Source organism: Pan troglodytes, chromosome 7, assembly GCF_028858775.2.
Source record: "Pan troglodytes isolate AG18354 chromosome 7, NHGRI_mPanTro3-v2.0_pri, whole genome shotgun sequence".
Lineage (NCBI taxonomy): Eukaryota > Metazoa > Chordata > Mammalia > Primates > Hominidae > Pan > Pan troglodytes.
Window position 1 is genome coordinate 13,243,367 of NC_072405.2, and position 574,157 is coordinate 13,817,523.

Sequence of the window (574,157 nt, forward strand, 5' to 3'; positions counted from 1 at the left end):
TGACTCATCCAAGGTCTCCCAGGAATTAAGCCCATAGAGCAGGGCTCTAGAGGCAGTAAACTTCCACTACATTGCCTCTCTCATTGACACATACAGCTGATGGTGTGAAAGTTGATGAGGTTTGGATGCACTGGGGAATGAGGGTACCTAAGTCAACTTGACAAGCTGTGGTGCACAGCAGACTCAGAGTGACACCACCGGAGGATGTTGCCAGCACCACTGCCATTAGTGACAGGTCCATGGCCTGGGCAGACAGGGATTGTAAAACTCTCCCAGCACGGCCACCGAGTGAGAACCAGGGCCAGGGCCAACCCTACCTAACCTGGAAATTGGCCACATACAAGAGAATTGAGCAAATAATATATCCATGACAATGAAAGCCAAGTTCCTCAATACTGGCGAAGGGTGTTCAAATGCAGAAAGCTGGCTGGGCATGGTGGCTCACGCCTATAATCCCAACACTTTGGGAGGCCAAGATGAGTGGATCACTTGAGGTCAGGAGTTCGAGACCAGCCTGCCCAACATGGCAAAAGCCCATCTCTACTAAAATTACAAAAATTACCCAGGCATGGTGGCATGTGCCTGTAATCCCAGCTACTTGGGAGGCTGAGGCAGGAGAATCCCTTGAACCTGGGAGGCAGAGGTTACAGTGAGCCAAGATCATGTCACTGCACTCCAGCCTGGGCAACAGAGGGAGACTCTGTCTCAAAAAAATAAAAAATAAAAAAGTGGAAAGCTCATTACACAACTATGTGAATATCCTTAAACAATGCAGAACTGTGTTACACATTTAAGAATGGTTTAGGTGGGCTGGGCATGTTGGCTTGCGCCTGTAATCCCAGCACTTTGGGAGGCCAAGGCAGGCGGATCACCTGAGGTTAGGAGTTCAAGACCAGCCTGGCCAACATGGTGGAACCCCATCTCTACTAAAAATACAAAAATTAGCCAGGCATGATGGCAAGTGCCTGTAATTCCAGCTACTCAAGAGTCCGAAGTGGAAGAATTGCTTGAACCCAGGAGGTAGTGGTTGCAGTGAGCCGAGATCACACCATTGCACTCCAGCCTGGGCAACAGAGTGAGACTCCATCTCAGAAACAAACAAACAAAAAAAATTATTAAGGTGGTTTTAAGAAATTATCAAATTGAATAGTTTAAGTAGGTACAGTTTACTGTGTGCCAATGATACATAAATAAAACTTTTAAGAAAAAATATAGAAAGCTAAAATAAAAGCAGTAGATTTGGATTGAAATTGGAGGCACTGATGTAAAAGGATCCAGGGCTTTTTGGAAATACAGCTGATTCCAAGACCAGGGCAGGTGAAGTATAGCATAAGCCTTAAACAACTTGTACCAAAAAAATAAAAAGTACTCAAAGAATTATGAGGATATCTTAACACCGATGATGCTCATGCAGACACACACACATGCACACTTACACAAGCACATACTCTTACAAGCACACACATATCAGCCAAAATGGCTCCCATTAGCCATATGATAGAAATGGATTATAACACATTGAGTAAAATAGGAATCAATAAGTTTATATTGTTATGTGTGCATAAATGTATGTATTTATATAAAGGCAGGCAAAGGAAAATTTTTTACAGCAAAATACTAACTGACGAACGTGCAAAGAATGATAGCATTAGGAAATTATCCTTCGACAATCATAATAGGAATCATAAGAATAATTGATTTACGCAAGAATCACCAGTGGATAAAAAACATCAGTAGATGAAAGTGTTCTGAAGAAAGACATCTTTACATAGCCTCAAATGTACATTTAAATGACTTATTAATATGTAAAATGCATATTAATTAACTAGAGTAGAGAACTATCACTGACATCATCTTAGCTAAGTGGTAAAAGGGAACATCACCAATAACAGGAGAAATGAATACAGTGTGCCTTCAGGTATGATTCACTGGAAAAGACCAGTTCCACGGCAATCTTGCCAAAAATACATAACTTGGATCTTAAATGAGACATCATCAGACAAACTTAAATTGAAGAATGTTATACAAAGTAACTGGCCCATAGCCGTCAACAATATCAAGGTCAAGGCCTGGCGCAGTGGCTCATGCCTGTAGTCCCAGCACTTTGGGAGCCCAAGGCAGGCAGATCACCTGAGGTCAAAAGTTCGAGACCAGCCTGGCTAACATGGGAAAACCCTGTCTCTACTGAAAATACAGAAACTAGTAAGGCATTGTGGCAGGTACCTATAATCCCAGCTACTCTAGAGGCTGAGGCAAGAGAAACGCTCAAACCCAGGAGGCAGAGGCTGTAGCAAGCCAAGACTGCACCACTGCACTCCAGCCTGCTGAAAAAGGCTCCATCCATCTCTCTCTATAGATAGATAGATAGATAGATAGATAGATAGATAGATAGATAGACAGATAGATATAGAGATATATAGATATAGATAGATATAGATATAGATATAGATATAGATATAGATATAGATATAGATATAGATCAAGGTCAAGAGAGTCAAAGAAAGACTGAAGAAGAGCTCCAGACTGAAGACGAACAGAGAAACAGTATAGGTAAATGCACCACGTGACTCTGGATTGTATTTTGGACAGAAAAAAAAAAAAAAAGAGGGGTGGGGCCGGGCGCAGTGGCTCATGCCTGTAATTGCAGCACTTTGGGAGGCTGAGGCGGGCAGATCACGAGGTCAAGAGATCAAGACCATCCTGGCCAACATGGTGAAATCCCGTCTCTACTAAAAATACAAAAATTAGCCAGGCATGGTGGCGGGCACCTGTAGTCCCAGGTACTCGGGAGGCTGAGGCAGAAGAATTGCTTGAACCCAGGAGGCGGAGGTTGCAGTGAGCCGAGACTGTGCCACTGCACTCCAGTGGCACCTACTGGCCCATGCTCCCTCCTCTACACTGCGCATGGCAGCTGCCGGCCCACACCCCCTCCTCTGCACTGCACATGGCACCTGTGGGCCGGCACCCCCTCCTCTGCACTGCACTTGGCACCTGCCAGCCCACACCCCGTCCTGTCCCCAACTCTGGCATCTCTGGTTTCCCTACACTTGAAAGCAGTTTTCTTCTGCCAAAAGTTTTAGCTCCTGAACAGGGAACAGAAGCTTTAATTTTACAATGGGGGTGACTAACACTAGGTGTCTTCATTCTGGTTCTTCTACACCAGAAAGCTACAGCCAATTTTGTTTTCTAAAATACCTAAATATACACACTTGGCAAGATGGCACCCTCCTGTAATCCCAGCTACTCTGGAGTCTGGGGCAGGAGGATTACATAAGCCCAGGAATTTGAGACCAGCCTGGGCAACATAGCAAGATCCCCATCTCAGGAAAAAAAAAAAAACACTTCACCATTAGTATTATTTTTCCATCAAAAATCCCACAATCAAGTCTCACCTAAAGGCTCAGTCCTCCCTTCCCCAGGTATGAAGGTTAATTTTGTGCACCAATTTGACTGGGCCATGAGATGCCCAGATATCCGCTTAAACATTATTTCTGGGCCTGTCTGTGAGGGTGTTTGCAAAAGAGATAAACACTTGAGTCAGTAGACTGAGTAAAGAAGATGCCCCTCTTCAACGGGGGTGGCGTCACCCAATCCATTCAGGGCGCTACTAACAATAAATTGGCCCCATTTCAAGTGAAATAATAAACCTCATTGTTTGTCTCTTCGCTAAATCCATTATACATATTAGATATGACACCAGCCACATGGATGGTGTCTTTCTCAAAGAGATTCTCTCCCATAACGTGGCATATTAAGGTTCTCTAGAGAAACAGAACCAATAGGACAGATAGACGATAGATAGATACATGATAGATAGATGAGAGATAAAGAGATAGATGATAGATAATAGATGACAGATAACAGATGATAGAAAGATGGAGGGATGATAGGATTTATTATAAGGAATTTGCCATGTGATTAAGGAGGCTGAGAAGTCCCATAACCTGCTATCTTCAACCTGGAGATGCAGGGAAGCCCGTGGTGTAAATTCCAGTCTGAATTCAAAGGCCTCAGAACCAGGAGCACAGGCAATGTAAGCTCCAGCCCAAGAGCAGGAAAGGTCAAGGTCCCAGCTCAAATGTTTGGCAGAGGGAGGGCCCATTCAGCCTTCCTTTTTGTTCTGGACAGGCCATGAATGGATTGGGTGACGCCACCCCCATTGAAGAGGGGCATCTTCTTTACTCAGTCTACTGACTCAAGTGTTCATCTCTTTTGCAAACACCCTCACAGACATGACCAGAAATAATGTTTAAGCGGGTATCTGGGCATCTCATGGCCCAGTCAAATTGGTGCACAAAACTAACCTTCATACCTGGGGAAGGGAGGACTTAGCCTTTCTACATGACTATAATACAGCTGCAATGACTGACTACAACTGTTAAGAGTAGGATGGGTCTCCAGGATATTTATGTAAAAGTTACATAAGCTAAATAAAATACAGTGTGAAATACTTTTCGAAAGATGGCAGAAAAAGAGGAGTTCAAATCTCTCCCATGGAAAACAAGCCAACAGAAAAGACAGAACACAGTGAAAATTGTCCTTAGACACTTAGGAATGGCACTAGAAACTAGGATTTTTGCCACTTAAAACAAAACAAAACAAAACAAAAAACTGGCCAGGCAAGGTAGCTCATGCCTGTAATCCAAGCACTTTGGGAGGTCAAGGTGGGCAGATCACTTGAGGTCAGGAGTTCAAGAGCAGCCTGGACAACATGGTGAAAGCCCATCTCTAATAAAGATACAAAAATTAACTGGGTGTGGTGGTGCATGCCTGTAATCCCAGCTACTCTGGAGACTGAGGCAGGAGAATCACTTGAACCCAGGAGACAGAGGTTGCAGTGAGCCAAGATCATACCACTGCACTCCAGTCTGGGTGACAGAGTGAGACTCCGTCTCAAAAAAAAAAAAAAAAACAGAAAGAAAACCTGAAGGAATATTCTGGCACCACACATAAAAAAAAAGTCACAGAAGACCTGTTCATATTTCCCCTTTCTGACAGCTTATGCGGCTGGATAATGAGTGATAAAGGGAGCTGGGGAGGCCAGCCCTCTACCACACCTCGGCTGCAGCAGGACACTCAGAATTTGTCTGCCTACTTGATGGGAAGAGAACACTGGCCAGGTGCAGGGCACCATGCCTGTAATCCCAGCACTTGGGAAGGCTGAGGCAGGTGGATCACTTCATCCCAGGAGTTGGAAACCAGCCTGAGAAACATGGCTAACCCCCATCAAAAAAAAAAAAAAAACAAAAACTAGCCAGCATGGTGGTACATGCTTGTAGTCCCAGCTACTTGGGAGGCTGAAGTGGAAAGACTGCTTCAGCCCAATAGTCTGAGGTTTCCGTGAGCCGAGACAATGCCTCTGCACTCCAGCCTGGGTGACAGAGTGAGACCCTGTCAAGAAAGTGAGAGAGAGAAAAAAAAACACTAAATTTGGGAGTCAAAAAGTTGAAGAGCTAAATTGCTACAGTGAGAGCAATTACTGTGATTGACCAATATTTACTTTGCGTTTGCAGAACTCAATCTTCTTACAATAGGATTTCTAAAGAAGAGCAGACAGCACCCTGCAGCTGCACTTTGATGAGAAAGAAAATCAATGCTTCTGCATTTGCACACTCAGGAGAAGGGGTGAGGGATAATCATGTCCACCAGAAATCATTAGTTTGGGTGAAAGTATCACAGAGCTTGGTGCATCCAAATAATTTCCTCAAACCACTTAAGCACAGAGAATTCACAAAGCTTCTCAGTTCTCCTGTTGCTGCAAAAACATGTTTCCATGCTGTGTGTGACACAGTGAGGGCTACAGGCGTCCAGCCACCTGAGCACACAAAGCTAGCTAATAGCACAGCAAAAATAGTATTTCGTACTGATGCAAAGAGCCTGCTCATTGCTAAATCACTATCTAACAAGTGTTCAAACCAGCATGACACAAATTATTATTATGGGATGATATAATAACATAATATTTGTGGATACTAGCCCTACGCAGGAGTTTCCATAAAACTCTTTTTAGACCATGTAGGAAAGTTAATATTCTGCTGGGAAGGAGACGGAAGGAGCTCTAAACCTAAGACAGTCACCACCAACTCCATCACCAAGCCGCAGTGCTGTCCTGCTCTCTTCTATCTGGCGTTCTTTGTTTCCAAGAAACCTCATTTTGCAGATCTGTGGACTTTGAATAGATCCTGAGACACAGAGTCACCTCTTACACGGGGTTGAAATATCCAGCTGCCTGGAGCTGGTGGCATGGGGGAGAAAGGCCAACCAGATACTGGTCAACAGTGAGAGGGGTCAAAGCCTGAGAGTGAGGAGCCATCATCAGACCTGGTACAACAGGCTCTGGGTGCTGACTTGGTGGCACCAGAGGTGCAGAGCATGCCTCTCCTCTCTGCTGGGTACCTGCCACCCTCCACAAGCCCAGCGCTCCACCTCCTAGGACATCCTGGGGGCACCTGTTCCTGACTCCCCACTGTCGAGTGCTTGGCTTGAGAAGCTGCTGTCACCTCGCTCCCAACAACGCAAACCCCAAGACAGCCAGAATGTTTCCATCATTCCACCCCACTGCTGTGCTCAAATCTTGTCCCATCCAGAATAAAATCCCGAGTCCCAGCCACGCCTGCGAGGATTCCAATGGTCCGGCCTCCCTCCCTCTCCTTCCCCACGCAGTCCTCCAGGCTGCTCCTCCCACACACCAAAGAGGCTAACCAATGGGGCTGCTGTCCTTGGTTCTAACTTGCTCCCCATACGCATGTGGCTCCTTCTCCACCTCCTTGATGATCTCTGCTTCAAAGACACCTTGTCCAGAAGCCTCCCGTGACCATCCACATAAAGCAACTCAAACCTCCCCATCTGATGGGTTTTTGTTGTTGTTGTTGTTGTTGTTGTTTTGAGATGGAGTCTCGCTCTGTCACCCAGGGTGGAGTGCAGTGGTGCGATCTCGGCTCACTGCAAGCTACACCTCCCGGGTTCACATCGTTCTCCTGCCTCAGCCTCCCGAGTAGCTGGGACTACAGGCGCCCGCCACCACGCCCGGCTAATATTTTGATTTTTAGTAGAGATGGGATTTCACCGTGTTAGCCAGGATGGTCTTGATCTCCTGACCTCGTGATCTGCCCGCCTGGGCCTCCCAAAGTGTTAGGATTACAGGCATGAGCCACCACACCCAGCCTGCTTTTTTCTTTTTTTTTTTTTTTTTTTAACTTTGCTTTATTTGTTTTCAAAGCCCAAGCAGACATCGTATACGTTTTACATATTTGTTCATCTCTCTGTGCCTACAGGAATCAAGCTCGATAAGGACAGGGTTTTACTTCATTTGTCCATGAGTACATCCGCAGCATTCACAACGGTGCCTGCATATGGTTGCTCAGTAAATGTCCACTGTTACTGAATACGGCTGTTTCCTGTATGGTGTAACGTGTGTGACTTTTGGGAAGCAAATCAGAAGATACACTTTGCATCATCATGCAATTGAGTCTGCAGGATCTAACTGCATTAACTAATTATGGATCCCTTTGATGGATATCTGGCAATAATGGTGGGTTTTTTAATCATCTGAGATAAAGACTACTTGTGCTGTGATTGAACTGTAGCTGTGCATTAGTAATTGATTCCTCAGGGATAAATGGATGGCTGTAATTGGGAGTAACTAAGATAAGATTTAATAAGCGTCTTGATCTTTCCCAAGAATCTAATTGCTCAGATTAGTCTGTCATCTCTGAAAGCTGTAAGTAATGCAAACAATTTATATATCACTCTCAGAAACTTGCGACTTAGGGGATGTCATGCGAGTGTTGAAGAATCTGACTCTTTTCATAATCTGATTTGCCTACTGCCGATGTATGTGCATGGTGGATTTTTAAAAGGTCATTGTAATTTCTCTAGTTATTTTTATTAAATTACAGTGATTAATTTTTAGGATACATTTTGTTTTCACTATTCCAGGGAAGTTTTTAACAAAATTGGTGTACCCTTTAAAAAGGAAACAAAGAAGAAAATAAACCCCCCAGACCACCCACTCATTCTGCAGCAGCTGGAGAATGAATGTACCTGCCCCTCTTTGTTCCTTATTCACCACCCACTGGAGGAGTCTAAATGGGGGGTCCCAAGTCTCCCCAACAGGACTGCCTCTCACAACTGGTCACTGGGTCCTAAGTGATGCATGAGCTGGCTACATAGGACCGAACAGTGGGACAGGTCCCACCTATGAGCTGTGCTTGGTACAGAACAGGCATTCAACACAAGTCGGAAACTTTATTCACTTAATCACCTACTCACCCATTTGTTAACACTAACTGGTCAGAAAATTTGGAGACATTCAGAGTCAAGGAGAAATTAAAAGCTACCCATTTTCTTACTAACAAAGAGACATTTCCCACGTCCCAAAGCCCTGTCTCACCTCCCACTCCTGCGCTGGATTCATGCACCTGTTTCTGTATCAAGAAACTACCATGGATGGTCCCAGTGCCGTGCTGCCCCCCTCACCCCACCCAACAAGGGTAAAGATGCTCAAGGTTCAGTCTCTCTCTCACCATAGAGCCATGATTCTTAAATTTCAAAAGAAGGATTTTTTTTCCTTTATACCCCACCCCAGAGAGAGATGCCCCTCTTCCCAGTCCCAAGTGAGAGTTTAAGTTTGCTCTCATGCAGAGAATACTCAAGTACTCTAGAGCAGGGATCCTCCTGCCAAGGAGAGGAAGGAAGACAGGAAAGGAAGAGGAGGAGGAGGAGATCTCGCAATGCTGGTGCTTTTTCCTGGAGATTCACAGCAATGGTGACTCCACAATCTTTCTCACAAGCTCTGCTCTCTTTCCTGAGTTGCATATTTCTCCCTCCCAGACAGACATGTTCACCTCACCTGAGATGCCAAATATCCAAAACCTCAGCTTCCCTGCAAAAAAGAAAGAAAACCAAGCCTCTTGCTTTCCTCTGTTTGGTAACAGTTGCCCCGTCTCCCCAAGACCCTCAGCTTGGGAGCCGGGACACATTCTCTTCCTGCACAGTCTTGACATTTTGCCCTGTAATGACTCATTCCCAGCTCCACTGCCGTTATCAGCATACAAAATCACATCACTGTTCACATGTATCTTCCCAGCCAGTCTCCAGTCAGTCCCCTCTCCTCTATTCCAACCCACTGCAGTGCTATCCACCCACCCCGATCACATCTGTCTCAAACACCACTTCAATCCTAGTAATCCCAGCATTTTGGGAGGCCGAAGCAGTCAGATCATGAGGTCAGGAGATCAAGACCATCCTGGCTAACACAGTGAAACCCCATCTCTACTAAAAATACAAAAAAAAATTATCTGGGTATGGTGGTGGGCGCTACTTGGTTCCAGCTACTCGGAAGGCTGAGGCAGGAGAATGGCATGAACCTGGGAAGCAGAGGTTGCAGTGAGCCAAGATCCCACCACTGCACTCCAGCCTGGGTGACAAGGTGAGACTCCATCTCAAAATAAAGAAAAAAAGAATTTCAATTATTGCTAGCTGCCTATCAAATTAAATACATCTCTTCACTCTTTAATATGATCCAAATTTTATATAATATATAATCGCTGTATCATATATAGCATATATCAAACACACACACACACACACACACACACACACATCCAAAGTCCTGGCCAAATGCAATACCCTGAGCATCTTCCTGCCTTTCCACCTCCATGTCTTCGGATTCTACCCAATGCCTGGAATTGAAGTCTTTATTACTGCAAGGCTGATCTCAAATAGCCCCTGAGTAACATCTAGATGCCACCTACTCACCCAGCACCTCTTCCCTCTGAATCATATATTGCTTTTTTAAAGTTCCATGGACTTTGCCTTAATTTTTCTAACATAAAAATTTAAATAATCAATATTAAGTTCCATAAGGGCAAAGACTGTCTTAGGCATCTTTATGTTTCCAGCTATTCATATGATATTTGATAGATTGTAGTTGCTCAATGTATGTATTTGGCAAATTAACTTGAAAATATCTCAATGGGAGGACTATTCATGTTAAAATTAAAAGTGATTTAATTTTAATTAAATTAAATTATAGTCAGCTCCCAAATGACACCAACCAAATGTGGGAGGACTGGGCTGCAAAATATATTACTCAACTATGACCATAACGTTAGTCCTCAGGCTGTTTTCAGAAAAATTTTGAAATTAACTGAACTACTTCTCGAATCGATTTCTTTCCTGGCCTGAAACCACCTGGGAGCTCATGGTAGGAGAGAACATTAATGTGATTGTTTAGCCTGTGCTAAAATATAACTGCATTTGGTGTGACCGCCCATCTACTTATAAAAACACTCCCTCCAATCTCTGTATACTCATATGTTTTCATAAAGGCTGCAAACATAAGATCAAGAATCATTCTCACTTTTCTCTCCGTCTTCTCTTCTGTCACAAATTTCAGCAGTTCCTGAAGTGCTAGATTTCCTGGGGACATGTTGGCATCCAGCTAAGGGAAGCTGGGTGGGATTTACATTTAGTTTGAATTTAGTGTAAATATTGAGGTACTTAGAAGTCCTTTGAAGTCACTAGGTTATCGCTAATTGCCTTAGTGTAAGAATATGGCTTCCAGGAATGCTCCTATCACCCACTGTGCCGATTCTCCTGGCAAAGTGACCCAAAAGCCAGGGTCAGAGGTCACATAAGACATACTTATGTGAGACATACTTGTATGAGATGCACTTCCAATATATCTGGCATTGGAGTATGTGAGTAATAAAAAGTAAACAAGGTTTGAAAGGTACAGAGCCAAAGCTAATCTGTGGAAAATCCTCTGAATCATCAAATATGTAAAACTGTAAATAGAAAATTCAACGCTCATAGCTTCCAGTCACAATGGAAGCTCTCTTTTGTCAGGAATAGAGTGGAAATCATAGCATATATGATTATAAATACTCCATAATTTTTATTTGTTTTTGATGGAACTAACTGGAAAATAAAACGTATTCAAAAGTGTGTTTATAAGGCAGAAATCTGTAGCAATGCCATATACAAGCATGTCTGTGTATCTGTATATGAAGTTCCATATTTCAAATACTGCAATTCATTAGACCTCACATTTGAGTGTCACCTAGGCATCCTGTCTAGGGCAAGTCTGGGGGACCCAGAAGAAAACAGTTCAGCACTTGCCACTAAGAGCCGGCAGGAACCCATATCGACAAGTGTTCCAGAGAGAAGCACCTAGATAGGCCTGGAATGCTCCCGATTATGCCTTATCAATTTTACAAAACTTTTATATTTTATATTTTAATTAATTTTATATGTTTCAGAATTATTGGTTGTACTGAAAATCAAATATACCAAAAAATATACCAAATATACCAAAAATATGCCCCAAAATGCCTTCAATTCAATAAAGTGAATTGCCAGGAGAATTGGCCCAGTGGGTGACTAAAGATTAGTCATTGCTTACAAAACCTTGAAATGTCCTGGCATGTTAAACTCGTGCAAAAAAGAAACTTGATAAATGTTTCCTCAAACTTAGTAAAATTCCTAGAACTTTTCATGACATACTCAATGACAAACTGTGAAGCTGGAAGAAACTTATCTAAACTATCAATAATAATACACAAACTTCGAACTGGCACAATAGAGAAAAAATCCCTCCATTCCTCCTACACAAGAAACAATATTATAAAATTATCCTATAAAAGGCTCATATCAGAATATGAGCCATAAATTGTAGGAGAAAAATACTACAAAGCTACATTAGGCAATTAATAAAAATATTGTGTTATTTTTATGGATTGTGTGATGGAAAAATTAAGGCCAAGAGAAGTTAAGCCAAGGTCACCAATCACAGCAGGCTCATGACTGTGCTGAGATTCAGAACCAGGAAAAAGCAATGAATCTGTCTCTGTTTTATTTCCAACCATTTTAGTATTTCCATTTAAACATTCGGAAAATTGTCCATTTTCCTATTTTAACTTTGGGATGCAGAATCACCTGGAATACATACGATTTTCTATGCATTAGATTATAATCATCCTATTTTAAAATATAAATATGGTCATTAAGATTTATAGTTTAGCCATTTATGACTGTGTAGGATAAATTATATCACATGGTTATAATACTGTAGGAGTATGAATTTTTGTTGTTAATTACATCGTATTGGAAAGCAGCTTTCTATACATATTTAATGTGTTACCTAGCTTCTTTTTGCAGCACTAAAGAACCCTGGTAAATTCATTCTAATTATTCATATTCCAGGGCTATAACTAAATACATATTCAAAATTAAATATAAGCTGGCTCCTCCTGAGTGGAAAAAAAAAACTCATAAAATAGCACAGGTGCATTTATAACAAATTTCTGAGGTAACTTAAAAGTAATTTAAAAGCACTCCCTGAACAGTTCATTGTCATTTAATAAAATTCAGCTTCAGTTATCTAGAACATTTCATCAAATTTTATTTTTTCATGAAGTCTTATCATATAAAATTGAGGACTAATGAAAGCTCATTTTTAGGTAGATAAAATATTGCAGCAAAAAAGCATGAAAGCATAAAATACCCTTGTTAGTGAAATGCTAATATAAGAGTGTAAACTTCTATAATCAATTAAAAGCATCTCCATATTAACTAAGTTTAATGACTTTAAAGCACATAACAAAATATATTGCATTATAAGAAAAATATTTGAAACTACTCTGGTATTTCATCCAAAAACAGCTTCATGACCCAGCACCAAATAAACTTCCATACGAGTTCATAAACAAGAAGTCCATGAGCATCCTTGGCGGGCAGATTCACTCAATATATTTATGGCCGATAGGTTCAATAAATGGCTAAATAAAAAATATTTATATAATTCAGTGAGGCACAGTTTCTTAGGATCCATTATATTCAATTAACATAAGACTAATTCTTATGGTAACCAAATATGTAGATGTACCATATTATAGGGTAAATGATTATATTTTGGGCCAATATTTCTCAAATCAACTATGAATTACCCCCATTTTTTCAGGCCACTATTATAATAGTATTTTAGAAGATTTTATATGGCCACTTATGAGTTCCCAGGTGTTGCACATAATCTAAAATACATAGTTGACCCACTCCATGGCAAAATACTCAAGGAAAAGCTCCCTTTATCCCCATTAGAGTAGTAATGTACTTAAATTTTATAATATAACATTAAACTTCAACCCACTTCTTCCATTAATTAGTTTAGTTCTAAAGAAGCAGGAATGGCTAGGCACAGTGGCTCATGCCTGTAATCCCAGCACTTTGGGAGGCCAAGGCAGGCAGATCACCTGAGGTCAGGAGTGCGAGACCAGCCTGGCCAACATGGTGAAACGCCATCTCTACTAAAAATACAAAAATTAGCTGGGCGTGCTGGCGGGCATCTATAATACCAGCTACTCGAGAGTCTGAGCCAGGAGAATCACTTGAATCCGGGAGGCAGAGGTTGCAATGAGCCGAGATCACACCGCTACACTCCAGCCTGGGCAACAAAGAGCGAAACTCTGACTCAAACACACACACACACACACCAGGAACAAAATGCTATAAAATATAGAAGTTTGTTTTATAAATTAGAAGTAAAAACATATATGTTTATTTTATAAATTAGAAGTAAAAATATAATGTATGTGTACTGACAATGACTACAAAATAAAAAGTGAAGCCAAACAGTCACACATTAACCTATTTTTTCCATTTTTAAGAGTATGCAATAGGTACCATTTCTAATAACCAACTTAATTTAAGTGTTTATAATGTATAAACACTTTAATATCCTCAAAATTATACCAGCTTATTTTACTGGGGTAAAAACACGTACAATTCCATATTGTTAACTTTGAGGTACAATGCCATACAGCAGATCACTAGAACTTAATTATCCTGCATACCTGAAACTTCATACCCATTGAATATCAGCTCTCCATTTCCACCTCCACTCTCAAGCAGCTGTCATATTCTCATTTAGCAAGTAAGAAAAATATGCCAAGCAGCTTATGTGTTTTTTTAAGAAGGCTCATAAAAAGTGCACATCAGCACTGGGACACATACTCTGGTCTTCTATTTCAAATTTTTTTCTTTCTGACTCTACCATCCCTTACAGATAGGTGATGTTCCTGTTTTCAAGGACTATATGTAATGGCAATGTTCTTAGAATAATATTCTGGAAAATCAATCACAAATTTTAAACCCATTGAGATCGTCAAGTCTGGAAGTTCTCAATTCCTTTCCCTTATTGCAAAACACACACCACATCACTCTGACATGAGCAATGGATAACCATCTACTGTATTTATATTAAAATCAGCTAAAAGTTATTTGCAACGTCTGATGTATTTGCGGTAACCACACTTCTTTCTGCCTGGCAAGAAATCATCAGAACTCAAGTGATGGCGATATTATTGCAGGAACAGTCTTGAAATCAGTAGTTTAATCGCCATTAATAAGGGTTGCTTGGAAATCACCTCAAAAATTACCTCAAAATATTAGAATATAGAAATAGTCCAGCTGTGGGTGGCAGATTTGAGCCCTTCATTGCATCTGTAAGGCCTAGAAGTTGAGCAATTGGTCCAATGAAGGAGTTCTGGTATATGGCAGAAGCAGTACTAATATTCAGAGATCCTAATTCTGTTCTTCCCACCGTTCTATTGTCTCTTCACCTGCTTGTAGAGGTGAGAGATGTGAAATACCAGGTTTGGATTCAGGAATTCAGGAGTTAGATTAAAACATATTTCAGTATCTGTCTTCTCTGTTTCTTGCACCATTCAACAATAAGGATACATAGTAGCTAATATTAGAAAAGGGAGTTGTAGATCTGAGAAGAATATCCGGAAGAAAGAATAACACACAAGGTTTCTGGGGAAAGTAGTTGAAGAAAGGAATTAAAATACAAGAGTGAGGCCTTTCATCCTGGACCCTGTCTGCCATCAGCTGCTTCTCTCTCAATAAACTCGTGAATCACTGAATCAAGTAATTATTGAATATCTAGTATGAACCATGTACTACACTTGTTACTACAGGATATGTAACTTCTTTTGTAACACTTCAGTTACTTGAAGAAAATGAAGTTCTACATATAAGGAATTTACTAAAGACCCTAAAAATTAAGAATCAATACCCAATAGTGAGCACTGTACAAGTATTTGTTGATGGAACTATATTGATACTACCACTGTTTAACATCAGATTTACTACAAATATGTTTCATTCCCACTTGAAAACAGATGTTGGCTTCTCACAAGAAAACTCAACATCTGTATTCCTATATAGTTATATATTTAAACTTATTTTAAATCACAAAGTCTCATTTTGGAGTGACCTAGATAATACCATCACCATATTGATAAAATATAGAGAATAACTGCAGCTCTTTGGCACAATGGTTTCTAGCTGTGAAAGAGAAAGACCTTGTATGTTATTAAAATAAATTTTGAGGATATAAGTCTTTGAGAAGATTAAATAGTTATCTTTTGTGAGTTATCTCTTGTGAGGCTATCAGAAAGATGTATACCTAATTGGTTCAAAGCTTGGTACTGATAAACTATAGCTTGATAAATACTGAACAAAAGCATTTTTTTTTTCATTTTAACAGTTATACTTATCAGGTCGGGGCGCTGTGGCTCAAGCCTGTAATCCTAGCACTTTGGGAGACCGAGGCGTGTGGATCACGAGGTCAGGAGTTCAAGACCAGCCTGGCCAACACGGTAAAACCCCATCTCCACTAAAATTAGATAGGTGTGGTGGTGGGCACCTGCAATCCCAGCTACTCAGGAGGCTGAGGCAGGAGAATCGTTTGACCCTGGGAGGTGGAAGTTGCAGTGAGCCAAGATCGAGCCACTGCACTCTAGCCTGGGCAATAGAGCAAGACTCCATCTCAAAAAAGGCAAAAACAAAAACAATTATACTCATCAGAAGAATTAATGGTAAAAGTAAAGAACACAGACTAAATGTTTAGTCCTGTGCCCATATAAAGAGACAATTAATAAATGGAAGAGATTTTGATGTTGATTGCTCTAATAGATGACGGGTTTTGTCAGTAGGATGTAACTTCCCTCTAACTTCCTGAAATACCTGTGAATACTTCCATTGAATGGTAGAATGTCAAAGTACAACATTCTCAAAAGGTCAACTGAAAGTTCATCATTTTTACGCCCCGAATTTTTTTTTTTTTTTTTTTTTTTTGAGACAGAGTCTTGCTCTGTCGCCCAAGGTGGAGTGTAGTGTCAGCCTCTACCTCCTGGGTTACAGCGATTCTCCTGCCTCATCCTCCTAAGTAGCTGAGACTACGAGTGTGCATCACCATGCCCAGCAAGTTTTTGCATTTTTAGTAGAGACAGGGTTTTGCCATATTGGCCAGGCTGGTCTCGAACTCCTGGACTCAAATGATCCACCCACCTCGGCCTCCAAAAGTGCTGGGATTACAAACATGAGCCACTGCACCCAGCCAGGCCCTGAAATTTTTAGTAACTGATGGTTCATTGGTTTAGCAAGCAACCATTGATGTTTTTTCAACATTTTACAATATATGGTAGTGTTAGTCAAGAAGAATGGAACATTGTACTCATGACTCAGAGTGCATCCTCCATTTTAACTCTCAAATATTAAGTAAATAGAAATTATTATCTACATTTTATAAATGGGGAACACAAGAACTAGACAGAATCATAGCCCAAGTTCCAAATACTAATAGCAGGCAGATTATGACAGAAACATCTTGATATCCCCAAAGCCATAATATAACTTTTTTTTTTCTGGCATCCACCTTGAAAATGACGCTTCTGTTATTTTAAGGTTTACCAGGTTTCTGGTTTACAAAATATACCCATACCTGTTTTCTTTTATGATTATATCACTGGACTTAATTCAATACAATAAACATTTATACAATGTATGCTTTCTCCAAATGTTATCTTTTTATCACACAATCTCAATCATCCAGCAATACCTGTGGTTAGGGCCCAGCGGAGCAAGGTAGTAGGTTGTGTTTTTCATCTAAAAAATAAATAAGAACTTTATTATAAATAGGGTTTAAGGTGGGCCTCTTCCATAAGGAAGCCCCCAATTTTTTTAACATAAAAAAATTAATGTAAAGGTTTTATTTTTTTTAATTTTTGTTGGTACATAGTAGGTGTGTATATTTATGGCATACATGAGATGTTTTGATTCAGGCATGTAATGTAAAATAATCACATCAAGTAAAATGAGAACACTTTTTTTTTTTTTTGAGACAGAATCTCACTCTATCACCCAGGCTGGAGTGCAGTGTCACAATCTCAGCACACTGCAACCTCCACCTTCCAGGTTCAAGCAATTCTTGTGTCTCAGCCTCCCAAGTAGCTGAGATTACAGGCATGCACCACCATACCCGGCTACTTTTTGTATTTTTAGTACAGATGTGATTTAGTTATGTTGGCCAGGCTGGTCTCGAACTCCTGACTTCAACTGATCCACCCGCCTCAGCCTCCGAAGCGCTGGGTTTATAGGCATGAGCCACTGTGCCCAGCCCCACCACCCCCATTTTTAATTGGACATATATTATTCCTAGCCTTCTGGCTTTGATCTGGCCCACGTGACATAAATGTAGTGTGGTACATCAGCATCCGGAAACCTAAAACACAGTTGGCATTGGAAGACTTCTACTTCTGATAATGATGGATTAGGTTATTCAAACCACCATTCCTGTTGAGAAAAATGGGGAACGCCAGACAAATTTAAAAGTCTGTCTGAGGACATTGTGGAGCTAAGAAATCAGTGAATATTTACAAGACTGTGGCATAGAAGAAAATGTACCACCAGAGAGGCAAGCCCAGCATTTGGTTCTGCCTTTTCTGTAGGATCTGTGTACCAATTCAGAACATGCAGCTGAAAGACTGAGAATGCTGAGCAGAGTGTTTTAACAGCCCCATGTAAATAATGGCACAAATATTAGATTCCAAGACTTACCAAGCGGAAGAAACGCTGGGAAACAAACACTTTGAATTGAGACCCCAAAACTGCAGCCTTTAATTAAAGGTGAAATAGAAACACACTGGACGTATCAGAAATGAAGCCCAATTTTGTAAAATCTGAATCACTGAAATTAGTTTGTGATGATCCAGATTTGCCAATGTCCCTAGCAACCAGCCACAAGCAAAATATATTCTAAAAAATCATGAGACACATAGGGGACAGAACTATGTGATTTAAAAAGAGAAAAAACAGGCAAAACAAACAGAACCACAGGAAATCTAACAAATAGTTACAAGATAAAGAATTTTAAATAGCTAAGCTGAATATTTTCAAGAAGATAAATTTAAAGCTCAAGAAAGTTGGCAGATAAATGGAAACAAAGAAATGAAAATTTCTAGAACTGGAAGAGAAATTAAATGAAATTAAGAATTTAAAGGATGTGCTTAAAAGTAGATCAGATGCAGCTAAAGAGAAAATCTGTGAACTTGAAGATTGATCAGAAGAAAACACCCAGGATGAAGCATAAATAAACAATAGAACATAAAAAGGCAACAAAATGAGCTTAAAGTAATAGAAGATACAGTAAGAATACACACAAATACACACAATTGAAGCTCAGAAAAACAAAGGAGAAAGAATGGGAAAGAAGCAATATTTAAAGACATGAACCATTTCCTAAAAATTTCCCAATGCCAAGGAAAGGCATCAAGGTATAGAGTCAAGAATTCTAGCATATCACAAGCATGATAAAAAAAAAACAACTACACAGTAGTGGGTTGAAGAGTGTTCTCCAAAAATCCATGTCCACTCAGAACCTCAGCTTCTTGACCTTATTTCAAAATATGGTTTTTGCAAATGTAATTAATTAAGGATACCAAAATTAAATTATCCTAGATTTGGGGTTCACCCTAAATCTAGTCGCCAGGTTCCTTATAAGAAGAGGAGAGGATACATCAAGAAGAGAAGAAGGCCGTGTGAAGATGGAGACAGACACTGGAGTGATTCTGCCATAAGCCAAGAAATGCCTGGGGCCACAAGAAGCTGGAAGATGCAGGAAAAATTTTTTTCCTTCAGCCTCCAGAGAAAGTTTGGCTGTTCTGCTATCTTGATTTTGGCTTAACAACAAAATTTTCAGAGTTCTAGCCTCCAAAACTGTGGAAAAATAAATGTCTTTTGTTTTTAAACCGCCCTGTTACAACAGCCCTAGGAAACTAATTCATACCCCAAGAACTTTAAAGTTCTGAAAATTGCTTCAGAGCTTCAGAGAAGCCATTAAAAAGACTGACAGGAATCACTTCTCAACAGAAATAAAAGAATCAAGAAGATGAAGGAATGTTTTCAAAGCACTGAATCTTATTGTATACATAATCCATTGCTGCATAAAAAGTTACCCCCAAAACTTGGTGGCTGGAGACAATGCATATTTATTATCATTTAGGTTTTGTGGGTAAAGAATCCTTATGTAGATTAACAGGGTGCCTCTAGCTCAAAGTCATTCCTGCGTCTGCAGTCAAGCCATTGGCCAGGATTAAGGTCCCACCTGAAATCTCAGCCTAGACAGGAAGGAGGAAACTCCTTCCAACCTCACCTCTATGGTTGTTTGCAAGCCTCCATCCCTTGCCATGTGGGTTTATTGACAAAGATTCCTCCCAACATGGCAAGTAGCTTCAACCAAAGCAAGTCATTCAAGCTCAGGTGTAGATGAACCTCCAAAGGTATAAATCTTTACAGCAACTCAAGTATAGTTCCTCATGATCTGTAGAGCAGTGAATGTAAAATTACTAGTAATCTTTTCCCAACACACAAAACATACATTGGTGGAACAGGAACAGGATAACCACTATAGACACTTCTGTTCAAAGAAAGGAAGATGTGAACCACAAACTAGCCACTGATACATAGCAATTTTAAAATTGAGATGTGCAAATGTTGCAAGTTCCTTGATTACATCCGAGGTCTGATAATAATTCTTCATGATTCCCTGCTTCGCTCTCTGTGCTCTTATTTCCACCCTCTAAGGCATCTTTTCTCATGGAAGTTAGTATATGTTTGAAAACCTCAGTCTGTTTTCTGCCAGAAGCTTCCCTCATCTGGTACTGTGTTCTCCTTATTCCAAGATGCCAATGTTTCTACATATATAACTCTTTTAAAAATATTGTGGGTCTCTTCTCAATCTTCTTGATATTTACTTTATTAGATAAAAAACTACATCTCCAAATTTCCTCGAGATAAATATGTTTCTATCTTGGGTATCTATAGAAGCACAATGCTCTTCAGCTTCTTAGAATCCATATTGTTTAGGAGGATCTACGAGTCCCATGATTAAGTAATTTAAAGAGCTTTACACTTGACTAAATAATACTCTGAGTAAACCACCTTTGATTTTCCAATTATACCTTCAGCTTCATCCTTAGACAAAGCTTTCTTGAGAATGCCTTGTATGTGGTCTTTGTTCAAAAGCCACTTCTTAACTTTAGCATTATTTTTTATCTGTATAGGCTGAGAATTTTCAAAGCCATCAAGTTAAGTTCTGACTCCTTTTTGTTTGACAGCCCATCTCTCAATTTATCTCTCTCTCTGCACATTTTGCTATAAGCATCAGAAGAAACCAAGTGACACCTTCAGAACTTTGCTTAGAAATTTTAGTTATGTCATTCAAAAGGAAATTTTCTACCTTTCATGAACTTTCTACCACTACATAACAAAAATCTCCTGTCTCCAGTTCCAATAAGATATTTATTACTATCCAGTAAAACTTCACTGGTAGCATTCTCAGAGATGATGAGATTTCTGTGAACACTTTCTTCAGTGCACTTTAGACTTCCACTAACTCTCTCTCCTCAAAGTCCACTGAGCAATTCCAAAGCCACTCACAAATTTTAAGTATTTTTTACTTGAAACATCTATTTTATACGGAATGAAAAATGACAACCCCAAAAGGCTGCATAGTGTATAATTTCAATTATGTAAACATTCCTCACATGACAAAATTATGGGAATGAAGAGCAAATCAGTGATCACCAGCTATTAAGGATATGGGAAGGAGGTGTGTGTCTATAAAGGGGTAGCATAAAGGACCATGTAATGAGATCAGAGTTATGTATTTGGTGATCAGCGATGGTTACAACAAATCTACACATATGATAAAATTGTATCAAACTGCATGCACACAAACACACAACTGCATGTAAAACTGGTGAAATGAATATGCTTTGTAGATTCCACCATTCTCAATTTCCTGGATTTTATATTGCAAACAGTTATGTGAGATGTTAGCATTGGGGGAAACTGAATAAAGGGTACACAGGACATCCTTGTACATGCTTTTTGGAACTTCTGACAAGTCTATTATTCAAAATAAAATGATTTTTTAAAAAAACTTATCAAAATGGACACAAGAAAAATAAGAAATCTGATTATTTCAAATGTAACAAATTTTATCAACAGTTAAAACTCCAAGCCCATATGGCTTCACCAGTGAATTGTGCCAAACATTTCAAAAAAATAAATAAATCCCAACTCATTATATCAAAACACCTTAATCTTGCTACCAAAACCTGTCCATTACATGGCATTGCAAGGACAAGACAGGGAAATTGCAGTTCTACCTCAATCGTGAATATAGTTAATCCTAAACAGAGTATTTGCAAACTGAATCCAGTATAAAAGGGATAATTCATCAAGGCAAAATAGGGTTTATTGTCAGGATTTACAGATTGAATCAACGTTTGAAAATCACTTAATTCACTAGCAGAATAAAAGAAAAACTAATACAGATATCAACATATGCCAAAAAATGATAAAATCAAATCCTCATTCATGATTTTCAAATAGTAATAATAACAGCTGTTAGAAAACTATGTGGCAGACAATATGCAAAGGACAATGGCCAGACCCACAGCCTGCAGCAATTTGCCCAGAAACCAACCCCTCATGGACAGTCTACGGCCCAGAAAGCTGTCTGCTGTAAGTCAGGCTTGTAGGAAGTCAGGCTGCTATCTCTAGTAACAATCCAGGAAGTCAAACAATAACCCTTGTAACAATGGATCCAGAATGGCTGGGACTCGATTAATAACTGACAGCTTTCCTAATTTTTGTCCTCACTTCTGCCTTAGAAACAGAGAAAATAGCCAACAGCCTGCAATCAGGGCACACCTGAAGTCTCCCTTTTTTTCCTAGATAAATCTTTCCGGCTGGGTGCGGTAGCTCACGCCTGTAATCCCAGCACTTTGGAAGGCCGAAGTGAGCAGATCACCTGAGGTCGGGAGTTCGAGAACAGCCTGACCAACATGGAGAAACCCCATCTCTACTAAAAATACAAAAAAAAAGAGAAAAAAATAGCCCGGCATGGTGGTACATGCCTGTAATCCCAGCTACTGGGGAGGCTGAGGCAGAAGAATCACTTGAACCCAGGAGGCAGAGGTTCCAGTGAGCCCAAATCCCACCATCATACTCCAGCCTGGGCAACAAGAGAGAAACTCCGTCTCAAAAAAAAAAAAAGAAAGAAAAAGAAAAGAAAAAGCGTTCTACTCTTCTGCCTGCCTGTGAGTCTCTGCCAAAATGCAGGTGATGGTGGTGGACTCCCTTGCTACAGCAGACTCTAAAAAATAGTCTTTGCTTTTCTTTTTGGCTGGTCTTCATTTGTTTCTACAAATAATAGAAGAATATTTCTTAATTTAAGAAAAGGACACCTGCAAAAACCTATGACAAACTTTATACTCAATGGTGAAATACTGAAAGCTTTCCCTCTGAGTTCCTGAGTGAGACAAAAACTACCTTTAGCTCCATTCAACACTATACTGAAGATTGTAGTCAGCCCCATAAAGCAAGAAAAAGAAATAAAAATACAATAAAATTAGGAAGAAATAAAGCTGTCATTTTTCCAGACAATATGATTCTATAAAAAATAAATCCCAATAAATCTACATAGAAATTATTAAAAATTAGTGAGCTTAACAAAGTAGTTCATAAGGCTAATAACCAAAAACATATTCCATCTTTATGCATTAGCAACAAAAATTTAGAAACTACAACTCTGAAAAGATACTATACACAGCCAGGCACAGTGGCTCACACCTGTAATCCCTGCTCTTTGGGAGGCCAAGGCAGGAGGATCGCTTGAGACCAGGAGTTCAGCACCAGCCTGGGAAACATAATGAGACCCCCTTCTCTACAAAAAATTCAGAAAATTAGCCAAACATGGTGCCACACATCTGTAGTCACAGCTGCTAGGGAGGATTAGGTAAGAGAATCACATGAGCCCAGGAATTTGAGGTGGCAGTGAGGTATAATCATATCACTGCACTCCAGTCTCAGCAACAGAGTGTGAACCTATCTTTTAAAAAAGTAAATATATATATATATATGTGTGTGTGTGTGTGTGTGTATATGTGTGTATATATATGTATATATGTGCGTGTGTTTGTGTATATATATATACACACATTTATATATATACATTTATATATATTTATTTATAATAACTCAAAACCACCAGATATCTAGGGAGAAATACATATATCAATTTGTATGACTACTAAACAGTAAACTTTAAAACATTAGTTAAAATAAATATTCTCAAAAAATAAAAATATGGTAAATTTTTCAGAGTGTTGCTGAACACTCTGTTCAGCAAGAGTGTGAACCTATCTTTTAAAAAAGTATATATATATGTGTGTGTATATATGTGTATATATGTATATATGTGTGTGTGTGTATATATATACACACACATTTATATATATACATTTATATATTTATTTATTTATTTATTTATAACTCAAAACCATCAGATATCTAGGGAGAAATACATATATCAATCTGCATGACTACTAAATAGTAAACTTTAAAACATTAGTTAAAATAAATATTCTCGAAAAATAAAAATATGGTAAAAAATGATAATGCTCCCCAAATTATCTATAGATTCAGTGCAATTTTAATCAAAATCCCAATATATTTTCCTGTGGAAATGGATACATAAGCTTATTCTACCTTTTATGTAAAAAAAGGCCATAATTAAGCAAGACATTCTTGAAAAAGAATGTTAAGGTGGGTCTGTCATATATAAAGATTAGACATAAAGCTATAGTAATTTAGATGTGGTATTGCCACATGTCTAGCCAAATGAACAAATAGAACAGAATACAGATTTCAGAAACAGACCCATTCACATATGGAGAAAGCTGGGGTTACAGAACAGAGGGAGAAAGTTATTTCAATAACTAGCTCTTGGTCAAATACATACCCACTTAGAAAAACAACGAAACTTCATCTCTCACACCATTCACAGAAATTACTTTAAGCAGGTTTTAAACCTAAATGTGAAATAAAAAAAAATAAAGCTTCGATAACCTAACAGATTAATACCTTCCTTATTCTAATACTTGCCATAAGGAAAGATTAAACAAAATACCAAAAAAAAGCAAAAACACAAAATATATTTAGAGTCCATTAGTAATAATTAATTTAAATCATCTGTTCATTAAAAAAAAACCCATATTATAAAAACGAAAAGGCAAGCCATGGACTGGGGGGGCATATATTTGCAACACATTCAACTGGCAAAAGAATAGTATCCAGAATATAGTAAGAACACCTATGGTAAGAAAAAGACAGACAACCCAACAGAAATACAATCAAGAGAATTATTGAACAGGTACTTCACAGTTGAAAATATCCACTCCAGGCAGAGTGGCTCATACCTGTAATCAGAGTGCTTTGGGAGGCTGAGGTGGGAGGATTTCTTGAGCCTAGAAGTTCAAGACCAGCCTGGGCAACACGGAAAAACCCTGTCTCCACAGAAAATTAGCTGGGTATGCAGTACACCCCTGTAGTCCCAGTTACTTGGGAGGCTATGGTGGGAGGATCACTTGAGCGGGGGAGGTCAAGGCTGTAGTGAACTTTGATTGTGCCCCTGCACTCCAGCTTGGGCAACAGAGTGAGACCCCGTATCAAAAAAAAAAAAAAAAAGAAAAAAAAAATCTCAGCCTGGTGCAGTGGCTCACACCTGTAGTAATCCCACCACTTTGGGAGGCCGACGCAGGTGGATCACAAGGTCAGGAGATCGAAACCATCCTGGCCAACAGGGTGAAACCCTGTCTCTACTAAAAATACAAAAATTAGCTGGGTGTGGTGGCGAATGCCTATAATCCCAGCTACTTGGGAGGCTGAGTCAGGAGAATCGCTTGAATCCAGGAGGCAGAGATTGCAGTGAGCTGAGATGGCACCACTGTACTCCAACCTGGCGACAGAGCGAGACACCGTCTCAAAAAAAAAATGAATAAATAAATAAAAATCTCAAAGGCCATAAATATATTAAAAGATGTTCAACTGGCCAGGCATGGTGGCTCATGCCTATAATCCCAGCACTTTGGGAGACCGAGCGGGGTGGATCACCTGAGGTTGGGAATTCCAGACCAGCCTGACCAACATGGAGAAACCCCATCTCTCCTAAAAATACAAAATTAGCTGGGTGTGGTGGTGCATGCCTGTAATCACAGCTACTCGGGAGGCTGAGACAGGAGAATCGCTTGAACCCAGGAGGCAGGAGTTACGGTGAGCCAAGATCCTGCCATTGCACTCTAGCCTGGGCAACAAGTGTGAAACTCTGTCTCAAAAAAAAAAAAAAAAAAGAAAGAAAGAAAGAAAAAAAAAATGCCAGGCGCAGTGGCTCACGCCTGTAATCCCAGCATTTTGGGAGGCCAAGGAGGGCAGATCACTAGGTCAGGAGATCAAGACCATCCTGGCTAACACGGTGAAACCCCCTCTCTACTAAAAATACAAAAAATTAGCCAGGCATGGTGGCTGGCACCTGTAGTCCCAGCTACTCGGGAGGGTGAAGCAGGAGAATGGTATAAACCCGGGAGGCAGAGCTTGCATTAAGCCGAGATCGCCACTGCACTCCAGCCTGGGCGACAGAGCAAGACTCCGTCCCCAAAAAAATAATAATTAAAAGAAAAGAATGTTCATAGCAGCACTATCCCTAAGAGTCCCAATTTAGAAACAAGCCAAATCATCAACAATAAAATAAATACACCACAGACAGCCATGAAATCTGATAAACTGCAGCTACATTGAGCAACATGATGAATCTCATAAATATAAAGAGAAAGAAGGTGTGTTCAAGAACACATACTGTACGGTTAAATTTATATAAAATTCAAAAACAGGCAAAGAAGTCAAGACCTACCCACCTTTGAGAAGGAAGAAAGGGTGCTGATGGAGAGGTGGTAAAAGACAGAGGTAGTGGGATCCTCAGGGGCTGGCTCTGTCTCTTGACTGCTGTGGTAAATTCGTAAGCATCTTCTCTATCATAATTTATTAAGCTGCACATTTCATACTATGCATTGTTTTGTGTGTCACTGAGTCCAAACTCATTCTGCTTGCTGCACAAAGGCCAGTAAGTTGAGAGACAAGGAGTTGGAGCAAAGAAAGCCACTTTTTTGATTGTTTTTTGTTTTTGTTTTTGTTTTTTTTTTGAGACGGAGTCTGTGTCACCAGGCTGAAGTGCAGTGGCGCAATCTTGGCTCACTGCAACCTCCGATTCCCTGGTTCAAGCGATTCTCCTGCCTCAGCCTCCCAAGTACCTGGGATTACAGGCATGCACCACCATACCCAGCTATTTTTTGTATTTTTAGTAGAGACGGGGCTTTCACCATGTTGGCCAGGATGGTCTCAATCTCCTGACCTTGTGATCCACCCACCTCAGCCTCCCAAAGTACTGGGATTACAGGCATGAGCCACTGCACCCGGCCAGAAAGCCACTTTATTAGGACAGCCAGCAAGCCAAGAAGATGGTGGACTAATGCCCTAAAGAACCAGCTCAAAATTAAGTGGGCTTTGCCTTGTCTTTTATCTTTAGGTAAGGGGGAAGGGGGGGTGACAACGACAGGTATCTGGGCACCAACAAGGGTCCTCGGTAATGATCTCTCATATGGTGATAGCCAAACCTCCTCGTTCCCATAAATCCTCAACAAAACAGTTAGTTGCTTACATACGTCCCCATTCATCCACATGATTGCTGTTTTTGAGTTTTATCTTAGTGCTCTAAAATTATCCTAGCCTATGGACAGGAATGGGCAGAGGTCCCTTAAACAAAACTGGCGTTAGTTATGCTGTTTCACTGTTACATGGGTATTCAATGTCAATTAAAGCAGCTTTGAATAAAAGGGCACCTGCTTCATGCCCTCTGTTCCTTCTTCATGTTTCTCTGCCCTGATGCCTGATGTGCTCATGGGCCAGCTGGTGCCTTAGTTACCATGCTGGACCATGAGCACAAGTCCTGGGCATAATATACATGAGCTAGAAAGAGCCAAGATCCCTGAGACCAACATGCTTTCCACAGACTTCCTGCCTCTGGATTTTTATGTGAGAGAAATAAAGCTTTACTTGGGGTAAAACACCATAGTTTGGGTCAATGGAACACAAATCCTATCTTCACTCATACAAAAAGCCAGATCGCAAGTCTAAAGCTCACAGCCATCTATGCCCATCTTTTTCCACAACCCTCTCAGAGTCTTACACTGTTATGGATGAACCATTCTGGAAATTTCATGTCAAAGAAAAAGCAATCAAATCCATTTATGTAAAAATGAACATTGGGGCACTGCCAAAAAAACTTTAACTGGAAACTTTCTGCTTTGTTACACCTTAAAAAAATCAAACAGTGTTTTATGGCATTGATTTTTCTCTTTTTCAGCTATGGCAGCTGTTGCTTTGTAAAACTGGAATGTGACCTTTTTCTTCTTCCCACGTGATTTACTCACTCTTGCATGTTAATACTTGGCAAATGATTTTTTCCTGAATATGCAGCTATTTCTAAGCACTTTACTTGGTTTTTCCCATGACAATTTCAGGGTACACTTAATGTCATTTGGAATATTTTACATGGAAATAAAGAGAGGAAACGGAAGGAAATATGCGAAGATGTGATTCACTAGCTTAAAAAGCCATTTCCTTGATAAAGGGTCACTCAAAATGTTTCACGATGGAAATATACGGCCACATAATCAAACAGAATAAAGCAGAAACTCAGTGCAACAGCTGTCCACTGGCATCAGCAGCTCAAAGACGAGACCTTAACTGGAACTTTGGAGCTCAGGCATGCTTCATCTGAGAAATTCACAAGTCATTTTATAACATCCAGTTTTCTAATTTTCAGCTAACTTATGAGTTTCTTGGTTGTTACTTTTAGTCAGAATCTAATCCAAATAGTATTTTTCATGACCTCCACTGAGTTTTCCAGGGCAGGGTACTCTATCCTTCACCCACTTTGGCCCTACCTAACTTCATTCCCATTACAAAGGGGACCACTTAGTGTAACCATGTGTCTCAGATATACAAGAAGAGAGAGCTATGCACTGAATGTTTGTGTCGCCACCTCCCCACCACCACCAAAATTCACATGTTAAACCCCAAATCTCCAATGTGATGGTATTTGGAAGTAGGGCCTTTGAAAAGTAATTAAATTTAATGAGGTCTTAAGGTCGAGCCCCCATAATGAGATTACTGTCCTTAGAAGAGCAGAAACCAGAGCTCATTCTCTCTCCATCATGTGAGAACACAGCAAAAAGGCAGCCGTCTACAAGCCAGGAAGAGAGAACTCACCAAGAACCAAATCTGCTGATGGCTTGATCTTGTACTTCAGCCTCCAGATCTGTGAGAAATGTTTGTTATTTAAGCCAGACAGGCCTTGCTATTTTGTTAAAGCAGCCCAACTTGACTAAGACACAGGGGATTAGTATAGCTTGAGAGGGGTTCAAGTTCTGAACATGGTACAGATTCAAAGAAAACAGGACCTGCCCACAAGAAACAAGATTAAGCCAGTACCCTCAATAGAACAGAAGAGCTAGAAAATAAGGGAAAAGGGACTGGAAAGTAAGAAGGAAGGGATGTGTGTGTGTGTGTCTGCCTGTCTGAAACAGGTACTACAGGGACGAGTGGATGACCCAATGTATTCTACACCATCTTCTGGCCTCTGTGCCCATGCTCCACTCCATGTAAGGCTGGGCTCTTTCCTGTGATGGGCTGCATCTTTCATGATGGCAGGTCACCATCAACGACTCACTCCTCCTACTTCTTATATTATTAAGTATCTATAAGAAAGGACTGCTCCCTGTATCAGCCTTGCCCTCAAAGTAGTAAAGGGTCAAGTGGGAGAGGTATTGGAGAGGAGAATAAACAGGGCTTCTGCAGCTCACCAGGGGAAGATAACTTCGAATTTGTTTAAAAATTGGATCTTTTATCTCACTGGGAGGTCAGACTAGAGATGATAAAAGGAGAGAAATGAACAGAAGCTCCCATACCTCCATCAAGAGACCACCACCCGCTCCACCTCTGCAGAATTGCCAATGATTGATCTCTCTGTCCTCTCTCATTTCTTCTACTGCACCCTTGCCTTGCTGTAGCTCAAAGCATCACATCTCACTAGCTTTTTTTGCATTAGGCAAATAGTACTGAGCCTCAGTTTCTCCATACTATCTCCAAAGATGGTTGTGAAAATTAAAATGAGGTCATATGGGCAGTGACCCTCACACTGCCTGGTATATAAAGGGCACTCAGGAAAATTTCTTTCTCCTGGCATATTAGAGAGTGTGGCATGAACAAAAACAGCAGAGCACTTGTTAAAACCCCCAGATTTTCTCTTTTGTTGAGTAGACCTAAAACAGGAAACCTCTTGCTGGGTAACTTACTGAAACTTTAGGCCTCAGTTCCACATCTGTAAAATTGTGATAAAATTACTTCCTCATAGGAGGATTTGCAAAATAAAAAGATGAGATAACGCCTCTAGAATCTTTAACATAGGATCTGAAACATGGCACTTTTCAACAAATGGTAGCACCTGATAATGATGAAGCAGGATTCTACAACAGCTTTTTCTGGCTAAGCTTGGATTCAAATCTTGGGAGTGCAGACAACACCTCCACCCACCACCCCTAATATAGTTTTATACCTGTTGATATGGATGGCAGCTTTTTAATATATCTGGGTGAAAAGAATGCTACATAGATTTCTCATAGTTTTCCCATTCAACAAATCCAATAGAGCTGAAGTGTAAATAAGAGAAAAATACATTTAATTTATTAGATTAGTCCTAATTGATCAATGATGAGAAAACAAAGCATGGAACATTTATGCTTTGAGCAATATTGTCCTAAACAATTTAAGGTGGAGAGCAAAAGTCAGAAAGGAATTTACAGGTGCCACAAGCCCCTATTTGATCATTTAGTTTGGCACGAGGGTTGCACAATCCACACATTCCTGCTGGTAAACAGTGCAAAGACAGATGTATCCATCTGCATGTATATTCTCCCCGGCCACATTGCTTGCAGGAATGTATGCTTTTATCATCTGAAAATCCTTAAAGGAGTCTGACAAACCATAGAATTACTTTAAACAAGTATCTGACTACCTCCTAATGTTTGGAAATAGAAGCATAGATAAATGACTAAATTGGCAAAGAACTTTCTAGGGGAACATTGATTGGCTCTTCACCATATTTCTACAACTCTTTAGGGAATGATCCTGCTGGAAAATGTTTGCAAAGAGAGTTTAAGAAATTTCTCCTTCTTCCCTGATTCCTCAAAAATCATTCGTCACACCAAGGGCTGAAATAAAGGATGTTTTGGACAACTAAGAAGTCTCTGCCAGGCGCAGTGGCTTATGCCTGTAATCCCAGCACTTTGGGAGGCCGAAGCAAACAGATCATGAGGTCAGGAGATCAAGATCATCCTGGCTAACACGGTGAAACCCCATCTCTACTAAAAATACAAAAAATTAGCCGGGCATGGTGGCAGGTGCCTGTAGTCCCAGCTACTTGGGAGGCTGAGGCAGGAGAATGGCATGAACCCGGGAGGCAGAGCTTGTGGTGAGCTGAGATCACGCCACTGCACTCCATCCTGGGCGACAGAGCAAGATTCCATCTCAAAAATAAATAAATAAATAAATAATATATGGGTAAATCTGTTCAGGGCTCTCAGCTCTGAAGGTTGTGACACCCCTGATTTCCCACTTCACACCTCTATATTTCAGTGAGTGTGTCTTTAATTCCTCTAGCGCCGCTGGGTTAGGGTCTCCCCGACCAAACTGGTCTCGGCAGTAGTTAGGCTCCCAGGGCTCAAAGCTCAGGTCTGTCACTCTGTTCCTTGGACAACTTATTTAACCATATCATGCCCCAGGTTCCTTCTTCTGAAAAAAAGGCCAAGTCCTGAAGTTAAGCCTGAATCCTAATCAGTATTTCCAAGAGTCCCTAGAACACAAGAGGTGCTGTGATTATGAGTCCTTACTCTGTTCTTCTGCCTAAACCACCTCCCTCCTACTGTGCAGAATCTCCTGGAGGGAGGTGATTTAGGAAGCAGAACAGAGTGAGAACTCTGTCTCTATCATTCTCTCTGTCTCTACCATTCTGTCTGTACCACTTGGAGCTCTGGACTCCTGGATGCATGAACGCAAGCTTCTGAGCCAGCTGCCACTGCCTTGACTCTCGTGCTGTAGTCAGGTTGAGGGCCAACCGGCCCTTCAATCTCTTCTGCCAAGTAAGATTGCAGCAAGGCAGCCCTCATTGGACACCCCATCTGCTGGCACCTTGATATTGGACTTCCCAGTCTCCAGAAATGTGAGAAATAAATCTGTTGTTTAGAATATACCCAGTCTGCGGTATTTTGTTACATCAGCCTGAGTGGACTATGATGGGCACATTTGCATCTTGGAGCAATTGAAATGTCAGTCTACTCCATCTGCTTGGGAGTCAGAAGATGACCCAGTGCAAAATAGAAAGGCAGGGGCTCTTGTTCATAAAGCAGGAACATTTGTCCTTTGCTCAACAGTCTCTACTAGTCCTGTGCTTATTTCCTATTTAATGTCACTCTCCTGGGGGCATGGGGATCTACATGTGGTGAGTGCAGACTCATACAGGTGCCTAGGTGCCCATGGAGTGCAGCTCACAACTCCTTGCAGAGGTGGACGCACCTGACCATGACCTCCCATGGCCTGGCGCAAAGGCACTAGACGGGGTGGTAGGGTGGGCAAGGGAGAATCTGCCCTGGGGGAGGGAGGACAGTGCACCCGCCCAGCACCAACCACAACACATACTCCATTGCTCCATCAGAGGTCACCAACAGAACGCAAAGTCAAGGAAGAAATGAAGAACTTCAATAGGGCGACCACAAAGAATTAAACCAAAGTCCACAGGTCACACACTCTCAAAGCTGGTCCTGACAGGAAACTTGCTTTAGTTCATCCCTTTACAAAAGAACACCTGGTCTCATCTGAAATGTAACTCATCACTTGAGGCTGTGATAAGATTGTCACCTCCCCCAGCTAGTCCCAGCTGCCAACTGCCTGAGAAAGTCTCAATGCTGAGACACGGGAAGGGTTTTTGCACCTTGAACAAGGAGCATCTTGACTTCTAGTGCATGAAAATGGACTTTCATCATTGACTGAACAAACAAAAGGGCAGATTCCATGATCAAAAAGCCTATATGCCACGCTCTTGCTAGAAAAACAAAGAGTTGTAACAACACAGCCATACAGATATCTAGAGAAATCAATTCACAAAACCTCATCAGCTAGTGTCCATACCGTCCTCAGGTTTTTATTTATAATGTGGGAATTGTAACAAAATCCACCTTCTAGGGTTGCTGTTAGGATTAATAAGATGAACACAGAGCTGAGCCCAGAATCTGGCATATAAAGCATTCAGTAAGCAATAGCCAATGTGGTGGTTATTATTGAGCGAGAAAAGCATATTCGGTTGCAAGGACATGGAAGGTAGAACCGCATTATCACACACAGACCAGATCAAAACACAGTGATACGAAAAGGGTCCAGACAGGATGCAGTGCGGAGGCCATTCAGTTCAGCACCTGGGTGGTCAGCATATGAGGGAATTCCTGTTAATGGGTAAGTGTCACAATAATTCTGTGGTCACTATTAGGTTGGTGCAAAAGTTATTATGATTTTTGTCATTAAAAGTAATAGCAGCCGGGCGAGGTGGCTCAAGCCTGTAATCCCAGCACTTTGTGAGGCCGACGTGGGTGGATCATGAGGTCAAGAGATCGAGACAATCCTGGCTAACACAGTGAAACCCCATCTCAACTAATAATACAAAAAATTAGCTGGGCATGGTGGAGGGCGCCTGTAGTCCCAGCTACTTGGGACGCTGAGGCAGTAGAATGGCGTGAACCCTGGAGGCGGAGCTTGCAATGAGCCAAGATCACACCACTGCACTCCAGCCTGGGGGACAGAGCGAGACTCCGTCTCAAAAAATAAATAAAAATAAAAAGTAAAGGCAAAAACTGAAATTACTTTTGCACCAACCTAATAATACCCCTACTTTTTGGGAACCACATGCTAAAAGTAAGTAGGGATGAAGCATGATATTTAGAATTTACTGTTTAGCAAAAATTACAGAGATGAAGCAAATGTGGCAAAATGTGAACCGAGGAGCCCCAGCGGCAGATGTATGAGTACTCACTGTCCTGTTCTTTACACATTTCTGTGGTTTTGAAAATGCTTAAAACTGGTGAGTGTTGCCAGCAAAAAACATGTGGCTTTTATAGTGTTCTGTATGTAATCAGGAACACAGGAAACAGTAGTGAATGTTCATCCATCTTAAGAACCAGGGTGAAAAATGCCCCAGGGCTTATTGAGATAGAGTCTCGCTCTGTTGCCAGGCAGGAGTGCAGTGGCATGATCTCGGCTCACTGCAACCTCCGCCTCCCGAGTTCAAGTGATTCTCCTGCCTCAGCCTCCCAAGGAGCTGGTACCTGTAGTACCTGGGACTACACATGTGCACCAGCATGCCCAGCTAATTTTTGTGTTTTTACTGGAGACCGGGTTTCACCATGTTGGCCAGGATGGTCTTGATCTCTTGATCTCATGAACTGCCTGCTTCCATTTCCCAAAGTGCCGGGGTTACAGGCGTGAGCCACTGCACCCGGCCAGGATTTTTATATAATATATTACTACCAGGACCACAGGGCCCTACTGATGCAGGGCTCACACTGGATAGCCTGGTAATCATTGGCCCTCTACCTGAGAGCCTCCAGCTGGCTGTGCTACACTCTGTACTGGGAGGAAGAGAGGCTCATGAGAAGACCCTGGAATGTGGAATCAAATAGCACTGGATTCCACTCCGGCCTCTCCACTTTCTAAATAAATCTGAGCAACGTTTCATCGTCCCAAGTCGCCGTGTTCTCAACCACACATTTGGAAATGGGTTTACGAATTCTGGTAGAGATTTTTTTAGGTAGTTCAATTCCGGCTTAGGTTATTTTCTATGCATGAATAACTCTGAATTCTACATATTTGCTCTGATTCTTCAACTAAATATGTACATTGTGTGATAGGAAAATAAATCTTGGGGCCCCAAAATCACTAAGCTACAGGGAAGTCAAGCTGAGAACTGCTTAGGGCCAACCTGTCTCCCACTCTATTCAAAGTCACCCCTCTGCTCACTGAGATAAACGCCTGTCTGATTGTCTCCTTTGGAGAGGCTCATCAGAAATGCAAAAGAATGTCTTTAATGTACCCATGACCTGGAAGCCCCCTCCCCACTTCAAGTTTTCCTGCCTTTCCCGACTGAACCAAGTTTATCTCACATATTTTGATTGATGTCTCATGTCTCCCTAAAATGTATAAAACCAAACTGTGTTCTGACCACCTGAGACACACGCTGTCAGGACCTCCTGAGGCCGTGTCACAGGCATGCATCCTCAACCTTGGTAAAATAAACTTTCTAAATTAAGTGAGACCTACCTCAGATATTTGGGGTTCATAATCCCAGTGTCTGCAGAGCACTTGGACGTCATTCTCACTTCTGAAACCACATATCTACATTCCTCCGATGAGGGCGTCTTCCATATTTCGCATTACTGAATGTGGCCAGGCACATTAACAGGCCTCACCCACCCCTTCCAAATTCTCTACATTTAAAACTTGGGGATTCCAGTTCCCTACTTCGTCTTTCACCAAGCAGGCCACAGAATCATTTGATTCTTTTCCCACAGGAGCTTGCAAAATCCCCGCTCAGGACCCTGGCTTCTCATGCTGCCCCCTGAAATGTGTGCAGCTCCTCCTTCCTTCCAACGTCAGGTGATCCCACAACAGCGAACACTGCAGTGCAGCAGACAGTGCAACATCGCAGGCAACAAGTCGTGGAAAAGACAATTTGGGGACAAGACAGCCAGGTGTGAAAATTCTGGCTCTTCCTTTAATTAGCTAAATTATATAACTTTTCTGACACTCAGTTATCTTTTAACTGGGTAGAATCAGATCTGCATGTCTGCAGAGGATTAACAGTTTTTACAAAGTGTTTGGTGCAAAATCAATGCTATATAAATTAGAAGCGAGAGAGAAGGGTAAGAGCAAAATGCAGACACAAGTGTACTGTGCTCCTGGCAGGAACAAGAGCAGCTGGGAGCACTGAAAATAAGCCTCATCTGCTCTTGTCCAAGCTGAGCCCTTGCAAGAGTGTGCCTTGTTAGAGACTACCGCTCACACAGCCTCACCTCTGGATAGAGACATCAGAGTAGCTCATAGACTTGAACTGCACTCTGGCCAAAAACACTATATAAAGATTAAGTATGTGACAAAAATTTGTAGCAACATCAGCTAATTGCAAAGCTGAGGAAGAGAAAGTAATTAAAGTTAGAGGTGAGTCAGCAAGTATTTCACTGAATTGTCAGCATAGAACATTCCCCAATCTGAAATCTTCTCTTCCCCTGGTGGGGTTGAGTGGGGGGAGGTCTACAGAACGCGTGCACACCTGTGTCAGTTTCCAGGCGTGACTTCCTGGGGCTGACACGGACTGCTCATTTCACCTGCCACAAAGCAGATCAAAGCAATATTGTTTAATGCATTTTCTCTGTGAGTTTCTAAAATTCTTTTTCCCCTAAAGAGTATTTCCTCCACTGAGCCTGGCTTAAAAATAAAACAGGTAATAGCTATTCTAAGGACAGGTAATCCACAAACAAGACTCATGACCCAAGGTGACAAATACATTGCAGAGACATCATAGCCAAAATCCACATTCCTTCCCAAAAACCACAGATACATACATCCAGAAATACATTGAAAAAGGAGAGAAAAGCAGCTAAAAGATATATACCGTTTAACCCAGCAATCCCATTACTGGGTACATACCCAAAGGATTATAAATCATGCTGCTATAAAGACACATGCACACGTATGTTTATTGTGGCACTATTCACAATATCAAAGACTTGGAACCAACCCAAATGTCCAACAATGATAGACTGGATTAAGAAAATGTGGCACATATACACCATGGAATACTATGCAACCATAAAAAAGGATGAGTTCATGTCCTTTGTAGGGACATGGATGAAGCTGGAAACCATTCTCAGCAAACTATCACAAGGACAAAGAAACCAAACACCGCATGTTCTCACTTATAGGTGGGAATTGAACAATGAGAACGCATGGACACAGGAAGGGGAACATCACACACCGGGGCCTGTTGTGGGGTGGGGGGAGGGGGTAGGGATAGCATTAGGAGATATACCTAATGTTAAATGACGAGTTACTGGGTGCAGCACACCAACACGGCACATGTATACATATGTAACAAACCTGCACGTTGTGCACATGTACCCTAAAACTTAAAGCATAATAATAAAAAAAAAGATACCCTAGAGGTTTGTAAGTGAAAGAGAATTCCTATTATGGATGGCTTCTATGTGTCTGTGGGTCTATTTTTTGTCGTTTTGGGGTTTTACTGTGCTTTTTAACCTGTATGTTTCTAGGAGTGTCAAATGAAAAAGTCAACATCATTTTGACAAAATGGCAGGTGCACACACCTCTCTCCTCTCCTCCTGACGGGGCTGGAGGGCTTGCCAGTGTCCTGCACGCTTCTCATTCCCTGTTTCGAAAGTCAGAGAAGCTCAGGTGAACACACAGTCTCTCAAACCATGCCCAAGGCTGCCCTGCAGCAGGGAAGACACTGGCCCAGGAACCCCCAGACCTCAGTCCAGGTGCTGGCTCTGTGTGACCTGGAGCTCAGTGTGCGCCTCTGCAAGACAGAGTTGGTGAGAGCTGCTGAGCTGGCCTCCCATAATTATCAAGGGAAACAAATAAAACAACAGACGAAGGTGCTTTGGAATCCAATGTGAACCAAAAGTATCTGAGACAGGTCTCAATCAATTTAGAAATTTAGAAAGTATACTTCGCCAAGGTGAAGGACATACTCACGACACAGCCTCAGGAGGTCCTGATGACATGTGCCCAAGGTGGTCAGAGCAAAGCTTGGTTTCACACATTTTAGGGAGACATGAGACATCAATTAATAGGTGCGAGATGTGCATTGGTTTAATCCAGAAAGGTGAGACAACTTGAAGTGGGGTTTCCAGGTCTTGGGTAGCTAGGAGACCAACAGGTGCATTCCTTTGAGTCCCTCATCAGTCTTTCAGTGAATACACAATTTACAGCTGAGGAAGAGTAGAGGCCTAGTCATTGACGCCTTAGTCTGAGGCAGTGAATCTACACTTTTACATAAGCAATAGGGCACAGGAAGCAATCAGATTTGCATTTGTCTCAGGTGAGTGAAGGGATGATTGCGTTCTGTCTCTACTTTATCCCACACCTGCGACAACAAGCTATCAATTCTGATGAAATTCAGCAGAACTATTTTAGGGTAAAATTCTTGAAGGCAACAGAGAATCTCCTTGTGGACAAATCTTGAGGGAGGTATATAGCTTTTTCATGTTGTAGCTATCTTATTTAGGAATAAAATGGGGGGCAGTTTTCCCGAACGCAGCTCCCAGCTTGACTTTTCCCCTTGGCTTAGTGATTTGGGGGTCCTGAGATTGATTTTCATTTCAAACCAACAAGGCCAGCAAACACAGTGTACAGGACTATTAGCTTCACATCCTGTGTCTCAGTGCTAACTGGCCCTGCGGTGATGTCACCATATTTCCAAAGAAAAACTGCTTTTTTATTTTATTCATTAATTGATTGATTGAAGAAATATTCTTTTAGGTCCTAGAATGAGCTGTTCAGATACTGGGGCTCCTGAGAAGCGCTATCCCTACCTGTTTTTATCAGCCTGTTCTCACATTACTATAGAGAACTACCTGAGACTGGGTAATTTATAAAGAAAAGAGGTTTAGTTGACTCACAGTTCTGCAGACCGTATGGGAAGCCTGGCTGTACAGGAAGCAGGCTGCACAGGAAACTCACAATCATAGTGAAAGGCAAAGGGGAAGCAGACACATCTTCACATCCCCAGAGTAAAAGAAAGAGAGCAAAGGAGGAGGTGCTACACACTTTTAAACACCCAGATCTCATGAGAACTCATGATCACGAGAGCAGCAAGAGGCAGATCCGTCCTCACGATCTAATCACCTCCCACCAGGCCCCCTCCCCCAACATTGGGGATTACAATTCCACATGAGATTTGGGTGGTGACACAAGTCCAACCCATATCACCGTAATAATCCTTATATTTGAGGTGGATAAACATCTTCAGTAATATCTCTGAAGATGAACCCCGACCACTAGGGTCAACAAAACAGCCGGGCCGGGCTGAAAGCAAAGGGAATGCAGGGAAATGTAGAAACCCTGGCAGTGAGGAGGGGGTCGGTGGAGGCGAGGAGCTCACAGGTGTCACTGATATTCGTTTGTTTTCTTTTTTTTTTTTTTTTTTTTTCTGGAGACCAAGACTTACTCTGTCACCCAGGCTGGAGTGCAGTGGCAAGATCTCAGCTCACCGCAACCTCCACCTCCCAGGTTCAAGTGATTCTCCTGCCTCAGCCTCCTGAATAGCTGGGACTGCAGACACCCACCACCACGCCTGGCTAAATTTTTTATTTTTTTTTATAGATGGGGTTTCACCATGTTGGTCAAGCTGGTCTTGAACTCCTGCCCTCAGGTGATCCACCTGCCTCAGCCTCCCAAAGTGCCAGGATTATAGGTGTGAGCCACTGTGGCTGGCCTGATATCTTGATTATGAAAAAAAAAATTGAGAATTTGAATGCCCATGAATGTAATGTCTTGGATTAAACCTCCCTGTTACCCAGGAAATCTGTCTCTTAGTAAGAGTTAATGCAGAGACAAAAATTCTAAGTGGCAGGTGACAGGAGGAGGTGGTTTATCTGGTGTTTGCGCCCTGGAAATGACCTTCATTGTGAAGCTGGGATAGAGCTGCCCTCTGCCCTCAACCTTTTGGCAAAGCACCCAAAGTTGGAGCAACAACAGTCAGACACACACAAATACATCCAACGAAAAGTCCAGTGCACTAATGATTCTGCCAAATTCCACACATGCACATCTAAATGTCAGCTAATATAAAATAGAAACTACATTGGGCACTTTCAAAGGACAGTTGCACGGGCTCTGATAAACTGTAATAGGGATATTTGACCAGGGGAGGTCAGCAAAGATTTATCTGAGGAAGGCGCTGTAGTGGAGATGGGTAGGGTAAGAGTTAAGTAGAAAATAGGACAGAGGCGGGCCAGGTGCGGTGTTTCATGCCTGCAATCTCAGCACTTTGGGCCAGGTTCGGTGGCTCACGCCTATAATCCCAGCACTTTGGGAGGCAGAGGCAGGAGGATCACGAGGTCAGCATTCGAGACCATCCTGGCCAACATGGTGAAACCCCGTCTCTACTAAAAATACAAAAAATTAGCCGGGCGTGGTGGCATGCGCCTGTAATCCCAACTACTAGGGAGCCTGAGTCGGGAGAATCACTTGAACCTGGGAGGTGGAGGTTGCAGTAAGCCGAGATCATGCCACTGCACCCCATCCTGGGTGACACAGTGAGACTCTGTCAAAAGAAAGAAAGAAGGAGGGAGGGAGGAAGGCAGGCAGGCAGGAAGAAAGGAAGGAGGCAGGAAGGAAGGAATGAAGGAAGGAAGGAAGGAAGGAAGGAAGGAAGGAAGGAAGGAAGGAAGGGAAGGCAGGCAGGCAGGCAGGCAGGCAGGCAGGCTCCAAATAAAAGGAACAAAGTGTGGAAAGGATCTGTGCAGGGAGCAGGGACTAGAAGCAGGTGTGGCTACAGCAAGGAGAGTTTCTGAGCTGAGGATGTCAGGGAGGGAAATGATAAGCAAAACACGGTTCCCTGGCACATTGCCCCCAGGATGCATTGTTGCTGGAAAGGTGTCCTAACTGATAAGATATCAGGGTCTGTGATCTCTTTTGTCTTCTCAGGGTAGCATCGGTGTCATAGTTAAAATTATAATACTCCTCCTAAGAAGCATACTTTCTTCAACATTTCTTTCCAACTAAAACTTACAAAATATAATGCCTAATAACAACAGTCTGGATGTCTACATTGCAACTTCAACAAATACGCTGGGATATGAATATCAGATTTCACAAAACTATTCCCCGGATACATACGTGGGAAGCTGTATACAAAGTGTATGTACAAACACACACTTGAATGTTCAACCATACTTGAAGATAAACTTTGGAATATCATTTCTCCAAGAAACAAATAATTATTTCCCAAATGATATTCAGACAAAGGTTTTCCATCTTTCAAAACCTTACCAAATAACGATTCCGAGGCTTATATTTTTCAACTTTACGAATACTTGAGATGTTTCTATTTGCCATTAACAATAGCAGTGGAGGAAAAACAAATAGAATGAGGATATTGCATCTTTTTTAATAACACATATTGCTTTCCAAATGGTCATTACATCTTAACATTAGTAAAGAAAGCTCTGCAGAGGCTCCTGATCCCAGTCCAGGGTTCTCACCGTTATACCGCGGGTGATTCTCCCTTTGGGTCCTTCTCATTATCTTTGAAAGCTAAAGGCAAAAATTTGTCAGCTCAACCCCAGTCAGAACCGACCTCTCTCCTGACTTCTCCTAAAGGTGACAAAACAAAGAGGATACTGAGGAACATGGGGTCACAGGGAGCAATGACTCTTTGGGCCGGTGGCCCCAGGCTAAAAGAAATTACCAAGACCGTTTTAGGATGGCTGAGTGTGGTGGCTCACGCCTGTAATCCAACACTTTGGGAGGCCAAGGTGGGCAGATCACCTGAGGTCAGGAGTTCGAGGCCAGCCTGGCCAACATGGTGAAACATCATGTCTACTAAAACTACAAAACTTAGTCGGGCGTGGTGGTGGGCACCTGTAATCCCAACTACTCTTGAGGCTGAGGCAGGAGAATCACTTGAACCTAGGAAGCAGAGGTTGCAGTGAGCTGAGATCACGCCACTATACTCTAGCCTGGGAGACAGTGAGATTCCGTCTCAAAAAAAAACAAGAAAAAGGCCGGGGGCGATGGCTCATGACTGTAATACCAGCACTTTGGGAGGCCGAGTCGGGCGGATCACGAGGTCAGGAGATCGAGACCATCCTGGCTAACACGGTGAAACCCTGTCTCTACTAAAAAGTACAAAAAATTAGCTGGGCGTAGTGGTGGGCGCCTGTAGTCCCACCTACTTGGGAAGCTGAGGCAGGAGAATGGCGTGAACCCGGGAGGTGGAGCTTGCAGTGAGCCGAGATCGCGCCACTGCACTCCAGCCTGGGTGACAGAGCGAGACTCCGTCTCAAAAAAAAAAAGACAGTTGTAGGTAGAGAAACGCAGATTTACTGAGAAAGTAGGAAAATACATTGCAAGGAGGCAACAGGCAGGGTCAGCAGAAGAGGAGCCGACTGCTAGGAGACAAAGGCTTGCCGACGTTTTCACAGAATGGAACTCAGCTGATTGAGAATGCCACGGCAGCAGGAAGCTTAACTTACATTCTTCTTTCAGCCGGGGTGTCTGATCAACTGAGGTGCATGATGGTGAGCAGGAAGTTTGTGAGTTACGTCCGCTATCTGCGCAGGAGGGCCATATGTCCTGCGCCGTAAAGAAAGGCAGACCTATAGTTTCTCTGCTGTCTCTCCTTGCTTCCCCCTGCTCCTGCCAGCCTGACGTTTTCCCCAATTAGAACCGCACACGTGGGATCCCTCTGAGGAAAAGAGAAGGTCAGGGCCAAGTGGCAAGACAAAAGGTACCCATCCCCAGCAAGCTAGATCTTCACCGGAGACCTGCTGAGTTTCCACTTCCAAGTAATTCTGTTACTCGATCCAGACCCTAAGACAGGATTGTTGGATCTCATGCAAGAAAGAATTCAGGGCCAAGTGCCACAGCTCACGCCTGTAATCCCAGCACTTTGGGAAGCCGGGACAGGCAGATCACCTGAGGTCAGGAGTTTGAGACCAGCCTGGCCAGCTGGCCAAGATAGTGAAACCCCATCTCTACCAAAATAGATAGATAGATAGATAGATAGATAGATAGATAGATATAGATATACATATAGATATTTAGCTAGGCAGAGTGGTGGACGCCTGGAATCCAAGCTACTTGGGAGGCTAAGGCAGGAGAATCGCTTGAACCCAGGAGGCAGACGTTGCAGTGAGCCGAGATCGCGCCACTGCACTCCAGCCTAGGCAACAAGAGTGAAACTCCGTCTCACAGAGAAAGAGAGAAAGAATTTGGGGGTCCACAGAGTAAAGTAAAAACAAGTTTCTTAAGAAAGTAAAGGAATAAAAACATGGCTACTCCATAGGCAGAACAGCCCCAGTGAACGCTGGTTGGCTATTTTTATGGTTGTTTTTGATCATATGCCAAAGGAGGGGTGGATTATTCATGAGTTTTCTGGGAAAGGGCTGGGAAATTCCCACAACGGAGGGTTCCTCCTCTTTTTAGAACATATAGAGTAGTTTCTGGATGTTGCGTGGCATTTGCAAACTGGCCTAGTGACGGTGGGAGTGTCTTTTAGCAGCTAATGCATTATAATTAGCAAATAATGAGCCGTGAGGCCGACCAAAGGGTGCTTTCGTTGCCTCTTGGTTTTGGTGGGTCTTGGCTGGCTTTACTGCATCCTGTTTTATCAGTGGGGTCTTCGTGAGCTGTATCTTGGGCCAGCCTCCTGTCTCATCCAGTGACTAAGTGCCTGACTTCTTGGGGATGCACCCCAGCAGGTCTCAGCTTCATTTTCCCCAGCCCCTGTTTGCGCTGGACTTGCTCTGGTTCCAACACTTCCGACAATTTCTGCGCCCACAGACCCACAACCTGTCTGGATGATTTTCAGGTCCCACCCCTGAAGAAATCACTCGTCCATTATCAGAATCATTCTTTGACTAATCTATAAAGCATGCAAATGAAATTCATCATTATGTGCATACGCAGAATGTTCCAGCTTGCCAGGCACATCTGTATTTTAATAATAGAAGAATTATAATTGTTTTATGATGACAGCCTCCACACGCCTCTTGGCCTGAATATCATGGGCATATTGGAAAAATAAGTGCAGTCTAGTACTATTCCCGCCCCACATGACCTTTGACATGAACACTTCTGTTTCTGTTGCAATCTTAGGTGAGGATGCTGCCTTTTTGCCTTTTTTTTTTTAACTGTGCAAACTAAAAACAGGATTCAGCTCGATAAAGTAATAATGACCTGGATTGGATAGCTCAGCATAACAATTAAGGCTCATAGATTAAGACTGAATACGCAGGAGATTCATATTTCAATGAAAACGTGAATGAACACGGGACGATTTAATTGTAGATGGAAAACATTAGAAGCTGTTAAAGAATATTGACTTCCAGAGGTAATGGCAATGTGAGAACCAGAAACAGAAATTGAGGAGAAGAGCACAAGCCTGGTGGTGTCGGATTCATTCCAGCTGGGGACTGTGATGAAAAAGTGCAATCCCCTTGCATAATTTAGTGCTTTTTGACAGTTAAAAATGATAACATTCTGTGTTCTTGGCTGCGACTTAGTTCTTAAACAGTGATGAATCGGTTACAGTCATGAACACTCTCCAATCAGCTCCTTCAGTTTCATTCTACCTACTTAAGACTGAAGACAATTGTTGATGGCAACCCATGATTAAAAATACAAAAGATAGTCTGACAGAATACCAGAGTTTGCATGGACCTTTAAGGCTGTCAAATCCAACCCTCTGAATCTCCAGATGAATTAATTGGGTCTCAGAGGCAAGAAGGGAAATTACTTTCTGTAAGGACAGAGCCAGGGATACAGACTCTAACCTACTCAACTCCAGTTTGTTGTGGTTCCAATTCACCCGTCCAGTTCTGCAGAGAGCATAGGCACTAAGCCTTGACAAGACAAAGGCAAAATAAGCAATATAATGAAAATCATCCACAATTGCTCGGTTTTCTCCTTTCACTCTGGCTTCCCCGTGATCTCCTACCCCTCTGTCATCCTCTTGACCAGCGGTTGGCACACATTTTCTGTAAAGTGTAAATATTTAGGTGATAAACACCTTAGACTTCGCAAGCCATTCCATCTCTGTCGTTGTAGTATTGTCAGCAGCGCTGGAACCAGAGCGACTCCATTTTGAGTGAGGGCTGGGGAATGAGGCTGGGGCCTGCTGGGCTATGTTCTCAGAAAGTCAGGCATTCCTGGCCTCTAGATGTTTATGGTTAAGGGAACAGATTGATAACGTTTACTAAACAGACCCAGACTTGCGAGTGTCCAGATACCCTGATAACTGGAGAACAAAAGCACTCCTCATTTTGCTTTAAAGATAACTATCAATTCTTGCAAAATATAGTGATTACAAAAATTGGCCGGGTGCGGTGGCTCACGCCTGTAATCCCACACTTTGTGAGGCCAAGGCGGGCAGATTGTTTGAGGTCAGGAGTTAGAGACCAGCCTGGCTGACATGGTGAAGCCCCGTCTCTACTAAAAATACAAAAAATAGCCCGGCGTGCTGGCGCCTGCCTGTAATTCCAGCTACTCGGGAGGCTGAGGCAGGAGAATTGCTTGAACCTGGGAGGCAGTGGTTGCAGTGAGCTGAGTTCACGCCACTGCACTCCAGCCTGGGTGACAGAGCAAGACTCTGTCTCAAAAAAAAAAAAGAAAAAGAAAAAAGAAAAAAAATTTAATCCTTTATCACAAACCTTGTAGCAGAACACATCTCCCCATATATACCAGCATTGTACCTAGGGTGGATGCGTTCTTCCTCTTACTTACAGCAATGTCCTACTCTGTTTATGGAGTAGCTGTCCTTTTACCATTGTACTTTCTTTTTTTTTTTTTTTTTTTTTTTTGAGACAGAGTCTCCAGAGTCTTGCTGCATCACCCAGGCTGGAGTGCAGTGGTGCGATCTCGGCTCACTGCAACCTCTGCCTCCCTGGTTCAAGTGATTCTCCTGCCTCAGCCTCCCAAGTAGCTGGGATTACAGGCACACGCCACCACACCCAGCTAATTTTTGTATTTTTAGTAGGGACGGGGTTTCGCCATGTTGGCCAGGATGGTCTCGATCTCCTGACCTTGTGTTCCACCTGCCTTGGCCTCCCAAAGTGCTGGGATTACAAGCGTGAGCCACCGTGCCTGGCCATCACTGTACTATCTTAATAAAATTGCTTTTACTTTGCGCTGTGGACTCACCATGAATTATTTCTTGAGTGAGATCCAAGAACCTTCTCTTGGGGTCTGGATCGAGACCCCTTTCCTGTAACAGTATGGAAGCCACCGCTGAGGATATGTGAATGAGTAAGCATGGCTGTGACCCAATAGACTTTGCTCAGGGAAACCAGATCAGGCCTGATTCACCCCCAGGCTGAAGTTCGCTGACCCCTGCTCAGTAGGACACCCTGCGTCTTTCAAACACATCTCACTATTTGGGATGATCTACTCTGTTTCCTTCTATATTAAGTGCCTCCCCAGCTGGAATTAATTCTTCACATGTAGGCAGAAGCTTCGACTCTAGAATTCCCACTTATTCAGCGATCAGCACCTATGACACTGCCAGCTGTTTGTTGAATGAATAAAATAAATTAAAGACAATTTGACCTCCCAAATTAGCAGGCTATGGTTAATTTTTTTTTTTTTTTGTCATTGAAAAAGCTTGAAAGTTTTTCTAGTTTACTACAGCAAACCTTTTTAACAGTCGAGCAGATGGTATAAGCAAGGATTCCTCCAGAGAGAGTTCCCCACAGAGTCTCATTGATAAGAATTAAAAACACTACTTTTCAATAATGCTTGGCCCCTAGGACTTCTAAAGCCATTGAATTGTTGACAGCAGGACAAGGCACAAGGATAGGGAGCACGACAGTTTTTCTTTATTCTGGCTCTTTTATTTAAAGTCTAAATATCAAACATGAAAACTTATCTGATTCAACTTGGCTAACCAGAGAGCAACATGACCCAGTGAGACACAAAGAAGAGGCGGCCCTCAGGTCAATGGTGACGAGGAGCGGGCAGGATTAGGAAAGTGAATCTCAGAAATCCCGGAAAATGCCTATAATTAAAATCTTATTTCAGGGCTGTCTGACCCACCTTTTACTCAGTATGGATTTTTGAAAAGATGTTTGGTTTGTTTATTAATTAAAACATCTATAAAATTGTGCCCATTTTCTCATTCAAGCAGGTATCTCTTCTACATAATCACACTCCTCTTAGTTATAAATTTGGTTAATAGAACTTAATGAAGTCAGTACTATCTTTAATCTGATACTTTAACATCTACATTATAAGTTAAAGTCAGATCTTTAGAAAAATCTGCTTCAATAGTCAAACAGAATTCTAGTGAAGGATAGCGTGACAAATAATTTTACGCATAGAAAATGTCTGCCAAGAATAATAACATCTTCCATTTTACATGCTCAATAATTCATCAGAAGTGTTTAATTAGCTTACTTGATCTTCATGAAAACCCTGTGGCATCATAAAGCAAAAATTATGATGTTCACTTCACAGATAAGAAAACAGAGGCGGGGCGCAGTGGCTCATGCCTGTAATCTCAGCACTTTGGGAGGCCAAAGCGGGCGGATCACGAGGTCAGGAGATCAAGACCAGCCTGGCTAACATGGCGAAATGCCATCTCTACTAAAAATACAAAAAATTAGCCAGGCGTGGTGGCGGGCGCCTATAGTCCCAGCTACTCGGGAGGCTGAGGCAGGAGAATGACATGAACCCGGGAGGCAGAAGTTTCACTGAGCAGAGATCTTGCCACTGCACTCCAGTCTGGGGGCAGAATGAGGTTCCGCCTAAAAAAAAAAAAAAAAAAATCAGAGACCCCACTAAGGTCTTTAGCCAAGGTTACATTATACTAAGCAAGGGCTGTCCAGAACCCAGATCTGCGATCTGCTGGACCCTAACAGAGTGTGCTTCTTTATCAACCATCTGCGTCAGTGAGCACTCGATGTAGGAAACCGATGGAAAGATTCAGCACCGTGTAACTTACACTGTTCAGAAAGTTCAGAATCCGCCTGGGTGGGGCTTCGCTTTCCTTATTTTCCACAGAAGCCATCAAACATCCATAATAAATAAAGCAGGGCAGAATGGATCAACAGGAAAAATATCAGAATACCTAGGTAAATAATAGAAAGATATCTGAAACATCCCCAAATATTTCTAATACTTCAAATATTTCAAAGTTGAACAACATCCTTCTGAATAACCCATGGGTCAAAGAGGGGATCACAAGGGAAATTAGAAAGTATTTTCAATTAATTGATAATAAAAACATATCAAAATTTGTGGAGCACAGCTGAATGAGTGGTTAGAGGGAAATTTATAGAATTCAGTGCTACTGTAACAAAAGAAGAAGGTCTCAAATCAATGATCTAAGCTTCCACCTCAAGAACCTAGTAACAAATAGCAAATTAAACCCAAAGAAAGCCGAAGGGAGAAAATAATTGAGAGCATAGAAATTAACGAAATAGAAAAGCATTAGAGAAAAGTCAATGAAACGAGGAGCTGATTCTTTGCAATTCAGTAAAATTAATAAACCTGTAGCCAGGCTGATGAGAGAGAGAAAGAGAAATAACAGGCTGAGGCAGAAGAATGGCGTGAACCCAAGAGACAGAGCTTGCAGTGAGCCGAGATCGCGCCACTGCAATCCAGCCTGAGCGACAGAGCAAGACACCGTCTCAAAAAAAAAAAAAAAGAAAAGAAAAGAAATAACAAATTGCCGATAGCAGGACTTAAAAGGGGACTGTTACTACAGATCCTATAAATATTAAAACGATAATAAGGGAATATCATGACAGTAAGTTTCATAACATATGAAATGGGAAAATTCCTTGAAAGACACAAACTACCAAGGCTCAAACATAGATAACCTGAAAAATCCTACCTCAATTAAGGAAATTGAATTCATAGCTTAATATCTTACAAAGAAAATTCCAGGCCCAGTTGACTTCACTGGTGAATTTCTCTAAAAAATTTGATAAGGAAATAATAACAATTCTCCATGTTTGTTCAGAAAATAGAAGAGAAAACACCACTTCCAAGTCCCTTATATGAGACCAAAATTATCCTGATACTAAAATGAAATAGATACAAGAAGAAAAAAAACTATAGACCATGAACAATAACCATAAAAATCCTTAACAAGGCCAGGCGCAGGGGCTCACGCCTGTAATCCCACCACTTTGGGAGGCCGAGGTAGGTGGATCACGAGGTCAGGAGATTGAGACCATCCTGGCTAACACGGTGAAACCTCTACTCTACTAAAAATACAAAAAATTTAGCCAGGCGTGGTGGTGGGCACCTGTAGTCCCAGCTACTCAGGAGGCTGAGGCAGGAGAATGGCGGGAACCCGGGAGGCGGAGCTTGCAGTGAGCCGAGATCACGCCACTCCACTTTAGCCTGCGCGACAGAGCGAGACTCCGTCTCAAAAAAAAAAAAAAAAAAAAATCCTTAACAAAATATTAACAAAATGAAGCTAGCAATATATGAAAAGAAAAATATACCATGACCACCATGACCAAGTGATATTTATCCTAAAAATGAAAATTAGTTTGCTATTTTAAAATCAAGCAATATAATTTACTATATTCATAGACTAAATTGCAAAAAAAAAAACTGATTATATTAATAAATGTGTGAAAAGCACTGATAAATGTTGATATCCACTGATGATTAAAAACTCTCAGAAAACTAGGAATATGAAAGAACTTTCTCAGGAAGTAATTTCTGTTATACTTTTTTTCTCCATTACACTATTTTGCTTGAGGCAGTCACAAGCTCACCTAGAATCAAGAGAAAGGAGCATGGACTCCAACCCTTAATGGCAAGAATGACAAATAATTTTCAGTTATTTAAAAAACCGCCACAGACCATCTTCTGGTGACAAATTATTGAAATTCCTTGCACATACAAAATTCACTCACCACCCTTCCAAGACCCCACTTTGAGGTACCAAAAATGATGCTGAGTAGCTTCTGAGGCTGGGCCCTCAAGGCCATAAAGCTTTCCTTTTGTTTACTGGATCTCTTATGCTTTTGAGCCCTGAGATGCCATGTAAGAACTCCAACTATCCCAAGGCCACCATGTTGTGAGGAAGCCCAAACCACAAGAAGAAGTCACATCACACACGTTAGCTGACAGGTCACCTGAGGTTCCAGATTCTGTGAAGCAAAAACAAATCACCTCACCAGTACCCTGTCTGAATCCTAACTCACAGAATCCTGTAAGCATATAAAATGGTTGTGTTTTGATGTCACTAAATTTGGAAATACTTTATTAGGCAGCAATAGATTATTGAAAAAATTTGCAACTGGAACATCATCATTGCTTTCTCTATTCCTCCCTTCTTTCCAGCCAAACGAAGTCAGCAATTCTTCCTGCTAATACAGAGTTTGCCAATTTATATTCAAGGTATTCACAATTCTCAACATTTTAAATCCATATACTCTAGATAAGCACAAAAATTTCATACCTTATTTTATGTTACCTGAAATTTCAAAATAAATTTTTACAATTTCATTTTAAAAATCCATAACAAAACAAAGAGCTACTGTTTCTTTGAGCCATACACTTCTCTAGACCCTAATCATTTCCCTAATGCTGAATGTCGTGTCAATAACTAATCTTTCCTTTTCTGTTCATCCTGGTCATTGATTGAAAGAAAGAATTGATTTCCATTTCTACTATAATATGTGCATTTCCAAAAACTCAGTCACTAAGGAATACCATTTAGTATTTCAAAATTGTATCTCAATGTTTTAATTTGCTAGTTCTCCCCAAATGTATAATCCAGAATTTTCACTGACTACTTACTGGTAATTCTCTATGTTCTACTACATCGAAAACTTAAATAAGGAAACATAAGTAAACTACAAGTGTAATTATAAAACTTTGTTTTAAAGAAAGAATTTTTCATTGACCATCTGGCAGATTATTTTTTCTTTCCTTTAAAAACTTCCAAATTCTCTCAAATCTTTTTTAAATCACATGAGAGTCCTCAAAGACAATAGAGAGCATGCAATAGACCATAACTATGGGGCTCTGCTGGCCAACTATTTTGCAAAGCTGTCATTTATCTTTTCCTTCTGTGATCGCATCGTCTTTTTGTGTCATTGTGGTTTGGTTTTCATTCATTTGAGGTTAAAAATGCTGAGGGACTTTCGTTTTCATTTTGAAGTATAAGAGACATTTATAGCTTTCTAAAAAAGACACCTGGTGACAATCAGGAGGTTTTCTTTAAAATTCTTTAATCAGGCCAGGCACAGTGGCTCAGGCCTGTAATCCCAGCATTTTGGAAGGCCAAAGCAGGCAGATCATGAGGTCAGGAGATGGAGACCATCCTGGCTAACTTGGTGAAACCCCGTCTCTACTAAAAATACAAAAACAAAATCAGCCAGGCGTGGTGGCGGGCGCCTGTAGTCCCAGCTACTGGGGAGGCTGAGGCAGGAGAATGGTGTGAACCCAGGAGGCAGAGCTTGCAGTGAGCCAAGATCGCGCCATCGCACTCCAGCCTGGGCGACAGACAGAGACTCCTTCTTAAAAAAAAAAAAAAAATCTTTAACCAGCTCAGAGAGTTAATTAGTCACTTGGTGACCCCACCCCTGTGGGTAAAGTAGGCCCACCAAGCATATATCATTAGCATATATTCTATTTCATTCAAAAACAATACTGATAGAGAAAAAAATTATTCACATATCTTAATTAACTCATCCCAATGCTCCGATTTAAACACCAGATTATCACCTGGTACTTAGACAGCAATTCAATTTTAATCTAGATAGGTATAAAAGTATACATAAAATAGAGGTAAACATACATATACACAATTAGGACATAGTTTTGAAATATTAATCAGACGATTTTTACTTTTCCACCATTTAAAGTAGACAATAATGGGAGGCCAAAGTGGGAGGATCACTTGAGGCCGGGCGTTCAAGACCAGCCTGGAAATCAGTGAGACTCCAGACCTCCATCTCTAAAAAATAAACAAATAAAAAGATAAAATGAAGTAGGCAATGAGGCTAGAGGCTTTGCCAAGAAGACCCCCCAAAAATAAAAAGGGTGCAAAGTCTTGCCTACAAGTATCATATATTGGTGTATTTTTTCTTCTGTCTATTCTCTCTCCATTTTTCTTCCAGGGCCTCAAAAAAATTTCCCTCTGGGCCCGGCACAGCGGCTAATATCTGTAATTCCAGCACTTTGGGAGGCCGAGGTTGGTGGATCACTTGAGGTCAGGAGTTCAAGACTAGCCTGGCCAACATGGCAAAACCCCATCTCTGCTAAAAATACAAAATTAGCTGGGCATGATGGAGCACACCTGTAATCCCAGTTACTCAGGAGGCTAAGGTGGGAGAATCGCTTGAACCTGGGAGGCAGAGATTGCAGTGAGCTGAGATCCCGCCACTGAACTCCACCCTTGGCAACAGGATGAGACTAAAAAAATCTTCCTCTGGAGCTGCACTAGGGCTCCTCCAAAATTCTAGTTACTTTATTAGGCATTCATTTAACAAACTCGATCAGGTACCTGCCATGGGCCAGGTACTGGGCTACAGAAGCAGACAAAACAAAGTCGTCTACCTTTTTGGAGTTTGCAGTCTAGATGAGCAATACATACAAGAGCCAGATAGGAAAGCATAAGGCTGCCGGGCGCGGCGGCTCACGCCTGTAATCCCAGCACTTTGGGAGGCCGAGGTGGGCGGATCACGAGGTCAGGAGATAGAGACCATCCTGGCCAACATGGTGAAACCCCGTCTCTACTAAAAATACAAAAGTTAGCTGGGCACCGTGGCGCATGCCTGTAGTCCCAGCTACCGGAGGCTGAGGCAGGAGAATCGCCTGAACCTGGGAAGTGGAGGTTGCGGTGAGCCGAGATCGCGCCACTGCACTCCAGCCTGACAACAGAGCGAGACTCTGTCTCAAAAAAAGAAAAAGAAAAAAAGGAAAGCCTAAGGCATGTCATATGGTGCAAAGTACTGCAGAGAAAAATAAAGGAGAAAAGAGCAATGGTAAGAGGTGGGTGCAACTTTAAAGAGAACGGTCATGGAAGGCCTCCCTGAAAGAGTCACGTTTGACCAACAACAGGAAGGAGATGAGAGATGGGGCCATGTGGATGACAAGGAAGAGAACAGACTAGGCAACAAGAACAGCCTGTGCAAAGGCCGTGAGGCAGAAAACCGTCTGAGTTCTCAAAGAAATAGCAAGCACATCAGTGTGGCGGGGGAACATGATCCATGGGGAGAAAAGCAGAGGAGAGGTTGGAGCCTTCAGAGGACACCAGACCGATGAGGCCCTGCAGCCCACATAAGGAGTGAGATGGGAGGGCACCAGCACATGGTGAGCGGAGGGCGAGATGACCAGGGAGGAGGGGCGGACAAGGATAGAAGCAAGGAGAGTAGTTAGAGGGCTTCATGAGCATCAAGAAAGAGACTGTGGCGGCTCTACACAGGTGGGTCATGCGGTGAACCATGGGTGTAGGGGGTGACAGGCAGTCAGATTCTGAGGATACTGTGAAGCAATGCTGACAGCATTGGCAGTTGTATTAGAAATGGGGTCTGTAAGCAAAAGTAAATTTGCAACTCTACCGTCTGTGGCCTACACACCTGGAAAGATGGGGTTTCCGTTTCTGAGATGGGGAAGAATGCCAGAGGAAGAAATTTAAGAGGAAGATCAGGAACGTAGCAAAGCAGCTTTCAGGAAATTCTGTCAACTATCACTTCCCTAAGGAAAAAAAAAGAAAAGAACTTCACCTAAACATTTATTTATGTGTTTTGTTAAGTGAAAGAACCATCTCCTTCATCTGTGATACAACACAGAAAAACAGCAAAACAAAGAACGCTTGAGATCAACTTTTTAAGGAATTAGTTCAAAAAAAAAATCTCTCCAATCCAGAATGAGCACTCAAGTTGTGGAATTTTATTTTCTCTTTATTGTAAAGTTCTATACCCAAGAAATCACTTTTATAGGTAGAGTCCTGATTTCCCCAAATTAGCAATGTCACGAAGTTCTATTTTTATGAGTAACTTCGAGAGGTGTGTGTGAATATGTACACGTGTGTGGACATAAAAGAATGGCTATTATTTTGAAGGCATATATATTTTATACCTGAGAACCACAGCATGCTAAAAAAGAGGCTTGGAGCATTGGCCATAATTTCTAATTTGCATATCACAGCAGAATTAAATAGCAATACATCAACGATGATGCAAGTTGCTTTCTTTATGAAAGAGTTGATTAATTATATTCCCTTTTGCTGCCTAGTAAAGTCAAATTGCAATTTAAAAGATAAAACTCACACCTACTGCACCTCATTCGTTTTTCCATCAGTCACCTAAAGCTTACTGAGTTTAATGGTCTGTGAAACATTCTCCAAGAGTATGGGAAAGTTATGGGAAGCAATCAATACTGCTTTCCTCATTTTCCCCCTGTCCCCTTCAAGATAACTTATAAATTTCTCTCATTGTACTGAAGACTCTTCTTCCTCCAAGGGCTCAAATGACAGAAAGAGAAAATGCTTACCACGGTCAGGTTTTATGCTGCCATAACTAACTGTTCAATCAATAAGCAACTTCAGAAGTGGCCTGCTTAGAGAAACGGCTCCTGGCAGTAAGGTGTTCCTATTATGCAGAACTTAGGCCGCAGCCTGGAATTCTATGAATTGGATATGAGGCCACAGGCTGCTTTATTTCTAAATGGAGAGCATGCAACAGCCACTATCACTGGAGGCAATCTATAAAGTCTTAGTCCTATCACAGAGAGTACTTTCAAAATGACCTATTCAGAAAGCTAATGTTCCCTGTAGTACAGAGAATGGAGAAAATAATGAACCACTGCCCCCATAAAACATTGTGATAAATACCTGGTTTAACAGGCCACTACACCAGGATTAATCTTATCTGGGCCCAGGACTCCTCCACAGTTAGCTGGTACTATCAATGGATGGTAACCAAATGAGGAGAAACTATTTTTATTCCCCTAAGCATGAAAAATATCTACCAGCAGCATCTACATACAGTAGAACACCATGCCATTCTCCAAAGTAGAACAGTCTGGTCTTTGTTCCATTGAGAAAATTCTAACCCTATAACTGGCAATATCTTTACCATAAACCTTCTCTTGTCGAAGTTGCCATGTTTTATTTTAACTGAGATTATTTCTAAGCAGACTCCAAGCTCACCAAGTACAGGGACTTTGTCATATTCATTTTTGCATGCTTTACAGAGGCTAGGAAAACTTCCTACTGCAGGCTAGACATGGAATATATTTGCTGACTTGCTTAAAACATCTACTCTATGTTATCAATGTGTTGCATTGGAAATACTGCAAGAAATGAATTTTTCAGCATTATTAATATTATGTCTAGTTACAACAGTCTTCTCTTACTAAGAGCACTGGTTCAATAGTGACAGTTTCATCCAAGGAACTATATAGCTTAGTGTTTTATTACTACTTGGCTTACATATCAGTGAGACTTATTTAGGGACACCAACCTCCGGCCTTTTAATAAAGAGGCACGGACTGCAGGGATGTTTACTCTGGGCACATAAGATTCTAACTATATTTAAAGTCCTTGCTTAAAGTATTAATAGATGTTTATTCAACAAATTGTGGGCCCACAGTGTCACATTCTCAGGGTGGCCTCTCTGAAGTTTCCAAAGACCTTAGTAAGAAAGTGGTCGTATAATTTTATTCAGAGCCAAGCTGGCCCTGGAATCCTTGCGTTCTCTCTAATTTCAAAGAAACTCAAACATCCTCTCTCACTTCTCTACCAGGTACTGGGGTGTGCTCTCATATGTAGAAATATTTAACTTAATCCAGTTTATCATTGTTGGACATTTGGGTTGGTTCCAAGTCTTTGCTATTGTGAGTAGTTCCGCAATAAACATACATGTGCATGTGTCTTCATAGCAGCATGATTTATAATCCTTTGGGTATATACCCAGTAATGCCTTTGTAGGGACATGGATGAAGCTGGAAAACAATCATTCTCAGCAAACTATCGCAAGGACAACAAACCAAACGCCGCATGTTCTCACTCATAGGTGGGAACTGAACAATGAGAACACATGGACACAGGAAGGGGAACATCACACACCAGGGCCTGCTGTGGGTTGGGGGGAGGGGGGAGGGATAGCATTAGGAGATATACCTAATGTAAATGACAAGTTAATGGGTGCAGCACACCAACATGGCACATGTATACATATGTGACAAACCTGCATGTTGTGCACATGTACCCTAGAACTTAAAGTATAATAAAAATATATATATATATATAAATTTAACTTAACTGTGATGCACTCAAATAACGATGAAAGTTTGACCAGAAAATACCCCAAAGCAAGGGCTCCTAAAACCCACACAGAGGCTGTGTAACTCGGTGTCCTCAAATAATAAGTTGACAAGGCCGGGCACGGTGGCTTACGCCTGTAATCCCAGCACTTTGGGAGGCCGAGGTGGGCAGGTCACCTGAGGTCAGGAGTTTGAGATCAGCCTGACCAACCTGGAGAAACCCTGCCTCCACTAAAAATACAAACATTAGCTGGGCGTGGTGGTGCATGCCTGTAGTCCCAGCTGCTCAGGAGGCTGAGGCAGGAGAATCACTTGAACCCAGGAGGCGGAGGTTGCAGTGAGCCGAGATCGCACCACTGCACTCCAGCCTGGTGACAAAGCAAGACTCCGTCTCAAAATAATAATAATAATAATAATAACAATAATAATAATAATAATAAGAAGAAGAAGAAGAAGAAGAAGAAGAAGAAGAAGAGGAGGAGGAGGGGGAGAAGGAAGTTGACAAAGGAGTGGTTTTTTTCCTTTGCAGATTTCTGCTAAGAAATCAGCACAGAATGTTACTTCAATCGCACCATACAAGAGCCCAATACTTTAAAAAAAAAAAAAAACCTCCTTCCTACACAAACCTTAATCATTCTGGTGCGTGCTGTGACTTCTTCAATTACCAGACACAAAAGCAGATCTCAGAGCAAGGTAATATCCTGGAGGTATATTTTTCCTCACAAACTAATAAGGCCACTTACCCCCTTGGGAAAGAATGAAGCAACTGGAACCATCATTGAAAGGAATTTCTCAAAGCCATTTGTGTTCTATTGTGAGCATAGAAGCTTCCTAAGTATTTGAAGGTATGAGGAGTCCCATGAAGGTACCTTTGGTATTTTTTAATAAACTCTCTTGCCACCAGAAAAATTCTTTCTGCTCTGATTACCCCCCATGCCGCCCCCTGTTCTCTTCCCAAGGTCAAAGGCTACTGACTCCACGGAGGATCTGACAGTGTGCAGTATACAGGCTAAGCTCCTACAAAAAAAAAGGTCCACAAATACTGTGGTCAAAAATACAGAGATTATTTCTCTGCTTACTGTTATACCGAGGTCAGTGGCTGGTCCAGGCTACCGAGGGCTCATTTGCTCTCATTTTGTTGTTTGGCCTCCTAGGGGCGTGGGCTTCATCCATGCAGGAAGCTGGAATGACAGCTGCTCACCTGTGAGCCCAGCCGGCTACTGGGCTGACGGCCAGTGAAGTCAAGGCTGTGAAGGACAGGAGGTTCATAAAAAAGAAAACATTATGCAATGGGAAGGCTTGCCTCTGAAAACAACCACCTCCCTAGCTCCTTATAAAATGTGGATTCGGGAATCCCAAGAAAGAGCCAGGTGGGCCTCGCATGACCCCCTTACCTAGAGAAGGCACGGGGCAGGTGCCACCTGCTCATGTGGCTAATGCCCCCAGCTGGCTGCAGAGTCCCCTGTCCCTGCACGTGGGTGAATGTGGACAGGAGGTGGACTGCACAATAGGTTGGCCGTCTGCTCATTCTAGCACCCCTGGTTTGCTGACACTGTTTATGGTCGTGGTTCAACCTGCCCAGTGCCCAGCGCTGTCCTCTGCCATCACTGCAATCATCCACTGGCACTCCTGGTGAGGCTGCCCCCACGCCCAGCACCATAGCCGCTTCCTAGAATCTGGAACAAAGAGAATAAAGGGCAGGTGTCCTCCCTTCTAAAGGAGGTGATCAGGAATTTGTACACATCACCTCTGCTCATATCCATCTTCCAGGATGTGGGCTAGCCAGCCTTGTCCTCAGGTGTCAGCACCTGAAGTTCCATGTCCCAGGAGGCCCCTCAGACCAGGACAAACCAGGCTGACTTGTCCCCTAAAGAGGGCTCCACTACTGTACTAAAAGAAAGAAAGGGGATGTGGGCCTTGGGGATCCACTGAAAGCCCCTGGCCCCACCTTCTCTAACTTACGGGTCTTCATCTCTCCTCTGCTTTCTGTTTCTTCTTTGTAAAGTTCACTTTACTTGGCCAGGCGTGGTGGCTCACGCCTGTAATCCCAGCACTTTGGGAGGCCTAGGCGTGTGGATCACCTGAGGTCAGGAGTCCGAGACCAGCCTGGCCAACATGGTGAAACCCTGTCTCTACTAAAAATAGAAAAATTATCCAGGTGTTGTGGTGGGTGCCTGTAATCCCAGCTACTTGGGAGGATGAGGCAAGAGAATCACTTGAACCTGGGAGGCAGAGGCTGCAGTGAGCCGAAATGGCACCACTGCACTCCAGCCTAGGCAACAGAGCAAGACTCCATCTAAAAAAGAAAAAAACAACTCACCTTACTTAACAAGTGGTAGACACCTTTCCCCTGTTCTTTTGCTACCTGATATTGCCAGCCCTTCTCTCCCAGGACAATGCCAGGCCTTGAGGGAGTGGATTGGCTGTTTATTTTATGTATATCTGGAGCTTCACATCTTTCTAGATGTGGATAGAGTGACAGATACATATACATACACATTTATATAACAAAAGATAGATGATACAATATTAGCAGCACATATCTCAGGGTTGGAATTAGCAAGTAATGTGTAACCTTTTTTTTTTTTTTGTCACAGGGTCTCACTCTGTCACCCAGACTGGAGTGTAGTGGCGCAATCTCAGCTCACCGCAACCTCCACCTCCCAGGCTCAAGTGATTCTCCTGCCTCAGCCTCCCAAGTAGCTGGGATTACAGGTGCGTGCCACCACTCCCGGCTAATTTTTGTATTTTTAGTAGAGACAGGGTTTCCCCATGTTGGGCAGGCTGGTCTCGAACTCCTGACCTCAAATGATCCACCTGCTTCTGCCTCCCAAAGTGCTGGGATTACAGGCGTGAGCCACCGTGCACAGCCCATTTAACCTTTTAATGTGTTTTCCAACTTTTCTACAATGTCTGTTCATTCCTTTCCTAAGTAGACACAGCTATCATTTTTAAAATGCTTGTTAAATAGTCTTCATAGTAGGAGAAAAGTTGCCTTATCTCCATTTCTAAGTCCATAATAGAAATACCTATAACACCAACCATGCCTCTTTCTGGTCACACCAAGTATTCTTCTGTTTGTTTGTTTGTTTGTTTGTTTGTTTGTTTGTTTTTGTGACAGTTTTGCTCTTGTTGCTCAGGCTGGATTGCAGTGGGGCAATCTCGGCTTACTGCAACCTCCACCTCCAGGGTTCAAGTGATTCTCCTGCCTGGGATTACAGTAGCTGGGATTACAGGCGTGTGCCACCATGCCCAGTTAATTTTTCGTATTTTTAGTAGAGACTGGGTTTCCTCACGTTGGCCAGGCTGGTCTCGAACTCCTGACCTCAGGTGATCCACCCACCTCGGCCTCCCAAAGTGCAAGGATTACAGGCATGAGCCACTGCGCCCGGCCCACACCAAGTATTCTATAAACAAGTATAATCCTATGTAATCTTGTGGGAGAATTACTGTTATTGGCCATTTACATGGGTGAAACCTGAGGCTTTGGAAGTTTAATGTTCTTACATTGTCACTGGCTAACAGGTGAAAGAGAACTTCTTTCTCAGAAGTCTGGAATGATCGTTTCTAACACTTATTAGTGCTTACCATGTGCCAAGTACCGCTCTAAAAATGTAACATATTTTAATTAACTCAACCCTCATGTCAAGCCTGTGATTTAGGTACTATTATGATCCCTTAAGGCCTGAGGCTGCAGACACAGGTTGAGTAACTTGCCCAGACTCACAGAGCTTGTTAATGGTTCCTTGCCATGGTACTAATGGACGTCTCTAACTCTATCTAAATGGCCTCAGGGCTTTCCTTCTGAAGGCCACAAGAATGAACGAGGTTATTGACTAAAAAAAATAAAAGAATCATGAAAACTTTTCATTTTTTTAGGTTGCAAGTAAGTTGAACATTTTAATGGAATGAAAAGCAGTATGTTCAATGCACAGAGAATCACCAGGTGGACCCTTCTATCATTGTCAATGTCATTCGCAAGACTAAATTTCCACCTGGCACTTTGAAGTCCCTTATTATATATTGGGCCTAAAACAGTATTCTGTAAAGCTTAAATTGGTATTAACTATGATCATCTTGATGTCTACGGTAGATAATAATAAACAAGCTCGTACATACTTTACTAAACAATTTTGGTTTTTCACCAACATTTTATTCTTTAAAAAATTTAGACTAACAGAATTATTTAGCATTTCGAGTCATCTGCTTTATTTAGCAAGTGAGTAAAAATATTGGAATATTGAAGTATTTGCATAAAAAATCAAATGGTGGTGCTTTGTAATCTCTATTATATTTCCTATTAAGGTTCCATATATTACTTTCCAATTGTTCCTGAATTTCTTATCCTATATATAAACAGAAACATGGATGAGTAAAAACAAACAAACAAAAAAGTAAGTCCCTTATTATGATCACTACCATCTGCAAAGGCAGGTGGCCGTCCCCTCCTGTCATCAACTAATTTTCACAACTACCTATGTTTTGATTTCATGTATCTTTACCTGTGCAAACCAATAGATGCTCCTCATTGTCCAAATGGTCTCAAATTTTTTGAGTACTCAACCTATTCAAAGTATGAGTCTAGAGATGTCCTGTCTTATGCATTACCTGGAGGATTGAAAGTTGGTACAGGGCAGGGTGCAGTGGCTCATGCCTGTAATCCAAAACTTTGGTAGGCTGAGGCGGGCAGATCACCCGAGGTCAGGAGTTCGAGACCAGCCTGGCCAACATGATGAAACCCCGTCTCTACTAAAAATACAAAAATTAGCCAGGCATGATGGCACATGCCTGTAAACCCAGCTACTCAGGAGGCTGAGGGAGGAGAATTTCTTGAACCTGGGAGGCAGAGGTTGCAGTGAGCCAAGATCATGCCACTGCACTCCAGCCTGGGCGACAGAGCCAGAATGTCCCCCCCAAAAAAAGTTAGTATAGGTTGACTATCCCTTATCCAAAATGCTTGAGACCAGAAGGATTTCAGATATCAGATATTTCTGGATTTTGGAATATTTGTATACTTAGACATAATGAAAGATATTGGGGATGGGACCCTAGTATAAACACAAAATTCATTTATGTCTCATGTATGCCTTATACACATGGCCTAAAGATAGCTTTATTCAATATTTTTAACAATTCCATGCAGGAGATGACATGTACAATGTATACAATGTATACAAACTTCACAAGCTTCGTGTAGCCTCACATCATTCCTGACTCTGAGTTTGTATGACCAATAAGCAATCATTTCCTTATACTTATTCACACATAAGTAGTTAACCATAAAAGGTGACATACCATTAATACAGTGAAGAAATGAAGTGTTGAGGGTCACTAAACAGCACGGTAGCCTCACCACAACACCCGCACTCACTGTTAAACAGCAGCAACAACATGGCAGGCCTTCAACTTCCATGCTGGAACTCACATTTTGGATTTTGGAGCATCTCGTTTTTAGGATTTTTGGATTAAGGATACTCAACCTATACTAGCTTCCTGAAGCATTTTGCATGTAACGCTTCCCTATGCAAATTTCATGCGTTGTCATCACAGTTGGCCATAATAAAAGTTTCCCATTTTTTAATAGGAATCCACTACGGATTCCACTAATAGAAAAGTTACTGTTGAAGATTTGCCTTTTAAGCAGCTCATAAGCTAAAATGTGCCTTGGAGGTCCTCCGAGCCAGGAGCTCCCAACCTCCAAGTCGCCATAGCCTGAGTGCCTCATGCTTGTCACAGTGTACACCCCCACACTTCCACCGAAGGTTGAAAGCCATTTTTGCTAACGCTAAGGACAAATAGTGCGCCGCGATGTCTGTCCAGTGACTACATCGTAATGAGAAATAGAATAGTGATAAACAAAATTCCACCAGAGCATAAAGAAACACCAGGAAGCATTCTGGGAGATCAGTGGTAAAAAAAAAAAAAAAAAAAAAAAAACCATCACAAAGGAGGTTTTGGGTTCCAAAGACTGAAGAAGAGCATTATGTAGGAGAGAGTGGAGGATGCATTGCAAACAGAAAGACCCACTTAGCAATGACTAGGAGGGGTAAAGAAGGCCACATGCACTAAATGTGGCCCGGTGCTTAACACAGCTCAGCCTGGGGGTGAGGTTTGGGAAGGTGAGCTGTGAGGCTAAGAGAAGGTGTCAGTAGACATTAGGAGGGGTCTGGAAGGCCACACAGGCACATGTGCCCTTAATCTCTGAGCAGATGATCCCTTAAAACTCTCAAAGCAAGGGATTGGTGCGATCAGATCTCTCTCCTCATCAAAGGAGCTTTCAGATTAAAAGAGACGCCCATGGGCTGGGTGCGGTGGCTCACACCAGTAATCCCAGCGCTTTGGGAGGCCGAGGCGGGCGGATCACGAGGTCAGGAGATCGAGACCATCCTGGCCAACAAGGTGAAACCTCATCTCTACTAAAAATACAAAAATTAGCTGGGCATGATGGCGGGCGCCTGTAGTCCCAGCTACTCGGGAGGCTGAGGCAGGAGAATTGCTTGAACCTGGGAGTGGAGGTTGCAGTGAGCCGAGATTGCACCACTGCACTCCAGCCTGGTGAGAGGGCAAAACTCCGTCTCAAAATAAATAAATAAATAAATGCAATGAAATGAAATAAAAGCGACACACATCAACGTGGTGCAGAAGAAAGCATGTACAACGTCAGCCAGCCATCAATGGCTGTAGTGACGGCAGTGCCTGCAGAACGGTCCCTGTGGCGACCACATCACACCTGCCATTTAGAAAGGCAATTCCTTGAACAGGTGCAATTATAATCAGGAGCAAAAAGTAATGACCTGATAGCGAAGAGGCATTTTTTTTTTTTTTTTTTTTTTTGAGATGGAGTTTCACTCTTGTCGCCCAGGCTGGAGTGCAGTGGCATGATCCCAGCTCATTGCAACCTCCACCTCCTAGGTTCAAGCGATTCCCCTGCCTCAGCCTCCTGAGTAGCTGGGACTACAGGTGCCCACCACCATGCCCAGCTAATTTTTGTATTTTTAGTAGAGACAGGGTTTTGCCATTTGGCGAGGTTGGTCTCGAACTCCTGACCTCAGGTGATCCACCTGCCTCGGCCTCCCAAAGTGCTGGGATTACAGGTGTAAACCACCGCAACCAGCCTGAAGAGTCATTTTCAATAGCTCAAGGCAAGGATGGTCAGGCCCTGATGAAGATCGTAGACACAGAAAAACAGAGCCCTGCATCTTCCTTCTTGTCCTCACGTCCCACTGCCCACTCCCCAGGTAGGAAACAGGACACCACGATGCTCCCGTGCTGCGGACCCCTCCTGTGTGCCTGGACTGAGAGTCTCCGAAGGCCTCCCTTGGCTTTACTGCTTGCTCTCCCTCCTTGACTTCTTTTGCAGATTTCAAACAACAAGTAATTTCTTTGGGAAATGGTACTAAGGATGCTTTACCTTCTGAAAACGAATAATGCTTTTCTATTATTGTTTTATTATTATTAATTATTATTATTTTGAGACAGCCTCATCTCTGTCACCAAGCTGGAGTGGGGTCGCATGATCTGGGCTCACCGCAACGTCCGCGTCCCAGGTTCAAGCGATTCTCGTACCATAGCCTCCCGAGTAGCTGGGATTACAGACCTACGCCACCATGCCTGGCTAATGTTCATATTTCTAGCAGAGATTGGGTTTTGCCATGTTGCCCAAGCTGTTCTTGAAATCCTGAACTCAAGCGATCCGCCTCCCTCCGCCTCCCAAAATGCTAGGATTATATGCGTGAGCCACCGCGCCTGGCCTATTACTGTTTTAGAATACTAATTCTCGGGTTGGTTGAAAATAGTCTGTGTTCCTCAAAAACCTACTCAAGGGCACAGTTAGTTACACAATTTTTTAATTTCATGTTTTATAAAAATCGATCAACTTTTCAAACCCTGACATAAAGACATAAATGTACCTCAAAAAAGCTGTAGACATTTCTATACATTCTACTGGAAAAAAAAATTAAAAACTTTGAAAAATATATGGCAATCCATACTACGGCATAAAGCCTTAATTTAATATTAGTAATTAATTACAGTATTACATCCTGAATCCAATGAGTAGATTTAGATCTCCGTATATTGGATATAAAATCATTTAACAGGAGTTGACAACCGCATGCCTCAGCAACTAATTAATTGTGTTACAACCCACCAATCAATAAGCACAGGCCTAACACTAACTGAGAATGACATGGCGCCTTCACGTGGCACCTCCACTGCTCTCCGTGCGCTAGTCCCTGAAATTTCCAGAAAGCCACTGTGTGCCAGCGTTACTGTGACACTGCAGGCGGTGGAGAGGCCAAGTGCTTCAGGACGACCCAGCCTCTGCAGTCTCAGTCTCTGCCGGCCCCACTTGCTTTGGTAATTCCATTCTCCCTAATTTCCCCACCACCACCCTCCTGTGTGTTTCCACTGGTCAAGATCTTCATTGACATCATCAGCTTTTGGAATTTTTCCACAGCACAAGTCAAAGCAGAATAAAATGAGAAGTATTTCAGACTCATGGGCATTTGCGCTAAGGGTTGTTCTTGCCTGCACACTCCTGAAATTAATTTGAGTGAAGGCTTTTCAGAGCAACGGGAGAATGTGGAAGATGCAACCGGAAGGCAAAGGAAATTATCAATTGCAGAGCGCAGACAGGAATGCATCTGCCCCAGGCAGAGAAGTGAAGCCCAGAGAGCAAGAGAACACTCCTCCCACGTGAAAAATTCACCATCCCCTTTGTAAAGCATCTAGGGGCCTTTTTGGTTTACAGAGTAGTGAGACATTGGGCTTACGCCATGGCTTCAAAGATGGAAATTATAGAAGCAACACTAAGAGTCATAGTTTCTTGTACAGACGCAAAGAAGTACAAACACATCAGGCTTTCAAAACCAGAAATGCAGCCTCTGAACTTAGACTGATGATTAGCAACACTTTTGCTATTAATGGTCACACAAGACACAGCGAGGAGCTTGGAGCACAGGGGCCTGAGATGCAGGTTTTATTCCAGCTCCACAGGCCTTTTCTGAGTGCGAATCTGAAACTTTCATTTCTCTACGGGATGATACATTCCCAAAGGGCAGGGACAATATCCTTTTCATTTTTATAATCTAACCCTCTCTCCACCCACACCTGACCTTCAACTCTACAGCCGCCAGTCCAGCACATAACACAGGGCTTTTATAAGAGTCTTAATAAATAATTTTTCTTGAGACAAAGTCTCACTCTGGTGCCCCGGCTGGGGTGCAGTGGCGCGATCTCGGCTCACTGCAACTTCTCCCTCCCGGGTTCAAGCGATTCTCGTGCCTCAGCTTCCCGAGTAGCTGGGACTACAGGCACCCGCCACCACGCCCAGCTAATTTTGTATTTTAGTAGAGATGGGATTTCACCATGTTGGCCAAGCATAAATAAATTTTTTCAATTGTCTCAGAAAATAAAAATTTTGCTTATAATTATTTTTTGAGGTATGGCAGGTTTAGCAGAAAGAGAGAAAATGCATCTTTGCAGAGACGAATTATTATAAACCATTGGTAGTTTTACAGTTCAGTCCATGAACTTTGAGACTATAATGTAGCTGCAACAATTTTGCAATACATTTGAAATACCCACAATTCAACAAAACTAAAGGGAAATTTACCATGAAAGAGTCTATAATGCAATAATCAGTTAAAAACTATCAAATTAGAAAATGTCTTGGATGAAGGAAGAATATTTGTGAAGATTCTGAAGAGGATTTGAAAACCTTAAAGAATGACTCTATTATGTCGAGTATTTTTAAAATATGACGTCACTTTCCCTTAATGTAAGTATGTGCTCTGAAACCTATCAGCCACGATTGTGGGTGCTTTTAAATCAAACATGAAATGAAGAAAGGAAAAGAGAGATTTCTCAGAAGTAAACGGACAAGAGCTAGGAGAGCATTTGAGGAAGGAAGCAGATGACAGATGTTGTGTGAGAATCTGTAAGGACGTGACTGCATTAGAATTAACTGCGCTATAAGCTCTCAGAGGGAGAGGAGTGGCTCATAGACTCCTAGGGAGCAGACAAACTGGGTGGGGAATGTCTCTCAAACCAACAACCAGTTACCGACAATGTCCAGGGGGACCAAGCCAAGGCAAAGTAGTCACGATTTGGAGGCGGAAATGGGTAAGGAGCACATATGAGCCTGAAGACTCAGGAAGGTTTGGGGAGGAAAACGTTGAACGTGCATTACAGAAGTGTAGTGTATGTTTAAAAAGTAGGAAGCAGTCTTTTCCTACCCTGAGCTTCCACGGTTCAGTGCGGCTAAACCTCTCCCTGATCCCAGGAGGGAGCACGTGACACTTCCTGGGGCATAACCACCAGTTTTGGAGCTGGCAAATGGCCCCCGCCCTGCCATCTGGAGACGACTCCGGAACTCTTCCGGAGTTCTTTGGAATAAATGTTCTTTTTCTCCTGTGGTTAATTTTGGTGTAATGTAAACTCACACTGCTGGTGGTTATTTTAGAAACCATGTGGGGAAACCTTGCCTAAAAATAAATATAATCCAGAGGAAAGAGGAACTGAGAGAGAAGGCCAGTCTCACTCACATGTTTGCGGTTCCAGATCCAGGAGTTCCTAAATACAGCTGTATCCCGCAGTTCCTAATGATGTGTGCTAGTAAATTCCCCTCTCCATGCTCATGTCATTTGAATTGAGATTCTTCTACTTAAAATAAGAATATCCTACTCACATAAGGAGAGTCTCAGTTTGGATGTCTATATTTAAAAGAATGTCGAGACAAATTAAGTTCATTTCTTTTATTTTTTTTGAGATAGAGTCTTGCTTTGTTGCCCAGGCTGGAGTGCAGTGGTGCAATCTCGGCTCACTGCAACCTCCACCTACCAGGGTCAAGCGATTCTCCGGCCTCAGCCTCCCAAGTAGCTGGGATTACAGGCGCACAGCACCATACCTGGCTAACTTTTGTCTTTTTAGTAGACTCAGGGTTTCACCATGTTGGCCAGGCTGATCTTGAACTTCCTACCTCAGGTGATCTGTCTGCCTCGGCCTTCCAAAGTGCTAGGATTACAGGCGTGACTCACCATGCTTAGCCATGGTCCCCTTTTAAATAGAATCTGAACTTACCATCTTCAGTGTCCTGAATAATTTTTTCTTTAATAATTACCACACATAAGAAAATCTTTAACATGAATGATAAAGACAAAAAAGTTTCAAAACAAAAGAAAATAAATATCCATGAAATCAAAACAAAATAATTTCTGCTTCTGTTACAGTACTGCTCATATGAGACCAACCCTTCCCAGTAGGAACACTGTAAAATCAGGGTAATTGTTTACATGCTGCCGGAAGACACTGGAGAGTAACCAATGGATTGAGCGGCCAAAGGCAAGAAAAAAAATATGATGGCAAAATAATCTTTCTTTGTGCCTTTCCTCTGAAATGTGGGTCAATTAGATGTCTCGAATTAGAGGCTGAAAACCAGGCAGAAAGTCACCGCGAAGGGTTTGCAGTAGTCTCACACAGCTGGGGAAACAAGACTGGAGGTCAGAGTTATCAAGACAGCCACGGTTTAGAGGGAGATGTTGAAGAACAGAAGACTTGTACAGGATTTAGTCTAATACTCTTCTAGACTGAAAAGCTAAGCAGAAAGCAACAACCAAAGACTCAAAAATAAAAAGTTTCAGCAGCCCTGTTGTGTTGAAAAAATACAAACTGGAGTTCAAGGCCAGCTAGGGAAGGCTAGCCCTGCTAAACATCCCAGACTGTGCCCCAGGAGTAAAGGCAAAATGGAAGTAGAGCAGATCTCACAAAGACAGAAACAGCCTCAAATCAACTCAATCCCTGGTTGGATCAAAGTGATCTACCATTCCCATAACTGCCTGCCAGAAGAAAATGAAATCCTTTCTAGAGAAAGCTATCATCCAATGGCTCTTAAATTTTTTATACTCAATATTTGCATTCCATAAAAATTATTAAAAATCAAGGAAAAATAAATAGAAATTGACACGTTAATAAACATGGATTTTTAAATAACTGTGATTAACGTGTTCAATTAAACAGATGACAATAGTTTCACTAGGAAACAGAAATTTACTTCAAATAAACAATCAGGCCAGGTGCGGCGGCCCATGCTTGTAATCCCAGCACTTGGGAGGCCGAGGCAGGCAGATCACCTGAGGTGAGGTCAGGAGATCGAGACCAGCCTGGCCAGCATGTTGAAATCGTGTCTCCACTAAAAAATACAAAAAAAAAAAAAAAAAAAGGCCAGGCACGGTGGCTCAGGCCTGTAATCCCAACACTTTTGGAGGCTGAGGCGGGAGGATCACGAGGTCAGGAGATCGAGGCCATCCTGGCTAACACGGTGAAACCCCGTCTCTACTAAAAATACAAAAATTTAGTCAGGCATGGTGGCGGGCACCTGTAGTCCCAGCTACTCGGGAGGCTGAAGCAGGAGAATGGCGTGAACCCAGGAGATAGAGCTTTCAGTGAGCTGAGATCGTGTCACTGCATTCCTGCCTGGGAGACAGAGCGAGACGCCATCTAAAAAAAAAAAAAATTAGCCAGACACAGTGGCGCATACCTGTAGTCCCAGCTACTCGGGAGGCGGAGGCAAAAGAATCTCTCAAATTCTTTTGGGAATTACAAATGGGAGGCGGAGGTTGCAGTGATCCAAGATCGTGCCACTGCACTCCAGCCTGGGCAACAGAGCAAGACTGTGTCTCAAAAAAGAAAAAATAACATAAAAATTTTAGTACTGAGAATATAATAACTAAAATAAGAAATGAAATAGAAAGGTTTAAGAGCAGAATAAATCCAATAGAAGAGAATACTAGTGAAAAATAAGGGAGATTTAAATAAAATATTCTCACCGGATACACAAAGATTAAAAGATAGAAAATACAGACAAGAGAATAATTTGTAGCAGTCTCTAAAATGCCAAGGATGCGTATTTTAATTTCTAAAATAACCACTAAAAGGTTAATAAAAGCATGTAATAGTAACTAGCTAACAGAGAGAGGAAATTGAATAAAAAAACTTATTTTGGCCAGGCACTGTGGCTCATGCCTGCAATCCCAGCACTTTGGGAGGCTGAGGCGGGCGGATCACAAGGTCAAGAGATCGAGACCATCCTGGCCAACATGGTGAAACCCTGTCTCTACTAAAAGTACAAAAATTAGTCGGGCATGGTGGTGCGTGCCTGTTGTCCCAACTACTCAGGAGGCTGAGGCAGGAGAACCGCTTGAACCCGGGAGGCAGAGGTTTCAGTAAGCCAAGATTGCACCACTACACTCCAACCTGGTGACAGAGGGAGACTCCGTCTCAAAAAAACAAAACAAAACAAAAAAAAACTTTTTATTATTGCTAGCTTATATCACTAAACCCCAGAAACTCTTAGGAATTGAAATCATGCATGAGGCGACTATAAAGCAGAAGTGAAAATGTGTCTAAAATCAGAAGGTTCCCAAATCCAAAACAACTAGAATAACAAAAATAACAAACAGAAAAGAGAAAGAATAAATAGAATACAGATAGTAATATGATATATTTATATCTATGACCCAAACATGGTAATAACTACATTTAGTATAAATGAGCTAAACTAGTAATTACAATAATTATAAATTACTAAATTCTCCAAATTAAAAGGCAAAGATTAATAGACTACATTTTTAAAAACAACTATATTATGCTTGCATATTTAAATATGGAAAATTTAAGTACACAGAGATGTTTGAAGTAAAATTATTGGAAAAGATGTATCATATAAGCATTAACCAAAATAGAGCAGGTATAGCTGTACTAATATCAAACAAACCAGATGAACAGGATTAATAGAAATAAAGACATTTAAAGATTGTAAAAGAGTTAATCCTCCAGGGAGAAAAAAATTTTAAATTCCTTGCACCTAGCAACATAGCCCCAAAAGTAAAATAAAATAAAATAAATCCACAGACTGGGAGATTTTAATGTTTCTCTCTTGGTAAATGATAAAAGAGTCAGACAAAAAGATGCAGAGATATGAAATATTTGACAACACAATTGGCAAATTTGACCCACTCTACATATACTTAACACTGCACTTAATAAGTATAGAATGAACTTTCTTTTAAAATGTATGTAGAACATTTATCAAAAATTGATTATATGATGAGTCATTTAAAAAACTCAATAAATATCAAAGGATTGAATGATCTAGAACCTGTTTCACTACACTGAAATTAACCTAGACATCACTAAAAAAAAAAGATAATTTCGAAGACTCCCATATGTTTCAGACTAAGAAATTATATTCTATATAACCCATGGATCAAAGAAAAACTTATAACAGAAGTTAGGAAATATTTTTAAGCTGATGACAATGAAAATATGAATTATTGTATAATGCAGCTGAAGTCATGCTTAAAGAGAAAGTTATCAATGTATATATATGTATTATAAAAGAAAGTGGAAAAATTAGTGATATAAGAATGTATCACAAGAAATTAAAATAACAGTAAATTAAACTGACAAATATTAGAAAGAAGAAAGCACTTAAAACCAAGTACTGTGGCTCATGCCTATAATCCCAGCACTTTGGAAGGCCAAGGTCAGTGGATTGCTTGAGCCCAGGAGTTCGAGACCACCCTGGGCAACATGGTGAAACCTTGTCTCTACAAAAAATACAAAAATTAGCTAGGTCTGGTGGTGTATGCCTGTTGTCCCAGCTAAACAGGAGGCTGAGGTGGGAGGATCGATTGAACCTAGGAGGTCAAGGCTGCAGTGAGCTGTGATCACGCCACTGCACTCCAGCCTGGGCAGCAGAGCAAGACTATGTCTCAGAAAAAAAAAAGAAAGAAAGAAGAAAGCAATTAAAATAAGAACATAAATTAATAAAGTAAGAATAATTTCATATTAAAGAAAAAAATTACAAAAGCCAAAAATTGACATTTTTGAAAAGACCAATAAGACTGATTCAACCCTGGCAATTTTGATTAAAATAAAAAGAAAAATAACTAATTACAAATATGCAGAGAAAAGACAGCCATCACTCAAGACATTAGAGATATTAAAAAGAGAGTAAGAAGATGTTATAAGCAACTTCATACCATTACTTAGAAATTTTAAATAAAATGGACAGTGATTGATTTTGGGTGTCACACTTGCCTGGATTAAGGGGTATCCTGGATTGAGGGGTACCGCACCCGGCCCGGACACCCTAGTTGTTGACTGACCAGGTTGCAACCTGTGCCCATGATAGCGGGGGGAGGGGCCTGATAATCCACAATCCCATCAGGATTAAGTGGAGTGCAGAAGGGGTTGTTCTCCAGAATGTCACTGGATGGACACACCACAGTGCCCACCACGGAGGGCCATTTGCCTAGGGTCTGGTAAATTTGTCAGCACTTGGAAGACTACCTAAAGGGAATTACATTTAGACATGGAATAATTAAGTGGAGATATATTCTTCTAACTTCCAGTCTAGCCAAGCACTTGTAAAAAAAAATCACTTAGTCATAAATGACCTAGCAAACCAAGAAAAAATATTGCTCAAATCAGATCCTGTGACAGCTTTGTTGGAAATGCATAAACTACATTTGGGACATCTTGATGATCATTGCCTCAAAAATTTTTCAGACTCCTCTGAGTCAGAGAAATCTCTCTTATCTAAACTAACTTATTTCATTGCATGTAAAAATTTGGATCTGTCATGAAATAATTATACTTAAGATGATGATGATCAATGGATACCCTTTTGCAAAATGACGGCTATTTGCCAGGCACCTGTGAAGCTTATCACATGTGTTTTCTTACATAATTTCTTTCTTTCTTTCTTTTTTTATTGTGAGACAGAATCTCGCCTTGTTGCCCAGCCTGGAGTGCAATGGTGCGATCTTGGATCACTGCAACCTCTGCCTCCCAGGCTCAAGCGATTCTCCTCCCTCAGCCTCCCAAGTAGCTGGGATTACAGGAGTGCACCACCACGCCCGACTAATTTTTGTATTTTCAGTAGAGATGGGGTTTCACCATGTCAGCCAGGCTGGTCTCAAACTCCTGACCTCAGGTGATCCACCTACCTTGGTCTCCCAAAGTGCTGGGATTACAGGCGTGAGCCATCGCACCCGGCCCATGTTTTCTTACATAATTTCTACAAAGATTGTATAAGTTTAAAAATCCTCATTTTTATAAATAGGTTTGAACAAAGCACATAGCTTACCTGAGTTCACATTATGTCATTAATCAGGGGTTCAAACCAGATTTGCCTGTTTCTGCAGCCTGTCCTCTCACCTGCTCTACTATATTGAGCTGATCTGAGCTGCAGTATGCCTGCATGAATGAAGGGAAGTGAGACGTTGCAGCAATTATTCACAGAGCTGAGCATGTGTATATGCATGCATACACACATCTCCTATCAGTTCTATCTATTTGGAGAACCCTAACTAAAACGTGACTTGAAAAACACAATTTAGCAAAACTGATGCAAGAAGAAATAGAAAAGTTGAGGGCTATTGTTAATATATGCACTTAAAAAATTTAATTCATAATTTACAGTCTTTTCCAGAAGAAAATTGCAGGCCCAGATGACTTCATCAGTGTATTCTTCCTACTATTTAAGGAAGAAATAACATCAATCTTACAGAACAATTTTAAAAAGGAAAAAGTTGAAATGCCAACTCTTTTGATAACAGTGACATAGCCTGGGCTGGGCATGGTGGCTCATGCCTGTAATCCCAGCACTTTGGGAGGCGGAGGCGGGTGGATCACGAGGTCAGGAGATCGACACCACCCTGGCTAACATGGTGAAACCTCATCTCTACTAAAAATACAAAAAATTAGCCGGGCATGGTGTCTGGCACCTGTAGTCCCAGCCACTCGGGAGGCTGAGGCAGGAGAAAGGCGTGAACCCAGGAGGTAGAGCTTGCAGTGAGCCGAGATCGCGCCACTGCACTCCAGCCTAGGCAACAGAGTGAGACTCCATCAAAAAAAAAAAAAAAAAAACCACAAGAAACATAACCTGGATACTAAAACCTAATAAGGACATTGCAATAAAAAGAAATATTACAGGTCAGTAATTCTCATGAACACAGGTGCAAAACAATACATAGAATAATAGTGAATCAAATCTAGTAATATGTAATAATACATAACCATGAAGTTGGTTTTATTCCAGGAATGCAAGATTGAGTTAAGATTAGAAAATTGATCAATGATATTATTCACATTAACAGAAGAAAAGAGAAAAAGAAATAATCATCAACACAAATGTGCTGCAGGCAGTGGTGCTCGTGACACCCATTCTACAGCTAAAAAATTAGTGTGGGCCAGACGCGGTGGCTCACGCCTGTAATCCCAGCACTTTGGGAGGCCGAGGCAGGTGGATCATGATGTCAGGAGTTCAAGACCAGCCTGGCCAAGATGGTGAAACCCCATGTCTACTAAAAATCCAAAAATAATTACCTGGGCATGGTGGCGGGTGCCTGTAATCCCAGGTACTAGGGAGACTGAGGCAGAGAATTGCTTGAACTCGGGAGATGGAGGTTGCAGTGAGCTGGGATCACACCACTGCACTCCAGCCTGGGCAACAGAGCAAGACTACGTCTCAAAAAACAAAACAAAATAAAACAAAAAACATAAACAACAACAACAACAACAAAAAACTAATGTGAAAATCACTGTCCTATAAAGTTATTAATAGCTTTGAATGACCTCATTATACTTCTTCCAACTGGCAGTTTACTTCCATTGTTAATGCTCATCTCTATTTGATTACAGTACAACTCTGCTCACCTTTCTACCACCACCATTCAATTGCTTTTTAAACAATTGTAAGGAATAGAGCACGAGATCTGGAGTCTGAAGATTTAGAAAAATTCACACAACTCTCTAAATTTGTTTCCTCATCAATGAAATAGAGGTACCAATACCTGCTTTGTTACATTGCAGGCAATGAATTGGAAAATGCTCAACTAATTACGAAGCACCATACAAATACTGTTATTGTTTTACCCTCCCAAAACTTAAATGGAGCAATTAATGGTAAAAGATATTGGGTTTCATTCAGGATACAACCCTCTTAATAAAAATATGTTTATCTATTTTACATATGGAAATTAAAAGTGCTTACCTTGCTAGATGGAAAATTGAATGAATACATATGATCGGAATGGTAACAGCTAAGTGAATGCTTTAGTTGAAAAATGATACCCCTAAGTCATCAAAGATGTCAAATCATCTCCATCTCCAAAAAAAGCCACTCTCCACCCCACCCCCCATGCTCAGCTCTGTGAATAATTGCTGCAACGTCTCACTTCCCTTCATTCATGCAGGCATACTGCAGCTCAGATCAGCTCAATATAGTAGAGCAGGTGAGAGGACAGGCTGCAGAAACAGGCAAATCTGGTTTGAACCCCTGATTAATGACATAATGTGAACTCAGGTAAGCTATGTGCTATGTTCAAACCTATTTATAAAAATGAGGATTTTTAAACTTATACAATCTTTGTAGAAATTATGTAAGAAAACATGGGCCGGGTGCGATGGCTCACGCCTGTAATCCCAGCACTTTGGGAGACCAAGGTAGGTGGATCACCTGAGGTCAGGAGTTTGAGACCAGCCTGGCCGACATGGTGAAACACCGTCTCTACTGAAAATACAAAAATTAGTCGGGCGTGGTGGTGGACTCCTGTAATCCCAGCTACTTGGGAGGCTGAGGGAGGAGAATCGCTTGAGCCTGGAAGGCAGAGGTTGCAGTGAGCCAAGATCGCACCATTGCACTCCAGGCTGGGCAACAAGGTGTGACTCCGTCTCAAAAAAAAAAAAAATTATGTAAGAAAACACATGTGATAAGCTTCACAGGTGCCTGGCAAATAGCCATCATTTTGTAAAAGGGTATCCACTGATCATCATCATCCTAAGTATAATTATTTCATGACAGATCCAAATTTTTACATGCAATGAAATGTTAGTTTAGATAAGAGAGATTTCTCTGACTGAGAGGAGTCTGAAAAATTTTTGAGGCAATGATCATCAAGATGTCCCAAATGTAGTTTATGCATTTCCAACAAAGCCGTCACAGGATCTGACTTGAGCATTTTTTTTCTTGGTTTGCTAGGTCATTTATGACTAAGTGATTTTTTTTTTACAAGTACTTGGCTAGACTGGAAGTTAGAAGAATATATATCCACATAATTATTCAATGTCTAAATGTAATTCCCTTTAGGTAGTCTTCCAAGTGCTGATAAATTTACCAGACCCTAGGCAAATGGCCCTCCGTGGTGGGCACTGTGGTTTGACCATCCAGTGACATTCTGGAGAACAAACCCTCGTCCTGATGGGATTGTGCATTATCAGGCCCCTCCCCCCACTATCATGGGCACAGGTTGCAACCTGGTCAGTCAATAACTAGGGAGTCCTGGCCGGGCTCAGTGGCTCACGCCTGTAATCCCAGCACTTTGGGAGGCTGAGGTGGGCGGATCACGAGGGCACGAGATCAAGACCATCCTGCCTAACACGGTGAAACCCTGTCTCTACTAAAAATACAAAAATTAGCCAGGCATGGTGGCAGGCACCTGTAGTCTCAGCTACTCGGGAGGCTGAGGCAGGAGAATGATGTGAACCCTGGAGGCAGAGTTTGCAGTGAGCCGAGATCACGCCATTGCACTCCAGCCTGGGTGACAGAGCAAGACCCTGTCTCAAAAACAAAAAAAAATCAAAAACAAACAAACAAACAAACATGACTAGGGAATCCATCTCCCCAGCAGGAATAAACACATGATTTCTGCAGGGTCGACTGGTTTCTCTCACCCCTAACCAACAGAGTCTAATTAATGTACACATTGAATGAAACATTTTCCAGGGCATTCACTGCCTCTTAATGACTTGCATTCCTCCATTCTACACCGTTGTCCTAAATAATTTTCACCAAAATATATGCAAGATGATTTGCACAAAGGTTGGGCTACAGTCTCTCATTAATTAGCTTGCTGGTTTATTTTTTTTGTTTTCTTCTTTCTTCAAGTTAAGGTCACACCAATGGTGGCATACCTTCATATGTCCTTGTGTATACATCTTTTATTGAGCATAATAGACAGCACTGCAGAAGTACATAAATATTCAGCAGCAATAGCAAATCTTAAAATTTCAAGTGGATTGCTATTTAACAATTACTCAAACACTAGCAAAAATATATTACGTTTTCAGTGTTTTTCGATTCATTTCTGAAAATGTATAACAAATACATTCAGATACAAGAATGGCTCTTTTCCACCTTCTGAAGTTTTGTACTCAAAAAAGTAATTCCCAGTCAATCTCACAGCCATTCTATATTAGAAGAATTAGGGCCCCGAGAAAGCAAGTAGAAACACTGAATTAGACTTTGATTCAATGAAATTATTGCTCAAAGACGATTGGTACTTGAGATGCATAACTGATCTGGGTTTACCAACTTAACCATCTTTGCAACTACTTGTCTGCCTTGTGAAAATATTTTCTTTATTTGTCATTAGAAATGTGACATTGGCTTGTAGTAAAAAGGAAATGAACAACACAGAAGTTTATGAAATAGAAAATAAAATTCTCCACTACATTTGATCCCCACTCCCCAAAGATAACCAATGGATTAATTTCAACCTCCTCATATGTTATTATTTTAATTCTGCCATTCAGATGCTGGTAATATGCAACTGAAAAACGCAATGCATAAGGTACCTCTGATGTAATAAACATGAAGGACGTACGGAAGCCAAAGAAAAAGTCAGTTACTCCATCAACAGGATCGGTGCAACAATAATTAAGAATTATTTGTCAAAAAATGAATATAGAGTGGCCTTAAAATTGGGCAGCTTTGCAGTGTCACTTAGGATCGTTTCCTGTCGTAACCAAACCCAAGTCCAGCTGCAAGTGCAGCTACTCAGAGGTCAAAAACTCAAGAATTGAGGTATGCTGAAAGGAAGTAATTTTATTCAAATGCTAGCAGCTGGGGAATGGCCAGGTTCATGCCCTTAAAAGATCATTCCAAACGTTAGGCTGAGGAGAAGGATTTACAGAGGGGAACTTGGAATGGAGGCATGTGAGATGGTGCTGGGTCCAAGGTCTGCGTGTCTTGTTCCGGCGGCCATCCTGAGTGACAGTTCACCTGGAGTATGGGCTGGCATCATCTCGACAATGCCTGGGTTGTAGACTAACTGCCTTAAGGTGATCTCTGGAATTTCACAGCTAGCTCTCCGTGCCTGGTTTGTCTCAAGACTGGCCCCTGAAACTTCTAAGAAAGCATGTACTTAGATAGGCTAGCAGTGCAAGGAAGTATCTGATGAGAAGGGAGGGAAGCAAAGAATTTTAAAGTATCACATATTTCAAGGCTAGTCTCAAACTCCTGACCATAGGTGATCTGCCCCTCTCGGCCTCCCAAAGTGCTGGGATTACAGGCTTGAGCCACTGCGCCCAGCCCAAAGGAAGACTCTTGGGAGAGGATGAGAAAAATTGGTACGTTTCTCACGTTTCCCGGGTTCATGCCACTCTCCTGCCTCAGCCTCCTGAGTAGCTGGGACTACAGACGTCCACTACCACGCCCAGATAATTTTTTGTATTTTTAGCAGAGACGCGGTTTCACTGTGTTAGCCAGGATGGTCTCGATCTCCTGACCTCGTGATCTCCCCACCTCAGCCTCCCAAAGTGCTAGGGATTACAGGCGTGAGCCACTGCACCCGGTCCAATCTCTTCTCTTATAGATGACCCAGCCTCAGGTATTCCTTTATAGCAACACAAATGGACTAAGAAAGTTTATGAATAAGAATTAGAGAGATAAAACAGCTGCTATGCTAGGACTCCTGACCATGTATCCAAATTATTCAGATGAACCACATGCATTCTATCAATGGGGTTCAGAAAATATGGTCACCGTGTCCAAGATATGCTAATTCATCACTATGAGCACTGATAAGTTTGTCTTCTTAGTACTTTTCAGAAAAAAGGCCATTGTCTTAGCCCTGACATCAAAGTGTCTTCCCTTCCCACAGCTGCCCACAGAGCTGCATAATGATTCTAATCATGTCCCCCAAAAGTGCATTTAGGATAATTCTGTTGCTAGGATTTGCCAACCAAATTGGCATGATCTGTAGGCTATCAAAACCCTCTACACCATCATTAAAAGAACCCCAGGAAAAAAAATTGGCAAACTGACTATATACAAAGCTAATAAAACCAGCTTGGCCCCATTTAGCCTTTGCATTTCTAAGGTATTGTTTTTCATTGTTTCGGCTTCCTACACCCAGCTTTATACGTTAATGCAGGTTCTGAGGATGATTTTACATTTAGGGACTATGAGATAACACCAGAAGCGTAAGACCAATGGGAAATTAGATCAAACATTTGCTATAAGGAAAAAATCTGGCCGCAGTTGCTCGGTATCACATTTATCAGCAGCAGTTCTACTTCTAGAAGAAAATTATTTGAGATATTCAACAGTTTCATGCCACACAAGAGAATCTTGCATCTTATTTGTCAGCATGGAGTGTGGTCAGGCTGTACCGGTTCAGCTGGAAGTGAACTGGCACCATCTGGCCACAGAACTATCAGACTTATAAAGTAAAGGTTTTGCTTGTTTAGACTTTTAAATAAGAACAGCCAAATCCGTAAAGCAGAAAATAGAGATACAGCTAACAAGTCAGTAACAAAAAATATAACCAAATAAACTTTAGTGCTGACAGACATATTGAAAAGCACTGATTCTAAAGCCATCCTTTTTATACTCAAATTTTACTGTCACATTCCTCCCCTCACCTTCAATTAAATTCTTGAGAATAATAGCAATAATCCACAGGACACTAAAAACAGTTCGCAGATGAGATTGCTCAGGGAAAATATTGACCCAGATTGATCTGATTCAAAAAGCTCTGCTTCTGGAAACAACACTGAACATTCTGCGTTGACTTGCTAAAGGTCTCAGTGTCACACGGATAACCAGTCGCTGACACCCTTGCTCTTATCGCCCCAGCCATCCCTGTCCATAGGGCAATATGCAAAGGGGACAAGGCATGTGACAGGTCCTACTAGACAGAGTGGAAATCACGGGGGAACTGTGACATGCTAAGGGTTTCCCTGTAGAGACTGAAAGTGATCAGAAAGCCTCCTGGTGCTCATTACTAAAGAAATAAAATATTCAATAATACTTGTTAGAATAAAGAAGGAAGGCTTTATTCTGGAGACCATGGCTATAGGCATAGAGACCACTGCAATAGGATTTTGCAGTAGGGGAGAGAGACGGGGCTCAACTCCGAATACAGCATGAGCAAGTGGGAATGCACAGCCAAGGAGCAAGATGGGGGCGAGGTCAGTGGGTGGAAAGTGACTAAGAGGAAACCGTAGGTCAGGGGGATGCTGTCTAAACCAACCTAACAGGATGCATGTTGAAAGCAGGCCAGGCTGATCAGACATCACCAGTGGGATGGAAGAGGATGGGCAACCCAATCCAGTATCATCAAGGGTGATCAGATACTGATGGTGGCAGGTTGTTAACTAAACTGACTTAGCAAGATTTTTGCAAAAGCTGATTTTACAAGGAAGTGCAAAGATGGGCCTAGGAAAAGGTTTGGGAGCCTGATAAATATATAGCTAATGAAATAAATATAGATCATTGAAGTTGGGTCATGCAAAGAATCTTCGTCAGCATGCTGTCCCACAGTCTCTATTGTTATCAGTTTTTTTTTATTGTGGTAAAATATACATAACTATGTAACATAAAATTTACAATGTTAACCAGGTTTAAGCGTGTACTTCAGTGGCAGTGGGGACATTCACATTGGTGTGCGACCATCTCCACCATCCATCTCCCCAACTCTTTCTTTCTTTCTTTCTTTTTGAAACAAAGTCTCGCTCTGTTGCCAGGCTGGAGTGCAATGGTACGATCTCGGCTCACGGCGACCTCCACCTCCCAGTTTCAAGCAATTCTCCTGCCTCAGGAGAATCTCCCTGCTTCCCAAGTAGCTGGGACTACAGGCATGCGCCACCATGCCCAGCTAATTTTTTTTTTTTGAGACAGAGTCTCACTCTGTGGCCCAGGCTGGAGTGCAGTGGCGCAATCTCAGCTCACCCCAACCTCCACCTCTCAGGTTCAAGTGATTCCCCTGCCTCAGCCTCCCAAGTAGCTGAGATTACAGGCACGCACCCACCACGCCCAGCCAATTTTTTGTATTTTAATAGAGACGGGGTTTCACCATGTTGGCCAAGACGGTCTCCATCTCCTGACCTCGTGATCCGCCCACCTCGGCCTCCCAAAGTGCTGGGATTACAGGCGTGAGCCATGGTGCCCAGCCTCCACAACTCTTTATTCTGCAAAACTGAAACTCTGCACCCATTGAACAGTGACACTGCATCTCCCATCCCCCAGCCCCTGACAACCCCCATTCTACTTTCTGTCTCTACGGCTTTGACTTCTCTAGAGACCTCATATAAGTGAATCATACAATATTTGTTCTTTTGTGGCTGGCTTCTTTCACTCAGCCTGATGTCCTCAAGTTTCATCCGTGTTCCAGCATGTGTCAGAATTCCATTCCTATTAAGGCCGATTAACATTCCATGGCATGTGTTTGCCACAGTTTGCTTATCCATTCATCCCCCCATGGACATTTGTGTTGTTTTTGCCTTTAGCTATTGGGAATAATGCTGCTATGCACATGGTTCATTTGGAGTTCTTTTTTTTTTTTTTAACTTTAAACTTTTAAAATATGATGGCATGGATACTGAAAGCTTGTTTGGGAGGCAGTAGATTGTAGTGGTTCAGAGGATGGGCTCTGAGGTCAGACTAGCTTGAATCTCAGTTATGTTGCTTGGGAGCTGTGTGACCTGATGTCAGTTACCTAACCTCTCTGTGCCTTTGTTGCCTAATCCATAGCATACAAATTATCATCATGTCTACTTCCTAGGGCTGTTGTAAAGTTGATAATGTAAGCAGAGTGCTTATCACAGAGCTTTGCACATGGTAAGCATTCAATAAATGTTAGCTGTTTTTTGTTTTGTTTTGTTTTGTTTTGAGACAAAGTCTCTCTGTCACCAAGGCCGGAGTGCAGTGGCACGATCTCGGCTCACTGCACCCTCCACCTCCCAGGTTCAAGTGATTCTCATGCCTCACCCTCCCAAGTAGCTAGGATTACAGCTGCCTGCTACCACGCCAGGTAATTTTTGTATTTTAATAGACACGGGGGCGTTTACCATGTTGGCCAGGCTAGTCTCAAACTCCTGACCTCAGGTGATCCACCCACCTCGGCCTCCCAAAGTGCTGGGATTGCAGGCATGAGCCACCACGCCCAGCCGGCTGTTATTTTTAATATAGAAAAATTTTTAAATGCAAGCAAACAAATAGAAAAAAATTAAAATTACCCTTTATCCTGAAGATATTTCTTATTATAGATTTTGAGATTTATCCATGCTCAGATTTTTTCTTACAAAAATTAAAAACCATAGACATTTTGGTTGACTCTGTCTTCTTGCTAACTATAAATTGTAAACTTCTTTGTGAAACCATTATTGTACTTTTAAATCATCACTTTTTTTATTTTATTTTTTTTTTTTTGAGACAGAATCCCGCTCTGTCGCCCAGGCTGGAGTGCAGTGGCGTGATTTCGGCTCACTGCAATCTCCGCCTTCTGGGTTCAAGCAGTTCACCTGTCTTAGCCTCCCAAGTTGCTGAGACTACAGGCGTAGGCCACCACGCCCAGCTAATTTTTATTCATTCATTTATTTATTTATTTATTTATTTATTTATTTATTGAGATGGAGTCTTGCTCTGTCGCCCAGGCTGGAGTGCAGTGGCACGATCTTTGCTCACTACAAGCTCCGCCTCCCGGGTTCACGGCATTCTCCTGCCTCAGCCTCTCGAGTAGCTGGGACTACAGGCGCCTGCTACCACGCCCGGCTAATTTTTTTTTTTTTTTTTTTTTTTTTTTTTGTATTTTTAGTAGAGACGGGGTTTCACCGTGTTAGCCAGCGTGGTCTCGATCTCCTGACCTCGTGATCCGCCCGACTCGGCCTCCCAAAGCATTGGGATTACAGGCGTGAGCCACCACGCCCAGCCTTTACATCATCACTTTTAATGGCTGCATAATCCCTTTTGGGGAAGATTCCACAATTTATTTACCTGTACTAGGTCTCCCTCAGGTTGAGGTCCCCAGAAGCAGAGTCTGAGATAGGGACACGCACCTGGAAGAAAGCAATTGGCAGGCAAGGGAGCAGGACACGGAGGCCGGCACCCAGCACAGGTGCGATCTCAGCAGAGCCCTCAAAAGGCAGCTTGAGCCTGAGTCCACGGGAGTAAGAATGCCTCGGAATAGCCCGAAGCCAAGGCAAGGATGCTGGGATTTGTACTCACTCCCCTGTGGGTTTCCTGCTCACTCCCCTGTGGGTTTTCCCGCTCACTGACCTGTCTGGTATTGGATAAGACTCAGCCAGGGTCCGTTCCACATGTCTGCACACACAGACAAAGCTGGCGCGCGTAGCCTGCAGCAACTGATGCTACTGCTCGAGCAAAACTCACACCCAAGGACACGCACACACAAGAAATTCACCCCTGTGGTCAGGGGAGACCACCAGCATCATCCCCTATAAGGACCCATACGTGAATCAAATCTACTCCAACAAATGAATGTGTGCAGAGAATACAGGCACGCCCAGCCATGGGTCCGTGTAACCCTTTTTCCATGAAACATCCAGAACACCTCCCATTTGCCAATTCCCATGTGGGGCTCTCTCTCCCACTCCCCTGGTTGCACAACCCCATAGCCTCACAGCTCAGCTGCTTCTTGTCTGCAAGTGAAAGACGTGAGAAAGCCTGCGAGCCACGGACCGCAGAGCAGCAGTCAGACCACATCAGTGAATTACTGTAGTATCGATCCTCACAGCAACAATGTGGCAGCCTTAGTGGTATCTGCCTAGGTCGGGGAGTTACAAGTGCCAGCTACGAGCTTAGATGCTGTAAGAGTCCTTCCGGCTGGGCAAGGTGGCTCATACCTGTAATCCCAGCACTTTGGGAGGCCTAGGCGGGCGGATCACGAGGTCAGGAGATCGAGACCATCCTGGCTAACGCGGTGAAACCCCGTCTCTACTAAAAATACAAAAACTTAGCCGGGCGTTGTGGCGGGAGCCTGTAGTCCCAGCTACTCTGGAGGCTGGAGCAGGAGAATGGCGTGAACCCGGGAGGTGGAGCTTGCAGTGAGCGGGGATTGCGCCATTGCACTCCAGCCTGTGCAAAAGAGCAAAACTCCGTCTCAAAAAAAAAAAAAAAAAAAAAAAAAAAAAGTCCTTCCAGCCTCTGTAAGTAATCTGAAAAATACCCAGGAGGGACACTGTGGGAATTCCAGTTGGCATTCTTTTTTCATGTCGTTATTAAGCTTCTTTTAATACTTTATTTTAATACATTTTATCACAATGGTGGAAAGGAGAAAAGTATCTTTATTTTCTAGACTACTGGGAGTTGGAAAATGGAAAATGCCTTATACCCTGGCATTGGCTCTACAGGAGCCTCCTTGCCGGAGGGAAGAGGTGGGTTCATCTTAAAGAGAGCGATGTGTGTTTTGATCCCCATGTTTCTGTCTAGCCGAGGCCTGAAGGCCGACTACAAGCTAAGCAGGTTACATCTTCTCCGTAAGCCTCCATTTCTTCAGCTGTAAAATGGGAGTAATTCACAATGTAATGTCTGCCTCATAAATTTGTCTTGAATACTAAGTGTGCAGATGTAAACGATTGAGCATAATTCCTGGTGCACCGGAAACTTCCTCATCTGTAGGAGAAGACTTGGATTTAATTGTATTCTAGTTAATTGTATTTTTGTTTTTGAGACAGAGTCTCTCTGTCGCCCAGGCTGGAGTGCAGTGGCACAATCTCGGCTCACTGCAAGCTCCGCCTCCCGGGTTCACGCCATTCTCCTGCCTCAGCCTCCCTAGTAGCTGGGACTACAGGTGCCCACCAACACGCCTGGCTACTTTTTTATATTTTTTAGTAGAAACGGGGTTTCACCGTGTTGGCCAGGATGGTCTTCATCTCCTGACCTCGTGATCCGCCTGCCTCGGCCTCCCAAACTGTTGGGATTACAAGCGTGAGCCACTGTACCCGGCTTCTAGCCTGTGATTCTGATTTCTCCTCTAATTCAGATAGATCATGTGTTCAGTAGGGTTTTGGCCCCACCTATAATAATGGGAAATAGCAAAATAAAAGCCAGAGGTGTGCAGATTGTTAAGCAAAAGCCCTGAGTGTCTGTTAGGCTCCCTCAGTGATCTGAGATGCAAAGTACAGGGCCTAATCGGCGTTGAAGCTGGAGATGGTTGGGAAGACAGTGAGCAGCCAGGAAGAGGAGCCCAGCCGGAGGGGAACTCAGAAGCCAAGTGCAGGGAGTCAGGGCTCCCCTGCAGTGGGGATTTGGGGAACAATTGACAAGACAGAACAATGCAGGCAGGAAGCACCCCTTTCCCCCAGAGCCATGGTTACTAAGGTGGGTGTCCCCCTTACAGGGCCCATCTGAAAGGTACATGCTGGCACCTGCTACCTTCACTGATTGGTCCACAAAATCCAGCCATGGCTCAGAAGCCAAACAACTGACTTACAGGCAACCTTTCCGATCATAACCCATTGTGAACTGAAGACCACACAAATATAAAACCCAGTCCTCTCAACTAAGTAGTCAAAAGTCATTGTTTTCCAGAGATCAAAAACAAATTAAAAGCCAACATATGTATAGCTATTTTCCATTTATAGAGGAGATAGAAGAAATTATATTAGACAACTTTGCTCTACACTCCACCAAAGAAAAAATACATTCTTTAGTGTAATATATTTCTCAAGGTTAAAGAAAATACATTTGAAAAATAATCTCTAAGTATTTCTAAAAATACAGCCTGTGTTTCTTTGTTTTCATCAGCATACCAGTTCTGATTTATGTATTTTATCTGTTTAAATAGATAATTGAATTTAATACTGCGCATTAATTTTTAATTCACAGATACTAAATCCTTGTTGAATGTAGTGAGTTTCACTTCCAAACAGTAACAAAATCAAAATTTTCTGTGGGACACTTAGCATATTAACTACAATAATCACACTTCTCATTTTCCTCACTTCTTCTAGACTTGCAGGACTGTCCCAGACTGTAAATGGAAAGAGGGGCCCACATGATCCTCTTCTTGTATTTCCTGTAAAATAAAATTAAAGTCAGCTGGGCGCGGTGGTCACGCCTGTAATCCCAGCACTTTGGGAGGCCAAGGCGGGCGGATCACCAGGTCAAGAGCTGGAGACCATCCTGGCCAAAATGGTGAAACCCCCATCTCTACTAAAAATACAAAAATTAGCTGGGGGTGGTGGCACACACCTGTAATCCTAGCTACTCAGCAGGCTGAGGCAGGAGAATCTCTTGAACCCGAGAGGCAGAGGTTGCAGTGAGGCGAGATCGTGTCACTGCACTCCAGCCTGGCGACAGGATTTATTGGGTTAAATAAAATGAAACCCAAATGTTATGTATGTTCTCAGGGCAGTATGTAGAGACTGTCTCTCGTTCCATCAGTTGATTCCCGGTAAACTGTCCAATTTTATCCAAAAGATTGACAGTGAGACCATTTTCCTATATTGTCAGACTTCCTCGTAGAGCATTTGTGTAACATTTCTTGTGCCTTCACTAGCTTCTGAGTGAGAAATGTTTATAAGTAGGATTACCAATGGCTGATATCACAAATCTTAGTTGTTGGGGAAACTAATAAGGAAACCATAATCAATTTGTTTTATGAAACAGACAAAAGATTTAGTCATTCACTAAACAAGAATAAATTGTACGAACCAGCCTGATACTTCACTTTGAAGATATTTAATTGTTCAAAATCAAAGCAGCATTATCACACCTAATACTGGGTAAGTATGCACACGTATGTGGCAGATATTATTTTTTCAAATTACAGCCAGAAAGGGACAATATGAGGAAAAGCAAAGAGAGCGTCATCCTGGTGTTGATTTATGTATGTGTCTCAGTCATTCGGGGCTACTATGACAGAATCCCACATACTGGGTGGATTAAACAACAAACATGTATTTCTCAGAGTTCTGGAGGCTAGAGGTCCCAGGTCAAGGTGCTGGCTGATTCAGTGTCTGGTGAGGGGCTGTGTCCTGGTTCACAGACAGTGCTTCTCACTGCGTCCTAAAGTGGCTGAGAATGAGTGATCTTGGGGCCTTTTCTTACAGGGCACTCATCTTATCATCAGGATTCCACCCTCACAACCAATCACCTTCCTAAGGCCTCTCTTCCCAGGACTTCGGCATATGCATTTGGCATTGTATTTTTGTAGAGACAGGGTTTTGACATATTGGCCAGGGGACACAAACATTCAATCCACTGCATTATGATTTTCAAAATACTATTGTTTAAACATATCTTCTCTATAGATGAACTTTTACTGCTTTTGCAAATAATATATGTTGCATGTCCGGGCCAAAAAAAAAAAAAATGCTACAGGATCAGAATATGGTAATATTTAAAAATCCAGGATTCTCCACGTGCAAAATGAATGTTTTTAAAAATATTTTGGGACAAACTAGCCTAACAAGATGTTGCATTGCAAAAAAATAAAATATTATAATCACAAATTATTCCCCATCCGTCATCTCCCTCCCTGATATTTCACCTTCTCTACACCCAGGAACAACAGAGTAGATTTTTCCGGCTTACCATTCTATTGTCCTATTATTCTAGGCTGTGGGAACGTAACTGTGGAAAGAGAGTGAAAGAAAACTCAGGAAGTAGGTTCTAAAGAACAAGCGTGTTCTAAATAGTACAATGCTAAATCAGAAGGATGCACAAGGGCATTAGTACCAACTATTGTGAGTCAGGACACTCATGATCTTCATGCTCTAACCAGCTTATAACACCAACCACAGACGTATCTGCCCTCTGTCAAACCCAACCCTGTTGGGAGGCCTGGAAACCAAAGAAATGGTGACAATAACACCTGTGACTTGGCCAGGCACGGTGACTCAAGCCCGTAATCCCAGCACTTTGGGAGGCCAAGGCGGACAGATCACGATGTCAGGAGTTCAAGACCAGCTTGGCCAATATGTCAAAACCCCATCTCTTCTAAAAATACAAAAAAACTAGCCAGGCATGATGGCACGGGCCTGTAATCCCAGCTACTCAGGAGGCTGAGGTAGGAGAATCTCTCGAACCCAGGAGGCAGAGGTTGCAGTGAGCTGAGACTGCACCAGTGTACTCCAACCTGGGAAATAGAGGGAGACTCCATTAAAAAAAAAAAAAATCTTGTGACAGACAGAATCACGTCTTCCCAAAGACAGCCTGTGACAAGGTCATCTCACATAGCAAAGGGTACTTTACAGGTGTGATTAAATGAAGGACCTCGAGAGGGGAGATGATCCTGGACGATCCAGGTGGGCCCAATGTCCTCAAAAGGGTCCTTACATGGAGGGTCACAGTCAGAGAAGGAGATATGACCACAGAAGCAGAGGTTTGGGCAAAGAAGAAGCCACGAGCCAAGGAATACAGGCAGCCTCTGGAAGCTGAAGAAAGCAAGGAAACATTTTCCCCAAGAGCCGCCAGAAGGAACGCTGCCCCGTTGACACTTTTACTTGCCCCACTAAAACCCATTTTGGACTTCTGACCTCCAGAACTTTAAGATAATAACTTTGTGTTGTTTTAAGCCACTAAATTTGTGGTACTTTTTCACAACAGCATTAGAAAGCTCATTGAACATCCAAAGTTCCAAGGAAGTTGAGCTGGACAGGCATCCTTTGGAAAGTTTGCTTGGGGTGATCTAATGTTGCATGACATCCCTGATACCTGAAATGGTGTTAGGTATGAAGTATTCCTGGACACGACCTGAAGTTACTCCACCACTGGCCTGTCCCCAAGCCTTACAGGGAAGGACTTGGACCCATTCAGAGTCAAAACAAAAGACTTTGTTTCCTTTATTCACTGGCCAGTGTCCGATGCGTGCCCATATAAAACAACAAGAATCACGGCCAGTTCCCCCTTCACTTACTTTCTTCAAGAAACATGTATGACGCACCAGTGGTCCACGTGGCCCCGTGCTTAGTGATGCAAGGGAGGCAAAAACAGGTAAGTCCTGGACACTGGCTGCAAAGAACTTTTTGTTTCACAGGAGAAAAGTGTCATGAACATAAGGAACCACAGTGCAAGGGAGACATTGCTCAGTGCCAGCTGGGAGGTGAAGAGTAAGAGTTTAAACGTTCAAGAAAAGCAATGTCAGTGCTCACCACGGAGCACATGCCCAGTAACTAGATGAGCTGGCATTCTAGTTGGAAAAGCCCAGGGTGAGTCACAAAAGGAAGTGGACTTTGACCTGGGTACTAAAGAATGAGAGGGTTTGGGAGGCTGAGGCAGGAGAATCACTTGAACTCAGGAGGCGGAGGTTGCAGTGAGCCAAGATCGCACCACTGCACTCCAGCCTGGATGACAGTGCTAGACTCAAGAATGGGAGGGTTACTTAAATGAGAGAAAAGAGCATTCTATGGAACACAGAATAAAGATGGAAACAGAAAAGATGCACGCATATAAGAAATGCGCACCAGATTTAAGATCCATGGGAGCAGGCATTTTTGTCTGATTTGTTCGCCCATCTACTCTTTATGCTTAGGATAGTGCCAGGCATTAGGAAGCTCTCCAGAAATCTTTTTTTTCTTCTTTTTTCTTCTCTTTTTGTTTTTTTGAGACAGAGTCTCGCTCTGTCGCCCAGGCTGGAGTGCAGTGGCATGATCTCAGCTCACTGCAACATCCGCCTCCTGGGTTCAAGCCATTTTCCTGCCTCAGCCTCCTGAGTGGCTGGGATTACAGGTGCCCACCACCACACCCAGCTAATTTTTATATTTTTAGTAGAGACGGGGTTTCATTACATTGGCCAGGCTGGTCTCGAACTCCTGAACTCAGGTAATCCACCCACCTCGGCCTCCCAAAGTGCTGGGATTATAGGCATGAGCCACCGCGCCTGGCCCACAAGTCACTCTTAAATGAGAAGCCGTATCCTGAGTCATACAAACATTCTCCAACTTTGAATTAAAAATATAGATGTGTACACAAACTTAAATTATGTATGTATACATATATATATACACACACACCCACACACACATATATATATGAAAAAGAGAGACAGAGGGAATATTCTGTGAAGATTCATGAGATTCACATGTATGGATCTATGCAGAATACATGGAATGCATGGATCTTAGCAGTAGTTATTTCAAGCACAGTGCCTGGCACATAATAAATACTTTACGTTTGTTGATTGTTTAATATTGGATATTTTCCCCTCTATTCTCTTCTGTTTCTTCTATTTTTCTCTTAAGAATAAGAACATAGGGCCAGGCGCGGTGGCTCATGACTGTAATCCCAACACTTTGGTAGGCTGAGGAGGGTGGATCACAACCTCAGGAATTCAAGGCCAGCCTGGCCAATACGGTGAAACCCCTGTGTCTAATAAAAATACAAAAAAATTAGCCGGGCACGGTGGCGCATGACTGTAATCCGAGCTACTTGGGAGGCTGAGGCAGGAGAACTGCTTGAATCCAGGAGGCAGAGGCTGCAGCGAGCCGAGATCGCACCACTGCACTCCAGCCTGGGCGACAGGGTGAGACTCCAACTCAAGAAAGAAAAAAAAAAAAAAAAAAGGAATAAGAAAGTGATTTCTTTTACAGTTAGAAAATTTAATGATTATAAAAACATATCAAGAGATGCCTTTCAATGTCATACGTTCATTTCCATTCACCTCTGTCCTGTGCAAATGGGACTGCTTCTAGAAGGGAGCTTCTGCCGCTGTTGAAATGAGTCCATCCCCAGGGGGGCTGTGGCATTGGTGATCATGCTAAAATAAAAGGAAAACGCTAAGTGCCAGAGTCTGATCTTCCTCCACATCCCTGTAAGCCAAGTTCGCTTTGATGTTAAGTGCCAGCTGTGTGTTTGGATCAGCCTGAGAGGCACAGAGCAAGTGATGCCTTGCACTCTTTGTTCTTTATCCTGTGGTGCTGGAGACGTCCCGTCCACAGGAGATAGCCCAGCCTGGGGGAGATGCAGATGCTGGGGGGAAGCACATGCACCGGCGATATGCAAATCACTTCAGAGTTACACAGGTCGAGGTCATGATCAAATTACGCTTCCCAGCATAAACATTTTTATTCTCAATATTGATCATTAAAGTTTTTCAATTTTCTTAGTACTTCTTTCCTAACAGTTCACCTTACCAAAGCGCAATATGCAGATATTAAGGATAAGAGAATCTTTCTCCCAGATTCTTCCCTTCAACAAAGAGGTCAACAGTATCCGTGTCCCCTACTCAAATTGGAGCCATGCTTAGATTTCAGCATTGCCAGTCCAAAAAGGGGTTTCACCTTCCCATTGTTACAGAAGAGTGGTTCTCTTTGTCTGTCTTCTCCAAACATTTATATTCCTAATGCAATATAAAGCATACAGTTCAGGTAAATATTCTTCTCAGAATGTAACTCACTTTGCTCTAACTTGAAAGCCAGATGAAATATGGCCATGGGTGAAGGGCTCCATCTTTCCATTTTTTTTTTTTTTTTTTTTTGAGTCAGAGTCTCGCTCTGTCGCCCAGGCTGGAGTGCAGTGGCATAATCTCGGCTCACTGCAACCTCCACCTCTTGGATTCAAGCGATTCTCCTGCCTCAGCCTCTCAAGTAGCTGAGACTACAAGTGCACACGACCACCCCAGCTAATTTTTGCATTTTTAGTAGAGACAGGGTTTCACAATGTTGGCCAGGATGGTCTCAATCTCTTGATCTCATGATCTGCCTGTCTCAGCCTCCCAAAGTACTGGGATTACAGGCATGAGCCACCGGGCTCAGCTGGGCTCCATCATTCAAAAGTGTATTATCTGAACCTGTGTGACAGTTAATTTTGTGTGTCAATTTGGCTGACCCACAGCGCCCAAATAGTTGGTCAAAAATTATTCTGGTTGCTTCCATGAGGTTGTTTTGAATGAGATTAACATTTAAATTAGTGGACTTTGAGTAAAGTAGATTGCCCTCCATAATGCAGGTAGGCCTCATCCAGTCAGCAGGAGGCCTAAATTGAACCAAATGACTGGCCCTTCCCAAGCAGAAAGGAATTCCCCGGCAGACTCTAACTGCACCATCAGCTCTCCTGGGTCTCCAGTTCCCAGCCCACCCTACAGAAACGGACTTGCCAGCTCATTTCAACAGCAGCAGAAGTTTGGTTCTAGGAACACTCCCAAAACTGTGTGAACCAATTCCTGGTAATAAATATCTTTTTAGATATAGATGATTAGATATAGATATAATAGATGAGAGATAGATATCGATGATATGGATATAGATATTGATAGATTTTAGATATATATAGATCATATATATACAGATACAGATGATATTAGATATAGATGATGTAAATATAAGTTATATAGATATAGATAGATATAGACACAGATGGATATAAAGATACAGATATATCTCCTGTAGGTTGTGAAGAACCCTGATTAATACAGTCTGCCACACACACTTTCTGGATTCCCTTGCTTTGTGTCCTTGGCAATGCCTGCAGACCCCAATCTTAGATTGTCATTCAACTCACATCTTTGCACAGACTCTGTCTGCTTTTTGACTACCTCGTCTTCTGACCTACCTTGGTCTCTACCTGTGTTTGCCTTGGTGGCTGCCCCATCTCATATATCTGACCTCAGCTGAGCCCAATTTTCTGCTCCAATACTTCATCTTGCATAAAATAGGATGAACCAATAAGGTACATCAAAAGAGAGATTACATTTCTAGGAGCCAACTCACATGCTGGTGCATATCATGTCCCTGTGGTGTTCAGACTTTCTATCTGCCATTAAATGAGAGTCTCATATCTGTTTCTTATTTGGATCCAAATACACTGTGGTAGTGGCTTCCTCAGCACAGAATCTGACTGTCCACTTGTAGCGTCGTGCATGATGCCATGCAGAAATGCAGCACGTCCCACAAAAGACTATCCGATAGTCCTGTCTGAAGATGAGGCCTCAGAGGGAAATGGCCTCTACAATAATGACTTTAGATGCTTTTACACAGAATTTCAGTGCTTCAAGGATTTTCCAGTGCTGACATTTTTGTCTTCATAACACAGAAGACTTTTCTGTTTTTGCTTTGTTTTGTTTGCACTTTGATAGCTATAGAAACAATTGTATAAATTTTCATTAGAATGAGCAGAGTGTCAGGGTTATGCACGTTAATTGTACTAAAAATTATACATTGATTAAAAGAGGGATAAATGCAAGCATAGGCCGGGGGTGGTGGCTCATGCCTGTAATCCCAGCACTTCAAGAGGTTGAGGGAGGTGGATCACTTGAGGTCAGGAGTTTGAGATCAGCCTGGGCAAAATGGCAAAACGTTGTGTCTACTAAAAATACAAAAATTAGCCAGGCATGGTGGCGGGCACCTGTAATCCTAGCTACTTGGGAGCCTGAGGCAGGAGAATCGCTTGAACCTAGGAGGCAGAGTTTGCAGTGAGCAGAGATCATGCCACTGCACTACACCCTGGGCCACAGAGCAAGACTGTCTCAATAATAATAATAATAATAATAAATAAATAAAGTTTTTGAGCCCAGGAGTTTGAAACCAGCCTGGGTAACATAGAGATCCCATCTCTATTATGCTTTATATATATGATATATACATATATACACACACACACACACACATATGATATATAGATATATATATATAGAGATATAGATATATATATATATATAAAATAAATGGTTAGTCATTCACAAAAGCAATGATTTTTCCACGGCTTACCACTTAGGGATAAATACAGAGTTTAAATAAAACATTTTATTTTAAAAGTACTATGTGTGAGGCCGGGCGCAGTGGCTTACACCTTTAATCCCAGCACTGTGGGAGGCCAAGGCGGGCAGATCATGAGGTCAAGAGATCGAGACCATCCTGGCCAGTATGGTGAAACCCCGTCTCTACTAAAAATACAAAAATTAGCCAGGCGTGGTAGCACACGCCTGTAGTCCCAGCTACTCAGGAGGCTGAGGCAGGAGAATAGCTTGAACCAGGAGGCGGAGGTTGCAGTGAGCCGAGATCATGCCACTACACTCCAGCCTGGTGACGGAGCGAGACTCTATCTCAAAAAAAAAAAAAAAAGTACCATGTGTGACTTTTTTGCTCAGTTAACAAATACTTATTGAGTATCTTCTATATGTAACCAAAAATAAATGTACCTTTCCTAAGTCTGGCTGAATGTGCGTCATACATAAAAACTAGTCTTAAATAATATAATTAGATAATCCTTATCATCATCTTCATCAACACCAAGTTACTCTTGCAAAAAAGGGAAGGGCAGGATTTATTGAAAGAATGCTTGACTAACATTCTAATCCTGTCATGTCCTTGCCTTTCAAGTAATCAAGCACATATATAAATTATAATATCATATTCGAGTGTACTTCCTAACTTGCTCTCTATGGCAAATTTCATCAGACCCATGTATATACTAATCTATGCTACTTGGCTGAATTAAAGCAAAAAGAAACACTTTCCAGAATCTCAATACCTGCTATGGATCTAAAATTGCAATGGTACATACTACACAAATACTATTCCTCAAGCCATACAGTCAATAGGCCCAGAAGAGCCCATAGGATTCCTTTAATAAACTACAGACTCAATGAGATAGCTCAGGTTTGAGATAAAGGGTAATAAAGGTTCATGACCTGATAGAATAGTTTTACCTGAGGTGTCTGAAGGTTCTGAAGGGCAGGTTTGCACATAATTAAATATCAAGGAGTGCAGGGCACTCTGCATGCCTCCTCCTATGTCTCTCTCTCCACCTGACCATTGTTGGAATAAGAATATGTCTCAGAAGCAACCATATATTCCATGCGAATTCTTTTCCCTCCAGCAGAGTGAACAAAAACTGATGTGGAAACCCAGATATAACAGAGTCGGGATTACCCAGGAAGGTTCAGCGTCTGAGTGTGCGGCTGGGTCCCAGTGGATAACGTTATCTATTACTTAGCTAAACTGGCTGATAGCTCCACTCATAGGCTGAGGCAAGAAGCTCCAGAAGTTCTCCCCATCCCTCTCCATGGGCCCAGGACACTTTTTCCAGATTCTCCTCCAGCACACCTTCCCCACTGCTCCCCATTTTTTCTGTGGTGTTGTTCTTATTCACTGCCCCCTCCCTTGACACTCCCGACTGACTGTGCTTGCAAGCCTGGCGTCTTGATGAGATCTCAACTTCACCACCCTTTTGTTTTGTGTCTGGTGATGGGCTGGCCTTTCCCATTTCAAGGCTCTTCCTAAGCTCCAGAAACTCCACATTGCCTGTGAGGAAGAATGGACAGCCAGGAACAGGTGACGAATGATATACCTGTTTAATACTTAAGTTCCATGTCCCAGACCCGTATTATTAAACTGGGTTCCCATGGAGTCCTGGGGTTATGTTCAGGTGTTTTAGGGCACTGAAAAAGGGATCTTGACCTCTATCTCACACCCTGTGTTAGTCAGGGGTCTCCAGAATAACACAGCCAATAGGATGTGCTTATAAATGCAAAGAGGTTATTATAAGGAATTGGCTCATGCCGTTATGGAGGCTGGCAAGTAAATATCTGCACTGTGGGCTGCAGGCTGGACACCCAGGAGAGTCAAGGGTGCAGAGGACGTCCGAAGGCAGACTGCTGGAGAATTCACTCTTGCTCAGGGAGGCCAGACTTTTGGTTCTGTTCAGGCCTTCAGCTGATTGCATGGGGCCCAGCCACATTTTAGAGGGCCATCTGGTCTACTCAAAGTCCACTGATTTAAATATTAAACTCATCCCAAAACATCCTCTAAGTTGACACATAAAACTAATCATCACACACCATAATATTGCAGATCTAAAATGAAAAGACAATAATGCATTTTTTAAAAATAGACTCTTTTCTTGCCTGTGTGTTAGAGAAATATATTAAACAAAACACACACCAGGCCAGACGCAGTGGCTCATGCCTGTAATCCTAGCACTTTGGAAGGCCAAGGCGGCTGGATCATGAGGTTAGGAGATCGAGACCATCCTGGCTAACATGGTGAAACCCCGTCTCTACTAAAAATACAAAAAATTAGCCAGGCGTGGTGGCGGGTGCCTGTAGTCCCAGCTACTCTGGAGTCTGAGGCTGGAGAATGGCTTGAACCTGGGAGGCGGAGCTTGCAGTGAGCCAAGATCGTGCCACTGCACTCCAGCGTGGGGGACAGAGCGAGACTCCGTCAAAAAAAAAAAAAAATCAAAAAGGATGTAATGCAAAAAGGAAAAACTGAAAAACTGTATTATACTACTGTACATGAAACTTGAGAATTCCTGTCCCCCAAAAGATACCATTAGAGAGTAAGAAGGCAAGGCACTAGATGGGATAATACATTTTCCAATAAATATATCCTATAAAGTATTCACATCTAGAAGATATTTTTTTAAGTATCTGTGAATCAGTGAGAAAAAAATAGACACCCCAATAGAAGAAGTGGGCAAATTACTTGAACAGGCACATCACAAAAGTGGTTACGTAATTGGCAAATAAATACCATAATGTGCTCTTACTGCCCACTACCAGAGGGGTTAAAATGAACGAGTCTGAAAATTTCAAGTCTGAAGAGCGAAGAAAGCTCTTTCACAGGGGTGAGAATGTAAATTGATACAACTGGTTTTGGAAAAAGGTTGTTATGTACAAGCAAAGTAGCATATTTGTATACCCTGTGACATAGGAATTCAACTTCTCTGTATAAATTCAACAGCTAGGCAGATACATCCGTATCAAAAGACTTGTATAAGAATGTTGATAGTAGCAGTTTCATACTTACTGAAAAACTAGAAATAACCCAAATGCCCAATAGCAGAATGGAGAAATAGATGGTGGTATATTTCAATGAGAATAAAATGATCTACAGCCACAAGCAGCACCTGAATGAATCTCACAACCACAAATATGAGTGAAAGAAGCCAACACAAAAAAGAGGAGCTACTGCATGCTTACCTTTATAAATAAGTTCAAAAGCAGGGAAAAATGTATCCATGTTGTTAAAAGTCAAGAGCAAGGCTACCCTTGACGGAGACGGATATTGACAACAGAGGCTCCGGGAGGCTTCTGGGGTTCTGGAAGTGTTCTTTTTCCTGATGTGGTCCCAGGTTTCACGGGTGTAATTTTTTAATTAAAAAATGCAATAAACAGCCAGGCACAATGTCTCACACCCGTAATCCCAGCACTTTGGGAGGCCGAGCCAGGTGGATTGCCTGAGGTCGGGAGTTTGAGACCAGCCTGGCCAGCATGGTGAAATCCTGTCTCTTCTAAAAATACAAAAATTAACCGGGAGTGGTGGTGCACACCTGTAATCCCAGGTACTCGGGAAGCTGAGGCAGGAGAATAGCTTGAACCCAGGAGGCGGAGGTTGCAGTGAGTGGAGACTGCACCATTGTACTACAGCCTGGGCAACAGAGCGAGACTCCATTTCAAAAAAAAAAAAAAAAGCAATAAACTATATTTATGATTTGTGCATTCTTCTCAAATTTTTTTGGTGAAATAATCCATTTAAGCATTATTATAGAATACAGGGCAATAAATGATATGTTACTAGAAGAAAAAAAGACAACAGAAAGTCTTCCTAAATTGAAGTTGGTTTACTACTATCACTTCCTTAAACCCACAGGGCCTGTCATTCTTTCATGGAACCATTACAATGCGAAGCAAAATTGAAATAATTTGCATGCAAACAGTAGGCAAGGTTGATAAGACATCCTGTGTTGATTCTGCTGATCAATGCTGACAGGTGAGTTAAAGTACTTCTTACTAACTCCATTTTACTGTTTTATTTATCTTAATAAGGCAACAATAAAAAAAATAAAGGACCATTAATAATTTAGGAATACATTTTTCTGGGGATAAGAAAGTCTTCGATGGACTTAATTTTTAAATGACATTTATAAATCACCTAATCCTTTTATTCTAACTGGTGCCAAGAGTGAAAATGCCTGTGCTTCAGTGAGCCTAATTCATCCTAGATAAAAGGGAGATCAGGTTAGATACTAAAATGTCAGACAACGGGTAAGAGAAACTCACAGCCCTTAAAGAAAACTCTGTGGAAACTTAGACCTTTGGGAAAATCAGACATTAATAGAGATGAAGAAAATCAAATTCAGAGACCTGCCACATTTTCAAAATTTTAATATAATGTATTTTACTGTATTTTATGATAAAATGTGCGTAACATAAAATTTACAATGGTGTCCATGTTTGAGTATACAGTTCAGTGACATTAGCTACCCTAACATTGTACAAGTATCTCCGCCATCCATCTCTAGAACTTTCTTTTTTTTTAGAAACAGGGTCTTGCTCTGTTGCTCTGGCTGGAGTGCAGCGGCACAATCATGGCACACTGCAGGCTCGACCTCCTAGGCTCCAGAAACCCTCCCACTTCAGCCACCTAGGTAGCTGGACTACAGATGCATGCCACCGTGCCTGGCTATTTTTTTATTTTATTATTATTATTATTACTATTTTTGAGACAGAGTCTCGCTCTGTCTCCCAGGCTGGAGTGCAGTGGCGCGATCTCGGCTCACTGCAAGCTCCGCCTCCTGGGTTCACACCATTCTCCTGCCTCAGCCTCCCGAGTAGCTGGGACTACAGGCGCCCGCCACCATGCCCAGCTAATTTTTTGTATTTTTAGTAGAGACGGGGTTTCACTGTGTTCGCCAGGATAGTCTCGATCTCCTGACCTCGTGATCTGCCCGTCTGGGCCTCCCAAAGTGCTGGGATTACAGGTGTGAGCCACTGCGCCTGGCCTATTTTTTTTATTTTTTTAGAGACAGGGTCTTGCTACATTGCCTGTTCTCGAACTTCTGGGCTCAAAACATCCTCCCACCTCGACCTCCAAAAGTGCTGGGATTACAGACATGAACCACTGTGCCCAGCCTCCACAACATTTTCATCTTGCAAAACTTAAATTCTATACCCATTGAACACTAACATTCTCCTCATCTTCCTTCAGCCCCTGACAACCATCATTTTACTTTGGTCTCTATGAATTTGACTACTCTAGGTACCATACAAGTGGAAACATACAGAATTTGCCTTTTTGACTGGCTTATTTCATAATGTTCTCAAGGCTTATCTATGTCATAGCACATGTCAGAATCCCATGTCTTTTTAAGGCAGAATAATGTTCCATTGTGTGCACAGAACACATTTTGTTTATGGTTTCATCAACACGGGGTTGTTTCCACCTTGTAGCCATTGTGACACATCTTCAATTTGAGGGTTTTTTGTGATCAAATAAAGATGGCCGCATATTCTTCATCACTCCTCTCATCAACAGGTGAGACTGGGCAGGAGCGGTGGCTCATGCCTGTAATCACAGCAGTTTGGGAAGCCAAGGTGATTGGATCACTTGAGGTCAGGAGTTCAAGACTAGCCTGGCCAACATGGCAAAATCATGTCTCTACTAAAAAAAGAAAAAAAGAAAAAGAAAAAACATATTAGTCAGGCGTGGTGACAGGTGCCTGTGATCCCAGCTACTCAGGAGGCTGAGGCAGGAAAATTGCTCAAATCCAGGAGACGGAGGTTGCAGTGAGCCAAGATCACGCCATTTCACTCCAGCCTGCGCAATAGAACAAGACTCTGCTTCAAAAAAAAAAAAAAAAAAAAAAAAAAAGGCGGGATTGATGTTCTCTGCCCTGAAATCTGGGTAAGCTTTATGCCTGTTTAACCAATGTGGTAGAGCAGAAATGAAACTGGGCTAGTGTCTGTGCCCAGGCTTAAAACGCTGACAGCCTCCTTCCTTCTCTCTGAAGACCACGATGCTGGAGAGACCACAGATGTGTGTTCCGTCCTCTGTGCCAGTTGAGCTCTGCATTCCAGCCATCCCAGACAAGATGCCAGACACGGGAAGAAAGCCACCTGGGACCCGCGAGACCAGCCCTTCCACTAGATGTAGAAGAAAACTCAGTCACGGTCACCAGCAGCTGAAGAGTCACCAAGCTGACCTGTGCTCAAATTTCTGGCCCGCAGAATCCTCAGATATGATAAAATGGTTCTTTGAAGCTGGTAAGTTTTGGGGTAGTTTGTAATACAAGAATAGATAACCAGCACTACCTTGTCTCTGAACCTTCGGAAAATCCCTGAAGCCTTGCAGTGAAATCTCCCACTAAATTAGGGATATCAGATCTTTAAATACCTGAAGGAGTTCATGGCAGGAGAAACCTCCCCAGGGCCAGACTATGAAATATCTGCTCATTCCCAGGCAGGTGTGAAGGAGCAGCCAGACCTCCAGAAACATTGTGAACTTTTGGCCCTATGATCCTGAATTCACTCACTCTATCAAACGCATGTTTTAGGCTAAGCATTGTGCTAGGCACCTGGGTGACCAAGGCGAGTAAGTCACCTACCTGCCGTCCCTATCACCGATCTTCCAATTCTCACCAATACCTTAACCTCAGCTATGTTCTCCGCCTCTTCACCATCCTCCATCCTCCAGCTCCTTATTCCAGGATCAACAGATACATTGGGCCAGGTGCCATGGCTCATGCCTGTAATCCCAGCACTTTGGGAGGCCGAGGTGGGCATATCATGAGGTCAGGAGTTTGAGACCAGCCTGGCCAGTACGGTGAAACTCCATCTCTACCAAAAAAAAAAAAAAAATTAGCCGGAGTGGTGGCACAAGCCTGTAATCCCAGCTGCTTGGAGGGTTGAGGCAGGAGAATCGCTTGAACCCAGGAGGCAGACGTTGCAGTGAGCCTAGATCGCGCCACTGCACTCCAGCCTGGACAATGGAGTGAGACTCTGTCTCAAAAAAAAAAAAAAAAAAAAACAGATACACTGACAGATACAGTGTTTTACTGAAGGCCGGGACATTTTGTGAGCTCTCTTAATATATGACTGTAGCTCTAAAATCACCTCTCCAAGGAAAGAGTCCCTTGGCAAGCAAGGAAGCAAATGAGAGAAGGAGAGGGAGAGGGAGAGAGAGAGAAAAAAGGCAGGCAGGCAGGAAGGAGAAAGAGAGAGAGGGACAGAGAAAGAAAGAAAAGAAAGAAAGAAAAGAAAGAAAGAAAGAAGAGAAGGAAGGAAAGAGAGAGAGAGAGAAACAAAGAAAGGGAGAAAGAGAGAAAGAAAGAGATAGAAGAAAGGGAGGGAAGGATGGGTGAAGAGAAAGGAAGGGAGGAAGGAAAGGAGGAAGGAAGGAAGGGAGGGAGGGAGGGAAGAAGGGAAGAGGGATGGAGGAAGGAAGGGAGGAGAAGGGAAAAGGAAGGAAGGAAAGGAGGAGGAAGAGAAGAGCAGAGAAGGAAGGAAGGAAGAGAAAGGAAGAAAGGAGATCCAGCCAGGTACTGCTTAATACTAGCATTTTCTAGCATTTTCTAATTAATTTTGTTTGTTCATTTTGCTTGTACAGTCTACTAGAAGTTGTCCAGTGTGCATTTTAGAATTCATGAGAGAGACAGAAACTCACCGTTAACTTAGTCTAAGATAACACAGTGAATTCAAAGGGAAACCTGAGCAGAATAGAGATAGCTCTTAGGGAAAACATCTCTCACTTTGTACAAGATATAGCAAATCAATGTTTTTCTAATAGGGCTTTAACTGCTTCCCAAGCATGGCATGATCCGTTTCCCATGTTTAGATTTGTTTTATTTCAGAAGCAAAGCCAGTGAAGTCTTGCTCTACAGGAGCTCCCTTACCTGACAATGCAGAATGAGTTCATTCTGAAGTCAGGGGACGATGTTTACATCTCCTGGTTTTCTCCTGGGGCTGTCATTTGCCATGGGCATGATGACCTCTGTGTATAGACTCAGCGTTTCTTGTTCCAGGGCCCCCAGGTGGAAGCTGGCATATGTGAGCAGACTCATCCTCATCGGAAGAGAGTATCTAGAAGTGGCCCTGGTGACATTAGCCACTGGGGAGCTGTAGGAGCAACCCCTGAGCACTGAGATGCCTCCACGGCAGCAGCCTTCTCCTCTTTCCATCAGATCTGCTGAGGTCTGATACAGGGCTTCTCTCTCATTTCTCTTATTTACAATGAATTGGTATAGAAGCCCTGTTATCAACTTAGTTCATTCTAGTCCATTACACCTATCATTAACAGTGGCTTGATGTACTTAGAACACCCAGAAAATACCTAGAGCCTCCTCGACCCAAGTATCACAAATTTTAAACCAACAAGATGTTGCTAGGGTACTTGTATTAGTCAGGATTCTCCAGGGACACAGAATCCATAGAGACATATGAAAAGAGATTTATTATTAGAGATTGACTCACATGATAATGGAAGGTGAGAAGTCCCACAGCCTTCCATCTGCAAGGGAGAGGACCAGAAAATCAGGTGGTGTAGTTCCAATCCAAGCTCAAAGGCCTGAGAACCAGGAGAGCCAAGGGTGTAAGTCCCAGTCTGAGTAAAAAGACTCAAGAGCCAGAAGCTCTCATGCCCAAGGGCAGCAGAAGACAGATGTCGCAGCTCAAGCAAAGAGAGCAAGCTCACCCTTCCCCCATATGTTTATTCCATCTCAGCCTTCAACAGACTGGGTGATGCCCACGCATATTGGTGAGGGGACATCCACCTTACTCAGTCTACAGATTCAAACGCTAATGTCGTCCAGAAACACCAGCACAGACACACCCAGAAATCATGATTTACCAACCCCCTGGGCATCTCTTAGCCCAGTCAAACTGACACATAAAATTAACTATGACAGCACTCCCACGCCTGGCAGGACGCACACAACCGTAGCAGTGAACTCTGGAGAACCAGCAAAGAATATAGCTGAGGGACAAGGGGTTGGCGAGAACTGGAACATCAATGACAGTGAACATTGATCAATGCCTTCAGAATTGTGCTATTGCACCAAACCCACCACATCAGAACCCCTTGGAAAGGGACACAGCCCATAATAAGTAAGCCCCTATGGCCTTTGAATGTGGGTTTAGCCTACTGATTCAGGAGTCACATCATAACCAAATTGCTCCCCCTAGCTCCATCTGTACCGGGTCCCATCTCCCTCTCATTTGACATCACCCCACCAGTGGATTCCAGCACCCTTCCCAACAGAATCTCCCCAAGTTGTGATTGGTGTATCTTTTTTTTTTTTTTTTTTTTTGAGACGGAGTCTCGCTCTGTCGCCCAGGCTGGAGTGCAGTGGCGCAATCTCCACTCACTGCAAGCTCCGCCTCCCGAGATCACGCCATTCTCTTGCCTCAGCCTCCGAGTAGCTGGGACTACAGGCGCCTGCCACCACGACCAGCTAATTTTTTGTATTTTTAGTGGAGACGGGGTTTCACCATATTGGCCAGGCTGGTCTGAAACTCCTGACCTTGGGATCCTCCCGCCTTGGCCTCCCAAAGTGCTGGGATTACAGGTGTGAGTCACCATGCCTGGCCTCCTTTTAGTGTGTGTGTGTGTGTTTTTGTTTTTTGTTTTTTTTTGAGACGGAGTCATGCTGTTGCTCAGGCTGGAGTGCACTGGCGTGAACTCAGCTCACTGAAACCTCTGCCTCCTGGGTTCAAGCGATTCTCATGCCTCAGCCTCCTGAGTAGCTGGGATTACTGGCGCCCACCACCTTGACGGGCTAATTTTTGGATTTTTTTTTTTTTTTTTTAAGATGGAGTCTCTCACTGTTGCCCAGGCTGGGGTGCAATCGCGCCATCTCAGCTCACTGCAACCTCTGCCTCTCGGGTTCAAGCGATTCTCCTGCCTCAGCCTCCCGAGTAGCGGGGATTACAGGCACTCGCCACCACACCCAGCTAATTTTTTGTGTTTTTTAGTAGAGACAGGGTTTCACTATGTTGGCCAGGCTGGTCTCAAACTCCTGACCTCGTGATCCTCCCACCTCGGCCTCCCAAAGTGCTAGGATTACAGGCGTGAGCCACAGCGCCTGACCAATTTTTGCATTTTTAATAGAAATGGGGTTTCACCATGTTGGCCAGGCTAGTCTCAAACACCTGGCCTCAATTGATCTGCCCAGCTTGGCCTCCCAAAGTGCTGGGATTACGGGCGTAAGCCACCGTGCCTGTCCAGTAATCAGTCATTTCTTATCCTTAGGCCTTCAAGCTTAGGAACCCGGCCAGAGACTCTTACTGAGAAGTTAAGAAAAAAATATATATATATTTATTACCAAGCCAATGACTGTCAATGATCATTTTCCTCTGCTGAATAGGTTAATTGTTCATGAGCTTATTTTTGGTTAGATATACCAAACATGGCCAGGCGCAGTGGCTCACTCCTATAATCCCAGCACTTTGGGAGGCTGAGGCAGGTAGATCACCTGAGGTGAGGAGTTCAAGACCAGCCTGGCCAGCATGGTGAAACTCCATCTCTACTAAAAATACAAAAATTAGCCAGGCCTAGTTGTGGGTGCCTGTAATCCCAGCTACTCAGGAGGCTGAGGCAGGAGAATTGCTTGAACCCGGGAGGTGGAGGTTGCGGTGAGCTGGGATCACACCATTGCACTCCAGGCTGGGCAACAAGAGCGAAACTCTGTCTCAAAAAAAAAAAAAAAAAACTGCATGGTTTTAATATCACAATGATGCCATTGGACTTTATAGAAGGCAAACGGGAAATGGAGCCTGGGTTTCCAAATAAATTATCATAAAATACTCCATAATTCGGTGTAACAAAAGGATTCACAAAAAAATCTTTAATAAGTATTTGTTCACTTAAGGGTGCTCCACCTTAAGAAATTACTGTCAGGTCTTGGCAGAGAATGGGGAGAAGTTTGTGGGAGGAAAGAAGCCTGAAATTCAAATATTTTCCTTTTCGCCTACATATTTCTCTTAACTTCTCTTTGAAAGGCATGTTTTATGATTACTAATAAACATCTATGGTTCAAGGTTCAGATACAGCTCCCTTGAGGTGCCAATTCTGTAAGTAGGATGCATCTTTTTTCCTTGCCCCGACTTGTAAATGTCTGGGTTTTTTTTTTCTTTTACATAAAATCTCTCTCCCATTCCACCCCACATTTTGAGTAATAACTTGCCTCTACAGAAATATAAAGACCTCGAAAGTGCTTCTGATAAAAATGTCATTACAATAAAATATGAAGAATATTGGTGGTCTGTTTTTCATGATTTGTGATAAGCACCTCTTATTTCCTCTTTGAAGCTAAAGGAATTTTAGACAGAAAAGAGGTAACCTATGACCTCCTTCCTTTCTTTTTTCTTTTTCGAGAGGGAGTCTTGCTCTGTTGACCAGGCTGGAGTGCAGTAGAGCGATCTTGGCTCACTGCAACCTCCGCCTCCCAGGTTCAAGCAATTCTCCTGCCTCAGCCTCCCGAGTAGCTGGGATTATAGGCGTGTGCCACCACGCCCGCTAATTTTTTTGTATTTTTAGTAGAGACAGGGTTTCACCATATTGGCCAGGCTGGTCTCAAACTTCTGACCTTGTGATCCGCCCACCCTGGCCTCCCAAAGCGCTGGGATTACAGGTGTGAGCCACTGCGCCAAGTCGACCCTCCTTCCTTTCTTACTCTATTGGCAGGAGAAACTATTGTAGGTCCCTCCAAACTCCTAGTGCAAGAGGAAAGAGGGAGAGTGGAAAGAATCATAGATTGCAAGTAGTGGGAAGAACAGAAAGTACAAAGAAAATGAGTCTAAGGCTAAGCCATCTACATCTACCAACAATCTCTGTACCCTTCTCTTTTCAGTGAGGACTTACTGGGCACCTTCAACGTTCAGATGTGTGTAAGGCCCTAGAAAAACCAAAATGAATAACACACAGTTTCTGCATGCAAGCTCTTGCCACACCGGGGAAGATGGTCTCTACATTTCAGTTCCCAGCAGTCCTATCATCATTCAGTTGCACATGCCTGAATTTCTTTTTGTGAGCAGGCTTTTTGTGAGTCTACTGAAAAAGGTCAGGAAGACAAACAGCCTCCTTTAAAATACTGAATACATTGGAAGGGTAAACAGTACGTTGAATTGGTCTTGCAATATCAGCATTTCCAATTTTTGCCATTAAATGTTTATAAGGATTTTAGATTTCTGGTGATGGATATTCTTTAACAAAATTAATTATAATGAAAACTTGGGAATGGTTCCTGTCTCTTTTCCCAAATAAATGTTTGCCTTGATTTATGCCCATTTTAATGCAAAAATTTTTCTCCATCACAGTCCTGAATACTACGACTTGTCTCAAACAAGAATTCTTGTTTTTATCATCTCAAGTCATTGAGAGGGAAATGTGGTTTTTTATTTAGCTTCTCAGTTGCTAATCAATCGCTAATTATCTTTAACCATATTGACCTTCTCCCACTGGTTTTGCCATAAAGATTAATGAGTGACATTACAGGGAGTACAATTTCATGCATTGAAAAGAATGGATTCATACATTATTCACTCCACATAAATACATGCACTTTTACTTGGAACTGTAAAAGATCAGAGAAAGAAGCACTGAGGAGAGATACAATCTGACCAAGGCAAGAACTGGGACAGGAAAATTATATACGATGGAAATGGAGAAAGACAGACCAATCTCTGCACAAATGAAGCTGCTTGGAAGGAAGCAAGAACATGAGGGAAGACAAATAAATAAGTGCCTCCAACTGTGTGTACATCCTCATGGTGTGTGGCAGAATCCTGAGCCCCAGAGTCTTGCCTGGTCAAGCATCACACCTGCAGCCCCCTCTGCTGGCTCCCAATGGGTACATCTGCAAAGAGCGAGTCCAGGCAAATGAACACTCTATTAAGATCCTCTGGTTGGCCCCCATGCTCTCTGGTTTCCTATCCTATGAATAGTCAAGAAAACAAAACAAAACAAAACAAAAGTTTCTTCTGAACTAGAGGAAAAATAAATAAAAATAAATGGCCTCCTGTGGGCTTCTTTTCCTTCAAATACCTTTTGTTTTCTAGTTAGCTACCTAAAGAAGGAAGAGACGGTGCATCTTCCAGATCGAAATAAACTCTGGCTTCTGTTGGGTCATGAAGAAGAGAGGGAATGGGAAGAAATCTAAAATGAGAATCCGAAGAATATCCTCCAAAAGAGCTACTATTTCCCCAGTTCTTGACACAGAGCTTCAATAACCTTTGGAATTTTCTGAGCAGTACAAGTGCCTTTGTTAAGCTAATGAGGTGACTCAGGTCAGGCCCCCTTCATGATGGGGCTGTCACCAGGAAGACCAAGCAGGTAGATACAGGGTTGGGACTTTCAGCTGCCGGACCTCCGGGAAGAGGCTGGAGATTAAGTTCAATCGGGCAGCCAGTGATTTACTGAGTCAATGAAACCCCAGTAAAGTCTTTGAACACCAACTCAGCGCAGCTTCCTCCTGGTCAGTGCGCACATGGATGTGCCAGGATGGTGAAGCGCTCCAACTCCCTGAGGAGGGTGTGACAGCTCTGCTTGCCATGACTGGATTCCTGACCCACAAAAACAGCTAACTAATAAATGTTTGTTGTTTTAAGCCACTAAATTTTGGGGTAATTTGTTACACAGCAACAGATAGCTAATATGCATCCCAAGAGGTAAAAATAATTATTCATTGAGTAACTTCACTGTGAAATTTTAGTACAGGAAATGCAAAGAGAATATGTTTAAAACAACTGGAAAGGAAAATGTAGAACATCTACAAAGAACAAAGATTAACAAACATCAGAAAATAACCAATCAATAAAAGCCTAAGAGACAATAAGCAACTGCCTAAAAGTTGACACCCAGTTACTATCATCAAAGAGTGAAGGGAAAATAAAGACACATCAGAGACTATCTGCAACTCACAGATCCCTGCTTAACAAATTTTTTTTTTTTTTTTTTTTTTTTTTTTTTTTTTTTTTTTTTTTTTTTGAGAGGGAGTTTTACTCTTGTCGCCCACGCAGTGAGCCGAGGTCGCACCGCGGCACTCCAGCCTGGCGACAGAGTGAGACTCCATCTCAAAAAGTAATAATAATAAATTGGGGGAAACTAAAAACACGTTGGAACTAAATATTGAAGAAAATACCACGTAAGGAAGGAAGTTATTAATCAGTTACATATTCTTTTTTTTTTTTTTTTTTTTTTTTTTTTTTTTTTGAGACTGAGTCTCACTCTGTTGCCCAGGCTGGAGTGCAGAGGCGCCATCTCGGCTCACTGCAAGGTCCGCCTCCCGGGTTCAAGCGATTCTCCTGCCTCAGACTCCCGACTAGCTGGGATTACAGATGCGCGCCACCACGCCCAGGTAATTTTTGTATTTTTAGTAGAGACGGGGTTTCATCATGTTGGCCAGGATGGTCTGGATTTCTTGACCTCGTGATCCGCCCACCTTGGCCTTCCAAAGTTCTGGGATTACAGGCACAAGCCACTGCGACCAGCCTAATCAGAGTTAAATATTCTTAAGTCGTGTGTGTGTGTGTGTGTGTGTGTGTGTGTGTGTGTGTGTGCGCCCGTAAAGAAAGGGGTCTCAATATGTTGCTCAGGCTGGTCTCAAACTCCTAGGCTCAAGGGATCCTTCCACCTTTGCCTCCCTAAGTGCTGGGATTACAGGATTACACGCATGAGCCACCAAGACCAGTTGACCGTTGAACAACATGGAGGGTTAGGGGTACCAATCCCTTGGGCAGTCAAAAATGCACTTATAACTTTTGACTCCCCCAAAACATAACTACTAATAGCCTACTGAGAGGTGAAGCCAGCTGGACTTCCTGGGTCCAGTGGGGACTTGGAGAACTTTTCTGTCTAGCTAAAGGTTTGTAAACGCACCAATCAGCACTCTGTAAAAACCCACCAATCAGTGCTCTGTGTCTAGCTAAAGGTTTGTAAAAGCACCAATCAGTACTCTGTAAAATTGCACGAATCAGCACTCTGTGTCTAGCTTAGGTTTGTAAACGCAGCAATATGCACTCTGTAAAAATGGACCAATCAGCACTGTGTAAAATGGACCAATCAGCAGGATGTGGGCGGGGCCAAATAAGGGAATAAAAGCTGGCCACAGGAGGCAGCAGCAGTAACCCCGTCAGTCCTCTTCGACTTTGTGGAGGCTTTGTTCTTTCACTGTTCGCGATAAATCTTGCTGCGGCTCACTCTTTGGGTCCGCACTACCTTTATGAGCTGTAACACTCACTGGGAAGGTCTGCAGCTCCATTCCTGACATCAGCGAGACCACGAACCCACTGGGAGGAACAAACAACTCCAGACGCACCACCTTTAAGAGCTGTAACATTCATTGCGAAGGTTTGTGGCTTCACTCCTGAAGTCACCGAGATCACGAACCTACCAGAAAGAAGAAACTCTGGACACATCTGAACATCTGAAGGTACAAACTCTGGACACACCATCTTTAAGAACTGTAACACTCACTGTGAGGGTCTGTGGCTTCATTCTTGAAGTCATTGAGACCAAGAACCCACCAGAAGGAACCAATTCCAAACACAGAAGGATTAAAGCGAGCTGTATAAGGAGAAAGGGATCAATTCACCACAAAGATGATCACAACTTATGTGAACTCATGTGGCCTTAACAATATAGCCTCAAAACATGGAATTGTTTTTGAAAACATTCCAAGGAAAAATGGTCAAATCTACAGTCATACTGAAGAGTTTAATATATGTCTCTTACCAAGTGATATAACCAGCAGGAAAAAAAAAGGATTCAAAAAGTATAAACAAAACAATAAATAAGCCTAATCTAATGAGCATATATAGAACCCTGCACCCAATAATTATAGATGAATTTTCCTTTCAAGTACATTATACAGGGAACAATTACAAAAATTGATCACATTCTTAAGTTGTTCATGAATTTTCGACCGATGTAATTGAGTCAATATCATCCTGACCATGTTCGTTGACCATTAAGCAATAAAATCAGAAGCAAATATCCAAAAGTTCAACAAAAAACAGTGATATAGTTACCACTTAAGAGCTTCTAAAATGTCATTGCAAACAAAGCTTTACGACTCAGCATACTCCCCTTCTCCTCCTGGAAATCATAAAGAAGCAGCAAGGAGAACCAAAGCCACTTTTATAAACCCCATTTTTTTAGCGAAACCAGGAGACAGATATAACCCACAGACTACAAATTATCTACAGAAGCTTCCAAAAGCCACTGAAATGGGGCAAAAGTCACTCAAGAGGAACTGAAGAGAAGAAAACACAGTGGAAGTTAATCTTGTAAAACACCAGCAAAAACATGCTCCCTGGGGGTGAGGGAAAAACAAAAGGCAACAACCATATCCCTTATTTGCAGCAACTTACCCTCGATTTGCAACAGTGGGCGTCGAAATGGTAGGGGCGGGGTGTCCTGTGTGGTTCAGTGAAACCAACAGCAGGGATAACACACATGAGTCATGTTTGTCTCTGTGACCGCCAGAATTCATCTTTCAAGTATAAAAATGACTAACAGTAAATAAACATACAAGAACTCAAGGAACATTGTTCCCATGAGTCTTCCTGAGGAGATTAATAAAGGATGAATCTCAGCCAACCAACTTAGGGATAACAGAAAAAAAAAATGGCTGACTATATAGAACTAAAACATAAACAACTATAAAGTTTAAACTAGTAGACTGTAACATGCATGTTATATTCCCTGACAGTGCAGAAAAGATTCGTTTAGTAGAAATGTGGCAGGAAAGTGAGAAGAAAGCATGGAAATTAGGATAAATTCATTGAATGCTTAATCCAAAATAGCCAGGAGTTCTAAAATACAGCTTAGAGCTAATAAAGTAAGTAAATTCTAAACATCCATTATAGTATTAAGACAATATGATGAATAATAATATTAATAAATGTAAAATAGGTGGTTGAGGAATGGAAATGGGGAAAAAACAAGCTAATTTTATGATTGTTCTTAGAAATTAATAGATATTCTTTAAAGAAATAGAGTTCTGAGATAATTATATGATTATATAAAAGTAACCCTAAAATAAAAATACCAACTTTACTAATTACCCAAAAATTAAGAAAAGAAACAAAGCAAAGAGTTCACAGTTAACACTATATATATATATTTTTTTCTTTTTCTTTTTCTTTTTCTTTTTTTTTTTAAACAGACTCTTGCTGTGTCGCCCAGGCTGGAGTGCAGTGGCGTGATCTCAGCTCACTGCAACCTTTGCCTCCCAGATTCAAGCAATTCTCCTGCCTCAACCTCCTGAGTAGCTGGGATCACAGGTGTGCGCCACCACACCCAGCTAAATTTTGTATTTTTAGTAGAGACAGGGTTTCACCATGTTGGTCAGGCTGGACTCAAACTCCTGACCTCGTGATCTGCCTGCCTCAGCCTCCCAAAGTACTGGAATTACAGGCGTGAGCCACTGCATCTGGCCAATACTATATTTTTAATATATTTTATTTTTTAGAGCAATTTTAGATCCACAGCAAAATTGAATGGAAAGTACAGAATTCCTATATACTTGCCCCCACATGCTCACAGCCTCCCCCATCAAAATCCCTACACAGAGTGCTATGTTTGTTACAGTCGATGAAACTACATTGAAACGTCATTATCACTCAGATCCCATAGTTTACATTTGGGTCACTCTTGGTATTGCACATTCCGTGGGTTTGGACAGATGTATGATGATGTGTATACACCATTATAGCATCATACAAAGCAGTTTCATTTCCCCCCAAAATCCTCTGTGTTCTGACTGTTCGTCCCTCCCTCCCCACTAAGCCCTGGCAACCCACTGGTCTTTTTCCTGTCTCTATAGCTTTGCCTTTTCCAGAATGTCTTGAGTTGAAACCATACAGGATGTAGCCTTTTCAAATTGGCTTCTTTCACTTAGTAACCTGCATTTAAGTTTCCTCCTCTAAGTCTTTTCATGGCTTGATAGTTCTTTTGTCTGTGTGTGTGTGTGTGTGTGTGTGTGTGTGTGACAGAGTCTCGCTCTGTCGCCTGGGCTGAATTTCAGTGGCGCGATCTCGGCTCACTGCAACATCCGCCTCCTGGGTTCAAGCAATTCCCCTGCCTCAGACTCCCGAGTAGCTGGGACTACAGGCGTGTGCCACTAGGCCCAGCTAATTTTTGTATTTTTAGTAGAGGCGGGATTTCACCATGTTGGTTGGCCAGGATGGTCTCTATCTCTTGACCTCATGATCCACCCACCTCGGCCTGCCAAAGTGCTGGGATTACAGGCATGAACCACCGCGCCCAGCGGGTAGTTCATTTCTTTTAGCGCTAATAGTCCATTGTCTGGATATGCCACAGTGTGTATATATATCCACTGACTTTTTGACGGACATCTTGAATGATTCCAAGCTTTGGCAACTATGAATAAAGCTGCTGTAAACATCCGTGTGAAGGTGTTTGTGTGGAAATCAGTTTTCATTTCCTTTGGGTAAATACCAAGGAGCACAATTGCTGGATCATATGCGAAGAATATGTTTAGTTTTGTATGAAACTGCCAAATCATCTTAATATTTGTAAACATAAAAACAATGCAAAGTGTTAAATAATATGATACAACCAAGATCAAACATCACTTTCATATTAATAAATGCAAGGGGACTATTATAAGAGACAGATTTTTAGATTGGATCACAAAACAAAATCTTATCATTTTAATCTTTAAAAAATGCTTACAATTTAGCATGCAGCCAACATACAGGCACTTTGTGTAGCCTTGCTCTTTGGAAACAGCTATCGTGACTAGAGTAGCCACTAAACACTGTGATTTATAATTTAATTTGATCTGTCTCCCACTTGTGTACAATGGAGTGGATTCAAAAGCCAGACTGAGGCACACCTGGGCAGTCCAGGAGGTCGGCTCTGATCACCCACTTCCTTCCGGTTCTACTTGCCTGACCCTCCTCTGACTCCCTATACCTCCTCCACCCTTCATCCTGCTCCTATTCCTGTCTCCTAATCCGTACAGGAGTTCACAGGTATCACGTCAGGAATTCATCCTTCTCACACTCACAAAGATACAAATAAGACACTCTTTAAGAGACTTCAACAATGAGATACCACTTCACACCCATTAGGATGGCTATCATCAAAAAGCAAGACCAAAAAATATCAAGTGTTGGTGAGATGTGGAGAAACTGAAACCCTCATGAACTGCTGGTGGAAATGTAAAATGGAGCAGCTGCTGTGGAAAACAATATGATGGTTTCTCAAAAAATCAAACACTGAATTACCATATGACCTGGCAATTCTATTTCTAAGTAGGTGCTCAAAAGAATCAACAGGAAAGACTCAAACAGATACTTGTTCACCCAGCTTAGTAGCAGCATTTTTCTCAATAGCCAAAAGGTAGAAGCAACCCAGCTGTCTTACATTTGGATGAATGGATAAACGAAATGTGATCTATTCATACAATGGAATATTATCCAGCCTTAAAAAAGGAAAGCAATTCTGACACGTTACCACCTCGATGAACCTTGAAGACATTACACTAAGTGAAAAAAGACAGTCACAAACAAGACCGAGGAGTGGCCAGGCACGGTGGCTCATGCCTGTAATCCCAGCACTTTGGGAGGCAGAGGCAGGTGAATCACGAGGTCAGGAGATCAAGACCATCCTGGCTAACACGGTGAAACCCCCTCTCTACTAAAAATACAAAAAATTAGCCGGGCATGATGTCAGGTGCCTGTAGTCCCAGCTACTCGGGAGGCTGAGGCAGGAGAATGGTGTGAACCCAAGAGGCAGAGCTTGCAGTGAGCCGAGATGGCGCCACTGCACTCTGGCCTGGGTGACAGAACAAGACTCGGTCTCCAAAAAAAAAAAAAAAAAAAGTGAGGAGTTAGTGTTCAAAGGGGAAGATGAAACTGTGCTTAATGCCACTGAACTATACACTTCAAAATGGTGAAAGGGATAAATGTTATGTCCCATTTATTTTACCATAATAAAAAAATAATTCAATCTTGAACGACTGGGTTTTGGGCTCAAGGCAAATAGAAGGGAACACACATTTTGAATAGTATGCAGAACAGAGTGGTCTCAGTCAGTCAATAACTGTTGTTTAAGTGCCTACTGTCCCTTACACTATAAAGGAAGTTCAACAGTCCATTTTGAGGACAAACCAGTAAAAAAGCAATTATAATGAAGAGTGGTAAGTGCTATCAGAGGATAAATACAAGCTAGCACATCGGAATGAGGTGACACAGAGGACCTGCCCAGACCTGTGGACAACTGTCCATGCAGTTTCTATGGAGCACAATAAACCTGGCCTGCAGTTCACACCTTTTGAAGAGTATATCAGTGCAGGGCAGGGGGACGGTCAGCCCAGTAACATTTTTAATATTCCATGTGACATTAGCTTAAAAATGGGGACTGTGATATGACATATGAGGTTGGTATTCCTTCAAAAGAAATATGCAAAATCTTTTCTCCCTTAAGCCACATGTAGGGCATCTCATTAATACTGGTAGTTGGCTTATTGCAAGGTGCATAATAGAGACCTGGAAAGGGCACATTTCTCACAGCAGCACCTCCCTTTGATAGATGCAGGAGGCAGATAAGGCAGGCTCCCTGGAGAATCTCTGACCCGCCCCACAAGTGTTTACATCAGATGCTTTTGTAAACATGAGGGAACCTTCCCAGGGCCTTGTCTGGACTTGCCCACAATGTACTGGAGGCCCGCCTGTGCACTGGGAGAAAGGGGTGGAGCCACTGGGATTTGCGCCGTATGCAGAGGGGAGGAGCCTGGGCTCTTCAGCTCATGTATGTGCGTCTGTGTGTGTCTGTGTGTGTTTTGGTGGCCTGGTATTCAATCTGTGAGGTGGGAGCCTGTTGGCAGGACCCCCTTTTTTTTTTTTTGCCGACAGCTTTCTTTTAATAAATCCCGCTCTCCTCACCTTTCAGTGTATTTGTATGCCTAATTTTTCCTGGTCGTGTGGCAAGAACCTGGATTTTACATGAACTAAGGAGCAAAAAAACTCCTGCATCGCTTTGATAGCTCCCCTGTTCGGTGGCATGTGGGTAGGGCATGGAGCCTATTTTCCTTCATAAAATCTTCTCATAGAGGAAGAAATGGGATTGAAAATGAGTATAGAGTTCTTATTTCTTTGGTTTGATAGTAGCATTACTGCTACCACACGTAGTCCACGAAGAGAAATATCATCTGTAGGGTGACATGCTCTTTTTTAATGCTTTGGTCACATGTTGCCAAGTTCCTTCCAGAAAAGTTGGCCCACTCCTAAGCGATGCATAGGAATTGGACACGCTATTTTCTGGGAAAGAATATGGGGCAATTGGGCCAGGCGCGGTGGCTCAGGCCTGTAATCCCAGCACTTTGGGAGGCCAAGGTGGGCGCATCACAAGGTCAGGAGATCGAGACCCTCCTGGCCAACATGGTGAAACCCTCTCTACTAAAAATACAAAAATTACCTGGGCATGGTGGCACACACCTGTAATCCCAGCTACTTGGAAAGCTGAGGCAGGAGAATTGCTTGAACCAGGGAGTTGGAGGTTGCAGTGAGCCGAGATCATGCCACTGCACTCTAGTCTGGCAACAGAGCAAGATTCCATTTCAAAAAAAAAAAAAAAAAAAGAATATAGGGCAATTGGCTGGAAGCTTTAAATGTTCCTAAAAGATAAACCCACTGAATTTTTTGAGGGCACATGTGCCCTTCTATTTTCTTACCAAAAAAGCCAGGAACTACAAATGGTCCATTTTCTTTTTCTTTTCTTTTTTTTTTTTTTTTTTTTTTTTTTTGAGACAGAGTCTTGCTCTGTCACTCCAGCTGGAGTGCAGTGGCGCTATCTTGGCTCACTACAAGCTCCACCTCCCAGGTTCATGTCATTCTAACCTGCCTCAGCCTCCCGAGTAGCTGGGACTACAGGTGCCTGTCACCACACCCTGCTAATTTTTTCTACTTTTAGTAGAGTCAGGGTTTCACCATGTTAGCCAGGATGGTCTCGATCTCCTGAACTCGTGATCTGCCTGCCTTGGCCTCCCGTAGTGCTGGGACAGTGCTGGGATTACAGGCATGAGCCACCGCGCCCAGCCAAATGGTCCTTTCTTTCTATCTTTCCATATGAGAGGCGAATGTTATTAATGTTGCTTTTCTTTCCTATAACGCAATAAGTTGTAACAAAAAGAATCCTGGGCTCTTATGACACGAGTCTAAGGCTAAGAAAACGAGTTCCTAACACACCCTCTAGGTACCACAGTAGCTCCTTATTTTCCCTGGACCTCCCACCCAGCTATGCCACTTTTAACCATTTCCACTGTGCTTTCTCTGCATCTATGTCTTATTTGATGCCTGCCTGGTATCTCTGATCTCTGCCTGCCCTGACTTGTGGATTGATGCCTCGTTGCTACTACTCAGTGTCAGGATTCTCGTCCACACAGCATTCCTCGTCCTCTGAGTCTTGTACAGCAGGTAGCTCTTTCCCTCATCCCAGGACCTGAACTCCATGGCAGATTCTGGCCGCAAAGGAGTCTGACCCAGGTCAATGAGCCTGGGCTGAGCCCAGCAAATATGCTCAAAACATACATGGTATATAATAGATTAAGAACTGAATGACATTGAATGATATATGATAGAAAGCCATCGGTTTTCTAAAACCTGGTCCTAATTTTCCCCTTATCCTACAGAAAATAGGAACAGAGAGAGAGAGAAATTCTGATTTTCTGATTATTGAACTAAATTACACATCTAATTAGACGGCAGGATTCTTGTTAGGTCGTCTTTCTGTAGGCTGGTGCTAGAGTTTGACTTATAATAGGTACAACAGATGCATAAGCTCCTCCTCCAGGGTCAGCTGCTCTACCCACAGCCCATTCTCCCTTCTACCACCCCTTTTCTTTTTTTTTTTTTTTTTCTTTTTTTTTGAGATCGAGTCTCGCTCTGTCATCCAGGCTGGAGTGCAGTAGCACAATCTCGGCTCACTGCAAGCTCTGCCTCCCAGGTTGAAGAGATTCTCATGCCTCAGCCTCCCAAGTAGCTCGGATTACAGGTGCCCGCCACCACACCTAGCTATTTTTTGTATTTTTAGTAGAGACAGGGTTTCACCATGTTGGTCAGGCTGGTCTCTAACTCCTGACCTGTTGATCCACCTGCCTGGGCCTCCCAAAGCACCGGGATTACAGGCATGAGCCACTGTGCCTGGCCGCACCCCTTAATTTTCAATTACCATCCTCCACTCAAGCTAATGATCCTATCTTCCAACTCTGAACCCAAACTTTTCATGTCTTGCCCAGCTCCCTTCATGAAGCCAAGTGCCAGCTCAGTAGGCAAAGTGTTGGCCCAAAACCAAACTGCCATCTGTGCTGGGGTCTCCGGTTCACTGTGGCTTGGCTCCGGTACTGGGGTCTCTGACCCTGGTTGTCCAGTTATTGTTCTATCTTTCCTACTGACTTCCCATTTGCTGACCCTCTGACTGAATTCCGATTCAGAACACGCATTTTCCTAACCAGGCCAGCCTGCTGTGATATCAATGTTTGTTAACGTTATAGCAATAAGTGACTAAGTCATGGTCAACTGATTAACCTGATAGAGTAGTTTTCCATTGCAAGAATAATAAGCCAAATAAATCTGGCCCATTTCTCTCATATCCTTACTATATTTAAAAAGGAGTTGGTGGCCGGGCGCAGTGGCTCACACCTGTAATCCCAGCACTTTGGGAGGCCCAGTCATGTGGATCATGAGGTCAGGAGATCAAGACCATCCTGGCTAACATGGTGAAGACCCATCGCTACTAAAAATAGAAAAAAATTAGCCAGGTGTGGTGGCGGGTGCCTAAAGTCCCAGCTACTCAGGAGGCTGAGGCAGGAGAATGGCGTGAACCTGGGAGGCGGACCTTGCAATGAGCCAAGGTTGTGCCACTGCACTTCAGCCTGAGTGACAGAGCAAGACTCCAACTCAGAAACAAAAAACAAAAAAAACAGCAACAACAAAAAAATGGTCATTTGTTTGTGTTTATCTATAATTAGATTTGGAGTATTTCATCTTTGAAATTTCATCATCTTGAAAATGTCTTTTCACATAAATAGGAATGACCAAGTACTGACATAAATCCACGAACATACGATTTTAATGGAGAATATTCATCACAAGGATATTTTAGGATTCTATTAGATTCTTCTCTTGATAGTTTTAGCATGTTGCTACATTGCTACAATGCAAATGCATCACTTCTAGTTGAAAGCTAGGTAGAAGCTCTCAATTCCACAGTTTAATACATTATGAAGTATGGAAATTTCAATCCATACTTGCATTGAGGATAAAACTGTAGTTTGAACTTAGAAATTATACCCACTACAAAATTGTGTAAGAATAAAGGTCTTACTTCTTGCTTTAAGTTTTCACATCACTTCAAGTCTATAAGTAGCTTGACATTATTTGTGATCCAAATAACATGTTATTGTCAAAATGACTTTCCAGCAATGTAAACTTCATAAACGAGTAATGTTTTGCCTTCAAATTTTAGGTTTATTTAAAAATATTGTCGAGTCTGGAACAAACATTAATTTCCAATGCCATGTAGTATTGAAGGGAGTTCTTCTCATTCAAATTAATTTAATCTTGACCATAGAGCTTTACCACTGTTAAGCCACTGAAAACAAGTCAGGACATTCACTTTTATATCTGACAATATTTTACAGAAGTGACAATGGTAAAGTCTACCAAGAGTGATGAGAGTTAACATTGAAACTACTGATTCAATAATACACGATATATTCAAATATTTTTTGCATAGTGCCTGCTGATGACAAAATAAATAACCATAGGCTTTAAACACTTTGCATTTTCACAAGCTTTGTAAATTTGTCCAAGACTTTTTCTGCTCCACACATATTTTACCATCATCAGCTGTAACACATTTTATCAGATCCCACTTGATGTTGTACTTCGTGTTTTCTGTGACCCTATTCTCATCAGAACTGTTCTCAGTAGACTATTCATCGAGGCTAATCTTTCATTTTTTTAAATTATTTATTTATTTATTTATTTTTGAGAGTCAATCTCACTCTGTCACCCAGGCTGGAGTGCAGTGGCGCAATCTGGGCTCACTGCAAGCTCCGCCTCTCGGGTTCACACCATTCTCCTGCCTCAGCCTGCCGAGTAGCTAGGACTACAGGCACCCAGCTAATTTTTTGTATTTTTACTAGAGATGGGGTTTCACCATATTAGCCAGGATGGTCTCAATCTTGTGACCTTGTGATCTGCCCACCTCGGCCTCCCAAAGTTCTGGGATTACAGGCATGAGCCACCATGCCCGGCCTAATCTTTCATCAGTTTAAACTCAGCATTGACTCCTTAAATAACAACTGAGAAGCATTAGTAACATCTGTCAACTCATTAAGAACCAAGAGAAATTACTTACTTTGTTTTTGATACTGCTATTTATCCCAAATTCCCCAACTCTTCGAGCAACTATTCTTGCTGAAAGGCTAATAGTCTTATTTCCTCTGGACACAGTCCAGGGTTTATTTTCTCTGGACACATTCCTTTGGCTGCTAATCAAACATGATGTAATTAACTTACCATCAATAAATAGCTCTCCTTGCTTGGTTAACAAATGAGCCTCATGGAAAATCACTTTGTTGCAGCATTTTTTTTTTTTTTTTGAGATGGAGTTTCACTCTTGTCACCCAGGCTGGAGTGCAACGGTGCAATCGTGGCTCACTGCAACCTCCGCCTCCCAGGTTCAAGCAATTCTCCTGTCTCAGCCTCCCGAGTAGCTGGGATTACAGGCACCTGTCATCACACCCAGCTAATTTTTATGTTTTTTAGTAGAGACAGGGTTTTGCCATGTTGGCCAGGCTGGTCCTGAACTCCTGACCTCAAGTAATCCGCCCACCTCCCAAAGTGCTGGATTGCAGGCGTGAGCCACCGCGCCCGGCCACAGCATCATTTTTATTGTTCATTTTTGTGAACAAATTCAGCTATATTAAAATATTCTTTTTTAAATTATCTAATTTTCTAGACCATTGCCTTTATGTAAGTTAGGAAGATTGTGATAAGTGCTTAGTCTGGTTATGATTATGCATATTGTATTTTTTAGCCTAACTACAGTGTCATTCTATCATAAATATGATTCTTTGTCATCTAATTCAATAACAAAATAATCAACACTGCTATGCCTTAGAAGTGTGACATTCCAGGAGGCTGAGGGAGGAAAATGGCGTGAACCTGGGAGGCAGAGCTTGCAGTGAGCCAAGACTGCGCCACTGCACTCCAACCTGGGCACCAGAGCGAGACTCTGTCTCAAAAACAATAAAAAAAAAAAAAAAGTATGACATTCAAAGTCCTCTTTTTGACAGAGGACAGTGGCTCACACCTGTAATCCCAGCACTTTGGTAGACCGAGGTGGGTGGATCACCTGAGGTCAAGAGTTCAAGACCAGCCTGGCCAGCACGGTGAAACCCCGTCTCTACTAATACAAAAATTAGTCGGTCATGACGGTGGATGCCTGTAATTCCAGCTACTCAGGAGGCTGAGGCAGGAGAATTGCTTGAACCTGGGAGGCAGAGGTTGCAGTGAGCCAAGATTGCACCACTGCACTCCAGCCTGGGCAACAGAGAAAGACTCCGTCTCAAAACAAAACAAAAAAACAAAGTCATCATTTTCTTTCCTTTTCTGTTTTGTTTTCACATAATGGGTATGCATTGGGTAATAAAATAAATATTACAGCATGCAGATATGTATGGCACTTGAAATAATGTCAAGTTTTGAGTTTACTGTGATTTGTAATGTGCTGAGAAGAGCATGACGCTACGAGGACCCCACTCAGGACTATTGTGCCTACACAATTCTGCCACTGTAACCCAAAAGTGACCACAGCCAGCTCAGAAATGAATGAGTGTGGATATGTTCTAACAAAACTTTAAGTATGGACACTGGAATTTGAAGTTCATATGATTTTCATGTGTCACAAAATATTAATTAAAAAGTAAATTCTTGGCAGCATGCAATGGCTCATGCCTGTAATCCCAGCACTTTGGGAGGCCGAGGCGGGCGGATCATGAGCTCAGGAGATCAAGACCATCCTGGCTAACACAGTGAAACCCCGTCTCTGCTAAAAATACAAAAAATTAGCTGGGCATGGTGGCGGGTGCCTGTAGTCCCAGCTACTTGGGAGGCTGAGGCAGGAGAATGGCGTGAACCTGGGAGGCGGAGCTTGCAGTGAGCCGAGGTCGCACCACTGCACTCCAGCCTGGTAGACAGAGCAAAAAAAAAGCAAATTCTTTTCAGCCATTTAAAAACGTAAAAGCCATTCTTAGCTCATGGGCCATACAAAAACAGAGGGTCAGCTGGGTTTAAACTTCAGGCTGTAATTTACTGACACCTGTATTAAACAGCAGGCAAGCCAAAGTTAAAAGTTATAAAAGTTAATACAAAAATTAGCTGGGCATGGTGGCAGGTGCCTGTAATCCCAACTACTTGGGAGGCTGAGGCAGGAGAATTGCTTGAGCCGGGGAGGTGGAGGTTGCAGTGAGCTGAGATTGCGCACCACTCCACTCCAGCCTGGGTGACAAGAAAAAAAAAGGAAAGAAAATGAGGGCGGTGGTGTCTAATCTGATTCCAACATTTGAGAAATTTTGCAGTGGCTGTACCCAATAGGCTCTCACATCCCACTAGTAACTCATTGTGGTTATTTAAAAATGAAATTTTTTAAATTATGCATTTCTTCAAATGGCTGCTAAATTGGTAGGCCAAACTACTTATTAGTGTATTATAACTTCTCTACTTAATAAACAGAACTCTTAGATATATTTTTGAGCCTAGGAATATTTTGAAAAAATTTTGAAGACAGTAAGGGATCTATGCGCCTAACAAATGTGGAAACCTATCATCCAGACTATGATTTAAGTCACAGCCAGCTCCTTCTGAAACAGGTGGGGCCTCTCTGGGGAAGAGAGCAATTCTCCCACCCAAGTCAAAATCCTCCACCAAGGAGATGGAAATTAGGATACACGTGCCTGGGACTCTTCTTTCCTAATGACTTGGAACCTATGGGGGGGAAAGTAGAAAATGGAAATAACCCAAAGAAGGTAAATAAGAACCGAAAGACAAGCAAATAGAAAAATGACGACGGGGAGTCTGTATTTCCACGCCGCTCTTTTTTCTTTTTCTTTTCTCCAGGCCCCCATGCCTCCTCGACAGTGTGTTTCCCCATCACTTCTAATCCCAGGCTTGTTTGTTGATTTGCTTGGGCTGTTACAGTGGAATTTGGTTTTATTGAATTCTCAGCATGAAAACGATCCTTGCTGAAAGCAAAATTGTGTGTAAAATTATCTCTTCCTTCTAGACAGTGATATAAGCAGCCTCTGTGAGTGAGCCTAATCCATTTTCAGTGGGGGGTCTGCTGGAAGTAAATCATGGAAGGGACACCCACCACCCCCACCCCGTGGAGTTGTTCACATCGCCTAAGCACGCCTTTGCAGCCACAGAGTTGCAAAGAGGGAGAGCTGTAAGAGAATTCGCCCATTCACTTACCTGTGTCGGGCCCACTTCTCCCTTCCTCCGTGAAGTCCCAACCCCCTGTGCCATCTGGGTTGTCAAAGAGTCCTGGGAGCTCCCATCCTTCCAGTACCTCGATACATGTCACACTTCGGCCATTCGGCTCACCGTGCGTCCCGGCATGCAGCCTGCAGAGCTATTCCCTCTACCTATACCTCCATCTCTCCTGTCGTCCTGTCCGTCTGATGAAAATCTACTCTTCCAAGAGCAAGCACCCTCTTTTTTTTTTTTTTTTTTTTTGAGACAGAGTCTCGCTCTGTCACCCAGGCTGGAGTGCAGTGGCGTGATCTCGGCTCACTGCAAGCTCCACCTCCTGGGTTCAGGCCATTCTCCTGCCTCAGCCTCCCGAGTAGCTGGGATTACAGGTGCCCGCCACCACGCCCGGCTAATTTTTTGTATTTTTAGTAGAGACGGGGTTTCACCATATTAGCCAGGATGGTCTCGATCTCCTGACTTCGTGATCCGCCCGCCTCGGCCTCCCAAAGACCTGGGATTACAGGCGTGAACCACCGCACCCGGCCGAGCAAGCACTCTCTTAAGCCAAATAAAGGATTCCTCTTTTCATGCCTCCAATGAAGCTGCCACTCACTGGCTGCCTTTGGCTTTGACCTAGTCACAGTGAATTGCAATAGTCTGCTGCGCTTCTGTCTCCTGTCTATCAGGCTTTGACCTTTGGGAAGACGAGGCTCTGTCTCTTTTATCTTTGTCTCACAATCGCCTAGAACGGTGACTGGCACTTAGGAGAAGTGGAGGAATATCTGTTGATTTATAAATGAATAACTGAGGGCTGTCATCGTCTTTCCTCTGTGCTATTGAGGAAAGCTAAAGAGACGGCCAGCCCTTCAGCTCTATGATGACAGGTAGCTTTGATTTTGCACTTTAGAGCTTTTTCACGCACATGAATCCATTAGTTTTTCTAACAACCCCAAAGGAAGTATTATCTTCGTCACTTGCATATAACTTCTAAAATGAAGTTTGGAACTATTACAAGACCTAACCCAAAACACACAGTTATTAATTGGCAGGTGTGGAACTTGAACTCAGCCTTAGTGAACACCAGTCCACCATCCTTCCTTCAATAACAGCATTTGCTCTGTGAAGCCATGCGTGCCATGCTAGTAGGCTCTTCCTCCTACCTTGCGTCTGAGTTGCATAAGGCAGTGTTTGAGCTAGGGCTCCTTGGTTAGAAACAACAGAAACTGATCCAGACTCACTTAAGCAAAGGGCGTTGATTATAATCATGTTGAGGGTCTATAAAATCTATGAGAGGCTAAAGAAACGGTCAGCCTACTAAGGGAAGTGAGATGCTACAGTCACAACAACTCCTTTGCTGCAAAAACAGACCTAGCAGGACACCCAGACTGGGAAGAGTCCATTGCAGTGGCTTCTTGCACCTCCGAGCCATTCTTTCCGGAGTCAAAGTTCTGGCAGATGGTTTCATTGGCCAAGCATCAGTCACTTGCACCTCTATAGCTGTACTTGGTAGGAGACAAAGGAGCCGGCTCCTTCAGTTTCAACAGTAGGAGAAAGGCACCCGTACTTACCACCCCCTCCATGACTGCACAAAATGTGGGATGAATAATTCCCCAAAAGGGAATTGAGTGTGGACGGGTAATGGAAAAAATATTGGATGTTAATAAACAGACAAATAAATACAACACTCAAGCATAATATATTGATTTTGGAGCATTTTACATAGAAAAGAAACAGAAAAGAGAATGTGTTTGTGTTGATTTTTTTCCTGAATGGAACTATAATAATCGTAACCAACATAGTCATCTATATTTACAAGTCAAGTAACAGTGCTTTCAACTCACACATAAAATCTCAAAATGTGAAAGATTTCAGGCTGCTGTACCATAGATATTCAATGAAATTTTTTCTCTTCCTTTCTTTCTTTCCTTATTTCTTTTTCCTGGCTTTATTAAACTATAATTGACAGATACATATTTCTTTCTTTTAAATGTGTCTACCTTCAATTATGTGGTATGATTACATACCTTTGAGGGCTTATGTATCTAAAAAATCTTTCCTAATTTGATAATATCTCTTTTTTTTTTTTTTTTTTTTTTTTTTTGACATGCAGTCTCGCTGTCGCCCAGGCTGGAGTGCAGTGGCACGATCTCGGCTCACTGAAAGCTCCGCCTCCTGGGTTCACGCCATTCTCCTGCCTCAGCCTCCCGAGTAGCTGGGACTACAGGCGCCCGCCACCACACCCGGCTAATTGTTTTGTATTTTTAGTAGAGACGGGGTTTCACCGTGTTAGCCAGGATGGTCTCGTTCTCCTGACCTCGTGATCCACCCGCGTCGGCCTCCCAAAGTGCTGGGATTACAGGCGTGAGCCACTGCGCCCAGCCGATAATATCTTTTTATCAGTAACATTGTCTGGTTATATTTGCTTGACTTCGGCAACTTCGCTTCTGGAATATCAGGACACTGTGGAGATTAACTTTCTTCCCATATTGTTGTTTTTTCCCCCAAATCATCAGGCAACCTGAGCTTTGCAATACCCAGAAGTGACCACAGTCCTAGGTCCTTTTGCAATCACGATTACGTCTCCATTTCTTATGTGTCTGTAACCTCATTGTGACCTTCAGTAATTTCTCATTTGAGGTTATTTTTTCCTGGTTTGAAGCATGACTGTGGCAGTCATCTTACTGAATGATGCTTGTTCAGACTGGCCACAGTGAAAGAGTGAACTCTGCCTGTCACTCAAGTTTCTATTGATCAGTGAAATTTCAGGGGGGAAATCAATAATTAGCAATTTCTTTTTCTTTCCAAAATATTGAAGGAAACAAAGACATGTGATCGGTTATCTGCTACTCCAGTTGGTGCAGAGAAGTTAGGAGCTTACCCACAGTCACTTAATCTTTCTCTGCTTTAATGAAGCTCCAGCACCGACTTCAGCATCAGGTCAATTTGACTGATTGCTGTGGGACTTGCCAAAATTACCTACTGCCCATAGTTGTTCAATTCCAGAAACTGGAAAATAACTTTGGAAGGCAACCTTAGGAGGAAGACTATTTGTCGTCTGTATAGTCTAACCACCACCCCAAGACCCCCATCATCCTCTTTAAGAAACAGGAGATAGGGCTGGAGGCAGGTGGGCTGAAATCTAAAATAGGTTGCAGCAAATATTCCTACAGTCATAAAATATGCAAAAAGCATCCTTTAAATGTTAAGTATTTGGTTGACTCATATGACATTGCCGCTTTTGTAGACTAAGGACAGTCAAATATCAGTGATTTCTTATATTTTAACCTAAATAAAGCTGGCCAGGCTCTGGGGATACAGCAGAAAGTGAGGCAGATATAGCCTTTGCCCTTAAGGCAGGGAAAATGACATGAAGCTTTGTCACATGACATGTTATTAATTATGTTGTGGGCTCTGCCACAGAGCAGGTAACAGAGGAACTTTCCACTGGGAGTTGTTCTGGGATGGCTTCTCTGCAGGGGTGACCTGGAGGTTTCATGCTGAATGACGAGCACAGGCTGATAAGCAGAGGCCGGAGGAGGTGGGGACATTTCCGGCTGAGGGGACCACCCTAGGGGGAGCTTGGGGAGCTGTGCAGTGACTACAGATAGAAAGATGGGGTTCATCAGAGGACCACACAGGTCCCTGGGAGGCAAAAGCCCTCAAGTGAAACTCCCAATGAGACACTACAGAATTCTGAATATTTTATAATGGCATTTATCTCTAGAAGCAAGAAAAACACTATGGTTGATGGAAAGACCAAATAGAATTAGATACGACGTCAATAACTTTGCATGGCACTAAAATGTCTTATGGAATTAATTTAGAGTTTACAAAATGGAGATTTCGGTTCCACCTGATTTAGGAATTTTACCATTTATAGATGAGATTGTAGTGATTATTCAGATGCAATGAACAGAAGGGAAGAAGCCAAAATCAATCTTTCTAACAAGATTCTCTACACTGCTTGCAAGCTTTTGTGTTTCATCAAATATATGTTTGGAGTTATTTTTCCCCAGATGAATTAATTCTCCATTTCCTGGTTTCAAGTATTTCCTTTCCTGCTCAGCTGTCTCATCTCTGAGAGTGTTTTTATATTTCATCTGCATCATCAAGGATGTTTACCTAAAATGGACCCTCTGACACAAATTCACACGTACCTGTTCCAAAATGCAGGTTCATTTTGGGGGTCAGAAGCATTTCCTCTTTAGGAAGGCCACACAGCAAAGTGGTTAAATATAAAAACGAACAAACAGAAAAGCTGGGCTTTGGAATCCACAGGCCTGGTTCTGAGTCCCACTGCTGTGTAACATGACTTTGTACAAGGCACTTGATCTCTCTGAGCCACAATTTTTGTTTATTTTAAAAAGGAAGATAATTTTAAAAATCTGCATAATAGAGTTTTTCTGAGCAGTAAATGTCATAGTGCATATATTCACTTAACAGAAAGCTTGGCACGTATTGTGCTTAATAAACAGCAATCATCATTTTGTTCAATATTATGTGCAATTCATGATTTTCCTGAAGTAATCAATAATAATAACTTTTATTGAACATATCCTTTTAGGCCAGGCCCTGCTTTGTAAACTTAACATATATCACCATATTATTTTAAACCCCCTCAAAGTTGATCTTATTTTTATCAGTTTGGGGAATGAAGTAGTGTAATGCAGTCTTCAGAGTATGGTTTTCAGAGCCGGAAGACCTGAGTTCCATTGCTGATTCTGTAATTAATTAATAGCAAGAACTTGGGACAGTCATTCAGTTTCTCTGGGTCTTTGTTTCCTCATCCGAAAAATGGGATACACTTATCAGCTTATATAGACTTTGTGGGAACTGAGTGTGACATAACATGAAAATTACAAAGTACAGGCTGGGCACGGTGGCTCACGCCTGTAATCCCAGCACTTTGGGAGGCCAAGGTGGGCGGATCACGAGGTCAGGAGATCGAGACCATCCTGGCCAACACGGTGAACCCCACCTCTACTAAAAATACAAAAAAAATTAGCCGGGCATGGTGGCGGGCGCCTGTAGTCCCAGCTACTCGGGAGGCTGAAGCAGGAAAATGGCATGAACCCAGGAGGCGGAGCTTGCACAAGCATCTGTTCTGCTTGCTGTAAAGACGCATCCAGGAATAAATACAGTCTTTGTCAGAAATTTACTTAAACTAGTGGAATTGGGGCAGGGCACGGTGGCTGACACCTGTTATCCCAGCACTTTGGGAGGCTGAGGCAGGCAGATCACGAGGTCAAGAGATTGAGACCATCCTGGCCAACATGGTGAAACCCCGTCTCTACTAAAAATACAAAAATTAGCTGGGTGTGGTGGTGTGCAGCTGTAGTGCCAGCTACTCGGGAGGCTGAGGCAGGAGAATCTCTTGAACCCAGGAGGCGGAGGTTGCAGGGAGCCAAGATCACGCTACTGCACTCCAGCCTGGTGACAGAGCAAGACTCCATTTCAGAAAAAGAAAAAAAAAAGATAATTACAAGGTACAGCTCCTTATGCATAGTAAACATAAAAAAATCTTAGCCCGTTTTATGATTTTCACAAGGAAATTGAGGCTGTAAGACAATAAGTAGTTTATTAAAGGCAGCAAGTGTCAACACCAAGATCTGAGGGCAGCTCTACGTCCAAAGTCTGTGTTCTTTCCAGGAGACAATTTGAGTAAGTAACCTTCACCCCTGTTATTCTAAACACCGAAAAGCTTGTCTACTTGCCCTTGTCGGACACAAGTTGGCTAAATAGATTGTGGTCTTTCAGCTACCGTATTCACTACAGTTATCAGTTGCCTTGTTTTCCCTAAGGGTGGCTACTTATACCTTACAAAATCATCCATCTGAACTCCAGGACTCTGCAATAGCAGCTGGATAAGGAATGAGCCATGGAGATAAATACACAAGGATAAGAACTGGCTGCCCTCACATGAAATCCAACATCTTTATAAAAGTAATATGAACATGCTGAAAAAATAAGGGCTTTTCTGCTCATAAGAAGATACATTACCTTCGAAATAAAGATTTTCTGCTTATTACTATTTTAATGCATTAATTAAAGGCAGGTCATTATTGAACACATTATCATTAATTATTTATTTCAAATATGCATATCGGTGGGCAGGTTTTGTGGTCCACAGTAAGGTTCTCTCAAATTTGAACTTGAGGTTAGATGCTATTTTCCCAATAACATTAAAACAAAGAGTTTGTAATAAATAAGCCCAGTCATCTGGAGAAGGAATTACCCACCCTAATTGATCATATGTAGTCACTGGAAAGTGTTGCTTATTATTTAAGAAAAATTAGGTCAGGCACAGTGGCTCTTGCCTGTAATCCCAGCACTTGGGGAGGCTGAGGCGGGAGGATCACTTGAGCTCAGGAGTTTGAAGCCAGACTGGGCAACATGGCAAGATCCCATCTCTACAAAAAAATGCAAAAATTAGCCAGGCTTGGTGGCACATACCTGTGGTCCCAGCTACTTGGGAGGCTGAGGTGGAAGGATAGCTTGAGCCTAGGAGATCAAGGCTGCGGTGAGCCATGCTTGCACCACTGCACTCCAGCCTTGGCAACAGAGTGAGATCTTGTCTCAAAAAAAAGGGAAATTATAGCTATCTTATCTAGTTTGCAGAATAATAATATTAGGAGATGAAGACTTAGAGTAATTTAGATATTAGCCACCATGCTAGATTCATTCACGTATCTTTGTTAATTAAATTTCCCCAACAATTTGAGAAGCGTCTTACTCTCACAGTAAAACGGTATACCATATTGTATACCATATACAGGTGAGACAACCAAAGTGCAAGGAGGCTATGTCATTTGCCCAGGAGCACAGTGATGAAATTTGAGTTGAAGTCTCATATTTCAATCCCATATCCTCTCAACAGAAAAGTAAGAATTTGAATGTTTCCAATGCTACCCAGAGAAAAGTATGCCTATGAGAACTTCTCTGCAGCAGCTCTCTCATCACCCTCAGCAGATTTCAGTTCTGGTGACAAAGAAATTCCAATTTCTCATTGTCTGTGTCGGTCTCTGTAAGGTATGTCTAGTTAATCACTGTAAAGTCAGATAAACAGAATGTTCCAGAAACACTTATGCTCTCAACAATTCCATCAAGAGTTCAACCCATATTTATCAAGTTCCCATACGCCCAGACACTACACTAAATGCTATGGGTAGTTTAGACTCAAATACTTCATCTTTGATGCATGCAAAGATAAATTAGAGTCCTTCTCTGTCCTTAAGTTTAGCACAGAAGCTCACAACTTCTCATCACAAGATCCAAAATCAACTGAAGAATCCAGGGAGGTGAGTTTTGTGTGGAACAGAACAGAGGGGCCTCTGGTTCAATAGCCCTAACATGATCTAAGGCTATCACAGGGAGCAAATGTAAAACCCTGTGTGAAGGGAAGTGGAACATCACCTTGTTGCTGTAAGTGAAGGGAGGAGTCTGGGTTCCACACTCAGTCTCTGTTGACACCCCACAGCAGGAGGCCCCCTCTTTACTCCTGCAGGAAGCAGCAGGAGATTCTGCCCTTCCCACTGGGCTTCTGCCGATGCCAGCCTGGGAGTGTGATGCTCCTCAGGCCCCGAGGTAATCGGCCAGCCCTTGGCTTTCTTCTGCCTTCCAGGGGATTCTTCTGTTTGCTTTATGTATAACGTCCAGGGTTTTTAGTTGACTTAGCAGAAGAATAGAGAAAAGTACTTCTACTGCATCTCCCAGAAACCACTTGTCAATCCAAAGCCAGCTTGCCTTGCGGGGGCTGCACATGGCAAGGGTTGAAGGTTGTGTTCAGCGTGTGTCACCTGCAGTAAAGACAGCCCCATGGGTGCTTCCTGCCCCTCCTGCATCTTGGCCTCACAGCAAAACCATGTCCCATCATAACTAGCCAGTTCCTGGAAAGGCAGACAGGCTGGGACTTAGATGAGAAAACAGTCATTCATCTCTGGATTTAATTCTGTTGTCTCCAGCTACAAGAATAACAAGCCATATGCTGTACTGTATTCCTGGCTAATACCCAGCAAGGAGGAAATGAGCATGCTTATGAATTATCCTGCTGATGTTCTCCAGTTTGCAAATCCAAGTGTTATTTTAAGTACTATCTCTGCCAAAATAATCGTTTCCCACCACGGATGCTTCAATTTGAAAATAACCTAAGAAATTGTCTTCTTTATATTACATGTTCATCTTTACATTTTAAATCTATTTTTAACCCACAAGGGTTAATTTTGCAACGGCCACTGACTTACAAGAATCAATGCAGTATTGGCTGGCTAAAAAATTGCCCTTGCCTGCTAGTATGCAGTGAAAAACAGAAACCCAGTTATTACCAAGGTCTACTTAGATAGTCAATTAAAAATATGTCCGGGCATGGTGGCTCATCCTGTAATCCTAGCACTTTCGGAGGCCGAGGCGGGTAGATCACGAGGTCAGGAGCTGGAGACATCCTGGCCAACATGGTGAAACCTCATCTCTACTAAAAATACAATAACTAGCCAGCCATGGTGGTGTGTGCCTGTAGTCCCAGCTACTCAGCAGTCTGAGGCAGGGGAATCGCTTGAACCCGGGAGGCAGAGATTGTAGGGAGCTGAGATCCTGCCACTGCACTCCAGCCTGGCAACAGAGCAAGACTCCATCTGGAAAAAAATATATACATATATATATGTGTGTATATATATATATATACACACATATATATATATCATATATATATATATATATGATATATATATATGTGCCAAATAATACTTATGGCCTAAAATTAAAGCAAATTCAGATGTATTACTGAAAAAGCTGTTTTTCAAGTAGAGGTCAATGCTGAATCCTCAAAAATACACAATACACCAAAACATTCACATTAATGAAAAAATTTAAAAATCAGAAGCTAAACAGAAAACCTGGATTTACTTTTTATTCTTCAGTGTCTTTAGGTTTGAGTTCTCTTGTGTAACCATGGATAATTGCACATTCTGGCTCATTTTCCATAAGCTCCTGAATTATAGCATCTTTGTTATTATGGTAGTTAATGTGCAAACTTTGAGAATCTACTTATTGCTTGAGAGGCACTCAAGTTCTTTTCCTGCCTTTCCATACAATCCAAAAACATCCACAAGTTCAAAGCGGGGAACAACAGTTAGGTGAGTATATGAATGAAAGACCAATAGGGATGGTGAACCACCCCCCACCAACACACACACACACACACACACACACACACACACACACACACACACACACACAGACACAATGTGAGCCACTGGGTGTAGCCAGAAAAAGGGGAGAGAGAAGCAGGCCATTTTCAAGATGCCCTTCACATCCCTTGAGATAGCTCCACAAGACCCATGGGTCTGAGAGCAGACTACCCAGCAGTGGAACGCCTCCACTCCCAGCCTCTAAATGTAGCCCATTAACAAAACATCTAGAACGGCTTCTGATCTGCTTGTGGATTAAATTCCAATGCCTTTTTTTTTGCAACGGAGTTTCGTCCTTGTTCTCCAGGCTGGAGTGCAGTGGCGCGATCTCGGCTCACTGCAAGCTCTGCCTCCCAGGTTCATGCCATTCTCCCGCCTCAGCCACTGGAGTAGCTGGGACTACAGGTGGCCACCACCACACCCGGCTAATTTTTTCTATACTTTTAGTAGAGACGGGGTTTCACCATGTTAGCCAGGATGGTCTCGATCTCCTGACCTTGTGATCTGCCTGCCTCAGCCTCCCAAAGTGCTGGGATTATAGGCCTGAGCCACCACGCCTGGCCAGAGTTTCCTCCTTTTTAAGGCTACATAATATTCCATTGTGTGTAGGCACTGTGTTTTCTTTATCCATTCATCCCTCCACGGACGCTTGGGTTGCTTTCGCCTCTTGATTATTGTGAATAGTGCTGCTGAGAACATGGGTGTATGGTTATCCCCATTTTTCTGTGTAAAACATACAGAAAACAGGATTTCTTACCACACCATTGGGGCTGGAATTCAAACCTAGGAGAGTCGGACTCTAAAAGACATATGCTGCTCTCACCCAAGCTGCCTCCCCTGCATTTATGCAAAGGAATTGATCAATACTGTCCTGACCAGGCCTATGCAGGACCGAGGAGATGCCAGCATCACCTGCAAGTTTGTAAGAAACGTTGCTGCTCACAAGACCTCCTCCTGTGTGTCTCCCAAACTCAAATCAAAGGAACATGTTGGGCATGTGGTGAGGGGAAAAGACCAGTGATTGGCCAGATATGGAGGGAAGTCCTGCAGTTGTCCTGAAGGCAAAGGCTCCCCAGGCCTTAGCTGCAGCATGTGCCTTGAGCGCTGGGCACCAAGACTGCCTGAGTTAGTGGAGAAAGCAGGGGTTTTGATTCTGTGCAGATCCAGGCTAAGGTGACATATAAACTCTGTGAGTTTGGCCCACACTTAGAAGAGCCCCAGTTGTCTCATCTATGAAATGAGATTATGATTCCCAATGCCGCTTGCTCACCCAGTTATCAGGGAGGAGTCATAAAAGATGGTATAGAGATAGTGGTTTTCAAACTCCAGATGTTCTAATCAAATTATCAGTCGCTGCTACCGCTGCTGTCATTTTCTGCACCTTCTCTCTCCTCTCCACTTAAACACTCCCTCCACGCTGCCACCTCTGCCTGTGTCTTTCTCTGCAGCCGAGCTTCAGGCCCAATTTCTACTCTTCTCCTATGGGGCAGTAGAACATGACCGTATGTGCCCAGGACCTGCAGCCAGACCACCTGGATTTGAGTTCCCAAGAGTACAACTCCAAACACATCACTAAGCCATGTAATGCCTGTCTGCTACATTACACCATGGAGGAACAATGGCACCCACTCGTGGGAATCTTGTGAGGATGAAGTGAACAAGTTCTTGGAAAAGCACCCAGCTCCTGCAGGACTTTCCTCTCAGTGCCTGTGGGCTTCTTCCAAGGCCACTCCTTCTTGCACGGCCATCTCTTGCCATCCTATCTGAGGTCAGCCCAGATAGCAACTCCTTCATTACACCCTTCTTTCCCTCCTTCTCTACCTCCATGTTAAATATTCTTTTCTTCCATTTGTCTGTGGGCTCCTTAAGAGCAGAGACTATGTCTTTGTCATCCACAGAGCCTAGTCTTGGGTCTAGCAGATAGCACAGTGCTCAATGAGTGCTCAGTCAATGAACCAATTAATAATTGGTGAACAGGTAAATAAACACAACACTCCTTCTGTTCTTCACACCTCAACCCAACTCCCCTAGTTTTTTGTTTGTTTGTTTTAGACAGAGTCTTGCTCTGTCACCAGGCTGGAGTGCAGAAACGCAATTGTGGTTCACTGCAAGCTCCGCCTCCTAGGTTCAAGAGATTCTCCTGCCTCAGCCTCCCGAGTAGCTGGTGCTACAGGTGTGCGCCACCACACCCAGCTAATTTTTGTATTTTTAGTAGAGACGGGGTTTCACCATGTTGGCCAGGACAATCTCAATCTCTTGACCTCGTGATCCGCCTGCCTCAGCCTCCCAAAGTGCTGGGATAACAGGTGTGAGCCACTGTGCCCAGCCCCAATTCCACTAGTTTAAGCAAATTTCTGACAAAGACTGTATTTATTCCTGGATATGTCCTTACAGCAAGCAGAACAGATGCTTGTATTGAGACCCTATGTGCTGTCACCCAAGTGATCTCCAATCAAAATCTTCATCTTTATAAAAAGACTGGTTGCTATAACTACTAATGTGATACCCTCAGAAACATATCCCTCCCACATCGTATTCAGAATTAATGGCTGCCTTAAGCCCCAGGAGTGGGGTGCCATGGAGTGGCTTCACACACAGCTGCAAGCCTGCATGGGGTCATGTCGGCTTGAACTGGGTTCTTCAGATGCAGTACAGCCTTCACCTATGGGGTTGGCCAATCATGTTATAGATCCCATTCTTTTGCCTAAAGCTTGCAGCTCAACTCAGAATCGATGAAGACAAAATAACTGCTTTGCTGGGAGCAGGAGAAAATCTTGTTGAACACAAATAGGACCGTCTCTGTGCGGCTGGTGCTGAGTACACTTGAGGAGTATGTGTCCATGTGTATTCGTGCACAAAGACATACACACACACTCATGCATACACAATGATCACACAAATCCATCATTTCCAGAGCAGAACATGGACCTAACTACTACTATTTCTACAAACAGACTCCCCCACTCCGTCTCAGTAGAGCTCAAGATGAAGTGTACCCTCACACCGCAGTAAAGGGTCTTGTGTGTTGAGGGAAGGGAATATGGTCCTGCCATCGTCTCTGTCAGCCATCCCATGTCAAAAAGTATAACACTAATATTATTTGAGAGGCCAGTTAAAACCTTCTCAATTTCATGTGGTAAGAATAAAAAAAGTCTGAAGAAATATTTGCTCTTTTTGCTGATCTGTACCAAGCAATCTGAGTAAAATCAGTGTTCTTATGCTACAAATGCAGCTTTCAGACACAGCTACTGTCCCCCCTCTTCATACTCTTCCAGCCAGATTGCCCTGTCAGCCCATCAAGCCCCAGTGAAGGCTGCCCAGGGCCAGGGATGGGCATAGAGGACATGGCAAGGACACAATCTAAAGCAGGAGTTAGCGCTTGGTAGAAGCAGCTGACAGTGGAAGCCAGGCTGGCTGGAGAGGCAAGGGAAGCCAGACTGATAGAGATGGAGAGAACCCCACAAAACCAGAGCTGCTGCAGTGGAAGAAGTGAAATGGGAAGAGGACTCCGATCATATGGGAAATGTCTGCAAGTGAGACCTGGAAGGAGAGCAATGTAGAACTCTATGTCTGGCAACAAGAAGGCTGAATACGCAGAGAGAATAAATAATGAGGCAGCTCTGTGTTGCATGTCGGATGGGGAGGAAACGAACATACTTGAAACTGAGAAAATCTGAGGACTGTAACTGCAGAACAGCAAAGGCTCATAGATAGGGAGGCTGCAAACCCCAGAGGACGGAGCCCAGAGTTAACTGGAAGATGGTTGTCTGGGGTGAAACTGAAAGTTGAAAACTTTATCGAAGATGAAAACTTTATTTATACACACTTTTCTAGGAAGAAACAATTCCTATTTGCATGTTTTATTCTTATCTCCAACCTAGTCATGCTGCTTTGTGCTCCAATGAGAAAGACCTTGATGATTATAATCTGAAGAAAGAACAGCTAAAAGTTGACTGCTGTATGGTGAAAAAGAAAGTCAAATGAGATGGGATGGATAGAAAGAAAAGAATTAATTATATGTAAACTAAGTAGCAATAAAATTATAGCATGAGTAAAGTACTCTGAGCACAATTTTTTTAAAAAGTAATTCAAGTGGTTCTTTTGTATCCTCCCAAATGATATTTTTTACGAAAAGAGAGTGCTTTCTTTTTGATTGATCTTAGTTAAAATATTGAAAAGAGTCCATAATAGAGAGAAAATTAGTTTTATCCCTTTACTCACAATAAGGATACAGATTGAGTAACAATAATACCTTCTTAAAAATAAATATGTCAGCCAGGCACGGTGGCTCATGCCTGTAATCCCAGCACTTTGGGAGGCCGAGGCGGGTGGATCACGAGGTCAGGAGGTTGAGACCATCCTGGCTAACATGGTGAAACCCCGTCTCCACTAAAAATACCAAAAAAATTAGCCGGGCATGGTGGCGGGCACCTGTAGTCCCAGCTACTCGGGAGGCTGAGGCAGGAGAGTGGTGGGAACCCAGGAGGCGGAGCTGGCAGTAAGCTGAGATCGCGCCACTGCACTCCAGCCTGGGCGACAAAACGAGAGTCCCTCTCAATCAATCAGTCAGTCAATCAATTAATCAGTCACCTTCGCTTGAACTCTAGAGTTCCAGTTACCTAGGACACTTAGGATTCCCAGCAGTGGAGGGGAAGCGCTCCTGTCCACCCTCCCTCTTCATCTGCCCTCATCCTTATTTAGAGAGACATTTCTGGAGGACCTTCCAACCTGCAGCACATGCGACCTCAAAACCACGTCTCTTCTTTCCCCACCTCTGCCCACTTGTCTTGACCTGCAAACTCAGCTTTCCCTCCAGTTCTGGGATGCGACTTGTCAATGGTTGGATTTAACAACTCCAGACTAACATTGGGAGATATAACCATGATGCAATTTTCCAGCCCCAGCTCTGGTAACCACGACCTCCACTCCTTTCCTGCTACTGTTACTGTGTTTCAGTCTGCCCGAGTACTGAGGACCACTCCCAAAACCACGCACTACCTTGTTGTCACTAGATCCTTATCAACATTCTAATGACAATTTCAGAAATCTCAGTCTGGGATACCTGTTGCGGGAAGTCAGGGACCCCGAACGGAGGGACCGGCTGAAGCCATGGCAGAAGAACATGGATTGTGAAGATTTCATAGACATTTATTAGTTCCCCAAATTAATACTTTTATAATTTCTTATGCCTGTCTTTACTGCAATCTCTGAACATAAATTGTGAGGATTTCATGGACACTTATCACTTCCCCAATCAATACTCTTGTGATTTCCTATGCCTGTCTTTACTTTAATCTCTTAATCCCGTCATCTCCATAAGATGAGGAGGATGTATGTCACCTCAGGACCCTGTGATGATTGTTAACTGCACAAATTGTTTGTGGAGCATGTGTGTTTGAACAATATGAAATCTGGGCACCTTGAAAAAAGAACAGGTTAACAGCGATGTTCAGGGAACAGGAGAGATAACCTTAAACTCTGACCACCGGTGAGCAGGGCGGAACAGAGCCATATTTCTCTTCTTTCAAAAGCAAATGGGAGAAATATCACTGAATTCTTTTTCTCAGCAAGAAACGTCCCTGAGAAAGAGAATGCATCCCTGAGGGTAGGCCTCCGAAACGGCCACTTTGGGGGCAGCCGTCTCTTATGGTCAAAGCTGTAGGGATGACATAAGCCCCAGTCTCCCGTAGTGCTCTGAGGCTTATTAGGATAAGGAAACTCCTGCCTAATAAATTTTGGTCAGACTGGTTGTCTGCTCTCAAATCCTGTCTCCTGATAAGATGTTATCAAGGACAATGCGTGCCTGAAACTTAATTAGCAATTTTAATTTCACCCCGGTCCTGTGGTCCTCTGATCTCGCCCTGCCTCCACTTGCCTTGTGATATCTTATTACCTTGTGAAGCATGTGATCTCTGTGACCCACACCCTATTTGTACACTCCCTGCCCTTTTGAAAATCACTAATAAAAACTTGCTGGTTTTACAGCTCAGGGGGCATCACGGAACCTGCTGACATGTGATGTCTCCCCCGGACACCCAGCTTTAAAATTTCTCTCTTTTGTACTCTATCCCTTTATTTCTCAGGCCAGCTGACACTTAGGGAAAATAGAAAAGAACCTATGTGAAATATCGGGGGTGAATTTCGCCCGATATCTGGCTGAATTTCCCCCAATAGATGCCCACCTCCAGCCCTCATGCTCATTTATTCTCACAGCAGCAGTTCTTCAAGGCCACTGAGACTCCACCCCACTGACGCCGCCATTTCCTCCATCCTCCTCCCTGTCAGCACTTAACCTCACTCATGGCTGAGCTCCCATGGAGTCTACACTCCAACCACTCTTTTGCCAACACTGAAAGTTCCATTGTCTCATGGTTTATTCTCCTCACTGAAAGTCCCTGTTGTGTTGACTGGAAACTCCTACTCATCCCGAAAATTTCCCAAAGAGCTTCTTGTCTTTATATACAGACCCTCTGCCCTATGGAGGGGATGCCACTCATGATTTCCCAACACAATCTTCTTGTTTTCCTCCCTTGCAATAAAAGTGAGCTTCCTACCACATTACTTGCAAAATATTGAAGAAATAGGAATCCTAGTTAGACAAACTCAATCACTCTACATAAGAGATAGCTTGATCTATATATATATTTATAATTTTTAAAAAATTACAAATAATTTCAGTTCCCTTTACAAAGGCTAAAAACTCAATCATTTAAGGTTAGGTGGGCTGGGCACAGTAGCTAACGTCTGTAATCCCAGCACATTGGGAGGCCGAGGCAGGCAGATCACCTGAGGTCAGAGGTTTGAGACTAGCCTGGCCAACATGGGAAAACCAAATCTCCAATAAAAACACACAAAAAAATTAGCCAGGGTGGTGGCACACATCTGTAGCCCCAACTACTCTGGAGGCTGAAGAAGGAGAATCACCTGGGCAACAGAGGGAAACTCCATCTCAAACAAACAAAAAGGTTAAATGATAAAGCCACCATGAACCTTTCTAGTTATACAAAGGTGAAAAATAGACAGGTATAAACTAAGTGGACCCACTCTGTTGAGTCCAAGAGGAAAAAATGGAATTCTCCTCTGTCCACGACTTTGAGTAAAGACAGAAAGATACTTTGCAATGTGTCTTCTTTACCTGCCAACTGCTGATATAGAGGCTGGAAAAAGGTTATTATTTAGTAGCCACTAGCATGGCCAAGGCTCAGTCAAGCTAAACTAGAGACTTCACAAATACATACAACAGCCATGTGTTGGCACACCCAAGACTCTTCTGCTTTGTGCGACTCTTTTTTTTTTTTTCTTTGAGACGGAATCTCATTCTATTGCCCAAGTGCAATGGCACAATCTCAGCTCACTGCAATCTCCCCCTCCCAGGTTCAAGTGATTCTCCTGCTTCAGCCTCCCAAGTAGCTGGGATTAGAGGCACGCAACACCATGTCCGGCTAATTTTCACATTTTTAGTAGAGACGGGGTTTCACCATGTTGGCCAGGCTGCTCTTGAACTCCTGACCTCATGATCTGCCTGCCTCGGCCTCCCAAAGTGCTGGGATTACGGGCGTGAGCCACTACACCCGGCACCAGCAACTCTTATATCAGAGTCTAGCTGTCTGGGGAAGACAAGTGATCCCCCGAAAGATGCAGGAGAAATGAAGACACCAACATTTGTTAAGTGTGTTGTGAGCCAAACTGTTTCTATGTTCTCTGATTCTCAAAAAAGAAAAAAAATAGTCCTTCAAGATGAATAACGTTACACCCATTTGAAAGATTTGGAGACATACAAAAGTTGAGTAACTTGGCCAAGACCAACACAATGCTGCCTCTAGTAAACAGCAGAGAAGAATGTGATGGAGTGGCTCTGGTCCTCCACCCGCTGCTCACCTGCGCTCAGTTTTCCACCATGAACGGAGGCGTCACGTGTTTGCCATTCTCCAAGTCATTAAGCTAAAAGAAACTTCCGGGAAGTAAATTAGTCCAGGAATATCATCAAGGCTACTGCAGAGACATTGACACTTTACACATCGCCTAATATATGTGTTTATGTAAATGGCAATAAACAAGCCTGATTTACATCAGTATCTTCAATATAGTTTCCCTTGACTTTGCATAATGAATTTTAACATTCGACTTTAGGTAGGTGAAATTTAGATACAAAAGTCAAAGCAGTGGGGCAACGTATGCATTCAGAAAAGGGAAATACTGGCCAGGTGTGGTGGCTCATGCCTGTAATCCCAGCACTTTGGGAAGCCAAGGTGGGCGGATCGCCTGAGGTCAGGCGTTCGAGACCAGCCTGGCCAACATGGTGAAACTCCGTCTCTACTAAAAATACAAAAATTAGCTGGGCGTGGTGGCACATGCCTGTAATCCCAGCTACTTGGAAGGTTGAGACAGGAGAATTGCTTGAACCCGGGAGGCAGAGGTTGCAGTGAGCCGAGACTGCACCATTACACTCCAGCCTGGGCAAGAAGAGCAAAACTCTGTCACTCACACACACACTCACACACACACAAACACAGAAAGAAAAGAAAGAAAAGAAAAGGGAAACATCAATAAATAAGCCCTTGCCAGACTCCTGGAAGATTTGAAAAAAAAAGGGAGCAAGAGTTCTTTAGATCTCAGAGATGGGCAAACGAGAAAACAAGTCAGAGATAATGTCCATGGTGAGGCAACTGCAGGTTGAACTACATAGTTTCCGAGGTTTTTTCCCGCATAAGAACCTATGATTCCATTCTATCAGAAGGGAAAATAGTGAGTGAGAAGGGGGATCTTTGTAGTGAGACTTCAGTGAGACCCCCAATATTAATATTGTATCTCTTTCCTGGGCTCAAAAAGCCAAGCTGACTCCCTGGAACCTTCACTGCGAATAATGAGCAATGTTGGCTCTTTGCCCAGTGAACGTTCATCTTCCAGAACCAAGGCCACCTCCTTACACCTCATCAAAGTGAAAGTCAATTAATGTGACTGCTCTCTCCAAAAGGAGAGAAAGCATTGGCTCAGTTAGCTTCAAATTCAGCCGCATTTATCACATATTTTAAAAAGCCAGACTCTTACAGATGTCCTCATGACAATTCTGGATGAATATTCCCTAATTTTTATTTGTAAATCATCTCTATTGAGGTATAATTATACACAAAAAAATCCATTTTAAGTGTCCAGTTTCTTGTGTTTTGACAAATGTATACACCTGTGTAACCATCAACACAATCATGACGCAGAATATTTGTATCAACCCGTGAATTTCCCTCCTTCCCCAGCCCCAGTCAGCCACTGATATGCTTTTTGTAGTTATAAATCTTTTACCTTTCATTTTCTATAAACAAAACCACACGTATGATCATATTTGTATCCACTTTGTTAAACTCAATACAGTGTTTTCAAGGTTCATCCATCTTGTTGCAAGTATCAGTAGCTCTTCTTTTTTTTTTTTTTTCTTTTTTGGTGAGATGGAGTCTTGCTGTCACCAGACTGGAGTGCAGTGGCACGACCTCGGCTCACTACAACCTCTGCCTCCTGGGCTCAAGCGATTCTCCTGCCTCAGCCTCCTGAGTAGCTGGGACTACAGGCACGTGCCACCACACCCAGCTAATTTTTGTATTTTTAGTAGAGACGGGATTTCGCCATGTTGGCCAGGGTGGTCTCGATCTCTTGACCTCATGATCCACCCGCCTCAGCCTCCCAAAGTGCTGGATTGCAGGCATGAGCCACCCCGACTGGCCATCAGTACTTCATTTCTTTATGTTCCTGAATAGTATTCCATTGTATGGATAACTATGGTTTATTTATACCACACTCACCTGTTGATGGGCATTTAGGTTGTTTGTAGTTTGGGACTCTTATGAATTAACATAAAATGAACATTCATGAACTAGTCTTAGTGTGAACACAGGTTTTGACATATCTGGGATAAATAGCCAGGAGTGAACTTTCTCATTTGATGGTATGTGAATGCTTAACTTTATAGTAAACTCTTTTCCAAAGTAGTTGTGCCACTTTACACTCCTACCAGAAGTGGGTAAGAGTTCTAATTGCAGCCGGGCGTGGTGTCTCACGCCTGTAATCCCAGCACTTTGGGAGGCCAAGGTGGGTGGATCACGAGGTCAGGAGATCGAGACCATCCTGGCTAACACAGTGAAACCCCATCTCTACTAAAAATACAAAAAATTAGCTGGGCATGGTGGCGGGCACCTGTAGTCCCAGCTACTCGGGAGGCTGAGGCAGGAGAATGGCGTGAACCCGGGAGGCGGAGCTTGCAGTGAGCCGAGATCGCGCCACTGCACTCCAGCCGGGGCAACAGAGCGAGACTCTGTCTCAAAAAAAAAAAAAAAAAAAAAAAGAGTTCTAATTGCTCTACATCCTCATCAGCATTCTGTATTTAGTTTCCCATTTCAGCCACTATGGCAAGCGTGAAGTAGTATACCTTTGTGGTCCTAGTTTGCATTTTTCCCTGATGACTGATGATGTGAAGGATTTTCACTGGCCATGTACTTATCTTCCATTCAAGTCTTTTGTCCAGTTTTCCCTATTGTGTTCTTTTTATTAAAGAATTTAAGTTATTTAAATATCTTTAGACTGGGCATGGTGGCTCACACCTGTAATCCTGGCACTTTGGGAGGCTGAGGCAGGAGGATTGCTTGAGCCCAGAAGTTTGAGACCAGCCTGAGCAGCACAGTAAGACCCTGTCTCCATAAAAAATATAAATAAAAATAGAAATTTAGCCAAGCATAATGGTGTGCACTTGTAGTCCCTGCTACTCCAGAGGCTGAGGCACGAGGATCACTTGAGCCCAGGAGTTTGAGGCTACAGTGAGCCATGATCACACTACTGCACTCGAGCTTGGATGACAGAATGAAAGAGACCCTGTCTCAAAAAAAAAAAAAAAAAAGTTATACAAGTCCTTTGTCTAATACAGGTATGGTGAATATCCTCTCTCAGTTTGTGGCTTGCCTTTTTCTTTTCTTTTCTTTTCTTTTAGATGGAGTCTCACACTGTCGCCTGGGCTGGAGTGCAGTGGTGCAATCTTGACTCACTGCAACCTCTGCCTCCCAGGTTCAAGCAATTCTCCTGCCTCAGCCTCCGGAGTAGCTGGGATTACAGAGACCTGCCACCACGTCCAGCTAATTTTTCGTATTTTTATTAGAGACAGGGTTTCATCATGTTTGCCAGGCTGGTCTCGAACTCCTGACCTCGTGATCCGCCTACCTCAGCCTCCCAAAGTGCTGGGATTACAGGCATGAGCCACAGTGCCCAGCAGCCTTTTCCTTTTTTCTTTTGTTTTCTTTCTTTCTTTTTTTTTTTTCTTTTGAGACGGAGTCTCGTTCTGTCACCCAGGCTAGAATGCAGTGGCGTGATCTCGGCTCACTGCAACCTCTGTCCCCTGGGTTCAAGCAATTCTCCAGCTCCAGCCTCCCAAGTAGCTGAGATTACAGGTACCTGCAGTGGGGGAGAGCATGTTTTCCAGACCCTGTTTGTAAGGAAAAATAATTTAAAAAATTAAAGAGGTAGACTGAGGAAAAGGAGAGCCCTATGCCCTTAAGGAGCATATATTCGGGTCAAAGACAGGAAATAAACACACAATGGATAGATGAACAGAGAGCTATAAAAAAAAAACAGATGGGAAAAATTTCAAGCACCAACAAATTCTCTGAAAAAGATAAAACAATGTAATATGGTAGAAAAGGACTTAAAAAAAAAGGGTTATCACCTCTTTATGAAAATGTGACCTAACTGAAAAGACCCAAATAATGAGTACGAACCAAAGGATAAGGAGAACAATAGAAAGTGTGAAGGTCCTCAGGCAGAACTGAGCATGGTACATTTACGATGCAGAAAGGAGGAGAGAAAATATGGTAAACAAGAGAAACACAGAGGCGATGTTGGAGAGGGTGCTGGCCCACCTCACAGCCCATGGAGAGGCCTTTAACTTTATTCTGAGAATAATGAGAAGCCACTGAAGGACGCAAGCCACGCAAACATGATCTGTTTTAGACTTTGGCCAGATCCCTTCTGGCTGCTCTGTGGGTATGAAACATGCTAAGGATGCCACCTAGGCACTGCTGGGGCCTGCAGGTAAGGGAGTGATGGTGGAGGCCCGTGTTGTGGCAGTGGAGACACTGAGGAGTGTTCAGAGCCAATATGTGTTTACAAGGTAGAGCTATCAAGATGTACTGCCATGGCCAGGCATGGTGGCTCATGCCTGTAATCCCGGCTGCTTGGGAGGCGAAGGTGCGGAAGAATCACTTTAACCCGAGAAGCGGAAGTTGCAGTAAGCCGAGATGGCACCACTGCACTCCAGCCTGGGTGACAGAGCAAGACCCCATCTTAAAAAAATAAAAAATAAAATAAAATAAAAAATAATGTAACAATATGTAAGAAAACAGAAACTACGAAGGGGCAAGGAAGCAATCATGATGAATGAGAGGTCCAGCATCTCATTGTCAAGATATTGTGATCTGGTGAGTTTCAGTTCTTTGATCCTTTCTTGACAGCCATGAAGGTCATTTCCTGAGGAAGGAACTCAGATAAAATGAATGTAAGGTTTAAGCTCTAAGATGAGAAAAGTGAATTTCTATATTCATTCAAAAAATTTTCAGGCCGGGCGCTGTGACTCACTCCTGTAATCCCAGCACTCTGGGAGACCGAGGTGGGCGGATCACGAGGTCAAGAGATCAAGACCATCCTGGCCAACATGGTGAAACTGCGTCTCTACTAAAAATACAAAAATATTAGCCAGGCATGGTGGCTGGCGCCTGTAGTCCTAGCTACTCAGGAGACTGAGGTAGGAGAATAACTTGAACCCAGGAGGGGAGCCGGAGGTTGCAGTAACCGAAATTGCCCCGCTACACTCCAACCTGGCCACACCCCAGCCTGGCGACAGAGCGAGACTCCGTTTAAAAAAAAAAAAAAAAAACGAAAAGAAAAGAAAAAAAAAGTATCTATGTGACTATTGGGTTGGTTTCATAAGCAGGTTGATATGTCAGTAAGAAGTCCTGCACAGAGATTTTCAGCTAGTGATGCTGACTGAGACTGTGGATGTGGAAGTGGAAGAGGTCACTGAGGATGAGAGTGTTTAGAGACGATGTGAGAATCTGGGGAAGAGAAACAAGATTTTTACATAAGAAAACTATGGATATGTTATGGAGTAAAGTTCACAACTTTTTAGCATAAATTCTGACTTTGCATGATGTCCACTTACTATAATGTCTAATTGTTCCTGGAGGGAAGGCCTTAAGTGTAAGTTGTCCAGGTCCTTGGCGTTTTGAACAAAGAATTGGACAAAACAGCACAAACAAAGCAACAAAGGAACGAAGCACAGAAACGAAGCAGCAAAAGCAGGGATTTATTTATTTTATTTTATATTTTTTGAGACAGAGTCTCACTCTGTCGCCAGGCTGGAGTGCAGTGGCATGATCTCGGCTCACTGCAATCTCCACCTCCCAGGCTCAAGCGATTCTCCTGCCTCAGCCTCCTGAGTAGCTGGGACTACAGGCACGCCACCACACCCAGCTAATTTTTGTACTTTTAGTAGAGATGGGGTTTCACCATATTGACCAGGATGGTCTCATCTCCTGACCTCGTGATCTGCCGGCCTCAGCTTTCGAAAGTGCTGGAATTACAGGGGTAAGACACCATGCCCGGCCAGCAGGGATTTATGAAAGCGAGAAAGCACTCTGCAGGGTGGGAGTGGGCCCAAGCAAGCGGCTCAAGGGCCCCATTACAAAGTTTTCTCGCTTCTAAGTACTCCTTTTGAGGTCCCTGTCAGTTACCCCTTATCTGGATGAAAATTTGGTCTGTGACTAATTAAACGCTAGGGTGAACTGGCACCCTATGCAGATGAAGGGATGGCTGGTGCTTGACCCACTTTTTGTCTCAGAAATATAACTACCTACTTTTTAAAAACAAATTAAAAGTCATTCTTTGCATTGTTTAAAGTGTTGGTGATGATGCATTTAAGAGAATCCATAATCCAACTAAAGGCTATTATTGCTGGGCTCTTAAATCTGTTTTGCAATGACCAAGCACTCCTTGTTTTTTCTTTTTTTAAGTATTTATTTATTTGAAGACAGGGTGTCATCCAGGATGACAGAGACCCTGTCTTCAAATAAATAAATATTTTAAAAATGAAAAAACAAGGAACGCTTAGTCTCAGATTTTTTTTCCAGCAAATGTTGCCAATACTCTCCCATGCTCAGAGAATGACAGCCACATCATGACTGCCACCTGGCCCTCAGAGGTGGTAAGACAGCAGCGATAGTAGAATCTATCCCAACTTCAGTGATTTACAACATGAAACACATGTGCATCACAGCACGATGCAATCCAGTACTGAAGGTAGAGGGAAGGGGAAAAAACTAGGAAGAGTAGTACTGCCAAAGAGGCCACCATACTGCTGCAATATGAAGTACTGCTGCAGAGGCCACAGTACTGCCACAATATGAAGTATTGCCACAGAGGCCACGACACTGCTGCAATATGAAGTACTGCCACAGATGTCACAGTATTGCTGCAATATAAAGTACCGCCACAATAAGAAGTATTGCCACAGAGGCCATGGTACTGCTGCAATAACAAGTACCACCACAATATGAAGTATTGCCACAGAGGCCACAGTACTGTCGCAATATAAAATACTGCCACAATATAAAGTATTGCCACAGAGGCCACGGTACTGCCGCAATATAAAATACCGCCACAATATGAAGTATTGCCACAGAGGCCACGGTACTGTCACAATATAAAATACCGCCACAATATGAAGTATTGCCACAGAGGCCACGGTACTGCTGCAATATAAAATACTGCCACAATATGAAGTATTGCCACAGAGGCCACGGTACTGCCGCAATATAAAATACTGCCACAATATGAAGTATTGCCACAGAGGCCACGACACTGCTGCAATATGAAGGACTGCCACAGATGTCACAGTATTGCTGCAATATAAAGTACCGCCACAATAAGAGGTATTGCCACAGAGGCCATGGTACTGCTGCAATAACAAGTACCACCACAATATGAAGTATTGCCACAGAGGCCACAGTACTGTCGCAATATAAAATACTGCCACAATATGAAGTATTGCCACAGAGGCCATAGTACTGCTGCAATAACAAGTACCACCACGATATGAAGTATTGCCACAGAGGCCACAGTACTGCAGCAATGTAAAACACTGCCACAATATGAAGTATTGCCACAGAGGCCACGGTACTGCCACAACATAAAACACTGCCACAATATGAAGTATTGCCACAGAGGCCACGGTACTGCCACAACATAACACACTGCCACAATATGAAGTATTGCCACAGAGGCCACGGTACTGCCGCAACATAAAACACTGCCACAACATGAAGTATTGCCACAGAGGCCACGGTACTGCCGCAATATAAAACACTGCCACAACATGAAGTATTGCCACAGAGGCCACGGTACTGCCGCAATATAAAACACTGCCACAACATGAAGTATTGCCACAGAGGCCACGGTACTGCCGCAATATAAAACACTGCCACAACATGAAGTATTGCCACAGAGGCCACGGTACTGCCGCAATATAAAACACTGCCACAACATGAAGTATTGCCACAGAGGCCACGGTACTGCCGCAATATAAAACACTGCCACAACATGAAGTATTGCCACAGAGGCCACGGTACTGCCGCAATATAAAACACCGCCACAATATGAAGTATTACCACAGAGGCCATGGTACTGCTGCAATAAAAAGTACTGCCGCAGAGTCCACAGTACTGCTACAATGTGAAGTGTTGCCACAGAGGCCATGGTACTGCCACAATGTGAAGTACTGCTGCAGAGGACACAGTACTGCCACAATATGAAGTACTGCCAAAGAGGCCATGGTACTTCCGCAATATGAAGTACTGCCACAAAATGAAGTACTGCCACAGAGGCCATGGTACTGCTGCAATGTGAAGTACTGCTGCAGAGGACACAGTACTGCCACAATATGAAGTACTGCCACAGAGGCCACAGTACTGCCGCAATATGAAGTACTGCCGCAATATGAAGTACTGCCACAGAGGCCACGGTAGTGCCGCAATATGAAGTACTGCCACAGAGGCCATGGTACTGCTGCAATATGAAGTACTGCCACAGAGGCCACAGTACTGCTGCAATATGAAGTACTGCCACAATATGAAGTATTGCCACAGAAGCCACAGTCCTGCCACAATATGAAGTACTGCCACAGAGGCCATGGTACTGCTGCAATATGAAGTACTGCCACAATATGAATTATTGCCACAGAAGCCACAGTTCTGCCACAATATGAAGTACTGCCACAGAGGCCACAGTACTGCTGCAATATGAAGTACTGCCACAGAGGCCACGGTAGTGCCACAATATGAAGTACTGCCACAGAGGCCATGGTACTGCCACAATATGAAGTACTGCCACAATATGAAGTACTGCCACAGAGGCCATGGTACTGCCACAATATGAAGTACTGCCACAATATGAAGTATTGCCACAGAAGCCACAGTTCTGCTGCAATATGAAGTACTGCCGCAGACGCCACAGTACTGCTGCAATATGAAGTACTGCCACAGAGGCCACGGTACTGCTGCAATATGAAGTACTGCCGCAGAGGCCACGGTACTGCTGCAATATGAAGTACTGCCACAATATGAAGTATTGCCACAGAAGCCACAGTTCTGCTGCAATATGAAGTACTGCCACAATATGAAGTATTGCCACAGAGGCCATGGTACTGCTGCAATATGAAGTACTGCCACAATATGAAGTATTGCCACAGAAGCCACAGTTCTGCTGCAATATGAAGTACTGCTGCAAAGGCCACAGTACTGCCACAATGTGAAGTCCTGCCACAGAGGCCACGGTACTGCCACAACGTGAAGTACTGCCACAGAGGCCACGGTACTGCCACAACGTGAAGTACTGCCACAGAGGCCACGGTACAGCCACACGTGAAGTCCTGCCACAGAGGCCATGGTACTGCCACAATGTGAAGTCCTGCCACAGAGGCCATGGTACTGCCACAATGTGAAGTCCTGCCACAGAGGCCACTGTACTGCCACTATGTTAAGTACTGCCGCAGAGGCCACAGTACTGCTGCAATGGGAAGGAGTAACAGGGTTAAAAACATACTGCATTGATGTCCCTTTCAGTATTCTAGATTTTCAGTATCACCAAGGCTAGCCAGTCTTGCTGCTTTCAAAGCTATGTTGAAAGGCTATAAGTAGTTTTACTGTCATTTTGATGATCTGCATTTTCTAACTCTCTTAAATTGAATCTAGATTATGTGTGTAATATTTTTAAAGCCATAACATGCGATTCGATGTTTTCTTCTTTCATCTAGGTTAATTTTTCTATTTCTTGTACATGTCCTAACATTGATATCCAGGGAGGAGCATCTACATACAGAATAACTACATTGGAGAAGTTGAAATAAGTGTTCGTGAGATGATTTTGCACAATGATCACCTACACTGTAACATGCACACTGCTGGGAAGCAACAGTTGGCCAGCAAGGGCTTCACAGGTAAAAGGTGCTAGTTAGTGGCTGTTTCCAGGAGAACTCTTGATGTTTTAAGGGCTTTGCAGTCCTTCCCATTTGAAGGCGGAGCAGCACCATCTAGTTGTGAAAACCAAGAGTGCAGACTCCCTTTTTCCTTCTAGTGTGGGTCTTGGCAACACTTCCCATGATTAAACAATTGGTTCTCAGTCCTGCTTCCATTTTTATTAATAAGACAATTACACAGTCAAGTTTCTGTGGCTGTTAGTGATACATGTCTTATAAACAAACGCAAAAATGTTAAAACCTCAAAATTCTCTGTAAGTAGTGGCTGTACATCTCTAGCATTGCCTGTAAACGGTCATAACTTTTCAAACAATTTGTATAAATTTTGGATTATGTTGGCAATATCAGACACATTTTGCCTAAAGATAGATGTGTTTTAATGATGAAAGTATTGTTTCTGTTCTAGAATGTCATCATCACAGAGTGTGAATCCTAGTCTATAATTCACTTGTCCTTATTAAATTATTTTACAAATTACATACTATGCAAACTCTATCACTAGATTTATTGTCTTCTTATTACCTGTCTCTCTTTTGTCTCTCTCTTTTTTTTTTTTTTTTTTTTTTTTTTTTTTTTTTTTTGTTGAGATGGAGTTTCACTCTTGTTGCACAGGCTGGAGTGCAATGGCAAAATCCCGGCTCACTGAGACCTCCGCCTCCCGTGTTCAAGCGATTCTCCTGCCTCAGCCTCTCGAGTAGCTGGGATTACAGGCGCCTGCCACCACGCCCAGCTAATTTTTTGTATTTTTAGTAGAGACAGGGTTTCACCATGTTGGCCAGGCTAGTCTTGAACTCCTGACCTCAGGTGACCCACCCGCCTCGGCCTTCCAAAGTTCTGGGATTACAGGCATGAGCTACTGCGTCTGGCCCTTATTACGTGTCTCTTAATTAATTTTTGGAAATTCTTAACTGGGTAGGCTTTATGAAGAAAATACATAAATTCTTTAAGATAGACATTTTCTGTCTATCTTATTTTCTGGTAGGTGAACAAGTGACATTTCTGAGTAATGTGTAAAATGTGACAGATAACCCATTCTATATGGCAGGGGTCCCCAACCACAGACTGGTACCAGTTTGTGGCCTGTTAGGAACCAGGCCGCACAGCAGGAGGTGAGCTACGAGTGATCTAGCATTACTGCCTGAGCTCTGCCTCTAATTAGATCAGCAGCGGCATTAGATTCTCACCCCTATTGTGAACTGCACGTGTGCGGGAGAGAATCTAGCTAATGCATGATGATCTGAAGTGGAACAGTTTCATCCTGAAACTATCCCCCCAGTCCCTGTCCATGGAAACGTTGTCTTCCCCAAAACCGGTCCCTTGGTGCCAAAAAGGCTGGGTACCACTGCTATATGGGATATTAAGCTACTATAATATGTGAAGTTATACCACTTGCCAAGAATACTGGCTTTATTTTGACATTCAGCTTCCCGATTCTTTTGGATTCTCAGCCACAATTTTGTAGTCTTTTATTCTTTTTCTATCTTGTTTCTGCAATATGTAGCAGCAACAGTATAATGAGTTTCATCTAGAATTCTATTTGTTCAGAGTATCTCTTCACTGTTATTTCCCTATTTCCAGAGTATATTGGCAGGCAAGTGATATTCATGGACAAATCTTATGCCAGCAGGGTGCCACACTGCTCTGTTCACTTGCCACATTGAATCATAATTACTTTTTCTATATATTTCCACCTGGATTATGATCTGAAAGTTGTCAGACTGAGGATAGTGCTAAGGAAAGGTATTCAAACCCGGGATACAAAGCAAAAAGGTGAGTGGCACATCCTTTCCTTGTCATGTGGGAAAGAAGGTTTAAGGCAGAATTGTACGCTGCCTGGCTGAGTGTTGAAAGCATGCCCCCAGCATGCAATCACAGTCCCTTGGCAAAGACTATGAGTATTTAATAAAAAATCTGCCCTGGCTGGGCGTGGTGGCTCATGCCTATAATCCCAGTACTGTGGGAGGCTGAGGTGGGTGGATCACCTGAGAGCAGAAGTTCAAGACCAGTATGACCAACATGGCAAAACCCCATCTCTACTAAAAATACAAAAATTAGCCAGGTGTGGTGGCCTGTGCCTGTAATCCCAGCTACTCAGTAGGCTGAGGCAGGAGAATTACTTGCACCTGGGATGTGGAGGCTGCGGTGAGCTGAGATCGCACCACTCCCTTCCAGCCTGAGCCAGAGAGCAAGACTCCATCTCAAAAAAGAAAAGAAAATAAAAGAAAATATCTGCTTAATCTTCAGCTGACCACTAAGCAATATAGTTGTGACTTCAGTGGCAAAAGAAAAAAAATACAAGCTTTAAGGATTTAGTTCAGAAAAGTCACTAAACAAACAACTGCAATAAGCAGTAACAACCGCAAACACTGGGGAGTGCCAGAAGGACAGAAAAGAAAAGACAGAGAGAATATTTGAAGAAATAACAGCTGGAAACTTACCAAATTTGGTAAGCTCATTAATATCCACATCCAATAAGCTCAACAAATTCCAAGGCATTAATATCTACATCCAATAAGCTCAACAAATTCCAAGGCATTAATATATACATCCAATAAGCACAACAAATTCCAAGTCACATAAACTCAAACACATCCATGCCTAAACACGTCATAACCAAACTGTCAAATGCCAAAATAAAGGCAGAATCTTGAAAACAGCAAGAAGTGACTTATCACATACAATGAACCTCAATGAGATCAACACCTGATTTCTCATGTGGAACCTTGGAGGCCAGAAGGCAGTGGGATGATGTATTCAAAACCCTGAAAGAAAAAAAAACTGTTAACCAAAAATTCTATACCTGGTAAAACTATTCTTCAAAAATGAAGAAGAAATTATCAATACATCTGCTGATAGTTCAATTCACATTTAACACTCTGTAAAAGTTTAGGGAAAACTTTTTTTTTTTTTTGAGACAGAGTTTTGCTCTTGTTGCCCAGGCTAGAGGGCATTGGCACAATTTCGGCTCATTGCAACCTTCACCTCCCAGGTACAAGTGATTTTCCTGTCTCAGACTCTCAAGCAACTCCAGTTACAGGCATGTGCCACCATACCCAGCTGATATTTTTATATTTAGTAGACATGAGGTTTCACCATGTTAGTCAGGCTGGTCACAAACTCCCAACCTCAGGTGATCCACCTGCCTCGGCCTCCCAAAGTGCTGGGATTACAGGCATGTGCCACCACGCCCAGCCAGGAAAACTTCTATAAAACATAAAAATGTTCCAAAATAAGCTAACTATACTTGCTGAATTTTGATATTAAACAAAATATTTTGCCATGTTGGTAACCTAACATAGATGTTTCCATCAAATATTATGTGATGCACATCAAAGTTACTTCAAGTCATAGAGGAAGAAATTTAAAAGTTTACCCACCAATGACTTCCATAAAAGCTCCAAGGGAGAAAAGAATTATGAAAATGTGCTAATCTGGTCCAAGCATTTTTGCCTAGAATCAGAACCAGAATTTTTGTTTTGTCCATTATGTTTCAGCACTATAATTTCAAAAGTGATTCATTTCTATATTTATCTACTGACACAATTCTAGAAATTCTTTGTGAAATACATATACATTCTGTTAAATTTTTTCTATTTCCTGTAAAACACACACAGGCACATGCACACACATTGTTGTTTTTTTATCAGTTTTACCTAACTGAAAAGCAAGTGAGTTGACAGTAACTTGATTTAATCATAATGTAGCTGATGCGCTTTTTAAAAAAATGCCTCAGCATCTATTGATTTAGTTAAGTCTATTTTCACAGAATAATAAAAATTTTTTTGTTTGTTTGTGTTGGAGACAGAGTCTTGCTGTTGCCAGGCTGGAGTGCAGTGGCATGATCTCAGCTCATTGCAACCTCCACCTCCTGGGTTCAAGTGATTCTCCTGCCTCAGCCTCCCAAGTAGCTGGAACGACAGTGCACCATGCCTGGCTAATTTTTGTATTTTATTTTATTTTTATTTATGTATTTATTTTTGAGACGGAATCTTGCTCTGTCGCCCAGGCTGGAGTGCAGTGGCATGATCTCAGCTCACTGCAAGCTCCACCTCCTGGGTTCACACCTCCAGAGTCCCAGCCTCCAGAGTAGCTGGGACTAAAGGCGCCCACCACCACAAAATACAAAAAATCTACTCATTTTCTGTATTTTTAGTACAGACAGGGTTTCACTGTGTTAGTCAGGATGGTCTCAATCTCCTGACCTCGTGATCTGCCCACCTCAGCCTCCCAGAGTGCTGGGATTACAGGCGTGAGCCACCATGCCTGGCCTAATTTTTCTATTTTTAGTAGAGATGGTGTTTCACCATGTTGGTCAGGCTGGTCTCGAACTCCTGACCTCGTGATCCACCTGTCTGAGCCTCCCAAAGTGCTGCGATTACAGGCATGAGCTACTGTGCCTGGCCCAGAATAGTAAATTTAAATGCAAAAGCTTAACTAAATTGTAACAACCATTATCATTTATTTAGAATCTTTGAGCTAAATCTGTGGGACTCATAATTTCTAATTCTCCCATCAACGCAGCAGATGGGTATCATTATTATTCTCAAGTTACAGATGAAGAATACAAAGATTAAGTATGTTGCTGAAGCTCATGCTTAGTAAATGGTAGGGCTAAGGTCTGAAGATTGATCCCCATGTGAAGAAGAGTCATTCTCACCACACTGCGAAAACTTAAGGTTCTCACCCTGAAATTTGCTGCCTACATTTTTCACTCCCTTGAAACTGCTTTCAACAAAGCCCCCTGGGGCCTCCTTGTCACTAAGTTTAAGATGAACACTTTTTTTTCTTTAACTTTTAAGTTCAGGGACACAAGTGCAGGTTTGCCACATAGGTAAGCTTGTATCATGGGGTTTTGTTGTATAGATGATTTCATCAATCAGGTATTAACTTTAGTACCCATTAGTTGTTTTTCCTCATCTTCCCCCTCCTTCCACCCTTCACTCTCTGAAACGCCCCAGTCTGTGTTGTTCCCCTCTATGTGAGAGCTAAATGATGAACACTTTTCATCCTTATCTTTGTTGACTCTTCCACATCTGAAATGGTGACCTCCTCCCTCTCTGTGAAACAGAACCTTCTCTTGCCTTCCTCACCACCACCCTTCTGGTTTGCTTCCTACCTTCCTGGCTACTCCCTCTTACAATCCCTTGCCTATTATACCTCCTCCACCTCGCTCATAAAGTTTGGAGCCCTTCAGAGCTCTGTTCTAAGCGGCTTTGCCTTTTCTTTTCTCATCATTCAATAATGCAACAAAATTTAGTGAACCTCTGTTATTCACAAGCACTTATGAGGCTTGGGTACCCTGAAGTGAGCAAGAGAGGTGAACATTGAGTAGATAATGACATGGGGAAGAGCCAAGACGGGAGGTTGGAGAATCCATGAGGAAAAAGTCATGCAGTGCCTCACGGGCTGCAGTGAGGATCTGCATATTCTCTGAGGATAGCATAGTCATTGAGGGACGTTAAACAGAGGAGTGATGTGATCTCATTTGTGTTTGTATAAGACCACTCTGGCTACAGCAGTACGAATAGATTGGGGTTGGGAGTGGGGACAATCACCATCATTCTTGGTCAGGCTTACTTTGAGACAGAGTCTTCCTTGTCACCCAGGCTGGAGTACAGTGGCACAATCTTGGCTCACTGCAACTTCCACCTCCCAGATTCAAGCGATTCTCCTGCCTCAGCCTCCCGAGTAGCTGGGATTACAGGTTTGCACCACCACACCCAGCTAATTTTTGTACTTTTAGTAGAGACAGGGTTTCGCCATGTTGGCCAGGCTGGCCTCGAACTCCTGACCTCAGATGATCTGCCCACCTCAGGCTCCCAAAGTGCTGGGATTACTGTCTCCCCAGATAGTTTTGGCGTTAAAGTATATTGAAGGATGGTAGCCACTGAATATTTCACATGCTAGTCTTGCGGTACAAAAAGATAAATGTATAATCCAAGGTCATAAACTAAATGAAAATACTAATGGGCAGGTGTTAGGGTCTGATTTGTGTCTCCTCCCACATCTTGTATGTTGAAGACCTAGCCCCAATGTGACTGCTTGGAAATGGGACCTTAAAGCAGGTAATTAAGGTTAAATGAGGTCATAAGGGTGGTCTGTAATCCAATGTGTCTAATATCAGGACCTGATTAGATTGAACTTTCATAGTCTCCATTCTGACAATTTCCTCATTAATTTTATAACCAGAGGTCACGTGCTGTGGCTCACACCTGTAATCTCAGCACTTTGGGAGGCCGAGGCAGGTGGATCACCTGAAGTCTTGGGAGTTCGAGACCAGCCTGACCAACATGGAGAAACTCCATCTCTACTAAAAATACAAAATTAGCTGAGCATGGTGGTGCATGCCTGTAATTCCAGCTACTCAGGAGGCTGAGGCAGGAGAATTGCTTGAACCTGGGACGTGGAGGTTGCAGTGAGCTGAGATTGTGCCATTGCACTCTAGCCTGGGCAACAAGAGTGAAACTCCATCTCAAAAAAACAAAAAATTTATAACCAGTAAACAATTTTTGATTACGGTTTATTAAAACCAATAAAATTTTGGCTGCCCTGATCCTTTGATTAAAATTTAAAGGGGGTTGGCTGGGCACGGTGGCTCACACCTGTATTCCCAGCACTTTGGGAGGCTGAGGTGGGTGGATCACAAGGTCAGGAGTTTGAGACCAGCCTGGCCAATGCAGTAAAACCCCATCTCTACTAACAAAAAATACAAAAATTAGCTGGGCATGGTGGCAGGCACCTGTAGTCCCAGCTACTCAGGAGGCTGGGGCAGGAGAATCACTTGAACCCAGGAGGCAGAGGTTGCAGTGAGCCGAAATTGTGCCACTGCACTCCAGCCTAGGCAACAGAGCGAGACTCCATCTCAAAAAAAAAAAAAAAAAAAAAAAAAAGAATTTAAAGGGAGTTTATATTAGCCTGTGAGTTATTTAGGCAATTTCTCTTCTAGAAAATATAGATGAAACCCACCACCAAATAAAATTGAAATTAAAAGAAAAAAACCCACAAATTTAAAAACACAGCTGAACTGTTCAGTGCTTCTGCCCCAAAAGAGAAAATGAAGATGGCCTGTCATCACTCAGTCACTCCCGCAATGGTTTCAGGGAAGAGCTCTATCTAGGGCGCTGTTCAAAAGCACTTTTATATTACTGTTTGATTCGGATTTTATATTTTAAAAATCACCTAAAATTTTTCAATGGGATCATAAATACCACCTTCCTCCACAATTTCAAGGCAGTGTTTTTATTCTCTCTCCACTGTTTTTCTTTTAAATCTTTCCATTTTCTACCCATTTTTTGTTTGGCCATTTTCAGTACTTCAGAGCTGTGAGATTCAATGCTGCTCTCTGAGATGTCATTATTTATGTTATTCTTACCTGGTTGACTTGTTGTATCTCCTTTTTACTAGTGAACTGTTAAGGATTAAAGAGACCAAGAGTAAAGAGGCCAAGAAGACTATCAAAATACAATAACGGTATTTGCTTTCACATGTAATAGTAACGTCCAGGGTTCTGTTTTATCCAGAGGATCCTTTCATTATCGGCTATTGAGACATGTGGAGAACATCTCCTCTTAAGAAATATTTTTAAACTATTAAATGACAAATTACCATATACCATTTCTGGGTATATATTCAAAATGATTGAAAGCAGGATTTTGGGCTGGGTGTGGTGGCTCACACCTGTAACCCCACCACTTTAGGAGGCAGAGGCAGGTGGATCACGAGGTCAAGAGATCGAGACCATCCTGGCCAACATGGTGAAACTACATCTCTATTAAAATACAAAAATTAGGTGGGTATGGTGGTATGTGCTTGTAGTCCCAGCTACTTGGGAGGCTGAGGCAGGAGAATCACTTGAACCTGGGAGGCAGAGGTTGCAGTGAGTGCACTGTACTCCAGCCTGGTGACAGAGTGAGATTCCATCTCAAAAAAAAAAAAAAAAGAAAAGAAAAGAACAGAAAAGAAAGCTGGATTTTGAAGAGATGTTCACACCCACGTTCAGACCCCAACAAATTCCAACAGACCTGCAGCTGAGGGTCCTGACTGTTAGAAGGAAAACCAACAAACAGAAAGGACATCCACACCAAAGCCCCATCTGCACGTCACCATCATCAAAGACCAAAGGTAGATAAAACCACAAAGATGGGGAGAAACCAGAGCATAAAAGCTGAAAATTCTAAAAATCAGAGCACCTCTTCTCCCCCAAAGGAACACAGCTCCTTGCCAGCAATGGAACAAAGCTGGACGGAGAATGACTTTAATGAGTTGAGAGAAGGCGGCTTCAGACGATCGGTAATAACAATCTTCTCTGAGCTAAAGGAGGATATTCGAACACATCGCAAAGAAGCTATAAACCTTGAAAAAAGATTAGACGAATGTCTAACTAGAATAAATACTGTACAGAAGACCTTAAATGACCTCATGAAGCTGAAAACCATGGCACAAGAACTACGCGATGCATGCACAAGCCTCAGTAGCCAATTCGATCAAGTGGAAGAAAGGGTATCAGTGATTGAAGATCAAATGAATGAAATGAAGCGAGAAGAGAAGTTAGAGAAAAAGGAGTAAAAAGAAACAAACAAAGCCTCCAAGAAATATGGGACTACGTGAAAAGACCAAATCTACGTCTGATTGGTGTACCCGAAAGTGACGGGGAGAATGGAACCAAGTTGGAAAACACTCTGAAGGATATTATCCAGGAAAACTTCCCCAATCTAGCAAGGCAGGCCAACATTCAAATTCAGGAAATACAGAGAATGCCACAAAGATACTCCACGAGAAGAGCAATTCCAAGACACATAATTGTCAAATTCACTGAAGTTGAAATAAAGGAAAAAATGTTAAGGGTAGCCAGAGAGAAAGGTCGGGTTACCCACAAAGGGAAGCCTATCAGACTAACAGCGGATCTCTTGGCAGAAACTCTACAAGCCAGAAGAGAGTGGGGGCCAATATTCAACATTCTTAAAGAAAAGAATTTTCAACCCAGAAATTCAAATCCAGCCAAACTAAGCTTCATAAGTGAAGGAGAAATAAAATCCTTTACAGACAAGCAAATGCTGAGAGATTTTGTCACCACCAGGCCTGCCCTAAATGAGCTCCTGAAGGAAGCACTAAACATGGAAAGGAATAACCGGTACCAGCCACACTGCAAAAACATGCCAAATTGTAAAGATCATTGATGCTAGGAAGAAACTGCATCAACTAATGAGCAAAATAACCAGCTAACATCATAATGACAGGATCAAATTCACATATGACAATATTAACCTTAAATGTAAATGGGCTCAATGCGCCAATTAAAAAACATAGACTGGCAAATTGGATAGACAGTCAAGACACTTCAGTGTGCTGTATTCAGGACACCCATTTCACATGCAGAGACACACATAGGCTCAAAATAAAGGGATGGAGGAAGATCTACCAAGCAAACGGAAAACAAAAAAAAGCAGGGGTTGCAATCCTAGTCTCTGATAAAACAGACTTTAAACCAACAAAGATCAAAAGAGACAAAGAAGGCCATTACATAATGGTAAAGGGATGAATTCAACAAGAAGAGCTAACTATCCTAAATATACATGCACCCAATACAGGAGCACCGAGATTCATAAAGCAAGTCCATAGAGACCTACAAAGAGACTTAGACTCCCACACATTAATAATGGGAGACTTTAACACCCCACTGTCAACATTACACAGATCAACAACACAGAAAGGTAACAAGGATATCCAGGAATTGAACTCAGCTCTGCACCAAGCGGACCTAATAGACATCTACAGAACTCTCCACCCCAAATCAACAGAATATACATTCTTCTCAGCACCACACCACACCTATTCCAAAATTGACCACATAGTTGGAAGTAAAGTACTCCTCAGCAAATGTAAAAGAACAGAAATTATAACAAACTGTCTCTCAGACCACAGAGCAATCAACTAGAACTCAGGATTAAGAAACTCACTCAAAACTGCTCAATTACATGGAAACTGAACAGCCTGCTCCTGAATGACTACCGGGTACATAACGAAATTAAGGCAGAAATAAAGATGTTCTTTGAAACCAATGAGAACAAAGACACAACATACCAGAATCTCTGGGACACATTTAAAGCAGTGTGTAGAGGAAAATTTATAACACTAAATGCCTACAAGAGAAAGCAGGAAAGATCTAAAATTGACACCCTAACATCACAATTAAAACAACTAAAGACGCAAGAGCAAACACATTCAAAAGCTAGCAGAAGGCAAGAAATAGCAGAACTGAAGGAGACAGAGACACAAAAAACCCTTCTAAAAAATCAATGAATCCAGGAGCTGGTTTTTTGAAAAGATCAACAAAATTGATAGATGGTTAGCAAGACTAATAAAGAAGAAAAGAGAGAAGAATCAAATAGACACAATAAAAAATCATAAAGGGGATATCACCACCAATCCCACAGAAATACAAACTACCATCAGAGTAGACTATAAACACTTCTATGCAAATAAACTAGAAAATCTAGAAGCAATGGATAAATTCCTGGACACATACACCCTCCCAAAACTAAACCAGGAATAAGTTGAATCCCTGAATAGACCAATAACAGGCTCTGAAATTCAGGCAATAATTAATAACCTACCAACCAAAAAAAGTCCAGGACCAGACAGATTCACAGCCGAATTCTACCAGAGGTAAAAGGAGGAGTTGGTACCATTCCTTCTGAAACTATTCCAATGAATAGAAGAAGAGGGAATCCTGCCAAACTCATTTTATGAGGCCAGCATCATCCTGATACCAAAGCTCAGCAAAGACAACAAAAAAAGAGAATTTTAGACCAATAGCCCTGATGAACATTGATGCAAAAATCTTCAATAAAATACTGGCAAACCGAATCCAGCAGCATATCAAAAAGCTTATCACCATGACCAAGTTGGCTTCATCCCTGGGATGCAAGGCTGGTTCAACATACGCAAATCAATAAACGTAGTCCAGCATATAAACAGAACCAATGACAAAAACCACATGATTATCTCAATAGATGCAGAAAAGGCCTTCAACAAAATTCAACAGCTCTTCATGCTAAAAACTCTCAATAAACTAGGTATTGATGGGATGTATCTCAAAATAATGAGAGCTATTTATGACAAACCCACAGCCAATATCACACTGAATGGGCAAAAACTGGAAGCATTCCCTTTGAAAACTGGCACAAGACAGGGATGCCCTCTCTCACCACTCCTATTCAACATAGTGTTGGAAGTTCTGGCCAGGGCAATCAGGCAGGACAAAGAAATAAAGGGTATTCGATTAGGAAAAGAGGAAGTCAAATTGTCCCTCTTTGCAGATGACATGATTGTATATTTAGAAAACCCCATCGACTCAGCCCAAAATCTCCTTAAGCTGATAAGCAAATTCAGCAAAGTCTCAGGATACAAAATCAATGTGCAAAAATCACAAGCTTTCCTATACACCAATAACAGACAAACAGAGAGCCAAATCATGAGTGAACTCCCATTCACAATTGCTTCAAAGAGAATAAAATACCTAGGAATCCAACTTACAAAGGATGTGAAGGACCTCTTCAAGGAGACCACAAACCACTGCTCAATGAAATAAAAGAGGACACAAACAAATGGAAGAACATTCCATGCTCACGGATAGGAAGAATCAATATCGTGAAAATGGCCATACTGCCCAAGGTAATTTATAGGTTCAATGCCATTCTTATCAAGCTACCAATGACTTTCTTCACAGAATTGGAAAAACTACTTTAAAGTTCATATGGAACCAAGAGCCCACATTGCCAAGACAATCCTAGCTAAAAGAACAAAGCTGGAGGCATCACACTACCTAACTTCAAACTATACTCCAAGGCTACAGTAACCAAAACAGCATGGTACTGGTACCAAAACAGAGATATAGACAAATGGAACAGAACAGAGCCCTCAGAAATAATACCACGCATCTACAACCATCTGATCTTCGACAAACCTGACAAAAACAAGAAATGGGGAAAGGATTTCCTATTTAATAAGTGGTGCTGGGAAAACTGGCTAGCCATATGTAGAAAGCTGAAACTGGATCCTTTCCTTACACCTTATACAAAAATTAATTCAAGATGGATCAAAGACTTAAATGTTAGACCTAAAACCATAAAAATGCTAGAAGAAAACCTAGGCAATACCATTCAGGACGTAGGCATGGACAAGGACTTCATGACTAAAACACCAAAAGCAATGGCAACAAAAGCCAAAATTGACAAATGGGATCTAATTAAACTAAAGAGATTCTGCACAGCAAAAGAAACTACCATCAGAGTGAACAGGCAACCTACAGAATGGGAGAAAATTTTTACAATCTACCCATCTGACAAAGGGCTAGTATCCAGAATCTACAAAGAACTTAAACAAATTTACAAGAAAAAATCAAACAACCTCATCAAAAAGTGGGCAAAAGATATAAACAGATACTTCTCAAAAGAAGACATTTATGCAGCCAACAGACACATGAAAAAATGCTCATCATCACTGGCCATCAGAGAAATGGAAATCAAAACCACAATGAGACACCATCTCACACCAGTTAGAATGGCAATCATTAAAACGTCAGGAAACAACAGGTGCTGGAGAGGATGTGGAAAAATAGGAACACTTTTTTTTTTTTTTGAGATGGAGATCGAGACCATCCTGGCTAACATGGTGAAACCCAGTCTCTACTAAAAATACAAAAAATTAGCCAGGCGTGGTGGCACGCGCCTGTAATCCCAGCTACTCAGGAGGCTGAGGGAGGAGAATCCCTTGAATCCGGGAGGCAGAGGTTGCAGTGAGCTGAGATGGCACCGCTGCACTCCAGCCTGGGTGACACAGCGAGACTCTATCTCAAAAAAAAGAAAAAAAAAAAAAGGATGAAATGCTGCCCTTCCCAAGTCTCCACCAAATGAATGGTCTCAGATGGTGGCGCCATATCCAGGCTGCTGACAAGTCATCATCACTCAGCAGCAGCACTCACTAGATCAGCCTAAGTGAGAGAGAGAATATGTCTTGGCAGGTAGCCACACATCTCTTCCACAACTACTCCATTAATGAGCCTGTTGCACAAGCACTTGAGTGGCAAGAAAAAAATTCTCGAATATCTCCTGGCTGGCCTGTCTTAACCACTTCTGTTTTTTGAAAGTCTTCTGCAACGAATGCACTCTAGTGGGCAATAATAACTTGAAATACAAAGCTTGTTGCACTTCAAGCCCACTCCCATAGGTCTATCCACACGATTCTTCCCTAGAACTTCTTATCTCTGATTTTCCAACCTTGCTCCTTTCAGAGCCCTAGCGAACCAGTCAAGCTATTTGCCACTGCCCATGAATTTATATATATGCTTACCTCAGGCCACTTTTATCCCTTCCCAAAGTGGATGGCCAGGTATACTGGACAAAACTCTGCCCTTGGAAGATTTTCCCTTACCACCATCTTTCAAACCACTCCTCCCCCAAATAGGCCTCGAATGCAGGTGAAGTACATTTGGGGCTCACATCAACATACTGAGTTGACCCATTTATGACCCAAGCCTGTAGTTTTTCCTCTTCCATCAACTGGGCACAGGGAAGTCCCCCAAGATGCCATAGGTAGAGCTTTGGAGGTGCCACAGAGGTGACAGCACCTGTTCATGCAGTTCACACTCTGTGCCTCCTCAAGCTGATTCTAGATACACCATTTCTGTCTTACAACAGATTGTTTGAGGTTTCGCTTGACACTTGGTACATGATGAACGCCTCTGGCCATCTAGACACTCAACGTCCACCAGATATTCAGTCTCTGCAGGGCCCAGTAGCTCACCAGAGTTGCTTCTCTTTTTTTTTTTTTTTTTTTTTTGGGGGGGGGGGGACGGAGTTTCACTCTTGTTGCTCATGCTGGAGTGCAGTAGCGCGACCTCAGCTCACTGCAACCTCTGCTTCCTGGGTTGAAGCTATTCTCCTGCCTTAGCCTCCTGAGTAGCTGGGATTACAGGTATCCACCACCACGCCCAGCTAACTTTTTTATTTTTAGTAGAGACAGGGTTTCACCATGTTGGCCGTGCTAGTTTCAAACTCCTGACCTCCTGATCCACCCGCCTCAGCCTCCCAAGGTGCTGGGATTACAGGCGTGAGCCACCGCACCTGGTTGCTTCTTTTTTTTTTTTTTTTTTTTTTTTTTTTTTGAGACAGTTTTGCTCTTGTTGCTCAGGCTGGAGTGCAGTGGTGTAATCTCGGCTCACTGCAAGCTCCGCCTCCTGGATTCAAGTGATTCTCCTGCCTCAGCCTCCCGAGTAGCTGGGACTACAGGCGTATGCCACCATGCCTGGCTAATTTTGTATTTTTAGTAGAGACAGGGTTTGCCATGTTGGCCAGGCTGGTCTGGAACTCCTGACTTCAGGTGATCTGCCTGTCTCAGCCTCCCAAAGTGCTGGGATTATAGGCATGAGCCACCGGGCCCAGCGAGATTTGCATTTTGAATGGTATATATTATCAGCTACAGATGGCATGGAATCCTATGCAAGTGGATCCAGAATCCCAGGAGTCTGTTATGGGTTGAATTGTGTCCCCCCAAAAATGTACATGTTGAAGTCCTAACCCCCAGTACCTCAGAACGTGGCTTTTTTTTTTTTTTTTGAACTAGAATCATTGCAGAAGTAATTAGTTAAGATAAGGTGATACTGGAGTGGACCTACCCAATATGACTTGTATCCTTCTATGAAGGGGAAATTTGGAAACACACACACGCACACAGAGAGGCAGACAGACAGAGAGAGAGAGAATGCCACGTGAAGATGAAGGCAGAGATCAAGGTGAGGCTTCTACATGCCAAGAAACACCAAAGACTGCTGGTAGACATGAGGAGCTGGAGGAGAGGCCTGGAGCAGATCCTCCCTGCACAGCCCTTAGAAGGAAGCAACCCACCAACATCTTGATTGTGGTCTTCTAGCCTCCAGAACTGAGAAACAGTAAGATCTTATTGCGCGAGTCCCCCACTTATGGTACCTCCTGGAAAACTAATACAAAGTCAATGTGTGATTCTACTGCTGGTGCTTGTCAGAGACTCCACAGGCAACTTTTTCAATCACAGATATCTCTAGTATCAAGGAATCTTAAAAAATGTAAGACAGATTGCCAGGGAATTGCTTCTAATTTAAATGCTAGTTTTTTATAATGTTGTTTTCAGTTACCTGAGTAATTACAATTTTAAAAATGTAAACGCACCCTTTCCCCTTACCTTTCTTACAGCACTTAATGTGTGTGCCTCTTCCTTCATTTATTCCACAGGTGCTTAATGACCACCTCCTATGACCCCAGTAAGAGGTGAAGCCGGCTGCGCTTCTGGGACGGGTGCAGACTAGGGGAACTTTTCTGTCTAGCTAAAGGATTGTAAATGCACCAATCAGTGCTCTGTGTCTAGCTAAAGGTGTGTAAACGCACCAATCAACACTCTGTAAAAACAGACCAATCAGCACTCTGTAAAATGGACCAATTAGCACTCTGTAAAATGGACCAATCAGCTCTCTGAAAAATGGACCAATCAGCAGGATGTGGGTGGGGCCAAATAAGGGGATAAAAGCTGGCCACCCCAGCAAGCAGTGGCAATGCAGTGGGGTTGCTTTCCCCACTGTGGAAGTTATGTTCTTTCGCTCTTTGGATCAGCACTATCTTTATGAGCTGTAACACACCACAAAGGTCTGCAGTTTTACTCCTGAAGTCAGCGAGCTCAAGAACCCCTTGGGAGGAATGAACAACTCTGGACGCGCCACCTTTAAGAGCTGTAATACTCGCTGCAAAGGTCTGCGTCTTCACTCCTAAAGTCAGCAAGACCACAAACCTACCAGAAAGAAGAAACTCCGGACACATCTGAACATCTGAAGAAACAAGCTCCGAACACACCATCTTTAAGAACTGTAACACTAATTGTGAGGTTCCGCGGCGTCATTCTTGAAGTCAGTAAGACCAAGAACCCACTGGAAGGAACCAATTCTGGACACACCAGCGTGGTGTATGAAAGGATATGCAAACACAGCAGTGAACCAAATAGACAGGGTCCCTTCCTCAGGAGCGGGAGAATACACCATCATCAACCAGGCTGCTCAGAAGAATTTTCTGTGGACGAAAGCAATTGTTCTTCAACACTCTTAGTCTCATTTAAAGCTAAATTGCCTCCAATTCTTTCTGGAAGCAAAGCAATAAACACAGAGAGTGACCATTGTGGGAAAATGCTCATAGTATACTGTTAAACTGGAAAAAAAAAAAAGTAGGGCACCAAATTATAGGTGGTATGATCTCAGATGTGTTAAAAATTCACTGTTCAGGGCCCATATTCAAGCTGGGACACACTGGCAGATCTATGCTCATTGCCAAAATACTGGAATATTCCTGGGTCACTTGAAGATGCTGCTGTCTTGAACCATCCTAGGATTTGCCGCCCCACCCATCTCTACCTTTCTTCTGGTTTCCACCTGGCTTCCCAGGCATCCAGCGACTGAAGGATTAACATGGGGCCCAGCGGGGGCCTGCAGGGCTCAGCTCCACACACAGCTGAGATCTGTTCTCATTGTTTTGCTGCCTGTGCCATATTTGAGTGCATTCCCTAAGAACTCTACTATCTTGGATTCTTCAGTCAGCCACAAAGTTGCATTTTTATAATTCAAAAACGTTGCCAAGGCATAAAACTAAGATAAATCATTTTTCTTGCAAATAATTTGGGCTCTTTGGTTTTTCATTCCCTCTGCTTTCCCATCCTCTTCCAGTCATTCACTTAGTTCAAATACTCATGATGTTTAGAAATATTTCATGTTTGTGAGTGCAAGCATACTAATTATTCTATCCTGTCAAATATTCTCATTGTAGAACGTAAGAAGCGTTTTAAAAATTTTTTTCCATTAAAGACAAGGGCATTTGGCAATTATTATTCAAGAAAAAAGTCACATTAGTTTGTAATATCAATAGAACTGTATTTTCAATCGAAAAAGTTTCCTGTTAGATTTAATGAATGATAGTCAATTTTCTCCACGAACTTTTAAATTTTTTTGGTTTCATAGAAATACCATAAAGGAAAATGTACCTGAATGATCTGTGCTTCACCTTTGAAATTCATGAAGTCCTAGGAAACCCAGATCCACAGCTGCCCTAAATGTTTACCCTGTGCTGGGAGAAGGGAAGATTCGCAGGTAACTTCAGACTCCAGGGCGCCAGGATTTTCTTTCTGAAGTGCGGCCCTTTCATCTGACTTGTTTGCTGGGATTTTTCAGAGAGGTTCGCGTCCTGATTCCTGTCCAAGTGTTGTCATGCTGTTAGGAAGAAATCTCTGAAAAGCCCTCCGCCTGCTGAGCCGAAGTGTGGGCTTCACAAAAGTCAATATTTTCAGCTTTTCCTTTGCCCTGGGTGTGTTTAAAGGGGCTTTCCAGTACAGATCCCTTTTATTGCAGGTGAGGGTTGGTAGAGAAATAATAGCTTTCATCTTTTATCCTTCTGCGAAGAATAAAAATGAAGAAACAGAGATGCCCTCTTTTAGGCTTTACGAGATCCTTTTTTTAGATGGAATTATCTGATTAAAAATCTTGAATAGAAATGCTATGACAAAAAAATACTAGACCATATTAGTGCAAACATCAGGTCTCCTTGAGCTCATTAATTTTAATTCACTTTGTTCTTAATAATGAGAGTTTTAGCCCCTAGGCTTTGGTGATGGGTAGTCCTGGTCCTATGAAGAGGGAGTGAGTCAAGTGATAAGAGGTTCATTACCACCTGGAGCCTAAGACGGCTCCTGGTACGTAGAAGATGCTCGATAAATATCTATGGAAGGAATAGCAAATGAGAAATGAACAGATCAGGCCTGATGGTAAGAGGCCCGAATTCTAGAACGGATACTAATTTAAGTGGCTCTCTTTCTGAGTTGCTAGCCTGATTTCTTGAATCTGTGAAACAAATAGATTGGATTGGATGATAGCACCCTTTAAATTTAGTATTTTCTTGTGTCAGGGACAGGTCTTTTTCAATATGCTATTGCTTACTCAAGTCTTAAAGATTTCATTTTTTTAACAAAGATTTTTGCAACCGCTCTAAAACTGCCCTTAAAACAGCACTAAATCAAAGAATCTTTACACTTGAGGCTATATTCTGGACAGAGTAAATAGCTTTCCAAAGTTTATATATGGAATACCTTTCTTTTAATATAGTATTTGATAACAGTATTTTCCTAGACATCAGAATTTCTATACTAAATTCTTCCTACCATTAACAGAGATGATTTTTAAATGGGATAGCAAACTGCCTTTCTATTGATAGGGTGAGATGTTGCTATGATTTCAATGTTTGTGCCTGCCCCCAAACTCATACATTGAAATCCTAACTCTCAAAGTGATGGCACTAGGAGGTGGGACTTTAGGAAGGTGATTGGGTTATGAACCCTCATGAGTGGGATTAGTGCCCTTATAAAAGAGGCCCCAGGGAGCTACAAAGCTCCTTCCACCACATGAAGACACATCAAGGAGGTGCATCTCTGAAGTCAAGAGCGACCTTTACCAGACACCAAATCAGCCAGCACATTGATCTTGGACGTCCAGCCTCCAGACTGTGAGCAATATATTTCTGTTGTCTATAATCCACTCTTTTTTTTTTTTTTTTTTTTTTTTGAGACCGAGTCTCGCTTTGTCACCAGACTGCAGTGCAGGTGGCGCGATCTCAGCTCACTGCAACCTCCACCTCCCAGGTTCAGGCGATTCTTCTGCGTCAGACTCTCAAGTAGCCGGGACTGCAGGCATGCGCCACCATGCCCAGCTCATTTTTCTATTTTTAGTAGAGATGGGGTTTCACCATTTTGGCCAGAATGGTCTCAATCTATTGACCTTGTGATCTGCCTGCCTTGGTCTCCCAAAGTGCTGGGATTACAAGTATGAGCCACCATGCCCGGCCAAGCCACCCATTTTACATTGTGTTATAGTAGCCCTGATCCTACTAAGCCAGCTATATTCAAAGGTTAAGTTTGATTTCTGGGTTGCATATTCTTGGGCTCCTTATTTTCTGTTGCCATGTGCATAAGCAAGCATAGTCTAGTTGGTTACAACGGTGCTGGACACGTGAGGCTGTGACTCAACAGTCACCAGTATTTGCCTTCCACTCTGAGAGGTGAGGACCATTAGGGCTAATAATGTGGCCCAGTCAGCTATTTTCCTGCCATAATTGTATTTCCTTCTTATTTTAAAAGAATTTCAGACTTATAGCAAAAGCACAAGAATAGTACAAAATGTACAGAACAGTACAAAAATGAATTCCCATAAGCCATTCACCCAGATCCAAATGTCGGCATTGCTTCTTCATTATCATATTGCATATATGAATGTATGTCCGTGTGCATATATTTTTCCTTAAAATATTTGGGAGGAAGTTATAAGCATGATGTCACCTACCCCTAAATACCTCAGTGTGTATTATCCTAAAATGAGGCATTCTGGTAAGTAACCACACTATAATGATCAAAATCAGAGAACTGACGTTTATAAAACACTACTATTGAACATACAGACCTTTTCCACATTTTGCTAATTGTCTCATTACTATTCCTCCTAGAAAATACTTTTGGCCGGGCGCGGTGGCTCATGCCTGTAATCCCAGCACTTGGGAGGCAGAGGCGGGTGGATCACGAGGTCAGGAGATTGAGACCATCCTGGCTAACAGGGTGAAACCCCATCTCTACTAAAAAATACAAAAAAATTAGCTGGGCGTGGTGGCGGGCGCCTGTAGTACCAGCTACTCAGGAGGCTGAGGCAGGAGAATGGCGAGAACCCGGGAGACAGAGCTTGCGGTGAGCCGAGATCACACCACTGCACTCCAGCCTGGGCGATACAGCAAGACTCCATTTAAAAACAAAAAGAAAATACTTTTAATTTTTTGTTCTGTTTCATGATTGAGTCCAGAATCACACATTGCACTTAGTTGCTACGTCTCTTTAGTTTCCTTTAAGCTGCCACAGTTTCTCATATTTCTTTGTCTTTTATGACCTTGACGTTTTTGAAGGATACAGGCCAGTTATTTTGTAGAAAGCCATTCTGTTTGGATTTGTGTGATGATTTCTCGGAATTCCATTTGGGTTCTGCATTCTTGGCAGGAACCCCCTGGAAGTAGAAGTGATGTGTGCTTCTCAGTGCTTCATATCATGAGGCACGTGGTGTCTCTTTGTCCCTTTACTGGTGACGTTTGGTTGCTTTTGAAAGGTGGTGTCTGCTATGTTTCTCCATTGTGAAGTGACTGAGGCTTTTCTTCATAATTGATATAAATAATTGATTATAAATTCTGTATTTAATCTGTTTCCCTCCTGGCAGTTTACTATAGGCAATCAGGAGAAGCCATGCTGCACTTTGCTTAAAGATTTCTTCTGTCAAATACCCTCTTTCATTGCTTGTTAAGTGCCTCCTTTCACAAAACATTAGGACCCAACACAATTCAGCTGAGTTCTTTGCCACTTTATAACAAGGATGGCCTTTCCTCCTGTTTCTAATAACATGCCCCTCATTTCTGATACCTCATCAGAATTGCCTTTATTGACCATATTTCTACCAACATTCTGAGTATAACCACTTAAGTAATGTCTTAGAAGATTGAGGCTTTTTCTACAGTTCTCTTCTTCTGAGCCCTTATGAGAATCGCCTTTTTATTTTTTGAGACGGAGTCTCCCTCTGTCACCTAGGCTGGAGTGCTGTGGCACGATCTCGGCTCACTGCAAGCTCCACCTCCTGGATTCATGTCATTCTCCTGTCTCAGTCTCCCGAGTAGCTGGGACTACAGGCACCTGCCACCACGCCTGGCTAATTTTTTTGTATTTTTAGTAGAGATGGGGTTTCACCGTGTTAGCCAGGATGGTCTCGATCTCCTGACCTTGTGATCTGCCCGCCTCGGCCTCCCAAAGTGCTGGGATAACAGGCGTGAGCCACTGCGCTTGGCCTTATGAGAATCGCCTTCTATGACCCATCAATAGCAATACAGGCTTTTTCTAATGTGCACCTCAGTGTTCTTCCTGCTTCTGCTAATTATACAATTCCAAAGCCACTTCTACATTTTTAGGTATTGTTTTACAGCAGCACCCCACTTCTTGCTATCAATTTCCATCTAAGTCCATACAAGCTGCTAAAACAAAATATGTTAGTATGAGAAATTTATAAACAACAGACATTATTTGTCACAACTGTAGAGGCTAGGGAGTCCAAGAGCAAAGCACCAGCAGATTCAGTGTCTGGTGAAGGCCTTTTCTTCATAGATGGTGCCTTCTATGTGTCCTTATATGGGAAAAGGGTCAACTCTGTGTCCTCACATGGCAGAAGGGACAAGGACTGCTCCTCTCAACTTCTTGCTAAGGGCAAAAATCACATTCATTAGGAAAGAGCCCTCATTACTTAATCACTTCCCACCTCTTATTACTACTGAGGCCCTACCTCTTAATACTATTGCACTGCGGGTTAGGTTTCAACATCTGAATTTGTGGGGGACACCAACATTCAGACTACAGCAGTTGGTCTAGTAAGAATCTGCCTACCCTTGATGTCTCTTTTTTGTAATTTTCCATCCAATGACCTCTCACTCTGTTCAATGGCCAGAAATCCCCAGTTGAATTTGCTGAATTCAGAGTTGAGCCCAATCTCTCTTCCCTACCTCAACAGTCTTTAATAAAGTCTTTCTTCACTGGGCCTCATGCTATCTTCATTGGGTCTGGTTGTTTGGAAAGTTAAGTCTCTTATCAGAGTAACGGTTTTTCTTTAAAATTTTAGAGTTATCATTTTTGCTATTGAATAACTTATGGTGACCTGGGACTCTATTTTGTGATATCCAGTGTTTTTAAACCTTTGCTATTTGACAAACCTCTCAAGATCAAATTCTAAGTTAAAAAAAAAAATTAAGTTGCCTAAAGTCCAAAAAGACATATTCAGCTTATTTAATGTATTAAAATCATGCAGGAAACATTGTCAAATATAAAATAGTGTTTAATTTTCTTTGGGTTATATTTATATAAATATGTTATTAGTATGTACTACAAAATTGTATAAGATTATAAGATTCCTATAGTTCTGATATGCCTCAGTATATGTTATCAGTAATAATTATGATTGTATTGTTAAATTATTGTGTGTCACAGAGGTAACAAATTTCCTTGTCAATTTTTTTTTTTTTTTTTTTTTTGAGATGGAATCTTGCTCTGTCACCCAGGCTGGAGTGCAGTGGCGTGATTTCGGCTCACTGCAAGCTCCACCTCCCAAGTTCACACCATTCTCCTGCCTCAGCCTCCCAAATAGCTGGGACTACAGGCAACTGCCACCATGCCCGACTAATTTTTTTGTATTTTTAGTACAGATGGGTTTTCACTGGGTTAGCCAGGATGGTCTCGATCTCCTGACCTCATGACCTGCCTGCCTCAGCCTCCCAAAATGCTGGGATTACAGGCGTTAGCCACTGCATGCAGCCCAATTGTGTTTTTAACTGTGGCTGCCCTAAAATATTTTTGTCGTCCACAGACAATTGTCTCATTTTGATCCACTTTGGAAGGTGGTTTTATAATCAGCTATAAAACTTTGACAGGTACTCTTGAATGCAAGTTTCTGATAACTTTGGAGATGATGATGACATAAGTATAAGGGGGAAAAACTTTCAGGGCTCTCATGCAGAGCTGAAATGTTCATGGATATGAAGCAGAAGAAAAGTTAACTGAATGGACGGAACTAATAGACTGAAGTAACCTTTTTTGTTTTTTTTTTTACTTTTTTGCTTAAAATGTTGCTGATCCTTTTTGTTATCCAGAGCTAAGAAAACTTATCTTTTGAGCTATTTACAGCCTTTAACAATTGGTAAAATATACTCCTGTGAACAAAATTTGGAGCATATTTGTTTCTACCTGACTTCTCCAGAATTTGGGAACTATTTGTGAGTATTCTCAATTTATGGTAGTATAGACATTTGCATAAGCATTATAAGAATCTGTTTTCTTTTGTAACAGGACACGATTGTAGAAACTGGTTATTTTACCAAGGCTTTGACTGGAATGGCATGCTTTCTTTAAGGAATCAAAGTTGATTTACAGAGCCAATAAAAGGCTCTTGGGAAATCTGGCCTCATATTTTGTTTACACAGTCCCTGTATAAGGTTTCTGACCTGTGATAAGTAAAGAATGTCACTTTCTAACAGGCTGAGGAGCCCCAACTTATCTTGGCACCTCAAGAGAAGAATAATTTACCTAACTCATAGGTATTTGATGGTATAAACCCATGGCAGGGCTCAGCTTTTAAAAAGTCTTATCTGAGATTCCTTATAGAACAGAGCTCCATCAAAGCCAATTTAAAAATCCTATGTGAAAAATAATTATTTTTGCTGTGCTTTATGCAAATAACCAGGCCAAGTACAATAAAAGTTTATTTTGCAAACCAATCAGTCCTATCATTATTTGTTTTTAATAAAAATGAGGATTGGGGGGCCGGGTGTGGTAGCTCACACCTGTAATCCCAGCACTTTGGGAGGCCGAGGCAGGCAGATCACGATGTCAGCAGATCGAGACCATCCTGGCTAAAACAGTGAAACCCCGTCTCTACTAAAAATACAAAAAATTAACCGGGCGTGGTGGCGGGCGCCTGTAGTCCTAGCTACTCGGGAGGCTGAGGCAGGAGAATGGCGTGAACCCGGGAGGCAGAGCTTGCAGTGAGCCGAGATTGTGCCACTGCACTCCAGCCTGGTCAACAGAGTGAGACTCTGTCTCAAAAAAAAAAAAAAGAAAAAAAAAGAAAAAAAAATGAGGATTGGAAAGAGAAAAATTATACTTAAAAAAGACTTATAGGCTGGGCGTGGTGGCTCATGCCCATAATCCCAGCACTTTGGGAGGCCAAGGCAGTTGGATCACGAGGTCAAGAGATTGATACCATCCTGGCCAACATGGAGAACTCCCATCTCTACTAAAAATACAAAAATTAGCTGGGCGTGGTGGTGCGCATGCACCTGTAGTCCCAGCTACTTGGGAGACTGAGGCAGGAGAGTTACTTGAACCCGCAAGGTGGAGGTTGCAGTGAGCCCACATCTTGCCACTACACTTCAGCCTGGCAACAGAGTGACACTCCGTCTAAAAAAAAACAAAACTTACAGTACACCTGTTGTTAGCTGTTCTTGAATTTTTTCTTCAGTTTGGACTAAATCCTAAATTCTTTGTGGGCTATAAGTCCCCAAACTAATGCTTTCAAATCTACTTTTGAAACTGGGAATTGCACTCCTCACCCTAGTATTCATTATCTACCTGATAGTCACTGTTCCCTCAAATGCAGTACCAAAACTATAGATGTTAATACTAATGCCTTTGCCATGCGAGCCTTGGAACCCCAGCCAGGCCTGCATGAGTACGCTCACACAGTTGCAAAGCGGTTCCACTTCCCTCACTTGCGGGTCAACGCCTACCCCTACTATGCCTCTGATCGGCAGGAAGAAGTTAGAGCAGCCTTCGCCCTTTTTCAATTTTCATTAGCCAACACCTTAAGATTAAGGTGTTATAAAATCCAAAAGGAGTCTGGGAGCGGTGGCTTATGGTTATCATCTCAACATTTTGGGAGGCCAAGGCAGGTGGATCACTTGAGGTCAAGAGTTCGAGACCTGCCTGACCAACATGGTGAAACCCCATCTCTACTAAAAATACAACAAATTAGCCAGGCGTGGTGGTGCATGCCTGTGGTCCCAGCTACTCGGGAGCCTGAGGCAGGAGAATTGCTTGAACCCGGGAGGTGGAGGTTGCGGTAAGCCAAAATCGCACCAAAAACAAACAAACAAAAAAACCAAAGGGAGGGATTGAAACAGCCACTGCAAAATTGTAACTGGGACAGTGAAGGAGATCTGACCTAACCAACTCCATCTTGCTTCTAACCTCCAAGCTGTCCTTGTTCTTTCCCAGGCATAGGCTGAACTAACTTTGGGAGGAACTTAGCTTAGTGTTTATAGTTTACAACCAAGAGAATAACAGTCCTTTCCAAAAACAAACCTCCTTCTTGCCTAGGGACTAGACTGCCTTTGTAGGACTCATAAATTAGCCACAAGATTAGAAATTATGGTTTAGGAGTCATGCAGTTGGAGGCTAGAAGATTCTGACCCTCCCAAAACTGTTCCTAAGATCAGTGCTTGAGATATTTTGCAGACCCTGCACTTGATGGATCAGCTGGCACTACCCAGATGGATAATCTGGCTCATCTGATCTTGTGGCCACCACCCAGGAACTGACTCAGCTCAAGAAGACTGCTTTGACTCCCTGTGATTTCATTTCCAACCTGACCAATCAGCACTCCTGACTCACTGGCTGCCCCCGGCCCACCAAGATATCCTTCAAAACTCTGATCCCTGGATGCTCCTTGGGGAGACTGATTTGAGTAATAATAAAACTCCTGTCTTAAATTAAAAAGAAAAAAGTATTTACTGTTTCAACAACTTTAAGAACATTTTTTTTCATTAATGCCACCTAGAAATCAGTGACTGTGTTTTATTAGAATAATTTCTGGTGCTTTATCATGTCTTTGATTATTTAAGACAACTAAATCTTCTCACCTTAAAAAAAAAGCTATTTTTTTCTTACAATCATAGAATCTCCTATGGCTATTTTTATTGTCACTTTAATTAAATGGATAATTAAGTGTTGTTTCACAGTGACCTGTGATCCTATTTAATCAAGTGTTCAAAGCTTTTGGCATTTTTGAAAACTTCCCCAAATGAAATTCTAAATGAAATTTTTTTAACTTTGAACTGACTTTGAGATTTTCCAAAGAGTCCCTAGAAAATCTCAAAATATTTGTTCTCTCATTTTGTAAAAAGAGAGATGTTAAACTAACTAGGTTTATTCAATATGTTAAATTGCATGGGAGGCACTCACTGTCAAGAAAAGATACTTAACCTTCCTTAGGTGGTATTTGCATGGATAAATGTTATTATTTCAGAAACTGAATGAAGTTCCTAGAAATTTGTCAATGCCCTTAATAACCATAATATGTCCTGGTATAATATTATCAGTCATGATTACAGTTATGATTTTAAATGTATGCCACAAAAAAACTGATTTTCCTTGTTAACAGAATTAAAATAAAACTTCATCCGATCTTTACCATGGCCATTTTTGGCTTTTTGTCATTCACAGTTATTATTTTACTCTGATACTTTCCTGAAAGCTCTAGCGATCAGTTATTAGCCAGAATACTTCATCTTCAACAAAAAGGACTGTTTCTCTAAGACCCATGGAAAGGCCTGTAACAGTACTGTGGGGTACAGGCTTCTGATGACATTGCTTAAATAACTTTAATCTCATACCACTGCACTGAGGAAGGATTTCCAGAACTCTAGTTGAAAAGCTGATGGGTTCATGACACTGCTAATCCAAGATCAAGCAAGACCAGAATTAATCATATGGAACTGAGGTGACTGATAAACAATGGTTATGATTTTTTAAAAGGCCTTTGTTTGAAACATTGCTGGTTCTTGAATGTTCTATGTCCTGAATATAAGGGAAAAACCATAGATTAGAACAAGGAAACAAAATAAAAACAATGATTAATGTTCAGAGCACAATATAAACCCAGTTTTTTTAAGTCCAGACGGCAAGCCAGTCATGAGGTTTTCTAGATGTGGGGTTCCGTCTTTAGTGAGGATGGTAGCGGTATGTTGGAGTCATGGTTATTTTCTGGAGCAGAGCCTGGAAGATGCAAGTGTTCTGGGGAAATAATTGAAAACCCCAAACTGTTGTGATACATCCTTTGATTTCTCTTTTCTCTTAAGCTATCCACAAATGATAACAATTTAATAAACTTTCATAAGTAGAAATGAAAAATTTATCTTCTTCTCCCTGCTTCCTCTAAAATTTGTCAATTCTTATTGAATATTCCTATTCTCATGGCAATATAGTTGTTTGCATAAATTCAAGAAGAATCTGTTCTCCTTAAAAAAGGACATTATTTGGAAAAATTGATTATGTTACCAAGACTTTGACTAGAAGGTCATATTTGAGACTGATGTGCACAGAATTAGACGTGACCAGACATTTTTAAGAAACTAAGGTTGACTTGATGGAGCCAATGCTTACAAAGCTCTCTTGAAATAATTGACCTGGTGCCTTACCTGACTTACAGGGTTCCAGGCTTACAGGTGAGTAAGATGGGTCATTTACTGGCAGGCCCAGGGCCTTAAGATGTTTTGGAAACCTCAAGAAGAGCAGAAGTTTTAGGGTCTGAATGGATCCCCACATTTCTCTATCTGAAACTACAGATAGTGTAGGTGTAGTCTTTTTTTTTTTTTTTTTTTTTTTTTGAGATGGAGTCTCACTCTGTCCCCCAGGCTGGAGTGCAGTGGCGCAATCTCGGTTCACTGCAAACTCTGCCGCCCAGGTTCAGGCCATTCTCCTGCCTCAGCCTCCCGAGTAGCTGGGACTACAGGCACCCGCCACTACGCCCGGCTAATTTTTTTGTATTTTTAGTAAAGATGGGGTTTCACTGGGTTAGGCAGGATGGTCTCGAACTCCTGACCTTGTAATCCACCCGCCTCGGCCTCCCAAAGTGCTGGGATTACAGGCGTGACCCACCACGCCTAGCTGTGTAGGTGTAGTCTTAAAACTCTAATCTGAGATTCCTTATAAAAATTCCAGCCAAGCAAACCTAAAAAGGCTCCTGTGGTCAATTATCATTCTTGCTGGACTTATGTAAATGATCAGGCCAAATTTAATGAGACAAGACTTATTTTGTAAACAAGAGTAATCTTACTTTGTTTATCTTTGATCTCAGTGGTAGTAATTATACAGAGAAATTTTATGTTTCAATGGCAAACTATAACCCAGTTGTGTGAGTTATCAGACTGTAGTCTTGTTCATTGTCTTTGAGCAATTTTTTTACCTCTTTAAAAGCTGGATCCTGCCGGTCAGGCACGGTGGCTCACACCCGTACTCCCAGCACTCTGGGAGGCCGAGGCCGGGGAATCACCTGAGGTTGGGAATTCGAGACCAGCCTGACCAACATGGAGAAACCCCATCTCTACTACAAATACAAAATTAGCCCACAATCCCAGCTACTTGGGAGGCTGAGGCAGGAGAATCGCTTGAATCCGGGAGGCGGAGGTTGCAGTGAGCCGAGATTGCACCACTGCATTCCAGCCTGGGCAACAAGAGTGATACTCTGTCTCAAAAACAAACAAACAAACAAAACAAAAAACAAAAGAAAACCTGGATCCTGACATCTTACACATTTTGTCAGTAATCAGTATTTCCAATTTTCCTCCCACTCTACTGACTTGACGTCACTGAGAACTAAAACTGCTTCCTTCTCAAAGCCTTGCAAGCTGAAGCTGGATGGCTAGATAGAAACTTCAAAAGACTTATCACAACACTTGGGTCTTTCAAATATTTCCCCAGAACACCTGCATCTTCCAGACTGTGCTCTAGGAAATAACCATGATGGCGACACTACCTACCACTACCATCCTCACTAAAGATGGCTGGAGCCCAACATCTAGAAAATTTCGTAACTGGCTTACCCTCTAGACTGGGTTTATCGTCTGCTCTGAACATTAATCATTGTTTTTGTTTCCTTGTTCTAATCTATGTTTTTCCCCCTTTTACAGATCTCTCATCTTACAATTTCTAACTCAAATCATCTCCCCACAGCAATCAACTTAGCTTCTTTTTTTTTTTTAATGAAATTTCTAGGGAAGTTTCAGATGGAGAAATGTGTGGACCATTCAGGCCCTAAAAGTTGGTATAAAGATAATTTTACTGTGAAAATATTTGACCTAAGAAAGACGCATCAAGAAATTTTATTTGAACTTCCCTTATTTCACTAAAGCAGAGCCCCCAGAAAATACAGGTGCCATTGGTCTCCCTCTGAGGAAGTTTCCTGTAAATTCCACTACTGCAGAGACAGATTGCCCATTCTCATAAGCATCCGAAAGCCCAAAGGAACCTTCCACAACTTCCTACCGAAACTCCAAAATCTCCCAACACATTCTGTTAAGTGGATCTATAAACCTTTATTTCTATTTAGTGAGTTACTCTAAACCTTGTCTTTTCTCCTGTTAACCTATTGTTATCAGTTAATTTGCAGGTCCTCAAACACAGGACCGACACTGAACGAGGAAAAGCTTTCCTTCCAACATAGACAATACGACTACCTGTAGAACATCATTTTGAATGTACAAAAAATTATTAAGCAGATTTAGCAAGTTTTCAGGACATGAGATCAATTGCAGATATCAACTATATTTCCATATATTAGCAACAATCAGAAACAAATGAAAAAATCACCATTTACGATATTATCAAAAAACACAAGACCTTGCACAGTGGCTCATGCCTGTCATCCCTACACTTTGGGAAGCTGAGGCAGGAGGATTGCTTGAGCCCAGGAGTTCGAGACCAGCCTGGGCAACATAGTGGGACTCCGCCTCTACAAAGAATTTAAAAAATTAATTGGGCATGTTCATGTGTACTCGTAGTCCCAGCTACTCAGGAGGTTGAGGTGGGAGGATAGCTTGAGCCCAGGAGGGTCGAGGCTTCAAGATGAGCCATGATCACACCATTGCACTCCAGCCTGGGAGACAGAGTGAGATCCTGTCTAAAAAAAAAAAAAGAAAGAAAAAAGAAAAAAAGAAAAACAAAATAAAAAAACAAATACTTAGGTTAAAATCTAACAACAGTTATAAGATATTTTTTTTTTTTGAGATAGAGTCTCGCTCTGTTGCCCCAGGTGGAGTGCAGTGGCAAGATCTCTGCTCACTGCAAGCTCTGTCTCCCGGGTTCATGCCATTCTCCTGCCTCAGCCTTCCAAGTAGCTGGGGCTACAGGCGCATGCCACCACGCCCGGCTAATTTTTTGTATTTTTAGTAGACACGGGGTTTCACTGTGTTAGCCAGGATGGTCTCGATCTCCTGACCTTGTGATCGGCCCGCCTTGGCCTCCCAAAGTGTTGGGATTACAGGCGTGAGCCACCGCGTCTGGCCAGAGAAATTTTAAAAGACCTAAATGTTAATGGGTCAGAAGATTCAATATGGTTAAAATGTCAATTCTCCCCAAATTCATCTGTAGAGTCAACACAATCTCAATCAAAATCCCAGCAGTATTTTTTTGTGCAAAATGAGAAGTCAACTCTAAGATTTAAAAGGAAATCTGAAGAATCTAGAAGATACAAAATAACCTTGAAAAATAAAAATAAAGTTGTAGGACATAAACTACCTGATTTCATCACTTATTTATATAGCTACAATAATCAAAACAGCATGGTGCTGGCAGCAAAAAGACAAATAGCTCGATGGAACACAATAGGAAGCCTAAAATGAAACACATACATATGCAACACAGATTTTGATGTAACCACAAAGGAAATGCAGTAGAGACAAAAACAACTTTTTAACAAATGATGCTGGAACATTTGGATATGTATACATGCAAAAAAATGAACTTTGGTCCCTATCCCATACCGTATACAAAAATTAATTAAAAGCAGATCTTATCCTTTGAGTCCAGGAGGTTGAGGCTGCAGTGAGCTGTGATTACACCACTGCATTCCAGCCTGGGCAACGGAGTGAGACCCTGCCTGGAGAAAAAAAAAAAAAAAAAGTAGAACCTAGACCTAATATACAACCTAAAACAGTAATATTTCTAGAAGAAATCCTAGGAGAAAATATCTGTGATCGTGGAGCTGAAGAATCTATCAAATACCAGACTTTTTTCACCACCTTGACCAAAAGTAATTGGTTTATATACTTCATCATATCATTTAATTCTAAATCTACAGAGATCAATGTCACTTTCTCAGTAAAAGTACGTGAGTCTTCAATGATGCCCTGAACTCACACTCCCAAGTAAACCATAACACCATATTTCCAGAGTAGAGTTTATTAGAACAATAACTGGTGATAATGATAAATATTGATCAAAGACTGAGCCTAGGAAGTGGGTTTTTTGAGGCTGCATATACTCAAGGCAATTCTTCAGAACCAGAGGGCTCATTGGATCCTATTAAAAGCTGAGAGTGAATGAATAAACAGATGAAACAGAGACCTGAGTAGACGGTAGTTGATATTCTTGTACATGTATTCTACCTCTAGATTCCATAGAAAGAACTAAAAGTACATGAATTTCACTACCAACATCTCCATCAGTTACCAGCTGTATCACCTTGGATCAGTCAGGTAACCTCCCGCGAATCTGGTTGCTTCTGGGGGCAGGGGATCCGCGGGCTGCAGGTTTGAGCCTGGGAGCCGGCAGGGTGGAGCAGCTGGAGGGCCAAGCCTTTGAGCTCCGGGGGGGTGGCCGGGACAGTGGGTAGTGCCAGCCGATCGGCGTCCTGGGGATTGCCTGAATGTGAGGTCTGGGTTCACCCCGCGGTGACCTGAGTCCTGGGATGCCCCTACAGGGATTTGCTGCCTCAGGGATCCGAAGTCTCTTTCACTCCCTTACTGGGGATTTGAGGTCTGGAGGTCCTCCTGCGGGGGTCTGAGATCTCGGGGTCACCCTGTGGGGGTCTGAAGCCTCGGGGTCCCCGCGTGGGGTCTGAGGTATCAGAGTCCCCTCCGTTGGGTCTGAGGTCTCGGGGTCCCCCATCCCCGGGATCGGAGGTCCGGCTCCCCGGAGCAGGCAGGGCGGTGCGTCTGGCCCTGAACAGTAACGTGGCGCACCAGCCCCAGGTGGTGTCGGGCTAGGGGCCATAACGGTGCCGAAAGTCCGCACAAAGCGTTCCGCTGGGGTCCCGCAGCGCCCGCGAAGCAATGACTGTGCCCCCTCCCCTTCCTGATCCTCAGCTCAGGTGAGCCCAGATGAGGCGCCGGGTAGCTTCTAAGTCACTAATGGAAATAGAAGGCTAATTCAGGGGTTAGGGGCCGTCGTCCTCGTTACTCCCAGGAGAAGAGAAAAACCCACGGCCCAGCAGCCAGAGGCGCGGCGAGGCGGAATCGGGCCCCCTCCCCGGGAGCTCAGCTCCCTCCAGCCTCCCGCCTCACCTACAGAGAAATCCCGGAAACGCGGATTCAGCGGAGCGCGGTGACGGCGGCGCGCACACCCCGCGCATGCCCAGTGCCCGCCCGCGCCGCCAGGCTCGCAAGCACCGCGTAGAGCAGCTGGCCGGATCCCGCCGTCTGTCATGGCGGCCCCCATCCTGAAAGGTGAGGTACTTCCTGCTGCCTGCTCCAGCAGCGGGAGTTTGAGGACCGGCACCCCTCGTCGCTGGCGCACTCGGGGGATCCCGTGGGAGGAGCCCCGCTCGCCCCTCCCTCGATGCCTATCTCCCCCAGACCCCCTGCCGCCTCCTTCCTCCCCTGCTGCCTGTCCCACCAAAACCCCCTGCTGCCTGCTCTCTCCCCCGCTGCCTGTCCCAAAACCCCCGGCTGCCTGCTTCCTCTCCCGTGCTCCCTGTCCCCCCAAACCCCCGACTGCCTGCTTCCTCCCCCGTACTGCTTGTCCCCCAACCCCCGTGCTGCTAGTTTCCCTCAATCCCCCGCTGCCTGCTCCCTCCCCCATGCTCCCTGTCCCCCAAATCCCGCCTTCCCCCTACCTGCTTTCACCCCTGCTGCCTTAGTCCCTGAATCTGGGGCTCACTCGCAGGCAGAGTCCTGCCCTCCGGAAGTTGGTGTGGGGCCCTCCTGGGTCTGGTCCTGTTCGACCCCCTCTGAGGCCCACCTGGAGGGGCGGCAGTTGAGTTTCTATGCTAATTGTTCCAATAATAGGAGCCGCCTTTTACTGCGGAGTCTTTGTGTGCCAGGCGCTCTGCTTAGGCTAGTGTGGTATTGTCTGATTTTTTTAACCACACTATCAACTCTCTTACATCATTTTACAGGGGGAAACTAAGGCATTGGACGTTTAGGTGACTCTCCCCGTGTGTGGCTAGTCAGTGCTGACAGGGCCTTAGACCGGAGCTGCTGTCCTAACCAGTATATCATACCGCACGCAGTCCCACCCTCTGTGCACCTGGAAGAGCCCAGGAGAGGGGAATAGCGGACACGTGTCTTGTAGAGTTTGACCGTGAGAAAAAAGGGGCCTGTATTGTGGGGCCTGGAATCATAAAACCTCATAGCCAAAAGTAAAGGCTGGAGGCTTTATACAAACTCTGTAATCAGATGTGGCTATTTTTCTAATGTTAGTATTTTGTTAAATTAACCTGGTTTTCTTTTAGCGTTACCCGCAATCATTGACCAATGGCACACCTGGAAAATTCTTTTAAACATCAGGTTTTGAGAAGAGCATATCCACTAGAACAGGGGTCCACTGACTGTGCCCCCCAGGCCATATCTAGCCTGCTGCCTGTTTTTGTAGGGTCTACGAGCTAAGAATGTCTTTTACATTTTTAAGTGATTTTAAAAAAAGGACAAATGAAAAATTATATCACATTCACATTTCCTTCTCCATAAATAAAGTTTTATTGGAACACAGGCTGGCCCGTTAATATATTACCTATGGTTATGTTTGTGCCACATCCATGAAGTTCAGTAGTTGTGACAAATACTATATTGGCCACAAAGCCTGAAATATTTACCATCTGTCCCTTTACAGAAAATAGACTTCTGCACTGGAAAAATTAAGCCTAAGAATTTGGGGAAAGCAACTTATTTTAGGAATGTAAACTGTCATGTATTGTATGGGTACAGTTGTTCTTTGCTTAAAATTTTAATAAATTCCACTGAAGCTATTTTGAAAAGGCTTGCAGTAGAAATTTATTTATGAGACAGAGTCTTACTCTCTTGCCCAGGCTGGAGCGCAGTGACGTGATCACATAATAGCTCAAGCAATTCTGCTTCAGCCTCCTAAGTAACTTGGGACTACAGGCACTACCATGCCCGGTTATTTTATTTTATTTTTTTTAATTTATTATTTTTTTGTAGAGCCAGGGTCTCACTGTGTTGCCTAGGCTGGTCTTGAATTCCTAGCCTCAAGCAATCCTCCCGCCTCCACCTTCCAAAGTGCTGGGATTACAGGCATGAGCTACTTTGCTCAGCCAGTAGAAGAAACTTCATTTACTTTTCTTATTTTTGAGGCAAGGTCTTTCTCTGCTGCCCAGGCTGGAGTGCAATGGTTCGATCATAACTCAGCTTCTACCTCCTGGGCTCTAGGGATTCTCCCACCTCAGCTTCTCCACCCTACCCACCCCCATTTCCCACCCAGTAGCTGGGACTACAGCCACTCGCCACCATTCGTGGCTAATTTAAAAAAAAAAATTTTTTTTAGAGGCAGGGTTTCACTATGTTGCCCAGGCTGGTCTCAAACTCCTGTGCCCAATTGATCCCACTGCCTTGGCCTTCCAGAGTGCTGCAGTTACAGCATGAGCCACCATACCTGGCCAGTAGAATAAATTTTTGGTTTACTTTTTTCTTTTTTTTTTTTCTGAAAGGGGTCTCGCCCTGTCACCCAGGCTGGAGTGGAATGGCGCAATCTCGGCTCACTGCAACCTCTGCCTTCCGGGTTCAAGCGATTCTCCTGCCTCAGCCTCCCAGTAGCTGGGATTACAGGTGCCCGCCACCATGCTTGGCTAATTTTTTGTATCTTTTAGTAGAGATGGGTTTTCACCATGTTGGCCCGGCTGGTCTCAAACCCCTGACTTCGTGGATCTACCCACTTTCACCTCCCAAAGTGCTGGGATTACAGGCGTGAGCCACTGTGCCGGCCTCGGTTTACTCTTAAATATAAATAGAACAAAATCTATTGGGCAGGGGATGCTGGAATTTCAAATGTGTATTTCATGTTCATATCTTGTTTTCAGATGTAGTGGCCTATGTTGAAGTGTGGTCATCCAATGGAACAGAAAATTATTCAAAGACATTTACAACACAGCTTGTGGAGATGGGGGCAAAGGTAAGACATTTATTTTGCTGTTGATTCATATGACAGTCTTCTGATAGGTAAAAAGTTACATTTGCATTTTCTTATTTTGGGAGTTTTTACTTAGAATATGGACGAAGCAATGGGTAAGTGGTGGGAGAAAAAAGAGCCAAAGTGTGAAGAATTTAGAACAGTAGGACTTACAGAACTCAATGCCTGTGGGCATTGAGTGAGGAGGAGGAACCTAGGATGAAATGCTAGATTCTTACACTGGTTACTTGGATGCATAGTGCTATTAAGCAAAGTGAGGAATACAGGAAAAAGAACAGGTTTCTAAGGGAAAAATTGTAAATTTGGGCATACTGAAAATATCTGTTAGATATTTGGATATACAAGTCTGGAGCTTGGAGTGTTCAAGGCTAGAGATGATGGTCTGGGGGGTCAGGACCATAGGGGTCATGTGAAGTCACAGGTGTGGACGTCGTCCCATGTCAGGCATGGTTAGGATGAAGAGTGGTGACAGAGGAGCGTTGTTCAGTATTCAAGGACAGGCGATGGGAGCAGGGACCCAGTGACAGAGGGAGAGAAGAATGCCAGGAGAAGGAAAAAGCAAGTGTGGAAGTCAAAGGAGGGAGTAATTTTTTTTTTTTTTTTGAGACGGAGTCTCGCTCTGTCGCTAGGCTGGAGTGCAGTGACGCAATCTCAGCTCACTGCAACCTCTGCCTCCTGGGTTCAAGCGATTCTCCTGCCTCAGCCTTCCAAGTATCTGGGACTACAGGCACATGCCACCATGCCTAGCTAATTTTTTTTTTTGTATTTTTAGTAAAGACGGGGTTTCACCATGTTGGCCAGGATGGTCTCAATCTCCTGATCTCGTGATCTGCCCACCTCGGCCTCCCAAAGTGCTGGGATTACAGGCGTGAGCCACCGAGCCCGGCCAGGAGTAATTTTTTAATTGCCTTTCAGAACTGGGAGGGAGTAATTTTAAAGATAGAATTTTTAAAAACTACAGAAAGTTCAAGAAAGATAGGATGGGCAAATGTACTTTGGATTTGAACACTGTAAGGTCATTGCTAAACTTAGTGCAGTTTTCAGTGAAATGGGCAGGAACCATTGAGCTGTGAGGAAATGGAGATAGCAAACAATTTGCCTTATTCAAGGTTTCTTAGTATAGCCATCTCTGTTACCAGATTTACTATCACGTACTGCTTATGTTCAGGTAGCCTCTATTTGACTTAATAATGTCCTTGATACCAAGTAGGTATCTTTTGCCTATGCACACTAAACCGATCACTGTGATGACTGGTTTTACAAAAGGGAAAAGATTCATTCACAGGGACGCCCAGCGAGGAGGCAGAAGAGTACTCAAATCTTCATTCCCAAAGATAAGGCTTAGGGATATTTATCAGTTAGGGAAGTAGGGTGATCTAAGCTGTGGGGAAAAATGAAGTACATGATCTGCACAAGCGTAGTTGGGGTTCATGGGATGCATGTTTAGAAAACAGGCATTATTAGGAGGCCGAGGCGGGCAGATCACCTGAGGTCAGGAGTTCGAGACCAGCCTGGGGAACATAGTGAAACCCCATCTCTACTAAAAATACAAAAAAAAGCCAGGTGTGGTGGCACACACCTGTAGTCTCAGTGATTCCGGAGGCTGAGGCAGGAGAATCGTTTGAACCTGGGAGGCGGAGGTTGCATTGAGCCGAGATTGCACCACTGCTCTCCAGCCTGGGCGACGGAGTAAGATTCTGTCTCCAAAAACCAAAAAAATAGGCACTAGTAGGATCTGATGGTGAAGATTTTGGCCTGATATCAAAAGGTCATTTCTTGGGCATTTACACAGGCCTGGTTGAAGAGTTGGTGGTTGCAGCCTGTTTGAACTGTACGGGTGCTGCCCCAAGTTCCTGAAAAGTAACTTAAGCAACTGTTACCGTGGTGACATATCCACCAGAAGTGTTATCTTATAAGGAAGCCAGTGAAGGTTATAGCATTTAGTAGCATGACTTGCAGCTATATAGAAATAAATAAATAAATAACAAAAAGCAAGTGACCAAAAGCAAGCAAGTCAGGTTAAATTTGGCAGACCTAATTTTCAGCCGTAAAGTGCAAGAGTGGTGATGCTGGCAATTCAGATATGCCAGAGAAGCCTTAAGGTGCTTTAAGTGAAAAGGTGAAAGTTCTCCACTTTAACAAAAGGAAAAAAATTGTATGTTGAAGTTGCTAAGATCTACAGTGAGAACAAATCTTCTAATCTTGAAATTGTGAAGAACTATGCTACTGTTGCAGTCACACCAAACTGCAACAGTTACAGCCACAGTGCATGATTTTTATTATAATACATTGCTACAATTACCTTATTTTGTTATCATTATTGTTAATCTGTGCCTAATTTGTAAATAAAACTTCATTGTATATGTATATATAGGAAAAAACAGTATATAACCTGTTCAGTACTAGCTCAGGATTCAGGCATCCACTGGGAGGGGTCGGGGGCGGGACGCGGGCGTGTCTTAGAACTTAACCCCCGTGGATAAGGGGGAACTAATGTGCTCTTATAGGGAGTTTAGCTATGAACAAATCCTGTTTATGTCCTTTTCTGGCATTTGGGAGGGGCTGACTGATAGGCTGAGTGAAAGAGAACCATTAAAAATGGGAGAAAAGATAATCGAAGGCAGGGCTAGGTTAGGGTGGAGCAAGAGAGCTGCTGTGGGTATAAAACTTAAGAGGCGCTCACCACCAGGCAAAGAGTGGGTGCTACTGAATTTTTTACCCTAAGAGCCTTGTTTGACCTCCCTAATGCCTGTCTTAAAAGGTCAGTGGGGAGGAATCCGAATATAGGAGCAGGGCCTGCACTGCAGGAGGGGAGACATGCCCACTGTGATACACTGGAATGTAGGAACCCGAGGGAGTCTGCATGTTCACATGCCTAACATTTACTTGGGATGAGGAGGAATTACTGTGAATAGGAAAAAAGCCATTAGACAAGTGAGTTGACAAGGTGGTTTGAGGGTAGCATTAAGATCTTAGATCTTTTAGATCTTTTTGGTTTTACCTGTTATTTCAAAAATTGGCAAACTGTTGAAAGAATAGTGAATACAAATCAACAGTCGTTAACATCGTAACAGATTTGGGTATTTGTAGTACTCATAATCCAGGATTATCTTAAGCCAATTTCAGGATTTGAGATGATTTAAAACCAGACTACAGGCCTGTGAGGGTCATTATCACTTCTGATTCACCCTTAATCTAGATGCAGCTCTTTGGGTCTCAGCGCAAGGTGTAGGGGTTTTATCAGACCCCCTTGTCTCTTTGAGACTTCTCAATTTTCGTCCTGTTTAGTGTGTACTAAATTTGATAAAAGCCTTGTGGGAAAATGGCCTCAAATGCTAGACTCATCTCTCTAGGTGTCAGTCTTAATCTAGAATCTCAGCCCGGTAATTCTTAATTGCCTGGATAGCTCCCATGGACTTGATGGGGGTGTGGAAATTGAGAGAGAGAGAGAGTTATAAAAGTAATACATATTTATTGTTTAAAAAGACTAATGGGCAGTGCCATGAAATTCACAATGAAAAGAAAGAGAAACCAGCAACTCTTTGCGGTACATTTCCTTTTCCATTTTTCAAAGACAGCTACTTTCAAATTATCTGTTTCTTTTGGTATTTGCCTTCATATTTCCAAGCAGTGTACATATATTACTTCAGTATAATTGAATGCTATAAAAATTATGCAGATGAGTTCTGCTTCTGGAAGGGGTACATAAAAGGTAAAATTTTTGACACCATGAGTGTCTGAGCATGCCTTTATTATACTGTTACCTTTGACTAATATTTTAGCTGACTGTAAAATGCTAGCACAAATATTATTTTTCCTTGAAGGTATTTCCCATTGTTTTCTCACTTCCAGACTGCTGTTGATAAGACTGATTCAGTTGTCACTTATCATTGTTTGCATGTGATGTGTCTCTATCCTCTTCACCTTGATTACCCACTCTTTTAATATTTTTCCCTTTCGCCAACCATGCTGGAATTCTGTGATAAGCTTGGTGTAGTGCTGTTTTCATTCTTGTGCTGGGCCTCTGTGGGGGATTCTTTTGATCTAGAATGCATATCCTTTAGTTTGAGAAACTTTTCTTTGATTATTTCTTTAATAATATTGTCTCCATTTTGTGTATTCCTGTATTTCTTTAACTTCTGTTGATTGGCTGTTGGATCTCCTGGTCTGAGCTCCTGACGTTCTTGCCTTTTGTCTCCTGTTGTCCGTCTTCTTCTGGTTCTTCTCTTCTACTACCAGTGAGCTTTTCTCAACTTCATTGTCTGATATTTCTGTAGAAAATTTTTTTACTTATGTCATCTTTTCTTAATTTCCAAGAGCTCTTTAGGATCCTATTAAAAAATAATCTTCTGATCATGATGCATGAATACAGTATCTCTTTTTTTTTTTTTTTGGAGATGGAGTCTTGCTCTGTTACCCAGGCTGGAGTGCAATGGCACAATCTTGGCTCACTGTAACCGCCACCTCCCGGGTTGAAGTGATTCTCCTGCCTCAGCCTCCCGAGTTGCTGAGACTACAGGCACGAACCTCCATGCTTGGCTAATTTTTGTATTTTTAGTAGAGACAGGGTTTTTCCATGTTGGCCAGGCTAGTCTTAAATTTCTGACCTCATTATCCACCTGCCTCGGCCTCCCAAAGTTCTGGGATTACAGGTGTGAACCACCACACCCAGTTTCCTTTGGTTTTAATTAGCTGAATTTTTCCAACTTTTTGAATGATTGCACTTATTTTCAACCTTCTTACTTTTTATTTATGCATTTAAGATTACAGGCGCCCGCCACCATGCACCCGGATAATTTTTGTATTTTTAGTAGAGACAGGGTTTCACCAGGCTGGCTAGGCTGGTCTCGAACTCCTGACCTCAGGTGATCCACCCGCCTCGGCCTCCCAAAGTGCTGGGATTACAGGCGTGAGCCACCATGCCCAGCCATGGATACAGTATCTTAAAATATTAAGTATTTTTAAATTTGGTTAAATATGTCTTCTGTTTACTCTGTTGCCTCTGAATTTCATTTGGTTTTATTTTTTTGATGTAGAAAGCTATTCTGAAATGTCTCTTTCCATCTTTAAAAATGTGATGCCTTCTCATGGCCACATTTTCTCTTCTGTCCTCTTTATCCTTGCAGGGCTCCAACTCTATTCTTTCAATAACAATTCAGAGGGTTTTTAGAGGGAGTAGATGTGAACTTGTGTGTATGATTCACCGTTGTAACTGGAACAGATATGTTTTAAGCAGCGTTATGCATTCCTTTGAGTGTTTCTCTGTCAGATTTTGAGAAACAGAATTGCTGGGGTAGAGGTTTTTTGATCAGTTGTAGTTAAGTTGTGAATGAACAGTAATGTACATTTTGTTTTCTGCATTTTGTCTACAGGTTTCAAAAACTTTTAACAAACAAGTAACTCACGTTATCTTCAAAGATGGCTACCAGAGCACTTGGGACAAAGCTCAGAAGAGAGGCGTAAAGCTTGTTTCGGTGCTCTGGGTTGAAAAGTAAGCAGTTTGTCTCTTTTTTTCCTTAAGTATCTAGTATTGAAAATGTGTGGAGATATTTTTCACAGATCGCAGAACCAGATAAAGTTTGATTTTCATCTTTTCTCGGTCTCTTACCTCACCAAGTAATTTGACATCCTCCAGCCTCAATTTCTGTGGTTCAAAAATGGTCATACTATAATACCTAACTCTGCCTAGGGGGAAAAGGAGCCTGCAGGTCCTGAAGCTGGGTATGCAAGGTGGACTTAGGAAGCAAGAGAGAATGTGATGAAGCAGATTGTGTTAGTCAGCAAGCGCTGCTGTAACAAAGGACCACAGAATGGGTCGCTTGAGCAACAGAAAAGGACTTTCTCACAACTCTGGAGGCAGGAAGTCCAGTATCAAGGTGTCCACAGGGTTGGTATCTTCTTTTTTTTTTTGAGACAAAGTCTTGCTCTGTCATCCAAGCTGGAGTGCAGTAGCTGGATCTTGGGTCCCTGCAGCCTCAGCCTCCTAGGCTCAAGTGATTCTTATGCCTCAGCCTCCCAAGTAGCTGGGATTCATCTCAACCTTTGCCTCCTGGGCTCAAGTGATTCTCCTGCTTCAGCCTCCCGAGTAGCTGGGATTACCGGCATGCACCACCATGCCTGGCTAATTGTTGCATTTTTGGTAGAGACGGGGTTTCATCATGTTGGCCAGGCTGGTGTCAAACTTCTGACCTCAGGTGATCCCCCTGCCTCAGCCTCCCAAAGTGCTAGGATTACAGGCGTGAGCCACCGTGCACGGCCCACGGTTTTGATTACAGTAAATTTGTAGTAAGTTTTGAAAATGGAAAGTACGAGTCCTGTAACTTGTTTTTCATTTTCAAGATTGTTTGGCTATTTTGATTTGAGTTCCTTGCTAAGATTGTTTGGCTGTTTTGATTGGGTTCCTTGCATTTCTATATGAATTTTATGATCAGTGTGTCAATTTATTCAAAAACAAAAAAGGCAGCTGGGATTTGGTAGGATTGTATTGAATCTCTAATTAGGGAAGTGTTAGAGTGTTTATAATATTTAATCTTCCAGTCCATGAAAATGGGATATGTTTCTTTTTCATGTCTCAAATTTCCTTCAGTGATACTTTCTAGTTTTCAGTGTACAAGTTTTTTACCCCCTAGGTTAAATTTATTCCTAACTTTTTTGTTCATTTTCATGTGAATGAAATTGTTTTCTTAATTTTTTTAAGTTGTTAGCTGTTAGTGTATAGAAATGCAGGTGATTGTTGTATATTGATCTTATACCCTGCAAATTTGCTGAAGTTGTTTATTAGTTCTAAATATATTTGTGGGTTCCTTAGCATTTTCTATATGCAATGTTGTGTAATTTTGTAAATAGAGATAGATTTACTTCTTCATTTCTAGTCTGGCCGCATGTTATGTTATGTCATGTCATGTCATGTCATGTTATTTGTTCTGACCAGAACCTCCAGCACAGTGTTGAATAGAAGTGGTGAGAATGGATGTCCTTGTCTTGTTGCTCATCTTTGGAGAAAAGCTTTCAGTATTTCATTATTTAGTATGATGGTAACTGTGGTTTGTGTAAATGTCCTTTATCAGGCTGAGGACGTTCCCATTCCCTTCTGTTGCAGCTTGGTTGTTTGTTTCTCATTATTAAAGGAAGTTAGATATTGTTGTCAGATGTTTTTCTGCATGATTGATCATCATGTGATTTTTGTCCTTCATTATATTAATGTGGTGTAATTGAGGGGTTTTGTGTGTTGAACCAACCTTGCAGTCCTAGGATAAATCCTACTTGGTTATATTTTATACGTTGTCATCTTGCCTTTTTAATTGTTGGAACAGGCCGGATGCGGTGGCTTACACCTGTAATTCCAGCACTTTGGGAGGCCGAGGGGGGTGGATCACCTGAGATTAGGAGTTTGAGACCAGCCTGATCAATATGGTAAAATCCTATCTCCATTAAAAATACAAAAATTAGCCAGTCATGTTGGCGTGTGCCTGTAATCCCAGCTACTCGGGAGATTGAGACAGGAGAATCACTTGAACCTGGGAGACGGAGGTTGCAGTGAACCAAGACCATGCCATTGCACTTCAGCCTGGGCGACAAGAGCGGGGGGAAAAAAAAAAGAGTAAGGGGTCCTTCTCTGGCTTTTGTCAAGATTTTCTCATTATCTTTCACTTTCAGAAATTTAAGTGTCTCGATATGGTTTTTTAAAATTGATTTTGTTTACATTTTACAGAACTTGTTGAATGTGTAGTTGTCTGTGTTTCTACATATGATTCGTTTTTGGCCATTATTTCTTCATCTATCTTTTCTGCCCCATTTCCTCCTCATTTTTTTCCGATTAGCTGTATATCTTTTTCTAATTAGCTGTATACCAGGGATTGGTAAAGTTTTCTGTAAAGGGACAGATAGTAAATATTTTAGGCTTTGCGGGCCATATGGTCTCTACTCAACAGCTCAGCTCTCTTGTGGTGTGAAAGGCGTAATAGAAAATAAGTAAACAAATGCTTGTGTCTGTGTGACAGCAAACTTTACTTGTAAGTCTGGCAGAAAGCCAGGTAGTTTGCCAATCCTTTCTCTGTAATACACCTTTTAAACGTTTGCATTTGTCCATAGTGCTCTCCTTCTTCTTCATTATTGTTCAGTCTTTTTTTTTCTCTTCAGATTGATCTTTTTTCAAGTTCATTGACTTTTTTCTCCATCAAATCCATTCTGCTACTTAGTACCTTTATTTGAGATATTTTTGATTTCTAACATTTCTAGTTGGTTTTTGTATACATTCTTTTTATTTCGTTTTCATGTGAGATTTCTCATCTTTGGTTTTCCTGTCTTCGGTTATGAGTGTATTTTCTATTACCTCAATGAGTGTAGTTATAAATAGTTGTCTTAATGACCTTGTCTGATAATTTTGAGGTTGGTATCTGTTTTGTTTTTGTTTTTCTTTGATAGTGTGTCACATTTTTCTGGCTCTTCATATGGCAAATAATTTGAGGTTGTATTTTGCACGTTGTAAATACTATGTAGACTCTGGATTCTTTTCTGTTGTCGCAAAGAGCATGAGGTTTTTGTTTTAGCAAGCAGTTAACTTGTCGTTAAAATGAAACGCACACTGTCATTATGTGGGCAAGTGCTTAGATGTGCCCTTTAAGCCTCAGGTGCAGGCTGATTTGTTTGCCTCAAACACATGTTGTTCAGGGGTCAGCCAGAGACTTGAACTTCTATACTCAGAATTTGGGGTTTCTCCTATGGTTCTCTTACTTCCTGAGTCCTTACCTCATTTCTCTAGTAGCCCTAGCTGCCCAGTCTCCTTCCCCTGGTCTCTTCAGCGAGAAAGGAGGCCGGAGCTTCTGCTTGAGTGCCTGCTGCGCCACACCAGCTCCCTCAGAGACTGTGGCTGCCTTTAGGGGACAGACAGAAAAAGTGGTGATGCCCAGATTCTTTTGCTTCCTTTTAAAATTTGCCTGTTCTTTCTTTTTCTTTTATTTCCCTCCAGCTTTCAAAGCTGTCACATAGTTGGTTTATTTTATTTTATTTTTCCTGTATTTCCAGGACGTATAGCTTATAGTTCACCTATATTTGTATATTGGTTTGTTAGGCATAAACAGAAATGGAACTTAGTAAGTTATTTTTGAAGCATCTGATGCCAGTCTAATTCTTCTTCCCTTCAAAATTATTTGATCTTTTTGCCTGGAGACTCCTTAGGGATATTTTTTATTTTATCATTTTTTTTTTCGAGACGGAGTCTCGCTCTGTCGCCAGGCTGGAGTGCAGTGGCGCGATCTGTGCTCACTGCAACCTCCTACTCCCTGGTTCAGCGATTCTCCTGCCTCACCCTCCTGAGTAGCTGGGATCACAGGCACGTGCCACCACGCCCAGCTAATTTTTGTATTTTTAGTGGACACGGGGTTTCACCATGTTGGCCAGGATGGTCTCGATCTTCTGACCTCGTGATCTGCCTGCCTCAGCCTCCCAAAGTACTGGGACTGTAGGCGTGAGCCACAGCGCCCGGCCAGGATTTTTTTTTAAGACTCATGGCTTTACTGTAATATGTTTTGAATTGATCATTCCAGTTCTGGCTTGGCCTTTTCAACAGATTCAGGTCTATATTTCTGCAAAAGTTTCTGGGATTATAGTTTTAAATATTCTGCTTCGTTGTTTTGCTTTTCTTCTGGGACTCCAATTATGTTTACGTTGGGCCTGCTTAGCTATCTTTTATTTCAGTCACTTTGACTTCAACCCTTTTATATTTATATACACATACACACACACACACACACACACACACACATTTTTACCCCAAATACTCATTTGACAGTATTTGTTTTTGTTTTTTGAAGACAGGGTCTTGCTCTGTTTTTTGGTTTTTGGAGACAGGGTCTTGCTCTTTTGCCGAGGCTGGAATGCAGTGACTCATTTGCAGCTTACTGCAGCCTTGACCTCTAAGGCTCAATCAGTCCTCTCACCCCAGCCCTCCCTAGTGGCTGGGACTGTAGGCATGTGCCACCATGCCCAGCCATTAAAAAAATTTTTTTTTCTTTTTTCTTTTTGAGATGGAGTCTTGCTCTGTGGCCTAGTGCAGTGGCGCAATCTCGGCTCACTGTAAGCTCTGCCTCCCAGGTTCATGCCATTCTCCTGCCTCAGCCTCCCGAGTAGCTGGGACTACAGGCGCCCACCACCACACCTGGCTAATTTTTTTTTTTCGTATTTTTAGTAGACATGGGATTTTACCATGTTAGCCAGGATGGTCTTGATCTCCTGACCTTGTGATCCACCTGCCTTGGTCTCCCAAAGTGCTGGGATTACAGGTGTGAGCCACCATACCCAGCATTAAAGAATTTTTTTTATAGAGATGGGATCTTACTATGTAGCCCAGGCTGGGCTCAAGTGATCCACTCACTCCATCCTCTCAAAGTGCTGGGATTACTGGTGTGAGCCACTGCACCCAGCTGACAATATTTGATTCAAGTTCAAGGGTTTTGTTATATTCTTCAGTTTTGTGTTTGCTTTTATTTTAGGGAGTGTGATGGGTTTTCCTCAGCTGAAATGATTTGCTTTTTCTTTGTTTTTTTTTTAAATAGATTTTTAAAATGGATGTAGTCTATTCTATTTCCATTCATTGCATAGGCCAGGCTTGTGGCCAGAGCGTCCTCTTCTGTCAGTTCTGCTGTCTTGCATAGTTTCTTTTATAGGTGATGCTGGTGAGGGAGGGAGAAGGGAGGGGCTCGTGTATCTCGTTTGCGTTTTGTTTCTATAGGATCCTTAAATGTTTTTCTCTTAGTTTCTTCTTTTTTTCACTGCCATTGGTTCAAGGGCCACTCCCCCCAGAACTGATGTTTTTCAGAGCCTGCCTGTCCTAGTCTTGCTCCCATTCAGACCCCTTCCCTGGAGCGGGTGCTGTGAGCTGCGTGGGTTCTGTGTTGTGGCAGTTGTGCTGGGTGTCCTCTTTCTGAGACTTCTTTTACCTGTGCTTCATGTAAGTTCTCCAGGCTGTACTACTTTTTATGGAGTCTTAAGCCTATTCTCCCCAACTTTCTGCATCCATAGACTTGCAGCTGTGTTGGAATTGGATTATTTTTCTACTTATAGGTCATCTGAACTTGCGCTGTTATCTCCGTGTCAGTGAGAATGTAGGTCATATGTGTCTTTTATTTAAGTTTCTTTTTTATTTTCTGCTTTTTTTTCGGGGAGGGAATGGGGTAAGACTCAGTATCAGCCAGCCATCATTGTTTTCTCTACCTCATCTTCTTATGGAGTCCATTGAAATGGCTTATTGATTTTTATCTCAAAATCGATCTCTCATAGATCTTTCTCTCTGCTGTTACAGTCGAGACAACTATCATGTCTTGCTTGAGTTACCGTAGCAGCCTCATGCCTGTCTGTTTCATTTTGTTTCTTATACATAAGCAAATGGAACCCCTTTTGTTACCAGTGGAAGGTATCCAAGTTCCTGGCAGCAAACACATATGGGTTTGCAGCAACTTCAGTTCTTGCTTCCTCAAAAGAAAGAATTCCACGGAGGAGCATAAGGCAAAAGAAGAGACTGACGCAAGGGTCAGAGCAGGAGCAGAAGTTTATTTAAAAGGCGTCAGAACGGAAAGAAAGGAAAGTACACTGGGAAGAGTCCCAGGCGGGCATGGAGGTCTAATTTGATGTTTAAACTTGATCCTGGGATTTGTAGGCTCGCCCTTTCCCGCAGTTCTTCCCTTAGGGTGGGCTGCCCGCATGCACAGTGCGGGAATTGAGCACAGGTAGCTTGTTGAGGAAGTTGTATGGGTGCCCATCTGAAGCTTTCTTCCCATTTCTCCGCCATTTTGTCTCTTAATGTGCATGCCCGGGAAATGGCCTCTCCCTGGCATCTGCATTCAGTTAACACTTTAGCACAACAGGTGTGGACTGTCAGGAAATGGCCTCTCCCTGGCTCTGGCTGCCAATTTATCACTTTTAGAGAGGCAATGTGATAATTGTTGAGCTATCACCCAACATTCCTAGTGGGTGGTAGAGCCCTCTCCTGCCGGGCTTACGCCTAACTACCTGTAATACTTCAACACATGGATCAGCTTTATCCTTCTGACAAAATGGCTTACAGTTCAGTGGTCTATAGCAGAGAATGGCCAACTATCATCCCCCAGCCAAATCCACCCTGCCATCCTGTTTATTTTTTTTTTAATGGCCCATGAGCTAAGAATGGTTTTTAAGTTAAGAGAAAAAAAAAATTCAAATGTTTACTATTTCATATTTACATTATATGAAATTCAATTTTAGTATCCATAAATACCGTTTTATTGGAACACAGGCATGTTCATCTGACGATGCAGTCAGTGGCTGCCTCTGTACTACAGCTGTAGATTTGGATCCTGTGGCAGAGACCTTACGGCCCACGAAGCCTAAGGCATTCCCTACTTTCCCCTTTACAGAAGTTTGCTGACCCAGGTCCAGTGTGCTGCATGATGGTCCCCTTCCCTTCCATTGTCAGCTGCTCCCCTCTCCCTTGTTTGCGTCTTCCAAATGCTCTGGGCTTCCAGGTCCCCAAAGCTACACTCTTTCTGCCTTTAGTTCTTGGCCTGTGCTGAGAACTCTGCCCCCTCTTCCTGATTCTAAACCCAGTTTTGTAGTCAGCTCCTTTATACATGTTGCATTGCAAGGTCGCTTTATCAGAAGAGCTTCCTCTGTCCCCAGTTCACAGTTCAAGCCCTATTTATTATTCTGTATCTCAGCTCCTTTTTTCCTGTGTGTACTATTAAAACTTATTTTGTTCATTTGACTGCTTTATCTGTCTGTGTACCTAATCATGCATTTTGTCTTTCTATTGTAATGTGGACTCCAAGAGCAGCTACCTGTCTGTCTTATTTATGGTTGTGTTTCCAGTAAGTCTAACATTCATCTGGCTCATAGTAGATGCTCAGTAAATATTTGTTCTAACAAATTATGAACAAAGGAAAATTTAGTTAAGTGGCGTAGAGATACTAGAGAAAATATCATGGGGGAAAATGATTTGAAAAAAAACTACATTTTAAAAATCGTATAGAAATGTGGAGGGGAGAGTGCAGAAACAGAGACCTTTACTAGAAGCTTGAAGTAAATGGAGATGCATGGACAAAATTAAAATAGTAGCCATTTCTGTACCTAATAGGGCATCTCAGCTAACCCTACTATGGGGATGGTCACTGGTAGTGTGTTCTGCTGAGAGTTAGGGATTCTTACTCTGCTTTGCTGGCCCAGCCCCTGACTACCCCCCGACTCATTCTCTATCCCATTTCTCTCTCTCTATTTCTGCCCACCACTAACCCCAGCCTTTCTCAAGGGGCTCATGCGGACTCCATAATACTTGTAACTTCGTTATCCAAAAACAAACTTTTTTTTTTCTTTTCTGGAGACTGAGTCTCACTCTCTTGCCCAAGCTGGAGTGCAGTGGCGCGATCTCGGCTTACTGCAACCTCCGCCTCCTGGGTTCAAGCAATTCTCCTGCCTCAGCCTCCCGAGTAGCTGGGGCTATAGGTACGTACTGCCATGCCTGGCTAATTACATATATGTATATAATTTTTTTTTTTTTTTTTTGGATACGGAGTCTTACTCTGTCGCCCAGGCTGGAGTGCAGTAACACAATCTCGGCTCACTGCAAGCTCTGCCTCCCAGGTTCATGCCATTCGCCTGCCTCAGCCTCCCGAGTAGCTGGGACTACCGGAGCCCGCCACCACACCCGGCTAATTTTTTGTGGTTTTAGTAGAGACGGGGTTTCACTGTGTTAGCCAGGATGGTCTCGATCTCCTGACCTTGTGATCCGCCCTCCTCGGTCTCCCAAAGTGCTAGGATTACAGGCGTGAGCCACTGTGCCCGTCCAATTTTTATATTTTTAGGAGAGACAGGGTTTCACCATGTTGGCCAGGCTGGTTTAACTCCTGACCTCAGGTGATCCGCCCACCTTGGCCTCCCAAAGTGCTAGGATTACAGGTAAGAGCCACCGTGCCTGGCAAAAGCAAACTTTTAAGGTCCTCAGAAGCTCAAAAGTGAACCTAATCTTTTGGCATTTTTCTTTTCTTTTTTTTTTTTTTTTTGAAACTGAGTCTCGCTCTGTCGCCCAGGCTGGAGTGCAGTGGTGCAATCTTGGCTCACTGCATTCTCCTGCCTCAGCCTCCTGAGTAGCTGGGACTACAGGCGCCCGCCACCATGCCTGGCTAATTTTTTTTGTATTTTTAGTAGAGATGGGGTTTCACCGTGTTAGCCAGGATGGTCTCCATCTGCTGATCTTGTGATCCGCCCACCTCGGCCTCCCAAAGTGCTGGGATTACTGGCATGACCCCCTGCGCCCGGCCCATATACTTTAGTCAACTTTTTATTACAGGTCATTTTTTTGCCTGTACATGCAGATACATCCCACTTTATAAGAATATTTTGTAGTAGCTGTCCAGTAATTTATGTAACCAGTGTCCTATTGGTGATTGAAGTTTTTCATTTCTTAGTTATTTTTTTCAATTAGAAATATTACAGCATTGAGCTTTTGTATGTATTACCTTTTTGCAGGTGATAAATCTTTCCATAGGTTTAAATCCCCAAAGTGGGCTGTTCATTTCAGAGAGTTTACATATTTAAATATGATAGATGCTGCCAAATTACCTTCTGGAAGGAGTGTACTGGTTTCCATTCTTACTGGAATTATCAAAAAAATGCATGTTTCCCAATACCTTTGCTAATGTTGTGAGTTATCAGTTCTTTTTTCTAATTTGTAGAAGAAAAATAATAGTTTTTATTTGCATTTCTCTGACTTTTAGTGAGCTTGAATTTTCTTCAGCAGAACATAGAGATAAGAGCCAAACTGACCTGCATTTTTTATGTCACGTCTGTCCTTTCTTGGTGAACTGCCTGCCTTTCCAATGCAGTAGCTCATGGTTTCCACTGAAAATGTGAACATTAACTTCATAAAGTCACTAGGTGTCACTAGAATCTCTTTGTGTTGGGTTCCTTCTGGGAGTGTTCATTTTAAGATCAGATGGCAATTGATAAAATTCTGACATTTCCTTTGGATGTAGAAATTTTTACCTTGAAGAAAGAATACATAAATTTGAAATAAAGGTCAGCTTGGCCCCCACTCTAAGTTCTGTTGAAGAAATTTATCATTTTTAAACAACTGCAAACTAACAGCTAGGTGGGGAATACAGTTCACAGGCTTTGTCCTTGCTAGGCTGAGAGTTGGTTGCTGACCGAAGGCCATCACCCCCTGCATTTAGTGTTTGCTAGAAACAGGGACATATTCCTGCATAACCACAACACAGGCCGACATTAGGGGCTTACCACGGCTCCCTTCCTCCCGGAATCCTCAGACTCCATTCCTATCCTACCAGCAGCCAGCTCCACTTCCCGCCTCCTCAGCCTTCTCACCCTGCAGCCATTCCTTAGTCTTTCACTGGCTTTTGTGACTTTGACACTGTTTAAGGTCACTGACCAGTGATAGGAACGTCCCTCAGTTTGGAACGGTCTGATGTGTCCTGCTGATATCACATCAGTGTGTAACAGTGGATATGTAGCCATTAAGGACTGGGCAAATTACTCAACTGCTGGGCTCTAGGTTCCTCCAGTAGCTCCTGAGTTAACTTGCTACGGTTATTTAGTGCTAGACCACAGAAGTTCGCTCTCTGCTGGCAGAGCACTATTGTGCAGACTTCTCTGAGTCTCCTGTGTTCTTCCTTGTGCGTCAGGGACACATGTGAAGGATAGCGTGCTTCGCGGCTGGAATCTTCAAGGAGATGCCATTCACTTTTTTACCTCGCTAACACAGTGCCGTTTACAAAAAAGATTAATGTACTTTTCCTGAATTGACTTACTGACTGGGCCTAGAGAATAAGATACTGGTGCTGGGCAGTTTGGCACAAGAGTAGTATAAAGAATGCAGGATTGGCCCAGGTGAAGGCATCGTCCTAAGGGTAGAATGGGAGTCGGTGGTTCCTGGCCGACCTAGCAGGTGTACTGTGGGAAGTGCTGGAGTGAATCGGCTCTCTGGGGAGAATAAGCTCATCACAGCAGGGCTTCCCGAGGAGAACGTTGCTGCTTTGATTTCTGTTGGCTCTGAGGCAGCAGCAGGTCAAATAGTTGGTTCTCTGTTTAGAGACGTCTCTTGAAACACTTTTCGTTTTGACCACTAGATGGTGGGATAATGTTATCATTTTACATTTCTGAAGAAAAATAGAAATCTAACTGGAAGCTTTTTTGTCTGTTCAGTAGATTTTGGTTGGACCCCTGGCAAACGTGGGTTTCAGTGTAGCAGTTTTAGTGTGTTACCACGTGTGCTGAAGCATAGCTGTTGGCATGCAGAACGGCATTACCAGCAGTAAGTGCCACTTACTTCTTCTTCACTTCATAGTGAGTGATGATAGTTACACCCAGGTAGATGAAATTCAGGGAGAGCATCTCTGTGCACCTTACATCTTATCACTCTGAAGGATATGTGGTTGGGAAGCTTCTCCCAAAGGAACAGAACACATCTTCCACAACTGTATAACCTATGTCAGGCACACGTTTTACTGGGTTGAATCAAGCCCTTCCTTAAACTGCTAACTTAAAGAATACTTACTGGTTTTGTAAAGTTTGGCAAATGATCTTCTGTGCTCCTCGGTTTTCTGTGTTGTGCAATAGGAGGCAATGGTAGTGGCTTTTCCAGCACGGTTGGTTTGAGGCTTCTCATGAGCTGGGTGACCTTTGTCCTGATGATGGTGGTGATTTTAATACTGTGTATTTGATAACATGATTATCTAGGGTCTCCTCTACGTCTTTCATCCAGATGCATCTCAGCCACCCCCCTTTTGCTGTTCCCTTAGGCATAATAGTGGTAAATCGGTGACATTTTGCTTGAGTAAGAAGAAGCTGCTAAAAACTTCTCATGCTTAAAATTGGTAATTAAGGGGACTTTTTAAAAAGAAGCACAGTTAAAAAACATTTCCTTCCTCGTTCTCTTCCACCCGCCTCCCTTTCCCATCACTTTTATTAGATACAGCATTCTGCTCACCCCATTATTGCAGGCTCAGATAGTTGGTTTGTTTTTTTAAAATCCGCTTTATAAAAACATTTACATAAAATAAAATGGACCCATTTTAAGTGTACATTCACGGATTTTTTGTGTATACCTATGTCACCACCACAACCAAAATATAGAGCATTTTCATCACCCCAAAATCTCCTTCATGTCCCATTTGCTGTCGGCCTCCCTGCCCCCTCCTCCCACCCCAGGGCAGCCACAGATCTGGTTTCTGTCATTAAAGATTAGTGTCACCAATTCTGCGGCTTCAGATCAGTGGAATCATCCAGCGTGTACTATTTTGTGCCTGACATCACTGAAGGTGATGTTTTTGCGATCTGTCCATGTTGTTTGTAGCAGTGGTTTCACTTCCTTTTATAGCTGAGTAGTATTCTATTGTAGGCATGTAGCTTGGTGCCACCAGTTGATGGAGATTGGGCTAGTTTGCCATTTTAGGTTATTATGAATAAAGTTACAATGGACATTTACATTTGTGTCTTTGTATGCTTTCATTTCTCTTGGGTCATTACCCAAACTATTCCAAGGTGGTTATGGCACTGTATATTCCCACCAGCAGTGTTCCGTTCACTCCACATCTTCACCAATAGTTGAAATTTATCCATCTTGAATTTTAGCCATTCAAGCAGATGTGTAGTGGTATTTCATGGTTTTTTTTCCCCAACATTGTTTTAAGATCTAATTCATATGCTACACAATTTGTCCAATTAAAGTATACAATTCAGTGGTTTTAAATATACAGTCAGGTATTGCTTGACGACAGGGATGCCTTCTGAGAAATGAATAGGTGATTTTGTTGTTGTGGAGACATCACAGTGTGTATTAACACACACCTGCATGACATAGCTACTGCACACCTAGGCTCTGTGGCACAACCTGTTGCTCCTAGGCATAAACCTCTACAGCATGTGCAGTTGTGAAACAGTGGTAAGTATTTGTGTCTCTGAAATACTTAAACATAGAAAAGGTAGAGTAAAAATATGGTATAAAAGATAAAATATGGTACACTTACATAGGGCGTTTACTATGAATTGAGCTCGCTAGACTGGAAGTTGCTGTGGTTGAGTCGTTGAGTGAGTGGTGAGCGAATGTGAAGGCCTAGGACATTACTACTATACACTACTATGGACTTTATACACGTCATACAGTTAGGTTACACTGGATGTATATTTTTTGGGGCAACTGTATTAACTGATACTATAACGTTTTTTTAAAGACAAGGTCTTGCTTTGTCTCCCAGGCTGGAGTGAAGTGGCACAATTATGGCTCACTGTAGCCTCAACCTCCTAGGCTCAAGCAATCCTCCTGCCTCAGCTTCCTGAGGAGCTGGGACTACAGGCGTGTGCCACTATGCCTGGCTAATTTATTTTTATTTTTATTTTTGTAGAGACAGCTTTCTTGCTACGTTGCCCCCACTAGTCTCCAACTCCTGACCTGAAACAGTCCTCCTACCTCTGCCTCCCAAAATGTTGGGATTACACATGGGAGTTATTGCACCCGGCTCCTCCCATAAGTAAATAATCTATCTCTCTGTTACTTGTGGTGGGAGGAAAAAAAAAACACCTAGGTTATGTATAATACCTAATACGAGTACTTCGTAAGTAGTTATTATACTGTTTTTTTTTTTTTGTAACGGAATCTCGCTCTGTCGCCCAGACTGGAGTGCAGTGGCGTGATCTCGGCTCACTGCAACCTCTGCCTCCCAGGTTCAAGCGATTCTCCTGACTCAGCCTCCTGAGTAGCTGGGATTACAGGCACGCGCCGCCACGCCCGGCTAATTTTTGCATTTTTAGTAGAGACGGCATTTCCCCATGTTAGCCTGGATGGCCTTGAACCGCTGTCCTCCCGCCTCAACCTCCCAAAGTGCTGAGATTACAGGTGTGAGCCACCATGCCTCGCCTATACTGTATTTTTTTTTTATTTGGCCTTACTATAGCTTTTTTACATGATAAACTTTGTAATTTTTTAAATTTTTTGACTCTTTTGTAATGCCTTAAAATACGTTGTACAACAGTATAAAAATACCTTATATCTTTATCAGCTTTTTCTATGTTTTAATTTTAATTTTTACTTTTAAACTTAAAAAAAAAAAAAACTAGGACACGAAGACACACATTAGCCTGGGCCTACACAGGGTTAGGAACATCAGTATGTCGCTAGGCGATAGGAATTTTTCAGCTCCATTATAATCTTATGTGATCACTGTTGTGTATGTGGTCTGTCATTGACCAAAAGGTTGTTATGCGGCATATAACTGTATTCACAGAGTTGTGCAACCGTCACCACAATTTAAAAACATTTTCGTCACCTCAAAATGAAACTTGCACCCCTTAGCCCTATCCCCTATTCTCCCGCCAGCCAAGGCAGCCTCTAGTCTACTTTCTTTCTCTGTGGATTTTCCTTTTCTGGACATTTCCAATAAGCGGAATCATATGATATACGGCCTTCATGTCTGGCTTCTTTCTCTTAGCATAATGTTTTCAAGGTTCAGCATGTTGTCATCTGTATTAGAATTTTTTATGGTGGAATCATGTTCCATTGTATGGACACGTGCGCACGCACACACACACACACACACACACACACAGAAGAACTAAATATTACAAGGCTTATCATGAAAAACAATGGTCCCTTTCTTGACCCTTTTCACCCTCAATTCCTGTTCCCCAGAGGCAGCTCCTTTCACACTTGTGGCTGCTTCTGCAGATAAGCTGTTCGGTGACCTCCATATTTCTAAATACTGTGGCCGTATTGCTGTTTCGGTTTTTCAGTTTCAGATATTATCTAGTGACTTTCTGATAGGGAAGTGAGAATTTCATTTTTAATCTGCCCCTCTGAGTGCACCTCACTCCCACATACACTCATCTGCTGTTTGCATGGACACATTCATGTGTAGGCTCTTTCCACTCTTGATTGCAGTGTACATGATACATTTTGGTTAAATCGGTAGTTTATGTTTACATCATTATGACTGTGGAAGTTGTGTGTTAGGCTGAATCTCAGAGTGAACCATGAATATATTTCCTTTCATGGAAAACTTTTTGTTTTCCCTGAGCTTAGCCTGGTGTCCTTTGAGTCCAGAGCTTCTCAGGCTCCAGTTATGTGAACATGGACCCAGTGCCCCCATTGGACACTGGGTGGCAGTGAGTGGGCACAGGCAAGGAGAGAAGGAGAGTCGCTCCCTCTTTTCAGCCTTCCACCCTCCGCTCTCTGCACTTTGCCCCCTGTCCTTTGCCCCCTGCCCCACCCCAGACTGCTGTGGCTTCACCTGCGCCTCCTGCCCTTGAGGGGTTCTGAGCTCCAGGTTCTGAGCTCCAGATGGACTCCTCCCCCGCCCCAGCTGCCAAGCTTGGGTTTCCCTTTTTTTTTTTATTTGTTTGATTTCATTTCCCCAGACAGCTCTTATCTACTCTTTATTTTTGTTCGTTTATGTCTTTTTGTTTTCCTTTACTATCATTTTATTGGGGTTTTGGGGGTCAAGAGAAAAGCATGTGCTCAGTCCACCAGATTTAACCAGAGGTCAAAAACCTTCCATTTTTATTGTCTAAATATTATTCAGTTAAGGATTCCCCCTCCCTATCTTAGTCCCCAACTGCCTTTGCTGAATCTTTAGCGTCTCCTGCCACAGTTATTGCAGTATTCCCTGACTGGCCTCCTCGTCCTGGACCAGTGATCTGCCCACGACCCCTCTCTCACACCTGTCCCCATGCCCCAGACCCACAGGACAGGGTCCAAGCTCATTAGCTTAGAAAGTACAACCCTTGGAATCACATGAATTCTTTTTTTGTTGATAGTCTCCTAAGTTGCATTCATTCACTCAGTCATACAAATGGTGTATGTTTTCCCCACAATGTCACCCTGTTTGCTGCACTGTGCTTGAGTCTATGCTCTGCTTCCAGATGGAAGATCTGTGTCCTCCCACATCTGCCTCCTTGTCAGAGTTGAGTCTGGTGATCATCTCTGACCTGAAGCTTTCTCTGAACCATACTCGTTACGCAACTTTTTGCTGCTTTTCTGCCTGGTTGTACTTCTCTTGTTACAATTACTGCACTGTATTCTTTTTTAAATTTGTACATTTTTGCAGATTTCTCTGATGCCTGGCTTAATAGAAGACAGTTGCCTTCTCATATCTGCCTCTGCGTTCAGTGTATTGGGGTAGCACATGTCGTTTTGCTTCTGAAAACTCCACTGCATTGTATACTGAGGGGATAATGCGAGATGAGAAAGGAAAATCACATGTTAGTGTTGTTATAAAGATAGTATTGACTTTGCACACCCTCAGAAGGGGGTCAGGGATGCCAGGATGACATTCACTACCCTAGTGTCACTTACCACATTGCATAGACCATACTGTGCCGTACAGAGGCACATATTTCTGAAACTTCCTTCATTCCTAATATATTTTGTAGAAATTTCTATATCAATATGGATATGTGTTTTTTATTGCAGTGTACTTTATTTTTTCAAATAACTGTTCGTGTGTTAGATGTTGAACGGTGATAGGCCTGTGAGGGATAGTTGGAGAGGTGCGTAGAGGACTTATTATAAAAACACTTGAACAGCAGATGAGTGAGAATATGCTCTAAACATGGGAGTGACAGAAGGTTTTTATCTAGGTTGGGAAGAAATTTAAGATTAATATTTCAGGAATGTATGAGTGAATTAGAAGAGGAGAAACAAATAGTAGGGCAGGAGATCATTTAGAAAATCATAATTATTTAGACTTGAGTGACAGAATGCTAAGAAGGAGATAAGGGTCACAGGAATCCAGAGATACGAAGGTGGACAGGAGAAATGGCAGGTGTGTCCACAGGGCAGGAGGAGGAGGCTTGGCAATGCGGAGCATTGGTTGCACACCCGGGCCTTGGGGCTGATGGTGGTGTCTGGACAGAAACACAAAAAGGACAGCCCAATTTTGGAGGAAAGAGATGTCCTCTGACTTCAATTTCTTTACGTCCCTTCTACCTCTAAATTATCTGTTTTATGGCCTGTTTACTATTAAATGATCCATTTAATAGCATTTACTCTTAGCTTTATGAGTACCATGCACTAATAATTTTGAAGTATACTACAAGTCAAAAATTGTTGTGTAAAAATTGTACTTCCTTTACCTGCCTCTTGCTTCTGTTATACTTAAATACCAGATAGAGATGATTTTGGGAAGTTTGATTTATACTGACTTTTGTATTTGCTGTTGTATTTATTTTTTAAAAGTCTGTTAAAATGACCTAGCTATGGATTTCTTAAATTGCTAATACATGTGCAGATTTAGTGCTGTGTCAATGTATAATAGAAGCAAATACTCATTAGACTACCTTAATTTAATTATACAGATGCAGGACAGCTGGAGCACACATTGATGAATCATTGTTTCCTGCAGCTAATACGAATGAACACTTACCAAGCCTAATTAAAAAAAAAGTAAGTACATGATTTCAATGTAGATAATGGCAATTAGGAATTTATTCGTTTTTATTTTTTATTTCTAGAAAATAAAACTTCTAGAAATATATTCAAGAGTTGTCTTAAATATGCTATTGATGATATTGTTCTTTTCACATAGCATTTTAAAGTGAATTACAGAGATTATTTTATCCTATGACTTCTTCGATAACATTTGTATGAAATGGAAAAGCCTGTGGTTGGCCATGGGAAGACTAAAAGGTGCCAAGAGACAAGCAAACATTTAGGTGCTTTGGTAATTACCTCAGAATGAAGTTTGTTATATCTGTAGCCAAAATACCTGCATTCTGTTTAGCCAGATAAATCTCAAAAGTCCGATGGACCTACATCCAAGTGTGCAAAGTCATTTATTAGGAAAATCTGCTGTACAAATACAGTTGTCCTTCATTATCCACAGAGGATCAGTTCCGGGACCCCCACAGATAACAAAATCCACTGATGCTCAAGTCCGTTATATAAAATGCGATAGTATTTGCATGTAACCTACACAAATCCTCCCGTATACCTAAGAAAGAATTGTTTGTAGAGACAGGGTCTTTCTATGTTGCCCAAGCTAGTCTCAAACTCCTGGCCCCAAGTGATTCTCCTGCCTCAACCTCCCAATTGGGATTACAGGCGTGAGCCACTGCACCTGGCTCCTCCCATGTACTTTAAGTAATCTCTGGATTATTTAAAATACCTAATACAATGTGAATGCTTTGTAAATTGTTGTTACACTGTATTTTTTTTTAATTTGTGTTAAATTTTTTTTCTTTTGAATATTTCCAATCGCGACTGGTTGAATCCACAGATCTGGAACTTGCAGATACAGAGGGCAAACTGTAGAGTTAAAGACATTGCTTTCATTTGAGATCGAATTCACATTTTAACCACAACCTTTTCGGCTTTCTATTTATGTAAAAGTTCTAATTGTGATTTCTTTATCTGAGGGTACTTTACTCTGAAACATCACAGCCAGTTTGTTTTCACATGAGATTCTCTGTTAGAGGGAGGATTTGATGACTTTCTCCAAACTGAACTACATTTCCTGTAGACTAGAGGAGAAATAACTGTGAACTTCACATTTCCTGAAAATAGTAAATGATATTTCTTCGTTACATTTCATCTCAGACAAGCCATAGTTTGCCCATGCAGTGATGGATGAACTTCTTCAGTCTTACCTGATTATAGGTGAACAAGTGTTCAGCAGTCTCTGGACTCCCTGTGACATGCTAAAATCAAGTGTTTATTGTAAAAACACATCAGTAGTACATACATATTTTCTTTGTAAAACATTTAGTAAACACAGACATCTCTTTGATTGCTCTCCCTCAATGTAAGCAGCTTTCAATTTGATGAGTATCCTAGGTGGCATTTCTTCAGTACATTACACACATGTACACACTCACACATGCATGCTTGACGTGAAGGGGCTCTGCTATCTTATGTGTATCATTTGGTGAGTTGCCTTCTCTTCCCCAATTAACAATATGGTTTTGACCATTTCATGTCCGTAACTTTGACTCTACTCAGTTTTCTGTATTGCATTATACATTGTGACTGTTTTTCCGGTATTCATATACTTTTAGTCACTGTCAGTTTTTGCTAAGTATATTACTTAAGCCACATATTTGAGTTTATTTCTCCAAGTCAGATACCTAGAGATAAAATTACTGGGTAAGAATACATACACATTTTGATTTTACCAGTTCCACCAATCATATGCAAGATGACCTATTTCTTGGCCAGATACAGTGGCTCACACCTGTAATCCCAGCACTTCAGGAGGCCAAGGCGGGCAAATCAGTTGAGGCCAGGAGTTTGAGAGCAGCCTGGCCAACATGGCGAAACCCCATCTCTACTAAAAATACAAAAATTAGCCCAACCTGGTGGTGCACACCTGTAATCCCAGCTACTCAGGAGGCTGAGGCAGGAGAATTGCTTGAACCCAGGAGGTGGAGGTTGCAGTGAGCCCAGATCATGCCACTGCACTCCAGCCTGGGCAACAGCAAGGCTCTGTCTCAAAAAAAAAAAAAAAAAAAAAAAAAAAAAACCTATTTCGTGCTACTCTGACCAATATTGGATGTTACTAATCTTTTTAATTTTTCCTAATCTGAAGCATTAATGACTGCTTGTACACTTTACCACTTTAATTTTCATGTCTAAAAACCTTCCCTTTCCTTCTCTTTTCCAAATGTAATTGCAAATTAATCCCGACTCAAGGCCTTATTCTTTTGGGTCCTTGAGATGGTTCTGTGCATCTGTCTCCCCCCTCACCCTGTCTGCTGCCTGCCTGCCCAGCTTGCTGTTCCTCAAGCATGCCAATCGTATTTCTGTTTCAGAGCCATTGCGTTATCTGTTCCCTCTGTCTGGAACATTCTTACCCCAAAATCCTTACACATGACCCGTTTTCCAGCCTCCCTATGGCTTTGTGCAGATGTTACTTTCTCTGTGAGACCTATCCTGCCACCCGTTTATACCAGCAGTTCCTTCCCACTTGTGCCAACTATGCAAGTCTCTTTTCATCTGCAGTGCTGACTGGCACCTCCTAACACATTGTAGTAATGTGGGCAGTTTGATGGAATACAGTTGCTAGAGAAGATTCACAGGACCCCAAAATAACAATGTGTCCAACCTGCACCATACCTGAGAACCAGGGAGTGCAAGATGGAGTGTCTTCTTGTATACTGCTGGCCCTGAGTCTATATAAACCAGCCCCACTGGCAGAGCCTCCAGGCAAATCCTTCATCTCACTACTCATAAACAATGTTGACAGGCCAGCACAATCTGTCCCCAAACTTCCCGGACCTGTGGCTATAAAGCACCACTGTCTAATTAGTACATTTTGTGTCATGCAGGTACTTTAGTGAAAGCAGTGCAGGCCGGTTCCAAGCCTGTTGAAATGAACCTCCCAAGACACATACAATTTACTTATTTATTATGTTTATTTGCTGTCATTCCTTACCAGCATACAAGCTCCATGATGACAAGGATCTTTCTAGGTTGCAAGACCAGCGCCTGACATAAAGTCATGTTTTTTGTCAATAAATGAGTGAATAACTAACAGAGCAAGATCCCCAGTATAGGCATTAGCCTTGAATAGCTAAAAGAAGTTCTTTCTATGAGACTGGAGCAAAAGAAGTTAGCGTTTACGTGGGTAGCTAGCTACCCATGTAAGCAAATTTGGGCTGGTAGCTTCGCGCTGAAAACCAAGGAACCTAGACAGATGACTTAAATTTCCCTGGGGTCCTATAAGAAAGAAGTCAGGCATAAAAGTGTTATAGGTAGAATCGATGTGAAGTTCAGTATGCGTATTTGTGCTGATGGCTGGGCTAAAGACGGGAAGTCAATGGGCAGTTCCAAGAACAGAAAGTGGGGTGGGTAAGGCTGGGAAAGTGAGGTGTGTTTCAAAGGAAACATTTCCCCTGTCTGAGGATGGTTAAGAGTAGAGTTAACCCAAGACCTTCCTGTGGATATCAGCCTGGGGTTTCATGTGTTTGTGAGTGTAGTTACAGTTTTTGGGTTTTACTGGCTGATTGGAGTTACTGTGATTTAATGACGGTAGGGCAAGAATAATAATGGTTCTTTTCTTTGGTAATTATAAAATAGAAATTGTTTTATTACTGTGTCATGGTCTTGCAGGGAGGATGATGTGAGAATAGTGCTACCAAGCAGGCAATGGGCTTGCTGCCAACCCACATAGAGTCCAAGATCATGCCACTTGTTTTGAGAAAAGAAAGGCTTTATTGCAAGTTGCCTGGCAAGGAGACAGGAGGAAACTCTCAAATCTGCCTCCCTGAGGTGGGGGCTCAGGCAGTTTCATAGGCAGAGAAAACAAAGTGTGATCTGATTGGATCTTGCAATGAGGTGATGCTGGGAGGTGTCATCTGACTGGGTTGTGTCACAAGGTGATGCCAGGGCTCAATCTGATTGGATCATGGATTATGCCATCAGGTGTTTACTCCTTAATTTGGCCCCCGTTCCTTGGTCTAAGTGCTTAGGTTCTGCCCGTGGTTACATGCTTGGTTCCCCTGGGCATGCTCAAGTGACATAACTTGCAACTTCAGGGGCCGTGGCAATTAAACAGTTCACCATTTTGATACACAAAGTTGAACTAGATTGGGCTGGTTTGGTGGTAAGAACAGCAAAAAATCGAAAGAGACTGGCTAAAAACTTTCATGGAAACTAAGAATGCTAGGATCATGAAAATGTCTCACAAAACATAATACAGAGCCTTTTATACAGTCTTTTAAATTCTGTCCATTTTCTTTATAACTGCACAAAAAAAAAATATTGCCAATTCACATACAGTGCAAGAAACACCTCTTTTAGAATTTTTTATTACTGATGTTATAAAAGGTATCAGAAATGTATGCGAAAGGGGTTTTTCTCCTGCCTTAAGCAGTTGCAGTACAGCATTAATTTTTGTGTTCTTTTTGCACAGCGTAAATGTATGCAGCCCAAAGATTTTAATTTTAAAACACCAGAAAATGATAAGAGATTTCAGAAGAAATTTGAGAAAATGGCTAAAGAGCTACAAAGGCAAAAAACAAATCTAGGTAAGCTAAGAAATATAATACAGTTCTTTGCATTTGTGTCCATACATCTTGTTTAATTTGCATGATGACTAGTGGGATTCAGCATGAGAGAGCTGATGAAGACTATGATAGCTTTACTCTATGAAGGAGAAAACAAAATGTCAGGAGCCTGCGGGAGACTTGACTGGGAGCCATAATAGAGCCACGCAGCTTGAGCTAATCGACCACAGTCTTAACCATTCATCAAGGTGGTCGAACTTTTTATTTTCGGGAATGATTTCAGAAGAAAAGCAAACTTTGGCTAATAAGCGTTATTGAAATAAATACCTATTTATTTCTTCTTTATATATAACTTTGTATTTTTACCTAATTGGCATTTTTGTTTTGTTACCCTGAATAGGCAAATCTTAGATGATACATTAGTTTAGTGATTTGGGAAAATACTTTAGAATATTATGTTCTATAACAAGATGTCTTAGAAAAAAATATGTATTCTTATATATATATATATATATATATATAGTTAAATAATATTTTTATATATAAGAATATTATGGGCTGGGCACAGTGGCTCACGCCTGTAATCCCGACACTTTGGGAGGCAGAGGCGGGCGGATCACGAGGTCAGGAGATCGAGACCATCCTGGCTAACATGCTGAAACCCTGTCTCTGCTAAAAATACAAAAAAATTAGCTGGGAGTGGTGGCAGGCGCCTGTAGTCCCAGCTACTTGGGAGGCTGAGGCAGGAGAATGGGGTGAACCTGGGAAGCAGAGCTTGCAGTGAGCCGAGACTGCACCACTGAACTCCAGCCTGGGCAACAGAGTGAGACTCCAACTCAAAAAAAAAAAAGAATATTATGAAACATTAAAATACTTTGTATGTTTTTGGTATTTCTCTTTTGCCTTTTTCACTGTCCTCTAAATTCAGTATTTCCTACTAATTCTGACACAGCATTGCTACAGATAAGCAATTATGGTCACTAGAAATTCCTAGGAAGCATTAATTCCTCTAGTTTTTGTTTTCTTTGTTTTAATCTATGTTACTATGTCACAGATTCTCTATTCTGTGTTTTGAAATTATTCAAATAGAATTGTCGAGATTTATTTTATTTATTTTTTTGAGATGGAGTCTTGCTCCGTCACCAGGCTGGAGTGCAGTGGTGCGATCTTGGCTCACTACAACCTCCACCTCCCGGGTTCAAGCAATTCTCCTGCCTCAGCCTCCCGAGAAGCTGGGATTATAGGGGCGTACCACCACGCCCAGCTGATTTTTGTATTTTTAGTAGAAACAGGGTTTCACCATGTTGGCCAGGATGATCTCAAACTCTTGACCTCGTGATCTGCCCGCTTCAGCCTCCCAAAGTGCTGGGATTACAGGCGTGAGCCACCGCGCCTGGCCAAGATTTATTTTAAATCTGTGATGATAATGCGACAGAACTGGGTAGAAGAGTTAGCCCACATAGTGCTGCCACATAATTTTCCAGAAACATGGCTTGCATCATTTGTTTCATGCTCAGCCCTCCCGCTGCCTCACCTGGTGCGTGTCCATCCTTCCTTCACACCAGCTGTCTGGTCTTCGTCAAAGCTCAAGCCAGAAACGTGCAATCGTCCTTGACATCTCCTTCTTCCTGACACTAACCCCCATCAAGACCATGGCTCTGCTTCTGAAGTCGTTGTTTGACTTCTTCTGTTTTCTCCTTCCCTCCTCTCTCCCCTGATGCCTGGATCATCCCTCCTGCACCACTGCAGCCACTCCTTACGCTGCCCTCCACTGTCTCCTTACAGTTCGTCTCTGTGCTGCAGTCACAATGGTGAAAACTTTAAATCAGAAGGACATCCCCTCCCTGGTTTAAAATTTCTTGGTGTCATCCCAAGGAAAAATATTCAGGATAAAATCCTGTATTTAACATAGCCTCCAATTTACTAGGTCCTTTATGATCTGGCCTCTCTTTCTAGCCTCATAGCAATATTGCACACTCTCCTATAATTCTTTATACTTTTGTCACTTTGGCCTTCTTTCCTATGTCAGTGACAGTGTATTTGAAAATACTTTGGCAACATGGTAATGATAGATACAAAATTTTCTTCTTAGACCAAATATGTATCGTAATTAAAAACTATATGTATAAAGTATTAATGATTCAACTAATGTACATTTGTATATTGTCAGAACTACAGTAAGGGTTATTCAGGCTTAAGAGTCCCAAAGGAGAATATATTAAATGATTCTTGGTATTTTTTTGTTGGGGGTGAGTATCAAAGTTCTGAAGGGCTCTTTGAGCATATGCAAGGTAGCATTCCAGAAAAAAACACAACTCCGCACCCACACAAAACGAGCTCATAACTTCATGGTTCCGGGACCGTGCTGATCCCACTTCATGCAGTCAAGTTCATGTCTGGGTCTGTGAGTGTGTTTGAGGGTAGGAGTGATGGTTAATGGGGGCAGTTTCTGAAACCTGAGACAAGAAACAGAAACTAAATTGCATTCCAGCTTTACAACTTTTAACTTCTGTGTCTCAGTCTTTGTCTTCAAGTGGGGATACTGATTTGGGTTTGGATTTGAGGTTGGATGCACTAAAGCATATATTGTTCTTAGCACAGTGCTTGGTGAGGGCAGTTGCTCAGCAGATGTGAGCCAGCAGCTGTAGCAGCAACATCACTGCCTGTGGAGGTGGTGGAGGTAGAATATTAGCAGGAGTAGGTAATGATGTTGAAAGGGAAGAAGGAAAACGGGGTGTGGGGGGTTGTTCTTTAAAAGGAATCACATTCCTGAAGTATGAAGGCGCTTTTTGGTCTTAAAGTGGATTTTTTGTTTATTTTCAGATGATGATGTACCTATTCTCTTATTTGAATCTAATGGTTCATTAATATATACTCCCACAATTGAAATTAATAGTAGTCACCACAGCGCAATGGAGAAGAGATTACAAGAGATGAAGGAGAAAAGGGAAAATCTTTCCCCCACCTGTAAGTAATTAGTTTGTAAAATGAAAATTATGCAAATAGCCGATTAAATTATGGTGGAAAGCTTCTTTTTTCTTTGCCTAGATATTTTAATGTTTCCTGGTAGTAACACATTTTGACTTATTTCATGGCTGGCTTTGTTTTCCAGAAAATCTTATGCATCATTAAGATTTTTGAAGCATATGTTGGGTGTATAGTATTCTTCAAGTTTAAAATCCTATTTGTTGTAGCTCCTTTGTAATTTCTATTATCTTTGGAATTTTTTCTTTCTTTTTTTTTTAAAAAAAAATGAATCATGTCTTTTTTTTTTTTTCTGAGATGGAGTTTTGCATTTGTCACCCAGGCTGGAGTGCAGTGGCGCGATCTGGGCTCACTGCAACCTCCCGAGTTCAAGTGATTCTACTGCCTCAGCCTCCCGAGTAGCTGGGATTACAGGCGCCTGTCACCACTCCTGGCTAATTTTTTTTTGTTTTTTTTGTATTTTTAGTAGAGACAGGGTTTCGCCATGTTGGCCAGGCTGGTCTTAAACTCTTAACCTCAGGTGATACACCCGCCTCGGCCTCCCAAACGGCTGGGATTACAGGCGTGAGCCACCGCTCCTGGCCGTGAATCATGTCTTTTGAAGGAATTTGCTTTAGATTAATGTATCTAAGGAATCAGTTTGTTTTTCATTATTTCTTTTATCTTTAAAATTTTTAATTACTGAAGTGTAATTCACATTTTAATAAAACATTTATCAAAGTAGCTAATAGTAAAAGTTCATCTTGATACCCATCTAATTGTACTCTTCTACCTGGGGGTAACCAGTATTTTAAGTTTAAGTGTTTTTCCAGATCTGTTTCAGTGTATCAGATATCTGTGTATACATGAAAAAGATACGGGTTTGGTTTCTGTGTGGAGGTGTAATTTCTGTTTTACCTAAATTAGATAATGACATATGTATTATTATCCGCTTTATTTACTTAAGAGTATCCTGGAGGGTTTGTTTGCAGCTTAGTTGTTGTAGACCTATTTTTGTTTTAAGATGCTCAAAGTAGTCTACAGTTTTGATATTGAAAATCTTTTGGTGGGTTTTTTTTCCCAGTTATTAGCAATTGTGTTGCAGTTTTTATTCTTTTTTTAACCATATGGTTTGGTTGTTCTTGTTTTTTTGTTAAGCCATTTTCCTTTCTCTAGACATAAGTCTTTCCAGCTTCCCACCCCGACTTTTTACTGTTATAACCCCTGCATGTGCCTACGTGAATCCTTGTATTTCTGAGTACTTCGTGTATTTCAATAATACTAATTCATACATGCAGAATTTGATTTTTTAAAGATATAGAGTCTCCCTGTGTTGCCCAGGCAGGACATGCACTCCTGGGCTCAAGTACTTCTGCCTCACCCTCTCAAGTAGCTAGGAATACAGGTGTGTGCCACGATCCCTGGCTTATTGATAGATATAGTCAAATTATCCTTCAAGAAATTTGAGTCATCTTATTGTCACCAGTTGTTTATAAGAATGCCCCTTTCTCCATACTTGGAAAACTGAATGGCATTAGCCTGTAGCCTTTTTCAGTCGGAAGCTTAAAAAACTGGATCTGTTCTTTAAGTTACTTTTGATTAGAAGCAGGTTTAAGTGCCTTTTCATATTACTGACTGACTTACCGAATGCAGCTTTTAATGTGATCAACTATTACCTCGCTTAATTTTATGTCCTTTGTCCATCTGTATCAGTTAAGGTTAGTTTCGGCTGCATATAACAAAGACAAAAACCAATGTCTTACAATCGATAGAATTGCCTTTCTCTGTCTTGCCTAGTTCAGAAGTAGGCAGCCAGGGCTGGGATGCCATTCCATGGTGTCTTTAAGAAACTAGGTTCCCATCTTTCTGTTGTACCTGCCTGGCTTTTCTTGCAAAATGTGTGTGCCTCCCAGCTGAGGCATCTCCTTTTGACAGCCTTACCAGACGTCTATCCAATATTCCTGTCTAATTCCATTGGCTGGAATGTGGTCATATGGCCACCCCTTTTGCAAGCAAGACTGAAATGTAGTCTTGACTGGGGTGCATCGCTGTCCTGATAAAATCAAAGTTCTGTTGTTAAGAAGAAGTGAGAATGGACATTGAGGTAGATAACTAGCTGTGTCCCAGGTGGACATCCAAATTGTTTCAGTGTGCAATTATGTGTATAAACTAATTTGCCTTAAACTTTACTTTTTCTATTACTTTGCAGTGTTAATTCTGCTACTTTACTGCGTCCAGTACAGTTTAAAACTTAACTGAAAATTTTATGTGTGCTTCCCTTCCTTATCTTGGTTTATTCTCTTTTTTTGCTGAAGTTTTCTCAGAAAAGTATCCTTTTGAGTCTCTAAAAAATATCTTTGGATATGAGATCCAAACATTTCTTTTGTTTCTTGACTATTGTATGAACCGCCTTTGAAGATAATACTTACGATCTTATTTGTTAAGTCATTGACATCCTAAGTGTTTTCTATGAAACCTCTAGGATTTCTCAACCCAGCACAGCTGACATTTGGGTCTGGGTAATTCTTTGTTGGGGGCACTGCCCCGTGTGTGGTAGGAAGCTCAGCAGCATCCCTGCCTGTCCCCACTAACACTAGCAGTGTATCCACTGCTCTCCCTCACTGGCGATATCCAAAAATGTGTCCAGACATTACCAAATATCTGCTGGGACCCCAACGTCACCTCTGGTTGGGAAGCAGTGCTCCAGTTTTAGAGGTAACTATGATGAGCATCCTTGAACAAAAATCCATGATTATCAAATAAGAAGACTAGAACAGACTGGAAATGTTCACTTAATTCTGTTGAGCTTCTGATGAGATTCAGGCAAGTTGACTTTAAGATCCCTTCTAACTTTGTGATGATAGGATTTAATAGAATCACCTATGATTAATAGGAGGACTTCCTGCTGGCTTCGTCTGCTAAGAAATACTGAAACTTTATCTAATGCAGTGTCTTGGTCCTGTTTTTAGCTTCCCAAATGATTCAGCAGTCTCATGATAATCCAAGTAACTCTCTGTGTGAAGCACCTTTGAACATTTCACGTGATACTTTGTGTTCAGGTAAAATTTTTATTTTCCTTTCTGTGATATATTTAAGTTTTGAGAATAATATGATTTTCTGATTTAGAATTTCATGTAGCAACTTCTGATGAGTAAAATAATTAGTTAAAACTAGAACTTCTAAATTTCCCCCTGAAATTAGGTATTATAATAAAATTAAGGCATGAGTTAAACTTCCTTTTTGGTTCCTATAGGTTTTTTTTCCTAGGCATTTGCTTTCTTGCTACAGAATCCATTGCTCTATTGAAAAAATTATTGTGAACGTATATGAACTAATCTGTATGCAGTTTAAACTACATAGAACTGAGGTCAGAGCTAAGGAAATGTTGTTTCACACAGTGTATAATTAACACAAGGAACCTGTTATTGAACGGGGTCAGTGAAGTATGTAAAGATCGTCAGTTGAGGAGATAAATAGCGGACTTCTAATTAGAAGCAGAAAGAACACTGGTAGGAATTAATGCAGTTAGTTCCATGTTACGCACATACATGTTTGTAATGTGGGAGCCCTAGTTCCACTTAGGATGGTAATTTTTCATGGTCCTATCTTCTTTGTACCAAATTTCTTACAGTTTCTTCACCTAGTCCCCAGTGGGGCTCAAGTAAGTAGCAGTGATCCCTGAAAGTACTATGTTCAAAAGTGCTTGAGATGTTATGGAACATTTATCATGAAAGCCACAGCAATGACAAAGCGCAAGATGGCATCAAGATATTAGAAGTTTCAACCAAAGCCTCCTTTCAGCACAGGGTTAATCCTTGTACTCTCACCTCTGTGTGCTGGAATTATTTACCCATTTCTCTTAAACAGTCTCCATCTTTTTATTTTACACTTGTTACATTTATTTCCTAGAAGTTGGAAACAAGTGATAATAATAGCTAACATTGATTTCATTATTGTTGTTGTAGGCACTCCTCTAAGTGTCTTATTCACTGTTATCTCATTTATTCTCCCATTAGCCTTAAGAGGTAGGTTCCATCACCATCCCATTTTGCCAGTGAAAAACCAGGACACGGAGGTCAAACAGCTTGTCCAAGGTCATGTGGTTTGTGAATGGCAAACCCAAGCTTCTCACTTAGGCAGTCTGACATCACAGATTACACTCTTAGTGACATGTCACATTGCTTATCGGGTTTTTGAAAAGTGTGATAAAACATAAAACAATTTTAGATGCTGAATAAGATATATTCAGCATCTAAAATTAAAAGTGACCTTATTTCCAACTACTGCCTTGAAGACACACATGGTGCCTCCTGCCCACTGGGCTTCCCTCACCTCCTGGGGCACAGTTGGAAGGGAAGCTTTGGTGGTTGCCTGTGTTCTTCCTTTTTAAAGTAGAACTTCAGTGATTTCAGATAGAGAGTTCTAACGGTCACTTACGTGACCTCCAGATTGAGCGATTTGTACAAAACACAGGCCCTCCACCAGCAAGTGCTGAGCCCCTATTGAGGGAGCCAGCACAGGACTAGAGACTTCTTCATATTCATTCCAGTAGCTTATAGCACAGTGACGGGCAGATGCCCACATGACCATGGGGCAGTATGATGCATGATGGTGTGTAGCAGAGGGGGCAAGGCCAGGGAGAGCTGGCAAGGGCAGTGGGAGGGTCCCAGGGATGTTGACAACCCAGGTGGGTTTGGAAGGATGAATTGTATTTACCCAGAATAAAGTGTGGAGGAAAGGGGAAGGCCCAGAGGGTACAGAGGAGTATAGAATATTTAGGAGGTAGCAGCAGCTTAGCATTACTCTCAGGAAATGAGTAATCCATATAAGAGTTGAAACATTAAAGCCTACCAAATGGCTCACTTTTGAATATCAGTGTAATATGAGGACTTTACTGAAAGACAGGGAAGGTAAGGGTGAGCTGTGTTCATTGAGGGAATGTTTCATGCAAGTCTAGAACTTTCCCTAGATTTTACAACAGTAGTTCTTAGGTTTTAGAATTATTGATCTCCTGGAAAATTTAGTGACAAACTATGGATGCTCTTTTGGAAAATGTGCACATGCATATGGAAATTTGCCTAAAATTTTTAGAAGTTTGTTATACCTCTTCTCTATCCCCACTGCTATCCCATACACCCATCAAAGCCCAGGTTCTCTAGTTAAAAATACTGGCCTAAAATGTACCCTTAAGTGGAAATGAGAAGAACTCAAATGTGGTTAATATAGTCTTCTTAACTAATAGCTGTACTTTAAAAGTTGTTTTATTGGTCAACTGAAAGTTGAATATAGAATAATTTAAACCACTTTTAAAAATTAGCTCTCCGTTAATGTTTTCCAGATGAATGCTTTGCCGGTGGCTTACACTCATCTTTTGATGATCTTTGTGGAAACTCAGGATGTGGAAATCAGGAAAGGAAGTTGGAAGGATCCATTAATGACATTAAAAGTGATGTGTGTATTTCTTCACTTGTATTGAAAGCAAATAATATTCATTCATCACCATCTTTCACTCACCTCGATAAATCAAGTCCTCAGAAATTTCTGAGTAATCTTTCAAAGGAAGAAATAAACTTGCAAAGAAATATTGCAGGTAAAATAGTCACCCCTGACCAAAAGCAGGCTGCAGGTGTGTCTCAGGAGACGTTTGAAGAGAAGTATCGTTTGTCTCCTACGTTATCTTCAACAAAAGGCCACCTTTTGATACATTCAAGACCCAGGAGTTCCTCAGTAAAGAGAAAAAGAGTATCACATGGCTCCCATTCACCTCCGAAGGAAAAATGCAAGAGAAAGAGGAGCATCAGGAGATCTATCATGCCGAGGCTGCAGCTGTGCAGGTCGGAAGGCAGGCTGCAGCACGTGGCGGGACCTGCCCTCGAGGCTCTTAGCTGTGGGGAGTCTTCATATGATGACTATTTTTCACCTGATAATCTTAAGGAAAGGAATTCAGAGAATCTTCCTCCTGAATCTCAGCTGCCATCAAGCCCTGCTCAGTTCAGCTGCAGAAGTCTTTCTAAGAAGGAGAGAACAAGCATATTTGAAATGTCTGATTTTTCCTGCGTTGGTAAAAAAACCAGAACAGTTGACATTACCAATTTCACAGCAAAAACCATCTCCAGTCCTCAGAAAACTGGAAATGGTGAAGGCCGTGCAACTTCGAGTTGCGTGACTTCTGCCCCTGAAGAAGCCCTAAGGTGTTGTGGACAGGCTGGGAAAGAAGACGCATGCCCAGAGGGAAATGGCTTTTCTTACACCATTGAGGACCCTGCTCTTCCAAAAGGACATGATGATGATTTAACTCCTTTGGAAGGAAGCCTTGAAGAAATGAAAGAAGCGGTTGATCTGAAAAGCACACAGAACAAAGGTACCACTTCCAAAATATCAAACTCCTCTGAAGGCGAAGCCCAGAGTGAACATGAGCCATGTTTTATAGTTGACTGTAACATGGAGACGTCTACAGAAGAGAAGGAAAACTTACCCGGAGGATACAGTGGAAGTATGTGAATCTCCTTTTCCAAGTCACCTTCGCTAAATAAACATGTAACAGTGCATCCATATTTTAAATTTATCACAACTTTTTCATAACTTATTTCCCCATTTACCCCTCTTTTTACTTAAAGAATGTGCATTTGATCATTCCAATGATAAACTGTTTAGGAACAGATGACTTGCTGTCTTGTGGAACTTCTAGACTTATTGGTTAAGTCTGTTAGGAATCTATTTCTCCAAGACTTTTCCTTCTTATAGGTCAAAAGGATAAGTAGTCCATAGTATGAATAACTGAGGGGAGTGAAGTCTTTTTCCTTATTCCATTGGAGTCTTGCGCTGCAGCGTGTGTAAAGATGCATACGATAGAGAGTTTTTTAAAACCTAGGTTCTTAATAGTGAGGCTATTTAAAGAAAGAAATTAAGGTAGCTTAAGCCATCGATTGTATCAAAGAGAAAGTGTGAAAAACTACTTTTAGAAATCTGTTGTCAATATTGATTTTTGAAGAAACTTTGGTCAGTGTTAACTATGAAGAAACATTTAAACATTTTTGCTCATTTGTAACAGGCCTTGTTTAACTTGTACTTATTTTGCTTGAAGCATCACTTGAAAAGGTTTACTCCTATTCATAATTTAATTGTAATTATAATAAACCATATCATTTTAGCAAAAGTCAAAACAATAAAAAATTTTGCACTTCACAGTTATAAGCACAAATAGGTTCCAGCAACCAAAATTGAAGAAATCTTGAACTTTGACCGTCTTCACCTAAAGATTAGGTTAAAATTTGAGTAAGAACGCATTCTCTCTGCATGATTTCTCTGCTCTACAAATGTTTTAACTGCCTCTTTGAAGGTGGAGAAGTCATGGTAGGGTTTGAAATCATCACAGACATGTTACATACCTTTTCCTTGAGTATACGCTCCCCAAAATTGTTTCACAAAAAGAATGAAAATAATTTTATATGTTTTTGGCCTGCTATTTATATCTTGGCTTTCTGAACATATATTAAATTTGACAAGAAACTGTATTTTATGTTCCATTAGCCTTAGTATGTGTTTTCAAAATATTTATTTTAAAATGTTGACTCAAAAGTTAATATAAAACAATAGATGTGTAAAATTCTTTGGTAGTTAAGAATATCCTGTTCTGAGGTTTACATTCTCCATCTTTCCAGTTTTCACCTTGTGTATTTTTTAAGCTTTTGAATAATAATGACATGGAAATGTAAATTAAGTAGGAAAAAGCTGGTAGCAAACAGTGTGGCATGGCCTAAAATCCCCGTGTTGTTGGGAGTGTGCTAGTCCTCGGAAGCAGGTGTGTTATGTTCTAGAACACTGCCCCCTGCGTCGACAGCCTCCGGGGTTGGGGGTAAGTAGAAGGGGGTGAGGGGCCAGCACTAGTTGACTCATGGCACCCTGGTGGAGACGGAGAGGTTTTTTCGCTCAGTGGTGCAGGCCATCAGGCAGGGGTGTCCAGGCAGGGCCCGGGTGCAACAAAACATTCTGTGTGCGCTAGTGCGAGAGGATCTTCTACAGTCATCTGCCTTACTTCATGCCATTACAGACAGATGGGAAGTCATTGGGTTCTAGGACATAAAAAGACCTACATGTTGGCTAGCCTAAATCTAACCCTTTTATAGTAATAAAGATTCATCAATGTTTTAAACTGTCCACTGTCAGCCACCTGGGACTCAGGTAAACCAACTCTCTTTGGGAATCTATCTTAGAAGATAAAACCATAAAGCCTTCAGTTTCAATGTCAGGGATGCACACTCTATATCTGGTGAAATTACGGAGGGGTGAAAACTTCTGTACAGCAAACTGTACCTCCAAATCTTTAATGTCGAAATAAAGGGCTTTTTTCCATTTCTGTTTTCAGTTCACTTTTACTTGTTGCTGTTGTCAGTATCTAAGATACAGTGTAAAAAAGTCTTCAAAAACAAGTTACAAAGAGCTTCAATACGCTGATAGAACGGGAACTGAGCGAGAAACAATTTTGGTTTTGTTTGGTTTTGTTTTTTGGTTTTTTTTTGAGACATAGTCTCGCTCTTGACGCCCAGGTTGGAGTGCAGTGGCACAATCTCAGCTCACTGCAACCTCCGCCTCCCGAGTTCAAGCAAGTCTCTGCCTCAGCCTCCCGAGTAACTGGGATTACAGGCACCCATCACCATGCCCAGCTAATTTTGTTGTATTTTTAGTAGAGCGGGGGTTTCACGTCTTGGCCAGGCTGGTCTTGAACTCGCGACCTCAGGATCTACCCTCCTCGGCCTCCCAAAGTGTTGGGATTACAGGCGTGAGCTACCGCGCCCGGCCAACAATTTTGTTTTCTAAAATCTTTAAAATCATTAATTTTTTTCTTTTTTACTTTTTTATTCTCTTAATTTTATAAACAGTACACAGATACATTCCCATTGTAACTAAGATTGCTAAGAAGACTAGAATTTCCATCTCCTCACTTGCCTCTTTTCACTAATTCACTTCCTAACTAATGAAAGACATGCACCCGTTGTGTCTCAGGTGCTCTTCAGGTTTGTGGGGACATAGAGAATGAAGCAGCGTGCACCCTCATAGAGGAAGACAAATAGTAAATAAGTGTATAACAATGTCAGCTAGCAAGCAGTTAATGATGAAAACAATAGTGCATTGGGTAGATAAGGTGACCAACGAAGGCTTCCCTGAGAAGGTGACATCCGATCACAGGCCTGGGGAGGGAGAGGGAGCCTGTGACTCTGTCAAAATCCATGTTTCAGCTGGAGGTAACAGCAGGAACAAATGTCCTGATGGAGGAACATGCTTGCAGGAACAACGGGGAGGCCAGTACAGCAAGGACTTCCTGAGCTGCAGGAAGGAGGTTGGAGAGGGGTAAGAGCCAGAGCTTTGGGACCTTGTCTCTGACAAGGCGGGCAGCTGTTTTGTTTTGAAGTGTGATGAGAAGCCATTGGGGCTTTTGAACAGGGGAGCAACCAAATCTGATTTAGGTTTTAAATGTAACCGTGGACACTGAAGAACAGACTGTGGGTTGGAGTGTTTGTCTGCATGAAGCAGTCACTGTCCACAGTTTAATAATTCCTTCCACACATTTCTTGTGTGTGTGTGTGTCTACAAGCATACAACTGCAAATAGATATTTTAAGAGAACTTTTTGCATGCATAGAATTATATTGCCTTAAAAATTGCTTTTTACAAAAGCAGTATGTCATATATTTACATATTGGTACCAGTAAATCTTCATTTTCTAATAGAGTCTATAGGTAGGGTCAGCACAATTTTTCTGTAACAGATCAGATAGTAAGTTTATTACGCTTCATGGGCAAAGAGACCAAATCGAGGTAGATGATTACATAATGAGAAAAAGACATTTTCCACAAAATTTTTATTGACACTGGAATACAGTTTTTTTTGTAATACAGGTCCATTAATGAGAAAAATAAAATAATTTGTGGGGGGCGAATAATAACATTTCATTTAATTGGAGTTAAGACTGAGTGTTCCCATCACCAACATTGATTGCAAATGTTTATTAAGGCTGATTTGTAATAAGATAGATTTTACGTATTTCACTTTTGAAAATATCTTTTCACACAGACAGATACTGCTGATTCGATGTCAGTCCACAGTTAGATAATTTGCATTGAGCATCTTCATTGCTTAGAAGACACTGATGGAATTCTCTTAGATTCTTCTCTCAATGCCTGCCTCTTAGCGTGTCCTTATACTGCAGATTCATCACTTGCAATTGAAAAATAGGTTGAAGCTCCTCAATTGTGCAGTTAAATGGGTTTTGAAATAGGAAATTCCGGCCAGCCATGATGGCTCATGCCTGTAATCTCAGCACTTTGGGAGGCCGAGGTAGGTGGATCACTTGAGGTCAGGAGTTCAAGACCAACCTGACCAACATAGTGAAACCCCATTTCTACTAAAATTACAAAATTAGCCAGGCGTGGTGGCACATGCCTATAATCTCAGCTACTTGGGAGGCTGAGGCAGGAGAATCACTTGAACCCAGGAGACAGAGGTTGCGGTGAGCCGAGGTCATGCCACTGCACTCCAGCCTGGGCAACGAGAGTGAAACTCCGTCTCAAAAAAAAAAAAAAAAAGGAAATTCCCTTTGCTCTTGCACTCATTCTGAAAAGTGCTGCTGTAGTTTGGGCTCAGGAAGTATGTCCACAGCCAGTTTGCATGGGAATGGAGATCTTCTTGTTTTAACCTCTGACAGCACAAGAGAGAATCGTTGCTTATTTGTGGAAATGTGTCCCGCCTGACCCTTGGCACTGCCAGTCACAGCTCTTCAACCACCGGAAGTCAGTTTGAATTGCCAAGTAGTTAAAGCCGACTGGTCATCCTGAACTAGTGCACAGCTTGGCTCCTAGTTGCTTTTCACGAAGGAGACACAGTGGTCCTATAGGTGCCGTGTGTTCACTAGCAAAAGCAGAAAAGTCCTTCCTATACCCCACTTGTCCATGGGTTTGATACAGATTTTCTTCTTTGCTGTGTGTGATGGATTTTTACGTGTCAGCACCTTGTACATACGTGTTGTGAGCTTATCTGAGCAATTTGGTCATGTCCAACTACCAGGGTCTTGTTCATCGATAATAGTCACCAGTTGTTGGAGGTCAATGATGGTTAACTACTCTTCTACCATCTATCTACCAGATCTTGTTGAAGGCAAGTATCAGAAAGACATTTATTAAACATTTATTGGCAAGCAATTAGGAAGTGGTCCACAAAAGTGACCAATATGCTGAAGGCCCAGTTCTCTGTCCTTTAGTGCAGTGTCCATACCTTATCTGAAAGGTTTGCTGGAGGCAGACAACATTCTATGGGCAAGTTTCTGCAAACTTGCACTCAGCACCAGACCATCGTGTATCCTTTGACCCTGTGGTTTATTATAGGGTCATTTAGGGATTAAGCCTTGGATACCACCTCCAGGGATACCAGCCACAACTCATACTTGATGGTTATGCTCTGTTATGTGTGGGTATTGGGTTCCCCTGCAATATTTAAGCCAATTCAGTGTTCTTGAATCCATGAATTTAACCAATAAGAAACTGTTTCTCACATCCATTATGCTGATTAACAAGCTGATGATGTCACCGATAAGCACTCATTTTTGTCATCCATTTTGGCTTTTAACAAAGCATCTAATATTGGGCTGGAGGATTTACAGGAGTTGGGGTTTTTTGTTGTTGTTGTTTTGAGATAGGGTCTCACTCTGTCACCCAAATTGGAGTGCAGTGACATGATCGCAGCTCAATGCAGCCTCAACTTACTGGGCTCAAGTGATCCTCCCACCTCAGCATCCTGAGTAGCTGGGACTACAGACGCAGGCCACCACGCCCGGCTACGTTCCCCAGGCTGGTCTCCAACTTCTGAGCTCATGCAATCTGCCCGCCTCTGCCTCCCAAAGTGCTGGGATTACAGTTGTGAGCCACTGTGCCCAGCCTATGGTATAGTACATTTTGCAAATTCTGAGCATTCAAGAGGAACTGTGAATTACTATTGTTGCAAATAAATAGATAGACATATATTCATTAAGTATGTTAAATTGTTGCACTTTTGACTCTTCAAATAATTCACAAGTGTATTAAGAACCCCCTTTCCCATAGCCTGCCAGCCTAACTCACTGGGGCTGCAAAACTAAGCAATCCTAGCAACTTGATGTGGGTTAGTCAGTCTTAACAGAAGGCTATTGACCACTTAACCGTTTGGTTGATTCATTCATTCATTTACATATTCATTTTTTATCAGTCAGATGTTTACTCCATATCTACTATGTCCAATGTATAAACAGTGAGAGAGGTAAGGTTAATAGAAAGCTCTGTCCCTTGCTTTAAAGAACTTAGCTAAGTAGGGAAGGTACAGTCAAGATACTTTACACACAAGTATCAGGAAATTCAAAAGTCAGAGCAATTACTTTCAGTGGGAATTAAAATTGATATTGGAATGACCTCTACAATGATTACAAAGGATAAAATTCCGCATTATCTATTGAAGAGTGTTGTTTTTGTTTTTTTCAGAATGAACAAAGTGAACTTGATATTTTAATAGATGAATATGAGTACAGTCTCGTTAGCAGAGTTTTACTTGTGTAGAACCCGTATAACTTGCATATATACCAAAGGTATCTCTGGAAAGGAATTTTTCCTAGGTGTCTTTTAAGATTCTTTCCAGTCTTAATATTTTGCATACTACATTGTAAAATAATTTCATATTCAAATTTTTGAAGCTTAGAAGACATTTCTCATTGGATAATGTTAAGTGTATATTTTTACATGTTAAAATTATGGATTATTCAGCCTTCAGAAGCCTTTTCAACCCTTGACTCTTGCATAGTGCATTGTATGAGTAAATACTAATTGTTTAAATGTGTTATTAATATTAGCATTGTTAGTCTTAATTCTGTATCTTGGAAGTAGGAAAGTAGGATGTGGAGGAAAATAAATGTTAAAAATAAGAGTTATTTCTTCGGCCTTAGCTCTAGACAAAATTTGACACAAGCCAAGTTTCTCCTACAGTCTTTTCATCGTCCACTTCTTCATCTCTCCCTTTCCTAGTATTTAAGTTACATGTGTCCTTATACTGTCTTGCCCTGGATCTGGCTCCAAAGTGATCATATTAGTCATTTGCTTCTCTTTTCCCTCAGTATCAATACTTTTCCTTAATCTTGCTTATCTCTGTTGAGTAGCTGAAGGTTGTGATTTAACTAATTCACACTGAGAGGTGAGTGAGTGATCATTTACTAGTTTTCATTGATGTGTTTGCATTTTGATGGGATTATTAATCCAAACTAATTTCCAAATGGTGAAATTTCAGATAACTGAAAGATAAAAATGTGGGGTCTGTCAGATTCATTTCCGTATTTGATCATTTCGTGAAAACGAAGTCAATGAATTGTGTGTGTGATGAGGTTGGGAGGAAAATGAGAGGAAGATATATGGCTTTCACAGGGAAATGCTGTGGACCAAATTGTGTCCTTTGACCCCCACATTTATTTACTGAAGCTCTAACCCTCAATGGGATAACATTCGGATAGGGTGAGCTTTGGAAGATAATTAGGTTTAGATGAGGTCTTGAAGATAGGGGCTTTGTGATGGGATTAGGACCATTATAAAAAGACCAGAGGACTGGCTTCCTCTCTCTCTGCCATGTGAAGACAGCAGGAAGGTAGCCTCCTTCAAGCCAGGAAGAAAGCCTTCACCGGAACCCGACCATGGGGGCACCGTGATCTCGGCCTTCAGGCCACCAAATCTGTATTTTGTTATGGTAGCCCCAGCCGAAGAAGACGGACATTCATCCAACTGGGGTGTGTTGGAGGAAGAGCAGCTAAAGGATGCATGTTCGTTGGAATTTCTTGGAGACATTCAAAATCGATGTCCATTAGGTAGTTGGATATAGCCAGCCATACCTCAGCTGGGAGGTCTAGACAAGGTACAGAGAATTAGGTCTCCTCAGTAATGGATGACTTTATGGGAAGTGATGAAATCACCTTGGGGAGTGAGAAGGGAGCTGATGACAACCCATGAAAAAACCACACATACAAGCAAACATGAATAAAGAGTCATCCAAGAAGTGGGAGAGTCAGGAAGAGGAGAGTAGGTGTTTGTTTACAGACCTCCAGCCAAAAATGGAGTCCAACTAATCTTTCCACATATGTTTTCAGAAGTACTTTGCACTCTCAACTGCTTTGGGTTTACCGATGTCATTGTTAAAACACATTGGCAAATCACTGTGGCAGAGTTTATGAAATGTTTTAAATAAACAATTAAATCATTTACTTAGATCATTTTTTGACTGCAGGATTTGTAAAATTGTGAAAACATGTTGTTAACAATATCAGTCTTTCTTTTTTTTTTAAATATCAGTCTTTCTTAAGTTTTAAAAGATTGTGTTGCATTTCTTAGAACTTTATGTTTATAAAATGCTTTACAGCCTATTTCGTTTTTCGGCAAGAACTGAGGCAAGTGGCTATTATAAAACTTTTATTGAATACACTAGGAAGCTACAAATTTATTCATGACTCAATAACAGAGCACTACGTCCCAAATTATATCTCTAGTCCACTGCTTTTCCGATTTTGACACACTCATGCTTCAAGTAAATATTTGTTATTTAAAAAGGAAAATAAGTGCATAGTAGATATAATTAATAATTCTAATTATTTTTAATCTTAAAGATGATAGGAGATGGCATTCATGTTCTACCCCAAGGGATAAAGTGGGCCTGGGAGAAAAGTCAGTGCAAGTCAACCATAAAAGATACCTGAGGAGGTATGGGATCAGTCAGGATGTGACTGGTTTGAGTCTCGAGTGGATTCAGTATTAGGGATTATGGCAAAGAGTGTAGGTTGGTAGGTTTGTGGTTTAGAATTGGACCTTAAAATCTTTCCAGGGCCCAGGCTGCAAATAACAACTAGCTTGAATTCAGGAAAGTATTAAGATTTTTATTCTACATCCTTTTTCACTGAGATAGGACCCTGTTTTTGAAAAGAGTGACAGTTTTTACCTTAGACTCTCCAAACTTAGTTATAGCTGGCTTTATAGCATTTTATCTGCAAAGAAGTCTTTCTCATGTTATATGATTTTTAATTTCTGAGGGCACTGATGTTAATTTCACTTTGCATTATATTTATTCATCTGCATCTACATTGTCTATTGGGTTGTGAGCTCCCTAAGTGTGGGACTATATCTTGTGCATTTTGCATCTCCAGTGGGTAGATGATTAGCTATTTGTTAATCATTAGGTAATCAACAGTGCAGTTTGGCTATCACCTGCCTGACAGGTTCTAGTACCCCCTAGGCTGCTACATAACTTTTGCGTCAAAGTTTGCATTATACCATTGAGACCATGTTATGGTCCATGTTAGCTCCTCCTTCAAAATCCCATGTAAGTCATAAAGTAGGCAAACTGTTTGAAGGAGGAGGAAGGGTGAGAGTAAGAGGCACCCTCTGAGGCAGTAGATGAGTCAAATCAAAGTACACATTTCACATTTCATCGTGGGTTACTTAGGTCTACACAGGTTAGCATCTAAGGAAACCACATTTCACTTGAATGAGTATCCTTTTGGTTTGTGTGTCTTCATGGCAAGACGCTGGTCTAAGGTGGAAACTTGGGGGGAGTAAAATCATCATCCATCATTTGTAGGTTGAAGCCTGAAGCTCTGTACTGAAGACTATTTTCTAGAAAATCTCAAACTGACCCCAAAACTTAGATTAATTATTGCCTCTAATATGGAACTGCCTACTCTGAAGAGCTGTTCTTGGTCATTATTTTTAAATCTAAGAATTTAAGTTTGACGAGTGCGTAAGGTATGGGTATACATTTTCTTACATTATCAAATGGACGGAGTTGATGCTGTAGAACACTGTAACCTGATTGTTACTGACCATTGAATTAAGTGAATTGCTTGGGATATTGGAATGTAATAAACTGAAAGTTCTAGATAGATCTCAAAGAGCCAGATATATACAATTTATTTAAAAGGCCTATAACTTCCTGTTTCCATTATGCATAAATGTGATTTTTGTTTTGCTTAAGTTGTATTTGGTCCATGTAAAGTTCTAACTAATTTTTAATCCCCTTGGGTTTTAGGTGTTAAAAATAGACCAACAAGGCATGATGTTTTAGATGACTCATGTGACGGCTTTAAGGACCTCATCAAACCTCATGAGGAATTGAAGAAAAGTGGGAGAGGCAAAAAGGTCAGTGTGTAAAAATATTATTTTAAACTTTCAAATGCTGATACATCATAATGTTCTTCTCTGGGTCAATGAAACATAAACCAGTCTATCTGACTTGTCTTTTATTTTAAAAAATTGATTATGGGTAAATGTTGGAAAACTCAGAATATGAAACTGAAAGCGTTGTTTGCATTCCAGACAAAGAGTTATTATTGATAGACCAAGCTTTCTCATATCACTTTGCTAATGCATTTCTTATAAAAATGCCTGTAGCTTCTCTCAAGCAGAGAATGTTGGTTGTGCCAGTGTTTCTTGCCATTTTATAATCGGAATAAATATTTACTAGGTAGGAGGTGAAGAATCCAAACATTCATTCACTTTTGAACTAACCAAGTCTTGACCTCAAGCCATCAGAGTGAAAGGTTTATATACTAACACTCAGGTACACCCTTCCCATTGTGGTTTTGGCTTTAAAACCTTGCTCTTCCTCTGAAAGACTCCGCTGATCCTCTTACATGAGTAATAGAATGAGGATTTTAAATGTTTTTATCATTCAACATCTACTTGCATTGCTTAAATTTAAAATTAGCCATATATATTATACCTTGTGCCTCATTTTTATGAGGCCAAAAAAGTATAATGTAGTGAAACCTGAATTCAGAACGGTAGGGAAAAACCATACCGCTTGAAAAGCAACAGATGAAAAGAACGACAGAGTAGACGGGTCTGCATGGGGCTTCCAGGTCCTGATACTCAGGCTTGAACAGATGGGCGGCTGCATTTGACCTGCGGAAGAGAAACCTGACTCCTTTGCTTCTTATCTTGGCAATGGTTAAAAGACGTTTAAAATTACACAGATTTCATGAAAGTTGGCAGTAACTTGTAGAAACTTAGATTTCTTTACTGATGCTTTCTGGTTTGTCTCGGAAAAAAAAGTGGAGCAAGAAAATGGAAAGGAACCCTATTTCAGGTAAAGCAACGGATGTGGAGAGAGAGAGACTGTCAGGGTCCCATAACATCTTTGTGGCGTGGCAACCCCAAGGCACCTGCTCTACAATGGCATTGCGCACTCTGACTCCACTGCAGCCTGCGGGACCTGCTCAGCGTGCTGCTTCCCAGGGGTGGGGCCCTTCTTAGAACGCTGGCGACACTGTGGCTGAGTTTGTGTTTTGCGTCCCAGTTTCTCAGTCTTCTTCCTACTACTACATGGCCACTTGACCTAGTTCCTTTGGAAAGAAATAACCAGTTTCCTTTGCATCTACTACCGTTCCCGTGCCTCTCCTGCTGATGCGTCGCATGGCACCACAGCTCTGTTCTGTGCCCTCCCGCTTTACTGACCCTTTACCCTCTGGCAGTGTCTGCCCAGGGAAGCAGTGGTACCTCTCATCTCCATTGGTACTCTACGTTGTACTATGTCTGGCTTTTTTTTTTTTTTTTAAGTGCTCAGTAAATATTGAGTGTTGAGTTACTTGTTACTCACCATAAAAATATTCCGTCCTGTCTGATCAAAAGGCATGAGGTTTGACTTTCTCATTCGCCCACAGTGGAAGTTACTGTTTCAGATGAGTGGTATTGCCTCCCTGTGCCTGGGATAGCCCTGGACCTGATGGGCTGGGTCTGTGGAAGCACTGGGTTAGGGACAGGCATCCTGGGCGGGAGTGTGGCCCCTTCTTCCTTATGAGGCATCTCACTGTAAATGGCATATGAATGGGAGATGGGTACCTGTGTGACCTTCTGGCATTCTTCTGTAGATCAAATAGTAAGTGCTCCATAAATATAAGGTGGTATTACTGTCTTGAGTAATGATGAAAGAATGAGTGGTCAGAGAGGGAGACAAAATACAAAATTATAAATACACACCTCCATATCTGCCTTCAACTGCTGTGCTCAGGAACAAAAATATTTTCATAGATTAAACTGCCTAACTTGCTCAAATTTAGGTCTTCTTTTAAAAATATTTTAAGAGTATTAGTAAACTTTGCCCTCATAATTTAGAATGTCATTTCTGAAACGAATCCACCACTTCTGGTTCTGTGTGAAGACTCACTCAAAGCAGGTTTTAAATGCAGATTTTCTGGGCCAGTCATGGTGGCTCATGCCTGTAATCCCGGCACTTTGGGGCGGGCGGATCACTTGAGGTCAGGAGTTCGAGACCAGCCTGGCCAACATGGCAAAACACTGGCCAACATGGCAAAATCCCGGCCAACATGGCAAAATCCCGTCTCTACAAAAAACACAAAAATTGGCCAGGCCTGGTGGTGGGCACCTGTAATCCCAGCTGCTCAGGAGACTGAGGTGGGAGAATCACCTGAACCCAGGAAGGGGAGGTTGCAGTGAGTCGAGATCATGCCACTGCACTCCAGCCTGGGCGACAGAGTGAGACTCTGTCTCAAAAATAAATAAATAAATGCTGATTTTCTGGCCCCACTTGAGACCCTCCTGGTCAGCAGCTCCCGACCCCAGTGCGGCACCCCGTCCTTAACATGGAGGGGATGAACACCTAGTGAGGGCGAAGAATCCACCTTCTGTATTGCGTCTCGCCAATAGCAGAAGGAGCAAGACCTAGGTTTCCCCTCTTTCACAGGATTTTCTTCCTAATCCATTCCTTATTACTGTTCACCGCACAGCCTTTGCTTGAATGAATCAAAAACTCCTAATGCCCTAGGGTAGTGCTTCCTGACTGGGCTGCGCATTGGACTCACCTGGGGATCTGTAAGGTATGTGGCTGCCTGGCCCCACGCTAGACATGCTGGTGTCATTAATATGGGGGGCACCCTGGCCACTAGGATTTTTTTAAACTCCTGAGGTGATTCCAATGCAAAGCAAAGTTTGGAAACTACTGCCTTAGGACTTTAGTAGAATTTAAACAAGTAATTTATCCTAGAAGAAGTTTCATTTGTTTCTAAACATTTCTCATGTAAAGTTGTTTCATTTTTACATTCTAAAATTAAAGTCCAAGGCTTAAAGTCCTGATTTGTGGGCTGGGTGCGGTGGCTCACACCTGTAATCCCAGCACTTTGGGAGGCCGAGGTGGGCAGATCATGAGGTCAGGAGATCAAGACCATCCTGGCTAAGACGGTGAAACCCCGTCTCTACTAAAAATACAAAAAATTAGCTGGGCGTGGTGGCGGGCGCCTGTAGTCCCAGCTCCTCGGAAGGCTGAGGCAGGAGAATGGCATGAACCCGGGAGGCGGAGATTGCAGTGAGCTGAGATCGTGCCGCTGCATTCCAGCCTGGGCAACAGAGTGAGACTCCTTCTCAAAAAAAAAAAAAGAAAAAAAAAAATTCCTGATTTGTTTGCTTAAAGGTTGAGTGAGTGTTTTAGGAGCGCAAATTTGATAGCAATATAGATGAAGGACGTGGTTTATTATTTTACAGGTTAGAAGGAAGAATGATATAAATTTCTTAAAAGGCAACATTAAATTTATTTTATTTTATTTTATTTTATTTTTCTGAGATGGAGTATCACTCTGATGCCCAGGCTAGAGTGTACTGGCGTTATCTCGGCTCACTGCAACCTCCGCCTCCTGAATTTAAGCGATTCTCCTGCCGCAGCCTCCTGAGTAGCTGGAACCACAGGCACCCGCCAGCACGCCTGGTTAATTTTTTAAGTTTTTTGTAGAGATAGGCTTTCACCATGTTGACCAGGCTGGTCTCGAACTCCTGACCTCAAGTGATCTGCCTTCCTTGGCCCTCCCAAAGTGCTGGAATTACAGGCGTGAGCCACAGCACCTAGCCAGCAACATTAAATTTTAAATATATAACTTCCCAGTAGTTTGAGATCTTTTGATATGAGCATGGGGAGAGAAGTTTATGTTGATATGTGGTAATGAGTCCACAGAAACACTAAAATTTAGTTTCCTGGTTTTAAAAGTATACAGTGGAATTGTGGAAGGATTGAATTGGTGAATTAAAATTAGAAGCTTCTGAGTAGCAGCCTACAAATATAATGTTAGTATCTCAACCATTCTTTTTTTCCCATTAAATAGGTTTTACCTGCTTATTTTGTTCCTTGTTAGATTTCAAGATAAACTGTGTTAAACTGAAATTTGGAACTTCACATGGCCTTTTTTGTTTGTTTGTTTGAGATGGAGTCTCGCTGTGTCACCCAGGCTGGAGTGCAATGGCACAGTCTTGGCTCACTGCAACCTCTGCCTCCCGGGTTCAAGCGATTCTCCTGCCTCAGCCTCCCAGGTAGTTGGGACTACAGGTGCACGCCACATATTTTTATGTATAAGGACATATTAAGGTATTAGATTCTATTAAGCACAAAATTGTTTCTATTTCCTAAAGAAAACAAAATCTTGTAATTGAATATTAATGTTGAAAAAGGGAGAGTTTACAGGAAATATCTTTCACCAGCTAATGACTGAAACAATGCCTCTACTAGAATGGAGAACAGTAAGGTCTGGGCCTGACATTTTTATGTTTTCACGTGAGAGCCAGCCTACATGCTATTTCTGTAGTGAGGAAAATGATTTGAAACTCAGATGTGTCTCGTGGCCCTAATGACTTTATTTTCTTTTTAGTTTTAAATCTGAAGTAGCACTTGCAGGTAATGTCCTATCTGGGCAGCCCTGCAGACAGGACTGTCAGTCGATGAGAGCTGTCAGTCGTGAGTTCTGAGTAATGTGAAGGTGCCAGGTAGAAGGTACAAAGGCAAGAAAGGTGGGAAAGCCTGGAGCCTGTGCGAAGAATAGCACGGCCTTGGTGTGGCCCGGGGATGGATGCAGAACCGCGAGAAGAGAGAGGCTGACTTCAGCCACGGTCACGGGCTCTGGGGTTAGACTGCTCTCATCTTTGGTTTTCTGTAGGTTCATTGTGATTGTTGTACCAGAGTATTGTTTTTGTTGTTCATTACTTGAGAGTCACAGGCCTTCCTGTCTTTGATCTGTTCTGGAAACTTCTCCACTGTGATTTCTTTTGCCTGTTTTCTCACGCCTCCATTGCTGGGAACGCAATCTCGTGTGCTATCCTTTGCTTCTATAGCCCATGTCTCATGATTTTCCTCTATTTCTTTCCTCTTGTATCTCCTTATTTCATTCTGGATGTCTTCTATTGGTTTCTTTTCCATTTCACCTTTGACTCTTTTTAAGTCTATTCTGATGCTAAATCCATATACTGAGTTTTAACATGTATTATTTTTCAGTCCCTGCTATTCCATTTATTTTTTTTAATTATTTTTTGTAGAGATGGGGGTCTCTCCACGTTGGCCAGGCTGGTCTCGAACCCCTGGTCTCAAACAATCCTCCTACCTCGTCCTCCCAGAGTACTGGGATTACAGGCGGGAGCCTTCATGCCCTCTATTTGATTTATAAAAACCATTTCCAGTTCTCTGTCAAAATTATTAATCCTATCTTTTATTTATTTGAACATATTACGCATATTTCTTTTGAAATAACTCCCTTTTCTGGCTCCCCTCAATTTCTGTTTTTCTTATCTGTTGTTTTCAATCATATGTTCCATATCTAATATGCCTGGTTAGTTTGTCTTTATCTTCCTAGCAGGGACTGAGATGATCTGGAGCTGGGGTTCTGTCTCTGTGAGGCTGGCTGTCCCCAGGGAGTGTGGGCTTCTGACGCTGGTTCACCTCCTCTTCCATGGGTTTCTTCTTCCATGACTCACTGACTTAGTAGCTGGGCAACGTCTGCAAATAGCTGGGGCTTGTTTGTTTGTTTGCATCTTGTCCAGCTTTTCTGAGGGCTCACAGTGAGGAGCCTATTTCAAACTACTTAGTCCATCATTCCTGGAGATGATGGGTGAATTTTAATGGCCACTTAACTTTTCTAAATAGAGTTTTGGTGTGAATGCTTCTCTGAGAAGACAGCAGTAAGAGGCCAAGTCAAGAGAAATGATTTTTGAGATGAACACGTAGGTCAGTTTGCAAAAGACACACTAAACACCTGTAATGACATTAATTCAGTTTCTCTTAAAGAGTGAAAAAAACCATGATTCCATGAAGAATTATAGAATCTCAGAGCTATAACTTCCATTAGCTTTTTTTTTGGTGTAATGCCCATTTTTAATGGCAAAAATCACTCTATAAATCAGTCAGAAAAAGAGTCTGTTTTTTTTTTAGACTTATTTTAAATATACTTGTTTCAAATTTGTTGAGACTTTTTTTTTTTTTTTTTGAGATGGAGTCTCGCTCTGTTGTCCAGGCTGGAGTGCAGTGGCCCAGTCTTGGCTCACTGCAACCTCCACCCCACCAGGTTCAAGTGATTCTTGTGTCTCAACCTCCTGAGTAGCTGGGATTATAGGTACCTGCCACCATGCCCAGCTAATTTTTCTAATTTTTTTTTTTTTTTTTAATTAGTAGAGACAGGGTTTTGCCATGTTGGCCAGGCTGGTTTTGAACTCCTGACCTCAAGTGATGTGCCCGCCTCAGCCTCCCAAAGTGCTGGGATTACAGGCGTGAGCCACCACACCCGGCCTGGTGAGACTTTATTTGGAGGATCCAGTTAAGCAGTTTTATTACCTCTGTAATCTTAGCTTGCAGCATGTAGGTCATTGACATTGATAGTTATACATCTTTTCAGAGGGAGAAATAGAAAATATTATGACGAATTTTGACCTGTTTTCTTTGTTACTTGTTGAATATTGTCAGACACAGAACCCAAAGAAGCTATGTATAGATACCAGCACTCTGGTAGAAATACACGAATGTAATTTTTTTTTCTCCAAGTATTTGGTTTATTCTACTACTTCTGGATTTGGTTTTTCAAAATATTGATTATTATCCTCAGGAACATTTTTAATGTGAGTTATCAGCAGGATAGCTTTTTATAAGTGGCTAAGTTGTAGAATCTCATTTTGGAGCCATCTCTGCCAATCCAGCTTGTTGCGTGTGAAGGCAAGCTGTGGGTCAGAGCACAGAAATGTTTACAGAGGCTTTCCTAAGCCTGGAGGCCTGGAGAGATTTGAAGGAACAAATAGAGCATACTTATTTTGATAGTGGTTTAAAAAAATTAAAGAATTACACACCACATAGAATGCTTAAATTCCTGAAAGTTTCTCAAATAGGGTGCAAAACAAATAAGTAATAGCTTGCATATGCTGATAGTTGCTTGTTCTTACATCTTTGCTAGAATATGAGCCCATAAGGACATAGTCTGTATCCTGTTAGTGTCTTAATACTCAGCAGGATATAGCATCACAAACAAAATAAGTGCTCAGTAAATATTTTCTGAGTAAATAAGAGATGCATTAATTTCCCTTTTTTCAGTGAACATGTTTAAAACATTTTTGGTGCTCTTAACCATCACTCAGTAATGATGGAATCATCATCATGTACTTCACTTATTTTTGAATATTCTTCCAAAACTTGAGAGACAGTCTTCTTTCAGTAAAAGATGGATTCTCTTCTCCAAGGCTGTGCATGGCAGCGCAGTGTTGCTAAAGCGTTGCCCCCAGAGCCAGATGCCTGGGTTCAGTCCCATCTCTGCTACTCACCTGCCCTGTGGGTTCCATGGTGTTGAACAAATTACTTAATATCTGTGCCTATACTTCTTTGTGTATAAAACAGGAATAATAATAATAGTACCAGTCTCCTCAAAGGGTTTGTGCTAATTAATTGAGTTGAAACATGCAAAGAGTTTAAGATAGTACCTGATATATAGAAGTGCTCAAAAAATGTTAGCTATTTTCTTCAGCACCAGCTTGGGTGAGGGTCATGTCTGCATATTGACTGTGCTTTGTTCTGCAGCTATAACTTGGAGTAGTTCTCTCCCACCTGCCTCCTCTTTGTCCACTCCCAGAGACCACCATGTGTCTTTAATGAAAATGACCCTCAAAACTCTGGGACAGTCCACACTGTGTTTCTTGTTGGACTTACTGACCACAGGCATGCCAGAGCCAAAACAGAGTCTTGGGCACGGGGTGAGGATAGGAGTATAGCCTTTTCTAAAAGCTCCTCCAGTGATTCTGAGCTGATGGTCATCCTCCCATTGAGAACGTTTGTTTTGGGGGTGAGATGTAGGCCATTAGCATGAAATTGTGCTCTGTCATCTCACCCAGGAGGCAGAAGACTGAGTTCTGCAGTCAGAAATGCCCGCTTGGGGGATCTGCTTCCTCAGTTTTCGAGAGATGCTTTCCTCATCTCCAGTATCATTAGAACCTTCCTGAAAGAACTGAGATCTTTGTGAGCTGCGATAGGGTACTCACAGCTGTCATTTATTGAGCATTGTGACCTCTTTTTAGATTGAGTTTTCTATTTCTCAGTCATATGGAAAGCTGAAAAGAAAGTATATTTCAGAGAGCTCCAATCATGTCTTTATTGCGGAGGCAGTAGATTGGGTATTACAGCTCATTTGGGTCTGGCATCCCCAGAGAAGGAGCCTTGCAGTGGAAAGAAGATAAAAGGGTCCCAGTGGTGGGAATAAAAAGAGTACTAGATGCCCAGAGGGTGGGAAAGGCCTAGCCCAGATGCAGTGTGGCCAGGCCAGCTAGGGGCAGGAGGAAGGAGAGCTGCAGGGACACAGATGCCTTCCTGAGCAGAGAAAATAGAATACTTGAGCCACTTTTCATGTAAAATGGATTATTTTCCTGCCGTTTCCTGTCCTTCAAGTAAAAGGTCCTGGAATGAGTACTTCACTGCTGTAATGGAGACACTAATATTTTATGAATGCAGTTTTACAGTTTGCAGTAATGCCAGGCCTTTGGCTGTTTTCCATTAGATGGTGCACTTGGCTGGAAGCATATACTCTTGTAGCTTTGATTTTAAATTTAACTTTCAAGTTGAAAGAGCAGTGACTCATCCAAAGGACAGGTGATATTTATTTATTTTTTCTTGAAAATGCAGCACGGGTATGTTTTTATCACACGTTTAGGGGAATTGCCACACTTCCTCGAGGATGACACCCTTTGTAAATATCCATGTAAATCATTTCCATTGTTCAGACCCGCTGTACGCGGAAAGATAGGCCATTTAGTTCCGACCAGCCGGCCAGTGAGCTCTGTAAGATCGAAGGTGCCCTTGGTTTCCAACACAGCTGTTTCAGTGATCTGTAATTGCTTTGATAAATCACTTTTGGCAGAGTGTACCCAGAGCTGGCAGTGGCGGGGATGTGCTCGTTGTAACAGGTGTGGGGTCCATCAGCAGATGTTGCTTGATGAAGCCATTTAAAAAACAGCTGCCTCTTGATAGCCTAACAGTTGCTTTCAGCCCCCATTAGCACGTTGTTTTTTTCTTGTTATGTATGAGAGAAAATATTTCCACAGAAAACATTAAATAGGATCTTCAAAGAACTCCATCTTTTTAAAAATGTGTTTTATTTGTTCACTAACTGATTTTGCATGCATTGTAAATGTGTGGTTCAGAAATTGTCAAATGTGTTTTGGACTGGACGTGGTAGAAATGAGGACCGGCCAGGCTGGATCTCCTGTGCCTCAGTGGTCGTCTTTGGCCACGTAAAGGTAGAGGCCACCGACGGAGGACATTTCCCACTGGGAGACCCACAGGCGCTAAGAGAGGAGCTAGCCGAGGAAATCTATTTAAGATCTGCTGCTTTGGCCAGGTGTGGTGGCTCACGCCTGTAATCCCAGCACTTTGGGAGGCCAAAGCAGGTGGATCACCTGAGGTCAGGAGTTTGAGACCAGCCTGGCCAACATGGGAAAACCCTGTTTCTACTAAAAATACAAAAAATTAGCTGGGTGTGGTGGTACACACCTGTAGTCCCAGCTACTCGGGAGACTGAGGCAGGACAATCACTTGAACCCAGGAGGTAGAGGTTGCAGTGAGCCAAGATCATGCCACGGCATTCTGGCCTGGGCAGCAGAGCAAGATTCCATCTCAGAAAAAAAAAAAAAAGAAAAATTCTGCTGGTAGGCATTCTATGCACTGAGCAAAGGAGAGATGTGGAGGCCCAATTTAAATAGTTACAGCTGCTAGCTCCTAAGGTCTAGCTTACTACATGCACCCTTTGCGGGGAGTCAGCTTAATGATAGTAAACTGTGCTAAATTGGTCTAGAAATATCCAATTAATCTGTTGGAGATATTCAGAAACTCAATAGCTTGCTGAAGTAGCAAACTTGAATCCTTATTTTTATTTTAAAAGGGAGTAAAGGGACTGTAGATAAGTAAAAGATGCTCTGCACTGCGCCTCTCTGGTACCAGTCCCTCTCGTTTAGGCAGCGGCCACTTCCCGCGGAGCTGTTCACGCCAAGTGACCCTGCCACCGCGCTGCTCCCACCACCCCATGTCCACCCTGTCCTCGGACGCCTGGTCTCAGCACATCACCGGTATTCTCTTCCTCTTACCAGTAATTAGTTTGAGACTGTGACTCACTTCTGTCCAACAAGATGTGAAGGGAAGTCTTCCTGGGAGGTTTCTGGAAAGTGTTCTCTCACTTGTGATAGCCCTGGGAAGAAATGCTCCCCGGGTCCTCAGAGCTTTGTTGTGGCTGGACGCATCTTCTGGAACTGCGACAGCGGAGGAGGAAGCCAAGAGAGTGAACCAAAGAAAGGAAGGGCGGAGGGCGGGGGAGGCCTGCAAACCTTACGGCTTATTTCCACTGACATCAGAGACTCATGTTAATAAGTAACAAGTGGCTTCATTTGTTATGCTCCTCAGACACGCGGTAAGGTAGACACACAGAAATGCACAGTGGTACGTATTTGTCTTGAAGGCTAGAATTTACTTTAAATGTGAGTGGTTTTCCCAGGAAAAATTTATGTCTGTTCTCTTGAGGAATAATTATTTCCTCCTCAATTTTATCTATCGATCCATCCATCCATCCATCCGATACAGAGCCTCGCTCTGTCGCCCAGGCTGGAGTGCAGTGGCGCTATCTTGGCTCACTGCAACCTCTGCCTCCCCAGTTGAAGTGATTCTTGTGCCTCAGCCTCCCGAGTAGCTGGGACTACAGGCCCGTGCCACTACACCTGGCTAATTTTTGTACTTTTTTTTTTTTTCCTGAGACAGAGTCTTGCTCTACCGCCAGGCTGGAGTGCAGTTGCGCGATCTTGGCTCATTGCAACCTCCGCCTCCCAGGTTCAAGTGATTCTCCTGCCTCAGCCTCCTGAGTAGTTGGTACTAGAGGCATGTTCCATCACGCCTGGCTAATTTTTTTTTTTTTTTTTTTTTTTTTTTTTTTTTTTTTTTGAGATGGAGTCTTGGAGTCTCGCGGTGTTGCTGAGGCTGGAGTGCAGTGGTGCCATCTCGGCTCACTGCAACCTCCACCTCCTGGGTTCAAGTGATTCTCCTGCCTCAACCTCCTGGGTAGCTGGGACTACAGGCGCGTGCCACCACACCTGGCTAAGTTTTTGTATTTTCAGTAGAAACGAGGTTTCGCCGTATTAGCCAGGATGGTCTCACTCTCCTGACCTCGTGATCCGCCCGCCTTGGTCTCCCAAAGTGCTGGGATTACAGGCATGAGCCACCACGAGCAGCCCTTTTTTTGTGTTTTAGTAGAGACAGGGTTTCACCGTGTTGGCCAGGATGGTCCGATCTCCTGACCTCGTGATTCTCTTACCTCGGCCTGTCAAAGTGTTGGGATTACAGGCGGAAGCCACCGCGCCTGGCCTAATTTTTGTACTTTTAAGTACAGACGGGGTTTCACCATGTTGTCCAGGTTGGTCTCAAACTCCTGACCTCAAGTGATCCGCCCACCTTGGCCTTCCAAAGTGCTGGGATTACAGGGTTGAGCCACCGCGCCCGGCCCTCAATTATATTTATTTGTTTGCCTTTCCTTACATCTTTAACTCTTCACACTTTTAAAAAAGTTATTGCCTTCCAAATAATATTTAGGAATATAAATTATTTTATATTAATCCAGGGTAATTTCGATTTGTTTTTAAAAAAGGGGAATAAAAACATTATTATTCAGAAGGGGTTAAATACAATGACAAAAACTGCAATTCAAAATTAATGAGGCATTATAATAGGGTTTGTTAAAAAAATTATGAGGTATTTAAAATAGATTTTTGGCATATCCTTTTGTGACTTTTGGATATGACTTAAGACTTAGTTTATATATCAATAGTGAGTCTGTATAGGAAAAGAATATAATATTCAGTGACTGTCAAACCAGTGACTGGAGCAGCTTGGTATGAAGCGCTTCTTATTCTGGTCTCCCTAATGAGTGATTTTCAATTTTGAAAACTTTTTTTTGAAGTTGTGTTATTTTATTTTTCTGCAGAAATATCTTCTGCTTTTCATTTTAAAGTATATTTGCTATTTATTTGCAATCTAGTTCTCATCATTAAAAGCAGTACTAAAATCTTATCCCAGAATTTATAGGTTGTGTCTTTTGTCCTTTTTTTGTTTTTAGTATTTTTCTGTCACTTTACTTCCTCAGGTGAAGTTTTAACAAAAACGAGGGACCATGGATAGGAAAGTAGGAATGAAACAGTTTACAGGGTTGAAGTTGTGGTATAATTCTTTTTGTTTTGTTTTGTTTAAAGACAGGGTCTTGCTCTGTTGCCCAGGCTGGAGTGCCGTGGCGAGATCATAGCTCACTGCAGCCTTGATTGCCTGGGCTCAAGTGATCCCTCCAGCCTTGGCCTCATGAGTAGCTGAGACTCCAGGCGGGTGCCACCATGCTCAGCTAATTTTTTTTGTTTGTTTTAGAGATGGGATTTGGCTGTGTTGACCAGGCTGGTCTTGAACTCTTGGCCTCAAACCATCCACTCACCTGGGTCTCCCAAAGTGCTGGGATTACAGGCATGAACCACCATGCCTGGCCCATGGAGTAATTCTTGTGGAGTTGGAAGGTAGAGGTGTTTATGTGTCTGTTTCTCAAAATAGTAGCACTAGCCAGGAAATCCATGAATTTGCATATTTTTCCCCAAGTTCAGCCCATTTGCTTTGGTGAGTTTGGGGTTATACTTAGAGTGGGTAGTATAAGGAGTTTCTGCCCTACACCTTAGCTTAAGCAATTTGAGCACATTGCTTTTTGAGTTCACCACCAAGGATCCAGAGCTCAGAGGCAGTCTTTCCTGTGCAGATAAGAGTGCACCCTGCCTGCACCTCACCGTCTTGGGCTCTGTGGCTTCTCTCCTCCTGCCACTGTCCCTTATTGTGGGTAGGCTGGAATTCCCTATGGTCCTTTGTTTGGGGAAGGGGGATGCTTGGATGTTCCCGGGTGTCACCTGTGCATGCCCCCTATGCTGTCCTCCCACCTGCCCTGTCCTGCAAGCATGACCTGCACCCTTCTCCCACACACCCAGACCGCAGGCTTATTCTTACTCTCCCTGGCCAGCCCCTCTTCTTGGAGAGGAGAAAGGATGATGTGAAAATAAGATCTAATGTTGGGGGTCCCCAGCGACTTCCACAAGGAGCAAGGAGCTAGGTGCATGTGTAGACCCCATGGGAGCTTTAGTGTTAGATACCGAGTTTGCTAGATGAAATATCTTTTTAATTGAGGTGGTGCAGATGTATTGTTTGAACACTTTAGACACTAATGATGAACTACTTGGATGTACATTTTTTTGGTTTTTTTTTTTTTTTGCTATGAAAATTAGAAAAAATATTTATCCAAGACAGTAAGTATTGAAAACTGATACTGGTGCTGTATGGATCACTATTATTGTATTATTTGAAACTGTTTGGAAAAGGTATTGTAGTTTTTAGAAAAACAAAGCAACCTGAATATTAAAAGTCTGTGACTTTGAGTAAAAAACAGTCCACATAAGGGAAAAAATATATAAGGAAGGACAATGAAGTTATGAAACTGTTACTATAAGAAAGCTAAAGGCTGAGCACAGTGGCTCATGCTTGTAATCCCAGCAATTTGGGAGGCTGAGGCAGGAGGATCGCTTGAGGCCAGGAGTTCAAGACCAGCCTGGGCAAAGGAGTGAGACCTCATCTCTACTAAAAATAATTTTTTAAAAATATTAGTTGGACATGATGGTGGCCACCTGTGGTCCCAGCTACTAGGGAGGCTTGAGACCAGGAATTCGAGGCTGCTCTGAGCCGTGATTGTACCGCTGCATTCCAGCCTGGGCAAGAGTGAGACCCTGTCCCAAAATAAACAAACAAAAAAGAAAGTTAAAGATTTTAGTCTCAATTTTCTACACTGAACCCATCTTTAGATCATAGCATGTATAAAATTAAAAATGGGGGAATATCAACATTATTATATTTAATGCTATAGCTTATTATTGTATTTAATAAGCTACTTCTTTAAAGATCTGGGGTCTCTTGGGTCCACAAACTGAGTCTTTCTGAAGGTGCTTTACACGATGTAGCTGCCAGGGATCTAAGTCATATAATATCCTCAGGATGGGATTTGAAGGCATTTTTCCAGAATTTATCTTTTGTCATATTGGATTTTATTTTTAAAAATTTCCTCTATAGTCAAAATTTATATAAATGTATGATTCTGATAGTACCGTATATATTTAGATGGGCTTATACTGGGCGTGAACAAGGTTAATAATCTTTGTGAATATGTGGTTTATCTCCTTATTTTACTTATTCTTAAGGAAAATTAATTTCACTGTTTACCAAAGAACTGATAGCTAAACCCAAAAGATTTCAAAGAATGTTTTATTTTTGAAATATTTCTATTTATCACTAATAAAACGGGTATATCTGTTTAACTTGACCTATCTTTGGTCTTACTAAAACAAAATCAGCTAGACCATTTCCCAAATAATCATGCATTCAATACTCTTTTTCTCTCTCTCTCCCTGCTCCCTCATCTCTACTCCTTTAGAACTTTCAGAACATTCTTTTGTGTAGATACAGTGTTTCATGTCTGTTATTGTTTCTCACTGGTCATTGGATTCTTTCATGTGACCACCTTTTTCACGTTTGCTCTGATTGCCTTTGGATGCGCCTAACTGTGTGCTTTTCCTATTAAGGAAAAGAATCCTGCATGTTTTTTTCTCATTGAATAACAATGTTAAAAACAGAAAAGGGTTGTTTTTCTTCTTTGCAGTAGGCATTCTGTAGTAGATACCCTGACATACTTAAATTTGTGAGATGTGTCTAGACGAATGGAAGAGTAATATCTCATATTAATATATTGCTAATAATAAGATAAAGGTTTTAGCTTCCTGGAGCTGTCCATATAATAGAATTTGTACTTGTTTTTTCATTTCTGAGATCCTCATACTTTGGGTTTTTTTAAATTTTTTTATTTTTTCGAGACAAAGTCTCGCTCTGTCACCCAGGCTGGAGTGCAGTGGCGCGATCTCCGCTCACTGCAACTTCTGCCTCCCGGGTTCAAGCGATTCTCCTACCTCAGCCTCCTGAGTAGCTGGGATTACAGGTTTCCTGCCACCACACCCAGCTAATTTTTGTATTTTTAGGAGAGATAGGGTTTCACCATGTTGGCCAGGCTAGTCTCGAACTCTTGAACTCAAGTGATTCGCCTGCCTTGGTCTCCCAAAGTGCTGGGATTACAGATGTGAGCCACCATGCCAGGCTCTGAGATCCTCATACTTTTAAATAAAATGTTAAGATACATGCTTTATGCTTTTGCTGCCTCTCATGTTTCATGAATACAAGTAAACCCATGAGTAACTCATGAATACACATAAACTTCTGGGCCTCCAAACGATGCCCTGCCAGTGGCCATGCCACAGGAATCAGAGGCTGTACTTCACTTTGTGGTTGCTTTATTATTCCACCATTATAAGCTTTAGTAGAAAATGTAAAGAGGGTTGTTAAACTGAAGGAGTGTTGTCTCAAACTGAAGGAGAAAAGTAGTGTTGCTGCTATAAGATGTATATAAACTAAGTGGTGTCTTTTCTACCATCCAATTAGCAATTAGGAAAGTCCTTCTTTGCTCATACCATTCCAAAGGGAATCATCTTATTCTTTCTCTAAATCTCCTTACAATGGAGGCTGCTACAGTTTAAGTATCGCAGGTCCTTTTTTTCAGATTTCACCTGCAGTGCCTATAAATTTGGGGGAATGCCTTTTTTGGGGGGTGCCCAACATACTCAGTGGATCTTGGACCTACCACTAAGTGACCTTCCTTGCTCACCTGTAAGGCTGAGAACACCTTAAGCAAAGTACCAGGCTTCTTTCCCCAAGAGGGCTTTGTAAGCGTTGGCGCCATAAAATCAACCTGAGGACTTAGGTGGCTGGTTATTTCTGAGTAAGTGAATATCACTCTCAAATATGACATTCCAGCAAAGGCCATGGTTGCATAGCCACTGTTTTCAGTTATGTCCTGGTAACTAGGAAGATGGATTGTTTTTTAATCTATGCGAATAATTATATTGCCCTGAAAAAAAGGATACTCAATTACAGTTTCACAATTCTGGAGGGATCAGGCAGGGATAATAAGATACCATTTCCAGATGTTTCCTTTCTGTTTATAAAAGCACAGTTGACTGAATTCTTAGGAGATACAGGCAGAGGGAGAAGAGAAAGGGTTCCTTATGTATCCAGAATATAGAGTGTTAAAATAGCAACAGTACTTTAAACAAAAGCCACAGTCCTCCTTCAGTAGTTCATCTGGGCCTAGTCATTAATTTTTGTTCCACTTGATCTTGGGTTAGCAGTCTCATGAATCCTTCTGCTTCTCAATGAGGGTTATAGAAATCCTCTTCCCCTAGTGGGGTCTCAGCATTATTTAGACAATGCCATAAGAAGCCTGTACCCAAAAGTACCCAGCATAGTTCTTCTCCACGGGGCTCTAACACAGCCCCCTCTTGGTCGAAGGTAAGTCACTCTGGCCTATAGCTAATTGCAGATGCTGATCAGGGAAGTGTCAGAGAAAAACAGAAATCTGTAGGTGACAAAAGATTTTAAATGGCTATGGTTCTCGTATTACTGATAATTTTCAAAACTAAATTTATTGAGAGTTCATTACAAGAGTATTGGCAACTGATAAGTAAAGTTAGTTGTGGTATGCAAAAGAGAGTCAACCCAAAAAAAGTTCTAGATACAGCATCTAGAAACACCATAATTAACCTTATTTTAAAAGAACAGTGGATGTTACATCTAATTTATAAAAATGGAAGAACATAACCTTTACAGAAAAAATCTTCAGATATAACAAAATAGTCCCAAGACATAATATACAATGAATATGCCAAGCATATAATTAGAATAGACCAAGAATATCACATAAAGAGGGTTATTTTAGAGGGGACATAAACACCTATATATTAATAACATATATTTAACCTAGGGCTGGCTAAGTATCTTTTTTGATTTGACAACTTGTCCCATATAACTTATCAATAGTAACACATCAAATGGATCTCCTAATTATTTCGAGCATCTGTTTTTTATTAAAGTAAAAGCACAAGTACTTTTTATTTTCCAGGTATGTCTGGGGAATCTTAGACAGTTTTTTGTTTTGTTTTGTTTTTTTGAGATGGAGACTCACTCTGTCGCCCAGGCTGGAGTGCATTGGCCCGATCTTAGCTCACTGCAACCTCCGCCTCCTGGGTTTCAAGCCATTCTCCTGCCCCAGCCTCCCAAGTAGCTGGGATTACAGGTGCCTGCCACCATGCCTGGCTAATTTTTGTATTTTTTAGTAGAGATGGGGTTTCGCCGTGGTGGCCAGGCTGGTCTCGAACTCCTGACCTCAGGTAATCCACCTGCCTCGGCTTCCCAAAGTGCTGGAATTACAGGGATAAGCCACCATGTCCAGCCTCAGACAGTTTTAAGTACAAAATATATCATTTAGGATTTGATTTGCGGAAGGCAAAATATCAAAAATTATCAAGAAATTTTGAATACCTGATTCCAATAGGATCATGTAACTTAGAAACAATTTTTGACTACCTATTTGATCAAAGTGACTGTAAAAGATTTTAAAAGTAAACAGAGAGGTAACATGATTGTAAAGAACCTTAGCTCTTTCCTAAGAGACAAGATTTCTTGAATACTCAAGGGTAAAATAAAGTCAATATAAACCATAGAAGGTTATTCTCATAAAACACAGAATCTTTGGAATCTAAGCCAATTATACAGAAAAAAGAATAAGCCTTTATTTTTTAGGTGAATGTGGTAAACAGTAAACCAAAGAAACAGGCTCATCAATATTGTATAAACTTTTCTTTGTTTTTAAATGTTTAGTCTTTAGTTTTAAGAGATCATCTGCATTTTTTCTGTAATAAACTTAAAAGATATCCACCTATATTTCTTCAGATTTATTAATTCTGTAGCAATTTAAGCATTGAAATGACAGTTTTTGTCTCAATCCTTTTTTTTTTTTTTTTTTTTTTTTTTTTGAGACGGAGTCTGGCTCTGTTGCCCAGGCTGGAATGCAGTGGCACGATCTTGGCTCACTGCAAGCTCGATCTCCCCAGGTTCACGCCATTCTCCTGCCTCGGCCTCCCAAGTAGCTGGGACTATAGGTGCCCACCACCATGCCCGGCTAATTTTTTGTATTTTTAGTAGAGATGAGGTTTCACAGTGTTAGCCAGGATGGTCTTGATCTATTGAACTCGTCATCTGCCCACCTCAGCCTCCCAAAGTGCTGGGATTACAGGCGTGAGCCACCACGCCCAGCCTGTCTCAATCCTTAACAATGCTATATTTGTTGTATTTTATATGTTTAGCTTTCTCATGGAGAAAAGGAAACATAGGCATAAACCTTTATACTATCCGCCTGCTGGTCCTGCAACATGAGTTTAATAAAGCGTTCCTGATGCTTAAACAATTTCTATGATGTCAGCAGAGAGATATCAGCGAGAGTGATTGTAAAGTAGCTAGCCTTATAAGTCAAGAGTTATAATCTTTGATCCACTGCTCAATCCATTTCAAGATCTGATCTACATTATTTTCTAGCTCTTCTGGTTTATTGCTGGGCAGCTGATGCACAACTTCTTCCTTGTAGGATGCCGTGGCTTCTTCATAAAGAACTTGGAAAATCTCACACTGAATATTGTCTTTTAGTTTCTTCTCATTATAACCCCTCATTTGAAGTATTTCGTACAATATGTTGGCATCTATTCTCAACACAAAAACTATAGGAAACCAGCGTTCAGGGAAGAAATCACAACCGTGGTAATCAACAATAACTCCACATTCTCTCATTTGGTTATCTAACTCATCAGCTACTCTGTCTTCATCTAAAATGGGACAATTATACTCTTCATCATAGTTGTCATACAATTGCTCTTCTCAAGCTAAATCACCCACATTAATGTATTTCAATCCTGATTTTGATTCAGATATGTGGTTTTTCCAACCCCTGGTGTACCTGGCTTTCTGTGACACGTTTCTATCACAAAGTCAGAACAAAGTGACACTTTAGGACTGAACTCAGGGAGTCTGTGGGGTCAAAACTAATTTCATAATACTACTAAGATTTTAACATGCAATGGGTTCACCTTGCTGTCTCCAAAAAAAAAAATTGCACCACTGCACTCCAGCTAGGGCAACAGAGCAAGACCCTGTCTCTCATAAGTAAATAAATAAATAATTTAAAAAACTATTGTTAAAAAAAGTTTGTCAGGTTAATGATTCAATTTGATTAAGCACAAATTTACATTTTTTCATAGTCTTAAACTTTAGGAGTAACGTTCACTTATTTGATCAGTAAATCTGTATAGCTTTTGTAAGAACATGTACAAGTAGAATAACAATGTATAGTGTGGCTGGGCACAGTGGCTCATGCCTATAATCCTAGAAATTTTTGGAGTCCAAGATGGGAGGATTGCCGAGGGCAGGTATTTGAGACCAGCCTTGGTGACACAGCAAGAGACCCCATCTTAACAAATAAGAATAATAATACTTAGTGCCGACAACTCATAGAAGACATGACTATTTTTATTAAACCCCAAATATTCAACTAGTCTGATTTGCCAAATATTTACCTAAATGTGTGAACTTGAATTCTTAAAACATTTACGTTTCTGTAGGAATACTTTTTTTAGTGCTGTTGAAAGTATTATTGGAAGTTCAATTTCCTTAATTTCTGGGAATTTTAGGAAGATTCAATTTATAGGTGTCTCTTTATTTCTAAGCCAGTCAGAACAGAACATCCTTAAGAGCTATCACATTCTCACTTGGTAAGACCATCTCATGATGGTTATCCCAGGATGAGAGAAAATAGCTGCTTTGAAAGCTCCCCTGCCACACTGGGCTTCCAGTACCAGAGCAGCTAATGACCCTGCCCTAACAGCAAATGCTGGGGAGCAGGGTGCAAGTGTTTACTTGGGTGCCCTTCACGGGCACTCCTTTTACCTGGTGGACAGCCTGATGCTTTGTTGTCTAAACCGGTATCAGGCGTTCCTCGCATGGGAGATGTGCTTATCCTGGCAGACGCCCTTGTGGCTCTTTTCTGACCCCTCTGCAGTTTATGACTGCCTGACCATCGCTCTGGTGCTCAGAGCCTGCCCTTGTGTTCCTCCCCAGCATCCCGGGGAAAACCCAGGTAGCCTGGGAGAGCCCCTGGTTCTTCAGATGAAATGTGCAAATTCAACACACCAACACGATAGGAAATAAGTTCCAAGATTTATTACTTCCAGATCCTAGAGAGGGATGGCGCCATGAGTCGTGAGGGCAATGCTCTATCCCCAGGTCACCAGAAGAATGAATGAAGTGTCAGGCACAGAGCAAGAGAGAGTGGGACCCATGGGCCAACACCTTTACTGGGGGCCAGGGCATTGTCCAAGCAGGTTTCCTGCAGGGAGTTTTAGTTGGTGAGTTTAAAACAGGCAGCCATGAGTTTCAGGATCACACAGCAACTGAGAGGTGGTCACTGTGGCATACTCCGCAGTCCATATGGGGTGTGGGGTTGGCAGGGCAGCCAGGTAGACTGTCCCTTAGAGAGGTCGTCACCAGAAAGAGGAGGTGTATAAGGCAGATCCCTGGATCAACCCCATTGAGGACTGGGGGTGGCAGGTGGAAGCTGTCGAGGGAAACTAAGCCCTGTTTCTCGTATGAGAAGGTTAAACTTATGATCAAAATAGATGCCAAGGCTATATGAAACTGTAAGTATTCACTACAGTGGCGTTTCCGCAGTACAATACAGACATACAAACAGACATAGATAATTTGTAAGCTTTAATTCTAAAATTTCAGATCAGGCGCGGTGGCTCACCTCTGTAATCCCAGCACTTTGGGAGGCCGAGGTGGGTGGATCACCTGAGGTCAGAAGTTGGAGACCAGCCTGGCCAACATGGTGGAACCCTGTCTCTACTAAAAATACAAAAATTAGCTCGGTATGGTAGTGGGCGCCTGTGATCCCAGCTACTTGGCAGGCTGAGGCATGAGAATTGCTTGAACCCGGGAGATGGAGGTTGCAGTGAGCCGACATTGCACCATTGCACTCCAGTCTGGGCAACAAGAGCAAAACTCCATCTCAAAAAAAAAAAAAAAAGAAGAAGAAGAAGAAAAAAAATTCAGTCATAGGCCAAACTTAAAAGCAGAAATATAAAATTATACTCAGATGTCTACTTCCTGATGGCATGAAATTCTTAATTGTTTTGAAACCAAAGTAGAAAAGTAGACAAACGAAAAATACTAGCAAATCAGATTCTGTTGTCTTTCACCCAAAAGAGACAAGATCTCTATAAACCAGCAGTCCTTCCCCAAATACGTAGTATACAAACTGCTTCATGTCTGTCATTTTCGTCAACCCTGGGGTCCTTCAAATGCCTTTTGTTCTTTCTCATTTACTTCACATTGACTTTTCAAGACATATTGGTTATACTACACAGTTGGTTACATTTGAAGTATTTCATGTGAGTTACAAAAGTATATGAATAATGTGAATTCATTTTTGTTTATATATGTATATGCATGCATACACATACACACACATTCCTATAGAGTGAACATTTGGCTGAATATACTGCCAAATTGTTAATCAATAGTCATTTCTAGCTGGTGGAATTACAGGAAAATTTGTATTTCTGATTATATATTTCTATAGCATTTAAATTTTTTGCAAGTCAGCGTGCATTTCTTAGATAAGCAAAAAAATAAATAAACATTTTATTTACATTTTTTTTCAATTCCAGTTAGTAGCAGATGTCAACAGAACAAATAAGTTCCCTTATCCATGCTTCTGTATGTGGGGGATTCGCTTGACAGGTGCAACAGAAGCACAAGCATTATGGTGCACCTGTGTCTGAAATGAGAATGAGGCTGCCTAGAAGTCTTGAGAAAAGTGGCTGACGAGTCTACAAAAACACCCTTCTTATCCTTTCTCACTTTGAAGTGCATAAAGACGTTGACACACTTGGAGGTCTGCTGGCTAACTGGTGGAACAGATTCCTGGGGGAAATTTTTTTTTTTTGCTCTTGTACCTCATGTCTGGATTATTTTGGATTGCTTTGGGGACAGTATCTGAGTTTCTATCTCTTGGCCTGTTTTTTCCAGGAATATAAAGGTTTTTTTTCTTTGACATATGCTTAAATGTTTATTTTTAAGTGATGTAATTTTTCAAAAAACTTATTACAGTTTATTTCTGTGGGAAAAATATTTTTTATGTTTTTGACTGTTTTTTGTTCCTTCTTGTTTGAAATCTCTAGCCAACAAGAACATTAGTCATGACAAGCATGCCATCTGAGTAAGTACTTGTTTTGATTTCTGTTCAATGTAAAATGTTAACCTTTTCTCTCTTATACTCTAATTCTGGGTGCCTTTAGGCAACTTGTCAATCTGTCCTGTATCACTTTTACTTTATAAAATTAATATCTGAGTTAGAAGATCACTGAAAATTAAACGTGTACCAAATGTGAGCGATTTAGCCTTGAAAACTCTGGGGTTGTTTAGGCAGCATTAAGAGGTGTCTGCTCGTTTTGGTGTTCTTTTGCTTGCTTGATACCAAATAGCTTCATGAATGTTCAAGAAGTGGAACATCATTGACCAAGACATTTCCCTTAAAGGTCTTAAAGCAATACTGCAGCAGAAAGCTTTCCACAGCAGTATTAAAGTTGCTATGTTTGCATTTTGTGGAAGGGTTAATAGCTTGTTGGCATGCTCTTATCATCTCCGTTAAACATTTAACACAACAAAGAACATCCAACAAAAATACAGTACTATATTCTTTGCAACAGATTTTTGAATTCCTGTTTAAAGGGGAAAACCATGTTTTTGATATCAATCATAGGTTTTAAGGTTTTAAGACATCCATCAAAACATTGGAACATTTCAGTGAAAAATATGCTGCAGAGAGGGCACCTTTAGAACATTTTCAGTAGTGGGATCCTTTTCCTGCCTGGGGCTTAGAAATAAAAGGACTGATCATCAAACACCATACATTATATAGTGAAAAAGGGGGTCACTCAAAATTTTTGTAAATATATTATGAAATATATTGAACATTCTAAATAGTCTAATACAGAAGTGAATATTGAATATATGTGTAATATTTTTTAAAGTCTTTGTATTTTTCCAAAATAAAAGAAAAATTACTAGTTAACTGCTTATTTTCTCATTCAAGATTTAAAAATAAAACTTTTCATTTAGGCCATCTTCTTGTCTTACTCTTTTTTTCTCCACATGGACTTCTTGTGATACTTAAGAATAAGACCTGGACATTCTGATTTTATGTGGATTAGCTGAGCCTTGCGGAGACACTTGTTACTTACTGGCACATCCAGCAAGCAGCTGCCAGCCTCAGGATGGAGTTCTAGGGAGTGTGTAGTTTATAGCTTTTTACTTTTTGTTTTTGTTTTTGTTTTCTTTTATCATTTTTGCCTTTATTTCTTTCCAAGTTTAATTATTTTTCTTGACTCAAGCACAGATTCTCGGGTTGAAGTAGTGATGAGGCCCAGATCTTGACTCACACATCTTTTCTACCCTAAGGATCTCTAAGAATTTAAAAGCATGATATAATTCAGCCCTTTCATTTTACAGATAAAGAAACAGGTTTTGAGATGGACATACCTAAGATCACTAGAGATAAAACTAAGAAGGCTGGGTGCGTTGGTTCACGGCTATAATCCCAGCACTTTGAGGGGCCCAGGTGGACATATTGTTTGAGCCTAGGAGTTCGAGACCAGCCTGGGCAACATAGCAAAACCTTGTGTCTACAATAAAATGCAAAAGTTAGCCAGACTTGGTGGTGAATTGCCTATAGTCCCAACTACTTGGGAGGATAAGGCAGGAGGATCACTTGAGCCCTGGAGATCAAGGATGCAGTGAGCCATGATTGTACCACTGCACTCCAGCCTGGGCAACAGAGCGAGACCCTGTCTGAAAACAATAAAATAAAACTAAGGAACACCATCATTTGGAAGGAAGAGTGTTAGAGGCAGTCTGTATAAGCATAGACAATAACCTCCTCCCCTTAGTAATATAATTTTTGGAGAGGAGAGATGTTTATTTCTTTTTCTATTTATTTATTTATTTATTTATTTATTTTGAGAAAGAGTCTCCGTCTGTCACCCAGGCTGGAGTGCAGTGGTGCAGTCTCCTCTGACTGCAAGCTCCACCTCCCGGGTTCACGCCATTCTCCTGCCTCAGCCTCCCGAGTATCTGGGACTACAGGCGCCTGCCACCACGACCGGCTAATTTTTTTGTGTTTTTAGTAGAGACAGGGTTTCACCAGGTTGTTGTATATATCACAGTGTGGCTTAGAAAGCCCTTCGTTGGGGATTTTTAAAATTTTCTGGGAGAGAGAGAAAACCAATGTCAGAACTAATGGCATAGAAAGGTTATTATAAAAGGGAAGAAAGAACTGAGGGTTGTTTGGTAAGGAAGTTGGATGGAAAGAATATATTTTTTTAAAGGATATTTTAAGTATTAAAGGAATGACAGAGCAGGAGAGAAGCCGTAATGGTCATGAGCTTTGTGACAAATAGGTCCCAGATTTGATTTGATGCTTTAATAAAAAGGGTCTTTTTTCCCCTCTTAGAAGAAAAACTATGTGTTGATACTCAATGAATATTACATTATCAAAATAAAATAAGTGAGGTTCTTGGTTCTGAGCATGCACAGATAGGTTCAAATAGGCCTGAAAAACAAATCATTGCCCCAGTGGGAAGAGTGTTGGTCTCATGTCAGGGGCCTGGTTTCTTTTTTCCTTTTTCCTTTTTTTTTTTTTTTTTTTTGAGACAGTGTCTCGCCCTGTCGCCCAGGCTGGAGTGCAGTGACACGATCGCGGCTCACTGCAACCTCCACCTCCCGGATTCAAGCTATTCTATCTGCCTCAGCCTCCTGAGTAGCTGGAACCACAGGCGCGCGCCACCACGCCTGGCTAATTTTTGTAGTTTTTAGTAGAGACGGGGTTTCACCATGTTGGCCAGGCTGATCCACCCTCGTGGATCCTCGTTGGCCTCGTGATCCACCCGCCTCGGCCTCCCAAAGTGCCCGGATTACAGGTGTGAGCCACCGCGCCCAGCCAGAGGCCTGGTTTCTGATGCTGGTTCTGTCCCTACCCAGCCCAGCCACTGTGGGAAGCCATTGACAGCCTGTAGGCTTGTCTTCTCAGCCATTAAAATAGAATTGAGATCTGAAGTTTATTTCCCCAGGTTTCAAACCATTTATTATAAGTCAGTTAAGATATAAGTACCATAACCAAAATCAGTTTCAAATTTTGACTTTGTAGTTTTATTAGTACTGATATTGAGTGTAACTGCTTTGCTGGGCATGTGCAACAAAGTCATTCATTTTGTTAATTTTTCCCCCGATTTGATAGAAAGCAGAATGTCGTCATCCAGGTTGTGGATAAATTGAAAGGCTTTTCAATTGCACCAGACGTCTGTGAGACCACGACTCACGTGCTTTCCGGGAAGCCACTTCGCACCCTGAATGTGCTGCTGGGAATCGCGCGTGGCTGCTGGGTTCTCTCTTATGATTGGGTAAGCCCTGTGTGTGAACTGCATGTTTTAAAACAAGGCGTTTTGATAGAGTGGGTCACCCTGAGGTGCTGACATCAGCACTCAGGCCGGCGTGCACCCTTATGGATCTGCACACTTTCCTGTGAGCTGGGAACACCCGTCTTTCCTCCTTTTGGTCTCCCGTGGGCTGCTACCCTTCAACCAGGTCCAAGTTCTGGGGCAACAGGAGGACGGGGAAGGTAGAGAGCAGGAAGTGAGTAGCCTCTAAGATAAAGCAGAAGCAAGATTAGAAAGATGCTGAAAGAAACGCAAAATGCACGTTCTCACAGTCAAAGAGCTTTCCTCTATGTGTGACCAAGAAACATTGTGACCTGTGCTGGTGGTGGTTTGCAGAGCCAAAATAATTCAGTGATTGTTTGTACAGATGGATTTACTTAGGATGAAGGATGTTCTTTTAATCCCATTTGGATAGGTTTTATCCTATGTATATCTATCTGTAACATTGTTTGCCCTTATTTCTGTAGATTAAAGATAGCTTTTAAAAATACATAATTATTTTCGTTATTCATAAGAACTGAAATGATCTGTTACTGGTTCTATTTTTACTTTCATCCTCAACGTAAGGTTGCGCCAAAGCATTGCTTTCTGATGACAGTGGCATCACTTGTTACGTATGTTACCATTTTGCATCTGTGGGATCCGTCTTTCCTCCTCCTCTCCCAAGAATGTATTCTATTCATACTCATACTGTGTTCATTTAAACCAGTAGAATTATAACATGCAAAAGCTACACATGTATTTTCAAGAATGGCTGTTGTCTTTTTTCCATGTTGTGACAGAGGTTAAAGAGATTAGTGCTTCTCGTTGTGAGGTGGAAAACGTTGAAATTCCAAAAGTAAGCACTGTTTATTTGTGTCGGTGGCAATGGGGGATCACCTTACCTGATTATATACTAGTACTGCTTTATGTTTATTTGGATGAAAGACAGTAGTGCCCCTCTCATCCAGGGTTTTGTTTTGTGTGGTTTCAGGTACCAAGGTCTGAAAATATTAAATGGGAAATTCCAGAAAATAACAATTTATAAGTCTTTAAATGCATTCTTTTCTGACTAGCATGAAGAAATCTCAGGTTATCTGGCTCCGTTCTCCCTGGGATGCGAATCATCCTTCAGTCCGGCCTGTCCATGGAGTAGGTGCTGCTTGCCCTTACTTAGTAGCCATCTTGGTTATCAGATAGAATCTCGTGGTTTTGCAGTGTTTGTCTTCAAGGAACCCTTATTTGGCCTAATAATGTTCCCCAAGCACAAGAGTATTGATGCTGACAACTTTGATATGCCAAAGAGGAGCTCCAAGGTGCTTTCTTTAAGTGAAAAGGTGAACGTTGTCCTCTTAATAAGGAAAGAAAAATGGTATGCTGACGTAGCTAAAATCTATGGAAAAAATGACTCTTTGACCTGTGAAATTGTGAAGAAGGAGAAAAAACTGTGCATAGTGTATATATATAGGGTTCAGAACTATCCACAGTTTTAGGCATCCCCCGGGGGCCACGGACTGTACACCCTTTGGATAGGGTGGACTACTGTCTATTTAATAACTCTAGCATCAGTGAATGAGTTCTGTGTTTTATTTCTCTCCAATTCAAATTGTCTCTTTGTCTTCATCTGACTACTCTCCCTTCCCTCAGGTTTTGGAGGAAAAAATGTTATTTCTAAAGATATGCATCTGTACAGGATTCTTTACCCAACTTATTCTTCTGGGACTTGGAGCAGTCCATAGAGGTCAGACGTGAGAACGTACTGCCTTTGCTGTTGACATGGATAGAGACCTGCTCCCTGGTTGTCTGCATGTCTCTGCTCAGTGTTCTGCTAGTAGTCCCCAGCTAATCATACATAGAAACACAACTGGGTGAAATTTTAGGTTATTGTATCTCTTCTGGGATTACCTGATATGATAAAGGTGGGCATTAAAACACATTATTTAATAAACTTCTCATCTTTAGTCTAGACTCCTTGCCTGGAGGGAGGAACCTGGGGCACTCAGACACATAAGTGAATGAATGAGGTACAAGGCAATCAGACAAGACAAGATAATACAAGGCATGTAGGTTAGAAAGGAAGAAATAGAGTTATCTCTATTTATAAACCACACAATTTTCTATGTAGACAAGTCACAAGCAATCTACAAAACAGCAATTAGAGCTGACAGCTGAGTTGAGCAAGTCATCCAGATGCAAGAATTCCATTGAAACTTCAGTATAAAGCTAATAAAATAAGTGCAGGATCTGTATGCTGAAAACTACAAATTGCTGATTTTAAAGCTCAAAGAACTAAATATATTAAAAGACATACGATGTTCATGGATTAGAAGACATAGTACAGTGAACATGTCACTCCTCCCCAAAATGATGTATAGATTTAACACATTCTCATTCAAAATCTCAGCGGACTCTTTCAAGATACAGACAAACTGGTTCTAAAATTTCTATGGAGATATTAAGGAGCCAGAATAGCCAAAACAATTTAGAAAGGAAAGAACAAGGAGGAGGACTGGCACTACCTGGTTTTGGGGCATCCTTTCAAGCTGTGGTCCTCAAGGCAGTGTGGTATTGGTGGACACACAGAACACACAGAGAATCCAGAAATAGACCCCAAAAATACATCCCATGGGTTTTCACAAAGGCATGAAGGCAATTCAGTGGAGAAATTCAGTCTTTTGAACAAGTGGTGCTGGAGCAGTTGGACATACACAATCAAGAAAAGGAACGTTCCCAACACTTTGGGTGGATCACCTGATGTCAGGAATTGGAGACCAGCCTGGCCAACATGGTGAAACCCCATCTCTACCAAAAATAAAAAAAACTAGCTCGGCGTGGTGGCACCTGCCTATAATCCCAGCTACTCAGGAGGCTGAGGCACGAGAATCACTTAAACCAGTGAGATGGAGGTTGCAAAGAGCCAATACCATGCCACTGCACTGCAGCCTGGTTGACAGAGAGACACCCTGTCAAAGAAAAGAAAAGAAAAGGAGAGGAGAGGAGGAAGGAAGGGAGAACCTCATTCTATACCTTACACGAGCCACAAAAATTACCTCCAAATGGATCATAGACAAAATTTAAAGGTATAAAACTTCTATAAGTAAACATACAAGAAAAATGATCTTGGTGTAGGCAAAGAGTTCTTAGATTCACCAAAAGCATGATCAATAACAGAAAACATAGATAAGTTAGATTTCATCAAAATTGAAAGCTTTTACTCTGTGAAAGATATTATGAAGAGATCAGAAGAAAACATTTGCAAATCTTATATCTGACAAAAGATTTATGTCTGGAATATATAAAGAACTCTTAATACTGAACAATAAGAAAACAAACAGCTCAAACAAAAATTGGCAAAGAAAAGATTTGAATAGACAGTTTACTGAGGACACACAGATGGCAAATAAGCATCTAAAAAGATGCTCATCATTATTGCTCACTTCAGAAATATAGTGAGATCCACTACATATCCATTAGAATGGCTAAAAGAAAAAATAACAGTCGCACTCTAGCAAGGAGCCAGGGCAGCTGGAACGGCTGCTGGTGCGAGTGGGAAGTGGTCCAGCCACTTTGAGAAACAGTTTGGCAGTTTCACAGAAAGCTAAATGTCCACTCAGCAGTCCCACTCCCAGATATTTGCCTCGGAGAAATGAAAGCTTGTGTTCACACAGAGTCTGTACGCGAATATTTGTAGCAGCCTTACTTATCATCAGCTGGACCTGGAAACAGCACAGCTGTCCCTCCAGTGGGTGAATGGATCAACCAGCTGGACCATCCATACTGTGGAGTGTCACTCAGGAGTCGAAAGGAATGGTGATAGGTGCAGCAGCTTGCATGACTCTCAGGGGCATCATGCCAAGTTGAATAGCTGGTCTCAGAAGGTCACATACTGTATAAGGCCATTTCTTTGTCATTCTAGACAAGGCCAAACTGTAGGGAAGGAGAACAGATGAGTGGTTGCCACGCATTAAGGTGGGAGTAGCGTCTGCCTCTGCAGAACAATAGCAGCTGTCACATCTTTGGGGCATTGGAATTGTGCTGTGTTGTTAGTGGCAATGGTTACAGAATCTATGCATGTATTAAAACACAGAGAACTGTGCACACATATGCACACACCAGTAAATCTTATTGTTTCTAAATTTAAATTAAAAAGAATATCTAGGCGGGGTGCAGTGGCTCATGCCTGTAATCCCAGCACTTTTGGAGGCCGAGGCGTGTGGATCACGAGGTCAGCAGTTCAAGACCAGCCTGGCCAAGATGGTGAAACTCCGTCTCTACTAAAAATAGAAAAATTAGCTGGGCACGGTGGCAGGCGCCTATAATTCCAGCTACTCGGGAGGCTGAGGCAGGAGAATCGCTTGAACTTGGAGGGAGGAGGTTGCAGTGAGCCGAGATCACGCCACTGCACTCCAGCCTGGGTGACAGAGTGAGACTCTGTCTCAAAAAAAAAAAAAAAAAAAAAAGTATATCTTACATATCTAACGTGCTTTCCAAATGGAGATGTTTGGGCACTGGTAGGACCGGGCTAGTGTCCTGGTTTCAGAACTAGGTTTCCTTCTGTGTGCTGAACTTTACAGGCTCCCGTACCGTCAACTGCTGCCTCTGTACCTATACTTCCTGTTAGCACTGAAGCTTCATCCCAGCTTTTCTATCTTAAAAAAAAAAATGAAAAGAATTTAAAAACATAACTTTCTCTAAATTGCTCTTTGCCCTCTGTGCTACCTTTTTTTCCCCTCATTCATGGCAAAACGTCACAAATGTGTGTCTGTATTGCCCTTGCCTTACTGATGATGTCGCTATTTGTTAATAGTATCAACTCTTGGGAGATTGCAAAGGCTCAGGTGGCCTATGGCTTCAGGTGAAATATCTGTTTGTGTGATTACAAGGTAACCATGATGGCAGTCAGGTAGATCACACATATAACAGATATAAATATATGTTTGTGTGATTACAAGGTAAACGCAGTGGTAACCACGATGGTAACCACAATGGTAACCACGATGCCTCTCGCTGGCACACCAGGAGTATTGATGTTCACAGGTTGCTCCTGCCTTGCACTCTCAAAAAGTTTAGAAACAAGCTGAGTCACTTTGTCTGTTCATCTCAGTCTTCAAGAAGACAAAGATGACTGCTGCTTCTTGCATGGCCCCCCTCCTTTAACTTTTAAATAAATTCAATAGTACAAACATAAGAAATTTGAGAGAGGATAATTGCCACCACCATTTACAAAGCCATTCTACATAATTTTTAAAGCTTAGCACCCAATTTAATATTTATCTATGTCTTGTATATAACTTCAGATATAAACTTCACAGTTCCAATTTCTTTTAGGGTCAAGATTTAAAGTATCCATATCATATATTATATACATTGACTTTGTGTACAAGGAATCTCTCTCTCTCTCTCTCTCTCTGGCACTCTCTCTCTCTCTCGTCCTCCTCCTTCTAACCCTGTCTCCAATGCAGTTGGGGGATTCTTAAAATATTCTCTTTGGCTAGCAGTGTAAACTGGCCTCCAAGAAAAACACTACTGAGCATGTTTTTATTTCAGGGTTTGTGTGGTATTCTCTGGAAATTTCTTGTAAAGGAGAGTTGTAGCAGTTCTTCAGAATTAGATGGTTGTACGTGGCCCAGCTACTCATATGAGAAACTGTGGCGATTTTATAACAAAGTTCAGTTTGAAGTTTGACTTAATATTTTTGAGAAGTTTATTGGCAATTTTTCCATGTTTACAGCAGTTCACACCTCCAGTGTTAGCTCTACTGTTTTCAGGAAAGAGAATAATTTATGTTTTTCCTCCTTCATGACTGAATTGTCTGGCAGATACATGGAAATAGAAAACCATGCCAGGAGTTGCCGAGCTTCCTATTTATGGGAGACAGGAAGTAACACAACAGAAAAATAAAGAAATTAATTTGACCAAAGTGTCCCTTTAGACTCACATTGTTTTGTTATGTGTTGTTCAAGCATAGCACAATTTGAACCTTTAAATACTCTTTATCCCACTCTCACTTAATTGCATGTTTCCTGCACTTTCCTGTGACTTGTCTAAAATTCTACTTTCCCTCGAAACCCTTTTGTGAATGCTAACATACAAGCAGAGTGTCCTGTGATTCAGTCTTCCCTTTTTCCAGCTACCACTCCGTGTCACTCTGTCCAGCACAGTGAGGAATAACTCAGCCTGTATTCAGATTTTAAGATTTTGATTCTGAACAGCTTATGAAAAGGATCTGATAATAGAGATTTAAAGCTAATTCACTTATAAATACAAGTGTAGGGCTTAAAAGCTAAATCAGCTTTACAACAAAATGTCAAGGCCGCTAACTATCAACAGATAATCTAGTGTTTTCTTAATCAAAAATGATGTCATGATGACTATTTTCTTGGGATAATGTGATCCACATTGAACTTAGTAAGCAGTGAGTCAGATGAGATATGTTTTTATCAGTGGTGAGCATAGAATCAATGAACTGTTAGAATAACACACGCAGTTCATTCCGTTCACGCCTCTCATTTTACATTAAAGAAATGCTGAGCCGCTCTCCTAAAATTATAACTCATGGTAGAACCAGAACTGGAATCTCAGCTTTTCACTGGTGTTAGTTCATCCCCCTGCATTCCTAAGTCTGTTCAAAAGGGATCATCTTGAAAAACCATTCTCTTTTTAACCTTCAGTTGGCAGATTAACTTCATAACTCATGTTAGGAAGAATCTTCAGGCACATTGTACTTGGTGTGTCACACTGACACTGAGTTTCTGAGGGTGCCCTTCAGGTCTCTCTGGCAGACATTTATTGCTCGCACTTGCAAGCTGACTAGGATCTCAGGCCTGGGTCTCTGAACTTTCATGGCTTGATTTCAAAGTCCTTTTTATCCTGCTACAGATTATACCTTGGTAAAGGACTTTATACTTCACAGAGTGTTTTCCCATGCACTGTCTCACTGGATCCTGACAGAACATTTTTGCAGCCGAGAAGGGCGCTGCAAATAAATAGTGAGTTTAGTGATGGAGACTCCGGGCAAAAATAGGTTGTCTGACTTGAATGTGGATCTTAGAAACACATCTCTGTCAAGGCATTGTTTTAAGGCAGTGACTATGGTCTTACATTTATCTCCAGGACACCTAATTTATACTTTTTCCTGATTAAAATAATGGATTCTGGTTTTGCCCAGACATAGAACCCACAGAGTTTGTCTGCTTCTTTCACTTCCGGTGGTTCCTGAGCAGTGCCAGAGCTCGTTCTCTGCGGAGGCTCCTGCAGGCTGCGGCAGCGTGGCCGGTGGCCGCTGGCCGCTGGGAGCATGGGAAGCAGGCGCTGCGGTCTAGGTCCTCCATCCCCCTGTCTGTTGCTCCTGGCAAGACCCCAAGGTGCGCATTTCCCAGGTTGGAGCCGCTGTGCTTCCCAGGACCATAATCTGCTGATTGAGGACAGACACCAAAAAGTGATTCATCTGTAAAATTGAGGGCTTTGGTGCTGCCCTCCAGGAGGACATTTGAAAAGATGTGGAGAAACCTGTGAGTGCTAAGAATGACTGACGTTGCAGTTTGAAAGAGCCAAAGTGATTTTTTTAGTGGGAGAAGACTGTGGAGTCACCCTGAGATGCAACCACAGGCTTGATTAGAAATAAAGTTTGATCACCATTTTTAAGTTTTTACATTAATATTTTTTTAATTTTCGAAAGGTGCTAGACAGAATCTACTTAATGCACCTGGCACAGAAAAGGCAGTGCCCGGGTCCTAAGGCTGCACCTTTGCAAGAAAGAGAAATACCTGAGGCACCGGGAGTGAGGAGGACAGGTGTTGGAGAAGGCTGTAGGGCCCCAGTATGGCTGTGTAGTTCAAGACGAGGGATGCAGAAGCCATCGGACTATTTTAACTACAGAGTGGCAGCTTTTGTCTCTGTGGCCTCTCAGCAAAGAATGGATTGCAGGGAGGTAAGAACAGGGTGAGAAGCAGGAGGCAGCTAGGATCATCGAGGTGAAAAATGACTGCGGCTGTGTCTCGAGAGGGGGTTGATAGGTGGAGAGGAGAGAGCAGGTCGGCGCGTTTCCTAGGAAGATCTAGTGGAATCTGTAACGTCAGGTGTGTGGGAATGGAGAAGTCAAGAAGACTCCCACCCAAATTTTTTCCTGGGGCGACTAACTATAGATAATGGTGCCATTTGCAGAGTTAGGGAATTCTGGGGCAGAAGATTGTGTGCAAGGTTTGGGGTACAATAAAAAATTGATGTAGGCATATTAGGTCTGAGATTCCTACTAGACATTCAAATAGAGATACCACATATCAGATTATATATATGTACATATATTCAGAGGAAAGGTTAACTATTCACTCCAGCCATGGTACCTGGAAGGGAGTGTGAATGAAGAAATGAAGAAAACAGTGATTTTAGGTTTGATCTCTGGGCTGTGCCCCTATGCAGAAGTCAGGGGGAAGGGGGAGGCAGGGGGACCCGGGAACGGCTAGCTAGCAACCTGGGGGAGACACCAGGGGAACATGGCATCAGTCAGAAGGGGGACTGTCTCAGGAAGGAAGGATGCTCAGCTGTGCTGAGTGCTGCTGGAAGGTGAATAAGAGGAGACAGAAGCCACTGTTTGATTTCATCAGGTGGATGTCGTCAGAGACCTTGAAAAAAGCAGGATGAATCCAATGACTAAGATAGTTGAAGAGTCAATGGTACATAAAGCAGTGGAAGCACTAGGGTTATGTGTAATGGTGCCATTTGCTGAGTTAGGGATTATTATCAGACATATTGCTGATATGTTATTCCTAGACGTACTGCTGCTGCTACATCAGAGAGATTGGTTGGCAGTGAATGGGGCACTATGAAGTGTGACTCGAGCCTTCTCGTGTTGCCACCTGCAACACAGATCATCGTCCTAGTGCTTGGCGATGTGGTTGCATTATGGTGAGTTGAGTGTGGCCTTGGGAAGCATCTGAATCTGTTGGCTGAGTTACCAGGGAAAAAAAATTTAAAAAGTAAACTAAGATTATGTATATTAATGAAAAAGTTGCTGTATTTGGCAAATACTTTAAATGGATAAGGCTAAAAACCAACAAGTCGAGAGAGTACTTGTTGCCACCCATCCTTTTCCAAATCATGGCCTTCAAGGATCACACTGTTGGTCTTTCCTTTTCTTTTAACTTGGATCAACTGTGAAGTAACACAGGTCTTCACTGTAGACCTCAGTTCCCCCACCTTTGCCTTATGACTGAGACCTCCAGGACGTCAACTTGGTCCATGCTGAACTGCAGCACAAATTCCAAGCTTTGGCCATACCTCAAGGTGCACTTTAACCTTTGCAGTGTTCTGCCAGACATCTGAACTTTCACTTTTGTTTCTGACATCTCAATCACACAGTTCTCACTGTAAATATTAAATAATAGCACAGAATATTTTAACTTCAGGTATTCATTGGAAAATTCAACCATGGTTTGGTTTTATCTGTCACTTCAAAAACTGTCTTCAGCTGTCCATCATTTAGATGTCATTTAGATGTCCCTCAGGGACTTTGGGGACATTGTTAACAATCTATTATTTCAAGGCTTCTAAACTCTATCTCCAAGTTAAAATGATTTCCAAGGAACATCATACTTCTCTTACAGTCTGTGTGTAAGCACCCTCTGTGAATTCGGTTTTAGGGACAATGTTAGCTTTTGAAGACAGCTGATGTAAGAAATACTAGATTTTAGGAAACTGTTGTACTTTTTTTCAAAGCTATGTTTGACGACATTGTACATTTTGCTACCTGATACTTTTGAAGTATGATCCACCTAATGCCTTTCTCCTAAAATTAATTTCCAATGAATTGAATAGGAATTCGAAATGAAATGAATTTCATAGGAAAATCTCATACAGAAAATTTGTTAGGCTGTCCTGAACCAGAGAATGAGAATTATGTAATGCGGTTTTGCCAGCTAGAGTAACAGCTTGCCATAGGTTCATAATAGAGCTATTTTTTAGTTCTTTTTCTTGGGTTCTTGTTTCTGAAAGAAAGTTTCTCTGACAGAATATTAAAGTTGTGCCTAAGTCAATAATTTAACAAGCATTGTATATATTAATAATATAATATCAATAATTAATAATGCTATTAATCATTAATAACAATTATTTAATATTAATATTAAATACTTAATATCAAATTTTTAGAATATTAAAATTTAAAATTTTAAAAATAAAATTTATTAAAAAAATTTTTTTTTTTTACTTATTGAAGCATTGGTTTTATTAAACTTTCAAAGTAGTATGGCAAAAAGGTGGCCACGTACCAAATAGTGTCATACATTTCTTAAAATCTCTCCTAGCAAATAAACCTACAATTAAATTGAGATCATGAGTCAGTTGAAAAGACAATTTAATTTTTTTGCCATACAATTAAAGTATTTCTGAGAAGTCAGAGTGCTTTGCAATGTTTGGTGAATAATTTACACAATTCCAGAATAATGTCTCACTTATGGAGAATACACCTACCACTTACTTAGATAAACAGAAGTAGAGTCTATGGTTTCTTTTTTTTTTTTTTTTTTTTTTTTAGCTGCTAAAGATCATTATTAGGACAGAAGGACAATTAGCTTTAAAAGCATTGCTCAGAACATGTATTTTTTTTTTCTAGTATTCTTTTTTTTTTTTATTATACTTTAAGTTCTAGGGTACATGTGCACAACATGCAGGTTTGTTACATATGTATACATGTGCCATGCTGGTGTGCTGCACCCATTAACTCGTCATTTAGCATTAGTTATATCTCCTAATGCTATCCCTCCCCACTCCCCCGACCCCACAACAGGCCCTGGTGTGTGATGTTCCCCTTCCTGTGTCCATGTCTTCTCATTGTTCAATTCCCACCTATGAGTGAGAACATGCGGTGCTTGGTGTTTTTGTCCTTGCGATAGTTTGCTGAGAATGATGGTTTCCAGCTTCATCCATGTCCCTACAAAGGACATGAACTCATCATATTTTATGGCTGCATAGTAGTCCATGGTGTATATGTGCCACATTTTCTTAATCCAGTCTATCATTGTTGGACATTTGGGTTGGTTCCAAGTGTTTGCTATTGTAAATAGTGCCGCAGTAAACACACGTGTCCATGTGTCTTTATAGCAGCATGATTTATAGTCCTTTGGCTATATACCCAGTAATGGGATGGCTGGGTCAAATGGTATTTCTAGTTCTAGACCCCCGAGGAATCGCCACACTGACTTCCACAATGGTTGAACTAGTTTACAGTCCCACTAACAATGTAAAAGTGTTCCTATTTCTCCACATCCTCTCCAGCACCTGTTGTTTCCTGACTTTTTAATGATCGCCATTCTAACTGGTGTGAGATGGTATCTCATTGTGGTTTTAATTTGCATTTCTCTGATGGCCAGTGATGATGCGCATTTTTTCACGTGTCTGTTGGCTGCATAAATGTCTTCTTTTGAGAAGTGTCTGTTCATATCCTTCGCCCACTTGTTGATGGGGTTGTTTTTTTCTTGTAAATTTGTTTGAGTTCATTGTAGATTCTGGATATTAGCCCTTTGTCAGATGAGTAGATTGCAAAAATTTTCTCCCATTCTGTAGGTTGCCTGTTCACTCTGATGGTAGTTTCTTTTGCTGTGCAGAAGCTCTTTAGTTTAATTAGATCCCATTTATCAATTTTGGCTTTTGTTGCCATTGCATTTGGTGTTTTAGACATGAAGTCCTTGTCCATGCCTGTGTCCTGAATGTTATTGCCAAGGTTTTCTGTGCTATAGAAATAGCATATTTCTATGCTATTCATCATTAATAACAATTATTTAATAATATTAATATTAAATAGTTAATATTAAATTTTTAGAATATTAAAATTTAAAATTTTTTAAGAATTAAATATTTTATATTAAATTATCAAATAAATATTAATATTAATAACAATTATTTAATATTATAAAATTAATAATCTTTCATTATTGAATTATTGATTGAGTTAAGTAATTAATTTAATTGATTAACTGATAAGGATTATTGTTAAATTATTGTACTCTTGGGTAGTACAGAGACTGCATACTGCGCTTTGCCATGTAAATACTATTGTCTGCTTCCTGGTACGTGGCTCTAGGGAGGCTATGGCAGAGTCAAGTGCTTTTGCCCTTAACGTGGTCCCACTCTTCTTCTGTAGGCTGCCCACGATTTGCTATGCCACACATGTATTGGTCTTTTCTCACACCGAGCAGATGAATGACCTGTTTTTTTTTTTTTTTTTAATCTCAGAATTTCTTCTTGCCCCTGATGAGTTAAAAATATCACATAAAAACTATGCATCAGAATAAAGAAATACCCGAGCCTAGGTAATTTATGGAGAAAAGAGGTTTCATTGGCTCACGCTTCTGCAAGCTGTACAGGAAGCATAGTGGCTTCTGGGGAGGCTTCGGGAAAGTTTCAATCATTGCAGAAAGCGAAGCCGGGAAGTGGCCCCATCTTCCATGGGCCGAGCAGGAGGAAAGGGCGCAGTGGTGCTGCACACTTTTAGACAACCAGATCTCTTGAGAACTCATTCACTATTCAGTACCAAGGTGGAATGAGGCTGAACCATTCATGAGAACTGTGCTTCCTGGATCCAGTCACCTCCCACCGAGCCCCACCTTCAACACTGGTGATTACAATTCAACCTGCGATTTGGATGGGGTCACAAATTCAAATTCTGTGAACACACACCACTGGATAGTTCCCTAAAGGCAGAGGAGACACATCTCCACTGAATCTCCAATGAATGTTATGCAATTTCTTTCTTCGTTTTTTTTCTTTTTTTTTTTTTTTGTAGACGGAGTCTTACTCTGTCACCCAGTCTGGAGGGCAGTGGTGTGATCTCGGCTCACTGCAACCTCCGCCTCCCGGGTTCCGGTGATTCTCCTGCCTCAGCCTCCTGAGTAGCTGGGAGTGGCTGGGATTAGAGGCGCAGGCTGCCATGCCTGGCTGATTTTTTGTATTTTAATAAAGACGGGGTTTCACCATGTTGCCCAGGCTGGAATCGAACTCCTGAGCTCAGGCAATCCCCCCCACCTCGGCCTCCCAAAGTGCTGGGATTACAGGCCTAAGCCACCATGCCTGGCTCTGCAGTTTCTTTTGACTTTAGTTTTGCTAGGTAACAACAAAATAAGAAAGAATATACACAAATACTATTATTCACCATATTTTTTCTTTTTATGTGTTTTTAATATTCTGTTTACAGTTTATTGTAGTAGATCATTTATTTCAAGTGTAAAATTGTAAACACTAGTTTTGATAGTATTTTAGAGACAGCCATACTCTCCCTGGCACAAGGAAGAAGGTTTTAAAAATGAAAGTGTCCTCTTTAGTGGACACTGGTTAGTTATCAATGTCCTTCGAGTGCAGAGAATGTGCCTGTTTGCTTACATAGCCCCAGGACCTAGGATTGGACACGGAACTCAGTCCTTATTTATTGAATGAATAAATGAGTAGATGAATGACCTTTTTTTAATTTTTTTTAAATCTCAGAATTTTTTCTTGCCCCGATGAGTTAAAAATAGCACATAAAAAGTATGCATCAGCCTAAATTGCATATTACCCATGTAGTTAATGTGTTTCTTGTTAAAATTCATTAATATAAGATGACCTGATATTCATTTAAGAAAAACAACTTTGTAATTCAAACTCACGGGAAGATGAACAAAAAATAGTGATTGCTCTTAGTAGCCATAATATTTGGTTTATTGTCTGTGTTGGTAATAATTTCTGCTGTGTTTTCATACAGTGAAGTGATGTTTCTGCTGTTTATTTTAGTTACATTGGAATTTGTTATATTTATTTCTTTGTTTTCCTTTTGATAAGAGAAGTACGCACTTAGTTATTTATAAAGATGTTTGGACTTCACATGTGAGTACAGTGGTGACATGCTGGGTTTTCCTGGTCATTGCTTAGCTGTATTTATAAAGTGAATATTACTGAGCAGTTAAGCCTTAACATCAAGAATCACCCATTTTCATTTCTGAAAACTGGAAAGGATTAGGTAGAATGCAAGGAGAATAAATTGAACTTAAATGTTTGTGTTCAATTGAGGTGAGCTTTTTCGTAAGAATATTCAAGCCTAGGTCAACATGCAGCTGGTTTTCCCTCTCACCACCTGGAATTCAGTCTCTATCGGTCAATGTCTTCTAAAAGGGAAATGGGTTCTTAACTATATATTTTTAGTATATAGTTTATTGCTTATCTTCCCTTTCTTGGTTGAATAGGCTGTTTTAGATATTTAGCTTCCTGCCCCTTTCTTTATGAGACAGTTAGAGCAGTGCTTTTCAAAACCTTACTAATGTGTGGATCACCTGGGGGATGTTACTGAAGTGCAGATCCTGGTTCAGTGCGTCTGGGTCTGCTCAGGCTCCAGGTGAGAGCCAGGCTGCTAGTCCTGTGACCCAGCATTAGGTCCCCAGGATACAAAATATGACCAGGGATCTCTGTCGTATTCGGGGGTGGAGATGAGACAGCGTCCCAATGGTGTTAGTCACATGGAACATTGAGAGATGCGGAGCTACTTTGTCAGTGTTTTACACATCGTCAAGCTGTTAGTCAAGACAGTAACCCTCTGTGGAAACTGTGGCTTGAACACTTTCAGTAAATTGCTCATGGTCATAGTGCTTGGAAATAGTAAATTTTTTTTTTTTTTTTTTTTTTTTTTTTTTTTTTGAGACAGAGTTTCGCTCTGTTGCCCAGGCTGTAGTGCAGTGGCACGATCTTGGCTCACTGCAACGTCTGTCTCCCAGGCTCAAGCAATTCTTGTGCCTCAGCCTCTTGAGTAGCTGGGATTACAGGTGCATGCCACCACACCTGGCTAATTTTTATTTTTTGTAGAGACAGAGTTTCACCGTGTTGTCCAGGCTGGTCTCAAACTCCTGACCTCAAGCGATCCGCCCACCTTGGCCTCCCAAAGAACTGGGATTACAGATGTGAGCCACTGCACCCTGTCAGAAATGGTGAATTTTGAATTTGAATTCAGCTCTTTCTCAATTTATGGCCCACATTCTTTCTAGCATCTACTTCCAAAGATAGCCTAGAGAGTATTTTTTATCTTCTATAGCTGTAAACCTTGATATGGGCATTCTCTGATGGCCTATGTGTTTTGAAAAGATTAATGGATAAGGCAGTGGATTTCACTGCTAACCTTGCTACACCATAGCTGTGTAACCTTGGGTAAGGCAGTTTCTTTATCTGTAAAAGAATGGAAAGATCTCCTAAATAAAGTACTCAGTAAACACTCCATCAATATTAAATATTGTTATTATTCAACACGCATTTTTGACGCTGATCACTAGCCTTTATTAAAAGTATAACTTGGATGAACGTTGAACACACCGAGTGAAAGGAGCCAGACACAAAAAGCACATGTTGTATAATTCCTTTCAGACAGTATATCCAGAATAGGTAAATCCATAGAATAGAAAACTAATTAGAAGTTACCAGGGATGGAGGGGAGAGAGGGATGGGGACTGATTACTTAACAGGTACAGGATGTTTTTCTGCGGTGATGAAAGCATTTTGAAACTAGCAAGAGGTGCTGGTTGCACAGCATCATGATATAAAATGCCATTGAATTGCACACTTTAAAATGGTTAATTGTATATTATGCCAATTTCACCTCACTTAAAAAAAGTCATATATGGAAAATAGCTTGAAGGCACCACTACAACTACTAAATAGGTTTGTATTTTTAAAAGAACTTTATGGAATTATAGGAAGCATTTCTTGATGTTATGAGATGTGTTGGAAATAAAGAAGAATAGCTTATTTTGGAACAGATATTATTGGCTTGAAATTTTGCCAGTTCAAGCTGGTCTCTTTGGAAGACTAGACCTTTATTTTCTGGCTTGAAAATGCTTTGGACATAAGTACCCTATTATTTTGTTGTTAAAAATTATACTATTGACATCCCCAATTTTTTCTCCTGAAGTTCAGTATAACCTAGAAATAACTTCATTGCTACACTATTTCATTAACTACATGGGTGCTTTTTTAGTTAATAATGATGCATAATGTCTTCATGTGGCAGAAACACTAACCTGCCCCTTGTCATAAATCTGTAAAAAGATGGACATTGGTTTAAACCCAGTTGTTGAATTCTGTGCTTTTAACCAGTATGTTACACTGTCTAGTTGGGGAAGAATCCCAAATCTTCTTCTTTCTTTAGAAAAATCCAAAACAGCATACAAACTAGCAAACTCTCATAAATGTTGTTTGAGAAAATCAATTGCCCTAACTACTAAGACAAAGGATCTATAAAATCTGATGAGAAAAATCTTTGTAATTTGATTTTTATAATTTTGTCAGCTTAAATTAGTAAAAAGTTAATAATTATTACTTTTGTTACTCTTATAATAAATAATGTGTTTCTACACCTTCCATAAACACCTACAACCACACTTTTTACCACAGTTGGTGGAGTGAAGGGTGGATGGAGGAGATAGTGGCAAAAACACCCCAATCACTTTCAGTGATTAAAGTAAAGATGTGTCTAACTTTACTCCTAAAGTATCCTCCAGTGAAGTGGAATGTAAAACATACTTTTGAACTGTTTGAAATCAACTACATTCCTATGGCTTACGACTGTGGGACAAGTTTCTAACTATCAGATTTGATTTTTAATTAATCAGTGGTATTTTATACCAGCAGTCTCCAACCTTTTTGGCACCAAGGACCAGTTTTGTGAAAGACAATTTTTCCAGGGACTGGGGGGTTGGGAGGGTGAGGGAGGAATGGTTTTGGGATGATTCAAGCACATTACACTTATTGTACACTTTATTTCTATTATTATTACATTGTAATATATAATGAAATAATTATACAACTCACTGTAATGTAAAATCAGTGGGAGCCCTGAGCTTGTTTTCTGCAACTAGACAGTCCCATCGGGGGGTGACGAGAGACAGTGACAGATCATCAGGCATTAGATTCTCATAAGGAGCGTGCAACCTAGATGCCTCACCTGCACAGTTCACAATAGGGTTCGCACTTCTATGAGAATGTAATGCCACTGCTGATCTGACAGGAGGTGGAGCTCAGGTGGTAATTAAAGCAATGGGAAGTGGCTGTAAATACAGATGAAGCTTCCTTCACTGGTTCACCCACCACTCACCTCCTGCTGTGTGGCCCCGTTCCTAATAGGCCACAGACTGGTACCAGGACCCCTGTTTTACACGATGTGGAGTCTTTTGTATGCAAAGAATATTGTTGACTTTTGCCACACGGAAGCCCCCCCACCCCCCTTCCCCCGCCTTTTTCCTTTCCAGTTACATTCCCACAGGTATTCTTAGTACCACAACTGCAGTTGAATTTCACAGTATGGTGGGTGGTAAGCTATGGTGGGCGGTATGCTTGGATAAGGCTGGCTATTTAGAAATTTGGAATAAATTTAGTGTTATGACTAACAGTAATGTTGCCTATCAAAAATTGTGAATGTTAATAAATGTTTTCAACACAATCATTAATGCTTTCCAGTGAGTTAAACCAGCTTCATGTTACAGTTGTATTTTCCATCCCAGTAGGGAGTCATTATTAAATGGGGTCATGTTTTCAAGCCCAACTTAAAATCCGTCTTACAGATTGCCTTCCCCACCCCACCCCCAGTTTTCTCTCATCACTTATACATTGAAATAATTGCTTATTGTTTTCCCTCTTTAAATTTTTTTTGAGAAGTTAAAAATTGAGTACCTTCTTCAGTGTTTTTGCTTATGAAATACTTTGTGAATAAATTTTGTTCTTAGCTGAAGAAAATTTCTTAGGCAGTTAAGAAAATACTAGTAAGCTAATTAATGAATAAAAATTAATTTGATTGGTCCTGCTTGGAAATGTAACGTTTACCGATATTTAGCTATAATCCTTTTAATCACTCAGAAATTTGTAATTATTCTTTGAGAAATAAAAAGTTGAGAGGGCTGGGTGCGGTGGCTCACACCTATAATCCCAACACGTTGAGAGGCCGAAGCAGGTGGATCACTTGAGGTCATGAGTTCGTGACCAGCCTGACCAACACTGTGAAACCCCATCTCTACCAAAAAAACAAAAAAAAGAAAAAAGAAAAAAATCAACCAGGCATTGGGATGTGCGCCTGTAGTCTCAGCTACACAGGAGGCTGAGGCAGGAGAATCACTTGAACCTGGGAGACGATGCTGCAGTGAGCCAAGATTACACCACTGTACTCCAGCCTGGGCGACAGAGGAAGACTGTCTAAAAAAAAAAGAAAAGGAAGTTGAAAACAGCTTAGGGAAGCGCTGCAACCACTGACCAGCACCAGTACTCCATCATAATACATGCTTTTCACTTATAAGGAACTGTAATGTAAGCTGTGGACTTTGGGTGATAATGATGTGTGAACACGGGATGACTGGGTACAACACATGTAGCACTCCAGTGGGAGACATCGAAATGCATATGTGGCGGCAGGAGGTGTATGGGAGCTCTCTGTACCTTCCTCTTAATTTTGCTATGAAGCTAAAGTGGCTTTAAAAATATAAATACAAAAAAAAACTTGTGCTTTCTATAGATTAATTTGAACATGGACACATTAATAGATACATTGATTTGAACATAGGTACATTAAGTTGAACACTTTAGGTTTTTATGATGTCCTATACCACAATAAACTGAAGAAGTCTGCCTTACAAAGTTGTTCAAAGAACTCTTAATGCTCTCACTGCTCCTTCCCTGCCTTGAACAGGAAGTGTCATCCAGTGCAATAAGGGGGGAAATAAAATGTGCATAGAAATCAGAAAGGAAGAAATAAAGCAGTTTCTATTCACAGATGCAGTTCCTATTTAAATTGATCAGCAAGGTTTCGGTTTTATGAATGATAATATTAAAATGTAAAAAACACTATTTTCATTATGTAATGTGTTACCTACAAGATGCTGAATTCCTGTTGCAGTGGATGCTGAATTCAATCTGCCCTTTTTATAAGAAATATGTTGGGCCAAGCTTTTGTTTTTAAGTTTGCTTACAGCCTTACCTGTGCTCTTTCAAAGTAGATTTTCACTATTTTGAACACTCTGTTAAGGTAAAGATGTGTTCGGCCAATGAAACTACTAGAGCAAAATGTTTACACTGTATTTCTGATTTGATTGTTTTAATACAACTGAATTAGTGTTTTCTCCTATCTCTATGCAATATTAATTCCTGGGATGCCTATGTAAATTAATTAATTTACTGACCAGAACTCTACTTTAGCTTCTTATGGTTTTATTTTCTTAACATTTAGAAAGGGCTAAATTTAGAGGACATAAATTTTCTCCATGAGATTGTTTAAATTCAGTTGACTTTTTAATGTGGATTATATTTGAACTTGAATGCCGCATGCATTTTTAAGGCTGGTTCCTGGCTTCTATCACTGGTACGTTGTATTTCTCACTGTACTATTCTTTTACGTTGCCTCTTGTCTGAAATGAACCTGATTTTAACCTTTTATTTTCTGGTCTAATTATATGAGTTTGTGGGGAGCCTCACATATTGTTAGTATATCTCCTTAAATAACATGCATTGAGGCTGAGGTCAGCAGATCACTTGAGGCCAGAAGTTCGAGACCAGCCTGGCCAACACGGTGAAACCCGATCTCTACTACAAATACAAAAAAGAATTAGCCAGGTGTGGTGGTGGGCGCCTGTGGTCCCAGCTACTCAAGAGGCTGAGGCAGGAGAATTGCTTGAACCTGGGAGGTGGAGGTTGCAGTGAGCTGAGATTGCACCACTGCACTCCAGCTTGGTTGACAGAGTGAGAGTTTGTCTCAAAAAATAAATAAATAAATAAATAAATAAAATAAACATGAATTGTATAATCCAGCTTTGTTATTTTAGCTCTAAACTTCTGGTGTATGGAGACAGATTTTCAGGGAGTTTGGTCCTGGAGTAGAGACGGCTGCAGAACCTCAAATATTACTGATTAAAAAGGAAAAGATTGTATTGATCATTTTACCTTGTGGGGATTCAAATACTAAGAGGATAATGGTGATGAAAATGATGATGATGAAAGCTTGTTTATGGGACATTTTACTCTTCCAAAATCTGGGAAGGAATTTCAAGTGTATTCCGGGGACTTCTGAAAATATTAGCCAATGTTAGAAACAAAGTTGCAAGCCAAAGGGATTGCTTTTGAATTTAGGCTTGTGATCCATCTTCTTTTAATTCACTGTTTTAATTAATAAAAGTCTGGAATATTTACAGAGGATTGTTTATAAAACTTCACAAATTAGAAACTTGGAATTAAAAACATATATATATATAATATTTCATATGTGTAAAAACAGGATAATATTTAAATATCTGACCTCATGAGAATAATGACTCAGATTTCTTGTTATCGTGAGACTTTTTCTCAATCAACTTTTTATTAATATTCATAACATCTATGCAACATGAAGATTCTGAAGGGACTTTGTTGTCTGAGAACACATCTATTTCAGATCTGCGGAGTGTATCACTTTTAGCTGTGTCTTCAAAGTGACTCTTGGTTTATTGCCTGCTAAGCCTAATAAATGTATAATAAATCTGCTTGTTGTGTCACTTGCAGGTGCTATGGTCTTTAGAATTGGGTCACTGGATTTCTGAGGAGCCGTTCGAACTGTCTCACCACTTCCCTGCAGCTCCCGTAAGTCAGATGTTGTTTTACGATGGTAAATGCAGTTTGCTGTTCTCCAGAAATTATTATAAACATAAGGGTGGACTTAAGTTTTTATCCAGTCAAGCACAGTTATGCCCATAATTAAAAAGACATTCACAGAACTTAACACCTTTTATCAATTTATTCGTGAGAACAAATGTGAGAACCTGAGACCATTCTGCAAAAAGTAGTGAGGAATGCAGTCCAAAGAAAATTTGACGATTAACGTCCTCAGAACTGAGAAAAACAAAAATGAAAAAAGACTGAATTCTTGGGCAGGTAGTCTTATATCTTGCTTAATGTTTTTACTGTTAATAGAAATAGAACTGATAGGTATAAAGATTATGGCTTGCTGGTGCTGTGATAACAGTATTTATATTTTTATGGCTGTCCTAAATTCCACTTCAACTTTCAAATGCTTCATTGAAAAGTTCTGGGTTCTAATTTTTTTTAAGATTAAGTAATAATTAAGTGGATAATTTAAAGTTTGCTTGGATACAGGATTGTGCAGAAGTTGCCTTTCATGTTCAAAAATGTTAATTTGTTTGTGACAGTTTATTCATTCAAAAGATTAATAGCTGAAAGATAAATGGTGATTTTTATCTGCCACCGGTATTGTTATTTAGCTGTTTGAGTAGGCCATATGACTAAAACATAACAAGGAGTTGAACAGTGCTCCCTGATCACTGTAGTTATCTAGGTTGTTGGGTTGTGTTGTTTTGTTTTCATTTTTAAGATTACTGTTTGATTTCCTTTCAGCTTTATAAACGTTTTCTTAAGGAGAGACAAAAGTTCCTCTCAGCAAAACTGTTTGTTTGAACTACCGTGTAAGGAATTGAAGTGTAGAGTAAAAACACAAATTCCCCCCATTCTCGCTCATAAGAGATTATATATGATGCACAATGACATAATGAGATTTGTCCTTGAATTTTTTTATCACCTGCCTACAAAGAGAATTGATATAAATTGTGTTGTTGCCAGTTTTTCCTGCATTAGCGTTTCCCTGCCTAAGTATCCATCACTCTTGTCATTGAGATATCCTAGAAACTTGTTGTTGTCTTTCGAGGCTGTGAAATTTTCTTATTTTCAGTTGTTTTTCAACTTGATACAAGGCCATGATACCGTTGTTGAATTGATAAAACCTTCTTAAATATAAAGTAGATACAGTTCTAAGATAGTGAGGTTCTTGACTAGTTAAATAGTTGTTGGAAAAGTGCGCCTTGGTGGAAATAAAACAGACCCTTGACTTTGCCAGAGTCCATCATCGACTCCAAATATGTAGCAACACCTGTGTGTTCTAAAACTACGTCAAGTGGTGGGGAGAAGTTGGGGTAAAATAAATTAGATTTTAAAATGGAATAAAGAAAAAATAATGGTAGAACACTTTAAGGTAAAGACAGACATATAGTAGATGCTAGTTACAGACTGGACTCTGAACTTCCTTGCAAATGATTCAGAAAAGAATATATGAGAAATTGCCTTTAAATTATAAAGCTTTACACAAATGTTCATTAGTATTAATTGTACTACGAAAATTTCAAAAGGAGTTAAAACTCCAGGAGTTTATGGTTGTATAGTCCCGAGTATAAAGCTGTGTTCTCAAACTTTCTTTTCTTTCTTTTTTTTTTTTTTTTTTTTTTTTTTGAGATGGAGTCTTGCTCTGTTGCCCTGGCTGGAGTGCAGTGGTGCGATCTTGGCTCACTGCAACCTCCACCTCCCGGGTGCAAGCAATTCTCCCTGCCTCAGCCTCCTGAGTAGCTGGGATTAGAGGTGCCCGCCACCACGCCTGGCTAATTTTTGTGTTATTTAGTAGAGACAGGATTTCACCATGTTGTCCAGGCTGGTCTTGAACTCCTGACCTCAGGTGATCTGCCCACCTTGCCTACCAATGTACTGGGATTACAGGTGTGAGCCAGTGCGCCCAGCCCTGTGTTCTCAAATTTTCGGTAAATATTTAAATATATTATGAACATCAGATTTTGTTTTTGCACTTTGAAACCCTTTTTTTTTTTTCAGTTTGCTGATTGACATAAAAAAACTTACTAGTGTCAATTATTTTTTTCCTTAAGTAAATTTAAGGGTGAATCTTGAGACATGTAGCTTTGTAAATTTCTTAAATAGAAGGCTTTTCTCAACCAGAAATTAAATTGTAGTCTAGTTCTATAAAAATATATCTTACTAGAAAAGAAAACAGACCTCTGTTTTAGAATAGTGAGAAGACAGTAAAGTTTCTTTGTCATAGAATGAAATGTATAATTTTCCTCATCATTAAAAATAAGAACTTTCCTTATCACAAGGCACAATTAGGTCTTTCAGACACAAATTATAAAATTGTAAATATTATCATAAAAGTTAAACATAGGCATATCCCCTAATAAGTTATATTTAATTACTAAAAATACCTTCATATTTAACAATCAGGCAGAAAAAAATAGTACGGTCTGCATATAAACTAAAATGGCATGTTTCTGTTGATAATTTCAGAGATTCTGGAAGTGTCTACCATATAAACTTGAAATATGTATTTGAGCATTAACTTAAAACTAAGCTGTCAACATAAATGTAAATACGCTGTTTTTGAAATAAAAATTTAAAGCACCTAAGAGATGGAGTAAAAATGCACAAACTGTTTTTCCAAATATTAAACTTCTAGTAACCCCTTCTCAGAATATCCCTGAATATGTCTTTTTATGGCTTAGAGAGTTTTTTTCTTCCTTTTAATTGTGATAGTGATGGTGAATTCAGGACATATGGGTATTTACACAGTGTATAAACAGTGCTCAGAAGAATGCAGTTCCAAGATGATCTGTATTGTATAACGTAAGTGTTCTGTTTTCCAGTTATTTACTGATAAACTTGCACATAACATTCTTGGTTGTGACAGCAGCGTCTGTAAACTGTCAGTCTGATTCTCAGCCTCGGGTTCATCTTTGCATAGGTGTTCTGTCTAATCACAATTATGGATGTTTAGGGTCTTGCTTTGGTCCGTTAAGTGATGCAAGTTTAAGTGATAAAGTTTACAGGCTCTAATCTGGAGCATGTGGGTCCCGTCAGCACCGAGCACACGCCCTCTGTGGTGGAAGAGGACACAGTGCGCAGCCGTGACTTTCAGTGCATTGGGCTTAAGTCTTTGAAAATAGTTCGAGACAGTTCCTCAGGTGGACTGGGGTGTTCAGAAATCTGCTGGTCGGATCATCATGGTTGTGGCCTTGAGCGAATAGCCTGAGCCTTTCCAGTAGTACCATTTAATGCCGTTGAACTTATTTGTGTTCTGCCTTTGTGGATAGTACATTCCGTTCAAGTTGGAAGGACCACATGCATCAAACCACCAGCCTGTGAAAGTAAAACACAGAAGGAATTAGGAACTAGGTGATGCCAGCTCCCACCACGAAGACAGCAATACTCAGCTAAGGCAGGAGGCACACTGCAGGCGTGTGGAGTAGGCACATGCAGATGATGGTTGAGTATAGGATGTGCACTGGCAGAGGGATTGTTTTCCAGCCATACACCCATGACATCACAGTTCCATTACGGCAAATGCTTTTACAAGCCTTCTTCCACCTTTTCCCTTGTGCTGTGTGGAGAGGCCTGAATTCTCCACAGTCCTATTTGGTAAGCCCACAGTGTGTACACACTTACAGCAGGAGTAAGCAAACATCTGAGGCACAGTTGGAAAACTCTCCTTCAGCCAGGATTACTTTCCAGTCCCAGCAACATGGTGGGCTGGACTCACTCAGGCTCCCCTTGCTCTATTAAATGATTTTTTTGGTTGAAGTTTAACCCAAAATATTAAGTACTCAGTGGAGCTACATAAAAAGGAAGTCTCTGTGTTTCAGAGACAAAAAGGAAATTTAAAGTGAGAGTGTGTGCTCACTCAGCTAGAGCCAGGGCAGGAGAGGTGTCCAGCACAGGGGCTGTGGGAGTGAAGCCCCATCTGCACCTTAATTTCTGCGCTTGGCCAAAAACAGGAGCATGCTGGGGTTTGTGAGAGAAAGAAACACAGTAGTCCCCCCCTTATCTGCTATTTTTGCTTTCTGCACTTTCAGATACCTGAAGTCAGCTGAGCCCTAAATATTAAATGGAAAATTCTAGAAATAATCTATAAGCAGGGGCCGGGCGCAGTGGCTCACACCTGTAATCCCAGCACTTTGGGAGGCCGAGGTGGGTGGATCACGAGGTCAGGAGACCGAGACCATCCTGGCTAACACGGTGAAACCCCGTCTCTACTAAAAATACAAAAAATTAGCCGGGCGTTGTGGCGGGCGCCTGTAGTCCCAGCTACTCGGGAGGCTGAGGCAGGAGAATGGCGTGAACCCGGGAGGCGGAGCTTGCAGTGAGCCGAGATCGCGCCACTGCACTTCAGCCTGGGCGACAGAGTGAGACTCCGGCTCAAAAAAAAAAAAAAAAAAAAAGAATCTATAAACCTTAAATTGCATGCCGTTCTGAGTAACGGGATAAAATCTCCTGCTGTCCACTTCATCCCTCCCAGAACATGAATGATCTCCTCTATCCAGTGGATCCACGCTGTCTACATCCGGTCTCTTGATCACTTAGTAGCTGTCTTGGTTATTAGATCGATTGTCACAGTATCACAGTGCTTATGTTCAAGTAACCCTTATTTGACTTAATAATGGCCCCAAAAGTGCAAGAGTGATGATGCTGGCAATTCAGATATGTCAAAGAGAAGCTGTAAAGTGCTTTCTTTAAGTGCAAAGGTGAAAGTTCCTGACTTAATAAGGAGAGAAAAAAATCGTACACTAAGGGTGCTAAGATCTATAGAAGAACAAATCTTGTATCCATGAAATTGGAAGCAATATGTTGTATATTATTCAGTTTTATTATTGTTAAGTCTCTTGTGACTAGTTTACAAACTAAACTTTGTAAGTATGTGTGAACAGGAAAAAATATACACATAGGGTTTGATACTGTCTGTGATTTCAGACATTTGCTGGACATCTTGGAATGTTTCCCCTAAGGATAAGGGAGGGCTGCTGTAACCTTGATTTTACATATGTTAATCTGAATAAATCTCAAAAACACTGTGTTGGAGGAACACATACAGTATGATACTCCTTATATTAATTTTTAAAATAGAGAAAATAATTATGATTGATATCTCCATATGTAGGAAAATTAATAAATAAAGTGAATTAACCTCGACCCAAGCGTCAGGTGGGGAATGGCACTGGCAGGTCCTCTTTAGCCTTACCCGTAATGCATTATTTCTTAATAAAAACTCTATGCCAAAGAATATATATATATATTCTTTATATGTATGTATATATAGAATATATATATATATTCTTTATATACGTATATATAGAATATATATTCTTTATATACGTATATATAGAATATATATATTCTTTATATACGTATATATAGAATATATATTCTTTATATATGTATATATAGAATATATATATTCTTTATATATATGTATATATAGAATATATATAGAATATATATTCTTTATATATATGTATATATAGTATATATACTCTATATATGTATATATAGAATATATATTCTTTATATATAGAGAATATATATATTCTTTATATATAGAGAATATATATATTCTTTATATATATTTATATATGAATATATATATTCTTTATATATATTTATATATGAATATATATATTCTTTATATATATTTATATATGAATATATATATTCTTTATATATATTTATATATAGAATATATATACTTTATATACATATATATAGAATATATGTATGTATATATATTCTTTATATATACGTATATATAGAATATATATATTCTATATATATGTATATATAAAAACATACATATTCTTTATATATGTATATAAAAACATACATATTCTTTATATATGTATATATAAAAACACATATTCTTTATATATGTATATATAAAAACATATACATATTTATATATGTATATATAAAAACATACATATTCTATATATGTATATATAAAAACATATTCTATATATGTATATATAAAAACATACATATTCTATATATGTATATATAAAAACATTCTATATATGTATATATAAAAACATACATATTCTATATATGTATATATAAAAGCATATACATATTCTTTATATACGTATATATATAAAAACATATATATATTCTTTATATATATATACGTTGTGTTTATACAGTGGTTTGTTATTTCATCCAGGTTCCTACATTCTTTCCTGGTGGTAACAGCTCAGTGACTTCATTTGATTCAGGTGAATGCAGATTGGACGGAAGTTTGCGTGTTCTATTCAGAATCCTTCACATATTCAGGACTTTGACAGATTCATAGGTCAGTGCCTTCTGGAGCTTGTCCAACTAGAGAAGTTGCTGTCCATGCAAAATGGAGCTGCTCATTAGGCTGGTTCATTCATGGTCCAGACCACTGGCTGGAATTTGACCTCTTCACAGGCAAGACCACTCCACTTTCTCTCTTGGGCTGTTTTTCCTCTCCCCAGTCTCTTTTCCAATTACATTCTCAGCCCCTAAATCTTGATTTGCGTAAGTAAATATATGGTTTCCTTGGTTATTAATGCGATTCTCCTACTCTCCTGAGAAGCTCGCCACATACGGGTGGTCTAACAAGCACACCCTTCTCAAGGAGAGAGCTGGGTCCAGCATGTGGGGAAATGGTAGATAGGAAACAAAGCCCTGGGCATCTGTGGCTCCTCCACCTGACCCTTTCCCTGCTGTTCAGCTTTAAAAAGGATGATTGTGCCAGGATGAGGGAAACAGGAAGCTTTTGCAAAATCAGTAGGAGGGCTTTGCTCATTGGTGTAATAATGGTGTAACATAGGGAGGACCTGTGGTACCAAATAGTAGTCATATTATCTCAGGAACCAGAGGATTGCTTTTTTTTTTTTTTTTTTTTTTTTTTTTTTAAATGAGGCCTGATTCTTTGAGCATAAAAGGCATGAAATTTAAAGACATGAAAATTACTGAATTTCATATTATTTTCATTACTAAATCCTCCTTTCGACTGTTAATGATGCTTTTTTTTTTTGAGACGGAGTCTCACTCTTGTCGTCCAGGCTGGATTGCACTGGTGCGATCTCGGCTCATTGCAAACTCTGTCTCCCCGGTTCAAGAGATTTTCCTGCCTCAGCCTCCTGAGTAGCTGGGATTACAGGCGTATGCCATCACGCCTGGCTAATTTTTGTATTTTTAGTAGAGATGGGGTTTTGCCATGTTGGCCAGGCTGGTCTCAAACTCCTGACCTCAGGTGATCCATCCGCCTTGGCCTCCCAAAGTGCTGGGATTACAAGCGGGGGCCACCATGCCCAGCCCTATTAATGATTCCTATAGTGTAAATGCATCATAACTTGGGTCATCCATTTGTTTAATGTAGTAACTTTCATTTATAAAATATGTTGACCATAGCTGTTACCTTTGATTTTCCTGGGTGGGTAACATATTAATTTTTGCAGATATGATTTATGTTCTCTAGAATTTAAACCCTGCCAATTTTCCTGTTATTCTTTACATTCATTTTGCACTATTGGCAGAGTTTTTGTTGCTACTTTAAATCTTTCAGTGTTTTTCAAGAACTAACTTGACAGCATTTGTCAGACTTTTTTCTTGTCTCAGTCACTAAGTAGCGTTTGTTCCTGTCAGTGAATTTCTAAACTTTTAACAAATCAGAAAAATAACACTTTCTTTTTATTTTTTATTTTTTTATTTTTAATTTTTTTGAGTGAAGTCTCGCTCTGTCCCCCAGGCTGGAGTGCAGTGGCACGATCTTGGGTTACTGCAACCTCTGCCTCCCAGGTTCAAGCCGTTCTCCTGCCTAAGCCTCCTGAGTAGGAGTAGCTGGGATTACAGGTGCCAGCCACCATGCCCAGGTAATTTTTGTATTTTTAGTAGAGATGGGGTTTCAACATGTTGGCCAGGCTGGTCTTGAACTCCTAACTTCAGGTGATCCGCCCTCCTTGGCCTCCCAAAGTGCTGGGATTACAGGCGTGAGTCACCGGGTCCGGCCAGAAAAATAACATTTTCTAAAAGTTTATTCCTATGTTTGAACTCTCAAATGTTTCTGAATACCAACCCATCTGTTTTAAGTGACTACTACAATGGTTTTTGGCTTATGAGTGTGGTTTTCATTGTCTGTTTTATCGCAGTGTAATACCAAACGTACAATACAAGAAAGGCCTTAAAGTAGAAGATGACTCATTTTAATTTGATTTACTAAAAAAGGTGGGTTAACTAATTTTTGTTTATAGGTGTTGCTATATATTAATGGAATCTTTTTTAAAAAGACAGCTGGTGCCGGGTGTGGTGGCTCTCGCCTGTAATCTCAACACTTCTGGAGGCTGAGGCGGGCAGATCACTTGAGGTCAGCAGTTCGAGACCAGCCTGGCAAATATGGTGAAACCCTCCCTCTACTAAAAATACAAAATTAGCCGGGTGCAGTGGTGGGCGCCTATAATCCCAGCACTGGGGAGGCTGAGGCAGGAGAATCACTTGAGCCTGGGAGGCAGGGGTTGCAGTGAGCTGCGATCACACTCCCTTCTGGACAACAAAGTGAGACTCTGTCTCAAAATAAATAAATAAACAACTGGAGACTGTATCTCAAAATAAATAAATAATAAATGACAACTGGAAATTCCTTGTTTGAACATTAAATTATTAGTTGGAAATACTTCTATAATCTATATTACTGTTGTGGTTGCTACTTGGAATTTTTAACTTTTTAAATAAAGCAAAATGTAATTAAACCATCTCTCTGGTATCCAGCAAGCACAAACCCAGGAGAGCTTGCTAAGAATCAAATATCCCCTCTCCTTGCCAGGGCTAGGTCTTGAGGAGACACAGTTGGCTTGCTGACAAGTCTAGCTCCATATCATATTCTCACTTAAAGCTTAGTCTAAAAAAAGTGAAAAACACATTTACCTATATCAAGCTAGTGTGTCTACATATGAAATTGTGGACATCGTTAGAAATCACAATTTGTAGTCCAAATTGCCAGCCTTTCCTTCTATGAAATCATTCCTTGCCAATACAAATAGGAAGACAGAAAGTCATCCCTACCTCCTGTTAGCATTTGTGAACATTTGCAAATACATTTGTCGTTGTCTGCATCCTTTGTGCTAAAATCATTTCCTGGTTGGCTGATGCTGCTTATTTTGCCGGCTGTCCCTGTAAGTCCTTTAAGGTGAATCCTGTAAGCGTGCAAAGAAAAAAAACAAATTGGCTAGGGTCATTGATTTACCGTAGTGGAAAATTTTTTGTAATGAAGAATTCCATTCTACAGAAGCGTGTTCTGTACTCGTTAATGGACTAATGCATACTCTGGACAAAATATTTTGCACTGGTATAAACAGGAACCAACTTATCATCAAATCCTTCAGCAAAGAGGGATGTTTTCATGAAACCTTCAACACATATCACTTGCACAACTATCAGAAGCGACTGTAGAGCCCTGTAATTTATTTTCCTGCTGCTTTCAGATAAACAGAAGAGAAAGAAATGCAGCACCAGGGTCCTCCTCCCAGGTCTCCAGTCATCTTGCATAGAGACGGAGTCCTGAGACAACTGGGCGACCTCAAACATTATTTTCCTCAGGGGGCCCCGGGGGGATGGAGAATGCAGCAGACAAGGAATGGCCACTGAGTTTGGGGAAGAAATCTACAGAACGGTGCTGAAAATAAATCCTTGTGTCTACATTGCCTCATGTCTGTATAGTAGGGTAATGTAATTAAACTTTTAGATATTGAGAAAGGAACAAATGTCGGGGTAAGTTAGACACTATTTACAATACAGACGATCCCTGACTTCCCATGGGGCTATGTTCTGATAAGCCCATTGTATGTTGAAAATGTTGTATATTGAAAATGCATGGAATACACCTGACCTTCGGAGCATCATAGCTTAGCTCTAGCCTTCTTTAAATGTGCTCGGAACACTCACATTAGCCCACAGTCAGACAGAGCCATTTGGCAACACGGTGCACGCAGTGTCTGTTGTTCACCCTGGTGATCATAGGACTGACTGGGAGCTGTGGCTCGCTGCCGCTGCCTGGCGTCATGAGGGAGCATCGTGCCACATATCACTAGCCAGGGAAAGATCCAAATTTAAATCCCAAAGTGTAGTTTCTGCTGAATGTGTATCACCTTCACACCATCGTAAAGTCGAAAAATCTTAAGTTGAACCATTGTAAGTTGAATTGCAAAAATACGACTTACATCGGTCATCTGTGTACCAGCAAGGAGCATATAAGGGAAGGGAGAAGACAATATTTTTGAGGTTGTTTTTTCTTTCTTTTTTTTTTTTTTTATTTTCCGTAACTATGCTCAAGAGTTTCTGCTGCAAAGAAGCTTCTTGGCAGATGGTTCAGGACAGATCAGAGCAGGCATTCACGTAATGGGGTATGCCATATTGGCACATTGGGTCCTCACGTCCTGGTGGAGAAACAGGCACACCAAGACCCAGGCGAGGAGCCTACAAAGCAAATCCTGCAATGGTGGCAGGAGAAGTGTACTTGAAGCACCAAGATGATGCCCTTCTTTGTAAAACCTGCTAATGTTGGCGAGCTGCCACGTTGGAATAATATAATTTCTAACAGTTTGTATTGGAAGAATACAAAGAAGAGAGAAAATGTTCTTTTAGTTTTACCTGCTGGTCGGGCCAGGCCAGGTGCTTACACCTGCATGCACACTGGATGTTTATAACCACCTGCAGTGGTGGCCGCCATCTTTGTTTTGGCACTGAAAGTCACTGAGGTTCAGAGATATAAACTTGTCCGAGGTCAGACTCTTAAGTCATGGAGGTAGGATTTGCACCAGATGCAGCAAATGCCTCTGCCATGTTTCAACACTGGTGCGCACCTAAACAGAGATGTTTGTTTGTTGAAGAAGCTGTGAAAAGATGAGGGTAGGGCCATGTGATGTGGAGTTCCGTAAGTGTTGCTCCTAAGTGACTTCAGTATTAAGGCAGCCCTAGAAACTTCATCCTAAGCCCTGAACTGGACATGTGAGTCTCAGTATTTTCCCACATGTTTCAAAAGTGAGACTGGCCATAGCTCAGTCTCTAAATGCCTGCTGCAAAATGCTAATGTCATAAATACTCATCTCTGTTGGGATTTTGAAACACTGTACTTTCTTTCCATTGTCTTCCCATTAATCATAGACAGGATTGAGATGAACCACTTCCCTTGCTTATCTTTTAACTCTCTCTTGTCTCCTTTGAACATGTTTAGTTCTCATGGAACTTGTTAAATTATCCCCAGAGGCAAGAAAAATAAGGGAGAATACTATTTTTTATGAGTCTCTGTTAGAAAGGTTTTGTGTAATTTTAGGTCCTTTTATGGCCCACTGGTTTAAAGTGCTTTCTTTAAAATTTGGTTATTAAGAATGGCCCTGTTCTTGAAGTTGCTTTACATTGGTATGGGTTGATTTTTTTTTTTCAATCTCTGCAGCTTTGCCAGGGATGATTTTATATAACAGTTGAGTAAAGAGGTAACATCAACATTAACAATTAAACCTCATTGTTATATAAAACTGCCAGAATGTGTGTGAAAAGTGATGAATTTTTAAGGTTTAATGTACGCATAGCTTTTAGTTTTACTGGAAAGAATCAAATTCTATTGATGCATTTATGCATTTCTTATAACATGTATATTCCAGTTTTCCAACACTTGGAGAACATTTCTTCTGGGAAAAAAATCCCTTACATGCTGCATACAACTGGCGTCTCAAAGCATTTGCAGTTATGAGAAGTTTCAGTCCCTTCACAGTTCTCTTATCATGCTAGCATCATGTTTTATTAGGATAATAATTTTCGATGTAATATCTATTTTATCTTGCCAAGCAAATTAAGCTTTAAACCAATGTGTGTGTTTTTCTAAATAGCCTATCCAAAAATTGATTGCATTTCTAAAGGAAATATCTGTTAAGAACCATCTCAGTTTAAAATATTTTTATAATGTCAGCGTACAAGGGTAATGACCCATTTTGTAAAAATCTTCTTATACAAACAGCCTAATCCTTAATTTTTGTGCTTCTTTTTTTTTTTTTTAATTCTTCTGTTGTAGATTCCTAACTGTTGCCAGTTGAAAAAATATTTAACTTGGAGGTAAAACAATGACCAACCACTTGTGTCTCAAAATTCATTGAAGTTTTGATCTCTTTGGAGTCAAGCTGGAACTGCTGTGAGGCCCAGACACCTATCTTCTCATTCATCTCGGTTGTTGCCTCTCCAGGAGAGCCTGATCTTTCCATAATGAGAATAGTGAATATGCTTCACTGATGTTTAAAGAGTCACATCCATGTATATCTGTTTCTCAAACATGCTTCTGAATTTTCATCCACTGTTTGTACAGCAGGACATACTGGGCATTGTAGAGTTTTCACTTGGTTGTTCAGGCAACTTGACATTTAGCCGCTTCTCCGTGCTGCCCACCACAATCCTCCCCTGAGCAGCCTGCTCAAGGACTTTAACATTGTGTCTCCTTTCAGACTGTTCAGGTCGTGGAGCGGAGTGTCTGACTTGGGCATTAATGAGATGAAGACGAGACTGTAGGTCAGATGATGACTGTTTTTGTGATGTTCGTGTTGACCTTCATTTGCTAATTTCTCACCTCAAAGTGGGTATTTCATAATGTGTGCTCCATGATCACGAGGCGCCACCAGTCTGTGCTCTTTAGACTCCTTTAGGCTGGCGTTGTTGCCAGTGGGCACACAGTCTCACTTCTCTGCCCCTACCGTTGCACACACATTTCGGAGTGCCTCTATGTGCCTTGTGTACCAGCATTACTGTGCATGTGGCTTCACCGTACTTATCTTGCACACTAGGTTGTCGAGTCCCATTGCTGTTCTCTCTCTCTACTCTCATGGCATTTTAGAGGCAGAAAGTAAATTCCCAGTCAAGGTTGCCCATGCTATTACTTATGATTATTGCTACCAAATGGGTGAGGACAAGGCAAACACCCAGGGAATGCTGTGAATCTGATGTATTTCCTGTAGAGGAGAGTAGAGTTGACTAACCATCCCACCTAACTCTGCCATCTCTAAACTTGACAACTAATCTTGACTTTGAGATTGAAGACAATTGAATGTGTTTAAACTTCATAAAGACAGACTAACTTTTGAAACCTTTTGGAATAAAACAGCACAGTCACAAGTATCCATCATTTATGCTATTCATGTGACATATTATCATGGGAACACTTACTATTCACTGATTTTACAAATATCTATGAAAGCCAATTATCTACCAGGCAGAGTTCTTCTAGGCTTTGAAGATCCACAGTAAACACAGTGGACAAAATACTGTTTGTGTGAAGTTTCTTTTATATTGTTATAACCAAAGTTAGAATTTTAAACCCAGAGAAACTTAAAGAAGTAATAATTCTGAGAAACAAGTTGTTTTTCCATTTAAGGTAATATAAGAATAGTTTAGATCTTGGTTAAATCATTGTGTTTCTCATTTTCTGGAATAGTCACCCAGCAAACCTTTTAATTTTTTTTTTTCTTTTTCTTTTTCTTTTTTTTTTTTTTTTTTTTTTTGAGACGGAGTCTTGCTCTGTCGCCCAGGTTGCAGTGCAGTGGCACGATCTCGGCTCACTGCAAGCTCCGCCTCCCGGGTTCATGCCATTCTTCTGCCTCAGCCTCCCGAGTAGCTGGGACTACAGGCGCCCGCCACCACGCCTGGCTAATTTTTTTGTACTTCTAGTAGAGACAGGGTTTCACTGTGTTCGCCAGGATGGTCTCAATCTCCTGACCTCGTGATCCGCCCACCTCGGCCTCCCAAAGTGCTGGGATTACAGGCGTGAGCCACCGTGCCCGGCCACAAATCTTTTAATTTTTTCTTTCGATTACCATGAACTCACTTACCTATAATTGAGTTCTTCACTTGAGAGATAGAAGTGTTCATACAATGAGTAAGCCTCATTCCCTTCCCAGTCTTTAAGGTGTATTTTAAGCACATAGCGTTGCTGATTAGTCAGTTGCGAAACAAACTCATTTCCCAGCCAATATTCTCCTGAAGGGTTACCAAATCCCTGTAATGCAAGTTGTTAAATTCAATTATTTCATGTAATTTTTTCTTTGTATATTTGAAGTGGATAGTCTGTCAACTTAACATAGAATAACTATCAAATAGCAGACATTACTTCTGGTGCTGTGACAATTTAGGGTCCTTCCCAAAGGAAAATGGATTTTAAATAGGTCAGTTATTAGACACTAAGCTGCTGCTGGAAGAAAACTTGTATTAGGAAAATGAGAACTACTTGGGGAGCCACCAGCAGAAGCCTTGGCATAAACAGCTCAGTTCATGGGAATGTGAAGCACCATTAAACAGTCGGCTTACCAAAAAAATTCTGAGTCCACCTTTAAAAATAAGCTAAGTAGTGGCAGCCTTGTTTATTTGAGAGTCTTACTCTGTTGCCCAGGCTGGAGTGCAGTGGCGTGATCTTGGCCGACTTCAACCTCTGCCTCCCAGGTTCAAGCGATTCTCCTGCCTCAGCCTCCTGAGTAGCTGGGATTACAGGTGTGCACCACCACACCTGGCTAATATTTGTATTTTTAGTAGATACAGAGTTTTGTTATGTTGGCCAACTGGTCTCAAACTCCTGACCTCAGGTAATCCATCTGCCTCGGCCTCCCAAAGTGCTGGGATTACAGGCGTGAGCCAGCACGCCTGGCTGCAGCTTTTGTTTTGATACAGTTTACCTTATATTGGCCATTCTTTAAAGGGGAGACTGAAGCACCAATTTTAAAAACCATGTCAAAAGTCATTGGTTAGTTTGGGATTGGTGGTTAAGGTTCCGCAGATCTTGAAAGCTATTTTTCACAAGGGAAATTCTTTTCTGATGCCTTAAAGAATGTCCTTACCACTTTATATTCTTTCCAAGTCCTCTGAAAATCAACGCTGCCATCCTCACGTCGCTGAATAATTGTCCACCCGCCTCCTCCAGCTTCCATGTCACAGTAGGCCTGAAAACAGGAATGCAGGGTATAAGTGACAGAGCCCCCCCACTCCCCCCTTACGTAGCAGAAGCAGGAGGAATGTAGACCCTGAGTGCAGGACTCAGCCGAGAGGGTTCTCTGGGATATAAGGCACGGAGTAGACCATCGGGGTTGTCTAAGAAACAGATGGTTTCAAATAAATTGAAAGTGATGGATTAAAATGATGGTGAAACATAAACAGTAATATAATATAAAGTGTTGATGAGAATATGACTCACTTGTCATCATCTGTTCCAGGCTACAGACCCCACCCTGATGGCTGGCCCAGAGATTGCTGTTTTTTAGAGATTCATTGTGAATGGCACATTTTGGCAGATTGGCCCCGAACCCCACATCTCCATCCTGTAGAAAACCATTGACTTGTGTTCACAGCCTTGAAACCTTTCACTAAATGCCAGCCCCTGCCAGCTCCACCGAGAGCTATGTGAAGGGGATACTCTTTGATCATAGGGTTTGGAGGACTCCTGTTACATTCTCGTACTGTGGGGCTGTTTGGCTTCCTTTATGTGCAACACTAATCAGATTTTTTGGTTCACATCTGGGCACAAGGGCCTTGAGGCTCCAGTGTCCTGGTGCAAGGTGTGTGACCTGAGATTGGCTTAGCAGCTTGGCCTCAAGGGCATGACTTTACATGTACTTCTCTGTACATAGCTCACTGCCCACAGTTTTTCTCTAAGCAACTCTTTTTATTTCTGCTCTTAAACTGGATCTGTGGGTTTAAACTTTGTCCAGAACGCAGAATTCTTTCTTAAGCTAAGCGCATGCATGCTCAATTTCAACTCAGCTGGAGTTTTATTATGAAATTGAAAACCCCTGAAAATAAGATTACATAAATAGTTTTAAATAATAAGATTACAGTAGAACGAAACATGTTTTCCAGAAAGTAAGTTAAATTTTCTGCCACATACAAGGTAGGAAATATTGAAGTTAAGGTTCAAAACCAATTGTAAATATTCTTCTGGTGTTGTGCCCCATGGTCTTTTTGAGAATAATGGAGGCGATTTGGCAGGGTAAGCTTCAACGCACACTGTTCTCTGTTTACGAGTTAGAATCCTAAAGAGGAGAGCGAAAAGAGAACCAAGAGAGTGCTAGTCCTGTTCTTTCATTTCCTACACGAGGAAAGAGGGGTGCAGAGGAAGTGCAGTGGCTGCCTGATGCCTCATTGCCAGTGCAACCAGAGAACTGTCCCTGGAACAGCCTGGTCTGCAGGGGACTTCTCCCCAGCATGGTTCTGGTCTCTCTCCAGGAAGGTCACCCGGCTCGTATTGCCTTCCCCAGTGGCACTCATGTTTGGAAAGATAGCTGCCATTAATGAAAGTTACATTTATTAAGAAGAAAATTATTTCCTCATTTTAAATTAATCTGATGTAGAAAATCAGTCTGCACAAGCTAACCCCTTGTTACCCTTCTGTATTGCTATGATTTTTATTCTCATTGCTACACACCACTCTCATCCAAGTACTCTGCCAGATACTTTGTGTATATTATCTATAATCTCACAGCAACTCTGCTGTAGTATCATAATTCTGCATTTTTGAAAGGAGAAAAGATTTAGCAAAGTTAGATTTTGATCAGTTACTCACCTTCTAAGTGATATATAGGATTTGAATAAGGTCTCTTTAATTCCTGTTATGTTTTTTTTCCACTGACATCATGCTGCCAAAAACAGAGAAACCTGACCCTTTGGTAAATAGGCCAAAAGTCCCTCAACACAGTTCCAAGTTTAAATCAGTTCGTGAATAATACTGCCTCTTATTTGCCTGCAGTCAACAAAATGGTCAGTGCTGCTCACTTCTATCAGTATGTCTTTTTAAAAATCTATTTCATAAACCAGCTGAATAAGCTACATTGGTTTGAGGATTCATGTACATATATTGAAGTTAATTCTGTATCCTAAATGGTATGCTCTTGGGTTGAAAGCATTGATGTGGCTCTTGGTGAGCCTATCCTTGTTCCAAGAATGTTTGATTCTTCATTGTCAAAATCACTGCTATGAAGTTACCAGTACTTAAATACATGTTCTGTCTTGTTCAGAGAACAAGTTTATCTTGTTATGGAAGTCACAGGCAAAACTCTTAAATGTCTGAGAGTCACTGCCAGCACATAAATGATTTGAGCCATATCAGTGTTCGCTTTGATTCCATTAGTGATGATGATAAGGTTATTAGAACATTTTCTTAGTACTTCATCCAGGTTTTTAGAAAAAAGAACAGAGGATTTGTAAAAACTGGAGTATTATGGTTAATTGGACTATAAAACTTGCAGAGAAAGATAGTGTTCAAATAGAGTTGTCTACCCAGCCAGAAGATACTGAATAAAAGTGCTGAAATTGATTATATCAGGATCAGCAAAGCAGAAGTCCTCAGATACTTCCCAAGACCTTACCACTCCAATTACAACAAACCTAAGGGCAGTTAATATCTTTAATCTGTCCACTGCTGCACGGTGCAGGAACCTGATATCTTTCTATAAAGCTTGATGTTTTTCAGCAAGTAATACTTGAGTTGCTTCAACTCTGAGGCAATGATTAAGTGACGGGTTAAATAGCAAACCATAGAGACAAACGTTAGGAGTCAGGTGTCCTGTGAAATTTAGGGAAGGAAATGACCATACATGCTTTTGATAAATGCCATCTTGCAGTCTCTCTCTCATATAAGAACCAAATGAATTTTTCAAAACTAAAGCTGCAGTATTTTGGCCTTTTAGGAAAAGATCTGCTCAAAGACCAATTGAACATTCTTTTCTTGAATTAGATAAACGAGGGCAGAATCGGGTCTCCTGCCAGGCAGAGAAGTTGTCTGGTAGTCTTTGAAGGCAGTGAAAATGGTGACCACTACCATTTACTGTCCCAAGTTCTATCCCAGGGGCTGTCCCTGTGTTGTCACAACCCCCAAGGCTGAGGGTATCATTGTTGTGTTACAGATGGGGAAATTGAGCTCTCAGAAAGGTTAAATGACTCGCCCGGAGCCACAAATGGCAGAGCCAGAATTTACATCCAAGTCTGTCTATCTCTCCCTGGATCAGATTGTGACTTACAGAGTCTTAATTCTGGAAGGGAATTTAGAGGTAACAATTGACACCCCTTATTTTTCAAGATGAGAAAACTGAGGTTTGTGAAAGCTTATTGTTCCCTGCTGTGTAAATGAGTTTCTTTTACTGCAAGTGTTTAAAGGGAATATAAATCCTAATGTTTCCAACCATGACCTGAGGGTCATATAATCCCGGAGTACTATATATTTTCATCTTTCTGCAGAATATTTCAGTTATTCTGGGGGCCATGGGGTGGGACAGTGCACTGGGGTGGGAAGCTTGCACTTAGGCTGAGAAGCATAGATGAAACAATGTGATGGGGCTGCATGGTTAGCAGCTGTCCCTCTGCATCGGTGTCCATGGCATCCCCATTTCACATGCATCCTCTGTCCCCCCTCTTGACACTCCTGTCCCCAGGCCAAGAACACGCCAACATCTGGTGACAGACAGTGGCATGCACAGAATTGTCATGAAAACCAGATAGCAAAAGAGATTGAAAGGCTTAGCCTAGAGTCTGTTCGTTGCCTTTTCATCTGCAGCAGACTGTGTTGTTTGTGGGTTTGTTCCCTTCCTTCCCTGTTGTATGGCTTCTAGGGCGTTAGGGACATTAACTGATTTTCAGGGTTGATTTAACACAGCATTAATGAATTAGAAAGGTTTCTTTGGAAAGCATTATGTTGAATAGCACAATATTTATCTTTTCCGTTCATAATCAAGATACATGTTACTGTTTCAAGTTCCAGGTCTTTAAAACCCTAATGCTTATATTTTTAAAGTGTTTTTCTTTGATACTGTTTGAAATACTTAGGATAATACTCAAATTAAAGAGATAATACTTCCAAGAGCCTCGAAAATTTCCATTTTGGTACAGTATCCAGTGTATTCTCTGTAGTTATTTGTGTTGGTTCAATATGTAGCTGCTTTTACATTTATATGCAAACATGTTTATAGACATTTAATATATACAGTTATCCAGTAGTTACATAACACTTCACCACACTGATTCTCCTGTAATATCATTCTGCCCTATCAAATGTTTAAGAGAAGCCACATTGAAATATTCTCCGGAAGGGTTTTTTTTTTTTTTCCTTATCTCAAGTTCAGTGTCTCCCAAAGCACCTTCAGGAGTCAGGCTGTCTGAGTGAGGCTGCAGAACTAGGAATGACTGAGGTAAGCTGTGTTGTGGCTTTGCCTGCTGTGAGTACTGACTGTCCACTCACGTTACCTGCAGTAATTGGACATATGCCTTGAAGTGAACTCCCCTGCTGGAGAAGAAAATGAACACTGTCTTTATGGTGTGTTTCGAGTCTTCCAGACTGCGTTAGATGAGGTTAGAATCGCCTGCCCCAGCGGTTCTCATGGTGTGGACCTCAGAATCCTGCATGTCCCCCAGACCATGTCACCAAGTCCACAGGTTGAAACTGTTTTCACGATGCTAAGACACCACTGGTCTGTGGCACTGTGTTAGCGTTTGTTCAGATAGAGCAAAAACCATGGTGGGTAAAACTGCTACCATCCCCGTGTGAGGCAGGGCAGCGGTAGCTAACTGTACAAGCCACTATGCAGTCACACACAAAGAAAGGAACAATAATATCACTGAAAAATGACTTTGGCACAGCAGTAGAAATTATTAATTTCACGAAACCTCTATGGCTGATGCACTATGGTTATTCAACCTTCAGTTTTTGGAAGATACTTTCTTTAAGGAAATGAGTCTGACACCTCAGGAGAAACAACTGACAGTATGCGTTATTCAAGCAACATGCAAGGAGAACGTATTTCTTGCCGAAGATAAGATAGACATTTGTACATCATTCATATGCAGCTTCTGTATTTTCTGCACAGCAGCAGAACTTAGAGCCCTTGGCAAGCACTCTAGGCGAGGTAGCTGCCCAGTAACTATGGCTTTGTACTGTGTGAGGCTGGGGAAGATCTTTGGGGAGAGACTTCTGCTCTCTGGTTCCTCACTCTCTAAAGTGGCCTGCCTAGAGCCAGGGAGTTAGTAAGGGGAGACGAATACCTCACCTTGATCTCTTCTGTAGAATTAGGGAATGTTAACGTGTAGATGCCATTCGTGGTGTGTCCTGATTTGAATACTTCAGCACAGTCTCTGAAACTGATTTGTTCTTCTTTAGCAACAGTGGGGTCCTTAGCTGCTTTTAAAAAATAGTAAGGCATTTAAACGGAGTTCATGAAAAGACAAAGACTTGTTATTTCAAGACCCAATCATTTGGTGAGTTTTATGACTTTGGAATTCTTAAGTAAGCAAAAGGCTATACCACTTTTTTAACCTTTCTAGAAAGTTTCCTTTCAGCCTGTTTTCTTCTTAATTCTCAAAAGATTAATACTTACTTTTTGGTCATTAATTCCATGTAATTATAATACTTCAAATAATCCAAACTTCCTTTGCTGATCATCAATTACATGTAATGCAAGTACATCACAATCACATAAATTAAATTATTACTTTTGAAGATCTTTCATCTTGAGTAGAATAGGGTAAACTTAGTATGGAAGAATTTAAAAAGAATGTCCCTAAACACTGTTATCTGTATCATGACCCCATTGCCTGCCCCTTCAGGCCATTTTCCCACTGAGGACATAGTGGGGTGCAGTGACACATCTCAGCTTACCGCAACCTCCTCCTCCCAGGTTTAAGTGATTCTCCTACCTCAGCCTCCCAAGCAGCTGGGATTGCAGGTGCCCACTACCATGCCCAGCTAATTTTTGTATTTTTAGTAGAGACAGGATTTCACCATGTTGGCCACGCTGGTCTCCAACTCCTGTCCTCAAGTGATCTGCCTGCCTCACCCTCCCAAAGTGCTGGAATTAGAGGCGTGATCCACCACACCTGGCCCTTCCCTCCAATATATAAGAGACGCTGCAAAGTGAAACAATAATAAGGAAGGCAAAATGTGCTTAAGAACCTGGCAAGATAAGGGAACTAGCATCTCTTAAGTGCCAGTGTATTATCTCATTTAATCTTAATGGCCATCCCATGGGTCTGATATTATTTTTCCCATGTAAAACCTAAATAAATGAATATCTGCTGTGGTTTAGTAATTTGCCCAGTCTCATCCTTCTAATTAATGATGGAACTAACTAAAAGTAGGCTCTTTACTGCCATGAATCAAAAGTATGCTTGGGGTGTTTGCTTCATAATAATTAGTATAACATATATTTCCCCTTCTCTTCTTCCTTCATTTTAATTGGTAGATATTTCATATGAAATATATGAGAAATAGCGCCTTTTCTGAAAGGTGAGAATTTTTTAGTCTTTTGAGTGTTTTACTGACTAAAGGTTATTAACGCTGAAGAAAGCATGATATGTAAACTTACAGTTTGATGTGGACATCATAGTCAGTAAGTTATTAACTGTCTCCATGAGATCATGTTGCTGCTTTTGAAGAACTGAATTATTCACCGTGGCAGTCACTATTTTTTTTTCTAGTTCTTCAATGATGGAATTTTGCTTGGATACTAACACCTGTAGCTGATCTTTCTCTTCTTTTATTGACTGTAGTTGGATGATGTGCTTGTCTTCCATAGCTAGCACCTTCTTTTCTAGGAAACTTGTAAGGAAAAGAATTGTTAGTTAGTGAAGGCTATTCTGATGAAATATTTTATATTTATTGAATTTCTACTTCTCCAAGGTACTCTGTTAAGTTATTGTAGTGGTTATAAAGTAATATGATGTTACCAGAGCCCTAAGGAATCTCTGAAACTTGCTGAGAAGATTAGATATATAAATGTGTGTATATATGTAAACGTATAAGCATATATGTATGTACATGCGGACTTATGCATACACACAAGAAAACGTACCCCATCTGGTCCAGGATAGGTGGGATATTGGTGTTTTTTGTATTAGATGCTACAGCGCTCAGAAGAAAGGTGCTGCTCTTTCAAGCTTAGTGCTCATGAAGTGCTTTTTTGAGAAGGGAGAGTTTCAACTGGGCTGGACCCTTGGGTAGGATATTAGCTTTCTCCTAAACTATTTATATTTTAATATTAATCCTAATGATAATAATAGCACTTAATGCTACGTGAGAAATACTCCTTTATGGGGAGGTGAATACTTCTCCCAGACTCAAGTCCTGGCTTACCAGCCCTGCGACTTGGAACAGTTTACTTAGTCACCCTATGCATTAATGTCCTCACCTGTTAATTAGGATACTATCACCTAGGTCATGGGGTTGGTGTGAGGAACAAATGGGTTTTAAAATGTAAATGCTGGCCGGGCGCGGTGGCTCACGCTTGTAATCCCAGCACTTTGGGAGGCCGAGGCGGGTGGATCACGAGGTCAGGAGATTGAGAGTATCCTGGCTAACACGGTGAAACCCCGTCTCTACTAAAAATACAAAAAATTCTCCAGGCGTGGTGGCGGGCGCCTGTAGTCCCAGCTACTCTGGAGGCTGAGGCAGGAGAATGGCGTGATCTCAGGAGGCAGAGCTTGCAGTGAGCTGAGATCACGCCACTGCACTCTAGCCTGGGCGACAGAGCGAGACTCCGTCTCAAAAAAAAAGAAAAAAAAATGTAAACGCTTAGACTAGCGCCTGTCATACATTAACACTCAATGAATGTTTGTTAACGTTAATATAGACATTATTATTCCCGTTTCCAATGAGGAAATTGAAACTTAGGGACATTGAGGGCCAGACTCATTGGCTCACACCTATAATCCCAGCACTTTGGAAGGCTGAGGCAGGTGTATCACTAGAGTCCAGGAGCTTGAGAGCAGGCTGGCCAACATGGTGAAACCCTCTCTCTACTAAAAATACAAAAATTAGCCAAGTGTGGGGGCACATGAATGTAATCCCAGCTACTCAGGAGGCTGAGGCAGGAGAACTGCTTGAACCCGGGAGGTGGAGGTTGCAGTGAGCTGAGATTATGCCATTGCACTCCAGCCTGGGCAACAGAGCGAGACATCATCTCAAAAAAAAAAAAAAAAAAGAAAAGAAAAGAAATGTAGGAAGAATGAATCACATATCTAAAGTCACACACAGCAGGTGGCAGGGGCAGAATACAATCCCAGAACTTTCTGACTCTGAAATCTGCTTCTCTCCTTTTAATGTGGCCCCATTCCTTCTCTAAAAAATCTAACCAGCGCTATCGCATGTACTTAATACATAACAGTTAATATGTGAGCCAAGCCCTTGAAAAGCTTTTTTTTTCTTTTTTTGAGATGGAGTCTCGCTCTGTCACCCAGACTGGAGTGCAAGGGTGCCATCTTGGCTCACTGCAACCTTCACCTCCCAGGTTCAAGCGATTCTCCTGCCTCAGTCTCCCGAGTAGCTGGGACTACAGGCGCATGTCACCATGTCAGGCTAACTTTTTGTATTTTTAGTAGAGATGGGCTTTCACCGTGTTAGCCAGGATGGTCTCGATCTCCTGACCTCGTGTTCCGCCCGCCCCTGCCTCCCAAAGTGCTGGGATTACAGACATGAGCCACCACGCCTGGCAGAAAAGCTTTTTAAAAATTATTTAGAGAGCTGGTAAAATTATGCCATGTAAGTCCTAAGATATTTTATTAATGGTTATATAGTTTGCCTTCCTAATTTCAATTTATAAACATACGTTGCTATAAATATGTTCAATGAAGAGCATACCACTTTTAAACTAAAAATAGCTCCTGTCCATTAAGCCAGAGGAAACAAATCCAAGAGAGTAGAGACTATGTATTTGAGAATGTTAACTGTTTCCCAGGAACAAACTCAAAGACATGCACAGTCAAGGTATTTGGCAGGGTTTTTTGTTTTTTGTTTTTTGTTTTGAGATGGAGTCTTGGAGTCTCGCGCTGTGGCCTGGGCTGTTGTGCAGTGGCGCGATCTCAGCTCGCTGCAACCTCCGCCTCCCGGGTTCAAGCAGTTCTCCTGCCTCAGCCTCCTGAGTCGTTAGGATTACAGGCGTGCCACCACGCCCAGCTAATTTTTTGTACTTTTAGTAGAGACGTGGTTTCATTATGTTGTCCAGGCTGGTCTCGAACTCCTGACTTCCTGATCCGTCCACCTTGGCCTTCCAAAGTGCTGGGATTACAGGCATGAGCCACCGTGCCTGGCTGGCATTTTTTTTTTTTTTTAATAAGATACAAGAGGAAAATTGGATAGCCTGACACTACATTATTCAGCACCTAAAGAGGCTTTCTGTGATCATTGCAGGAAAAGCAGCAACTAAAGATGTTTCAGTATCTTCATTTTGTTTGTACAAGGCCAGTAAATAAAGCTTTCAAAATATAGACACTTTTAAAAATAGAAAAACAGTGACCAGATGTCAGATTCCTCTCTCTGACATTTTCCTTCCAATATAAAGTTTAGTACACATGAATTTGCATATTGCAAAGTTTTGTTTTAAAGGAAGGGGACCTCATATTCCCTTTTCTGAGTCCCGTATAAGTCAGCTATCTTATTTAATAATGAAATATGTCAGTGATGGCATCTTTATGTTTCAGAATTATTTTCTGTCTACTAACAAGTTACCACAGCTTCTGTTAATGTCACATTAGAAGCTGGTGAAATATTCTATACATTTCACTAGCTTTTCTGCGAAGGCATATGAAGAGCAGAGAAACATTATTTTCCCACCTGCTTGATAAAGAAACCTTGAACCGGCCATTTAACACTGCTGTGAGTTATCTGAAGCCTCCTGAGTCACGTTGCACTTACTTTCCTAGGAACCGAAAGCATGTGAAATTGACATACACGTTTCACTGAGTGATAGTTGGGTTCAGACCACGTCTTACCTTCCGTTTAACAGAGATGTATTGAACACCTACCATGTACGAGGTGTTTTTTAGGGTTTTGGAGAAAAATCAAGAAATGAAAGCATCATGAACCATAGTCTTAAGCCTGCGGAAATTTAGATGTTTTGATGGTCTTCACATCATCAAGCTAAAAAGACAAGGCTATGAATGTCTCCCTTGAGGAAAAGCTACCCTTGTGGCCATGTAAGGTCTGTAAATAGAAGTTATCACAGGGAATACATATGAAGATCACGGTATCACTGAAGAGAAAATGGAGACCCTGAGAAGTCACCTTTGGTGTCGCGAGCACCTTCAGGTGCAAGGAAGGAGCCTTAGGCTGGGAATCCCACCTCTGCACATGGCTTCCTGTGTCACATGGGCAGCCATCCTGCTGTGGACCTCAGGTGCATGTCTGTCTAGGTGAATATCTATCTAAATAAAGCTCTATGTAAAATGAAGGCATTCGATTTCATGGCCTCTCAGGCCCCTTTTAGTTCGAATGATCTGGTAAATCCACCTTTTTTTGACAGTAACATTTTCTGACTCTTTAACCCTGCAAACAATATTAACCAGCCAAGGAACTGGCTACCCATTACATGTCTCGCCCATAAGCAATAACAATCAGTATTAATAATAATTATTAGATATTCAATTGTAGCTCTTAAATGTATTCCAGCCCCCTGATCGTTGTAAATTAGTATGTAATTTTCGAGAGATGGGGGTCTATCTTTGTTGCCCAGGTTGGTATCAAACTCCTGGGCTCAAGCGATCCACCTGCCTCAACCATCCAAATAGGAGGGATTACAGGTGTGTGCCACCACATCTGGCTAATTTTTGTATTTTTTGTAAAAATGAGTTCTCATTATGTTGCCCTGGCTAGTCTCAAACTCCTGGCCTCAAGAAATCCTATCACTCCCAAAGTGCTGGGATTATAGGCGTGAGCCACTGTGCCTGGCTTGAATCTATTCTATAAAGAAAGCAATTGCACTTTTGGGGAATTATAAAAGATTATTTAAAATGTGGTTTGTCCAATGTGAAACACCATTTGCATATTTTTGTAATGATATACTTGCAAATAAAATCATAGGCCAGTCAGAATTTAAGGTAGAAAACACAGCATGCAGAACTCATACACCTGTAAAATCATCAGCACTGTTTTCTTTTTTTATTATTTATAGCTGTTGGTGAAAAAAACCTTTTTATTTCCTTTCATATCTGTGACAAAAAAATACGATTTCTACAGCTGATGAGAAAAAGCTTATTCTTCCTACAGGCATAGTTGAAAGCCAATATGATTGGAAAAATATTTGCAAAGATGATATTTGGGGAACATAATTGACCCAAATTGGTAGTTTTAGCATTGTAGCATGGTAAATTTGAAACTCAAGTGGGGAAACAGTATTCAGTATTAGGGTATGTTCTACAAACTGGACATATCCTAGGTTTGTCATGGACATCATTGTATAACAGGCAAGAGAAAAGTAATCTCCACCTCCCATGTGTTCCGGGAATCACTGCAGCATTTTGAAGAGAACATTACTACGTAAGACTATTTTAAGAAAACGACACCAGGTACGGTGGCTCATGCCTGTAATCCCAGCACTTTAGGATGCTGCGGTGGGCAGAAGGCTTAAATTCAGGAGTTTGAGACCAGCCTGGGCAATATGGCAAAACCTTGCCTGTACTAAAAAAAAAAAAAATCAGCTGGGTGTGTGACACATGCCTGTAGTCACAGCTACTCAGGAGGCTGACATGGGAGAATCACCTGAGCCCAGGAGGCTGAGGATGCAGTAAGCTGAGATGGCACCACTGCACTCCAGCCAGGGCAACCAGAGTGAGACCCTGTCTCAAAAAAAAAACACAGAAAAGAAAATGAAATTAGCAGGATTGTTATATCTCAATGATTGGTCTCAAATGTTCATTTACTGTTTGTAGAGGAGAAATCTGAAACATGAAAGAAAAATATTTGAATTTTAAAAATCTATTTGCTTTTCAAAACCCTAAATCAATAATGACTTAAACTTGGTATCCAAAGGACAGAAAGAATTATTTCAGCTTAGTTCTTGATTAACAGTAAAGAACAATTATTGAACAAGAAGTTTATCATTTTTGGTTAAGAATAAAGAATTATTTAAATTGTCAAATAGGATATATTGTTATAGCCATGTTCCATGTTGTATATACATGTCTTCATTAAAAACAAGGAAATAGGCACACCAGGTATGTGCATAAAATTATCCTCTTTTGTCCCAAGTGGAACAGACCTATGAAAACAGTCCCCACCTATCACCTACAATTTTTTTTCTATTGTTGATCTTGAGATTTTTCTATATTTTATTTAAATATTAATATAATCATGTTTAATATTTTTGGTTTTACTTTATCGTGTGTTTGAAGAGGAAGCATTGGATCATAAAATCTGCATTAGCTTACAGTATAAGTGTAGCTTTCATACTATAGACCATTCTGCATTGAGTGAAGCTAAGTCCCCAAGGGCAAAGGATCTTGGTCAAGTTAATACTGAAATAAAATGCCTGGGCCAGTGGTTCTTTCACTCCACAACACTAGCTGTATTTTTATCATAGATTAGCATGTATAATACTGAGGCAGGGTTTGGACGATTACTCTAAGTGGATCTTTAAGGGGCCAGGGAATGGAAGGTAAAATCCAGGACTGTGTTAGGAGATCTGTGCCTGTGCAGGAATTTTCTCCAAGCCCTCTCCCTTCTCCTCCCTCATGAGGTTTCTGACCCTTACACTAGACATGAAGAAACTCACCATTCTGATAATTTATCATTTGAGACCGACTTTCATATCTGGAAAGTGTGCAGTCCTGAATTATAAATGTTTTAGTACTGTTATTACCTGTTCTTATCTTGCAATTTGTTTATTTCACTGGTCTGGTCCAAAATCTGTTTTTCCAATTTGTTTGTCGAGAGGGAGTGTTCCAAGAGCTGAAGTTCAAGTCTCGTGGTCTGATTTAATACCTAAATGTAACAAAATGAAGTTCCTATTAATTATTTTTTAATTAGTTTAACTTTCTAACTTCCTTTTCATTAAAGTACCCAAGCTACAGGAAAACATAACAAAAACATTATTTATTAACCCAAGTATCTTATTTTGGCATATTTTTCATTTTCAGAAAAGGCTCAATGTCTTAGATCACATCTGAGTGTGTTAAACCTTTTTACTCTTTTCCCCACGTCTCTATTTTTTTTTTTTTTTTTTGAGATGGAATCTCGCTCCATTGCCCGGGGTGGAGTGCAGTGGCATGATCTCGGCTCACTGCAACCTTCGCCTCCCGAGTTCAAGCAATTCTTCTGCCTCATTCTCCCCAGTAGCTGGGATTACAGGTGCGTACCACCATACCCAGCTAATTTTTTATATTTTTGGTACAGATGGGGTTTCACCATGTTGGCCAGGCTGGTCTGGAACTCCTGACCTCAAGTGATTCACCTGCCTCAGCCTCCCAAAGTGCTGGGATTACAGGCATTAGCCACTGCACCCGGCCGTTATGTCTCTATCTTGGAAAGTGGTTAGTAGTTCTGGACAATGGGGTTTGTGCCAAATAATAAATGTTATTTTTCTAGTCTGCCATATTTTATTTCATACAATGAGACAAGTAGGAGTATAAAATGGTCATATTTCATAGGTCAAAAGTATTTTCCCTTCGCTGAAAACAAAATGCTATTCTCATATTTATTTGTCACTAGACAGAGAGATTGGAAGTCACATGCTTCCATTATATAAAAATATAGAAAATTTTTAGCCTGGGATTTCCTCATTTGTCACCACTTGTTTAGACTTTTATTTCTTCTTGCCATTTCTCCTTCCTGTTTTAAAACTTGTTTGAACCAATCGAAGCCGTATAGTGTGAGTGTGAAGCGGAGCCTCAGCCTTGCTGTGCGGGCCTTTGTGACCTACTGCATGGCATGAGCAGTGCCGCTCTCCCGTGGATTCTCTAGCCCCTGGTTGCCCTTCAGCAGGAAGAATCGATTACTCACTTCCTCCATGTCATGCTTATTCAGGATGTGATATCACATGCAAATGTCAGTCAGCATTGTTGCCAAGGAACCGGGGACCTTGAAAGAATCATTGTTTGCTGGTGTCTTTATGTCATTTGCAGGAGCCTTGGCTGGTCCACAGCGTGGGTTTCAGGGATGGTCTTATCCTTAGAGCTGGTTTAGTTCTTATCACAAAAAGTCTTCTGTGAGAATAAAGTCCTTGGCCAACATAAGGTTTTGTTTGGGTTTTAATATTAACACCTGGAATATAGATTTGGCCTACGTCTTCTTTGAGTCCAAACATTCTATGTTGGTTATTTCTAAAAGGACCTGGAAAATTGTGTCCTGTTTAATTCATAAGGGTTATAACATGAGTAAAATTCCGTGGGGAGGCAGGGAAGGATGGCATATAAGTCATGATTGGCCCAACAGTAATTGTAACCATTTTCACATCACTTTTCTGGAGAGCATCAAACCGCTGGACCAGCCTGAAGGCCTCCATCTGCAGGGGACTGTAAATTACCCAGGCCAGGTAATGATCTCTCATTCCTTTTAAGATATGAGACCTCCAGCCACCCATTGTTGCTCAATTTGATCGTCTCTCATTCTGACAGGCTTGGAGAATCTTGCTTCTAATCAGAAATTTTCAGATTTGAATTTAAGTCTATTTCACAAAATCAGTAACTGCTCAGCAAGTACCTTCAAACAGAGTGGGTACATAATTCAGTTTCTTTGCAGCCTTCCTTAAGCTCAGCCATTTTTCTTTTTTTTTTTTTTTGAGACAGAGTCTCACTCTGTTGCCCAGGCTGGAGTGCGGTGGCACCATATCCGTTCACTACAGACTCTGCCTCCCAGGCTTAAGCACTTCTTGTAACCTCACTAAGCCTCCCAAGTAACTGGGTCTACAAGTGCACACAAGCACGCCTGGCTAATTTTTTTTTTTTTTTTTTTTTTTTGGTAGAGATGGGGTTTCACCATGTTGCTCAAGCTGGTCTCAAACTCCTGATCTCAAGCGATCCACCCACCTTGGCCTCTCAAAGTGCTAGGATTATAGATCTGAGCAAGCGTGCTCAGCTGGCTCAGCCATTTTCATGTGTTCAGTTGGGCTTCACATGGAAAAACTGCTGACTTTCCATCTGTTTTCTTATTTTCCTGTTATCCTGGATAACATGATATCTAGTTTCACAATAGGCGTTTTTTTTTTAAATCATATGACGCAACACAAGTACATCAAATGCTATGAAGTCTCTGACCGCTATAGGATGTAGCAAGGTTTGCATTGCTGCTCTGTCCTAACACTTTTTCATTACTATTATTATTTTTTATTTTTTTAAATTTTTGCCAAGCTCCCATGCTTGGATCTAACTATTATTTTAAAATATAAGAAATGTTATAGTTTAAAAATGCTTATAAGACATTTTTTGGATGAGCTATTCAATTACCCATCAGGGTTAGTATCAAAAGGTGGGGCATGTGACTTAATCATTACTAATTTATTTTAATAGGTTGGTGCAATTTTGCCATTGAAAGTAATGGTGGCCAGGTACGGTGGCTCACGCCTGTAATCCCAGCAGTTTGGGAGGCCAAGGCAGGTGGATCACCTGAGGTCAGGAGTTCGAGACCAGCCTGGCCAACATGGTGAAACCCTGTCTCTACTAAAAATACAGAAATTTAGCCAGGTGTGGTAGCCTGCACCTGTAATCCCAGCTACGCGGGACGCTAAGGCACGAGAATCGCTTGAACCCGGGAGGTGGAGGTTGCAGCAAGTCGAGATCACACCATTGCACTCCAACCTGGGCAATGCAGTGAGACTCTGTCTCAAAAAAAAAAAAAAAAACGTAATGGCAAAATCTGCAGTTACTTTTGGTCCAACCTAATAATAATTCGCTTTAGATATATATTGATATATTGACTTTTAAATCTTTAGTTTTTATGACTTCCTAGGATTTAAATTTTTAGTACCTTATGATCCATTATGTAAAATATTTATGTATGTTTTTCCTGAACTGTTGTGATATTGTGGAAAGACCTGGTAATCAAGTAATTTGTTATTCTATTCTCTTATCTGTAAGTCTTTTGTTAATCTATCATTTCGCTACTGTTTTCTCTGACCTCATCCAACCATTTTTAGGAAGACAATGAAAGAACAGCTGTGTCCTTCTAGAATGAGTCTTATGAGAGTGGCAGGGCTTATGGCATCTCCCCTCTCATGTCCTCTCCTGGCTGACGTCTAGCATTTCTTGATCCTTTTAGCTGAAGTAGCATTTAGGAATAATATGGAGTGGGGATTGTTTCACTTAAATCTGCTCTTTTTTTAAAAGCATTCCTTATAGCCCAGAGTAGGAAGCCACTGACTTCAGAAGCATGTAAAGAAGCCGGGATGAGGAGTCAGAAAGCGGGCTTGGCCGCCGAGAGTCAGGACCACGGCCTTGAGCTTGGAGCGTCTGCATTTGTACTGCTAATAGCAGCTTTTCCCTTTCCCACCCAGGCCGTTCGCTGGGTCACATGTTGTGCATCATTTAGCATGTCTCTCGGTGAATTTTCTTATTTTGAAATTTTCCTATTTTGCTGTTATTTTACTAGTTTCTTTCTTTCTTTTTTTTTTTTTTTTTTTTTTTTTTTTGAGTTGAAGTCTCACTCTGTTGCCCAGGCTGGAGTGCAGTGGCACAATCTCAACTCACTGCAGCCTCTGCCTCCTGGGTTGAAGCAATTCTCCTGCCTCAGCCTCCCAAGTAGCTGGGATTGCAGATGCCCGCCACCGCACCTGGCTAATTTTTTTGTATTTTTTAGTAGAGACGGGTTTTCGCCATGTTGGCCAGGCTGGTCTCGAACTCCTGACCTCAGGTGATCCACCCATCTCGGCCTCCCAAAGTGCTGGGATTACAGGCGTGAGCTACTGCGCCTGGCCACTAGTTTACTATTTCAGTCTTCTTTCTGTTATTATTAGTCACTAGCTCATAGAATCTCACAGTGGAAAGAGAACTTAGCAATCACTTGTCTGGCCCAACCCTTTATATTATTTGAGGCCCAGAAAAGGTGAGTGCCTCATTGTGATGCATTTATTTGGTTAGTGGCGGACCTGGAGCCATGGCAGCGCTCAGGGCTCTTGCTGGGGCGTGCACCATCTTTTCTGTGGCTGGACGCTTCTCACTGTCCCACTTGTCTCCTTCTCCATAAGCTCATTCCACAGGCTGTTAGCGGTTGAGATTCAGGTTTTATCTTAACTCAAGAGTTAGATTTAAGGCCAGAGTTTCTAGCTCTTTGCCTCAGTGCTTTTCATTTCTCAAATGTTCAAAGACTTTAGGACTTAGAAATGGAAAATGATCCCCAGAGTCCAGAAAGCACCAGGGAGACAGAGGGGGTATTCATCTTGCAGTGGTTGGGATGCGTGGCATGAAAATGACTCACATGTCTTCAGTAGATAAAACACATGAAATTTAAACTCAGTATTAAAAACAAAAACAGATTTACTGATTTTTAATTCATAAGCAGCCATACATCCTTAATTTCTTATCAATTCATTCCTTTTCTCCTGTGGTGGTGCTTTCTTTAGTTTCTCATGCCTTCATTGAGGAAGCTCCTGACGCGACTGAGTGCTAGTCTCTAGCTGCAGAGACACAGTGTGCTTTATGTGGCATTACTTACTTGGGCTTCCACATCAGTTAACTTCCGTGTTTGCTCCGCTGTTTGGTTCAACAGGTTTGTCCCTATTTCTATCATCACAGCCGTCTGGTTCTGTACTGCATTCTGCTGTATCTCTACCATTTCTTTTTTCATGTTGTCCTGGATATAATTCTCAAGCTAGAAAAGAACAGTGTTAGAAGGCAGTCATTAGTCAAATGACCGGAAACCTGATTCCTAAATGTTTGTCATCTCCTCCCTATCTTTAAAAAAAAAAAAAAAAAAAAATCTATTAAAAGACTTGTACCTTGCCTTCCTTTTGGAATCTTACTATTTTTTTTTATCATTAGGAAAATACAGTGTGATTTTATTTTTATGCAAAATCTGGCAACTTAGTCACATCATGTAAAGGAGGGAGACAAGCTCCTGGTTGCTTCTGTGTTCTTCTAGAAGTCCATGTCATGGCAGGCCACAGAGGGTGGTGAGGGCAGCCACAGGGACTGCTGGGTGCTGCCACTGTGGGGTTGTGTCTGTCCTACCCAGCTGCAACTCTGACCATGCAGTCAGGAAATGATAATTTGACACAAAGAAGCATCACTATTTCTCTCACATTCTAGACTTTTGGTTTCTCCACATAGACTTGAGAAGACACTCTAAGACAGCATACAAGGAGAGGAGCAGCCTTTTGATTTTCCTTTTAACCTACGGAATCACCACTCAGTTCCACATTCTCTGGGGTCTTCCCCACCTTCCTCCGTATTGAGTTAATTCGACCTGTTAAATTTTTCCTAACATGTATGCATTTTTCACAGTTTTGTCATTTCATGTATCAAGCAAACTTTTAATCCCACCTTGGTCCATTTATCACCTAACGTGCCATGGGCTGGTTCTTCTCTCCCTCAGTTACTAAAGATGATGATCACGCCGACTAATTTTAGCATTAACTGAAACACAAGAGAAGGAAGAAGCTCATTTCACTGCCATTGGGATAGCTATCCCTGTCTATGGCGGTAAAATTATATGATTATGTATAACTGCAAGACAACTCAGTACGTGGGAAGAGCCTTTGGGCTTGGAGCCAGGGAAGCCTGCCCTCTGCTTTATAGTCTTGGTTCTAGGAAAGTTGCTTAACCTTTTGGGACCCTAGTTTCCTCATATGTAAAACAGGGTTTCTGGTTGGTCAGAGGAGTGTCTTAAAGAGGGGTTAAGCTGTGCTTTTAAAGTCATTGTGTATGCGTAACTCCAGATACTTAGCGTTTACTTTCCTTTCTTCTTCTTCTTTTTTTTTTTTTTTTTTTTTAATAATCTAATGATGGGAACCATTATTCCATTCACTGGTCCAAAGTATAAGCTCGTGAGTGCAGAAACCATGTTTTCTTCCTTTTCACATAGTGTAACAAACATTGTTTATTACATTGAATAATTGAAAGATGATTATAAAACTGGTTCTGGTGCCCTCCTTTAAAAACTTAGAATTCTTTATAGGGAAACCATTCGTGGAGTCAGTCATCAGACATGATTTCCCCCAAAATGTTAACCACTAAATAATTCTGTGCTTTCTGTCTTTAAGAGTAGGAAAATAGGTTGGGAAGGGTAGAGTTTCTCTCTTAGAGCTTCTTTGTTGATGCATTTCATAGATTGTGTCTTGTGACTGGTATCAGATGGTTTTAGGATTAGGCTGGAACTATAAGTTTCCTGTTTCCGATGCCCCCTCGCCATCGACTCTGCCCCACTTCTCTGAGCTCCCAGCTCCCTGCATGCCCCTCAGCCTGGTCACTAAGGCTGCCTCCCTGGCAGTCGTTCTCCCGTGGATATTGGATGGGTCAGATGAGCAGGATGCATGAGAGGCACAGTCAGCCCTCCATCTGTGGCCTCCACATCTACGGGTTCAACCACACCATCAATATATTTAAAAAAAAAAAAATAACAATACAACAATAAAAAACAAAAATTGCAAAACAATACAGTATAGCAACTATTTACATGGCATTGACATTGTGTTAGGTATTCTAAGCAACCTCGAGATGATTTAGAGTATACGAGAGGATGTGTATAGGTTATATGCAGATCTACCCTGTTTTACGGAAGAGGCTTGAGCACCGTGGATTTTGGTATTCTCGGGGATCTTGGAATCAGTCCCCCACAGACATCAAGGGACAGTTGTACTAGAGCTCCAAGCATGTGTAAAATCATTGTGTTGAAATGTTACTCAAGCCATCCACCCGCCTCAGCCCCCCAAAGTGCTGGGACTACGAGCGTGAGCCACCACATCTGGCTGAAGCCTTAGTTTTCCATATGAACCAAAACAGAGTAGACCACTACTTTAAAAAATTAAAATATTAAAAACTTTTTAAAAATTTTAAAAAATAAAAAATCAGTCACTGATACCCGGCAGGCCAGCAACCATCTCTATTATAGGCTTCATAAAATGTGAAGAGTCTGAAATCTTACTAACCCTTTCTCAGAGTTAGCTCAGGCTTTTTAGTGTGTGTGATCTTTCTTAATTCATTCTTTCTCCCTCCTCCCCTGCCTTTATAAAACTGTAACTTTTGTGATTGAAATAAACTATTTAAAAGAAGCCATAAATAGCACTTCGTAATTCTCCCCTCCGCTCATCGCCATGGGAGTAATGGAATTTTTGAGGTTGCAGTTAAAGCTGTGTGTCACCCAGAGGCACTGTCTTAGTTACTCCTCACACCACCCCAGCCAAGATAATATTTAAAAAGTTTCATTCCGGGAGGCTTGGAACTATAGAGATAGACTCCAGCTGGAGTTTAGTTTAAGCCCATACTCAGAAATAATAATTTACAAAGTGGTATAAATAAAAAGTCTTAACCTCCTTCTTGATTTCAGTACTTAAGAGCTAAATAAAAATTATTGTATTTTGTCACTCTAAATCATACAACCAGAGAGGGAAAATGAATCCTCTAATACTGCCTTCCCCCATTTCTAGAGCTACTGAGTCAGATGTGTTTGCAACTCTCCAGAGATATGAGAGGATTGTTTATAATTGAAAACTTAAAGTCAAATTCCAATTTGAAATTAAACTTAGGAACTTTGAAAGACATACAGGCCCAATTTTAAAAAATAAAATTTCTTAACCTGCCGTATTGTTTTCTAAACATAAAAAGAATAGAATGCAAGATCCTTTTTAAATTGCTACTTTTTAGCTATTCAGGATGACTAAGTATACGTTCACAGTGGGTGAGCTAATGTGTGTCCATTTATGTTAATCTTACATAAAAGCAGATTACAAATACACATGATGTGTGTATATACAGATAGGTATATAGCATATATGTATATAGCGTCTATAAATATATACAGCTCTTGAAGCATGTATCATTTAAATAAAAGAAAATTCTGTGTGATACTGACTGCATTGCTAATTAATTGAAGTCTTTGGGAGAAGAATGGAACAGAACCAAAAATGTGCAGTAGTAGACATTTTGTGTTGATTTAAAAAGATATTTGAGCCAGTCGTGATGGCTCATGCCTGTAATCCCAGCACTTTGGGAGGCCGAGGCAGGAGGATTGCTTGCTCTCAGGAGTTTGAGACCAGGCTGAGTAACATGGTGAAACCCATCTCTACAAAAAATACAAAAAAAAAAAGAATTAGCTTGGCCTGGTAGTGCGAGCCTGTAGTCTCAGGTACTGGGGAGGCTGAGGTGGGAGGACTGCTTGAGCCCAGGAGAGCAAGGCTGCAGTGAGCCATGATCGTGCCACTGCACTGCAGCTTGGGCGACAGAGTGAGACCTTGTCTCAAAAAAAGAAAAAAATTAAAATTAAAAATAAAAATACTTATGTTCTTACTCTTGAAGTCATTAAATTAAGGTTTTAAGAGAAGTATATGATGTGACAGTCAGGTACTCTTTAAAAACAAGGAAGAACACTGTATATGTAGCCCCAGAAACACTAGCGACAGGAACAGCCACAGTAATGGTAGGTACTGTTTCTTGGTTGCCGGCACTGCCTGTGCTGTATGGGAATCGCTGTGTCGGTATCCCAGGCGCCTCACATCAGCACAGGTGGATGCAGGGCTGAGCACTGGAATGACCCTCAGCAAAATGTTAGCTCAACCCAGAGGCCGCTTCATACTTTTCCAGCCTTTTAAGAGCCAAAAGTGATATATCTCAAAATTGGCTTGAGTATGCCTTCCAATTCCAGGCTTCACAATGCCTTAAGAAAACAGACAGACCACCCACCCCTCAGTGGAGGGCCATTTTTACCACCAGAAAAGCCCAGAATTAAAGATGACCAATGCCAATTCTATCTTCTGGGAGCATCCTGACAAAAGAATCTGTGTTTTCTTCCAAAGATTAGTAGTAATTTTTAGAGATACAGAAAGACTATGGATGTCCATCATATAGTATAAAAATGAACATTTCCAAATAAAGATCTCCCATTTAATGTAGCCTTTCCATAAATCACCACGTATCAAGGATAATGAGAACAAACCTAGAAACAAAGCCATCTGGCTCATCCACTTGGATAGACAGACCTTGAAATTTCCCTGTCTCTTGACCTTGATGAATTAGTTATTTTCTAGTTTATTGTCCTAGAATGTCTTTCTGTTTAGTGTCTCTCTTATTTTTACTGGCTGTGACTGAAACCCAGAAATATAGAAACCTGCCCAGAAATATGAAATTCCATTCTAAGTATAAGGAAGTCTTAGTACAAGAAAAAAAAAAAAAAAGCCAACCCAGTAAATAAGCCATCCTCCACTGGCAGCACCAAACTCCACTTGCCTTTGGAGAATGTTTCCCATCCCTGTCATCTGCACCGAACTGCTCTCATCAAAACAGTTCCAAGATACTTGAACCTCCCGTGGGAGGGGACCCGGCTCTTTCCAATTTCACATGCATAGCATGTGAAACATATTCATGTTTCGCAGGAATGTTTGCCATCGACTTCATATCTGAGGAGGATTATGCCATGAGCGTGATCTGTCGGCACACGTGTCTGAATAGGTCCCGCTGTATATGTGTGCGAGGACAGTGTGTGTTCATTTTGTCCTCTTCTTGATGGTTGACACAGTCAGCAAAGTGTGGGGCCTTGGGCTGTTCTTCCTTTCTCAGAACTCAAGTGAGTTATGCAAGTTTAACATTGAGGGCCACAGCGATCCTTCTAGCTGCATGGTTTGCTGCTCAGTGTTATTTGATTGCTAAAAGAGTTGCGCCCCAGACATAGTCTTTAAAACTTGGCAGCGCATCGAAACTCAAGCAACCAGAATGAAATATTTTAATGCAACATATATATATATATATGTTTACATTAATATATATATATATTAGTGCAAAATATGTTCTGAAGTTTTTTATTACTCCCACAACGTTTTGAATGATCAAATTTGACAGGAAAAATAGGTCCATTTGTGAGGCAACTATGGCAGATTGATTACACATTTAAAAGTTTATCTGGCTATCTTCCTTCTCACCAAGATTGTCATCATTATTTTTTATACCAAAAGAAAAGTAATCTTGAAACTGGCTCAGTAAAGGAAAACATAGATAATATATGAAAACTATCCCCAACCTGGAGATTCTGATGTTGATTTCTCACCAACTGTAGATGCTGGTTGAGAGATCCTTTCTATTTAAATAAAATTCAAGGTCCTTAGACCTTTTTATTAATTAGTTTTTGTCCATCTGAGTGACTTAAGGTGGACAAAAACTAATTAATCAGAGGGTCTAAAGACCTTGAATTTTCTAGTAAATTAACAAATAATTTGAGATTTCCTTGGAAACATTTTACTGTTGCCCATTTCAATTTCGAAATAGGATTTTGCAACCATCTCTCACACACACATACACGTTTTTCTATCCCAATGATCCATCTATCTTCCCACCCAGCCCTTCCATTTTTCTAGTAAACCCTTGAATTTTTCTAGTAAATTCACAAATAATTTGAGATTTCCTTGGAAACATTTTACTGTTGCCCACTTCTATTTAGAAATAAGATATTGCAACCATCTGTCTTACACACACACATACACGTTTTCTACCCCCCATGATCCCATCTTCCCGCCCAGGGTCCACTGTCCTCTCTCTCTCTTGCTGGCCACGCATCCCCCAGCTGCTCTCCTTTCATCCCACTGTCAGAGTCAGGAATCCACATGCAAAGCTGGTGACCGCAGCTCACTTTCTTCCCTTGCAGGTTTGCCTGAGGATAAGGTCCAGATTCCTTCTTTTTAAGACACACACCGCCTCCTGACTGGCGCCCCTGATCTTGTGGGCCTCGGACCTGGGCGCGCACTGTCCTTGGCTGTCCCAGCTGCCCAGCGGCCTCATACCATGGCCGCCTTTGTATCTCCTCCTTGAGTCTTCTCTTCCTCCTCAGGTCCCGCCATCCCCCATTGCATGCCCTCAGCAAAGATACTCTTTTTGTGTTTCCTTTTGATATCAAAACCATTTTGTATTTGTGTCGTTTCATTTTAAATCTCCACAGACAATAGGTTAATGTTCTTGCTTGCTTGGTGAAGAGTGAACAGAATCCTCAAACTCTGCAACCATTCTACATATACACCCTAGTAACAACAAGCAAAACATCCACTCTTAGAATTAGTTTGAAAACTTGAGTGTAAGATTATTAAATCCAGGGATATTCTATTTGGGAGGCTTTTGACCTAATGTTCTTGGTTCCCTGTCATGAGGAAACTCTGAAACATCATTTGAGGTCTCCAGACAGAAAAGTGGCAAAACTGGGCTCTCCTCCCCCTCCTTTTAGAGTTGGGCTTGTGCGTGTGTGTGTGTTTATTCTGGAGATTTTGCTGCCTTAGCAGCTGTGTACTCAGCAGTACTTCATGGCAGAGGCTGAGCCTAAAGAGGGAAGGGCTGGGAGATGCGGGTTTTGGGCAGCACTTTGTCCTCCTGAACCCCTCGCCAGAGCCTGGGGGGTAGGCACAGTACCCACAGTGAGAGGTGATGTTCACATGCCCTGTGACGTGGGAAGCAAGTTTTCTCCATATATTGATGCCAGATTTGAATTTCTAGAACCTAGAAAAGCCCATGCCAAAGCTACTTGCCATCTGTTGACTGTTTTTATAGTCTTGGCCTTTTCTTCACGTTCAGTGTAAGGCCCTAGAAATTGAGGCAAAAGCTAAAGGCCGAGGGAGGGAAGCCTGGCCTCTGGTGCCAATTTCCTAGTGGGTCTTGTGACTTCTTTTAGGGAGCACACTTGCCTTCACCTGCCCTGACCACGTGGACGCCTGCCCACATAGGGTCTTTTAAGCACTTCCTGAAATGGATCTGTTCTGATCTAGCCTTTTTGCTTTTTTCTAGTCATAATTTTTTATTGTCTTTTTTTTGAGACGGAGTCTTGCTCTGTCGCTCAGGCTGGAGTGCAGCGGCGTGATCTTGGCTCACTGCAACCTCTGCCTCCCTGGTTCAAACGATTCTCCTGCCTCAGCTTCCCAAGTAGCTGGGGTTACAGGCGCACACCTCCATGCCTGGGTAATTTTTGTATTTTTAATAGAGATGGGGCTTCGCCATGTTGGTCAGGCTGGTCTGAAACTCCTGACATCAGGCCATCTGCCTGCCTTGGCCTCCCAAAGTGCTGGGATTACAGGTGTGAGCCACTGTGCCCGGCCATTTAATAATTTATGAGTGACTTTCTGATACTGTATCTAGATAACCAACCCCTTTCCTACTTTCGCTAGTATAAGAGACTGAAAGTTCACTTTTGGCCACTATAAACTCCAAGATGTAGTAGGAAATAAGTTTGTGGGACTCAGCTGGTGGCATTCTAACGTTAATAGTCCATGCCTCTCCTCCTGTGGATAGATACACCCTACAGTAATTTGAGTGTACCAGAATGTCTGTGCTCTGGCAAATCCTATCCGCTTTGCTCTTCTTTGAGTGCAGCTGCATATTCTTTGCATTAATTTTTTTCACATATATTTGAATATATGTTTTTCCACATATATTCATATCATTTTACCTCTTTGTGTGTTTCCCTTACCACTACTCCAAAATTTGATAAGGAAATGTGCTTTTCCCTTCAAAATGTTCCAGTTATTTTCTACTGATGAAGTGGCTGTTTCTCATCAATAGCAGGCATTTTAAATATATGTAAGTTTAATGAGACTGCTGTAGTAACCTCATGTAAATTTCTTTGGGCATTTCATATGCAAAAGGTGTCACATTTTACACGAGTGTCTTTTCGAGGTCTTGTAGGGCACATGTATATTTACCAGATGTCTGTGAGCGTGCAGCCTCATGGCACGTTATGCATACCTGACACTTGCACAGATTCCTGGAAGATGAGGAGCAAATACAGTGCAACAGATGTTGTCAGGCCACGTCTGCATATATAGATATATACACAGCAAGAATAGTTACAGCAGCTTACAATGACAAAATGCTTCTCTGTGTGTATGTGTGTGTACCTCTGTCTCACCAGATTCTCACACTGCCTTAGCTTGGGTTTCCCCAAAAGCAGAGCCTGAGACAAAGGCAGGCATGCAGGAAGTTTATTTAGGCAGTGGTCCCAGAGCGCAGCCATGCCGGACAGGCGCGGGAGGCAGGGGCGCGGCAGGGTGGTTCGCACACGTGGACTCAGGCGGCCACCGCCGCGCTGGCTGGTAAGAAGCCCCACAGGATCTCCCAAGGAGCCCTGGGACAGTGTCTCAGAACATCCACCTGGGGCGAGAATGGGGACTGCTGTCCCCTGGGGGCAGGTGGAGCCCAGTGGGCATTCATGACCCAGGTTTTGGAGCTGTGCTTGAGAGAGTGCCGAGGTGTGTCCCATGGGTGTCCCGAGGCAGCTTGGAGCCAACGTCCCTAGGCATGGCCTGGGGGTTTGTGGGAAGGCCTGAGGCAAGGCCTGTCTCTGAGATGTCCTGAAGAGCAAGTTGGGCCCAGAGGGTTAATTCCGAGCAGCACAAGAGGGTGAATTCTGAGCAGCACCAGAGGGTTTCCCTGACACAGCAGGGGATGCTTTGAGGCCCCTTTAATGAAGGAGAAAAATGAGACTTAGAGAAAGTCAGTGCCCACCCCAAGTCTCATGGGCCCCAGGCTGTGGGCAGTGGCTAAAGACAGGCTAGTGGGTAACTCGGGGCCACGTGGAAGGGGAGCTTGTATTTATAGCCCCCAGTCAGCAGCGCTGGAGAGGAGAGGATAGGAAAAGCAATGCTCTGAGAAAGACAATATTTCTAGTAGATTGGGGCAGGGCAGGCCTGGAGACAGGAAACCAAAGCCAGGGTTGTCATGCAGGAGTGAGATGAGGTTGCAGCAGCAGAGCGACTGCGGAGACGCTCGGCAGGTCCTTGGTGGCCTCTGAGTTATTCTGCAGACTTCTGCCATTCGTCTGTTTTTTGGGATATTTTGTTAAATTCTCAGCTTAGAAGATAGTAGTGATGTTTTCCCTACAGAGGTAGAAGAAAATATAAAACTATTTTCTTTTTAAAACTGTACTGAATGTAGGGCCGGGCATAGTGGCTCACTCCTGTAATCCCAATACTTTAGGGGGCCAAGGTAGGAGGATCACTTGAGGTCAGGAGTTCAAGACCAGCCTAGGCAACATGGCGAGATTCCATCTCTACAGAAAATTTTCTTAAAAATTAGCTGGACATGGTGGCTCATGCCTGTGGTCCTAGCTACTCAGGAGGCTAAGGTGGGAGGATTGCTTGAGCCCAGGAGGTTGAGGCTGCAGTGAGCCGTGATCGTGCCACTGCGCTCCAGCCTGGGTGACAGAATGAGACTCAATCTCAAAAAAAAAAAAAAAAAGTACTGAATGATAAATGATTACAAATAGAAGCAGTTAAAATTTAGTTCTAGGAATGACATTGATGCATTTAGGCTACAATATACCAGGAACTTCCTTTTTTAATGAAACTAGAGCGTTCTTGCCTTTCTGAATTTAAGGCACACTGAAAGAAAAAAAAATAATAATGTAACAAAATGTCTCAGTGTTTTTCTGTGCCAAATAGAATCTTATGTATATCTGTCTAGAGACATATATGCATACATTTGCCTACACATGTGAGGTAGGGGTGTGTGTGTGTGTGTGTGTGTGTTTCAGTTCTCTAAGAAATAGACATTCCAAAGCTTGTGTGTGTGTGTTTCAGTTCTCTAAGAAATAGACATTCCAAAGCTTGGTGGGCAATGGCGGGAGACTTTAGACCCTGTAATATTGTCGGACTGTCACAGTAAGAAGGACGCTAGCACCTGGGTCACAGCGCTAACTGGTAGCAGAGTACTAACTAAAACCCTGGTCTCCCAACGCCCCATCCAGCACTCTCATCGCTGTACTGATATGCCTATTCTTATCTTAAAAAAAAAAAAGTGCTGTCTGAGGAGCATTAACATTCTTACTTTTTCATTTTTGCAATGAAGTATACAGATACTGATGGCCTTTTACGTCTCCTCTCTGCCCTGTTTTTGCTGTCTCTTTCTGTGTCACATGGGTTTGCCAAAATACTGGGTGGAGCTCTGTGGAGGAGGTAGCATGATCATCTCTGAAGTGGGCAGTTTTTTTCTTTTTCCAATAAACTGAATTTACTTGGTCACAATGACTATCCTAAATGGCTAGAAAAGGGAAAAGGCTAGCGAAACTTAGATGATTTTCTAAATTTAGATAATTTTCTAGAAGACATTTTCAAGGCAAACTAGTTTTTGCTGTCCTTTATAAGGCCGGCAGGAAGCGTGTGTTGTTTCTGTTTTAAAAAGGGAGAGGAGCGGACTTGGGAATGCTGATGGGAATGCTTGAGAAATCTCACAGCAGGGCTGTGCGTGCCCTGCCGGGTCCCACTGCCTCTGGACAGAAACCCCCCCAACTCCACCCCCAGCCAAGACTTTCTGCTTCTTTATCTCCTCTTTCTGCTAGCACCCAAAAAGTTGAAAGAATTCCAGTGGATAGAATTTTTGAGATAATATTGGAAGATGCTCAAAATACACAGGATTAATTTACACGAAGACTCAGCGGGAACACAAGCCATCTTCTGTACATGAAGATGCACTACTGACCCGCCGTCCGCAAATGTGTTTGTACAGTTACTTTCTCAGTATGGGTGATGGCTCTCCAACGAACTGCTCCTCGTCTCCTGCCTGGACACCCTTCTCTCTGTGCTTTCCTGGGTTAGAGTAAATGGATGCAAACACACATTTCCGTGCTCTCCAGCAACTTGAGACTCCTGTGAGCAAAACGCACTGACGGGCAATGTGCGTGGGTGGTGGGGAGCATCCAGCTCCCATCTGCGGAATAAACCCGCCCAAACCATAGGGAAGAGCGCTGTCATATAAGGCCAGGGGATTTTCATAAAAGAAATGTGTTCTTTCTTCTTTGATTTTTGTGTTCATAAAGCTGTAGGTGCAGCTTTTTTTAATGTAGTGATTTCGTAACCGCTGAAGCTCATGCTTTCCTGAACTATTTAGGAAGATAATCTACCCCTTACATTGGATGAGATGATCTGTCCCTTCGACCTCTGGTTCAGTTCCCATTCTCCCAAGTGTTTCAAGCTGCGAGTTTTTTCATATTTTCGTATTTATTTACATAATTTAAACCCCCTGTGTGCATGGACTTTAAGGAGCTGTACATCTGCCTGGGCTTTGCAGAAGCTGAAAGGGCGCAATCTTTTTATAACTCACATTAGAAACACAGATTATTTAACGGGGCTATGTTTTGCACCTTAATCTTTAAAGTTGCAATATATTTTAAGCATTTTAACCTTATTTTAGATCTGATCAGCAGTAGAATGTTTTCAGATAAGAAACAATGGAGCAAAAGCAAAACAATATTCAATACGTAGATGATGTGGCAAGACAGAGAATAGTATAACTTTTTGTTTTCCAAATATAACTTTTATCTTCATCTCTTGATCTGAAATTTGGTAGGAAGTGTAACAAGTACGAATCAACATATTTACCATTTGCCATTTCAAATGTTGATAGTGAAGCTGGGACCTCTGTTTATTATGGAAGACCATAGAAAACCCCATAAACACGTTCTACTTCTGTCTGTGGCCAGCAGTCCAGCAAAAATGTTCTAAAAGCACATGCACTGTGTTCCGTGATGATTATAGTTTGACTGTGCTGGAAAGAGAGACTGTGAACTGCACATGGTGATTATGACTTTGGGCAAATCACTGAACTTGTAATTATGTCTTCCAAGACCTCCTAACCCAAAATAAGAGAGTATTTTACTACAAAATATATGTTACGTCAAACGGTTTTTTACAAAATACCAGCTCTAGGGATGTTTCCAAGTCATTTTCGGAGAGAGTTTGTCGAATTTTTTTTCAGGGTGTGTCATTCATGTATTGGAGGGGGAGAGGGTGGAGTAAGAACCGACATGCACAACTTGGCCATGAAATGAAGCGCAAGCACACATTTTATTTCTATAGGATTCCTCATTCTAAAGTAATTTTTACAGAAAATGGCACTCTAAGAAGGAATTCATTAAGATAAAGACAGAGATACAGCATTTAGAGTTACACTGTGCCATAAAAGAGCCTCCCTTACCTCCTGACTTGAATCTATAACATCTGCTGAACTGTCCACATCAGGAAGACTCGAAATATGTTTTGAGGCCAATTATGTGATTTCAGATTGAACCTGCTAACATCAGATTCTTTGGTCAGTAGTCTCACTAGTTTTGTTCTCACAATGGAATTATTATTTTGATTTTTAAATGTTTCTCCATGGAGACTGGTATGATGAGCTCATGCTCTGCAGTTCCATTTTAACAAATAACATAATAGATCGCTGTCAAATGAATGCCATCACAGACATCATGTTGGGTCACAGAAGCCACAGCCTAGGAGTGCTTACTAGATAGATGATCCATTTCCATGAAGCTCAAGAATGGACCAAACTTACTAAAGGTGATAGAAGTCAGAATAATGTCTTCCGGGTGGGAGGGGTTTGAGGCTGTGAACTGAGCAGTGGCACGAGGGAGCCTTCTGGAGTGCTGAAAATGTTTCCTAGATCTTGACCTTGGTGCTGGTTACATGAGTGAATCCATATTTTTAAAAGTTATCAAGCTGTAAATTTCAGGTTAGTATACTTTATCCATTTCCTGTGTTTTATATCACAAAAATTCTTTTAAAAACTAAAAGACATTTAGAAATGAAATGTTTGACAAGTTTTGTTGTGACACTATGACCCTAGTTACTATGGGTGGTTTTATTTGTCTCTGAAGTTTTCATCTGGGAGCACCTAAATAATGCCTAATGAAATGAACTTTGGAAAAGTAATTTTAAAGTAACTGTCTTAGAGAACTGTGGATTAAACCATTCCAGCCGTCTGATGAGGGTTAAAATGTATATTCGTAATCTGACATTCCAAAACACGATTCTTTCCGGATCAAGCATAAAAGGCATTTGCTCTTGGAAGACCAAGAAAGAATTCATGCGGTTCCCATTAGTCTAAAAATAAATAATAAATAAATAAATGTCTGAGTCATGTATTGGATTTTGTTGGAGTTCAGTGGCTTCAAGTATAGGAAGAAAATGATTTGTGCTATTAATAATAGTTCTACCCATTGCCCATTGGAATAAATACAAGATTACTCTGAGAAAAGTGAAATCGATTGAATTTAGTTCTGCTTTGAGCTACTCCAATGCAAGTGTTTCTGACTTTTGAGACATAGTATAAAAAACTGAATAAAATAACTTTATTCGTATTGAATTGAGTTGGGGAAGTAGTGATATTTGTGACATTGGAAGCCATTGTCATTACAGATTCATCATTACAGTACAGATTTGAGAATCAAACACACCCGGTGTGAGTCCCAGTTTAGTTCCTTAGGAACTACTGGCTCAATACTTTCTAACATCACATTTCTGGTTGGTAAAACAGGTATATAAATACCTACTGTGCTATGCTAGTGTGAAAATTAAGTGGAATGAGTTAGCACAATTCCCAAACTGTGTGCCAAGGCACCCTGGGTCCTTGCAGCAAACAAATTGGAGTAAGGGAGACAGTCTGAATATTCAAGGGCAACCCAGCAGTGTTCAATGACTGTCAGCCACTGGAAGAATTCATAGCTCAAAGCAGCTCACCGTTTCAACAGTATCAGCTTGTACCTCTGTAAAGCTAGGTTTTTGGTGGTTGCTGTTTGTGAAAAGCAAGTACTACAGGAAAATTAGCATAGAGCGTAAAATGCAGGTGGCATTGTCCAATTTGATTCCAAAGTTTGAGAAGCCAGGTGTGCCTAACTGGCAAATATATTCCATTCATAAGTCACTGGGGTTACTTAAGAAAGAAAATAAAGGATCTTTTTTTAAAACTCAATTTATATGTATATTGGTATTTTCAAATAGCTACTAAATTGTCAGAACATAAATACTTAAATTATTTGGAGCTAACCACTTAATACAAGCAACTGTTGGCCTAGAGATAAATAGAGAAAAAATAGTGAATCACTAAGGGTGCCGTGAGCTGAGAAAGTTTGAGAACAACTAGCCTAGAACCTTGCACTTGGTAGGATATAAACTCAACGTACCCTCTTCCTCCCCTTCCCCCAATCCAGGTATTGCCTTCAATTGTAATCTCTATGATTTGATATGTTTATCGGAAAGCTAGTAAGTCAAAAAGAACTAATAAATTGTGTAAGACCTTCATTAAGATGTACCCTTCCGGGTTTTCCTAACTTCTGAAATCACTAGGAAAAACAGCCTTGTTTCTTGCAAGCTGGCTGGTTAGTCCTGTCTTCTTTCAGGTGAATAGCATTTATAACCACGGTGTACCTCGGAAGAAGCGTTCTCAGAGCAACATGCACGTGTTCCGTGTGTACCGTGGTTGCCTTCGGGCTAATGCGTTTTTGGAAGTGTAGATTGGTGCCAGTTTTACAAAATTCATGTGGCCTATTTCTGCTTGTAATTCATAGTTTGCCACCTCACCATCCTCACTTGCTCTAAGGTGAACTAGTTTTATAACATTAGATTATACAGAAAAGCCAAATTGACTTGCATGCCACAGCAATTCGGGAAGTAAACTTTCATTGTGATTCTCCAAATGCTTGTGGTAAAAGTACAGGGACTTGAATCATTTTCCCATAATTAGTTTCAGTTCTGGAGGCCCGCCCCCTCTCTTTAACCCTCTTGCCTTGCATGTGTGTCTCTTGCAATGGAAGCTAGTGGAAAGTTCCTCTCCCCTTTCACTCCACTGCCATAAGTTATAAAAAGCATGCCATTCAGAACTGACGTTTTCTTCTGCATGCTTGAATTTTTACTCAACAACTGGAAGGGGAAAAAGTTATTTCAAGAGATATTTCTCTATTTATCAAAGGGGCGTAGAGTCACAGCAACACTTTGGACCACCGTAGAATGGCTGACTCACTTGCCTCATCAGTAGGGGGGCACATGTTCCTATGAAACAGTGAGTGCCTTTGTGTGATGGTGTGTGACACACAGCACAGCAGCGCCATTTCTCAGAGCTGCAGCAACACTGGTTCACACAAGTCACTAGAGATTCTCATCTCCACTGACTCACTCGGTGGGAACAAAAGCTCCCATGCCGGTGGGAATGTGGGGCCAGGGGAGCACCGGAAGAAGGGAGCCGTGGCAGAGGTTTTCCTATTGTTAGGTTTGTTTGTTTGTTTCAGTGAGTCATCTTACCCCCATTTTTTTTTTTTTAACCAAAACTCACTGTGGTTACTTCTCCAGTTTGGTTTATGACTCCTACGAGTCAGTTTAATTTTATCAGTGGCAGTGAATTCTTGAAAGCTTCCCTCAGTTGTAGAAATTTAGTTTCAAATTGAAGTGGTCCAAGTGCCAGCTTAAACTTTGTGGTTTAGCGTCTTTATTGAATCCCCCCTAGCGGAAGAACCTACATTGGAGTTTTGGCTGCTCTTTGGGATTCAAATTATGAGTAGTTGGTTCCACTGGAATCTTGGCCCTCTCCTGGAGTGGCTTGAGGCACACTTTGACTTTAGAAGGCCAAAGTTAGAACCTACGTGAAGGCTTTGTCCAAAATGCCTTTCCTGCACCCTGGCATTTTCAGGTGGTGTGTGTAGACCTGACAGTACTCTACTCGTGCCTCACTTCCCAGCTGTTGGTCCCCTGCCACTTAGATGCCTTTCATGGGCAAGTCCATGCTAGCCTAGGAAATTTCCCGAAAATGGCAGTGATAACTCAGAATTAGGATTTTGATCCTCATCTTAACCATTATCCCCAGTGGTCGCTAGCTCTCCTCTGCCCAGCTCGAGGAAAATGCTGGGTTTTTCATTGCAGCTTACTTGCATTTCAGTGGTCCCAGCAAGCACTCAAGAGGAAAGATCAGACTAGCCAAACTTGCAAGGCAGGCTGATGAGCCAAGGTACAGAAAGTACACCTGATGGATTTTTATAATGATGGCCATATGTCATACAAGGTGAAGCTTAATGCAATTTAGAAAGATTTGAAAAAAGGAAGAAAAGTCCTCGTGCTCACAGAAGCAAGCTCTCATTGGCAAATTTATTGTGTATAACAAGCATCTCTCTCTGATGATGCTGGAAAAAAAGAAGGTGCTATCAGGGAGGGAGGGAAGATTTGAAAGACCAGAGTGAGCAGCAGATAGGCCCTTGGGTCCTTCCTTTTATTCCCACCCTCTTTTCCATTGGCTGTTGATAAAGTTTCATCACTTTTTAGCTGTCTGTTGTATTTCACTACCTCCTTGTTAACCTCTGATTATAACCTGGGGGGAATTATGTTTAACCAGTACTTAATGAATCAATCTATTCCTCAAAAGTTGGTTCTGGGCACCACGGAATAAACACCAAGACCACTCAACGTATTTTCTGAAGAGTGGATTTCATTAGAAGGCAGGTTAGTCTTGGAACTCAGTCAAAACAGCTTTCAGTCAGTCCAACTCCACAGATTTCAGAGATAACAGTACAAGAAAAATGATACATGGGTTTGTACAGTTAAGTGTTAAAGTGTTGACTTCCATAAAAGAACACAAATGTCAATCTACAGCAGTACCATGGGTATGTAAATTGTGTTATACAGCGAAACACTGCACAGTGATGGAAAAGAACAAACTTTAACATGCACAACAGCATGGATCAATCACAGAGACCAAAAAGGAGTATGTACTGATTGTTCCAATTATATGACATTCAAAACCTAGCAAAATTAACCCATGGTGGGTGACAGAGCAGAGTCAGGATTGGCGTTGAGAAGAGGGGGATATTGACGAGGAGGGGCCTGAGGAAGTCACGTGCAGGGCGGGAAGCCTTCTGTAGCTTGAGCTGGGCAGTCGTTACACAGGTGCGCACATATATGGATGAGGAGGGGCGTGAGGGAGCCGCGTGCAGGGCGGGAAGCCTTCTGTATCTTGAGCTGGGCGGGAAGCCTTCTGTATCTTGAGCTGGGCGGTCATTACACAGGTGCGCACAGATACAGACAAAGAGGGGCGTGAGGGAGCTGCCTGCAGGGGAAGAAACCTTCCGTATCGAACTGGGCGGTCATTACACAGGTGCGCACAGATATGGATGAGGAGGGGCGTGAGGGAGCCACGTGCAGGGCAGGAAGTCCTTTATATCTTGAGCTGGGTGGTCATTGCACAGGTGCGCACAGATACAAAAATTTACCAAGTTGTACACTCAAGATGTGTGAATTTTATTCTATGTAAGTTATATCTTAAAAAAAAGAAAAGAAAAGAAAAGAAAAGAAAAAGCTAGATTCCCTAAAACAGAGACAGCAGGGCTCGAGTCTGAGCTAGCTATAGCCATGCCAGCAGCTAGATCCATGAAAAGGTTGGGGTTGGCTTTGCCCAGGTGATCACTCGGGGACGGGGGACGTGCTGTGAATGAAAGATGTGCCTGCTGTCAGCACTGATTTTGCCCACCCTTTATTTCTACAACGCTGTCTTCAAAAGAATTACATTTCAATTTTATACCAACGATCGTGCCTCCTCATGAATCCCTTCCCCCCACAACCTGGAAACCCTCGCCTGGCGTCGGCTCCATCTCCAGATGTTACTCACTGGCTACCACTAGGTGGCTGCGAAGGGTGGCGGCGTCACTGATGCCCAGCTCAGGCAGCAGCCATGTGGAGGTTGAATCCCCGGGGGATCTGCCTCTCCCTATGTGTGTGGGTCCTGGGAGTGAGGCAGTGTGGCGTGGGGCGGTTGCACACACCCCCGACTGTAGGGCTGCACCCAGACACGTGCGGTGACCCCGTCTCTACAGCCGCTTGTTGCCCTGGCACCAAGCCAACCACTCAGCATCCAGCGCGTCCTCACCTCCCCTCCGGGGTGAAGCGGAAACAAGGGTATGTGCCAAAACTGGTCTGCTCACCATTTCCCAGATTTTCCACATTTGTTCCCACTCGGGGTGAGGGGTGTGCTTCTGGTGTGACAGCTGTGGGCTGTGTAGGGTGGCGGGCGTTGGTGGTGAAGTCTGTTGGCCCTCCTGACCCACACAAGAGGGGGTGTGGATTTTATATTGAAGTCTTTTTAAAATCTGTTTTATCGTAAGAGGCTCTGAAAGGAAGAAATTTTATCAGAGTTTTGCGGCCTGTGTACGTTCTGATACCTCTCAGAGCTGGAGTTTCTTACCCATATAGGACAAGCTGTTGTGAAATTGAGTGAGACGATGTAAGCACATGGCGTGCACCTGATAAATGCCAGCTGCCACCACAGTGATGGTCAGCAGCGTGGTCACCACTGTCGTTTCACAATTACAGCCCAAGGAGCCCAAGGGGAAGGAGTGCCTCTCTCTGTTTTGACCTTCTCTGACTGCTGTCCTAATAAACAGTGTCCTTTCTACAAGAACCCTGTAGACTTTTGAAACCAACAAGTGAAGGCGCTCCAAGGCCCTTGTTTTGAGAAGGGGTAAGTGTGCTAGGTAAGGGATTTCCTTGGGTGCTTACCTTCCACGGCTCCTGGGCCCCTGACTCGAAGCTGACCATCTGTGCTGATGCTGACTTAGGATTTTAAATCACTTAAATTTGAGCTGGATAGAGAAAGGGTCCTAGTTAAGCTGAGAGGGCTGCTTATTCATGATTTTTTTTTCTTCTTTCTCATGCAGAGACTGTTTATTTTAGTGGTAGCGGTATTTAGGGGTGAAGAAGGGGAAAGGAAGAACAGTGTGCCATCAATTAATTCTATGCATGGCAGCTGCAACGCCTTCATGGTACGGGACAGGCCAATTATGTAACTGTAAACAAATTATGTGTATTAAAAGTTGTCCAATTAAAGGAAAAAACATGCATGGATTTATGTGTTTGTTATTACCCAGAAGGGAGCCATGCTGTACTTGAAAATATGCACAATTTCACATCACAAAATCACCAGTTGTTATTTGAGGGGCTGGTGTTCTGATTAGTCTTAATTTTTTTTAACTCATAACATTTTTGTCCCAGTCATCAACACTGTTAAGAACATGTCACTGTTGCAGTTAAGTTAAAAATGATTCAGGTCAGGAATTCCTGTCATTAACAATTTTTTATATTAAAGTTGGAAAAGTTTAAGGAAATTTAAGAACCTATTCCTTAATAGTTAAAAATAATAAGGAATTTCATATACACCCAAATGTTAAGCACAGGTAATTAGCTTGTGGTTGGAATTTGATGGTTTTCTGTTATTCAGCAAAATACAATAACGTGCTTTCTCGAGCAGAATTTTCACACCAACATTTCCCATTAAGACCAGTTTGTTTAGGGAATTTTTAAGCTACATCTGTATGTAATAATTTTTTGAGATTCCAAAGACTACGCAGTCTAATAAAACTCTAATACTTCAACTATCTTCAGACTAATGTTTATAATTATCCAGTAGATGACCAAGAATTGATATCATCTGTTGATTCCAGAAATTATGGCAGAGAAAATGCTGTCAGGAACCCAAAGAAAATCAGAGGAAATGGTACCTCTAAGAAATTCCGAATCTTTTCTACTAAGATATGTGGCTTGACTGCTTAACCCCAAAATGCCTGCTTAGAAGGTAGTTTCGGGCTATCTTGTAATACTCATTTAGTTCCTGCCTTCTTCTGCCATAGAAACAACATGCAGAAGCAGCATTGCTTACGACTCACACTGAACCTGAAGGGGTGAAATTACATATGATGATGGAATGTGGCCATATTCACGCAGTCACAGCAGTGTGTTGCCCAATGACAGTACTGGAGCAGTTTCCACAGAGGCATTCATGCAATATGCAGAATACAGACATTTTACACACACACTTACGATGGTCCTTTTCATTGTCGAAAAGGAATTCATTATCTTTCGAGTAAACATGTGCTTTGAGATATATAACTCTGAGGTATAGAAGTTAGAACATTTAACCCGATTAGGGTGACTGGAATTATAACCTTTAACTAATGTGAGATATAGTATAGATCTTGATAAGTGTCTTTCTGGTGTTCCTATTAAAATTCATTATAATTACCGTTCCTGCAATTGTGTAGCATCTTACAGTTTCCAACACCCTGTGCTAGCCATCATCTTCTTTGAAACACATAATAACCCTACAAGTTCACTGATGTAGGTAAGAAAACTGGTACCGTTTCTGAAGATACACAGTGATTGTTTCGGCCAGTTAATTAAGGCAAGAGATCACTAAACAATTGTTCTACAGTTATTCCTGATTTTTTTTTTTAACTCACTCATTAAGTGAAAGAAGGCAGTCTGAAAAGGCTGTATATTTTATGATTCCAATTCTGTGACATTCTGGAAAAGGGAAAACTGAAGATAGTAAAAGGATCAGGGGTTGCCAGGGGTTAAGGGGAAGAAGGGCTGTGCAGGTAGAGCACAGAGGATTCTTAGGGCAGTGAAGCTGCTCTGTATGATGCTACAACGGTGGATCCATGGCTTCATACATTTGTCCAAACCCACAGAATGTACAGCACCAGATGTCAACTGCGGGCTCTGGGTGATAATGGTGGGTCAATGTAGATTCATCAGTTGTAACCAGTGCACCACTCTGGTGCAGGATGTTGATCATAGGGGAGGTGGCTGTGTGTGTGCCACGGAGGGGGGATATGGGAACTCTCTGCACTTTACTCTCGATGTGGCTGTGAACCTAAAACTGCTCTAAAAAACATAGTCTTTTAAAAAATCATTTACTACATATGAAAAGGAACAAGTAAAGCAACAACAACAAAATGTTATTGTGTAGTTTCAGATTGCACCAGTAAACCTAGCCAGCCCTCACTAGGGTCTTCTGATGGTTACATAGTTAAAAGTACACTAGCACCCCGGGAGAATAGCTTCAGAGGCATGCTGGTCTAATGGTAATTGCGTCGGCTTCACACGTCAACATTTTTTTAAAAATTAGATTTTCTTGAATCTGATCATGTCCAAGATACCTCTTATTTTGGTATAGAATGCCTTTATTCAAACAACGGGAGAACATGAACATATCCCTTTGCCATAGTTTGGCTAAATTCCTGAGGCTGGTTGGGGCCAGAAACAAAATCCCTGAAATGGTCTCAAAAAAAAATTTTTTTTTTTTTAACCTCTCCCTTTTTCCTTCTGGTTGGTGGTCTTGGGGCCTACGAGGCCCCTCAGGCAGAGGGGAAATGGCAGTTTCCCCATTCCCTTTTGGGACTTCTTGAACAGAAAAGCGAATGTCAGACGGTCCTTATAAAGTCCCACGTGATTCAGCCACTGAGGATGGCGCTGGCTGTGGATTTACATGTAAGACAACTTCATGGCGTATTTTCGCCTTTTGCTGTTGAATATAACTACCAAGATATGGTTTGGGCAGACAAAATAGAAATCTTCTGTGTGTAGCATGTCCAGTTGGATACTGTTAGTGACATACAGAGACGAGCGCACAACCCAGGTTTAACCTTCATCCCTGAAATTTGCCGTAACAGTCATAATGAAGGTGCTAATGTATTTCCTGAAATACTGAGTACTTCAGACAGGGAGATATGGGTGGTATCTAGTAGCCTTGTGATAAGACCCATATTAGACTAATAGTAGTCTTATCACCAGATTAAGCCACCTGTATAGCCCACCTCAAGTCATCAAGAGTGTTAAGATGGGAGTAAGTGTGACAAATGCCCAGGAGGTCTGGACTAAATGTGACAAAATTTAGAAATAGACCCTAGAAGAGCTGGATTTTAAAAAGAGAGAAAAAAAAATGGAAAGGCTGGCTGCTTGCTTCCTTTTAAGACTTTGTTCACGTTCTCGCCCCCAAAAGCCAATTATGATTATAATTTATCAGCCCACAGGAAATGATTCCTTCTCTATAAGACATCGTCAACATGGTAAAATAATCCATTTCCCAAGACTTCTATATCTTAGTATCTCATCTCTTTAAAAAGTTCCATCGTCCATAAAAAATTATAAAATTACATATTTTTAAATGACAGGTAATAATTTTTAATGTATATTTTTAATTTGGTTGTTGGTTTTTAAAATAGTAATATATTAAATATCAACTATGAATATTTTGTGGTGGTAAGTTGTCAGGTTAATGTAAAGATTCCAAAAATAATTCACAGACATGTGGAAAGTTGCTCAGAGGGAGAACCAGTCTGATTTTGGAGAAAGTAATTACCATCAAAGGAGCCCTCAGGGGGAGCAGGAGAGTCTACAGGTTTCAATCAGGTTCTAGATGAATTGCAAAGAGAAAGGTTTTAGCTGGTTGCAGGAGGGGCTCTGGTAAAAGGATTAAGTGCAGTTCTCAGGAGTTTTTTAATAGGTTTCACATCTTTTGTCAACTGGTGCAAGGAAGGATTAGGACAGAAAAGAAAGGTGATTTCATGGAGAAATATCTAATTAAAATATTAAAGATAGTCGGATGGCACACCTGACCTAGAGTCCAGGCAGTGGTAGGCAGAGTTCCTTCCCCTTTTTTTAAACCACACATAAAACAGTCATTTTAATTCCAACAAATGGTTCAAACTGTTATTCTAAACCACTACCCATGATTTTTTTTACTCTTTTTATTTACATCAAATCATTCAACTTCACATCATTTTCTTTATAAGCAGTAACATAATGCAAGTGCCAGGCCATTTTTGGTGATCCCATCTGTAGAATGTTAGATGGACAATAACACTCAAACCGTTTTCAAACTCTAATAGTGGGAAGGGAAGGCCACATGGAACTTCCCTGAGACTGAATTTCGTCGACCTGCCTTTCAAGTTGTGTCCTGTGAAATCCAGCATTTCCCCCTGTCAACTTCCAGAACAGGGCTGTAACTAGATGTATGGTTTGTAAGAATATCCCATGTATAATTCCTCTTGGTTATAACATAATTTGTTTTGCGGGGGGTGGTTTGTCCTTTTTTTTTTTTTTTTTTTTTTTTTTTTTTTTGGAGACAGGATCTCACTGTGTTGCCCAGGCTGGAGTACAGTGGTGCCATCCTGGCTCACTGCAGCCTGTGCCTCCTGGGTTCAAATGATCCACCCACCTCATCCTCCTGAGTAGCTGAGACTACAGGCATGTACCACCACGCCTGGGTGATTTTTGTATTTTTTGGTAGAGACGGGGTTTCATCGTGTTGGCCAGGCTGGTTTTGAACTCCTGAGCTCAAGCGACCCACCTGCTTCGGCCTCCGAAAGTGCTGGGATTACAGGCATGAGCCATTGCACCCAGCCACATAAATTTGTTTTTAGTCTTCTGAACTATTAAATAGTTGTACCAATTATACCAATTGCACCAATTCTATTACAAGGTGGAATTTCTTGTCGTTCCTTTACAAACAGGATATTCCCAGTTGCTTGGTTTTGCTTGTTTTCCTAGCAGCTTCAGCTCCATCCTCACGTAGAAGGGCTGGCATCTCACCTATCTAGAGGTGAGAACAAAGCTGTGCTCTCAGCAGTCGGAATCTGTCAAGTCTGCTGTGGGGACTTGGTATCTCAGGCCTGATGCTGGCCTAGGAGTGCCCTGCACTCGTCTCAAGATCGATGTCCCAGTGGGCGAGAATTGCTGCCAAGACTAACCAAGGGTGTCAACCAGTGACTTAACTTCACAGGCTCACTTTTTTTTTTTATTTTTAATAAAAACAAATTGTTAAAGAGGTAATTTAAAATATGTACTATATAATAAGTACTACAGCATATACAGTGTTTTCATACATATAGGCATTAAATATTAAGAATGTTTATTTCAGAATCATATAATTATACCTGATATTTACTTTTTGTCATTCTTTGTATATTCTCCATTTTTTGCAATATCTGTATATTACTTGGGTAATAGGAATAGCAACCATTCAGAAATAGTTCTAATTGATTTTCCCTTTATAAAAGGGTTTCCGTGTAGTGACCAAGGACTTCACATCATCCCCACCCCACAGTCCCTCACACGCCTGACTCCCTTTGTGCTGTGTTTAATTTCTCATTTCATTCGTTTACCCTTCTGTGCAGCACATACCAGCTGCTGCTACACTACACGTTCTGACCAAAGCATAGTGTCCCCCTGGGGCAAGACTCTTGGGAATTGTCTTTTTTTATCTTTTTTTATTTTTTAGGGTCTCACTTTGTTGCCCAGGCTGGAGTGCAATGGCACCATCATAGTTCACTGCAGCCTTGACCTCCTGGGCTCAGGCAATCGTCCCACCTCAGCCTCCCAAGTAGCTGGGACCACAGCTGCGTCCCATTGTAGAGATGGGGTCTCACTCTGTTGACCAGGCTGGTCTTGAACTCCTGGCCTCAAAGTGTCTTCCCATCTTGGCCTCTCAAAGCTCTAGGATTACAGGTGTGAGGCACTGTGCCTGGCTTTAGGCATTTTCTTCCCCCCCTGACTTCTTCTAGGCACCTAGAACCAACACTGCCTGGACATGTGAAGGCCCTCAATAAATATTTTTTGAACAAATAAATCAACTTTCATGGCTCCTGCCCCGAACTGGAAACCCCACCTAGGAGGGGTGGGCGGGGTCGTGTGGTGTTCACTCACTTACACTAATGAACTGAGAAATAACACACTTCTGCCCAAATTCATATTCATTCACACTCGTCTCAGCAGTTTTCTGCAGTCTTCGCAGCCCCACGGAAAATTCTGCTTTTGTCAGAGGAGTGGATATGCATGCTTTCCCGTGTTTGCTTTACCGCTGGGCAATCCGTACAAGGCTACTAAACTGCAGAGGGTACTGGTGTTAGCATGCCCCGTGTTTATAAGGGACTTAAAAAAATATACAGGCTTGCATCCACCATACCTACCATACTTGTGTACTAGAGATATTCTCGGGGCAAAATGAGGTGAGGTGTGGAAAGTGCTTTAAGGTGACTCAGAGCCACCCTGTTGCGATTGCTGCCTTCGTGATGAGTGGTGTGGCTGCAAAGTTCAGTGGCTGTCTTTATATCAGAATAATTCTAGAATAATTTAGGAGAAAATTCTCATTGTTAGGTTCCTTCAAGCCAAAGGAGGATGTAGTGAAAAGAGAATAGGTGTTGGCTGTCTAGATGGGCCCTGTTTAATTAGAGTCGACTGTATCAGTTGCCAAATGAAGCCAATCTTACAGGGCTATCCTATAGAACAAATATATATTTTATATATTTAATATGATATATATGTGTGTGTACACACACACACACACACACACATATATACAGGGAGAGATAGAATGGTTTGCCTGCTGACTTGCCATTAAGTACCGTAAACATCCTGGAAATTGTGAACAGCTAATTGGAAAACAGTCTGTCCGTGTTCATGATTCATTGTATGCATCCTCTAGATCTCAACTCAGGAAATCCACAAAGCTGACCAGGCCCTGCTGTCATTTTGTGGCCAGATATGGAAAGATAGAAACCACCTCCTTTCTTCCCTGTCAAAACAGTTGTGCCACATCCTCCCCCTCTTCCTCATCTTGACTGACTCCCTCACAGGTGGTGTCTCTGTCTCTCCTGCCCCTGCCCCCACACGCACCTTTAGTTACCTCAGTCTTTCAAATTTTGCTTTTTGTTCCTAAGTACAGTCTTCCTTCCAACCTCTCATCATGTCATTTGTGGGCCAGGAAAGATCCTGATTATGCTATAATGCCACTGTACGTGTTTTAAAAAGAAGGAACGCTGTACATTTGATATTAAATTTGGCATTTTAAATAAAGGGCTGGTAAAAAAATCTCTGAGTGCTAATCTCCAAGAAAGGGATGGAAGACTGGGGAAAGAGAATCTACTTCCTATTTCCACCATTTTAATAGCCTGACATATTTTTTTACCTTGCCCATACCTTACTTTCATAACATTTTTGTTTTATTTTTTAAATTACTCCCATGACAGTAGAGTTGATTTGAACTCTGGTTTTTCAATTTTAAATGTACAAAATTTCAATTATTTTATGGATTAAAATAAGCACCACAGACCATCCTGAGCATCTGATCACCACTGGTAAGACCATTATCCTTCTCAAGTTTCATCTACGGTAACTGGCTTACAGATAAACTTGTGGATTACAACCTGTTTGACAACTGTAAAGAGCCACATTGATTAAAATCAGAAGATTTTCAGAGTTCAGTATTTAGACTATATGGATTATCTAGTGTCTCAATAGAAGGTAAGGTTATGGAAATCCATTTCCTAGTTCTAAACTCTGCAAGCAAATAATCATCTCCCCATAGTATGATATCTAAATAGTTAATCCAGTATGTCAGACAACCCCATTTAGTAAACAAAGACTACTTGACCATAGAAAACATATGATATATGTATAATATATAATCCATATAGAGTAAACATGTATTATATTTTATATACTGTATAGGCACATATCATACTATACATATACATATTGCATAAGAGATATAGTAAACTATATTTGTATTTTCCAAAATTAAATATGTTGCAGTTCCCCTACCATAGTGAAACTGTCTCTTCTACATTCCTTACTGCATTCCTTACTATATAGTAATACTAACACTGAGCACAATCATATTTCACCACTCAGGATGTAGCCAGCGGATGCAGTAATGGTTCTTGTCCTCCGCAGGAGGACCACGGGAGACCAGTGGCTGTGAATGGGATAGGATTTTTTTCTTTCCTCTAATGAACCAAGCCCAGGGTTTTATTGTTGTTGTTTTAATATACAGCTATTGAGTGTTTTGTAGCCACACACGACAACACACACACACACACACACAGTCCCTAGGAAGGGCAGGGTGGGGCTAGTAGTGGGCTGGGTTCCTCTGCGAGCCTCTCACCATCCATTTCTCCCAGTGACAACAGCTATGTTTGAAGAGCATAACTGCATGGTTTCCTATGCATTGATTCGTGAGTAGTAGCTCTCATATCTTATTAAAAAGATACACTATTATTACTTTTAAAGAAAGAAAAGGATTGCAATTCACATTTACAGTTTCCAGCCTGTTCTTGTGTTGTTTAAAAAACAAAAAACGATGGCAGGGGAAATGTTTGCCTCCGTAGTAGGCATCAACTTTATTTTTCAAATCATTCTGTTTTAACGTGTTCATAGACTGCAGTTGTTTATAGGTATGAGGCACTCATCAGTGTGAAATAGTTCTTTCCTTTCCATATTTCCTCTTATCAGAAAAAAAAATTCCTGTGGTCTCCTAGCAAAATACAATCCATTTTGCTAAATTATTTGTGAGTTTTTATAAAGTGTGTTTAATATCACCAGGGCAGAGGTTCAGACTAGTTGCAGGATTAGCAAGAGAGACGTAGCATGAGTAGTGTTTGGTCCACTGCAGTGTGTTTCGTGTGCTAGCGATCATGAGTTTATCTGATCCTTGTTTAACTACTACACAGTGAGTAAGCTGTCCTGTATTGTTCCATTCATATTCCTCTGAGTTCATTCAGAAGCCTGACACTTCCTTTGCCGGACAGATTAAAGGGGCAGCGTGGGACCTTTTGATGATGTGAAACCTGCTTTCTTAGTCTAAGCTCCCTAGGCTATGCTGACCACTCAGAGGTTGAACTACTATTTATTTGCCCTAAAATGAACCAGAAACTTGGTCTTAATTTCCTTCCTGACAAGTGTTTTAATTTCCTAAAAGTGTACGGATTTTGTAGTGGGTTGTTTTTGAATCTTTCATTTTTAGTTCTGATCCAGGAGAGAAAGGAGATATGGAAATATTTTTTTCAAAAAATAGCTCAAAAGAAAATATGTAAAACCATGAAAAACCCAGAATTGTGCTGCTGCTTTCTGTGCTAATTAAATCAGTGGGTGTTAGGTTGTAATGATAACCCTTTAACTGTGTGGCTTATCTATCATTCCATTTTATATTATTTTCTTCCTCATGAGAAAATCAGTGTTTATTATCACAGGTGACAAAACACAGGAGAAAAACAAACAGTGTGGTTACATTTAATCACTTTAAGTGGGTTTCATCTTTGCTTTTTTGTTTTCATTCCCAAGCCAGAAGCCGTAAACCGAGCGAGAGTGCAAATTGCCTTTCTCAGGTGCACGTTGCTGAGATAGGCTGGGAGAACAGGTGTGGAGCCCGTGAAAAGATAAACATTAAGTTATTCTTGGTGAAACGGTATTTAGCTAGACAGCTGAAGACGGACTTTTGAAATACCATTGTGCTACTGCTGTTCAAATATTGACTAAGTGAACCTGGAAAGGAAGAAATTTTGGTCGCCTAACATAGAACTCGTTGTCTTTTTCTGTCTTTAAATGCTATCTCAAAGACCCAAGAGAAGGGGTAGTTTACCTAAGAAAGAAGTATGAGCTTTGCTTATGGAGTTTCAGGTATACCTAATGTAAGCTTAATTAAGCAAATACAATTTAGCAGCCTTGCATTTGGCATAGCATTCTTTTGTTTCCTGGCTTTTTCTTCGAGGAGATGACCTGCCTGTCGGGCAGATTAGAATATTTACTGCAGTGCATCTTTCATGCCTCGCTGTGACTGTGTAACCACAGTGGATGTGGGAAAGCCATTAAACATCAGCATGACGATTTACAAAGAAATAGGAAGTTCAAGTTAAGCAGATATTTAGGATATAGTTTGCCTTCCACATATTTCAACCTGTGTTGCTGCATACTTTTTAAGCTTAGCGTAATTATTCACACAGCTATGAATTTTAGAAGATGTTTAAAAGCAAACCACAGTGACCTGGGAAAGGAGGGAAACTTACTGGAGCCCTTAGCCAGGAGCTTAAAAAGACATTGCTAGTGAGTTTTATGTCACATGAAATCTACATTTGATAGGTCATTTTGGTAAGTTTTTGTTGTTTTAAATGACTCCTCTTGACACAGTAACCAGTGGTGCTGGGAACATTCATTCACATTCATTCATTTAAGCTCATGACTCAAATAATAACTTAGTCGTTTCCTCTCTGAAGGTAGGGGAGGTAATGAGGAGCACAGATTAGGCTCCAAGATCCGTTCTGAGATTCAGATAAGGTGTCCTAACAAAAGGTTTATGGTGAAATGAAAGAGTGAGAAAATAATTGTGCTTTTTCTAGGGTCATGTGTCAAATGAGGCTCACCAACTTTTAAAAGACTTTATATAGCTTTAGATAATCACATTCCCTGCCATGTAAGCATTGTGATGTAATGGCATCATCATGCTACTTAACGATTAATTTATGCATTTTGTTTAAACTTCCTTTAGAATATATATAGTCCATATAAAGAAAATTCCAGGGTCGTTTTCGGTTTTGTATAAATAGTTCCCATGTTTACATGTGAAAAAAAATTATTTGTGAAAGAAAAACAGAGCTTTCAATATCCTATTTCGGTTACGTCTCCATAAAAACTCTAGGAAACAGTGGGATCATCTGTGAAACAGTGGAATCACCCCAAGAACAAACTGTCAGACAGACCGTCCTGTCGTGGCATGACTTGAACATAACCGTCCCACGTGGGGACGCATTCCGCACCGGTTGCTGGAACTGACGGGGGCTGCAGTGCTGAATACCTCTGGGACGCTTGGGAACCGTGCCCCTGTTTACAGACGGCAAGCCCTTAGTGGTAGGGCCCTGAGATTCTGAGAAACATAAGGTCTGCTTTATTTAATTTCCTCTCCTTTACCCAGAGTCACAACCTATTTTAGTAAATAAATTCAGGAAATTGGTAAAGCACTTTACTCCATCCGTTATGCCTCGGTCATCAGCATGGTTGTCACGGTCTCACGGGCTGCTGCGGCTCACAGCCTTCCCTCACTTGCCGGCAACCAGCTGAGAGCCTCCCTGGTGACGGGTGTTACTGAGCTTAAACCATGTAAACAAACAGAACGGCACACAAGTTGTGCAGGGAAGTATATTTCCTCTACCTTGTTAATAAAGATTTCTAACTTTGGAGATTTTCTGTATTGACTCTGGCATTCTTTCCAAATAATTATTTTCACCCCGGGGACTACCCACACACCCTGGGATAGAATAAAAGAAATTATCTTTCATTTGAGGGTACCAGCAACCCGCTCTCCAGCTCTAATCCTCTTTATCCTCCTTCTTTTTTTTTTTTTTTTTTTTTTTTTTTTTTTTTTTTTTTTTTTTTTGGTTGTTAAAACCTGAGCTGCTGCCAAGCTGATCTTAATAGCATGTTCACAAAGACAGATGGATTTTTTTCCTACCTTCATTAGCCACTGAGTGTTGTTTTCCATGATGTTCTCCAGCACTTGCAGCCTCTGCACCGAGTCATCGTATTCGAGCGGCGCGTCCCTCTGCACAGCATTGGACACGTAGGGGCTGGAGGAAGAGCGGCAGTTGTCCATCTCTGGCAGGAGGAAAGTGTAGCTGCAGGACCCATGCTGGACCTGATATTGCTTCTTTCCTATGCTGTCCATGCTCTTCCGAAAGTTGTTATAGGCTGCGGCCAAGACAAGATCACAGCTCAGAGTAAAGAAAACAATCTGCCACATTCTTTCTTCAGTAATAAACCAGCAGCTTAGCAAACTTGAAGGCAAACACACGTCCAGAGTCCCGAGCTGCTGCCGTCTAAAACGCAGGGCTACTATGCTGCCATGGCTGGGTCCGTCAATGAAAGTCTTCTCTTTCCTCTTTTTCCAGTAGCAAACCTGGTTTTTAGTGCTGTGTTCTCTCCAGGCATGCAGTAAACTGTCAGATTGCAGTGGGAAGAACAGTCCTGCTCACTTGGGAGGGCTGTGTCAGCTTTTACAGAGCAGCTTTCACGGTCCTTTGTTCCTCTCTCCCCAGATCCTACAGTGTCAGTATCCGAATCAATCACTTTCCTTTCCTTATATGATAAGTTGATAAGAGCAGCCAGACATGTGTAGTGGGCTGCTCCGCCCTCCTGGCTTAGCCGTTATCTTCCTGTAGGGGGTCACTAGCCAGGCAACAGGAAAAATCAGAGCAGAATGCCTGCCGTCCAACCAGGACCCATGCTGCAGAAACCCTCTGGGAAAAACCGATCTGTTACAGGACCCCTGGGCATTTCCTAGGCACCACCCCAATTAAGTATTTCCTAGAGAGAGCAGTTGATCTCTTTTGTCTGAAACTGATTTTTGCCGTGCTAAGCTGGCAAAATATCTGAGGTAATAACTTTAATGTTGAAGTACAATGAAAGTTCCTGTTTTTTCCTTTAGGAATAAAAATACTACAAATAGGTCAGGACTTCGGTTTATTTTTGTTATTACAAATGAAGAGGAAGAAGTTTGGCTCTTGTAAACGTGTGCCTTTTCAGAGGGAAAAATAGATTCATTGATTTTAGTTGATTCTTGAACCACTAGCCAAGTTAGAAAAGATTTTCATTTCCGAACAGTTGGATAGAAAGATCTGTTATTAAGTCACGTTAGAAACATCAGTTTCTGAGCTCTGACCTTTATTCTTTAAAAAAAAAATCCACTTGGATATTCACTCTAAAAATACACTGTACTGATTAAGTTCATTACATTACAATAGAGAAATTAGAATTTAAGTGTCTGTGTAGAAAGAGGAACACAAACTTTTTTTTTTTTTTTTTTTTTTTGAGGTGGAGTCTCGCTCTGTCGCCCAGGCTAGAGTGCAGTGGGGCAATCTCGGCTCACTGCAACCTCCGCCTTCCGGGTTCAAGTGATTCTCTTGCCTCAGGCTCCTGAGCAGCTGGGATTACAGGCACACGCCACCACACCCGGCTAATTTTTGTATTTTTAGTAGAGACGGGGTTTCACCATGTTAGGCTGGTCTCAAACTCATGACCTTGTGATCGACTCGCCTTTGGCCTCCCAAAGTGCTGAGATTACAGGTGTGAGTCACCATGCCTGGCCCACAAACTTCTTTATTGTATCAGAATTTGTTGACATCTCAGCATTTTGTAACACATTATCAATTACATTAGTCCCCCTTGGTATTAGACTCGGGCAAGTCACTTCCCTGTTTTAATTAAGCTCTAATGTCCTCATCTGTGCAATTCAAGGGGTGCACTCACAAGATTTTTCACCTTCAATCCTATGGCTCTGTAAGTTCTACGAGTCACTTCCTTTAACAACTAAAACTTAATACTTCAGAGATTAATACTATGTTAACTCACCAGCCCAAGTGTACATAGGGAAAAAGCCCCCTGCCTTTGCTGCGGTTTATCTCTCAAGGTACAAGGTTTATTATTCCCAGTGAGCGCTGAATATCTGGTACACTGACTTAACAGACCACATCTACCCATAAAAGATCTGTATTTTTTACTAAGCTCTAACCGAAAGACAGCCTTTCCCTTATCTATGAATAGTTAACGAACAACAGTGTGAATATCTGTGACTTTCTCATCCTCAGAAATCAGCTATTTTTATTTGCTGCCACAATACTCAGAACTACATTTTTAGTAAACCCAGCCCTAGATCTTGCTACTGAACATTTGAATAAAGTAGCATGTGTCTTCTTTTGAGAAGGTGTTTATAGGCTTCACCAGACAACCAAAGGGTTCTGTCACACAGAAAAGCTGGAAGACATGCTCTGGAAGGATCCCATTAGTAGAAGAGGTAGTATGATTCCACCAAGGTTCTGGACATGGTTTCCACTAAGGGAACCAATTAAAGATGCTATACCCATCCGGACAGTGCACCGTCGAAGAAAGCATATAGGTCTTAAAGATGAGACCTGTGTTAGAACCCTGCTTCTGTGTGACCTCCAGCAAATTCTTCCATTCTCGGAGCCTCAGTCTCCCTAGTCATAAGATGGAGATCATTTTTTCTCTGTAGGGTTTTTAGGATTAAGATATAATCGTATGTTTAGAAATATTCGTTCCTTTTCTTTACAGGCATGCTCCATTAAATGGGGATCCGTTCTTCCACCATCAAATAGTATAGCTCTGCTATTCTCTGAATGCAAAGCAGTGGCAGTGGCATAGGGTGCAATTTTTTTATTTCCTGTTTGAAAAAGCATATTGTAAGGTATTAATATCACATATGTGGTTTTACCTTTTTTCAAGATTATTTTTTGTAGAGACGGGGTCTCACTATTGTTGCCCAGGCTGGTCTTGAACTCCTGGCATCCAGTGATCCTCTTGCTTGGCCTCCCAAAGTGCTGGGATCACAGATGTGAGCCACTGTACCTGGCCTGCATATATGGTTTTAAAAGTCATTCAGTTGTCTTCCAGGCAAATAGAGTAGTTTAAAAGGAACAAATAGAAAGCGGGCACACCACAGTACTTTTTGTCTACCAGCCTTATGTCAGACACCATGCTATGCACTGGGGATAGAGATTAAGGCAACTGGGTGTCTGACCTAAAGAAGCTAATAGTGTATGGAGAGGGAGAGACCCATAAACAAATTGGATGTGGTAAGAGAGAGCAGTCGGAGCACAAAGAAAGACAGTGATGCTTCTGGGTGCACAATATGCCATGTGCAGCTGGCATGGACTCCATCCTTTTCAAATTCCCTCAAGTTCCGAACATGGAAGGAACAGCTCTCTGTAGATTCCTAAATGGAAATTATCAGAACCAGAGAGTCAGGGGAAGCTCTAGTAGAACCGGAGTTGACAAACTCTGCCCAGTGTCAGATGGTAATTATTTTCGGCTCTGCAGGCTATACGGCCACCATCGCCACCACTCAAAGGTAATGCGGTGCAAAGCAGCTGTGGGACAGCATAACTGAGTGAGCGTGCTGGGCTCCAGTAAAGCTTTATTCGTGATACTGAAATTTGAATTTCTTGTAATTTTCACATCATGAAATATTCTATTTGCTCCAATCATTTAAAAGTTTAAAAACCATTCTTAGCTCATAGGCTGTTAGAAACCGGGCCTGGACTGTAGCTTGCTGGCCTCTGAGAGCCTAGGTGGTCTGTGGGGGTAGGAGGTGCTGGGCAAGGCCGTCCACAGTGCACGCGGTGTGGTGACCGTGTGTGGTTGGCAAGGCTGTCAGCAGTACACACAGTGCAGCAACCACCGTGTGTGGTCAGCAAGGCCATCCACAGTCCACACAGTGCAATAACCGTGTGTGGTGAGCAAGGCTATTGACACTGTACGCCGTGCAGCGACCGTGTGTGGTCAGCAAGGCCATGGAGAGTGCACACAGTACAGTGACCACATGTGGTCGGCATGGCCCTCAACACAGCACACAGCACGGTGACCATGTGTGATCAGCAAGGCCGTGGATAGTGCCCGTGGTGTGGTGTCCATGTATGATCAGCACAGCCATGGATAGTGCACGTGGTGTGGTGACCATGTGTGATCGGCAAGGCCATGGATAGTGCATGTGGTGCGGTGACCATGTGTGATTGGCAAGGCCATGGATAGTGAACGTGGTGCGGTGACCGTGTGTGATTGGCATGACCATCGACAGTGCTTATGGTGTGGTGACCGTGTGTGATCCGCAAGGCCATGGATAGTGAGTGCACATGGTGCGGTGACCATGTGTGATCAGCAAGGCCATGGATAGTACACGCGGTGTGGTGACCGTGTGTGATCGGCAAGGCCATGGATAGTGCACATGGTGCGGTGACCATGTGTGATCGGCAAGGCCATGGATAGTGCACGTGGTGCGGTGACCGTGTGTGATCGGCAAGGCCATGGATAGTGCACATGGTGCGGTGACCATGTGTGATCCGCAAGGTCATGGATAGTGTACACGGTGCGGTGACCGTGTGTGATCCGCAAGGCCATGGATAGTGAGTGCACATGGTGCGGTGACCATGTGTGATCAGCAAGGCCATGGATAGTACACGCGGTGCGGTGACCGTGTGTGATCGGCAAGGCCATGGATAGTGCATGCGGTGTGGTGACCGTGTGTGATAGGCAAGGCCATGGATAGTGCACGCAGTGCGGTGACCGTGTGTGATCGGCAAGGCCATGGATAGTGCACGTGGTGCGGTGACCGTGTGTGATCGGTAAGGCCATGATAGAGCATGGAGTGCGGTGACTGTGTGTGATCCGCAAGGTCATGGATAGTGCACGTGTTGCGGTGACCATGTGTGATTGGCATGACCATCGACAGTGCTTATGGTGTGGTGACCATGTGTGATCCGCAAGGCCATGGATAGTGAGTGCACACAGTGCGGTGATCATGTGTGATCAGCAAGGCCATGGATAGTACATGCGGTGCGGTGACCGTGTGTAATCGGCAAGGCCATGGATAGTGCATGTGGCACGGTGACCGTATGTGATTGGCAAGGCCATGGATAGTGCACGCAGTGCGGTGACCGTGTGTGATCGGCAAGGCCACGGATAGTGCACGGGGTGTGGTGACCGTGTGTGATCGGTAAGGCCATGATAGAGCATGCAGTGCGGTGACCGTGTGTGATCCACAAGGTCATGGATAGTGTACACGCTGCGGTGACCATGTTTGATCCGCAAGGCCATGGATAGTGCACACGGTGCAGTGACCACCGTGTGAACAGGGGAGGACTGCTGCCCCGGCTCAGCCTTCTGTGTGGCTGCTTACAGGGGCTTACTAAAGGGATAGAATAGGTGCCTAGAGAAAGTGCCACACTGAAGTGAATTAAGGATGCCAGGTGGGGAGAGGGGCCAGGAAGTGGCCTGGGATGCAAGGGTGCATGGATGGGCGCTCAGCTGTGGCCCCTAGGGAAGTGGAGACGTGGTCTGCCAGGCCACTGACCAGGAAGCCTCAGGGAGCCAATGGGAGGCCCTTGAAGGCATTAGGTGTAGAGCCTGGAGCTGTGGGTGTCCAGTAACACCACCATGCAGCCTGGGGGTCTGAGGCCACCCATCTGGGACCCCTTCACTCTAAATGTGGCTTGACTAGGGGGGTCTCAGAACTCCAGAGAAAATCTTGGGTGTTCCTCCCTGCTGTACTGACGGGACCTCAAGAGGCAAGTGAGACTGTCAGATGAGAAACATTATTACAGGTTCCCAAAAGCCACCTGCCTACCCACCCAATTTTTTTCTGTAATAGTTCTGCTGAACAGCTGTGCATAGTGCAATTTATTTCCTTAATACTGTTTGTTTTCTCCCCCATATTCTGTGTCAGCAACTGACATTTCAGAGGTTCCCATGTGTTCTCTGTGGAACTGTCTGAAGTTCTTATTACCCTGGTTGACGACACCAGAAAAACCATAGCTACCTACTCCCAGAAAGAGGCCACTGTTACAAAGAACCTCGTGGCCAGCCCTTTTGGCTCAGTTTGCCCAGTTGGAGGCCCTAAGGCGCAAACAAGAAAAGCCAAAGGGCCTCCTGAGGACCGTGGAAGTGGGTGGCGCGTGGACCCATCGCTAGCTGAATGTGGAATGTGGACCCATTGCTAGCTGAATGTGGAATGTGGACCCATCGCTAGCTGAATGTGGAAAAGGACTTATGACAGTCAGACCATCCCAGGTTCCCCCAGAGCAATCCGTGCAGCTCTCATAAGCAACCAGAAACCAAAAAAGGATGCTAAGTCAGCACAAAGTGGGGCAGCCCCCCAGCTATGGGTTGCCAAACAGAATTTGCTTGTGGGCCCCCGTGACCCCTGCTGTTGTCCAGCAGGCCAGTTTAATACTCAGCATTTATCCAGATCAAGGGATGGAAATGGGGCCACCAGCCTGACCCAGGCCCGGGGTCGTTTTGCTTTTCCAACCTGTACCATCCCAGCAATGCGTTGCCAGCGTGCAATTTGAAAAAGCCCTGCCGAGCTGAAAAACACATGGAAAGGGCTCAGACATACTTAAAGGCACATTGCTGCCCTGCATTTATACGGCAGTTTGTGCTGACATCATTTTCCATCAGGCCTGGGCAACCCCTCCTGAGACTGTCTCCCGCCTGCCGTCCTCAGCACGGCCTGCCCTGCTACAGTCTGCTTTCCTCCCACTGCCCCTGCCTGCAGGCCTTGGAGGCGGTGACTGCTGCAGGCTTATTTGGGCAGCCTGGCCTTAATTTTTGGAAAGTGCCTTGTTGATGTATGAGGAACTTCCAGGGCTGAAATAGTCTAAAAAAATGAAGCTGGGACACTATGTTTTGATTTTAGCCATTTGCAGACAGAGGGGCACACTCGGGACTCTTGGGCGCCTGGCACACTAAGCTGGGAGGGACTTTTGAGACATCTTGGCCATCTAAATCAGTCAACATGTTTACATATACAATTTAATGTTCAGTATACAGGGAAAACCATTAGAAGGTTTGCTGCACATAAAACTGTTGTTAAAGTTATTTTTATTACTTCCCCCCACAAATCGTATGCAATAATTAATAAGAACTAGAGAAATAGCCACAACTGGCACAACACCTGCCCCCCTGCCAAAAAAAAAAAATCTTCTTTCTGAAGGCAGGCTCCCTATATAGTGATTCCTTTATATGCCTCCTGGAAGATCTGTTTCGACTCCATTTTGGTATATGTTGAACCAGATTTGAAGACCCACAAATGCAGTCTAGAGCCATTTTGCAAAAGTGTTGCTGCATCAACCTTTTCCATTCCCCAGAGCAGCTCATCATGTTACACTAGTGTTAAATCCTGACTTTGGAATGCGAGGAAGGACAGTTCCAGCCATGGGATTTCAAAAAAGTACCAAAGGAAAGCCCCTTCAAGTTACCGTAAAGACAGAAGAAAAGGAAGAAAAATATAAACACACACGTATAAACATGTAAGGTAGCTTTGGTCCCTATAAGAGATAAGGAAATCAAGGCTCCATGAAGAGAGAGACAAGAATTCCCTTAGCCAAGTGCCTGTGTGTGTCTGTCTTTTACGTTAATGGTTATGAATTTAAGGAGAATTGAAAGCAATAATTTTGCCCCTCTTTAACATGGCAAATACAGCCTGCTTTAGAGATGATCAGCAATCACCATTTAGTACTGGCCATCACCTCTGTGCAGCACAAACACACATCCCGAGTGACAGAATCCATTCCACTGCCAGAGACTCTTAGCGGCCTTCAGTCCTCTTGAGCTGGAGCCACTGGGTCTTGTATGAAAGCTCACCAGACATCTCATGTGGACCTCGGGCATCTGAGCCGGGACCATCCTATTGCAAGTGCAGAAACCACATCATTAATGTAGAGCTGAATTCAAATTGTTACTTGCTAGCTTAGGAAAGAATCCTTGGAAATCCAACATATTGTCTAAATGGATCAGTTAAGCTTTCTATGTGCATTGTATATACCCTTTCATTGTTTGGGCTTAAATAACTTTTCTGCTTTGTCTGGTTTAATTTCGTCCAATGTGGATCGCTGGAAGAATATGATGTATGTTTTAGAATAGAAACAGTTCTGAGATGAAGTTGAGCACAATTTCCTGTTCTAGTTGTAATTAGATATAAATATAGCATTTGACATAAAATAGCTGGCCCAATATATTTAGAGTACAAGTTAAGTGTCATCCCCTTAGAATTGGGCATTGACTCCGTAGAATTCACCTTTGTACAAGGTAAGCAAATGTATATTTTGTTAAAAATAAGTATCTGACTGCCAAAACGGACAGAAAGCTCTTTGCCAGATGTGTTTTCAGGCCATTTCCTTTCCTGGGAAACAGCCATTTCCCCCGCATTATAGTTGTGTTTTCATTTGCGGGTAGATCGAGTAAGCTCAGGAGTTAAAGGACCTGGGCCTCCACAGCCAAGGCCTTATCTGGGACAATTATCTTTCTCCGTGCAGCTGTGTAACTTCTGTTTGACACAGAACCACAGAAACCCTGTTAGTGGGAAGGATCAGAGTTAATAGGAGAAAAATCTTCATTGTTCACGTGACTTCTCAGGTGCTTGGCATTCTTATTTAGGCGGCTTAAAAAAGTTCCAAGTACTCATTCATTCTAACTTATCTGTGTTCATTGTGAAATCGTGTGTGAATGACATTTAGAGCAGATGGATTGTTGTTGTTTTTTTTTTAACAAACTTAAGAGATTCCCGAATCTTTCACAGTTTGTACTACCGCAAACCAGCATAACATCTGCTAAAGAATTTCATATTTTAAAGCTGCACTGTACATCATATGGAACCTTAAGGACTTTGAAGGGAAGAGCTTTTTATTTACTGGTAGCTTGGGAAATATCCAAGTAACTATTTTTTAAGAAAAAAAAAATTCCTTGAGTTTTTAGAAATAGTTTATGTAACTGTTATGCTGTTTGATTTTTAAATATTTTCATTCTCTAGTATTATTATGGAATATTTTATCTTCCCATCAAAAAAATGCCAGAAGGTCAAGATAGAAGTCACAACATTAAAAGGGAGTGGATACAGTTGTAAAACAATAGATGAGTACATTTGCCTGATAATATTTTTGCCAGTAATTCTGTGTCCTGTTTTCTCCCTGTAGAATGAAATGCTAAACATTTTTTTCAATGGATTGATGTCAGTGTTTACTAACATGACCTGTGTTAAGTCAAATAAAGTCTTTCCTTTGACAAACACCATATTTCATTAGTGGCTTTGAGGTGGGCTTATTTGTTATAAGTCACATTAAATGTTCCCAAATCCATTTCATAAATGTTGTCGAGATCTCAAAGTCCGTTGCTTCTAAAAAAATATGTCCAGTCTCTTTGTCATAACCATCCTAATAAAGATCTAAATTTCTTAGAGTGAATTTTCATTTGAAAGTGGCTTAATGCCAGCTAGATTAATTCTTGTTTAATCTAAATTTATAAAATTTTTATCTTAATTATTGAGAAACCTTTTTAAAAAGAGATAAAAATGTCATATGTGCTATTTACATTAAGATATATTATCTCTCTTGGTTATAGGTTAAGATAAATAAAATTGCTTATGTCAAAGAAGTAAAAAAAAGTCCATGACCTCCTTTTGGTATCCCCATCCATCTGGCGGACTTAATATGAAAAAATCTTCCTGTGGGAAATTAGGCTTGATTATAGAGTTACAAGTACAAAAAGTAGTTTTTGAAGAATTATAATAAATAGTTACACATAAAAGGAAGTGATGTTTGCTTGAAGTGTATAAAAATATTCCTTGTCACTCTTGTCCCTTCATGAATCTTAGTTGTCTGATGATGGTTCAAGTCTTTCCTAATAATCCAGAATGTATCCCTCCACTTTTTCTCTTTAAAACGCTATTTCAAGCATTTTCTTTGGTACCCATTAATAATAAAGCGTACTTCCCCAGAATGTTCCATTTCAAGTAAGGGGTCTAAAAGTCAAAGACCGACTGATACGAAAGAGAAAAGTAAATTGCACAAAGACTGAAGAGAGGATTCAGTATTAAACGTACCAAGTTCTTGACATCGGTTTCCCTCAAGAAAAAAAAAAATGAGTAACGTTTTTTGAAAGCCTGAAACTATTCTAGTAAAATATTTACGGAAAAAATAATATGCGCTTTCCTCCCAAATCCTGATGCGCATTTAAATCACCTTTTTTATTTATAGATCAAAAATCTTGCTTGACTACAATAAAAATTTAAAAATGGTACCTATTTAAGAATGCAAGTATCAAATCCACTTGTAATACTCACTAGCTCCCTCTGCTGATCTCCTATCAAGCGACAGGCAAATCTATCCATGATTGTTATTACAATTGTTAATGGAAATGATAGGTAATTTAGGACCTACATCAATTGCAACTAAAATACAAGCTACAGTGCTTTCATTTTAATTTTAATGCAAAATCACATCACACCATATACAGATGTTAAAGACCGACGTGCACACACACAGTGAAAAAATATTTTTAGGCATTCATTTAGCATACACAGACCTAGGAGCTGTCTCTGTATCCTCAGGTGATAAGGTTACTACTATTACAACAGCAGAAAAAGAGGTTTGTACTGTCTGTCTTCATAAGGAGCCAATTTAGAGACCCAATCCTGTTCACCCCAAGCTTACAGTCTAACGAGGTGAACAGATGTCCCATCTCGATGCACAAGAACTGCTGCCTAAGGCCCTGGGTAGTGCAGGAGGGAGCCCCCACACGGGAAGCCTCCCAAACCACGTAAGGGCTACGTGAACAGCAGGAATAGTTTCACTGTTTATTTAGATCCACACTGTTACTTATTTAAGAAGAACATACTCTGCCCTTTCTCCCTCCCTGAAGAAAGACCAAAACTGAGGGAAATTATATTCCAGGCTGAGAAAATTGCCTGTGCACTTAAAAAATAAATAAATAAAAGGCGAGATCATGGAAGTTAAAATAAATTAACAATAATTGAGCCAAGAGGGAGGAGAAGGGTGAGTCGGAGATGCGGTCTGGAACTAGCTGCTTAAGAGTCTGCTTAGGAATTGGGGTTGTACCCTGGACATAAAGCATTTGGGGCAGGGGAGTGTCCTGATGTGACTGAGAAAGGACTCTGGAGTGCTGTGTGCAGAAGGGGTTAGAGGAGGTGTGAGTAGAGGCAGAGAGACCACAGCAGAAGCTGCTACAGTAATTCAGGTTAGATATTATAGTGGCCTGTACTAGAATATTAACATCAGGCTCATGATGTTAAAGAGGGGTGATCAATAGGCCTTCTAGATGGATGGAATACAGGGAGTCCAGGAATGGGATTGGTCTGGTACTGGGATTGACTCTTACACTTAAAAACAATAAAATAAAATAACTTGGCAATAGTTTTTAAAGCATCTGTAAAATGACAAGATAATAAACACATATTCTGCTCAAACTTATGTGAAGGCGGGAATCATGTGAACTATTAAAGAGCTTTGCCATCAAGTCATTTGCCAAACCTGGCCAACTTAAGCCTACTTCAAGGCCTGAGTGGTTCAGACAGAAGACAAAGGCCAGGACCTAAAGAAATGGGAGCATCTGATGAGATACCTCCTTCCAGGAAGGCTCTACCCCAGTGTCAGGGAAGCAGAAGTCAACCTGCCCACCCCACTCTCCAGAGCAGACAAAAAAACATGCCTGGATGTTAAACAGAACTAAAAGAGGGGAGCCCATCCCTGAGAATTTAACTACAAGCTCACCCTTTTGGGTTTTACAGTACACATAAGGTGGTCAGAAAAAACCACAATGAATTGTTCTAAGGTGGTCCCAGGCTGATCATCTTAATCCCCTAGGTTTGTGGAAGAAGCAAATGAAAATCCTTTCTGGGAGAATGCACCTTCATCATGGGTCTCAAAACATTCTTACAATTTCCCAAGAATATTGGGCAACTCACAGACAAAAATAAACACACAAGAAAACATAGTGCTATTAGCAAAAATCAGCAGAAAGAAGAAATAGTAAAAACAGACCAGCCAAAAACATCTATTCCTGCTGTATTGGTTTGCTAAGGCTGCGGTACAAGGTGCCACAAACCGGGTGCCTAAAACAATGGGAATTTATTCTCACAGCTCTGGAGGCTAGAAGTCTGTAACTGAGGCGTCAGCAGGGCCATGCTCCCTCTGAAACCTGTAGGGGGTCCTTCCCTGTCCCATCCTAGCTTCTGGTGTTGCTGGCCTCATTGTCTCATGGTATTCTCCCTGTCTACACGGCCATCTTTTTAGAAAGATGCAGTCACATTGGATTACGAGCCCACCCCACTCCAGGAGGACTTCCTCTCAACTAGTTAAACCTGCAGTGACGCTGCTTCCAAATAAGCCCACATGCTGAGTTGCTGGGGATTAGGACTTCCATCTTTCTGTCAGGGATGTAATTCTACCCATAACACTTACGATGTTTAAAGATGAAAGTAAAATTTTGAAAACACCTAAAGGGGACAGAAAACTAAAGAAGAAAATCTTGCAGATTTAAAATGAAAACTTATAGACATGAAAAATACGATGATTGGAATTTATAATTCAGAGTCATGTTTAACAAGATTAGACACACCTGAAGCTGAAAGATAAGTGAAAAGGAGTCATCCCAGGTGTAGGACAGAGAGACGAGATAAGGACCAGGAGAGAAAGTGAAGGAAGACCTGCAGGATGGAGGAAGAGTGTCTGACAAAGTCCATCCAAATTCCAGAAGAAGGGAGAGAGAACAGGGCAGGCAATATCCAGGGAGATAATCACTGAAGCTTTTCCCAAAGTGATGAAAGATATCAAGCTACAGATTCAAAAAACGGCAAAAAATGACAAACAGGATAAATAAAATGATGAGATAAAGCAGTAAGAGGGAAGAGTCAAGAATTACTGGTTCTGCAGTTTCTGGCCTGGCAGCTGCACAGATAGGATTCTCAAGGGCTCGGAAGGGGAGAGCTAGCTGAGAGGCAATGCATGCAGCTTGCACACATTCAGTTTAAATTGGCTATGAGACTTCCAGTTAGAGTTTTCCTATTGCATATTTGGGTCTGAGCTCAAGAGAGCCACCTGGTTTGGAAGCAGCAGGAAGACCTATTTTCATAATTAATCTCAATGCCAGCCTCATTACACAATCCTAACTAATATTAAACAGTATATGAAACAGGTGAAGAAGAACAGCTGTATAAATTGCATAAAGCTTAGCAATCTGGGTTTTTCTAGACAAAGTTAAGCAGCAAAGCAGCTCCATTATGAGGGACCATTGGCCATGGTTTCACAGGTGCAGGTTCTGCAGATCATGGCATATTGTCCTGTTCTCTGGATTATGGCTCTAGAAGAGATAATGATAAAGAAGACCCAGGCTGGTCAGTAAAAAGGTCCTATGTGGTGTCTATACAATGTTGCAAGTGACTAAAAATGAGTAAAACTTACAAGATATAATTAGTAGCATGCAACTTTTCATAAATTTGTCACTTCTTTGAAGGTCCTTGTTATGAGTTAAATTTTGTTCTCCGAAAATTCATGTTGAAGTCCTAAATGCCCTCAGCATGTGACCGTCTTTGGGAGTAGGGCCATTGCAGTTGTAATCAGTTAAGATAGGGTCATACTGGAATGGAGTGGGCCCCTAATCTAATGTGACAGATGTCTTTATAAGAGGACGGTCATGTGAAGACAGATACAGGAGGATCGCCTCGTGACAACGCAGGTAGGGACAGGGTGAAGCTTCTACAAACCAGGGAACACCGAAGATGAGCAGCCACTGCCAGCAGTTAGCAGAGAGGCCTGGGACAGATCCTGCCTCGTGGCTTTGGCTTCCAGAAGGAACCAACCCTGCCCCACACCTTCACCTCAGACTTCTGCTCTCCAGAACTGTGAGAGCGTGGATTTCTGTTTAAGCAAGTTTGTGGTACTTTGTTACAACAACCCTAGCAAACTAATACAGCCTAAAAAAAAAAAAAAAAAAAGTAATAGGAAAGGAATTAAAATATAACGCTACCTTGCAGCCTCCACCAAACACTGTTGCCATTTGGTTCTTCTCCTTCTTGTTCAACCTCAGGAGGGGGTGAAAAAAGTCCAGGCAGCTCCTGGTGATAGCTATGCAAAGCTTCATTCTACAGCAGTAAAAGTGTTTCCTAGAAGTACTAAGGCTCGTTAATTGCAGCCACCCTATAAAAGAAGGTCCTCTTTCATGAAGAACCTGTTTCTCTGCAGGAAGATGGGGCTGACCTCAGGGCCTCCAGCACTTAGGCACTTATCCATATGTCTGTAACCATTGTTGTGAGGTTAGTTGATAATGGCTCATTATCCTCACTAAAATGAACTCGTTGAAGTATGAGGCCAGGCCCTATTGGAATCCTTCCCTTTCCCTTTCCCTTCCCCTTCCCCTTCCCCTTCCCCTTCCCTTTAGATGTAGTCTCCCTCTGTCCCCCAGGCTGGAGTGCAATGGTGCGATCTTCGTTCACTGCAATCTCCACCTCCCGGATCAAGTGATTCTTCTGCCTCAGCCTTCTGAGTAGCTGGGATTACAGGTGCCCGCCACCACGCTCTGCTAATTTTTGTATTTTTTTTTTTTTTTTTTTTTTTTTTTTTTTTTTTTTTAGTAGAGATGGGGTTTCACCATATTGGTCAGGGTGGTCTCGAACTCCTGACCTCAGGTGATCCGTCCGCAGGTGAGCCACCCGCCTCGGCCTCCTAAAGTGCTGGGAGAGGCACAGGCGTCAGCCACAGTGCCTGGCCTACTGTCTTCTCTAAAATGGCATCTGTGCATTCATCTCAGCCGCCCCTGCTCAGATAAAAGCAATGGCGCCTCCTTTGAAATCTGAGAGACGCGGGGCCCTGCCCATTCTGCGGAATTCCTTCTCCCAGCTGCCTGCTGTGAGGAGGCCCCCTTTGCCACGGAACCTGAAATTCCTGCCACTGGAATTACGCTCTGGACAAGCGGCAAGATACTCCTTTCAGTCCCAGCCACTGGGTTCCTGCTGCACAGGAGGCCAGGGTGCTGTGAACCTGCTCTCAGCCCCCCCGGGCAAAGGGAATCTCGTTAATCCAGGTGGCCAGCGCCTCTTCCTCAGAGCATCTGCAGTGCTGCAGACAGGGCCTCCCTGCGTGGGGCTTCTGTCCTCCACACTGTGGTGCTGCTGGGATGTTTTCATGGGGCCTTTCCCTTCCCGTCACCACGTGTGCTCCAGAACCCGGTGCATTTGGATGAAGCCACTAGATGTATAGGTCAGCAGCTCCACATAGAATCAAATTATCAAATGCACATTACCTGATCCAGAATAGATCGTCCTGGGGTAAACACATTCACATATTCTGAATGTACAAATGGCTGTCTAGTAAACACACTGGAACTTCCATAATTATTGTCCTTCCAGATAATTTTTCAAGATTATATGCACGTATTCTGCCATTCCTTTTCAAGACAACTTTAGAACTTCCTTTGGACAGCTACTGTAAGCCAAAGGGCTTGCATTTGAATATCTTGCATGAAGCTAAATCTTTGTTCATGAAAGGCAGAATAATTTTATATGCCACTAAGCTGCAGTAGTGTGTTAGGTTTAGTAGATGGCTAAGCACAACACTGTATTATTCTAATCCTATTTTCACAATTTAACAAATGTGAAAGACACCGTGCTACTTGTACAAGAGATACAAATTAAGGAATCTTCAATGACCTTGTAGCCTAGAAAGACCTTTAGTAATTCTTGTTAATCTCCCTACAGAGCTAAGTGATCCAGAGCTGAATTAATCCAGAATCTATGTCTTCCTCCGCCTCCGGAGTAGCTCTAGAAAGGTCAAACTCTTCCGAGATGGAGTGTCTGTGGGGATAGGTCGTCTTTGCTGTGTGCGCTCCTGTGAGACAGCGGGATCTCCTGCATCTCTGAATTTGAAGTGAGGAGTTTTTCTGCTATGTTTGGGGAGAGCCTCACTCCCCTGCTCAGTAGATCAGACGTTCTCTTCTTTCACCACAGCTACAAACAACACACTGGCATTGTTTCCCAGACACTCGACTTTCCCGACAGGCATTTGGACATGGTCTGTGAGAGGAATAAGCTCCAGCCACTGTAGTGGCTCATGGGAGAGGGAAATGGGTAGAAATTCTTTCCCAAACTGGTATTTCTAGTAAAGCACTCAGCCAGAGCCTGCAGCTGTTCACTATTCCATATCAATTCTAAACAGCATTTTCGTTGGCAAAAGAAAAGTGAGAAAACAACAAAGCTTGAAGCCTAAAACTTTGGGAAACCCCTTTCCTGAATGTGTTTACTTAGGGCTTAAAAATATGCCTGTTTTCAGAACAGAAGAATTAATATCCATGTTTTCTATGCCGATTTTTCAGAGTACATTTCAAATGTAAGTACATTTAGTGATTAAAAGGGGAAAATACTTGATTGTTTTCTAAACATAACCAAAATCTCACTATGTAATTGTTTTTTCCTCTATTTAAGAGCAGAATATTTCATTGCTACCAAAATGCTAGTATTTTGGAGAAAATAGAAGAACTAGAATAAGTAGTCAGCAATACAAAACCCTGCGTGGAAGATGTGTATTTTGGATAGGTGTCAACATGTCCAAGCTCTCAGTGACAAACACAGGCTCATTAAAGGTCTGAGCAAATGTGCCACTTCTCAGGAAGACAAGGCAGATCAACGTAAAGGCAGATGGCACCTGGTGTGGCTCAGACTCGCACGTGGTTCTCCACAGAGCTGCTCTCAGCTCCTTTGGAAGAGGTTCAATGTTGGGAGCACAGGTTGCTTCTCTGGCCCATGTTATTCCTGGAGCTACTACTTCCCAGGGCAGAGTTCGTGTTTTTCGTTCATAAATGGCCTGGAAATCCTAGCACTGGGCCAGCCATCCAGAACAGTGGAGCTGCATGATCTGGTCTGGGGATATTTCAAAGGGAATAGAATACTGAGGCCCTGTGGGATGGAGGCTGCTTCCCGATATGGAGAACTGCACCAGACTGAGCTGTGTCCAGAGGAAGGGAGAGCGTCTTTCATTCACTTAAAACTCACCCAACACCTGACACCTCCATCTTGGCATCATCCACCTGCAGCCTCTAGCCCTCTTCATCTGTTAAGTGAGAGTAACTGGCAGGTTATTTGGAGAGTGAAGTGACATCGGCAGAGTTCCAGGTATGGTGTCTGATGCGTGAGTTCGCCCCCTTTCCCGGTCCCCTTCTCCTCCATTTGACTAATTATCAAAGAAAGATTGCTTTAGTGAATCAGACAGTTTAGATCCATTTCCTTGGGAAATTATGGTGGTCAGCCCTCCGCTCGGTCTCACTTTAGATACCAGAAACTATATGTCCTTGTGTTGGCAGAGCTGGATTGTCTGTCGCCCTCTGGTGCAATCCTGCATTAGTAAGGGAAGTGTTTTTCTGGGGCGTTCTAATGAAAAGTGCTTAAGCGTTTGTTTTGGTGCCCAGATAATGTGACTGTAGTTAATATGTAGTGTTTGGACTTTTTGTTCATACTTTTGTTGTTGTTGTTGTCATTGCAGAAATAAAATTAACCCCTTAATCTTATGCTTAATGTACACACCAAGTGGTTTGCATATTATACTGAGAAAATAAAAAGATTGTTCTAGAAAAACCAAAGGACACCAACAGCTCTTTACAGCCCCAAAGCAGGTGTCGCCAGAGGTCACAGGAGGGGTTCTTAGTTATCAGCAAGGGAAACTGAGGCTTTCTCGTTTATGCAGAAGTGGAATTTATTGAATAATATAAAGGGGGCTATGTCGCCAATGCCACAGTCACACTGCCCACACAGAACTGGCCTGGCGAGGTGTTACTTTGACCACCATTGCTGGGCCAGGATGCTGCCACCAAGGCCGTGCCCCTGCCAGAAACTAAATGTGGCTGCCCCATCCCTGGCCCTTTCTGTCAGTAGGGTCAGGTTCAAACTCCTGGGTAGTCAGCCCAGCTCTCATTGACTCAGTCTGAACAGCTGCCTGTTCCCTAGAAGCCACATGCGCTGGGACAATGGGAAGTATTGGTAGACGCTATGGTGGGAAGATGACTCTGTGTCCACCAAGATTCTTGGGCTGGGGAATGGTCTGAGCATATGACGGCCTCAGACCCCAGCCAACCAAAGGGAAAGGTCTCCCCTGTACTCACGAAGCCTCCACGATGTCCGTCAGCACTTACTTCCTCTGTTGCAGTGTAGGTCAGCCCTTCGCAGAGGCTCACAATTCCCTGATACAGCCGGTTGCCCTTTGTTGTGTTAAACTGAAAGAATTTCAGAGTTGGGGCCAGGCATGGTGGTTCATGCCTGTAATCCCAGCACTTTGGGAGGCCGAGGCGGGCAGATCACGAGGACAGGAGTTCAAGACCAGCCTGGCCAACATAGTGAAACCCCGTCTCTACTAAAAATACAAAAATTAGCTGGGCATGGTGGCGTGTTCCTGTAATTCCAGCTACTCGGGAGGCTGAGGCAGAATTGCTTAAACCGGGAGGCAGACGTTGCAGTGAGCTGAGATCATGCCACTGCACTCCAGCCTGGGCTACAGAGCAAGACTCTATCTCAAACACAAAAACAAAAACAAAACAAAACAAAAAAAAACTCAGAGTTGGAGAAGGACTCGGACAAATCTCACATTATAGAGGAGGAAAAAGACCCAGGAGGCAGAAAGACTTCCCTGAGGGCCATGATGGTAGTTAGTGCATCCCTTAAATACAAGTCTTCTGCTTCCTATTCCTGTAAATAAGTTTGCATTTAACATTTTTGTACATTAAACGTTACTGATTCATAGTCAATGATTATGGTCAGCCCTCCACATCCGCAGGTTCTGCATCTGTAGGTTCAACCAATCGTGGACCAAATATATTCAAGAAAATGAAATAAAAATACAACAATAAAAAAGTACAAAAAATCGAGTACAACAACTATTTACATAGCATTTACATTGTATTGACTATCATAAGTAATCTAGGGATGATTTAAACTATGTGGGAAGATGTACATAGGTTATATGCAAATACTCCATTTTATATAAAGACTTGAGCATCCATAGATTTTTATATCCAAGGTGGGGGTCTTGGAACCCCACAAATACCAAGGGACAACTGTGTATTATTTTCATAACCCATTTCTGCCCAGTGTTCCCTTAGTGGAATGCTAACCATGTGGGAATTATTTATATCCTACTGTTCAAGGTCATCACCAAGGTCTGATTTTTCACACACACACACAAAATTGCAACCTCCAGCATAAATGGGGATGAATTTACTACTAACATGTCGTTTCCATCCACAAATCCGATGTCCCTATGCTATTTGTAACTGTGGAGCCAAGAGAAGCTGTTGAATCATGTGGTGAATATGATCAAGAACTCAAGATTAGGGATAAAAGCAATCATTCTGTTATTCCTTTTTAAAAATTATTAGCCTGTAATTTAAACATCAGGATCTCATGTAAAACAGAACAATATCTTCTGACATTTTTACAATACTAGTATTCTTACAAAACAAAGTTAGGAAGTTACATGAAGAAAACACCCAGACTGTGTGTGGCTAAATCTTTAGTACCTCATTTCCATAGTCTTAGAGAAAGTTTAAATTATATTGAAACTTTTCTCAACTGCTATCTTAATGTGTTCAGGCTGCTGTAACAACATATCATAAACTGGGTGTCTTATAAACAATAGAAATTTATTTCTCACAGTTCTGGAGGCTGAGAAGTCCAATATCCAGGCAGATTCCATGTCTGGTGAGGGCCTGTTTCCTGGTTCATAGATGGCGCCTTCTCTGCGTCCTCACATGGCAGAAGGGGTAAGGGAGCTCTCTGGGGTCCCTTTTATAAGGCCACTAATCCCATTTGTGAGGATTTTCACTCTCATGACCTGCTCACTTTCTAAAGGCACCACCTCCCAGTACTCTTGCATTGGGGATTAGGCTTCAACATGAATTTGAGGGAGGCGCAAACATTCAGACCATAGCCACTGGTCAACATTCGGTAACCTGCAGTGCTTGGCTGTGGGATGGGAAGCCTGTGTTGTAAAGGACGTCTGAGTGGGAACAGGCGTCTCAAGCTGCCTTCACATCTAACGTCAGCACACTAGGGATGGACATTGCAGCTGCAACTTACTGTGCCTGTAAAGCATTTAGAATAACGCCTTGCATATACAAAGTGCTCAATAAATGTTAACTGTTATTATGGTTGGGCATCAGCCACTTTAATTATCTCTTTCAGTCCTCATAGTAACTCTTCAACATAGGTAGCCTTGTTTTGCAGTTGAGGAAACTGGAGCTTAGCAAAGTTTAGTGACGTTGCAGAGCTGGAGTTCAAACCCAAGTCTGACTCCAAAGTGCATCTATCTGTGTATTTGCTTATTTAACCTCAGACACACAGAATTGGATTAATTAGAGTCCTTGATTCAGTAAACGTTCTCTTCATTGATCCTTGCTCCTTTATTTTATTTTTTAATGCTATTTTTTGTTTGTTTGTATTTAATAGTAAGATAAACACTGTGAACTCACCACTTACCTCTCATCATGAGAGCCCTGGTGCCCACCTCCACCTCCGAGTTCCACATATCCCATTACCCTGCCTTCCCCGTCCAAGGAAACCACTGTCTGGAATCCTTTGTCATTCAAGCCTTTTCGCAGTATGGCTCTTTCCAGCCTTTTATTTCTCTACTGTTTCCCTTGGAAACTCTACATTTCTAAGACAGTGTGGTGCCTCTGAGCTCTGTGGCTTTTGCTCCTGCTAGCCTTTCTTCATAAAGTCTTTCAGCCCCACAAGTGTCTCAGCTTTTCAAAGCCTTTCCCATCCTTTAAGGTCCTACTTTTCTTTTCCATGAAGTCTTCTCTGGACCACGATGACTGGGGAATCCTCACTGTCTTCTGAAGTTCTGCACGTACTTACTCTGCACATAGTCGGCGTTGAGGTATTCATCACATTGAAATTGAGTTACATGTGGTCCTGTTCTATAGTCAACCAAAACTCCTGGGGTAAAAATGCTGCTTTTCATCTTGGCAATCTCTATCCTAACCAGCACAGTGCCTCGCTGAATATTAGAGGCCTGAGAATTTTCTTTGTTTTTTTTTCAGAGTGATTTTTTTTCTCTGCTTTATTTAATACTTTGAAGCAGCACACATTTCAGTTTGCTTTATGCTTGATTTTTTTTTATTTCTTCTAAACAAACGAGATACATGTGCAGAACGTGCAGGATTGGCACAAATAATAGCTGGCAGAGTGTCCTAGGAAAGACTCCTCAGATGTTATAAATAATACACAAACAAAAACACACACAAATATTTACTGAAGACTTTTCTTGCGCTGCAAGGCACTGGCTGTGTAATGCAGAATAAAACCGACAAAATTCTTGCCATCTGGGATGTGCATGTTATGTCAGCACAGGGAAGAGATCAAGTGTGCGTGCATAGGACATCAAGAATACAATAAAACGAAGTGGACAAAAGGAAGCGAGGGTGGTGAACACAGGACACCTGAATGAAGGACAGAGTTGTTGGAAAAGGACCCCTGAGTGCCCAAGGGAGGAGCTGGCCTGGAGTAGTGAGGGCAAGGTGATTGCAAATGAGGCCTTGGTGATTGGAAATGAGCTCATCCCCACGTCTTATAAATAGTTCTCCAAGTTATCCGAGGCAGGTTATTCTGTGGCAAAGATGCCTCAGCTAACTGGATGCAGAAGAGACAACTGAATAGAGCCTCATGGTCTCGGAGTCTTTTTTTTTTTTTTCCTAGGTTATTGGTGTTCATTTCTTGTTTTTTTTTTTTTTTTTTTTTTTAAGACATATCTTTGGCATTTTGTACCTACCCTCTGTTCTAAATTTTGCATTTTTACTACTTTCAGGTGGGTGGACTTTGTTGTGGTGGGTAGTTCAAGATTCATCATACAAATGTGATTGTGCTTCGAAACTCCCACCAGTCTGACGCACGCATGGGTTTTCTGGCAACATTTGCCATCTACAGCACTCTCTTTGATCACCTTCATCATCTTCCAACATTCCTGCCACAGTCACTTCCCAGAAACTTGCTAATCTGTAATAGAAACCCTCAGATGAATTTGTAATCAAAAGTCACATATTGATTTCAAAATCAATACACACTTTAAAAATAACACTACAGATTTAGCAGCTCAGGGAGGAAGGAAACCTTAAGTGCATCTGGTGCAGCTACCCGTCTGGGATGTGAATTCCTCCTCTTCATGAAATGTTTACATTCATATCACAGTCTAGGGTTTAGTGAACCATAAAAAGCTGAAAGTTAATGCAAACAGAAGTCACCCCCAAAACATATACCAACTGATTTAAAAGGAGACACAGCAGATGGAGATTATTGTGAAAACTCTTACTGGACAAATTTTTTTTTTATTTTAATCTCTGCTTATCCCAATTCTTTTAGCTGCATATACTGAGACACTTCACATCTATAATAAACTTGGTACCAGAATACAATTCATTCCAGACCTAACTCTTTTAGATCATTATAGCTGGGGGAGGAAAAAAGTTAAAAAGGCTTATCTATCTTAAGAAGTATTTCTCAGTGTTCGCTACACGTCACTTCATCTTTTCCAAAATTTGACAATATACAAAGCAGTTCGTAGTGACTTTTCACAGTGACTCTACAATAAAATGGGCCCGTCCTCCTTGCTTTTCCAAATGCAGTCATCATCTGACAAGGTTTAGCTATTTGGGGAAGTCCTTGCTTGCAAACGTATTTCTTTTGCCAAACAGGTTTGGTCAAATTTTGTCCCCTAGTTGCACAATTACCCCATATTTGATTAACAAATAGCAAAACAGAGATAATCTCAGAAATATTCAAGAGTCTCAAACCCCAAATAAAATGTAGGCATCCTCCTGTTGAGTCGAATTGGCAATTTTGATTAGCAAGGCTCATGAAGCAGTAGATATCCCCTCTGATCCCCATCCCAGTGTGAGGGCACAGTGAGTTGTATTTTCTAAGTGTAAACTATCCTCTAGCAGTTCGGCTGGAGTATTGGGAGCAAAACTGTATTTTTCTAATATTTTCAGACTAAGACACACTGTCTCTGTTTTCTGGACTTTTCTGTGGCAAATGAAGGATTTATCAGCAATGCAAAGAAAGTTCTCCCAGTGGGGACTCCACGGGGAGGGGAGCTGGGGTCTCACTAGTGCACAGCCATAAAAGACACCGCAAGCATATTACACGTGAAGCAGGATCCGTGCCCACCACAGCAGTTGTCCCAGGAGTTTCCTGTTTGAATGAGACACTTTGGGTGGATACTGCAGGGAGGGAGAAGCTGTGTGTGGCCACCACAGCTGGAAGCGTGGCCTGGTGCCCTCACAGCTGTCTGGGAGCCCCTTCCCGGGAACGCCGGCTTTTCCCGGGTGCACCATTGCAGCTGGAGCCGTTGTCGGCCGCCTCGGAAACATGCAGTTGGGCTGCTCTGGCAGCCTTCTCCAGCCCTCCTCCCAAGGTTTACCTCTCTAAATGTCAAAAGGGAGAGAATACTGTATTTTTTTTTCCCTCTACTGAAATTTATTTGTGACATCAGGCATCACTTTCACCTTAGTCATTTTGGCTGGATTCCCATACTCAATTAAATATCCTTCCTTCCATATGGCCCATAGGAAGAGAGAGAAATTACATGTAACTGGTCTTTCCTCCTCTTTATAAAGTCTGGTGGCTGAGCAACTTGGCCTGTACTTCCTTCATGACCCACCATCCCATGACTGCAGGGCAGTTTTAAACACAGCAGCTTGGTTTCTATCGCACGGAAGCTGGCCAACAGTCACAGTGTGCATTTTTCTATTGCACCTCCTTGTGTTAACCTAAGTTCACTCACAGCTGTAACTACAGAAGTTTTTCTGAAAGCAAGTGAAGCCATCCTTCCTTTATTGAGTTTTTGAGCTAGGGTCTCCCTCTGTCACCCAGGCTGGAGTGCAATGGTGTGAACTTGGCTCACTGCAGCCTTGACCTCCTGGGTTCAAGTGATCCTTCTACTTCAGCCTCCTGAGTAGCTAGGACTGCAAGCATGTGCCACCATGCCCATGCTTTCTGATTTTTTTTTGTAGAGACAGAGTCTCTCTATGTTGCCCATGCTGGTCTTGAACCTCTGGGCTCAAGTGATCCTCCTGCCTCAGCTTCCCGGAGTCCTGGGAATACAGGTGTGAGCCACCATGCCCAGCTCATCCTTCCTTTAAAACGGGCAGCTGGGCAATAATACAGATGGGACCAACTAAGTTTCTCAGACCACTCAGGGAAGGTAGTCTTGCATAGACAAAATATACACCCTCTTACCTGCCCCACCTTTAAGGCTGGACCCCAGGGTCCACGCTCTATCCTCCAGCCTCCACGCTTCCCTGTGAGTAGCCTCTGTGGTCAAAGGTGCTTGCTGATGCAGCCTCTGTACAGCCTCCATGCAGTGCGTGTCTTTATGTGGAGGAGACAGCCCTTCTTTCAGCAGTTATTGAGCATCTACCCACTCTGTGCCAGTCATAGGGCTTAGAACTTCATGTCTGGGGGGAATTCTGCAAAGAGAGCCTGAAATAAAGGCAAACAGTGAGAGACGGCCAGGAGAAACCATGAGCACTCCAGTGAGTATCAAGGGACAAAGCTGAAAAAGGAAGACTGAACGCTGAGCTTCAAGCCATTGATTTATATGGGCCGCGGGAGCCCTTGAAAGTCTGTGGGCAAGTTTTGGTGAGATTAAGCTGGTAGTTCTGTTCAGGACAGGTTGAAGGGATGAGAGATTAGGACACTTACCACCTGAATCCTGTCGCTGGCTTTAGTTTAAACCACCCGTAATGTAGACATCCTGACTTAGAATTCCCTGTGCTGCTTCCTGTCTGATGGAAACAGCTCTGCTAACAGAGTGCAGGCTGTGGGAGCCGAGCCCCATTGCAGGCAGCCTGCAGGCCGCAGTTTCCTCGGCTTACCACCCAGCGCTTTTCATTCGGCTCAGCGCTAGAGACCTCTGCTTCCACTTCTCGGTGTTGGAAATTGCCATTTATTTTTGCTGTCGATGATCTGTATTGACTTGGCCTGAGTATGCGTGCACGTCTCTGGTGGTCTGAATTATATAGACCAGAAGGGTGTCTGATGCCGCTTTTATAAAAAATAATAATAATTTGAAAGGAAAAATGACTCGCTGAAGTCTGGCAAATACAGAGCTCTCTCTCTGAATCGACTTCTCACTTGGCCATGTTGAATTCCAACTGGGTGTCCTCAGACATTTCTATCCCAAGATCTACTCCTGGCTTAGAATCTGTTTTGTTTTGTCTTATTTCAGCTCATGGTTCTTGTTCCCCCAGCTTTATGGGGTATAATTTCCATACAATAGAATTCAACACTTTCAATGTGTGGTTGGATGGCTTTTGGCAATTGTATACAGTTTTGCGATCACCCCTACACTCAAGATATAGAACACTGTTTCTCATCTGGTGATTGCTGGACATTGAATTCTTTCCCGTTTTCACTGTTATGAATCTGACTATGATTTTTGGCATGGATTTGTATGTAGCTATAAATCACTTGGTAATTTTTCAGAAGAATAGCAGTCTTGGGGCCTGGATGGCTTATTGTGGTCTCAGAAAGTTCCTGATGATAAGGTTGCAGCCTCATGCTTCTTTATAAGAATGCATTATTACTTGCAAGGGAGCTTGGGTAGATAAGAAAGCAAGAAAGTCCATGTGGAGACCCTGTCCAGAGAGCACAGACATGGACTAAGTTAAAGGATGGTAAATTAGCAATGCCCAGAAGCACATGGAGGAGACACTTCCCCTCCTGACTCTATTGGTGATGCAGTTTATGCATCTGAGCTATCTGAGCAAGTGTCCTCTCACTTACGTGCTGGGGACAGCAGATTCCAATGCAGAGTCCTTAGAGCTCAGCCTTCCCTCAACCTGACGCATCTCTCAACCATTTGTCTTAAGCTGTCTGAAGTCAGCTTCGCATCTTGGGAAGGTAGAAGTGAAAGGGTTTCCACTTTGCCAAGTGAGCGTATATGGGGAGACTGAGGGTGTGGAGTTGATTATGGTTGTGGGGTGGCTGACAGTGTCCACAGGGCTAGTCTTGAGGCAGGCTGACACTGGGGCCAAATGGGACCACTGTGCCTCCTGTCCCCTCCACCTTCTCCTACTCCAGGAAGGGAATAGCAGCAGCCGCTCTCAGTGGGGCATTCTTTTTCCAGAGCCAGGCCAGCCCAGCAGTGATCCCTTGATAAAGCAAGTCACCGTTATCAGAGAAAGAACTATACATTCACTTAAAATGTTTTTTTTTTTTTAACTGTAAAATGGGACTGCAACAAAAAGAAAATTGTACTTAGGAGAATGTCCCTCAGAAAATGTACTTTATGATTGCAAGGAATATTTGCCAAGGTCTTTGGGGTAGGCTGAGCCCCTTCACCTCCCCGGGGACATGCTAGGATGGCAAGAGAGGATCAGACATCTTCCAGGGAGGCTGTGTCCGGCCGGGCTCCTGGAGTGGGGTAAGTCTGGTTGAACCAGCACTGAACTGCCTGAGTCCATGTGGACGCGTTGAACTGTTGAACCGTGTCTCTGGCGGCCACATCTCTGGGCTTCCCCCGTTGCTCTCCCCTGTCCTCCAGGTACAAACTCAATAGTCAACCTCAGTTTTGAATGTTACTAAATTATTAGCCTCTCCATGGTTCTTCCCATGGCTTCTCACCCAAGCCTTGTGCTCCTCTCTCCTCTCTGCCCAGGTCTCACCAGCTGCCCTTGGGCCAGGTCACTGCAGTGTCTGCCAGCACCACGACAGGCAGGCTAGAGGCCCAGTTCTCACAGAAAAGACTCAAAAGGGGGCTTTCCATCCTTTATAGTCTACCTGCTACTTATAGGCCACCAGGACAAAGGATCAAGGTGGCAAGGCAGAAATTGCAGCACAGAGCGAATGGAAAGGCAGTCACTGAAAGGATTCTTTTGTTTTTACAAGTAGATTTTTCTTAAACAATCACTGTATGAAAACAAAAGTACAAAAATATTAAAACACCTGGATGATGAATTGACAACAAGAGTTTTTCTGGAACATCCTCCTGTGGGCTCGGGGAAGACAGTTTTTTTCTGTGGTGATAGATGGTCAGGAAATGTAGTGACATAGAAGTGAAGGCATTTTACAGAGCTCACCTTAATCAATGGCTTTTTCACTTATTAAGTTTTCTTTTATTTTTTCCTTCTTCAAAAACGACTGATACCTTAATTTATGGGAATGGTTTTCAGTAAAAATTGGGACAATGATAGTGAGTGGAGAATATTTATATGCTATACTTCCTGTCTTCCTTCATCTTTTATTACTGAGGATATTGACATGAAAACAGGATCTTTGTATCCAATGAGTTCATCGACGGCCGATTTCCCACCAGAAATGCCAGGCTTTCTGACATCAGCGTGCATTGCTCTGCATGTCACTTGGAGCACCGGCATCTGGAAATGATGAAATCCTGAACAACAAAGTTTGTTTTCAGGAAGACAAGGCAGTGGGGAAGGGAAGGGTGCTAAACTTCAGTGACTGCCTACTGTGTGCCAGGCATTTTCATCTTCCGTCTCAATAGAATGTCTAACTATGCTCTGAGATGAGAACTATAAATAGCTGGTCAGCCAAAAGTTTTCTGCTTTTTCTTAGTGATCTCAAGTGTTTCCATGACATGTGCTACATCTAAATACATTATGTGTAAATTGCCAAAGACCTATTGATTTCCAAACCATTATATAGTCATGGGAATGCTTGTATACCTGAATTGTCATAAAATTGATGAGATGCGAAGATACAGCAGAATATATCAGATAATTCTGCAGAACTCTTATTATGGAAATGAAAATAATTCAATAGAGAAGTCTCAGTTCATAAAAGACTAGTTTTACTTTAAAGTATCTAAAAGACATGCATTAAAAACACATGGCACTGTCCCCGAAACGATCTTGCTGTGTTGCATTTCAAATGGTACCTTCATTTTGAAACTTTGCACATTAGCACGTTCTTTATAATAGCAAAAAGTGGGGGAGTGAGGAACATTTGGTGCTGGAAGAATGATTAGGTAAATTACACCAAGCTGAAAAAAGTATTTTTGCAGAGCGTTTTCAAGAGCATGGAAGAGTGTTATAATGTTAAGTGAACAAAACAAAACAAAAAAATACAGATCCAACTATGTAATCATTACACATAGAAATAAAAATGAGCAATAAAGCCAAGATGTCAGTGAGGATGGAGTGGAGGGAATAACACCCTGTCCTAAATGTGCATTGGCCCATCATCACCTCATGCATGAAGTGAATGGAAACATTTGGTTTATGTTTTCTGGAATGTCTCATAAGCCATTGTAACCAAAAACTACACCATGAACAAAAAGCAAAGCAGGCCCTGGGTGGGAAGCTGAGGAGGTTGGCAGTTTCTCAAACTCATGTCAGATGCCCCTCGGCCACTAGACAGAATCTGCTGGTATCTGGGTTCTGGTTGACCAGAGGCCTAATCTGGAATCTGGTTCTAAAAACCAATTTTTCTTATAGGGCTTGCTGGATGCAAATCTGCCTTGAGACATTGTCACAAGCAATAGCTTAAGAAAAACATAAAGGAAAAAATAATAATAAGTTTTGGGAAATAAGCCTGGAAAAGCAGTTTATTGCCATCTGCTAACTCATTTGATTCTTGCAGTAACCCTAGGGTAGGTATGATGGTGATCTCTGCTTCAAAGATGAGAAAATCGAGGCTGCCTGAGGTCACTTGACCACCTCACAGGCCAGTGGAGACTGGCTTCAGACTCGGGCCTTTGGACCCCAAGGCCCTGGTCTTTTTTTGTTGTTTGTTTGTTTGTTTTCCTGAGATGGAATTTTGCTCTTGTTGCCCAGGCTGGAGTCCAATGGCGCAATCTCGGCTCACTGCAACCTCCGCTTCCTGGGCTCAAGTAATTCTGCCTCAGCCTCCCGAGTAGCTGGGATTGCAAGCATGTGGCACCACACCCGGTTAATTGTGTATTTTTAGTAGAGACGGGTTTCTCCATGTTGGTCAGGCTGTTCTCAAACTCCCGACCTCAGGTTATCAGCCCGCCTTGGCCTCCCAACGTGCTGGGATTACAGGCGTGAGCCACCATGCCCGGCCAAGGCCTTGGTCTTTCTATCACATTTTGACACCTTGCTCAGTACGATGAGTAGTTAAAATCACTGTCATTGGCTACATGCCTACTTTTTATAGTCACTCTACTTATTGTGGTTTTGGCTGCATCCTAGTTGAACTCTAGGGCTAATGTTTATTAAGGTCTTGATCTCATATGGCATTTGTAGACAATCGAATGTTGAGTGATAAGCCCTGGTAACGTGATTTCTCACTGCTGGCCCGTGAAGCCATGGAAATTTTCCCATGGAAATCACCCCATGTGTGGAGTGAATGGTCAGTGGAACATAGGCATCTTTCTCTCCTGTCCTCTAGGTTTTAAAATACCTGAATGTCCTGAAATGCAAGAGTATCCTAAGAGCACTTTAGAAATATCTTTGCGGTTTCTTTCTGGTGTGCTTTGTGGGTTGGGTGAGATACCGTATTCCAGGACACGTGGCCCTTAGAGAAACAAATAATTTCCTTTCCTCCTGCTTCAGTGTTATTGGTAAAGTGGGAAGGTAGCCCCAAGACACTCAACTCCTGCACTGCATTTGGATAGAAGGGCGTTCAAATTCCACCAGGGACAACTTCGTCTAACCCCCTAGAATTCCTCATTTTGACCCTTGGCATACTCTATATTTGTTGAAATACAAAAAAAGGAGTTGAAAGTGAGTCTATCTATATGTAGTAGGTATATCATGTTCACTGTAAAATTCTTTCCTGTATGTTTAAAATTTTTCAGAATACAATGCTGGGGGAAACCTATGGAGCAGAAGTAGGGAAAAAATTCGACAACGCAAACTGAGAATGGGAAACCCTGTGCAGCTCTGTTAGAATATCATCACTAATCTCTTTTTGCCTTATACCTATGTTCATGAAAGCAAATAGAGAACAATACAATATAGTGTAACACCGTGTACCCATCACTCAGCATTGCTCAATCTTAGTTATCATTATGGTTATTATTATTATTATTTGAGACAGGATCTTGTTCTGTCACCCAAACTGGAGTGCATTGGGGTGATCATGGCTCACTGCAGCTCATCCTGTCGGGCTCAAGTGATCCTCCCACCTCAGCCTCCCAAGTAGCTGGGACTACACGTGCGTGCCACCACACCCGGCTAATTATTTTTGGTAGAGACAGGGTTTTGCCATGTTGCTCAGGGAGGTCTCAAACTCCTGGACTCAAGCAATCCTCCCACCTTGGCCAATTTTAATATTTTATTATAGTTGTTTCCATTTTTTGTGTTTTTCATAAATTAAATCTTGTAACTATTATATATTTCACAGAATATTATAAAGTTAAAGCTCCATTTACATCTTTCCCTCTCCAATTCCATTCTCCCTCCCTCTCTAAAAGTAACTGCTGTCCTGAATTTAACGATTATTTTTAAAGTCATCTAGGCTCTCGTTTTTCTTTCTTTTTTTTTTTTTTTTTTTTGCTGTTGTTGTTTGTTTGTTTTAATTGAGAAGGGGTCTCACTGTATCACCCAGGCTGAAGTGCAGTGGCGCTCTGTGGGCTTACTGCAACCTCTGCCTCCCAGGCTCAAGTGATCCTCCAACCTCAGCCTCTTGGGTAGCAGGGACCACAAGCACGTGCCACCACACCTGGCAATTTTTTTTTTTTTTTTTTTTTTTTTTTTGTATTTTTGGTGAAGACAAGGTCTTGCCATGTTGCCCAGGCTGGTCTCAAACTCCTGAGCTCAAGTGATTTGCCTGCCTTGTCCTCCCAAAGTGCTGGGATTACAGGCGTGAGCCACCGTGCCAGGCCGGCTCTTGTTTTTCTCTTCCCCCTACACCCCAAATAAACACAGAGCTTTATTCCTGCCTCAGTCAAATTGCTGCTTCAAGGCCGCAGTTTGGACACTATGTTTTTTAGGGTGTGGTTTTTTGTTTTTTTTTTACACAGAGTTTCGCTCTTGTTGCCCAGGCTGCAGTGCAATGGCACAATCTTGGCTCACTGCAACCTCCACCTCCCGGGTTCAAGTGATTCTCCTGCCTCAGCATTCCAAGTAGCTGGGATTACAGGCATGTGCTACCATGCCCGGCTAATTTTGTCTTTTTAATAGAGATGGGGTTTCTCCATGTTAGTCAGGCTGGTCTCAAACTCCTGACCTCAGATGATCCGCCCACCTCGGCCTCCCAACCTGCTGGGATTATAGGCATGAGCCACCACACTCAACTTATAATTTATGATTAAGGCTGCAGTGCAATGGCGCGATCTTGGCTCCCTGCAACCTCTGCCTCCCGGGTTCAAGTGATTCTCCTGCCTCAGCCTTCCAAGTAGGTGGAAATATAGGCACACACCACCACGCCTGGCTAATTTTGTATTTTTAATAAAGATAGCATTTAATCATGTTGCCCAGGCTAGTCCCAGACTCCTGACGTCAGGTGATCCACCCACCTCGGCCTCCCAAAGTGTTGGGATTATAGGTATGAGCCCATGTACCTGACCCAGACACTATGTTTTTATGGCTGGATTTTGCCTTTGCTCTGGTTGCGGTCTTAGGCACCCTTATAAATAGAGCTTTGAAGAGAACATTGCCAATGTATTTTTATTGAGGTCATGTTATAAAATTGTCGCATAGGACTTCTCAAGAAAAGACAGCCTCTTCCTTGCAAGATACTTTCTTTTGCAAAGATTGAGATCATTCCTCAACAATAGACCTCTGTTCATTGCTTCCTTCTTATGCAAAAGTGGCCGTCCCTCCCATCAGAAGGACCCCAGCTGGCACTCTGTCAAGTAGACAGAAGCATGGATAAAAGGCTGGTGGTGAGCTCCAGGTGCCTTCCCTATTGTCTCTTCTCTCCTATAACCTCGTATAACTTTCCTGGGTTTTCCTGGGTGCATGTTTTTTTGTTGTCATTGGTGTTTTGACAGCTGGCTGTCCAGGCAAGGCTGCTGTGTTTGAGCAGAGGTTTGCTGAGTAGAGCTGGGGTGTGGCTGCAGGGCCTAGCCTGGCCTCCCAGAAGCCCCCGCTCCCCGTGTGCCCAGGTCATACCCAAACAGGAGCATTCCTTATGCTGGTCCTGGAGAGCATTTCTATTAAAGGGTTCTTTGTGTTAGGAATGTTCAGCAGAGCGCCATGAGCCGGGTCAGAGTGGAATGAGTGGTTTACCCAGGGCACCTCTGGACCCTGGGAGTCACAGCTGTGGAATTTTACTGGAGTTTTCACTGCAGTGCAGCCCAGGGTAGGACACAGAGGGCTTCCACTCCCTTGGAGCATGCTAATCTTTCCAAAACACTCATTCGTGGGCCGTCATAGAAGCTCCTAGGGCATTACCAAGAAATAGCAGTCCTTGATCATATCCAGTGAATTCTGAAACAGTGAAGGAATTTAGATCTCATGTGTCCGTGTTGCTGAGGGCGTCCTGGGCACGGAGACTGCTCGCATCAGGCCAGATTGTTTGGAGCATCGCCAACTGGTCTTTTTTCTGGAGAAGAAAGTACTGATGCTACGAAGACCTCAGTGTTCTCCTGCAGGGGAATGCAGGGGACTGCAGGGGACTGCAGGGGAAGGGAGGATTGGCCTGTCACTTGCCATCTCTCATTTCTGCGATGCTACACAGAGGGAAGGGGAGGCATACATATGTCAGAATCTAAATTACAGCATGTGGAAAGACCTGCCCTCGGGGTCAGAGCATCAGGCTGCAGAGGACCTAGTTTAAAGGGATAGAAGAGAGATTACTTTAGCTCCTTCTCCTCAGGGGCTCCATAATGGTTTTAAACTGTTCTTTAAAATCGAAGTTTTTCTAATCTACTTTTGACTTATGTATTAACCAAGAACCTCTTGTAAATCTTAAGACTATATAGTTGTCAAAGACAGGCAACTTGAGGTTGAGTCTGTTGCTAACTTACTTACTGACTTCGCACAAATCACTTTGTCTTTGGGAACCTTGCTCCCCTATCAGTAAAACAGAGATGACTGATTGATTCAAAAGCATTCACTGAGCACCCACTCAGCTGCGAGGCACTGCCTGCATACTTGGGATACGTCAGGGAGTGAGAGAGGCAAGGATCCCTGTCCACATGGAGACTTCATTCCAGCAGAGGAGACACACAGGAATGAGTGAATGGAATAAGCCAATAGGGTATGTACTGTAGGAGCAAACAAGGGATAGAAACATGGGAGATGGGTCGGGAGTGCGGACTCGAGTCCACAGCGCTAAACGGTCCCATTGAGAAGGTGAATGAGTTAAAAGAGATCAGGAAGTTGGCCAAGTAGATGCAGGGGAAAAGTGTTGCCTGGAGAGGGAGCTGGCCAGCTGCATGCACAAGGCCTGATGGATGGCTGAGCCAGTGGGGAAGAGGAGGCAGCAGCACAGTCGGGATGATTTGGCAGGTGGGCTTCTGCTCCAGAAGAGATGCGGGAGCCCTGCAGGTTTGAGTGAAGAGTGCATGGTCCAACAAGGTCTTCAGAGCATCGTTCCAGCTGCTGCAGGTTTGAGTGAATAGTGCACTGTCCAACAAGGTCTTCAGAGCATCGTTCCATCTGCTGCAGGCTTGAGTGAAGAGTGCACTGTCCAAGAAGGTCTTCAGAGCATCATTCCGGCTGCTGCACAGGGAAGAGCATCAGGGGCAAGAGTTGATGCAGACAGTAATAGATGGTAATAGAGTCAGATACAATTGGGCAGGCAACGGCCCTTTACAGATGACGAAGCATCAGAAAAGTTAGGGTGCAACCATTTGTTTTCAGTTTACAAAAAGGGAAGACGATTAATCCCCAAAAAGGAGCCTGTGAGAGTCAGAGGAAGAATTTAAGAAATGAATAATATGGGTCACATGAGACAGTCTCTTTCTTTTTATTCATTTATTTATTTTTACAAAAAAGTATGTTTCTGTGTCCTTCAGCACAGTTTGCAGGAGCATGTAGAGCACACCCGTGGAGTGGCCCTTTTATGCGTGCCAAGCATGCTGAACACCGTAAGCCACGTGTGACACATCTTCCATGGACATGAAAGATATGTTGATCATTTTATTGGGCTCCAGTCTCAGCTCTGCCACGAACTGGCACTGTGCCTTGGACCAAGTCACTTCATCCCTTTGGGTTTGCGTTTGCTCCCCTGGAAGGTAGGGGAGGGGTGCAGTGAGCTCTGGCGTTCTTCTTAGCCTCTGCTGCAGCTGCATGAGTGGGTCTATGGCACAGCCCCCTGCCTGCATCATGGCAGGTTATACACAGTAAAGAGATGAAAGGAATTTATCTGCTAAGGGAAGTAGCCCCATCTGTCAGGATAGTTGGCTCCATTGTGTCTAACGTAGGCATCTCATGAGCCTGTACACATGGCAGCCAAGGGGACCCGGCCGCCAGAGCCGTAGGAGATGACCCAGCACAATGGGCTGGGCAGTAAGGAAGCCAGACTCTGGAGCCAGCGTGGAGGTGCAGGAGCTCGTGAGTATGAGGGCATGATGAGGGGTGCACAGAGGAACCCTTGGGCTAACAGGGGCCCAGGAGACAGTATTACGGCATTGGGCTTTGTATTCCCGGAGACCAGCACAGATCCCACAATGCAACGATGCCAGAAAACGGTAGAACTGAAAACCCCAGCCAGATCAACGTGAGAATAAATCTCTTTTCTGCTGAAATTGATAGCCTCCTAAAAAGCTAAGACACGTGCAGCGGAGAATAAACATTATTGACCATGAAATAGCTAAGAACCAGCTAAGAAAATACAGAAGGACACACAGTAAGAATGAATGAGAAAACTCTTGTATAGAGGATACGGTCAGAGTTAGCAACCAATTGCTTCTTCATGTAAATTAAATCAGCAGAGAATCTAAAACCATCCTGTAGACCACATTTAGAGGGTAGGAAGGATGCAATGGGGCAAGGTGGGCAGGAGATGGGCTTAGCATCCAAGCAGGCTGGACACACAGCCCTCTGCCTGGTGTGTGATCTCAGCACTTCTTGTACCTTATCTGAGTCTCAATGAAGGTAATAAAATCACCTGCCTATAAGCCTGCAGTGAGAATTAGAGGAGCAAATGGATGAGCCTCAGTCCTGTGTGGGGTCTGGCTGCTCACAAGGCACCATGGACGCCGTCTTTACCATCATCACTGTCGACCCGGAGCCAATGGTGAAAGCAGGACACAGGCAAGCCCCAGCGTTTCCCACCATTGTCTTATTTTTTCAGCTTCAGGAAGACATTAGACTTCTAGGAAGAGATTCCTTAAAGACAGGACTAAAAGGTAGACTCCAGATTTTGGCTACAAGTGGCAAATATGTCTTGTAAGATGAATTTTATGTACTTGTGCCAAGTGCCATTGGAAATACCGAAGACTGTGCAAAAATAAAAGACAACAAACAGCCCCAGGAACCCAGAGCCCTCTCCCAGCCCAGAACATTCACCAGCTCGGCCAAGAGTTCTGCTGGGTTTTCTCTGGGGGCTGGTGCTGCTGTGGACACGACAACCCGGAACACGGAGGGAGGGCTCAGCGCTAGGAAGGGAGAGGGAATGAAGAGGAGTTTCCCTCTCTTTCCTAATTTCTTCGTCTCTGGGAACATTTCCTTCAACAGAGTCCTGCTTTTCTCCTCCTCACACCTCACTGCGCCCCTCCTGAACCCACTCCTTTCTGAATATGGTCTACTGTCCTTCCGTGACCCACGTCACCTTGGTCCTCTCCCTCATAAGCACATCCTAGGTGGGCCCGCCCTTCACTTACCCGTCTCTTTAGAAGAAATGTGAGCTCTCCAAAGGGAAGGGCAGAACCCTGCTTGTTGGTCTTTCTGCCCCCAGCACTTGACCTAGAGCCTTGCACTGAGGACGTGCCACTCATGTCTGCTGAATAAACAGCCACATTTCCAGATGACAATGTCCTTTTCCAGTCAACATCAGCTCAGCGGGCCTTCACGTATTTAGTTATACTTGTGCCCCCTCTCAACAGGGTGAGGATGCTCCCGGACACAGAAATTAGCTCTGAGGCAGGAAGGAGGAAAGGGGATGCTTCTGGGAGGCAAAGGCGGTCAATCAGAGTGAGCACCAGAGACTCCGTGTACCTGGGAAATACGTGGGTTCCCACACCAGCCTTGGGGAGCCAGGGTGGGGAAAATGGTCTGTAGAGCAAGTTTAGGATGCAGCACCTGCCAAGCTTTTCAGAATCTCACAGTCAGGAACAGAACTCATGCAGGGAGGGGAGGGATTGGAAAGTAGGAGGCAAAGCAGAAGCCCTGAACCCAAAGACAGAGCCGGCGACCGGCCAGAGTGCAGCTCTGAGCCTCAGACATGAGCGGAGAAGAAGGGGATGGGGTGGGGGGCGGTCGTGAGGGATGTCATTGTCCAGGCTCCACCCGGCCCACCTGCTCAGCAGAGGAAGGAGTGGGCTGGGAGAGGCACACACCAGAACAGCTCTCCTCGGGGCAAAGCAGGCTTTCTTCCCGAACACCCAAGAAGGTTTTCCAAAAGGTAAACACCATTTCCCCCAAGCGACCCCAATGTTTGCTGAAGCAAAACCTCTCGTGTGAGCCGGCGGGCGGCTTCACGACAGGCGTGAGAAGGCCGTGCCCCTGTGTGGGTGAGGAAGCGCAGTGCGGCTCCCTCCTGCGTGGTGGCACTAAGAAGAGCCCCCGGCCACCCGAAAGGCGCCCTAACACTTCAGAGAGCGGATGGCTGCCGAGTGTGGGCAGGCCGGAGCTGCGGCTTCCCGCCCGATGCATTGCAGAAGGTAACTTTCCAAAATGCATTGCTCTTAAATGAAAGCAGCTTTTGCTCTCATCTCAGCTCAGCGTTAAAACACATGTGTGCACACACGCACATGCAGCCCCGCTGAGCTGGGTGGTGAGAAGACCCTAATTAGTTCTGATTCGTTAAGGCCTGTATTTTAAAAAGCGTGAAACCTACTGAGATGCTACTTCCTAGCGCGAATACGGGGCTCTTAAAAGTCCTGATAAAAGTGAAAATCCGAGGCGCCCCTGGGAAGTGGGAATGTTCCCTCCAGCTCAGGCTTCCACGGTCATGAGTAGGAAGGCCCCCTCCTAATCTCAGTATCTTAAAAAGAAGCCTTGATGTTGTTACGTGATTACCTAAAAGGAATGCCTTCCTCCGCGGACCGGAAGGATATTTTTAAAGGAATGTGAAGCTTGTGACAGGAATTATCGATACCTTTGGAATTTTTTTTTCAAGTGACTCAGGCTTACTTGAAGCCATTACCTAGGAGTTAGTCAGGGACTGCATGACGCCAGGCCCCAACTGTTTAAAGTAGAGCGTGGCTTAGTGAAAGAATGAAAAAACCGAGGATGTTCTTTGTCCATTATTCTCACCGTGATGAATGATGCTTGTTTTCCTCTCCACTTTAATTAGAATGTTTCTACATTTGCCAAAGAAAATGTTGGAATGGAGACAAAAACCTGAAATTATAGGAACAGGGCTTGATGTAATAGCTTATTTGTAAAGGAAACACAACTTGTTTGGTATTTTATTGAAACAGGAAGTTCAGAAGCTTAGTACACACAAGTACAACAAATTCTCAGGTGCTTGTTGAGTCATCTGTTGTTGGAAATAGTCTCCTGGTAGTTTTCCCCTTGATTTACTTTTTATCTTCATTTTGTTTTTTTGAAAGTAGTGAGGGTAGGAAGTTACAGAGAGATTCAATTAGAGATTATGTGTATTTTTAAAAATCAGCTATCAAGATTAAATAAAGCAAGCGGGAATTCTCTCCTTGCTCCCATATACCAATTTTTGTAATTATGTACAAGATGAGGGAAACCAAAGAAAAACAATAACTTGCTTCAATGCAATTACTAATTCAAAAGTAACCATTACTCTGGGGAATTGTATTAGAGATTAACAAAGAGGAAAAGTACTGTGGTTTTCTTTCTCTATGTTCTATTTGCTAGGAAGCGGTCAATAAAGTAACCTTTTCCCCACAGGAGCTGGTTAATAGTTTGCTTCATGCTAAATAAAAGTTACAGAAATATCTGGAGCTGGGTTGCTGGAGACAGAAATCTTCAGGTTGGAATTTCTTGTCCTTTTCCAAAGGATTAGGCCAGGACATTGCTGTCAAATCTGCAAAACCTACTCATCCTGGCAAGAGTGCGGTATTTTTAAGACTCATTAGTGTGCTACTTCTAATAGTGCTTAGTCAGGGGCCCCCAGGGGAGTGCACGGGAGAGAGGGTCCCCAGCAGGGACGCCAGACCTTCTCTAGCTGGCTGTGGGTGCTGGCCTGGCCACCTGTAGCCCTCAGCGCACAGGTGGAGGTGTAACTGGTATTCCTGTGGGAGTGACAGTGTCCATCTTTGACATTTAAGAGCCTGCTCCTTCAGATACATTTACCATTGGCCACCATTTGGGACTGGCCACCCTTGGCGGTGCCTCTCCAGCTTACAGCAGAGTCTGAGTATCTCTAGCACACCTCTGACTGAGGCAGGTTATGCGTGTGACATCACATCTTCCTAGGTGGGGCAGAGACTTTACAATACATGTGACAAGAGAAAAACCTTACAGCTTTGTATTGAAAGATTTGTTAAGTTTTTAGTTTACTGACTAAATAACGCTGAACAAAACGATTCTACTATGAAATGAAAGGGTTGGACCTCTGTGAGGGTCATGGCAATGTTTCAATAGCTGAGCAACGCAGGAGGCACACAGGCCATCGTTGGGGGCACGTTGGAGGCCTTCAGTTCCTTTACAGCTATGGGCTCCCATCAAGGGTGAGTGCATTGAGGAGACATTGCCTAGAACTACTGGACAGACATCTCACCCAGGAGACGGGAGCATGGTACTTAACACACTTCCATGCACCGTTCAGAATCGCTAAACACAGCAGTGCAGAGGCAGATGACAAGGGCCATTACGGGGTCACCAAGGGAGGAAATAGGGACTGGAACCCCCCCAGGAAGGAGAGCTGAGGCTCCCTGTGAGCTGGGGGCTGGCTTTGTGGCCCTGCAGCCAGCACCTGGAGATGAGAGACCTGTCCCTAGGCCTCCCTGCAGCCACCACCTGGAGACAGAGTCCCTAGACCTCCCAGCTGTGCCCACCTGGGCAGCTGCACTTTCCAGAGGATTATTCCTGCAGCTTCCACCCTCACAGCTCTCAGCTGTCTTTGCAGGTGCATCTCTGGAAAACAGTTCTCATCAGGGCACCCTGTGCTTCCCAGTTTCTAGTCATTTCCCTTCTCTGAAGGTTCTAGTTCAGACTCTTGAGCAAAGCCTTCAAGACCTCTCCTTAAACTGCCCACCTCCTCTTCCGTCCAGCCACCTGGTTGCCTCCTGGCTCTTCCTGCCCTAATACCGGCTGCCCGCACGGGACTGCTCACCTCCTGCAGGGAGCCGGACGTCTGTGGCGATCTCCCTCCCGCCATGACACCCCCTACCTGTCCTCCATCATATGGGACACACACACACACACACACACACACCCCTACCCCTACACACACCCACACCCCACATGCACATCATACATACATGCCCACCAGAAACACACACACCATACACACCACCCACCCACATGCACACCATACATACACATACACACAACACACACATTAAATACACATGCCACTACACACAGTGCATACCACACACAACACACACCACATACACACACACACACACACAATCGCATACCACATATACCCACACCACACACACACACACCCAATCACATACCACATATACCCACGCCACACACACACAAGCCTTTCCTAATTATCTAAAGGAGAAGCTTTTCTGGAAAGCATTCCCCAGAGCTTCTAGAGAAATTAGTGTCACCCTCTTTCATGGTTTCACAGTAATGCTTTTATATCACCAGTATAAATACTATCATATAAAAAGGGTAATCAATGTACCATAGTAATTAATTCTTTAAGTATGTCTCTTCTGCTAGATGATGAGCTTCCTGAATGCAGGCTCTGAAGAATTTTTTCATAGTTTTAAATCCACTGCATGTAATACAGAAGGCTCTCCATAAACTTCCTGAGTTTAAATGGAATCGGATTGGAAGGCAGTAGCAAGGCACAAAGTGAGGTGAGAGCCAAGCTCAGGAAAACCAGTGTCCTTGAGCAGAAAGACTTAGGAAGGGTGCTCGCTAGCGAGGAGGGAGGCAGCAAGGGGCCAGCCCGTGGGGAGCCTTAAGCACCAAGAGCAGGGCGGTGCACACTTTGTCTGGCAGTGGCTGGAGCAGGAGAGGGACCGTCCTTGCATTCTGTGCGGATTTCTATGGCAATGACATGGAGGGAAATGAAGGTAGGATCAAGAGTCCCACTGGGAAGTGGCCTGGCAACCAGAGGTGTCCGCAGGACACCTGAGCCTCAGCAGTGTCTGTGAGGATAGGAGGGAAAGCCAGACCCCAGCCTCTCTGGGGAGAATCTGGATGCATGCGGGAGGAATGGATGGAAGGGAGGGTGTGGGGCTGAGTGGCGGGGGCTGGGCTGTGCTTTCCCACTCAGAGCCCCAAAGCGGGGAAGGCTGCTTGCCTTTTGGTTCATTTCCTTTCTTTAATACACAGCAAATTCCTGGTCACCCTTTGTTGTTGGCTGGTTGGGTTTGTCGCTTTCCTTGTTGTTTACAAGCTCCAGGTATTTGTGACAGATCTTATCATCTCCTTCCCTCTTAGTCACCTCTTGGCCCAACTCTGCATATTTTACTCTTTTTAACTCTGCTCCTGTTCTGACCTCCCCACTCTCGGAAGCATATTTGCTTTGTGTTTTCAGATTTTATTTCATTTTGGCTATTTAAAGAGATGCAATAAACTAAATATGGCCTGGCAAGTCTGGTCTTAAAATAGAAAAAATATATGTATGTATATTTGTGTGTGCATGTGTGTCTGTGTACATAGGCGCATGTGTGTGCCCGTGAGTGTGCATCCGTGTGTGTGTGTGCGGCCGGTGTACTATAAACCCAGGGCATCAGTCTCCTGACGTCATTGCTTGCACTTTTTGCCATTCTCCCCCAAACATTAGTTTTCAGCCTGTATTTTCTCAGTTTCCCCAAAAGTGATTTTTTAAGAAAAGTCAAATCAGAAAGTGATCAGCGTCTACCGCCGGACACTGCTTTTGTATCCATCCATGTCTCTGAGGTCATGGGGCTCGTAGGAATGTGCTTATTATCATAGTCCTATTAACATGAATAGTTTCAGAAGGGCCAGCTCAGTTTTGTCTTCAGTTTTCTCACTGGTGATTGTCCAGAGGTGGAGTGGCAATGGAATGCAAAGGGACATGAGTGAACTTTTCGGGATGAAGGAAATACTCTATATTTTGATTGAGGTGTTATGACTTCAATGTGTCAAAATCATCAAAATTTTTACATTTCATCATTCTTAAATTATACCTCAGTAAAGTTGATTTTAAAAGTTAAACACATACCCTTTGCTCGAAAATGATCCTGTAGAGCGTGTATGCCTTTATATGAATTTAGCTAATGCATTCTCTCCCCAGGGCCATTTGCATTTTAGGATATAACTGATGATGTGGAAGGTACTAGCAAGGAAGTATGGGATGGGAATCTGGGGATGGAAGTACCTTCCTGCTTTCAGTAAGTTACATAGGCACTCCTTATTCATAAGGCTGAGCTTGGTTTCAGATAAATAATCAGAAAGCAGGTTGTGCAAGGTTTTAAGAAGAGGATCCAAACTGCGACTTAGTAACGAACTCTGAAACTGCCACTTGCATTCTCTGAACTTCACATCAAGTCAATACTCTGTATGCTACAATTCCATCTTACATTTAAAAGCAGGTCTACTAAGGGACCCGATTCCCAAGAAATAAATGTGCTTTTTACAATGCTTGATTTGCAAGTCAGTTTCAAAAATAATTTGGTGAAGATATCAGAGTTATTTTTACAAGATTAAAAATCAGTATTCAACAAATTATTTTATTCACTTTGACTTTTTTTTTTTTTTAACCTATCTGTGACATATGTCTCCTTTGATCCACACACACACCCTGGCCAGTAGGAAACAGGCACACTCTGCTGGTGGCAGAGGGATGGGGACTGGAGCCTTATCTTGGACCTTCCCTGTCTCACCTAGCTCAGCCCCCATGCTGTCATAGGCCGCAGCCAAGTGGCCTGCCAGGGTTGCACTGGAAGGAGCCACAGCCCCTCCATGGAGCCATCCCAGACACAGCTTCTCCACGGAGCCCTGTTCTCAGCCCTGGAGGCCGGCAATGTGCTTCACCCACTGCCTGCCACATTCCAGCCAACAGAAGAGCTTTTGACCGAGAAGTAGAAACTAGGTTATTCAGATCAGATCTCTGTTGTAGACTCCACTACCCTAATGATGAATTTTTAAAATTAAACATTCCCTAACAAACCTCCAAGACTCTTTGCTTGGGTCGGTCAAAATACAGTGGAATGTGAGAGCACATGTCAGAATTCTCCAGCCTACGTTTGCTGTTGTTGTTCTTTTGAGACGGAGTCTCACTCTATCGCCCAGGCTGAAGTGCAGTGGCGCAAACTCGGCTCACTGCAATCTCTGCCTTTCAGGCTCGAGTGATTCTCCTGCCTCAGCCTCCTAAGTAGCTAGGACTATAGGCGCGTGCCACCACGCCTGGCTAGTTTTTGTATTTGTAGTAGAGACAGGGTTTCACCATGTTGGCCAGACTGGTCTTGAATTCCTGACCTCAGGTGATCTGCCTGCCTCGGCCTCCCAAAGTGCTGGGATTACAGGTGTGAGCCACCACATCCGGCCCAGCCTACTTTTATACTATGAACAAAACTTCTTAGAATTACCAACTTAAGTACAATGGAAGCTTTTGAAATTAGCTGGGGGGAAATTGAGTCGCTAAGTAAGGAAGAGTAACAGCAAGAAGATCAGAAGGAACCACAGAATCAAACACTTTCAAAAGGAAAGAAAATCAGGAAATTGTGCGGTGCCATCCCTTCATTTCATAGGGGAAGAACTAAGGACTAGAGAAGTCAGGTCACCCCGACAGGACCCTATGTCCCTCCTTGTCGCCTGACCTCTCCCTGTGAGTCTCAGTGGTCCTGGTCCCACCGCAGGTGCTTGGGGACCCAGAAAGAGGCCAGGTGTCTTGACATCCAGCCCCGCTCTTACTGGGTCCCTGAATCTGGAATGGTTACTCATGTTGGGGGAATTTTATATTCTTTTTTCCAAAAGTTGATATCCAGCTAGAATCTGTCCTTCCTGAGAGCTTGTCACTGCCCTTTCTCTCCTCCCTGTCTGTACTCCTGTTCGCCTGGGACTCACACTCTTTGCAGAGAATCTTGTTTCACCCAGGGGTAAGTTTTGTAACTAGAGCAGGGAGTCCTTGCCTTTCATTCCGATGCATTCCCCAAAAGCAGAAAAGTGTCATGCGATGGGAGTTTGCATTTCAGACCAAAGACTCCGCAGCAAATAAATCATGGAAACGAACAATATGTCCTTAAACCAAGATGTAACTGTAAACCTCTACTGTCTTATGAAATAACAATACTGTGCTTTGAGTAGCCAGACCACATAGTAGCTGGACTCTAGACTCTAAGCAGGGATGAAGTCAGTGGCTGCTGGTCTGGGCCTTCCCCAGAAGGAAGCCAAGAGATCAAATTTTGTTTTTAAGTTCTATGAATCACAGACATTATTTTTGTAATCTTTTTTTTATGAGACAGAGTCTCACTCTGTCACCCAGGCTGGAGTGCAGTGGCACGATCTCAGCTCACTGCAACCTCCACCTCCCAGGTTCAAGCAATTCTCGTGCCTCAGACTCCCAAGTAGCTGGGATTACAGGTGTTTGCCACCATGCCCAACTAATTTTTGTATTTTTAGTAAAGATGGGTTTCACCATGTTGGCCAGGCTGGTCTCGAATGCCTGACCTCAAGTGATCTACCCCCCTTGGCCCCCCAAAGTGCTGGGATTACAGGCATGAGCCACCATGCCTGGCTTTGTAAAAAATTTTTAAAGCCAATTTGCTTGTTTAAAAAACTAAATCCACATTGGTAAGTTTTGTTTTAATAAAAAAATTGTGAATAAGTTGTAAAGCTTTTGATAAGTTCATTGGCTCCTGTAGGCAGACAATAAATTGCTAAGTTCCAAAGTGTTACAAGATTCTGGAGAGTACTTTGTTCATACTTTGAAGAATGTGCCTGATTATAAGGCAACACAAATTACTGAAGCCTTGAAATGATGAGGTTGTTGCCATTTACTCGCACATAAAATAATATATCTAAAACATCTAGCAACTGTCAAAAGAAGAGAGTAAAAAGCTTTTGAGAAATCAGATACAATTCATTGCAATTCAACTTGAAAATTCACAACAGTCCGTGTTGCATTTTATACATCTTGAACCAAACCATGGCTTTGAGTAAAGGCTTCATTTAAAAACCTAACCTATATATGGTGGGTGTTCATGTTCTATTAAAGCAAGATCCCTGTCCTAGTTGGAGGGAACTTCCCTAGGTCCTGCAGCATAAACCAGTGCCTGTCAACCAGGGAGTGTCAGGAGGATGTGCTGCTTCCTGCCCCCTCCCGCACAGGTAGCAAGGCTGTGCTGAATGGAGATATTCTAGTAAGGAGGAGGGTGTATGTGAGAAGGTGTATGTGAGAAGGTGTGGCATCCACAACAAAACTAGTAAAGCATTAGCAAGCTTAGGTGACATGGTTTGGCTATGTCCCCACCCAAATCTCATCTTGAGTTCCCACATGTTGTGGGAGGTAATTGAATCACAGGGACAGGTCTTTCTCATGCTGTTCTCGTGATAGTGAATAAGTGTCACAAGAGCTGATGGTTTCATAAGGGGGAGTTTCCCTGCACAAGCTCTCTTCTCTTGTTTGCCACCATGTGAGATGTGCCTTTCACCTTCCACTATGAGTGTGAGGCCTCCCCAGCCACGTGGAACTGTAAGTCCATTAAACCTCTTTCTTTTGTAAATTGCCCAGTCTTGGGTATGTCTTTATCAGCAGTATGAAAACAGACTAATGCATTTGGAAACCAAGAGGCTGATGGTGTTCAGGACACATTGTCCCCATTTATAGCACCTTGGCATTTCAGAAAATCGCAAAAGCAGGAAGGCCCCTCTCACTTTCCCCTCCTTGCCCTTCTCCCCTGGGGCAGGTTATAAGATCCTCATTTGGGAGAGTCTTTCCCAATACTTGGAGGAAAGGAACATCTTTGTCTCTGAAGACACAGAGCACAGAGAAGAATCAGAACAAACAGGCCTTTCTCAGTGACCCCAGTTTATCACTCCCAGTTTGTCTAATCACCTCCTCCACCACTATCCACTCTTCATCAAACCTAAGTACAGAATACCCAAGTTTGCCTGTTTCTGTGGGTCTTCCTTTCCTTGTGATAACTCCTGAGTCACATGAAACACATACTAAATATGTGTGCCTGCTTTCCTCTTGTTACTCTTTTGTTACAGGGAAGGGCCCCAACCATGAACCTAGCAATGGGTGAGGAAAGAAATCTTTCCTTCCCTACTGATATGGTTTGGCTGTGTCCCTACTCAAATCTCATCTTGAATTGTAGCTCCCACAATTCCCACGTGTTATGGGAGGGAACCAGTGGGAGATAATTGAATCATGGGGGCAATTTCCCCCCATACAGTTCTCATGGTAGTGAATAAGTCTCAGGAGATCTGATGGTGAATAAGGGGAAAGCCCTTTCACTTGCTTCCCATTTTTCTCTCTTGTCTGCTGCCATGTAAGATGTGCTGTCCACCTTCTGCCATGATTGTGAGGCCTCCCCAGGCAGGTGGAACTGAGAGACCATTAAACTTCTTTCTCTTTATAAAGTATCCAGTCTTGGGTATGTCTTTATCAGCAGCATGAAAACGGACTAATACACTTACCAGGCCCGGATTTGTTTGGCAATAAAGTGATCCATTCACCCCCAAGAAGTGGGTGGAGCTGGGAAAGGCCAGACCAACTATTTGTAATAGTGTTTTTGATCCACCCCCAGGAGGTGAGGATTGGCGGGGGCTGAGGGGAGTGCTCACCTCCAGCAAGGTGAGCTGGAGCCCACAGCAGGACTCCAGCCTCAGCAGAGGAACTGGAGAGCAAACCAGGAAAGGCAGACAGAGCTGACTCACGTGCGAGGGTGGGAGAGGTCGCACGGCCTGCCCGGACCCTGATGAGCTGAGCACAGTGAAAACAATGCCAGGCCTCACCTGCCCGTGATTACCGGCTGGTGGCAGGGGGGCTGAGCAGGTGTTGAGGTGCTCACAGATGAGTAGGAGAGGAAAGGCAGACGTCGGCCTAAAGGCAATCACAAAAGAGAAATGCGTTGAGAATTGTAGCACTGTATCCATCGAAAAGGAAGCTCATCTTTCACTGGGTGTCTTTCTAATTGTTAGACTTGACACTGCATTTGCTGCCCTGATTTCTTGTCCTAACCTTCAAGCTTGTTAGAACAGGGACTCAGGGACTCTATTTTCTTCTCCTGTGCTCAGTGCAGGGCAGCAGGGCTCACTTGCTAAGTGCTCACTGACAGATGTAAGATTATTGTTAGAGATATGGACCCGCTTGCTCTTCTGAGCCTCCGTGATTCTCATTCGGTCCTTTGCTGTCATTGGAATCGTCTGGGGAGATTTTTGTCACTCCTGCTACTCCGGCCAAACCTTGTATACTTCAGTCAGAATGCTCGGAGTTGGGGCTCCAGCAACTGGAATTGTTTCAAACTCCCCGGGTGACTGCCCTAGCAGTCAAGTTTGAGAACCACGGGCATGGTAAAATCTTTTCTCAGCCTGAGCAGCCCATTAGCTTCACCTAGGGAGCTTTAACAATCACTAATGCCTAGGCCTCACCACCCTCCATCCCGTGTTCTGACTTAATTAGCGTGGGGTGGGGCCCCTAAAACAACATTCTAACAGCTTCCCAGGCGACGAGAATGCACAGCTAGGATAAGCTTCTCCTCTGAAGCATGAAGACCCACAGAATACTGCAGAGTTGCTGGGGGTGGCCCTGCCCAAATTCTCGCCTAAAACCCCAACTTTCAATGACATTGTGGACCTGCTTTCGTGTTATTATAAGGTTTACAAATTTCTATGCCACCTATCAGACCATTTTTTAAGGATGAAATCAAAGTTTCTATACGTTGTATAGTTCTTTCCCTGTGCATTTTATCGTAATATTGAAAAACGACAGTGAAAAGCAACCAAGGCATCTCGGCAGCATGCTGCTGACTAGTTCACGCAGTTACCACCAAAGCGCATGACGGGACCCAGAGCATCAGCGTGTGCCCACTATCGGGGACAGAAACCTACCGCGTTCGAGTTTTGACATATTTCTCGCAGTTGTTGAAAACTATGAGGCATGAAATCCAGATTTATGACTTTTTAAAAAGTTATTTGTGGATTCCCAAGACGATTATGTTCCCATCACTTATGTAGCCTTAAAAGAAAAAAACCTCAAATGATGCTTTTAAAAAATTCCAAGTTTGGCGCTCATTGAGTTCCAGTGTCAGTTGTCTGAATCGCCTTCAGCGAAAGTCAGGGGAAAAAAATACATTCCGCCTTCCTTTAACTGCTAGTTCGTCATGGAGAACAGAAAGTCCCATTTGTATGTGGCTTTTGGAAAAGCCAAGCCGGGAGCGATTATCCTGATGCACTTTTACTTTTTGCACAAAATAAGAATTTGAGGAGGATGCCCCAGGAGAGTGAGCCACTTCTCATTTCCCAGGCCTCGCCTGCCGTGCTCTTTGACAACATCATAGATTTTATTTTTGCCGGGAATCTCATTATCAAAGCAATGCCCCCCGCCCCCCCACACACACACACACTGCCAGGTAAACCACAGAGGGTGAGGGGGGTGCAGTTCATGGTTGCCTTAATACACCCCCTCCTCTGCCATCACCTCCTTTTTTGTCTGGATAAGTTCTTTGGCAGTTCTCTCAACTTTTATTTCTGAAACATCCTAAAACATCTCAGTATTAAAAGCAAGGCCCATTATATAAACCATACTCCCAGGCCTGACAACACATGGTTTCGCCTGAGGCCTTTACTGCCAAGAGCCGTAAGGACCCTCTAAGTCATGTTCGCTATTTTTACTGGCCTTGAGAGTCTCCTTGCTTTGACATCCTCTTGTCTCCATTGTCAGACTGTTAAATGCTCATGCTTCTGGTTCTCTTAAATAGATGCAGATGTGTGGGGCTGGGTTGCCACTGAGCCCTCTTCTCTTTTGCAAGAGCTGGGATGCGGACAGAAGGCGGTTTGGAAAACACGAGCCACCTTGATTTTAGACAAACTCTAAGCTACAATCAGCCGTCTTCATTTATGACATTTAACTTTTACTTAACCTGTTCAAGCCATGTTGTTGGCTACTGATTAGAATATCCTTTTATAACTTACCTTAAATCTCACTGCTTGTTCCAACCATCCCAGAGTATGGCGTCAACTGTCATTGTGTGCTGCTCTTTCTAGTCTTTCTAGTTCGACTCTTAGCAAAAGCCATAATCTTCCTCCAGCCTGTTTCCTTTCTGCAGTGACAAAATTGCCCAGGGAAAGGAAAAAGAACAGCATCTATCTTCTTTCTTTTTAGCTCCCTGGTTTAAGGCTTTCTTTTCCCCCATGATGAAAAACTATAATCATTCTGCTTAGAAAGTACAGACCCCTAAGCCCACTTCCAAGAGAAGGATGGATTTTCAAGTCTGTTATCTCTACTTTCCCAGAGCCCGGGGGTCTCCCAGGCCAGAAGTTGACAGAACTGTCTTCATACACTCGAGACGACTTCATGCCCATTTCCTTAAAACTAAGAACATAAGACGCTGATTTTTCTTCCAGAAAAAAAAAAAAAAAACCTTTCTTGTTCTTTCAAGAACTGTTTCACGGACACTGTTTCATATTAAAAAATTGAAACTTGGAACTTTTGAACTGCAAATTTAGCAGAAAATGAATCCATGTCCTTGTGGCTTTGCTTGTCACCTCTGCTCAGATGCCTCCCAGACCCCTCTCCAGCTGCAAGCTGCACGCAGAACTGTTCCTCTAAAAGAAAACAAACTCCTGTTTTTCCTACTACTGCTACTGCTACTACTGTTGCTACACACACACACACACACTCTCTCTCACACACACACTCACACACACACACACACACACACTCAGAGAGAAAATACTTCTGACACCAAATGTATGGGTTTTTTTCACGCCAAACAATTCTGCAGTTCACTGCAGACACCAGCTGAGTGTCCTACAATCCAATTGTGGCACCGCCTGTCTGGAGTTAGCAGGTGAAGGACTCAGCCCCACGAGCCTGCCCCCCTACCCATGCCAATTGCTTGTCCCAGGTCCCCGTTCTACCTGACCAGCGGTAAATCAGGGGTTGCCACAAACCCCTCCTGGGATTTGTAACTTGCTAGAGCAGCTCACACAACTCAGAGAAACACTTAACATTGACCAATTCATCACAAACGATATTTTGAAAGGATGTGAATGAACAGCCAGAGAAGAGATGCACAGGGCCCGGGGCCGGGGAGCAGGGCATACGGAGCTGCCATGCCCTCTCAGGGGGCATCACCTCCTGCACCAGGGTGTGTTCAACCCCAAAGCTCCTGAACCGTTTAACGTCAGGATTTTTTTTTTTTTTTTTTTTTTTTTTTAAAGACATAGTCTCACTCTGTCTCCCAGGCTGGAGTGCAGTGGCGCGATCTCGGCTCACTGCAAGCTCCGCCTTCCGGATTCTCGCCATTCTCCTGCCTCAGCCTCCCGAGTAGCTGGGACTACAGGAGCCCGCTACCACGCCCGGCTAATTTTTTGTATTTTTAGCAGAGACGGGGTTTCACCGTGTTAGCCAGGATGGTCTCGATCTCCTGACCTGGTGATCCGCCCGCCTCGGCCTCCCAAAGTGCTGGGATTACAGGCGTGAGCCACCGCGCCCGGCCTAACGTCGGGGTTTTTAAGGAGCTTCATTACATAGGCAGGACTGATGAAATCATTGGCCATTGAGTGAACCCCAGACCTTGCGGGGGTGGGGCTGAAAGTTTCAACCCTCCAAAGATTGGACAAGTTCCTCTGGCACTCAGCCCCCAGCCTCCAGGAGCCACCTCATTAGCATACACGCAGGTAGGGTTGGAAAGGGCTTGAGATAAATGATGAAGGACATTCTTCTGCCTGCATCGCTCGGGGAATTCCAAGGGTTTTAGGGGCTCAGTGCTAGGAACCCGGGGCAGAAACCAAATACCTATTTCTCGTTATAGCACAGTGTCACCCCCTCACTCTGCCTAATTTGGTGACTAGCTGCCCCATCACATTCTGCCTATTTAAGCCAAGCCCCCGTTCCCCAAGGCCAACCTCCTCTCCTCCGCAGCCAGCCCACTTCCCGGGCGTGATAACTCTTCTGCCCCAGCTGGAGAGTTGTTCTGAGGCTTTCATCCTTCTCCACGTGCCGCCTGGCAGTGCTGCTGCCTGTCTTTTGAGGGCTACCCCTTTCTCCATTACCTCTGCGACCTGGCTAATCCACATCCTCCCCCACCCGTGCTCTTCAGCACCAGTGCCTGCCCCGCTCAGTGCATGTCCTCATCCCTGCAGCCTTCACCCTGGGCTTCCTGAGCCCCACTGCGTCCGGCACCGCTGGTTGCGGACCTGCTCCGGCCCTCTCTGCCCAGCTGGCTGGCCTGCCTCTGCTCCGACCTCCCCTGCCTGGCCTGGTGTTCTGGGCGCCTCCTCCGCTCACATCGCCACTTCACCTGCTTTTGCTATCTGCACTTTCCATGTCCTGCTCCTTCTCCCAGCTGGTGGGGCCTCTGAGAAGAGGACTGAGAACCGCCTGTGAACCCCGCAATTTCGTGGGTGTGGTGGAAGCAAAGGCAGAGGGTGTGAGTTTAGTGGGCGTGCGCCACTCTTTCAAGAAGTTTTGTTCCAAAAAGATGCAAAGGAAGTGAAGAGGGAAGGGATTTGCAGGTTGGGAGAAATAACAGCATTTGTGTTGTTTGTTGTTGTGATGGTTTTGAGCCAAAACATGACAAACAGGACAGAAGGAAGACCTGATGGAGCGTGTCCTTGAGAAGGCGAGAGGCATGGGGTTGGCCTGCTGGGGGATCGGCCTTCCATATGGGGGTTCCTCTCCAGCAGCCTGGGGTTCTGAGGAAGGCAGGCCTGCAGCAGGTGCCGGGAAGCAGGAGACATCTCTGTTACTCCACTGTCCTCAGTGGGGAGCCATGGCTGAGCGTGAGAAAGGGCTTATAGGCTGAAGGCCAGGCAGACGGGAATGGGCAGTGAGGAGGGGAGGACGAGCCGGGGAGAAACAGTGGTTAGAAACACGGAGGGCCACACGGCCAACGGTCAGGGGACTAGCACAGCAGCCAGATTCACCCGCGGCGATGCCGGTGCAGAGAAGCTTGGCATCTGAATTTAACCCGGGTTGTGGTTTGACTCAGTCCGACGTGGAGAGAAGGGCCAGGGAGTCACGGAGGGTGGTGGGCTGTGTGCTGGTTTAGGGGCTGGGACATGGAGGGGTGAAGGCGGGAGTCAATCGCATCCGCTGGGCAGGGGCCTGGGGCTGCAGACAAGGTGGGAGGTGGCAGCTACGGAGGAAGCTACAAGGGATTCTGCAGTTCCCCGGGGAGAGAGGAGCCCAAGGGACCGGGGGGTGAGGGGGTTGGAAGGGGCACCTGTGGATGTCCTGAGACTTCCAGGAAGTGGGACAGGATCAGTGATGGAGATAGAGACAGAGTCATCAGGGCCGAGAGGAATGACAGTAACAGCGAGGTTGAAGTGGGCACCCCCGTCTGGCAGCACGGGGTTTGGAGCTGGCTTGTGGAGGGCCAGGGAACAGGATGCTTTGAGGTGGCAGCCAGGAGCAGGGATGTTTTTGATTGCCAACGGAGAAGGTTTCATGCAGAGTTTTAGGAGCCTTCATGACTTCCCCATCTGAAGACCTTTTTCATTTTTATGGGATTGAAGTGATTACCAGAATAGTTAATGGTGTGCTCCATTCCTATTTCTCTGGTTTTTCTAAGGTCCAGGGGCTGCAGACATCGTTTGTACTTCTCCCCGTTGCCAAAGACCAGTTAATGCCGACTTTGATGGGCTCAGTGCAGGCCACATTGTCACGTGTAACTCTACACTGAGAATTATTTTAGAAGGTTAAACTCCTAAAAATGTTTTGTTTTTCCAAATGGTGGCCTCTGGGTCTGCCTTCACCTCTTTTGCAATGATCAGCACTAGGATCTGCTTTTGGAGACGGTTGTGCAGAGCCAGGGCTTTCACCAAAGCTTGGCCGCTTGGACAGAACTCACAATGGAGGACAGTCAGGTGCCCCAGGTTTCAGATGCCTGCCTCCTCCCATGCGTGGTGAGGGGCCTGCCTCCTTTATAGCTTTCCGCTGCCAGGCTGGCGCCTCCTCCCCTCACCCCCATCTCCTCCAGAGGAAGACCAACTTAATCAAATCTTACCACAACTACGTACTGCCTCCTGCAAAAAGCCTGCCTTCTCGCCCCCTCTTGTCCCTCCCTGCGTGGAGGCAGGCCCTTTGTCCAGTGCCCATGTGGCTTGGTGGGTGGTCTTTCTAAGTCATTAGAGGAGATTAGCAAACACACATGTCCGTTGGCCTAATGCCCAATCTGCAGCCAGCCTTATGAATAATCAACGTGACTTGTCTCTGTAGTTCAATGCCTATATCTGCCTCTCAGTTGGTATTGAAGCTGGGGGAAAAAAAGATGGATTATTCATTGGAAACCTGAAAACCTCGACAGCTGAGCTTTCTTACAAATGCCTGTGTGGCCCCCGTGGTATCTTAGTGTTCACCTCCCCATTTGCACACAGGAAGCCAGTCACATTACTGGATTCCTGGTGAGTTTGACTTTTCATTCTGTCTTGAATCTCCCTCCCTTCCCCAACCCCATACCCCACCCTACTCCATCCCTTTTTCTTGGGTCTTCCTGATCTCAACCCCTCCATCTGTCCTCCACGTTGTCTGCATAGTGAGCCTCCTCACACACGGATCCCCCCATGGCCTTATCTGCTCAGGTTTCCAAGGTCCCCAGTAACCACGCTCACACTGCGTAAGCACGAACGGTCTGGTCCACACCTCATCACTTGGCGTGCATGTGAATGTTTTAGCAAGTTAGCTCTCGCAATTATTGCCTGCCGATCCCCTCGTCCCTCACTCCTAGTGACCCTGGGCTGCATTCACACATGCCGTGAGTCTTCAGACACCCAGGTCTCAGGACCTGAGGGGCTCCTGTGTGCTTTCCGTGAGGTACTGTCTTTCTGCTCACGACTCCATGTCACATGCCACCAACAGGAAGTCCTCCCTAAATGCCCCAAGCCCACTCAGGCTCCCACTTTCCTGTCCATGAAATGTCTGTAACTTCTAGGGTGTCCTGAGGAAGCAAAGACCATGTCCCTGCATTTTTGCATCCTCAGAACTTAGCCTGATACTCACAATGAAATGAGTTTCACTTAATGACACAACAAACGAATGTGCAGGTACTTCTGCAGGGGGTGATGTGGGGATGAGTGCACTGATTCTGTGGCTCAGCCCTGAGTTGGGGGCAGGAGGCAGGCGCTGGGAGGAGGATTTTATGTCTTAGGAAGCACAGGAAGGCCTTGCCAGGATCCAAGAAAAAGTGGAAAGTAGACCAATGTAAGCGTTAAAAGAACACATTTTATCTTTTAAATGTATGTACACAGTACAGTTGACTTTTTTGTATACAAGTCTATGAGTTTAAACACACATATAGATCAGTGTAACCACTAATTATAAGATTGTAGGGAACTGGGGAAAAAACGCATGCATTAAGGAATGATATGGCATATTTGGGGGACAGAGAACAGGCTTGATGAGGACAGAGTCTATTTAAAAGAGACAGTGGGCACCACAATTGGAGGGGAAGGCGGGGCAGGGTTTTAGAGAACCCCTGAGTGCTGGGCTCCAGGATTCAATAAAGTTATTGATGAGATTGGCCGCATTGTGGATTCTGAAATATTTATTTAATACCTTGAGGAGGGTGTGAGTAGATTGTGCTGATGATCGCATAACTCTGACTATACTAAGAACCACTGCGTTGCACCCGGAGCTTGCATTACTGAGTGCTTTACCAGTTAGGAAGGTTTCGTGTATTCCGTACTTTAAATCTAAGGTGACTTGACTGTAAGGCCTGCGAGTATTTCCTGGACCACTCAGAGGAAGAATGCTGTGAATGAGAACTACAGCCCTGTAAGACACGTCCTGTATCGTTGTTGATGTGGGAAAGTGCATCTTAAAACGGTTAGCGAGCCAAGGAGTGACTTTAAAGGGTGAGCTCTACCTAGAGGGAAAAGCGAATGCACTAATTGAAATCCAACACCCTGGGCTGGAGTAAATGAACCATCAGCCACCCATGGGGCTTCATTTCTTGGTGATGGATAAATAGCTGGGATTCCTTGAAGCTAGAAGCCATGGGGAAATTCTGTTCTGCTTAGCTTTGTCAACAATACAGTCTGCCTTAACTGACTTGGAGGTAAATAGATTTGGAGAGTGTGAGCTAAAACCCATTAAATCAGGTGAAGACACAAGCGCAAGCACAGCCAATGTGGTTTAACGCAAAGCTAATGTCCCTTCGGCCTTAACTGACAGACTTTCCTAGCAGTCCTCACCCTCTGCAACCCAGGGCTCCTAGGAGGAGCTCCTGGCAGAGAAAGCCTTCTGGCTTCTGCCACTGCCTCCTCAACTACATGTATACATCAGTGTATATGCATGGGTATGAAATGAACATTTTATGTCACCATTAGCAGAGGAAAGCTGGAACTCTTTCAAACCCCACCCAAAATTCCCTCTGACTACTGAGCAGTCCTGTTGTTTATTTTGGAGGCCACTTAACCCTGGAGCAGTCCATAAGCTCCACTTAATCCCCTCTTCTTTCATGATTTCTTTTAGAGAGACATCTTGGATTCTGTAGGGGAACATTTGTGCTTCACTGTAAAACTCCATTTGAGGCCTGCTCACGGCCTGCCAGCTTATCTGCTTGCAGCCTTCATTGCTTGGGAGCTGTTTTACAGCTTCGTAAGTTGTAAATAGCTGCTGGCAATGCAAATGCGCTTGTCTATGGGCAGGAAATGAATTCTGTCTGGTAGAGGGAATGCTTCCTACCTTGTAGGAAAGCCAATATTTTCTGTCCATTAGCAAGTTTATATCAGTATTCCTAATCATTAAATATGTTCTTCAGATTGTCCTTTGAACCAGTTATAGCATGTGAGTTAAGTAAAATGAATACACTGTGTTTATTTTATACCTGTATGAAAGTTATGGGTTTTTTGGCGGGGGGGAGGGGGGAGTGTTTTTTTTGTTTTGTTTTGTTTTGTTTTGAGATGGAATCTCGTTCTGTTGCCCAGGCTGCAGTACAGTGGCGCAATCTTGGCTCACTGCAAGCTCCTCCTCCCAGGTTCACACCATTCTTCTGCCTCAGCTTCCCAAAAGTTATGATTTTTAAAAAATTATCTTTTAACATTTTTTAGCTAGAAACTTCTGGGTCAATATATAAATAGATGAGCCTGGTTATATCTGAGGTTTTCACTGAGGTAACAACAAAAATAAAACAGCACGATGCCACCGAGCCATCGTTCCCCAACTTACGTCTGTCCCCTCCACATGTCCTGCACGCACTCCTGTTTCTGGGGTGTGTGCATGTGTGTGTGTGTGTGTGTAAAGGTTTGCAATGAAATTAGAATCATTGGTTTTTGTTGGGGGTGGGGAGTTGTATTGTTTTGAGACAGGGTCTCGCTCTGTCACCCAGGCTGGAGTGAAGGGTCACAATCACAGTTCACTGCAGCCTCAACTTCCTGGGCTCAAGTGATCCTCCCACCTCAGCCTCCCAAGTAGCGGAAACTATAGGCATGTGACACCATGCCGGGCTTGCTTATCTATGTCTGTCTGTCTGTCTGTCTATCATCCATCTATCTATCTATCTATCTTTCTGTCTATCTAGATGGGGTCTCCTATGTTGCCCAGGCTGGTCTCAAACTCCTGGGCTTAAGCATTCCAACTACCTCAGCCTCCCAAAGTGCTGGGATTACAGGTGTTAGCCACTTTGCCCAGCTGAAGTTAGAGTTTAGAGCACATTGCTGTAAATTGCGATTACCAAGGGTATTGAAAAATCCATGAAAATAATAAACAGCAAGTTGACTTCAGAATTTGTGCATTTGAGGCTTTTCGCCTTGATCTCCAGGTAACACACAGGCTCCTTGGCGAGAGCCAGTGGTGATACAATGAGAACACCGCCTGCTGCATCTAATGTTTGCAGCTTAGAATTCACAGCTAACTTTTTAAAATGTACCAGTGTGGGGGAAATGGTGCTTTATTTGCTGGATAGGAAAATTGGCCAAGATCAGAATTCTGAAGGCAGTGTCACGGCACAAAGAAACTAGCTACTGAAGTCACATCCTAAACATTGGAGAGGTTGATTTCCTTTTCTACTGCATTAGAAAAAGGTTTATTTACTGCTTATCCATATAGTGAGATAGAGATTTGATCTCAGTTTTTGGTTAAGAACAAGCATTATCATAAATATGTGTGTGTGTTGTGTGTGCATTTTACAGGATTTTTAAAAACACACAGAGAATTCTTCACAGTTAACTCTGGTAAATGGCAGGGAAGGCAGGGGTGAGAACTGATCTATTATTCATAATCTCAATGATGAACAAGCTATTTCCAAAAATAGGTGGATTATTTAAAATTATTATTATTAGGATATTTTGGGCTTCTAGAAACAAAAACTTAACAAAAAAGTCACTTAAAGAATTTAGGGGTCTTTTTTTCTGACATGAAAAGAACAAAATAAAGGATGATTTCAGTTTGGTCTGTCAGTGACTTAGAAGTGTTTTTCAGGACCCAAGGCTTTCCGCCTTCCCACTGGGCCATTTTCAGCGTGTCCCGTGGCCTCTGGGGGCTTCAGTGATCCAGGCGTCACATTAGACATGACAGTGTCCAGCAAAGAGAAGTATTTCTGCTTATGCATCTGTTTATAACAGTGAGAAAAACTCCCCCAGAATCCCACCAGCAGTTGATTCTCAGGTTGCATTGGCCAGGATTGAGGCCAGCTGTGCCATGCTTAGCGCAGTCATTTGTATTGCGATCACCGTGATTAGCTCAGACCCATCCTGGGACTTCTCCTTGGGCTTGAAGACATGGCCAGGTGGAGATCGGTGCCCCCCAGAAGAAGTCTTTGTTCTGCCAATAAAGAAGACACAGACAACAGTGTCTAACAGGAAAAGCCCCTTTTTACTTTATACCCTTCCGTATTGCTTCAACAATCAAATACTTTATTTTATTTTTTGAGACAGAGTCCTGCTGTGTCGCCCAGGCTGGAGCGCAGTGGCGCCATCTCTGCTCACTGCCACCTCCACCTCCCGGATTCAAGCGATTCTCCTGCCTCAGCCTCCCGAGTAGCTGGGATTACCTACCAAAATGCTCGGCTAGTTTGTGTATTTTTAGTAGAGATGGGGTTTCTCCATGTTGGTCAGACCGGTCTCGAGCTCCTGACCTCAAGTGATCCACTCACCTCAGCCTCCCCAAGTGCTGGGATTACAGGCGTGAGCCACTGCGCCCAGCCTTTTTTTTCTTTAGATAGAGTGTTGCTCTTATTGCCCAGGCTGGAGTGCAGTGGCACGATCTCAGCTCACTGCAAGCTCCACCTCCCGGGTTCACATCATTCTCCTGCCTCAGCCTCCCGAGTAGCTGGGAGTACAGGCGCCCACCACCACGCCTGGCTAATTTTTTGTATTTTTAGTAGAGACAGGGTTTCACCATGTTAGCCATGATGATCTTGATCTCCTGACCTTGTGATCTGCCCCCCTCAGCCTCCCAAAGTGCTGGGATTACAGGTGTGAGCCACCGCGCCAGGCCAAATACTTTCATAATTAACTTTTTGAATGTATGTGTCCTACTTTAAAATGAAAGATGCTCTTTCTTGATTCCATTTCCATGCAGCTTGGCCCCGTGATGCTAGGAACCATGGCTTTTTCTTGCAGTGTGACTCACCATTTGCCAAAGCAAATCTCTTGCCTTGCATCAGCTCAGTCTCTTTGTCTGCAAATTAAATCAATAGCCCTTTCTACTGCCTATCTCGCAGGATATATTGCCAAAAGTACTCACAAAGTCACCATCCAGGAAGAATCATTTGCCCCTGCTGCCACTGTCTCCTGCAAGGCACATGAAAGCTGCTGAGGCTCGGTATTTATTATGCTATAAAATTCAACACAAGGGAAGAGAAAAAGCAAATTCCATGAGCGTATATAAGTGTATCGGATCTACTCCATTGATGCTGGAGCTGTATTTTCACAGTAGGAACCTCTTTTGTTAAATATTACAGTAGTAGGAGAACCTAGCAGAAGAATAGTTCACTGTTTCTCTGATTTTGTGAGTGATGTGGGCTGTGGAATTTACTCTTTGCTGCTCTTCCCCCAACCTCCACCCTACCCCTGCCTTGGAGGTCAGCCTTGCCTGCTGCCCCTGACCGAGAGGACCCTGACCTCACCCCACCCCAGGTTATACTCCTCTGAGAAGGCCCCTTCATCCCTTCCCCGAAATACATCCCCTCAAATCTCTAATTTGTGTGAACCATTAATTTCAGATATTGTAGGAAAAATAAGCAGGGAAAATACGCAAAACAAAACGTGGATGGCACATAACCCATAGCATCTCGCAGGGTGCGTACACTGAAGAAGTCTTTACCAACCCGTAGTTAGGAAAATGCGTGTTCAGAATAACTGGGCCTTCCCGCGGTCCTCTGAGTCAAACAGATGACCACACATTGCCACAATGAGAAGCAGAGCAGCTTCTCATCCCTGCTTCTGAAATGTTTCCCAACAGCTCATTGAAACAATCTCGAGACACCTCTCTCCCCCAAACCCAGCGTGTTTCGGGAATGGCTCTAGGAATTCTACTTTTGCATTGCCTCACTCTCCCTTTCCCCATCCAAACCATGGTATTGGATTTACAGCATTTCTTACATCCTATAAAAGTCCTTTTCTGCCAAGAGCCTGGAGCGCGCTGGATTGAATGACGCTCTCCCAGCACAGCCGGCATTTGCAGTGCATTAGAATCTTGCCGTCACTTGCACACGTCACCAAGTTACTTCAGTGAGAGTTCAGCCTAGCTATGGCTCTGCTGTGCTAACAGTTGCTTTTCAATATTTTGTTTGAGGCTTTGGAATAATTCAAAGGCCTACACTTTTTTTTTTCTAATTTGTTTCCTTGGAGTTTTACGCATGGCTACTTCAGAAAATGTCAGTTTTATGTCATTAATGTCATCATCTTCTCTGGATTCTCAGAATTCAAAATTCACAGGAGCATGGCAGCCTTACATTCAGTCTATTCTTTTCATAAAAAAGGAAGTAAACTGCAACAGTTCGCCTACGCTATGGAGACTGGAGTGGTCCCACCTCTGTAATTCTGTCTCTGTCTGCCCCACAGCTGTGCCGAAGTGAGTGCCACTTGTCTGCAGGGCCGTACCGCGGAACCCTCTTTGCCGACCAGCCAGTGATGTTTGTCTCGCCTGCCAGCAGCCCCCCAGTGGCCAAGCTCTGTGAACTAGTCCACCTGTGCGGAGGCCGGGTCAGCCAAGTCCCCCGCCAGGCCAGCATCGTCATCGGGCCCTACAGCGGAAAGAAGAAAGCAACAGTCAAGTATCTGTCTGAGAAATGGGTCTTAGGTAAGAATCCAGGCACACAGACACTGTGGTGTGGTCCAGATCTGTGGACAGGTTTCCAGGGAGGGCGGCGTCAGGCTCACACCCCCTTCCACGCAGCTGGGGCACCTGGGTTGATGTCTCAGCCTCCAGCATCTGCCCTGGCAGCGTCGTGTGGTCACCCTCGGCATTCCCGCTCCTTGCTGTTAGCAGACGTACAGTTCACGAGGAAATGGGAACTCTAACTGGACTTCCCCACTTGACTTCCCTGGCTCGTGTGAAAAATCCAGGCTACCCAAAGCCACCCCAAGCCACCCCTGTGGGCACAGTCTCTCCGGGCACCCCTCTTAGACCCTCCCTCCCCAGTGCGTCCTTGTCCTGCTTCAAGAGTCCCTGGTAGCGCCCGGCACTGGGGCCCAAGCCCCCGTCCCTGTCATCTCCTCTCCCAGGTACATCTCATGATCACTCCGTCTGCTCATGTGCTCAAAGGGTGTTAAAAGACGTCGAACGACTCCATCTTTTATTTGATAAAGTGAGCACTGTGTGACCGTAATGTCCCACTCTGGCGTTCATGGAGCTGCGCCAGGCGCCGTGTGCGATTCTGGGGAGGAAGAGGTGGTAGGAGCTGAGCTGTGATCGGAGGAGGCTGGAACCCCATGCCGTGCTAACACACGGGCTCCAGGAGACTTGCAGGTGATCCCCGGAGAAGAGGGTTAAGGAAGAGTGTGAAGCAAGGACGGCCTGGGGAATGCGGAGGAAGCAGGGGCAGCGTCTGTGCTAGAACTTACCTGCCCTGTGGTGGAGTCATATGTGGCAGGACAAGCCTAGGGCTCCACTGTGGGGAAATCCCACACCCTCCTCCATGGGGTTGTGATAAAGATGTTAGTTTGCTTGGGCTGCCATCGCAAAATACTACAGGCTGGGTGGCTTCAAACAACACGCATTGTCTCAGTTCTGGAGGCTGGAAGTCTAAGATGGGGTATCGGCAGCGTTGGTTTCCCCTGAGGCCTCTCTCCTGGGCTTGCAGACAGCTGCCTTCTTCCTGTGACCTCACGTGGCCTTTCCTCCATGCACACACATCCCTGGTATCTGTGTGTGTGTCCAAATGTTCTCTTCTCTAAGGATACCAGTCAGATTGCATTAGGGCTCACCCAATGGCATACTTTTATTTGCTTTTATTTATTTTTTTGAAACAGTGTCTTGCTCTGTCACCCAGGATGGAGTGCAGTAGCATGATCACAGCTTACTGCAGCCTCAGCCTCTCTGAAGTGATTCTCCTGCCTCAGCCTCCGAAGTAGCTGGAACTACAGGTGCACACCACGATGCCCAGCTTTTTTTTTTTTTTTTTTTTTTTTTTTGTAGAGATGGGGTCTCCCTGTGTTGCCCAGGATAGTCTCAAACTCCGGAGCTCAAGCTATCCTCCTGCTTTGGCTTCCCAAAGTGCTGGGATTACAGGTGTGAGCCACTGCACCCAGCCCCAGTGGCATCATTTTAACTTGTCTTTTTCAAGGCCGCATCTCCAAATACCGTCTCATCCTGAGTTACTGAGGATTAAGACATCAACATACGAATTTTGGGCAGACACAATTCAGCCCATAACAATGAATCACTCTAGTTTCAGCCCCTGGGGCCAAGATCCTTACCCGACTTTAGAGGTACATACCCTCTCTCTCTCTCAGTGTCTCTCTCTCTCTCCCGTTCTCTCATTCTTTTTCTCTCTCTTTGCTTCCATCTCCTTCCATGTTTCCTATTGAGTCTCCTTTCTTAGTACTTTTGCATGTCTCTAAATCCTAAACTTCTGGCTTTTCTCATCCGCTGCTCAACATTATCCCTTAATAGACAAGTAGATACTGTGTTTGTTCAAGTTACATTCGTATCTAACTACGGACATTTTACAAATATCTTTTACATGATTGATGGTCATCCTTTCATATATTTTAGAAATGTGGCAATCAAAAGTAACTTTTTACTCTGCTGCAGAGTAATTCATCTTTTGCCTGGAAACCAACTTCCAAAAAAAAAAAAAAACTATGATTTTACTCACAGTCCAAAAGCTAAGAGGCTGTTTACTCTTTTCTAAATGCCAAGAATATAACCTTCAAAACATCCTATGTTCTGAAACAGAGGTTGTTGTTTTGTTTTTTTGGAGAAGTGTATAATCAAAATGCCACGGACTGCAGAACAGAACTGGGCCTGAAAGCATGTCTGGGCCAGCTGACGGAACTGTGCACACGATTGATATCCACAGTGCATATCAACAGGCAGTCTTTTTGGAGTTTGGAAAGCGTGTGCTGTGCAGGGCCTGAGCCTGCCTCTGCACTCGTGTTTCCAGGTTGGGTGGCTCTGACAGCCCCTTCCTGTGGGTCCTGCGTCCTTGTGTGGAGTCACGCTTGCTCGGCAGCTGCTCACTTCCTCCGGTTGTTTTGCCGCTCGGCTCTCCCGCCCGTGGGTTTTCAGGAGGCGAATGTCTACCTGCTTAATCCTGAGGCTTCGTTCCCGCAAAGCCCTTCAGAGTTCTCTGACTTCCAGGCCTGGGCCACAGGCCCCAGCCTCTTTTTCTTTCCTCCTGTAACTTGTGTCCTGTTTCTGATTTCTCACCAATTATGCCATCTGCCTGTGCCCTTGGTAACATCTGGGTATTGTGTGTGCTGCAGCCCTCACCCATGTGAGACAGGTCCCCTCACTCGCCGGCCACCAGACCCCAGCGTAGTGGGCGTCTCCAGCGTAGTGGGCGTCTCCAGCGTAGTGGGCGTCTCCAGTGTAGTGGGCGTCTCCAGTGTAGTAGACCTCTCCAGTGTACCAGGCCTCTCCAGCCCACACTCTCTGAGCTGTAAGATCACGTAGTTCTCAAGTATTTATTGGCTTGTATTTTTCTCTTTGTGAAGTGAATTCCAATCTAGTAGCTGCAGCTATGTACGAATAAAGAAGGGTTTATTTTTCTGTCCGTACATACTTCTGGCCTTTCTCACCCTCTGCTAAACATTATCCTTTAATAGACAAGTAGATTTTTTTGTATTTTTCTCTTTGTGAATTGAATTCCAATCTGGTAGCTGCCGCTATGTACAAATAAAGGAAGGTTTATTTTTCTGTCCATACATACACACGTAAACCTACAGAACACACAGTCCAGGGCATTGCGTTTCCTGCCTCATCCAGGTCCAGGCTGGCTATTTGCTTATTCTCTAACCAGAAACAAATCACATACTTTTTTTTTTTTTTTTTTTTTCCTGAGATGGAGTCTCGCTGTGTCACCAGGCTGGAGTGTGCAGTGATGAGATCTCAGCTCACTGCAACCTTCACCTCCTGGGTTCAAGTGATTCTTCTGCCTCAGCATTCCCAGTAGCTGGAATTACAGGCCCCGCCACCATGCCCAGGTAATTTTTGTATTTTTAGTAGAGATGAGGTTTCACCATGTTGGCCAGGCTGGTCTCAAACCCCCAACCTCAAATGATCCTCCTGCCTCGGCCTCCCAAAGTGCTGGGATTACAGGCGTGAGCCACCGTGCCTGGCCAAAATCACCTATTTTCTGTGGAATGCATTTACTTCATGTATAAAACAGAGTCATAGCCTCCACCTTGCTTACCCCACATGCTGGTTAAAGGAGGAAACACAGAGAGCACAAATGCCCTGTGGCAGGCATAGGCTTGTTAAGTGTGGCAGATTGATGGTATCTATGGATGTGTCCTCATCATCCCTGACCCTTCCACAAAGCACATTGTGTCTTTTGGAGACTTTTTTTCCTCCCGTTAATTTCCATTATAACAAATGCTTCTCTGGACAGTATTTCATTCTCAAAATATCGCAATATTGAAAAACTAGGAATATATCAAACCATTTTAAAGCACCAAATGGAAAAAGAAGTTATTTTGTTTAAATAAATTAAATTATGAAAAGACAATACTCAAAAAAAATCAATTAAATTTATTCAAACTGGAATATCAACTGCTTTGTAAGGTAGGGTCCCTGGGCGTCTTAGAGTAATTTGAGCCGGGCGTGGTGGCCCATGCCTGTTGTCTTAGCTACGTGGGAGCTTGGCTTGAGCCCACAAGTTCAAGGCTGTGGTGGGCTATGATCCCACCACTGTACTCCAGCCTAGGCAACAGAGCAAGACCCCATCTCTAAAAAGAAAGAAAAAGAATCATTTTTCAGTGCCTTTATATTGTGTCTGTATCTTAACAGTCTTGTTTTGCAGATGTCGTAAACTCACAGGGGGTGGAGAACCAGGACTTTTTTAGCCAGTAGGAACCTCTCTGAGAAGTTTCTTTTCTTTTCCTTTCTTTATTAGTATTAGTATTTTTTGGCCAGAGGAGGGAAAGGAAGGTGGGTACTGAAATGACAGCTCTTCCCCTGGGGCTGCAGCATCCTAGCACCACAGTCCCCCCGCCAGCCTTTGTTCCTGCACGGTCTCCCTCTCAAGACCAACAACTCCATATCTGTGACGATAAAAATTGTTAGTGATTATTTTACTTGTAAGAATTTCTTTGGACCTCAGCTCTGAGGTGACCCTCAGCTCGCCCGCCACCCCAGCTGCCCCACCTTGCTGGCACAGAACAGGGAGTGGAGGTGTGAAGTCACTAAACAGGGCTCAGTATACAAAATGTAAGCCACGCCTCACTCACTTGCTCCCTGGAGAATTTCATCCGCGCGCCGCGTTGCCTAATAACGGGGTTATCGGAAAGGGCATGATTACGTTCCCTCTTCATTCCCTGGAGTCTTTTTTCCCTGAAACTGTATTGTACTTGGGCCAAGATTCTTGATGAATCATTCAACCAGAAGGAGAAATGAGGTTGTTGTTGGTTTTTTTTTTTTTTTTTTTTTTTTGCGTTTTGAGAGAGCACACTTGTGGGTGGTTGAATATGGATAAAAATAAACGGGAAAACAAAAATCAAATTCCCGGCCCTAGGAAATAAAATGTTACCTTTACCTGATATTGGTAATACATATTATATTTGAAAGCATTTGCTAATGGTTGCATTTCACCCCAACACTCCCATGACATATAATTCCCATTTTATAAGTCACGAAACGAAGACCCTGGGGTCTGAAGGAACTTGGCTGGGGTGAGGATCACAAGCCCTTGGGTGGAGCTCTGAGCCCTGGCGCGGTCCTCAAGGGTCTGCAACATTTGTGCTGTGGTCAGCTCTGTGCACTCTTCCCTCCCTGCTGCTGTTATCACGAAAGGCTGGCTTGGCCTTTCTCATAGGCGTATTTCCACTCTCAGGCGCCCTTTTATTGTCTGGGCTCCATTCAAGTGATAAGACATACATTTATGCTATTGTGGGAACATAATGTAATATTCTCAACAGCATTGCCAAAAAAAAAAAAAAAGTTTAGCCTCCGCCTGATTTTCTTATAACTTGTAAAGAAAATTTGGTTTGAACATGTCCCCATGTCGATGTTTTCAGGAAAAAATCCGATAGCATGCAGGCCTTCTCATGCTGGCCTGGCTCATTCATCGTTTCCCCTAATGACTGACTGACCAGAAAAATGCACGACGCTCCCATGGGGCCACTCGGGAGGCCTCAGGCCTTCGGGCTTCCTGATTCAATAGATATGTGAGGCTTGATCAGAGTCACCGCAGTCCACATCTCCATTGCCTCGATAAGGAACCAGTCGCAGAGAGGGGAGGCCATCTGCAGAAGCTGTGGAGAGTGGCAGAGAGGACAGTGAGGACGGGGACTGCCCCCTTCCAGCCCCTCTCCTCCAAGGACGGCCTCATTTTATCCCCACCCAGGTTTCCACACCCAGGAGCTCAGCAACCGCTCAGAAAATGTTTGTAGAATTCGAAGACACAATTCAGACAATATGAAGAATTATTTTTCCTTTGAGTTGTTCTCAAAACAGACGAAATCTACCAGGATATAAATGAATGAGAACTAAAACTGGTGGGATTTGGTAATGTCAACATCTGAGATGTTTAGGCTTTTAAATATATATCTCAGCCGGGTGCGGTGGCCCATGCCTGTAATCCCAGCACTTTAGGAGGCCGAGGTGGGTGGGTCGTTTGAGCCCAGCAGCTCGAGTCCAGCCTGGGCAACATGGTAAAATCTCGTCTGTACAAAAAAGTACAATAATTAGCGGGCATGGTGGTGCAAGCCTATCGTTCCAGCTACATGGGAGGCTAAGGTGGGAGGATCACCTGAGCTCAGGGAGGTCAGTGCTGCCGTGAGCTGTGATCATGCCATTGCACTCCAGCCTGTGCGACAGAGTGAGACCCTGTCTAAAAATATATATGTGTTTATATATATATATTTATATAAACATTAGTGGGTTTTAAAAAAAATTAACTGCTAGCTCCTAAAACAGTATTTTGCCATTAGCTTTGGAAAGGTTTGCTCAGAAAATGAATTTCTAAGCACTCCCTTCACTGCATTTATTGGTCAAACGAATGGTCCTGGATGGTTATCTTTGAAACTTCCTAACCTGTTGGGTCCCCGTCGTTAAACTTATGCCAACAGAACTAAACTCACTGGATGTGAATTGCATCAGAGATGTAAACATTTAAAAGCGTATTAAGGCTGGGCGCAGTGGCTCACTCCTGTCATCCCAGCACTTTGGGAGGCCGAAGCGGGCGTATCATGAGGTCAGGAGATTGAGACCATCCTGGCTAACACAGTGAAACCCCGTCTCTATTAAAAATACAGAAAAATTAGCCGGGCGTGGTGGCGGGCGCCTGTAGTCCCAGCTACTCAGGAGGCTGAGGCAGGAGAATGCATGAACCCGGGAGGCAGAGCTTGCAGTGAGCCGAGATCACGCCACTGCACTCCAGCCTGGGCAACAGAGTAAGACTCTGTCTCAAAAAAAAAAAAAAAAAAAAAAGCATATTAAAAGCAGACCAAAAAAATCCTAGAACACAGGAGTCAGCTGTCTATTCAATTCAGAATAAGAAATATTGTAGACAAGGCAACATTTTATGTCTATTCGAAATGTGGTGGTTGGTTTGAGAAGTGAAACCAGCCATGTATATGCTGCTCCAAGCATTTTGGTTGTGGCAGGAAACTTTGAAGACTATTTTGCTGTACAAATTCACAAAGCCCCCTGCAAACACTCCCGTGCTTGGGGTGAATGCTCAAGTGTGTCACAGCTGCCTTGCAGCTCTGAGGATCAGAAAGGTTAATGGACATAAAAGAAACTTCAAAGCTCAACCTCCTAATGGGAAGCTGCCCTTGGTTTTAGGCTGTCTTTGCTTATTGACCGACTTAATTCATGCTTTGGGTTATGACTGTAGGAGAGATTTTCCTGTGTCTTTGGAGTATGCTGAACTTGCGTTTCTTTTTGTTGTTGCATATTAGACAGTCAGTGTTGAAACTAAAGTGACCTAAAGTGACAGAGCTCATGTTATGGGCTGAATTTTGTCTCCCCAGAATTCATAGGTTGAAGCCTTCCCCGTCCTTAGAACATGATTGTATCTGGAGCTAGGGCCCTTAAAGACATAAATAAGGTAACATGCGGTCATAAGGGCAAGGCCCTAACCCAATATGACTGGTGTCCTTATACGAAGAGGAAGAGGCCAGGCGTGGTGGCTTACGCCTATAATCCCAGCACTTTGGGAGGCCAGGGCCAGCAGATCACTTGAGGTCAGGAGTTGGGGACCAGTGTGTCCAACATGGTGAAACCCCATCTCTACTAAAAATGCAAAATTACCTGGGCATGGTTGTAGGCACCTGCAATCCCAGCTACTTGGGAGGCTGAGGCAGGAGAATCCCTTGAACACAAGAGGCGGAGGCTGCAGTTAGTCGTGATCCCACCACTGCACTCCAACCTGTGCAACAGAGCAAAACCCCATCTCAAAAAAATAAAAATAAAATAAAGGAAGACAAAGAAACACCAAAGATATTTTTGCACAGAGAAGAGTCCAAGTGAGGACACAGGGAGAAGGTGGCCATCTGCAACCCAAGCAGTCTCCCAGGAAGCCTCAGGAGAAACTAACCCCGGTGACACCTTGCTCTTGGACTTCCTGCCCTCCAGAACTGTGAAAAACTACATGTCTGCTGTGTACGCCACCCACCCTGTGGCATTTTGTTATGGTAGCCTGAGCAAACTAGTTCAGCCCAAAATGAATTCTGAGATCACCTGTAGAAATCTGCTTTTAGACAGCAGGAAACTGAGGGCCTCTGAGTTTCTAGGCCAGAGTCATGCAGTGAATTACCGAAAGACCCAGAACCCCAGTCCCAGCCCCTGCTTTTCAGTTTAGAATCTTCCTTGGTAAGAAGCAGGATCTTAGGCTGGGCCCAACAAGTGGAAAACTCTTTTTTATTTACACAGCCACTGACTGTCGTGGTCTCAGACTGTACCACAGAACCTGGTGTTCCACAAACTTCCCCAGTTTGCAGCAAGAGAAAAAAGTAGTTGGATGAAATGATCTCATTTTATTTTTTAATCAATTTTTCTTAAATGTTGGTGCTTGAAAACAAATGGATGGCAGTAAAGTAATCCTGAAGAACATAGGAGGAAAGAAATAAAAGAGACAATACCAAATGTTAGCAAAATGGCAGCAAGGCAAATAAGAGGCTCAGCAATAGCAAAAAACTGAGTTCTTTGGCTGGGAAAAACTTATAAATATTAAAAATCCTGACATTGTTGAAAAAGAAAGGAAGAGATAGGGTTCCAGGAGAAATACTAAGAATGAAATTGGAGCTGTCACTGCAGCTATCGTAAGGATATTTTAAAATCATAAGAGAGCATGATGAACAATTTAATACCAATAAATTTGAAAACAAGTAAGATGGATGATTTTTAGAAAAATGTTACCAAAATTGATTCAAGAAATAGAAAATCTAAACAAGCTCAAGCGTTAAAAAAATTAAATAGGTAAAATATGTACCTCAACTGGGCACAGTGGCTCACGCCTGTAATCCCAACACTTTGGGAGGCTGAAGTGGACAGATCACTTGAGGTCAGGAACTAGAGACCAGCCTGACCAACACGGTGAAACCCTGTCTTTACTAAAAATACAAAATGAGCCAGGCATGATGGCGCATGCCTGTGATCCCAGCTACTTGGGAGGCTGAGGCAGGAGAATCGCTTGAACCTGGGAGGTGGAGGTTGCAGTGAGCCGAGACTGTGCCATTGCACTCCAGCCTGGGCAACTAGAGCAAAACTCTGTCTCCCCCCCCCAAAAAAAAAAAACAAACCAATTATGTATCAACAGAAAAAGAAAATTTTAAAAAGTAACAATTTTAAAAAGTCAAATAGGCAATCAAAAGTATTCCTTTCACCAGCCACTAAAAAGGCACCTGTACATGGGAATGGTAGCAAAATGACAGACGAGAAACCGCTAAGCTCTCATCCAACACAGAAACTACTAAAACCAGGCAGAAGCTGTCTGCAGAGATGTTGCAGGTGCTCTAAAAGGTGCTCTAAACAACCACCAAATGCATACGGCAACCAGGCAAATGCCTGATAGAGGAAAGCCATCTTCAAGTCCGCAGAAAAGTTTTGTGGCACATGGTGGCAACCCAGTTCCCAGTTCCCTTCCTCAAGCTGCAGGGAGCAGACCAGACATGATTTGTTCTAGTCTGGCTGGTTCATACCTGAAGGATTGATCCTCATCTCCATCTCACATAACATGCAAGGTGGGCAAGAAAAAGAGGTGGGCACAGCTCATGAAAGCCACAGAGAGGCAATTAAGGTAAAAATAGATAAATTGCACTATATACAAATTAAAGACTTCAGTGCATCAAAGGATACAGTCAACAGAGTGAAAAGCAATCTATGGAATAGGAGAAAATATTTGCAAATAACGGGTTAATCTTCACGATATATAAAGAACTCCTGCAATTTGACAACAAAAAAAACCCCAGTTTCAAACTGAGCAAAGAACTTGAATAAACATTTCTTCAAAAAAGATGATATAAATGTCCAATAGGCAAATGAAAAGATGCTTAACATTACTAATCATTAGGAAAATGCAAATCAAAACCACAATGAGATAGCACCTCAGCACCTCACACCCATTATGATTGCTACTATTAAAAAAAAAAAAAAAAAACACCCAGAAAATAAGAAGTGTTAGTAAGGATGTGGAAAATTGGAACATTGTGTCTACCTCATGTAATGTTGGGAATGTAAGATATTGTAGCCACAATAGAAAACAGTGTGGCAGTTCATCAAAAAATGAAAAGTAGAATTACTGTATGATCCAACAATTCCTCTTCTGGGTATATACCAAAAAAATTGAAAGCAGGATCTCAAAAGAATAATTGTACATCCACATTTATAGCAGCATTGTTCACAATAGCCAAAAGGCAGAAGCCCAAATGTTCATCAGTGGATGCATAATAAACAAAATGTGGTCTATCCATACAGTGGAATATTATTCACCCTTAAAAAGGAAGGAGATTCTGATACATGTAACACTGTGGATGAACTTTGAAAACATCATGTTAAGTGAAATAAGCCAGAAACCAAAGGACAAATATCATATGACTACACTTATAAGAGGAACTTAGAATAGACAAAGTCACAGAGACAAAGTATAGTTGAATTACCAAGGGTGGGGTAGGCAGGAAGGGAGTGGAGAATTATTGTTTAATGGCTACAGAGACCCGTTTTGGATAATGAGAACACTCTAGAAATTAATAGTAATGATGGCTGCACAGCACTGCGAATGTACTTCATGCCAATGAAGTGGACACTTAAAAATAGCTAATATGGTAAATTTTATGTTATGTCTATCAAACTTTTAAAGGCACCCTCCACAGATAGTTTTAGTAGTAAGTTTTACCAAACATTATAAAGTTTTACAGGAAAAAAAAGTAATCTATTCACCTCATTTTACAAGGCTACATTGATCTTGACCTAATACTGGTTTAAAAAACTCATTTGTAAACAAGTACATAAAAATCTGAGGCTGAGCACAGTGACTCATGCCTGTAATCCCAACACTTTGGAAGGCCAAGGGGGGGGCGGATCACAAGGTCAGGAGATCGAGACCATCCTGGCTAACACAGTGAAACCCCATCTCTACTAAAAATACAAAAAATTAGCCGGGCATGGTGGCACGTGCCTGTAGTCCCAGCTACTCGGGAGGCTGAGGCAGGAGAATCACTTAAACCCGGGAGAAAGAGGTTGCAGTGAGCCAAGAGTGCGCCATTGCACTCCAGCCTAGGCAACAGAGTGAGACTCTAAAAAGAAAAAAAAAAAAAAAAACTCCAAAATAAGATATTTCATTAAGTCAAATTTGGTATTGTGTTTTTAAAACACACACACACACATAACCAAGTGTGGTTTAACCTAAGATGAAAGGATAAATGAATAGCATTAAGTCTTCTTTTTTCTAATCCATTAATTTTCTTAGTAGTGTTAAAAAGCAGTAGGGAAGATTCAATGCCCAGTAATGATTTAAAAAAAAAAAAAAAAAAAAACTCTTCAGAAACCAGGAATAGATAACTTTCTTAACTGTGGAGGTTATCTATAAAAAACGTACAACAAATATTGAATGGTGAAAACCTTAGTTTAAGGCTTAAATCAGGTACAAGACACACATGAATGGTATTACTCTTACTCTTCAACAGTGTTCTATGATTCCTAGTCAAGGGAATAAAATAAGAAAAAAAATTATAAGAATTATGCAGGAAGGGACACATTTTGTTTGCATGTGATACAGTTGTCTACATAGAAACATCAACGAGAGTCAATAAACTGTTACAACTCATTCAGCAAAATTCCTCTTTATAAGATCCACTCACTGAAATCTTTAGCATTTGCATACCCAATGATAAACAATTATAAAATGTAACAGAAAACATAGTAAATAAGTGGATTCAAGGCTAGCCATGTAATACAGGTTGAACATTCCTAATTTTAATCTGAAATGCTCCGATATCTTAAACTTTTTGAGTGCCAACGTGTCAACACAAGTGGAAAATTCCACACCTGACCTCATGTGACAGGGCATAGTCAAAGCACAGGTGCACGACACAGTTGATTTAGCGTCCCCAAGGGAAAAAAAACACCCACCCAGCCCCCTTCAACTATAGTATAACTTTTCCATGCACACCCAAATTCCCCCACACAAGCACGCCCACAATGCGTAATAAAATGGCACGTGTGCAGGCTGGACGCACCCACCACAGATTCCCCACGATACCTCACGTGGGGCCGAGAACTCCATGCATTACTCACTGTGGTTTTTTGCTTATTCTCTGCAGTGTCTTGTAAAAATATTACTGAAAATGGCAAAATGGCCTGCAGATCCCCCTATGTGTAACAGTGATCAGAAAAAGAGGAATAATTTATGTTTATCAATAGCACAAACAGTCAACTTGTTGGAGGAACTGAACAGCAGTATAAGTGTGAAACGTCTTACAGAAGAGTATGGTGTTGGGATGACCACCATATATGACCTGAAGAAACAGAAGGATACGCTTGTGAAGTTCCATGCTGAATGTGATGAGCAGAAGTTAATGAAAAAAAGAAAAACTCTACGTAAAGCTAAAAATGAAGATGTCAATCGTGTATTGAAAAACTAGATATGAAGGCATCACACTGAACCCATGCCACTCAGTGGTATGCTGATCATGAAACAAGCGAAGATCTATCCTGATGAACTGAAAATTGAAGGGAACTGTGAATATTCAACAGGCTGGTTGCAGAAATTTAAGAAATGACATGGAATTCAAGTTTTAAAGCATCTGCAGATCACAAGGCAGTGTCGAAACTCATTGACGAGTTTGCCAAGATTATTGCTAATGAAAATCTGATGCCAGAACGAGTCTGTATTGCTGACGAGACATGACCATTTGGGTGCTACTGCCCCAGAAGGATGCTGACTACAGCTGATGGGACAGCCCCTACAGGAATTAAGGATGCCAAGGACAGAATGACTGTGCAGTGCTGTGCAAATGCAGCAGGCACGCATAAGTGTAAACTTGCTCTCATGGGCAAAAGCTTTTGTCCGTGCTGTTTTCAAAGAGTAAATTTCTTACCAGTCCATTATTATGCTAACAAAAAGGCGTAGATCACCAGGGACATCTTTTCTGATCGGTTTTACAAACACTTCGTACAGGCCTCTTGTGCTCGCCGCAGAAAAGTTGGACCGGATGATGACAGCAAGATTTTCTTATGCCTTGACTACTGTTCTGCTCATCCTCCAGCTGAAATTCTCATCAAAGATAATATTGATGCTGTGTACTTTCCCCCAAACGTGACTTCATTAGTTCAGCCTGTAACCAGGGTATCTTTAGATCAATGGAAAGTAAATATAAAAACACTGTTTTGAATTGCACGCTCGCAGCAGTGAACGGAGGTGTAGGTGTAGAAGATTTTCAGGAGCTGAGCATGAAGGATGCCATATATGCTGTTGCCAACGCTTACAACACAGTGACTAAAGACACAGATGTGCGTGCCTGGCGTGACCTCTGGCCTACGACTGTGTTCAGTGATGATGATGAACCAGGTGGTGATTTAGAAGAATTCAGCTTGTCAAGTGACAAGAAAAGGATGTCTGACCTCCTTACCTATGGAAAAAATATACCTTCAGAGTTCATCAGTCAGCGGGAAGAAGTACACATTAATGTCATTTTTAACATTAATAATGAGGTTCCAGTTGTTCATTTCATTGACTGTTGGGGAAATAGGCAGAATGGTTCAGAATCAAGGTGATCGTGATGATACCGACCATGAAGATGACGTTAACGCTGCAGAAAAAGCTCCCGTGGACAGCGTGGAGCACATGTGTGATGGGTTAACTGAGGCCTAGAGCAGCGTGCATTCACAACAGAACAAGAAATCATGTCAGCTTATAAAATCAAAAAAAGAATCCTAAGACAAAAAAGAAAGAAAAAAAATTAGCCGGGCATGGTGACACGTGACTATAGTCCCAGGTGCGTGGGAGGCTGAGGTAAGAGTCTTGCCTGAGCCCAGGAGTTAGAGGCTGCAGTGAGCCGTGATCGTGCCACTGCACACCAGCCTGGGAAACAGCGAGGCCCTGTCTCAAAAAACCCAAAAAACTAAGTAAATATTTTGTACATGAAACAAAGTTTGTGTACACTGAACCAAAAGAAAGCAGCTGTCGGTTCTAAGACCATTGTTAGTGGGGCAGATACCATTAAAAAGCCCCCCAGCAGAATGCCTCCTCGTCCCCAGAGGACCCACTTCCTGGGCCTGTAACTGTTTCTTATGTTCCTTCTCACCTAAAATGTAAAATGCCGTGTCCCGTAAGCTTTGAATCAAAGCACAGCATGGTTGGGAGAGCAGAGGCCTGCTGTTGTTTGTTGTTGCTGCTGTTGTTCAGCAGCTGATTGCGGTCTCTGCTGATGCCACTGGCTGCTTAGCTCCCCTGAGCACGTGAGTCTTCACTGTGTTAATGGCATGTCTTATTTTTTACTGTGAAGTACTTATGTGTGAATAAGTGTAAGGAAATGACTGCTTGGTGGTAGCATATAAATTCAGAGTCAGGGGCAGGCACGGTGGCTCACGCCTGTAATCCCAGCACTTTGGGAGGCCAAGGCGGGCAGATCGCTTGAGGCCAGGAGTTCAACACCAGCCTGGCCAACATGGCAAAACCCCATCTCTACTAAAAATTACAAAAATTAGCCGGGCGTGATGGCACATGCATGTAGTCCCAGCTACTTGGGAGGCTGAGGCAGGGGAATCGCTTGAGCCTGGGAGGTAGAGGTTGCAGTGAGCCAAGATTTCACCACTGCACTCCAGCCTGGGTGACAGAGAGACTGTCTCAAAAAAAAAAAAAAAAAAAAATCACAGTCAGGAATGAGGGTGATGCCACACAACCACTGATTGTCCACATGGGGGTGAGGGCTGAGATAGTGACACCTCTGCTTTCTGATGGTTCCATGTACACAGACTTTGTTTCATGCACAAAATTTGTTTGTTTATTTTTTGAAACAGAGTTTGGCTCTGTTGCCCAAGCTGGTGTACAGTGCTGCGATCATAGCTCATTGCAGCCTTTAACTCCTGGCCTCAAGCGATCTTCCCACCTCAGCCTCCGTTGTAGCTGGGACTACAGTCATGCTGTCACACCTGGCAATCACACCAGTCTATGCACAGAACTATTTAAAATAATGTATAAAATTACCTCTAGGCTATGTGTATAAGATGCAGATGAAACATAAATGAATTTTGGTTTTAGACTCTGGTCCTATCTTCAAGATCTCTCATTGTCCATTCCAAAAATGCCACCCACCACCCCCCCCAAAAAAATCTGGAATTCAAAACATTTCTGGTCTCCAGCATTTTGGATAAGGGACACACCACCTGTAATATCCTTTTACACATTTCCGGGATGGGAAACAGAAGTTGGTGTGGTAGGAGTCACACATAAACGGCAGACTTTCTTGTCTGTGACACATTCTTAGGATGTCCTAGAGAAGTATCAGCGATGTGAATGTCTCCAGTCAAATATCAGAGCAGAAAGAATATGTTGAGAACTGCTGTATTATTAGACTGGGCTACTTTCTTCAAACAACCACATGGTATCAGGTCATTCATTCATTTACCCAGTAGATATTTCCTACACACTTGTCAAATGCCGAGCATATTCTAGGCACTGCAGGTACAGCAACTGACAGGAATATACAGACTTTGCCCTTGTGGGACTTAACATTTAAGAGAGAAGACAGGCAACAAACAGTTTCTTTAAAAATCCTTATGGTGGTAAATGCAATGAAGAAAACAGGGTGAGTATAGAGAGGAGGAGTGAGGTAGGCCCCTTGCAGATGAGTGGCATTTGAGGTGAGGCCCAGATGATGAAGAGAGGGATGGACTCTTGTAGGTCTATTGGACTGGCCCTTCCAGGAATGGTAAGGGCCGAGAGGTCAGGAGAAGCGGTAAGTTTAGCATGGCTGAAATGAAGGGAGAGAAGACAAAGCAATAGGAAATGAAGCTGGAGAAGCAGGCAGCTTCAGACAGGACCATTCCAGACCATTGACACCTTAACAGACAACAGCAAGAAGTTTGGGTTCAGTTCTAAGGATAAATGGAAGTCACAGAAGGATTTTAAGTGGGAGGAATAGGCTGCGGTATATGTTTGTTTACTCCATTTGTGTTTGTTTTTGTTTTAATGGATACAGAGTCTCCCAATGTTGCCCAGGCTGGTTTTGAACTCCTGGGCTCAAGGGATCCTCCTAACTCGGCCTCTCAAAGTGCTGACACATGTTTTTTAATGGAAGCAGAGAAAGCAATCTTGGACCTTTGCAGTGGTTCAGGTGATTAGTGATGGGGGTTAGGACCAGGGACGTATCGATGGAGGTGTTGTGAAGTTGTCATATTTTAAATATACATTTCAGAGCCAGTTGCACTCGCTGATAGATTGGATGTGGCATATTAGAGAAAGAAGACTCGAAGGTGGCACCTAGTCTTGTGTTCTGAGCTTCCAGAATGAGGCATCTAGAAGCCAGGACCCGGGAGAAGCATGGAAGGAGCAGTGGTTTATTCAGTCTGCAGAAGCAGTGCCTAGAGGACTGCTGTGTGAAAGAGGACAGATGTGATATGAGCAGATGAAAATCACACAGCAGGCAGCTCTGGGCTCTTTATGAGAAACAACTCTAGGAATATTTGTAACCTGCTGGGCTCTACTGCTAAGGGCTGCCTTAAGCCATGAAGCCGCAGAGGCTGGGTGACCACCGTCCCACAGTGAGGGAGCTGGGCAATTCCTTACCAGAGTGGAGATCTGGCTAGATCTCCTAGCCCTAACATGCTTACTTATTTTGATAAGCAAAGATGAAGCTCACATGGGTCCCGTGTGCTCTTGAACTTCTGTATATTGTACCATTAACCACACTTGGATGCTGGCAATCGCAGTTTTAGTTAAATAAAGTGACTTGCCCACCGTACTATAAAAAATTAATTTTGGTAGCATGTTGATTCTGTATCCTAACCATAAGACCACACAGAGGCGTGGCTAGTAAACTTTAGCTTGTGCGTAAATGCCTGCCAAGACCTGCTAAATACTGTTGCTTACATTTAAAAAAAAAAAATTTTTTTTTTTTTAAATTTAAATTTCACGGAGCTGCTCAAGGGCAGTTCAGCTTCCTATTCATCTCTGTCTCCACCGGCCAGGACTGGCATTACTCTAACATCTGTCCTATGGCCACATTTTATGGGATATTTGAGGATTATTCCTATGAAGTGACATTGGAATTTGGGGATGTGGCTATGTTCAGATGCCAAATGAACTTGGATAGAAATCATTTCTCCTGTGTGTGTTCACAGTTAGGAACGTGGGGCTGTGAGGGGCTCCCTGGACATGACCCTGGAGCTGTCGGCCCTTGTTCAGTGGTCAGATGCGCTTCACACCTCCCAGAGTACTGCCCACACACTCAGTCACAGCCCCGTGCGCACCTCAACGCCACTGCTCAGAAGTCCAGTGTAATTCCTCAGGCAGCACGTCCTAGAGCAGGCCATGAGAGGTGTAAGGTACAGACTTTGTTGTGAGGTTACATGTAGGCTTCTGTTCTATCTTGTCTCTGTCTAAAGATCGATACTTCTGGCAGCCTTTATCCCCACCACGATAAATACGTGGATGGAAGGATACATGCGTGGAAGGGTGGATGGGTGGATGGGTGGATGGGTGGATGGATGGGTAGACGGGTGCATGGGTAGATGGGTAGATGGGTGGATGGAGTGATATTTGATTTCACAGTCAAAGAACTCAAACAGGAGAGAAGTACACAGGGTCCCCCAGTCTTACAACCCTTCCTTAACTACAATAAAGATAGAAGTGTATCTTCTAGATTTCTTTTAAAAACATATTTATGAATGTAAACATATTATGGTCAGGTCCAGTGACTCGCATGTATAATCTAACACTTTGGGAAGCCAAGGTGAGTGGATTGCTTGATGCCGGGAGTTTGAGACCAGCCTTGGCAACATAGAAAGACCGTGTCCCTACAAAAAAAATTTTTAAAGTAGCCTGGTGTCATGGCACATGCCTGTAGTCCTAGCTACTCAGGAGGCCAAGGAGAGAGGATCACTCCACGACAGGAATTCCAGCCTGCAGTAAGCCATGATCATGCCACTGCACTCCAGTCTGGGCAATGGATCAAGATCCTGTCTCTTTAAAAAAAAAAAAAAAAACCATATTTACATAGAAATAAATGTATATAAACATAGATATTGTTTAGGGATTTGTTTTTATATATATTGGAGAATGACATGCTTTTTCAGGAGCTTTTATTTAACCCTATGTCTAGAAGATCCTTCCAGCTTAACACATATACAGCTACTTCATTCTTTTTAACCATTGGGAGGTACTGTAATTAATTTATGTGCTTTCTGTTATTTTCATTGTTCTGCTATTGTATTTACTTATTTATTTTAGAAACAGGATGTCACTATGTTGCCCAGGCTGGCCTCAAACTCCTGGGCTCAAGCAGTCCTCCCACCTTAGCCTCCCAAGTAGGTGGGACTACAGGCATGAACCGTGCAATACGGCTGGCTTCTGCTATTTTAAACTCGTGTGTGTGTGTGTGTGTGCGCGCGCGCGCGTGTGTGTGCATGTGTGTGTGTGTGTGTGTTTTCTAACTGAACAATCTGAATGCAATTTTAAGAGATTTTCTTGAGCTGGAATTATTCTAGTCCAAGCCCAGGCTCATGAAGATTTCTGTAAAATAGATTCCAAGCAGTGAAATTACTGTGCCCTAGGATGTGTGTACTTAAATTCTGATACACAAGGCTGCAGCAATTTACACTATTACTAACGGTATATAAAGTCCTATTTCCTATGTCCTATAAATTCCCATGTCCAGTACTGGACATAACCCATATTTTCAATATTGGGTGATCCGATTAGTTAAAAAAATAGATCTCATTAATTTGTAATTGCCTGATTACTAAATTACAAATGAGTCTGAATATCTTAGATAGGAGATTTATCATTCGTGAATTGCCTGTCCTGATCCCTTACCTGTTTTGAAATTGGGTTATTTATATTTTTCACATGGTTTTACAGCAATGCTTACATAATATGGACATTAAACTTTTGTTGTGTTATAAAATTCTGTCTTTTTAACTGTGCTTATGGTGTCTTAAGTATTACCAAGTTTTTAATTTTTAACTATTATTTTTTATAAAATTAAACACCTCTTTTCCTCCATGGCACCTACCCTTGTGGTTTTGCTTAGAAAGGCCTTCCTCACCCTCTGAGCTTTAAAAATAATCTCATATTCTCCTATTTATAGTTTTAAAAAATATTTAGACCTTTAATGCATGTGCATTTCACTTACTGTATAATGTGAGGGGACCATGTTGTTTTTAATAACTAATTTATTGACACTGACTTATATTGCCCCCTGTGAGTCATCTCTTACATTCCCACACGGTATGGGTGTGTTTCTGGTTATTCTTGTCCATTGATCTGTTTGTCTATTCTGTGCTGACCTCTATGTTACTGCTATAATTGTACAGACTGTTTTGATATCTGGTATGTCAAATTTTTTCTCATTATTTCTCTTTTTAAAAATCATCTTCCTATGCATTTTTTTCTTTCCTATAAACTTTAGAATAAACATGTCCTTTTCTTTTTGAAAAGTTTGAAATTTTTGGATTACATTGAATTTCTAAATGAATTTGGAAAGAGCATCATTTTTTCTGCATTTTTTAATGATTTTTCAAAACTGACACCTAGTCAGAAAACTAAGTGTAAAAATTGAATCCATAGAGTTTTTACAACCTGGAAGAAAATACAAATGTGGCTGAATGACTTTAAAACCTGAGTATCGGAAAAGGCTTCCACCTACCTATAACTCAAAAGCCAGATGCAATAAGACAAAGTGTTGATATAATTTGAATACATAAGAAATTGAAACTTATACATGGCAAAAGTTTGCATAAGAAAAGTCAAGCCAGGTGTGGTGGGTTATGTCTATAATCCCAGCATTTTGGAAGACTGAGGCACAGGAGGATTGCTTGAGCCCAGGAGTTCGAGATCAGCCTGGGCAACAAAGTGAGACATTGGCTCTACAAAAAATCAAAACATTAACTGGGTGTGGTGGTGCATACCTGTAGTCCCGGCTACCTGGGAAGCTGAGTCTGGAGGATCACCTGAGTCCAGGAGACTGAGGCTGCAGTGAGTCATGTTTGCACCAATGCACTCTAACCTGCGTGACTGAGCAAGACCCTATCTCAAAAAAAGAAAAAATATGTAAATCATAATAATACCTGCTTCACTGTTGTGGAGAGAATTAAGTAGTATGCCTAGTACTAATAATAATTGTTATAATTATATACAATGTTTTTAACTGTATCATTTCTTATATATATAAGCTATCACAAATGTTAGTGTTCCTCCCTTCTGAAATTCATCTGAGGGTCCCTCACTGGCCCAGGCCTCCTGGGTAGAAGCACATTTGTATTGAGAAGACAACAGTTAAATTCTGGGACACTATCTTGAGCTATAACTAAGATAAGTCATTTTTTTCTTCCATTTCTAAAAATATTTATAGATTAAACCCATTTTTTTCTTTTTTGTACCATACCACCAGGATAGCTTTCCACCTTCTATCACTCATCTGTGTGACTTCTTCTATCACTCATCTGTGTGACTTCTTAAGTTCCTTCAAATATAACTCTGTAATTATAATTATATATTCACACAATCATTGTGATTCTTTAATTGCAATTGATTTAATCTACCTTATCATCCAATCGGTGCTGACAGTGGATTTCATTCCTTTTTTTTCTAACAGTAGGAATAGAATGCAGTGCGCTTGCCAGGATTGAGGAAAGAGGGAGGGGTTGTTTCCGCCAGCTGCCAGGATCACCTGTGCTGACCCTTCAGCGGCACCTGCAGCGCTATCCTGGGCCAGGCGCAACTTGTGATTTTCATAAAATAGTCGAGTTTCAAACGGATGGGACTTTAGAGCTTCTTTAGTTTGAGCTATGAAGAACAGAGTTTTAGAAAGTTTGCTTATTCACTTGGAATTCCATAAAAAATACCTATGCTGGGTAGATAGGATAGCACGGCCTACCTCTCACCACTGGTGTCATAATTAAAACTCATATATGTATTTACTTATACTCTGCCTTATGCCAAGAGTATTGGAAGTGGTGAGCTAAGATTAGAAATTCTTGGCTCCTATGTCAGACTGGCAAGCTTCCCCCCCTGCCCACTGAGTGTCCTGACACAATGGGAGCGTGCCCTGCATGTAATGGGACATGTGGCTACCAAGCACTTGAACTGGCCCATGCGACTGAGAACTGAATGTTTCATTGTATTGAATTTTGTTTCACGCTAATTGAAAAAGCTATGTGTGCTCTATGGACGTGGGGGGGCCTATGGACAACACAGCTCTTGGCTATTTGTTTTTAAATATAGTTTCATGTATATACAAACAGGTTATCACTTTCCTGTGTGGCTGGCTATTATGAATGCTAAACTGCTTTTCGCTCTCTCTCTAGATTCCATCACCCAGCACAAGGTCTGTGCCTCTGAAAACTATCTATTGTCACAATGACAGTGACCTCACTGACCTGTGGTGACATCACACAGCTCGCAAAACTGTCTTTGGATGTTCAAATGAGAAACAAAACTGTGAAGAGAAGGAACTGGCGTATACAAGATGACTTCTGATATCATGTTTGCCATGTGTTGTGGTTCTTAAGAACTCATAGGTGACTTTCTGATGACTGAATGTGTGTTTCAGAGACGCTTCGGGCCTTTTTATTTTTATTTTATTTTTTATTTTTTGAGACGGAGGCTTGCTCTGTTTCCCAGGCTGGAGTGCAATGGCACAATCTCGGCTCACTGCAACCTCCACCTCCCAGGTTCAAGCGGTTCTCCTGCCTCAGCCTCCTGAGTAGCTGGGATTACAGGTGTGTGCCACCATGCCTGGCTAATTTTTGTAGTTTTAGTAGAGACAGGGTTTCGCCATGTTGGCCAGGCTGGTCTCAAACGCCTGACCTCAGGTGATCTGTCGGGCCTCTTCTATAGATTTCCAGTCTTTGTATCTTAGTAATGATCATAATTGAAAGGTCACAGAACCTTTGTCATTAGAGCACAGTACTGCCAAATAAAGAATGGAAATTCATTGACATTGTTTTATTACTGAGAACAACTAGAGAACTCTGCAAGTTTCTTGGCTTAGACTCGATCTTTATTAATACATTATCTATTAGGTAGGAAAGACATTTGTCAGCTATTAAGGTGACTTTTATCTAGCGGAGATTCCTCTCTTAAAGTAATGAAAGGAGATAGGTATGGGGGGTGTTATACAGGATAACTGGTGACATCTGAGTGTCTTACTTCTGCAAGCCTGCTTTATGGTGAGCAAAGCATCACCAGCAAGTGATCACAATGTCCATTGGCCGCTTTTTGCTTGCCGTCCTCGAGATGAAATTGGCAGTTGGGGCTGATGCATAGAAACACCGATTTGTGGCTGAGCACGGTGGCTCACACCTGTCATCCCAGCCCTTTGGGAGGCTGAGGTGGACAGATCACTTGAGGTCAGGAGTTCGAGACCAGCCTGGCCAACGCAGCAAAACCCATCTCTACTAAAAATACAAAAATCAGCTGGGTGTGGTGGCACACACCTGTGGTCCCAGCTCCTCAGGAGGCTGAGGCAGAAGAATCACTTGAACCCAAGAGGCGGAGGTTGCAGTGAGCCAAGGTTGCAGTGAATCAAGATTGCTCCACTGCACACCAGCCTGGGCAACAGAGTAACTCTCCATCTCACATAAATAAATAAATAAATAAATAAATAAATAAATAAATAAATAAGAAACACTGATGTGTCTGTCACCTCCTAAACAAATGAAATGCTAGGAAGTCCTAGCCAGAGTGATCAGGCAAGAATAAGCCATAAAAGGCACCCAAATAGGAAAAGAAGTCAAACTGTCTCTCTTCACTGCCGATATGATTCTATACCTAGAAAACCCTAAAGACTCTGCCAAAAGGCTCCTGGAACCGATAAATGACTTAAGTAAAGTTTCAGGATAGAAAATCCATGTACAAAAATCAGCATTTCCAAACACAGTAACATTCAAGCTAAGCACCAAATCAAGAACGCAATCCCATTTCCAATAGCCACGGAATGAAATACCTAGGAACACGTATAACCAAGGAGGCAAAGGATCTCTACAAGGAGAACCATAAAGGAGATGCTGAGTCCCAGCGAGGTCGGAGGTGCCACTGAGCCCTCATCGTGGTGCCGTTCCCGCTCTGGGTTATTTATCTGTTGCTCATCTCAGCTGTTGTTCCTACCTCAAATTTCAAGTCCCTCAACAAATATAACAGAACCACTTCTAGAATGAACCTTTGAGAAGGGAGGTAGCAGTGCATTGTATAGAAATTGGCATTCTATAGAAAACCACAGAAACTGGAAATAATGAAGGATTGTCTCTTGGTTTTAAAATAATGTATACACCTAAATCATCCCCTTATGATACTCATCCTCTAACAGCAACTGAACTTCAATACAATGCATCATTCCCGAGTTCACTCGCTTCACATTACATATGTTTCTCTATAACCACAAGCATCCTGGCTTGGTAGTGCTCCCACAGCACCAAAAATCCCTGAGGAGGCTGACAAACATTGTGCTGACTCATGCTGGAGACAAGCCACAGAGAACTTCCATCCCCCACCACATCAGCCACGGAGCCAGCCCAGCCTCTGTCCACCCAGGCCTCAGTCCCCAGTGTTAAGTTCTGATCCCTGATGCAGGCCTGTCAGTGGCCAGTCAAGATTCTCTTTCTGAAAGCTAATATTTTATGAGGACTGACTGTTGCTAGACATTACACTAAGCATATTATATGATGTACTTCATTTTACCCTTTCAACAATCCTATTAGTAGCTTACTGTGGGTCTGCAAAGCCTTACTCAAAACATATAGGGCTAGAGGTTCTCAGGATTCTGAATTTTAAAAAAAATTTGTAAAGGCTTATGGCTCTCACCACTGTTATTCAACGTTGCATTAAAGTTTCTACCCAGAGAAGGCAATAAAAGGAAATTAAAGCTATACAGATTGGAAGTGAAGAAATAAAAGTCTTTATTCTCAAGAATACAAGACACTATGTATAGAAATTGTAAGGAATGCAAAAAAAAAAAAAAAAAAAAAACCCCTACAAGAACTTATAACAAGTTTAGCAAGATTGCAATATACAATCTTGCAATCTTGCTAAAGATTATATACAAACCTAACAGAATTGTATTTATATATACTGTCAATAAGCAATTCAAAATGAAATTAAGACCACGATTCCATTTAAAATTGCATCTAAAAATAAACAAAATAGGAACAGACTTGGCAACAACTGTAACATCTGTATACTGAAACCTGTAAAACATCGCTGAAAGAAGTTAAAGACTTCTTTAAATAGAGACATATACAAAGTTCATAGATTAGAAGATGCAATATTGTTAAGATGATAGTCCTCAAATTGACGTATAGATTCAATGCAATCCATTAAAATCTCAGATGGCTTTTTATAGAATTTGAAAAGCTGATGCTAAATTTTTTATGAAAATGCAAAGAACCTCTAGTAGACAAAACAATTTTTTTTAAGAGCAAAGTTAGAGGATTTATAGAACCTGATTCCAAAACTGTCAGTAAAACTACAATAATTACAAAGTATCAGCCAGGTGCCGTGGCTCACATCTGTAATGCCAGCTCTCTGGGAGGCTGAGGTGGGTGGATCACTTGAGGTCGGGAGTTTAAGACCAGCCTGGCCAACTTGGTGAAACCTCCTCTCTACTAGAAATACAAAAAATTAGCCAGGCATGATGGCACACACCTGTAATCTCAGTTACTCAGGAGGCTGAAGCAGAATAGCTTGAACCCAGGAGAGTCCATCTCAAAAACAACAACAAGAACAAAAGTATCACATTGGCATAAGAATAGACATGTAAATCAAATAACAAAATAGAGAATTCAGGTATAAATCTTCATATTTATGGCTGATTGACTTTGAACAAAGGTGACGAGGCAAGTCAGTATAGCAGCATATTCTTTTCAACAAATGGTGCTGGCAGAAGAAAAAAAAAAGTATTTGGATCCTTGCCTCACACCATGCACAAAAATTAGCTCAACGTGGACTATATCAGGGTTTCTCAACATCAGCGGTGTTGGCGTTTGCTGGGGTGGATAATTCTTTCCTGTGGAGAGCTGTCCTGTGCACCGTAGAATGTTTAGCTGCATCCTGGCCTCTGCCTATTAGATGCCAGTGGCATCCCTCCCCTGACACACACCTAGTTTTGACAATCTCCGTCTCCAGATATTCCCAAATGTGCCCTGGAGAGCAAAACTGTTTCCAGTTGAGAACCATTGACCTAATGTAAAAAATAAAATGTACAGAAGAAAGCACAGCAGGAAATCATTCTGACCTTAGGTTAGGCAAAGACTTATTAGATATGACACTAAAGGCATAATTCATTAAAAAAATAAGTTGGGCTTTGTCAAAATTTTAAGTTTTGCTCTTCTGAAGAAACCATTAAAAAAAAATGAAAAGACAAGCCACAGACTATGAAAAAATACTTGCAAATCATATATCTGATAAAGGACTTGTACCCAGACCATGTAAAGAACTCATAACTCATTAATAAAAGGATAAAGAAAAAGCTGAAGACAATTCATGCAAGAAGATATACAAATATTAAGCACATTAAAATGCTCAATATTATTAGTCACTAGGGAAATACAAATTAAAGGCCCAATGAAATACCTATTACACACCCACTAAGTAAACAATAAGACTGATAATTCCAAAATCTGAGCAAGATATGGAGAAACTAGAACTCTCCTACATTGCTGGCATGAGTGCAAAATGATACAGCCACTTTGAAACACCATTTGGCAGTTGCTTAAAAAATTGAACATTCAACTACCATATGACCCAGCAATTTCACTCTCAGGTATATAACCAAAATACATGAAAACATGGATCTGCACAAGGTCTTGTATACAAATGTTCATAGCAACGTTATTCATAATAACCAAAAATTAGCCCATCAACTGAAAAGTAGATAAACAAAATGTATATCCACACCATGGAACACTACTCAGCAAACTTCTAAAAAGCAACAAACTACTAAACACATGCAACAACATGAATGAGCCTCAGAAACACAAGTGAAAGAGGTCAGACACAAAAGACTACAGATTGTATGATTCCATTTAGATACCATTTTTACAAACCGCAAAACTGTAGAGGCACGAAACAGATTCATGGTCTGCTGCAGCTGGGGATGGGAGTGGGAACAGAGAGCAAACATTTTGGGATGATGGAAACATTCTAAAACTGGATTGTGATTTTGGTTACACAACTGTATACATTTACTAAAATCACTGAACAGAACACTTTTAATGGGTAAGCTTTAAGGCATGTGAATTATACACCAATAAAGCTATTTTTTTTTTAAAAAAAAAAGAGAGAACGAGAGCTACATGGCAGCCCCAGGGCAGCAGCTCTCAGATCTCCCTTAGACAAAGAACTTTCTCTTCCACAGTGATGAGTGCAGGTAGCTAACACTCACCAACCTGCATCTGGTAGTTCACTTAAGATCGGCCTTGGCTTTCAAGTTAAGGCCATGGTCTTTCTCTGCAGTCCCCAGCCAATAAGTGGGCACAGAAAGGCACAGAGCATGGCTGATTCAGCCCATCATGAGGCTCCTCACCCTAGAACTCCCTGTGGAGTTGGCCGAGACTGCCTGTGACCTGCAATGCGGTCTAAGCTGTCAGACCTCCACAGTGGCCAGAAGGTTTTCCATACGTGAGCCTGCTTCTACCCTCTTTTATTTTTCCCAGGAATCACGCTTAGTCATCTCTTGCTCTTTGAACTCCCTGTCTGTATCAGCTACCCAGAGGACCCATCAGACAGAAAGTAATATGCAGATAACAGCCCAGGGGAATCTGGGCAGCACTGTGAAACCAACATTTCTTCAGTGAACCCTAGAACAAAAGTGGAATAAATAAAAACTAACAGTCTCATTTCGGCACTGGCAGTCTCACTCTGGAATCTGTGTTCATGCTGCCCAGGCCTATACTACAAGCTCGTTCAGCCATAACAGGGCAACTGTGAGGCTGTTGGATGGGATGATGTTGGAAGTAAATGCTCAGTGCTGCCAAGTGAAAATAGCACTCAGGCAGAAGTTTTCTCAGCAAGGCAATTTACTTTTATAGAAGGGTGCATCTCGCAGATGGAACAATGGCGAGAGCACACTGGACAAGGGAGGGGAAGGGGGCCTTATTCCTAATGCAGCTAGCCTTACTGCTATATCTTTCCCCTATTGACTAGGGTTGGACCGCACAGTCTAAGCTAATTCCAATTGACTATTTTAAAGACAGCAGAGATACAAGCCAGACTGGCAGGACAGTTACAGAACAGGTGACTAAGGATGACTAAGGACAGAACAGGTGACTAAGGATGACTAAGGACAGAACAGGTGACTAAGTACAGAACAGGTGACTAAGGATGACTAAGGACAGAACAGGTGATTAAGGACAGAGCATGTGACTAAGGTTGACTAAGGACCCAGCAGGTGACTAAGGACATAACAGGTGACTAAGGACAGAACAGGTAAGGACAGAACAGGTGACTAAGGATGACTAAGGATAGAACAGGTGACTAAGTACAGAGCGGGTGACTAAGTACAGAGCAGGTGACTAAGAATGACTGAGGACAGAGCAGGTGACTAAGTACAGAACAGGTGACTAAGGGTGACTAAGTACAGAGCAGGTGACTAAGTACAGAGCAGGTGACTAAGGATGACTAAGGACAGAGCAGGTGACTAAGTACAGAACAGGTGACTAAGGGTGACTAAGGACAGAACAGGTGACTACGGATGACTAAGGACAGAACAGGAGACTATGGATGACTAAGGACAGAGCAGGTGACTAAGGACAGAACAGGTGACTATGGATGACTAAGAACAGAACAGGTGACTACGGATGACTAAGGACAGAACAGATGACTAAGGACAGAACAGGTGATTAAGGACAGAGCAGGTGATAGAGGCTAGGAGGGGGTTGTTTACTAAAACTAGGGGTAAAGAGATGTAAAGAATGAGAAAGTTAAACTTTAAAATGGAGAACAAAGAACAGGGAAGCTGAATATACTGACACATTGGTTCTTTGGAGAGGAACTCAGAACTCAGTGTACTTAACAATTTTCTCCCTCTTGAATTTTAAAAGACATTAACAGGCTAAACTTCGAAGAGGAATTTACTGTATCCTACAGATGACAATTAATGATCAATCTTGCAATGTTTACTGAGGTCACTATCCTCAGTGCTATACGTGTTCTGTGTCCCATAGACTTCAGGGTAACTACATGGTCCTTAAACTTAGAATCTAAAGTATTTCCATGAGACCTTCCTTAATAGACGTTTGTTCTCAGCCTTCTTTCAATAGCAACATCCTTTGTTCACATGAGGATGCATAAAGAAATACAATAGGTAAAAACATGGTATCAGGACTGCTCTCATTAAGCTGGGGTAGGGGGTGGTCACACGAGGTTTTAAGATCCTCACCCAAGGATCTCATCTTTCTCTGCACAAGGGTAGACTGCACAGCACCTTTGTAGATACTTCCGAGATTGCTTGAAAACTGCCGGTCTGGCCCAGTCCCTCCTATCACTGACAAAGAAGCTGAGATCTCGAAAGACACGCCACCCATGAGCAGTAACTCAGTGCAAAGAATCTAAATACCAGAACTCCTGACCCACAAGGCTTTCTCTGTGCACCCAAGATGTCCCAAACTGAAATGGTCTATGCACGACAGAGAACTTTGATCACACTCAGAAAACGTCTTTGAAAATGAAATATGGCACATTGCAGAGATGTCACAAATGAGACTTCCCTTGATGGTCCCTGAGAGCGTCTTTGTGTTCCATGTAGCTGCTCCCATTATTTTGGGCAGACATTGACAGTCTTTGATGAAACATTTTTCACCTTGAGTTACAGTAAATGTTATCATCTCATGTTTCTGGAAATGCCATTCAAGGACTTGAGAGATCATTTCTAGATAATTGTTTATAATCATGCCCCTTATAATTTCATTTGAGATTATATGAGAAAAATCTAAGCATACCAATTTAATAAAGGATTTGGACAACTGCATCTCAAACTTTAATACAAATTCAAATCACCTGGGGATATTGTTAAATGGCAGATTCTACTTCAGTACATCTGGGAACAGAAAGGCTGCATTTATCTCCCCTCCCCTCCCCTCCTCTCCCCTCTCCTCTCCTCTCCTCCTTCCTTCTCTCTCTCCTCCTTCCTTCTGTCTCTTCTCTGTCTTCTCTCTCTCTTCTTTCTTTCAAGATGGGTCTCCCTCTGTCACCCGGCTGGAGTACAGTGGCACACCCATGGCTCACTGCAAAGGCTGGATTCTAACAAGCTCTCCGGTGATGTGGATGCAGTTTCAGTAGCAGGGAGTTAGAATACGCAATGGGATATTATAAATGTACATTTCATTTACTTCTGCACAAGATGTAATGTCTTGTTAAACCAAATTGCTATTTCTGTTTTTTTTTTTTTTTTTTTTTTTTTGAGACGAGTCTCACTCCGTCGCCCAAGCTGGAGTGCAGTGGCCCAATATCGGCTCACTGCAACCTCCGCCTCCCGGGTTCACACCATTCTCCTGCCTCATGAGGTCAGGAGATCGAGACCAAATTGCTATTTCTTACAGTGTTGCAAATACCTTGTGAGATTCTTATCAAGGTATTGGAGAATAACTAGGGCACTGATTATGAGAACATCAGAATTGTCAGAGGCGTCCTAACTAGGGTGACTCCATCCTGAATAAAGGCTGGATAAAGCCAAACCTGATGGGGGACATTCCCTGAGGGATGAGCACTTTCAGTCACAGGATGTTTATAGTTGAGGGAACGAGTTAATGATGCTGTCTACCTACCTAAAGAACCAGAACTTACAGAAATGTCCCAGTATTTGAAGAACAAACAGCATTGTTAGTTTAAGAATAGGGTTCGTTTTAGAGATAACAGCACATTCATAAATTCTTGCTGAAATCAATAGTTGCACAAGAAAATAACAGTATTAATAGCCTGTCGTAAGCTGATCACAAATCTTTGTAATAAATTACACTCTTCTAAACCAACAAAGATCAAAACAGACAAAGAAGGCCATTACATAATGGTAAAGGGATCAATTCAACAAGAAGAGCTAACTATCCTAAATATATATGCACCCAATACAAGGGCACCCAGATTCATAAAGCAGGTCCTTAGAGACCTACAAAGAGACTTAGACTCCCAAACAAAAATAATGGAAGACTTTAACACCCCACTATCAACATTAGACAGATCAACAAGACAGAAAGTTTACAAGGATATCCAGGAATTGAACTCAGCTCTGCACCAAGCGGACCCAATAGACATCTACAGAACTCTCCACCCCAAATCAACAGAATATACATTCTTTTCAGCACCACACTACACCTATTCCAAAATTAGCCACATAGTTGGAAGTAAAGAACTCCTCAGCAAATGTAAAAGAACACAAATTATAACAAACTGTCTCTCAGACCACAGTGCAATCAAACTAGAACTCAGGATTAAGAAACTCACTCAAAACTGCTCAACTACATGGAAACTGAACAACCTGCTCCTGAATGACTACTGGGTACATAACGAAATGAAGGCAGAAATAAAGATGTTCTTTGAAACCAACAAGAACAAAGACACAACATACCAGAATCTCTGGGACACATTCAAAGCAGTGTGTAGAGGGAAATTTGTAGCAGTAAATGCCCACAAGAGAAAGCACGAAACATCTAAAATTGACATCCTAACATCACAATTAAAAGAACTAGAGAAGCAAGAGCAAACACATTCAAAAGCCAGCAGAAGGCAAGAAATAACTAAGATCAGAGCAGAACTGAAGGAAATAGAGACACAAAACACCCTTCAAAAAATCAATGAATCCAGGAGCTGGTTTTTTGAAACGATCAACAAAAGTGATAGACCGCTATCAAAACTAATAAAGAAGAAAAGAGAGAAGAATCAAATAGACGCAATAAAAAATGATAAAGGGGATATCACCACCGATCCCACAGAAATACAAACTACCAACAGAGAATACTGCAAACACTTCTATGCAAATAAACTAGAAAATCTAGAAGAAATGGATAAATTCCTCGACACATACACCCTCCCAAGACTAAACCAGGAAAAAGTTGAATCTCTGAATAGATCAATAACAGGCTCTGAAATTGAGGCAATAATTAGTAGCTTACCAACCAAAAAAAGTCCAGGACCAGATGGATTCACAGCCGAATTCTACCAGAGGTACAAGGAGGAGCTGGTACCATTCCTTCTGAAACTATTTCAATCAATAGAAAAAGAGGGAATCCTCCCTAACTCATTTTATGAGGCCAGCATCATCCTGATACCAAAGCCAGGCAGAGACACAACAAAAAAAGAGCATTTTAGACCAATATCCCTGAGGAACATGGATGCAAAAATCCTCAATAAAATACTGGCAAACTGAATCCAACAGCACAACAAAAAGCTTATCCACCATGATCAAGTGGGCTTCATCCCTGGGATGCAAGGCTGGTTCAATATACACAAATCAATAAACGTAATCCAGCATATAAACAGAACCAAAGACAAAAACCACATGATTATCTCAATAGATGCAGAAAAGGCCTTTGACAAAATTCAACAACCCTTCATGCTAAAAACTCTCAATAAATTAGGTATTGATGGGACATATCTCAAAATAATAAGAGCTATCTATGACAAACCCACAGCCAATAACATACTGAATGGCAAAAACTGGAAGCATTCCCTTTGAAAACCGGCACAAGACAGGGATGGCCTCTCTCACCACTCCTATTCAACATAGTGTTGGAAGTTCTGGCCAGGGCAATCATGCAGGAGATGGAAATAAAGGGTATTCAATTAGGAAAAGAGGAAGTCAAATTGTCCCTGTTTGCAGATGACATGATTGTGTATCTAGAAAACCCCATTGTCTCAGCCCAAAGTCTCCTTAAGCTGATAGGCAACTTCAGCAAAGTCTCAGGATACAAAATCAATGTGCAAAAGTCACAAGCATTCCTATACACCAATAAGAGACAAACAGAGAGCCAAATCATGAGTGAACTCCCACTCACAATTGCTTCAAAGAGAATAAAATACTGAGGAATCCAACTTACAAGGGATGTGAAGGACCTCTTCAAGGAGAACTACAAACCACTGCTCAATGAAATAAAAGAGGATATAAACAAATGGAAGAACATTCCATGCTCATAGGTAGGAAGAATCAATAGCGTGAAAATGGCCATACTGCCCAAGGTAATTTATAGATTCAATGCCATCCCCATCAAGCTACCAATGACTTTCTTCACAGAATTGGAAAAAACTACTTTAAAGTTCATATGGAACCAAAAAAGAGCCCGCATCGCCAAATCAATCCTAAGCCAAAAGAACAAAGCTGGAGGCATCAAGCTACCTGACTTCAAACTATACTACAAGGCTACAGTAACCAAAACAGCATGGTACTGGTACGAAAACAGAGATATAGACCAATGGAACAGAACAGAGCCCTCAGAAATAATGCTGCATATCTACAACTATCTGATCTTTGACAAACCTGACAAAAACAAGAAATGGGGAAACTATTCCCTATTTAATAAATGGTGCTGGGAAAACTGGCTAGCCATATGTAGAAAGCTGAAACTGGATCCCTTCCTTACACCTTATACAAAAATTAATTCAAGATGGATTAAAGACTTACATGTTAGACCTAAAACCATAAAAACCCTAGAAGAAAACCTAGGCAATACCATTCAGGACATAGGCATGGGCAAGGACTTCATGTCTAAAACACCAAAAGCAATGGCAACAAAAGCCAAAATTGACAAATGGCATCTAATTAAACTAAAGAGCTTCTGCACAGCAAAAGAAACTACCATCAGAGTGAACAGGCAACCTACAGAATGGGAGAAAACTTTTGCAATCTACTCATCTGACAAAAGGCTAATATCCACAATCTAAAATGAACTCAAACAAATTTACAAGAAAAAAACAACCCCATCAAAAAGTGGGCAAAGGATATGAACAGACACTTCTCAAAAGAAGACATTTATGCAGCCAAAAGACACATGAAAAAATGCTCATCATCACTGGCCATCAGAGAAATGCAAATCAAAACCACAATGAGATACCATCTCACACCAGTTAGAATGGCAATCATTAAAAAGTCAGGAAACAACAGGTGCTGGAGAGGATGTGGAGAAATGGGAACACTTTTACACTGTTGGTGGGACTGTAAACTAGTTCAACCATTGTGGAAGTCAGTGTGGCGATTCCTCAGGGATCTAGAACTAGAAATACCATTGGACCCAGCAATCCCATTACTGGGTATATACCCAAAGGACTATAAATCATGCTGCTATAAAGACACATGCAGACACATGTTTATTGTGGCACTATTCACAATAGCAAAGTCTTGGAACCAACCCAAATGTCCAACAATGATAGACTGGATTAAGAAAATGTGGCACATATACACCATGGAATACTATGCAGCGATAAAAAATGATGAGTTCATGTCCTTTGTAGGGACATGGATGTAGCTGGAAACCATCATTCTCAGCAAACTATCACAAGCACAAAAAACCAAACACCACATGTTCTCACTCATAGGTGGAAACTGAACAATAAGAACACATGGACACAGGAAGGGGAGCATCACACACCGGGGCCTGTTGTGGGGTGGGGGGAGGGGGGAGGGATAGCATTAGGAGATATACCTAATGCTAAATGACGAGTTAATGGGTGCAGCACACCAACATGGCAAATGTACACATATGTAACAAACCTGCACGTTGTGCACATGTACCCTAAAACTTAAAGTATAATTTAAAAAAATAAATTACACTCTTCTTTGCCTTAATATGCTATATAGGCAAGCATTACATTTAAGGTGCTCCTCCTTGCTTTTCGAGGACACCCTACTCTGTAATAGTTTCTAATAAGCAGTTTTAACTTTACTATACTCTGCAACTTGCCCTGAATTCTTTCCCATGTGAGATCCAAGAACTCGCTCTTGGCGTCTTTCTGGGACAAGACTCTTTTTTTTTTTTTTTTTTTGAGACGGAGTCTTGCTCTGTCGCCCAGGCTGGAGAGCAGTGGCGCGATCTCGGCTCACTGCAAGCTTGCAAGCTCCGCCTCCTGGGTTCATGCCATTCTCCTGCCTCAGCCTCCCAAGTAGATGGGACTACAGGCGCTCACCACCATGCCCGGCTAATTTTTTGTATTTTTTTTTAGTAGAGACGGGGTTTCACCACGTTAGCCAGGATGGTCTCCATCTCCTGACCTTCGTGATCCGCCTGCCTTGGCCTCTCAAAGTGCTGGGATTACAGGCATGAGCCACTGTGCCCAGCCGACAAGACCCTTTTTTAGATAACTGAGTTTAAAAGTACATCTAAGGAGGCTGAGCAGGATAATCGCTTGAACCCGGGAGGCAGAGGTTGCAGTGAGCCGAGATGGCGCCACTGCACTCCACCCAGGGTGACAGAAGGAGACTCCATCTCAAAAAATAAAAAAATAAATAAAAATAAAAGTACATCTATGTCAACTGGGAGCCTGATATAACTTGTCCGGGCGTCCGTGTATTTGAGGTCTGTGCGAGCGTTTGTCTGTTTAGTGTGTAAACTCGTGTAACCACCACTGTGGTGAAGACACAGAGCAGCTCCGTGACCAGAAGGTTCTGTCCTGGGGCCCTTTTATAACCACGGAACCCACCAGCTTCTGTCCCTTCCTTAACTCCTGGCAACCACTCATCTGCCTTCCACTTCCATAATTCTGCCATTAATAACCTGTTAGTTTACTTCACATAACAAGTAGTGAGTTAACTGCAGATACAGGGAACATTCATGTTTGCGCTTTTCTTGTCATTGCTTCCTTATGTGAACCTTTCTCTGCTTACAGGCAATCACATGGAGAAGTACAGTTTCTGTTTGGAGAGAATGGAAAGAGAAAAGAAAAATAAACACAATGGCCTCAATATTCGAAAAAGCATGCAGTGGATATAATCACCTAAACCTAAACACCCTTTTGCACGACAGACCTACAGATAGTGATGGAAATGTCACAAGCTTCCTTCCAAAAGCACTGCAGAACTCCTAATAAAGAATGGAAATCCCCAGGCGGTGGGGAGTCCAGAGAGAGGCAGCCTGGATGCCGAGTCCAGGTCCTGGGGTCCGGCCGCTGCCGGTAGGGCAGAGCAGGCTCTTGGGGAGCAGAGGCTTGGGTTTTAATGTCGAACGGGATCAGCAGATGAGGAAGTGGACCTGTGAAAAGTCGCTGGCATTGCCGCTGAGACCCCCTAAAGAAAAGCAAACCCCTGGAAGGACACGCTGAGAGGAAGAGGACTAGGAAAAACTGCACAAGAGGCCAAAGAAGCCAGACCGGCCCAGAGCTCCAATCAGGGAGAGCAAAAAAGAGACTCAACAGGTTTAAGTTCATACACAGTCATACAGGCCATGTTTTCTGAACTAAGCATAATGTAGGAAATGAATTGTATGAAGAAATCCAAAAACTAGGCTGGGCACAGTGGCTCACGTCTGTAATCCAAGCACTTTGGGAGGCCGAGGTGGGCAGATCACTTGAAGCCAAGAGTTCGAGACCAGCCTGGCCTCCATGGTAAAAGCCCATCTCTACTAAAAATACAAAAAAAATTAGCAGGCATGGTGGCGCACACCTGTAATCCGGCCACTTAGGAGGCTGAGACACGAGAATCAGCTTGAACCAGGAGGCGGAGGTTGCAGTGAGCCCAGATCGTACCATTGCACTCCAGACCAGGTGACAAAGTGAGACTCTGTCTCAAAGAAGTCCAAAAACTGTATTTGTAGGTTGAAAACATAAATAATTGATACATCAAAAGAAATCATAATGGAAATGAAAAAATATTTAGAACTGAAATAAAACCTTCTGGGACATACCTAATGCAATAGTTAGAGGGGACTATGCAGCCTTAATTGCTTATATTAGTAGTAAAGGGGGAAGAAACCTAAAACTTTGTTAGCTAAATATTGAATGAAATAAACTGGGGAGGGCCAGGCACGGTGGCTCACGCCTGTAATCCCAGCACTTTGGGAGGCCGAGGTGGGCGGAACACGAGGTGAGATCAAGACTATCCTGGCTAACACAGTGAAACCCCGTCTCTACTAAAAATACAAAAAATTAGCCAGGCGTGGTGGCACGCGCCTGTGGTCCCAGCTACTTGGGAGGCTGAGGCAGGAGAATCGCTTGAACCTGGGAGGCAGAGGTTGCAGTGAGCCGAGATCTCACCACTGCACTCCAGCCTGGGCAACAGCAAGCACTGTCTCAAAAAAAAGAAAGAAAGAAATTGGGGAAATAGCTACATAGTAAATCAAAGAAAGTGATAGGAAGAAAATAATAGCAGAAAGTAACAAAATCAATATAAAGAAAAAAGAATCAATTAATCAGAAGATGATTCTTTGAGAAGACTAATAAAATAGACAAATTTCCGAAAGTTTGACCAAGGGTTGGAAGAAAAGAAGGAACAAAACAATGTTAGGCATGAAAGGGAAATGTAACTACTCACTACACTTACATACGCCTTTAAGTTTTCAAATCTTGAAGAATTTTGAAAGCATATGACAATAATAAACAATGGAAAGTAAAAGAAAATCTAAAAGGATGTTACATTAGAGGTTATATTAGAAATAATTAGATATAATTCAGCAAAAACAGACTTAAATCAAAAATTGCAATGAAATAGCGTGAAGTCTGGGAGGGAATGCAAAATTTTGATGCCCTCTCCCCGGGGAATCTGAACACATCACCCTCCCAGGGCCAGGACATCAATCAGTGCGTTCATCAACTTCTCTAAAGAACTTCCACCAAGGCTGTGCTGCAGAGTTTTTTACTGATGTGTCATTATGTGGGCATGAGATTGATTAAATTTATTAAGTTGGCTGATTGACCTCAATCTCTGGTTCTCTACTCCATCCCCATGGTCATGATCAACCGAAGTCCCAACTTTCTAACCAAGTGCTTGGTCCTTCTGATGACCAGCCCCATCCTGAAGCCACCTAGGGGCCACCAGGGGTCACCTCATTAGCATCACAAAGACACTCCTAGTGCTCATGAAATTACAAGGGTTTCTGAAGCTCTGTGCCAGGAACTAGGGACCAAGAACATGTATCTATTAGCCTCATTCAACAGATGTCCATTTTTGTTACACCACACATGGCAAGCCTGGTAAGGAGAGCCTTCCCCAAGAAGGTATGTAAGCAACTAGGAACTGGGTGGGATGTTTAATCCTCTTTCATGGAAGAGGAAAAATAATTGGAAATAATAATACATGGCATGACGAGAAAAAACTTAAAATCCCATGTTGAGGCCGGGTGCAGTGGCTCACACCTATAATCCTAGCACTTTGGGAGGCTGGTGGTGGGCAGGTTGCCTGAGCTCAGGAGTTCAAGACCAGCCTGGGCAACATAGTGAAACCTCGTCTCTACTAAAAATACAAAAAATTTGCTGGGTGTGGTGGCATGTGCCTGTAGTCCCAGCTACTTGGGAGGCTAAGGCAGTAGAATCACTTGAACCTGGGAGGCAGAGTTTGCCTCCAAAAAAAAAAATCCTATGTTGAACATGTTATGTTTGAGAGGTCTGAGTGACATCCGAATTAAGATGTGAAGTAGAGTGGTGTGTGTGTGTCTGTGTGCGTGTGTGTGTGTGTGTAGTCCGGACACTGCATGAGGACAAATCAGTAGGTGTGTGTGTCTTTTACGTCTCAGGAATTGATAAGCTCACCTGGAAGGAGAAAGCAACAGAGCCCCAAGCTTTAGCCATAGGGAACTCCAAACATTAGATCTGGTAAATGTAGAGAAGCTGTGTCTGGCAAAAGAAATACTTCAGCTGAGTTAAATTTAAAGGACCTTCATTGGGTAATGAACGGCAAATCAGGCAGCCCCCAGAATCACAGCGAATTTAGAGAGACCCCAGCACAGTCGAAGAAGATTTATAGACCAAACAAAGGGAAGTAATGTACAGAAATCAGGGGTAATGTACAGAAACAACTGGGTTGGTTACAGCTCAGCATCTGCCTTATTTAAACACAGTTTGAACACTCAGCAGCGTATAAATGGTTGAAGTATGGCTGCTGGGATTAGCCGAGACTCAGCTATTGTTACAGGTGCATACTTCTAAGTTAGGTTCTCAATCTTGTCTACCTATTAAGTTAGATTGCAGTTCGTCCACAAGGACTTGAATATAAAAGTACTGGAGTCCTTCTCTGGCCATATTTAGTTCGCTTTAACACTACCCATGATAGAGAGTTCAAAGTCACAAAATCTAAGAAGAGAACATATTTCAAGAAGTCACTGGTTAGTTAACTGTTGAAAGCTAGCTGAGAACAATAGATCTGAGTAGAACCTCTTTAGGGGATCACATTGCTGAGAAGTAAAGCTCTTTGTTAACCAAAAATCAAGATCCCAAACATCTCTCATCTCTGCTCCCTTCCCTCCAATGTGATTGTTCGTCCCCTTCTTTGCTTCTCTTTGTTCTTTAAATTTATTTTTCTATATTCAACTCAATTATTTTTCCTTCTCTTCCACCTCCTATGTTCCCTTCCTTTCTGGAGGCCCAAATGATTTCATTAAAATCAAGGTGTCAGCAGAGATTCCTTACTTTCTGGAGGCGCTGGGTGGGAATGCGTCTCTTGTCTCTTCTGGGATCTAGAGGTACCGCCTTCCTTGGCTCATGGCCCCTTCCTCCATCTTCAAAGCCAGCAACAGCAGGAGAGTCGTTCTCATCTTACTTCACTCTGACACTCACTCTTCTGCCCTCTCTTCCCCAATTAGGAACCCTTGTGATTACACTGATTACCTTGAGCTCCCCAAAAAAACCCAGGTGGACTTGTTTTAAAGTCAGCTGATTAGTACCTTTTCCACCTACCACCTGAATCCCCCCTGGCCATGGAAGGAAACATATTCACAGATTTTCAAATTAGAACATCTTTGAGGAGACCTTACTCTGCTGCCAACACTGGCCCCTGATTGCCTCACACTAAATCCAGGACGGATGCCCTGACCCTGGGTTCCCACTGGCACCCAGCCTGAAACCTCAGATAAGGCATTTGTCTTCTCACAGCCAGGGTTTCTTCAACTGGCAATTTTCACAATAATCCCTGTCTGGTGCCTGAGAGCACAGGATGATGGCCAGGGAGTCGACGCCCTTCTGAAAGGGGGAAGAAGCAAAGGCATCTCAGTTTGCAGTATTCAGTGAGTTATGCTGACTCAAAGACACGAATCAGACACTGACTGGTAGGAACCCCCAGCACAGATTAAGAGGTGCAGAGCCAACAGGCCTGACTCCAAACAATTCAAACAGCAGGGAAAGAATAGAGAACTTATCATTATTGTGTCTGTTTGACAAATACTTAATTGACCATAATGTAAGGCTGGAACTTGCCTATTTTAAAGTTACCTGTGGTTGTAATTAAACTGTTTTGTTCAGTGTTCTCAATTCTAATTCTACTACTTTATTTAAAACTATAAATTTTTGTGTCAGGAAGACAATATCTACTTTTATCCCTCTAATATTTAACCCCTTAATGGAGACAGTAATTAGAATTATTGACCTGAAACTACACAAGATCATACAAACATTCTTCAGGCTAAACTATTATTTTGTTTGGTATGAGTTCCCATTCTAGGCGTTAATATTTTCCCAAAGCCTCAGGACCTTGCAGGGACCAAACTCCACCTAGAACTCTAAGATACTGGCGGCAGCTGTCAATTTCATTAATCTGGTTTCAATTTTTTAAATATTTGGATTCACAGCTTATCTATGGGAACTCATAGTTGTTCCATCTTTAATATTCCAGATAGACGATTTACTGAAAAAGCTAATTCAGTGTTCTCTCCCGTGAGGCAGCCAATGAAACCTCAGCCAAGGCTGAGGAGGGAGCGCTCGAGGGGAGGAACTCTCCCGTGAGGCAGCCAATGAAACCTCAGCCAACGCTGAGGAGGGAGGGCTCGAGGGGAGGAACTCTCCCGTGAGCCAGCCAATGAAACCTCAGCCAACGCTGAGGAGGGAGCGCTCGAGGGGAGGAACTCTCCCGTGAGCCAGCCAATGAAACCTCAGCCAACGCTGAGGAGGGCCCGCTCGAGGGGAGGAACTCTCCCGTGAGCCAGCCAATGAAACCTCAGCCAACGCTGAGGAGGGCCCGCTCGAGGGGAGGAACGCCATCCTGGGCTCTCTAGGGCTGTTGTCTGTCAACAGCGAGATGAGAACAACGGGCAACAGCAGCAGCTCCGTCGGCCCACGGCCGCCCCAGGGGCCCTGGGAGGGTGGGAAGGGAGACACTGCCAGACCTCAGAGCTTGGCACCAAGAGCCAGTTATCAGCCAGATAATGTACTCAACCAATGGCGAGAAACCCGACCATGAACTTATTGAGAACTGGTCACAGAAAAGAGAAGGACTCTTTGTCCTGAGTGTGTGAGGCTGTGATGGTAGGAGCCGCAGGGCTGTGACTCACACGATGCCACAAGGTTCCTTCCAAAAACAACCGGGGATGCCGTGTGGGGAAAGGGCTGATGGCACAGTAGGAGGTAACGGGCTCAAAACTGACCTCCTTTTTAGGAGTGAGGAAAAGACTGTCACCTCATCTTGTGGCTTCAGAGCCCAGAAGAGATTGTGGAGCGGCGGTTAGAGACTTACGGAGGAATTCTGCTATTTTTAACTCTTTGGCATTTTGCTTTTCTTGAGCAATTCCCACACCACCCCTTTTTAAAGATTTATTAGATTCAGGGGCTACTTTATAATATCCTTGGAGCCCAAATTAGACTTTAAGCACATAACATATCTGAGCTTGAGGAGTTTAACTTCTTCAACAAAGGAGCAAAGAGATTTGGTGAAATGACCCCCATGGTCCCTAATGTGGATGGACCCACCGAAGTTAGCCTGTCACCAGAAGCAAAGGGTACTATTTTTAAGATATAAGGATCTTTTCCACATTTCTGTTCAAAGCAGTAACTTTGCAGCTTCATCTATTGAAGGCCTCATCTCCACCTGCTTTTCCTACCCTGGATTCACAGGGCTTGTGGTGCCCTCTCCCTGCCTCCACTCACCTTCCAACAAGTGCTGGAGTTTGATTCACACCAAACAGAAATAGCCAAAATTTGTAAGAACTCTATTGGGCAGCTCTTCTGTATCAATGACTGTACAGGCTCCAAGGGCCAGAAATAATGAAGATACAGCACCTATCTCAGCGAGCTGACAGCCTTGAAGGGGGATGAGGCTGGAAAACAAATGACAACACAGTGTGATAAGTTCACTGCAGACCAGGGAGAGCGACAACTTTGAGAAAGGGTGATTGCCTTTAAACAGAAAGGAAAAGAGCCTGGGAAATACTTCCAGAAGAAACTGACATCTAACTTAGGTGAGTTTTTTTTTTTTTTAGGTGGGGTCTCACTGCGTTGCCCAGGCTGCAGTGCAGTGGCTATTCAGAGGCATGGTCATAGCTCACTGCAGCCCTGAATTCCTGCACTCAAGCGATCCTCCTGCCTCAGCCTCCTGAGTGGCTAGAACTACAGGTGCATGCCACCATGCCTGACTCTCTAACATAGGTTTCAAAGGAAGCATAGGAGTTCCGAGTGGAAAAGAGACCAAGGGAGAGGCCCGTGCCAGTCCCAAAGGTGAGGGGAGGTCTGAGGGCCTCAGGATTGCTGGAACTTCCAGTGGAAGGGCACGTTGAGGGGACGCAGGTGAGATATAAGCGTTGGGTAGTTAAGAAAGGCTATTGAAATTTTCCAGACAAGAAATGTTAAGGTGCGGAACACAGTGCTCACAGAGATGGAAAGGAGGAGGTGGATTAGAAATGAAATTTTGGAAATGAAATTACTTGCTGCCTGAGTGGCTATGCAGGAGGAGCAGGGGGACAGAGTCAAGCTGGATGAGTCTTGGACTCAGGCATAAAGTGTCAGCAATCTTGGGAGGATCCACATCCTCATGGGAACCAGCTCCTTCAGCTAAAGGGAAAAGGTGCTTGGTGCTTCAGCCAGCCCAGAGCGTGCCCTCCATGGACACAAAGAAGCCAAGTTCTTGTTGCTAAAGGTGTTCAACAGAGAAATGTTGGAGGGCCAATTAAAGGCAAAGCCCACCACTTTATAACCACATTTTAGGCATATTAAAATTCTAGAATGTAATCATCAGACTTCTAAACTGAGCCATTTGTGTTATCCAAGAAAGTAAATCAGTGACTTATGTTTGCAGCAATATAATGAACATTATAATGGACCCCTGAAAATGCAGAGTGAATGGTAGGGAATTTGCAAGAAAGGTAGAGAAACGCTCTACCACTGGAGACAAGGTGGAGAAGCAGGTTGACATCGAAGCTGGGGAACATCATGTTGACCGAGCATTGTGTATACACAGGGCGTGTGTGCATCTGCGTGTGTGTGCATGTGTGTATATGTGCATTCATGTGTGTGTGTATGGGAGGTGGGCCGGGACAGGGGAGTTGGAATGGAGACCAACCTGATAAAGCTGACACTCTTGAAGGGTTAGACTCCCAGGAAGAAAGTTAAGAAGGGGGAAGGATAACATCTGCACAAAGGCAAACACAAAGCAACATCCTTTGTCAGCAACATCCTTAGGCACCTGGAAGAAGGAGACACACAACTTCCAGGAATAATGTCCCTGAACCTGGGCTTCTGATGATTCCCACCAATATGACCATCAATTAGAATGCGTGCACACACACAATTCCAAATAAATCATCAAGACAATCATTAGGAAAAATAACAGGACCAGATAGACCAAGACTTCAGGTGTTGGCGTCATCAGATACGGATGATACATGTTAAAAGAAATAAAAGGACAGAAAACCATGAGAACGGAACAAGAATGATAAGATGGAATTGAAAAGGAGGCAGATAGAACTTACAGAAAAAATTTTTTAAACTTAGAATTTAATATTGTTTAAAACTTTTTAGGTCCCCACATAAAAATAGATGGCCTGGGTAGCAAACCCAAGCCAAGGGCACCTTATGAGCTCCTTACAAGGGGCAAATTACTGCCAGTCACGAGCCCCATGAGGTTCCAGGTTCTGCATGGGTGGAAGAAGGAAACTCCAGGCAGCAGCAGACAGCTCTGGGAACAGGAGAATCCCACACAGCTCAAGGTTATTCTCCATCTTTCGCTCTGTATTACCAGGAAGCCCAGCAGGGCCAATTGGACGAAAGCGCTTGGGTTTTGCCCAATGCAACTGCATATAATCGAGAGCAAGGGACCCACAGCTGGAAGGGCCCAAGAGTCTGGAGCTCTCTATCTCCCATGAACTCTCAAAACTTACCCATCTGAGTGCCTGTCTGGGCCAGGGCCCTACCCCGAGGAGAAATTCCTGGGAGTAGAATCAAAATCAATCAAGGCAGGCATGACAGAGACAAGAGAAAAAGAAGGTCCACACCAGGCCAACAAATCTCTCTGTTACGAACCAGATAGTAAACATCGTAGGCTTTGAAGGCCACACGGTCTTGCTGCTACTACTCATTCCTGCGGTTATAAGGTAAAAGCAGCCACAGATGACATGTAAATGAATGGGCATGGCTGTGTGCCAATAAAACTTTATTTATGAACACTGAAGTTTGCATTGTATACAATTTTCATGTGTGACAAAATAGTATTCTTTTGTTTGTTTGTTTCAACCATTTAAAAATATAAAAAGCATTTTTAATGCACAGGCTATACAAAACTGGTGGTGGGCCAGAGTTTGTTTTCTGTCTCCTCGTGTTGATGAAAGAGGCTTTGAGAAAAAGATGCAGGAAAACTCAAGACAGGAAGCCATGCTGCTTTTGGACATTACGAAAAACAGCAGAATAGGGAGCCCCGCAAAGGTAAAAGAGCGCTCCTACACCCAGCCACATCCTAAAGGCTCAGGCAAATGAATTTCCCATAAAAATAAGCAACAGAAAATATCCAAGTCAAATCCCATACAAAACTATTATAAGAAAAAGGTCCTAAGAAGCAGAATAACAGCCCAACAGACAATAAGAGCAGACACAAAGATGTGGCCGTCATGGGGCTCAGAAGGCCCAAAGTGCAGCCTCAGAAGCCAAGTTTCCCCCTGACCTTCCCTTGCCCTCCTGTCTCTCACCCCTCATGCTCCCCTGAGGGAAGCTATAGAAACTAGAATTCTTCCTCTCCCGAGGTGAGTCATAAAAACCAGAACCCCTTTGCCTCAAGGCCAGCCATAAAGCCTAAAAATATGACTCTAGCCTCCCCCTGCTTTTCTGTGTAACAGCTGGCAATAAAGAAATTAAGACCCTCATTGTAGAGGGACCCTACCCTATGCCCAGGAGGAGGGAATGTGGCACAGAGAGGCTGAGAAAGATCTGAACGCAGAGGCCTTGCTGAGTTTCCCCACACCATCTATTACATTCGATCAGGACCTTTCTGTCCAATCTTACATTTCGACATGGCTGGCTGTGCTTCATCAAATCTAAGTATAGAAATGCACAGTTCACCCTGTATCTTTGGGTCTTCATTCTGAAGGTTCCCACATCACATAAAATTATGATGAAATAAATGTGTTATACTTTTCTCATGTTAATCTGTCTTTTGTTATAGGGGCATTGGTATGACCTTTATGATGGAGAAGAAAGTGATTACCCCCTTTCTGCCCCTGCAGCCACAAAACAGATCAAAACCTATTTCAGAACAAGCTAACAGACTCTAAGAAAATTATGTAAGACATGAAAGTATGTGAATTGTTACAGCAATCAGAAAAGAATTAAAAAATTTAAAAATGCATTTTAGGAGCAAAGACTAAACAACAAATAAACACAACATGTAATGCCCCAAGAAAAACAGAAGGTGAAAATGAGGAAAGTTTTCTTGTGTGTTTGTTTGTCTGTTTTGGAGACAGAGTCCACTCTGTTGCCCAGGCTGGAGTGCAGAGGCACAACCTCAACTCTCTGCAACCTCCACCTCCTGGGCTCAACCAATTCTCCTGCTTCAGCCTCCCGAGTAGCTGGCATTACAGGGATGCACCACCACGCCTGGCTAATTTTTTTTTCTATTTTTAGTTGATATGGGGTTTCACCATGTTGGCCAGGCTGGTCTTGAATTCATGATCTCAAGTGCTCTGCCCACCTCGGTGTCCCAAAGTGCTGGGATTATAGGCATGAGCCACTGTTTCCAGCTGATAATGAGGAAAGTTTTAAAAGTAAAAAAGAAGTGAAAAAAAATTATGTCAGAAAAAGTGGAACATATTGAAGATAGGCAAAGGAGATAGAACATAGGATGTCTCGAAGAAGATACCAATGCAAAGAAGAATGACAAGAACTATACCACATTTTTAACACTGAATTTAAAAAAGGATTTGAAGCTACATATTGAAAAATTATACCACACACTTGAAAATATTGACCCCAAATGGTAAAATTACCAAACTTAAAAAAAAAAAGAAAAAAATCCTTTGAACATTTTATTAGTTACCTAGGGCTGGCATAACAAAATATACAGCCTGGGTGGCTTAAACAAGATAAATTTGTTTGCTCACAGTTCTGAAGGCTGGAAGTCCAAGATCAAGGTGTTCGCAGGGATGATTTCTTCTATGGCCTCTCTCCTTGGCTGCAAAGGGCCATCTCATCCTGTCCTCATATGGCCTTTCCTGTGCACCTGCATTCCTGGTGTCTCTTCCTTTTCTTTTAAGGACACCAATCGTATTATATTACCAGCCCCTCTTATGGCCTTAATTACCTCCTTAAAAGCTCTGTCTCCACATACAGTCACACTAGGGATTAGAGCTTCAACTTATAAATTTGGGGAGGATGCAATTCAGTCTACAACAGATATCTCAAACAAGTGTGTAAGGTATAAGGAAAAAAAATTAATTATCATCATGCTTGTCGACAGCAATGCTTTATGCTATGAGAAAATGAAATAACATATTATTTATTTAACATACAATATTTATATACAAGATAAATCATACAGAATACAAATATATAGTAATGCAAATATATACAAATAAATAATACAAATATTGTATGTTATTATATGCTATTACAATATACAATATTAAAATAACATATAATAATTAACATACTCAAGGAAAGAATATATGAAACAAGAATTTTATATCTAATTAATAAAAGACAAACTGTTATCAACATGCCAGAACTCAGGGACTATTATTGCTGAGTCTTTCCTGAGAAATCTAGTCGACATCAAGCTTCAGACAATCAAAATGGAGAGAGAGATAAGTGACTTATGCAATGGTAGTAAGTAAATAGGTGGTACGCCTAGGCAACATTGGAAGATCTCATGGAAAGAAGGAAGAAGGGAGGAAGGGAGGGAGGAAGGAAGGAAGGGAGGGAGGGAGGGAGGGAGGGAAAGAGAGAGAGAAAGAAAGAAAAAAAGAAAGAGAAAGAAAGAAAAAGAAAGAAAGAAGAGAGAGAAGGAAGGAAAGGAAAGGAGAGGAGAGATAAACTCCCAAATTTTTAAATGGTCAAAGATAAAAAACATTTTATAAAAACGTAATCTGCTAATTAGAGGCTGCAGTGTGCTGTGATGGCACCACTGTGCTACAGCCTTGGCAACAGAGCAAGACCCTGTCTCTGAAAAAAATTTTAAAAAATAACAAATTAGACACAGCTCAAAAGAGAATTTGTAAACTGGAAATTATATCCAAAGACATTGCTCAGGATACGTAACAGAAAGACAAATTAAAAATACGCAAGAGAAGTTAAGAAAATGAAAAATAAAGTCCAACATATATTCATTTTAAGTTTCAGAATTAAATAGTAGAGTAACAGCAAGACAGCAGTATTTAAAGAATATTTAATAGACTAAGAAATAATGGCCAAGAATTTTTCGGAGTTCAGGAAGCACTATAATATATCAAGCAAGAGAAATAAATTAAATTCATACATGATGAAATACATAGATGAAATTCATAAATAGATTAAATTCATACATAGATAAAATAGTGAAAAAACAGATTATCTACAAAAGAATGTCAATAAGACTGACAAGAGTCTGTTTAATAACAATGGAACATGGAAGAAAGTGAAATACCTTCAATGTGCTAGAAAATAATTATAGATTTAAAAATCACAAATCCAGTGAAACTACCAAAAATGAGGTAGAATAAAGGCACTTTGAGATAAACAGAAATTGAGACTGTTTGCCACCAAACTTAAAGGCACATTTAAATGATGTACTTCAGGAAGAATGAGACACTCCCAGAAAGAAAGTCTGAAATGCAATGACGTTTGGCAGCTAAACAAAATGGTAAACATATGACTAATCTAAATACATATTAAGCAGATACTGATAATTACACAATCTGTGAGGTTAAAAACAGAGATTGATTCAAAATATTGTATCCCAGTAGCACACAAGCTAGAAGCAGTGATCAATGGAGGAAAACCATTCTAAGACAAGGTCTCCAACCCCTGGGCCACCAACGGATATGTTAGGAACTGGGCTGCAAGAGTTAGGAGCCGCAGGCGGGCAAATGAGCGAAACTTCATCTGTATTTACAGCCACTCCCCACTGCTCACATTACCACCTGAGCTCCACCTCCCGTCAGATCAGCGGTGGCATTAGATTCTCATAGGAGTGTGAACCCTATTGTGAACTGTGCATGCAAGGGATCTAGGTTGCATGCTCCTTATGAGAATCTAATGCCTGATGATCTGTCACTGTCTCCCATCACCCCCATATAGGACCATCCAGTTGCAGGAAAACAAGCTCAGGACACCCACTGATTCTATATGATGGTGAGTTGTATAATTATTTCATTATATATTACAATGTAATAATAATAGAAATGAAGTGCCCAATAAGTGTAATGTGCTGGAATCATCCTGAAACCATCCCCCTGCACCCTGGTCCATGGAAAAACTGGTCCCTGGTGCCAAAAAGGCTGGGGACCACTGTCCTAAAATCTTTGTGTTATTCAGAAGGATGGTAAACAGTCCTTAACTGTAGACTGTTAAGTATACATAAACAATTTCCAAGATAATCATTAAAAGAATAGAAGTATAATACACATCTCCCAAAGCTATAAAGAAAAATAAATGGAATACAAAAGCAAATGAAAAATTGTAGTTGACACTGTCCTTTGAGCAAACAGAGGTTTAGAATTAGTCAACCAATAAGCCTCTTGAGATTTTCCATGAGAGCTTAGGATGGTATTTGACTGTTTAGAAGAGGCACGCGACTGGCTGTCTTTTTGATAGACACAGAAGACAATTAAATGGAAGGAACAATTCCTTAGGCATTCCTAGTTGGAGCTGTAATTTATGAACATTTGATACATCCCTGATTATTCAAATATTTTGCATTAATTTTTAAATCTGCACCCAATTTAAAAGTTCCATGGGTAGCTTCAGCAGGGAAAATGGACTTTAGACGGTCACATCCTTCTCTCCACCACCCCGTCTCCTGCCCCCGAATCCTCAACTGCCCCCCTCGCTGTCTGAATGATGCTTATGGGAGCACCTGACGGCCAGGCAGGGCAGTGCTCCTGTGTCCAGGACGGGGGCTGCTAGTGGAGACTGCTTAGACATTTTAACAGTGAGAAAAGATATTTTATGTTTGGAATTTAACAGAGATTTTGGTTGATAGCATGAGGGCTCCCTTTAGCCCCCCTGAACCTCTAATTCAATGAGAAAATTTCCCTCACCATTTCTCCCCAGTCACAGTTTTTTGTATTTTTCCAAAATTTTAACTGAGTTATCGGTTGTTTTCTTCAGTTTTACATTGTAATTTTGGCAGATAATTTGTTTGGCAGATAATCCAGGAGATAATAACTCCTGGACCAGCGGATTTTACCAAGAGGTTCTCATTTCTTTGGTTCTGGAGAACAGCCGCAAAATGTCAAATCCTCTAGTCTTTCTGACCAGCTGGATGCCATAGTTGTTGACAGACTGCTGCCTAGAAGTAAAAGAATTCAAAAGAAATCACTCATTTCTGCATCTCAACAGTTACAAAACACCAACAGCCCCCAAATTACAGGGTATTATATAAGTCAATGAACCAAGCATTTGGGATTCTACAGAAACACTGTCTCAGCGGGTACTGGCTTCCTGGCCTGACCATTATATAACTATTATCCATAGCGTAATTGAGGTGCTGTATATTTGAGATAAATGATAAAAAAATGCTGTAGATTATCCGTTTTTCTTAGCCATTTTTTCCAACAAGACATAGCCCACAGGGCCCTGGATAACTAACCTAGGCCTTCTCCATTTTTTTGCCAGGCCATTTAGACTTTCTCCTAAACTGACTACTGGCCCGAGGGAGGGTGTGGAGATGGGTGGAGCTGGTCCCATTGGGTGGACACTGTGTCGAGTTGGGAGGAGGGTCTGTGGCCTCCCCACAAGAAAGGCACCTTCTCTCTGCAGCTCCACCCACACCCTTTAGAGGGAGCAAGAAAAGGAAGCAGTCAGGCAATAAGTGAACCCTACTGGCCTGCAGGGCAGCCAGTCAGTGGGCAGACATAGGGGCCATAGTGGGCCAGGGCCCCCCATTCTTAGGGGCAGACATAGGGGCCACAGTTGGCTGGGCAGGGGGTCGGGGGTGGAGGGTGGTGCAGGGTGGAGGGAGAAAAGGCAATTCCCACAGGATGACCTGCAGATCCTCCAAGCATCTGAAGATTGGGAGGGACCGAACATTTCACCCAGGTCAATCATTCTTGCCTCCCCACCCAGAGTTCAAACTTCTGATAAAATATTCAGTTTTAGCTCAAATACTTCCAATGTCCTGGCTGCTCCCATTTGGGGGACCACTGGGATGGCAGAGCTTGAGAGGATTAAGACTTGGGGGATTAAGAAATGGAGCCAGGTTGCAGTGGCCCTGGGAAGAAAAGAGAGCAGAGGGAGTGGATGTGGGAGGAATCTGGGCTTCTGCAGTAGAAAAGGAAGTGGATTACGAAAGTGTTCCAGAATATGGGTGTTCCCAATGCCCAAGGAACAATGGGTAGGTAGAGACACAGGCCTCAGGATCCCAGGTCGGCGGTGTGGCTGCCAGGATGCCCTCGTGTTTTCCAGCCTGGAATATGGGTAGCCCAAGGCCTCTTTCTAGTTTCCTCCACACCCCTGCAGAGGCACAGTGAGGTTCATGTGGCCAAGCGCTCCAAGAAGCAGTGCAGCTATGACTTTACAGGGGAGGTGATGCCAGCAAAGGCATGACACCCTCCATGGGGGCAAAGGTTGCCAGGACAACCTCTGCAAGGACAACGTCTCCCACAGCCAGGGTCTGAAGGGGATAAAAGAAGCTCTCTGAGGGGTAAGAGTGATGTGCCTGGGAAAAGAAGTGTGGTGTATGCTAGGCCAGTGCCCCCGAACCCCCAGCACTGGGGCTACTGTGGTACATGGGAAATCCACCCGCCAACTTGGCTGCAAGATGCCCAACCCTTTTCAGCTCCCCCAACCACTGAGCCACTGCCTCAGAAAGAGCTTCAGGTCTTTTGAGCGCACCCAGGCGAGTGGGGAAGACAAAGGGTAAATGAGTCCCTTCTTCCAATGAGACCCAGAAAAGTAGCAAGGGGTCTGTTAGTCCTAGAATGGCAGAGGTGGGATGGGATCTGAGGTCCTGCATCCTCAGCTCTCTATCAGTGTTTGTCAGAGATACAGTGACATCCCCTGTGCCTGCAACTCAATGAGGCACCATATAAATAATACAAAGGGCAGGGAGAGGTTGAAGATGCAAGAAAACACTTAAGTTCTTCTCTTTCTCTCTTCTCTCTTCATTGGAAGAAATATAAGATTTGGATCACAAAGACTGGAACAGACTTAAAGGGAGAAAGGACAGGACAGATTAAGTAGGGGTGAAATTTTAAGGCAATATGAGAATAAAAAAGAAACGTAAACATTCAGATAAGTAATAGGCAGCTCAGACAAGAGTGAAAAAGTGAAGAGGGGAAAATATTTGAAGAAGTAGTTCAGATCAGTTTCCCAGAATGAAAAGACTGACCTCACATTTAAAGGACTCGTAGAGCACCACAAAAGAGAATAAGGAAAACCTCACCTACATGTACTAAACTGAAATGTAAGAGCATGAAAAAAACAGAGAAATTCTAAAAGCCCACAGAAAGAAAGAAAGAAAGAGGCTATATGAAACAACAAGAATCAGCTTGATATCATCTTTGTTAACAGCAACAACGGATGCAAGATAACTGGAATCTTATTTTCGACATACTGATGGAAAAGAACTTAAAAATGTAGAATTTTATATCCAGCCAAACTATCATTCAAATAAGATGAGATGATGAATTTCCTCAGGCATACAAGTGCTTTGAAGATTTTGTAGAAAAGGTCACATTGAAAATAGTTTTGAAAAACTAAATAAAAAGTGAGGGAAATTCAAGAGATATTCCAAGAAATTCTTGAAGGAAAAATTACTTTATACCTTAGTAGAGTTGTTATCTTTACAAATTGATAAGACTAACAAGAAAAAATACATCCTTACAACTAAGAATTAAAAGTTAGTTAATGCCAATATTAATGGGTTGGCAGAAGATGGCAAGAACAAAAGATATGAGAGCATACTAAAGTTCTTGTCTTATTAGAAGATATTTGTAGATATCAAATTGGTTTAAAAGAAGCTCAAACCTAAGACCTGTCATTAGAAAACTTCTAGAAGAAAACAGGGGAAACACTCCAGGATGTTGGTCTAGGCAAAGAGTTTATGGTTAAGACCTCAAAAGCATAAGCAACAAAATCAAAAATAGACAAATGGGACTATATTAAACTAAAAAGCTTAGGTACTTCAAAGAAAACAACAAAGTGAAGAGACAACCTGTCTCTGATCATTTGAATATTGGCCAAACTTCACCTGATGAGGGGCTAACATCCAGAATATACAAGGAACTCAACTCAACAACAACAAAAATAATTCCATTAAAAACTGGGCCAAGAATCTGAATAGACACTTCTGAAAAGAAGACACACGAATAGCCAACAGGTACATGAAAACATGCTCAGCATCACTAATCATCAGGGAAATGCAAATCAAACCCACAATGAGATATCATCTCATCCAAGTTAAAATGGCTATTATAAAAAAGTAGAGATGCTGGCAAAAATACGGAGAAAAGGGAACCCTGTATACTTAGTGGGAATGTAAATTAGTACAGCCATTACAGAAAACAGTATAGAAATGTCCCAAAAAAACTAAAAATAGAACTACCAAATGATCCAGCATTCCCACTACTGGATATTTATGCAAAGGAAAAGAAATCAGTATATCAAAGTACTGCCATGTTTACTGCTGTGCTTTCCACAATAGCAAAGATATAGAACTAAACTAAGTGTCCACCAATGGATGAATGAATAAAGAAAATGTGGTCTGCATACATAGTAACATACTATTTGGCCATAAAAAAGAATACAATTTTGTCATTTGCAATAACATGAATGGAACTGGAAGTCATTAAGTGAAAAAAGGCAGGCACAGAAAGATAAGTGTCGCATGATCTCACTCAAATGTAGGAGCTAAAAATGTGGACCTCATGAAGCTAAAGAGTAGAATGATGGATACCAAAGGCTGGGAAGGACGTATGTGTTGCAGGGTGGGGTTGGGGGTGGGGGATGAAGAGAGGAAAGTCAATGAGTACAAACATACAATTATGTAGAAAGAGTAAGTTCTAATGTTTAATGGCATAGTAGGGTGACTATAGTTAACAATGTATTGTATATTTCAAAATAGCTAGAAAAGGCTTTGAAATGGTTCCATCACACATGCTTACTACTCGAAGTGATGGATATCCTACCCTAACCTGATCATTACCTACTCTATGCATGTACTATAATATCCCATGTGCCCCACAAATACGTACAAATCTTATGTATCAATAAAAAAGAAAAATTAAAAGAAAAGAAATAGACCGAGTGGGGCTGGTGGCCCTCCCACCTATATTGGCTTCAGCACTGACTTGACCCAGTGGTGTTACCTGCAAAGAGGTGCCCACGCAAAACTGCAAAGCCAGAGTGGTTTCCCAGTCCCTCTCCCTGGCCCTTTATGAGACTCCTCCTTCCATCTCCCTTGTGTGGCCCCATAGGGCTTGCTGGGGTCAGCACCCTGCTCAGGCCAGCCTGTAATGTCCAGAGTTTGTTCCCAAATCAGAACTAGCATTCCTTGACCATCTTCATCAATGATCTGAGGAAAGTTAAGTCACACTGAGGTTAAAAAGTCAACTGCATTTTAAGAGATTAGTAGCACAGATGAAAGGGACTAACAGGCCCCTTTCTGTGTGGGGAAGCTTGCCTTAATTACCTCATTCAATCCGCAGAACCACTATTAGAGAAGAAGAAATGCCTGCTATTAAGGGTTAAGTAACTTGCCCAAGGTCACCCACGTCTAAGTAGCAGAGGGGAGATTCAAATTCCATCTCTCTGGTTCCAAAGCCTATGTTCTTTCCAAATAAATTCCCGAAAGACAGAATGAGTGAGAGGACTCTCTTTTTCAGGACGGAAAGGCTCTTCATGTATCAGCGACTTCCGCTTCACAGTATTTTGCCTCCCGTAGCCCCCTACTTCGTCCGTAGTGAAATCAAGGCATGGGATTAGTGTTGCAGCCACATACCACTCTCTGGCACCCCAGGGAAATCTCTGTAACAGAGTCTTTACTTGGAAGAGGGGAACGTGGGTTGGCACAAGAAAAGCACAATCGCCAATCATGAATGTGCCAGCCCCAAGTGCTTGCTACATCTTGACTGGTACACAATTTCCTTTCCGGAGTGCCCACTTGAGATGCTTGCCAGCAGGTACCAATGAAACCAGGATAACTCACAACAGCTTCTGAGGGAAAATGGGAGGATTTAAATCAGTGTAGTACATTTAGTTGTTGCCATATGAATGTTCTTAAATCAAAATGCTAACTTTGAGATTATTTAGAATTAACTAATAATATATACTACCTTTGCCAAAGGTAACTTACCCCCAAGATAACTTATCCCTTGGGGGTAAAAATAACAAACGAATTAAATATAATGGCTGCATGCTTTTCATGAAATGAATTAGATTCTCAAAGTATAGGCAAAAAAATATAGTCATGGATAGACGAGAAAATTTAAAATGATGTAAAAAATTAAATATTCCATCTAAATCTAATTATGTTAATACAATAAAACTAAGTTGAAGGGATTTAGTGAGGGAAGTGGAGTTCAGAATCTCATATAAGTTCACAGTTAAAACTCTAAGAAATATGTCACATTATTTACTGTTTTCAAATTTAATATATCTTCAGCTAACCATGATATTCAGAGAGAGGAATGTCATAGTTTTCTGAATTCCCTGGTTAATATTGTTAACCAGAAACCCTGCTTGAGTTCAATCTACCTTTTTGAAAATCTTTCAAAAATTGTTCTTTGTTTTCTTGTCCTAGTAAATACACTGTACTCACCAGAAATCTTTATTCCAGAACCTCAGAATTATTGTACCATGTTGTTTGTAGAAAGTCTATGAGATAGGGCTGAATTTGTAGCAACCCTGGAACACAGCCTGTTGCTTTTTAGATAAATGTCTGATAGGAATACACTGAGTTGTGAGTAAACTCTTCCAAGAAGAAATGTGGGAAGCAAAACCAAGGGATCTATTTGAAGTTTCAGTGAGTCCCATCTCAGTAAATCAAGGCCCCCTCAAGTTTTCCAATTCGATTAAATACACATTGTCTAAGCACCTACTTGACACGGAGGCTTAAAAAAATAGGTATAATCCTTGCACGTGAGCAGCTCAGAAACCAGGATAAACAAATAGCTGTCATTGAGTCTGTCACATAGAAGTATATCAAGTGCAATCAGGATAAGTATTAAATTGGATGAAGGATTAAGAAGGAAGAATGGGAAAGAGCATTAGGGCAGATGGCACTTGGATTGGTCTAGAAAACGTGTAAGAGATTTCTGGACAGAGCAAAGGGGGAGAGGCCATTCTGGAAGAAGGTAATAATACTGATAAAGACATCTAGATAGAGGTATCTAGATGGCACTTACAGAAGTAGTAATTTATCCAACCATGTAGACCAGAGTGTGTGGTGTGAGAAGCAGACAGGATGGCTGTGATGCCAGAAATGGGGACTGGAATGAGTTAGTGAAAAGCTGGATATTTCATGCTAATGCAGCTTGTCTGAATTTAGTGAGCACTGGCAAGCTATCAATAGCTTTCATGCCCGAGAATGGGGAGAGTCAATTTGTGTTTGGGAAGGTCATTCTGATAAGAGTGTGGTAGATGGCTTGGGTGGGGCAAGACTGGAGACCAAAAGATGTATTGGGTTACGGCAAGTGGCTGTTTAGAGATTATGAGCATCTGGACTAGGGCTGCGGCAGCAAGGATGGAAGGGAAGAGAGAGATCAGGGCACCTTTTTGAAGTAAGATCAAAAGGACTTACCAATTGCCTGATTTAGATGGCAGGGAGTCCAAGTGGGTAGATGGATAGTTTTACTTCCATAAAATAAGGAAGACAGAAGATGAAGAGGCTTAGAAATGAGATCATTAATTTGAATTTGCACTAGATAAATCTGAGGTGCCCAGAGCGTGTTTAAATGGAGATCTCTAGGAGGGAGTTCAATCATGAATCCCAAAAAGAGCATCTTAATGCCACACTTAATGACTCAGACAAGTTTAATGGCCATGTAATACTAAATAATACAAATATTCAACATATGCAATATGCAAATAAACACTGAGAGACCACAAAACCCATTTGTCACTCCCAACTGAGAAGTTTGAAGATGTATGTGGTGCTTTGTTTGTGATCCAGGCCTGATTCCCCACTATCTCAAGGCTCTACTGAACCCCTCTTAACTTTACCCGAGCAGAACCCCATGAAACAACTGCCTTTGCTGCTTTTGCTGGCTCCAATTGATCTCCCAGTTGAGGCTCAAACTTGTTGATTCCTTAACAAGAAAATCATGGTGACCCAGTTATGTGTTCTGTTCAGTGGATTTCATCTTTCTCTGTCTATTTTCAGGTGCTGACTATGTGCAGCTCCCCAGTCAGTTCTTCAAGGCCTGCAGATGCCCAGCCTCTAACCAACTCTGCTTCTTTCTACAGCGCATTCTGTATTCACACCCATTAGACTCCATGGGCTATGGAAGTCATTCCCCTGTGTGTGTGTGCTGAGTTCAATCTCAGCTCCTTGCCTGGGTACAGCCCTCACTACCAATGACCATGCAGATGTACTAGATTGTTTGCTGGCTTAAAAAAAATAGCAGCTTTCTTATCTGAGCATACAAAGGAGTTTTATCGTAAACATTTAAGCACCGTGTATAATCAAATTACCCATAAAAAAATAGGGAGCGTCTTTTCATTATTGCTGTGGTCCTGCTGTTAAATCGCTTTGAAATGAGGTGCAGTGAACGATGGGATTCCTTCAAGGATTCTGCCATAGCGGCCCCGGGATAGAGCACGTTGGAAAATTGATCCTGTGTAAAGCAAGATTTGTTAGGAGATGGAGACTAGTGAAGCCAAGGACAGAAGATCACTGGCTGAATCACTTGTTTTCTTGTCATGACTCCAATTCAGTGGATTTCAATCCTGGCTGCAGATCAGAGTCACCTGGGCAGGTTTTGTTTTTCCCCAAAATACTGTGCCTGGGCTCACAGTCCCAGAAATTCAGTAGGACCCTCCCCACCCGCAACCCATGTGTACTTTTAGAAAAGGCATCATTCTGGTGCCTTTTACTCCTGACACATGAAACACTAGTAACCATAAACATGCTTTCATTTAGGCAACATGTGAATACCCAGAGTATACAGGAAGGAGCGGGGAATGCCGCCTGGATGGCATGGGATGGACTCTAGGAAGCACTGACACCTTTCAGAGACAACCCTCACTGCCTGAGGGGTTCCTGGGTGTTTCTGAAGCTGCAACTGGGATCAGGCCTTAGTTCATGTGCCTCAAGTACAATGTAGTCCTTCCCCCACCTCCCCATCTAAAAAATATCACCAAATCTACTCAGAGACACAAGTCCACCTGTAGGAGAAGAGGTGGAGGCACATATTCGCAACCCTGGGCTAACAAGGCCTAGGGGTCACTGTAGTGGGTCGGGAGCTGTGAATGTTGCAGGGAGGATTTAACCGGAATAACAAGGGGTGTTGTGTCCCTAGGGCTCTGTCCCTCTTTCCCCATCCAAAGTTCTGTCATGGAAATGATGAATGAAGGCATGGGACCTTTGCTGTCAAGCCCTCTTAGCTGGGGACAGTGACTCCCAGGGCCACCATCAGTGAGCATGCCTGGGACCCAGGGGAAGGGAAGCTGCTCTAGGACCTCGGCTCTGAGGACACACAGATCCTGCTCCCAGTGGTCCCAAGCCTCCAGTTCTGATCCCTATCTGTTGACAATCTGGACTCAGCACCACTGCTACAAAGAACCATCCCCTCCCTGGGCAGGGATGGTGATTCATGCCTATAATCCCAGTGCTGTGAGAGGCCAAGGTGGGTGGATCTTTTCAGGCCCGGAGTTCAAGACAAGCCTGGGCAACATAATGAGACCCTATCTTGAAAGAGAGAGAGAGAGGGAAAGTGAAAGAGAAAAAAGGAAGGGAGGGAGGGAGGAAGAAAGACAGACAGAAAGAAAGAGAGATAGGAGGGAGAGAGAGAGGGAAGGAAGGAAGGAGGGAGGGAGGGAGGGAGTGAGGAAGGAGGGAGGGAAGGAAGGAAGGAAGGAAGGAAGGAAGGAAGGAAGGAAGGAAGGAAGGAAGGAAGGTTTAAAAAGAAAAAGAAAACACAACCATCCTCTCCAACCAGCCCCACTGAAGTGGATCCTGCCCATCCAAACAGGATGAGGCAAAGTCCAGCAGACTTCAGCCGATAAGGTTCAAGGACAAGGCACAGGACGTAGAGTCATATTCCACAACATCCTCTCCGAAGCCTCTGGGCTAAAAGTTTTACATCTTGATATTATCCAACGATGTAAAACATCACTTCAACTTCCATGAAGGCCAAGTTGGCTCTGTGAGCTGCTATTTCTGCAAATTTCTCAAGCGGTTTCCTAGGGCCCTTTAAGGGAGCCAACAGCTTCTGCATGAGACCAGTCATCTCTTCATTAACCAGTTTAGATTCCCTTAAAGCCACTCGTAGGTTTTCTTTTGGGTTGTGTGCTTGTAGATAGCATCTAGAGGTTTGGGAAACTGGTTCTAAGTGGGACCATATTAGTCCTCAGAGTTCGGTCCAGTCGAGAGAAGGGGCATAAGGGGAGGGAGTGAAGCCATTTAGAGTTAGAGAGGCTTAGAGAGTACTTGGCCCAGTCTTTCATTTCAGAACAGAGGAAACAGAAACTTAAAGAGGTTAAGTGTTTGTTCAGAATCACTTGAAATGTTGATAGCATAAACAGGGCGAGGACTTCAGGAGCCTAACTGTCCACCCCAAGTTCCTTCTGGTTAATGCAGCACATGTGGTTTCCAAGGAAATCAGTCAACTCTTCAGCAGGAGGAGGCGAGGCTGCAGAGCAGAGGTTACTTACGGTGGTGCAGGCAGACACACCATCGTGGCCACAGGAAACGAGTGCTTCAAATGGGGCTGCTACAGGAACAAATAGCAAGGACACTGGCGTCAGAGGTGGCGTAGGACAACATGTCACAAAGTGACAAATGGATGGCCCATGCAGCCCGCGCTTTGGGAGCTGAGAAGAAGCAATCACTGGGCTTAGGTGGATGGAAGTTATCAGGTAAGTTTCGTCCTCCAGTTTGCAGGCATGAATGTGTCACGCTCACTTAGAGGTTTACGCTGCATTTTTACGTGATACTACCCAGGCAGCAGAATGGAATTTAATAAAAAATGAGAATCATAGTTGAAAAGGCTTGAGAGTATTTTGCATTTACAATTGCATTTCAGAAGTCTGATTTTTCTGTCTAACTGGATTGACACAAAAGCATATTGAGTTCTGTGAGTTCTGTTTACAGATTTGCATTAATGATGATTAATAATGTCTGCTATTTAAGTCAGATTTTGTGTAAGGAGTATGCAAAGAATGAGCTGTTGAGGCAGCAACATGATTTTGTTGTTTTTTCACCACTGCACTTATCCATTCTTTAATTTTTTTTAAAATTATTTGACACAAGGTCTCACTCTGTTGCACAGGCTGGAGTGCAGTGACATGATCACGATTCACTGCAGTCTCAACCTCCCAGGCTTGAGCAATCCGCCTGCCTCAGCCTCCAGAGTAGCTGGAACTACAGGCATGCACCACTATACCCACCTAATTTTTTTTAATTTTCTTGTAGAGATGAGGTCTCATTATGTTGTCCAGGATGACATTTATCCATTCTTAATCATCTCTTCATTTTTATACAAAGCCAAAGTTCACATTATTACTGGGGCAAAATTTTCCCCCAGTTTTCCCCCTAGTTAGCAATCAGTCCTTCCTTCCTTCCCTCCTTCCCTCCCTCCCTTCTTTTCCCTTCAGTTAGAAGTCCTTCCATCCTTCCTTCCTTCCCTCCCTCCCTCGTTCCCTCCCGTCCCTCCCTCCCTTCCTTCTTTCCCCCCAGTTAGAAGTCCTTCCTTCCTTCCCTCCCTCCCTCCCGTCCCTCCCTTCCTTCCTTCTTTCCCCCAGTGAGAAGTCCTTCCTTCCTTCCTTCCCTCCCTCCCGTCCCTCCCTTCCTTCCTTCTTTCCCCCCAGTGAGAAGTCCTTCCTTCCTTCCCTTCCCTCCCTCCCTCCCATCCCTCCCTTCCTTCCTTCTTTCCCCCCAGTGAGAAGTCCTTCCTTCCTTCCCTTCCCTCCCTCCCTTCCTTCTTTCCCCCCAGTTAGAAGTCCTTCCTTCCTTCCTTCCTTCCCTCCCTCCCTTCCTTCCTTCCTTCTTTCCCCCCAGTGAGAAGTCCTTCCTTCCTTCCTTCCTCTCCCTCCTTCTCTCTTTCTTCCTTTCTTTCACTCCTCTCCCCTCCCCTCCCCTTTCCTGTCCTTTTTTCTTTTTTTCTCTTTCCTTTTCTTTCTGAGATGGAGTCTTGCTCTGTCGCCTAGGCTGGAGTGCAGTGGCGTGATCTCAGCTCACTGCAACCTCCGCCTCCCAGGTTCCAACGATTCTCCTGCCTCAGCCTCTGGAATACGTGGGATTGCAGGCACGTGCCACCATGCCCAGCATATTTTTGTATTATTAGTAGAGATGGGGTTTCACCATGTTGGCCAGGCTGGTCTTGAACTCCTGACCTCAGGTGATCCACCTGCCTCAGCCTCCCAAAGTGCGGGGATTACAGGCGTGAGTCACCGCACCCAGCAGAAGAATTTCATTTTAACATGCAAACACCTCAACAAAGCCAACTGAGCCTACTTCTAAAAAGCCTTCCAGACGTATCCCTTCCTCTCCAGTCTTGCTGGCCACTGCCCTCTCCCAAATTCTCATATGCACTTAACATTCATTTTACAGCAACAACCTCCTAACTGGTCTTTTTGCCTCCAGAAAAAAAAAAACATATTAAGCAACTAAAACAATTAAATTCCAAAGGCCAACAGATTATATATTCTACACTGCATAGGTGCAAATTCTGTGCCATATATTCAAGGCCAGAGCAGAGTTTGAGGTTATAGCCTGGCAGAAATTTCAGAAATGGGTATTCCCCCAAGGAAGGTTTAAATTCTGCTGTTTGAAGTCCAGTAATTTTACCTGGCCTTCTTTTTATTCAGATGACCAACCAGCACTGGAGATGTACTAGCCCGTGTGCAAATTTTTGTCAATCCACCAAGCTTCCCACTTGTCATTAGAAATCCCACATGCTACAGAGAGAATGCGATTTGCAGATAACTCGAAAACATGAGAAACCCAAATACAAATCACTTAATCAGAGAAAACATTGCTCTCTTAAATTTAAACAAACAGTTTTTTTTAAAAGCCAGATGTACTTATTGTCATTTCCAGAATTACTCTTATAAGTATCTGGTTATCATAACCACAGAAAGACAGTTTATTAGTTTTAACTGCTGGATAAAAGCATGTAGCATTTTCAAGATTTCTGGTTTCACCCTTTTAACCCAAAGAGTAACTATAAATAGATGGTAAAGTCTGGGATTTCCACAGCTAAGTGCTGCTATAAATAGTTTTAAACATTTTCCCACTTCATGCTTTCAAAAAGAACATTCTCCACTTCCTTTCTTGGATAACCTCTGGGAATAAAGCGAATCACATTCAGAATTTTATTAAGGGAGTTTAACAAAACTATTTTAATGAACCTTTTAGCAACTCTAAACATATCTCAGATGCTGAAAAAACTGAGAATGAAATGATTTAACAAATGTGTTAATTTAAATAGATATTTAAATTGAAATAGGTATTTTTGACAAATGCATTTAGAAATGCATTTCTAACCACCGAAGTGGTTACTAAAGGAAAGAAATATATTTCTTTCAACATTCCTTCCATGATAACATCTAGAAAAAGAGGTGTGAATTCATGCCTGTTGTCAGGTGTCCAGGCTGACTTCTTTCTCAGGGAATATTCATAAGACAGAGACACAAAGAGATACAAAGATCCTCAGTTCTTTGTGAAATCCCTGCCATGGAATGCTTTCCCAAGGGACATGCCTGTGGCCGTCAAAGCGAAGCCAGCACTGTGCAGGACCGTCCCATCTCTACACAGCAGAAAGATTCCTAATGCCTGCCTTCTAGCAACCTCTGCTGGTAGTTATTTCTGACTGGGAAGAAAGTAGAATTAGCCAGTCTTCCCCATGGCAGGAAAATTAAGCAAAGAAAAAACAGCCACGAAAACAGGTTATATCAGTGAAACACATGTTTCTGTTTTATATTTTAATGAAAAGGGACAATGGAAGGATTATAAATGATTTTTAAAATATTCGTGTTTTCTAAAAAAAAATAGCTATTTTTGAGCAGTTTTAGGTTTAAATATTGCACAAAAGGTATAGAGCGTTCTCATATATCCTGTCACCCTCAATTTTCCCTATTTTTAATATCTTGCAATAGTGTAGTACATTTGTTACAATTGATGAGCTAATACTGATATATTATTATTAATGAAACTCCACAGTTTACATTAGGGCTCACTCTTATGTTGTACATTCTATGGGTTTTGACAAATGTATAATGATAGGTATCCGCCATTATAATATCAACGGGAATTGATAGTTTCACTGCCCTAGAAATTCCCTGTGCTCCATCCATGCATCATCTTCACCACAACCCCTGGCAACCACTGATCCTTTTACTGTCTCCGTAGTATTCCAGAATGTCACATATCTGGAATTCTACAGTAGCAGCCTTTTCAGATTGTCTTCCTTTATTCAGTAATATGCATTTAAGTGTTTATCCATGTCTCTACATAGCTTGATAGCTCATTCATTTTTAGCACTGAATAATGCCCATTGTCTAGATGCACCGGAGTTTATTTACCTGTCACCTCTACTCAAGGATATCTTGGTTGTTTCCAAGTTTTGGCAATTATGAATAAGGCTACTATAAAGATCTATGTGCAGGTTTTTATGTTGACATGAGTTTTCAGCCCTTTGGGGTAAATGCCAAGGAGTATGATTTCCGGATCGTATGGTGAGAGTAGGTTTAGTTTTGTAAGAAACTGCCAAGCTGTGTTCCAAAGCGTCTGTGCCATTTTGCATTCCCACCAGCAATGAGTGACAGTTCCTGTTGCTCCACATCCTCACCAGCCTTTGGTGTTGTCCGTGTTCTGGTGTTAATTGCTTTAGTTTTTCAATATGTTTTTGTCTCCTAGGTATGTAGTGGTATCTCATGGCTGTTTTACTTTGCATTTCTCTCATGATATATGTTGTTGAGCATCTTTTCATGTGTTTATTGCCATCTGTATATTTTCTTTGGTTAGGTGTTAACATCTTTTGTCCTTTTCTTAATTGTTTGCCTTCCTATTATTGAGTTTTAAGTGTTTTGTATATATTTTGGATGTAAGTTTTTATCTTACCTATACTTTGCAAACATAGACTTTTTTCACCTAAATCCTGAATATAGTGGATATCCTAAAAACAATCCTTCTTCTTTCTTTCCTTCATTCATTTAGTCATTCAGTCAGCATTTGTTATGTAACCTACTACAAATACTAGGTGCCAAGAGTACAGGATAAAAGGATGGTCCTGACACTTAAGGAGCTCACCCTACGGTACGGAATGTTAAGAAAGTATAGATATGCTGCAAGAAGTATCACATAAACCTTGAGGACACTATGCTAAGTGAAGTAAGCCAGTCACAAAAAGACAAATACTGTATGATTCCACTCATGTAAGGAGCCTAGAGTAGTCAAATTCATAGACAGAAAGTAGAGCGGGGGTTATTAGGGGCTGTGGGGAGGTGGGAGTCAGGGGTTGTTGTTTAGTGGGTGCAGGGTATCAGTTTTGCAAGATGAAGGAGGTTGATGGTACAACAACATCAATGTGCTTAGTGCTACTGAACCATACACTTAAAATTGGTTATGACAGTAAATTTTAAGTTATATGTACTTTGCCACAAAAATACATTAATTTAAAAACTAACTGTTATGCAGAAGTGTGGATAAATGGCACAGGAAAACAGGTACAGGAGAGATTAAACTTCTACAAGATGTATATAATCACATAGATCACTATATTAAATACGGCAAGAGCTTCAGGCCAATTTGTCTTTTATTCTTTAAAAGGTTTTTTGGGGCCGGGCACCGTGGCTCATGCCTGTTATCCCAGCACTTTGGGAGGCTAAGGCGGGTGGATCACGAGGTCAGGAGTTCGAGATCAGCCTGGCCAACATGGTGAAACCCCGTCTCTACTAAAAATACAAAAATTAGCTGGGTGTGGAGGCGTGTGCCTGTAATCCCAGCTACTTGGGAGGCTGACGCAGGAGAATCGCTTGAACCCGGGAGGCGGAGTTTGCAGTGAGCCGAGATCGTGCCATTGCATTCCAGCCTGGGTGACAGGGTGAGGCTCCGTCTCAAAATAAATAAATAAATAAAAATATAAATAAATAAATAAATGGTTTTTTGATATAAGTGCAAAAGATGAGACAAAGGGAATGTCACACTAGAACCTATACTAGGGACGGAAGTGGAATAAAAAGCAAAATGTATGCTTTGAAGATCTAAAATCTGAAAATTGAGCAAGCTTTCTTGCATCCAACATGACAGCAGAGGATCAGTTGAACAAATCCAAAAGAAAAAAGACAAGCCATTTGCTTAGCGGAGGAAAACTTATCCTAATTAAAAACAAAATCCCAACCTTGAAAGAGCCACAGATCTTATTGTGATCTTACTACCGTTATACCAACATTCATGTCATTAAAAGCAATTATCTGGAGCAATTATCCAACTATATACATATATATGGGCAAGAACTAGAAGAAACCAGAGAATTAAGAAAATAGTTTGACACCGATATATTCATCTAATATTATACTTAGTGTCTTCTGTGTGCCAAGCACAGTCCTGGGTGTCAGAGACACAGCAGTGAACAAAACAGATAAAACTCCTTGCCCTCATGTGGTTTATATGCTAATGTGGAAGACAGAAGATAAACTACATAGATAAGGGTGGTAGGTTGTCTTCAAAGATGACTGCCAACAATTCCTCTAATTGCTGCACACACTTGCCACTCTCCCCATCAAGAGGTGGAATGTATTTCCCTTTCATTTGTATCTGGTTGGCCCTGAGACTTGCTCCAACCTATAGGATATGATGAAGTGCACACATGCCTTTTACAGGACCAGCTCCTGAGAGACCTCACAGCTTCCACATTCCCTCACTTGAAGCCTAGAGCCATCAGGTAAGAAGTTTGGCTGTCCTTCTGGAGGGAAGAGACTCAGCCAGGCCCCAGCTGAAGTGCAGATGTCTGAGTGAAGCCAGGTGGGTGTCCCAGTCCCAGCTGAGCTTCCAGATGAAGGCAACAGCGTTGTGACTCCCACTGGCACCATGGCCAGCAGAACGACCATCCAGCTGAGCCCAGTCAAATCACAGAATCTTCAGAAACCATAAGTTGTTGTTTTAAGCCCCTAATGCAGCTAATTGAAATAATAGGCTAAATGTAGTGTAGGTTCATTACTGATAACCCAGGGCAGTGCTAGAGCCTGTGAGTATTGCCTCACAAGAGGCAATAAATTTTCAGGAGTTTTGTGAGCCATTATTAAGAATTACATTATATAAGCTTATAATTACACACATTTAAACAAATAATATTCAAATATGTGTAACTATTTTACTACTATCTCTTCTTGAGGTTATTTGCATGCACTGGGTCTGCACAGTGGAAATACTATGTCATGGTATGCTACTGTGCATCTCTTCCCACCTCCGTGTTCAGCCATGGTATGAGTATTTACACCAGGGAAACTAGCAAGCTCTATAAACCAGAGCTTGATTGTTTTGTTGTTTATCTGGACTTAAGAAAATGATAGAGAAAAATGTTACCGTAGATTAAACTTAAAAGTGTATTATGGCAGGGCGCGGTGGCTCATGCCTGTAATGCCAAGACTTTGGGAGGCCAAGGCAGGCGGATCATGAGGTCAAGAGATTGAGACCATCCTTGCCAACATGGTGAAATCTCATCTCTACTAAAAATACAAAAATTAGCCGGGCATGGTGGCACGTGCCTGTAATCCTAGCTACTCGGGAGGCTGAGGCAGAAGAATCACTAGAACTTGGGAGGTGGAGGTTGCAGTGAGCTGATATCGTGCCACTACACTCCAGCCTGGCGGCAGAGCGAGACTCCATCTCAAACAAACAAACAAAAAGTGTATTATGTCTATAACTGCTACGTTATGAATAGCACAAACATTTGAGGAAATATTCTTCCAGAAAAGCATCGATCAATTCAGGAAACAAATGGGTGAGGTTTTAATATACATCTTTGTAGCCATTTTACTTTGGTCTTCCTCATAAACATAAATAAATGCAGCAATCAACATTCATGCTGGAACTGTATTCACTTGACAATTGAAACCAGAGGTTGGCTACAAGATTACTGCAAAAATTAACAAAAATGCTCTATGAGAATTAATTATTTGGAACTTACAAGACATACAGTAGGGAGTAGTGGGTTTTTTAAATTTATAAATTGATGCCTTTTCTATCAGTAAAATTTATAATAAGCTTATTCCCCAGATATATATATGTGTGTATATATATGTGTATATATATGTGTGTATGTATGTATATATATATATGAATGTCTTCCCCTGCCCTGCTCCACTCCCCCCACCCCTGCTCCAAAGAACCAGTCATTAAACAGTTACCAGGATTCTTCCGGTTATTTCTCACTGCAGTACAACCTAGCCTCTTTAGCCTATCTTCACTGATACATTAGTAAATCAAATAGAGTGACTTCACCTAGTTGGTTTCTACTTCATCTCTTCTCAAACCACATTTTTGTTATGTTTAATGTGTTTTATGTTCAGCATATTACATCCTTCTCTTTAGAAGCCTGGTGGAAGTATTTCTTTAGTGGCAGGCGAGGTGGTGTTCTGGATTTCAAAGCATTTCCAGTGATGCTGTGCCATGCTACATTCTAAACAGCCACTTCTCACTCCCCTTCCTAGCGCCTCTGGGCCAAGCATTTGCTCCCTGACTCCTGAGAGCTGAGGGAGCCTCTTTTTCTATAAAAACAGTCTTATTTGCCACATTCAGGGCACTAGGGTCTGGACAGTCATTCCCAACATGGTCAGTCTCTATGACTCTATCAATTAACATATCTCTGGACCCTACGATGGGTTTTTGACAGTCTAAGAGATTACTCACATGTATTAGATCAGCAGACATTCAAATAAGCATAAAAGAATAAAAATAAGTGAATTAAGATATAAATGGGGGTGTAAGCCATTACATCTATTTTACACATGAACCTGCAAATCGGGCAGGGCTCTGGGGGCTGGCTCCTTGGGTTGACCTGCAGGCTGGTGGTGGGATCATTTACAGGCTTGCCCCCTCACATCTCTGGTGCCTGGGATGGGAAGACTCAAGCATACAGAGTTGAAGGGAAGAATTAAACCATTTCTAACTTTAATTTTGTTTACTTTCCCACACTGCACTGATGTACATACTTTAAATTTAGAAGAAGTCCAATTTACCTATTTTTTTTCATTTATTGCCAGTGCTTTTGGTGTCATTTCCAAGAAATTGCTGCCAAATCCAATGTCATGAAGGTTTTCCCCTGTGTTTTCTTCTATGAGTTTTAGAGCTTTAGCTTTTACATTTAAGTCTTTGACTTATTTTGAGTCAATTTTTGTATGTGGTATAACGGAAGAATCCAACTTCATTCTTTTGCATGTGGATATCCAGTTTTCTCAGCACCATTAATAAGACTACCCTTTCCCTGGAGAGGGTTTTTTGGAGCCCTTGTCAAAAATCAACTGATGATATATGCAGTGGCTTATTTCTTGGCTGTCTTCTCTATACCATTGGTTTCTCTGTCTATCTTTAAGCCAAGATCACACTGTTTAATTACCATGGCTTTGTAGTAAGTTTTGAAATCAGGAACTGTGAGTCCTCCAACTACAGTCTTCTTTTTCAAGATTATTTTAGCTATTCAGGGTTCCTTAATATTCCATATGACAGACAGGTGGAGTAATACACACCTGTAATCCCAGCTATTCAGTAGGCTGAGGTGAGATGATTATTTGAGCCAAGGAGTTCAAGTCCAGCCTGGGCAACATAGTGACACCATGTCTCATAAAAAGAGAGAGAGTGACAGAGAGAGAGAGAGAGAGAGAGAGAGAGAGAGAGAGAGAGAGAGAGATTTTCTGTAAACTTTAGGATGGGCTTTTCTGTTTCCATAAAAAATACAGGCCACGAGCAGTGGCTCACTCCTGGAATCCCAGCACTTTGGGAGGCCGAGGTGGGCAGATCACCTGAGGTCAAGAGTTCAAGACCAGCCTGGCCAACACAGCGAAACCCTGTCTCTACAAAAATACAAAAACTAGCCAGGCATGGTGGTGGTTGCCTGTAATCCCAGCTACTTGCGAGGCTGAGGCGGGAGAATCGCTTGAATCCGGGAGGCAGAAGTTGCAGGGAGCCGAGATTGCGCCATTGCACTCCAGCCTGGGTGACAGAGCAAGACACCACCTTAAAAAAAAAAAAAATACCATTGAGAGAGATTTCATTGAATCTGTAAATCCCTTCACGTAGTATTCCCACTTTAGCAATATTATGTCTTCTAGTACATGTACATGGGGGTAATTTTTCATTTACAATTTCAATATTTTGGGGGTTTTCAGTGTACAAGCCTTTCACCTCCTAGGTTAAATATATTCCTAAGGATTTTAGTCTTTGTATTGTAAATGAAAGTTTTAAAATTTCCTTTTTAGATTGTTATTGTTAGTTACAGAAATGTAACTGATTTTTTGTATGTTGATTTTATGTTGTGCAACTTTGCTGGACTTGTTGATTGGCTTTCATTCAAAAACATATTTTGTCTTCATTTCTGAAGGACATTGTTGATGCACATAGAATTCTGGGATGACAGAGTATTGTTGGAGGAATGGGGTTTGGCTGCTTGTTTTTTTCTTTCAGCACTTAGAAGATGTTCCACTGTCTTCTGGTCTCCATGGTTCCAGTGAGAAATCTTCGAATTTCTCTTCCCCTATGTGCAATCTGTTGTTTTCATCTACCTGCTCCCCATCCCTCTTCTTCTTTTCCTCTTGCAGTTATTGTGTCTTGGCACAATATTTTTCATGTGTATCCTGATTGGGGTTCATGGAAGTTTGTTTTTCCCTGAATTTGGTAAGTTTTAAGCATGCCATTATGTTTCAAATAATTTTTCCACACCTATTTCTCTTCTCCTCTGGGACTCCAAGGATATAAAGGTGAAACGTTTTGATATTATCCCTCAGGTCCCTGAGGCTCTGCTTATTTTGTTTTAAATCTTTGTTCTTTCTCTACTTCAGACTGGATAATTTCTATTGATCATTTTCCACTGTTTCTCTGACACCTCCATTCTACTATTAAGCCCATCCAGTGAATCATCTTCTTGTACTATATTGTATTTTTCAGTCCTAAAATATTCATTTTGTTCTTTTTTATAGTTTTGATTTTCCTACTGAAAACTCATTTCCATTTTTTCATTTATTTCAAGTATAGTTATAATAGCTCTTTAAAGACTTTGTGTGCTAATTTCAATATCTGGGTCATCTCATGGTTGCCATTTGTTGATTGTCTTTTCCCTTGGGAAATGGGAATAGTTTTCTGGTTATTTGTATATCAAGTAATTCTGCATTCTATCTTGGACATATTAATATATTGAGCAGCTCTGGGCTTTGTGTGATCATGCTGATTTTTTGTGGTTTGTTTTGCAGCCTGTTTTGCTTCAGACGGCAAGTTCCTTTTTGCTTTCTGTGGGCAGTGTTTTCTATCTCAGTTCTCCAGGCTTTTCTTATGCTTCTCTGGGTCTGTTCTGTGCACTCACAGCTCTACATGAGCTCGAGAGTTGGCTAGATTCATACACACAATTAGGGGATGCCCTTCTCCAACGCACTTCTCTCTGAGATGTCCCCCACATGGTCTGACTCCCAGGAGCCCCTTTTCCTGGTTCCTCTGATCATAATGATAGTTTTATCGTGGGGTTTCAGCTGCCCCTATCATCACCACAGTAGTATAGCTGTGCAAGGTGAGCTGCCCTTGTGGCTGGACCAAAACAGAAAAAAAGGAAGAAAAGAAACACAAATAGGGACTTCCCATCCCCTGCACTCTTGACTTGTTTTTCTGTGGTCAGAAAGGAAGGGTTTCTTTCTCTTTTTTTTTGAGACAGAGTCTTGCTCTGTCACCCACGCTGGAGTGCAGTGGCATGATCTTGGCTCACTGCAACGTCTACCTCTGAGATTCAAGCAATTCTCATGCCTCAGCCACCTGAGTAGCTAGGATGACAGGCACACGCCACCACACCAGGCTAATTTTTGTAAATTTTGTAGAGACAGAGTTTTGCACGGCTGTTCTCAAACTCCTTGTCTGAAGCAATTCTCCGGCCTTGGCCTCCCAAAGTGCTGGGACTACAGGTGAGAGCCACCACACCTGGCTGAAAGGAAGGGGTTCTCTTAGAGTTTTTGCTCTCTGTGTCCACTGTGAAGCTCTATAGTTCATGCTGCAGGCCACCCTTGTGTGGAAGGCAAAAGATGAAGAAAGAAAAAAAACTTGGAAACTCACTGGTATCGGTCATTTTTCAAGTTTTTATTTCTCTCCCCTGCTGTTGTTTACTTTTCAGAGTCTTCAGGTAGATGCTTTTTGTTCTCAAAATTAGTTGTAATCAGTGGAATAGTTAGGGACTAAAATATTCTTATTGAATTTAGAAAAGAGTTCTGGTCAATCTCACTTACTGGGCTGTTAGCTCCAAGAACGCTTGGACCATGTCTGTGATACATGGTAAGGTCAAAATAATTGTTAAATTAATTAATATTGGGCAAAGAAGAATGAACAACAAAATATTGAAGTAAATTTTTGAAAACTTTAATTTTAGGTTCAGTGGCACGTGCAGATTTCTTATATAGGTAAACTCATAACACAGGGGTTCGTTGTACAGACTATTTCATCAACCAGGTACTAAGCCTACTACCCAATTATTATTTTTCCTGATCCTTTCCCTCCTCCCACTCTTTACCCTCAAGTACGCCTCTGTGTGTGTTGTTCCCCCTTTGTGTCCATGTGTTGTCATCATTTAGCTCCCAGTTATAAGTGAGCACATGTGGTATTTGGTTTTCTGTTCCCGTGTTAGTTTGCTAAGGATAATCACTTCCAGCTCCATCCGTGTTCCTGTAAAGGACGTGATCGTTCTTTCTATGGCTTCATAGCATTCCACGGTGTATATGTACCACATTTAAACATTCAATCTGCCACTGATGAGCATTTAGGTTGAGTCCATGTCCTTGCTATTGTGAATAGTGCTGCAACGAACAGTTGCCTGCATGTGTCCTTATGGTAGAATGATTTAGACTTCTTTGGGTATGCACTCAGTAATGGGATTGCTGGGTCGAATGGTAGTTCTGTTTTTAGCTCTTAGAGGAATAGCTACACTGTTTTCCGCAATGGTTGAACTAATTTACATTCCAACAGTGAATAGGCATTCCTTTTCCACCACAACCTCGCCGGCGTCTGTTATTTCTTGACTTTTAATAATAACCATTCTGACTGGCGTGAGATGGTATCTCATTGTGGTTTTGATTTCTCTAATGATCAGTGATACTAACTTTTTTCAGATGCTTGTTTGGCCGTATGTATGTCTTCTTCTGAAAAGTATCTTTTCATCTCTTTTGTATTAATTTTTAAAAACACTTTATGTAAACAGAATATATGTAGTGTGTCTAAGTGTGAGATAATGTTGTAGGAGTGATATATCTTTTGCTTAAGACTTACAATTAATGGCAAAATTTCTGTAGGCACACCATGGTTTAGAAAGATTTAAATGGAAGGATTTTTTTTACCGTTGTAATATTAAATAATAAAGCTCTTGGCAGAAAAAGATAAATCTGAAAGTAATATACTATTGAGGAAACAACAGAAATTGGCATGGATTTACAAAAGAGAAAAAAAATCATTTAAAAATCCAAGTTTCAAGTTTTGATAACAAAAGTAGCAATAATGTGCAGTAGAGAAAATAAAGGAAACAAGGAACCTTATTATCCCCTCTTAACAATATGTGACACAAGCCTTGACAGCCGGAGTCAACGGAAGCTGTACCTTTGAACTCTTCTCTGAGGTATCAGTGCCTGTCCAAAGGAGACAAAGCCATCAGAAAGACATGGAGAAGGCCGGGCGCGGTGGCTCACGCCTGCTATCCCAGCACTTTGTGAGGCTAAGGCAGGCGGATCATGAGGTCAGGAGTTCAAGACCAGCCTGACCAACATGGTGAAACCCTGTCTCTACTAAAAATACACAACAAATTAGCCAGGCATGGTAGCATACGCCTGTAATCCCAGCTACTCAGGAGGCTGAGGCAGGAGAATCGCTTGAACCCGGGAGGTGGACTTGCAGTGAGCTGAGATCGCGCCACTGCACTCCAGCCTGGCCAACAGAGTGAGACTCCGTCTCAAAAAAAAAAGAAAGACATGCAGAAGCCCGATAATAAAACGGTCACAGGCCAAGGCCAGAGACACATATCTGGGGTCATCTGTCCACAGAGAGTAATATTACATAAGACGCTGTTGACATCTTTTGGCAGAGGCGAAGGGGGATTATCACGGGGGTCCCCTCGTAGGCTGGAAGAGTGATTGATGTTCAGGCGCAAATAACTATGGCTCATTCCAGTGGTTTGTCTCCAATGTTTTCTTTACAGAAATGAAAGGAATCAGGGCAGGGGACATTTCCAAAATATGTATCTTTCAACAGAAAAGAATAATTTGTTTAAATGACAGAAATTATTAGAAGATTACAGAAGGGAGAAATGGTTTGGTTAAATCTTTTTTTTTTTTTTTTTTTTTTTGAGACAGAGTCTCGCTCTGTCGCCCAGGCTGGAGTGCAGTGGCGTGATCTCGGCTCACTGCAAGCTCCGCCTCCCAGGTTCACGCCATTTTCCTGCCTCAGCCTCCCAAGTAGCTGGGACTACAGTCGCCTGCCACCACGCCCAGCTAATTTTTTGTATTTTTAGTAGAGATGGGGTTTCACCGTGTTAGCCAGGATGGTCTCGATCTCCTGACCTCTTGATCCGCCCGCCTCGGCCCCCCAAAGTGCTGGGATTACAGGCGTGAGCCACTGAACCCGGCCGGTTAAATCTTAAGGGTCTCATTGTTTCAGAATTTTTGAAATGATTTATAAGAAAAAAAATTTTGAAAAATAAAGTGATTTTCAACACATTTTAAATAAAGCATGTAGATCCCTGAACACTAAATATGACCACACTGTTGAGTATTAAAAGTAGTGTTGAAAAATAATATTAGACTATAAAACTAAAAGCTAGGAGTGAAGGAAAAAATGGAAAAAAATTAAATGTTTTCAAAAGGCAAGCTAAATGCAAGGGGTTTATTGGACTGGTGCCCAGACCATCCATAGCGAACGGCAGCAAGTATCATTCGATCATACACAGAAAGAAAAATAGGTGGTGAGTGATGGAGGTGAGGAGGGACAGCTGGCAGTCATGACGACTGCAACACACTTCCCCAGAGAATCATAAGGAAGCTGGAAGCAAAGCCTTCTACATTCCTACACCTCTGGCCGACCGACCGAAAGGTCTTCAAACCTGTAATTCTACACTTTAGTTTGCAAGGCAATCAAAGACTGGATTTCACTCACAATAGTCTTTCAATGTGACTTTTGTCCTACTGGATATGCTATAATAAAACCTAAGTTACAACGCAAAGAAAGAAATCAAAACGATCACTATAAAGTCCATTTCCTCTGCCAAGATGAGTGGAAGTATATGAAGTCAAATTTGAATCTGCATGGAGGATTGACAATATGTACAAACACGTAAGCCAAGGTGAGGACATAGTGGAGGAGTTAAAGGAATGGTGAGCAGTGACCTGGGAATTAGAAGTCGTGGGGCTTGGCCCCAGTGCCATTGGTACCAGTTGTGGGACCTAAGCAGACTGTGGCTCACTTGGCCTTGATGTCCTGGTTGTTAAAATTGTAGGCTGGCTCAACATCCCAACAACCCTTCCTGGCTCCTCTTATGGTAACTTTTGCATAAGTGGAAACTGTAGAAAAGAGAACACAAAGTCTCTGACAGGCAGATGGCAACGCTTTAATATCACAAACTCAGAGGTTCCAAATAGGCAACAGGCCCTGCAACCTAATCACCATCAGTAGGAAGGGCTAGTGGGCTGAGCACGGTGGCTCACAACTGTAATCCCAGCACTTTGGGAGGCCAAGGCAGGAGGACTGCTTGAGGTCAGGAGTTAATGAGCTCCCTGGGCAACACAGGGAGATCATGTCTCTACAAAAAATTTTTAAAGTTAGCTGTGAGTGGTGACATATGCAGTCCCGTCTACTCGGAGCCCTTGAGTTCAAGGCTGCAATGAGCTGTCATCACACCACTACACTCCAGCCAGGGTGACAGACAAAGACCTTGTCAAAAAAACCAACAAACAAACAAAAAACAAGAAGCAGCAGGAAGAAAGAAGAAGAAGAAAACTATACTAACACAAAAGTTGTCAAATTTTGTAGCCTGGTCAACATAGCAAGACCCCATCTCTAGGGGAAAAAAAAAATTGCCAGGCATGGTGGCATGCACCAGTAGTCTTAGTTACTAAGGAGGCTGAAGCAGAAGGATTGCTTGAGCCCACGAAATAATGGCTGTGTGACCCGAGATCATGCCACTGCACTCCAGCCTAGGTGACAGGGTAAGACCCTGGTCTCTAAAAAAAAAAAAAAAAGACTTGTGGATACAGCTAAAGAAGTACTTGCAAGAAAATGTATGGCTTTAAATTCATTTCTGAGAAAAAAAGGTTAAAAATCAACAAGCTTCCAACTCAAGAAGCTAAAAACCATCAAATTAAATACAGAGAAAGTAGAAGGAAATAAATAAAAAGTTAGGTCAGCTGGGCACAGTAGCTCACACCTGTAATCCCCAGTACTTTGGGAGACCAAGGCGAGTGGATCACGAGGTCAGGAGATCGAGACCATCCTGGCTAACACAGTGAAACCCTGTCTCTACTAAAAATACAAAAAAAAAAAAAAAAAATTAGCCGGGTGTGGTGGCGGGCGCCTGTAGTCCCAGCTACTCAGGAGGCTGAGACAGGAGAATCGTGTGAACCCGGGAGGCGGAGCTTGCACTGAGCTGAGATCTTGCCAGTGCACTCCAGCCTGGGCAACAGAGCGAGATTCCCTGGGCCAATAGAGTGAGACTTTGTCTCACAAAACAACAACAACAACAAAATTATAAAATTGACAAAGTCCTTGCTTGTTTGTTCAATGGGGAGAAGGTGGGAAAACAAGATCACCAATATCAGTTATGAAAAAGAGGACATAATTACAGAGATAAAGAATATTATAAACAATGTTTTTGCTAGCAAATTTGACAACTGAGATGAAGTGAACAAATTTCTTGAAAACCACAACTTATCAAATTTGACACAAGAGAAAATAAGTTCAATTGTATATATCTGAAAGCCACTAAAACATTTAATTTTTAATTTTCAAAATCAGTGTGTGTGTGTGTGTGTGTGTGTGTGTGTGCATGTGTGTAAAATCTACACTTTAAAACCCTTCTACAGAGAAACCCAGGCTGGGCTCCAAAAGCTTAGCATTGACTTTAGCCTAAAGTTGTGCCTAACAACAGAGGGTCTGTGCAGCACTGACTTCATCTTGGCCCCCCGTACTTGCCCACTCTTCACGGTCTTTTGCCTCATTTCATTCTTTGTTTTATTCTGCTGTTTTGCATGCATCATTGTAAGTCACTGTGCAGCTTCTTTGCAACAAAGTGAAATATAGACATGCTATACTTAAAGATGGAGATACTATAAACACTGTACACTTACAGGCTACACTACATTTATTTTTAAAAATTTATTTCTACAATAATAAATTAACCTTACTTTGCTATAACTTGTTTAAAAACTAATTTTTAAAAACGTTTTGATTCTCATAACAGTTAGCTTAAAATACACCTTGTACAGCTGTACGAAAATATTTCCTTTCTTCATATGTCTATTCTATAAGCCATTTTAAAACCTTTCTATTACTTTCTAAACTTTTTTTATTAAAAACTAAGACACAAACACACACATCAGCTTTGGCCTACACAGGGTCAGGATCATCAATATCACTGTGTTCCATCTCCACATCTTATCCCACTAGAAAGTCCTCAGGGGAAATAAAATGGATGGAGCTGTCATCTCCTATGACCACAATGCATCCTTCTGGATTTCTCCTGAAGGACCTCCCTGAGGCTATTTAGCAAGTGCTGCTATTTTCAGAAATATGTCTTCAGTGGTTCGCTTGGTTTGTTTCTTTTTTACATCACAGATTTGCCTGCAAACAGATAATGCACCATGTACGTTCCTCTCTATTAATGAAAACCTTTCAGTGTTGGGCTCTAGGTCTTCAAACTTTTTAAGGAGCTTTCTGAGGTCTACAAAAGCTTCTGCCAAACCCTTCATTGTTACTTTTCTTAGGAGTTCTTTATTCTCCTTTTCCTCTTCTCTTGCCTCTTCTTCAGCTATGCATTCCTGTTCTAGTACCAACAGCTCCTCATTCTTCAATTCCTCAAGAACCACCTCAAAGAGCTCCTCTACATCATCCTCATTTACACCTAGTTGCAGTCGTTTGCTATGACAACCACAGCCTTGGTTTTTGCAACCTCCTCATCCTGGCTAATCCTTTGAAGTCATAGACAAACCTCTTGAGTGTCTTCGTCCAGATTCCATTCATACACGCCTTGGTGACCATGCCAAAGTTCTTGATGCAGTCATAGTAAGGGAGGAGACCACCCTTCATATTGTCTTATGCCCAATTTCTGCCTCCAAAGAAAGAAGTAAAAACTAAAAGCCAGAAATGAAATCCACAGGCAGACAGCCTGGCGCTACCTGGCTGATCCACAGGCAGACAGCCTGGCCTGGTAGTTAAAGATCAACCCCTGACCTAACTGGTTATCTATAGATTCCAGACATTGTATGGAAAAGCATTGTAAAAATCCCTGTCCTGTTCTGTTCCGATCTGATTACTGGTGCATGCAGCCCCCAGTCACGTACCCCCTGCTTGCTCAATCGATCACCACCCTCTCATGCAGACCCCCTTAGAGTTGTGAGCCCTTAAAAGGGACAGGAATTGCTCACTAGGGGAGCTCAGCTCTTGAGACAGGAGTCTTGCCAATGCTCCCAGCCGAATAAACCCCTTCCTTCTTTAACTCAGTGTCTGAGGAGTTTTGTCTGCGGCTCGTCCTGCTACAACAGATGTTGTAATCCTTCTAGAGTTGCATCAGTGTCTTCTCAGCAGCTTCCTCAGCCACAGCAATAGCCTAGGCAAAAGTCCTTCTCAGGTAGCAGGCCTTAAAGGCGCTATAAGTCCTTGGTCCATTGGTTGAATCAAAGAAGTGGTTTTGGAGGAGAAACACCACCTCAATATTGGGATGACGATCACCAATAAAGGGAGTATGTGCGGGAGCATTAAGGGTAAGCACAATCTTGAAAGGTACCGTACGTTCTTCTCCAAACAATGCTGGCAGCTTCATTACTTCCTGCTCTCCCAAAGCATTAACATGTATGTGGTTTTGGGTTTCCATGTGATATGGTTTGGCTGTGTCCCCACCCACATCTCATCTTGAATTGTAATCCTCATAATCCCCAGGTGTTGAGGGAGAAACCAGGTGGAGATGATTGGATCATGGGGGTGGTTTGCCCCATGCTGTTCTCACCACAGTGAGTTCTCATGACATCTGATGGTTTTACAAGCATCTCGCATTTCACCTGCTGGCACTCTCTCTCCTGGGGCCTTGTGAGGAAGGTACCTGCTTTTGCTTAGCCTTCTACCATGACTGTAAGTTTCCTGAGGCCTCCCCAGCCATGCAGAACTGTGAGTCAATTAAACCTCTTTTCTTTAATAAATTACCCAGTCTTGGGTATTTCTTTATAGCAGTATGAGAATGGACTAATAATACTGCATGGTACCAATTATGACTGTAATTCTCTATTACTTCTGTGCTCCAGTGCTTAGTTCTGTTTGGCTATAATTTTGTTGTTTCCAGGGACTTAATTACTTGGTCTATGACTTAATTACCTTGGATCCAATAACCAGGGGCTGAAGGGGACAATTTCCTAGTACAAATTTGGTTCTGTAGCTCTATCTCATAGAGCAGTGCCTCCAGGGAGTGAAACCACCTTTACAAGAGAAAATCATGATGGTGCAGGAGATCTGATCTAACCAACCCCCATCTTGCCTTTAACCTCCAAACTGCTCTTAATCATTCCTGGGCTCAGGCTAAGCTAACTTTAGGAGACATTTAGTTTACAGTTTAAATGATAATATCTCTTCCCCAAAACTAAACCGCCTTTGTAAAGCTAACGAAAGGCCATCAGGTAGAAAGATGAAGGGAGCCTGAGTTCTGCTCAGGAGAAGATGTGAATGGTTACCAGCCATTATTCCAGAGGTCACAAGATTTGAAATTTCCCCAACTACTCCTGCAGATAACATCACTATTGTAGAACCTAAGACTGGCCTTTTGAGATGTCCTTTCAGGTATTTGCATTTTTGACAACTGACACACTGGGACCATCAACTGGTCTTGTGGCCTCACCTAGAAGTAGACTCAGCACAGCATGCATGGGGACCATTTTCCACACCCCTATGATTGCATCCCCAACAAATCAGCAACACTCAAACTATCCTTGAAAAACTGTAGCCTCTGAACTTCCAGGGAGACTGATTTGCATAATAAAACTCTGGTCTCCCATTCAGCTGGCTCTGCATGACATTAAACTCTTTCTCTATTGCAATCCCCCTGTCTTGATAAATCAGCTCTATCTTGGCAGCAGGCAAGATGAACCCATTGCATGGTTATAGGGGCACCTCCCATGAGGGTGAAGGATTGGGAAAGCACCCATGTGCATCCACACAATGGCAGTGTGCCGGGGACTTAGCATGGCACACAGATTCCCTCACATAGAGTCTAAGGTCAAAGGAGGGGTTGGCCCTCGGAGTGGCCAGCCAGGTCCCACACTCACTCGCTCATGTGCTCCCTCCCTCAAGGGGCTGAGTGCAGTGGGCCGAGTAGACCCACCCCTGCTGCAAGTCTGGTAAAGGGGGTCGAAACAAATCCTGTGTCAGTATGGGATCTAATTGATATGGGGCAAATAACTGGAGGGCACAGCTAGGCAAGGGTCTCAGAGCAAGGTGAGGCACAAACAGTTCTGTGAGAAGCACCTGTGGGATCTATTGTCCTGAGAGAGCTGTTTACCCAGAGAAGCCTCCTGGTGTGCTGGGAAGGGGCTAGCCCAGCAGTCTATTGTTTGGATAAATGGACATTTAAGAGATTCCTGAAGAAAACAACAAGTTATTGACTGGTTTTATAGCCTTATCTTCCTGGACAAGAATTTCCTGCAACAAAGAGTTGAGAAAAGAAAAGAATTTTTATCTGAGGAATGCTAGTCCTTTTAATTATCAGGCCAAGAGAGACATTAAAATAAGATCACTGAAGTCCAGCAAGGAGGTGTGTGCCTGTAGTCCCAGCTACTCAGGAGGCTGAGGCAGGAGGATCACTTGAGCCCAGGAGTTCAAGACCTGCCTTGGCAACAAAGCTAGACCCCGTATCATAAAAAATAAAAAAGAACATATAACAAGACCATAGTCACATCCTCCTTCCCCCTTGAGCTATATATTCATCTCTTAAAACTGTTTGCTATTGCCACAAGTAGCTATAAATTAACCTAATAATGCTGCAACTGACACTATAACCCACAGGCTACAGCTTAGCAATACATAGCCAATCACTAACCTATGTTATTTATGTGAACCCCAAAGAGATTTCCTGACAAACCACTTTGTATCAGCCCACTCTCTGTCCCCATTTCCCTTTAAAAATCCACTTCTAATCGCTGCTAATTGGAGTGTATATTCAGGGTAACTTGAAACTATGCTCCCGGGTTGCAATCCTCAAGCTTGGCCCCAATACACTCCCTATTTATGTTAATTTTGCCCCAGGTTCTTCCTTTTAGGTCAACAGAATCAAGTCACATTGAAGTTGGCTTAGTCCTGACAGTCAGGTCATGGCACACCTAGGCATCCATGTTCTGGGTAGAGCTGTGTACGGAGGTCAGGGAAGCAGCTCATGGTACAGCCTTGCAGGCCACAGGCAGGACTTAATTTGGATTTTTTTCTGGGCTGCGAGTATTTCAAGCACACAAGTGATAAGAGTTTGCTAGGGCTGCTATAACGCAGTACCACACACTGGGTGGCTTTAAAAAAAAGGCATTTATTGTCTCTCAGTGCTGGGAGCCGAAAGTTTAAAAACAAGCTGTCAACAGGGTTGGTTCTTTGTGAACGCTGGGAGGAAAATGACACCAAATATTTCACCCCAAAATAGACTTCTTTGACATACTTCAAAATGGCTATTCAGAAGGCCTGTAAACACAAGAATTGCCCTGCAAATCCAGTCTCCCCTTTTGAGTTGGGGAGGGGGGAGGAGGTTTGCATCTGCAGAGGAAATAAAGTGAAGTAAACAACAGCTGTAAGAAGGCTTTCTCTGAAGCCCCCTTTGTCCGGATCGAGGAAAGATGACCTGAGAGTCTCAAACCTTTAAAATCTGACAAACACTTCCCATCGCCTCCCTACCCTCTATTCTTCCTGAGGGCTGCTACCTTGCTTTCTTCTGTATAACAAGACTGCCTTAGGTGCCAGGTCCCTACCCTCTATTCTTCCTGAGGGCTGCTACCTTGCTTTCCTCTGTATAACGAGACGGCCTTAGGTGCCAGGTCCCTACCCTCTATTCTTCCTGAGGGCTGCTACCTTGCTTTCTTCTGTATAACAAGACTGCCTTAGGTGCCAGGTCTCTACCCTCTATTCTTCCTGAGGGCTGCTACCTTGCTTTCTTCTGTATAACAAGACTGCCTTAGGTGCCAGGTCTCTACCCTCTATTCTTCCTGAGGGCTGCTACCTTGCTTTCCTCTGTAAAACGAGACTGCCTTAGGTGCCAGGTCCCTACCCTCTATTCTTCCTGAGGGCTGCTACCTTGCTTTCCTCTGTATAACAAGACTGCCTTAGGTGCCAGGTCCCTACCCTCTATTCTTCCTGAGGGCTGCTACCTTGCTTTCCTCTGTATAACAAGACTGCCTTAGGTGCCAGGTCTCTACCCTCTATTCTTCCTGAGGGCTGCTACCTTGCTTTCCTCTGTATAACAAGACTGCCTTAGGTGCCAGGTCCCTACCCTCTATTCTTCCTGAGGGCTGCTACCTTGCTTTCCTCTGTATAACGAGACGGCCTTAGGTGCCAGGTCTCTACCCTCTATTCTTCCTGAGGGCTGCTACCTTGCTTTCTTCTGCATAACAAGACTGCCTTAGGTGCCAGGTCTCCTCTTCTCTCCTCCCATAACCTGTTTTGCTTCTTTCTGTAACCTCAAGATGGTATAAAAGCATCAACTGGCCTGGAGCGGTGGCTCATGCCTGTAATCTCAGCACTTTGGAAGGCCGAGACAGGCAGATAACTTGAGGTCAGGAGTCCAAGAACAGCCTGGAAAACATGGTGAAACCCTAAAAATACAAAAATTAGCTGGGCTTGGTGGCGCATGCCTGTAGTCCCAGCTACTTGGGAGGCTGAGGTGGGAGAATTCCTTGAACCTAGGAGGCAGAGGTTTCAGTGAGCCAGGATTGTACCACTGCACTCTGGCCTGGGCGACAGAGCCTTGAGACTCCATCTCAAAAAAAATAAAATCAAAAAAAGCACCATCCACCTGGCCATTTGAGTTTTTCATATTTTGTATGACTTCTGTACCTGAATGCACGTTAATAAACATGCTTTTTTTTCCTTGTTGATCTGTCTATTCTCAGTGGTGTTTTTGTTTTTGTTTTGAGACGGAGTCTCGCTCTGTCACCAGGCTGGAGTACAGTGGCGCCATCTCAGCTCACTGCAATCTCCGCCTCCCGGGTTCAAGCGATTCCCCTGCCTCAGCCTCCCAAGTAGCTGGGATTACAGGCACGTGCCATCATGCCCGGCTAATTTTTTGTATTTTAGTAGAGACGGGGTTTCACCATGTTGGCCAAGATGGTCTTGATCTCCTGACCTTGTGATCCACCTGCCTCAGCCTCCCAATCCAGTTTGCTTTATAGGATCAAATCAGTGAAGTCTGAGGGGGAAAAATAAACCCTATAGAGGGAAGGATCTGTTCCAGGCCTCTCTCCTTGGCTTGTGGACAGCCCCCTTCTCCCTGCAACTCTTCACACCATCTTCCCCCTACATGTCTGTGTCTAAATGTCCTCTTCTCAGAAGGATTAGGGCCCATCCTAATGACCTAATGACCTAATTTTAATTTGAGTACCTCTGTGGAGACCATAGCCAAATAAGGTGAAGTGCTAAGGCAGGGCAGGGGGCTAGTACTTCACCATATGAGTTTGGGCTTTATAACATTGTGCCATTGTGCTTAAAAGACTATTTTCAAAAACAATAAAAAACTTAGGAAAGGTAGCATTGTTTTACTTTTTTATTTTTTCGTATCTTTCAGTTAGATTCCTGTACCTGCGTCTGCATTCAGTCTGCTGCCATGTTTTGTGCTTTGTTGTTGTTGTCATTTTTGGCTGAAGTATATAAAGACAATCCAGCCTTACATAGATTTGTAATTGGAAAAAGGGAGGGTTTTTTGGGGGGTGCAGGGGAACAGGGTCTCACTCTGTCCTCCAGGCTGGAGTACAGTGGCGTGATCTCAGCTCACTGCAACCTCCTGGGCTCAGGGGACCCTCCTATCTTAGCCTCCTGAGTAGCTAGATGAGACTACAGGTATGCACCACCACACATGGCTAATTTTTGTATTTTTTGTGGTGAAACATGGGGTTTCATCATGTTACCTAAGGTAGTCTCAAACTCCTCGGTTCAAACAATCTGCCCACTTTGGCCTCCCACAGTGCTGCGATTATAGGCATGAGCTACCTGTAGTGCCCAGCCTGGAAGGGGTATTTTTATAGCCTTTTCAGATAATGTGACTATTCTTCTTTCATATTACACTAAAACTCAGGAACTAGTAATTGCTTAAAAGTTAGTAGCCATGTAAAGTCTGAAATTATATCAATCAAATTTTTGTAGTTAAATTAAAACCTATTGGTATATCTTGTGCTTGCAAGAGCCATTTACCCATTCATCATTTTAAAATATCATGCATTATTTAAAAAACATTGGTTTGGTTTACTGCATTGTGCCAACCTTCCAAATTCTGACACATTGCATCATACAGTATTGAAAAATCACAATGGTTGCTCTTACCACAGTCCTCATGAAAAAAGTCTTCAAGAATTGAGAAGGTGTCAAGCTCATAGAGCAATATGAGTTTTCCAAGATTCAAGTTTTCACTTGAAAGCTTCAATTTTATTGTTGGCAACATTACCCACTATTTTCTTTTGAAGTGAATTTGTTTTTGAAAAAAGTGTCTGCCAGACTCACCACTTTATCTGCTAGTTTTTCTTTCAAGCAAAAGTAATGTTCCACGAAAAAAGTAGCTCTCAGCTTGCAGCTCAGAGGTTGTTTCCTACAGGGGAGCTATTGAGCTTTGGTATGCTTCCCATGTGCTTCATGCAAGTTCCATTTAGTCACATGGAGTATTCATAACATGTGTACTCCACAGTTGACATTTAATAAAATTGAATTTTTTTTTTTTTTGCTATCACATTGAGGCTATTCTTAAGTGTTTTTTTGCCATGATCACATGGTGATGAACAACATGACGGTCACTAGTAGGTAACTTTCTGTGTCATTGCCTTACTCCCAGTGAGGTGCTAGTAGATTTACCTACCCCCGCTTTTGCATCACCACTGTAAATCTAATAGTGAAAAGGCAAATGATGTCTCAGTATCACTGTGAAAACATTTTTCCCTTGGACCACCTGAAAGGGTCTTGAGGAGCCTGAAGGCTTCAAGGTCCACACTTCAAAAAAAACACAGCCCTAGACTGATGGTGACCCATTATGGGTGGGGTCAGCTTCCCCCTAGATCACATGGGCTCTGCTGGGAGGGGTGGCTGTCTGCATGACCATCTTAGTCACCTCAAGGAGGGAAGGGGCAAAGGATTGCCAAGCATCTACTGCGTAAGTAGATAGCTGTAACCTCTGGGTAAGAAAGTGGGATTGGGTGCAGCATAAGGGAAATGTCCACATTTCATTCAATATTCAAAACATAGGATTGCTTACACTTTTTATAACAGGAATGCCTTCTTGTTTTATCTGTGCAAACAGCAAAATAAAAGCATGAATGGGAAGTGACCAAAGTTTTTAGTTTTTACAGAAATAGGATCATAGTGCATGTATCATCCAGCAACTTGCTTTGTCACCTAGTGTCCTGGAGATCTGTCCACGACTACGCATTTAGTGCTACTTATTCCTGTCCACCTGCTGCATACCATTTCACTTATCAGTACTGTGTATCCACAAAGCCATTCTGCTACTGATGTGCAGTTAGGTAGATGGACTGATTAAAAGGGTATCTGTCTGTATTAGGCTGTTCTTGCATTGCTATAAAGAAATACCTGAGAGTGGGTAATTTATAAAGAAAAGTGGTTTAATTGGCTCATGGTTTGGCTGGCTGTACAGGAAGCATAGTGCTGGCATCTGCTCAGCTTCTGCGGAAGCCTCAGGAAACTTACAATCATGGTGAAAGGAAAAGGGAGAGCAGGAGCAAGAGTGAGTGGGGAGGTGCTACATGGTTTTCAACCACCAGATCTCACAAGAATCACTCACTATCCTGAGGACAGTGCCAAGAGCGATGGTGATAACTATTCATGAGAAAAGTGCCCCTGTGATCCAATCGCCTGGCACCAGGCCCCACCTCCAACACTGGGGGTTAAGACTGATAATGAGATTTGGGTGGGGACACAGATCCAAACCATATGGCTGTCCATTCTTAGAACATACTGTCAAACTTCCTTCCAAGAACACTGTACATGAGGGATTCATTTTTCTCTCCATACATGGTCACCACCAAAGGCTAAGCTACTATCATCCTCTCTAGCTGGGAGTCTAGCTATAGTCTCCAAACTGTTTAAAATATACTCTCCACAATGCCTGAACAACTTTTAAAAAGATCAAATACAAGCATGTCACTCCTCTCCTTAAAATCTCAGTAGCTTCCCTGTCCTTTGGGATAAATTCTAAAATCCTTATGTGTCTCCCAAGACCCTGCTATCATCTGGTTCTTGCCTATCTTTCCAGACTCAATCCCTAGCATCCTTGTCTCCTTCCCTTACCCCAATTATTTCTGTAAAAACAATCTTCAAATGGAGGCATGCGTATCCCTGAGAATATGGACACGTGGTCATGAGGAGTTTCAAGGGATTCAGTTTTCAGATCCCAACTCTTCTAAAAGTGATCTGCCTGAGGACTCCTGCAGTCCAGGCCCACCTGGCATTTCATAATGGCTCCTCTCCCACCTGGCACATCCTAAATCTTACTACATTGTGCTGCCCTGCTGAGGTAGAAAGGTGTAATAAACCTTAGGACACCAACAGAGATAACTTATTTAAGAGATGCATTTCTTGTAACTTTTTTTTTTTTTTTGCCTACAATTCCTTATCAGATTTCGTGAAACACATTGATTAAACTGTGTATTGCTAATAATAGTAACAGTTCAATCCAGAAGAAAATTTGCTTCTTAGGACCCTAATGATACAGTCTGATCAATAAAAAACTTTGAAGGATAGAGCATATTCAATTACGATAGAATCCTGTGGTAGAAGTGAAATAAAAATATTTTCAGGGAGAAAAATAATCAATGCAAAATTTTCAACTGGTCAAAGGCTTAAGTATTTTTGAAATGAATGATGGGGTGGATAGTAAATCACTATGATATTTATAACTCACTGCATACATTTAAAAAATTTCTGTAATCACTTTCTTTTCAAAACATCATTCATAACTCATCAGAACTTCGTAACTACTTAAATTTATAATTAAAAGCCTTTTTAAATTTATCATTAAAAGCCCCCCTCTCCCCACCTTTTTTTTTTCTTTGAGATGGACTCTTTCTCTTTTGCCTAGGCTGGATTGCAGTGACGCGATCATGGCTCATAGCAGCTTTGAACTCCTGGGCTCAAGCAATCCTCCCAACTCAGCCTCCTGAGTAGCTGGGGCTACAGGCATGCACAATCACACCCAGCTAATTAAAAAAATATATTTGTAGAGATGGAGGCCTCACTCTACAAATCGCTTAAGTGATCCTTCCTCCTTGGCATCCTGAAGTGCTGGAATTACAGGTATAGGCCACCATGCCCAGCTGATAAAAACATTTAAATATCAGTTTAAGAATGTGTGATGGGAATACACAGCATTCTTTCAAGGGGCATCTCAACAAATTTTAAAAAGAAAATTGTGGCCCACTCCAGTGCTATGCATGAGAATATGCTGTTTTCTCAGCTTCAGGCGTTCAAATGTGCCATTCTCCCATGGAAAGCCCACTAAGTCCCTCAAGCTTCACCTGAAATACCATTTCACTGAGAAGTCTTCCTTGTCTCCAGACTAAATTAGATTGCCTTGATATATGCTCCCATAGAACCATGTATGTCCCCTTTTCATCCCACAGGTAACTACTTGTTAAATGTTGTACAAGGAAGGCATAGACAGAATTCACCTTTCACTGTTCCACTGGTGCCCAGCAGGGTATGCAAAGGAGGAAGTCAGCTGTGCTCTGAAAGAAGCACCATTCCAGTAAAGGTGAGGAAAAGGTCATCAGACTGCAAGGGCTCAACAAAAGTACAAGGTAAGGAGGCAGAGGGTGTGGGCTGATTATCAACTAAGAGGTTTGCACGGAAAAAGGACAAAAAAAAAAAAAAAACAACAACAGAAAAACAGGGCCAGGTAGTGGCAGAAAGAGAGGGTGGATCTGTGACTGTTCACAGGAAGAGAGGAGTGGGAGCAGGACAGAGAATAACTGATAGTCAGGAGCTGGGTTTGGAGATAAAGAGGGAACAAGAGAAAGTTAAGTTCTGTGTTTTCATGGCAAACATTGCACAAAAGTTTACAAGTTGGTGACTAACAGTAACCTGGGGTGATTCACAGTAACAAATTTACACATAAACACATCTTTACTGACTTTATACACAGCAATCCTAACGTGAACACAGAACCTGCTTTATCTTTTCGCACACTGTTCTAGTGTAGAGATGTCTGGTCTCAGTTAAAGAAAGCATAAGGAGCATTAGTTGTGCACACTGTCCACACCCGTGACTTTTTTCCACCAGTACTAAACCTAGTGCTTCTTACAGTACAGGGCAATGACAGCCACAGAAAGAGAGAAGCTCCTTCTACTGTGTAATGCTTCCTGCTGGCCTTCAAATACTTGTTACTTGAGAGATCTCCATTCACCTGGCTTTGTCCCCAAAGGTTACCATCTACCAATGATGTTGTTATTTGATGTTAATCATGTATAAAGAAAGTAGCTACCATCTTGGCCCTGATTAGAATTTCCCACTGAAATGCCGTCCTGCCTAAAGGTAGCACAGGCTTCCATTATGGTGGTGGTGGGGGGGGGGGGGGGAATATATATATATATATATATATGGTAAAGCATTCGGCATTCTTTTAAAGTACAACTATCCTTGAAAAGGGTTACATATTAAACCATTTTTACTACAGCCAAAGGGGAGGAGAAAGATTCAAAAGCCCTGTGGATCTGCTTTAACATCAATAAAACAGTTATCCAGCCTTCCTAGCTTTTAGTGAAGGCTACAAAACTATGCTTTTTATGGATTACGCATGTGCACGCAACTACTTTAATTACTACAGAAAAAAACGAGGCTCCTTATTAAAAAAAAATCAGAAACAAGTCCAACAGACTCTGAGGAAATGAAGCAAGAGTGAATTCTGAAAAGGTCTAATAAACAGTATGGAAATATCCTTGTGCGGTTGTTCTTCAGCTATGCATAAACATGTAATTATCATCATTACTGTGATGGGGAAAAACACGGACCCTAATTCTGAAACACCCTGGTAGCGAGAGACGGGCAGGAGGGGCTGCTGCGCACTCAGAGGGGAGGCTGAGGAGGCGGCGTCCCCTTGCAAAGGACTGGCAGTGAGCAGATGGGGACACTCGAGCTGCCCCGCGACCTGGGCCGAGCTGCCTACAACCTGGGCCCAGGTGCCTGCAAGAATTAGACCTCCGATAACGCTGACACCCCCTTTCTCACTGCTCTAATTGTGTGCATCCCGGCGCCCAGGGGCTTGTGAGCAGCAGGTGCGCGTTCCAGGCAGCTCCAGCGACCCTTGAACCTGCCCGCGCGCACGTCCGGCCGGAGGGAGCAGAACAAGAGGCACCCGGACCCTCCTCCGGCCAGCACCCACCTTCACCCAGCTCCGTCAGTCACCACCATCTCCCTTCCCGCGTCCGCAGCCGGCCCAGCTGGGGAGCATGCGCAGTGGCCGGAGCCGGGTTGCCCGCGCGCCCAGCAGGTAGCTGTACTTCAACTGTCGGCCCAAACCAACCAATCAAGAGACGTGTTATTGCCGCCGAGGTGGAACTATGGCAACGGGCGACCAATCAGAAGGCGCGTTATTGCCGCGGAGCCCCCTGCCCCGGCAGGGGGATGTGGCGATGGGTGAGGGTCATGGGGTGTGAGCATCCCTGAGCCATCGATCCGGGAGGGCCGCGGGTTCCCTTGCTTTGCCGCCGCGAGCGGCGCACGCAGACCCGCACTCGCCTACCCGGCCCCCGGCGGCGGCGCGGCCCATGCGGCTGGGGGCGGAGGCTGGGAGCGGGTGGCGGGCGCGGCGGCCCGGGCCCGGGCGGTGATTGGCCGCCTGCTGGCCGCGACTGAGGCCCGGGCGGCGGGCGGGGAGCGCAGGCGGAGCTCGCTGCCGCCGAGCTGAGAAGATGCTGCTGTCCCTGGTGCTCCACACGTACTCCATGCGCTACCTGCTGCCCAGCGTCGTGCTTCTGGGCACGGCGCCCACCTACGTGCTGGCCTGGGGGGTCTGGCGGCTGCTCTCCGCCTTCCTGCCCGCCCGCTTCTACCAAGCGCTGGACGACCGGCTCTACTGCGTCTACCAGAGCATGGTGCTCTTCTTCTTCGAGAATTACACCGGGGTCCAGGTGAGCCGCCTCCCGCTCCCGGGTCTCGGCGTCCACCCGAGCTCCCGAGGGCGCGGACCTCTCCGCTCCCCCACAGCTGGCGAGGGTCACCCGGCCGGCCCGGCGGACTCAGCACGGAGAGCACGTGCCGCCTCCCCGCCTTCCTCTCCGCCTGCTTCCTGCCGTTCTGCCGAGATCGCGCTCTAGGAAGCTGTGGCTGCGTCGTCCTGAGGCTACGAGTGGGACCCGCCGCCCCTTTCCCCGCCCCTCGCCTGGGTCTGATGCTGCTTAGCAAAGTGGGTGCAGATGCACGTTTTAAATAATAGGGCACGCGTTTAGCAGTTTCTGGCCTTTGGTCCAAAGAGATGGTCATGTTGGAAGAGATCGGAGACGTCTACCCTCCGAAGTGCGCTTTTACAGTGACCTCTTGAAACAGAAGTACAATTCGGTCTTGTGTTCTTTCCCCTGGACAAGTGAAAGCTGGGCGAGGAAATGAATACATTTGTTACCGTAGAAGCCTAACTAGATACAATTCTTGCCAACTTTAACTGGGCTTGAATGTGTGGGTGATCTGTTGTCTGATTACTTTCTTTCTGTTACTGTTTCTCTGTAGAGATTGGATTCGTAGATTAAACTTGAGAAACAAACCATCTTTAACAGTAGGTATTTGAAATGTTATAAAAAAAAAGGTGATTTTTTCTTTTATTTCTCAGTTTGAAAGAACAGCTTTATTCTTGGTTATTCCTAATGTCCACCTAGTTCTCTTTTACTTTTCTTGGTAGGGTTAGGGTGGGATGGGGAAAATGGGACGGTATCATTTTGTCTTTTTAACTTTTTTTTTTTCCACCTACAGCAGCTGTTTTTACCCTGTGGTCAGTCAGCTACTATATTTAGTTTGCAGTTGCACTGCTGATCGACCCTTGATGGCCCCAGTTGGAAGTTGTTTGGGGGGAAGGAACTAGAAGAGGCCAGGGCCTCCATTTAAACCAGTGTCTGTAAGTGTCTCCTTGGAAAGAAAAAAAGATACTGTTCCAGATCATGGTTTCCTGGTAATTGACGTTTAAAATGAGCCTCATTTAAAAATTTCAATAATTCAGGCTAATTTTTTCCCTTTATATGGTAACTCCACCAAGTTTGTCTAAATGTATGATTTTTATCATGATTAAGTTTTTACTTCCACATCATGTGACAACTGGCCTGGGATGGGATATAAGCTCAGAACACAAAGTCATTCACCTCTTAAAAAAATAATTCTATCTGTGGCGGGTTATGTTATTTTTGTTCAAAGCGTACACAATATGATGCAGAATACACCATTGAAGGATTTTTTGGTTTGGCACGTTCTTATTTTTTTAAATGGCTGTAAAACCTAGCAGTGTTTCTGAAATTGCATAACTTACCTGATGTTCAGAGCTCCAGTTTACTTCTTGATTTCCCAGCAAGTGATTTTGAAAACATTTAATCTAATCATTCCCCCCACCGTCTATTCAAATCAAAGGAACTGGCATCCAGCACTAATTTTCATGCATTTATGAAAGGATGCCTGAGGACCCTTAAGTATAATTCAAAATTTTGTTTAATGTGTGTTCCTTGATGAAGTTCTTTAGGAATCGTAGAACTAACTGATTGCCCACTGATCATCAAATGCAAGTTATGAACATTTAATAAAAATTTAAAACCAAGAGTTTCTTGTTCCTGCATTTTTATTTTTATTGTATGGAGGGGACAAATAATTATTTTCTGTTTAGTAACGGAGAGCAGGGTATTTTGAATTTATTAGGGTCTTTTTCTGGAATCTGGGTTTCCTGTGTACACAAAGCTACCTTTCAATATTTTTTATTGTTTCTGTTAAGATTAAATCAATAGAGGAATAAATAGCTATCTTCAAACATAAGACCCAAAGGAAAAAGATTTATAGTGATGTTCTGTCACCTTATTTTTTACCTATGACTTTGTACCATTAACTTTGTCACTGAGATGTTTTGATTAAAATTTTTAGCTTGCTTTTCTTGTTTTGTTAGGACACTCTTTTTTTCTTGAATTGTTTTTATCAGCTTTCGTTTGCAAGGCTCGTGATGATTCTCTTGTTCTGTATAAAGTATTGTTGACTCATTTCTGAAGGGAGTTTTAGTAATTTAAGAGGTTATAAGTTTTTAAATAAAAGGTTTATTAATTTATATACATTAAAGAGGCATATTAAAATAAAATTTTTTTAAATGACATTTTTACACCTTTCAACTCTAGGTTTAAAAAATAAGTGGTTCACAGTAGTTCTTGCAGAAGAATATTTTCTTTTACATAGAATTTTTAAGCTGAAGAGAAGTAGTAGTACGTCCATGAGATTTATGATCTGTGCTTGGCAGGTAAACCTGCTTCCAACAAATTTAGTTGGATTTTTCTTGGATTCTGGGTAAATACCTTTTTCTTCCCCAATTTCACTACTTTATTTTCATATGTATCTCTGAGATAGAGAAATATTTCGGTCAGTGCTGCTAAAATTGTTCCTTATAACTCGTTTATCCTTTTAGGTCTTTCCAGAATCTCTCATTGGTACTGAAACTCAAATGGGTACTTTCTTCACCATTTATTTCTTTAGAATAAGTAATAAGAATTTTATAAGCTTTTTTATATTTCACGTAATTCGAGACTCATTGAAAATCCAGTTAAGTCTCTCTACTGTGTTGAGAGGCATTGATTCAAGTACCTGTGTTACTTTCCTGTGCTGCCAAAACAGATCACCTCAAACTAAGCAGCTTAATATAATAGAACTTAAGTTCTCGTCATTCTGGAGGCCAGCAGTTTGAAATCAAGGTGTAGGCTCAATTTTACTCCCTCTGGAGGCCTTAGGGGGAATCCGTTCTTGTGGGTTTCAACTTCTGGTGACTGGTGGCATTCCTTGGCTTGGGGCCCCATCACTTCAACCTCTGCCTTACAGTCCTTGCTGCCACCTTTTCTGTCTCACATCTCACTCTCCCTTTCTCTTAGAAGGATGCTTGTCATTGGGTTTAGAGCCCACCTGGATATTCCGGGATGATCTCTTCATCTCAAGATCCTTAATTATAACTGCAAAGAGCCTTTTTCTAAGTAAGAAAACATTCACAGGTTCCAGGGCTTAGGATGTGGACACATTTTTTGAGGGGCTGCCCTTCAATCCACCACAATAATGAACTCCATAGTTCTGCCTATTCAGTATTTTGTAGTTATTTCGTAGTTTAACTTGCCTTATTTCTTTAGGTATTTACATATTAAAGCACTTTGGTCTCTGCTTTCTTTAACAGAGAACCTGGTTTTCTGTAATAAGTTTACTTACTTTCCCATAATCTTTTAGTTTCTTATTTACAGATTTACCTTCACATATCCCTTAAGTAGAACATTTGATTAACTGTTTTATTTTCGGAACAAATCTGTGTTCTGTATAATAACCAACTTATTCATATTTCGGTATTTTAATTCTTAACTGATTCTGTAATTACCATCTTGTGATTATATATATATATGGAAATAACTGAAATCTTGATAAATTAAAGGTGATATAACTTCTAAGACAATTAATTATGTATGATGTGGTGAATATACTGGTGTTTGGTTTGTTTGCCACTTAAAAGCCCTATCTATAGGATAGGAAGTAACTTGAATGTGGAATGCTTAGAGACTCAGAATAAGAGGCCGTATGTATATCCTTGACCTGGAGTTTAAGGAAAACTTATGGGAAATTAAAAGGAAAGTTGGAGTACTGACAGAGGAGTGGGTAGGACTCATGAAAAAGGAATGAAGTTACCTTAAATTCTATCATCGTGAGTTAACGTGAAACTAGATTTATCTTAGTTTATAGCCTAGAATTCTATCCTAGGAATCTAGATATATCCTAAATGTTGAGATAGCTGCATAAACGATAACTGTAATCGTTATGATAAATAATGAAAAATCTTTTTAGCCTTTTTTGTGAAGCTGATAAATGTTAATAGGATGTCTTCAAATGTCAGAATTCTTTTTTCTTTGCTTCTTTTTTAAAAAATTTCTTTTCCCCCATTCCTATGCAATACACTGAAAACTGATCATTGAAATTTGTAGGCCAAAAAATTAATCAACACGTAATAGATTGGGGTTTGGGTTTTTTTGAGTCAGGGTCTTCTTCTGTCACCCAGGCTCTGGTGCGGTGGCACCATCATGGCTTATTGCAGCCTTGAATGCCTGGGTTCAAGTGATCCTCCGGAGCAGCTGCTGTGCCATTATTTCTAGCTAATTTTTAAAAGTTTTTGTAGAAATGGGGTCTTTCTGTGTTGCCCAGGCTGGTCTTGAATTCCTGGCCTCAGGTGATCCTTCTGCCTTGGCCTCCCAAAGTGCTGGGATTACAGGTGTGAGCCACCATGCCTAGCCCCTAATAAATATTTTAATTACCGATTTATCTTGCTTAAATCAGTTGGTAACACTTGGAATTTACTTCAGAATATATTTTACATTAGTGGCTCTCACTGCTAATTCCCCCTTCTCCAAATGCTAATGTAATATAACAATAAAATGCACAGTTCTTAAGTTTATATAAAATAAACAGGTTTTCAGTTGACCTGCTTTAAGTGTAAAATAGTGTGAAAAACACAAGAAAGAAGATAAAGAATTTAAGATTTTGACATTTCTCTGATATGCCCTTAACTTCTCCAAGGATTCATACTTTTTTTTGTAAGACAGAATCTCACACTGTTGCCCAAACCAGAGGTGCAGTGGTGCAGTCTCCACTCACTGCAACCTCTGCCCCCGGGCTCAAGCGGTCCTCCCACCTCAGCCTCCTGAGTAGCTGGGACTACGGGTACACAGCACCATGCCCAGCTAATTTTTTTTTTTTGGTATTTTTTAGTGGGGGTAGAGACGAGATTTTGCCATATTGCCCAGTCTGGTTTTGAGCTCCTGGGCTCAAGTGATCCGTCTTTGATCCACCATGCTTAGCTGATTCATACTCTTAACTGAAACATTGTTCCAAGTTCCTCAGAAATAGTCAAGGCTTTTTATCTAGAGAACATTTATAACTGGATCTTTCTTTGTGTAGCACTGATTCATCAAACTAATCCTAAACTCCTAATGAGTTAAATTTATATTCTGAATCTTGCTGTAAAAGCAGCCATTCATTAGAATGAAACATGTTTACTTAGAATTGGAGAAGGGAGCTTATAAGTCATCTAGTCTACTCCCTTTTATGACACTTCTACATTCTTTCTGCACTTCTGCCAAAATGTTGCCCAGCGTCGTCTCTGATACCTATAGTCCTAACAAGAATATGAATCGTACCTTGTATCCTTAATTTTACTCTTCTCTGCTTATTTGCCATTCATGTGAAGACCTTAAATAGATCTTAAATTGCTTCCTTCACTTTAGCTGAGAGTAATAGGACTGTGTAGGTTTGGGTGTGTTTCTGCATTTGCTTATTTAAGCAGGATAATAAAACCTTTTACTATAGGAAATTAAACATTTCCCAATCAAATACAGTTCCAGTCTAACACAATTAAATTCTGGTTAGGGAACTGCTTAACTTACTAGACTTATAGGAAAATCCTAAAAAAATGTAACTAGAACTCTATTTTTACACTTTATAAATATAAACCTCTGTGAACAAACCAGTTATTTCAGGTTGCATTTGTGTATAGTTTTTTAATGCCTGATTTTTCTATTTTAGAATCACAGATGCAATTATACATTCAAACACTGCCACAATACTTTGAGAAAGTTAAAGTTTCCCCTACTCGTACACTGCGTACACCTTTCCTAGGTACGTGCCAGTTTGGTGTGTAACTTTAGATTTCTTCCAAGAGCTTTTGAGTAAGTGTCTGAATTGTGGGAAGGTTCTTTAGTTAAATGAACTTCTTAGAGATGAGTTTTTTAGTACAGTAGCACGAAATATACCTGCGTACCTATGGGGATACCTCTGTGCCATTACGATGGAAGGCACAGGAAAACAGCACTCTGTATATACCTAGTTTACTTTCCCTCTTTTGTATATTTGTCTGATTTTGTGGAGCTGATGCTTCTCAAGTGGAATCAGAAGTTAATTTTTCCTTTACTATTTTCTCATTTTATTATGGTTTCTTAACTAGAGGTTGATGTTAGTAGTTGGACCATTCAATAGTAAGTAATGACTTTTCAGTAAGGGATCTCTAGAACCTAGATCCCTTAATTCCTGCAATATTCCCGTGTGCACATTGTTCCAGGTGCTGTCCTGGGTACCAAGGGATACAATGTTTGATAGACAATGTACCTGCCATTATGGAGGTCACATTCTAGTGTGGGAAGACAAACAATAACAAGAAAATGAAAATTTACTGTGCCATGCCAGGTTGTTTAGCCTGGTGGGTGAGAGGTAGGGGTTTGGAAAATCTTACTGAGCAAGTGACATTCGTGTGGAGCTCTGTAAAAGGGCCAGCTTGAAAGGTAATGTAGTCATCCAGGTGAGAAATGATGGTTAGGGGAGTGGAAAGAGTGGATGTTAAGATTGAAAAGAATTCCAAATCTATTTTAGTGGTAGCTGATAGGGCTTTGTGATTGAATGTGGAGGAAAAAGAAGAGGGTGGGTTAGTAACACACTCAGTCGCAGTTAGTGAGTGCTGCTGTGTGCAAGTATTGTTCTATTATGTAAATAATTCCATCATTACAAAGTAGGCACCATTCTTCCTCTTTTACAGACAAGGAAAAGGGAACACCCATGGTTCACATCTGTAGTAGCCTAGCCAGGAGTTTCAGGCACTCATTTTCTGAAGATGCTCTGCCTGGCAATGTGGTTATATTGGTTGAAATGAGACCCCTACTCTCAAGGTATTCATCTAGGAAAGACATGAACTGCCAATTACAATATAGGATAACACTGAAATTAGAGACGTGTTTATTAACTTTGCCATACAGAGGTAAAGTAACTCTTTAAAGTAACTCTTTGCTTGGGTTAGTGGAGAAGGCTATAAAAATTACTTGGAGTTTTTACTTTGAACATGCGTAATTAACATGGAATGTTTAGGGAAAAGAGGTTTTCAATTGATAACATAATAAACATGAGGAGTTTGAAGCATGGCATTCAAGGTTTTCTAAATTCTGCCCCGGTTAACTTTTCCATTCGTTGGTTTCATTCTAGTCTAGCTTTTCCTTCTGGGCCGCCCCTCCCCACATTAGACCGCTCTTCTCTGGAATTCCAACTCAAGCCCTTGCTTTTCTCCATCTGTCATGATGTTACCCCATCTCATTGTCAGGGTAACTTTTATGTAATATTAACATATATAATTCTGATATAACATTAGCATATTTTAATGTATGGATCATCTCCTCTGCAACATTGTAACCTCTTGGAGATGGCAATAATGGGAAGAATGACTTGATTTTACTTTTTCTTTTAACAAAAATGGTGGAGTAGTCTGGGCACGGTGTGGCTCATGCCTGTAATCCCAGCATTTTGGGAGGCCAAGGAGGGTGGATCACTTGAGGTCAGGCATTCGAGACCAGTCTGGCCAACATTGTGAAACCCCATCTCTACCAGAAAAATACAAACACTTACTGGGCATGGTGGTGTGTGCCTGTAGTCCTAGCTACTCAGGAGGCTGAGGTGGGAGAATCACTTGAACATGGGAGGTGGAGGCTCCAGCTTGGGCGACAGAGTGAGACCCTGTCTCAAAAGAAAAAAAAGGTAAAAGGGCCAGGTGCGGAGGCTCACGCTGGTAATCCAAGCACTTTGGGAGGCTGAGGCAATGGATCACCTGAGGTCGGGAGTTCGAGATCAGCCTGACCAACATGGAGAAACCCCTTCTCTACTAAAAATACAAAATTAGCCGGGCGTGGTGGTGCCTGCCTGTAATCTCAGCTACTTGGGAGGCTGAGGCAGGAGAATCACTTGAACCCAGGAGACAGAGGTTGCGGTGAGCCAAGATGGCACCATTGCACTTCAGACTGGGCAACAAGAGCGAAATTCCATCTCAAAACAAACAAACAAACAAAACAAAACAGAGAGAAAAGGCAGAGTACTGTAGGGAATTCTAGTCTGTGTTTCTGTGGAAATGTATATGAATCTCACTTTTAAGGGATGGAGATTTTTGAATGGCATAACTAGTTGATAAGTTTTGCTCTAACAGGGTACACAAGTCTAGTGAGTCCGATTCATTCTTTCCTTAAATAGATGAAGGAGGAAGAAACATGACTCCACCCTCAAGAGTAAGGCAGAATGAGCAAAGTCAGAGAAGTTAAAAAAGAATTCTCACGCAGCCAGCAGTGCAGAGAAACCTTGGTTTAGTTGTGAATCAAAACCAGTACTTTTTGTAATTTTTGAGCCTATGCAATTCTCCAAGCTTTTATGTTGTTTCCTCTATTTCTCTGTAGGCACCAGAAATCAAAACCCCAAATAAGAAAGTGTTACTTGAAGATTTTAGAGTACTTATTTGTGTATAAGTGTAAGTAATATTTGGAAGACGACGTTACTGTGCTCCTCCAGCTTGGCATGAGAATTCCAGGGGCGGAAAGAAAGGAGGGTGATGGTACCTGGAAAGGAGAGTCGTGTTAAGTCCCAGCCACATATTAAGTGCTAACCACCTACTGTTAAAAGGTGTAATGTTCTAGACTGACAAAATACATAGTCTCTACCCTAAAGTAACACATAATTTAGCAGTGCAGAAAGATGTCACTTAAAAGAAAACTTGAATATATGCTGAGATAGTTCACAAATTAAAGAAATGAACAAAGAACTGAGGAAATAAAGGAGGAATACAACTGTGTCCAAATGAATACTTAACTGGGTGGGAGCTGTTGCATATGTAAGCAGGTGGTTCACCTAAAAGTTGGATGTAACGTAGTTAACGCCAGCTCTTGGTGCACTTACATATTGCATTGCTTCCGGGCTTAATTTGTGTTCATATAGGAATAAATTTTTTGTTGGTTTTTAATTTTATTTTACGGGTTCCTTGTAATTCCGTGGTTGATATTCAAAGTGAAAAAAATTACATAAGCTTCTAATATATGAGAAGTCTTCTCACTTGACATTTTTTATTTGGAATTTTTGCAGAGAGTAGTTTTGTCACAGTCAAAAGATTTTGGGATCTTGCAGTGAGAAACCTAGGTGTAATTCCTATTTCTCTGCCATTCCGTATGTCATCTGGAGTAAGTGTCAACTTCTCAGTCTCAAGATTCTCGTCCTTAAATGGAATACTTTTTGTCATGCTATTTTGAAGACAAAATGAGATAATACGTGAAACTGCCTAGCTCAGTGAATGGTACATCATAGATACTCAGAAAAAACACACCCTCTAAAATAAGAACAGTACCAAAAGACAGGATGTAAAATAAGGGCAGTACCAAAAGACACATGCATGCTGAGTGTATGAGAAAGAACTTCGTGGCCTTCTTGGGTGGCACAGGCCATGGCAGTTCCACAGCATGACGTGGTTGCTGTGGGCGGTAGAGCAGACATGCCGCTGCCCGTCACTGCCTGGCTTTGATGCTTGCTTTCTTCAGCTGAGAGGACGCAGCTGTGATATGAAGGTCTTGTGTGTACAGTCGTGACCTCACATTTCCAATTTCCTGCTGGCAGAACCCACAGTCTACAACATACGAGCACCAGAGTTGACGTGAGACAGACAGCATACAGAGGCTTGTAACATCCTTCTGGAAAACACTGTGTAAGCTTTCAGTGTGAATAAACATGATCAGTGGCAAGTTCTGTTAGATGTAGTCTGCAAGCATCCTGATTTTACTGGGCAAGACTATGTTGATTTACAGGCGGCTGATGATTCCATGGATAGCCCACTACTAGTATTTTTACAAATTTAACAAGACATTCTTACTGGAAGATTGCCCTGTTCTTATGATACTGCTGCCCTTTTAGCTTCATTTGCTGTTCAGACTAAACTTGGAGACTATAGTCAGTCAGAGAACTTGCTAGGCCACCTCTCAGGTTATTCTTTCATTCCTGATCATCCTCAAAATTTTGAAAAAGAAATTGTAAAAATTACATCAGCAACATACAGGCTTATATCCTTGAGAAGCAGCAGTTAATTACCTAAACACAGCAAGTACCTTAGAACTCTGTGGAGTTGAATTCCACTATGCAAGGGATCAAGTAACAATAAAATTATGATTGGAATGGTGTCAAGAGGAATTCTGATTTATAACAGGCTACGAATGAGTACCTTTCCATGGTCGAAGATTGTAAAAATTTGTTTTAAGTGCAAACAGTTTTTTATTCAGCTTTGAAAATGACTTGCATAAATCTGGAGAAAGATTATCAGGATTTAATATGGTGAATTATATAGCATGTAAACATTTGTGGAAAGCAAGTTTAGAACATCACATATTCTTCCGTTTGAACAGACCACTTCCAACTAGAAAGAATTTTTTTGCACATTATTTTACATTAGGTTCAAAATTCCTAATGCGTGGTGGGAGAACTGAAGTTCAATTAGTTCAGTATGGCAAAGAAAAGGCAAATAAAGACAGACTACTTGCAGGATCCTCAAGTAAGCCATTGACGTGGAAATTAATAGTTTGGGAAGTAGTAAGCAGGAATTCAATATCTGATGAAAAGATTAGAAACATAAAGCCTTCCATCACAATTCCCACCCGGAACAGGAATTCCTACTCATCAAAATTCTGCATTCATACAAGAGGGACCCTGATTATGACCATCTTCTGTTGGTCATTTGGTAGATTATGTGGTTCACACTTCTTCCAAATATTTGCAAATCAGAGATCACCATTATCAGCACAAGCTAATAGCATCATTCTGGAATCATCACTATTGCAGGACACCCCTGGAGATGGGTAGCCTCCAGCTTTACCACCCAAACAAGCTAAGAAAAACTGTTGGATCCAAATTCATTATTTACATTTTCAACAAGATCTGGAAGATCATATTAATGAAACGTTGATGTTCTATCTTCTCTTAAAAAATCTGCTCCTAATGGTGGTATTCTACATGATAATCGTGTTCTAATCCGAGTGAACCTGATGAAAATCGAAGGTTTGGAGTCAATGCAAAGCGGGATATGATCAGAAGATGTCTGTGATCGTGTCCTGAGAAGCACCAGGAACACCTTTGACCTCAGTGACTCTTGATTGAAGAGAAGACCAAGTTGTATTGATCAGTGGTAGGGACTTTACAGAACACACCCATGATTGGGTTGTCCTGCTTTTTAAAGCCAACTGTGAGAGACATTCTGGGGAACTCATGCTTCTAGTTCTACCTATGCTGCATATGACGTAGTGGAAGAAGTGCTAGAAAATGAGACAGATTTCCATTACATTCTGGAGAAAGCCCCACTAGATAGTGTCCACCAGGATGACCATGTGCTGTGGGAGTCAGTGATCCAGCTAACCGAGGGCTTATCGCTGGAACATTCTGGACACAATTTGATCAACTTATCAAAAAAAAACTTGGAATGACAATGTCTGATGCCAGATTACCTTAGAACCTTTCCAAAAGTAGATAGAGATAGTTTTCCTTATGATGTTACATGGGTTATTTTAAAGGTAATGAAAACTACATCAGTGTAATTCCAGCATCATAAGTCAGAACAGTGCTTGTCAAGGGGCGTTACCAGACACTTGAACAGATTTTTGGCGGATGACTTGGGAACAAGGCTCCTCCATGTTTGTAATGTTGAGCACACAAGTTGAATGTGGCAGAGTTAAATGACCCCAATATTGGCCAGAACCCACAGGAAGTTCATCCTATGGATGCTACCAAGCCTTCTGCCACTGAGAAGAAGGAAGCACTGTCTTTATCTTCAGGAAGATCACACTGCTGTTTAACCAAGAGAAAAATTAGACAGTCATCAATCACGCAGATCCAGTACAGAGGTTGGCCTGACCATGGAGACCCTGATGATTCAGTGACTTTCTGGATTTTGTTTTTCATGTGCAAAATAAGAGGGCTAGCAAGGAAAAACCCCTTGTTGTTTCTTGCAGTGCTGGAGTTGGAAGAACCAGCGTTCTTATTACTATGGAAACAGCCATGTGTCTCATTGATCTCATTGAATGCAGTCAGCTAGTTTATTCACTGGACATGGTAAGAACAATGAGAGAGCAGTGAGCCGTGATGGTCGAAACACCTAGTCATTACAGTTTTGCGTGTGAAGTACTATTTTGAAAGCTTATGAAGAAGGCTTTGCTGAAGAAAGCAAAAGGAAAAAAAGAACTTTGTCATCTGTTAGGTTCCATTTATTGCATGATAATTGCGTTTGTATTGATTATTGGGCAAGTAGCTGTTTGCTATTTTGATCTTATTTCAGAAGGGCATAATAATTTTACTATTCAATGAAACATTTTAAACGGGGTAGAAAAAGACTAGTTTTTGTATGCTTTACAGCAGAAATCTTATAATGATTAACTGGTAATATATTTCGTTGGCATAAAAATACATTTAAAAGTTCAAGTAATTATAAACATTGTAAATTGTATATGTAATCATATGCAAATTGAAATTCTTTATGGCTGTACTTCTGTGTAATCAAAGACTGGGGAGAGATAGACTAGCTAGCTATTTCTCTTACCCATTAATCACTTAACACAGTTTTGAATAAAAAGTTCCATTTCATGGGATAAGAATAATGACAGGTTAACCTATTTTAGTTGGTTACTATGTTCTAGGTGTTGTATGAAGTAGTTTACATAGTTTCACTGATTTCACTACAATCCTAGGAGGAGTAGTTACTATTATTACACTCATTTTACAGGCAAAGAAATACGTTTGGAGGGGTTGGGTGTTTTGCCCAAGTTCTCATCGTAAAATGACAGATGAGGATTCAAATTCAAGTCTTAATTGAAGTCCATTACTTTAGAACCTACCTCTTAGTGGCTCTTATGTTACAGTATAAGGGAGAGCAGACTGTTCCTTTACCCTTGTAGGGTAGCTAGGGCTTGTGAATTAAGAGACTGATTAACAGGAGAAGAGGCATACACATTTTATTGACGTTAGTATTTTTACATGCACAGGGAAGGAGGGTTTTATTTTTATTTTTGTCTTTATTTTAAAGAGACAGGGGTCTTGCTGTGTTGCCAGGGCTGGACTCAAACTCCTGAAGCCAAGCAATTCTTCTGCTTGAGATTCCTGAGTAGCAGAGACTATAGGTGTGCTCCTCTGTGCTTGGCTAAAGAAGGGGTTTGTGTGTGATTTTTAACAAAGGCTGATAAATTGTGAAGAAGTGACTAGTCAAAGGAGAAGAGGATTTCAGCTCCCAGGGGTGGTAAATTGTGGGAAGATGACTAGGAAATGTATAGTAATAAGGTTTGCTATGCAGGTTTATTTTGCCAGTTTCTGGTCTCATAATAAGGGACAGGGAAACACCTTTACAGATGGAAATTCATATCACCTTTCCACAGGGAAATTTATGTCCTGCCTTAGGCAGTTAGGGGAAGGGCAGAGAATTCTTCCTGTATCTGCTGTGTCTCAGGTGCCTTCGGCTCAAAATAATCCTTATGCCAAAGTAGCATATTTGGGTGTGGCATATTCTCTGATCTCTTTCAACAGCATCATCTATACTTAACAACAGCGAAAGTTTTTTTAAAAAAATCATGTTTCAAGATTTGCATGTGGAAGACAAATGGACATGATTGAGATAAATGAAGAGTATATATTTTTTAACAAAGAATGCTGTATATTTATGTCTCTGTGACATTGTGTTTTGGAGGCTAAGGTGTTAAGCATGTGATTACTTTAGATGCCATATGACTACCTGTTTTTAAGATTAAAAAAGAATCAATCGGCAGTTTATATGTCATGGGAGCAAGTTAAAAACAACACAGATGTGATGAAGGCGAGGTGAAACTGGTCCGTGTCTAATTCAGGCCTTCTCCTGAAAGCCAGTGTGTGCAAGATAAATAAGTTTGTTTGACGAAAGCAGAATAACTAGTTTGTCCCTTGTGATGAAGATAGTTATTCAGAAATCATTTTTATTGGCTACCTCTGAATTAATAAATGAAAAGAGAAATTATTTTTTTCTGTAGGGGATGTCTGATGAGTTCTTAAAAAGTGGATGAACCTGAAATTATCATGAACAAGCAATTATAATGAACTTAAAATTAAAGAGTTATGAAAAACAAAAAGAAAAGCCGTATGTTTTCTTGTGCCTTATTTTGAAGTGACAAATTATTTGCAGGGTACATTTGTAGAAGGAACTAATGTGATTTAAAAAATGAATACTAGATTTACAGAATGATGCCTTTAAAAAGTCACTGGTGCACTTTAATTATTTTATTTATGTTTATTCCGAAACTACCTTTATTTTGAAAATGAGATTTAGCTTTACCTACTGGTGACAAAAGTGTAAATAATTCAGTAAACATCTGTTAAAAACCAGCTTGGTGCTAGGCTCTTGGGGTAGAAAACTGATCAGGCCATTGAGGAGCTCATAGTCCCTAAGGGGCTGGGGACTTGTCGTTAGGTGTGCAGTGTGTTCTGGATGCTCCTGAAGGAGTGTGGGCAGGTGTGCACCACCATGCCTGGCTAATCTTGTTATAATTATGTAGAGACAGGGTCTGGCTGTGCTGCCCATGCTGGGTTTGAACTTCTGGGCTTAAGAGATCTTCCCACCCTGCCCCTACCGACCCCGCCCGCCCACTCCACCTCAGCCTCCCCAAAGCACTGGGATTGCAGGCATGGGCCACTATGCCTGGGCTGTGCAAAACTTTTAAATCAGTGCATACTCAATGGTCTTGATGCAATTCTGGCTTGTTGGTAAGAGAATGGGGATTTACTCACAAGCCAGGATGTCACTTTTAACTCTGAACAGATCAAGCTATTGGTTTTACTCATTTATGTCATCGATAAACTTTATGAATTAAAAACTCATTGTGCAAATATTTAAGCATACTACATACATAGCACTGTGCATTTTCTAAGGAAAGTAATGGAAACCTTTGTCACATCCCTGGCTTCCAGAACTTTATGTTATCTAAGTGCATTTGTCTGCAAAGTTGTTGGGTTAATTGCCCCTTTCTTTCTTCTCTTTTTAAGATATTAATATATAGTGTCAAGACCAAAAGATAATCCTTATGGACAAGATAGATCTAAAAAGCCTTAGCTAATTTATAATCTTGCATAATCCATGATGACAAGATGCAGAAACAAAAATGCCCAGAATAAAAACTTAGCAGCATTAGCAGCCGTTTCCTTTTAAGTCTTTACAAGTATACTCCCAGTTTCTTGAAAAATTTATTGTAAAATATGTAAGACACACAAAACAGCAGAAGGACTAATACAGGTACATCGAACACCTGTGTGCCTACCGCCCAGTTTAAAAATAAACTGGAATGATGTTTCTCTCATACTTACAGAATAAAGTTTTAATCTTTAGCATGGAATTCAAAAGACTTCTGCCATTCCAGTTCAGAGCCACCCTTCTGGTCTCCTTGCTCCTCAGCCGCGACACTGCCCATGTACCCAACAGGCCTCCAGGGTTACTGCTTCCATTCGAATGTTCTTATTCTCATGAACATTTTCCTTCATCTCATCTGCCAGAATCCTACCTAATAATACTCCTGCTCTGCAGTTTACAGTTCTTTAAAATTAAAAAAGGTTGTGTACCCTTTAGTTTCCTGAAAAAAGAAAAAACAAATTTAAAACATTAAAAAGTTACCATATTTTCATAGTATTTGCGTTATGTCTCATTACAGTTCCTGTGGACATGTCTGTCTCTTTTACTAGATTGATTGTGGGCTCTTTGAAGGAAGATATATCTTATGAACAGTGTTTTATATATTGTTAGCAATCAATAAATGCTTGCTATATTTTTCTCATGAGGATATTGATTATTCTATTTTAATTTATTACCGTTAACGTGTACTATACGTAACTGCTTTGTGTACCTGAGCTATTTATGATCTCTGAGGCTCCTGTGAGAAATCTAATTTTTGTTAATCATGGATGGAAATATTCACAACATCATTCATCAGTTTCTTCACATTGTCTTCCTTTGTATATTACAGATGTTTTAAAATATCAAAGTAATGTTTTTTTGTTTTATCTTTTAGATATTGCTATATGGAGATTTGCCAAAAAATAAAGAAAATATAATATATTTAGCAAATCATCAAAGCACAGGTTTGTATTTCATTTGCATGAAACCTAGGTTTTTCTACAGATGGCACATGGGCATTCAAAATACCGTTCTTATATTTAAATGAAGTGGGTTTTTTAAAACATCAATTTTCTGTGCAGATATTACACCTGTTCTTGTATTTTTATGATTTTACTTTTTGGAAAGTCAGAAACTTGAAAGCTGTGAATTTTCCTAAACTTACCTTCTCCCTCTGTTGGATGTAAGTAAGCTATCTTCTTACTTGCTTGCTTTGTTTTTCCTTTGTGTAGCTCTTTAAATAGTGTATTCATTCTTTTTGTAAGTGATGTTTCTAGAAGTAGCATTGGTGGGTCGAAGTGTGTATACATTTTACATTTTTGATTGCTAAGCTGCAGAAAAGCTGTATTGGTATGTAAGTACTTATTTCCTTACTATGCTAGTCATTTCTAATGTCTGCTCTTCCTTTCCTTCTTCAAATAGGTTTGGTTTAATTCTAGTTGCTACTGTTCCATCAGAGGAATCGCAGAGAACTGGTCTTCAAAATAGTGCAGTATATACTTTAGGTTAAGATACTTCTAAAAACCTCTGTATTTTGAGGTAATTCTAGAGTCCCAAGAATTTGCAAAAAGAGTACATTGTCAGCAGTATTTTTCCCAATGGTGACATCTTAATATAACTGTAGCACAGTAGCAGAATCAGGAAATTGTCATTGGGTAAGGTACTTTTTAATTCTCCAAATAATTCAGCCCTCCAAAAAAATCCCACTTCTTATGTTTTCAAACCTGTAGCTACTTTTGATGCATACTTCCTAAATTCCATTTTTATTACTTTAAAAAATATAATACCTAGAAGCTCAAAGCTGGAAACAGCCTGATCAATATAGTACTCTTAAGCTAAAAACTACCTGATCAATATACTACTCTTAAGGGAAATCACTTATGCCTGTGGCTTTTTTAAAATTTTCTTCCTGTCAGCTGTCTCTTCATGATTTTGTGGTTTTTATTACTGCTTATACCATAGATGAGGTATAGAAAGTAAAAGAAGTTAAAATGCGTTTTTCTCAATTTAGTGAATTAATGATTACGTTCAGATTTATAGGACAAGGGTTGAAGCTACAAGGGGTTGATAGGAATTTTGATGTATCTGAGTATTTTCCCCAACTTTATTACATGACTGGTTCAGACTATTTTATCTGATTACATTTCACTCTTGGCAAAAATAGCAAAACAGTCAACCAATGGTCAATGCTGCTGAGAACTCTGGCCTGTGCATTATTGGCTGTTTTACTTCTAATACCATTCTGCTTTTCCTGTCCTGCTGCTGATGGATGTTTCTTCCAGGTTTTAAATATCAAATAAAAGGGATCTGTGGGCCCAGTACAGGGAATGGCTCTTGATAGATATGATTTTCCTGCATTTCCTTTATTTTGATCCAGTGTTAATTTCATGTAGAGTTGTCTGTTTAACAGGATTCTCTTAAAATTCCTTCTTCAGTTTCCCTGCCAGCTTTTCTTTGTCCAGGTTTCAGTATGAACTCCACTCGATTAATAGAGCTCTCTAGTAGTGACTCGTGGAGTGAGTTCTCTGAACATTTCTGGAAGTGTTGCTGATAGTGATAATATTGATAACTACTACTGTTAATTTGTGTGCTTACTACATGTTGGCTTTTATATATATTCCTTCAGATTAAGGACTTCTAGAAAACATCTATGAAAAAAACAGATTAAAAAAAACAATTCTGCATGTATTTGGGACTAGAAGGTACTATGGGAAGGATAAGCTTCATACTCAGACCATGCTGACCTGAATTTCATTTATCAGTTTAGAGAACCACTTCCCCTTCCCTTCACCGTAGCTCCGAGTGCCTGTGACTTTGTATCACCGCTCTGGCACCACATCCTCATCCCAGCAGGATTTGGGAAGGCTGCTTTTTGAAAGCCTTTTAAAATTCTGTAGGTTGAGAAAATACTAGGGGAGTGATTTTAAATTTCTTTAGAATTACAGGCTTTAGTCAGTATATGACAGAGCCTTTTCCTAGAAAAATGTGCATATAAAAATTTGCATGTAGTTTTAGGGTTTCAGAGACCCCTAAAGCCTATCCATAGACGTGGTTCATGGTCCGAATGTGTTTAGGTGCCCTTCTAAAACACTTTTGAGATGTTAGGTATCACAACAGAGTGTCTCTGAAAATGTGATTAGCGGAAAGAACATTTCAAAGACTGTTGTTCTGCTTAGACTTTCTAGTTTGTCTTCTGCCAGGCTTGCCAGAATAAATGAGTTTCCTGGCCTGATACTCAAAAGAATTGACATTTAAATTAGTCTCTCTCTTCCCTTGTTTTCGCTTGCCACGTCCTTGTCTCTACATTCTGTCTCTGTCTCTGTTAGGTTATTTCTCTCTGGAGTCAGCAGGATATAGTGTCTGTTATTTCTTCCCCTTATCCTTCAACGATCTACTTTTGACAACACTTTGCCTTTTTTTTTTTGAGATGGAGTTTCACTCTTGTTGCCCAGGCTGGGTGCAATGGTGCAATCTCAGCTCACTGCAACCTTTGCCTCCCGGGTTCAAGCCATTTTCCTGCCTCAGCCTCCCGAGTAGCTGGGATTACAGACATGCACCACCACGCCTGGCTAATTTTGTATTTTCAGTAGAGATGGGGTTTCACCATGTTGGTCAGGCTGGTCTTGAACTCCTGGCCTCAGTTGATCTGCCTGCCTCGGCCTCCCAAAGTGCAGGGATTACAGGCGTGAGCCACTGTGCCCCGCCTACTATTTGCCTTTTTAATCTCATGAAATGTTCTCTTTTATTGGCTTAAGTGTCAATTTTCTTGTTGAACAGCATGCGTGGTGAGTAGAATGTTATAAAAAGGGATGGACTTTGGAGTTAGAGAGACCCAGGTTCCTGTTCGGCATTGCAGAAATGCTGTTCTGCAATAGGCTGTGTGTCAGTGGGCAAATTACTTATCTCTCAGAGCCTTATTGGTAAGGTGTGAGTGATAGCTCCTTTCAGGCACTTTACAGAGGCTATCTCCTAATCCTGGTAGCGTACCTGGCTCATAGATGGCATTTAAAAATGGTTGTGATGACAGTCATAGCTCACCATTAGCATAGCGCTGGATCCATGGTAGGGAAGCGCTGCACATGCAGTATCTCTTGGCCTACACAGGGCCCTTATGAATTAGGAACTGCTGTTTCATGAGGATAGGGATGAAGAAATTAGACTTGCTGCCCCTCACTGCCTTCTACTCCTCTCCTCCAAGTTAATGGGAACAATGACTCTGCTTTGGCTTGATTGCCATGGAAGATTCTCACATAGCCAAATTTATTGCTATCTTAGTTAAATTATGCCAGAACACAAAATATAAATAGTTATTGTCAAAGTAATATAATCTCAGCTGTAAGTGAGATAGTCAGAAACTGTAATCTGGTGTCCTATCTGAAACGTAGCTGAGAATAAACAAGAAATAAAGAGAATTCAGTAGCAAATATTGGTGACACAAAGCTTGTATATTTTGACTAGTTAAGCTAGTTCTTAAATGTTTCCACTAAAATATTCAAGTTTAAGGGCATAGCCCAGGGCAGCTTATTATGAACATGATGTATTTTGGAAATCTTACACTTTCTCTTAAAAGTTCTTGGAAGGGGCATCTGAGGCCATAATATAACCATAAAACCATTTGTTTTAAAATAAAACCCATTTTTAAAATCCTTCCAAATTAAAAAAAAAATTATTGCAGGAAAAAATGCTAAACCTGGTTTTTAACTTTGTACACCAACTGTATTTCCAAGATGTGCTTTAGCCTGGGAACCATACAGAAGCATACAGAATTAGTTCTCAGAATTTATTGTCTGCTTTCTTTTGCATTTGGTACAGGTCTAACAGGGTCGATTATATGGTTTCTAAGACATGACTAGAAAGAAATATGTTTATCAGTTATTATTTCTTCCATCTAAATTAGAAGGGGCTAGGGAGAGGGCTTCAACAGGAATTTATATACTTTAGAGAAAAGTGATCATTGATAGCCCAATAGTATAGATATCTCAACCCAATAACACAGGTTGTGTCTGTCTCTGGGATCATACACTGTAGGGGAGAATCTTTGCAAGCAACATTCTACTTATAGGGAGCCATAACAAAAGTTTCATATGTATAATAATTATAAGTCTTAAGTCATCAAGAAAAAGTTAACTTGTGAATGATAATCCCTGAGTAAAGAGAGAGATGTATAATAATTGATAAGACATTTTTCTGGGTTAATTTTTAGTATTAAAATGCCTAAATCTTCTTTGGGATATTCTGACTAGTATGGTGCATTGTCTAACAGATTTCACTTAGCCGAGAGCTAATCATCCTGTAATCTGGGGAAAACTGTCCTCTTTGGCTAAAACTTTATTGCAATTCCTCTAAATCCTCAGCGTTTATTTTCTACAGACTTTTTTTTTTTTAACATTTCCTTCCTCTGACTCACTCCTTTTGTTCTCATTTTCATGGCCTGAGAACATAGGTGATGATAGAACTATTCTTTTCACAGATTAACAGTTTTCTTTTCGAGTATCATTGAGCTCATGTGTGTATTAACTAGAGAAGTCTGCCTTACATTTCATTTTTATGTTTTCTTTCTCATCAAGAGATAGTTTGTAGCCATTTCCTTTCAAATCCAAGTTTCTGCGGTTCTTAAGGCCTGTATCATTTGTCTCCTGAATTTCACTTCGTTTCCTCTTTAAACCATGTCCTCTGTTTCCCACCTTCTGCACCCACTTTGCCACTTCCTGTTTGTTTAATTGGCAAGGGCCACTCTCTGTGTTGGGAATTTTTTCTTTTTGAAAGCTCAACTAACAACTTCTAGGAAGTTTTTTATTGCTACTGTTATCAATTCATACCATCTTACCCTTGTTTTTGCAACCGTTTGTTAATAACATATTTATTTAACTATAGTTATTAGCCGTCTGAGATCATTTTACTTGGTTACATAAGGAGCACATCATTGTAAGCACCAGCATCATTGTAAGGCATGTGAGACCATTGTTTGATTGCCGTCCCAACCTAGTACCGAGTCCTAAAAACTCATTAGTAGAAGATGAAGTGTCCTTGCCTTTTGCTGAACATATATATACACACTGAATATTTAGTGGCAATTCATAGTTGCATTTGGCCATTTTTTGTTTATAATTTCCCCTTTCTCATTAAAAAAAACTTTGTTTTCTAGACTTTAGGATTTAGAGAAGCTCATTTTATTCCATATACATGCTGCTGTTGGATTATTTAGGTATTTTGTGACTGTATTTTATCTTTGAAATAAAAAGCCTTTCAAGAAATCCAAAAAAAAAAAAAAGCTCAAAAAACAGAAAATGTGTATTTTTTAAATATCTCAGATTGATTTAAAGAAATTTTAAACATCCTAATCACAGTACTTTTGAAGCCCATTCCTAGTACAACTTGTGAAGAGCCTCATGTATGCGCTAACTGGGTCTTGTCTCTGCAGTTGACTGGATTGTTGCTGACATCTTGGCCATCAGGCAGAATGCACTAGGACATGTGCGCTACGTGCTGAAAGAAGGGTTAAAATGGCTGCCATTGTATGGGTGTTACTTTGCTCAGGTAACTTGTTTCCATGCTTTTCTCTCTATATATGTAGTTTATAAATTTTTTTTTTTTTTGGAGACGGTCTCACTTTTTTGCTCAGGCTGAGTGCAGTGGTGTGAACACAGCTCACTGCAGCCTTGACCTCTGGGGCTCAAGTGAACCTCCTGCCTCTGCCTCCCAAGTAGTTGGGACTGTAGGTGCCCACCGTCATGCCCGGCTAAATTTTCTATTTTTTGTAGAGATGGGGGTCTCGCTGTGTTGCCCAGGCTGGTCTTGGACTCAAGCAATCTGCCTGTCTCAGCCTACCAAAATGCTGGATTATAGGTGTGAACTGCCATACCCAACCCTATAAAAATGTTATATTTTAAAATTTAACATATACTTCATGTGAATGTATGGTTTTTAAAATGGGTTTAATAGTTTATTCTCAGTTGAAGTAGTTTTGTTTGGCATTTTTAGTGGTGTGTATTTATATACGTCTGATTATCCATATATGGTTTTCCTTCAGCATCTGTGGGGATTGGTTTTAGAACCACCACAGATACCAAAATCTAAGATGTTCAAGACCCTTATATAGAATGGGATAGTATTTGCATATAACCTGTGCACTACTTTAAATCATCTCTAGATTACTTATAATATCTAATACATTATAAATGCCATGTAAATGGTTGTTATAGTTTATTTTTTATTTGTATTATTTTAATTGTTATATTATTTTTAATTTTCATTTGTTCACATAGTTTTGATCTGTGATTTGTTGAATCTGCAGATGTGGAACACATGGATATGAACGGCCAGCTGCAGTAAAATGAAAGAGCAAAAATGCAAATGTACAAAGTTCAAACAAATAGGAAATTTAAAGGCATAGAATTTGATACGCAATTACATTAAACTGTTGATAACAGTAATTAGTGATCTGTATGATATTAAAAAAAAGCAAACTGTATATATAAAACTTCCTTTCTCTAGTTCTGGAGGCTAGACATCCAAGATCAAGGTGTTGACAGGGTTAGTTTCTCCCAAGGCCTCTCTCCCAGGCTTGCAGACAGCATCCTTCTTCCTGTGTCCTCATGTGGTTTTTTTCCCTGTGCCCAAGCACCCCTGGCACCGCTTCCTCTTCTTAGAAGGACTAGTTAGACTGGATGACTAATCCTTCTACAGAGACTTCTAAGGTCCCATTCTGAGGCCCTTTTTTAACCTTAATTACCACCTCTAAGTCCCTCTCTCTGAATACAGTCACAGTGGGAACTATTAGGGCTTTAGTAGACTGATTTGGGGGAACACAATTCTGTCCGTAACAGTGCCACATAAATATCTGTAGCAGGATTGATTTTTTAAAATCCCTAAAGATCGTAAGTATTGACATTTTAAGGACGCTTTTTAGTGACTCCGTAATAAGTGGGTGGAAGAATTGGGAGTTAAATCCATCTGATGGATCAGGTTTTTTATTTTTTAAAATTTGTATTTAAGAAAGAAAGCATTTTCATTTTAACTGCCAACAAAACTAAACTTCATGTGTTTTCCAGTGCAGTGTCACATGCAGTTTTTTTGAATTGTGTTGAGACAAGCTAATTTTCACCTAAATGTTCTTTAGAAGCTAATATTTGAAGATATTAAATATAGATTAAATTCTGAAATGTAGTTTTTATTCTGTACTTTTTGCAAGAGAAGTTGCCTTTTTGATGACTCTGGCCAATTGTTATTTTAAAAGTAAATCTTCTTTCTCCCGATTTTATTGTGGCAGCATGGAGGAATCTATGTAAAGCGCAGTGCCAAATTTAATGAGAAAGAGATGCGAAACAAGTTGCAGAGCTACGTGGACGCAGGAACTCCAGTAAGAGCCTACCCGTTTTTATTTTTCTTACCAGCTCTCAGTTTCTAAATTTAAGAATTAAATTAAAATCTAAGAATTGTTTTGACAATATATTTTCCCATGTGTAATTACTAATTCAGGGTTATGCTGAGGTAACAGAAACCCTCTATGTACAGGTAGGCAGGTTTTTCAGCCATCAGAAAGATTGCTGTAAACACCTAGGTCCTTTGCTGGTCAGTGGACCTTAAAGAGGAATAAAAAGAGCATTTGGTGTCTTTCAGAGTCTATAAATAGAACTAACTGCATTTTAACCTGACATTTAAGCTAGTTTACAAGCTCATCTTACTTCTTGTCTTCTTTAGTATCAGATTTGGTTTTAGGAGCAGCAACTGTTTTCTGTTAGTGTAAATTTTGAATGTCTTACATGTACAGAAAAACAAAAAAAGGGTGAATCTCTACAAATGTCAAATCATTCAGTGTAAATAATATTTTATAAAACTTTATTCCACAAAAGTGGGGAGAGTTCAATCTGCTTTGTATAGAATGCTGATTGCTGCCAAAGGCTTTTCCCCTGGTTCCCTCCGGAGACAAAGCACCATGATCACCGGGGCGACTTGGGCTTTCTCTTTCAGTGCATGACATGTGCTCAGAAGCTTAGCTCGTGTGCACAGGCTTTCCCTTTCCTTTCTGGCTCCCTCCCTCTGTCTTCCCTCCTCTCCTCTTGCCCTCCCCTCACCAGGGGTCCTGGGCAGCAGCTGGAGCTCATGGTGAAGGAAGAATTCTTCACACTCAGCTGGCGAAGTGCCTGGTGTGAGCATTGTTTATTCACATGCCTCTTCTAGGTGTTTTTACATTAGAACATTGCATCTGTTTTGGGCATGTGTGGGGTGACAGAAGCAGAATGGAATGAGATGAACAGTGACCCTTTATCCTGTTATAGGTAACCCTTGAGAACCAAGCTTGGTGTCTTCAAAGGTTCTGTTTAGTCTGAAACAGTGTGGTGAATTTGGGCAGAATTGTGGTCATTGCATGTAGGTCTCCAAAAGACAGAATAAGTTGGTAATATGGTTTATCGACTTTTTACAAAAAAATTAAAATTTAAAAATCATGAATTTATACCTTAAAATGTCCATCCCACTTCTCTCCCCGCTGTCCAGTCACCCCAGCCATGGATGACTGCTGTGGAGTTCCTTCTGTGTCCTGCTGTGGGCATTGTATATATGAAGCAAATGAAGATAGCTGCCTTTTGGGTGATGTTGGCATCCTATGCCCAGTGGTCCCTTGCTTTTTTGCCCCCATGAATATAGCTGTCAGTGGCGCTAGGGCTGAAAAAATCAGCTCTTTACACTTGTCATGTGTCTTGTTTATGTGGCTGCCTTCGTGAGTTTCTTCTTGTTTTTGGTTTGCAGCAGTTTAAGTATCATATATCTGAGTGTCATTTAAAAATTTTTACCTGGATTGGTCCTCTGAGCTTGGATCTATGATTTGGTGTCTGTTATTAATTTTGGAAATTTCTTTGCTCTTATTTCGTTAAATATTATTCCTACCCCAGTCTTTCTTCTCCAGTTATGTTTGTATTGGTTCATTTCTCGCTCTTCTTTAGTTCTTAGATGCATTATTCGTTTTTTGTTGGTTTTTTTTTTTTTTTTACGCCGCCTCCCTTTTTTCTTTTTGTGTTACAGTTTGGATAATTTCTGTTGATCCACCTTTGAGTTCATGGATTCTTCCTTTGGCTGTGTTGAGTCTACTGGTGAGCCAGTTTAAGGCACTCTTCTTCTCTGCTACTGCGTGTTTCATTCCTCACACTTCCCTTTGACCCTGTTTCATAGTTTCCATCTCTGTGCTAGTGTATCTATCTGATCATAAAGCTTAGTCACGTTTCCCACTTGAACCTTTATCATTTTATTATACTTGCAGTTCTCTTAAATTCCCTGCTTGATAATTCCAACATCTGGGCCATATCTGAGTCTGGAAATTTTGATTACTTTATCTCTTCAGATTGTGCTTTATCTTGCCTTTGTCATACTTCCTAAGATTTTGCCTAACGCTGGGCCTCTTTTGTAAGACAGTAGAAATGGAGGCAAGTTGTCTTGATACCTGGAAATGGATAGACTTGTCTTTCTGCTTGGCCTTTAGTGTTGAGGAGTTGAGTCAGTCCACTGAGGAGGTGCACTGGATTTGGGTTTTGCTCATGGGCTTTTTCTCACAGCTTCAGGTTTCTGTAGAACGCATTACTTTGTTTGTAGGTTGGGGATGTCCTCCCGCTAGAGCTTTTCCTCAGTGTCTGTTTCACACTCAGCATTTTCACATGGCACCTTGGAGTGGCTCTCTTGTTTATGCCTGTCCCCACTATACTTCTCGGATACTTGTTACTGAACTCTCGCTAGTTTGTTGGTAGAAGGAGAGGGAAGGGAAGTGTCTTTTCATTCTTAGGGAGAATCTCAGGGGTGGAGCCTTCTCTGATTCTGCCTTGCTTCTGGCTGTAAATCTGTGCCCAGAATGTATTCCTGCCTTTACTAAGAGTTTTTCCCTGTTCTGTTCACCCAGCCTCATCGAGTATTCATCCGTGCCCCATGGGTAGCAGGGTTTTGTTGCCCCTGTTCATCAGTTTCAGGCTGCTGTTCCATAGGAAACGTAGAAAGAAGGATGTGGGCTGGGCCCTGTGCCTTTCCCACAGGGCTGCTGTTCCCTCCCACAAGCCTACATCCAGTCTTCCCTGACCCCAGTGTGTTTTCCTTTTTCTTTATCTTGTGAGTACACAGGAGGTCTGTGGGTCGAGCCTGTGAGTTGTGCTGCATTCTCCTTGTGTCTGTAGCCCAGGGGTTCGTCTGTTCCACTAGCTCATACTTGGCTTTCTGCAAAATTGTTAAAATTTTTAGCTAAATTCTTTTTACTGGTATCTGTTACATTGGCCCCCAACTAAACAACCACTTGCATCTTGTTTCTCCTTTGAGTTTTCCGTCTTTCTTTAGACTTTTGGGTTAGTTGGTTGCCTTGCAACCTTTCAGCTCTCTGAAGGGTCTAAGAAAAGTCATGAATCTACAGCTTGTCAGTGTTGTTGTTGCTGTAGGGTTGGCAGTAGTATTCCTTCGGCATTCTACATACTTAATGGAAGCCGCCTCCCATTTTTGGTTAATAAATTTCAAAACTTGGAACAATGTTAGATTTACAAAAACGTCAGAAAGAACAGAGTGTTCCTGTTTATTCTTTATATAGCTTTTTTTCTTTTTTTTTTTTTTGAGTTGGAGTCTCGGTCTGTCATCCAGGCTGGAGTGCAGTGGCACGATCTTGGCTCACTGCAACCTCTGCCTCATGGGTTCAAGCAATCTCCTGCCTCAGCCTCCTGAGTAGCTGGGATTACAGGCGTGCACTGCCATGCCCGGCTAATTTTTGTGTTTTTAGTAGAGACAGGATTTCACCATGTTGGCCAGGCTGGTCTCGAACTCCTGACCTCTTGATCCGCCCGCCTCGGCCCCCCAGAGTGCTGGGATTATAGGCATGAGCCACCACGCCCAGCCTTCTTCATCTAGCTTTAACATCTAATGTTGACATCTTACATAACACGGTATATATTTGTCAAAACTAAGAAATAAACATTGGTACCACACTATTAATTGTACTACAGATTTTTATTCAGACTTTACCAGGTTTTCCACTAATGTCCTTTTTCTGTTCTAAAATACAATCCAGAATAGATACAAATCCATTCAACTTCAGTGTTTTAAATTATTGTTTTTCATTATATGAAGTGCTGTGTGGTTTTTGTCAAATCTCTTATTTTGGTTTTAATCTTCAAGCTTGTCTTTGTTTCTTTAAGTGATAAAGGCATAATTTAAAAGGTGTGTTGGGTTATTTCAGTGCCTGAAGTCCTGTCTGAGTCTGTTCTTTTCTGCTGTTCTTGCTCATGGTACTTTCTTTCCTTGTTTGCTTTGTTATCTTCCTTTGCTGCTGGCTGTGTTTGGTAAGTTATTTGTGGAAATCAGTTGAAGCCTCAGGTGGGAGTGTCTTTCTCCACAGAACATTTCTACCTGTTTTAGCTGGGCCCCTTAAGGCTCCTCTAGCGTGGGCCCCACCCAAACCAGATTCTGAGTTGAAGGTGAACTGAGCCATTCAGGCAGTGCAGCCACACTGCCTGCCTGAGACCTGCTCACGTGAGACCTGCTCACCTCTCATTTACTTTCACCCTGAGAGTAGAGCCTTTGGTGTTTCGTTCATTTCTCTGATTCTCTCTTCACATTTCTATTAGAAGGTCCATGGGCTTTGGTTTCTGTGCCGTTCATCTTATGAGTCTTGTAAAACAAAGTTCTGTTTTATGCTTGCTTCTGCTTTACTGTGTTTGCTTAATTTCAGTCTTAACATCTTGCCAACTCTTGGGTACTTTTAAAATAATGTTATATCCAGCTTTTTAAGTTGTTTTCAGTAGGAAGGTTGATTCAAATAACCTAGTCTGTTTTGGGCTACCAGAATAGCCTCCCTGTTTTTTGTGGGCAAAATTCCAGCCTTTTGTGTCCCTAGCGCAGTATGGATAACAGGCTGGCAGGTTCAAGAGGCAGTGCTGAGCAGCTTTCGCTGTAAGGTCACTGTCCCAGGTCGGGTTTCTAAGAATCTGGATGGTTGTTTCATTTCTTAATATGTACGCCCTGTGAGAGCAGATACATCTTGCTCAGGTTCTTGATGATTCTTTTGTTTCTGAAGGTGAATTAAGTAATTGACATGGTAGAATATGTTAAGTCAACTTTCGTGTGGCTTATTAGTTCTCATGAATCTATTCCATGATTGTATCAGTTCTTATTCAGTATTAGTATTTAAGAAATGCAGAATTTTGTTTCAAAAAATATATTTGTATTATAAGTTGTGAAGAAATACATCTCCATAATTATTGCTGGGACAATACAGTATTTTCTTAAGGTACTTATTGGTTGTGGATGCAAATGAAGCATATTTGTGATAAAAATAACTAATAGAAGTCATTTTGTTAGACTATGTGCTAATAAAACTTATGGCACAAACATGGAGACTTACACTTTTTCTTCCAGCTTTCACTTAAGTTCCTTTTCAGATAGGAGGCAGCCTGGTGGATAAGAGTGTTGGTTTTGAAATTAGATTCAGGTTTAAATCCCATATCTTCTGTTTAATCTTTATTTTATTTCAGGTAGATTTTCTGGATAACTTGCTATAGCTTATACATCAGTACTTGCCACTTCAATTTTATATTATGGAGAGACGGCTTCTTTCCTTAACCTCACGAACCAACCTCTGCTAGCTTCTAAGTTTTTTCCTGCCACTTCCTTACCTCTCTCAGCCTTCAGAGAATTAAAGGGAGTTAGGGCCTTGCTCTGGATTAGGATTTGCTTTAAGGGAGTGTTGTGGCTGGTTTGATGTTTTATCTAGAGCACTCAGACTTTCTCCATATCAGCAATAAGGCTGTTTTGCTTTCTAATCATTCATGTGTTCAGTGAAGTAGCACTTTTAATTCTCTTTAAGAGGTTTTCCTTTGTATCCGCAACTTGGCTGTTTGGTGCAAAGGACCTAGCTTTTGACCTACCTTGGCTTTCAACATACCTTCCTCACTAAGCCATTTCTAGCTATTGATGTGAAGTGAGAGACATGCAACTCTTCCTTTCACTGGAACGCTTAGCAGCCATTGTAGGGTTATTAATTGGCCTAATTTCAATACTGTTGTGTCTCAGGGAATAGGGAAACCCAAGGGGCGGTAGAGAGAAAGAGAGACAGGAGAACAGGCCATCAGTGGAGCAGTCAGAACACACACGACATTTATCAATTAAATGTGTCATCTTATATGGGTGCAATTCATGGCACCCCCAAACAATTACAATAGTAACATCAGAGATCACAGATCACAATAACAGATATAATAATATGAAATATATTGTGAGATTACCGAAATATGACACAGAGACGTGAGGTGAGCACATACTGTTGGAAAAATGGCACCAATAGACTTGCTCGATGCAGGGTTGTCATAAACCTTCAATGGGAACAAAATGCAATTTCCGTGAAGCTCAGTAAAGCGAAGCATGATAAAATGAGATGAGCCTGTCACTCCTAAGAATGTTTCTGTATAAGTTTTTTGCATCTGTTACTTGCCTTTTCCTATTTGTGAATAGTATCTTTTTTGAGAACGTGTGTTTTTTTATTTTTATACATTTATATGTATCTTTTGAAGAACATACTTTTAAGCTTAATTTATTGATTTTTTTTTTCTCTCATAATTTCCACTTTTTGTATCCTATTTAAGAAGTCCTTGCCAAACTTAAGGTTGCTAAGATTTTCTCCTTTGTTTTCTTCTGGAAATTTTAGAGTTTTGCTTTTACATTTAGTTCTAGGATTTATTTATAATTAATGTTTTCATATGGTGTAAGGTCAAAGTTCATTTTTTTTAATATAAGTAACCATCACTATAGAAAAGATTATTTTCCCCCCAATGTTTGAAATAAGTAGACTGAATATAGATGGGTCTGTTATCCCTAGATCAATGGACCATTTGTTCTGTTATATTGATCTATATATATATATCCTTATGCCAATACCATACTGTCTTAATAATGCTTGCTTTGTAGTAAGTTTTTAAATAGTGTAGTTGTCTTCTAAATTTGTTCTTTCTTTTCAAAGTTGTTTTGGCTATTATAGGTTTTTTGCATTTCTGTGTGAATTATAGAATTAGCTCGACAATTTCTACCCAAAGTTTGTGGGCTTTTCATTTTGATTGTATTGAAGATATAGATGAATTTGGGAAGAATTGATATAACAGGATTGAATCTTTGGATTCATGAACGTAGCCTGCATTTGTTTACTTAGGTCTTCTTTATTTATCTCAGTGTGTTTTGTAGTTTAATGTACAGATTTGCACATCTTTTGCCAGTTATATCCCTAAGAATTTCAGTTTTTGATACTATAGTAGATGACATTTTAAAAAATTTCAAGTTTTTGTTTGTTGACCTAGGCATATATTTGACTTTTTAATATACTAACCTTGCTAAACTTATTAATCATCTAGTAACTTAAAAAATATATTTCTTAGGATTTCCTACATAAACAATCATGTCATTGTTATAGAAATAACAGTTTTACTTTGTCCTTTTTAATCTTGATGGCTTTTATTTCTTTTTCTTGCTAAATTTTCTGGCTAGACCTCCTAGTACAGCCTTGACTAGAACTGGTGTGAGGGAAATCCTTTCCATATTCCTCATCTTTAGGGAAAAGCACTCATTCTTTTATTCATTCTTTAGTTCCTAGCCCCATTGCCCTTCCTAAATTTTTTCTCATCATTTTCCTTCATCACACCTTGTTCTTTTTCTTTGCAATCATATCATGATATGTAATGACATGTTTTTATTTATCTGTTTAATGTATTTCTTTTCCTCACTTGTCCATGAAGGGAAGGACCATATGTGTTGTTTGCTTTGTGCAGTTCCTGGAACATAATAAGTATATAAGAAATAGTTTCTGAATTAGCTGTGAATGAATTCATGCCTTCCTGCTGTCTGTCAATGTTCTTTTAAATTAAACTTCTAAGACAGCAAATAATACCACATGAGTTATTAACCTGTGAAATAATCGTTTTATTTATAAATGATTGAGTTAAAAGCTGATAGCCCACGGTAATTGCTTTCATGGCTTTGAATATAAAACTTACTGTTACAAAACACATTTTCGTGAAAATGAATGTGTGGTGTTTGGAACTAGCTTTAATGTTTGTCTTCCTGTTTTTCCTTCTAGTTGCTGGAATATGATAAGGAATTTTGTATGTTTTTCCTAATTGTACCCACTTTTCTACATTTTCTTAACAGATCTGATCAATCTTCATTATTAAATATAAATATACATATAAATTATTAATGTTTGATAATATTTAATATTAATTATTAAAAATAATATAAATTATTAAATATAAAGATACATATAATATTATCTGTTAATTTCTAAGTTAGGTGTGGGTTCTGAAGACTTTTATATGAATGAACAAAAAGCTTGCATATTTGCATGGAAGCTGAAAGTACGAAATTTTTAGATACCATTATACCAGTATCTAAAGAAAAAATTCAGTGCCACATAGGTTTTTAAGTAGGAGCTGTATGGTCATAGGTCATCCAGATGAAGGAAGGCTTCTGTACCAGATGTACAGAGGTAGACAGTGTTGTCTGAGTACTGTCTGAGATCTGGCAAGAATGAATCCAATAAACATAGTTTTCTCCCATGAGCTCCTGTCTTGTTTCCTGTATTCTGTTCATATTTGAAAAGATTTGGTGTGCATAACTTATTTTTGTCTTTCGGCTGTCAATCAAAGTTATTAGTGTAGTTTTTGTAACTCAGTTCTCAAGCTAGGAGTTTTTGCTGTATAATTTTAATGTTTCTGTTTTTACTTTCCTAAGCAGATAAGTGTAAAAACTTAGACTAATTGATTACTTATTAAACGTCCAGCTTGATATTCTTCTTTATATTATTTTAGTTTCAGTTTATATAACAAATGAGTTTGCTTATAAATAAAATTTAAAATGCACTAAAGGAGCAGTGTGAAATAGGAATTCTGTGTGAAGCTTTTGAATGTGAACATTTAGAACGTTTCACATGGTGGGGATTTAGTATATGATTTTCATCAAATGAGGTACTTTTTAGTGTTGGTACTTAACGATACTGATTTCTAAAATTTGTGTTTCTAAAAATGGCATATTACAGGATCTCAAAGGGCAAAAACTCATTGAGGCTTTGTATGAGTCAGTGTTTCATGGCCTATTTTTAATTAGTGAATTCTTAGCATGTAATTAGAAATGTTTTTAGATTCTTCATGGCTGACCTACCAATGAATGTAGCACTGCATTTAAAATATAGTTCACGTTATGTTCAGACTTAATTGAATTGTTGCATTTTGTTTGCCCTGCTTGAAATGAAGGTCACATGTAAATAAATATACATTTTCTCCTACTGTAGGAAATACTCTCTTAGCATTAGTAGGTTTAGCTTTTTTAGGTTAACAATAACAAAAACAAAGCTCACACAAAATAAACCAAATTTGCTCTATGTCCCACAGATGTATCTTGTGATTTTTCCAGAAGGTACAAGGTATAATCCAGAGCAAACAAAAGTCCTTTCAGCTAGTCAGGCATTTGCTGCCCAACGTGGTAAGTAAAAATTTGACAGTGTTTGAACAAATACTTTTTAAAGATAATAACATTTTTAGTTTTTCTTCCTGGAAAAGATACTTCTGTTTTACAATTGAAGGAATGAATGTATTCATTCCTTGAATTAGTGTACATATTATCTCTTAGGAAATGAAGTTTCTTCTCCTTAATTCACTTGCATGCTATTATTACATATATCTGAGAAATTAAGTTGAAGTGGTTGTTACGATACATATTCTTGTGCCATGGATTTATTTAAAATCTATCTAAGTACATGATTATGTAGATGGAAGCTTTTTCTACAGTGTATGGGTTATGTGTAATGGAGCTTCTGTTTTGTAAGATGACAGACCTAAGTTGGAGTCCAAACTCGGACTTTTATTGGCTGTATGGTTGCAACTTGCAAGTTGTGTAATGTTACTGAGCTTGCTTCTTCATCTCTTAAAATAACATATGCCTTATAAGTAGATGTAAATCTGTGTGAGGATTAGATTAGAAAATATGTGAAGTTTCTAATGGAGAAGTTACACAAAGTTGGTCCGCAGTGCTTGGAAGCTATTAATGTCTTCAACAATGGTAATGTTCTTAATATCCATATTTTAGAAAATTGAATAATTGATATACCAATAAGTTATGCAATTTAACCAAATTGGGAAGTATACAGAAAACAGTGGCTATGCTATGTTCTTAGAGGTGTCTTTGAAGCTTGACTGTGATTTAGTGTGTGATCTCCATATGTTGATAGTCACTCACTGAGCAAATACCTTGTTGGTGACGTTACAGCAGGGCCTATGACAGTGCTGTCTAATGGAACTTTCTGCAATAATGGTAAAGTTCTTCATCTGTTCTGTCCAGTGTGCTGGCTCCTACCAATGTGGTTTTTGAGTATTCAACATGTGACTAGTGCATGAAACGAATTTTTAATTTTATTTAATGTTAGTTTAATCAAAAATGATAAGGGGGAGTTTTTACAAGGTGCTTACAAGAGCAGATATGTCATATGTATATGACATCATTTGTAACCGTACTTTTAACAAATGCCAGTTTGTTTTTAAACACATGTCCTATTAAGTAAGGAGTGGTTCAGAATAGGAGGGTTCAGTTGGTCTCCCAATCTGCCAGCTCTCTTTTGACTTTCATTGCTTCCTCTGTCTAATAGACATGACGTTCTGTCATTTCAGTTGCTCTTTTGCAATGCCATTGTCTCTGTTGCCCTTTTCACATTTATTAAACAGAACAAAACAAAAAGCACTCTCGAATCTGTAGTCTACCTTTGTTGTAAGCACTTTTTCCAGTACTCACTCTGCCCTCAATTTGTTTTGGTCTGATTTGAAATTCTCTCCCTAGACTTCTGTGGGGCTGTTCTCCATTATCCTGCCAGCTCTCTGGCGATTACTTCCTAGCCTCCTTTCCAGCCTCTTTCTGCTTCATTTCTCCCTGCTACATGTGTTATTTCCAGTGTCAGGTTTTGGTCTTTGATTAATTTCACTTTGTGTTTCTCATGGTGGCCTTCCTCTAAATCCATGGCTTTAGCCACCGTTTCCTTGACTGCTGATGACTCACAAAAGCTTCCTCCCCTCCATGTCTCTCTGCCTAACTCTGCACCCATTTGTACAATTGTCCGTTAGAGAGCTTCGCTTGACTGTCCCAAAAGGATGTCTCAAACTCAGCGTATTGAAGATAGAATTTATCCTTCCATGCATACACTCATATTTCTTGTCTTGGTAACTCCATCATTCAGTTTTTTTGCCTAAGTTTTATTCACAAAAAGAACAAATTGATAGCAGTTGCATACCTCTTATAGGAAACTTAGACATGGAGGAAGAAGCTGTTCAGATGGGGTCCTGCAGAAGTGCAGGCACTGTGGTAATATTTAAACTTTTCTCAGCTGTACGAAGGGTTTTGTTTTTAACTAATTTTCCTTAGAATTGTTTTAGATATTTGGGTTTCTAATGGTTATAAGGAATGTGGAATTAAATGTATCTTAATCTGCCACCTGGACCCATTAAAGTAAGCCCCTATGGTGGTTTTTTTTTTTAATTGCCATGGTTAAAACCACAGTAGCTAGCGAAGGTGACATACTTAAGCTTTTTGAACTCTCTTAATAGAAAACAGAAATTTAATGATGTGTCTATAATGGCAAACCAGATACCTAGAATTTTCATGTTATTCATAGGATAAATAACACTGGCGATTGTAGAGATTTGAGAGTTCTTTCAAAACATGAGAAGAAAGGAAATAAGCTACAAAGCAATTTTTTTCTTTGTAGACTTAACTGAATAAAAATTATTTTTATGTCTCAAACATTATATGAACAAATTTAGTTGGCAAATGGCAAGCTAATAATATTTTATAATATAGGATATTAATATACTTAATATTACAAAAGTGCTTCTTAATTAGAAAAGACATAAACTAGAAAAATGGGAAAAGGGCATGAATAAGAAATTCAAGAGATACAAATGACCCACACACTTGAACAAATGTTTATTCTTTCTCATAATCAAAGAAGTAGAAATTAAATGAATACTTTGAAGCCAACTTCTGAGAAAGCATAGCAAACAAGAAAGCTAGTGCTCAGCTTTGTGTGCTAACGGCACTCTCGCTCTTAAGAACGTGTATTTGCTTCCTGTGGCTGCTCTCAGGAAGGGCCACAAACTTGGTGGCTTAAAACACCACAGATTTCTTCTCTTACATTTGAGAAGTCTGAAATGGGTCTTACTCAGCTGAAATCAAGGTGTTGGCAGGGCTGCAGTCCTTTGTGGAGGCTTGGGGGGATCCTGTTCTCCTGTATGGGGTCCTGTGCTTGGTCCGGGGTCCTGTGCTTGGTTCGGGGTCCTGTGCTGGGTCCAGTGCTCTGCTTTTACCACCTTGAAGTTCATCTGGAAATGGCACTGGGTCGTCCACACCATATAGCTGACTCTGGTTCTCCCTCCTCCTCACTCGCTCTAAACCTGTGTTTTTGGCTGATTTCTAATCTCTCTTTCCTTGGCCCTTCTGCAGCTTGCAGGGCCTTCTGCAGTTCTTGTCTGCCCCAGCCCCGGGGTCTGCCCATCCCAGTGCTGGGCTGTTCTGTTCCTGCCCTGCCTTTCCTCAGCCCTTGGCAACCCTGTTTGTTTTCTCCCTTCCTTAGCAGTGGAGAACATCGTAAGATCAATGCTGAGTGCCTTCTGCAGCCAAGCCAGGCCATTTCATTTCAGCCGAGCCAAGTCTGTGTGGAGCAGTTCTTTTATTTTTCTCCTTTTGACTACCTCATGGTTTTCACGGATTTTTGTTCTCTTCACATTCAAGGATTTTTTGCTTTCAGAAAGTTATGTTTCTCTGGAAAGAGTGCACCCAATATCCCTTTTGATTTCAAAATCTTAATGTGGAGTCTCTTGACTTGGATTTCTTTGGAAGAAACTGCTGAAGCTGCCATGTCTAAGAAGAAAACTTTGGAGAAAAAATTTCTTCTTAGACATGGCAACGTCAACAGTTTCTAAGCTCTTGATTCCGTCTACCCTGTCTCCATCATTGCCTCAGTCATCTGCCTTACTTCTCTGCTGGGGTTTCTCCCAGCTTGCAAATGTACTCCAATTCTGAAATAACTAAGTCTGTAGCTGTGCAAAGAGAAGTCTGGGCCCCTTGCTTTCTTGTATTTGACTCCATCCACTCTCCAGAAATGAATCCCACTTCTCACTTACCACTGACCTCCACAGCATCGTATCATTTGTGTCAGTTGTCATATTTGTTAACTTTCACGTAACTTTTGACATTATTTATAACTTTATAACCATGAAATAATTTTAACTTTCTTGTAGAAATAAACAATGCAGTATAACTTTTCTTGATGAAGATAAATATCACCTCCTCTTCCTTTAAACATCTCTTCCCTTTGTTTTTGTATTACATTGGTTTCCCCCCTTTTTTTATTTCCTGGGTTGTCGTATTCCCTGTTATTATTTTTACCTTTTTTTTTTAATGTGGATGTTTCCGAAGTCTGTATTTCTTGCTTTTTCATCTTCTGCCCTTTATTATTCTCAGCCACTGCCATTACTTCAGTTATCCATTCCCATGGTTTCCACATGCTTAGCTTCGGTTGATTCTTGCCATTTTACAGACCATATTTCCAACTACTTCTAGAATGTTTTGTTACTTCAGCCTCAGTATGCCCAATTTGAACTCATGTTCTCTTTCCCCCTTCTTTCTTCCTTCTTTCTTTCACTCTCTCTCCCTTCCTTCTTTTCTTTCCCTCCCTCCCTTTCTTCCTTCCCTCACTCGTTCTCTCTTGCTTGCTTGCTTGCTTTCTCTCCTCTCTCTCTCTTTTCTTTCTGCTTTCTTTCTATATTCTTCTCCCTCCCTCTCTTCCTTCTCTCCCCCGCTCCCCAACTTCCAGGCTAAAGCAGTCCTCCTGAGTAGTTAGGACTACAGACATACATGTGCCACCGCGCCCAGCTCCATGTTCTCTTTCTTTCCCTGCCTCCTGCTCTTCCACTTTTATCTTTGCATGGCAGGCGGGTGCACGCAGGCATGCTCTGCGTGTCTTCCTCTTGGCCATTCCCCTTCTAGTTATGGTGTGGCTTTATCTATGCCTTCTGGAGCAGAAGCCTAGTCACAAAGCTATTTTTTTAAAACATTCATGATAATTCATTTCCTTTTATGTTTTAAAAATACTAGCTTTCTGTCTTTATTTCCTTACTAACTTACTTGGATGCTAGTAATTAGTTGTTTTAGTGAACACCACAGAGTGATATTTTGAAACTTTGGACTTCATAAAGTTGGATGAGCTCCAGTAGCAAAGAAGGAAGTGTTAACTAGTTTAATTGACAAATAAATGCTTCCCAGCTTGGTGTGCGATTGAGATTTTTGTTGCAAGTTTGTGAATCAATTTAACTGCCCCTGCCCTGGGGACTAAAGTCAGATACGTGCTTGTGGGAATCTTTGTCTTTCCCACGCCACCCTGCATTTTAAAACCTCTTGTGTGGGACAGTCCCACCATGTAATAGCTGTTCTTCCTTACTCAGCTACTTTCCCTCCAGAGAGGCCAGTAGAAAATCTAGACTAGTTTTTTGTAGTCTATTTTCATGTCACTTATTGAGAGCTACTGTTTTCTGTTAAATTGTCAGTAAATATTTTAATCAAGGAAAAGGGAGGTAATAGGAAGGAGAGAAGAACAAATCCTTAACCCTAGTAGGAACCTAATGAGTAGGATTTGTTCTAGATAATTGCAGTAGTCCCCCAGCTAAAGAACCTTTTAAAAATATGTCAGATATACTCAAGAGGTTTGAAATCGTATGTTCATACAAAAGCTTGTTCACCTGCAGCCTTCATATGCAATTCCTATGAATGTTCATAGCAGCATTATTCATAATAGCCAAAGTATGGATGCAACCCAAATGTCCATGAAGCAATTAATAGGTAAACAAAATGTGATCTGTTCACACAATGGAATACTATTCAGCCATAAAAAGGAATGAAGCACTGAGTCCTGCAGCCACACAGATGAACCTCAGATCCATGCTGAGCAAAAGAAGCCAGAAACAGGAGGCCATGTGCTGTGTGACTATATTTCTAGGAAATCTTGAGTCACCATGGGCAAGATGCTATCACCTTTGTTCAGTGGCCAGAAGCGAGGGCACTAATATTTACCCTTGCCGGGGTTTACTAGATTGAATCGTTTCCGATAGACCATAAACTTCCAACACAGTGACTTGTACATGTAGATATTTGATCAATATATAGCAAATGAATATTGATTTAAACAGAAAAAGGCAAGTGAGAGTGCTCTCTAAACTTAGAGCCCTAAATATTTGAGGTTGTGGAATTAATAGATTCTGTCGTGTTTGTTTGAGGGAATTTAAAAATAATTTAGATGTTAAACAGTATATTGTGGAGGTGTTTTGTAACTAATTAATGACAACACTGAATTGACTTCTAGGCCTTGCAGTATTAAAACATGTGCTAACACCACGAATAAAGGCAACTCACGTTGCTTTTGATTGCATGAAGAATTATTTAGATGCAATTTATGATGTTACGGTGGTTTATGAAGGGAAGGACGATGGAGGGCAGCGAAGAGAGTCACCGACCATGACGGGTAAGTGTGTTCACGCACCTGAAATGCCTGCACCCGATATATACGGTGCACATGTTTATGTAGAATTCAGTTTTACAAAGTAGGTGAAGTGTACTTTTTTCCTTCATTACATTTACCCGGTATATTTTTCAAGATGTTATTAAGATGTAACAGTGGAAATCTCATTAGTCCTGCAAAGTGTGGTATTTCTTGGCTGTCGTGTGAGTCCTATGGACTCACCAATTATCATTAATCCAGCCTCTTTCTACTCAAAGTTCACACTTAAAAGGAAAGCTGTGTGGAAGGGAGGAAGACGTGAAGCAGGAGCACGCCCGGCAGTACTGAGTGCACATTATTAGTCCGTGCTGCCCTTCTGCTGTATTTTTCATAAAATAGTTATTAAATCTGGGTGTCATTGTGACAAGAAGAAATACAGTTAAGTGTGACCTTTTTTTTCCCAAACATGTTAGGTTTTAAGAACCTCTGAGCTATTGTCAGATATAACCAGAAAAAAATAGAATTTTAAGTGAGCAGGATAACTTAGTTAAACTAACCAAACATAGTGTTAGCTGTTAGAGAAATGTAAACATGGAAATAGGCAAACAGGGAAGTGTGTGGAGTTTCTGTTTCCTTTTCAAAATATCTGTTTGAGCTGGGGTTGAGAGAGAACACTAGGCTTCATGGGGTTTTTTGTTTTTCGTTTTTTGTTTTGAGATAAGAGTTTCGCTCTGTCGCCCAGGCTGGAGTGCAGTGGCGCGATCTTGGCTCACTGCAACCTCCGCCTCCCACGTTCACACGATTCTCCTGCCTCAGCCTCCTGAGTAGCTGGAACTACATGCGTGTGCCACCATGCATGACTAATATTTGTATTTTTAGTAGAGATGGGATTTCACCATGTTGGCCAGGCTGGTCTCAAACTCCTTACCTCAGGTGATCCACGCACCTCGGCCTCCCAAATGAGCTTTGTGTTTTTACCTCATCAGCTGTTTGGGGTTGAGCTAGTATGTATGTCAGTGTGCTTGTATCAGTAGGATCTACTGAGGGCAGATGTTCAAAATATGAGCCTCCAGCACGTTTTACATGGAAACCCTCACCTGAAGCATTCCTCTGAAGTTGATGTGCCTTGGAAATTTTATAGAGTAATATTTTTAACTACAACAAAACATTTATAAAAGTAGACATTATTAAAGCATTCAGAAGTGAGCAAGGATAGAAATTATTCTGCCCAACCTTACACGTAGGCCTTCTAGACGTAGTACTGTGCACCGTTACATTATCTAACACTGTCTGTGTGTCATCTTTGGATGTCAGGGATTTTTCCAAAGTTCAGTGAGATTATAGTTGTCAAATGATTAGTCTGTTAAATAATGATAAGATGAGGGTCACTCGAGTTTTAAAAGAAAAGCTCTTTGACTGAAAGAGAGAGCAGCTGCCTACTGCAGAAAGTTAGGGAGGGAGGCTGGAGGAGTGAGGCCCAGGGGCTAGCTAGTATAAAAATTGGTTATGGTAGAAGGAAAAAAAAATGTAACATATTTATATCTGAAAGATGATTGTTCTCATAATTGTATATAACACAGAGTAATTGTAAAGTAGAAAACTAAGGTGTTTTTCATTTTAAATGTAAATGTTTAGAATAAGTAATGCATCAGTTTAAAAATTAAAACTGTACGAAATGCACAGTGAAACGTCTTCCTTGCTTTCCACCCTGCTACCTGGCCTTCCCTTCTCCTTCCTAGCGATAACCAGTTTTCTTAATTTGTTGTGCGTTGTATGTGCAAATTTAAGTATATCTTCTTATTCTACCATCCCTCCCTTCTTATAAAAAAGTGGCATATTAATATTTTTCTCTTTTAAACTATCGAAGGAGTTACTTACCTATTTTTGCATTTGAAAACAGACAGTTGTTCATCAAGATTGTCATTGGTTTATTAAACATAGTTTAAGATTAAACAAGTGTTTATAACCAATGAAAAACAGATAGACTCCCCATAATAACCTTGTTTAAATGCTGCTACTTTTATCATGTCCCCTCCTGTCTAAGAACCCCTTGGTTCAGCAGAGCTCGTGGGTAAGGCCAGCCTCTGTTGCCTGCCATCGGAGGACTGCATTCCAGCCGTGAGCTCTGCCTTGTCTTCGCTTCCTCCTGTGCTGTGCCGTGAAGCCTCGGCCGTGGTGAAGCTGGCTGACTGAGTCCTTCTGCACGCCATGCATATTCAGTAGTTGAAGACTTTGTGTGGCCAATCCTGCTTTCCACAGGAAACCACCCTCTCTTTTGTTGCCCTCATCCAAGCCTACTGTTCTCCCAGAGTGACAGGCGGCACCTTTCCCAGCATAGCACTGTGCCTTCTCCTGCCCCTGCTCTTGCAGTACTGCTGTGGCACTGATGGCGTGTGTTACAGTGCTGGCACTTAACACAGGGCTCTGTCTTTCTCTCCTCCCAGCTGCATCATAAGTGCCTTGAGGAAGCCAAAACGCTCTGTGAGTTGCATTGCCTGGGTTCCAACCTCCCACTGCCCTGCTTATCCTCTGCTACATGTGAGCTGACTGTGGCTTTGGGGTGGTCACTGCCTATGTGTATTCATTACAAATTGTCTCCTTTTGAAAGATTGACCTTTCTGACATACCCAGATACCATAAAGAAAATAAAATCTTATCACTTCAGTCAAGGATAAAGTATTTCTGAATTAAAGGAAAAGTACACCAGAGTAAAATCAAGACTGAAAGACAAACTGGGAAATTATTTGCAACCTAGATCATAGAAAAGGGGTCAGTTCCTTCTTGCGTAAAGTGCACTTACACATTGATAAGAAGGTGACTGATAACTAGAAAGAAAACTGGGTAAAGAACAAGAATAGACATTTCACATTTAACCTCATTCATAATAAGATAAGTGCAAATGAAAACTACAGGGGATACCTTTTTTTTTTTTTAATCCATTAGATTGGCAAACATCCCAAGGTTTGATCATAGGCTCAGTGGGTGAGATTCAAGTATTAACAGGCATTTTTATACTTTGCTGTTAGGAATGCAATATAGTATAAACCTTTGTAGAAGTTGCTTTGGAAATGTCTCTCAGATGTACAAATGCATTCACATTTTAGATTTAGCATTCCCGCTTTCTGAGACATTATTCAACATGTATACGTGTGCACATAAGATATAATAATAACACGTTTTTCCTTCTAGTGTGTTGCTTTTAACCTGTAGCTTGAAAAACCCTGCTTTCATTGTTTTGTTTTGTTTTCTGTCACTGGCTCAGCCCTGCTTTCAGTTGTTTGTATGAATTGATGGGTGTTCTGGTCTGGTTATAATCTACTTTAGTTTAAGAGTCACTTTAAATTATATGACATCTGATATAAGTTGTGTTAGGTAGAAAATTCTGTAACTTGGAATACTGTAAGTACTTTGTGGCCAAATTTCATTAGTATTAAATATTATCTCTATATGTAGTAGGCTATTTAATATTCATATTTTATGATGCAATTAAGAAATAATTTTTTTCTGAAGTTGGTAGATTGTTGATATGCCATGACCCAGTGTTTCTCAAAGCATTCTGGGGGATCACTGTTTGTCAGAATTAGCTGCAGTGATTGTTGAACATGCAGGGCCTCTGCTCCACTCCACGTTGCCACCAGGACGCTCTGCAGGTGAGAGCTGGGAAGCTGTAGAAGCTGCAGTGCTAACAAATGCTACAGGAATTCTTGTAGTCACCTTCATGAGGTCTCATGTTGAGGAGAGGCAGCCAGCAGTGTCCCTTGTCCTTCCCGTTTTATGGTGTAAGTTTCATTTTAAGGGAGGTATAAATCAAAGCCCACCTGGGCATTCTCTCGTGGTTCACTGCTTCTTGTAATCATGGAAGATGTCATTGCGGCAGAGGTGAAACAGTGTAATTTGATTACTATTGATTTTTTTTAATTATATTTCTGAAGTGGCTGGTGTAATGTAATAAATTGTGTGCTTAAGGACAACCTTTGGTATTCTATTTAAGTATTGTGTATGATCCTAGTTAAGTTTTTTCTACCAGTATTTTCATATTACAACATATATACTTTCCATTTCTATTAATATTTTTATATTTAAAAATATGGAGGCCTGTAATCCCAGCACTTTGGGATGCTGAGGCGGGTGGATCACAAGGTCAGGAGTTCTAGACCAGCGTGGCCAACACGGTGAAATCCCATCTCTACTAAAAATACAAAAATTAGCCGGGCACAGTGGTAGGCACCTGTAATCCCAGCTACTCAGGAGGCTGAGGTAGGAGAATCGCTTGAATCCGGGAGGCAGCAGTTGCAGTGAGCTAAGATCGTGCCACTGGACTCTAGCCTGGCTGACAGAGCAAGAATCTGCCTAAAAAAAAAAAATGGATCAGGGAAGGGGGGATTACAGATAACCCAAAGAAGAAGGAAAAATCTCCACAAGTTCACCTGTCCAGCGGTAAGCCCAATTTGGATATTTTCCTTTAACAATTTGGATATTTTCCTTTAAATCCTCTTTTTTATAATGTCTATATGTTGGAGAGAGTATGTGCCTTTACGTATTTTTTAAAGATGAGATTTCTGTGTGTGTCTATATCTCATGTTCTTCATATTTTCTTGTGTGTTATAAGCAGCTGTACACGTCAGTATATATACTTCCATAACTTTTTTTTAAAGGCTGTATAGTGTTCATCGATGTGATTTAACAGCAGTTATCTCCCCGGCTTCATCTTGTTGGATGTGGGTCCTGTGTGTTGCCTTCAGAGCAAATGGGGCTTGGTTTCTGCAGCAAGTAGACCTGTGACCTGTACGAATAGTCAGAAGACTTCCTCTATTACCCAAGCATATCAGTATACTTTAGTGCCTACTAGAAATTTATAGGTAGAAAAACAATAATACCTTAGAGTATTTTTCCCTAGATTCCCTAAGGTGCTATAGGGTAATTTTTACTCATGTAATATGAACTATGCTTCAACTAAGATAGTTTTTGCAAATGTGGATATATAAGTACTTTTTTAAACCTATAGGAAGTATTTATACCACTTATTTCCTCCCTTCAGTGTTAGAACCTCCTAAATGGCATTTGACATTGAACTGCTTTCCACTTTGTCGCATGCTCCTCTCATAGTCCCTACCTGGGTCCTGAACCTTAGGGACTTGGCTGTTACAGCCCCACCATGGCTACGCTGGGCCTTGGTCCTCTCTGAGACTTAGTTTCTTCGTCTTACAAGGAGATAATAACAGCCCCTGCCTGCGTAGAATTGCAGAGATCGAATGAAATAATTAACGTACTCAAAAGCATGCTGTAAACACATTCTGAGCACATGTACGTTTTAGGAAAAACAAAAGGACCCATGCACATTTCGGAGTGCTTTTGTCACAGCAGCACTGCCTCTTCTTCCAAAGCTGACGTCTTAGTAGAGGCCCTGCCACATCCTGAGCACTGTACTCCACGAAGCATTCTATTTCTGACATTCGAAATGCAGTCTGTTCCATCTTCCTTACAATCTGTATGCCAGCACTTGAAATACCGGGTATCTGCAGTGTTGACCAGGTGATTACTTAATTATGGAAATGTTGAGGTGGAGATCTAGATAATTCAGTGAAGGCAGGAAAATTGGTTTCGGAATCTGTCTTTTTATGTATCAGAAATAGAAATACGATAGGGTGGGAAGTAATTTGTGGCTAAAACACTATAATAGCTAACACATAGTGCATACTGTGTGCCAAGCACTCCTTTAGGTGCTTGAAATCTTCTATTATTATTATCCCTACTTTATAGACTTGGACACTTAGTCACAGAGAGGCCGACAGAGTTGTCCAGGGTTACCCCAGAGGTGGAGACCCAGGCTACCTGACTCCACCATGTGTGCTCTTCCCTAGGGCACAGTTCTGCTGCTGAAAATACTTTTTAAGCAGTTCTTTGATTATTCAGATGATAGTACTGTAGGAAAATTAAGACAAAAATAATGAAAAATTAAAATCTTTGTTTTAGTGTTTTGCACATGTATTATTAAAGCCAGTTTACTCCTGGAAGTGTGTAAGAATACAGGGTATTTTTGATCACCTAAATGCTGCATGTTACTAAGAGCTCGACACTGAAGTCAAGAAGAGCAGTTGCAGAGAGTACTTAGCAAAAACGGGAAGTGTGTGGGGTTGAAAGAGCAAAGACAAGTCTTCCTCGGACGGTGGAGTGTAGGATTCATCATTTCTCAGAACACGTCTTTGAACGCATTTGCAATTTGAGGCCAAAGGTCTCAGCCTCCCACTCGGCATACCTCCCTACCTTAGTCAGCTCTTAAATCTTAGGAATATTTCTTTGTTCTTCAAGGCACTTAAATATGTTAACATTCTTACCTGTCCACAGGGAGCCCCCTACAAAGAAGGGAGTTTCTAGGCTCCGTTCTTTCTTGGAATAAATAATAGCCTCATACCTTGTGCAATCGAGGCTGAAAAAGACTGGCTCCTTTTTTCAAATTAGCAAGTCTTAGAAACTACAGTTGTTTACAGGGCTCATGGCTATTCCACAGTAATAATTTTGGTTCTTTTACCAATTAGATAATATGTTAAAATATGGCAAGTATCAGGAAAGCAAGGAGTGGCAATGATTAGAAACCAATGGCCAAGTTAGAGAGGAGGGGCAATTGCTCCCCCAAGTTTGTTGTGGCTGTGTAGCAGTCAATGACGAGAAGCTGTGTGTCAGGCGACAAGCAAAGTTGAGGATTATCAGGCGCCTGTGAGTGCCCAGCTGTGTGCCAGGTCAAGAGGTGCCATCGTGAACCAGACCAGCTTCCTCTCGGCCGCTGTGGAGCTCGCAGTCTGGTGGGGAGGCAGCAGTCACCATGGTGACAGGTGACACACTAGGATGGGGGCTGGTGGTGGTAGGCATTTGCGGGTCCCTTCAGAGAGGTGAGTATGGACTTAGAGGAGGCTCCAGCTTCCTATTCCTGGGCTGTCTATAGCACTAAAAGTTGTCACATGAAAAATAACATTTGGTACTATTGATTTAACTTAATGACTTATGTAATTGTAGTTGACTTAGAAATTATAACATGCTCTTCTACTTCAGCTTGAAACCCCCAACCACCAGTTTATAATCCTTTTTTTTTTTAACTTTTGTTTATTTTTCCTAAGGAATCTGTACTTTTTCTTCATTTTACAACTTTTTTTGTCCTATTACCTTATTTTCATTTTTACTTTATATGACCATGAGTTCTAAAATAGTAAAAAAATGAATTATTTTTGTTCTTTGTTAGAATTTCTCTGCAAAGAATGTCCAAAAATTCATATTCACATTGATCGTATCGACAAAAAAGATGTCCCAGAAGAACAAGAACATATGAGGAGATGGCTGCATGAACGTTTCGAAATCAAAGATAAGTGAGTAACAACAGTTCCAGCACTTCCGGAACTTCGGTTCAACTAGATTTCAGTATAGTCAACAATTTGAAACCAATGTAAATGGTTATATTGTCTCAAGAATACATTTTATAAATTCAAATCAAATTTTATGCATGTCTGATCGTGTTTTAAACTTGTACAAATCAGTCTAAAAGAACTTGTTACAGTGGGCCCATCTACTTGCATTGATAGTATTTCTTGGACAATACTACACGATTACATAGCAAATTAAATTAAAAACAACAACAAACACACAAAAAAACTTTCCAGTGTCAGATTCCCGGACCTACCTCTCAGGTCACATAAAGTGGTGTTACTGTGTGAGGTGTGGCTGCCGGGCCAGTGTGCAGAAAAGCAAGGGAGGGGTGGAGGACTATGCGGACGTGCAGGTGGACATGATGCTGTTATAGTTGTTGGAAATAGAAGGGGCAGTTGACAGCGTTATATCCAAAATGTCTTCTGTGGTTAATTATATTCAGAAATTTTAGCCAATTATTTTATTCTCTTAATACGTATTTTCTTCTCAAGAAACTATCATTGTTCTTCTTTTCCTTGTTTTACAGTACAGTGTTTTTAATTAACCCTCCTGGGTTAACTTTACCAGGTGAAAATGATTAAAAGTGTAATAGGTTAACAATGAAACTTTAAGCTTCTATTTTTCATTGACTCTTAACTGTACATGATGTAATTTATTCAGCGAGCCATTCAGGACCACTTTGGCCCATGGAAGAAATTTAAAAGTAAGATCTACATGTATTGACATGAAAATATGTTCTCAGAAAAAAGACTAATGTATTTAATGTTCTACTTATTTTATAAGTATTTAGAATAGGTCTGGACATTTTAAAAGAATGATTATTGCTAGGGTGTGTGATTTATAAAGCAATAGAAGCGCTTTCCCTTTCTGTTTGTGTTTTAGATTATTATATCGGGTATGTTCTGCTATTATAACTTTACAAATCTTATGTAAGATGGGAAAATGAATTAACTATGCTGTTTTCCTTCTTTTACCTGCCTTTCTAATTCTGTGGGAATAAAGGCATTTTTGAGACAGCCCAGGTGCAGTGAGCAGTCCATATCCATGGATTCCACATTCATGGATTCCACCAAGCACAGATCAAAAATACTCAGAAAAAAAGGGGGCTGGCTGTGGTGGCTCATGCATGTAATCCCAGCACTTTGGGAGGCTAAGGCAGGCAAATTGCTTGAGCCCAGAAGTTCAAGACAGCCTGGGCAACATGGCAAAACCTTGTCTCTACAGAAAATACAAAAATTAGCCAGGCGTGCACCTATAGTCCCAGCTACTCAGGAGGTCGAGGTGCGAGGATCACCTGAGCCTGGAAGGTTGAGACTGCAGTGAGCTATCATTGCGCCAACTCCAGCCTGGCAACAGAGTGCCTTTTTTCAAAAAAAAAAAAAAAAAGGATTTGGGAGGATATGCATATGTTATATTCAAATACATGCCATTTTATTCATATGTCAGGGACTTGAGCATCCTTTGATCTTGGTCTGTGCCGAGTATCCTGGGACCAGCCCCCTGTGGATACAGAGGAACCGCTGTCTAAGGACCGCTGGTCCTGTCTTTGACTTCTGGCGGAATAGGAGCTCCATGTAAAAAGGAGGAGAAGCTGCAGCGGGTTATTAGCCATTTGTGAGTCAGGTCACTGTAAAACTTTATCAAAAGTTTAAAAGACAAAAAGCATCCTCATAAAATGGCTAAAACCACCTGTTGAAATATTACATATACAATTCATGTATACTAATCATAGAGCATATTAAAGATATTTTAAAAGACTAGAAACTTCTATTAAACCAAGTTTCTGGATGTTTCCGTATTCATCCTTATTTTCCAAGGACCTGCATAACTTTTCCAGCATGTAATAGCTACCTGATTGATATTTTTTGAATTGAAATACTGAAGTGACTAAAATCTAAACTTTTTCCATTCTGGCCATAGGATGCTTATAGAATTTTATGAGTCACCAGATCCAGAAAGAAGAAAAAGATTTCCTGGGAAAAGTGTTAATTCCAAATTAAGTATCAAGAAGACTTTACCATCAATGTTGATCTTAAGTGGTTTGACTGCAGGCATGCTTATGACTGAGGCTGGAAGGAAGCTGTATGTGAACACCTGGATATATGGAACCCTACTTGGCTGCCTGTGGGTTACTATCAAAGCATAAACAAGTAGCTGTCTCCAGACAGTGGGATGTGCTACATTGTCTATTTTTGGCGGCTGCACATGACATCAAATTGTTTCCTGAATTTATTAAGGAGTGTAAATAAAGCCTTGTTGATTGAAGACTGGATAATACAATTTGTGACGAAAGCTGATATGCAATGGTCTTGGGCAAACATACCTGGTTGTACAACTTTAGCATCAGGGCTGCTGGAAGGGTAAAAGCTAAATGGAGTTTCTCCTGCTCTGTCCATTTCCTATGAACTAATGACAACTTGAGAAGGCTGGGAGGATTGTGTATTTTGCAAGTCAGATGGCTGCATTTTTGAGCATTAATTTGCAGCGTATTTCACTTTCTCTGTTATTTTCAATTTATTACAACTTGACAGCTCCAAGCTCTTATTACTAAAGTATTTAGTATCTTGCAGCTAGTTAATATTTCATCTTTTGCTTATTTCTACAAGTCAGTGAAATAAATTGTATTTAGGAAGTGTCTGGATGTTCAAAGGAAAGGGTACAAAGTGTTCATGGGGAAAAAGCTCTGTTTAGCACGATTTTATTGTATTGCGTTATTAGCTGATTTTACTCATTTTATATTTGCAAAATAAATTTCTAATATTTATTGAAATTGCTTAATTTGCACACCCTGTACACACAGAAAATGGTATAAAATATGAGAACGAAGTTTAAAATTGTGACTCTGATTCATTATAGCAGAACTTTAAATTTCCCAGCTTTTTGAAGATTTAAGCTACGCTATTAGTACTTCCCTTTGTCTGTGCCATAAGTGCTTGAAAACGTTAAGGTTTTCTGTTTTGTTTTGTTTTTAATATCGAAGGAGTCGGTGTGAACCTTGGTTGGACCCCAAGTTCACAAGATTTTTAAGGTGATGAGAGCCTGCAGACATTCTGCCTAGATTTACTAGCGTGTGCCTTTTGCCTGCTTCTCTTTGATTTCACAGAATATTCATTCAGAAGTCGCGTTTCTGTAGTGTGGTGGATTCCCACTGGGCTCTGGTCCTTCCCTTGGATCCCGTCAGTGGTGCTGCTCAGCGGCCTGCACGTAGACTTGCTAGGAAGAAATGCAGAGGCAGCCCGTGCTGCCCACTTTCAGAGTTGAACTCTTTAAGCCGTTGTGAGTGGGCTTCACCAGCTACTGCAGAGGCATTTTGCATTTGTCTGTGTCAAGAAGTTCACCTTCTCAAGCCAGTGAAATACAGACTTAATTCATCAGGACTGAATGAATTAGTTTATTTCCCATTAGGTTTAGTGGAGCTACACATTAATATGTATCACCTTAGAGCAAGAGCTGTGTTCCAGGAACCAGATCACGATTTTCAGCCATGGAACAATATATCCCATGGGAGAAGACCTTTCAGTGTGAAGTGTTCTATTTTTGTGTTATAATTTAAACTTTGATTTCCTCATAGTCCTTTAAGTTGACATTTCTGCTTACTGCTACTGGATTTTTGCTGCAGAAATATATCAATGGCCCACATTAAAAATACCAGTTGGATCATGATAAGCAAAATGAAAGAAATAATGATTAAGGGAAAATTAAGTGACTGTGTTACACTGCTTCTCCCATGCCAGAGAATAAACTGTTTCAAGCATCATCTTTGAAGAGTCATCTGGTGTGAATTGGTTTGTATACATTAGAATGTATGCACACATCCATGCACACTCAGGATATAGTTGGCCAATAATTGGGGCATGGGTAAAACTTATGAAAATTTTCTCATGCTGAATTGTAATTTTCTCTTACCTGTAAAGTAAAATTTAGATCAATTCCATGTCTTTGTTAAGTACAGGGATTTAATATATTTTGAATATAATGGGTATGTTCTAAATTTGAACTTTGAGAGGCAATACTGTTGGAATTATGTGGATTCTAACTCATTTTCACAAGGTAGCCTGACCTGCATAATATCACTTGAATGTTAGGTTTCATAGAACTATACTAATCTTCTCACAAAAGGTCTATAAAATACAGTCGTTGAAAAAAATTTTGTATCAAAATGTTTGGAAAATTAGAAGCTTCTCCTTAACCTGTATTAATACTGACTTGAATTATTTTCTAAAATTAGGAGCCGTATACCTACCTGTAAATCTGTTCACATATCATTTAAACTTTTGTTTGTATTATTACTGATTTACAGCTTAGTTATTAATTTTTCTTTATAAGAATGCCATCGATGTGCATGCTTTTATGTTTTTCAGAAAAGGGTGTGTTTGGATGAAAGTGAAAAAATAAAATAAAATCTTTCACTGTCTCTAATGGCTGTGCTGTTTAACATTTTTTGACCCTAAAATTCACCAACAGTCTCTCAGTACATAAAATAGGCATAATGACTGGCCCTGCATTCTTCACAATATTTTTCCCTAAGCTTTGAGCAAAGTTTTAAAAAAATACACTAAAATAATCAAAACTGTTAAGCAGTATATTAGTTTGGTTATATAAATTCATCTGTAATTTATAAGATGCATGGCCGATGTTAATTTGCTTGGCAATTCTGTAATCATTAAGTGATCTCAGTGAAACATGTCAAATGCCTTAAATTAAGTTGGTGAATAAAAGTGCCGATCTGGCTAACTCTTACACCATACATACTGATAGTTTTTCATACGTTTCATTTCCATGTGATTTTTAAAATTTAGAGTGGCAACAATTTTGCTTAATATGGGTTACATAAGCTTTATTTTTTCCTTTGTTCATAATTATATTCTTTGAATAGGTCTGTGTCAATCAAGTGATCTAACTAGACTGATCATAGATAGAAGGAAATAAGGCCAAGTTCAAGACCAGCCTGGGCAACATATCGAGAACCTGTCTACAAAAAAATTAAAAAAAATTAGCCAGGCATGGTGGCGTACACTAAGTAGTTTGTCCCAGCTACTCGGGAGGGTGAGGTGGGGGGATCGCTTCAGCCCAGGAGGTTGAGATTGCAGTGAGCCATGGACATACCACTGCACTACAGCCTAGGTAACAGCACGAGACCCCAAATCTTAGAAAATGAAAAGGAAATATAGAAATATAAAATTTGCTTATTATAGACACACAGTAACTCCCAGATATGTACCACAAAAAATGTGAAAAGAGAGAGAAATATCTACCAAAGCAGTATTTTGTGTGTATAATTGCAAGCGCATAGTAAAATAATTTTAACCTTAATTTGTTTTTAGTAGTGTTTAGATTGAAGATTGAGTGAAATATTTTCTTGGCAGATATTCCGTATCTGGTGGAAAGCTACAATGCAATGTCCTTGTAGTTTTGCATGGCTTGCTTTATAAACAAGATTTTTTCCCCCTCCTTTTGGGCCAGTTTTCATTATGAGTAACTCACACTTTTTGATTAAAGAACTTGAAATTACGTTATCACTTAGTATAATTGACATTATATAGAGACTCTGTAACATGCAATCATTAGAATCAAAATTAGTACTTTGGTCAAAATATTTACAACATTCACATACTTGTCAAATATTCGTGTAATTAACTGAATTTAAAACCTTCAACTATTATGAAGTGCTCGTCTGTACAATCGCTAATTTACTCAGTTTAGAGTAGCTACAACTCTTCGATACTATCATCAATATTTGACATCTTTTCCAATTTCTGTATGAAAAGTAAACCTATTCCTGTAGCAACTGGGGAGTCATACATGAGGTCAAAGACATATACCTTGTTATTATAATATGTATACTATAATAATACCTGGTTGTCCTGAGCAGGAAAAAAGGTTATTTTTAGGAAAACCCCTTCAAATAGAAAGCTGAAGTACTTCTAATATACTGAGGGAAATATAATATGTGGAACAAACTCTCAACAAAATGTTTATTGATGTTGATGAAACAGATCAGTTTTTCCATCCGGATTATTATTGGTTCATGATTTTATATGTGAATATATAAGATACGTTCTGCAATTTTATAAATGTTCATGTCTTTTTTTAAAAAAGGTGCTTTTGAAATTTTGTGTCTCCAGCAGGCAAGAATACTTGACTAACTCTTTTTGTCTCTTTATGGTATTTTCAGAATAAATTCTGACTTGTGTTTTTGGGATTATTGGTGCCTCATTAATTCAGCAATAAAGGAAAATATGGATCTCAAAAATTGGTGATAAAAAGTTATTTCATGTATATGTGGTAAAGTTTACATGTTGTGTATATATGTTGTATTGCCAAATACGGCTATTAAATACTACGTCATATTTTAAAGGTTCAGCTTGTAGTGATAGTAAACAAGCAGTGCACTAAGCCTCTTGCGGGCATCATCTCATCTCACTGTCATCACAAATCCCATGCCACAGCGTAGCTTGACTACTAAAAGTAATGCATCTGCAAGCATACTGCCAGGTTTTGGATAGTTTGTACCAACAGTTACTTATCAAGGTAAATCCCAGACTCTAATAAAAGAGTTGGTGCTGTGTCACTACATGCATAACTTTAAATAAATTTCCTGCCGGGCGCGGTGGCTCACGCCTGTAATCCCAGCAGTTTGGGAGGCCGAGGCAAGTGGATCACTTGAGGTCAGGAGTTTGAGACCAGCCTGGCCAACGTGGGGAAACCCTGTCTCTACTAAAAATACAAAAATTAGCCAGGCGTGGTGGCAGGCACCTGTATTCCCAGCTACTTGGGAGGCTGAGGCAGGAGAATCATTTGAATCCTGGAGGCGGAGGTTGCAGTGAGCCAAGATGGCGTCATTGCAGTCCAGCCTGGGTGACAAGAGCGAGACTCTGTATTAAAAAAAAAAAAAAATTCCTCTCCTGTTCGAGCTTTCCCTTAGCCGTAAAGAGGGGAGAATATGTATTTACTTCATAGAGTTCAGGGAAATGACTCTCACTAGTTTGAGATTCTAGGTATAAAAATACATTCTCATATAATTTCAACACCAATGTGAGAGATTATTATTCTTGCTAAACCAATTCAGTTTTATTTGCTGTCTAAAATGTGTGAATAAGTAATTGTCCATTATTTTCTGAAGTGTTTTGGAACTCAACACATGATTGTGAGGAGTGTTTGTTGCTAAACATCTTTCTGGTTATTCAAGCTCGTGTATACTGTGCTCTGTTGAGACATGCAGAGTTACTTTCTGTCTGGGTCACAGGTCAGTTCTTGATAGTTTTCGGACAATTAACCAGTTTTCATTTGTCCATGACCACCTTTATTCTTTTTCCTCAACTGCACCCATCTTTTATAAGGTCTTTCAGTTTATTGCAGAGAAGATGGTGGAGAAAAGCTGGAATTCCCACCCACCACTGCCATCCCCATGTTTTATCATTGGCTACAGTGGAAAATAGCAATAACTACTGTGAGAGATCATTTGTTTATATAATGGAAACAAAGATGAGGAAAGAATGTGGCTTAGATCAGAGAACTGATGTATTTAGATTCTTTTTTTTTTTTTTTTTTAAGACAGAGTGTTGCTCTGTTGCCCAGACTGGAGTACAGTGGCTCAATCTCGGCTCACTGCAACCTCCATTTCCCTGGTTCAAGCAATTATCCTGCCTCAGCCTCCCAAGTAGTTGGGATTACAGGCGTGTTCCACCACACCTGGCTAATTTTTTGTATTTTTAGTAGAGATGGGGTTTCGCCATGTTGGCCAGGCTGGTCTCGAACTCCTGACCTCAGATGATCACCTGCCTTGGCCTCCCAAAGTGCTGGGATTACAGGCGCGAGCCACCGCGCCTGGCCCAATGTATTTGGATTCTTAAAGAACACTTTAAAATTAAATATCAGTTGAAGAGAACTAGAACTAAAGAATTTCTGTGTCAAACTGTTTAGCAAATGTAAGTAGAAGCTGGGAGATGTGTCCTGGAATGAATGAATACATCAGTAAAATACCATATGTATGTTATGATGTTATTGTTTCCTTGCCTTGGTTTATTTGGTTTTACTGGGAAATAATTTTCAGTATAGAATTGTGATCGTTGGAATTTGGCCATCTAGTAGAAAGTGAGAAAGAAGTTAATAGCTATCTTCCTTAAAGATTTCTGAGCTTGGGATTAAGGTAGTGTTCCCAAGGTGTTCTAAAACGGCAGAGAGAGCTGTGCACTCACTTCACAAATGTGAATTCCTGCTCTGTGTTAGACGCTGTGCTAGGGGCTTAGTTAGCACAGTTATTTCCAGAGGTTCCTGTGTATGGTATGAAGAAAGCTTGACAAAGACTGTAGTGAAGCCAAAGACATAGTAGGGAATGAAAGCAAGGCATCACCACTTCCTGTGAGGACACATTACTGCACAGGCACCCGAGCTGTGTCATCTCTACCATGTGCCTTGTTCAGGTTTTGGCAGAGCCCCTAAGCATATGCCCAGGAAGGGATCTATGTGGAAGTTGGCTCTTTCTGATGCATTCGGTGTTAGCTGGTTCTCGATGGTCGGTGATTCTTAGCTGAATCCAGAAGGGTGAAAACAGTTGCTGCTCCGGTGTAGTTGAGCTGGAGCATGGCGGCACATCAGGGCCACGTCACTGATGACACCATCAGTAACGCACTGCGTTTCTCTTAAAATAGGGGCTTTCTGTTGTCCAGATGATCGAAACACAAGGTTCTTTATAACTCATTCTGTGTTTCAGTGTTTCTTGTTTGGGAAGGAGATTGGGGAGGAGTGGCTGGGAGTAGATGGAGAGCCGGGCTTACGGGCATGGATTCCAGAGCTAGGACACTTCGGTTTGCGTCCCTGCCCTGCCCAGCCACTAGTCAGCAAGGGACTGTGGTCAGTTTTTTATTTTGTATTTTTATTTTTTCCGACAGAGTTTCGATCTGTTGCCCTTGCTGGAGTGCAGTGGCGTGATCTCGACTCACTGCAAACTCCACCTCCTGGGTTCAAGCCATTCTCTTTCCTCAGCCTCCCAAGTAGCTGGGATTATAGGCATGCGGCACCACGCCTGGCTAATTTTTGTATTTTTTAGTAAAGATGGGGTTTTGCCATATTGGCCGGTCTTGTCTCAAACTCCTGGCCTCAAGTGATCCACCTGCCTCAGCCTCCCAAAGTGTTGGGATTAAGGCGTGAGCCACCATGCCCGGCCTTGTAGTCAGTTTCTTAATCTCTGTGCTTCAATGTCCTGAAATACAGAATGAAGATAACAGTGATGGAACCTCACAGGCTTGTGAGGATTAAACGAAATCATCTATGTGAAGCACTTGGATTAGTGCCTGTCACACTCTGAGTGCGCAAATGTTAGCAATTTTTGTTACATACACACACACACACACACACACACACACACACACACACACATGTCCATAAGGGCATTCTGCCTTATACTAGAGCTAATACCTTTGTTACATTTTAGGTTTTTGGTATGTTGTTCTAATAGAGCATGTAACAAATACAACATAGACATTTTCAAGTAAAATGAAATTTACAAAAAAAACCCGTAAATGATGTACCCCCTCTTCTTGTGTACTAACATCTTTATCCTTTTTGTTTCCATATCTCCTCCCCTCTTTCTGTTTCTAAAAGTTGACGTAAATGAAAGATAACGAGATTAGAAATAAATCCAATATAAAGTATGCCTCCATGTGTCTAAGTACCTGGTGATTTCTGGCTCTGTTCTCTCGAACATGGTTTTTATTCCTGCACCCACTCTTACTGGCTCGTGGATAGATTTTGGTTCCTGGTATATTTTATGACTTGACTGGCAGCTGCAGTCTGACATAAAACTGGCAATAGAACTTAAACTGAGCTTGGCGTCAAAGTGGTACAGTGAACAACAACATTGTTCTGAGGGTCAGGAGATCTAGAGTTGTGGTCGGGTCCCAAGTATGTAGCAGTGGGTCTCTTCTTTCTGGACTGCAGCGTCCCCTGAGACGTGGCTGCTAAAGACCTTCCCATCCTACAGTTTCATTCCGCATGCTGTTCCCCGGTGTTCTGCCAGCCACCTGGGCCCAATGCCTGGGGGCATCTTCAACCACCCCTACCACCTGTCTCTCTAAGCAAGTCTACTTGGTGGTTTCTTCATCCAGTCTCCATCTGCTTCCTCTCTATCTTCACCCGCTCAACACCCTCCCCACCCCCAACGTCCATCACCACTGAGCTCAAGGCAATGCAGCCAACAGCTTCCCCAGTTGCTCTGTTAGAACCTGTGAGCCACAAACCCACCCTCCACATCAGCACTTCCCAGTAGGGCAGCCGGAGCCCCATGTGGCTATAGAGTCCTTGAAATCAGAGAAGTTAGTGTAAAATGCCAGACTTGGAAAAATAAGTACAAAAAATAAAATAGTTCATTAATCTTCATGTTGATTACATATTTTAGTGATATTTTGGACATATTGTCCTCAATAAACTATATTAAAATTAATTTCACCTTTTTTTAATGTGGCTACTAGAAGGTTTAATATTCGCTATATGGCATTATATCTCCATGGGGCAGACCTGATGTACAAGATGACTTAAAGGCGAGGAACTTTCACCCCAACCTTTGTGTCTCAAAACTGCCGTGATTCCTGGCACTGACTAGGCAATCAGCAACAGTTTGTTTAACTGATTCAGTACGCATAATTTGAGATAACATTTTAGGGTTACCTCAATCATAGTTATATCATTAAGTATCACCTGAAGATTTTATTTTATTTTATTTTATTTATTTTATTTTATTATTTTATCGTATTATTTTATATTTTATTTTTGAGGCGGAGTCTTGCTCTGTCGCCCAGGCTGGAGTGCAGTGGCGCGATCTCGGCTCACCGCAAGCTCCGCATCCCGGGTTCACGCCATTCTCCTGCCTCAGCCTCCAGAGGAGCTGGGACTACAGGCGCCCGCCACCACGCCCGGCTAATTTTTTTGTATTTTTAGTAGAGACCGGGTTTCACCATGTTAGCCAGGATGGTCTCGATCTCCTGACCTCGTGATCCGCCCGCCTCCGCCTCCCAAAGTGCTGGGATTACATGCGTGAGTCACCGCGCCCGGCCCACCTGAAGATTTTCTAAAGCAATTGTGTTTGAATTTTATAGTCCGAAGTCAATAGATTATTTTAAAAAGTAAATGGCATAATCAATAAACATTTAATAAATGATATGGAAGTTACGATTTCAAAGAATATTCCAGGAATTCTTGGAGTTCAAGAAAAAGCACAATCAAAAAATAAGATCTGAAGCAAATATGAGAATGTTGAAATGTGTTCGTTCTGAATTGGCCTTATACTGAATACTATGTTATACTATTCTCTGGGTTTTTTGGTTTTGTTTTGGTATATTTACATTTTTTTCCGAATTAAAAAATTTTGTCAACTAGGCATATCGGTTATTTTGTCTAAAAGTATTCTGAGCGGATTCCATACCGTATTATGATTACTAATTAAATATGTCACCACTCTTCTTTGATCACTAATTCAAGTATGGGTGCAATCTGTCTAAAGTTTGTAATCTTCAAGGAATTGTAAAAATCCTCCCGTTTCTTACTGGTGTATTTCAATGAATGTAATCAGTTAATGGTACTGTGATTCCCAATAGTAATTACTGAGAATATCTGTTTGCTCTTGCATCTGCTTATAATGAAGAGCTAAATTTTTGTTGCTTCTGTCTGCTCCTTTCATTCTTCCCAAAGGAAATTACTTGGGATGAACTGTGTTGAAAGACAGCGCGTTTATAGTAGCCTCACAAGTCACCTGAAGAAAGAAGCCAGAGCGATCGATGGCATTTTCTCATCTTCCTAGCCCACACCTTTAGACTAAGGTGCTATAAAATCCGAAGGAAGGGACTGAAACGGCCTTTGCAAAATTATGACTGAGACAGTGAAATAGATCGGACTTAACTGACTTCATCTTGCTTCTAACCTCTAAGCTGTCCTTGCTCATTCCTGAGCCCAGGCTGAATTAACTTTGGTAGAAACTTAGTTTATAGTTTAAACCAAGATGGTAACAGCCCTTTCCCAAAGCAGACCTCCTTCTTGCCTGGGGACGAGATTGCCTTTGTAGGACTAACTTAGCCACAAGATTAGAAATTACGGTTTAGGAGTCATGCAGCTGGACCCCTACAAGACTCTGACCCTCCCTAAACTGCTCCTAAGATCAATGCTTGAGATATTTTGCAGACCTTGAACTTGATGGATCAGCTGGCCCCACCCAGATCAATAAACTGGCTCATCTGATCTTGTGACCCCCACTGAGGAACTGACTCAGCGCAAGAAGACAGCTCGACTCCCTAGGATTTCGTCTCTGACCAATCAGCACTCCTGTCTCACTGGCTCCCCGCGACTCACCAAGTTATTCTTAAAAACTCTGCTCCCCAAATGGTCAGGGAGACTGATTTGAGTAATGATAAAACTCCGGTCTCCGGCAAAACAAACAAACAAACAAACAAAACCCTAAAGTGTGCCAACAGCAAAAGAACAAGCTGAGCTGCTTTAGCAATGTCGCAGTTGGTAATTCCAAGATGTGCACACGAAAAAAAAATAATAATTCTCCCTGTGTTGTTAAAGGAATGCTCTTGAAATTAGCTGGGCATGGTGGTGTGTACTTATAGCTACTCCTGAGGCTGAGGCGGGAGGATCACTTGAGCCTAGGAGTTAGAGGTTGCAGTGAGCTACGATTGCTCCACTGCACTTCAGCCTGTGCAACAGGTGAGACCCCGTCTAAAAAAAAAAGAATGCTCTTGTAATCTAGGAAATAGTTTTGGCCCTTTAGGTTAGGAATAATAGTCACGTGTAAGATAAATGTCTAAATAGTTCAGTGTAGTGATACAATTGGGAACAGACTTGGAGGAAGCCTCAGAGTGGGAGTTGAGCACAGTGGGCTTCACCATACAGAGGAGGAAACCACAATGACTATAGCAGGAGGAAATATCATGACTTCATCAATATCTCACAGTGGAGGTGTAGAGGTGGGAAGCGGTAGAGACAGAAGGGTGACCATCATGTGACTTTATTATAAGGAGTATTTCATTTATGTATAAAAGAAATACAGTTGGGCCAGGCACGGTGGCTCACGCCTGTAATCCCAGCACTTTGGGAGGCCGGGGCAGGCAGATCACCTGAGGTCAGGAGTTCAAAACCAGCCTGACCAACATCATGAAACCCAGTCTGTACTAAAAATACAAAAATAGCTGGGCATGGTAGCGCATGCCTGTAATCCCAGATACTTGGGAGGCTGAGGCAGGAGAATCACTTGAACCCAGGAGGTGGAGTTTGCAGTGAGCCGAAATCATGCCATTGCATTCCAGCCTGGGCAACAAGAATGAAATTCTGTCTCAAAAAAAAAAAGAAAGAAGGAAGGAAGGAAGGGAGGAAGGGAGGGAGGGAGGAAGAGAGAGGGAAAGAAAGAAGAAAGAGAGAGAGAGAAAAAAAGGAAGGAAGGAAGGAAAGAAAAAAGAAAGGAAGGAAGGAAGGAAGGAAGGAAGGAAAGAAAGAAGAAAGAAAGAAAGAAAGAAAGAAAGAAATTTGACCTTTGTGCAATGCTAGGGTTAGGAGGCCCAATCCCCCATGCAGTTGAAAATCCTCATTAAACTTTTGACTCCCCGAAAACTTAACTACTAATAGCCTACCGTTTTCCAGAAGCCAATGACATAAATAGTTGCTTAAGACATATTTTGCATGTTACATGTATTACACACTGTATTCTCACAGTAAAGCTAGAAAAAGGAAAATGTTATTAAGAAAATCATAGGGAAGAGACAATATATTTACTATTAAGTGGAAATGGATCATCATAACGGTCTTCCTCCTCATCACCTTTGTGCTGAGGTGGCTGAGGAGGAAAGGGAAGAGGGAGGGGTTGGTTTTGCTCTCTCCAGGAGTGGCAGAGGAGGAAGAAAATCTATGTCTTAGTGGACCTTCACAGTTCAAACCCGTGTTGTTCAATGGTCAGCTGTATATAGAGAATAAATCTTATTTCATATATTTGAAGTATATCTCATATATGTGTGCATGCATGTGTGTGTGTGTGTGTATATATATATATATATATGACTTTCAGTTGATAATAATTTTTCAGACAATGCTGAATTGCCTCTCTGCCCATCTCCAATGTTAAACCCAGGATCTAGGTGGTCATCCTGGAAGTGTCCCTCGTGTTTTATTGGTGGCTGACTTCCGACTCTAGGTACTCAGTGACACAATGACATCTTTTTAAAAAAATTCTTCTGGGCACATAGTAGATGTATATATTTACGGGGTACATGAGATGTTTGGATACAGGCGTGCAATGTGAAACAATCATGTCATGGAGAATGGGTATCCACCTCCATAAGTGTTTGTATCCTTTGAGTTACAAACAATCCAATTTTAAATTTTAAATAAAAAATTTAAATTTAAAGTTATTATTGAGTATAATCACCCTATTATGCTATCAAATAGTAGATCTGATTCGTTCATTCTATTTTTTAATACCCATTAACCTTCCCCACCTGCCATTCAACCCCCATCTACCCTTCCTAGACTCTGGTAACCATCCTTCTTCTATCTCCAGGGGTTCAATTGTTTTAATTTAATTTTTAAATCCCACAAATAAGTGAGAACATATGATGTTTGTCTTTCTGTGCCTGGCTTATTTCACTTAACATAATGATATCCAGTTTCATCCATGTTGTTGCAAGTGACTGGATCTCATTTTTCATGGCTGAATAGTACTCCACCGTGTATACATACCACATTTTCTTTAACCTTTCATCTGCAACATTTAGGTTGCTTCCAAATCTTAGCTATTGTGAACAGTGCTGCAGCAAACATAGGAGTGCAGATATTTCTTCGATAGACTGATTTCCTTTCTTTTGGGTATATACCCAGCACACAATGACATCTTTAACCAAACTCTTGTGGCCTCAGAGTTAATTTGGAGGCAGCTGAGTTTGAGATAAATGGCATATCCTTTGCATTCCATAATTTCCATACATGCCCAATTACAATCTTTCTGAACACTTTCTAGAAATCATATTAAAGCATTACATGCATCTCATGCCATGTCCATCTGTCTCTCCTGGACCGGGACAGTGATAGGTCTTCATATAATCTTGTTTAATAAGTGTTAGGTTGGTGCAAAAGTAATTATGGGTTTTGTCATTACTTCCAATGGCAACAACTCCAATTACTTTTGCACCAACCTAATATTTTACAGTTGACAAAATTCTCAGAGCATCAGCCACACCCACATTCAAATAAAAGCTGCATTAAAAACAGATTAGCAATCATTTGTTGAGTATTCACTATCCAATAGATAATGTGCAAGGTTCTCTACCTTGCTCTACCCAGATGCTACTTTAATTCTCACAAAAGCCCTTTGAAGTAGATAGGGGTCCCCCAATGCCCTACCATGAATGCTTATTACCTTTTAAAAATCTCATCATTAGCCAGGCACGGTGGCTCACGCCTGGAATCCTAGCACTTTGGGATGCCGAGGTGGGCAGATCACCTGAGGTCAGGAGTTCAAGACCAGCCTGGCTAACATGGTGAAACCCTGTCTCTACTAAAAATACAAAAATTAGCCCATTGTGGGGGTGCACACCTGTAATCCCAGCTACCTGGGAGGCTGAGGCAGGAGAATCAGTGGAACTCGGGAGGCGGAGATTGCAGCGAGCAGAGACCACCACGCCACTGCACTGCAGCCTGGGCGACAGAGCAAGATGCCATCTCAAAAATAATAATATTGAATAATAAATAATAACAATTTCATCATCCAAAAGCAGAACTGGGTCCTAGGAGACACCTGACTGTTGCTTTGGTGCCACATAAGAGAAATGAAGTGTGTCTGTGGGGGCTGGGAGCAGAGAGGCTTCTCTTCTGGTGCTGGGAGCCATGGTTTCCCCAGTTCTCCCCCTGTGGCCTCCCATGGGGTGGGGGACAGGATGGGGTTGAGGGTTGAAAGGAGTAGAGATCCTTAACAGCGAGGCAGAGTGGATGGACGGGTGCTGGGTCCTCCCCACGTCACTTAGGAAAGGCACATGGTGCTTTTTTCACTGGTTTCAAAAACTGAAGGCAGCTGTGCCCCATGGGCTGAAGAACTTAAATCTGAGAACTCGACGTCACTGACGGCAGCTCCCCCAACTTGAGTGAACCTGTTTTCTCACCCAAGAAACATTTGAAGATACGGAAAACCTGCTTTGCAGAGGTTGTTGTGGGGATTAAGTCAAACAGTGTGACACCGTGGGCAAAGACCAGCACACAATCTTGTGAGAATTTACGTAGGGTATGGTAGTGGTTAGGAGAAATCAGCAACAGAGAAATCAGTAATCCTTTACTTGCTGCAGGTGACTGTGCAGATTAAATGAAGTGTTGTACAAGGACAGAGCACAACTGCCCAGCACATAATGGGTGCTCCATAGACGCCCTCTCCCATCTTCATAACACAAATTTTTTTTTTTTTTTTTTTGAAACGGAATCTAGCTCCATCACCCAGGCTGGAGTGCAGTGTCACGGTCTTGGCTCACTGCAACCTCTGCCTCCCAGGTTTAAGCAACTCTCCTGCCTCAGCCTCCCGAGTAGCTGGGATTAGAGGCTCCCGCCACCACACACAGCTACTTTTTGTATTTTTAGTAGAGGCTGGGTTTCGCCATGTTGGCCAGGTTGGTCTCGAACTCCTGACCTCATGTGATCCACCCACCTCAGCCTCCCAAAGTGCTGGAATTACAGGTGTGAGCCACCGCACCCGGCCCATAACACAAATCTTAAAGTCTTTTTAGGGGCTATAAACTCGAACCACTTCCTAGGGAGGTGAATGTTCTTGCTTTTGCTAGAAAAGCCAATGGCTGATGTGGGAGGAGTTAAAAAGAAATTGAGAAAATGACTTCTGTCCAGGTTTGGGGGAAAGGTCTATTTTACAGAGCCGCACTCTATTCTGCTTCCATGGTCTCATGGGCTGGTAGGGGAGGACTGGGGTGCTAGGAGCAGGGACCTTTGCCTCTGGCAGTTATACCCCCGGGAATGGAGAGGGAGAGATTGAGAAATCAGCCCAGCACCGCCCTTTCCGGCCTCACACATCCAAGCCCTCACACATGGGGCACGAGGCTCTGTGCCTGGCCAAGCCTCAGTTGTTAGGCCCAGTTAGTGCTGAGGATCCAGAGGCTCAGGGAAGCCCAGGGAGTGGCGCAGGTCACCCCACAGGGAAGCGACAGAAGCGACTCTCATTTGTCTGACAGCAAAGCCCAGATGTCCACCCTTTACATATACGTAATATGGGACAGGTTCTGGCTCTGTGGCCTAGGCTGGAGTGCAATGGTGCAATCACAGCTCACTGCAGCCTTAACTTCCTGGGCTCAAGCGATCCTCCCACTTTAGCCTCCTGAGTAGTTAGGATGACAGGTGCACCCCACCATGCCTGGCTGATTTTTGCATTTTTGGTAGAGACGGTGTTTCACCATGTTGACCAGGCTGGTCTTGAACTCCTGGCCTAAAGCAGTCCGACCGTCTTGGCCTCCCAAAGTGCTGGGATTACAGGCGTGAGCTGCTGCGCCTGGCTGTTCACCTTTATATTATTATTGCCCCACATGCTTGAGGCCACACTAAGCAGAAAGCCAGCTCTAAAGACTGAAATGACAAGGGTAGCCTAGAGTCACAGGGGTAAAAGAAGCTCCTGGTATTTTATTTTGAAACCAAGAAGATGAGAAAAGGCCTAGCTAACGGACAAGATCAGACACCCGAGGTTTCTCATTAAGCGTGACCTGAAAGCCTGTCTGGACAGCCGCAGATGAGGGGCAGCGCCTGCGTTCATCCACGCTGGGTGAAAGGTAAGAATTCAGGGTTACATGCGTGAAGGGGAAAGCAAGCAGGAAGCCCTTAGCATTCAAGCCCCTGAGCCCTGGTGTTTTCCACCCCTGGGGGCTGCCTGGTGGCAGGACGGCACTTCACGAGGGGAGATGGGCCCCAGTGGGAACCACACTCAATCCCTCCACGCCCGGGCCGCTGTCAGACACTGGAGTCCTCCGCACAGTCCTGCAGCCGGAAGCACACGCTGCCAGTATCCCCTCCCTCCCACTCCCAGCCTACAGACAAGCGCATCTCTGCCGCATTCATCGCCGCACACGCCCTAAAAATGTCCTCACGTGAGTCTGTGCCAGCCTGCGCGCAAACCGTGAGCCCACCGCGCTGTGTGCACGCTCAGCTTCCCCCAGGCTGCGTCCCTCCCCCGTGGGGTCGCATTCCCTACTGGGAACCACTGCCTTCAAGCTGGAGCTCGGTCCCAGCTGGAAACACCCCCACTCTCTCTAATGGGGCAGTAAAAAAGCAAAACCAGCTCTGTGGAACGGTCTCTTTCAGATGTGCTTCCAGTCCCCTGTAAAACGTGTCAGCTCCATTTAGGTGAGGTCATGTTCTCTGGAGGCAAGCTCATAAACTCACGGCCGATGCAGCATCCCGGGGATCTCTGCGGGGGCCTGGACAGCCTGTCCCCAACTCCTGGAGGCCAGTCAGAGTCCGGGCAGCCCACTCCCTGGTCTCACAGGACCTGAGTCATGGAGCAGAGAGAACCTGCAGAGAGACTTTCCCATACGGAGGCTGAGGCTAGAGAGCATGAGAGCGTGGCCCTGGGCTCACCTGGTTAGAGGCAGCATGGGGGTCCTCTGCAGGTCCCCAAGGCCTCAACCAGGCCTGGGGGTGGTGGGAGCAGCTCACTGATGATGAGGAACCCAACTTCAGTGCCTGATGCTGTAGCAGCTGAGTCACAGATAAGCAGGCACTGGCAGCTGGCACATGCCCAGACCAACCCGACCCAGCCCAGCCCGGGCAGCGGCAGTGAGAGCTGCCAACCCCCACAGCTGCCCCTGTCTCTCACCTGCAAGCCCTGCCTGCCCCTGCCACTAGCGTGGAGCCTGTCTTCTGGGGAGGCTGGGGCAGTCCTGGTGCTTGGCATCTCTTGCAGCAGCTGCCTGGGCTGGGCTGAGTTGGGCTGGGCTGGCCTGTCTTCCTGCCATGGCTGGATATTTATATTAAACTTGAGGAAGGGAGAAAGGGGATTTACAAGGCACACTCAATTCTTTCTAACCCTAAGCTCCTGGCCTTGTCTATGTCCTTGTGGAGGGGCGATCTTGGCCAAAATCACTGTCCTTCGAAGGTCAGCATGTGCTTGGTGTCTTCCTGAATAAAGGGAAGGCCATGCTGATGCCTCTTCCCCAGGCTGAAGATCTTTGGATGGTTAAGAAACTCCTGACCACACTCTTGAAAGCCAACATGCTGGCTGCCATCAGCAGCACCCCTTGGGCCTGACCTCCAAGCCACAATTAATCCTGCAAGCTATGACCCAGAGCAGTGATGTCCTCACATTTCCAGATTAGCGCCCCCACCCATATCCCTAGCACCGACTCTGCCCCATGCCACCTGAGCCATGATTCCAGCCCTCAGCACACAGGTGCACACGCTGCCTGGACAATGGCCAGAGAACTGCCACAGGTCACACTGTGTCTCACGGCTTCTCACTTCCGTAGAGAAACCGGAAGACAGGTGTCAAACCAGACCTGAGGCAGCAGCAATAGCCACAGCAATGAGTGGTCATAGCTCAAATGCCTACTGCACCCCAGCATGCCACCTGCCTTATTTAACCCTCGCAATTGTATAGAGTTGGAGTCACTATTCCCACTGCACAGAAAAAGAAACAAAATCCCAGAACAGATAGAAGAAGCCCAAGGTCACAGACCTAACCATTAGAAGTGCTACCATGTGAGCATACGTGTAATTGTCTACGGAGCTCTAGAAAACAGATGGACCACCAGGAAGGGTCACTGCAGGCCGGGACAACACCCAGGGAAAGGCGTCACTATGGCTGGGAAGAGCGCGGTGTGTGCGCCTAGCAGGAGTCCAGGTGTGGGGCAGGAGGGGCCGCTTGGGGAAAGAGAGTGACCACACACTGGGTCCTGCCTCATGTGCACCTGGCCATGTGTCGGCACTTGGTGTCGTTATCCTGCCCGCTCCTTACGAGAACCCTGTGAAACAGAAACTCCTCCTGATTTTACAGCTGAGGCCAAGGAAGCTCACACATCACAGATTAAATAATCGATTCAAAGTTACTGAAAGAATAGGAGAGTCCAAATCTATTTGCTTAATCCCCAGACCAGGGCTTTCTGCACGTGCCTCAAAGCCTTTGGTGCAGCTCCAAAGGGAGGCATCAAGAAACACCACCGGCTGGAAATGTGGCTCTGCTCCCGATCTTTGTCTGCGTTGGCGAGACACCCGCCGCTCTGGGCCAGAATCCCTCATCTACGAAAAAGTGGGTAGATGGAGACCAGCCTCACGGTCCCTTCTAGCTATAGAAACAGTAACCTCCAGTCCTTAACTCGATGCTGTGTGGGTGTGTGGCTGAAACTCTGCTCACAGAGCAAGCTGGACAAGCTGACCTGGATTGAAACCCGCCCCCTCCCTGGAGAAACAGGGGTGGCCTCCCTCCCCCATGGCAGGGACCTGCTGGGCAGGACTGAAGCCTGGCTCCTGACAAAGATTCTATTCTTCTCGAAGCTTTCTCATTGTTCTTTGTGTTTACAAAGTGTCTTCCTTCAAGGGAACAGTGACTTGGACAAGCAGCGCTGAACTCTGAAGGCGCAGGGCTGTGATGGCTGCAGCCTCTTGCAGTGTTTCTCGGTGTCTTTCCTTGGGTTCCAAAGCCCTTACCAGGCAGGCTTCTGGACAGTGAGTGGGAGTTGGCTCTGTTGTTATTTGCCACAGGTGACATCAGGGTAAAGGATGGAGATGGATTTGGGGTGAGCCGTGAGTAGGCTATTATCCACTGCACTTGAGGTGTGAACCTCCTGGTCCCCCTCAGCAGGTCCTGGCTTGTTCATGGAATGGAGGAGTCTGGGAAGGCGCTGAGAGGCATCCGCTAGGGAGCCTGTTCCACCTGGGAGCTCGGACCCTGGCAGGAGCCCTTGCGGAAGTCCAGGGAGCCCCTGGCTGTCCCCTCTCATGACACTCAAAATCTGCCAGAGCCTGCAGCCCAGCCCTGCCCAGCACCCTCTTATGGCACTCATAAACCTGCCCAAACCTGCAGCCCAGCCCTGCCCAGCACCCTCTTATGGCACTCAAAACCTGCCCAAGCCTGCAGCCCAGCCTTGCCTGGCAGAGCCCAATCCACAGATCTTCCTGCCCTCAAGCTGCCAGTTAACAAGTTAGCCCTGTTTTCCAGGGTCTGAAGCTGTTCAGCAGAAGTAAAAAGGCCTTTAGGCTGAGGCTGACCGAGCAAACATGTGCAAAACACATCCCTGTGCCAGGTGGTTCTGGGGTCATGGAGATTGTTACGGGCTGGATTCGGTCCTCCTAAAATTCTTCTGTTGAAGTCCTAACCCCTAATACTCAGAAGGTGACTGTATTTGGAGATATGACTTTAAAGAGGTAATTAAGGTAAAACGAGGTCATTACATGGCCCTAATCCAATCTGACTGGGTCCTTACACATGGAGGAGATTTAGGACGAGGATACACCTGGGGGACAATCCTGTAAGGACACAGGGAGAACACACGTCTAGGGGCCAAGGAGAGAGGCTTCAGGACAAACCAGCCCTGCCAATACCTTCTACTCTCCAGAACTGTGGGAAAATCAATTTCTATTGTTTGAGTCACGCACTCTGTGATATTTGTTATCGCAGCCCAAGCAAACTCATAAAGAGATTGATACGAAATCACCCCTAAGCTCTGAGAATCACTGTGTAGCAGGAGATGCCAACACATAAGACGTGACGTGTTCCGTCGGGAAAGTCACACACCTCTCCTCTGACCACTCCACTCCCCACTCTGGAGGCGGGTGGGGCCTTTGGCTTTTGGTGAGGCCCCTCTGGTGTCTCTGCCCACGGAGCTCCCTCCACACCTGTATTCAGGCCCCAGCTCAGGAAGCTTCCCAGGAGAGTCAAGTACACACTAAGCCTGTGCCAGACAGAAGTATATTAAGACAACCTCGATGCTTTAAATCTCCCCTCCCTGCTACAGTTACTGTGATCTATACGCCTCTTACGTCTGACATTCTCAAAGCAACTCGGTGCGTGTCCATCTGTCTAGAGAGCTCTTAAAAGGCATAAGAGCAGAACGATCACCAGCGATTCCGCAGGCACGTTCTCACAGGGACGTTAGTAACAGCTGAATTAAATGCTTTTTGAATGAGTGATGTATTGGATGCATTTGTTATTATTTTACTCTATGAGCTATAAAGAAAGATTGATGACACCTAAACTCTTGGGCAGGATCCCCTTTTCCTTGCTCTGTAATGCACTTCCCCTGGCAAACTCCTACTCACTTCTCAAAACCCAACCCGAGGGTTTGTCTTTCTGAAGGCTACGCTGTCTCCACAAGCTGAGCTGATCAGCTCATCCTTAGAACAATCACTTGTTAAACCCAATGACAAGGGTGCGATGGGCTATGTGTGTCCCACCCCTAATTCACACACTGAAGCCCTCACCCCTAATGTGATGGGATTTGGAGGCGGGTCCTTTGGGAGGTGATTAGGTTTAGATGAGGTTGTGAAGGTGGTGTACGAAGCCATTCTTCAGTGTTCTAAAGAAATACCTGAGATTGGGTAATTTATAAAGAAACTAGGTTGGCTTGGCTCACTGTCCTGCAGGCTGAGCAAACATGGCGCTTGCATGTGCTCAGTTTCTGGGGAGGTCTCAGGGAGTTTTACTCATGGTGGAAGGTGAAGTGAGAACAGGCACGTCACATGGTGAAAGCAGAAGCAAGAGAGAAGGAGGAGGTGCCACACACTTTTCACAACCGGATCTCGCAAGTACCTGCTCACTATGCAAGGTCAGCACCAAATCATAAGGGATCTGTCCCTATGGCCCCCACACCTCCCACCAGGCCCCACCTCCAACACTGGGCATCACAATTCAACATGAGACTTAGAGGGGGCAACATACAAACTGTATCAGGTGGAGCCCCATGACGGGACTAGTGCCCTCAGGAAGAGGAAGAGATTCCAGAACTTTCTCTCTGTGTCACTTGAGGACACGGCCGGAAGGCAGCCCTGCCTGGACCTTGAAGCTGGACTTCCAGCCTCCAGAACTGTAAGACATAAACGTCTGCCGTTGAAGGGGCTCAGCTTGTGGTGTGGGATTGTGGTAGCCCTAGTGAGGCACTGGCCTGTTACATGGAAACTTCTGGAGCTAAGGGGCTTTCACCTTTGCACCCAGCACCTGGTCAGAGCTTGGACATCCTCTCCTAAAGATTTCCCTAAGCTTGGGTTGAATTAATGAGCTGCCCAGATGCTACAGACCATGTCTGAGAGCCTGAAGCAGCTGAGGAGGTTGTGTTATTTAAACTGGGGCTTGATTGTTTCAGTTCATTTCACTCTAGAGGCAGGAAAAACAATGACAGGTAAGGCCTCTCACCCCGCTGTTTTAGGGAGTGAGGCAAAGCAACCACACCTGACTTGACAAGAAGACCATTCTCAAAGGTGATCAAAATAGACTTAGGGAAGCAGGCCTGTGGTTCCTTGACGCTCCTCCCAGGCCTTCCTGTTTGTCCCAGCCACCAGCATCCTGCAGGTACCGAGAGGGTGGATGTGGACTCACTGCTCGCAGGCCGCCGGCCTGCTAGCCCAGTGTCCCAAGTCAAAAGTCATAGCGACATGCCGGAAAGACAGTTTCCACAGGACGAGTGGAAAAGGGGGCGTCTCTTCTGCCCATCAAAGGGTGCATCCACCTGTGGTATTAAAGGATTTACAACTGGCCTCAGAAACGCTGCCGGAGCTGCTCCTTGGGGTCTGTCCGATGGGAAGAGGCCCCTCCTGTGGCTCCCCAGGTGGTAAACAGCTCCAGCTTCCTAAGGGGGTGTGGAGCAGCCCAAAGGCCACACTGATTAAAAAAAAAAAAAAAAAGCCCCATTTCCGATCCGGAGCTCTTGGGTAGAAAGTGACTCCATGTGCCAGTCTGGGCACCAGAGTGAGACCTCACCTCTACTAAAAGTAAAATAAAAATGAGCTGGGTGTGGGGGCTCACCCCTGTAGTGTCAGCTACGAGGCTGAGGCAGGAGAATCGCTTGAGCCCTGGAGGTAGAGACTGCAGTGAGCTGAGATGGCACCACTGCGCTCCAGCCTCAGGGACAGAGAGAGAACCTGTTTCCCTCTTACCAAAAAAAGAAAAAAAGTGACTCAATGTGGAGAGAGGGCATGAGGGCATCAGGGAGTTGGTGGGCATCCCTTGGCACTCTAGTGGGTCCAGTGCATGAGCTGCTGCTTCTTGTTCTAAGGCCTCTCATTGGGGGTGCCAGGATTCATGCACACTTTTTGCGTTTTGTTGGGGGCTGGGGGAACACTTGTGATGATTCTCACGGAAACAGGCCAGCTTCTGTGACCCACTAATTATTTGGGCACCCAGCTTTTTCCTAGACTGCCTTCCAAATTTAGTACACTTATATTTGGCCCTTTTTTCCTAGTTCCTTTTGAAATGTTCTGGGTTTGACTTCCCTTCTAGTTTCTCTCCTTTAAACTGCCTCCCGGCTAAAGTGGGACAGGGGCCCCTTCCAATGGGTGAAGCTCTTGCAGACCACAGTTGGGATCTGGCACCATCTAGTGGCGAGCAAGGAGCTGCCAGCTTAGCTTTTGAATAGCCAGGTAGCAATCCAAGTTGTTAAGCAGTGAGCTCGAATACAAAGCTCAGGCATACTTGGGGGCTAAGGGATGTGCACACGGGACATAGCGTGCGGACTGCAGACACTGGAGACTCGGAACGGTGGGAGGGTGTGGGGGGGAGGCGGATGATGAGAAATTCCTGAATGGGTGCAAAGTACATTTTTCAGGTGATGGACGCACTAAAAGGCCAGACTTCACCACTATCGAAGGTATCCCTGTAACAAAATGGCATTGTGCCCCTGAAATTTATACAAACAAAAAATTAATACAAAGATCAGAAAACAAAAGCAGCAACAACTACAGACACCGCACGCATGTGCGTCCTGCTCACGGGAACGGGTCCGTGGTTTTGCCCTGCACAGGTTCTCGGGAGGACAGTGTCACTGCCCAGCAGCCAGGCCCCATCAGGCTGGAGGTCTTCAGTTCTATCTCTGGCCCTGCTGTAGAAGACGAGCTGTGAGCAGGGTGTCCTGGTTTCACTCAGGGGTGATTGGTGCCATCCTCCACCTTCCCGGTTTCTGCTCCTGCCTACTGCCTGCTGTGAGAACAGAACTCAATTTTCCCATCAGCATGGAGAGCAACTCCCCAGCGCATAAGAGCCGCTCTCGGTCCGAGATGCCTCAGCTGCGGGCGTCTCCCTGCCAGCAGGGCAGAGGATAGGGCTAGACTGTCCCCATCTCTCAGGTCCATCCGCTGAGGCTGTCAGTGCCCCTGCCGAGAGCCCAGAAGCTTGATTACTGTATCTGGCAGGTGGTTCGGAGACAGGTGGTGGCTGCACGTAGGGAGGAGCCCGTTGGGGAGGAAAAATGGCCCCGACTGGTAAATGTGGGTGTTTGGAGTATTGTTTGTTATCATCGATCTCACACTCTCTGCCAGAGCACACACTTTGTGTCAGTGAGTCATTGTGTCAATATAAAAGATTACCCAAGGCTGGGTAATTTATAAAGAAAAGAGGCTTCATTGGCTCACAGATCTGTAGGCTCTACAGGAAGTGTGGCGCCAGCATCCGCCTGGCTTCTGGTGAGGCCTCAGGAAGCCTCCAATCATGGCGGAAGGCAAGCGGAGCTGGCGCTTCACATGGTGAGAGAGGGAGTAAGTGGGGGAGGGGTCCCTTTTAAACAGCCAGATCTCGCGTGAACTCAGAGTGAGAACTCACTCACTATCACAAAGACGGCATCAAGCCACCCATGAGGGATCTGCCCCCAAGACCGAAACACCTCTCCCCAGGCCTCACCTCCAACATGGGGGATCACATTTCAACATGAGGCTTGGAGGGGACACACATCTGTACCATATCACACTTCCCCAATCTCACAGCCCGGGAATTTGGGTCAGTCCTTCCCACCAATCTATGACTGTCTTTTGCATGACTGGGGGCTTTCTGAGGAGAAAGGGATGTCCCCCCAACAAATGGCTTAGATGGAGCTGACACATGGTGGGGGAATCGGTTTTTGTTCCTCGCAAAAACAGGTATTTCTGCTTTCTCTTTGGGCACCCAAGGAAAGATATGCTGCAAACACAAACCAAAAAGATGGTGTCCAAGAGCTGCAGAGAAGGGGCATCACAGCACCCCCAGCCTTTGAGTCCTGTGGTGTTTGGGGATTTCAGAAGCCACAGACATGGAGAAAATGTCCCACATGACTCTCTTTCCAGTCATCCCTTTGCTTTCACAGGATGAGAAATAATGCTCCTGAATGCACATGGCAAGGTCTGAAGAAGGTCTTGGGAAGAAATGTGCTGTGGAATGTTATTAAAACATGGTTAGAGCCCACGTCTCTATGGATATGCATAGTCCCACATATGAACATTATGCTTAGATCATTATTCTTGGGCTTACTGTTAATAGTAAAGTGTGTCCATTTCCAGGTTGATCGAAGCTGGCAGAGGATAGAAGAGCTCTGTGGCCGAGTGAGCTGTTTCTGGAGCCAGATGCGTCTTTGGCGGAGCCTGAGGTCCCCTGCTACTACTGGGTGAGTCTCTCTGAGCCTTGGTTTTCTTATTTGCAAAATGTGAGACGGTAACAGTCCTTTTCCTGTGGCTTGTTGGAAAAATCAAGTGAAAGAGTGTATCATGTCTGGCACATCGTGTGCTAAATAAAGTTTGCAATTATTATCTGAAGACAATAGAACTCACTCAAAGAAGTCCCAGGAAATCAATGTAGATTTTTTTTTAACTTTAAGACCTGGATACATGTGCAGAATGTGCAGGTTTGTTACATAGGTATACATGTGCCATGGCGATTTGCTGCACCCATCGACCCATCATCTAGGTTTTAAGCCCTGCATGCATTAGGTATTTCTCCTAATGCTGTCTCTCTCATTGTCCTCCAACCCTCAAGAGGCCCCAGTGTGTGATGAATCAAAACCGCAGTGAGATATCATCTCATGTCAGTCAGAATGGCGATTATTAAAGTCAGGAAACAATAGATGCTGGCGAGGCTGTGGAGAAATAGGAACACTTTTACACTGTTGGTGGGAGTGTAAATTGGTTCAACCATTGTGGAAGTCAATGTGGTGATTCCTCAAGGATCTAGAACCAGAAATACCATTTGACCAGCAATGTCATTATTGGGTATATGCCCAATGTAAATTTTTAACAGGTAGGTTTTTTAGTTAAAAACTATCAACTTTAGGCTAAAAGCAAGAACTGTTTTATTTTTCTTTTTTTGGCTCAGTTTTTCATTAGAAAAGAAACCTCCCCAAATGTAAGGAAGCAAATGGATGAAAGGAAAATTACAACTGTGGGGAGTCATTACACTGGAAGGCCTCTCTTGGGACAGTGTGAAATAGAATTGCTCCATTGCTGCAGCCATGGAACCATTAGAGAATGCCCCTCCCGGGACTGGACAAAATGATGCAGGCTAATTTTCCATGGGTGATGTCTGCGTAGCTGCGGGGATGGGTCCTATTGGCCTCTGAGGCCTGTGTTTAAGTGACTGCTGTCTTTCCACTTGGAAAATCCCATTTGAATATGGGAATCACGGCCATGGAATCCTTCACATCTCGTGATGGTCAGGCGCACTTCCTATTTCATTGCCCTGAAGTCCAAGCAGCAAAAGGCATTGACCTGTTGAAAACATGAAGGTCAGTCTGATATAACCAGAGCTTTTCTGAACCCCAGCCACTGGAAAACCTGGCTGGTACGATACCCATCCATTACCATTATTGGTACTACGGCTCCAGGAATGAACACAATTTAGCCTTTGCGTGGGCAACATGGCTCAAAGAGCCCTGGATTCAGGGTCAGAAAACGTGGTTTTAAATCCTGTTTTACAGACTGTGTGATCTGCAGGAAGTTCTTCTTTCTCACCTCCATGCATTTTTATGTAAAATGGGGTAATAAAAATATCTAGGGGGTTACAAGTAAGGAGAAAAATGTGTATGAAGTTTTGTTGTACAATGCTTACGTATATATGGATGCATAATGTATATATACATACATATATACACATTAAGCATTGTACAACTGATATATAATATATATACGTTGTACAACTTATATAAAATATATTATGTCTGTCTCCAGAGGACAACGTAGGTCACTAGCAAGACAGGAGAACGTGATTCGGCCAATCCAGCTAGCATTCATTTTCTCAAACAGATTTTAAAAACTGCAATTGCCTTCTGAGGCTTTAACTTCTTCATTCTAACAGAGTCTATTATTGTTAGGATGAAATAATTCTTCAATTATTGAACAATGACAAACCATTGCCTCCCACTAATCTACCTTTGTGGAGTTTCGTCCATGAAATGAACAATTATTTACCAAACTCTTTTTTTTTTTTTTTTTTTTTTTTTTTGAGACGGAGTCTCGCTCTGTCACCCAGGCTGGAGTGCAGTGGCTCGATCTCGGCTCACTGCAAGCTCTGCCTCCTGAATTCACGCCATTCTCTTGCCTCAGCCTCCCAAGTAGCTGGGACTACAGGTGCCCGCCACCACACCCAGCTAATTTTTTGTAGTTTTAGTAGCGGTGGGGTTTCACTGTGTTAGCCAGGATGGTCTCGATCTCCTCACCTCGTGATCCGCCCGCCCAGGCCTCCTAAACTGCTGGGATTACAGGTGTGACCACAACTCCCGGCCTTACCAAACTCTTTCTTATGTGTTCGATGCCATGCTAGTTTATTATAAATCAGACACAGCCCCTGCTCTTGAGGGGCTTACTTGTTTAAGTCATTGAGCACACAGGCAAATCTATTATGATGAATTGCCGTGAGCGCCAGGAGCAAAACAGAACACAGAATGGAGAAGACGCACTGAACTCCCGCCTCAGCCCTTTCTCCTGGTGGGCTTGTCCCCCTCCCAACTCAGCCACTCATGCTGGTGGTTAAAGCCTGATCTTATTACCATAATAAATGCAATCCTTCCAAATCCCAATGTCCAATATCCCACTGTCAAGCTTCTTTCTCTCCAGCTCACTCCTGCTACCACCCCGCTTTCAACAATCCTTCAACACTTGGGGACCTGCAGTGGGTTGGCCTCAGCTCCTTTTCACTCTTCCTCACCCTTTGACTTCCTCCCTTCTGACTCGGCTTAAATCCCATAGCAGCCACTCAGGTTGCTCGTTGAATTCCTCTCCAGTGCCCTTGCCACTCTGCTGTAGCGCAGCAGTCAGGTCCCTGGGTAAATGCACCCTCCACTCAGCACCTGCTTAACCCCTCAAGGCTGGGGCACATTGCATGGCCATGGTGACCAGTTCCTCATAAGGTCTCGATCATTAAACCCCGGAGGCCCCTGAGCCAGCCCAGAAACCATGTTAGATGCTCCTGGTCCAGTCACTGCCCCCTCTCCCAGGACATGCTCCTCAAACTGGTCTAGCACCTCCTCCACCAGCATCCACTCAGCTGACACCCTCGAATTTTGCTTCATTGAAAAAAGAAAACTGTAATTACTAGTAAGGGTTCTCCAGAAAAACAGATTTATTATGGGAATTGGTTCATATGGAGGCCCACGATTTGCGAGCTGAAAACGCAGGAAACCTGGTGGTATCATTTAGTCCAAGTCTGAAGGTCAGAGAAACAGGAGCTCCGGTGTTCAAGGAATGGAGCAGGTTGATGTCCCAGCTCAAGAAGAGAGAGGATTCCCCCTTCCTTTGATTTTTGTTCTCTCCCTGCCCTCAGTGGACTGGATGCTCATCCACATTGGTGAGAGTGGATGTTCTTTCCTGAGTCTCTAAATCTGAATGCTCGTCTCTACTGCAAACACCCACACAGACACACCCAGAAAGAAAGTTCTACCAGCTATCTGGACTCCCATAGCCCAGTCAAGTTGACCCAGAAAATGAACCATCCCACGGGAGCAATCCAAGAGGAACTTCCACAACACCATCCACTCCTTTGCTCCTCTTCCTGCATGTGTCTGACTGTGTTGGAGACAGAGTCTTGCTCTGTTGCCCAGGCTGGAGTGCAGTGGCACGATCTCAGCTCACTGCAACCTCTGCCTCCCGGGTTCAAGAAATTCTCATGCCTCAGCCTCCCGAGTAGCTGGGATTACAGGCACCTGCTATCATGCCTGGCTGATTTTTGTATTTTTAGTAGAGACAGGGTTTCACCATGTTGGCCAGGCCAGTCTCAAACTCCTGACCTCAAGTGATCCAACCGCCTCGGCTTCCCAAAGTGCTGGGATTACAGGCGTGAGCCACCGTTCCCCGCCTACCTTCCTATGTTTAGAGGGACAGGGGGATAGAGGTTCCCCAGATTGGTCTCAAACTCCTGGGCTCATGTGATCCTCCCACCTTGGCTTCTCCACGTGCTGGGATTACACGTAAGAGCCACTGCACCTGTTCTATCCACCTTCTCTCCTGCATCTGTGGATGACCTTTTTGTGCTGGCCACACCAGGCCCTCCCTGTGTGTGCTATCCCCTCTCATCTGCATAGGGGCACTGTGGAGCAGTTTTCTCTTCCGCACCAATGCAGTACGGAAACTCTGCCTGAGCCCAGAGGAACCAGGAGAATGGACATCCATAGAATTACTAAGCAGCTCCTCATAATTTTAAAATTTCTCTCCTTAATTGAATTTTTGTGTTAAAATGAAGCCAATGAATAAACTTGGCCAATCTTTTGAAGACTTTTAGCAAATCAGTATGATAATTTAAATGTTATTTTCAATGTTTTATACACCGTATTTAAATATATCATCTTTGAATTATGTCAAATTTGTTTACTTATTTGAATAAATGTGTCTATATGATAGTACTAATCAGGTGGGCTAGGTATGTTATGGTGGCAAACAAAAAACTCCCCCAAAAAACACAAAATCTCAGGAATTAGGACAAAAAAAAGGGTTAGTGGGTGTGGTGGTGCATGTCTGTAGTTTCCAACTTCTCTGGAGGCTGAGGTGGGAGGATCACCTGAGCCTGGGTGGTCAAGGCTGCAGTGAGTCATGACTGTGCCACTGCACTCCAGCCTGGGCAACAGAGCAAGACTCTGTCTCAAAAAATGAACAGAAAAGGCTTTTTGATCTTTGTTTTTGTTTGTTTGCTACAGCTACCAGGCCAGAGGGGCTGGCAAGGTATCCCTAAGGATTATTACAACCTTCAGGGACCCACATTTAAGGAAGCCCGTTGCAACATGTACTCCCAAGGTGGCTGTCCCAGGAAAAGGAAAGGTAGCAAAGACTCTCAAAACTGCCCCCAGAGGCAATGTGCAGCCTTGGCTTTCACATGCCATTGGTCAAAGCAAGTCCCACGGCCAGGCCTAACTTCAAAGGGGACAGAAAGTACAATAATTCCATGGAATATTTGTGAAAGGCCCTAATGGCATCGTAATGAGAATGGATTCCATTACTAGCACTTTTATAAAATGTGTATCGACATTTTATGTTTTAGGGTGCAGATGCTCAAATCTTTGTTTTACATCCTGATTCTCCAATTTGCCAGATACTATCACCTTACTCTGCCGTCTTTGTTAGGAACGTTGCTAACACAATCTGCCTAACTGGCACCCTTTCCTGGTGTGGGAGAAGCACAGTTGACAGCCAGTGTTTTGGTGGCAAGAGGTGAGTTGTGTGTGCATTTGTGTTCGGCAAGTGCTTCATCCTAGGTGGGGAGGATTCCTGAGCACAGCCAAAAGATCAGCAAAGCGTGGCCGGGGAAATGCGGGTGACTTTGGAGAGGAGAGTGAGTGCAGGGTCTGTAGTGGATAAAGGAACCCTTGAAAAGGTGTCTGGGAGATGAGGCACCCCAGAAGCAGCCTTAGGAGATGCTTGGGTGGGGTGGGGGAGTAGATAGGAGCACCTGGCTGGACAGAGCCCATTCCACGCCTGCTTCTGCCAACTGCCAGTCTGGGATGCTGGGTGAATCCCTCAGTTTTCTTTTTTTCTTTTTTATTTTTTTTGAGATGGAGTCTCGCTCTGTCTCCCAGGCTGGAGTGCCGTGGTGTGATCTTGGCTCACTGCAAGCTCCGCCTCCCGGGTTCGCGCCATTCTCCTGCCTCAGCCTCCCGAGTAGCTGGGACTACAGGCGCCCGCCACCACGCCGGGCTAATTTTTTGTACTTTTAGTAGAGACGGGGTTTCACCGTGTTAGCCAGGATGGTCTTGATCTCCTGACCTCATGATCCACCCACCTCAGCCTCCCAAAGTGCTGGGATTACAGGTGTGAGCCACCGTCCACGGCTGAATCCCTCAGTTTTCTAAAGTGCAGTTTTGTTATCTGTAAAATGGAAATAATAAGAGCAATGCGAGGATTAGATTGAGTTGATGCGTGTGATACCCTTAGCGCAGCACCTGGTTCAATCAACGACAGCCACGATTGGATCAGATTGTGCTTGCTTACAGTCAGCCGTATAATTAACCCTCCTCCTTCCACTTGCCCCCCCCACCAAAAACCCAGAGCTAATATTAAGAAGCTTTGATTGTTCTAATCTGCTCTTCCCTTCCTCCAAGGGAATAAATAAGCTCTCCACTGGCTTTAAGCCAACAGCCACCCACACCTTGACCGCATGAAGTTTCTCCTTGTCTGCCTCCCCAAGCACGAAACAGGCACCATGTGATGTGTTTTCACTGTTCCAATTTTCCATTTTCCAGGCCAAGACGAATTGACAGAACTTCCAAAACACTTTGCAAAGACAGCGAGTGCACAAAGCTGCAGCTCACAGCCTTGTCCCGTGGCCGGGAGACAGGATGCATGCTGAGCTGCTGGGAGGAGGGACAGGAGGAAAAGTGCCTGCAGCTGCAGGAGCACCCACTTGAGATGCCTCCTGTGTTCAATCAAGTTCAGAGTAATTGCTTCCTCACTCCTCCTGGCAAAACTGTTCAACTTGGCACAGTGACAGCTCCTTGTAGAGTTTTTCCAGCTGATGTCATTCTTCCTAAGGTCTGCTAGGGTCCCAGCTAACACGACTGTGTTGCACTGGCATCCAGACCTCCACCAGGAGCAATTCAAAGGCCTATTTTTGTGAATATGTGGCAAAGATCCCAGGCTCCATGGAGGCCTTTTGCACTGGGGACATGCTGGAAAATTAAGCCCCACAGGTAACTACCTACCTGAACAGCATGAGACCAGCTGATTAGAAGACTGAATGGGCAGATCCGTGGAAGGGACTGAGTGAGCACTACCATCGAGCATTCTTATAAGCTAAGTGAGACTGCAAGAGTCAGGGGCCACTGTGCACAATTGTGTGAGCTATGTTTTGCAGCAGGTGTCTGGGGAGCTCAAATCCACCCACAAAGGGAAGCCTTTCTGACTTGTACAAAGGGCCATAAGTGGTGGCTCGAACCTGAGGCTCTACCATGCAGTGAGTGTGGGGATGTGGAGATGGGTACACAGGAATTGACAATCGAGAGAGAGGAAGAAACTAACATCAGGCAGCACGTTAACTGTGAAAGCAAACTAAATATGGCCTGAGAAAGACTCCGTACTTCTATATTTGAGTCCTCGCGGATGAACTGTAGCCTAGCTTAATAGGCGGACAAAATTGCAAACATAACCTGGTAGTATGCACCTCCAACAGTAGCTAAGTCTTGGCCAACCCCAGCGGCCATACTCAACCAACCATACACTGCTGAGTGTTCAAACTGTGTTCAAATAAGGCATACGCCGAGCTGTAACCAATCCAGCTGTTTTATACTTCACTTCTAATTTCTGTACATCATTCCCCCCCCACCTTTTTTTGTCTATAAATCTTCTCCACCTGGCTGTGCTGGAGTCTCTGTGAACCTGCTGTGATTCTGGGGGCTGCCCAATTCTCAAATCGATCATTGCTCAATTAAACTTTAAATTTAATTCAGCTGAAGTTTCTCTTGCATCAACTGCTATAGTATTTCAGTTGAGTTTCTTTCTCTTTTCTTGAAACTAATATGTACTTAGAGTCTAGTATGGCAAATGCCACGGTGGGCATTTTACTTATATAATCTGAAAACTGCTTATGAGCTCCCTGCAAGACAGATGATAGCGTCGGGCCCACCGTGTGGAGGGGGAGACGGAGCCACGGATCCCTGACCAGAGGTAGGTGCTCAAGCAGTAGGCCTGCTCGACTCGAAATCACGGGTTTTCCTTCACATTGACTGCTCTGTCCTTCTTGAAGGACTGCTCAATGATGCATTTTATTTTCCACCTGCATTCATAGATATTATGTAAATTTTCAAAATAGTATCTTTCTGTGAAATGGCAAAAGCACGATGAAAAAGTACCTTGAAAGTGGCTAAGTCTTACAAATATGGCATTTTAAATAACATCATTGGACACTATTGCACAAAGTGCTATAGTTCTCTCTCATTACGACGCAGTGAACAGGTCCTAAAGTTGCTTTTTCCCTTTTCTGCACAAGGACCAACTTGGAGCTATTTGGGAAAGAAAAGAAAGAAAAAGATTTCTGTGACTAGCTTCTCTGGACACAGGCTAGCCACGTGTTACGCCATTAGTACCTGTGCTACATCCAGACAGAAGTCATTCTTGTGAAAAGAGAATTCGGTTTTTTAAAAAATGTGCTACTGATTCGGTGGGCACAAGAATCTTGACGCTAATTGTCAAGTAGATTCTACTGCATCCAGTGTCTGGCACAAAACCCAACAGGGGTGCTTTAACTCAAGAATTCCTTTAGAAGGAGGCTAAAGAATTTGATGAGGGGCCAGGTGCAGTGGCTCACACCTGTAATCCCAGCACTTTGGGAGGCCGAGGCGGAGGGTGGTAGGGGGAGGGGATCACCTGATATCGGGAGTTCGAGACCAGCTTGGTCAACATGGTGAAACCCTTTCTGTACTAAAAATACAAAAATTAGGCAGGTGTGGTGCCATGAACCTGTAATCCCAGCTACTCAGGAGGCTGAGGCAGGAGAACTGCATGAACCTGGGAGGTGGAGGTTGCAGTGAGCCAAGATCGCGCCACTGCACTCCAGCCTGGGTGGCAGAGGGAGACTCCATCTCAAAAAAAAAAAAAAAAAAAAAGAATTTGAAGAGGATTACTGAATCTGTCCTCTAGAAAGAAAAGTGGATATTGTTTAAAGGAAATTATGAAAATATTTACATGTAGCAAACTAATAATTGGATAATAAATCATTTAAAAATCTCTTGCCTCTACTCTTCCTCCTACTATTCAAGGAGCAAGGAGTCTTTCTGTAGACTCTGATTTCACAATTATTGCAGAAATGGCCAGGTGCGGTGGCTCACACGTGTAATTCCACCTGCTTGGGAGGCCGAGGTGGGAGAATCACTTGACCCAAGAGTTCAAGACCAGCTTAAGCAACATACTTAGATCCCAAGTTTCATAAAAAAAGAAAAGAAAAATTATTGCCAAAATGCTACATGATATTGCTTGAGCTTGGCTTTGAATATCAACAGCAAAGCCTAGAAAATGAACCACAGAGAACTGGCACCGCCCCTTGGATTGCAGAGGAGAAGGAGCGATGATATCGATGGCCTCATTGATACAGTGATGGGCTGGAATGTGCTGGCTGAGGGAGGGGTCAGTGGGTGATGATATCAACGCCGTCATCGATACAGTGATGAGCTGGAGTGCGCTGGCTGAGGGAGGGGTCAGTGGGTGGTGATATCAACGCCGTCATCGATACAGTGATGGGCTGGAATGCGCTGGCTGAGGGAGGGGTCAGTGGGTGATGATATTGATGGCCTCACTGATACAGTGATGGGCTGGAGTGCGCTGGCTGAGGGAGGCATCAGTGGGTGATGATATCAACGCCGTCATCGATACAGTGATGGGCTGGAATGCGCTGGCTGAGGGAGGAGTCAGTGCGCGGAGGGCAGCATCTTGAGGGTTGGGGAGAAGATTAGCCAGAGTAGGAGACTCAGAGAGACAGGAGAGGATGGGGGAGCTTGGACAGTGGAGGCCAGCTGTGCCAAGAGTGTGGTGAGCCTGGGCAGGGGCATTTGATGGCATCGTAAGAAAAACTCTCTGGTCAGTGGTCCTGGGATGAAAAAGCTGTCTAGGGGCTGAGAGAGCTCTGAACATGAAAAAGGAGATCCGTGTCCTGACCCTGAGCCTGGCCTAACTCCTGCAATTTTGGGCAGGTCGTGTCCCCTCCAGCTCCGTCAACCTTAAAAGGGGTGGGTGGGGGGGTTGGATTGGATGCCTCTGGGGTTTCTTCTAGATCAAACCTATTCTGTGTCAAGTGGAGGTCACTGGCTGTTTGGGGAGAGCCCTGAGGATGAAGGCCAAGGCAAGGGGTGGAGCTGGAATTGGTGAAGAGGCAGGAAAGGGAGAGAAAGGTGGCTTTGGCTTGAGAGGGTCCCAAGAGCCATTTCTTCCTGGTGGACCCTCAGAGATGTTTGGAGTCTTGGGGGAAGCATCTAGAAAGTGAGGTGGGGTAAACCACGGAGGAAGGCAGGGAGGACGCAGGGAGAGTCAAAGGTGTTGGGGCAGGGAGATGGGTGTTTGTGGGAGCAGGAGACAGTAGATGGGGAAGTGAATGAGAAATGTGGGGCATTAACGGAGCTCCACTCGGATGGGTTCCATCTTCCCAGCTAAGCGGGAGTTTCAGGGAAAGCACAGAGGACACTGTGTGGGGCAAATGCCATGGGGAAAACATGAGGAATTAAGGGCCAATGCATCAAGCATTTCCAGAAAAGCATAAAGAGCCCCACTCAGAATGAAGAGGGTGCATTTACGCTGAAATTCATGTCCTGCCTTGCTGATTTTTCTCCTGGATCCTAGAAAATGGTTGTTATTGAAGCATGAGGTTAAAATTGCCATCATGTCTCTGATTTATGAGTCACAATGTGGCCTGTTGTGATCTGGATGGGGTAGGGAGAGGCTGTGTTCCCATCAGCAATGGGTTGTGTCTCCTTGCTGTGGGGTGGGCCCGTCCAGCACACGGCCTATTTTACCTGTTTTAAGGACCTGCAATTCGTTTCAAATACCAGGAATCCATCCTCGTTTTACTGGATAGAATTGTCCAGGTTCCTGGTGTGTTGAACAAAGAATCGAACAAAATGCACAGAGCAATAAAAGAACAGATTAATGAAAGCATAGATTTATTGAAGACATTTCAGGGTGGGAGCGCACTCGAGCAAGCGCCTCAAGAGCCTCCTTAATTAGGGGTTTCTGTTGAGCTAAAGAAACTCAGCAACACCAGTCCGTGCCCTTTAAAGGCCTCCAATTGGCTACACCCCATGAAGGATTGGCCTGCGACCAATCAGAGGCTGAAGTGGCTTGTTATTATGTGAGTGAGGATGTAGCCTATAAGCTGCACCTGCTGCTCTCCTGCTTATACGAACTGGCTGCACCTGCTGAGCCCCTTCCCTTAATTCCCTATTCTCCTGCCACACACTCCAGGAGTGCTCCTTACTTTGGGCTCATTATGACTAAAGAGGAGGAGCTGAGGCCTTGTTACCACTTCATTGCAGAGACAAAGGCATAAACAGTATTTACTAAGCATGTATTGAGTACATGTGATCTTCCAAACACTGCTCTAAGTCCTGGGGTGCAACAGTTAGAATGTGTCACCTCCAAAATTCAGATGTTGCCAATGGGATGGTGTTGAGAGGCGAGGCATTCAGAGGTGATTAGGCTGTGAGGGCTGCTCCCTCGTGAGTGGGATTAAGGCCCTTTTAGAAGAGGCTTGGCCCAGCCTGAGGACAGGCCCTCCTGTCCTCACCACCTGAGGACACAGTCTTCCTCCCCTCTGGAGGGTGCAGCCTCATTCGAGACCGAACCTGCTAGGGCCTTGATCGCGGACTTCCCAGCCTTAGCAATATATTTCTGTTCTTTATAAATTACCCAGTCTGTGGTATCCTGTTAGCACAACATAAAACAAACTCAGACTTGGGAATACAGTGGGGGGCAGGGTGGGTGAGGACCCTGGTCTCCAGGAGCTCACATTTTAGCAGACTTAACACCCGCTGCTATACGTGCTCAAATGCTAGTTCCTTTTGGAGCAGGAACACAGCTGAAAAGATGGGTTGATTTTCAGCGTGGAGGGCTCCGTCATCCACCTGGACTCTGGCCAGCTTTTCTGCTCCTCACTCCGAGATGAAGCTGTTTTCCATTTTGATTAGGCTCAGAGATTCCAGGCCCGATGCCTTTGACCTGTGTGCTCCTACATTCTGCTTGATCTTCTGAGGTGGGAGGGCAGAGTCTGAAGGCTCCATCCGCATTTGGAATATCCCGGTCATCTGAGGCCATGGCTGCTGGTCCTGAGTCATTATTTTTCCCTGAGGGAAGGAGACAGTTGTTCAGCTGCTCAACCCCTTTGCTCTGGCTTTGCCGTACCCTTTTCAGATGTTTCAGGAAAATAAAAAGATGCACCCTGGGAAGCGTTTCGCAGAGTAACCGCCAAAGACGGTAACTGTTAATAGCAGGAGACAGGGGCCGAGCGCGGTGGCTCATGCCTGTAATCCCAGCACTTTGGGAGGCCAAGGCAGGCAGATCACCTGAGGTCAGGAGTTCGAGACCAGCCTGGCCAACAGCATGGTGAAACCCCGTCTCTACTTAAAAAAAAAAAAAAAAAAATTAGCCGGATGCGGTGGCAAATGCCTATAGTCCCAGCTACTCAGGAGGCTGAGGCTGGGGAATCACTTGAACCTGGGAGGCGGAGGTTGCAGTGAGCCGAGATCACGCCACTGCACTCCAGCCTGGGTGACAGGGCAAGACTCCGTCTGAAAAAAAAAAGGAGAGAGTGTGTCTTTGTCCACCCCGGCTGCTGTCACAAAGTGCCACAGACTGGGCGGCCCATAAACCACAGAAATTTCTCCATTCTGGAGGCTGGAAGTCCAAGATCCAGGCACTGGCAGATTCCGTGTCTGTGATGACCTGTCTCCTTAATGACAGATGGGATCTTCTCCCTGTGTCCTCTTCTCACTGTTAGCCCCCTTTATAAGGGCACTAACGCCACTGAGGAGGGCTCCACCCTCATGACTACACCACCTCCCCAGGCCCCACTTCCTGAGAGTAAACACTGGGAGTTAGGATTTCAGCAGATAAATCTGGGGGCACAAATATTCAGTCCTTCACACCGGGAAAGGTGGGGCAGGGCCACCTGGTTTGGAGGTCACCTTCCCAGCTTTGGGGACTGGCTGGCAGTCAGCCCACCAGGGGTGCCTGTTTGGAATCTCAGGTGATGAGTATATTTCCTTCATCTTGCAGGACCACAGCCATCCAACCAGCTGGGATTTGGAGGCTGGGGGAGGCTTGAGCTAAGTCAGGGTCCTCTGGACTCATGTTTTCCTCTGACAGCACTGAGGGGCCCCCGCTCCTGGGCGGGGCCCACGCCTTCCTGCCTCTAGCATCAAGGCAGCTGCCCTCTGGAGCTCACCCCAGGGACCGGGGTTGTTCCCAAGGCTGGAAGATACTTTTCGTAGTGTGGTGGCTGGAAATGTCCCAACTTGGGGCTGGAGGAGGCCCACCAGTCCTGTCTGTCCTTTCCAGCAGCCCCGCAGAGGCTGAACCCCCTGGCAATGTGGCACTGCCACATGCCCCGGCACCCGGGATGTCAGGCGCCACCAAGGCAGGCTGCTGTGGTGCGGCACTGGTGAGACAGAGCATTTGCTATGGTGCTGTCTGGGCATATTCTAGGAGCCTGCTTTGTATTCAGTGGGTATTTTCCTTGGTCTGTCACCAAAACACTTGCCTTGAGGTGGAGGAAAACCAATGTAACAATTCTCAGGAACAAGAGGGCAGCCTTTGGGGAGAATCTAGAGGCAAAATCCCAGGGCAAAGACCACAGGCTGAGTGAGAGCCCCCTGTCCATTCCCCTGGCCTTGCATCTGTGTCCTGCCCAGAGCCAGACACTCACCCGCATCCCTCAAGTCCTCTGCAGAGCCTCCACCACCAGGAAGCCTTCCTTGTCCTCCATCTCCTAATCAACACTGTCCCCACAGGATGGGATGTGTGCTTCACGCCAGTGAGTAGGATGCGTTATTTGATTGGATTTTGTGTTTGTTAAGATGGTGCAGCCCACTTTTAAAGCAATTTGCTCCGGAAGTGCTGGGATGAATATTTCCTAAGCTCAGGGCATCATTTTGCTGTTTTAGGGTTTTAAAACAATTCTTTTTTATTTTTTTGAGACTGAGTCTTGCTCTGTCACCCAGGCTGGAGTGCAGTGGTGTGATCTTGGCTCACTGTAACCTCTGCCTCCCAGGTTCAAGCGATCCTCCTGCCTCAGCCTCCTGGGTAGCTGGGATTACAGGCAGGCACCACCATGCCCAGCTAATTTCTGTATTTTTAGTAGAGACAGGGTTTCACCATGTTGGCCAGGCTGGTCTCAAACTCCTGACCTCAGGTGGTCCACCTACCTCAGCCTCCCAATGTGCTGGGATTACAAGCGTGAGATACTGCGCCTGGCCTAATACTTTTTTTTAACAGCATTTTTAGGGTCATAGCAAAATGGAGAGGAAGGTACAGAGAGTTCCCATAGACTCCCTGCACCCCCTGGAACCTCCCCCACCAGAGTGGTGCATTTGTTACAACTGATGAACATCCGTTGACCTGTCATCATGACCCAAGTCCAGTTTACCTTAGGGCTCAGTCTTGATGTTGTGCACTCTGTGGGTTTGGACAAATGTATAACGACATGGACCCAACATTACAGCATCATGCAGAGTAGTTTCACAGCCCTAAAAGTCCTGTGTTCATCCGTCCCTCCCCACTAAGCCCTGACAACCACTGGTCTTTTTTCTGTCTCCATAGCTTTGCCTTTTCCAGAGTGTCATAGAGTTGGAACCATACAGGAGATAGCCTTTTCGGACTGGCTTCTTTCACTTAGTAACCTGCAGTGAGTTTCCTCCATGTCTTCTCATGGCTTGACAGTTCATTTCTTTTCGTACTGAATAATATCCCATTGTCTGGGCTGGGTGCGGTGGCTCACACCTGTAATCCTAGCACTTTGGGACACTGAGGCAGGAGGATCACTTGAGGTCAGGAGTTCGAGACCAGCCTGGCCAACATGGTGAAACCCCATCTCTAATAAAAATATAAAAATTGGCCGGGCGTGGTGGCAGACACCTGTAATCCCAGCTACTTGGGAGGCTGAGGCAGAAGAATTGCTTAAACCTGGGAGGTGCAGGTTGCAGGGAGCCGAGACCATGCCATTGCATTCCAGCCTGGGCAACAAGAGTGAAACTCCATCTCAAAAACAAACAAAAACACAAATCCCATTGTCTGGATGTACCACAGTGTATTTATCCATCCACTGACTGAAGGGCACCTGAGTCGTTTCCAAGTTTTGGCAGCTATGAGTAAAGCTGCCTCACACATCTGTGTGCAGGTTTCTTTGTGCACCTAAATTTTCAACTCCTTTGGGTAAATATCAAGGAGCACAAGCTTGATCATATGGTGAGAGTAAGTTTAGTTTAGTGTGTGTGTGTTTAACAGATACCACGCGGGTGTGCAGTGGCTCTTCACAGGTACAATCATGGCACACTACAGCCTCAAACTCCTGGGCTCAAGTCATCCTCCTGCCTGAGCCTCCTGTGTGGCTTAGACTACAGGCATGCACCACTCCACCCTAGTTTTGCAAGAAACTGCCAAACTCTCTCCCAAAGCATCTGCACCATTTTATGTGCCTAGCAGCAATGAGTGAGAGTCCTGTTGCTCCACAGCCTCCCCAGCATCTGGTGTGGACAGCGTTCAGGGTTCTGGCCACTCTGCTCGGTGTGCAGTGGTATCTCATGGCTTAGTTTGTATTTCTCTGATCACCTAGGACATTGACATCTTTCCATCAGCTTGTTTGCCACCCAGGGCACTTGTTCCCCACACAATGACAGTGTCCTATGAGGCAGTCACTGGAATCTGAGCACCGGCCTTGTTCTCAGGATCCCTGAAGTTAGACCGTGGGCTTCTTGAGGACCGAAGCTTTTCTTTCCTGTCTGCTCCCACCGCCTGGGTTGATGCCCTTCCCTGAAGACTCTGGACACAGCCTGGTGAGTATGAGCCAAGTCCACTGTGTGAGCATGGAGGCTGCGGTTAACTCTCTGAGCCTCAAGCTTCTCATCTGTGAAATGGGGAGAACAAGAGCACCTGCTTCATGGAGCTGTTTTGAGTTGTAAATACTCATTAGCAGCACAGAGCCTGGCACATGGGAAATAACTTAGAAAAGGTTAGTTAAAACGGTGACAATGATTATTCAATTTGCTTTTGGAGGGATGACCAAATTCTATTAGTCCAAAGAAGAGCTGACTTTGGGCAGGACAGCCCGTACCAGTCTTTGGTACCAAGAAACGTGAAGCCTGGCAACTAGGGTGCCTTCTTGCCTTGTTGTACTACGATTTTTTTTTCCAAAGTAGATGGCTAGGAGCTTTTGGATGATGGGTAGAAAAGGTTAAAACCAACCAACTAGCCCATGGTGGCAGCCAAGCAGCCTTAAACCCCCAAAGCCAGAATTCAGCTGGAAAAATACACAGTTCCAATGTAAGAATTAAATTTAGAGATGAAGACAAATTACCTAATTTTGGAACTTTACCCAGGAATCCACCTCAAATAGCGGCAATGGGGTCAGCTGGTTAATAGAAGGCTGGTTCCTGTGTGGCTCTCTCACTTTCTCCATGCTAGCCAAGGCCAGCCTGGCCTGGCGTCTTTCCTCACACCATTAACACAGACAACTAATGAGATGTTGGAACAAGCCCAGAGAAAAAACTTGTTTAGAGCACTTCCTCTCCACTTCACCGGTACAAACATCTATTCTGGGTTTGGGCTATTTTCCAAGTTGGGTTATATGATGATAAACAACAGGTTATTTTGGCGAGTAAAATTTTAGCTGGGTACTTCGCAAAACAATTTTTAAAAAAATTTGAAGAAACTATTAAGTGGAAAAGTTAGAGGCATAAAGAATTGTCGGTGGTTCTGAAAGTGTTTTTCCCTAAGCTTCTTGTTTATTTCTTGATGTCGTGGAAAGACCTTCTTGGCCACCTTTTTCATGAGTTATCTGTGTTTCCCATAGATTTGGGGTCTAGACTATCAATTATTTATCTTAGTTGAAGGATAAAAGTGGAAA

General features: G+C 42.3%; 5 protein-coding genes, 1 long non-coding RNA gene and 2 pseudogenes across 26 annotated transcripts; 4 read left to right on the forward strand and 4 right to left on the reverse strand.

Moving 5' to 3' along the window:
- Positions 1–179,049: 179,049 nt before the first annotated feature.
- On the forward strand, positions 179,050–432,579 carry MCPH1 (microcephalin 1). Of its 18 annotated transcripts, XM_016958873.4 has the most exons (16): positions 179,414–179,503; positions 181,723–181,840; positions 182,092–182,183; positions 187,574–187,692; positions 204,531–204,618; positions 209,084–209,198; positions 212,001–212,144; positions 215,111–215,200; positions 217,480–218,634; positions 228,215–228,324; positions 250,699–250,736; positions 253,812–253,974; positions 274,510–274,587; positions 396,504–396,741; positions 399,950–400,091; positions 418,075–418,703. In XM_016958873.4, exons 3-16 carry the CDS (start codon positions 182,172–182,174, stop codon positions 418,106–418,108), a joined length of 2,526 nt encoding a protein of 841 aa, XP_016814362.3. In that variant the 5' UTR covers positions 179,414–179,503; positions 181,723–181,840; positions 182,092–182,171; the 3' UTR covers positions 418,109–418,703.
- On the reverse strand, positions 246,900–248,459 carry LOC104007527 (adenylate kinase isoenzyme 6-like; annotated as a pseudogene).
- On the reverse strand, positions 276,967–338,752 carry ANGPT2 (angiopoietin 2). Of its 4 annotated transcripts, none has more exons than XM_001145488.7 (9): positions 337,330–338,752; positions 307,001–307,156; positions 302,217–302,338; positions 295,953–296,185; positions 294,639–294,766; positions 289,449–289,550; positions 288,450–288,616; positions 283,648–283,778; positions 276,967–277,932 (listed from the first exon to the last, which is right to left on the reverse strand). In XM_001145488.7, the coding sequence occupies exons 1-9, from the start codon at positions 337,615–337,617 to the stop codon at positions 277,772–277,774; spliced, it is 1,488 nt and encodes a 495-aa protein (XP_001145488.1). In that variant the 5' UTR covers positions 337,618–338,752; the 3' UTR covers positions 276,967–277,771. The 4 variants fall into 4 exon arrangements, with proteins under 4 accessions (XP_001145488.1, XP_009453057.1, XP_054512486.1 ...); XM_009454782.5 differs by having other exon boundaries at positions 294,639–294,769; positions 337,330–338,314; XM_054656511.2 differs by lacking the exon at positions 307,001–307,156 and having other exon boundaries at positions 337,330–338,589.
- On the reverse strand, positions 368,796–386,611 carry LOC134810808 (uncharacterized). Its single transcript, XM_063816858.1, has 5 exons — positions 386,527–386,611; positions 384,384–384,423; positions 383,640–383,746; positions 383,289–383,376; positions 368,796–370,808 (listed from the first exon to the last, which is right to left on the reverse strand). The coding sequence occupies exons 1-5, from the start codon at positions 386,609–386,611 to the stop codon at positions 370,292–370,294; spliced, it is 837 nt and encodes a 278-aa protein (XP_063672928.1). The 3' UTR covers positions 368,796–370,291.
- Positions 432,580–484,830: 52,251 nt separating the features above from the next.
- On the forward strand, positions 484,831–535,594 carry AGPAT5 (1-acylglycerol-3-phosphate O-acyltransferase 5). Its single transcript, NM_001428035.1, is given in 8 exon segments — positions 484,831–485,167; positions 501,128–501,197; positions 506,654–506,769; positions 508,502–508,591; positions 517,620–517,710; positions 523,628–523,786; positions 530,997–531,120; positions 533,099–535,594. Coding segments are annotated over 8 exon segments (1,095 nt in total). The 5' UTR covers positions 484,831–484,948; the 3' UTR covers positions 533,325–535,594.
- Positions 495,396–497,377, forward strand: LOC463969 (tyrosine-protein phosphatase non-receptor type 4 pseudogene; annotated as a pseudogene).
- A 3,030-nt stretch (positions 535,595–538,624) lies between the features above and the next one.
- Positions 538,625–549,904, reverse strand: LOC129135633 (uncharacterized). The gene is made up of 2 exons (XR_008536605.2): positions 549,776–549,904; positions 538,625–540,380 (listed from the first exon to the last, which is right to left on the reverse strand). It is a non-coding gene; the product is annotated as an uncharacterized LOC129135633 (long non-coding RNA).
- Positions 549,905–553,970: 4,066 nt separating this feature from the next.
- Positions 553,971–565,003, forward strand: LOC134810812 (uncharacterized). The gene is made up of 4 exons (XM_063816860.1): positions 553,971–554,216; positions 557,648–557,751; positions 562,688–562,774; positions 563,803–565,003. Exons 2-4 carry the CDS (start codon positions 557,711–557,713, stop codon positions 564,098–564,100), a joined length of 426 nt encoding a protein of 141 aa, XP_063672930.1. The 5' UTR covers positions 553,971–554,216; positions 557,648–557,710; the 3' UTR covers positions 564,101–565,003.
- Positions 565,004–574,157: the final 9,154 nt, after the last annotated feature.

What these genes read in the sequence shown, in the direction of transcription:
- MCPH1 (XM_009454769.5), top strand. Translation starts at nt 179,482, where the DNA reads ATGGCGGCCCCCATCCTGAAAG. An exon ending in TTGTGGAGATGGGGGCAAAG is followed by an intron (nt 182,184 to 187,573) that starts GTAAGACATTTA and finishes TTTTGTCTACAG; the next exon opens with GTTTCAAAAACTTTTAACAA. An exon ending in ACCACTTCCCTGCAGCTCCC is followed by an intron (nt 274,588 to 396,503) that starts GTAAGTCAGATG and finishes TCTGCCCCACAG; the next exon opens with CTGTGCCGAAGTGAGTGCCA.
- LOC134810812 (XM_063816860.1), top strand. Translation starts at nt 557,711, where the DNA reads ATGCGTCTTTGGCGGAGCCTGAGGTCCCCTGCTACTACTGG. An exon ending in AGGTCCCCTGCTACTACTGG is followed by an intron (nt 557,752 to 562,687) that starts GTGAGTCTCTCT and finishes CGTCTTTGTTAG; the next exon opens with GAACGTTGCTAACACAATCT. An exon ending in CAGTGTTTTGGTGGCAAGAG is followed by an intron (nt 562,775 to 563,802) that starts GTGAGTTGTGTG and finishes TCCATTTTCCAG; the next exon opens with GCCAAGACGAATTGACAGAA.
- LOC134810808 (XM_063816858.1), bottom strand. Translation starts at nt 386,611, where the DNA reads ATGGCAGCTCCGTATGCCCTGCTCCCCGGCCCCGGGCCCTGTGCATCT. An exon ending in TCACATCCTTTCAAAATATC is followed by an intron (nt 384,424 to 386,526) that starts GTTTGTGATGAA and finishes CATGCCTCATAG; the next exon opens with TTTTCAACAACTGCGAGAAA. An exon ending in CAGCCGGTAATCACGGGCAG is followed by an intron (nt 370,809 to 383,288) that starts GTGAGGCCTGGC and finishes TTCCCTGTGCAG; the next exon opens with CAGCCGGAATGATGCTCTGA.
- ANGPT2 (XM_009454782.5), bottom strand. Translation starts at nt 337,617, where the DNA reads ATGTGGCAGATTGTTTTCTTTACTCTGAGCTGTGATCTTGTCTTGGCC. An exon ending in ATTCTACAGAAGAGATCAAG is followed by an intron (nt 289,551 to 294,638) that starts GTGAGGTATTCG and finishes TCCTGTTTTCAG; the next exon opens with GCCTACTGTGACATGGAAGC. An exon ending in AGTGAAGAACTCAATTATAG is followed by an intron (nt 283,779 to 288,449) that starts GTAAGTGAGTTC and finishes GCACGCTTACAG; the next exon opens with GATTCACCTTAAAGGACTTA.